General features: G+C 37.1%; 2 protein-coding genes and 1 long non-coding RNA gene across 9 annotated transcripts; 2 read left to right on the top strand and 1 right to left on the bottom strand.

The window, feature by feature from the left end:
* Positions 1 to 15,557: 15,557 nt before the first annotated feature.
* SNX7 (sorting nexin 7) lies at positions 15,558 to 118,151 on the top strand. Of its 2 annotated transcripts, none has more exons than XM_008960545.4 (9): positions 15,558 to 15,919; positions 42,250 to 42,432; positions 48,423 to 48,533; positions 48,880 to 49,044; positions 52,855 to 53,053; positions 56,038 to 56,237; positions 59,158 to 59,244; positions 95,897 to 96,049; positions 117,705 to 118,151. In XM_008960545.4, the coding sequence occupies exons 1-9, from the start codon at positions 15,674 to 15,676 to the stop codon at positions 117,780 to 117,782; spliced, it is 1,422 nt and encodes a 473-aa protein (XP_008958793.2). In that variant the 5' UTR covers positions 15,558 to 15,673; the 3' UTR covers positions 117,783 to 118,151. The 2 variants fall into 2 exon arrangements, with proteins under 2 accessions (XP_008958793.2, XP_063455934.1); XM_063599864.1 differs by lacking the exon at positions 15,558 to 15,919 and adding an exon at positions 16,708 to 16,824.
* A 132,049-nt stretch (positions 118,152 to 250,200) lies between these two features.
* On the bottom strand, positions 250,201 to 361,962 carry PLPPR5 (phospholipid phosphatase related 5). 6 transcript variants are annotated; one of them, XM_034931793.3, is made up of 7 exons: positions 361,382 to 361,757; positions 313,604 to 313,736; positions 310,100 to 310,350; positions 279,722 to 279,898; positions 272,636 to 272,770; positions 270,769 to 270,831; positions 250,803 to 250,938 (listed from the first exon to the last, which is right to left on the bottom strand). In XM_034931793.3, the coding sequence occupies exons 1-6, from the start codon at positions 361,616 to 361,618 to the stop codon at positions 270,814 to 270,816; spliced, it is 951 nt and encodes a 316-aa protein (XP_034787684.1). In that variant the 5' UTR covers positions 361,619 to 361,757; the 3' UTR covers positions 250,803 to 250,938; positions 270,769 to 270,813. The 6 variants fall into 6 exon arrangements, with proteins under 6 accessions (XP_008958794.2, XP_003808506.3, XP_034787684.1 ...); XM_034931800.3 differs by having other exon boundaries at positions 272,651 to 272,770; XM_034931808.3 differs by lacking the exon at positions 270,769 to 270,831 and adding an exon at positions 260,406 to 260,530 and having other exon boundaries at positions 250,810 to 250,938; positions 361,382 to 361,962.
* Positions 361,223 to 506,173, top strand: LOC130541702 (uncharacterized). The gene is made up of 3 exons (XR_008955795.2): positions 361,223 to 361,592; positions 501,337 to 501,431; positions 504,095 to 506,173. It is a non-coding gene; the product is annotated as an uncharacterized LOC130541702 (long non-coding RNA).
* The last annotated feature ends 70,543 nt before the right edge of the window (positions 506,174 to 576,716 follow it).

Raw genomic sequence — 576,716 nt, 5'->3', positions numbered from 1 at the left:
TGTCATTTGCAACAACATGGATAGAACTGGAGAACATTATTTTAAGTGAAATAAGCCAGGCATAGAAAGACAAACTTCCCATGTTCTTCACTTATTTGTGGGAGTTAAAAGTTAAAACAACTGGGCCAGGCCCAGTGGCTCATGCCTGTAATCCCAGCACTTTGGGAGGCCAAAGTGGGTGGATCACAAGGTCAGGAAATTGAGACCATTCTGGCTAACAGTTGAAACCTCGTCTGTACTGAAAAAATATAAAAAATTAGCCAGGCATGGTGGTGGATGCCTGTAGTCCCAGCTACTCAGGTGGCTGAGGCAGGAGAATGGTGTGAACCTGGGAGGCAGAGCTTGCAGTGAGCCGAGATAACACCACTGCACTCCAGCCTGGGCAACAGAGTGAGACTCCATCTCAAAAAAAAAAAAAAAAAAAAAAAAAAGTTACAACAATTGAACTAATACTGATAGTGTAGAATGATGGTTGCTCAGGCTAGGAAGTATAGTGGGGAGGGGGGTTATGGAAGTGGGGATGATTAATGGGCATAAATGAGTTAGAAAGAATGAATAAGATCTAGTATTTGATAGCACAACAGAGTAACTAAAGGCAATAATAATTTAATTGTGCATCTTAAAATAACTAAAAGAGTATAGTTGGATTGTTTGTAACATGAAGAATAAGTACTTGAGGCGATGGATACCTCATTACCCTGATGTGATTATTACACATTACATGCCATCAAAATATCTCCTGTACCCCATAAAGACATACATTGACCATGTAGCCACAAAAATGAAAAATAAAAAGAGTTTTTTAAAAGATCAATATTAAAAATTCAATTATATGCCATACAATAACAATGAACAACTTGAAAATCAAGTTAATAATACAATTCCATTTCAGTAGCATTATAAAGAATAAATATCTAGGAATAAATTTAACAAAGCAAATTCTAAATGTATATGCCGACAATGGCTAAACATTGTCAAAAGAAATTAAAGAAGATCAAATAAATGGAAAAATTCCTTCATGAATAGGAGACTCAAAATTGTTAAGATGGCAATGCTCCACAAATTGATCAAAAGATTCAATGAAATCCCAGCAAAATTTGCAGGTGTCTTTTTAAGGAATTTGCCAAGCTGTTCCTACACTTAAAATGTAAGCAGAAAGGACCCAGAATAGCCAAAACAATCTTTAAAAATAACATGGTTGGAGGACTGACACTTCTGAATTTCAAAATTTATTATAAAGCTGCATTAGTGTAATATTGTCAGGAGAATAAACATATGGATCAATGGATAAACATATGGATCAAAATTGAAAGTCCAGAAATAAGCCTTCACAATTACAGTTAATTGATTTTCAACAGAGATGTTAAGAAAATTCAGTGAGAAAAGAATCGTCTTCTCAGTAAGTGGTTCTGGGACCACTGAGTATCTACATGCAAAAGAATGAAGCTGGGCCCCTTCCTCACACCATATAGAAAATATAAACTCATCAACCAAAATGGATCACCAACCCAAATGCAGAGGTAAATCCATGAAACTCTTAGGAGAAAACATAGGGGTGTATCTTGTATCTTCGTGAGTGTTTTGTTCTGTTCAAACTGCTAAAATAACATAGACTGGATGGCTTATAAACAACAGAAATTTATTTCTCACAGTTCTGGAGGCTGGGAAGTCCAAAAGGAAGTCACTGGTCTTAAACAAGTCCAAATTCCAAGTCAGCAAACAACATTAAAACTTAAGTCTCAAGAATAATCTTCTTTGATGCTCTGCCCTCTAGGTCCACTGGTGTAGAAATCTCACCCTGCAAATGTGGGCAGCCTTGACTGCATGGCTTTGCTGGATGCTACCTATACAGCAGCTCTCACTGGTTGAAGTTAGATGCCTGCAGTGCTCCCAAGCTGTAATCACAGGCTCTTGGCTCTGTCTGTATGGGATTGTGGAGCTGGCACTACTCCCATGGATCTGCATTGTCCTAGTGGGGAGTCTCTATGGTGGCTCTTCCCAACAACAGTGCTCTGCCTTGGAGATCCAGACAGAGGTAGCTATACCCTCACAGCTTTGCTAAGCACAATGCACACTGCATCTGGCTTACTGGAGCTGCATCTGGGGTGGCTGCAGAGTGCTGTGACAGAACGTGGGGAACAAGCCTGCCATGTGAGGTGGCACCAGCACTGGTGGCCCCTTCTTTGAAATAGTTTTGCCTCCCATGCCCTTGCACTCTGGGACTGTAATAAGAGGGACAGCCTTGATTGCCTCCAAAATGGCTTTAGGGTCATTCTTCCATTGTCTTGGATAGTATGTCCTGGCTTCTGTTTAGACGATTGACAAATCTCCCCATTGTCTACAAGAATATCACGTAGCTTTTGATGGGATGGTTGATCCATAATAAACTCATTAAGTTTGGTCACATCATTTGTATTCTTTCCCAAAAAGCTTTCTCATTTTCTCCAGTATGGATAGGCTGATAATTTTCCAAATTTTTACATTTTGCTTCCATTTTGATTAACGATTTCATTATTAAGTCATCTCCCTTCTTGCATTTTACTATAAGCACTCAATTAAAAAGTCCAACCATGCTGCTCCTTAAATGCTTTGCTTAGAAATTATCACAGCCAAATATCCAATTTTATTGCTCAAAGTTCTATCTTCCACACATGATTAGGACATAAACATAATTAAGCCAAGTTCTTTGTCACTTTATAATAAGGATGGCCTTTTCCCAGTTGTCCAATATTATATTCCGCTCTGTCTGAGACCTCATCAGAATGGCCTCTGCTATCTATATTTCTATCAACATTATGTTCATGACCACTTAGATGTTCTCTAAGAAGACTGAGGTTCTCTCTACACCCCTCTTCTTCTTCTTCTATTTCTTCATCAAAATTTTCTTTAATGTTCTATTCACCGCAATACAGTCTTTTTCTAGAATGTACCTCAAAATGCTCCAAGCCTATACCCATTACCTAGTTCCAAAGCTGCTTCCATATTTTTAGGTATTTGTTACAGGAGCACCCCCACTTCTCAGTACCAATTTTCTGTTTTAGTCCATTTGAACTGCTATACCAAAATACCACAATGGGGTAGTTACAAATAAACAGAAAGTTATTTTAAAGTTTCCAGAAAATTTAATGATTTCCTTTTGGAGCCTGGAAAATCCAAGATTAAGGTGCTGGCAAACTCAGTGTCTGGTGAGGGTCTTACAGGTTCATGGACAGTTATCCTTTTACTATAACATCACGTCAGAAGAGACTAGCTTCCTGGGGTCTCTTTTCTCTTTTATAAACACACTAATTCCATTCTTGAGTACTCTGCTATAATTATCTCATCACCCTGGGAGTCAGGATTTCAACATATCAACTTTGGGAGGCACTAACACTCAGACCATAGCAATGATCTAGAATTAAGGCAAAACTTTCTTACACATGACACTAAAAGAACAAGAGTAAAAATAAATAAATTGAACATCATCAAAATTAAAAACTTTTTTTACTTTAAAGGATGTCAACAAGAAAGTGAAAAGACAACTCATAGGATGTGAGAAAATATAAGAAATGTGAGAAAGTATATAAAACATAAGTCATAAGAGACTTCATCTATAATTCTAAGGAACTCTTATATCACTATAATAAAGACAAATGGCCAAATTTAAAAATTGGAGAAAGGATATGAATAGATACGTTACTGAGAAGATTAACAAATGGCCAATAGTCATATGAAAAGACGCTCAATATCATTAAACATCAGAGAATGCAAATTAAAATCACAATGACATATCACTTCACATCCACTAGAATGGCTATAACCAAAAGGAAAATACCAAGTAATATCAAAAGTGTGAGGAAATTGGAATCCTCATACACTGTTGGTGGGAACGTAAAATGGTATGGCTGCTTGAAAAATCAATCGGATAATTGCTCTAAAGGTTAAACACAGAGTTATGACATTGTGACAGGATCCTTGGGGTGTTGCTTTGCCAGCTGGAAACCTTGGTGGCTAGTGGTGGCCTTTGCCAGAGTTTTGCTGGAGATCACTGGGCTCATTCTTCCCATTTGGCCTGGCAGGCTGCACTCAGTTTGCACTATTGGCCCAAATCCCATGCCTGTCAAGGATGAACGAAGTGTGGAGTGGTGAGGAGTGCATGAATGAGCAAATGTGGGGTCCAGACACACTGGCTGTGGTGGGGCAAGCAGCTCCAGGTACAGGCACAGGTGTCAGCTCCCTGTGATCCTGAGGCTGGACCAGGTGTACTGCAAGTGGGTTCCACTGCTGGCACCAGGGAACATGGTGGTGCACGGAAGCTTGGAGATGCCAGAAACTGCAGAGCCTCAAAGAGAGTGTCAGAGACCTGGCTCAGGGAGATCCTAGGTCTGGGCCCTCAAAGGGCTGCAGCTCTTCTCTCCTCCTCTCTTCTCTCTTTCTTGTCACCCGCAATGTGGTAAGCAAGGGGCAAGTTTCAGCCCTGTTTGTGTTACAACTCTTTCAGTCCTGCCGTTTGGTGGGTCCTATGTTCTTGTCCCACATCCAGGAAGAATGAGGTACACAGACAACTGGAGGGTCAGTAAGGTGATGAGGTGCTTTACTGAGCAACAGTACAGCTCTTAGGAGACCGGAAGTGTGTAGCTTCTTTCCACAGGTAGGTCATCCCGACGAGTGTAGCTCTCAGTGGAGAGGCGAACGAGAGTGGGTAGCTCCTATCGGCAGGCAGATTGTCTTGTCCAGTGTGTAGCTCTCAGTGGAGAAGATACCTGGAGTGGGTAGCTCCTATCCACAGGCAGGTCATCTCAATGTCTGCTCAGCTCTCAGCTACAGGAAACTCAACAGTGGGTAGCTCCTCTCTGCAGGCAGTTCATCCTGACGTCTTCCCGAGTCTGGCTGAGTCAGGGATTTTTGTGGGCTTCAGGTGGGAGGAAGTACATGCTGATTGCTCTGAGGGCAGCCATGTGTGGCTGGGAAAAAGCACCATGAGTTCTCATGTTGGTCCATGGAACTGGCAGCCTGGCCCTCGGGCTTCAGGCTGTCCCAGGCCTGAAGGTGGGGCATTACCAGGGACCCACTCCTTTCTGCCCAGGAGCCTGTCTGCCTCCCACTGCCATCAACCTAATGTCCCTGGCACCCAGGATGTTCGTGCTGAGGGGCGCCTGCAGGCCCACACTGAGCCACCCTCAGCTCCCCTTCAGCCTCCCACCAGTGCTCATTGCCACCCAAAGTCCAGAGAGGGGGCCAAGGCAGCATGGCCCCGGCATGCCAGCACTTCCCTGAGTGCACGCACACCCAGCTGGGCCAGGACAGGGCCCAAGCTTGGCCTCAACTTTGTACCTAAATTGGAATGGCACTGGGAGGCGGGAGAGGCTGGGCAGTGGGAGCAGGCATTTCTGAGTCTGCCAGGGCAGAGGGACTTCCAGCTTGCCCAGGGAGGCGGGGCTCCCACCCCTCCAACTCAGAAAGGGGTGGGGCTTCTGCCTGTTCTTGGCTCTGGCTGGCCTGTGGAGTGCACATCCCCAGTAGTGCCTTCCCAGCTGCAGCCAGTGTCTTTGCAGCAACTGCTCCAGGTGGGTCGTTGCTGTCATCAATATGACCTAGCAATTCTACTCCTAATGTACCCATGGGAAATGAAAATAGCTGTCCATACAAAAACTTGCATGAATTATTCATAGCAACATTATTAATAATAACCAAAAAGTGGAAACAACGTAAATGTCTATTAGCTGATGAAAATATAAATAAAATGTGGTATATCCATACAACAAGATATATTATTTCGTGATAAAAAGGATGAAGTACTGATGTGTGCTACAGCATGGATAAACCTTGAAAACATTATGCTAAATAAAAGAAACCAGCCACAAAAGACAACAATTATATGATTCCACTGATATGAAATGTGAAGAATAGACAAATGTATAGAGATAAAAAGTAGGCTTGCAGTTCCAGGGGCTGGGACTGGGGACAAATAGGAGTGACTGCTAGTGAGTGTAGAGCTTCTTTTTGGGGTTTTGATGAAAATGTTGTATAATTGATTTTGGTGATGATTGTACAACTCTGTGGTTATACTCAAAACCATTGACTTGTATGCTTTAAGTGAATTGTATGCTATGTGAATTATATATAAATAAGTCTTATTTTAAAAAAAGAAAAAGAAAATAAATGTCAGAGTCTTGCTTTTAAGATATGGTTCCTCTATATTCTAAAACACCTTCACTTAAGGCCATCAACAAATGTATATGATTTATTAAAACAATTTTTTTCTAAAGTTTTGTTAAAGGAAATACATTCAAAGGAACTCTTGTTATAGTAATGAAATGAACAGCAGATAAATTTTCATTATACTGGTACCACTTAAATGAAATTCTGTGATAGCAATGATCTGTCCTGTGAGTCTGTCCATGGAAGCTGAGTACAGTGAATCTGAGAAGCTTTCAAAAACAGCTAAATGTTCATTTTAAGTTAAAAACATCAACACTTTAGAAAAAAGCTTGGCAATATTAAGCCATATTTAAATTAGTTCATTTATAGAATTAATTAGATAATATATATTTACTGAACAATTATCTCACTGTGCTTAGAGTTTGACCTACTCTGTATTTTCAGTTTTGTTAAATAATAAATTTGCTTTTTGTTTTTAAAGAAAATCATTCCTAGATTCCTTTCTTTGGTAGTAGGATTATTGTATCCAGTTTAAGAGAAAAGCAGGCCATAATAGGTCACGGAATTACATGCATATTCCATATCCTTTGGGTTTTGCTAGTCTAAAGATGTTTAAAATCATGTTACCTTATTATTCTAACACATTTATTTATTTGTTACAGTAAATGACAGAAGACTTGAAATTGCCAGTTTCCCATAATAGTAAGGAAAACCTTTTTACAAAACACATATTCTAGTCAAAGCTACAAAGCATTATGTTACATTACAAGAACTAACCCAAATATTATTGCTAGAGAGTCCAAATGAAATTATGGGTCAAATTTGGCAACCATATGCTACAACTGAAATTAATAATATTAACAGTAATAGTAATAACACAATTAAAATTGATATAGGTCTTTAGTTCACAAATGATTTCACATATATTAGTTTCTTTGATTCTCATAACCTTTGAATATATATTTCAATTATCTCTACTTTGTTGATGGGAAAATTGAAGCTAATAATTTAAAATACATGCCTGAGTTCTCTAAGCCAGTAAGGAGTTTCATGTAAAGATCTGTCCATTTGCAGAATAATTGGGTGTTAATCACAGGCTTAGGGTTATAGCCTCTCCATCAGATTAGCTATACCTCATTTTAATCACCTAGAATTAAGTGCTTTTAGGTTGTAACTGTCATTTGTGCTATTCAAGTATTTTTGACCTCTGACTACTGAGCACAGGGTATGATTGTACTTCATGACCCCCTTTAGGTTGAGTGGAGCTGCACAATCATTTCTGGCCAATGAGTCACAAGCAAAAGAAACATGAGTTACTTCTGGGCCAGAAGGGGTAGGATGGAAAGCAAAAATTCTGCAAGTGGATTATTAGGCGTAACAGCAAGAAGAGTCACTCCTACTTCCACTCCTTGATTCCTGGTCCCATGTGTTCTACCTATGGGAGAGACCACACTATATAATGGACTATGATGCAAAGTGTACATTGCATCCTCTAAGATAGAACCCCATTATTTCAGGATGTTGCCTCCAAAATGGCAGCATAACTGAGTCTACAGTATGCCAATCCACCTTTCAGTCAAGCCAGCTACTTCCAACCTATGAAATATATAGTAAGAACAGTTGATTTTATGTGCATGAGCCCACGATGACTTCTTTCACCATGAAGTGAGTTCCTTGATCAGATGTGATGCTCTACAGAATGCCATGGTGGTGAATAAGACATTCTGTGAATCCATAAATAGTGGTGCTGGAAGAAACACTAATGGCAGGGAAGGTATATTTATATCCAGATTGTGTTCATTTCAGTGAGGATGAATCTCTACCTACTTCATGAGGGCAGAGATCCAACATAATCAACCCACTGCCAGTTGGCTGGCTTGGCCCCTATATCCCAGGAATGGTGCCATATTGAGGGCTCAGTGTTGGTTTGTGCTGTTGGCAGATCAGGTATTCAATGGTTACATTAGCCAGATCAGCCTTGGTAAAGGGATGTTCATGTTATTGAGTCCATGCGTAGACTCCATCCCTGCCACTATAGCCACTTAGTTCGTGGACAGATTAAACAAAGAATATAATGGCTAGGGAGAAAGGTTGACTGACATCCTGGAGTGCATAATTCTATCCACTTAAAGCTACCTCTGCAGTAGTGGCCCTCTGGTGGGCATTGCACATTCACAAATATTTTAATCTGTGGCCATTCTGAAAAGTCAACTCACATACTTCTTCTGTAAGCTCCCTTTTGACTAATCATCTAAAACTGTTCCTTCCAAGTCCTTGACAATCCAACTAAACTATCTGCGACTACCCATGCATTATATGAACCTGTATTTCCAGTCATCTCTCTCTCCAGACATATAGATGACCAAATGTCACACTTGAAGTTCTGGTCAATGGGACAATGTTCCTTCACCACTGCCCTTCAGGTTTAACCTTGAGTGGGGCTGCAGTGCTGCAGCTGCTCTTTTCAGATGGTGCTAGCATATTGTGAAGACCTATCTCTATGCCAGGCTCAAGGTTTTTCTTCCTCAGTCACCTCGTTGTAAGGAGATTCCCAAAATGCCATTTTTGCAGGTCTATCTTCTGGGACCATTCCTGGTAGCAATTCTGTATTGTTCCAGGTCCAGTCAGGCAATAAAAATCACACAGTCATTTGAGGAGGCAAACTTTTATATAAAGCATTATTAACAGGGAATTGGAGTGATGAAGAATTGGCTAATGAGAGTCAAAATAATTCTAAAAGTACACAAATATAAAATGTGACCACTACCCATAGTGCTAAGTACCCACGGACAAGCCCTTTCTTGCTAGGAGTGAGATCCAGATGTCACCACCTTAGCTCCACCTTAGCTTCCTGAATGTTGGAGAAGTCAATGAAGTACCTCATGGTAGGACTCAATGGAAATCTACCCTCTGGTAGGTGTTGAGCCTCAGAGCTTGTTAGATGCCAGAAGAAGCTGCTGCCTGTTGGAAACTATCAGACTCAGGAGTCTCACAAAGTCCTCCTCTTCAGGAGTCTAGTGCACTGGGTCAGCTCTGGGCTGCTGTGCTTGACAGACGTCAGGGAATGGCTGGACTACAGTGTCCTGGTGTGTGTCCATGCCTGGGACTAAGAAGAGGGAAGGGGGTGCAGCAACCTGGGCTGGGGGCAGGCCCACAATATCTGGGACTATGCCAATACAGCTGTGTGAGTTTGATAGTGAGTCAAATATCATAAAAAATTTTGCCCTACAGGAACCTCACATTGAACAGTGGAGAAAAAGAGCTCTCTGCAGGACACTGGTAAGAGAGCACACCAGAAACAGGAAGAGGAAAAACCTTTCCTTCTGCAGTATCCCTCCAGATCCTCTACTGACAATGTTTAACATCTTGACAGGTGGCAAAGGAGAAATATCTATAAGGCTCATCTCCACTATCACAGAGCAGGCAATGAGAGTCCATTTGGAGCAGAGAGGCAAAGAATTAACAATCAGCACACTGACTATACTTTTCATTTCTAGACTTTTTGGTTCTTTTTATAGTCTGTTGTAGTTATTCTTTTATTTAATAATTTATATTTTGTATATTGTTTATTTAAAGTTCTTTGAGGCTCTACTCCTAAAAGTTTTATATGATGCTTCTGATCCATGATAGTTTCCTCAAATGCTTTAAATTATGTATTATGATCTCATCTGCAGTATAGTTTTATCTGTTGAAACTGTCGAGAGTGAGTTGAGAAAGAGATCTTTTTATTTGATTATGCCAGAGACCCCAGTTATATCACTAACTCAAGAACACTTTTAATATTTTGAACTGTGACTTCCCAAACCATGAGTAAGATTTTCAGGCAGATATCTTTCCTACGTGGAGCCCAGGCTGATCCAAAAGAGTATTGTTATTGACTGAATCTCTTATAAGTTTATATTTCCCTTATTCCTATGATAGTTCAAACACAAACCTTTAGATTATTGAGACCAATCCTACACATTCCACCCTGGGGACAGGCGGACTAGCAGCCCAGATATTTACAAATTTCATTCTCTGACATAAGGTTACTTTGTTTCTTGTCTCCTTAATTACTTTTTTGCAAATTCAACCATGAATTTAAAGATTCTTGTTACAGTTCTTCAGAATTGGTAGTGGAAGAATTTTAGAATTATCTGTTCTGCTAAATTCCAAGAGCTGAGAATCCCTGAATATCCTTATAAATCCTCCTTTATATTTTATTTTTCTTTAGAGTCTTACTCTGTCACCGGTCCGGAGTGCAGTAACACAATCATAGTTCAGGAAAGCCTCAAACTCCTGAGCTCAAAAGATTCTCACACCCCAGCCTCCCTAGTAGCTGAGACTACGGGCATGCACCACTAATTTAAAAAAAAATTTAAAACAGCTAATTAAAAAAAAAAAAAGTTTGTTTTGTTTTGTTTTTTTTTTTGAAGCAATGGGGTCTCCTTATGTTGCCCAGGCTGGTCTCGAATTCCTGGCCTCAAGTTACTCAAGTTATCCTTCTGCTTCAACCTCCCAAAGTGCTAGGATTACAGGCATGAGCCACCGTATTTGGCCTCTTTTCTATTTTTAAAGACAACATTATGTAACATTCTTTTCAGTGAGGAGTAAATTATTTCCCACTTATTACTTACCTTGGGTAAATTACTAAACTCTGTTCATCAGTCTCCTCATCTGTAAAATGGGGATGGTAATAATAGCATTTACATCCTAATGTGTTTGTGAAGATTAAATGAGTGCCCATGCATAAAGCACTTATAAGAGTGTCTGACTCAAGTAGACATTCACTACCTTTCACTGTTTTTTGTTTTGTTTTGTTTTGTTTTTTGTTTTTTTGAGACAGAGTCTCGCTCTGTTGCCCAGGCTGGAGTGCAGTGGCACGATATCGGCTCACTGCAAGCTCCGCCTCCCGGGTTCACACCATTCTCCTGCCTCAGCCTCCTGAGTAACTGGGACTACAGGCGCCCGCCACCACGCCTGGCTAATTTTTTCTTTCTTTTTCTTTTTTTTTTTTAGTTGAGACAGGGTTTCACCGTGTTAGCCAGGATGATCTCGATCTCCTGACCTCGTGATCTGCCAGCCTCAGCCTCCCAAAGTGCTGGGATTACAGGCGTGAGCCACCACGCCCGGCCTACCTTTCACTGTTAATATTACTGATGAGCCTGTAGAGAATAAGGATACTCTGTGGGGCCTGTGACAAGTTCTGACAGAAAATCAAAAAGACTAATGTTTTAGATCAAAATGTGCTCTCTCTGATAGATTTAAGAAACCAGCCATTGGCTTGTTACCAGGTTTTGGCGAAGATGAGTGCGTTAGTCTGTTTTGTATTGCTATGAAGGAATACCTGAGGCTGGGTAATTTATAAAGAAGAGAGATTAATTTAGCTCACAGTTCTGAAGCCTGTACAAGCATGGCATCAGCATTTTCTTGGCTTCTGCTGAGGCCTCAGGAAGCTTACACTCATGGCAGAAGGCAAAGGGGGCACAGACAGGCATGTCATAGGACAAGAGAGGGAGTGAGCGAGAGAGAGAGACTCAGAAAAAGAGTCAGAGTGAGAGAGAGAGAGATAGATGCTATGCTCTTTTTTTTAAACAATCATTTCTTGTGTGAACTAATAGAGCAAGAACTCACTCACTACCACAGGGAGGGCACCAAGCCATTCATGAGAGATCCTCCCCCATGACCCAAACATCTCCCATTAGGCCCCACCTCCAACATTTGGGATCACACTTCAACATAACTTTAGGAGGGGACAAATAGCCAAACAATATCAACTAGATACATAAGCATGTGACATCAGGTGACTATGTGATCCAAGCAGCTCCTCATGAAATGGGTACTATAATGAAAAAAATCCTAAAATTGATCCAGCCTTAGTTCAGCAAGCCATGCTCATGTGGAAATGTAATATTTGAAAGTGGTCCTATAAGCATACATTGCATGAGCATTTGGCTTTTACTCTCAGCAGGTCTACCCCTATGATCTCATAGGGAGTTTTATCTGAACAGTTAACTAAGAGGTAAAAACTCCAAATCTGGTTTACAGATGGATCTTTATCATTTGCGGGAATCAGTTAGTAGTTATTGCAGTGCAAAAGGGCAGTGGACAAGGGAAATCCTCCTCTTGGTATAGAACAGTGCCCACTATGCTTCAAAGGGGAGTTAGAATGAGGATTCTATGCTCTTTCCAGGACAAAGGCTAGAGGTTTGACTTGATGAGACTTAGAAGAAACAAGGTAGGATCTCGGGGTCAAGAAGGTTTGAGAAAATGTATGTAGGTGAGTTTCTTGGAATGGCCCCAGAATAAAAGCATATTTGTATGTAGCCCACAACAATGCTCTCCAAAAAAGCCTTTTCATTTGATGAATTTATGTCATCAGAAATAAGTTTGACAATAATGCTTATTCTCCTGTGGATGTTAATCTTACTGCTTTTCTAGAAACTCCAGTGCTTGTTCTATGGCTTCACATACCAAGTGGCCATGGTGGCAGGGATTTATGCTATGCATTGGCTCAAAAATAAGGATTTCCTCTCACTAAAGGATAATTGGCTGCTTCCATTGCTCAGCACTCAGCTTGCCACAGCAACTATGCAGGACCCTTACCCTGCCACACTGGAGGATGCCATGATTTGTCTTTAGTGGAAAAGTCAAATTGGCTTTGCTTTTTCTGCTCATCAGATTTCCCTCAACACGCTCGTCCATGAACTTATTGACTGGTCTATTCCTCAGTAGATTTTGCACATTATATTTTTTTCTAACTAGTTAAATCACTTTCTAGCAAAAGAAGTAAAGCCTTTGGGCAATGCCCATGGGGTAACTTGTCTCATCACAAAACCCATTACTAGAAACAGCAGACTTCATAGATGGTGGAATGGAATATTAAAGATCGAGTTATGGTCTGAAGAGATCCCATCTGGAAAGTATAAGGGAGAGAAAGCTTTTTGACAAGATGTATATTCATGAAACCATAAATTAATGTATGATATTATTTCTCTTAAACAGGACAGGAGTGGGTAGGGCTGCTCTTAATATTATACTTGCACTCCAAGTTTTGGACTATGCTGGTTTAAAGGCTTTAGTACCCAAGTAAGAATTCTTCCATTAAAAAACCTAGTGATAGGCTGGGCATGGTGGCTTAAGCCTGTAATCCCAGCACTTTGGGAGGCCGAGGCGGGTGGATCATGCAGTCAAGAGATCGAGACCATTCTGGCCAACATGGTGAAACCCCGTCTCTACTAAAAATACAAAAAATTAGCTGGGCGTGGTGGCGCACGCCTGTAGTCCCACCTACTCAGGTGGCTGAGGCAGGAGAATCGCTTGAACCCGGGAGGCGGAGGTTGCAGTGAGCAGAGATCACGCCACTGCACTCTAGCCTGGGCGAGGGAGTGAGACTCTGTCTCAAAAACAAACAAACAAACAAACAAAAAAACCCAGTGATAGTCCCACTTAATAGGAAGCTGAGACTACAGGAGGAATAGACATACTGCTTTGGAGTTGTACTAATAATGAGTAGGTTTGGGATTATCTCCCTTTGAGGGGCTGTGAACTGCATGCTCAGGTGCTCAAAGCATGGAGGTAGGGGGAGTATGTGAAGAAAGGTAATATTAATTGGACAGCCAAAGGGGCAAATTATAGTCAGGTTTTCCCTACTCTTCTTCCTCATCCTACCCCTCTTCCTATTTTTCTTCTTTTTGGTTGACAAGCATCAATATGGCCTTTCTATGTTTAGAAAATTCTTTGCCTTAGGAATTTCCATGAAACTTGGCCAGATTGGCCAAGCACACATACTCTCCAGGGTTTTAATACTAGAAAAATCAAAACAGAGAAACAGGGTGATGGAGACATTTTTGTGGCAGTAATAGCAGGGAAGTTCTCAGAGGTAGCTGTGGTACTGCTGCCAGGGAAAGCAACTGGAGTCCAGTAACATCAGTGTTAATGACAATATTGACACTGGTGAAGATGGTGTGGCATCCAGTATCAGGCAATGGTAGCAGCAATGTCTGTACCACTGGTTCTGTGGCCTGGCTTTTGGCTATAATCCAAGCTGTGCAGCCTTGCTTTATTCTGCCCATTTTCTGAGCCCATTCTCTATGGTTTCTAGCAATTCTGTGAGTTACAGCATTATTAAGAATTTCCTGGTTCAGATTGCAATTAGAAAACCTTGAATCTTCCTTACTAGTCAGAATAAGCTTATCAAGGAAAAAATAGTCTTTTAATAACTTATATTATTTACAGAAATTAGCAGAGAGCATTTTGAGAGTACATCTGATACTGTGGTTAATACATATCAGGATCCCCAACCTGAAAATGTTATCATTTACTAAGGAATGGAAAACTTGTACATGAAACAAATACAATCTGCAAGATGGAATAAAATTAAATGCTAAATTGAGAACAGACTGTCATTTAGAAAGTCTTTCTGAAAGAGATGGGACTATATTTAATTTCTGAAGGATGGGCAGGAGATGGCATTTAAAGTACAGAAATCATCAAGCACAGGAACAAATGTGGATACTCATGGGGCAGTGACCAACCTGACTGAAGGGTGGGTGCACGTCTGAAATCAATGGGAATACATTTGAATGATTAGGAAATAATATATTATTAAGGCCTTGCCTCTAATCAGAAATAAAGATATTCTCTATTTCCCCAAATAAGGAATTCTTACATAGAGCTTAATGTATTTAAAAATTTTTAAATGGGCCTACAGAAAAGAGGTGGGGCTGACGGAAGTAAATAAAACCTGAAGATAAATTAAAAAATATATCAACGTGGGCAAAATTTTCCATTAGTTTTGGAACTTAGTTTTGTTTTTGAAGAATAAGCAGTTAAATAATTAAAGCTTTGCCTTGGCAATGCAAGGACTGAAGATTATTTCTCGGTGGCAATTTTCCAGACTTGCTAGTTGTCCTTGGGTCTTGGTAACATTCTGCTCATTAACTTCAGGAAGACGTCCAGGAGTAAAGATGCATTTGAAAGTGGCTGAAAATAGTTTGTAAAACTCAGCTTTCCTGGCTCGACAGTGAAATGACCGCACAGGCCAGTCACTGGGTCAAAAATCAATTAACAAAACGGTAAGTTTTCATGTCTTTATTTTTACATTAGCTCGAAAATCACAACCAAGAAGAAAGGCAACCACTGAATACAGGAAATACAGTACTGTTATTGCTGTTTTTTCTTTTTCTCTTGGCAAGGCTGGGTCGGGTGCCTTCCAGCCTCGCTGTGGATCCCGCGAAGTGGACGGTTCGCTTCGTGGCTTCTTCCCAGACCCCGCCACTGCGGCAACCGTCACTCGGTGGCCCCCGATTGGGTCAATGCGAGGACGCCCACCTCCTACCTTTGAGTCTCTCCTCTTCTCCAGGGTACAGCCAACCCTTTCTCCAACGTAGCCGGAGTCCGAGAGTCCCAGTTCCGCCCCTCCAGCCCGCCCCAGGCCAGGTGGGGATGCGCCCGGCCCGGGCCAGCGCTGGTCCCGGCAGTTCCGCGTCTGCGCAGCGGGCGAGGGGCTGGAGCGGGGCTGGCCGGGGAGGTGCAGGAGACGTGGGAGCCAATGGGCACGCTCGGGGGAGCCGGGCTGGCGGCGGCGGTGGCGGCCGGCCGGGCGCGCACTCTCGGGATGGAGGGCGAGCGCCGGGCATCGCAGGCGCCCTCCTCGGGCCTCCCGGCCGGGGGCGCCGACGGGGAGAGCCCGGGGGGCGGCGCCCCCTTTCCGGGCAGCAGCGGCTCTTCCGCCGTGCTGCAGGCGGAGGTGCTGGATCTGGACGAGGACGAGGACGACCTGGAGGTGTTCAGCAAGGTGAGGGCGGCGGCGGCGAGTCCCGGGAAACTTCCAAGGCAACTCCGGGAGTTGCCAGCATTGCGCCGACGGCTGCCTCTGGCGCGCTTGCCCTCCCGGGGCGGTGGCTCTGAGCTGGGGACGGGTGAGGTCCCCCGGGCTGCTGGACCCCGCCTGCCAGCTCTGGCCGCACCCGGGGCCGCGTCGCCTCGGGGCCTCAAACCTCAGCCGCTCCCTCCTCCGCACTTTGACCTTCCGTTCGGCGGGGCTGTGGCTTAGTGGAGTCTGCAAAGTTGTGATTTGTTTTCCCTTTCTGCTTCTCTGACACAGACATCTTCCTCGCGGCAGCTCCCGAACCTGGGAGGCTGGTGGCTCAAAACCGCTCCCGCCAGCTGCTTTTCGGGCGAGGCCAGCCCTGAACTCTGGGAGAGCAGCCAAGTTTAGAGAAATTATTCTTAATTTAGTGTTGTTGCTTGTGGATTTGAGACTTGGGTGAGTCTCGGGTCCTGTGGGAATAGGTTCTAGGAAATCTCCCTGAACAGGAGAAAACGGTTGTTTCTAACAGGAAGGTCCTCCGCTGAGGCGCTAAGGATTTTTCAGATGGTCAGCTACTGCCACCCAACCCACAGCCAGTGCTTTCGTTTTTCCTTGCCCCCGGGAAATTTAGGACCAAAGGCTCTTATTTGCTTATTTTACTGTTGGAGGGAAATTGACTTGTGGGGGCTAGTGGTAGACTTTTGGTACGTGTAGACTGGTGGTTGTAATTTCTTAAAGGGTTTTAGAAAAGAAAAATACCTTTCTTGCAGGGAGGTTGAATGTCACTCCAGTTTCTCAAGTTGCTGCTGAGAGAAGACCTGAGTTCAGATCACAACGCTGTATTCATTACTAAGAAGCCTGTTCATTTTAACGTTACCTGGAGATATTAGGTAAAGCAAACGACCTACTTAACCACCGCATTTACTCTGGGAGAGCAAACCAAAGTTAGGAAGTGACCATGCATACTCTGACTCCAAAGAGGAGTATATAAAACTTATTTCTACTTCGGTTTAAATGGAATGATAGGCCCAGGTTTGTATTCCGAATATTTAAACAGACTATCACAGTTTTGTGCTCTTGACTTTTCTGTTAAGTAGTAAAACAATGGAATTATTTTATGTTTAGTTGTAAACTCTGCCTTTTTATATTCCACACATACTTAATGTTCAGATCAACGACAGTTGGCCAGTTGGTTATTTACTTTCTTTCCTTCTTTACATTGCTGTTTGGATAAGGAATATTAGTCTGTGGTTATGCATTGTGAAACTTTGGGATGGGATGTTGGAAATAGCAATAGTGTATCAGAATCATCGGGGTTTCTTTCTGTTTTTTTTTTTTTTTTTTTTGTCGGGGCTGGACCCATCTGGCCTCAAGGGATTCTACCACCTCCAGCACCCAAAGGGTTTGGGATTACAGGCTTGAGCCACAGTGACTCGGATTGTTTTAAACTTGTCAAGTGGTTTCTCTTTCCCCAGATTCTAGGTGTTCTAGCTGACTCTTAAGAATCAATGTTTAAGTGAGGTCCTCTTGTCAGAGGCAGATCCAAGGTGAAGCTAATGAAATTGAAGCTTCAGCGCTATTCGTTTGCTTAGACCTCTGGGCGTGTTGGGGGTTGCTGGAGTTGCAGATGTTCTAGGTGGGAAGGAAATGACAGGTCCCGACCAGAAGCATTTCTAAATAAGCATTTCTGGTGAATTGCCTAAAGCTCTCTCAGACTAAGGAATCTAGATCTCCATGGCTCCAATCATTTATTGAGATTTCTTTTCTCATTCTGAATAATGTGTTTTTCCACCTAATTTTGTATTCTTTTAAAAGGGGACCTTCCAAACTCTAAAAGCCCGTACACCTGGGTCCACCCTGCTTGTTAGTGTTAACTGCGCGTGTTGGATGCTTAGAAAAAGTTAAGAACAACTTCTGTAGAAACTGCCCACGTAGATTAAGGCAAAGATATAATATTAGTGAAAATCCAACAAGAGTAGTTGGAAAAGTTTAAAATTAGCCACTTTCATCCATTTCAGTAAGTTGAATTTCTCAACCGTTATCTGTAGTTAAGCAAATTTAAGAAAGCCTGCTCCACGTGGCCTTCCCTTTCCACTACCTTCCTTGCCTGCTCCTCTATAAAACAAACACCACTGCTGTTCAGCCTATCCTAGGATGGAATCTCACAATTACTTATGAAGCAAACTGTCCTTCCCTTTTAGTAATTTGAGATTGGCAAACTACATATTTAATTTACATTCACCTTTATAGTCCCCTTATTCTCTTAGATTATTTGTGAATATGTGTCTGGTATACTCTTCCAGAAGCTTTTTAAAGAGTATGAATTTCCCCAGCACTTTGGGAGGCTGAGGCTAGCGGATCACTTGAAGTCAGGAGTTCACAACCAGCCTGGCCAACATAGTGAAACCCCATCTTTACTAAAAATATAAAAATTAGCCGGGTGTGGTGGTGGGAGCCTTTAATCCTAGCTAACCGGGAAGCTGAGGCAGGAGAATCTCTTGAACCCGGGATGCAGAGGTTGCAGTGGGCTGAGAGATCACGCCACTGCATTCCCACCTGAGTGACGGAGTGAGACTCTTGTCTCAAAAGAAAAACAAAACAACTTCTTATTATTTTTTTTCCACAACGTATTACAAGTACATGGCAAATATACATTTTGTGTTAAGTATGCTTTAAAAAAAAGAAATACAAGATTTAGTTCTTGCTATCACAATCTTATACTCCAGGTGGGAAGATGTGACAAACTCTACATGGCAATATAAATCAAGAGGGATGGAAAGTAAAACAAAGTTGTTCTGAATTTTCTTATAATCCAGTGAGAAGAAAATGATGCCAGACCTCAAGAGAATGCAGAGGACATTGATTTAAAAGAACGGGGATAGATGTTAGAAGGAAGAGAACAGAACCAATCATACAAAAACAGTAAAATAAAAAAATAAAAAAGATACACAAATGGTAACAAGAGCCTAAGAATTATTTTAGAACTAGGTCACAATGAGATGAGGCTTCCAAAAAATTTAACTGGAGAAAAAGGGCCAGTTTCTTCACGTTTAAAGGAAAAAATCCTCCTCTTTGGGGAAAAACAATACATTAAAATAAATTGCCTTTATTTTTATTGAATACTGTATAAAAGAAACAGCTGTGGATACAGTGTATGTGATTAGGCCACAATGAAGCACTGAGATGCTTATCTGGTACTCAGTAAATGATAGCTCTAATTGGCCTCTTTAAAGATATTCGGGATCATAAAGTGAGATATATATCATCTAGGATAATCAGGGAACTTACAGGTGTAATCATCCTCATCACCACTAGTCATCTTTGAGAAATCATGAAATGCAATAATGGTTCCCTGAAACTAGAGATAGGTAAATATTGTTTTTAAAAATAATGGGCAAAATGGAAGTTCTGGAAGGTAGCGAACAGTAGGTTTCATTTCAATCTCCAAAAAAGCCATGAAATGAATTATTTAGTATGTTGTTTATACACACTTTGAAAAAAACATGATCAATAGAAGCTACAAGTTTTATAAGAATAATGAAAGACTTAAGATTGTGTTTATGGTAAATCAGAGTTATAATGACATGATTGAGCAAGGCTTTTGAAAAAAATCACTCATTTCTTCAGAAAAGGTTATTTATTTATTTGTTTATTTTTTGAGATGGAGTTTTGCTCTTATTATCTAGGTTGGAGTGCAGTGGCACAATCTTAGCTCACTGCAACCTCTGCCTCCTGGGTTCAAGCAATTCTCCTGCCTCAGCCTCCTGAGTAGCTGGGATTACAGGCATGCGCCACCATGCCTGGCTAATTTTTTGTATTTTTAGTAGAGACAGGGTTTCAACATGTTGGCCAGGCTGGTCTCAAACTCCTGACCTCAAGTGATCCACCCGTCTCGGCCTCCCAAAGTGCAGGGATTACAGGCGTGAGCCACCGTGCCCAGCTGAAAAGTTTATTTCTGAAAGAATAAAGTTGAGACATCTAACATACACATGTATACATATCTTTATATGTATATATATATTTTTTTCTTTGTCAATTTGGAAATTCAGTATAGTGATGGAGCGGCATAATTATACTATTCATCTATTCTATCAAATAATTAGAAAAAGATTAGGAAGTCCTGCTTACTAATTTCTCACATATATTCTCTGCACAGTCTATTTGGTTTCTGTTGTGTGCCTATATCAGTCATCACTCTGATAAAAATCAGAATTCTCTCCAATGATTTAAATGAGAGTTGAATGCGGGGACTATTTATGGAATTATTGGCAGAGTTAGTGAACAAACAAGGAATACTGAGGCATTTAGAGAGTTGTAGTGGGAAAAAGCTATTAGCATCCCTAGCTTTAAAGGGACAAGATATGGAAATAGCATTGCTGGAAACCAGTCAGACCTGGAGCTGTGGAGATGGGGACACTTCTTCAGGAACTGCATTTACAGAGAGAGGTAGCTACTGCCGGAAACGTGCCAAAGCAGGAGGAAATAAGGGGTATGTTCCCTGAATTCCTCTCTTCCTGCCTTTGGATCTCCTGCTTGCACTCCTCTTTGAGTGATCTTGCTAAGGTGATGTCATCTATAGGTGCCAGCCTCCTAGGGCACAGAAAATAGATGGGTGGGGTCGTAGGACATAGTACAACAATGTGGAGAGTTACTTTCAATAAAGGTGACTGTGTCAGTATCTCTCATTGTATATGCTCTTCTATGATGTGACCTGCCACTCTCTTACGGAGAGATGGAATAAGTGCTGCTTTCCTTGAACTTGGGTGGGATTATGACTGCCTTGATCTATAGGATATGGTGGAAGTGATGCTGTGCAACTTCCCAGGCTAGATCATGAAAGGGAATGTAGGTTTCGTGTTGTCCAGTGGGACACTGTGCTTTTTGGAGCACCATGTAAGAAATGCAACCTAAAACCTCCATGTTAGGAAACCCATGTTACATTGAAACCACATGTAAATGCTTGGTCAGCAGCCCTAGCCGAAGTCCCTGGCACTATCCAGCATTAAGTGGCAGGCTTTCATGTGAAGATGTCTATATGATTTCAGCCTCCAGCATTCATGTGCCCTCAGCCATCAAGTCTTTTCAGTTGAGCCCTCATGTATAATGGAGGAGAGACAAGCCATTTCTGCTGTGTGCTTCCTGAATTCCTGCGTAAACCAGTGAGCATAATAAAATCTAAAGCAATAAAATCGTTTTATATGACTATGTTTTCAGATGGTTTGTTACACAGCAGTAGTAACTATAACAATAGCTAATAGTCTGTATATCATAATCAGCCTTCCAAATCTTTTGATAAGTTAGAACATTTTACTCAGAAGTAGACTATGGAATTTAATTGGGATAAATATGAAGTTCTGAAGAAAGCTCCATTAGTCATTGTAAGTAAAAATACCATTAAGATATAAGCTTAGTGGTTAGGAGTAGAAACTCTCTTTTCTTTTTATTTGAGACAAGGTCTCACTCTGTCACCCAGGCTAGAGTGCAGTGGCGTGATTTTGGCTCACTGCAACCTCCACCTCCCAAGGCTCAAGCTATCCTCCTACCTCAGCCTCCCCAGTAGCTGGGACTACAGGTGCACACTGCCACACCCAGCATTTTTTTTTTTTTTTTGTATTTTTAGTAGAGATGGGGTTTTGCCATGTTGTCCAGGCTGGTCTCGAATTCCTGACCTCAGGTGATCTGCCCACCTCGGCCTCCCAAAGTGCTGGGATTGCAGGTGTGAGCCACCACACCTGGTCCAGGAGTAGGGACTCTAACTACATTGCCTGCATTTGAAATCCTGGCTGCACTGCTTACTAGTATTATTGCCTAAGGCAAGTAACTTAATGTCAATGCGTCAGATTTTTCATCTGTAAAATGAGGATAAATACTAATGACGATTACATGCCCTAATATGTATGTTCCCCTTTCCCTAAGGCCTACATCCTGATCTTGTCTTAGTGGGCCTTACCATTTTGATGATTAGGAAAAAAAAAAAAACAAAAAAAACCAAAACAAACAAACAAAAAAAACAATAAAACAAAATAGGGCTGATCCAGGACTACTTATATTTCTCTTGCAAAAAATTTCACTTATAGCTCTCTTATAGGTTAAGTATTCTTTTATATTTCTCCTTGGGGAGGAAGTCTAGGTAGGTGAAATAGAAAGAAGGTGAAAAAGCTCTAAGTTTCTCTTTTTGAGGTAGCATATATGATCAACAATAAAACCAAAACAAGGAAACTTCAGAATAAGTTTGGGGAGACCTTGTATAGGACCATTTTATGTGCAAACATTCCTAGTGGTTTTCAGTGACTGAAAAACCAGTATACACAAATGACATGATATTGAATTTAAACACCATATTTTCAAGGTCATATAGGGTATTAATTTTAATGTAAATTTGAACTCTCCATGCCACTTCAGAAGATCCATTCCACTCTCAGCATTTTAAAAGGAGAGTTAACAGTTGATGTCAAAAAATGGCAGAGGAGTAAGGCCTCATCTTCAGATGCCAGTGCCTTGTTATCGATTCTTTGGAATACTGTGTTAAGATGGAGCTGAAATCTGGTCTGAGCTTAGAAAGAGGGCTTAGATCCATTAACACTGTCTTCCTTTGGCACAGGAAGTAGCAACAGTTTTGTCACACGTATTTGCTATCCATGAAAGAGAATCCACTAAGGGATTTCACTGATGATATGTTCTGTTAACCATGGCCTGTGAAGAAAGTCTGGTGAAGAACAAAAAGTGATTTAGCTTGGAAGAGATGGGTTAATTCTTTTAATAACTCCTTATGAAGACTTACTATGATCTAGGAGGATTAAATGTTTACAGTTTTGAAGGGCAAAACTAGGACCACTGGGTCAAAAAATAGAAGTTTCAGGTTAATTCAGAAAATAGATTTCTAATTAAAGTTTCCAAAATGAAAGGGATTGCCCAACAGGATCGGGAATTCTGTCACTAAAAATGTTTTGGTACAAGCTGGATGACTAACTGTCCCAGAGGAGAGGAGGGTGTGACAGTTGAACTGTCCTTTTTTACTAAGGCTGTTCCAATGGAATTTTAACTTACTAAATTTAAGTGTAAGAGCAGTGGAAAGTCTTAATTAGATGGGCCTATTCATCCCTTCAGTTTATTTCCAACTGGACTATGTTCTGCCATTCTCCAATTCTTAATTTCTCTTCCCCAACCCGTTGTCTTTTCCATTTAATTTTCTCCTAGTGATGTAATAATTCCTTAGGTGTCCAGGATAAAATCCTCAGTGTTTACCTTCTAATCATCCCTCTCATGCACTCTCCATGTCTGTTCATATATCTGAATGTCCCCATCATTTTTACCTTTTTGATATCTCTGGAATTAGTGCCTCCTTTCAGTTTCCTCTCCTATGTTTGGAGTGGTTGTGTAGTTACCTCTGAGAACTATTAAAATAGCCTCATAAGGTCTTCATTCTCCTAATATTCTGCCCCCATTCTATGTGTTCCCAGCAAATCAGTGTTTCCAGAGCACACAGCTCTGATCATATTGTCACCATTTGCCATTCACAGCTGTTGATGTTTAGGCTGTCAGCCTTCTCCTTCACCACCACTCTCTTTCCTGGAGAGCCTCACTATTCAGTTCCATGACTGTTACATCACCTGGGAGCTGGTTACAAATGCAGTCTCAGACCCAGTGAATTGGAATCTGATTTAAACAGGATTTGTGGTAATTTGTTTCCACCGTACAATTTGAGAAGCACTGATCTAGGTTGGTCCACTTGCCACTATGTGAACTTACTGTGTATTTTTCTACTTTTGTGTAGTTATTGTTAGGGCAGTGAAACAAAACCTTTTCTGTTACTCATCATCCCTAAGCACCTTCTTCAATCCTCAGCTGGAATTAATTTTTTCCAGTCTGTGCTCTCCATACTAGTGTTTTGAATCATCTAATGCTTAATACATTCTGCCTTATAAATAGATATTATTTCTCTTTTCCAAAATCTTGATTGCTCGTCTGTTTTCAATAGATTAAGCTCTCGAAGGTAGGAGAGTAGGAACTCTATTTACAGAATAAATACATAAATGAATGACGTAGCCTCTGACTTTTTTCATATTTATAGAGACAGTTATTACAGCAATTTGCTGGTGATCTGTTTTTAGTGAATTCAGTTTGTATCATACTGGTCTTTCCTATCAGGATACTAAACTACATAGAATTAAATTAGTCTTAATTAATGGTGAGTAATGTTATTGTTTGATGATACAGAGAGCTATGTTGAGCCTCAATCCTGAACAAAATCTCCCATTTAGATTATATTAGAAGAAATAAACACAAAGCATAAACAATCCAAGATAATAATTTAGAAACGTTCTTTTACTTGAAAAAAAACCATATTAAGCTATTAATACTATAATAGCACCTGCCTCAGGGAGCTTGATTACAAGTAGTGGAAGCCAACTCTGGCAGGAAAGAAGTGCAATCTTGAATATTAGATTGCTCACAGAGTAGATGTAAAGGCTGGAAATGCAGCTGCAGAAAGGGACAGGCGCTAGCAGAAACTATAGCCAATCGTATATAGTCATGTGCTGTGTAAGGAACGTTTTGGTCAATGATGGACTGCCTAAGGTTGCAATACTGTGTTTTACTGTACCTTTTCTAATCATATGTTACAGCTGCCTACAGTTTTCATAACAGTAACATGAACAGGTTTGTAGCCTAGGATCAATAGGCTATACCATCTAGCCTATGTGTGAAGTAGGGTATATGATCTAGGTTTGTGTAAGTGAACTCTATGATGTTCACACAATGACAAAATTTCCTAAGGATGCATTTCTCAGAACCTGTCCCCATCATTAAATGACACATGCCTGTATTTGGAAAGGGGATTGGATGTTGTATAAACAAAGAAAAAAAAATTATGAGGACCTATAGGAAAGAGAGCTACAGCTCTTTTATGTAGAGACAGTGAGTTTTATTTATTTATTTATTTATTGGTCAGGAGCAATGAGGAAAGTTATTACAAATATTTTGAGAAAATGATGTTAAAAGGCTCCAGATTTAAACTTAGTGTACTCTAAAAAGAATACTTTATTTCCGTGAGTTTTAAAGATAAAGTTTTATGTTTGTATCCTTGAGGGCCCTCATAGCCTGCTGTAGTTTTACAAGTAGCTAGTGCGATCAAAAAGAAACACAGATTCAATAGCTATGTGGTTACAGTGTTAAAAATTTATTTTATTCATGTTTATTTATTTGTGTCCCACACTTTCCAAAGAAGATATGAGACTAAAAGTTAAACATTTTCATTGGAGTCACCTTAAGTATATACAGTTTTCTCAATAAACAGGTAAAGAGTTACATGCTTAAAAGATTTTGCTCATTTTAAACAGAATATTTGATTAACTTTGGATTGCATATATCAATCAAGCTGGATAATAGTGTGTTACCTCTAGTATTAATAAAAAAAAGACAATTAAAATTATTAGCAAATACTGACATAAAAATCTGCTTGTGTTAAAACATAGGGTTAAACCAACAGTTTTAACATTGAAATGGAAAAATTTTATTATTTTTGACTTTGAGAAATGCTTTTATATGACATGCTCTTTTTTTCTTTTTAAATTCAATTTTATTGAGTATAATTTACATACCATAAAATTCACCCATTTTGGGTGAACGATTTTTTAAAGATAATTAACCAGATTGTACAACTATCACTATAAACCAGTTTTAGAACATTTTCATCTCCCCAATATGATCCATTATGCCTGCTTACAGTTAATCTCTGTTTTCTCTCTGTCATAGACAAAAACCACTCATCTAAATTTTCTGTTTATATAAATTTGTCTTTTTAGGTAATTTCAAATAAATAGAATCATATCATATATGCTTTATCACAATTTTGAGATTCTTTCATTTGTCATATTTTTAGGTTCATTTCTATTAGAAAAATGATTTTATATCATAGTTTTATTTTTAGATAAGTTTTTAAGATAAACAAGCTGAATCATTTAAAGTGAAATATTAAGAAAAAAAGTCTGTTTAGAATGAAAATTAAAGCCTTATGTGTAACCAGAAACAAATGGCAAATTCTTGTTATATGAATCTTGAAAATTAGAAAAAATGAATCCCTAATTTGTTCTGAGAAAAATGTGCATATGTATTTTGTAATCTAATTGAACACTGAATACTCTCTTCATCAGCTTTCATTAGGTTATGCTGCAGTACAACCTCGAGATTTCAGTGGCTTGCTTACAATTAAGTTTTCTTTCTTGCTCGTTTATCTGTCAGCTGTGGCTAAACTGTGATTCTGCTCTCGGCTTTGACTCTGTTCCACGTATCTTCTTCATTTTGGGATCAAGACTGAAGCAGTAACCCCTAACTGGGACATGCCACTCCTGTGACAGAGGGAAAATAATATGAGCACTGGTGGAAATAGACAATGGCTCCCAGATCTTCTACCCAGATACTGCCATTGTCCAAAGCAAGTAACTGGTCAAACCAATTGGGAGGCACTGAAAATCACCTGGCAGCTGGCCAGGAGATGTAATGCGCTCACAGGAAGAAAGAAGGCGGATCATTAGGAACAAGCAGACCACCTCTAACAATGGTTTTGTGGCAAAGTTATAGGCAAATGGCATCTTGGACCTTTCTGAATGAATAAAACCAAATTTTTAGAATAGAGTATTAAATACAAGAGGTAACATTTTCTACTAAGTAAGAAATTATTCAAGTGTAATCAAGATAAATGGAGCTGCATTTGATATGATTAATCACCTCCAATTGGCTAATGCTCATGAAGAGTCTGAATAAGACCATACAGATGCTTAACAATCTCTAGCTGTGCAACAAGTGTTTTACTTTGGGATTTTCAGGTGTAACATTCATTTATCACAGAGTGCTCCTCCCTTTTTAAAAGACTATTAGATAAAATGTATGAATACTTGAATTCTGATACAGCAAATGTGAAAATGAGCTTTGCTGGTCATTCCTTCATCATAGTCTATGTTCCAGCCATATGTCTTCTTTCTGTTCCTCAAATATTCTTCCTGCCTTGGGCCTCATTGGTTGGTCCGACTGGAATCCTGCTCTCCAAGTGTTTTATATAGCTGACTCCTTCTCACGTTACCTCCTCAAAGAAGCTTTCCCTGACAGCTCTATGGAAAGCATTCTTCCTGCTCCCTGCAGCCCCTTTATTCAGCAACCTGCTCCATTTTTTCCTAACACTTATTCTTCTTGTCTGAAATTATCTTACTTATCTATATATTTATTTGCTCATTATATGTACCCTCCCCTTCCCTCTCAACTAAAGTATAAGCTTCATGAGAGCAGGAACTCTACAGTCTTGGCCACTATCGTATCCCCAGCCCAGTGCCTGACACCTGGGTGACATGCAGTGAACATTTGTTAAATGAAATCAAAGTACTATACTGAGCGCTTTTCGTGTGCACATGGATGGTGAGGGTGGTTGAGTCTTGCTATCAATTAAGGGATAAGTGATTTGGGGAGAATGATTATCATCCCTATACCACAAATTTATTCAACTGTAAAATATGGACAATGATAATTATACTTCCATCAGATTGTGGAGAGGATTAAATGAAATAATGCATGTATGTGTTGCTAGGGCACATAGTCTCTGGCACTTAGAAAACTCTCAGTATTTGCTATTATGGTATATAAGATTAATATTTTGTTTTTGACTTGTGTAAGCAGCCACTTTGAATTTGTAGTGAGATCTTTAGAGGATCACAAAAATATACTGGTTTCTATCTTTGAGGAACCTATACTTATTTAAGGGAAAATATTGTGGCAATAAATTGATAATCTAGATAGGGCTATATGTACATCTACTTAATTAAGTATGGAAAGTTTGGAAAAGTTTTCTGTGGATATAAAGGCTCCATGGAGATAAAACATAGGAGGGTAGGGTACTTTTAATTTGAAATAATTAGAGCACATGTTTTTAAATTACCAGAATTTTGGCCTCACTTTCAACAGTATTGTTTCTTAAGTGATACAGTATGTGTATAATTCCCTCTTTGAGTGAGTCGTTTCATGTAATATCTGCCAGGCAATTTAGAATTCCTGGGAGATTAGAATGTTTGGTGAATCTGTTTTAATCACCGACTGGTTTTCCCGATATATGTATAAGCATATATTGTCTCTTGAGAAATTCTCTGTCAATTTGTTGGTGGAGTTAGATATCTAGGCCCTTTCTCTGGAGAATATCTATAAAGACAACACTTTGGTTTAGGGGAATAGTTGTAGTTTACGATAAGACAGGATCCATTTTAGCCATGCCTGTTAAGGGCATAGTCAGCTGGTTGTGCTCCTTAAAACCACTTCTGATTACATTCCTGAGTTGGGTCTGCAGCGTTATCTGTCTGTAGAACATATATTAAACCTCTTCATAAGTTCTGGTTAGAGAAATTATTTTCTCTGGCTTGTTTTGCTTCCAGCTAGTCATCATTGAAACACAGTTGGATAGTTGGCTGATACTGTGTTTTAAGTGCGTATCCATTACCCCAAACTTGTTTTAAGGCAATTTCAGTTGATGTTCTATCGTTTGTAGATTTAGCATTCATGGCTTTAAAATATTTTTGACATGCAATAATATGACATATCGCTGAGGCACACGTGCGAACTGCACCAGTGTGCTGGAGGATGCGCTTAGCTGGGGAGGGAGCCTTGCCTACCTTTCAGTCTTAGTATTTTAGTTGTTGTTGACTTGTTCTTGCTTATATATGGAGTTGTCTTTATTGTGGTGATTAAAAACACTGATTTGTGAGGGTATCTGTCTGAGTGTAAAAAATGTCCCTAGCAGAAAGGGAAATGCTACAAATCTGGAACTTACCTCTGCCTACCTACCACTTGTCAAGAGGACTTTGTTTTTATTTCTAAGTTTCATTGGAAAACTGAAAAGAGGCTGGGTGTGGTGGCCGACTCCTATAATCCCAGCACTTTGGGAGGCTGAGGTAGGAGCACTACTTGACGCCAGGAGTTTGAGACAAGCCTGGACAACATGGTGAGACCTGTCTCTACAAAAAAAATTTAAAGAAATAGTCAGGTATGGTGGCTCCTGCCTATAGTCCCAGGTAATTGGAAGGCTGAAGAAGGAGGATCTCTTGAGCCCAGAAATTTGAGGTTACAGTAACCTCAAATGTGACTGCGCCACTGCACTCTAGCTTGGACAAAAGAGCAAGACCCTGTCTCTAAAACAAAAAACAAAAATCAGAACAAAACTGTGGAAAGACACTGTATACTTTACCTACTCAAACATACCTTTTGAAAACTTTCAAAATGATTTTTATTATGTAATTTTTTCATACATATGAAACACTATACATGTTTATAAAATATCTGTCTATATTATATAGCTGTCTATATAATATCTATAGTGTAAAGTAGGAACAAGCAACAGCTTGTGGGCCAAATCTGGTTGACCTTTTATAAATAAAGTTTTATTGGGACACAGTCATACCTAATTATTTATGTATTGTCTGTGACAGCTTTTACACTACAGTGGCCAAGATGAGAAGTTGTGACAGAAACCAGATGGCCTATAAAGCCCGAAATATTTACCATCTGGCCCTTTACAGAAAATTTTTGCAGATTCTTGGTAATAGAATGATAAAATTTGTATCCATGTCCCACTCCTCAGCTTAAGAAATAAAACATTCAAAAATTTTGACATCCCTGTGTTCCCCTCCATAGATTATTTTTTCTCCTGTGAAAAAGAAACTAATAATCTGAAGTTTATGTTTGTCATTTGTTTGGTTTTTATGGAAGTTTATATAGGTATCTTGAAGTAATATATTTTAAAGATTTACTGATTTTGGGGTCTTGAATGTTTTAGGACTTCCAAAAATGATACCATCCTGTGCAAATTCTCCTATAATTTGCTTTTTTTCTCCTAATAATTTATGAGAATTGGCCATATTGCTGTATGAAGTTGTAGTTTATTTTCATAGCTCTGTAGTATGCACACCCTTATATGCATATTTCACTATTTATTCATTTTTCTGTTTCTAGTATTCTAATTTCCAACAATGCTTCCTTGAATACACTTGTACTTCCTCAGGTTCTGTATGCTACAGAGCTGTATACTGACCACGTACATTTATTTATTTTTGCTTTAGATTTCTATTTAACTTCATGGGAAACTGAAAAAAGCTGAATTCAGTGATGAGTCCCAGGGACCCCTGTCATATTTTGATGTAAGATTTTAACCCCTGTCATACTTGAGCTTATTGGCCATTAGCTCAAATCCTGATTATTTCACTTAATAGCAGTTACTGTTTGAACAAGTAATTTAATCTGAAAATAAGAGGGGAAAGGAAAGAGCACTTACCAATAGTATTTCTGTCTTTCTAACAAGGGGGAAAAATATGCTCTGCAGGAGTGTGGTAAGGTTTACATAAGATAATTCATATAAACCCTTCAAGCAGACATTGTGTACCACTCATTTATTATCTCTTTTTGTCCTGTTAGTCCTCTGTGATCTAAGGTGAGCTATGACCTCTCTAAGAAGTTGCAAGGAAAAGAAAACTGAACCTCAGAAAAGTTACTTGACCAAGTTCACTCAGCTGGTACATGTGTAAACTTGGATTAACTTTAGCACTGCCTATGTACAGAGACTTTTTCTTTTATTATACCACTCTTTTTTTCTGCCAGAAGGGAAAATTATGTTAAATAAAATTATGTGAAAAATTTCTAAGGTCAGTCTATAGCTCTGTGGTATATAAAACTTGAGGAAGTACAAGCATATTCAAGGCAGCACCATTAGAAAGTAGAAAAACTAGAGACAGAAGAATGGATAAATAAATTGTGATATATGTATGCAAGGGTGTATATACTATGTAGTGATGGAAATCATGTCAAACAAGATTAGGGTGTTGTATGCCCCTTTGTAGAATATGACAGAGGCTGACTTTTCCCCCAGTCACATTTTCAACAGTGTTCCACAGAAAGCCTTTCTCATTTTTATTATTATTATAAGCAGGCAGACTGGAAGGATTTGTAAACCAAAACACAGCTGGCAAGTCTAAATTTAGGCCTATCAATATGAGTGTCCTTCTTAACAACATGGTTTCTCAAACTCTTTCCACCTTAAGTTGCTTTTTTTACCAGATGTCTTTTGGGTGTGTGTGTTTCTTGTGCATCAGCAATTTTATTTGCATGGCCTTTTCATGCCAGTATTCTGATTTATTACACTTCTCACATGGATTTTTTTCCCTGTGACTTGTAAAAAGAAAATAGCTGTTTGTGCACAGATGGTGGGTGTGATTTAGTATTATCAGAGTAATTCACGTTATATTTATGAGACATTCCTGAGTAGCATTCAGCGAGGGACGTTAAGGAAGGAAACCTCTTAAGAGGTCATATCTCACCTTTTAACCTATTTCTATTGGTGTTTATCACTTGAGCACTCAAATATTGACAAACCATCATTTATTTTAAATTTCAGCTATCTGTTTTATTTATTTCAGTGGTAGAATGTTGGAATCATCTAATTGCATTAAAGGAGGGTGGAAAAAAACATTCCCAGAAATTCCTGGAGTTGACTACTAACCTGTCAAAAAGAATGGAGCAAAGTTGAAATATTTTAATCATGATTTCTTCCTTTTAGCTTTGCCTCCATCCTCAGATTTTTATTGTGTACCATTTTAAGTGCAGAAATGCTGTGTGAGTTTGCCAGGGCTGCTGTAACAAAGTACCACAGACTGAGTGTCTTAAATAACAGAAATGTATTGACTCACAGTTCTGGAGGCCAGAAGTCTGATATCAAGAAGTCAGCAGAGTTGGTTCCTTCTGAGGGCCGTGAGAGAGGGATCTGTTCCAGACTTCCCAACATGGCTTATAGATCCATGTTCTCCCAGTGTCTCCACACATCCTCTTCCCTCCATCCATGTTTCTGTGTCCACATTTACCCTTTTTATAGAAAGATAGCAGTCGTAATTGGATTAGGGCCTATCCTAATGACCTCATTTTAACTTCATCAGATCTGTAGGGACCCCATGTCCAAATAAGGTCACACTCCAAGGTACTGGGGATTTGGGCTTCAGCATATAAATTTGGGTGAGGGAACAATTCAACCCATAACAAATGCTTATAATAAACCCCGAGTAACAACAGAAAAACTTACACTTAATTTGTGATTTTTGCAATAAATTCTATTATCATGCTAACACCAATCTAATCCATTTATTTCAGTTAAGTTATTTAAGTGGTTTTTCTGACAGTGGATGTATTGTTTTGGAGTAAGGATAAGAGACCATGAATTCTTGCAACACAGGCTTTCTTCTCTATGAAACACACTCAAATCTCAGCCTGAACCCATCCCAGGATTTTCTTGTGTGTGTGCATTTTCACTGTTCTAGCTACAGGAGTAAACATTATTTAAGAAGTAGAGATTTGTCACACAGATAATTTTTATTATGCTGTAATCTGTTGAAGGAAAAAATAAAAAGATATATTTTCACCATTTAAATGACCCTAAGATAATGGTCTTATATCCAAATAGAGACAGAGAGACACACATCCATTATTGTGGAGGTGAGACCTTTGTTTGGAAAGAACAAATTTTATTCATCCATTTCTCCTGAAACGCATCAACCGCAAAAGGTTAAATGGAGTTCTTTTTGGTTAATTGCTTCTTTGGATCTTCCCAAACACTTATTTTCTTCAGTTATTCATGTCCAAATGTTAAGTCTTTTAAGTATTGTTAGTATATTTTCTTTCCTTTTTTTGAAGTGAATATAAAACACTTTAGATAGTCAGTTTTATTGAGGTTTTAAGAATGCTTTTGAGTGATTCATAGTAATTTAAATCCTTCTACTGAAATCTTGGATGTTGCTAAATTTCAGCCTGTAATTTTCTGCCTTTGCTAGATATCGAAGCATATTTTTATGACACCACACTGTACTCATTGGAATTGTGAGCCTTTTGTAAATTCATGCAGATTTTTCCCACTCCACAAAAGGATGCATTTCAAGCGGAAGAAATAGAATGCTAAATTATGTAGTAGGTAAAAGAAGTAGGCTGTGGTGAGTTGGGAGGATGAGCAAAAAGAATGCCAAAGCACGTTTGTACGTAATGTCAGTAAAATACAAAGTACGTTTGCCCACCAAATTAAAATTTGTCAGCTTACAAAGTTGCTATTTATATGCAATGGTTTTTGAGAGAGATTTTTGTACATGCTGATTACACATTTATTTGGAAGCTCTAAATTCTGGTTTTAATGGCTGCTTAGTATTTCATTGTGTTAGCATCCCATAACTTATTATTTATCTATGCAACCTTGTTAAGAAAAAAATCAAATATAATCCGAGGTATTCTGCCAAAACAGCCCTAGGCAACTGTTTTATCACTACGGTTCTTACTGTCTCTTAGCACATCATGTACAATGTTGACTCTAACAATTTTAACGTTTTTTCTGGTTACAAAATATAACATATGTTTTAGAATATTTGGAAAATAAAGAAAATCACATAGAAAAATATTAAACCCAACAGCAATCCCAACATCTGGAATAATTCCTGTTAACTTTTTTTTTTAATAGCTGCTAAATTCCCTCTCTCCCTCCCTGCCCATCCCCCCCAGTCATACACATACACACACATTGGAATCTGGTTTTACACAAATTTTATATTTTGCCATTTTTTTCTGAATAACATACTGTGAAACTTTTTCCAAGTTATTGTATGTTCTTCTAAATCATCTTTAAGTCACTACATTGTATTCTATCATATGGATAGAATTCATTATATCCTCCCATAGAGATATAAAATGATTTATTTCACTGAATTTTTTTTGCAAGACATTTATTGCTTCTAAATTTTCTGTGTCTGATTAATCCAACTGAAATTTGTCTTCTACTCCTTGTGTAATGCTTAAATGATCACAAATCTTTTTGTGATAATAGGCTGAACCTTCGTAATCTTTATGACTATTGTTATTCTTCTTTCTTCAGTTAGCATATCCTGTGATAATATCTCTTCTATTATTACATTGAAGGATGACCTAAATGTTGCATTGTAGTTCACAGAGCTAAACTTTTTGTGGGAAGAGCCTTTAAAGCAGTGCTCTGAGTATTATCGATGCTTCAAAAGCATTTTTATTGATTTGGTTTGAAGAGAAAACAAGTCCATATTATGATTTCATCTTTTTTTCCTATTCATAGTTTCACAAAAAAGTATCTCTTCCTAAAACATCAGAATTTATTACATCGTACTATATTAATGCATTTGGATCTGAAATATTTTGGAAATCATCAGGTCCAACTTTGTAATTTAACATAGAAAGGCTGAATTAGTGGTTCAGTGCCTGCTTAGTCAATGGCAGAGATAGGACCAGAAGCCATTTTTGGCCTCCTTTATGATTTTTTTTTTTACTCAGTACTGGCCAACTTTGTTGCTAAGCTAAAATGGGCTTTGTTGCAGTTTTAATATTCAAATACATCAGTTAACTTTATAATCTTACACATAACAACAGACAGAACTTTTGATTCCAACATCTGTATCACTACTTTAGGGGAACAAATGTATCTAAAAGAAAAAGTATAGAGTTGGAGAACAAGTTCTTACTACCACCGCAGAGATAACTCAAATATTCTATTGAGAGTGTTAGTTTTATCTTTGCATGTGAAAGAACCATTATTTGAATTTAAAGTTTACTGTAATTATCCTTATGTTTCAATTAATTTTATTTATAAAGAATAACATGTAGCCCTTCCTTTCCCATCTTTTTCTTTCTTTTATTTAGACAAAACTATTGAAGGTGACTGAGCAGATGACCAGTGTTGCCAATTGAAATTGAAGCTGAGGAGGCATCCTGCATGGTTGGGGTTGAGAATAAGGCTGCCTTGGCCTACGTGGTCAGAGCAGAGGAGGAAGCCGGTGTGGTTGGGAGATTGGTTACATACAGGGGAATTGAGCCAATAAGTAAACATATTTGGGATAATAGGAGCCAGGCTTCTCACTGCTGACTAAAAGAGTTATAAATATGGAAAAGGGAAAGGCTAGACAAGCCATGACATGTCAAATTAGAAATAGAGGTATATAGGCCAGGGGCAGTGACTCATGCCTGTAATCCCAGCACTTTGGTAGGCCGAGGTGGGTGGATCACGAGGTCAGGAGTTCAAGACCAGCCTGGCCAAGATGGTGAAACCCCGTCTCTACTAAAAATACAAAAATTAACCAGGCATGGTGGCAGGCACCTGTAATCCCAGCTACTCAGGAGTCTGACGCAGGAGAATTGCTTGAACCCGAGAGGTGGAGGTTGCAGTGAGCCCAGATCGCACCACTGCACTCTAGCCTGGGTGACAGAGCGAGACGCTGTCTCAAAAAAAAAAAAAAAAAGAAATAGAGGTATATCATTCTAATTTGTGAACTCTTGGTATTTTATATCTGTATCTAGCCATAGATCTAGAGCTGTATGAGTCTGTGTGTATGTGCGTGTGTGTGTGTGTGTGTGTGTGTGTGTGTGTTAGTCTGTTCTTGCATTGCTATAAAGAAATACCTGAGGCTGGGTCATTTATAAAGAAAAGAGGTTCATTTTGGCTCATGGTTCTGCATGCTGTACAGGAAGCATGGTGCTGGCATCTACCTGTAGTGAGGGCCTTAGGCAGCTTACGATTGTAGGGAAAGGTGAAGGACGGCCAGCATGTCATGTGGCCAGAGAGGGAGCAAGAGAAAGAGGACAATCCAGGGTCTTTTAATAAATCAGATATTGCCTGAACTCATTGACTGAGAACTTACTCATTAACATGAGGATGGCTCCAAGCCATTCATGAGGGATTCACCCTAATGATCCAGACACCTCCCACTAGGCCTCACTGCCAACATTGGGGGTCACATTTCAACATGAGATTTGGAGAGGGCAAACATCCAAACTATATCAGTGTACATATGTATGTGTATGTCTCATATATTTATTTCCTAGCACTAATATCTTGGTTTTGTAAATACCAATCTTCTCTAAAAGGAACCAGAGCTCCTTGGAGAAATGTCTCATTCCAGAGCTTGGGCAGGGAAATAACAAAATATTATAAACTTGAAACATCTTGTTCTAAAAAGTAAAGTGCTCAAAGAATAATGAAGACATAGCAAAAACATACTGGTGCAGCTTTAAGGGGCTCCCACTTGTCAAACTTGGGACTGTTTAGACATCAAAATAAATTATGATGTTAATGAATTATATCCACTGAATAAAATAGGAATCTGTGAATCTGTAGTCATATAATTAATTTGAGTCTATAGTCATATAATTAATTTAAACAAAATATTATACTCTTTAGTCTCCTTAGTGGAAAACCTATTGATGATATCAACATTGAAAAATAAAAAATAGCAGTATACATATATACACTGATATAGTTTGGAGTGAGAGGGAATGAATAAATGAATAATGAACACTCAGGAAAACAAAAACTGGGCTGGCACAGTGGCTCACACCTGCAATTCCAGCACTCTGGCAGGATGTATTAATCTGTTTTCACACTATTAATGTGTTTTCACACTGCTGATAAAGACATAACCGAGACTGGGCAATTTATATAGGAAAAAGGGTTTAATGGACTTACAATTCTGCATGGCTGGGGGAGCCTCAATCATGGTGAAAGGCAAGGAGGAGCAAGTCTCATCTTACATGGATGGCAGCAAGGCAAAAGAGCTTGTGCAGGGAAACTCCCATTTTTAAAACCATCAAATCTCGTGAAACATACTCATTGTCATGAGAACAGCATGTGAAGACCTGCCTCTATGATTCAATTACCTTCCACCAGGTTCATCCCACAACACATGAGAATTGTGGGAGTTACAATTCAAGATGAGATTTGAGTGGGGACACAGCCAAACCATATCACTCCACCCCTGGCGCCTCCCAAATCTCATGTCCTCACATATCAAAAACAATCATGCCCTCCCAACAGTCCCCAAAGTTTCATCTCATTTCAGCATTAAATCAAAAGTCTGCAGTCCAAAGTCTCACGTGAGACAAGGCAAGTCCCTTCCACCTATGAGCTTCTAATATCAAAAGGTTAGTCACTTCCTAGATACAATGGGGGTACAGACATTGGGTAAATATACCCATTCCAAATGGGAGAAATTGGCCAAAACAAAGGGGCTACAGGCTCATGCAAGTCTGAAATCCAGTGGGGTAGTCAAATCTTAAAACTCCAAAATGATCTCCTTTGACTCCATGTCTCACATACAGGTCACGCTGATGCAAGAGGTGGGTTCCCATGGTCTTGGGCAGCTCTGCCCCTGTGGCTTTGCAGGGTATAGCCTCCCATCTGTCTGCTTTCATGGGCTGGCATTGCGTGTCTGTCTGTGGCTTTTCCAGAGGCACAGTGCGAGCTGTCAGTGGATCTACCATTCTGGGGCCTGGAGGATGATGGCCCTCTTCTCACAGCTCCACTAGGTGGTGCCCCAGTAGGGACTCTGTGTGGGGGCTCCAACCCCACATTTCCCTTTTGTACTGCCCTAGCAGAGGTTCTCCATGAGAGCTCCATCCCTATAGCAAACTTCTGACTGGACATACAGGCATTTCCATACATCCTCTGAAATCTAGGTGGAGGTTCCTAAACCCTAATTCTTGACTTTGGTGCATTGTCCCAACACTGTGTGGAAGCTGCCAAGGCTTGAGGCTTGCACCCTCTGAAACCATGACCTGAGCTCTATGTTGGCCCCTTTCAGCCATAGCTGAAGCAGCTGGAGTGGCTGGGACACAGGACACCAAGTCCCTAGGCGGCACACAGTATGGGGACCCTGAGCCCAGCCCACAAAACCACTTTTTCCTCCTAGGCCTGTGGGCCTATGCTGAGAGGGGCTGCCATGAAGACCTCTGGCATGCCCTGGAGAGATTTTCCCCACTGTCTTGGGGATTAACATTCAGTTCCTTGTTACTTATGCAAATTTCTGCAGCTGGCTTGAATTTCTCCTCAGAAAATGAGATTTTCTTTTCTATCACATTATCAGGCTGCAAATGTTCTGGACTTTTATGCTCCACTTCCCTTGTAAAACTAAACGCCTTAAACAGCACCCAAGTCACTTCTTGAATGCTTTGCTGCTCAGAAATTTCATCCACTAGATACCCTAAATCATCTCTCTCAAGTTTAAAGTTCCACAAATCTCTAGGGCAGGGGCAAAATGCCACCAGTCTCTTTGCTAAAACGTAGCAAGAGTCACCTTTGCTCCAGTTCCCAACGAGTTCCTCATCTCCATCTGTGATCACCTCAGCCTGGGTTTCATTGTCCATGTCATTATCAGCATTTTAGTCAAAGTCATTGAACAAGTCTCTAGGAAGTTCCAAACTTTCCCACATTTTCCTGTCTTCATCTGAGCCCTCCAAACTGTTCCAGCCTCTACCTGTTGTCCAATTCCAAAGTTGCTTCCACATTTTCAGGTATCTTTTCAGCAGTGCCCCACTCTTAGTACCAATTTACTGTGTTAGTCCATTTTCATGCTGCTGATAAAGACATACCTGAGACTGGGGCATTTGTATAGGAAAAGGGTTTAATGACTTACAGTTCCACGTGGCTGGGGAAGCATCACAATCATGGTGAAAAGCAAGGAGGAGTAAGTCACATCTTACATGGATGGCAGCAGGCCGAAAGAACTTGTGAAGGGAAACTCCCATTTTTGAAACCATCAGATCTCATGAGACTTATTCACTATCAGGAGAACAGCATGGGAAAGACTCGCCCCCATGATTCAATTATCTCCCACCAGTTTCCTCCCATGACACATGGGAATCGTGGGAGTTACAATTCAAGATAAGATTTGGGTGGGGACACAACCAAACCTTGTCACAGGCCAAGGCAGGAGGATTGTTTGAAGCCAGGAGTTTGAGAACAGCCAGGGCAACATAGCAAGACCTTATCACTATAAGATATTTTTTAAAGCAGTAGAAGAATGAAAATGTAATCATAATTCACTATATGGCTTGGCTGTGAATAAAAATAATTTTTTTCTTAAACCTCTATCTACCTTAAAATGGTGATAAATTAAGATGATGGGAGAGAGAAAAACGTATGTATATATTTGAGAGAAAGGAAACATTGCCTATAAAGTAGCTTCGAATAGGTCTATACCATAATAGAAAGTGAAAGGTGAGAAATGGTTCCGGATTGAAGGGGACCAGAGATATAACAGTTAAATGTAACAGATGAACCTGGATTTAGTTCTGTACTAGAGGGGAAGAACATTTTCTTTTTAGGATATTTTTGGGACAGAGAAATTCAAAAGGGTCTGTGGATTAGACTGTTGTATTGCGTCAGTGCTAATTTCCCGATTCAAATACCTGGATCGGTACTATGGTTAGGTAGGAGAGTATTCTTGTTTTCTGAAAATACACACAGACCTATTTAGGAATAATGGGGCAACATGTTTCTAGCTTACTCTCAATAAGTAAAAGTTTTCTCATCCCTCCTTTTCTCTCTTTTGCTTTCTCTCTCCTTAACTTTCTTGTACCAATTATAATTTATCTACAGATCTAACATAGGCATGCTTCCTATCACATTTATGTCATTATTCTATCAGTTTTCTTTTCTTCCTTTTTTTGTCCTTCTTTTACTTCCTTTTTTTAATTCCCTTTCTTCCTTGTTTTTCTCTCTCACCTTCTCTTTTTCCTTTCCTCCTCTGCTTACTCCCCTTTCCTATTCTGTTCTCCACCATCCCCTTTTCCTTCATCCCTCGCTTCCTTTATTCTTTCTCCTTGTCATCTCCTTGATACCCTGGATATTTATTTTCCTGGTCCAGTGTATATGGGTTGTTCTCTAGGTTTGCTGCAAAACTGTCAACGTAGAACATTATTTTCCAGGGAATTCCCTTTACTTTGATCTTCTGTTGTATCTCTTGTTTTTAGATTCTATTTTTTCTTTCTTGGCATATTCTCTTATTTTGGAGAAGTAAAGAAGCTTCCAAAGAATAGGTACATGGGAAGTAAGTTTTTGAAATCTTCTATGTCTGAAATGGCTTTATTCTACCTGTATATTTGAATGACAATTGCCTGGATATGTATAATTCTAGGTTGAAAATACTTTTCTCTCAAAATTTTGAAGACATTAGTTTATTATCATGTAGTTTCCAGCATCACCATTTAAGAACTCTGATGCCATTCTGATTCCCAAGATTCCTCCTTTATTTTACTTATATTGTTTCTTAAATCTTTCAGGAATTTAAAAATCTCTAGTATTATGAAATGTCATGGTGATGGATGCTTGTAGGAGTACAACCTACCCAACCAGTGTCCTGTTCATTTTGGGGAGACCTCACAGGCCCTATCAACTTTATGTCAAGGATATTTTTCTTTCTCATTTTCTGGAATTCCTTTTATTCAGGCACTGCCTGCCTGTATCCTTTCATTTTAAAAAATCTTCTCATTTTCCATCTCTTGTTCTTTTGGTTCACATAGTAGGACAGTTCTTGAGCTCTGATTTTCACACTTTCTGTTGCGTTTTTATATTGCTATCATATTTTAATTTTCATGAGTCTCTTTTTTGGTTGGTGGTGTTGCTGTTCTCTGAATTTTCTTTTTAAAAAGAGCATGCTTTCATTCATGGATTTAATATTTTCTCTTATCTTTCTGGTGATTTCATGGTTTTTTAAAAAGTGTTTATGCTCTGTTCTATCTGCTTCCTCTAATCTTCTGTTTTGGTTTGTTTGTGACTTTATTTCACGTCAGAGCCTTTCCTCATGTTTGGATGTTTGGTAGATCCTACACCAAATAATAAAAAGCAGAGTAGACATTCTGCATGCATGGTAGGGGCTTTGATGTAGGGTGGTTATGCAGAGACCTGGCTAATTCATTAGGGGACTACAACTGTCAGTTTTTCTCCAAGATCAGCTAAGAGAGGAAACTTCCAACTGTGGTGGGTGCTGTGGTATGAATATTTGTGTCCACCCAGAATTCATACATAGAAATGCTACTGCCAAGCTGATGATAGTAGGAGGTGATGCCTTTGGGAGGTGATTAGGTCATGAGCGTGGAGCTCTCATGATTAGGATTGGCGCCCTTATAAAGGACCCCAGAGAGACCCTCCCCCCTTTTACCATGTGAGATTATAGTGAAAGGAAGCTGTTCTGTAAAGTGGGCCCTCACCAGACGCTGAATCTGCTGACATCTTGATCTTGGACTTCCTAGTTTAGAACTGTGAGAAATAAATTTCTGTTGTTTGTAAGCTACCTAGTTTATTGTAGTTTTCTTTAATAACAGCCTGAATTGACTATGATGGGGTGGGGGTTGCACCTTCCTGCCAACGTTCTTGGGACCAAATGAACAGGTTTGCATGTCTTTTGGTCTGGTATGCAGGACTTTCACTTGGTATCTGTATTGTCATAGGACTTCTTCCATATCCTACTGGATGCCCTCGAGTTCAGACCTTTCAGAAAGTAGACTTCCAGTATTCTACCAAATTGGGGTGGGAAAGTTACCTGATTGCCTAGGGTAGGTGAGGGAATCTGAGGTTCTAACTCTTGTTTTATTAGATCTTCTTAATAACCAATCATCTGGTTTCTGCTCTGCCACAACCTTTATGTCCACAGGTTCTTGCTGCCTCCAATTCTTGAAACTTTCTGGCATTCTACATCATAAATATCCTTGCTTCTTCCTAGTTTACTGTTCTCTTCTAGAAAGATTGCTTTTCAGTTTTTTCTGCACTACTATTTTAGTTACCACTTGACGATCAGATCTCCAGTTTCCAAAAAGCAGTTGGCACATTTCGTTTACTATAGTTTTTTTCTTCTTCTTCTTGCCTGAGTCCATTAGTGCTACTGTGACAAAATATCTGAGACTGGGTAATTTATAAATAATAGAAATTGATTTCTCACAGTTCTGGAGGCTGGGAAGTTCAAGATCAATATGCTGGCAGTTTTGGCATCTGGCAAGGGATGCTCTCAGCTTCCAAGATGGTGTGTGTCTTTTTGTTGTGTCCCCACATGGCAGACGGTGAAAGGGCAGGAGAGGCACTAGGTCGTTCCCGACAGCCCTCTTATAAGGTGGCTAGTACCATTCATGAGGGCTCTACCCTTATGACTTACTCACCTTTAAAGGCTCCACCTCTTAATACTGTTGCATTGGGGATTAAGTTTCAACATGACATTTGGAGGGAACAGAAACATTCAAACCATAGCAATCCTTGAGGGTTTATACTTTTCATTTGTTTGTTTCTTTCTTTACTGTCATCTTTTGGGTGGGATTTTCAAGAGGAAACAGATAAAAATACATGTTCAGTATACCACATTTAACTAAAAGTCCAATAATCCCTTTTGTTCTTGATATATTTCATTAATATTGATAGCATCTAGAAATAGAAGAGTTTAATTTTTCTGTTGATACTAATTTTTGAATGTTTTATTTCTTAGGATGCCTCATTGATGGACATGAACTCCTTCAGCCCTATGATGCCAACATCCCCTTTATCAATGATAAACCAAATCAAGTTTGAGGATGAATCAGATTTAAAGGATCTCTTCATCACAGTTGATGAACCTGAAAGTCATGTTACTACAATAGAAACTTTCATTACGTATAGGATTATTACTAAGGTAAACATTGGATGAATATTTTCTTGAATATAGCTGCTTTTTTTGAAGCTTTGGAAGTAAGTACCTCTTGTTCATTATAATTCTCAACATTCCAGGATCTTAGCTGAATTGACTTTTACTTTTTCAAACCTTTTGGCTAACACGTTGCTTCTTCTCTGCCCTTCACTTGTTCTGTATTAAGTCAGTGAAATTCAACTTGACTTGAGAAATAGTCACTCATTTTATAGCAGCTATACTTCCTAGAATAATAATATCTAGTTTTTTAGTTTAAAAAAGTATTAAGAAATACCTTTGGAAAAGATGGGCCTCAAGTTGTTAATAAAAAAAGAAAATGCTTAAACAGTTCGCAATATTACGTATTCAGATTTCTTTGGAAGATTATAAAATATGGTACCATTTGTTTTTCAAAGTGGGGCGGGTGGCCACTTTGTCTCATGTATGAGATACTGTTATGTGTGCAATAATTCAAGAGCAAAGTAGATCTAGAACACAGATCTCTTTAATCGTAGGGCAAAGTGCTACAAAGACAGTTTACCTCAGACACAATTAAGCAACCACCTAGTATAATCTGTATTTTAAGTCCTTTATTTAATAGCATTTTAAAGTAATTCTCTTTATAATATTTTGTTTATGAAGCGTCACCCTAGACTTTTATATTTCATAAATGTAAAAAGTACATCTCTTTTTTTAGCTGAAAAAGTTCTGAACTATGTTCCTATAATCACTTCTTCCAATGAAACTGCCACACTGCTATTAGTTATGTTTCCTGAAGATATATATATCTTATTCCTTCACTTGAATTCTTAAAATCCTTTCTTGGCCCCTTATTTCAGGCAGAGCAAAGTGCAGACTTTCTTGTATGACATATAAAGAGGCTTCTCAGTCTGGTGCCCACTTACCATATAAGACTTATTTGTTACACCTCACATTCAGTACCTTGCTCTCTACTCATGTAGAGCTGCTTCTGTTTTCTGAATATTTAGGGGATCTCTTGCTCTCAAAACTGCATATAGTTTTCCTTCTGTTTGCTGTGTCCATCCCCTTCTTAGACAGAAGAAGTCATGCTTAGTTTTCAATATACAACTCAAGATGTTAGATGCCTGTGAAGGCTTCTCTAGTTGTTACTGTCCCCTGGCTGAAATAGTTATTCTTCCTCTGTTTTCTCATACTGTTCTATTGAACCCTTAAGGAATGTAAAACATAAGAGTCAATATAGCAAAATATCAAAAGCATATATTTAATCCAACTAAGCTGTTTTTTTAAATCGATGAAACTAAGATAATATAACTCACTTCTGTAGGGTTGCAGTAGAATAAGTAATCAATGCACACCCCACTTAGTAAAGTGCCTAACACACAATAAGTGTTCAGTAATTGCCATCTACCTGTATGTGAATAGATGTTTATTTGTATTTATTCTCAGTGAGTTTGTGAGTTTCTCAAGGAAGGTAACTATATTTTAAGTTATCCATAATTCCAAACACAAATCTTAGGACATAATAAGTAAACTATTTATTTTGTTGATGAATGAGTGAAGGAATTATCTTAGCTATATCAAGATGTGGTACAGCAAGACAACATGGAGTTGAATCTTGATTTCTCTCCTTCCTTGCTATGTGACTTGGACAATTTAATTAACCTCTCTATGTTAGTTTTCTTGTTTGTAAATAGGATAACAGTACTAACCTCATAAGGTCTTTATGAAGATTGAATATGTTAATACAGGCATACTGCTAGAGTAGAGCCAAATTTCTTCTATTACTACTGTTAAAATTATCTATTGTCATTATCCATTCTAGCAAATAATTTGTGAAACTGAATTATTTTTCCATCATTTGCGTCTCTCAGAAAGACACTCTTTCTGAAGCCATCTTGTGAGTTTCATTCTGATCATAGACATACTGTTCTTCTGAGTTTTCCTATTTACACATACTTTAAATGGACTGGTCTTATAGAAGTAGTAATAGTAGTAGTAATAATAATATGAAAGTGTATAAACTAGCAAACATTTACTGTGTGACTGCTTTGTGCCAGATAATATTCTAACCAGTTTCTACATGTTAACTCATTGAGGCTCACAGTAATCCTCAAACATAGATATTATGATTTACCCCCATTTCATGCACGAGGACACTGAAACTTAGTAGCTTGTTAAAGGTTACACAACATTGTAATTAGCTGAGCTGAGATTTAAATCCAAACAGTTTACTTTCATAGTATACATTTTTTCTATTATATTTTTGTGCATTTAGGTATGGATGTGGTAAACTTTCAGTTTAACTATTATAAATGACTTCCATTGTTCTACTTCTAATTACTTTTACTATTTCATAGTATATAGACTATATATATACAGAAATATATATTACAGATACAAATATATAAATAGTACAGGTAGATCATGTTATCAAATAGTCTTTTCTTATCATTTACTTACTTATTCCACAAGCTTTTATTGAGTACCCCGTTTGTCCCAAGTATTGTGCTTATATATTAAGAATATATCAGTGATCAGGATAGGTCTGACAAAAGGAACTTTCTGCTTTCCTGGTGTTTTCACTCTGAAGAAGGGGTGTTTGCATATGATGATATTAAATAATTAATTTTATACTGTGTTAGTTTGTTCTCATGTTGGTAATAAAGACATACCCAGTACTGGGTAATTTATAAAGGAGGGACATTTAATTGACTCACAGTTCCACATGGCTGGAGTAGGGGGCTCACAATCATGGCGGAAAGCAAGGGGGAAGCAAGACACATCTTACATGGAAGCAGGCAAGAGAGAGCTTGTGCAGGGGAACCCCCATTTATAAAACCATCAGATATCATGAGCCTTATTCACTACCATGAAAACAGTATGGGGGAACTGCCCCTATGATTCAATTATCTTCACCTGGCCCCGCCCTTGACACATGGGGATTATTACAATTCAAGATGAGATTTGGATGGGGACACAGCCAAACCATATCATATACTAAGTTATTTCTTTATAGTTATAAATATTTTGAAGGAAAAATATTGGATATTATGAGCATGGGATACGCCATCTAATTTGGAGGTTGAAAGATGGCTTTCCTGGGAAAATCTTAGTTTTGTAAATATTTATATTCATGGGTACTAAGGATTGTAAGGGTAAATGAATATACACATACGTACATGGACAATTACCTATTTAGGAATACTTAAGAATGATCCAACTGTAAATGATTGTATCGGGAAGACCACATTTGTGGCATCTGTTCTTTTTATGGGAAATTACCCTTTGTTGTCTGGGTTAGCATATTTTAAGTGACTGTTATAGAGAAGTATTTTCTCTTTTGGAGATCTAAAGATGTGTGTTCTCTTAGTACATATAAGAGTAAGAATGAAGAGATTTAACAAGGTGCTTTCCTTCCACTTCCTCTTTGTGAAAACAAACCTATAAATGCCTGTCATTGTATAGTTAGGAGTTAAGCTATATTCTTGATTGGCTGAACTGACTATTAGGTTTCATTTTCCCTCAAAAAAAGTTTTCTAAATAATGAGTTTAGAATAACTGTTCACACTTGACTGAAGGTTGGTATTTTTGGAATAAATGCATTTGGGGGTAGAGATCACACGAGTTCATTAGTACTAAACTTCAAGTACCCAAGCTTTTATGGTCAAACATGAAAAATTGGCCAGCATTTTCAATGTTGCTTCCATAGAAAACTGTATTCTATGTTAGAAGCATTATTTGTACTCCAAAGGCACTTTATGAAATACATGATATTTCTAAGTTGGATATATGTTATCAAACCCAGTTATTTCTACAGTTTGGAAGCTTTTGTGCATCTTTTTTCTTTTTTTCTTTTTTCGAGACAGAGTCTCGCTCTGTCACCCAGGGTAGAGTACAGTGGCGTGATCTTACCTCACTGCAACCTCTGCCTCCTAGGTTCAAGCGATTCTCCTGCCTCAGCCTCCTGAGTAGCTGAGATTACAGGTGCGTGCCACTACGTCTGGCTAATTTTTGTATTTTTAGTAAAGACGGGGTTTCACCATGTTGGTCAGGCTTGTCTCGAACTCCTGACCTCGTGATCTGCCTGCCTCGTCTTCCCAAAATGCTGGGATTACAGGCGTGAGCCACTGCGACATCTTACAATGATCAAATTTGTCCACTTTAGAAGGGACAATGATTCTAATCCTTGCTGTAGGGAAATTAGTCTTGTTCCAAACCCTGCTGATAATGACTGTTTTCCTTATCATATTCCTACATATGTGTCTCTTACAACCCTTCAAGAGAAGAATGAAATCTTACAGTAGGAAGAAATAACATATTCTTCTCGTTGCTTGCACTTATCCTCTGTTCTCTTCTTCTGTTGCACTACATTAGAGAATTCTTTTGAGTCAGTGACAGAGTGATGAGGATAGACTGAACCAATTATTTGACTTGATTTTATATCTTCTTACTGGAATTTATACTAGATTGTTTTATGCTTACTTAAAATGTTGGATATTCTTAAGGACATATACAGCTCAATCTTATTTTAACTGCTGGTTTTTTTCTTTTGAGTGCTTCATTGTTCGTTATGGCAATTTATATTCTTAGAAATTGGTAGTGGACCTGTACGTATGTACCCGGTACAAGGAGATGCTCAGTAATATTTTTTAATGAGTTACTCTAAACCATGTTTTGGGTGCGTATGTATGTGTGCATGCATCTATTTGCATATGGACATACACCAACCAGTCTATATTATTAAACTGTGCTGGTACTTGATTTAGTTTTCCTGTTTTTACCATTTCCATATCATGTACCATGTTGCATAATAGTTAAGATTTTGTAGTGTTTTGTGAACATTTAGTTTCTTAGATTTCTGCATTTCATTCGCTCCCACTTTTTCCCATTATAAAGGGAATGTTGTACAAAGATACATTGTATGATATTCTGAACATTCATTTTAAGAGAATAAACTTTGGAAAGTATAGCTTTCATGGACCTTATTTTATGACAATGAAGATTGCATCTTATGACTTGGACTGTTTAATTTACAATTGTGTACATCTGTGTGGGTGATTGATATTTCTGGTGAGTGTGAAATATATATGCAATGTGTTATTCCATGTTTACTTCTGCAGGAAAATTTCAACCTAAATATTACTGCATGTAATTTTTAATATGCAAAAATTCAGTTAAATAAGGTATTGGTGTGAGTGACTGTTTTCCTATGAGAGGTGAGTGTACATTAGATAACTCACATTTTTATCTTTGGCTTGGGACTCAGGCAATAGAAATGAGGTTGATATTGTACCCATGTTCTTCTTGTCATATGTGTTGGCATGGATTTTTGGTTTGTTGAGAACAGATATTTTAATGTATTTGCTTAATTTTTAGGAGTTTAGGCATATAACCCAAAATAAAATTCTTTGAGAAATGACAGGAAGATTTTCTTTTCACATCAAATATCTATTAATTACTTCTTTTTAAACAGTGGTAAAATCACTCTAAAATGTTAGAATTTTCATATACTAAAAGCAAATCCTAGCACAGCAATTCATTTGAGCAAATTCCAAGAAAACATTTTTCTCAGTTACATTCAGGTTATTTTCCAAATTGCAAAAATAGGACTTTCCTCAAATTCTGAATTCTGATCATCTTGAGAAAAGAAATATATTTGAAACCTAAATTCAGAACACACTTGCTTGTTAGCAAGAAAGTCATGCCAAAGATAATAGTAGTTAAAATCTTGTGGAAGGCAGATGGTTGTTGTAAGACAGATTTTTCAGTTTGGATTTTAAATTTAAGTATGATATTTGCTTTCTTTCTGGAAATACCAGAAAGTTTGCTTTATTTCATCTGCTACATGAATAGATGACAAAAAAGAAAAAAATTACAGGCTGACAAACACTGAATAATTAGGATGTGTTAATTTTTCTTAGAGACCCATTTATTTCACAATGTCTAAAATAACATTAGGCAAATATCTTCTATCTTATATTGCATGTGCTGTTATTTTCTCTTACTTTCTTCAGACATCTCGTGGGGAATTTGACTCCAGTGAATTTGAAGTTAGGAGACGATATCAAGATTTCCTTTGGTTGAAGGGAAAACTAGAAGAAGCACACCCCACTCTGATTATTCCAGTAAGTTTGCGAAATTTTTTTTTTCATAGAATAGCTACGAGTTTTCTAGTGAGTCTTTTTGAATGCCTAAAACCTAATTTCAGACCTTAAGTTCACTGTAATTCATTTATCTTAGGAATAATATTTATTTCTAAATGTTTCAATCAATGTACATTTAAAAAAAAAAAACTCTTCATAATGTGTTATGATTTCTCATTTTTGGTTCTAACATTGTGAATTTTTAAAAATTATTTTTATAAGAAATGATCAGATGTTCAACTAGTCTTCCAAAAAGGGAAAGCGTAGAATTGCTTATAAACCTGTGGCTAATAATACTTGAATACCTTTTTAATTTTTTTTGCCTTAGCCATTGCCAGAAAAGTTTATAGTAAAAGGAATGGTGGAACGCTTTAACGATGACTTCATTGAGACACGCAGGAAGGCTTTACATAAATTTTTGAACCGAATTGCTGATCATCCAACTTTAACATTTAATGAAGACTTCAAAATTTTTCTCACTGCACAAGCTTGGGTAAATGATTTTTATTTATACTCATATAATCTTTGAGTGTCTGTATCTATAGTAGATTGTATTGTTCCTCTTGTTTACCGTTACAAATCACGCAGTGGTGTACTTGAATTGAGATGGAATTTTTCAGAAACACTGGAGAGTTATCCTTCAGATATAACCCTGTGTCAAATCTACATATAAATATTACAGAAATCTTGTATCTTCTCCATACACACACACACACACACACACTCTCTCTCTCTCTCTCTCTCTCTCTCTCTCTCTCTCTCTCTCTCTCTCTAATGTTTTTATGTCAGGTGCTTCTTGCATAAATAGCAAATACTGAACAGGTATAAATATATTTCTTTCATTGACACTGTAGTTGACCCTTGAACAACATGGCGGTTAGGGAAGCCAACCCCTTATGAAACTGAAAATCCTGTGTAACTTTTAATTTCTCAGAAACTTAACTACTAGTAGGCTCCTGTTGATTGGAAGCCTTAACTGTAACATAAACAGTTGGTTAACACATATGTATACCTTTTGTGTATTATATACTGTATTTTTTGCAATAAAGTAACCCAGAGAAAAGAAAATGTTATTTAAGAAAATCCTAAGGAAGACAAAATATACCAACAGTATTCTACTGTATTTATTGATACCAAGTTTATGTTGTCTGTTTACAAGATGAATTGTCCGTCTGAAATGGAGGGCAATGACAGTGGCAGACCTCAGTCTATGGTACTTAGCAAGCAATTCAACTTTTTTTGTAATGACATGACTTTTCTCTGCTTCTTGGGAACATTTCCAGCATCACTAGTGGCACTTCATATGGGTCCCATGGTATTATTTCAGGTTTATAGTATTGCACTAAACACGATAAAAAAAATACATGGGAACCACAAGAGATCACTTTTTACTGCTACACCCAATTTAATGGAGAGATGAACTACTCACATGGAGATGATCAGCGTCACATGGCGTTTTAAGCAGATATTCACAACACTTGAGCTCACCACAAATAGCAACAAGAGGGCTACAAAAATAGTACAATAGTACAGTGTGTAGTGTAGTTAATTTTAAGCAGTTTTGATTTAATACTGCATCTTTATGTTTGTTTACATTTCTCTCAACTGCATATGGTGGCATGTAAGTCAAAATATGTGCATACGTTTTGATAAATTTTAACTTTTTATAATAGATTTATACACATTTTAGGGTAGTAAATGATAGACTAGTATCCACATATATTTTGTGGATTCATGACATACCTTTCTCTTAGTTTTTTCTACATTTCTGGACTATGTGGTTTGTGAGTTTTTTTTAGTTGTCGCAAATCTCCAAAAAATTTTCCAGTATATTTATTGAAAAAAGTCCACATGTGTGGACCTGCTTAGCTCACACCTGTGTTGTTCAAGGGTCTACTTTATTTTGAGTAATAATGGATCAGGGCTTTTTAAGTTAGGATAAAAGTCCTTATTAAATGGGTAGATGGATGAATGGAGATGGATGGATGGATGGATGGACGGACAGACAGATAATATAATCTCCTTACTTTTCCTTTAATTTTCTAAGTGGGGGAGTGTCTAATTTCTAATACAGAAATCTTATCCATTCTACTTGTTTTTTCTTTTATTCTATAAAGCTATAACTCTGCAAGAAAGATACCAGACAGGACAAAGGGTCAATATTAAACAGTTACTGGCAAATGTTGAGTTTTATATCTCTCAGTTGTTGCCAGTGGTAGAAGCTAAAAAGTGGTTCATTTCAATCTTGACAGATAGTCTTCTATGGAAGCCCTTTGTGACTTATGTGAAATGAATATGTGGCCTGACTTCAGAACCATAGAAGCTGTTAGAAATATTTTCTACAGTCAACAGTTTCAGTAACAGCTTGCCAGTTGTGACGTGAGCTGTCTCTGATAATGTTTACTCTATCAAATGAGGCTGTAGCACTCTTGGATGGATGTGTTGCCTGGTCAAGGATGGCATCTGTTATTATTGGCACAAAAGAAATCACACAGAATTGGAAATAAGTTTACTTTGTATGTATTATTTTCTGCAAGATATTCAGGAATGAAAACCTGAAGGAAGATAGACAATGTGTTATTTAATATTTGGGTAAATAATATATAATATTTTTATCTGTAAATTAGGTAGTCAGCAGTATTTTATTTGATCATATATTTTATTCGATCCCAAGCTTGTGTTTCAACAAGGGCCACAATGATTATTAAAATCCCTTGTCCTTTTTTGTTTGTATTTGTTCTTTTAACTTATGCCATACTTCTCAAGGGATATGTTTCTGTGTAGTATATTCTTTTATAGGATGTTTTCTGTTTTGCAAATCTATAGTCGTCCCTCCTAGGTTAAGTATGAAATAACTAGTTTCGTATCTTATTACAAGTTTTCTCAGCTGGGCGCGGTGGCTCACGCCTGTAATCCCAGCACTTTGGGAAGCCGAGGCGGGCGGATCACAAGGTCAGGAGATCGAGACCATCTTGGCTAACATGGTGAAACCCCGTCTCTACTAAAAATACAAAAAATTAGCCGGGCGCGGTGGCGGGCGCCTGTAATCCCAGCTACTCAGGAGGCTGAGGCAGGATGAACCCGGGAGGCGGAGCTTGCAGTGAGCCAGGATTGTGCCACTGCAGTCCGGCCTGGGCGAAAGAGCGAGACTCCGTCTCAAAAAAAAAAAAAAAAAAAAAAAAAGTTTTCTCTGTAGACAGCCAGTTGGTGAAGGTGGTGTCACAGTTTACCCACTTCATTTGGTTGAAGTGCTATGTTCAGGTAGTATCTATTTACAAACCATCCTAATGACTTTAAGCGGGCAGAGCAAGTTGGTGCTTAATAGTGAAGCCTCTGGAATCAGACTTCCAGGATTCCAGTTCTTGCTCTACCACTTAATTGCTCTGGGATTTTTTTTTTTTTTTTTTTTTTGAGATGGAGTCTCGCTCTGTGGCTCAGGCTGGAGTGCAGTGGCATGATCTCGGCTCACTGCAACCTCTGCCTCCTGGGTTCACGCCATTCTCCTGCCTCAGCCTCCCAAGTAGCTGGGACTACAGGCACCTGCCACCACGCCAGGCTAATTTTTTTGTATTTTTAGTAGAGACGGAGTTTCACCGTGTTAGCCAGGGTAGTCTCGATCTCCTGACCTCATGTATGCCCTCCTCGGCCTCCCAAAGTACTGGGATTACGGACGTGAGCCACTGCACCCGGCCTGCTCTGGGATCTTGAGCAAGTTAGTTAACTTTCCTGTGCCTCTATTTTCTTCTGTAAAATGAGGAAAATAATAAAACCTACTTCATAGGTTTATGGTGAATTACGTGTATTAAAATGTCAGTATAGGGCCCAGAATGTATTAAGCTCTAAATAAATGTTAGCTACTATTACATCTAAAGAATTAATGAAGTTTTCCAATTTTCTTTTTTGGAGTATAACTTAGGCCCTGAGAAATCTTCTCTCAATCATTTTCCATTAAATTCCTGTTATAAAATATAGATGGTATGTCATATTATCCTTATCTCCTCTAGTATCTCATTGAGCACTATTCTGTCTGTTAAACCCTGTTCTTTTAAAGATTTACCGTCTGAGAAAAGACTATATACCTGTTTTACATGAGTACTGTGAAAGGGAATATTATTGAGGCTGCCACTTAGAGGAAACACTGTACCTTAATAAAGCTCATCTGCTTCAAGCTAACATTAAAAAAGATTGATGCCTATGAAACCATTTTATCTTAATTTTATTCTCCTAATTAGGTTTATTTTTGTATTGAGTCTCGGAATATGGAGACTTGTTTCACTAGAAATACTTGGTTTTTTGTTTCTAGGAACTCTCTTCTCACAAGAAGCAAGGTCCTGGCTTGCTAAGCAGGATGGGGCAAACTGTCAGAGCTGTTGCGTCCTCAATGAGAGGAGTTAAAAACCGCCCAGAGGAGTTCATGGAAATGAATAACTTTATTGAACTATTTAGCCAGAAAATAAATTTGATAGATAAAATATCTCAGAGAATTTATAAGGAAGAAAGGGGTAAGTAGAATTACTGAAATGTGATTTCAAAGTTGTTCAGTTTCTGATGAATCTTCACATTTGTTGGTGTAATATAGCAACATTCAGTTAGAATGTCAGCTTCAAAGTGTGGCTTATTCCTAGCCATCTTATGGACATTTCTGATTCCTAAATGATTTCGAAGGTAGTTATGGCCAGTCTCCATTTTCAGTTTTATCAATCACTAGCTGCTCTACTTCCCATTCATAGATAATAGTGGTAAAGTAAGCCCGAGTTAAAGATTGTGGATGTGGTTGTTTGTATTCAACATGAAACAGAGCTCAGAATCAAAGAAGTGATGTTTCAGGAAATAGGGTTTTCATATTTTCTGGTAATTATTTTTTTCTGGAGGGAACAGATACTCTGTATTAAACCTGTCGAAGTATGGCAGAGAGATTTACGTATTGGAAAATCTGCCTCTTTTCCTATTTTCTTTTTTTTTTTTAGTTTATAAATCAGAATTGTTGGTGAATTTTTTCTAATTCTAATCACGTGATGATTTTTTCCCCTAATTTTCTAATCGCATTTACTTACATTAAAAAATAGATAACTGAGTCAGCAAATAATTTCCTAATATAATTTGTTATTAGAGATGAGGAACTACATAAAGACAAACAAAAGTTCCTAAGTTGATGGCTTATTTGTTAATTGACCTCTTCTTAACTGTACTGCCGGTCAGGATAAGCTGGGAAATATTTTATTTCTAGTATCCGGGCAGTGTTTAAACATAATAAGTACTTAATTAAAATTTGTTCAGTGATTGAAAAAAAACCACGAATGAACATAAGATTTGGAATGGTGTAGGAAAAGGTGCTTTATTAAGAATTGATTGGTTTTAAAAAGAGATATAGAAAAAAATTATAACTGCATGTACTTTGCCCCATTTCTACCTTTTTTTCATGCATTGACCCCTGATGAGATTACTGTAGTGACTGAAAGTAGTATAATAATTTATTTTAAACCTCTTTGGTTTGCCCTTACATTTATTATTTGTCTTTTTTTTTAACCTGAATAAGTGAATTATTTTAACTAGGTTCTGTGATTCCAGTTCTATTAAGTAGATTCTGGATGCATAGTTAGGTGGTATGGCAATTCAAAGAGATGTCTGGAAACTATTGGTAGTTAAGAGCTTTATAAACTATCAATGAGTATCAAAGAGTAATTAAGATGGTACCTGTTAAGCTCACAGTCTAGTTGGGAAATATGTATAGTAACAGATAAATTACAGTGCAGCTAACTAAATGTTTGCATACAGATTGATTTGAGTGGTATGTAAACACAGTTTAGAATTTTAGGGCAGCTTTGCATATAAACAAATATTATTCAGGTTTAATGACTGACATTGACATATATTGAGAAAATGAGAAATTTGAGATTTCTCAATTGACTCAATTGAGAAACGAAAGTGGAAAATTTTCTTTTCTAGAAATTAGTTCAGTATGGTCATTATTTAACATAAAGACAGGCCTAGGATCAGGAAGGTGGAGTTTGGAAGGACTACAGAGGTGATTAAATGTTCATTACGTAACAACTAGTATCTCCATTGTTTTTAAATTTCATATTTTTAAACTTTTTATTTAATACAGACTTTTAAAGTTTTAGTAGTTTAGAGAAATATGACAGATATCAGCAAATCCTAATGAGTTGTAAGATGGTTAAATATAGATAATTTGATTGTATTTATATGGATAGTGAACAAAAAACGGTCACTGCTTATAAATTTTCCACCACAAAAAGCTATACATCATTGAAAATTAAGTGTGAAAGTAAGAATGTAAAATTGTAAAGACAGTCACATTTTAAAATGAAATCCAAAAATTTTTGAATACATAGCGTATCAAACACTGAATGGTCTTTGGTTACTCATGTATGCATTCTTTCATTGATATGAAAATATTTATTGAACTCATTACATATAAGGGTTTGAGATAGAAAAATAATAAGACTCAGTCCCTGTTTTAAGGAGTATGTGGCCAAGAGCATTTGAGTTATAAGACATCTATAATACAGTGGGATAATGCTTTAATAGAAGTATAAAATTATGATAAGCTCATTGAGGGCCAAAGCATCTATGAATCCTTTGGAACAGAATCAGAGGAGATTTATTTGAACTGGAATTTAAAGGATTAGAAGTAGTTTGTCAGGTGATAGAAATGGAGGACAAGGCAGAGGGACATGTGCAAATGTTTTTGTAAAGAGAAATCATGGGTTATTCATGAATGAACAAGCAATTTGGCTTGAGTTAAATTCTTTGGCAGAGAATTTCACATTGGACCTGGAGAAGCAGACGGTGAGGACTAATTTAACTAATTTAATTTAACTAATTCTAATTTAGCTACAAAGAGTCAATGTTTCTATACTCTGATAAAAATAGAGGGAGAATAGTTAGGAGACCCTTGAAGCAGTACAGATTAGAGATGCTGATGGTGGTGGAAGTGAAGATAAGTACATAGGTAGATGGATAGTTTAAGATCTCGAAGTTTTGGAATTGGTGATTTACTGGCTCTGTGTAAGTATGATTCTAGGATAACCTCCCAATTTTTTGCTTAGATTTATGGATAGTAATTACCACTAAGTAGAATATATAGTCAGAAGAAGGGGAGAAAGAAGATGCTAAGTTTTTTTCAGGGCATGTTGCCTGTGAGGCACTCAGATATAGTTGTGTGGTAGGCAGAAGTCTAAATAGATATGATGGTCATATAATTTATTTTTCAAGCCAAGACATTTTTGACACTGAAAAGGTATGTTATTATTGATTACACTTGGACAGTAGTCATTCAAAGACTGACCTGGGGCAAACTGTGATGGCTGGTTGATTTAATGAAGGATGATATCTGTTTTCTTATGTTCTTGTGTAAGAACATGTGCACTGTGAGAGAAATAAGGCCCTTTCTTACTCTCTAGGATACAGGTATTTTGAAAACTTTTGTTTATTGAAGAGCTTATTAAGTCTTTTATTTTTTTAGAATATTTTGATGAAATGAAAGAATATGGCCCAATTCATATTCTGTGGTCAGCGTCAGAAGAGGATCTGGTTGATACTCTAAAGGATGTTGCCAGCTGCATTGACAGATGCTGTAAGGCCACTGAAAAGCGGATGTCTGGACTCTCAGAGGCCCTGCTTCCTGTTGTACATGAGTATGTGCTTTATAGTGAAATGTTAATGGTAAGAACACCTAATTCTAATTTTACCTCAGTCCCTTACCTGATTATAAGCTCCATAAAGGCAACTGTATTTCTTTTCTTTAAAACCTCTATCTTTTTGTCCTCGCAGGTTGTTTTGCATGTAGATGTTCAATAAATATTTATTCACTGTGTGCCTAAATAGATGAAGGAAAGAATCCGTTGTTAAAAAGCAGGAATACTCAATAGCAACACCAACAATTTATCAGATTATACATAGACTTGAAGCATCCTCAATCAAAATTTACATAGGGAATATGATTAGTTTTTCCAAACCTTGTGAAATTTTACTTTAAAATTTTTTAGTGTTTTGGGGATTTTGAAAGAACTGCTCTCCTGCTTCTAGGTACATTTGATTTAGCAATATATTTAGTACCATTATGTAGAAAGTACTTGAGTTGGATCTTGATGTTCTGCCTTCTGGTTGCTTTTAAAAGAAATCTTTCAAGTTAAAATGTTTTTCTTTCACTACTTGAAAAGGCTTTTATTCCTCTTATATCAAAGTTTTGCATTTTACTTCCTCAGTTCAAGTTAAGGTTTCCAGATATTTGGAATTTAGCAATGCTATCTGCAAAGCTAATATTTTTCATCCAGTATTTTTCTGTGCCTACAATACTTTGCACAGGCAAATTGGCACCCTCAGTGTTTTAGGGTGGTGATGGGGACAGGAGTCAGCTTGCATTCAGATACAGCTCCTTTTTTCCATTCTTTATAATTGGAACCATGGTTTCTTTGGACATGTACCCTTGATTTCTAGGGATTTCTTTCAATTTTTTTCTTTTATAAAAACTTTTCCTTGTTTTGGTCTGAAAAGCTCACTTTGTGTTTCAGCATGAGATCTGCCTCTCTCTTGTTGATCATGTTTAGGTTTAGTTTGACAGAGTCATTAAATATTGCACAGACATTTCAGGCTTTGGCTATACTTAACTTTATTGGAGTCCTCCTGTAAACAAAGCTTCTTGCTTCCCAAAAGCCTTCAATGTTTCACTGTTGATGATTCTCTTTCCTCTCTCTATCCATTTCCTTGGCTACATCCTTTGGTTTCACTTCATTATTGGGGTCACCCCCTTGTGTCAATCTTCAAGAAGATCAGATTTGTATGTTCTGTTCCATTAATTAGTGTTTTCTCCTATATTATATCAAGATGGAAATTATGTAATTGAAGTATTACATTATTAAGGGTATGGAAAAATTAGAATTATTTTATAGGTCCTCGTTTGATTGAATTAATTTTTAGATGCCTAGGGTATAATAAGTAGTACTTATATTGCATTTCTTGTTCTGTTTGATATTGGAACATTCTCTTCAATTTCAGCTAAAGTAATGAAAAATAATCCTTCCATAAAAATGATTAATTTCATGTAATTTTCACCAGTTGTCCTCTGAAGCAACCTTTTACTTAAAATGTATTTGTGCATATGAAAACCAGTGCTTCATCTTTTTTGAAACAAACCTTAAATAAATAGGACTGAATTAGAGAGTGAGTCATTTTGGTCAAAGAAAGGAAGGGCTTTCTTGACATTAATGGTATTTAAACATTGAGATAAATATAAAGGAATTTGAGATATTAGTTGAATTTTCTATGGACTTCTTTGCAACTAGGAAAAATGTTAGCTTCCTTTGATTTTTTTTTTTTTTTTTTAAGAGACATGGTCTCACTCTGTTGCACAGGCTGGAGTGTAGAGGCATAATCATAGCTCACTACAGCCTCGAACTCCTGGGCTCAAGTGGTCCTCCCACCTCTTTCTTCCAAAGTGCTGAGAGGTGATATAGGTGTGAACTACTGTGCCTGGCCTGCTTTGAATGTCTTAAGAGTCATTCCACCAGGTGCAAAACTGTACTAAGTGATTCTCAATCCTTAATGCTTTTTGGTTATCATTTAAATAGTGTAGCGCCATCTAGTTTGACCTCCATGTAACTGATTTGTGTCTAGTTTCTTTCCTTCTTCTTTAAAACACCAGGAGGCCCTTCTCTTTTATACCCTGTACTTCTCTAGCTGGTTGAATTGTTTGCTTGTCCAAACTTAGTTTTATTTTTTCCTTAACCTGTTCAGGCCATTTGTGCTTCTTATTAGAATTTCATTATTTAATATTGTGAAAACCAGTAAAAGATGAGTACAAATAAAAAGAGTCCTTGTATCCATAAAGTCTAAGTTACATGTCTTGGAAGAAATGTGAATCACTTAAAGACATTGTAAAAGTTCGGCAAAAATGAAAGATGTAGTTGAATTCTGCACTCAAATTTCTTCACATGGGTGCTTTAAGTTTAAAAACTCTGAAACATGAAATCAAGAAAACAAGATGAAACTCCTATCAAAGAGGAGGCTATGATCTCTCATCCAAAGCTTGGCTAACTGATGAATATTTTATATTTTGAGCTAAAATAAAATGCTTAGGATATGAATGCATACTTCAATTTTCTGATTTCCTACCATAATTTCCTGTTTGATTATTTGATCCTTTGGAGTCAGGTAAGAAGGTTGCCACAGAGTGTAGATATGGTCCATGTGACATCCCACCCGTAACTAGTTTATGCCATAGTGTATTTCTCCAGTGCTTCTACTATTTTTTGTTTGTTTTGCTCTTTACTATTTTTGAAGAATTGTACATGCATATTCCACCAAATGTAGTACATATGTACAATGCTTAAATGGGTAAAATGTGCATTAGGAAAACTAATAAAACATTTATAGGAAAAAAACCCTCTTAAATACTTGCTTTCAATTTAGTTTTTAGAGAGTAACAACAAAAAAAAACACACAACTTTTTAAATGTATTATATCCCCAAATGACTGATGGCTTGGGGAAGAGATGCTATTTATATTCTGAAATATATATTTTTGCTATAGGAAAGATTATTAAAACTAAGTAAAGCCTATTTTATCTGTGTGTTTTAATGTAAAGGGTGTTATGAAAAGAAGAGACCAAATACAAGCAGAACTGGATTCCAAAGTTGAAGCTTTGACCTATAAAAAGGCAGATACTGATCTGGTAAGTTTTTAAGTTTCTTGATACAATCATATAGAATTCATTGTCTAAAATTTTTATTAGCAGTGTCCTTACATGATTGTCTTTACATGATTGTTTCTTATATGATTGTTTCTAAGCATTCAGCAAATTATAGTAAAATTTCTTCCTAAAATCTGTTATACATTGGATACCATGTGAGTCTACAAGCTTAACAATGATGGTTTTCTGCCTTTCTGACTTATGTCTCGTACTATTAAGAAAGTATAATTTTGTAAAAAGGAGATAATGTGTTGGAAGAAAGTATGAAAGGCAATGCTACCATTATTCCAGGCTAGTAAGTACTCAGTAAGTAAATCTACTTTTTTATAGTTTTTTGAGATATTTATATACATTAATGTTCCTGTATACTTTTTTTCTAAGTGTTGTTAAAATCTTTATGAAAGGTAATATCTTTGTGTTTGCAAGTTTAATCTTTACCTTAAGATATTTTATTATGGAAATTTTCAAACAAAATGAGATCTAATAATATAATGAGCTCTCATATACTCATAACTGGGCTTCATTAATTCTCACCATTTGGCTCAACTTTTTTTGTTGTCTCTCCTCATTTTTAAATTTTTACTGAAGTATTCTAAAGCAAATTCTAGATATAGATTATTTTATCCATGGTATTTTTATATTTATATTTTAGTATCTTTGCATTTTCAGAGTAATACTATCAGGTTGGAATAATTATTCTCATTTTAAAAGTGAGAAGACACTTGAAAGGTAGAGTAATTTGCCTAAGTTTATATATAGGTCTTGAAATGCAGAATAGGATTGGAGGTGATGGTGTCTCTTGCCTGCCTCAGACAGTGCTGCCTATCAGAAAGCAGGTATAGAAGTGGGAAAAGTGAACTTTTAATCTAACGAACTTCTACTAAGTGCATTATGAAATATTTTTTAAATTTTGCTTTAAATTTAAGGATTTAGGTTATTATTGAATACAATATTGAGTGCACTTACATCAGGTGAGTGGGGGAGTCCTTGAAACTTCCCTGTAAATCTGTAATATTGCAGCCTCCTCAGCCCTGACCTGGCCAAGGACTCTGCATCCCCTGTCCCTGCTTTAATTTTCTCCCTAACTTTAATCACTTCCTAACATATGACTTCCTAATTAGTTTTCTTTGTATATTTTTCTCTGTCTTTCCCTCTCCATAATTGAAACTCCTTAAGGGCAGATTTTTTTTATTTGTTCACTGGAGTGCTCCCAGACCCTTGTGCACTGCCTGGCACATGGTAGTCACTCAATAAATATGTAGTGAAGGAATGAGTGGAAGCCACAGTGACTACTCTGATTTGTGCAAGCATAGTGAAGGCTTGAAGCATGAAGTCTCTACAAAATCAGACTGTGCAATTATTTCATTATTTAATTAATATTGTGAAAACCAGAAAAGATGAGTACAAATACAAAGAGTCCTTGTGTCTACGAAGTCTAACTTGCATGGCTCTATGCAACTTAGAATTATTATACTATGAATTATTCTCACGTTTCTTGACTATGTATATTAACTGAAATTCTGTTCTCTCCAGTGGAATGTGAGTGGGGAGTGGTGGGCTGCTGTAGACAGAGTAGGAGAAAGGAATCTGTGAGAGAGAATAACAGAAAACGTAGAACTAGAGGAACTAGTGCTCAAGGGAAAACTCATCTTTATTATTTAGAGAGAACCCCAGATTAACCTTTTCTATTTAATAAGAAACAATTGACTCCTAACACTCTCTCTATATATAGTTAAGAAACATATATATATGTATATATATGTTTATATACATATGTGTATATGTTTATATATACACATATGTATATATGTTTATATATACGTATATATAAACATATATATACACATATGTATATATATGTTTATATATACGTATATATAAACATATATACACATGTGTATATATGTTTATATATACGTATATATACACATATGTGTATATATGTTTATATATGTATATATAAACATATATAAACATATATACACATATGTGTATATATGTGTATATATAAACATATATACACATATGTGTATATATAAACATATATACACATATGTCTATATATACACATATGTATACATATGTGTATATATAAACACATGTATACATGCGTGTATATATACACATATATACATATGTGTATATATACACATATATATACATGTGTATATATACACATATATATACATGTGTATATATACACATATATACATATGTGTATATATACACATATATATACATATGTGTATATATACACATATATATACATATGTGTATATATACACATATATATACATATATACATATAGTTCTTAACTATATATATATAGAGTTAAGAGTCACTAGAATTGACTGTGAAAGGCTGCACATGTGTATAGAAATTGTAATTGCATCTTTTGAATTTTAGAATTTGTTTTTAGGTGTTAAGTAAGGATATTGAAGTTAGTGGTTAGACAAAATTTTGCTCTTGATGAAATACTAGAAACAGTAGAATATTTTAAAGTTTCAGGAGAATAATAGCATGGCTGAAAAACCAAGCATATGTTAAGAATGGCCTATATTCATGTTTTAAAATGAAAAGAAGATTAACCGGGATTGTTCCAAACACAAAAGCACAAGGAAAAAAATAGCCTGGGTCCAAATATGGCTGGGATTTCCCAACTCAGTTAAAAAAAAAAAAAAACACATTATTTTTCCACTGGGCTTGCAAATATTTTGTCTTCTGCTGTATAAAATTTTTTTTGATATTTTGTTATAACTTAATCAGTATATATTTATGATTTCACTTGGGTGTGTGTGTCATGTCTACTCTAAAGTGTTTAATACCCATGTAGCTGCTACATTGTAAGACTGGAAAAATTTGAAACTTTAATTATCTGCATTATATTCTGTAAGATACTTTTGGTTGATTAAGTTTCAAAACAGACACATTTAACAGAGACATTGCAGGTATTTTTTTGTTTATCATCAAAACAAATTTTTCCTAAAGTTTATGGGGACTGAGTTAATGATTTGTGAATGGAACTGTTTATATTTTCAAATAATTAATTTGTTTATAGGCCTTCTCACTTTTAAAATCCCTGTGCCTTATGATGGTATCTTCAGGAGAAATCTACCAGAGTTACTCTAAAAATGAACCGGCCTTGATTGGTCACAGAAAGACTGAAAGGAAGTTGCTTAGAAATATGCAGGATAGGGTCACCATGGCAACGTGCCCTTGTGAGGTCCTTCTCAGGAGCCATCCTTTGCAGTCACCATGGCGACCCTGGCAGAGAACTGAATATAGCTGTCTGCCTGGTTGTTTACCATGGCAACTCAGACAGGGCCATTTTGGAGACAACCCAGGGGCCATTTCTATGGAGACATTGGGGCAGCCTTCAGAGACTCCATCAAAGTCACCTTTGGGTGTGATGCTACGTGCAAACCCAGCAAAGCAACTGATAATGAAAAGGTCAGTGAAATGAAGCTCTAGTAAGAAAAGCAAAGATTAGAGGAGTTATAGTTATTGGGTAGAAAGACAGCAGTTATGTAACATTCCAGAGGACATTTGACTATGTCAGGTGACCTTTGTGTGGATTTTGTGGCATGCAAATACAAGGGCTCTGGTCTTTTTACCTTGCCTATAATCCTGCATTTGAACAATAATGGCATTACAGTTACTTTTTCTTACCACACAGATATACCCACAAAAGGTATGTGTTTTTCTGCAAACTAAAATAATATCTGACAGTGAGTCCTTGATGCATTACATGGTTAGTTGCAAAGTGGCTCCTTCTTAGAGTTTGTGGTTTGTAGTTCTTATCTCACAGCAATAAAATTAATGGTTTCAAAATTACCTAAGTCAGTAAAGACATTTGGAATCTTCATTTGAAGGTCAGTTCAGCTGTTCATGTAGAGTTTTGTCATCTAAGCTTTGGAACTTGATAAATCAAAGATCAAATCCTAGCTTACCTGTTTATGAATTTTGTGACCCAGGACAAGTTTTCTAACTTCTTTCAGCCTCATTTTATCATGTATAGGTTGAGGAAATTATTAGTACCTTTCTAATAGGCTTGTTTAAGGATTAAATTGTGTAATGCAAATAAATTGCTTGGATCATAGTAAGCACTCAGTAGCTTTTAGCTGTTGTCATTTTGATGACAGTATAGAGGTAATGTTTGAGATTGGTCCTATAAAATGACTATGGAATTATTCATTGCAAAGCACAAGGAATATTTCAGGTAGAACGGGTATTATGAAAAGCTTTAGAAGCTCAAAAAGCATGCTAAATTGATTAAACCAGATTGGTTTGTGGAGGGGAGGGTACAGTAAGGAAGAGGGGATGTGACTTAAAGATGGACTGTAGTCAGGTGGGAAGGAGGCCTTATCTGTCAGGTTGAGAAATATGTACTTTATCCTTTGCTCAGTATGGATGCAGTGGGAACCTGAACTGAAGAGGTGGCAGTGGAGTTGCAGAGAAGAGTTAATATGAGAAAGACGTAGGCAGAGGGTAGAATCCACATCACTTAAAGAATGAAGGGCAGCCAATGTTTCAAGTTGTTAATAACTAACATTTCTAACTTGCAGCAGGGCAGATCGTGGCTCTCTACACTGAGCTACAGAATAAAAAGTGAAGAAGAAATTTGGAGGTGTGCAGCTTTACATAATGATAAGATGATATTTAAGATGAGGTATTCAACAAAAACTTTTCAGCAAAGTTAATTGACTATTTACCATATGAACGTCACTGTTCCCAGCACTGGGGAAAGAAACCAGGTCCTCATGAGGCTTATGTTTTAGTGGGTTAAAAAAAGAGTAAATAATTAAAATTTATAATATATTATCATATAGTGATAAGCGTGGAGGAGACAGAGTGTTGAGGAGCAGTGCAATTTAGGATTAGGGGTCAGTAAAATATTCACCAAGGAGGTAATGTTTTAGTAATATGTGTACCTGGGGGAAGAGCCTTTCAGGCAGAGGGGACAGTACATGCACAATGAAAGTATACTTGTACATTCCAGAAGAAGCAAGAAGACCAGTGTTGCAGAAATGAAGTGAGCAAGTAGAAGAGTTGTGAGAAATGAAGTCAGGTCTAACCAGGGGTTAGACCATATAGAGCTTTATAAGGTTTTGGTCTCAGTGAGATAGGAAAATAGTAGAACAGAGGAGTAACATAATCATATTTAAGTTACAAGATGATTATTGTGCTTGGGGAAAGCACAAGATGATGTGCATGTGGTATGTGCATGGGATGGAGGAAAGCCAGAGCCGGAGAGTAGCTCTTAAAGTATTTCCAGTGAGACATAATAGCTTGGACCAGAGCAGAAGTGATGTTAAGGGGTCAGAAGCTGAGTATATTTCACAGGAAGAGCTGTTTGCTATTTGGTGGGCTGTGGATCGTGAGCCAATAAGGAGAGGCAAGGATGATTCTGAGGTTTTAGACAGAGCAACTGGAAGGTAATAGTTGGCATTAATTGAGATGAGGAGACTTTGGAAACAACAGGTTTAATGGGGAAGATAATTTTCTCAGATTTGGAAAGGTAAAGTTTGATTTGCCTATTAGTCACCCAATGGAGCTATTGAGTAGGGAGTTACATGTAAAAATTCATAGGTTCAGCTGAAGATATGTATTTGGAAATTATTAGCAAATAGATGGTATTTAAAGCTATAAGATTTGTCAAGGTCATTAAAGTATGAGCCTTTACTTTATCCTGTCAGAGCCTTGGCATATTTCAACATTAAGAGATTAATGATAATGGAAGAATCAGAAGTTTTGGCTGAGGAGGAGAAGGGAAAGAATTTGATGTAGCTTTGTCTGGTGATAGATCATTGCACCAGTAAGATTAACTAAACAGATCTGATTAGGGTCATCCAACTTTTTAAACCATTTCTCCATTTATGAGGCATTTCAAAAAACAATTTGATATATGATAATTAAAATATTTCAAGAGTAATTGAGTTGCATTATGTGCACCAGTAAAGAAGATATTCAATGTGATAGATACCATCCTATGAAAGCCATAATTTTTGACTGGGATGATAAAGGTATAATAATAACTGAGATTATGAGGAAACTCAGATATTTGGAGAAACTTATGGGTTTTGCCATTTTGTTATAAGTTTTCAGAGTCAGAGCTTCTGTTTGAAAATGCTTATTCACTTCACTGCTTAACTGTAAAATAAATAAGGTTCATCTGTGGTGCTAAATAATACTGCATATCTATTTTATTTTTATTTCTGAATGGATGATTTATAGTTTTCCACTCAAAGCAGCATTCAAATATAAATGAATATGAATACATTTGACATTTAGCAATATGTGCATAGAATTGGAAAGTTGGATCTAGATATAATGCCATAGCTGTTTAGCAGTATATTTATGTGAGCAAAGAAATGCATTTTCATAAGATCATCATAGTCTGGAATTTTGCACAGCCACATTCAGTAGATAGAAACAGATACCAGATTATTCAAGCTGGTCCTTATTCAGTATGACATGCTATTTTTGGCTAGTGTTTTACTCTCATCCTTAAATAGAGGTTATTAATTTTCAGATGATCTTGGTAGTGTATAAATGGTGCACAGAGCAAGATTGCCTTCTCTCTCTAATTCTAGGAAGCTTTAAAGAAATAATTTTGACATAGCAAGCCTTGCTTGTGATCAGAGCTGAAGGTTGCTGCTTCCTTTTCTTAAATATTTTCTGGCTCACTTCTCTCCTGAACTTTTTAAAAATTATTCCTTTCTATATGCCTCATTTCCTAATATAATCTGTTTTCTACTCTGCTTCTTTTTGTCTGTTTACAGCTATGTGTCTGTCTCTCACGCACAGATACATATCCATCCACACATGTATACATATACACACACACACAGCAGTAAAGAACATGACAGTGTCCAGTGGGATGAGAAGAGGCTTTTTTTCTTGCATATTTCCTTTTATCAGTTTATCCTAAAAGGCACCTGGCTGACATTTCCTCAAAACTTGTTGGTCAGAATTGTGAAAAGTCAGGATCAAACCAGTCACATGGAGTGGGAATGTGGCCATCAGAATTTACTTATCAGCTGCAATACACACCCAGTTACAGATACCTGAAAAAACTGGGGCCTTTGCAGAATGTAACGTGGAGAGTAGAGGATGGATTCTGGGTAAAACACTAATAAATGCTGGTCACAGACAGTGCAGCAGGGTAGTGGGTTTGCACACACACAGCTGGCGGGGAATTTGGAATGGTGCATGAGTGATGCTGTAATCAAGAAGGCCCTCAGCAGCCAGCTCCTCCCAGAAGAAAGTACCAGGGAGTGCCTAGAATTCCTCTCCCTTTCTGTCTTCTCGGGCAGCCCTGTCTCATTCAAGGCTTCATTGGCTTGAGTGGTAGGTACAAAAGCAAAACTGTGTTCTCCTATTTATATAAACTTGTAAAGGATAATAATGAATATTTGATTAAATTGCAAAAATCACCATATCTACCTTATGAATAGGAGTCTGTTGAGCCTGAGATCTCTGGTTGGAATTTTACCATATTGGATTTTTCTCTCTGTCATTTATTTTTGTGCCCCTGGCCACTTCCCAACAGAGCAGTCTCTGTAAAGTATTTAATATAAGGTCTTAATCCCAGTTGCAGAGTTGTGTGTAATTTAAAGCACAGCATTTTGTGGCAGAGGCCATTTACTGCCTTTGTAGTTCTGGGCCAAGTTCCTTAACATTCTCCATACTTTAGTTTACTTAACTGTGAGAGATGTGGGTAATGCCTTCCGTAGAGTGTTGTTAAATGAGCATATTGAAACCTTAGTCCAGTGCCTAACCAGGATTAGATTGTAAATATTTCTATAAACGATGTTAAAGGAACTTTCTTTGAAGTATATATTAGTTTCATTCTTCTAGATCAAAGTTTGGAAAGTGTTAACTGCAGTCCTGCTTCTGAGACCTCCACAGTGTTAATTAAAATAAGAAAAAAGAAAAAGCAAGGCAGCAATTAGCTTTAGCTGTATAGTGACCACTCCCATTTGCCCTACCTGGTCGCTCTAGGCAGTTGCATAGATACTTTAAATTGTATCTGAATTTATGCAGACTATTGAGAGGTTGTGCTTTGGACTCCTACGGAATTATTTTAACTCAGCTCACTCGATGTTGTAACATTGATGCATCAGAAGGACATTTTAAGGAGAACCATAGATCTATTTATGATAAACATCAACAGCACTATTTTATATTTTTCTTTTATGAGACCTCATGAGAAAGCTTTCATTTACATCTCAGCACCAGCAATATGGTTTCATTTCTCCTGAGTAGCTAGTGTATTTTCAGCTTGTACACATCTTGGGTTTTATACCTGATCTTATCCCATTTATCTCACTTTTTACAGTAGTTACTAGACTATTGAGAGCCCCAATTCTGATCCACTTCTGTCTAGCAAGTGTGTCTTTTTTGTGTCAAACTCACCCTTGGCTTTACCTTGTTTTTTTCCTTACTCTTATGTTCTCATTGCACTAATGTCTTTACTTTCTGTCTTTAAACTTGTAGAGTACAATTGTGGAAGCTCTCTTATATGGAATATGGAATCTAATAAGGAATAAATTAGAAACAAATTAATAAGAACTAGAGGTAAAGTATTCCAAATCATTTTAAAGACCACACATTTCTTACAACATACTGTGACCCACCCTGCCCAAGTGTGTTTTTAGTCATTTCTTTTGAAATTCATAAACCGCAGCATGTCTGTTATGAACACAAACCTGAACACGGAATGACTCATGTAACCGTTACCCAGAAAACTTGTCAAGAGATATTAGAGGGTGAGGTGAAACATACCGTACTATTTTCAAAATTTTACCAATGAAATTTGCTTAGAGAAGTAACTGCATATTAAGGTTTGCTAATTTGAAAGTAGAACATAAAAATGTACAGTCTTGATGAATAAGGCCTGTGTATGTTTGTGGTGGGTGAGGGTGAAAGGGGAGAAGAAGGAAGAAGACAAAGACTGTGGAAAAAGAGAAGCAGTGTAACAATGTTGCAGATAATTTCTAAAGAAAGACTAAGCTCTGTGTCTTTCTCTAGGAAGATTTTTTTTTTCTGTTGCCTTAACTGCAACTGAAAAAGTAACAGATGGACAAGTAAAAGGGGTAGTTTAAAATTCCAGTCATTTCTTCTCAGGGTTTTAAGAAATTCTACTTACGGTGTCCTTTTGATTTGTGGTGTATTTTATGGGGTTTGCCTGACGTAGATAGAAAGTTTAAATAGCTTTCGTATATAGAAACTCAAACCAGATTCAATTTCTTTTTAATTTAGACTTTTTGTTAATAAGAAATATGTCCTAAGGATCTGTCTTACATATCTCTTTCACTCTTGGCCCTGCCTGGGCACTTAATAAATATTTCATAATGCTTAGAGCAGTAACACACTAGGAATTAGAAGCCAGGAGAAGGCTTTGATTCACTTTTATTTAACTTGTGACCTTAATCAGACATTAATTATTCTTTATCCATTAACATGCAGAAATTACGCTTAAAGAATTTTTTTTGAAGATGAATTAACGTTTATATATCTAGGACTTGTGTTAGTAAAAATTTTGGTAAGTTATAGTATGAATATGTAAAATGTTAGATAATTCATCATGGTGTTATAAAACATTATTTAAAGTATAAATAGTTATTATTTTGAGCTCTGTCACCCAGGCTGGAGGGCAATGGCACGATCTTGGCTCACTGCAACCTCTGTCTCCCGGGTTCAAGTGATTCTCCTGCCTCAGCCTCCCAAGTAGTGGGGATTACAGGTACACGCCACCACGCCCAGCTAATTTTTGTATTTTTAGTAGAGACAGGGTTTCGCCATGTTGGCCGGGCTGGATCTCGAACTCCTGACCTCAAGTGATCCGCCTGCCTTGACCTCCCAAAGTGCCGGGATTACAGGACTGGCCTAAAGTATAAATAGTTTAGTACTGAAAATCAAAAATTGTATTCCCACCAAATAGAGAACCAGTAGTTTTCCTCTAGCACATTTGGATATATTAAATTAAATGCATTTTGATTTATTACTGGCATACCTTGGAGATACTGTGTTCAGTTTCAGACTGCCACAATAAAGCAAGTCACAAGAAATTTTTGGCTTCCCAGTGGATATAAAAGTTATGTTTGCACTATACTGTAGTCTATTAAATATGCAATAGCATTATGTGTAAAAAATGTACATAATTTAGTTAAAAAAGATGTCATTGTTAAAAATGCTAATGATCATATGAGCCTTCAGAGAGCTATAATCTTTTTGCTGGTAGAGTGTCTTTCCTTTATGTTGATGGCTGCTGACTGATCGCGTGGTGGTTGATGAAGATTGGGGTAGCTATGGCAATTTCTTAAAATATGAGAACAAGGAAGTTTGCTGCAGAGATTGATCTTCCTTTCACCAGTGAATTCCCCGTAGCATGCAATGTTGTTTGATAGCATTTTACCCACAGAACTGCTTTTGAAATTGGAGCCAATCCTTTCAAAACTTGCCACTGCTGTATCAACTAAGTTTTCATAATATTCTGAGTTCTTTGTTGTCATTTTAAGAATACTCACAGCATCTTCACCAGGAGTAGATCCCGCCTTGCTCATCCATAAGAAGCAACTTCTCATCTGTTCAAATTCTATCATGAGATTGTAGCAATTCAGTCATCTCTTCAGGCTCTACTTCTAATTATAGTTCTCTGCTATTTCTGCCACACCTGCAGTTACTTCCTCCACTGAAGTCTTGAACCCTTTGCTCAAAGTCATCTATAAGAGTTAGAATCAACTTCTTCCAAATTCCTATAAATGTTAATATTTTGGTCTGTTCCCATGAATCCCATATATTTTTCATGGAATCTATAACGGTGTATTCTTTCCAGAAGATTTTCAATTTACTCAGTTCCATCAAGGGAATCACAATCCATGGCAGCTACAGCCTTACAAAATGTATTTCTTAAATAATAAGACTCAAAAGTCTAAATGACTCATTGACTCATGGACTATGGAAGTTACATTAGCTGACATGAAGGTAGTATTAATCCCCTTGTACATTTCCGTCAGAGTTTTTCAGTGACCAAGTACATTGTCAATAAACAGTAATATTTTGAAAGGAATCTTTTTTCCTGAGCAGTAGATCTCAAGAGTGGGCTTAAAATATTCAGTAAACCATACTATAAACACATAACTCTGTCATCCAGGCTTTGTTATTTCAGGTATAGAGCACAGACAGAGTAGATTTAGAGTAATTCTTTAGGGCACTAGGATTATCAGAATGTTAAATGGACATTGGCTTCAACTTAAAATCACCAACTACATTAGCTCCTAACAAGAGAGTCAGGCTGTCCTTTGAAGCTAGGCATTGACTTTTCCTCTCTAGCTATGAAAGTCTTAGATAGCATCTTCCTCCAATATAAAACTTTTGTCACCTGGGCACAGTGGCTCACACCTGTAATCCCAGCACTTTGGGAGGCTGAGGCAGGCACATCACCTGAGGTTGGGAGTTCGAAATGAGCCTGACCAACATGGAGAAACCCTGTCTCTACTAAAAATACAAAATTAGCCAGACATAGTGGCACATGCCTGTAATGCCAGCTACCCGGGAGGCTAAGGCAGGAGAACTGCTTAAACCTAGGAGGCAGAGGTTGCAGTGAGCCGAGATCGTGCCATTGCACTCCAACCTGGGCAACAAGAGCGAAACTCTGTCTCAGGAAAAAAAAAAAAAAAAAAAAAAAAAAACTTGTCTACATTGAAAATCTGTTGTTTGTAGTGTAGCCATCCTCATCAATGATCATAGTTAGATCTTCTGGATAACTTGTTATAACTTGTACATCAGCATTTGTTGCTTCATCTGGCATTTTTATCTTACGGAGACAGCTTCTTTCCTTAAACCTAGTGAACCAACCTCTGCTAGCTTCAAACATTTCCTCTCCAGCTTCCTCACTTCTCCCAGCCTTCATAAAATTGAAGAGTTAGGGCATTGCTCTGGATTAGGCTTTGGCTTAAGGGAATGTTATGGCTGGTTTGATCTTCTATTCAGACCACTAAAACTTTCTCCATATCAGCAATAAGGCTTTTTTTTTGCTCTCTTATAATTCATGTGTTTATTGGAATAGCATTTTTATTTCTTCCAAGAACTTTTTCTTTGCATCCAGAACTTGTCTAACTGTTCTGTGCAAGAGGCCTAGCTTGCAGCCAGTCTCAGCTTTTGAAATGCCTTCCTCACTAAGTTTAATCATTTGTAGCTTTTGATTTAAAGTAAGAGATGCTCAATTCTTTCTTTCACTTGAACACATAAAAGCCATTGTAGGGTTATTAGTTGGTCATATTTCAATATTATTGTCTCTCAGGGAATACGAAGGAGAGGAACAGAGACAGGAGAATGGTCAGTGATACAGTCAGAACATACACTTTTATGGATTAGATTCACTACTTTATATGGACACAATTCCGTCCCCCCTTCCAAATTACAGTGGTAACATCAAAGACTGCTTATCACAGATCACCATCACAGATATGATAATAATGAAACAGTTTGAAGTGTTGTAAGAATTACCAAAATGTGACACAGACACGTGAAGTAAGCACATGTTGGAAAAATGATGCTGGTAGGCTTACTCAGTGCAGGCTTGTCACAAAGCTTCAATTTGTTAGAAAAAAAATGGAATATCTGCAAGGCACAGAAAAGCACAGTACAATAAAATGAGGTATAGTTGTATAATTAGTAGACTTTGGAGAGTAAGCCTTTTCTCTCTGGTGAATCTTAGTCAGTAGTCAATTTAGAGGGGTGTCAATGCCCCAATCACATGGCCATTCAACTTTCAGAGAATTTCTAGACCCAAACTAGTGTTTTCATTTTATAAGCATATTTAACATCTATTTAGTACATGTTGTATGCCAGGCACTATGCTAAGCATTCACATATATCAGCCAATGTCTAATCCTGTGAGATAGGTAGTAATTTGTTCCCATTTTTGTGGATGGGAAAATTGAGTCCTAGAGAGTCAATCAGCAAATAGTTCTTAGCTTCTTAAGAAGACTGAAAAAGCCCGTCTCCCTAGGAGCTTATTCTCTAGTGGAAGGATGCTGAAAATAAGTAAAAAAATTAAATGAATATGATAATTTTAGACTGTGATTAGTGCTATAAAGAGAATAAAACAGGGTACTATGATAAAGAATACCAGGAGGGGAAGTATCTAGAGTGATCAGAGAAGGCCTTTCTGAGGAGATGACCTTGAGAAGAGAGCTGAATCATCATAAGGGGCCATTGATCCAAATTCTGGAGCACCAGTGTTGGAAGAAGGAGGAAAAGCCATGATCCTCTGAAATGAGAATGAATTCACATGTTCCAGGAGGTTTGTTAGGTTGCAAGTAGCTAGAATATGAAGGACAGAGGCGCAGCACTATGGCATGAGGACTGAAAGCGAGTGGACGAACAATGTGTAGGCCTTGAGTTTTCTTCTGTTTGCAATGGAGAGCCCCTGAAGGGTTTCAAGTGGGGAAGAGTTGTGATTTGATGTGTTACATGTTTTTAAATTTATTTCCAAGTGACAAACTTACAGAAAATTTGCAAGTACACTTCAAAGACCTGCATTTCTTTTGAACCATTGGAGAATAAGTTGTAAATCTAATAACCTTTGAATAGTGTGTTTCTTACAAACAAGAATATTTTCCTATATAACTATAGTACAACCATCAATAGCAATAAGTTGATATATTTATATTATCAAATGCTCAGACCCATTCAAGTTTCACCAGTTCTCTAATGTTTTTTTGACAGTATTTAGTTAGATGTCTCCTTCAGTCTGGAACAGTCTTTCATCTTCCCTTAACTTTCATGGCCATTCTACATTTGAAGATTATTTTGTAGAATGCCTCCTATTTTAACTTGTGTCATATTTCCTTAAACTTAGATTTATAGTATCAGTCTTTGACGGGAATGTCACTTAAGTGTTACTGTGATCCTTTCATTGATTCCTTTTAGGTAGTATATGATGTTTATTTGTCCCATTAATGATTCTGCGCCCTTTGATGACTGATTAAGGCAATGTCCGTCCAGCTTCTCCACTATAAAAATCACTCTTTTTCCAATGTAATTAGTAAGTGTTTTGTGGGGAGCGTCTTTGAGACTGATGATCCCATGTCTTATCGTACTTTAACTTTCAATTTATTCATGTATGAATTTGTTTTTATTTTAAGACATGGGTTTTATTATCATTACTTGTTTTGATGCACGAGTTACCCAAATTTGATGAGTGGGACCATCTTCAAGCTGGCTTCTATGCCCTTTTGATATGTTCACATCATTTTGATCACCTCTTTGCTTCTGATACAACAAAACGTTCTGACTCTCGTATGCTTTACCTGGCTCAGCCCTGGAATCAGTTATTTCTCTAATGAGCCCTGGTTCCTTTTGGTAGAAAAAGTTATGTTTAGAATACAATATCTTGGCATTAGATGTGTTCATTGCTATTGAGGTATCACTATCCAAGACCTTCTGTATGAGTAGAGCTAGGGAGTATGTCTGTTTAATCATATTCACACACACACACACACGTTTTTATATCTATGATGTATTTCTGTATTTACATATATATAAAAACAATGAATTTACACCAGTGCCTCCAATTTTAATCTAGTTATAGGGATTCATTCTTGATATCTTTTATTTTCCGTATTTGTAGTTCCCTTTCTGACAGCGAGAGATAGGCTCTCATCTTTTTTATATCTACTTATTTGATTAATCCCCCTGTATATAACCAATCCTGTATAGCCCAAGTCATCTTTCCTAAGTTGGTGGCACTTTCCACTCCACTTGGGCTTTCACACCCTGCAAGGGCCATACCTCCTCTTTACCACACTTCTGTTTCCCCATGGTAGGTTTGCCTCCTATCCCCATATGGTGCCTTCTTCATCCTACTTGGGCAGTTACTCCCTACTCTAGGCCACTGTTTGCAGGAACTACCTCCTCATCTCGCTGCTTTGACAATCTGTGCTAGGCCACCATGACTTTGCCTCCTTTTCTCCACCAGTGTGGACATTAGTCTTGTTCTACCTGCAGTGATTAACCTTTAGAGCTGAGTTGTTCATGAAGGGAAAAGAGAAAGGAAGAGTTTATAGTTACTCTCAAATGCTCATTATGTTTCCTGCATGGGAAAACAGAAAGCTGTGTTGAATCCACTACCATGAGTAGGGGGTGATGATGGCATAAAAAAAGAAGGTAGTAGTGGAGATTTTGATAAGAAAGTTAAGTGATTTGCTCACAGTTATACAGCTAGCTAAATAGAAGAGCCAGAGTTGTGACCTAACTCTGTACTCCCTGATGTATCATAAATACAATTTTTTTTTCCCAGTGGGTGGGTCTGAAGTCCATGGAGATGAGAAAATTTTAAGGCAAGTAACAATTATCTGCTACTAAAATCAAAGCAAAAAGGAATAAAAGTTTGGTGTTTTCTTCTTTTATCTTCTTTAAAAAATATACTTAGATTTCATAATAAATTATAAATTGCAACTTGGAAATGCTTTGAAATACATAGGGAGATGAGAAAATTTTAAGGCAAGTAACAATTATCTACTACTAAAATCAAAGCAAAAAGGAATAAAAGTTTGGTGTTTTCTTCTTTTATCTTCTTTAAAAGAAAACTTGGATTTCATAATAAATTGTAAATTGCCACTAGGAAATGCTTTGAAATACATAGAGTTATAATTATCTCAGAGAGTTGAAAGTCTTTTTTTCTTTCAAGGAATTATTATATAGAATTATGTGTTAACTAGATCAACAAGTCATACTAAAACTAATTGATGATAACAATAATAATAGCTAACATTTCTTGAGCACACACGATGTGCCAGGCAGAGTCCTAAATGTTCTATGTGTATTGTTTCACTTCAGTCTCACACAATACAATGGGGTGTAGGTACTATTATTTTCCTCATTTTATAAGTTTTATATGTTTTATAAATGTCACAGTTGAGGAACAGAGAAATAGAATTACTTGAACAACATTGCACATGCAGGAATTTTTGAAGCAGAACTTCAGAAATTGTGCTATTAACTATATTTCAGGACTTCAAAACTGTATTCCAAGACAATACTTGTACATAGCCTACTACTGCTTTACCCGTTGCAGAAACCGCTATATCTAATCCCAGAACAATCCTCAGAAAATACTTACCAACATGCTTCAAATAATTAATACCAATCAGAATTTGCACGTGATAAATTCTCTTTGCCAGAACATCATTGGTGACTTGAAATATTTTATTACAGTGAACTGGCAGTCTTAATAGTGTTTATTTTAGGTTAAATTGACCTGCCTTGTTTATCTCTCAGTCACAAAGAGGGTATGAAATGAGATAAGGAGGTACAGTTTCTTTCCTTAATGTATGTCAGTGGTTCTCATAAGCAGTGTGGGTAGGGAGAGGGTAAGAGGCATTTTCAAAATACACAAAATTACAAAGATAGTGTCCTTCCCAGGAGGCAGATTCTGTTGCTTCTGAGACCTTCTTATTTAGAAGCTTTTAATGTAAACTTAGTAAGAAAAAAGACAGATATCCGTGAAATGCATTCAAAATAAACCTTAATGCATTTAAAGAGCTGTTGCAGACCCTTGTACCAGGAAAATGCAAGACATATAATGGGCACTCCATAAATGAGGAAATGAAAGGGGCATGCACATAGGTCAGATGGCGAGAGAAGTGCCAGATGTGCGAATTACTTATTGCACATAGAAGTGCAAATGTAAGGCTTCCCTAACACACTTCCTGAAGAAGGTCCCTCACCAAAAAACATAGTTTTTGTCCAATGTCAAATTTTTAGTTACAATATTTAAATTAACTTTGAGTCAAGATCACACATGAATGTGTGGTTTTTAGTATATATTAAATAATACATTAATATAGAAATAACACCTTTTCCACTTTCACATGCATTTTCAATACTTCTTTTATCATCTAACACTTTTATTGGAAGAGGAAATATATACACACATCAGGAAAAAGGAACTCAGAGTCTCCATTTTTATGCCTTATTTTCTGAATCCAGATGTAATGTGTCCCTACAAATATTACTTCCCAACCACCACTACTCATTTATATAACATTAGGTACTTCAACATTTCATTCATCTCGTAAGATATATAGTCTTGATCTCTAACATAATTAGTGCATTGCTTATAAAAATAACCCCAAATTATGATTTATTTGAAAAGATAATATATTCACATGGCTCAAAATTCATAAATTTAGAAAACACACCTAGTGAAAAGTGTGCCCATCCCAATATCCTATTCTCCCAAGTCCCACTACCCATGTTATTAGTATAAGCGCATCCTATTGTTAGTTACTTCTGTAGCCTTCCACTTTCTTTATGCATATGCAATAAATACCAATATACATTCTGACTTTTTAATTCGTGTGGTAATACACTCTAAAGATTTCTGCACTTTGCTTTTTTAATGTAATAAGATATCTTGGAGATCATTCCATTTATTGGTGTTTTACAGCTACATGATATCCCGTTGTATGGCTGTGCAGAATTTATTTAACCTGACCCCTGCTGGTAAATATTTATTTCTGATATTTTGTGACTATAAATAATGCTTTACTGAAGAATTTTGTACACGTTATTTGTAAGTATACCAGTAGATCTTTAGAATACTTAGAAGTGAAATTGCTAAATCGGAGGGTATTTGATTTTGATAGCCCTTTACTAGATGAGTGATCTTGAGCAAATTAGCTAACTTCTCCATGCCTCAGTTTATTACTTCGTGTATTAGAGATAATAATAGTACCTAGCTCATAGTGCTAAATGTGTTAACCCATGTAGGGTGCTTAGAATATTGCCTGGCCCATAGGAAGAGATAACAGAATTAGCTCTTCTGCTGCTGCTGTTCTTGTTACCACCCAGCTGCTGTCCACAGAAAAGCTATTTACATTCTCACCAGCTGGCTTATTCCTGTACCCTCCACCCCCAGTCTTGTTAAGAGGAGATATCAAACCGTTGAATCGTTGCCACCTCAAAAGTGAAAAATGGTATCCCCTTGTAGGTTTAATTTGGCATTTCTCATCTGATGAGTGAGGTTAAGCATTGCTCTATATATTTAAGTAAAATTTGTATTGCTTTTATCTGTCAGTGTCTGGTCTTTGTTCATTATATTTTCTCTATTAATTCTTGATCTCTGTCTTTCTGATTTATAGGAACTTCTTATTCAGGAAATTAGTCTTTATTTTTTATTTATATTGTAATTTTTTGTACTGATTTTTACTAGCAGAAGTTTCTAGTTTTTATGAAGTCAGGTTTATCTATCTTTTTCTTAAAGATTTTACTTTTAAGGACGAGTTAGAGAGTGTTCTACTTCAGGTGACAGAAAAAAATGTCTCGTGGTTTCTTCCATTAATTTTTGAGTTTCCTTTTTTACAATAGAATCTTTGAGCCATTTGAAATTGATTCTTATAAATATGAGGTTTTTGAGTCAACTATATATATAATATATATTTTTAATGGTATATATCAACTATATATTATATATATTTCAACTATGTATATTATATATATTATTCAACTGTATATATTTTAATAACTGTCCCAGTCGTAGCCGTTATCTATTGAATAATCATGTTTTCCCTAGTGATTTGATGCTGCCTTCGAAATATACTTAATTCGTTTTCATATGCAACGATGATAAGACTTTCTATATGTTCTCTTGGTCTGTTAATGCTCCAAGACCATACTGTGTCAATAATGGAGGTTTTGTAATATGTTTGATAAATGGCAGGACTTGTCTACCCCCACTCTTTGTTCCTCTTGCTTGTCTATTTACAGAGCTTTTAAAAGTAAACTATAAAATATTTATAATAGTAATCAAATACCTGAATCATGAGAGATTTCCTAGAAATAACTGTTGTTAATCTTTGTCTCCTTTCTTTAAAAAATAACTCCGTTAGTAGACTACTATGTATATCTAAAACTACCATTAATTGAATTTGCCTCAGGCTAATATTTCTTATAAAATATTACCTCATTTTTCAAAATGAAGTGATTGAGAAAATATTCAGTAATATTAGAGTATTTCTAGGAAAACACATGAAAGCAATTTTATCCTTATTAAAGGATACTTTGAGTGAACCCCTAATTTTTATACTTGAGCTATACATATGACACTATTCCAGTTACATGATCACAACTTTCTAGAGCCATGCTATACATTATGGTACCCACTGGCCACATGTGCTATTTACTCTTACATTTGAATTAATTAAAATTAAACACAACTAAAAATTCAGTTTCTCAGTCACACTAGCTGAATTTCAGTAGTCACATGTGGCTATTGGTACCATTTTGGACAGTCCAGAATGGAATATTTCTATCATCACAGAATGTTCTATTTGGCTGGATTTGTTTTACAGTGTGTTGCAGCCTTAGGTGCTGTCTTTTATATATGGTAGTTTGGTTGATCGAATCAAAGAAGGGAGATCATTTCTCATGGAAGTTTTAGCTTTGGTAGGGATTCAGACAGAAAAGAGATGAATGTCTGAAAGAAACATCAGGGGAATTCACCTGATTAAAACTACAGTGTACACAGTACTAGAGCAAAAATAATATGGTAGTCATCAGACTCTTTTGATCCCATACTCCATCAAATAAATATTTTTTAAGCACACCTCCCAATAGATGTTCATTTTTAATTTACAGATTATTTACTTGCACCTCAAGTTGAGTATTCCCAACGCATTTCTCCAAAACCCAAAATGCTCCAAAATCTGGTACTTTTTGAGTACTGACATGACGCTCACAGGAATGCTCTTTGGAGCATTTTGGATTTTGGATTTTCAGATTAGGAATGCTGAACCGGTAGGTGTAGTGCAGATATTCCAAAATCTGAAACACTTCTGATCCTAAGAATTTTGGATAAGGGATACTTAACCTGTACTGTACTCATGTTTCACTTGTGTTATAAACTGTGCATGTAAGTAGACATTAAAGACAATGCACAGCAGTTAAATATAAATGGAAGTTCCTTTATGTAGTATTGTGAGCTGTCTTGTATATGCCTTAAACCTCATCTACCCAATTTTGGAGTTTTGTAGTATGTTAAGGTTTGCATCACAAGCTATAGAGAACCTAGGTTCTAGATCAAAGTTTCAAAATAAGTCACTTTTATATTTCAATAAGCCTTATTTTTTCTTGTAAGTAAACTGGGAAAAATAATATTTACCTTACAGGGTATATTGAGAACTAAATGAGATAATATATGAGATATTGTTTAGTTAAGTAGTGAGTAAAAAAAAATATTTAATAACAGAAAATTGGCCTGTGAAGTTCTGTGAAATAAATAAATTTTGATTTTTGGCTTTGAAATAATTTTAACTTTGGAAAGCCTAATGGTAATTGAACATACTGCTTTTCTAGGCTTAGGTTATATTTTGCAGAAAACTATAGGGAATTACATCTAAAGAGGTAAAGGACTGTGAATTTTTTTGTTTTATTTTTAAGGAGCCACATCATTTCTTTTTAATAGAAATATATTAATGACTGATGGAAGCACCTAGAAAGAAGTGAATCCTTTATATTCTGATGTATATTTAGTGGCTTTTGTTGTATAGAAGATTCTGAGGAGATCTCTACCTGTTCTAAAATGTGGCCCTTTAAATAATTGGTTTTCTGTTTCCTGCAATGTCACAAAAAATTATAATCATGATTTGAGGGATGTTAATGGTGTTGAAGGTGCTGGCTTGAAACGTGATGCGTTAACTACATTTGTGGGTGTTTTATGACTCAATTTGTCATTTTTAGAAAATGCATTGTGTTTTACTGAACAAGTTACGTTTGGATAACAAAATCTGCAGTGGGTTTCAGAGAGAGAGGTTTCCACTTTTTAAGAAAGGTATGTATTGTAAAGTATGTAAAAAAGGTACTACTTAGTAATCACATGTATGCTTAAGCAGCATTGTATAATCAAGCATCTAATTTCTTTAGACACATCTCACCTCTCTCACGAATGAGAAAATAATACAGTTTTATTGTTAAGAGCCCTCTTATCTTTCCCCTGCAATTTAATTAATACTTGTTAAGAAGAGGTAGCTGTCAGATTAGAAATGAATTTCAGAATTTTCTATTGTCTTCTGATGGAGTGGCAATCTTAATCCTTTTATTTAGATATATTATTTTCAAGAACTTTTCAAAGTGATAATTTCCCAGCTTTTCTGATTATGAAGAGAAGTTTTTAGCATTTGAATAAATAGATTGAATGGTTGATTTTTTTCCATAAAAGGAAATAACAGATAAGCCATTTAAAAAGGAAAACAATGATGATATTTTTAAGTAAGAATAACTATCATCCTCAAATTTTATTATTTTGCTCAAAAATGTTGGTGATATATCTTTATGTAGATACACATATATGTAAAGAAATAATACTCATAAAGCCAGTAGGAGAAATAAGCCTGGATTAATTACTAACCTTTCACTTTCCTAAAATCACCCATTCAATCTACACATATTTACCAGATTCCCACCTAGTGTAAACACTGGGGATAACAATGAAAAGATGAATAGACCCCAGGCCCCTCATGGTAGACCTTACATCCCAACAGAAAAGTACAAGACAAATAAATAAAATAATTGCAAGATCTAATGAATGCTAAGGAAATGAACAGACTGAGATAGGAAATAGCAAAAAACAAAGACAAAAAACAAAAAGAACAACAACCCTGCTTTGTACATAAATGTTTTGGGAAGCATTATCTGGGAACTATTATTTAAGCTGAGATGAAAGAAAACCAGCAAAAGACTTAAAATAGGTGATTTTTTTTAGATACTTCACTCTTTGAAACTCCTTCGGTATCTCTCAATAAAGTTTTAAATGTTTTTTTTTCCCCAAAAAGGCTGTATATACTTTTTGTTAAATTTATTACTAAGTACCTTATTTTTTTGGCTTATATTTATCATAAATTTTTTATTTTAAAACATTTTATGGCCTTTTTTTGGCCAGAATTAGAGAAAAGTAATTCACTTTTGCATACCTATTCTATATTTAATGATTTAAGTTATTTTTAATTTTAATAATTTATAGACGGGTTTTCTACATAGAAAATTCTAGGTCGGGCACAGTGGCTCACACCCGTTTTGGGAGGCCGAGGTGGGCGGATCACCTGAGGTCAGGAGTTCAATAGCAGCCTGGCCAACATGGCAAAACCCCATCCCTACTAAAAATACAAAAAAAAAAGTAGCTGGGTGCAGTGGTGCATGCCCGTAGTCCCAGCTGCTCGGGAGGCTGGGGCAGGAGAATTGCTTGATTGATCCCAGGAGGCAGAGGTTGCGCTGAACTGAGATCGCACGACTGCACTCCAGCCTGGGCGATGGAGCAAGACTTTGACTCAAAAAAAAAAAGAAAGAAAATTCTATTATGGGTGAATATTGGCAGTTTTGTCTTATTTATTCAATAATTAGACTTCATATTTCCTTTTTCATTGTTAGCTGGCAAAAAAATTATAATGTTCTGATAGAACATTCTTGTATTTTTCCTGATTGTAAAGTAAATGCTTCTAAGATTTTTGTCATAAGTAATAATGTTTGCTATAGTTTTTTATCCTATATATTTTTAATCAGGCTGGGGCAGTTCTTACTCCTATTTGATGAGAGTTGATTCATAAGTTAATATCGAACTTTCAGAATGATTTTCTGTGTCTACTCAGATAATTGTACATTTCTTATTATTTTCTTGTGGCAACTTACACTAGAGATTTTCTCATGTTAACCATTCTTGGGGCCCTGGGTAAACCCACTCTGGCCATTGCTGGGTTTGGCTTGCTCACTTTCTTTTTTAGGACTTTTGTATCCACATTTCTGAATAAGAATGATTTGTAATTACAGTTGCTTCTGCCAGAAATGCCGCTTTTTGTATCAAAGTTATGCTAGCCTCATAAATTTTTACATACTAGATTAATTTGTATGAGAATGCTATTATTTGTTAATGAAGAAATAACTCTTTTCATAATGTATTAGGAGCAGACCTCATAAGATGTTTAGACATTAGGGGCTTAGTAATAATATTGGAAAGACTCTAAATTTTAATTGTGCTAACATATGACCTTACTATTGTATGTATAGAGACAATCACGGGATAAGGATAAAGGATGCTTATTTGCTCTAGTTCTAGATTACAAAATCAGGGATAAGTGATGGAAGATTATTAATTAAATAGTCAACATGGGTGGCTCTTTCTTAGAGAACTGAAATTTCTCCCTAGATTGCTTTTTAGCAATAATAAATTGCAGTGATTTTAAAAGGTTTTGACTGGATATTTTCTGCCATTCTGGCAGCTATTCCTAGAGAAACAGACTGTAGGGAAGCTGATTTCTCAATCCATAATTTTTATAATTGATACTTTGATAAAACTGTTAGTGATTATGAAAATTAACTCCTCTAGAATCATCATGCTAAAGTATATTAATTATTTATTAAATGTATAGTTTAGCAGTCAAGCAGAGTTTCTTTTAACACATATTTTAATATGGTGTATGGTTCAAACATTTTTACCAAAAGAGTTTACTTTCTATGGTATAGGAAAGTTGGAATATATGCTCCAGTAAGTCTGAGAGGTACCCCCTCATGGGCAATGCAAACTCAAAATTTCTTTAAGCTCTCCTGTTTTAAATCTTGTGTGAATATCACTACTCCATGATATATTTATATTTGTTAATTTAAAAATGGTTTAATCTCTGTAAAATATCTATGAAAATTATTCCATGTTTATTCATGACTTTGGCGATCCTTAGGCCATCGCTGAGTGTTGATGTAGATATAGGAATCCCAATTTGAGAAAAACATGTTAAAGCATTCCTTAGTGGTCTCATCGTGAGACTATATCCGGATTGGAAGGACTTTGTGATATTAGGCAAAGATTTGCCTCTATGAAAGAAGTGTTCCAAAAACGAATGAGAAAGGAAGAAAAACATTTCACAAGGGGGCACTGTGCCTGGTATGGTACTTGGCATGAAGTAAGTGCTGAAGAAATAGTTGTTGGCTGAGTTAATATACTTTAAAAAAACTGATCTCTAATAAAAAACTAAAGGCCTAAAAAGATGTTTGGAAGTCGAAAGGGATGGTCTTGGCTTTTATTCTTCTTAGATTGCTAGACAGCTTTTTTTAGTTACCAGGAAGTATATTCTAAAGTGCTTTCAGATTCAGGGGGAAAACATCCATTTGCATATTTTTGTCTTAGGGTATTTACATTCCATAATTTGCAAGACACTAAAATTTCTTGGATTTGAGAGGAATAATTTATTGAGGTAGCGTGGCAACCTAAGTTTCTAAAATAGAGGTAATTTCTGGGCTTTTTGGCTTCAACTATCTGATTTGGAGAAGACTTTTTGGCCTGAAACATTTCATTGTTCAGTTCACCCACCAACACTCTCAGGCTTTGTCAGGGCTATTGAGGAGCTCACTGAGTTATTAATAACATAGCTCTTTGTTTCTCCTGTGGTTTTCTTTTCTTACAGGTCCTCAATTCCTTAACACAGGATAAGGGAGAGGGCAGATTCATTTAGGACAATTCTGATACCTTAAGAAAAATCTTCTCATAATCACACCAGGGTGCCGCATTTTACAGAGGGGGAAACTGCACCCTCTGAAGGAAATGACCTTGTCTGCATTCACACAGTTAGGACTCGAACCCACAGGACTTCAGAGCCCAGACTTTAGATCACTGACTGATAAATATGTGTGATTGTAAATTTTTAAAGTTCAGTAAGAAAGGAGCAAGAGAAGCAGGTAACACCAAATTGTTAATACCCTAAGGCAACTGAGAAAGATGAAATGTTATTTCTTCAAAATATTTCTTATCGTTGAGGCAGGTGTTGCATCCTCTTCGTAACAGGTACATGTCTTTCTCCCCACATGTAGCAGAGCACTGGACATGTAAAAATGTCCTGGAAATAAAGATGTCATTCAACTGAGCTTGATTATGTCTGATTGTTTACTTATCTATATTAGTATGTACCTTAATTTCATCAAGTGAATATTTAGTCCAGTAAGGAATATCCATTGAATATGGAGATATATTTCCTTTTTAAGGGGATTTTTTTGGATCTAGATTGTCTGGATTTCTTAAGATTTAGTTTGGAGGGTACTTATTTTATTTTAAAAAGAAAACTCATTGAGAAACTCTAAGGCAACTGTTAAGGTAGAATGCCAGGGAATGCCCAGTGCAATGTGAATCTTAAGTCCCTGCTAGACTGTAAACTCCCAGAGGCAGGACCTTCCCTCTCATATTCATCCTGTACCCTTGGTCCTGTGTCTAGGCCAATGCCTGGCACATAATAGGCACTTAAAAATAAAGTTTTTTTGGCCGGGTGCAGTGGCTCATGCCTGTAATCCCAGCACTTTGGGAGGCTGAGGCGGGTGGATCATGAGGTCAGAAGATCGAGACCATCCTGGCTAACACGGTGAAACCCCGTCTCTACTAAAAATACAAAAAATTAGCTGGGCATGGTGGCGGGCACCTGTAGTCCCAGCTACTTGGCAAGCCAAGGCAGGAGAATGGCATGAACCCGGGAGGTGGAGCGTGCAGCAAGCTGAGATTGCGCCACTGTACTCCAGCCTAGGTGACACAGCGAGACTCTGTCGCAAATAAATAAAGTTTTTAAAAAATGATTGTTTACTTTTCTACCAAATTTATTTTGCAAACCACAGCAGCCCTGTAGAAGAGAGGCCTGACTGTTAAAAGAAAAACAAACAGCAGCAACAACAGCATCAATAAAAGCGTCCCCACAAAAACCCTTCCAAAGCTCAGCAACCTCAAAGATTAAAGGTAGATAAACCCAGGAAGATGAGAAAGAATCAACCAAAAAAAACCCACTGAAAACTAAAAAAGCCAGTGTGCCTCTTCTCCTCCAAATGATCACAGCACCTCTCCAGCAAGGGCACAGAACTGGGCTGAGGCTGAGACGGATGAACTGACAGAAGTAGAAGTTTCAGAAGGTGGGTAATAATGAACTCAACTGAGCTAAAGGAGCATGTTCTAACCCATTACAAAGAAGCTAAGAACCATGATGAAACATTACAGGCATTACAGGAGCTGTTAAACAGAGTAACCAGTTTAGAGAGGAACATAAATGACCTGATATAGCTGAAAAGTGCCACATGAGAATTTCACAATGCAACCATAGTATCAATAACCGAATAGACCAAGCAGAGGAAAGAATTCCAGAGATTGAAGACTATCTTGCTGAAATAAGACAGGCAGACAATATTAGAGCAAAAAGAATGAAAAAGAATGAACAAAACCTCCGAGAACTATGAGATTATATAAAAAGACTAAACCTATGACTGTTTGTGGTACCTGGAAAAGATGGGGAGAATGGAATCATGTTGGAAAAGAAACTTCAGAATATCATCCAGGAGAACTTCTCTAACCTAGCAGGACTGGCCAACATTCAAATTCAGGAAATCCAGAGAATCCCAGTAAGATATTCCATGAGAAGATCAATCCCAAGGCACATAATCTTCAGATTCTCCAAGGTCAAAATGAAGGAAAAAATGTTAAGAGCAGCCAGAGAGAAAGGCCAGGTCACCTACAAAGGAAGCCCATCAGAATAACAGTGGACCTCTTAGCAGAAACCCTGCAAGCCAGAAGTGTTTGGTGGCCAATATTCAACATTCTTAAAGAAAATAATTTCCAACCCAGAATCTCATATCTGGCCAAACTAAGCTTCATAAGTGAAGGAGAAATAAAACCCTTTTCAGATAAGCAAATGCTGAGGGAATTCATCACCACCAGGCCTGCCTTGCAAGAGCTACTGAAGGAAGCACTAAAGTCTATAAAATAACCAGCTAGCATCATGATTACAGCATCAAATTCAAACATAGCAACATTGGCCTTAAATGTAAATGGGCTAAATGCTCCAATTAAAAGACACGGAATGTCAAGCTGGACAAAGAGTCAAGATCCATTAGTGTGTTGTATTCAAGAGACCCATCTCACAGGCAGAGACACACATAGGCTTAAAATAAAGGTATGGAGGAAAATCTGCCAAGCAAATGGAAAGCAGGAACAAGCAGGGGTTGCAATCCTAGTTTCTGACAAACAGACTTTAAACCAACAAAGATCAAAAAAGACAAAGAAGGGTATTACATAATGGTAAAGGGTTCATTTCAGCAAGAAGAGCTAACTAATCTAGATACATATGCACCCAATACGGGAGCATCCAGACTCATAAAACAAGATCTTAGAGACCTACAAAAAGGCTTAGATTCCCACATAATAATAGTAGGGTACTTTAACATACCACTTTCAGTATTACACAGATCATCAAGACTGAAAATTAACAAAGATATTCAGTACTTAAACTCAGCTAGGGATCAAGTGGACCTGATAGATGTATGCAGAATCCCCCACCCCAAAACGACAGAATATGCATTCTTCTCAGTGCCACATGGCACTTACTCTAAAATCGATCACATAATTGGAAGTAAAACATTCCTCAACAAATACAAAAGAACTGAAATCATAACAGTCTCTCAGACCACAGCACAATCAAATTAGAACTCAAGACTAAGAAGCTCACTCAAAACCACACAACTATATGGAAACTGAACAACCTGCTTCTGAATGACTCCTGGATAAATAATGAAATTAAGTCAGAAATCAAGAAGTTCTTTGAACAAAGAAACAACGCACCAGAATCTCTAGGACATAGCTAAAGCAGTGTTAAGAGGGAAGTTTATAGCACTAAATGCCCACTTCATAAAGCTAGAAAGACCTCCAGTCAAAAACCTAACATCTCAACTAAAAGAACCAGAGAACAAAGAGCAAACAAACTCCAGAGGTAGCAGAAAACAAGAAATAGCCAAGATCAGAGTGGAACTAAAGGAGACAGAGACACAGAAAACCCTTCAAAAAATCAGTAAATCCAGGAGCTGGTTTTTTTTTTTTTTTTTGAAAAATTAATATTAGTAATGAAGAAAAGAGAGAAGAATCAAATAGACACAATAAAAAATGATGAAGGGGATATCATCACTGACCCCACAGAAACATAAACAACCATCAGAGAATACTATAAACACCTCTATGCAAATAAACTAAGAAATCTAGAAGAAACTGATAAATTCCTGGATACCTAGACACTTTAAAGACTGAACCAGGAAGAAGTTGAATCCTTGAATAGACCAATAATAAGTTCTGAAATTGAGGGAGTAATAAATAGCCTACCAACCAAAAAGCCCAGGATCAGACAGATTTACAGCTGAATTCTACAAGGGGAACAAAGAGAGGCTGTTACCATTTTTACTGAAACTATTCTAAACAACTGGAAAGGAGGGATTCCTCCCTAACTCATTTTATGAGGCCAACATCACCCTGATACCAAAACCTGGCAGAAATACAATAAAAAAAGAAAACTTCAGACCAGTATCCCTGATGAACATCAGTGTGAAAATCCTCAGTAACATACTGGCAAACCAAATCCAGCAGCACATCAAAAAGCTTATCCAGCATGATCAAGTAGGCTTCATCCCTGGGATGCAAGGCTGGTTCAACATATGCAAATCAATAAATGTAATCCATCACGTAAACAGAACCAAAGACAAAAACCACATGATTATCTCAATAGATGCAGAAAAGGCCTTCAATAAAATTCAACATCCCTTCATGTTAAAAACTCTCAATAAACTAGATATGAATGGAACATAACTCAAAATAATAGGAGCCGTTTATGACAAACCCACAGCCATATCATACTGAATGGGCAAAATCTGGAAACAGTCCCCTTGAAAACCAGCACAAGACAAGGATGCTGTCTGTCACCACTCCTATTCAGCTTACTATTGGAAGTTCTGGCCGGGGCAGTCAGGCAAGAGAAGGAAATAAAGAATACTCAGATAGGAAGAAAGGAAATCAAACTGTCTTGTTTCCAGATGATACGAGCCTATATCTAGAAAACCTCATTGTCTCAGCTGAAAAGCTTCTTAAGCTGATAAACAACTTCAGCAAAGTCTCAGGATACAAATAAATGTGCGGAAATCACAGGCATTCCTATTCACCGACAGTAGACAAGCAGAGAGACAAATCATGAATGAATTCCCGTTCACAATTTCACAAAAAGAATAAAATACCTAGGAATACAGCTAACAAAAGAAGTGAAGGACCTCTTTAAGGAGAATGACAAACCATTGCTCAAGGAAATCAGAGGACACAAACAAATGCAAAAAACATTCCATACTCATAGGTAGAAAGAATCAGTATTGTGAAAATGGCCGTACTACCCAAAGTAATTTATGGATTCAATGCTATTCCTGTTAAATTGAGCTGGAAGCCATTATCCTCAGCAAACTAACACAGGAACAGAAAACCAAACACCACATATTCCCACTTATAAATGGGAGCTGAACAGTGAGAACACGTGGACACAGGGCGGCGGAGGTGGGGAAAGAGAACATCAGGAAAACTAGCTAATGCATACTAGGCTTAATACCTGGGTGATGGGTTGATAGGTGCAGCAAACCACCATGGCACATGTTTACCTGTGTAACATATTCCCCTCTCAGGAAAAATAGTTTTAACTAAAAAACAATTCAGAATGTATTCCTGCCTTTTTTTTTTTTTTTTTAGAATGAACAAAAGAAAACTGCGAAGTATAGGAATACTGTTTTTTATAAGAATAAAAAATTTTTAAAAAGTGTAAGAATACTGTTTTATGTAGCTTCAAGTGCCTCAAGGAACTATGTGCTTATTGGATTGTATCTCTCATAACATCTACCATGTGACTGGCCCATAGTAGACAGGAAGAATATTTATTAACTAAGTGAATGAACTTCATAGTTTTAGTTCATAATTCTCACAAAGTAGTTTTCTTGGTGAGCATGAGCTGCTTCAGAATTCCCTCATGTTGCCCTCTTTGTCTTTGGACTTCAGTAGAAAAATTTTCAGCTATTTTTCATGTCAAACTTTCCATAACTCAATTACTATACAGTCATATGTTATTAAATGATTGGGATATGTTCTGAAAAAATTTGTTTTTAGGCTTTCTCATCATTGTGTGACTATTGTAGAGTATACTTACACAGCCTTGAGATGTCATACTCTGCTGCACACCAAGGCTCTGTGGTGTAGCCTGTTGTTCCTGAGTTAAAAACCTGTATAGCATGTTATTTTAGTCCATTGAAACACAGTGGTAAATATTTGTGTATCTAGACATAGAAAAAGTACAGTAAAAATAGCATATGATTATCTTATGGAATCACTGTCATATATGCAGATTGTCATTGACTGAAATGTTGTTATGTGGCACATGACTCTACAAAGTTTCCTGAATTTGTTTGCATTTCTTATTAACTTGATTCTGCTATGGGTACATCAAACTTAAAGCTTTTATGTAATTAAATATAAGTTTTCAGATAGCCCTGAAAGCTTAGCACTTCAAAATGCAGATGGTCCCTGAATTCTGATGGTTCCATTTAGGATTATTCAACTTTAAGATGGGTTTACCGTTTCTATTGAATGTGGTTGGCTTTCTCACTATCCTAAAGTCAAAAAATCCTAAGTTGAATGGTTTTAATTTGGAGACCGTCTGCTGTGTTGCCAGCATTAAATACATTTTTGGCTTACAATATTTTCAACTAACAGTGGGTTTATTGGGAGGTAGGTGTAGCCCAAAAAGTATCTGAGACGTGTCTTAATCCATTTAGTTTATTTTGCCAAGGTTAGGGACATGCGTGGAGGAAATAAACATGGAATCACAGAAACAGTCTATGGCCTGTAACTTTCTCCAAAGATGATTTTGAAGGCTTCAGTATTTATAGGGGAAAAGTGGGCTGGAGGGGAAATAGGGAGGGTACTGTTATCCACTTGTTGCAAGAGAAAAGGAGCAGGTAGGGGAGTAGTCAACTATGTATTCCTCTCCGTCTCAGTGATGGGCACTTTACATAAGATAAGGTGAACATAGAGTAGCGACCTGTGGAGATAATTTAATCTTTTTATCTATAGATATCTGCTTAGGAACAAAAGGAAAGGCAGCTTCTTGCATGACTCAGCTTTCTGCTTAATTTTTTTCCTTTAGCATAGTGAATTGGGGTTCAGATTGGAGTTTTTGTTTTCTTTCACATCGGTAAGTCAAGAGCATCCATAATTGATTGTATCCAAAGAGGTATCAAAGAGGTCAGGGTCAATAAATAAAAACAGATTTATATATTTATGTGTTTGAGGAGGATTATCATTTTAGAGGACCAAATGTTTTAACAGTTTCCAAATGAACAGATTCCAAATCAGTTTAAGCATCATTGAAACATCAAATAAAAAACCTTGATAATGGAGAGAGGTCTCTCCCAAAAGAGCAGAGCTGCACATCAGTTTTACTTATTTCCTTAGACATATTCCTGTAGCTTTTAATTTAAAATGTCAGGTCTGCTTCGGTGCAACTGGTATGTCAATCGTTGTATCCATATTACCTCCCAGCCTGCCCAAACCACCCAAATTAGTGTAGCAAAGTGTTATTGGAAGCTTCAAAGCTTAACTTTAATCTTGATTCCTGCTAGCCTCCAAAAATTCTTTGCTCTGTATGCAACTGAGTGGTTTTGAATGTTTATATAACAGTGTCCCTCACTTTGCGATACTATTTGGCACAGTGAATGTATTACCACTGTTAGCCTTGAGGCCATCATCTCCTATCACACCCTACGGTATTTGTTCTTCCAGTTAACCTTATCAGCAATGCAGACTTTTCTCTCAGTGCCCACCATCTAGATCAGGGCTAGACCCTCCTGACTCTGCCTCCTAGCATTTCAGTTGCTGCTTTTCAGTTTCTGTGGCATCAGGAGTCTGATCTTTACCACTGGTCTCTAGTCCTCTTTCTTAAACTCCTTCAGCGCCTCCACTTGTCTTCTGTGAAAAGACGAACAACCTGCAGGAGAAATCCCTTTAGGACCTGGCATTGCCTGCCTCTCTCTCCTTTTCCTTAGCTCTTCACCTACTCGTACTCTAGGTATCAACCTTAAAGAACTATCTGTAGTTCTTCAGAAACTCCAAGGTAAACATGCTTCTGTGAACTAACGTCTGCAGTTTGCTTTGCATGAATGCCTTTCAAGTTTCCTTTTCCTGATTACTTATTTATTTCTCCCCATTAGCATGAGTCTGTGAGGGCAAGGTCCATTTCTTCCCCCTCCATTTTCGTTCCTAACGCAGACTAGATGGATGCTGAGTGGAAGCTGCTGGGTGAATGAGTGAGAACCAACCAGATCCTCCCTATTGCTTTTTATGGTTGATTCCTTAGTCCCATTTCAGATGAACTGGTTTCCTTTCTTCTCCTCCTTTGTTTCTCTCTTAACAATTTCCACATACCTCTGACTCGGTCTGTCTGAAGTACAGCTCTGCCTTGATCAAAACCTTCAGTGGATTATCATCTCTTGCAAAATCCTTTTCATGCTCAATATCATCTCCAGCCTTTACTGGTCAGTCTCTAATATGCATTTGCAGCTGTATTTCCCATGCTTCTCCTTGCCAACTCCAGACCAGCCTCTTGTCCATTCTTCTGTCACACTCTGCAGCATACTATTTCTGTGGTTGTGTTCATATCATACCCTCGGATAGGTGTTTCATTGTCCCAGTCACTGCCTAGTGAATTAAAAGTCAAAATGTCCCCTACCCCACAATCAGAATCAATCTTCCGTTCTGTATCTGTAAATACCACTTCTACGTTTTTCCTTCCATTATGGTATGTATCCCATTCTACTTTTTATTATAGCCTTTGGTTTTTTGCTTTACTTTTGTGTATCTGTACCTAATTGATTATCCTTGAGATAACAGCGATATCAGTTTAAGCTTGAAAGCCACAGACAAGCTTTTCCAATCAATGGCTGGTGCTATTCAGTCCGTATGAATAGAGCATGTGTCTTGACTGGCAGACATCGGTTTGAATCCCTAATATGCCACAAATAGCTATATAATCTCTGCCTCTTCTTTCTTCTAGTTTCCCAGCTTGTAATAGGAAGATGATAATACCAAATTTGTAACATGCTTATGCAGATTAAGTGGAATAATGTATGGAAAGCATATAGCCAATGGCAGAATGCAAAAAATAGTCATGATTACTGCTGTTACTGTTACTATAGATATGTAGTCACCATCGTAGAAACATATTGTTTTGTTTGAGCTTTTAGAATTAATGACTTTGTGTGGCTAATTTCTAGCTGAATATAACTGAAGCTAGAAATTACCCATTAGTCTTACGATTAAATATAAAGCATTTTTTCACTATCTTACAGTCTTTTATTATTACTTATTTTGGCATTACAACGTTTTGCTGGCAACAAGGGTTGCTTGCTTCTTCAATTTTTCCAATAACAGAGGGCTAAACTGCTGTCAGTACTTGTGAAAAGAAGAATAATACCAAGCCTTAAATCCTATCTAGCCCAGTCTTTTCCATGCTGTTTTGCAGTATATGGATTGAATTTCCTATGGTTAGAGTTATTGAAACCCGACATATGGTGTTGGAGGGAACAATAAAATACCAGAAGGACTTTAGCCTGCCAGTGGGCTATTCTCCCCCTCAGATTAACTTTTCTTGAGTATATTTGTTCTATTAGAACTTGGATGGACAGCACAGTCAGAATGCATAGTCTTTGTACCAAAGAACGTAGTAAAATTGAAGTCAACTAAGGGGAAGGACATCTAATTATATTATGCTTTTGTAAGTTGTTAGGAAAGATATAGTGCAGATTATTCTTAATTTGAATTAGGTGTTTTGTGCTTATTATGTTAGTGTTTCTTAGAATTGAAATTATGGAAAGATGATTCACTGTGAAGAAATACCTAATTTTTTTACCTTCCTTTTTTCCAACTAAACTTATGAATAACTCATCAAAGAAAGAAGAAAACTCTGATATAGTCACCAAAAAATGACAAGAATTGATCATACATATTTAAGGCATATGTGTCATTTTCTGCACTGGTGAAAATAGATTGAGGAAATTGCACTAGAAATTGACTTAATACCTAGACACTAGTAGAAGAATGACATATTACCAGAGACTAAAATACTGGAAGAAGACAGTGAAGTTAATGTCATTTTCACCAACTGATGATGATGGTGATGATGGTGGTGAGAACATTTAGTAGGCAAATTTTCAGGCCCTGTGTAAGTCAATTAATGGTCATTGTTTCATGCTGCAGTTTTTATAAGAATCCCTATGAAATGCATGTTATTATTTTACCTTTATTTTACAGATAAAAATACTAGAGCTTCAACAGATAGTCTTACCCAATGTCACATAACTTGTAAAAGACAGAAGTGGGACTTAAACTGAGACCAGGCTAACCTACTGTCAGTCCTCTTAATCCCAATGCTGTACTGATAAGGCTACAGTCCTTCTTTCTGCAGGTGACAGTGAGGGCAAAGTTCTGAGAGTGAGTTCTTAAGTTCTTCTCTAGGAACACAGTACCTGTTGGTTAGAGCAGAGCCACCAACTAACCAGACCACCACTTCAAAGGCTTTAATGAGGGGGATTTACAGATTGACATGAAAAAACTCTCTGCAGTAAATCCTTTATGGCAGTGACACCATTATAAGCTCCATCAGGCAGAAGAGGAAGATAGACTATGTGATTTAGACACTGTGTTTCCTGAAAGCCGATATCAGTAGAACCACTCTGTTGGCATTCCATGCCATTGCATGGCAATTTAAACTGCAAAGCCTAAGCAGAGGAGAGTTAACAGTGTGGTTACAATTGATGTACATACCCCTTGATCCTAGATGGAGGCATTCTGTTAATAATCCCCACCTGGCTCTGCAAGTGAAAGGATTCCATCCAACAATCCAGAGGAGGCTCTCTAACGTCCCTGAGGTCTCCTAGCAGACCCAGATCCTGTTTGAGTTTGGCCTTTCAACAATTTTATTATGGCTGTGGGTGCCTATTTCCAAACACCCACAGCCTATCATTATTAGTTATTCAGTAACTTCCCATTAGACATGTTCTTTAAGATTCAGCAAAATACCCAGAAGACTACAGATTCCCATACAGTATTCTCACTGATATAGTTTGACCCTACAAACTAAACAAGAGAGTGAAAAAATAAAACACAGACACAAACATGAAAGTCAGCCTTTCTACTGAAATACATCTTACATTGGTCATGAGAGATTTATGTAATACCAAATATCTATTATTTCAGAAATGAAAGCACACATGGCTGCTGTGAAATAAGAACAGAAGTGAAATTTCATATTTAAAAAGGAGCTAATTCAAGCATCAGAAGTAATACATTTTATTGGTTCTAAGACATTTTTACATTTTAGCATCTTGAAATGGGAATTCTTTTTAAAAGATGGCCTCTTACAAATACTTTGTCATGAAATGGTAGTAACATATAAGGCCCCTTTTAAAACATAAGAGAGATGATGTCATTTTTGCTCAAATCTTCCTGGCTTTGAATCTCCATAAAATCCAAGAACCTTACCATAGACTACATGGCTCAGTATGATCTGGCCACTCACTGCTTCTCTAACCTCATTTCCCAGGACTTTTCCCCCCTCTTTTTTTTTTCTCTTTTTGTTGCAACCATGCTGGTCTTTCCGTTCTTAAATCACCTAGGCATGCTTCTACCTCCAGGTCATTGCCCTTGGTGTTTCCTCTGCTGGGAATGTGTTTCCACTGAGAGTCCCATGGTTCATTCTCACATCTACTTCAGATATTTATTCAAGTCATACTTATTTAGGCTTTCTCTGGCCACCTTATCTAAAATTGCAGCATCCTAACATTCCCTGTCTACCGTTCTGCTTCATTTTTCTCTTTAGCATTTATTACCAGCTGACAGTTCCCATTTTTTATTTATCTTGCTTGTAGTTTGTCTCTCCCCAGTACAGTATAAGCTGTGGTAAAAACAGGGATTTTTGTGTATTTTCTTCACTACTGAATCTCCAGGTCTTAGACGAATGCCTGCTACAGACAAGACACTTAGTAAATATATACTGAATATATGAATAGCTAGAAATATAAAAATACATATATATGAATATGCCAAATATAAAAGAATAAATCAATGGATTACATGCTCAAAAGTTGATAAGGTGGGGAAGAGGGTAAATATTACACTAAGCCTGTCCAGTGGCTCATGGTCTAGGATTTGGGCATCTTGAGTTATAAACTTGCCTCTGTTACTAGCTATCTGAGTAGAGCTTGCAGGTTAATCCCCTGGGCCTCCAGGTGGGACTACAGAGTATGGATGTTATAACCTCTCAGTTGAGGCTTCAGCTAAAAACCATTAAAAAATGAGGACCAGAATGGGGAATCTGAAGTGAAAGACACCATATCTTTTAATATAAATATTATCACCAGAAATGGTAGTTGTAAGGAGAGTCTTAATACAAAAGACTTTGGAGTTAATTTTTGGTTCAGTTGCCTTTGTTTTATAAATAGTGAAACTGAAGCCCAGGATTTGAGAGACTTAGCCAAGGCCAGGTGCTAATTGGTGGCCAACCATAGAACTGTACTCTACAACCCTGACTCAACCTGACTGAACCCCTGTTCTTTTTACTTTAATTAGTACACAGAGTAAATACTGGTGATTAAAAACAAAAAAGAGTTATATTTAGGCTGTTTTGGTATTTTGTTCAACTTAAATTTGATGAATTCACCTGATGGAAAGAATTCATAGATCAATGTATCTCTCTTTGTGACTTAATTCAGCTTCCAGAGGAGATTGGAAAACTTGAAGATAAAGTGGAATGCGCTAATAATGCCCTGAAAGCAGATTGGGAGAGATGGAAACAAAATATGCAAAATGATATCAAGTTAGCATTTACAGATATGGCTGAGGAGAATATCCATTATTATGAACAGGTAATTAGTGTTATTTGATATTGCTTCATTTTAAAGTTATATTCTCATTTACTTTTGGTCCGTCCAATGTTGAAAGAGTGTATTAAAGAACAAGTGTCACATTCTAATGCCTCTCTGGTAGCTTGGTTTCGATGAAGTTGTCAGTTACCATTTGGTTTTGTTTATCCTCAGTTTGTTGTTTTGGATTTGGATTCTTCAAAAGCATTTGATAATGCTTTCTAATGATTGTCCTAACTACTCCTCTTTCCTCTCCCTTCTCCGTTTATGAAGAGTTTGCAAAGGAAGGAAAGGAGCAGAGACTTGAATGAGCAGAAAATCATTTCAGGGCCTGTTCTCTATGTCCTTGCTATCCCTGTCTTCTGTAGCTATTCTGAAACCATCAACAAAGGAGCACACCATTCCGTCAGCAAAAGAGTAACAACATCTTTTTTTAAGTTCATTTTGTTTTTCAGATGATTGTATTTCAATTTTTTTACAACGGACTTTTCTCAGAGAAGTTTTTTTTTATTGTAAACATACTTTTTCTAGAAAGTATATTTTAAAATAACATCTTTAACCTTATCTCTGGCTGAATTAATGAATATATGAAATTATACATTAACAAAATTATGTCTTACAGCAGTGGTCCCCAACCTTTTTCGTACCAGGGACAGGTTTCATGGAAGACAAGTTTTCCTAGGTGGGGGGCGGGGTTAGTTTCAGGATGAAACTGCTCTACCTCAGATCATCAGCCATTAGTTAAATTGTCATAAGGAGCACGCAACTTAGATCCCTTACATGCGCAGTTCACAATAGCGTTCACAGTCCTGTGAGAATCTAATGCTGCCTCTGATCTGATAGGGAGTAGAGCTCAGGCAGTAATGCTCACCCGCCGCTCACCTCCTGCTGTGCGGCTGGGTTCCTAACAGGCCAATGACCAGTACCAGTCCGTGGCCCAGGGGTTGAGGACCCCTGTAATTTATAGTATATAGTGCTTATCCGTTTAAAAGAACTTTAAACTGAAATATTATATATCTTGAAAGATTAACTGATATTGATGTTTTTATTCACCAAGAGTTAATTAAGCCCCTTCTATCACCAGACATTGTGCCTGGCCCTGGAGAGACCACAGTATGCAAGACAAACACAATCCGTTTCTCATGTAGTTACAGCCAATGAAGGAAACAATCACAAAGAGAGCATGATAAAATGGTATAAGGTTCGGTATAGAAAGACATTGCAGGGACATATAACCTAATCTAGAAAAAATAAGGATATGTTTATGCAGAGACCTGAATGATGAATAAGGAGTTGCCAGATAAGAGTGTGAGAAATGGAGTTGGAGCAGAGAAAACACATGCACAAAAGTGTAGAAGGGAGAGAGAACATGTTCAGATAACTGAGGTTCTATTTTGGAGGAAGAAGGAGTGAAGGTAGTGTTGAATTGAAAGATTAGGCTGAAGAGTGCATTATAAATTTAGTCTTTTACCTTTAAGGGAAATGGGAGCCATTGAGTAGTTTTCAGGAGGAAACTGACCGGATCAGACTTGCCTTTTGGAAAGATTGCTCTGACTGTACATGGGTCAGAGTTAGGCAACACTGGACATGATGAGACTAGTTAGGAGGCAGGAAAGGCAGAGATGTGAACTGACCTAGGAGTTTCATGTTAGTGGGCTAGAGATTATGGAACAGATCCATGGTTTTGTTTTGTTTTGTTTTGTTTTTTAACTAGGTAGAACTGGAAAGATCATTTTCTATCTCTTCATAATTTTTTATTCTGGTAACAACCGTAAGTAAATTCAAGTATCTAAAATGAATTTCCCATAAATCTCAGATTTTGAATGATATAAAGTATTTCTTTTTAATAAAGCACATTTATCAACATAAGGCTTTATTACCATTTAACTGTTTAAATCCACAGAACTAACCTTACCTCTCCTTTATAGTAGAACTTGTCTACGCTTACATTACAGAATTGTTAAGAAAGTCAACTTGTAATGAATAACAAAACAATAAAACCAAAATTTTAATTGAGATAATTTATAAGAAAATGCCTTAAATTAAAACATGCAGTTTTCTATAAATGATTATAAAATCTAAGTATATTAGGTTATAAAAATCACATGACAAATGCACTTAATATTATTTTCCTTTAAATGTTAAGATCTGCCAATTTTTCTAAATTTGGATTTTTTTAAAAGTGTTCATAACAATTCCACAGAATTTCAACTAAAATGTTTGGGTTTTGACCGTACTTCTCACATAAAAATGTATTTTTTTTTCAGTCTCATTGATTGAATTCAGTTTATACAAAATGTTCCTTTCTTAGAAACAGCTAAATGAGCATCGCTGTGCCATATTGCAAATTTTGTTTTTCACAGCAGTTTCTATCAGTGTGTGATGTTTTTAACTCTTTCCCCAAGTGTACTACATTTCTAAATGTTACAAAATTATATCGTGTCCTCCATCTTAAATGTATAAATTTGGAGGGATCATTGTTTCTCTTTTGTATAACTTCCAGAGATCCTTATAGCTCCAATTGTTTGTTGAATTTTTTTCCTGAATGGAAAACTTTTAACAGATTTGGCACATCAGTCCAATAAAACAAAATCAAGAAGTTGGAGCCCTTAAATGATCAGGGATTCTTAGCAGAAAGATTAAGGCCTAAACAGCAACAATCTGTCACTAACTATTAACATCAGAAAATCTCAGATATACAGGGAAGTGAAATGTTCCAGAGGTCATTCATTTCCTGTTTAATTTCATCACATTCTAATGGAAATACTTCTTTTTTCATCAGTATTCCCAAAACGGTCTGTTCCTAGTGTGATGGATGAAACAGGGTATATATACATTTGCCTTTGGATTTACCTGTATTAAGTTCTGGTCACAGATTGTTTAGAAATTAAAAGTTAAATATCAAAATGGCAGAGGGAAATTATATTATAAATACATGGTATGGGTCTGTATCCAACTCCAGTTATTATCATATTGTGCAATAATTGTGTCATGTTATATTTAGAGGCATCTATTACATCTAAGAACATGTAATAATCAATGTCATGTTGTACTTAGATGTATGAATTTATTGGGAGAGAGTTGATTCTAAATCCAGAACAGGTGTCTCAAACGAAACTTTTACTAGGTAAAATGATGTTGTTCCCATTTTGTTCTGTATGACCAATAATTAAGGATAAATGTGTTGAGTCTTTTTAAACAAATGAATAACAAAACAATAAAATTAAAAATCCATTTGAGCAGGGTGAATGATTTCAAAGTATATTGATACCCAAATAATGAAAGAAAATGACTTCCTGCTAATGTGAAGGGATTCTAAAACAGTAAAACATCCATGCCCTGGATACAGGGCATGGATATTTCCTAACTTTTTTCTTGAAGGTGCAAAAGAATATCTGCTTTGTTGCTGTCAATGCTGATGATGCTAATGATGAAGGCTTGAGAGCAAGTGATTCCTGGCTGATCTTATGAACTGGAAGAGCACATTCTTCTCAAAGCTTTATTTTAATATCATTGAATTCACTTGGCTATCCAATGTCCTCTTACAATTAGACTTTGAGGGCTTATTTGGAAATTCTGGCAGGAAAGTGCAGCTATTTAGGAACTGCTTTAGAATAGCTCTGGACTTGGCAACAACTATTAATATAAAATAGAACAATTACCTTTTGTCAGTATGAGCACAAAAAATGGGGAACCATTTACCCAGTCCAGTGAAATCACCTTTGTTATTAAGGAGGTGACAGACAGCTCTGATGTCCTTTTGGTCATTTAATGTCTTTGCTTTCTTTGTCTCTAACACATCAGGGACAAGGTGGATAGTAAGAAAGGGTAGGGAATTCACAAATATTCCCAATGATGAGGGTAGGGCTAGTAAAGGGAGCTATGTTCAAAGGTGTCTATGGCACATAGCAGATTCTTAATGTGTGCCTGCTAAATTACCATTTCTGAGTACCTGCTATGATCCGGCCCTGCTCTATATCTCACATGTGGCATCTCACATGACCGTCTCTGTAACTCTGGAGATAGCGCTCTCCTCTCTGCAGTCTTGCTGGCCCAAGTTTCTACTAATGTTAATTTTTGCCAAATTACGCAGTTTGTCGTTAAGTGAATATGATAAAGGAATATAGTTTATTCCTTTGCATAGCTTATTTTATAATATAGTTCATTCCTTTGAATAGTTTATTTTAAAATTATTAGTAAATATATGGAAATGCTTGTTTTATTATCTTATTTTTCTGGTTATAAAATTAATACAGGCTCACTGAAAACAATTACAACAACAAAAGCTCAGTACAAAAATGTGTGATGAGGATAAAGAATACCCATATAATCCTTTCTCCTAGGGAGTGGTTCATTTAAATATAATTATAGAAAATAATTTGCTATTTTAAGATTAAATTATTGTTAGATTTTCTGCATGGGTCTTTGGAATGTGTCAGCATAAAAACACATATGTTTACTTATTTTGTGTCACAATGATTAAAATGAATAGTATTTTGAGTTCCATATTTTTCATTTATTTTACATATGTTTCCACATAGTGTCATAATTTTCTTATGATACATCATACTGATGTATATTTATTAGCTTAGATAATAATAGTTAAACATTTGTTTTTTTCTTTTCTTCTATCATTACTATTAAAAATAATTATAAATATTAGCTTTTTGAAAACTTACTTGGTAAGAATTTCAAGAAATAAGCAGGTCTATGATTACTGCATTTCTTATTCTATCAGTCTTATTTAGGAATGTCAGTTACCTCATATAAACTCATTTATGTGAGATTCTGTTATCATCAAAGCCCTGTGCTAAACACAGGGGTGGCGTGGCATGGGGAGAGGTGATCCAAATTCACACTTAAGTCTTGCTGTTAGGAGGCTAAAGTTGATTAGGGAAAAATAATATATAAAAATATTTATTCATTTATTTGATTAATACAGCCCTAAAGTTATTTTTTTCTAATGGTGAAGTATTTAAATTAGTTTTTTTGCTTGATTGTAATGGATAGACTGAATAAAAGGTTCTATTCTTAGCAGATAACACAAATATATTTATATGGACATCTAGCAAGCAGAAAAACAATTCTAGCAAAGGAAAATTTCTGAAAGATTTTGAGGAAAAGAAAAAAATCGTTACAAGGGTATCTGTCTAGCCAGATGAACAGTACTACTAATGTTTTCTTAAAATCCAAGTCTAGTTAGTTATGGCTCATTTAAAAATTACAGAAATTTTGTAAAAATAGATCTCACAGCAGTCCTCTAAAAACTAAGTATGAATAAGCACTGAGTGTCCAGAAGGTTCTTCAAGTGTAGTTTTACTTATTTAGGGATTTATTTCTTGTTGTGTTGGGAAAATGGTGAAATAAATTCTAGTGACATGGTTGTTTGTTTTAAACTTAATACTACACTACATACTTCGGAACATTTTGTAGATTTTGTAAATATTTACTTGAAAACATCCTGGTCCAAATTAGGACAATTTCCAAGTATTCTGACCTTAAGAGGTTAAACTATATTGATAATGATGATAAAACTGCTACCTAAGCAAGATTTGGATGGATGGCATTTAGATTCCTGTCAGAAATTTCATTCTATTCAAAGCTGAAAATCAGAAAAAGTATTGATATGTGCTCATCTGTGAGTTGAAAGGAGCAATGAGGGGAATAGTCTCCCTAGACTTAATTCTGATTAACAAAGAACTGTTTTCTTAACATGACAGTTCCATCAGGAGACAGTACTATTTCCAGAATCTGGGAGGTGAAAGCAAAGGAAGGAAAACTTGGCCATTCTCAGTCATATTTCCTAGAATTTAGTAAAGTAGCTTAAAAAATTAGATAAAAGTTAGTTATACTTTCTCAAAATCATACACTCTAAATGAGAATATGACTTGAGAGGAGTGGACAATTCTAAAAAGTGAAAAGAATGAAGCAGGTGAAGAATCTGACACAATTATACCTGTGGACCATGGATCATGGAAACAAAGATGATAGAGGAGGATACAGTCAAGAAGGAATACAGAAAAAAACAGGCAATGTCAGTGAAAGCATATGTCAGGAAGAAGAGAGTTTTGGGGGAAAAAATGTGAAGAGCTTCCAAACAGCACCAGAGTCAAATGAGAGTAGGTATGAGGAGCATCTTTGGAAGCAAGAAAATTAGGAATTAATATGTTACCAAAAATATTAATAAAAATGAATTCCTAGTGGAAACTGTGTAATGGAAACTAAGAAAACAGAACTAACTCATTTCTATTTCACTGCTGTTTTCTCCATGAAGGAGAATGAAAGTATAAGATGAAAGGATTAGGCAAATACAAATAAAAGTTAACTAAAATCCAATACATTTGAAGAGGTAATAAAACAAAAACTATCCATTGCTGCAAAAAAGAGATGGCTGGGTATCTTCTGTTTTTCAGTGAGTGGTGCAAAAGCCCACCCTTTACCAACCTGAAAGCAGTACTTACAAAGCCCCAGTTGAAGCTCTTAATTCTAAATGTACTCATAGAAGGAAGACTGACAGACCTTTACTTACCCAGAAGAAATGCAGGCCATGTTACTTTCCTAGGTGAATCCTAAAATTACCCCCAGAGAAGGTTTTCAACAATACTGGAACAATGTTTCCAAAGTAACCTCCTCTGTAATTTCTGATACACACCATGCACAGTCACCTAATACTTGCTCAACCCTTTGTCAATAGCCTGTCTTAGAGAGAGAAGGATGGATATGGTAGGAGAGTTACCCAGATAGAGTTGTTCAGCATAGTTTTGAGCCTAAGAAATGGCAGGTAGTGTTTGAGTTTTCTTTTAAATTGTTGGAACAGAGGTGTAATAGATGGTCTGTATTGAATCATTTTTTTTATGTTGGCCATAAAAAAGGCTCCTAGGCTGAATCTCTGTCAAGAGGCACATTCTTTAAAGTTAAATTCTCTTTCCTTATTATGAAACAAAGAAGTTGACTAGAGCTGGAATAATCCAGAGTTATCCAGGACAGGGAATTTTGAATCCATAACAAGGTGCATTTCTTTTTACAGTCATGCCTCCTAGTAGTAACTGAAGCCTGACCTAAACCCTAGACCTCAGGAGACAGACGCCCTGATGGTGCTAAAATAGGCCTTCAGAAAAGAGCAGTCTATATCTTTGGAACTATGTGCAGAATATCTCAGAACTACATTATACACCCTAAAATTGAATAGATTCCACTTACATGTAGGCTATATTTCTGGCAAAGCAAACACACCAGCTTGAGAGGATAAGAAGCTTAGAAGTTTACTCAGTCTAGCCATTTTTATACCAGTTAACTTTTCCAATTCGTTACATCCTTGTACCTGCATTATTCTACCGTCTTATTCATTGGGAAGTACTCACTGGAAGCCTGAATGCATTAAGAAATTCAGGTTACATCATTGCTACTTTTCTGTGGATCATCTAATTTATTTAGGGATGATCATCAAAAGGAAAACAACAACTTTTCATCTTTTTAATGCCATTAAATGGCAACACATTTAATAGAGTTTTCTCCTTGTGTTTCGAGAGCCCAGCATTGTTATTGATTATTTAATGATTAACCTTGTCCTTTTAACCAAATATATCACTTTTTTGTTGAGCAATCAATTCTTTTTTCAAATAGAATCTGAAGGCACATAGAAATGATCAGAGCAAAAGATACAGAAATGGAATAGCCTTCTGTGATTCTAGAACATCTTTGGAGGCAAGCCACCATAGACTCCGTGAAACTGCCTTCTCAGTTTGACACATTATTACCAGGAAATTTGGATAAGTGAAGAAGCAAGAATTGTAAGCTGAACTCAGGGAAATCTACATTTAAGACATTTCACAAATAACTTTTTAAAAATTGACTATTATAAATATCAGAGGAAGTCCCTGGGCATAGTTCTTTGGGTCTCGAATTATTGTATATTTGTGGTATACATGATCCTACATTCCTTTACTTCCACTGATAGAGGATGGCAACTTGATAGCCAGATTACTCCCATTTAGATTATACTGTTTCATTTTGTTGGAGAAGGTTGGCAATGCATCTTAGCCTGTTTTAAGTTTCTAAGAAATTCTTAGGAAAGAAACCTAGTCACCTTTCTTTATCCTCTCACATACCGAATTTGTGCTCACAGAAGCCATTTATGGAGTAATTGTCTGAAATGTTCTCTAGAAAACAGGGAAAACACATGATAGAGATATAAGATTTCTAACGCTCATTAGAGTGTTCATTTTAACACCACTTGAACGAGCTTAGGTAACCATGAGGTCTTGACAGAGTGGATTTTAATTCAACATGGCTTAAAACACTGCTCTGTTATAGCCAACTGCCTTTGAACTTATGTTTGCATAATTTGATGCAACTTTTCACTGATGTATAGATGAATATTCCCCTACCATAGCAAATAAGAAGGTAAATATTATCTTCTATGTTATTGATAAGGTCCTGCTTTCACATTCCGGGAGGTAAATCTAAAATCTAACTAGTTTCTTTCTGCAGGAATCTTTATATTCAAGCCAAAGTTAGTTTGAATAAGATAATCTTTAGCATGGAGAATGATAATATGCTTTTTAGAGGTCAATTTATTTAATTTTCTGGGTATTTGTTTTGGTGACCTCTTAATTAATTTTGAAAAAAACTTAATTTTCTTCAAAAGTTAAGTTTTATGAGAGTCATATTAAGGTCCTGCTGTATTAGAAGACACTTCTGACTTAAAAAAGTAATTATTAAGTAGTTAAGCAGGTTTATTTACTAAAGAAGTTCTCAGAGTACTTTATGTGCTTGTATGGTTGTGAATCTGAAGACATAATAATTTTCTTGACTAGATCAGTGTTTCTTGCAGAATGAGTGTTCTACAGAACATAGTTTGGGAAATCTTGGGTAATAGTGTTGATCTCTAATGCTACTTTAAGTGTGGACTGATATTCATTCCATAAGTTATTACAGATTCAATTTAGAAGTTGAAAGTAATCAGTTGGAATCTTCGATAGCAATTAGACATTGCCAAGACAACCAAGTAGGTGATTAGGAGGTTTGACTTGTTGAATTCTATGGAACAATTCAAATATTGTCCAGCTTTTGTGGTGATTTGCATGTGGCATGAATTACAGACTAGTCATGGCCAGTAAGACCATTTAATGGTCCTTAGATGACTGAAAGAAGAAAAAACAAAACAATTGTTCTTCACCACAGATAGTTTAAGAAGCATTGCCTGAAGTTCCTTCTGGTTTTTACAAGTCTGTTGATCTCTTACACTTAATATAGTGTCCTTTCTCATTTAAAAGTTTATAGTCGATTTAATATTGAAGCATCATATAAAGCATATAAAACACAGTCAATGGTAGAATTAAGTTTAAATGCAGCAGGATTTTATTTTTATTTATTTCTAAGGAAATTTTAGAATCAACTAGTTGTCATTTTTAGAATTCTTAAGTATTATGTACTTATTTTGTTGTTTGATTAAGTGTGATTTCTGCTCTGAATTAAAATTTCAAAATCCATAGCTATAGCTCATGTTTCCATCTAGTTTTGAACCTTTTATTATGTGTCATATAAGTCTTAAATATTTTTGTTTTACAGGGTTTTACTTTTTTTTTTTTTTTTTTTTTTTTGAGATGGAGTCTTGCTCTGTCGCCCAGGCTGGAGTGCAGTGCTCCAATCTCAGCTCACTGCAACCTCTGCCTCCCAGGTTCAAGCGATTCTCCTGCCTCAGCCTCCTAAGTACCCAAGTAGCTGGGATTACAGGCACCTGCCACCATGCCTGGCTAATTTTTTATATTTTTAGTGGAGACGAGGGTTCACCATGTTGGCCAGGCTGGTCTCAAACTCCTGACCTCAAGTGATCTGCCTGCCTTGGCCTCCCAGAGTGCTGGTATTATAGGTGTAAGCCACTGCACCCAGCCGGGTTTCTGCAGTCTTAAAAACTTCAATTGAAAAATATTCTCATCAGTCCCCTATATTCTGTAATGTAATTTGTTCTCAATTATCTATGCAACTAAAGTGAGCTTAGGTATGAAATAGACAGTTATATCATGGCATAGTCTGTGCTTCTTCCCATCCTTTGGGCTGCATAAGTTTTTATGTAGTTAATCAGGGATTTGCATAGAAGGAGATTACACATAATAATGAAATAATTTCTAAAAATGTCTAGTTTCTGAATCAAGGACATTCTGCTTATTGTGCTTTGTAAATGACAGACTACATACTGTGGGCCAATATAATAGTTTCTGTATAGAAAAGGAAGAAATGATTTAAACACACACACACACACACACACACACACACACACACACACACTGCATTTTATCACAAATAAGAAAGGTGGGTCTTCTAATGGAAAAAATTAAAGTTGGGTACCATGATGCCTGCATTAGCTAATTATAAAGTCCTAATCATGTCTTCTCCATATACCCAGTTTGCTAAACTGCCAAATAGAGGTATTCCTCCCTTCCCCCACCCCACATCCCATTCACATACACCCCTTACAAGTCTTTAGGAGAATAAAACTGGAACACATATATAACATGCTATAAAATAATGTGCTTCAACATCATAGTTGCACCTTAATAATTTTCTAATAATCCAGAGGTAAATGTGCTTATCTGTACAGTTGGTTGTACTTTCAGCGTATGCTAACACAAAAACAGATAAGCTTGATGTCTGAAGTGTCTAGCATTAAACTGGATAAACTTCATGTAATTGGCTTAGCTGTAAGTAAACAACAATGATGTGGTATAGAAAAAGTATGAGTTTGTAAGGATATGAATTTAAATTTTGGCTCTTACGTTAATTTCTCCTATAAAGATTTCCAATATATTAGACCTTTCAGAGCCCCAATTTCCCCATGTATAAAAATGAGAGAAATGGAATAAATTTTATCTAGGGCTCCATCTGTCTTTATCAATCTTGAGTTAGACATCTACAGAATAATGCTACAGAATAATAAAAAAATGGACCACAAGATGGCGTTTGTAGCTAATGAGTCCTTTTGCATTAACTATCTGTGTTGCAGTCATTTAAATATTTGCAATAATTACAAGTGTACACTTATCACTTACATTCTTGAGAGATATGTAAAAGTAATTTTTAGAAAAATAATATGCAAATCCTGTTATTTTTAAGTTATTGGTATTTCTAAAATTATAAGTTGGCAGATGATTCTCAGAAGCTGAATTTAGACTTTTCCAAAAATGAAATATAATGAATAATTTTGAGCTATTGCAAAATAATAGAAGTTGTTTTTCTCTGGCAATATCAACTCTAATTTCCAGATTGATTACATTTCAGAATTTGAAAATATGTAGCTCCTGAAAGTTTTAATTAGTGTTTCAATTTTAGGTTTAGGAGATTTAAAAAGTTACTAAAATGTTACACACCCTATTGCCCTCATTTTAGGCATAACCTAATAATTTTTATAGATGATAAATAATTTCGTGGTGCTATTGGCCTAGTATAGAAATGATTGCGAATTTGCGCTTCAACGTTTTCTCAAATGTAGGTGATATTATCTGTGTCCAGGATCATTTGAGACAATGTTAAAATACTTAGAAGAAACTCAGTCATATTTCCAATTGGTAGCTTACTGAGAAAGATGTAGTTATCATGGTACTCTCTCTAAAAGTTGCTTTTTGATTAGAGGTGAAAAGTAGAAGCACAACAGCTTTATATGGCTTAATATGGGAATTTCCAGTTTTAAAATAAATATATGGGAAGGTGTGGCTTTTACATATTCTATAATAATAAGTATCATTATTATTAGGTAAATGTCTAGTTATTTTACTTTATTACCACAGAAATATATAATTATATTTTATTTTGACTTATATAATAATTCGAATGAAAGTAAATTTTCTATTAGCTGTTTCTATCAACAGTGTGGTGTCATTACCTATGGAGATATCAACTTGTTATGTAGGCATCACATGGTGGCTAAGGGGATGGGCTTTGGACAGGCATGACTTCTGACTTTTAGCTGAGTGACCTTGAGGACTTTTTTTATTTTAGTGAGCCTCAGTATCCTCATTGATGAAGTGATGAAAATGCCATAGATTTGTTTGGGTGTTAAAAATATAAATGTACATGCATATACATATATGTATTTATGGAAAGGAATATGTAAAGATGAAAGAAAAGTCTTAGAAGCAAAGTTTAACATTCCCAGTGAGTCACTAAAAATAGTTTATAAGATTTTATGCTCATCAGGTATTTCCAGGAGTCTTAACCAGCATATGCCTTAAGCCACTAATTTTACTTGAGCCCAAAATTGCCACCATAGAAAATAGGTTTTAAAGCTGCTAAACGAATGAATGAATGAATGAATGAATGAATGAATGAAAAGCAGTTAACTCAGTGTCTAATAAGGATTCAGTAAATGTTGGCTACTAGTAGTACTAGCAGCTGTAGTGGTACTGAAAATATTTCTCATATATTTATGAATCTTATCTTTGGAAATTATAACGACAGTTATCTTATAAATACCAAATGCTAGGAGGAGAAGTAAAATTTTATGTTTGCTGTATTCCACACTGGGTCAAGCAAAGCAGAGCGAGGCATATTTATACATTACATATGATTTCATTTGCCAACTTCTTGTCAGCCACAGTTAGCCTCTGGAAATCTTCAGTTTTAGTTCTGGGATGAAGCTTAATGGACACACATAGTTCAAACCCCTTACTATGAATAGGTAAACAGGCCCAGAGCAATAAAGAAATTTGCCTGAAGTCACACTGTAGGACAGAACATCTTCATATCCCACAAGCTTGAGAAAATAGTGATTCTCAAATGTGGAAGCTTCCATTGAAAGCTGTATCGTATCTGTAGAAATACCATTATTGTCACCATTTACTCTTTAGAAAACTTGATCACATCTGCTTGTGGGATTACTACCCACTTATGAGAGCCGAAGAGACATTTACCTCTTCTAATGCAAAATGTCACCACCTTTACCGAAGTAGCAAGAGATTTATTTTCAAAACTGAAAGTTAGTTTTGGAATTAAAACTTAATTTTCTATGTATTCCATCTGTGTGTACTGCATTTAGGAAGGTTTTCAGCCCGTGTGTAGAAACAAAAAGGCTTTGTTTACTTGTTGGGTCTGTTTTCCCCACCTCTGGCTCACCTTCCTGTGGTGGCTGTCTTTCTCTGAGTTCTCTCCTCAAAGAGAAATTGCACTTGACTTTGGCTGCAACTGCAGCCACCTGGGGGAAATGTGTACTGGATTCTCAGTTAACAAGGATTTGTGATAAGCTTTTTTTCTGGTCAACCCACATCCTGGCTAATTGCATGTATAGCATATTTATCAACTTAATTTTTTCTGCAGCGAGAAGGAGCTGTTCACCATAGTTTCATGTAGAGCACTGGAAAAAACACAGCACTTCACTATGAGAGTCAGTTTTCTTAACTGTAAAATGAAATTACCTGATTTCATCAGAAGATTATTGCATGAAATAAAACAGTATGTATGGAAAATGATGACATCTTATTCAAATGGAAGTGGAACTCCTGTTGTTCTTGGTTCTCCCATGATAGTATGAGAATCCAAAGCTAGAATGAGCTAACCAGAACTATTAAATGTCAGGCCAGCAGTGATGCTGGATATTTTTTATTACTACTCTGATTTTGACAGATACTAACTTTTTTCACTCACTGTAATGATTTAAAAGTGTAAAAAAATTGATGACAATGCAAAGCCAAATAACAAATAGAAACATGCTTTAAAAATACTAACTTATAAGCAAGTCTCACACTAGGTTTTGAGATTTTTTTGGTTGTATTAATGATTCTTTATATCCTCCAATTATGATCCTGAGGACAGTAAATACTCACTGTAATAAATTACCTAACTATATGGTATAAACAATATATTTCTTGAGTTTTTCCTTAGGTTTCATACTCAAGAGCAAAGAAATTTAAGGAGCCTTAGAGATCATCTTTTTGTTGTTTATAAAGATTTGTGTACATTAATTTGATATATGTGCAGGATATCAGGTAACACAGGTGAATATTAAACATTGGTGGAAACAGGCAATTACATTTATTTAATTAAAAATCGGCTATCAAGAGTCCCAAAGTGATCTGGTAGCGTCAGGAGCTGCATAGTTCAAGGTCAGATTCTCAGCTTTACAGGCCTAGAAAAAAACCATATTGGTCAGCAACATGAATGGGGATTGGGCTCTTAGGGCAAAACTTAATATTTACATGTTTGGAGAGCAATAGAAACCAAGATATCAGTTGGTTAGTGTTCAAATAGAAAAGTGCAGTTTTCTGATGGCCGGCATCTTAGCATCAGTTGTTCAATATATTCCTTCTCTATAGAGTCATCTGCATTTTCTGAGCACTTACCATATTCCTGGCATGTATTAATTCAGTCTTCTTCAAAGTATAGATCTGTTCCTAGAAATATATGCAGAATTTCCAAGATATATAATGGGAATTAATTTCCATACCCTCACCTTTTGTAAATACTCTTTCCTAAAATGTGATCAGCCTGATGCCCCTGCAGTCAGGGTTTCTTACCTACTTCTCCTTCCAAAATCATCCTTCTACTATGTGAAAGAAAGGCATCTCATTCTCTTGGCCCAGTGACTTATTAAATGTACCCTGGTGATGGTTCAGGACATTGACTATCCATTTGTTAATGGATAAATACTGGCATACAATTTACGAGATTTATCATATAAACACACTTAGACCATTTGAGCCTCAGCTTTCTCACCTGTAAAATAGGATTCACAGAAATCATTATGAGGCTTAAAGAAGGTGATACATAAAGCAATCATTATAATGCCTGACCAAGTATTCATATCAGTATATGGCAGTTGTTAATGTTATTTCTGTTGCTATCCTATGTCAGTTGTTCTATAATGTTCTGTATTTCAAAACACATACTTTTTCTGCCTCTGGTATGGAAGATAAGGAAATCGTGAAGTAGCTAATTTGTCTGTCTTACCATGTTTTACTGTCCCTTTTAGTACTTAATTTAGAAAGGAAAATGTTAATTCACATCACTAATTAGCATGGACGACTACTGAATCTCTTAGATCTTTATTAAACTAGTATCGTTAATGCAGAATATGAAAATGATAGGAGTTTGTTCACTTGAGGACTAATGCCATCTTTGGTGCAGTTTGAATCACTTATTTGACAGGAATTCTAAATAGAGCAGACTGCTTAGAATTTCATTTTGAATTTTACCTGGAGAATGTTCAGAAGTTTATTTAAATGATAGTTTTGCAGTTATTAAAAATATATCTTCTGAAAGTAGTAATTGCTTTGGGGCTGCCCTGTAGGGGTACCAGATACAAGATTGTGTATGGGCTTGCAGAGAGCAAACCAGAGCGCTCTAGTAGAAAGATGGTTTGCAAAGGAAACTGAGGGCTTTTCTCTAAATGTAAAGTGTGGTGCTGTTCCTGTCAGCCCTTTCAACCCAGTTAATAGTTTTCTGTTTTATAAACATTGTGGGTAGATTTTTTAAAGATATACTTTGGCATTTTTGTATTTCCTTCTTTTTTATACTTGACATTTGGTGAAGGAGATTTGTGAGTGGTTTATGAAACTGAGTTTCAATTTCTTTTTTTTCTTGGTATTGAAAAATCAATAAAATACTAATAACAGCTAATATTTACTGCATATCTGCATATGATGTTAATTGTAGCTTTTTGTAGATGTTCCTCAGGTTGTGGAACTTCTCCTTTATTCCTAATTTGCTGAGAAATTTTTTTTAATAAGCAATGGACATTGGAATTTGATAAATTTTTTGTCTATTGAGATAATATTGCATTTAATATCGTCATTTGATAAATACTTAAATGTTAATCCAATCTTGCATTCGTGGGATAAACTCCATTTGGTTATGATGCATAATTCTTTATAGAAATTACTGCCTTTGATTTACCAAAATTTTATTTAGAAGTTTTGCATCTATGTTTAGGAGGAATAATGGTCTGTAATTTTCTTTTCTTGGAATATCTTTGGCTCTGGTATTTTGGACAGCATCCCCATGTCTTCAGTTTTCTGGAAGAGATTATATGGAATTAGTATGATTTCTTCCTTAAATGTTTGCTATAATTCTCTAGTGAAGAACTCTAGGCCTAGAAATTTGTGTATGTGTATGAAGATATTTAACTACAAATTCAAATTCATTTGGGTTATTGGTTTCTTCTGTGGTGAATTTTGGTAGTTTATGTCTTTCAAGGAATTGGTCCATTTCATCTACACTGTCAAATGTATAGGCATAAAGATCTTCATAATTTTCTTTTTTCCTTTAGCGGAATCCGAACTAACATTAACTCTCTCATTCCTGAACCTTGGCAATTTATGTCATCTCTTTTTTTATGATCAACATGGCTAAAAGTTTAATAATTTTATTAATTTTCTCAAGGATCTAATATCAGTTTCATTGATTTTTCTTTATTGTTTTTGTTTTTTCTTTCATTGAGTCCCACTTTGCTCTTTTCTGTTTTTTGTTTTTTTTTTCTTCTGCATTTAATTGTTCTTTTTTTGGTTTTCAAGGTAAAGACTAAAGGCATTGATTTGAAATCTTTCCTCTTTTCATGTGTAGGCATTTAGTGCTAAAAAATCTCTATGTTCTACTTTAATGGCATACCAAAATTTTTGATGTGTTGTGTTTTCATATTCATTCAGTTCAAAACTCTTTCTGATTTCTCCATTGATTTGTCCTTTGACACTGGAGGCTTTTTATAATTGTCCTGTTTAGATTTCAAATATTTGGTGATTTTAAAGATATCTTTCTGTTACTGATTTATAATTTAATTCCATTATGTTCAGAGAACATACTTTATATGACTTGAATCTTTTAAAATTTATCAAGACTTATTGTATGGCCCAGAATGTGATCTATATTGGTAAATGTTTTATGGGCATGTGAAAGAAAATATGTATTCTGCTTTTGTCCTGTAGATCTCAGTTAGGCAAACTTGATTGATAGTGTGGTTCAGATCTTATATATGAGTGCTGATTTTCTGTCCACACATTCTGTCAGTTCTTGAGAGGGGTATCAAAATCAATTATAATTGTAGATTTGTCTTTCTCCTTGTATGTCTGTCAGTTTTTATGAAACTCTTTTATGTGTGTAAACATTTTAAATCATGTCCTCTAGATGAATTGGCCCTTTTATCATTATGAAATGATCATCTTTATCTCTGATAATGATCTTTGCTCTGAGATCTACATTTCTAATACTAATGTAGCCATGCTAGCTTTTCTTTTGACATATGTTACAATAAAACATATATATATTTTTTTAATTAAAAAAATAAACCCAGGATCTCACTGTGTTGCCCAGGCTTATCTCAAACTCCTGGGCTCAAGCGATCCTCCCACCTTGACCACCCAAACTGCTGGGATTACAGGCATGAGCCACCATGCCTGCCCATATATATATTTTTTAATCCTTTTAATTTTAACTATATTTGTCCTTATATTTAAAATATTTATAAGAAATATAAACAAAGTATAGGTAGGTCTTGTTTTTTTATTCAGTTAGCAATCTGCATCTTTTAATGGTGTGTTTAGCATGTAGACATTTGAGTAGGATTATTGATATATTTGAGTCTTTTATCTTGCTGTGTTTCTTTGTCCTGTCTGTACATTGTTCCTATTTTCTTCTTTTGCCTTCTTTTGAATTGATAGACAATTTTACATGATTTCATTTTACATCTCTTTGTGGTGTATTAGATGTAACTCTTTTGTATTAGGTATAACTTTTATTATTTTAGTGGTTATTTTTAGGTTACTGTATGTGTCTTAAATTTATCATAGTCTACCTTCAGGTAGTATTATACTTCATATATAAGAACCTACAAATGTGTTTTTTCATTCCCTTTCATCTGGCTTTTATGCTGTTTTTGTCATACATTTTACCTATACATGTATTATAAGCCCTGTAAGATTTTGCTATTTTTAATTCATTAGATTTTAAATACATTTAAATAATAGGAAAAGTATGTATCATATGTACTCATGTAGTTACTATGTCATTTGTTTATAGATCCATATTTCTATCTGGTCTCTTTTTTTTCTGCCAGATGAGTTTTTTTTTTTTTTTAATATTGGTTGTAGTGTGTTCTGCTGGTGATAAATTTTGCAGATAATGAATTAAGTGATTTTCCAGTCTGCCTGATGGGATTCTGTACTATCATAGGCCCTATGAGAATGCTGGATACTGTTTAATCCTTCCCGATGGCTTTTTCCCCTGTCTCTGGTAGTCTTCTCACATGCATGTGCCAGTCAGTACTCTGCTTGGTGTGGGGCACCCTCTGCATATCTCCAGAGCTTTCCATGCACCACTCTCTTCTCTGATACTCTGGTCTATGAACTCTAGCTGCATTTTCTCTAACTCTTAGCTCTATCCTTTTAACTCAGTGAGTCAGCCAGGTAATGTCTCCCTTCACCATGGCCTCGAAATTCTGTTAAGGCAATAAGCTGGCATATTAGAGGGATGCTAATATAGTTTAGATATTCATCCCCACCCAAATCTCATGTTGAAATGTCATCCGCAGTGTTGGAGTTGGGGCTGGTAGAAGGTATTTGGATCATAGTGGTGGATCCCTTATGTATGTCTTGGACCATCCCCTTGGTGATAAGTGAGCCCTTGCTCTGAGTTCACAGGAGATCTGGTTGTTTAGAAGTGTGTAGCACCACCTCCACCACTCCTGCATATGCCATGCGGCATGCCTGCTCCCACCTCACCTTCCGCCATGATTGTAAACTTCCTGAGGCCTCCCCAGAATCTGAGAAGATGCTGGCACCAGCTTCCTATACAGCCTGCAGAACTGTGAGGCAATTAAACCTCTTTTCTTTATAAATTACCCAGTCTCAGGTATTTCTTTATAGCAATGCAAGAACAGCCCAATACAGATGCCATAACAAAATTCCAAAAACTAGGTGGCTTAAACAACAGAAATTTGTTTCCTCACAATTCTAGAGGCTAGAAGTCTAAGATCAAGGTGTCAGCAGGCTGCTTTCTTCTAAGGTCCCTCTCCTTGGCTTGCAGATGCCCACCTTCCTGCTGTATCCTCAGATGATTTTTCCTCCTTGCTCACATTTCTGGTTTCCTCTCTGTGGCCAGATTTCCTCTTCTTATAAGGACACCAGTCATATTGGATTAGGGCTCACCCACATGACCTTATTTTACCTTAATTACCTCTTTAAAGGCCTTATCTGCAAATATAGTCACTTTCTGAGGTACTAGAATTAGAGCTTCAGTCCATAACACTGGGGTAATCATGGAGCTTACTCTTCCCCACCCCACCCCAGGGACCACTATCCTTTGTTGCCTGATTTCCAGGGTGTTGAAAACCATTGCTTTATATATATAGTTTCTACCTGATTGATTGATTGATTGACTGATTGAGGCAAAAGAGCCTTTCCAGTCCCTGTTAAACCCTCTGGGTCAGCAACAGAAGTCCTGAGCCTGAGTTCTTGATCACTACACTATACTTCCTCACATTGACCTTTCACAAACATGCAGAGATTTATGGGATCTACCTTTTGCTCATCTTTTAGTCTGCATTCAGTGATTACTTCCACTAGGAAACATTAGGACACTCCAATGTGACTTAGATCCTATTACTGTTACTCCCATCATGTCCTGTACCATCACAGACCCTATACTTGATTATATTTGCTTACTTAGGTTTCATGCTAAATCATAATTTCTATTAGCTTGTGGGCTGTGTGCTAGCATCATCACAGTGCCTGGCATATAGTAAGAACTCCAAAATATTTGTTGAGTGAAGAGATTTTTGTGTGTCTACCCTCCATGCCCCCCAAATCATGCATAGTTTGGACAATTATAAATTACAGTCCAAAATTTGAAAAATATACTAAATGTGAAGTATTCATCTTTTATGCCTTTTCATGAGTATAGACATTTGGATACAGTTAAAGATATCTAAATTCTTCTCCTGTACCGTCTAAGAGCAGGCCATTCTTACTAGTTGGCTCCTGTAGTAACTACCTGACCCTGACTCCTCTACTCCCCTCCCCTCCTCTTCCTATTTTATTTTGTTATTTCTCCATCCCTATGAGAGAGGCTATTATTATTATATATCTGAGGAGCTACAATATCATAAAGTTAGTAACTTACTGGAGGATAAAAGCAAATCCCAGAATCAATTCATTACAGTGACTGTGCTTCTTGGATTGTACTTGGCTTTCAGTACCTTCTAAAGCTATTTAAAGCAAAAAGTATCCCTTAAAGTCTTGATAAACTTGATTATTCTAATGAGGCCTACATTACCCCAAGCCTGGCCTTCAAAATATATGACAAAATAAATACCCACTATTTAACCCAGTAATTTATTGGGTAAATTTTACCCAGTATCTTTTTATTTGACAATTAGGTCTTTCAGTGTTTTACTGTTCTCATGTAATTATACGAATCTTTTAGCTTTATTATTAGCTTCCTAAGTTATTAGAGCCTATCTCAGAATTAAATCACAGTATGTAATCTTTATGAAAATCAGATTTGACATAGTATTTCCCATATTCTAAATCTTCAGTTTGAAAAAAATGTATTTGTTTGTGCATACACACACACACACATAAGTATATACATACATACTTTTTGAAATGCAACACACTTATAATTTGAGAGCTTTAAACGTTTGAGTTTTTACAGTGTTTGAGAAATCTCTAGTCTGTTATTAGTGCTGGTTGTCCGATATGGACACTTTAAAGCTGTGAAAGGATTAGAGGCAGAAGAAGTGACATGGAGGTAGTTGAGCCAGGTGGACCAGTGTTAATCAGTCCAGCTTTGGAGTGTTTATGTAGAAACATACATGTCTATGGCAGTCTATCCACATTTGAAGAAAAAAAAACATAATTTGTTTCCAAATTCATTATAGCTCAGGCTGAATATACATTAGAGTAGTTATGATTTACAAGAATCCTAAATGTGTACAGACTATTAAAATTATGCTGTAGATAAACTTCATACAGATGCTTGAGACTAGTCTATTAGGAGGATCATCCCCAGGCAAAATCAAATAGGCCACATTTATGTTTATGTGTTCCCAATGCCTTCAGACCCTTACAATCCTGTTTCATTTCCTGTGGCACATTAATAACTAAGTCTTTCCACCCAGTCCCAACAGACCATCATAAGAGTTGCTAACTTTTGGAGCATTCACTTTATGCTAGGCATTCTGCATAGAGACTTATACAGATTATATACATTTAATTCTCACAGTTGTGCTAGTGGTAAGTACTATCATTAACCTAATTTATAGCTGAAGAAACTCTAATAAAGGTTAATCAACTTTCTCAAACTCACAATTGACATAATGGGATTCAAATCGAACTGAAGTATGTTTGTATCATCACTCCTCCTCAGCTCCAGCTGGGTCCATCTTTTCCTCTATAACGTGGAGCTCTTATTTTTCTCTTAATATGGGGTAATAGTAGATTATTTCAGCAAACTAATCCTTGCTAATCTTTTTAACCTTTAATATGTTTTCCCCTTACTTAGCAGTAGCATCCCTCATTAAGAATTAAAATATGTAGAAAATGACAAGGATTCTGACAAGCTGATGGGAGAGAAGAATAGAGCAGATTGCAGTAGGAACAGATGTGTTAGAATTTATTAATCCTTTAACACTGAAAGTAAACTATTGTTGATTGCCTTATGGTGTGTTTCCATTATTCAGTGCCTTGCTACGTGGGAATCATTCCTTACATCACAGACCAACCTTCACTTGGAAGAAGCCTCTGAAGATAAACCTTAATCCCATTGAGGACTTCTGTTTGATCTTTGGGAGACAGCATTTATTAACCAAAGTTATTCTTTCTGGATCTGCCGTGTCCTTATAAAGTGGATGAAAAATGTTTCGTACCCATCTGGAAAACCAACAACTTGAAATCTCAGGTATTCCAGGTCACTGACATGAATTTGAAGATATATCTATCTGTATGGATATATATCTATATGTATATAGATATATAAATACAGAGAGATATCTGGCTTGGTTTTAATTATGTTCTTAAATTTGTGTGCCAATAATTGCATATAGATTTTTTTTCTTAAATATTTGACTGTGGAACATGCCATTTTAAATATGTTGTAAGGACTGTTTTAATAAAAAGTTTAGTATGAAGTGGTTGGCTGCAGTGTATTCTTTTCCTCCTAGTAGCTCAAGCCTCTTAAACATTCTAAAATGAGTTCAGCATGTGTTAACAAGTATACTGCATATTCATTTTTATTTCATTATCATTTCCTCTGAAATACTATTCAGTTTAATATTAGGAACTCAAAGTAATATCTAAAAATTGACATTATTAAAATTGATAACTGTTCAAAAATTAATTTGTTAAAAGTTAAGTAATTGTTTTCCACAATTAAAAAGTTTCCAAGATTTAAATTGTTATTTGAGTTATTAGTTAGAAATCCTTATATAATTATATTCCCACTAGTAGATATATTTGGGCTTTGTAAAATTTGTGCATATTCTTTACAATTCATACCTAGCTTTTATTTGTTAAGATATACAGTGTTTATCAAGTTTATTTTCCCATTCATTTATTGTCTACTCCATGCAAGGCACAGTTGTAGGTGCTTATGTTCTGTAGTGATGAAAAAGATACTTTCAGAGCTTACATTCTAGTAATACTGATCATACAGATTTTTTCTATTAATTTTATAACCATATAAAAAAGCTAAATGTGTTGATTATTTAATTTTTGCTGATTTTCAGAAATAGATATTTCTCAGGACTATGTGAAATTTGAGGAGTTTGGTCATGCTTGCTGTCTTACACATATGACTTCATATTTTGGGTATTATCAAGTGTCACAAAACTAGACATTTAAATTGTTTTAACTAAGACACGAGATTCACTTATACACACACAGCTATAAATATAAAATGAAACACTTTTCTTAAATATTGGCAAATATAATTTTTAAACCATTTGTAATAAAAAAATCTTCCTCCATTTTTTGACCTTTGGCTGCTGACAGCTTATAAGTCCCACGCCTCTGTCTTCCTCTTCTGCCCCACATCTTCTGGGCAAGCTGCTTGGAGAGCCCAAGTGCTCCCTCCTTTGGCACTGACTGGAATAAAGTTCAAACCGTGCAAGCCCCTCCCGACAGATGGGAATCTACCTGCTAACCACCATAAAAACCTTAGCTGGTCTGCTTTTCCAAATGTCTCAACCCATTTTTGAATCAGTCCAAGAGGCCAGCCTTGCTCTCCCCAGAAAGCCTCATGATGTAAGCGATAAACCTTGTCATATCCTCTTGGTGTGTTTGTGGCATCATGAGTCTTGACATCCAAAACAAATTTTAGGTGGGAGTCCTTCCTGTTTATCAAAATTGCCCCAACAGTATTGTTTTGCAAGCTCTTTAAGCCTTCTGAACTTCAGTTTCCCCATCTGGAGGTAATGGAGATAATAATCTCTAACCCACAGGGTGTTAAATGATACAGTAAACTTAGAAAACCTGGCAGAGAAATGATAGTTAATTAGATCATTAAATGATTCAATGGGATAAATGAAATGTGCTTTGTTTTTAAGTGCAATACCTTTTCCCCCGCTCTTTAGTGCACTGTATGCCTTTCCTCATCCCTCTCCTCCTTTTCCATCCACGTGACTGCTATCCCAAATACATACCATGCATAGCCGCACAGGTAACCCATGTTAACTAGCATGTACTCTTACACTTTTCCATTCTCATAATATACTGTACATACTTATACACACATAGCTTTTATCTTTGATCTAAAAATGACATCATACTATACATGCTATTTTGCTTCTTTCCTCAACAATATCTTCTGGAAAGCCTTCAAAGTCAAAAATAGCTCTACTCTTTACATGACTGCACAGTATACATGACTGCACAGTATATCATGCAGTAAATGAATCTACAGCAATTTATGCAGCCATTTTCTTGTTTATAATTATTTACTTTGCTTTCACTTTTTCATCACTGCAAAAAGAATCCCCATCCCTTTTAACTGTCACTGTCTTAGTCCTCAACCCCCATCTCCCAAGGCCTAAGGAATCTTCTTTCTGTCTCTATAGATTTGCCTATTCTGGATATTTCATATTAATATAATCATATGTGATCTTTTGTGACTGGCTTCCTTCACTTAGGTTCATCAATGTTGTAGTATTTGTCAATACTTTGTTATTTTTATGGCTGAAAATGCTCCATTATGTGGTTATACCACATTTTGTTCATCTATTATGTTTATCCTTTCACTGATGGACATTTAGGTTGTTTCCAACTTTGGCTATTATGAATAATGCTGCTATGAATATTGATATACAGGATTTTGGGTGGACATATGTTTTCATTTTTCTCTGGCCTGTACCTGAAAGTGGGATTGCTGGGTTATATTATAACTCTGTTTAGCCATTTGAGGAGCTGCCAGATTGTTTTCCAAAGTGGCTGCACCATTTTACATTCCCTCCAGCAGTGGATAAAGGTCCTAATTTCTCCACATCCTCACCAATACTTGTTACTATCTGATTTTTTTTTATTATAACCGCCCTAGTGGGTATGAAGTGGCATCTCATTGTTTTTTATTTGTATTTCCCTGATGCATCTTTTCATGTGCTTAATGGCCATTTATATACATATTTTTGGACAAGTGTCTATTCACATATTTTTCCCACTTTTAAATTCAGGTTTTGTGTGCTTTTATTATTGAGTTGTAAGAGTTCTTTATGTATTTAATGTACAAATCTCTCAAATTATGAATTTCATTTTCTTGATTATGTCATTTAAAGCACAGAAGTTTTTCATTTTGATGAAGTCCAGAGTATTTTTTCTTATGTTGCTCATGCTTTTGGTATCATATTCATTGCCAAGTATGAGGTTATGAAGATTAATTCCTGTTTTCTTCTGAGAGTTTTAGGGCTTTAGTCCATTTTGATTTAAAGTTTGTATATGGTGCGAAGAAAAAGCCCAATTTTATTCTTTTGCATGTAGGTATCCAGTTGTCCCTGCATTACTTGTTAAGAGACCATGCTTTGTTTCAGGATTCTTATTATTGCACTTGACAAAAAGAACAAATCAAACTACTTAAAAAAAAAAATATATATATATATATAGAAGGTGGAAGGGAATAGCTCTCTCCTTCCTAGTAGCAAAGCTGGGCAACTTGAGAGCCAGGAGCTCTCAAGTGGAATTGACTAGTTTACATAATCAAAAAGAAAAGGAGATATTTGGGCATGACTGGTCCTAAACAGATATCTTTTTCTTTCTGTCTATTCCATACTTCTCTTGAATGGTTGGCCTCACTTTCTTCTATTGCTGCCTTTACGTGAAGCTAATTCTGTGGTTCTCAGCTGGCACAATGTGATCCCCAAGTGACAATTAGCAGAGCCTAGAGCTATTTTTTGTTGTCACACTTGGGGAGGAGGGTGCTACTGGTATCTAGTGGATAGAGGTAAGAATGCACAGTAGAGCTTCCAACTACAAATAAATTTTTAACCCCAAATGTCATTGCTGAGGCTGAGAAATCTTGGGCTAGATTAATGTCTGCTAGTAGCTCCTGGCTCTCAAGTGCCCAGCTTTGCTACTAGGAAGGAGAGAGCTATTCCCTTCCACCTTCAATTCAGTTAAAACTCTTGAGAGAAGAACTGGCTTGGGATACAGGCAAACCCCTTCTTATCCCCACCCCCAGGTCTGAGGTCAGTCTTTGTGGCTAGGAGCCAGTGTGCTATTATTATCATAGCCAAGGTCAGTTCCTACTTTTTTACACAAATTACAGTAGGCAGAGAAGTTATGACCAAAGGGAGATGGCAGTTTTCATTCAACCACCTACGTGTTCACCATCTAAAGGAAGGGGCTGCTTTATCCAGAAGAAAGAAGAGTACTGGGGAAGATAGAGTAATACATGTCCACACGATAATTTTAAATGAACATACATTTTTATCTATCTAAAATTATATGAGTTCTATATATTTATATAATTAACACTTCTTAACGCCTAAAATTCTTCAACAAGCAAGGACTCGTAAAAATAGCTCTTCAAAGAATATCTATTCAAGATTACAAGTGTGAATAAACCATTAGTCCAGCACATATAATTACATAGGAAGTCAATCATAATTGTGTTAGCTAAAAAATAGCACAAGACTGTGAAATTTGAGTTGTTAGTGCATTCATCTGTATTAAAAAATCAACCTTTACATTAGAATTGATTGAATAAGGAGTTCAATATGTAAGAAATATTCTTATGTGGAAATACTGAATTAAGATTCCATTGAAACACATGAGTTGTTAGAACTAGAATTAAATTCTGAACATACTGTAAAAAAAAAAAAAGTCATTTTAGCATTTAAAATTCTGAGCTTGTGAGTTAACTATTCTAGGCCCCAATTTCCCATCTGTGGAAAGGGGGAATTAATCTGCCAGATCTACATTGCTGGAAAGTGTAAGAATAAATTAGAAACAGCTGACTTTGACTACTTACTTTGAATTAAAAAAGTTCTGCCTCAGCTTCCCCTTGTTACCTATTAAATCTTTGAAACTCCGAATCCCTTCATAGGTGAATCCTGAGATAAAGCAAACAATAATCACATTTACCAAGGCATGTCATAGTAAGATATGTTCAGAATGTCATGCATATGTGTCAATAGAAATAGATATAGATACATATTTAAGCTCATGTTTATATACATGATACACATGTGTTATGTGGCGTGTTTGTATACATGTGTGGTGTGTGAATGTATATAGTGATCAGTGGAAAGATGGGAATAAAAATCAATGGAGCAGGAAGCCAACTGCATGCCTGCTGTTACTTATCTCCCAATCTTCAGGTGTTACAGTTCACCTAGGTTTGATTATGTATTTATGTGCCTGTTCATAAGGTTATTGTGCAATGAGATCCCTTAAAATGGGACAGCTATTTAAATGTGTTTGCCATCACTTTTGCTTGTGTAATTCTTTAAGGCTATAATTACATACGTTCAAAAGGGAAAATTTGTACTTCTGCAATTCCTGTTTATATTTCTCTTAATGTAAATCGTGAAGATTGAAGAGATTGTTTGTGCTTTTTATCTTATGACAGGGTAATCTTTTGGTAAGATCAGAAGAACAATGCTTTCCCATTTTAAGGGGAATCGTCCCACAACATGCAATTTAATAACTAATCAGAGCTGGTTAAATGAAGTGTTTGATAATTAGGCATCAGAAATTTTCTTTTCCTACTTGAAGCATTATGATTACTGATTTTAAGATTAAATTAGTGTTGCTTTTAAGTGGTTTATTTGAACAATCTGAGATTCTAAATTCTTTTGAAGGACCTTGCATTAAAATATTATCCGTGCATCCACTTATTCAGTAATTCACTAATTCCACAAATACTCCACTACTAATAGGTGCCAGGCACCATCCTCTGTGTTGCTGTAAACAATTATGGTAAGTAAACATACCCTACTGTCATAAAGCTAAAAGTCTAATGAGACAGACATCATACAATAAATAATAAATAAATCTCGATTAATGCATGTATTATTTCCTAGGGATGCCTTATAAAAGTATCAAGAACTTGGTGGCTTACAACAATAGACACTTGTCTCACAGTTCTCAAGGCTAGAAGTGGGAAATCAATGTGTCTGCAGGACTGTGCTCTCCCTGATGGTTCTAGGGGTGAATCCTTCTTTGCCTCTTCTAGCTTCTGGTGTTTGCGAGCAATCCTCAGCATTCCTCGGCTTGTAGAGGCATCACTCCAATCGCATGGACATCTTCTCCCTGTGTGTCCTCACATTGTCTTCCCTCTGTGTCCCTGTGTCCAAATTTCCCTTTGGCACAAGGACACATGTCTTACTGGATTAGGGCCCACCTTAATGACATCATTTTAATTTGATTGCCTCTATAAAGAGCCCATAGTGAAATAAGGTCACATTCTGAGGTATTGAGGGTTAGGACTTCAACATATGTTTTTTTGGAAAGGAGACACAATTCAACCCATAACAATGCATAATTGCATATTGTGTGAAGTGCTGTGATGTAAGAGAGGGAATAATATGGAGCATCTATTTTAAATTGAGTAGACAGTGAAGCACGACTTAAGACCCAGAAAATAAGAACAAACCAGGCAAAGGGGAGTAGATTGTGGCTGAGTGAAACAATGCATGCAAGGGCCCAGAGATGGGAAAAAGCTTAATGCATAGGAGGAAGTGAAAGAAAACCAGGGTGTCTGGGCTGTAGTGAGCAAGAAAGAAGAAGTTCCAAGATGAGTTGTTGAAACTTACTGGAATTTGTTGTTGTTGGTTTATTTTTTTGTTTTTTTTTTTAGGAATTGTGAGCGATTACCAGAACTTGGTTGGGGATAGTGTGAACTTCTAAGGGACTCAATCAATATGGTTTTTATTACCTCCTTTATAGTGAGTGACAAAGGTGGGGATATTGGAGAACATACGAAGCTAGGAACAGCAGAAGAATTAGGAAACCTAAAGCATAAATAAGAACGTCAGTAGAACGAATAGAAATTCAAGATACCAGGCTTCAAATTGTCATAAGTAGTGTTCATATTCAGGGAGGTTTGTACTAGTACAGCCCTACTTGTTATTAAACTATTTGATGCTATCCAGAGACATATGCCAGTAGGAAAAACAAATCATTTAAATACTTTGATAATAATTGCTAAATAGCTGCTGGCATAGGCCTCCAATCACCCCACTGACTCGTGTTCTAGAACTGTCCCCAGACAGATTGTCCCCAAGTTTCAGAAATGAAAATGTCTCATGAGACAGTAGGGGCCTAGGAGACCCCTGCATTAGCTCTTTATTCGGATTAGTTCTTTAGATTAGTTCACCCATGATACACTGGATATATCATAATAAGAACTTTCAAATGTGATATTCAGACATAAATATATAGAAAGGCATTTTTCTCTATATATAGATATGTCTCTATGTCCATATACATGTGCATGTGTGCAAAAATATATATGCAAATATGTTTGCACACTTGCATGTATTAGTGAAAATTAGCAGAATAAGCTTAAAAGTTAATTATTTTATATGTCTGTCTTTATATGCCCATAGTCTCTGAAATCTTAACGATCCACGGAGACGCAAAAGCATTAACTGACAGGGTAGTTGTAGGGGCTAGAGACAGAAATGTAGCTGGGTAAACAAAGGAGCAGAAAATCCAATAAACGGCCAGGTAGACTTTGATTCAGGCTGGTATTCACGTCCAAATTGGTCCCTTTCCACAGAGAAAATATAAGAAGTGGGAGGCTGAGGCAGAGGCAAAGCCCAATGTCCAGATAAACAACTGCATGCCCATTCCAGGAAAGCAGCTGAGACATAAAGGACAGGATCCACTGCACATGGGAGGGAGCTGGGGCAAGGTGGATTCCAGGCAGGTTCCAATGTAAGTGGAGGCATGGAAGGCTAACACTCTCAAATAAGTGGGATGCATTTGGCCGTGATAGGGAACTGACTCTAGCAGGTTTAAATGGAGAGAAAATGTATCCTCATTTAACCAGGAAGTCACTGAGTAGAGTGGGCTTTAAGATCAGCTTGATCTGATTGCTCCACCCCTGTTTCTCTGCAGTTCCCTGGTCTGTGAGCATGTTGCTTATTGGCTTCCTTTCCTTACAGTATGAAAGTGACTTGGTGGCTTTTAATTTTGTATCCACGTACATGGTATAGAAAGGAAGCAGGAAGTTATCTTTTCCAATGGTTACTTTTTTAAGAATAGGAAAACTCTTTTCCAGAATACCCAACATTCTCCTGGTGTCTCATTTCTCCAAATTGAAATTTATGCCTATCCTGAACAAATCCCTGTGACTATTTTGTCACACAGTTGGCCTAGGCCTGAGTTTCTAAGCTAATTCCAAACTAGGGGAATGAGATTACTTTTACTGTATTTAACCTACTCCTGGATGTATTACCAGTTTTTAAAATTACTATTTAGCAAAGGATCTTTTGCTTAGATTCTCTCACAATTTTGTTGAAAGTAAATAATCAGAAAAGGATTTGATGCCCTGGTATTAGAGTGTCTCAGATTGGGAGGCAGACTCCAAGACAAAATTAGAAATGTCAAAGATTGATAGAAACTATGGGTATAAGAGATAAAGAAGAGAGGGCCAGAGAAAGGCTTCAGACTGCCATGCAGGTCTGGATCTATGAGGGGAGAGGTGAAAGGAGAAGAAAGTTGGTTCAGAGGGCCTCAGAATACAGCACAATTCTCAAAAAGTCTTAGGCCAAAGAGATTCCCGGAGCAAAACTTTTCTGTTATGGATCCTGGCCTGGCAGAAGTGACCCCCAGCTCTGGTGCCTCTGCCAGGCTGTCACTGGCTGAGAGTAGTCTGGGGGAAAGTAGGATGTTTGCATGGAAATCGCAGTGGATCTGAAGATGTGGCAGTCGGGGGCTGCCTGCTAACTACACTTCTCATGACAGGGTCTCTCCTGGAAGAAGAGCTAAGCTACAGACTTAGCTGCTGTCTAAGTGACTGTCACACAGAGTTTTTCTTCTCTTTTTAGTTTCTGGAAAATAGCACAGATTTTACCAAAACTTATTGAATGACAATGACTCATCTTTTACTCTTTCACTTTAGAGTCACCTTGTTTAATAGAAAAGGTTAGGGAAATTTAAATATTGCTAATTTTAATAAACCTTTGCTATGACAACAATTTTTGATAAAGTGCTTTATTCTTACGTATTGTAAGTTTTTTTGTCAAAACTTTGGAGTTACAGACTTAGCTCATGAAATTTATAGAAAATGTCAGCCATATAACCTAATTGATCAAGCCAGCCCTCATTGTGAAGTCAGTCATTATATTTCAGTTTAAATAAACATACAAATTCATATTTTCATGAGAATCATCTCCCTTCTGAATTTTAAGATCATTACATGGACAGATAGGTGATAGCTGGGAGGATGGGTGCACAGATAGGTAAATAGATAGTTCACCCTTGCTACTAGCTTGTCATTTGCATAAAATAAAGCATCACAACTTTCCGCATTTCTTAACAGACTTATTGCTTTGCTCTCATGAGACACAGTCACTGGAGCAAAGCATTCTTTGATGATCTTCCAGAGGCAGATGAGATTGAGTTCACTAAATGAAAATTAAATAAACCCTACCTCACCCAAAATTATTCTGAACATTGCAACATTGACAAGAATGCAGCATTTGTAATTACACAGCACACACACACACCCCATATATATATATATGAGAACATTTTAATTTTCTCTTTGTTTAGCGACTAGTGGATTTGCACTCTTAGGCAATTAGCCATAGTAAAATTCCAGATGTGTAAGAGCTATGCCTCTCTTTTTTAAAGTGAGAGAGCATCTACTGTAAAACGGAAAGAAAGAAAATTAGGTATGACTTCTAGAAAGGAGGAATATTCTCAAGCGGACAGTTTTAGAAAAGAATAGATTTAGGAATTTAGTATCTAGAAACTGATAACCAAAAACACTACCCATACCAGAGTACTTTCTGGAAATTTTCTTCTGTAGCCCCAGGCTAGTTTGAAGACTACTGGTCTGAATGACCTTCCATACTTTTCACCTCCTCTAAAGTCCAATCACGTAGACTGACTTAGCATTCTCCAAACACAGTTGCACTTTCATTTTTCTGTAATTGTGCTCATGTTTTTCCTTGTATTGATGAGTTCTTCCTTCCTGCCTTTCAAACTCCTACTCATTTAAGACCCAACTTAATATCATCCAGTCGTTGATGAATTTTCCTATTATCTCCAAGAATCACTCTTCCCTGCATCCTCCTGTGGCACTTTATAGCTACGTTTATTTATTGTAACATGTGCCACTGTTCTTGAAGTCTACCTGCTTAGATCATTCTGGGAAAAATACAGTCACAGGAATAATAATTTTTCTCTAATTCTCTGTGTCATATCCTCAGCTGCCAACTGTACTAGTTCTATGCCATTAGAGAAAAATATGAAAATGTTCAGTGCATAACAAACTGAAGAGCTATATTCGAACCAAAGGCTGAGATGGTAATTTATAATTTATTGCTGTAGTCCCCATTAGAGATTACTGTGATCTTAACCAAACTTGCGGTAATAGATATTTGAAAAGAGTGTCTAAAACATTAGAGGAAAAAAGTCAGCATTTTGTTTTGAAAGCTAAGGAAGGACAGAGTTTCAGGATACATAAAAACATAAAGTGAATTGCTCCAAAGAGAACTTATAGGAAATGGACCTGCCGAACTAAACAATTAGGAATTACATGCTAACTATAATGAATAGTTTTGTTTATAATTCAGTGGCCAGATTTCACCACAAATTCCATGGCCAGTCACATAGCACACCTACCTTTAAGGGATACTGGATAATTTAGTATTTTTTTTTTTTTACACACAGCTTCCACAGAATAAAATTAGAGCTCCATTACTAGGGTAAAATGGAAGTCTAGGTATAGGGTGGATAACCAGCAGTATCTGTAATACACCACAACCTGCGGTGGACAGTACAGAAATCCCATTTCTCACTGCTGTCAGTCTGCTGCAGTGAATTGCCGACCTGAAGACTGAGTCTTAGGAAATGTCTGCAAGCCTGATCCCAAACTTCATGATTGCCCAGAGCTCCTCTCAAAGGTCTTATAGATTCTTTCCCCACTATTTCTTCTGAATCATCATTGCAGTCTCATAATTTTACTTTTGAATATTCTTTAATATAAAATATAAACACTCCTTAGAATAGCATCACAGTAACTTACCTTTTCCCCTTCCTTTCTCCATTCCTCTTTCCCCTTTATTCGTTTCTTATAATCATTCTTTCTCTTGGTATTTCATGCCCCTGTATATTTCTGTCATAATGTAACACATCCCCCTTTAAAGGAATTCAAATTCTAATATTTCAAGAGAGAGAGAATTGTGCTAAAATCAATACTTTCCTGCAGAGAAAACCCTTTAATTTAATTATCATATTACAAAAACATAAAAAACTCAAAGTGGCTTGATGTCATAATTTGTATCCTTTAATGAAGGCTTAAATACAACCAAAGAACTATAACATCTGCTTTTAAACTTTAAATTTTAAGATTCAAAATACGTAATAGCTGCATTTTTTTCCTTCTAGAAGGACTTATGCAAATTCTAACAGACAAGATTACTTCGTGTTTCTTTAGAAATATGTGATAGAAATCAAAAATTTCATTTATGAGATTATTGTTTTTTTTCTTTAAGGCAAGGATGCTATAAATACTGGAAGATATTTTGGTGAGTAATTCACTTTTAGAGAAAAACATCATCAAATTCTGTTACAGCAAGTGAAGGTTATAACCATTTCCATATAAGAAACATAAGATGTTAGACTGTCATGATGTGGAATTCTAAATTCTGGATGGGACCATGGAGACAAGCTAACTTAGCAAATCAGTTCCTGAATTCACAAATAAATTGTGAATCCAGGTCTTTGGACACAGTATGTGACCTGTTTCGTTATGCAGGTTCCTAGGCTTACCAGGGCCCGACACTTGGTTTAATGCTCTGCTGCCACAGTCTTGGAAATGTTAGTAATTCTTGAAAAACAGGCCCAGTGTTTTCATATTGCACTATTTCATCCACACATTATACAGTGGGCCCTGGTTCCAGTTATTTGAACACAGAGTCAGAATTAGAACTGTTCATCCCCTTTCTTCGTACTCTCACTTCCGTGGCCAAACATGGTTTCAAGTGAATCTCCTTACTCCTTGAAATAACTTTCCTCCTAATATTCAGTGTCCGGCTGCTTTACTCCAGATAGTATACAGGCATCTAATGCCATCTTTCTTAATTACATCAAGTAAATGGCAAAGAGGTGGAAAGGGAGATGCTTTATTTACAGTTTCCTTTCTCTATATAGGAGGCATTTCCTTGCTCTATATAGGAGCCAACCCCTTTGGTTGTCGTTCATCATCAGCACAAGCTCAGTGCAAAGTACACATCCACAAAAAGCTTTTAAAATTAAGGATCAGGTTGGGCATGGTGGCTTACACCTGTGATCCCAGTGCTTTGTGAAGCCGAGGTGGGAGGATCACTTGAGACCAGTTGAAGATAAGTCTGAACAACATAACAAGACCCTGTCTCTACAAAAAAATACAAAAATTATCAGGGTGTGGTGGTATACACCATAGTCCCAGCTACTCAGGAGGCTGAGGCAGGAGGATTGCTTGATCTTAGGAGGTTGAGGCTGCAGTGAGCTATGACTGTGCCACTGCACTCCAGCCTGGGTGACAGAGTGAAACTCTGTATCTTAAAAAAAATATATATATATTGCTAGTCTGATAGTAAATAGGAAATTTTATTTTTTGGAAAAATAAAAGTTTTTTTTTTATATTTTTAAAGCATTGCTCTACATATACAAGATGGGTGGGGAAATAGTCAATAATACATGAAAGATATTCAATATCTGGGAAAGATATATATGTGTATATATAGTGTATTTATAGCTTTATGTATTATAGATTATAAATATATGTTATATAATGGTTTAGGGAGGGATAATACCTAATTACTCTTTTCAGATATAAATCTTCCCTCCTTCCCACTTGGTATCGATTGTTTTTTACATTTTACATTCTGAATGAAGATGCTTCTCTTCTTCTTTAGCTGTTCTCTGTCCATTTTGAGTAAATTACAGCCCCAACTATTACTAAGCTGAAGAGTTTTCCAAGTAAACATTTGCCAAATCTTTTAAAAAGAACTCTTTTCTCAGAGGGAACAAATGTGTGAAGCTGCCCTGACCTCAGCTAAGAATCTGAGGCACCTTGCTCCTGAAATAATTCAGAAGCACCTGGAGATTTTGTGTTTGCTTTTTGCACTGTTGACTGGTGGATACACCTCAGCCTCAGCACATGGGCCAGCTTGAGCCGCTAAGTCATTGGAAGTTTTCAAAATTTTCTTCATAAAGTAAAAATTTTCTCAAAAATGTTCTCTAAATTTTATGTCACTCAAGAAATGAATGCCCCATATTCTCTTCCCTCTTACACATAGAACAAGTATTTTTCTTTACAGCTTCATGCCTCCTAGATATTAATTTGCTTGACAATCCTTGAATAGACTGGTGAACAAATTTATCACCAATTATTAATTGTTGACCACCTAATGAGCCGAGCATAATCAAAACCACAGAAGTACTTGATATTAGTTATGCAGATAAGGCAACAGGGTGCTCTCTTAACTAATGGTCAAGAATGAGGGCTCTGAGGTTACGAATTAATCATTTATTATCTGTGTTACTTTGGGCAAATTTATCACTTTTTCTGAGTCTCAGGGTTTTTATCTATCTATCTATGTATCTATTTATGTATCTGTCTATGTATCTATGCATCTATGTATCTATCTATCTATCTATCTATCTATCTACCAAAATAGTGCATTGGTTTGCTAGGGCTGCTATAACAATAGACCATAATTCTGGAGACTAGAAGTCCAAGATCAAGGTGTCAGCAGGTTTGGTTTCTTCTGAGTCCTATCTTCTTGTTTTTGTTTTTAAGGATTGCCACTTTTTCACTGTGTCCACACATGGTGAACTGTTCCCTACCATCCTGAAGCAGCTGGCTTGATAGAATAGTGGAATGGCCTTTTGAAGACTCAGTTTCAGCAACATCTGAGAGGTGGTACCTTGCCCGGCTGGGTCAATATTTTGCAAGAGGCTGTACATACTCTGAATTAGTGTGCAATATATCATGTTGTTTCTTCCACAGCAGGCACTCAAATGTCCAGGAATCAAGGGGTAGAAATGGGAGCAGCACCATTTATAACCAACTAGCAAAATATATGCTTTCTGTTCCTGTGACCTTGTGCTCTGCTTGCCTAGAGGTCTCAGTTCCAAATGGGGGAATGCTTCCACCAGGACAGATAACAATGATCCCATTGAACCAGCAGTTAAGACTACCACCCAACCACTTTAGGCTACTCATGCCTCTGAATCAACAGGCAAATACAGGAGTTACTGTGTTAGCTGGGGTGATTGATCCTAACTATTATACCAAGGAGAAATTGGACTGACACTAAGTAAGAGTTGGTCCAATACAAGAGATCCCTTAGGGTTTCTCCTAGTATTACTATACCTTAATCAATGTATTACTATACATTGATTAAGATCAATGGAAAAATAACCCAATCCAGATAGAACTGCTAATGGCCCAGACCCTTCAGGAATGAAGGCTTGGGTCACCCCGCCAGGGAAGGAACTATGACCAACTGAGGTGCTAGAATGCAGAATGGGCAGTGAAATAAGGTAATTATAGATCTCAGCTATGACCATGTGACCAGTTACAGAACTATGTACTGCAATTTTCATGAGTATTTCTTCCTTATTTTGTTATCGATATGTTTGTGTGTATATATGCACATACATATGTATGTATTTATATATATAATATATAGTATCTTTGTTTTCTTCCCTTTCTTTTCCCCTTATTATGTGATATAAGATGTATTGACTTCATGTCATAGTATTAAGTATTGTTGACTTCATATCATAATATTTAAATTACAAGATATCAAGAAGAGTAAACATCATGTAAGGGCTTCATATCCTTTTCTGGGAAAAGAGTTAGTGCATTTTCAGTTGTACACAGGATAGTTGTGTTATGCTAGATGGAAGTATGACCTTGTTATTGTCTTTATTGGAGATTAAAGTACAGTAGCCCCCTTATCTGTGGCAGATACGTTCCAGCACCCCCAGTGGATGCCTGAAACTGAGGATAATCCCAAACCTATAAATAGTATGCATGAATTTCTTTTCACTTCTTCACAATTTCACAGATAGAACATTCATTTTCACTGTAGATCTTAACAACCTCAGCATATGGTTTTTTTTTTCTTTCCTTATTAAGTCAAGAACTTCCACTTTTTCACTTAAAGGAAGTACTTTATAACTTCTCTTTGGCATACCCAAATTGCGAGTATCACTACTTTTGCGCCTTGGGACCACTATTAAGTAAAATAAGGGTTACTTGAACACAAGCACTGTAAACCATGACAGTCGATTTGATAACCAAGTTAGCTACTAAGTGGCTAATGGGCAGAGAGAATAGACAGTGGACATGCTGGACAAAGGGAGGATTCACGTCTTGGGGTCAGAGTGGGATGGTGTGAGATTTCAGCACACTACTCGGAACAGTGTTCAATTTAAAACTTATGAATTGATTATTTCTGTAATTTTAATTTGATATTTTAGGACCATGGTTGACTTGAGTAGCTGAAACCAAGGAAATCAAAACAATGAGTCTGGGGGGATTACTGTATGGTTAAAGATGTGTGTGGGCACCAAGTTCACATGGAGTGGACTTGTGATGATTAATTTTATGTGTCTACTTGGCTGAGCTATGGTGCCCAGAGAGTTGGTCAAATGTTATTCAGAATGTTTTTGGATGGCATTTACATTTAAGTGCATGACCTTTGAATAAAATATATTGTTTTTGGTGATGCAGGCCTGGATAGAACAAAAGACTGACTTGACCTGGGCAAGAGGAAATTCTGCCAGCAGACTGCCTTGGACCTTCATCTGCAACATTGCCTCTTTCCTAGGTCTCAAGCCTGCTGGCCCACCCTGCAGATTTTTTTTTTTTTTTTTTTTTTTGGCAGCCTTCATAATCTTGAGAGCCTTCAAATAAATCTCCTTGACTTACAATGGGGTTATATCCTGATAAGCCCATCATAAGTTGAAATATCCTATGTCAAAAATGTATTTATTACACCCAACCTACTGAAGAGATATCTTAGTCTAGCGTACCTTAAATGCTCTGAGAACACTTACCTCAGCCCACAGTTAGGCAAAATCATCTAACATAAAGCCTATTATATAATATAACATTAAATAGCTCATATAAATTATTGAATATTGTACTGAAAGTGAAAAACAGAATAGTGCATGGCTGCACGAAGTATGGTTTCTAATGAATACCTATTGCTTTTACGCCATCATAAAGTTGAAAAACCCTAAATCAAACCATTGTAAGCCAGGCACCATCTGTATATAAAATCCCATTGGTTCTGTTTCTCTGGAGAACTCTTAACTACTACAATGCCTCATAGTCTGTGAGTTGTCTGAGTCCTAATCTCCTCTTCTTATAAGCATGTTGGTCATATTGGATTAGAGATCACCTATATGAGTTCATTTTACCTAACTCATTTTTTTAAAGACCCAACTCCAAATACAGTCACATTCTGAGGTACTGAGGTTGGAAATTCAACATATGAATTTTGAGGGGGATGTAATTCAGCCCATAACAAATAGCGTGATAATAGTGCCTCAGAGAGCTCTGAAGTGAGAATTAAATACGTTAATACATGTCAAGTACTAAATGCAATGCCTGGCACACAGCAACAGAAATACAATCACTAGAATTTTTTTTCCACAATAACCTTTTGCGTTCACTAAAATTTTTATGAAAAACTTAATTTGCGTGGCTAATGAGTGTTGGAATTGTGGGGCTCTGTATATCTCAACATTTCCTGGGTTAAGTTAACATAGTAAATTGAGGTATCCCTTTTCTCCTTAGGCAAATCCATAGCAGTGATGAGTACTGGTGATCATTTTTGCAAAATATTCTCAAAATATGTCTCAAGAAAGTCAGAATTAGACCATTGTTTTGGAGTTTTGTTTCTAATCTATAATGAACTAAGAAAGTCCAAATGAATTTATTCGTAACACATGTAAAAAATATTTTTAAGTAAATAAGAGCAACCAATTGAGTCATTTATTTAAGAAATACTTATCTACTTATCGCATGATACTATGTGCCAGGCACTATTATACACTGGGAGGAGCCAGTGGTGAAGAAAATGACAAAGTCTGCTCTCTTGGAGCTTATATTCTAGTGGAAAGAGGTCTAGAGTAAACAAACGGGCAAGTATTTAATATGATGGCAACAAGTACAGTGAAGAAAACTATATCAAGGCAAGGGGCTAGAGAGTGGGGCAGCTATATGACACAGGATAGTCAGTGACTGTCTCTTTGAGAAGACAATGATATATATGAAGTAGTGATGAAGCCAGTCTTGCGGGTACAGAGGAAGGAATATCTCAGGAGAGGGAACAGTAAATACAAATACCCTAAGCCAACATTAAACTTGGTGTCTTCAAGAACAACAGGGAAGCCAGGATGATTGGAGCAATGTGAATGAGGGAGGGGAAGAGTGCTGGGGATGATATCAGAGTGGTCACAGGTAACAGATCGTGTGATATATCCTCTGCCTTTCTGCACAAATTATGTTAAATCATTTTTAAATTGAAAATTTTAAAGAGATATTTTAAAAGTTTGCTTATGTTCAAATCTTCAAAGTGATCATGCTAACATATCGTGTATTTATGACTTTGAAAAGATATGATATACATGGAAGCAGCCTACCCATTGAGACTATTCCAAACATTGTAGCTATTATTTTTATTTAAAATATATATTAATCTCCATAATTCACAGTTTATGATTTATGTACTATTTGATTCAATAATAAACAAGTATCTTTTGAGTATGTGTGCCAGTCACTCTCACTGGTGATGGAGTTAATGTTGAAAAAGATGAACCTCTATGCTCACAGGCAGTCACCAGCAAGTACCTTTCTACCAAGTGTGGGCACAGGGATATTAACACTATAATAGCACTTAGAAGAAAACCTAGGTATCAGATTATTAAAATCTGAGAAATTTAAATAAAATGGTTTTATTTGATTTTGCATTCCTGGTTTGTATTCTCATTATATTTGGAAAGATTTCTTCTAATAGTTATTTTACACCTGGCTATTAGATACTATTGTGATATTTAGTCTAGAGCAAATATGGATATATAGTTCCAAGAATCAAATGCATTTTATATTCCTTTCTGTGTCCTTCTTTTAGGATGATGTAAATACTCTTGTCCTTGATGAGGATTACTGTACAATCGTGGAAATATTAACAATCAGATAGAGAGAACAACTTTATTACAGATTTGGCACAGTTAATTTATTCCTTTTAGCATTCAGAAATCCTTCATAAAAGTAGATAACAAAGAGTCTAATGTATAATCTTGTTGTGAGTGGGTGGTTATGCATTGAGATATCTGACACCCAGTTGTTAGAAGATCAGAAAAATGCAAAACCCAACTGAAAATTTAATTGTGTTTTCTTGCACATGTGGCACAGCAGAAAAAGGGAGGCACACTGTGCAGGGAACACTCTTTCTGAACGCTGAGAGCCATTCATTTTGCACCATGTCCAAACAAATCTTATGGAGAAGAATAAATTTGTTTATATCATGCTCACCTTCATTCAATAATTTAATAATTCATTCACTCAAAGTTCTTTAAACAGAAATAAGAGAAACATAATTTATATAAGTGATTACTATTCCAACATACATTGTCTCTAGTTCTAGTACAGGAAGCAAAGAGACACTTGACTGAATTAATTTAGTGATTCTCAAACTTTTCTCTTTTACCATTTCATTCTCTCCTATTACACTGCTACATTGAGTTTTCAGGAGCTATTACCAACAAGCCACACGGCTCCCAGCCCTTCTTTGAATCCAGCTTGTTTGAGGAAAAAGAGGATGTGAAGAGGGTAAAGAAGTGCAGAAAGACATTTTTCCCAATTCCACATTTTTTTTTTGAAATGGAATTTTGCTCTTGTAGCCCAGGCTGGAATGCAGTGGCACGATCTCAGCTCACAGCAACCTCCGCCTCCTGGGTTCAAACGATTCTCCCACCTCAGCCTCCCAAGTAGCTGGGATTACAGGTGTGAGCCACCACACCTGGCTAATTTTTATATTTTTAGTAAATATGGGTTGTCAGCATGTTGGCCAGGGTGGTCTCGAACTCCTGACCCCAGGTCTCAAACTCCCGCCTAGCTTGGCCTCTCAAAGTGCTGGTATTACAGGCATGAGCCACCACGCCCAGTCCCAATTCCAGAATCTTATGGGTCATTGCCATCACCATTGGACTGGCATTGAAGCTCCATTGACACTATATTTTCAAGCCCACAGTCCTTTGAGAAACCTGTGGCCCCAGATAAATATGAAAGAGAAGTTTGTAATAATATGTTGTTGATTTCATTATGATGTGTTTACAATACTTCACACTTGATGCATGACAATTTTTTCCATGGCTGCCTCAATAACTTTGTAATCTATAAAAATGTCATTTCCCCCCATTGTGAATCTAGAGTAAAATAAGGGTCTACCAGACAACAATGCTCTTCCAGGTAAAGAAACATAGGAGATGAGCAATGCTATTTTATTGTGACAATGGATAATATTTTTTGACAGATACTGGGTTAAGCACCTTACATGTGATTATTCCTTCTCAGTATTATGAAACTGGAACAATTATTGTATTTATTCACATAAGGAAAGTAAGCCTTGGAGAAGTGAAATAGCTCATACAATTTCACAAAACAATCAGTGTGATTCACACCTAAGTCAGTGCTCCCAACCATGCCCCTAAGTTCCCTTCCCCAGTTTAAGAAATCAAGAATTTATTTTGGAAGCATCAGTCACTTTGTATTTCTCTGAAACATTAGATCTACAGTGATGGGAAGAAGTGGAGCTTTCTCAGCGAAGTCCCTTGGAAGATAGAAAGAGTGCCAGCCACACTATGTAGAGGCAGAAAGAAGCACTGCGTGCTGCCAGCCACAGCCAGCCTCCCTCACCTTTAGAAACCCTGTTGAACCTCAGGGAAGGGGACCTATCAGTGTCCACAAATTTGGTGATCTACCTGGTAAGTCTTTGAGAACTACTAACAATCAATCTGTTTGGGTGGACTTTTATCCTGTGTTCATGTGAAGTCGCTTCACTTCCTAGAATATCTGCAAAATTAGGGAATATGAGCTGGCTGTTGAACTATTTTCTAACTCTAAAGTTAATTGGATCTATGAGATATCACATTTGGATAGTCATTTACCCTCACCTGTACCTCAGCCCTCATTTTATATCATGATATTTCTTTTCTAATGCTCAGTCCGGCCTGCATTCTTCTTTCTTAGCAAAACCATTCAGAGTTAGGAAAGAAACTAAACTAGTGAATGTGCAACTGTCAACTCAGCTTTAAACTACAAGATTTCAAAGAAACTATACTATTCTTCCCAGTTAAGCTTTGTCTAAATCTTTTAATCCCCCAAATAACATCCTAAGCAAAAACCTCCGTTCTTACTTTTAGTAAGAAGTTTTAAGCAGGTCTATTGGTAACTGTAATGCTTACTGACTTTTCAGTGACAAGAAGTGCTGAGGTATATACCTTGTAAATCTAGCATGAATATACTAATCTATTTATTGAATGCCATTTGAGGTTTCTGTTTAAGCTTTTCAGTGGTCCTTGGGTAAAGATTGGGCCAGTTTCTTGCTGGTGTGTGTTTAATTTAGTTATAACAGGTGTTCTATTTATTGTGTAAATGGGATAATTCTAAGTTCTCGCTGTGATTTCCTCTCATTTACTATTATGTCTATAATACATGCCATGGACAATTTGCAAGTACCCAGCATCATTTCTCTAATGACATACACACCTTAGATTTAAGGAGATTAATACTATTGTAACTTCAAAGTCCTTTGATGAAAAACAGCATAATTATGGGATAAAAAATATTCACAAATGTTTTCTTAGTTCTTTCTAGTACCCTTAGCACCCAGCATGAGACTACTATTCCAGATTCATGTTATAGCTCCACATACAGCCAATTCAACCATTTTTGAATAAGCAATCTGCCAGTTTCATACTATGTAATGATCCAACCAATTTAACTGAATTTTCAGGGATTTTGAAACAACCAAGCAGTCAATTCAGGCCAAATAGCTCATTTTACCTGCAGATAGTCTAAGCAACTGATTTGAAGGTTTATAAGTTAGTATGTTTTCTCCACACAAAAATTATGTTATTAGAAAATATTGCCATTGCTTTATTGTGCTTTTAAAAATTATTCAAATATTTTTCTAAAATTAAGTTTGCAGAGAAGTATCCTAAATTTCAAAAAAGAATAAAATGTAAAACCAATAGTTTCTGAATTTATCTCTATAGTCTATTGAGAACAGCTTTAAGTTGGCAATGAAAAATCAAAATTAATATCTAGTGCTTTAATAAACATAGCTACTCAAGAATAGTATTAAAATATTAATTTTAAAAGGCAATTTTTCAAAAGATAAAGTGAGAAATATTTATTCAAAGCAATGCTCCTTAACAACAACAACAAAAAACAATTCTGGTTGAAGCCATCATTTTTTTTGTTTTGTTTTTGTTTTGAGGTTTTCTTATGTGAAGTATTTTACAAAGGAATATTTGGGTCTACATGGTTGGTTAGACGTTAACAGTTGCTATGGGAATATTTTATTCATTATTTAGAATTCTGAGACTTACGAAGTTATCATTTAGAAGAAAAATGAATGCACTTAGGGACATACACTTCACCCAACCTGAAAAATAAACAAATTGACAAAATATATGAAACAAAAGTTATCAAAACACTAGCATCAAGCAATGTAGGACAATGATCTCTGAGAGACAGGGGAAAATGATGTGAGCCCTGTTATTTCCCTATCTTATTGCCTTCAAGAGTGTTTCAGGACATAGTATAGGGATGCAGAATCTAGGCAGAGCCGGGCCAATTCTCTGAGTTGAAGAGACAGAGCTGAGAGTATGTGGGATAGTCTGCTGGAGAAGAGAGAGCTTCACAGAGAGAGAACTCCAGAGGTCAACAGCAAGCCCCTCCATGTCTTTAGCAGAGTGCTACTGAGTGCCCATGTATGAGGAGACCACCCAAGGACAGAGGAAAAAACTGCCTAAATAGACTAAAAGTGACATTGCCTAGAAGTGACTCAAGGCTGGACATATCACCCATTCCCACCAGCCAAACTGGAAAAATCTCATGTTTCATGGAACGCTGGGTAAAGCACACTGACCTGTCTTCAATAGTAGGAAATAATTAAGCTAAAACACCTTTCCAGTCACGCATAACAAACCTTAAAAGCAAGTTCCAACAGTATCCAAATAAATTACTCATGTATCAAGAACAAAGCTCAAGAATATCTATAGGAATCCAAAAACATTTAACATCCAACAAAGTAAAGTTTGCAATGTCAGGAATTCAATAAAATATTATAAACTGGCAAGATAGTACAAAAATATGATTTATAATGAGAGGAAATATCAACTGAAAACCACAACTGACATAGACATTACAATTAGCAAATAAAGACATAAAACAGTTATATAACTATTATATATGTTCAAATATTAAGTATAGAAATGGAATTTATAAGAAAGACAAAAATGGAATTTCTAGAAAGGAAAACTAAAATGTGTGAGGGGAATGATTATTGGATGGGATTAATGACAAATGCAACATTGCAGATGTAAATATTGGTAAACATGATGACATGAAAATAAAAACCATCAAGATAAAACACAAAAATAAAGGATAATATTTTTTAAAAAAATGAATGGACTATATAGATATGAGACAATTTCAAGTGGTCTAACATGCTTGTAAGTAAGTGGCCAAAGCAAGGAGAGAGACAGAAAAAATATTGAAGAAAGTAAGTTTGAAAATTTTCAAATTTGATGAAAACAGTAAACTCACAGATCCAAGAATCACAATGAACCCCAAATTCAAGAAACATGGACAATTATAACAAACACAGTTCATCATAATCCAATTAATTGGGTTTTTTAATTAAAAATTTTTTTTTTGAGTCACCCTTTTTTTTTTTCTCTCTGTCACCCAGGCTAAAAGTTCAGTGGCACAACCATAGCTCACTGCTGCCTCAAACTCCTGGGCTCAAGTAATTCTCCCACTTCAGCCTACTAAGTAGCTAGGACTACATAGATATGCTACCACACATGGCTAATTTTAAAATTTTTTTGTATAAACCCAGTCTCACTATGTTGTCCAGACTGATCTCGAATTCCTGGCCCCAGGTGATCCTGCCTCCTCAGCCTCCCAAAGCACTGAAATCCCAGGTGTCATCCACCAAACCAAGCCTATAATCCAATTGTAAAAACCAATGATAAACAGAAAATTAAAAAATATATCATTAATTTATATCCTCCCCAAACTCAATAAAAGAGAAAAAATTTGCTATTAAATATAGTCAAAAGATTTGAATAGATACTTCACCAAATAAAATATACCTTTATGGCAAATAAGAAATGAAATAATAAACAATTCTGTTAGTTATTTAAAAATGCAAATTAAAACCACAATTAAATAACACCACATACCTATTACAATGGATTAAACTAAAGACAGAACATATCAAGTGCTGACAAAAAAATGGAGGAACTGAACCCTCATATACTGCTAGTGAGAATAGAAAATAGTATAATTGGGGGTGGAGCCAAGATGGTCTACTAGAAACAGAGGTGTTCAGAGGCAACCATCAAAAAAAAAACCATAATAAGCATGTGAATCCTTCACCAGCAACCAAAGAATCCAGATTCTCTCATCAGAACTGACTAGGAGGCTGACGTGACCCATGAAGAGAAGGAAGAACAGTGTGGTGCAGTGGCCCACCTGAGAGCCACATGGGATCGGGGAGCCCCCTCTCCACAGCCAAGGGAAGTGGTGAGTGAGCATGCTACCCAGGCAGGGAAACCGTACTTTTTCCATGGAACTTTGCAACCCACGGATTGAAAGATCCCACTCACAAACCCACACCACCAGGGCCTGGCGTCCCAACCCTGGAACGCGCAGACTCTTAGCCTCTCAGCTGGAATTTGCTCAAGCCTACTAAACTCTCAGGGAGAGGGGCAACCAGCATCACCGGACTGTGGCTGCCTGCCATCTAAGCCATTTGAGCTCCTTGGGGGAGGGGCAGCCGCCAGCACTGGGACTTGCAACTGCCTAAGCTCCCTGGGCGGGGGAAGGGCAGCAACCATCTCTATAGTCCCAGACTGTGATTTTCGCCTGCTGGAGCCAGGGAGGCTGGATGGCTTGGTCCTAAGACTTGTCCCCCACAGCCTAACACACCAGTTGTGGCAGTCTGTGGCCAGAGTGCCTCTTCGGGCCTGACCCTGACCCATCCTTCCTCGTTGGATGGGGCTTCCCTGCAGGAACTCCAATAACTCCAGCCAGAGGCTCAGGAACAGAACCTGGATCCCCCTGGGCATTAGCCCCTAGTGGGAGCGGTGGCTGCAGTCTCTGCGGACCAGCAGACTTAGCCTTTCCTCCTGGTAGTTCTGAGGAATCTGGGCAGCCCAGATGAGTGGGTTTTCCCTCAGCGAGGAACACACCAGAAGCCATCCTACTGGCATCAGGTTGGTGCCCCTTAAGGTCAGAGGTCCCAGAACAAAGAGGAGGCACCCATCTTTGCTGTTCTCCAGCTTCCTTGGGTGACATCTCCAGGCTCTGGAGTGAATCAGATGAATACGGCCTGAAGTGAACCCCCAGAAAACTGCAGCAGCCCTACAGAAGAGGGACCTGATCATTGAAAGAAAAACAAATGAGCAGAAAGCAACAACAGCATCATCATCATCATCATCATCATCATCATCAACAACAACAACAACAAATCCCCCACAAAAACCCCATCCAAGGGTCAGCAGCCTCAAAGACCGAAACTAGACAAACTCACGAAGATGAGAAAGGATCAACGAAAAAATGCTGAAAACCCAAAAGGCCAGAGTGCCCCTTCTCCAAATGATCACAATGTCTTTCCATCAAGGGTACAGAACTGGACGGAGGATCAGATGGATGAACTGACAGCAGTAGGCTTCAGAAGATGAGTAATAAAAAACTATGCTGAGGTAAAGGAGCATGTTCTAACCCAATGCAAAGAAGCTATGAACCGTGACAAAAGATTAGAGGAATTACTAACTAGAATAACCAGTTTAGAGAGGAATATAAATGACCTGATGGAGCTGAAAAAACACAGCACGAGAACTTTGCGAGGCATACACAAGTATCAATAGCTGAATTGACCAAGTGGAAGAAAGGATATCAGAGTTTGAAGACCATCTTGCTGAAATAAGGCATGCAGACCTTACTAGAGAAAAAAGAATGAAAAGGAATAAACAAAGCTTCTAAGAAATATGGGACTTCATAAAAAGACCGAACCTATGATTGATTGGAGTACCAGAAGGAGATGGGGAGACTGGAAACAAGCTGGAAAACACGCTTCAGGATATTATCCAGGAGAACTTCCCCAACCTAGCAAGATAGACCAACATGCAAATTCAGGAAATACAGTGAACACCACTAAGATACTCCATGAGAAGATGAACCCCAAGGCACATAATCATCAGATTCTCCAAGGTCAAAATGAAGGAAAAACTATTAAGAGCAGCAAGAGAGATAGGCCACGTCACCTACAAAGGGAAGCCTTTCAGACTAACAGCGGACCTCTCAGCAGAAACTCTACAAGCCAAAAGAGATTGGGGGCCAATATTCAACATTCTTAAAGAAAAGAATTTTCAACCCAGAATTTTTATATCCAGCCAAACTAGGCTTCACAAGTGAAGGAGAAATAAAATCTTTTCCAGAAAAGCAAATGCTGAAGGATTTCATTACCACCAGGCCTGCCCTGCAAGAACTCCTGAAAGAAGCACTAAAGCCAGGTGTGGTGGCTCACACCTGTAATCTCAGCACTTTGGGAGGCCAAGGTGGGTGCATCACCTGAGATAAGGAGTTCAAGATCAGCCTGGCCAAAATGGTGATACTTTGTCTCCACTAAAAATATGAAAATTAGCTGGGTGTGGTGGCGGGCCCCTGTAATCCCAGCTACTCGGGAGGTTGAGGCAGGAGAATCACTTGAACCCGGGAGGCAGAGGTTGCAGTGAGCTGAGATCACACCATTGCACTCTGGCTTGGGTGACAAGAGTGAAAATTCTGTCTCCAAAGAAAAGAAAAGAAGAAAAAAGAAAAGAACAGAAAAGAAAAGACTAAATATGGAAAGGAAAAACTGGCATCAGCCACTGCAAAAACACACCAACATATAAAGACCAATGACACTATGAAGAAACTGCATCAACTAGCGTGCAAAATAACCAAATAGCATCATGATGACAGGATCAAATTCACACATAACAATACTAAAAAGGTAAATGGGCTAAATGCCCCAATTAAAAGACACCGACTGGCAAACTGGATAAGGAGTCAAGACCCACTGGTGTCCTGTATTCAGGAGACCCACCTTATGTGCAAAGACACAAAAAGACTCAAAATAAAGGGATGGAGGAAAATTGCCAAGCAAATGGAAAGCAAAAAAAAAAAAAAAAAAAGCAGGGGTTGCAATCCTAGTCTCTGACAAAACAGACTTTAAACCAACAAAGATCAAAATAGACAAAGAAGGACATTACATGATAGTGAAGGGAACAGTTCAACAAGTAGAGCTAACTATTTGAAATATATATGCACCCAGTACAGGAGCACCCAGATTCATAAAACAAGTTCTTAGAGACCTACAAAGAGACCTAGACACCCATACCTAGACTTTAACACCCCACTGTCAGGTCAATGAGACTGAAAATTAACAAGGATATTCAGGACTTGGACTCAGCTCTGGATCAAGTGGACCTAGTAGACGTCTACAGAACTCTCTACTCCAAATCAACAGACTATACATTCTTCTCAGTGCCACATGGCATTTATTCTAAAATTGACCACGTAAGTGGAAGTAAAACACTCCTCAGCAAATGCAAAAGAACTGAAATCATAACAGCCTCTCAGGCCACAGTGTGCTCAAATTAGAACTCAGGATTAAGAAACTAACTAAAAACCACACAATTACATGGAAATTGAACAACCTGCTCCTGAATGACACCTGGGTAAATAATGAAATTAGGGCAGAAATCAAGAAGTTCTTTGACACCAACGAGAACAAAGAGACAATGTACCAGAATCTCTGGGACACAGCTAAAGCAGTGTTAAGAGGGAAATTTATAGCACTAAGGCCCACATCAGAAAGCTTGAAAGATCTCAAATTGACACCCTAACGTCACAATTAAAAGAGCTAGAAAGGCAAGAACAAACTAATCTAAAAGCTAGGAGAAGATAAGAAATAATTAAGGTCAGAGAAGAATTGAAGGAGATAGAGCCATGAAAAACTCTTTAAAAAATCAATGAATTCAGGGGCTGGTTTTTTGAAAAAAATTAACAAAATAGACCACTAGCTAGACTAATAAAGAAGAAAAGAGGGAAGAATCAGATAGACACAACAAAAAATAATAAATGAGATATCACCACGGACCCCACAGAAATACAAACTACCATCAGAGAATACCATAAACACCTCTGTGCAAATAAACTAGAAAATCTAGAAGAAATGGATAAATTCCTGGAAACATACACTCTCCCAAGACTAAACCAGGAAGAAGTCGAATCCCTGAGTAGACCAATAACAAGTTCTTAAATTGGGGCTGCAATTAATAGCCTACCAACCATAAAAACCCCAGGACCAGAAGGATTCACAGCTGAATTCTACCAGAAATATAAAGAAGAGCTGGTATCATTCCTTCAGAAAATATTCCAAACAATTGAAAAGAAGGGACTCCTCCCTAACTAATTTTATGAGAGCTGCATCATCCTGATACCAAAACTGGAAAGAGACACACACAAAAAAGAAAACTTCAGACCAATATCCCTGATGAACATCAGTGTGAAAATCCTAAAAAAAAATACTGGCAAACCATATCCAGCAGAACATCAAAAAACTTATCCACCACGATCAAGGCAGCTTCATCCCTGGGAGGCAAGGCTGGCTCAACATATGCAAATCATTAAATGTAATCCATCACATAAACAGAACTAGGCAAAAATTACATGACTATCTCATAGATGGAGAAAAGGCCTTTGATAAAGTTCCACATCCTTGCACGGTAAAAACTCTCAATAAACTAGGTACTGATGGAACATATCTCAAAATAATAAGAGCTATTTATGACAAACCCACAGCCAATATCATACTGAATGGGCAAAAGCTGAAAGCATTCCCTTTGAAAACTGGTACAAGAAAAGGATGCCTCCTCTCACCACTCCTATTCAACATAGTATTGGAAGTTCTGGCCAGGGCTATCAGGCAAGAGAAAGAAATAAACATATTCAAATAGGAAGAGAGAAAGTCAAATTGTCTCTGTTTGCAGACGACATGATTGTATATTTAGAAAACCCCATCATCTCAGCCCAAAAACTCCTTCAACTGATAAGCAACTTCAGCAAAGTCTCAGGATACAAAATGAATGTGCAAAAATCACAAGCATTCCTTTATGCCAACAATAGACAAGCAGAGAGTGAAATCATGAATGAACTCCCATTCACAATTGCTACAAAGAGAATAAAATACCTAGGAATACAGCTAACTAGAGATGCGAATGACCTCTTCAAGGAGAAATACAAACCACTGCTCAAGGAAATAAGAGAGGACACAAGCAAGTGGAAAAATATTTCATCCTCACGGATAGGAAGAATCAATATCATGAAAATGGCCATACTGACCAAAGTAATTTATAGATTCAATGCTATTCCCATCAAGCTACCAATGACTTTCTTCACAGAATTAGAAATCTACTTCAAATTTCATATGGAATGAAAGAAAACCTCGTATAGCCAAGAAAATCCTAAGCAAAAAGACAAAGCTGGAGGCATCACACTACCTGACTTCAAACTATACTACAAGTCTACAGTAACCCAAACAGCATACTACTGGTACCAAAACAGACATACAGACCAAGGGAACAGAATAGAGACCTCAGAAATAACACCACACATCTACTACCATCTGATCCTCGACAAACCTGACAAAAACAAGCAATGGGGAAAGGATTTCCTATTCAGTAAATGGTGCTGGGAAAACTGGCTAGCCATATGCAGAAAACTGAAACTGGACCCCTTCTTTATGCCTTATACAAAAATTAACTCAAGATGAATTAAAGACTTAAATGTAACACCCAAAACCATAAAAACCCTAGAAGAAAATCTAGGCAATACCATTCAGGACAAGGCATGGACAAAAGTTCATGACGAAAACGCCAAAAGCAATTGCGACAAAAGCTGAAATTGACAAACGAGATATAATTAAACTAAAAAGCTTCTGTATAGCAAAAGAAAATATTATCAGAGTGAACAGTCAACCTACATAATGGAAGAAAATTTTTGCAATCTACCCATCTGACAAATGTTGAATATCCAGTACTTACAAGGAACTTAAACAAATTTACAAAAAAAAAAAAAATGAAAAAGTGGGCAAAGGATACAAACAGACACTTCTCAAAATAAGACATTTATGTGGCCAAGAAACATATGAAAAAAACTCAACATCTCTGATTATTAGAGAAATGCAACTCAAAACCACAATGAGATACCATCTCTTGCCAGTCAGATGGTGATTATTAAAAAGTCAAGAAACAATAGATGCTGATGAGGCTGTGGATAAATAGGAACGCTTTTACACTGTTGGTGGGAATGTAAATTAGTTCAACCATTGTAGAAGACGGTATGGTGATTCCTCAAGGATCTAGAACCAAAAATATCATTTGACCCAGCAATCCCATTACTGAGTATATACCCAAAGGAATATAATTCATTCTACAATGAAGACACATGCACACATGTGTTTATTGCAGCACTATTCAAATAGCAAAGACATGGAACCAACCCAAATGCCCATCAATGACAGACTGGATAAAGAAAATGTGGTACATAAACATTACGGAATACTGTGCAGCCATAAAAAGGAATGAGATCATGTCCTTTGCAGGGACATGGATGAAGCTGGAAGCCATCATCCTCAACAAACTAACACAGGAACAGAAAACCAAATACCACATGTTCTCACTCATAAGTGGGAGATGAACAGTGAGAACATGTGGACACAGGGTGGGGAACAACACACACCAGGGCCTGTTGGTGGGTGGAGGGTGAAGAAAGGGAACATAGAGGACAGGTCAATAGGTGTAGCAAACCACCATGGCACACATATACCTATGTAACAAACCTGCACGTTCTGCACATGTATCCTGGAACTTAAAGTAAAATTTTAAAAAAAATACTGAAAAAGAAAAAAAATATTTATAGGTCTATTATATAGTTATAACTATTATTAATATTTGCCATAACTTACCTACGTTTTTGTATGTAAGTACATGTTATAATAATACTATGTAAAACTGTGTATCTTGCTTTTTTCACTTGATATTAAAGAATAAATTTTTGTACTAAATATTGATTTTAATAGCCATTATAAATTCAATCATTTAGACATACCATAATTTATTACCAATCTCCTGTTGCTGTATGTTTACATAGTTTTAAATGGTCCACTATTATAAATAATATTACAGTATTCGTCTTTTGAATAAAGCTGCTTTCTTGGGAAAGTTTCTCTGAGTTGGAATTAGTTTCTTAAGCATATCTGTAACTTAAAAATGTCTCTTTCTAGCATAAGTATTCATTATTATCTACTGAGCACTTACAATGCAACATACCAAGATACCGTTATGGCATAAATTATGCTTTGGGTGGTTGCATATTTACATGTGTTAAGTTGGTGCAAAAGTAATTGGTTTTACTTTTTGCAATACTTTTGCACCAACCTAATATGTCTTTCCCATCAAACTATGGGAGTCTCCCATTAGACTATGTCCTGAGGGCAGGACATTTGTCTTTCATCCTTGTATTTCTGACACTCAATGTAATATCAGGAAAATGGATTATAACCAATACTTGAACTGAAATTAGAATAAAAATGTGGACTGTTATCAGACTCACACTTCACTTTCATCATAATCTCAGGTGAGGCCAGTAGTTCTGATAGGAACAGGAGGCAGGGAAATTCTTGGCAGAAGAGAGCGGGTCCTCAGTGAGGGCCCCACCCTCAAGCCTGGAACCGCGGCCCAAAATGAGAACATACATTCCTGCTTTCCTGCTTCAATAATGCCTTTTCCAAAACCACCCGTGGCCCGCCCTGTCCCCTAACCTGTGCCCATTAAAAACCCCAGGCTCTCCAGCAGAAAGAGGAGGAGAGGGGAAGCAATTGAATATCAGAGACTATGGTTGGATGTCAGAGAGAAGAGGCTTGACTTCAGAGGGATAGCTTGATGGTGTAGCTTTGGAAAGTAGTCCCTCTGAGTAGGGCTGGACTCCAGAAGAAGATTACCTCCCCACTCCATCCCCTTTTCATCTCCTCTTCCTGCTGAGAGCCACTTTGATTGGCAATAAACCGCCTCCCCCCCCGCCAAATTTCCATCTCCAATTTGTTCCTGCAACATCATTCCTGTTGGACACTGGACAAGAACTCCAGTGCAGGTGCAAAAGGCTGTCACACTGACCCTCCACTGAGCTGTTAACACTTAAGCCAACTGCAGATGGCAAGCTAAACGAGCACTGAGTGTAACACTCCTTCTGTAACACTCCTTCTGTAACACTCCTTCTGGGGCTTCAAGAGTCGCAGGCATCCCCCTAGACGCTGCTGTGGGGGCAATACGGAATTCATTCCTGCTGGCACCCAAAAGTGCTTGCCCTGGATCCTGCACCTGCTCACCTGTGCGCCCCTTCTTGTGAGGGGTAGAATGCAGTGAGTTCATGTGAGTGGAGTTCGTCCCTGCTGCCACTGAAGCACCCAGCTAGGTCCAGCGCCCATGTACTCCAGTTCCTGCCCACAAAGGGGTCAGGGAGATTTCTTGCTTCAGTTAAGAGTTTTACCTTCACCCATATTTGATATTTTCCAGTCACTGTGAATTTGGCTCTTATATAGTCTGTGTGTTTTCATCCAATTCGATGGTGCTGTTTATTTTAAAACACACACACACACACACACACACACACATAAGATATTCTCTAAATTGTGTAATAATGTGCCTGCATTTTACTGGAGATGGCTCCCCACTGAAAACTATTAATCCCACCACAAATATGTTTACTTTTTGAGATTCAAAAACCAAAAATAGTGATAGGATCTTTGACTTTATCTCTGTGTTTGGTCTTGCTACCAACTGCCAACTGATTTTGAGATTCCAAAGGAAAATCTTTTCATATGTGCCTTCTGAGCATTGCATACTTTATGTCCTAAGAATTTAGGATTCAACTAGCTCTGCTCTGAGGGTGGGGTGTTTTGGTTTATAGAAATATTGAGGCAGCAATGCATCAGCAAGTTTGTATTGGGAAGAGAGATGAATATTTCAAGCTCATATTCATACTGCCTTGGGAGGAATTTGTAATCTGGATCCCACAGCTGTTGCTAAGTGAACCAATGGGGTCGTTTTCCTCTGGCTAAGCCAGTAGGGGGGTTCCCAAAGCCTGTCTCTCCTGCAAGATGCTCTCTGCATTTTTATTACTTGCTATAGCCTTAACAACTGTGTTTGGAAATGCATGATTTTTTTCAAAAAAAGCCCTCTTATAAATTATGTATGTCTCTATTGACTTAAAATCACACTCATTCACAGGTTCTGTGTTTGGGAGAAAACAAAGAGCATTTGGATGGGGCTGGGTTCTTAAAACATTTCTCAAGAGAGGGAGCTAAAAGGAAAGACTAACTTATCTGAGTATTATATGTGAGGGTTTCTGAGGTGATTTCATAAAATCTGGGGAGGGGGGAGTTGTGTGCCTAGCATGCTGAGATGGGGTCCATCCGTTTTATCTGCCTTTCCTTGGTAGCACTGTGCTGCTTCAAAAATGGACTCTAGATCTTAAGGCTGGAAGGCTTTGTGATGGCATGAGGCTGTCAGCTAAGGGACAGCAGAAGGGATCACGTTTTAGAGGAAAGAATTTTTTTTAAAGTAGACATTGGGGACAAACAGTTTGTGCCAAATTTTCTATATCACTATGCAGCTCACAGCAAAACAGTGCTTTGCATATAGTAGGTTCTCTGCAAATCTTTGTTAGTCTCCTATTGTATTCTTTGGTTTCAGATTTGAGGAATTCCTTGGGTCTGTTTAATTCGTTTACTTTTGAAGGATAAACACATAAAGATATATTAGCAAGATATGGTTATATAATATAAACATAGCAGCCTCTGAAAACACTTGCTGTTTTTTTGTTTCCATGAAACTTGCTTTAGAAAGAAAAAAAATCAAGATTTTCCCTGATATTGTTCTCGTTTTTAGAGTTTCTCACTTTAATCTGAAAGGAGGCATTGAGTTCTTTGAGTCACACTGTTCTTATCCTTGACCCACTTAATTCCTAAAGTTGATTTCTTGTTTTTAAAATGCACATTACATCATCTGTTTGTATGAATAATTGCAAAAAAATGAAGTTATGGTTAAAAATCCCCTGCGATTCAAAAAGCTGGTTTTTATGGCTTTTAAGTGTGCAATATTGAGTTGATGAACATCGTAAGTCTTTTTTTTAATTTAACAGCAATATGTTTCCCTCACTGAGCTTTGACCGGGTCTTATGAAGAGGATTCTCAAGTGGAGCCTCAGAGAGCAAGGCAGTCATTATTGACTTTACTAAAGCTTTTGTGAATATATGTTGCCATATCACCAACATTTCCGTGATTTAAATTCAACACTAAATTGGCTCTGGTAATGTTAACCAACAGATTGGATGCAATTCCAGTAGCACATATTCTGACATCTTATCTAACGGATCTTAGCTGTTCTCCTGCAGAAATAAGTTTGGAGCAGGGCTGCAATGCAACCTTAATTATGGGGTAGATGGGCCAGCTACAATAGGATGTTCTGCTGCTAGATGTTCTGTTCCAGAGAAGGATGCAATCAGTTCAAGCTGTTTTTGACTGATGTTTCAGATTGTGGTCTAGTAAACAGGTCTGAAAATAGCTACTTTTTTAAAGACTGTAAATTCCTGTAATTAGGGTATGATTTAAAAATTAACCCTAAAAAGAATAAGTGTTGAAGGATGGAGCAGCTTTCAGTTTTGAATTACTAGCTGGATGCAGTAGTACTCCATTCTTAAAAGGCAAGGAAGCGGGTCATTAGAGGGGATGCATCTAAATGCTATGTGTCAGAAATGAAAGGAAAATGGAGTTTCTTTACTGCTGAAGAACTGTGTAATTAACTGAGATAACAAGCATTGATATTTATTGTTGTGGAATGCAAGGAAGAAACTGAAAAACAAAACTCCTGGTGTCTCCACTCCACATCTGCTGAACTAATTTGGGGGTAATTTTATCATTTTAATCTGCATGTTGCTCTTCCCCAGTTGCTAAAGTACCCTGGTGCATACCAGATGTCAGACATTTAATGAGGCCTCCGAGGTTTGGGATAAATTTGATTGCAGGTGTTTAATGGCTGTCAGGCCTTTGGACAAACCCGTAAGCTGGTGGTTCCTGGTTTGCAATGATTCACAATACTCAGCTCTTCAGTAAATGTTAGTGGCCATTCTAGCCACTAGGAGGAGCTGGAGGCTACTCCATCCACTACTCAACAGGCAAGACTGGTCCAGATGTAAGAGCAAAAGATTTTACTGTAGTAGGGTACTACGGAGTCAGTACAATAAAAGATGGAATTAGATCTCAGCCCATAAAGATATGACTTGAAGGAGCATATAGTGGTTAAGAGTGATGGTTCCTAGGGTCTAGGTTTTAAGTCCTGCAAAATAGCAAATTTTCCTAGGTCTCAGTTTCCTCAACTTTGAAACAAAGTTAGTATTAGTACCTATCCCTTAGGTTGTTGTGAGCAAGAAATAAGATGATCCAGGTAAAGAACTTAGCTACAGTGTTAGTGCTGCCTCATTAAATTTATATATATATATATATATATATTGTGATCTGATGCTTAGGTGTTCACTTTATCTTGGGGAATCCTCTTCTGTAGAGCTTGGATTCCAGCTAAGGTAGATGATGACTTGATCACGTATGCTAGGATCATCAGTTCCCTTACAGATGTAGTTTAGCCTAGTACTTTGAAGCACAGATTCTAGAGGCATACAGTTCTGAGTTGGAGTCCTGGTTTGGACACTTAGTAACTCTGTGACCTTGGGAAGGTTATTTAATCTTGTTAGATCTCAGTTTTCATAATCTTTATATGAATAAAACAATAATAACTTAGTTACATAGTTGTTAGGATTACAATGAAATGACTCCTGGAACTATGTTTTCAATAGTATCTCATGCATGGTAGTACTCAATAAATGTTTTCTAGTATTATTATTCCTTACTCCCAATACTTTATTTACTTAAAAAAATCTTCTGTGCTTTCTATTATACTTTACTTCAAAATTTCAGACATCATTGGCTATAGAAAATTTTTTTATAAGACAAGTAGGTCTTCCCATTTCCCCTGAACTAATTACAACTTTGATTCTGATCATCTCTACCTCGGTCACTTTAAGATTACAGACTGTTGGATCAGAATATACAGTGTTCATTTTCTTATTCTTAGATGTCTCACATTTTAGCTAATATGCCTGGATTTGAAGACCTGTTAAATGTGATATTGTGAGAAAGAACCTCTCAACATTAGTTTCCTCATCCTTAAAAAGGGACTAATAATATCTAATTTATAGCATTGCATTTTAAAGTACTCTTACTTGGGTAAAGCACAGTGCCTGGCACATGGTAGGCACTCAAAAAATGAGCCAGATTGCTGAGGAAGGTGGGGGTTGAGGGGCCGAGGGGTTCACATAAATTTTCACCTGGCTTCTTAATTTAATCCTTTCTCTTCCTTCCTTTGGGATAGATGTTTTCTCCTTTGCCCATTTTTATTTCCATTACTTTCCATGCCACTAGATCCAACCTCAAAATCTACCAGCCATTAAGTAAGGAAATATAAGCTGGTGCCAGTTGTATTGATCACTGATGCTTTGGTATTTTCATTGCTGATGGGAACAGTAAACAAGAACTGAATACATTGTTTAGATTCCCAAGAAAGTCAAACATTAGGGGGCTGTCAGGCTAGGATGGAAATCCGTGGACCATTATGGTTGGAAAAGGGCAAGGAGCCGATGGTCAGGGCCAAGTAGGAAGACATTTGGTGTATCGATGTATAAGGGACTCTAAAACAACTACAGCCCTTGAAGACATGGTGCCATTTAATTCAGGTTTCTACATATAACTCCTTTTGTAGCTGGCCTCTTTCATAGTTTGGCTTCTGCCAAATTGAAGTGCACTTTGGAGTGAAAATTAAAACAAAACAAAGCATTCCTTGCCACCTGTGATGGATATCTGTTGAGAATTTTTCCAACAGGTGACAATCACTCTGAGAACAGCCAGTTGACAGCTGCCTGAAGTCAGCAGTTAGAGCTCAAATTGAAAAATGCATGTGATAGTGCTGTTTAGTGAGAACTGGAAATTTTACCCCTAAACTTTAAATGCTCTAATATACCTGCCAAGATGTTTTCTGATTTAGAATATTGCAAAAGAAACTAAAAAGAGAGAAAGAACTACCGAGAAGGTAAAAACATTTTGCTGACATAAAAGACACTAGAAAAGAGCTTTCAATGGTACTTTGAACAGAACTTTGTAGTATATTCTTATAAGTTACTTCTATATTCATGCATATAAACTATGAATAAAGAAAACTACAAAAGAAAAGAATATTCCAAATTAAGTTAGAATATTACATTAAATGCAGTGCATGTGACTATCTTAGTTATCTTAAATACAATGAAAGAAGTATAAAAAGACACTTTCTCTCTATTTTAATAAATAATTGTTGGATGGATATTTTGGAGATAGTGGTTTAGATGTGCATGGAATTACTAGCTAGTCCAATTTATCCATACGTCTAGATGTGACTCTGGTATGGAGTACAAGATATTCTGTTATGAAGTTAGATGAGCTGTCTCTGCTTTGATAAGAAATAGGCTACTAATATGTCTAGTGATAGAGATGCTGAGAGTTAATCCTGGATAACAAATGAAGGGGAAATTAAGTGAAAATGTTAGCAACACTGGACTCGACAAGGTTCGTTTTGCTATGTCACATTCCATAAATGTTGACTCATCATCTCTAACATATTCTCTAAATTTGGTGAAGATCCTTTTACCTGTTTTTAAGGGATGTGATCACAGACAGAAATTTTATTTTATGTATTTGCTACTTCTAGCATCTACAGCTAGTTACTGGAATCTCTGTATTCCAATTAAAAGTTTCTGGGAATAAATGGGCTGGGAGTGGAGAGCAGAGAAAGTAAAATGCCCTGTGTGGATCAGGTTGAACAAGGCATGGGGCCATGAGTTAAAGTTCTTTAAGGGTAACTCATGGGTAGGGGAAGGAGAGGGGTTGAGAAGATGTGGTAGGCTGCGCACCCAACCCCAAGTGTGTCAAAAATACATTCCCTTTACAAATGAGGAAATGAGGCTCTGTTTTCCTCACTGTTTAGGATCTGAGTGCGATCTGAAGGCTCTGAGCCTTCAGGCAATTAAAAGGTAATTCAAGGTAATTCAAAGTGAGAATGGTAGTCATTGTTAAAATACACGTGGCAAAGTCCATCAATGTGTTGATAACCACTGTAATACTTTTTGAAATATTAAATTCTGTCACATGTATTTTTCTTATTTTTGTGTGTGTCTGTTTTATTGTTCTCTAAGCATATCAACTAGGGAATAGGCAAGTCCTTCACCACTCAGAAGAAAATCCTATGCTACTCTGAAGGATGAAAAATGAAAGCACTGACTTTTAAGTTCTTTGTGGTTTCCTGAATATAGACTTTGTCTTAGAAGAGGTTTTGTGAATTGGGGAACTTTTTTCCTAGTGGCATATGATAATATGGAGCTTTTTGCTTTCTGGTACGTAATGCCCCAAAAACCGTATTTAATGAGAAAATATAGCATGATTTATAATCCATTCAAAGGCATTCAAACACAGATTTATTTTTTATGTTAATTGAAGGTTGAAGGGTAACTTTTGTTGCTTAGATTAACAGTAAGCAGAGCTTTCAAATAAACTACTTTTGATGTATTGAGTATCAAATGTATTGAGTATTGATGTATTGAGTTACAAATACATGAGTCTTGCCCTTGTTTAAATGACCTGAGCTCCCGTTCTGTTTCTTTGGAGAGGGGCTAACTAGATAACATTGAACATAAATGAAACATATTCAAAGTTAATTGTCTTTCCTTTTCTGTGATGACCAATCTTTCCTTTTTTGTATTTTTATTGATTTACCATAGTTGTACATATTTTGGGGGTACATGTGATATTTTGATACATGTACAAAACATGTAGTCATCAAATCAGAATAATTGGGATATCTGTTACCTCAAACATTCATCTTTTCTTTATGTTGGAAGCATTACAATTCTTCTCCTCCAGCTATTTTGAAATATTCAATAAATTATTGTTAACTACAATATCCCTGTTGTTCTGTCAAATACTAGAATGTATTCCTTCAATCTAACTGAATTTTTGTACCCTTAACCAACTTATTTTTATCCCTTCCCTCTTCCCTTCCCAGACTCTGGGGACCACCATTCTACTCTCTCCTTCCATGAGATCCGTTTTTTTTTAGTCCCCACATATAAGCAAGAACATGAAATGTTCTCTTGTCTTTCTGTGCCTGGCTTATTTCACTTAATGTGCCACCTCTAGTGGCATCCATGTTGTTACAAATGACAGGATTTCATTATTTGTATGGCTGAATAATATTCCATTGTAGAATACTTTTCTGTATTCATTCATCTGTTGTTGTACACATAGGTTGATTCCATATTTTAGCTGTTGTGAATTGTGGTGTAAGAGCCATGTGAGTGTAGATATCTTGTGGATGTACTAACTTCCTTCCTTTCTTTTTTTTTTTTTTTTTTGACAGAGTCTAGGCTGGAGTGCAGTGGCGTGATCTCGACTCACTGCAACCTCTGCCTCCCAGGTTCAAGCGATTCTCCTGCCTCAGCCTCCCAAATAGCTGGGATTACAGGTGCGTGCCACCACATCCAGCTAATTTTTTTTTCTATCTTAGTAGAGATGGGGCTTCATCATGTTGGCCAGGGTGGTCTTGATCTCCTGACCTCATGATCTGCCCGCCTCGGCCTCCCCAAACTAACTTCCTTTCTTTTGGATACATATCCAGTAGTGGGATTGCTGGAGCATATGGTAATTTTATTGTTAGATTTTTGAGGAAACTCCGTACTGTTTTCCTTAATGGGTGTACTAATTTACAGTCTCACCAGCAGTGTACAAGCATTCCTCTTTCTCTCCATCCTCACCAGCATTTATTTTTTGTCTTTTTGATAGTAGCCATCCTAACTGGGGTGAGATAACACTTTATTATAGATTGCATTTCCCTGATGATTAGCGGTGTTGAGCTTTTTTTTTTTTTTTTCCCCCAAGATACTGGTTGACCATCTCCTTTTTTTTGAACTTTTATTTTATATTCAGGGGGTGCATGTGCAGGTTTGTTACCTGGGTTACTGACAGATGCTGAGGTTTGTGTTACAAATGTTCACATCACCCAGGTTCTGAGCATAGCACCTAATAGTTACTTTTTCAAACCTTGCTCCCCTTCTTCCTCCCTCTGGTAGTCCCCAGTTTCTATTGTTGCCATCTCTATGGCCATGAGTACCCAATGTTGAGTTCCCTCTTGTAAGTGAGAACATGTAGTATTTGGTTTTCTGTTGCTGCATTAATTCACTTAGGATAATGGCCTCCAGCTCCATCCATTTTGCTGCAAAAGACATGATTTCATCCTTTTATGGCTTCATAGTATTCCATGGTATACATGTACCACATTTTCTTTATCCAGTCCACCATTGATGGGCACCTAGGTTGATCTCCTGTTTTTGCTATTGTGGATAGTATTGTGGTGAACATGTGAGTGCATGTGTCTTTTTGGTAGAATGATTTTTTTTTCTTTTTGATATACCCCTAGTAATGGCATTGCTGGGTCAAATGGTAGTTCTGTTTTAAGTTCATTGAGAAATCCCCAAACTGCTTTCCACAGTGGTTGAACTAATTTACATTCTCACCAGCAGTGTATAAGTGTCCCCTGTTCTCTGCAATCTTACCAGCATCTGTTATTTTTTGACTTTTTAATAATAGCTGTTCTGATTGGTGTGAGATGGTATCTCATTATGGTTTTGATTTGCATTACTCTGATGATTAGTGATGTTGAGCACATTTTCATAAGTTTGCTGGCTGCTTGTATGTCTTGTTTCGACAAAATACATGGTTCCACAAGTATTTTGCTCATTTTTTTAATGGGGTTATTTGTTTTCTACTTATTCAATTAAATTCCGTATAGATTCTGGGTACTAGACCTTTGCCAGATGCGAAGCCTGTGAATATCTTCTACCATTCTCTAGATTGTCTTTTACTCTGTTGAGAGTTTCTTTTGCCGTGCAGAAGCTCTTTAGTTTCATTAGGTCTGACTTGTCAGTTTTGGTTTATATTGTAATTGTTTTTGAGGACTTGGTCTTAATTTCTTTCTCAAAGTTGGTGTCCAGAATGGTGTTTCCTAGGTTTCTTTCTAGGATTCTTACAGTTTGATGTCTTACATTTAAATTTTTAATCCATCTTGAGTTAATTTTTGTATGTGGTTAAAGGCAAGGGTTCAGTTTCATTCTTCTGCATATGGACAGTCAGCTATGCCATTTATTGAATAGTGTCCTTTCCCCATTACTTGTTTTTGTCAACTTTGTCAAGATCAGATGGCTTTAGGTGTTCAGCTTTATCTCTGGGTTCTCTATTCTGTTCTGCTGGTCTATGGGTCTGCTTTTGTACCAGTACCATGCTATTTTGGTTACTGTAGCCTTGTAGTATAGTTTGAAATTGGGTAATGTGATGCCTCTTGTTTTTTGTTTTTTTTTTCTTAGCATTGCTTCAGCTATTCAGGCTCTTTTGTGGTTCCACATGAATTTTTGGAAAGTTTTTTCTAGTTCTGTGAAAAATGACATTGGTAGTTTGATGGGAAGTATATTGAATCTGTAGATAGCTTTGGGCAGTATGGCCACTTTAATAATATTGATTCTTTCAATTCATAAGCATGGAATGTTTTTCCATTTGTTTGTGTTATCTGTGATTTCTGTTAGCAGTGTTTTGTAGTTCTCCTTGTTTTCACTCATGTCCATGTGAAGAGACCACCAAACAGGCTTTGCATGAGCAATAAAGCTTTTAATCTCCTGGGTGCAGGCGGGCTGAGTCCGAAGAGAGAGTCAGCAAAGGGAGATAGGGGTGGGGCCATTTTATAAGATTTGGGTAGGTGAGGAAAAAGGGGGGTTGTTCTCTGGCAGGCAGGAGTAGGGGTCACAAGGTGCTCAGTGGGGGAGATTTTAGAGCCAGGAAGAGCCAGGAGAAGGAATTTCACAAGGTAATGTCATCAGTTAAGGCAAGGACTGGCCATTTTCACTTCTTTTGTGGTGGAATATCATCAGTTAAGGCAGGAACAGGCCATTTAAATATCACTTCTTTTGTGATTCTTCAGTTACTTCAGGCCATCTGGATGTATAGTGCAGGTCACAGGGGATATGATGGCTTAGCTTGGGCTCAGAGGCCTGACATTCCTGTCTTCTTATATTAATAAGAAAAATAAAACATAATAGTGTTGAAGTGTTGGGGTGGCAAAAATTTTTGGGGGTGGTATGGAGAGATAATGGGCGATGTTTCTCAGGGCTGCTTTGAGTGGGATTAGGGGTGGCGTGGGAACCTAGAGTGGGAGAGATTAAGCTGAAGGAAGATTTTGTGGTAAGGGGTGATATTGTGGGGTTGTTAGAAGAAACATTTGTCGTATAGAATTCTTGGTGATGGCCTGGATACGGTTTTGTATGAATTGAAAAAAGAACGGAATAAGACAAGGAGAAAAACAGGTATTAAAGGACTAAGAATTGGGAGGACCCAGGATATCCAACTAGAGAGTGCCTAAGGAGGTTCAGCATAGCCCTGCCAGCAAAGATTATTTATTTACTTTAAGAGGGATTTAAGAGTAGCAGTTTGGGGTTAGCACCAAGAGATATCAGCTGTGATGGCTTGGAGAAACAGTGTAAACCAGCAGTGTAAACAAGAGCAGGGCATTAATGAGTAGTTGAGAACGATCAATAGGAGTATGACTAGACAGCAGATAGTAGGGATGACAAGTTTTTTTTTTTTTTTTTTTTTTTTTGGTGGTGGGGTAGGAGGGCGCAGTCCAAGCTGATCTGGTGTCTGGAATAAGACTGGGGCCTAATAAAAAGGAGCATCTATACAGGAGCTCAAATGGGCTGTACCTTGTAGCATTCTGAGGACAGGCCTGAATTCTGAGAAGGGCAAGTGGTAAAAGTATTGTCCAGTCCTTTTTAAGTTGGTGGCTGAGCTTGGTGAGGTGTGTTTTTAAAAGACCATTAGTTCACTGAATACTAAGAGCCTGAGAAACTGCTTGGGTGATTTGACTAATAAAGGCCAGTCTGTTATAGGACTGTATAGAGGTGGGAAGGCCAAACTGAGGAATTATGTCTGACAGAAGGGAAGAAATGACCGTGGTGGCCTTCTCAGACCCTGTGGGAAAGACCTCTACCTATCCAGTGAAAGTGTCTACCTAGACCAAGAGGTATTTTAGTTTCCTGACTCAGGGCATGTTGAGTAAAGTCAATTTGCCAGTCCTGGGCAGGGGCAAACCCCTGAGCTTGATGTGTAGGGAAGGGAAGGGGCCTGAATAATCCCTGAGGGGTAGTAGAATAGCAGATGGAACACTGAGAAGTTATTTCTTTGAGGACAGATTTCCACGATGGAAAGGAAATGAGAGGTTCTAAGAGGCAGGCTAGTGCTTGTACTATAGCATAGTCCACCTTTGCTGGTGTGTGGCAATTAGGCCTGGTGGAACTGCCATCAATAAACCAAGTGTGATCAGGGTAAGGAACAGGAAAGAAGGAAATATGGGGAAATGGGGTGAATGTCAGGTCGATCAGAGAGATACAGTCATGCTGGTCAGGTGTGGTATCAGGAATAATGTGGAGGCCGGATTGAAGTCCAGGCCAGGAACAATGGTAATTGTGGGAGACTCAACAAAGAGTGAGTACAGCTGAAGGAGCCAGGAGACAGTATATGTGTCAGGTGTGAGGAAGAAAATAGATTTTGGAAGTTATGAGAACTATAGAGAGTGACTTGAGCATAGTTTGTGATTTTAAGGGCTTCTAAAAGTATTAGGGCAGCAGCGGCCGCCACATGCAGACTTGAGGGCTAGGCAAAACAGTAAGGTCAAGTTGTTTGGATAAAAAGGCTACAGGGCACGGTCCCGGTTCTTGTGTAAGAATTCCAACTGCACAGCCCTGCATTTCAGCTGTGGGTAATGAAAAGGGTTGGGATGAGTCAGGGAGAGTTACGGTGGGTGCGGTCTCTAAAGCTGTCTTCAAGGAACAGAAAGAGGAGTGGGGAAAGGATTTAGGGTCTATGGGGTCAGCTAGGTTTCCTTTTGTGAGTTTATGTAATGGTTTTGTTAGGATGGCAAAACCAGGTATCTAAAGTCGAAAGTATCTAATCATGCCTAGGAAGGAAAGGAGTTGTTGTTTTGTAGGTGTTGGGGTTTGAGAGATCAGTTGGACACGATCAGCAGGGAGAGCACGTGTGTTTTTATGAGAATTACGCTGAGATAGATAACAGATGAGGAAGAAATTTGGGCTTGACTGAAGTAATGGGGGCTGTCCGCAAGGCCTTGCAGCAGTACAGCCCAGGTAATTTGCTGAGCTTGATGGGTGTCAGGGGCAGTCTAAGTGAAAGTGAAGAGAGGCTGGGATGAAGGGTGCAAAGGAATAGTAAAGAAAGCATGTTTGAGATCTAGAACAGAATAATGGGTTGTAGAGGGAGGTATTGAGGATAGGAGAGTATATAGGTTTGGCACCACAGGGTGGATAGGCAAAACAATTTTGTTGATAAGGTGCAGATCCTGAACTAACCTATAAGGCTCGTCTGGTTTTAGAACAGGTAAAATGGGGGAATTGTAAGGAGAGTTTATAGGCTTTAAAAGGCCATGCTGCAGCAGGCGAGTGATAACAGGCTTTAATCTTTTTAAAGCCTGCTGCGGGATGGGATATTGGCATTGAGCAGGGTAAGGGTGATTAGGTTTTAATGAGATGGTAAGGGGTGCATGATTGGTCACCAAGGAGGGAGTAGAGGTATCTTATACTTGTGGGCTAAGGTGGGGAGATACAACAGGAGGATGTGAAGGAGGCTTTGAACTGGAGGAAAAGGCAGCAATGAGGTGTGGCTATAGCCCAGGAATAGTCAGGGAAGCAGATAATTTAGTTAAAGTGTCTCGGCCTAATAAGGGAACTGGGCAGGTGGGGATAACTAAAAGGAGTGCTTAAAAGAGTATTGTCTAAGTTGGCACCAGAGTTGGGGAGTTTTAAGAGGTTAGAATCTTGGCCGTCAATACCCACAACAGTTATGGAGGCAAGGGAAACAGGCCCTTGAAAAGAAGGTAATGTGGAGTGGGTAGCCTCCATGTTGGTTAAGAAGGGGACGGACTTACCCTCCACTGTGAGAGTTACTCAGAGCATCTGTGATGGTCCTGCAGGCTTCCAAGGCAATCGGGCAGTGTCGGTCTGCAGCTGCTAAGCTGAGAAGCTCTGGAAAGGAGTCAGAGAGCCTTGGGCCAGAGTTCCAGGGGCTCTGGGAGTGGCTGCAAGGTAAGTTGAACAGTCCGATTTTTCAGTGGGGTCCTGCACAGATGGGACACAGCTTAGGAGGAATTCCTGGCTGTGGGCATTCCTAAGCCCAGTGGCCAGATTTCTGGCACTTGTAGCAAGCTCCTTGGGGAGGAGGTTCTGGATGAACCCCTGGCAGCTGTGGTTCAGGCGTGTGGAGTTCTTATGTGCTGGAGATGTGGCTGGGGTTTGTCTCACAGTGGAGGCAAGGAATTGCAACTCAGAAATATATTGCTACTTGGCTGCCTCTACTCTATTATTGTACACCTTGAAGGTGAGGTTAATTAAGTCCTGTTGTGGGGTTTGAGGGATGGAATTTAATTTTTGGAGCTTTATTTAACGTTGGGAGTGGATTGGGTAGTAAAATAAAATGCATATTGAGAATAAGATGGCCTTCTGACTTTTCAGGGTCTAGGGCTGTAAAGTGTCTCAGGGTTGCTGCCAAACGAGCCATGAACTGGGCTAGGTTTTTATATTTGATGAAAGAGCCTAAATGCTAACTGATTTGGGAGAGGACAGATAAAGAAAAAGGAGCATTAACCTTGACTATGCCTTTAGCTCCAGCCACCTTTTTAAGAGGAAATTGCTGGGCAGGTGGGGGAGGGCTAGTCGTGGAATGAATCTGTAAGCCAGACCAGGTGTGAGGAGGGGAGACAATAAAAAGATTATAGGGTGGAGGAGCGGAGGCTGAGGAAGAATTGGGACCTAGCTCGGCCTGGTAAGGAGCAGTCTGGGGAGGAGGAGAGAGGTCAGATGGGTCTGTAGAAAAAGAAGATTAGAAAGACTCAGTGAAGCTTGGGGTTGGGACTGAGGGGACAGGCAAGAGGGAAAGAAGGATGATTTGGGATGAGTTGCATTGGGAACAGACTAGGGAGGGAACAATGTGTAAAAGAATGCCTGGATGTCAGGCACCTCAGACTGTTTGCCTATTTTATGACAAGAATTATTTAGATCTTGTAGGATGGAAAAAGTGCCATTTTCTGGCTATTTGGAACCACTGTTGAGTTTGTATTGGGGTCAAGCAGCATTGCAGAAGAAAATAAGGCATTTAGGTTTAGGTCAGGTGTGAGTTGAAGAGGTTTTAAGTTCTTGACAGCACAGGCTAAGGGAGAAGAAGGAGGAATGGAGGGTGGAAGTCTGCCCATAGCGAAGGAGGCAAGCCCAGAAAAAAGAGAGAGTAGAGACACAGAGAGAAGGGGTGGGGGGTGCTTGCCCCCCAGGAAAGTGGAGAAAGGGTAGAGACATGGAGAGAGGGGGTCGGGGGGTTCTTGCCCCCTAGAAAAGCAGTACTTTCTGCTAAGGGTGAAGGAGCAAGGCAGGCATCCCCACGTGGTCAGACACCTCTGAAACGTGGGTGAATAATCAGGCAGGCATCCCCGCGGTGATTAAACACCAAGGGAAGTCTGTCTTCCTGAGTCCGTGAGGGCCGGAGTTTTGGGTTCATGGATAAAATGCGTCTCCTTTGTCTCTACCAGAAAAGGAAAGGAACTGAAATTAAGAGAAGGGAGAAATTGAAGAGTGGCACCAAGATTGAAAGGAGAAAGAGGTTGAGGGATAGTGAGAGAAGTTGGAGAAGAGAGTAAAAAGAGGCCGCTTACCTGATTTAAAATTGGTGTGATGTTCCTTGGGCTGGTTGATCTGAGGACCTGAGGTCGTAGGTGGATCTTTCTCATGGAGCAAAGAGCAGGAGGACAGGAGATTGATCTCCCAAGGGAGGTCCCCTGATCTGAGTCACGGCACCAAATTTCACTTGCGTCTGTGTGAAGAGACCACCAAACAGGCTTTGTGTGAGCAATAAAGCTTTTAATCTCCTGGGTGCAGGCGGGCTGAGTCCGAAAAGAGAGTCAGCAAAGGGAGATAGGGGTGGGGCCATTTTATAAGATTTGGGTGGGTGAAGGAAAAAGGGGGGTTGTTCTCTGGCAGGCAGGAGTGGGGGTCACAAGGTGCTCAGTGGGGGAGCTTTTTGAGCCATTATGAGCCAGGAGAAGGAATTTCACAAGGTAATGTCATCAGTTAAGGCAAGGACTGGCCATTTTCACTTACTTTGTGGTGGAATGTCATCAGTTAAGGCAGGAACAGGCCATTTAAATATCACCTCTTTTGTGATTCTTCAGTTACTTCAAGCCATCTGGATGTATAGTGCAGGTCACAGGGGATATGATGGCTTAGCTTGGGCTCAGAGGCCTGACACTTGTAGAGTTCCTTCACCTCCTTAGCTAGATGTATTCCTAGATTTATTTATGGTTATCATAAATGGGATTGCATTCTTGATTTGTCTCTCAGCTTGAATATTGTTGGTGCACTGAAATCCTACCACAAAAACACACTTAAGTACATAGCCTACAGGCCCTATCAAGCAACTGCACAATAGAAACTACAAAGCAACAAGTTAACATTTGATATAGGATCAAAATTTTATATATCAGTATTATTGTTGAACGTAAATTGTCTAAATTCTCTCCTTACAAGGCATAGAGTGGCAAGTTGAATAAAGGAAAACAAGGTCCATCTGTCCACTGTCCTCAAGAGACCCATATTACACATAAAAACACCCATAGGCTCAAAGTAAAGGGTTGGAGAAAGATCTACCATGCAAGTGGAAAACAAAAAAGAGCAGGAGTTACTGTTCTTAGATAAAACAGGATTTAAATAAAAATAGTAAAATAAAAATGACAAATAGGGCATTACCTAATGATAAAGGGTTCAATTCAACAAGAATACGTAACCTAAATACATATGCACCCAACACTGAAGCACCCAGATTCATAAAACCAGTACTTATAGATATACAAAAAGACTTATACAGCCACACAGTAGTAGTGGGGGACTTAAAGACCCCACTGACAACATTAGACAGACCATCAAGAGAGAAAAATAACAGAAAAGTTTTGGGCTTACACTCGACACTTGACCAATTGAACCTAATAGACATTTAGATTACTAAACAAGTAACAGACAATAGATTACTCCACTCATCAACCACAGAATATACATTCTCATCTGCACACAACACATACTCCGAGATTGCCCTCATGCTCAAAAATGTGGCCATAAAGCAAGTCTCAATAAATTCAGAAAATTGAAATTATACCAAGCATAATGTTGGACCACATTGGAATAAAACTAGAAATCAATACCAAGAAGATCTCTCAAAACCACACAATTATATGGGAAATTATATGGAAATTAAACAACTTGCTAATGAATGACTTTTGGGTAAAGAATGAAATTAAGGCAGAAATAAAAAAAATTATTTTAAATAAATGAAAACAGAGATACGTCATACCAAAATCCCTGAAATGCAGTGATAAGAGAAAGGATTATAATGCTAAACGCCTACCTCAAAAAGTTAGAAAGATCTCAAATTAATGATTTAGCATAACACCTAGAAGAACTAGAAAAACAAGAACAAACTAATGCCAAAGCTAGCAGAAGAAAGGAAATAATGAAAATCAGAACAGAACTGAACAAAATTGAGATCCAATATTTCATACAAAGAATCAATGAAACCAAAAGTTAGTCTTTGGAAAAGATAAACAAGATCAATAGACTGCTAGCTAGATTAACAAAGAAGAAAAAAAAGAAAAGAAAGAGGTTCCAAACAAGCACAATCAGAAATGATAAAGGTGACTGCATAGTCTGTTCTCATGCTGCTAATAAAGACATACTTGAGACTGGGTAATTTATAAAGGAAAGAAGTTTATTGACTCACAGTTCCTCAGGGCTGGGGAGGACTCAGGAAAGTTACAATCATGGTGGAAGGGGAAGCAAACATTTCCTTCTTCACATGGAGGCAGCAAGGAGAAGTGCAGAGCAAAGGAGGGGAAAAGCCCCTTATAAAATGATCAGATCTTGTGAGAACTCACTCATTATCATGAGAACAGCATGGAGGTAACTGCTCCATGATTTAATCACCTACCACCAGGTTCATCCCATGACCCATGGGGATTATGGAAACTACAGTTCAAGATGAGATTTGGGTGGGGACACAGCCAAACCATATAAGTCCACCCCTGGCCCCTCCCAAATCTCATGTCCTCACAATTAAAACACAATCATGCCCTTCCAACCATCCACCAAAGTCTTAACTCATTTCAGCATTAACCCAAAAGTCCAAAGTCTCATCTGAGACAAGGCAAGTCCCTTCCACCTATATGCCTGTAAAATAAAAAACAAGTTACTTACTTCCTAGATACAATGGGGGTAAAGGCATTGGATAAATACATCCATTCCAAATGGGAGAAATTGGCCAAACCAAAGGGGCTATGGGCTCTGTGCAAGTCCAAAATCCAATATGGCAGCCATTAAACCTTAAAGTTCCAAAATGATCTCCTTTGACTCCATGTCTCACATCCAGGTCATACTGATGCAAGAAGTAGTTTCCCATGGCCTTGGGCAGCTCTTCCCCTGTGGCTTTGCAGGGTAAAACCCCCAACTCTTAGCTGGTTTTAGGAGCTGGCATTGAGTGTCTGTGGCTTTTCCAGGCTCACAGTGCAAGCTGTCAGTGGATCTACCATTCTGGGGTCTGGAGGACAGTGGCCCTCTTTTTAAAGCTCCACTAGGCAGTGCCCCAGTGGGGTTGCTGTGTGGGGGCTCCAACCCCACATTTTCCTTCCACACTTCCCTAGCAGAGGTTCTCCATGAGGGCTCTTCCACTGCAGCAAACTTCTGCCTGGACATCCAGGCATTTCCATACATCCTCTGAAATCTAGGTGGAAGTTCCCAAATCTCAATTATTGACTTCTCTGTACCTGCAGGCTCAACACCACATGGAAGTTGCCAAGGTTTGGGGCTTGTACCCTCTGAAGCCATGACCTGAGCTTTACCTTGGCCTCTTTTAGCCATGGCTGGAGCAGCTGGGATACAGGGCACCAAGTTTCTAGGCTTCAGAGAGAAGTGGGGCCCTGGGCCTAGCCCAGGAAACCATTTTTTCCTCATGGACATTCAGGCCTGTGATGAGTGGGGCTGCTGCAAAGCTCTCTGACATGCCCTGGAGACATTTTCCCCATTGTCTTGGTGATTAACATTCAGCTCCTTGTTACTTATGCAAATTTCTGCAGCAGGCTTCAATTTATCACCAGAAAATGGGTTTTTCTTTTCTATTGCATCATCAGGTGGCAAATTTTCCAAACTTTCATTCTCTGCTTCCTCTTGAATCCTTTGCCACTTAGAAATTTCTTCTTCCAGATATCCTAAATCATCTCTCTCAAGTTCAAAGCTCCACAGATCTCCAGGGCAGGGGCAAAATGCTGCCAATCTCTTTGTTAAGCATAATAAGAGTCACTTTTGCTTCAGTTCCCAACAAGTTCCTCATCTCCATTTGAGACAACCTCAGGCTGAACTTTATTGTCCACTTTACTATCAGCATTTTGGTCAAAGCCATTCAACAATTCTCTAGGAAGTTCCAAACTTTCTCACATTTTCCTCTCTTTTTCTGAGCCCTCCAAACTGTTCCAACCTCTGCCAACCTCTGCCTGTTACCAGTTCCAAAGTCTCTTCCACATTTTTGGGTATACTTATAGCAACACCCCACTCTACTGGTATTTTGGGTATACTTACAGCAGCACCCCACTCTACTGGTATTTTGGGTATACTTACAGCAGCACCCCCGTTTACTGTATTATTCCATTTTCACACTGCTAATAAGGACATACCCAAGACAGGGTAATTTATAAAGGAAAGAGGTTTAATTGACTTACAGTACTGCAAGGCTGGGGAGGCCTCAGGAAACTTATAATCATGGTGGAAGGGGAAGAAAACATGCCCCTTCCCATGGTGACAGCAAAGAGGAAGGGGAAAGCCTTTTATAAAACCATCAGATCTTGTTAGAACTCACTTACTATCACAGGAACAGCATGGAGGTAACCACCCTCATGATTCAATTACCTCCCACTGGGTCCCTCCCATAACACATGGGGATTATGGAAACTACAGTTCAAGATGAGATTTTGGTGAGAACACAGCCAAAGCATATAGGTGACACTACAACTAATCTCACAGAAATATAAAAGATCCTCAGAGACTATTATGAACACCTCTATGCACACAAACTAGAAAATCTAGAGGACATGGAAAATTCCTGGAAACACACAATCTCCCCAGATTGAATCAGGAAGGAATTGAAACCCTGAACAGACCGATATTGAGTTCTGAAATTGAGTCGGAAATTAAAAATCTACTAACCAAAAAAAGCCCTGGACCGGATGGAGTCATAAATTCTACCAGATATACAAAGAACAACTGGTACTAAACTCTACTAAAACTATTCCAAACTCTACTAAAACTATTCCAAAAAATTAAGGAGGAGGGACTCCTCCCAAACTCATTCTATGAAGCCAGCGTCACCCTGATACCAAAACCTAGCAAAGACACAAATAAAAAAGAAAACTACAAGCCGATATCATTGATGAACATATACACATAAAATCTTCAGCAAAATACTAGAAAACCAAATCTAACAGCATATCAAAAAGCTCATTCACCATGATCAGGTAGGCTTCACTCCTGGGATACAAGGTTGGTTTAACATACACAAATCATTAAATGTGATTCACCACATAAACAGAATTAAAAGCAAAAACCACATAATCATCTCAATATTCATGTAAAAAGCTTTTGATAAATCCAACATCCCTTCATGGTAAAAGCCCTGAAGAATCTAGGCATCAAAGGAACATACTTCAAGATAGTAAGAACCATCTATGACAAATCCACAGCCAATATTATACTGAATTGGAAAAAACTAGAAGCATTCCCCTTGAGAACTGGAACAAGACAAGGATGCCCACTCCTATTCAACACAGTACTAGAATTCCTGGTTAGAACAATCAGACAAAAGAAAGAAATAAAAGGCATCCAAATAGGAAAAGAAGTCAAACCGTCTCTCTTTGCAGACAATATGATTCCATACCTACCTACCTAGAAACTCTAAAGACTCCTCGAAAAGGCTCTTGGAACTGATAAACAACTTCTGTAAAGCTTCAAGATACAAAATAATTGTGTCTTTTTTTTGAGAAATCACTGATGCTGAACACCATTTCTAAATACCCCACGCTTTCTGGTAGGTCAGCTGTCTGGCTAAGTGCATCAGTTTTCTCAGAGGAGCTCTTGAGGCTAAGCTCACAGGGAGTATGAAATGATGGCTCTTTCCTTACTTTCTCAATATGCTCATCAAACAAACAATTTTAGGCCACACCTAACAGTTTGAGGGATCTTGGACTCATTTACTTTTGTTATGTCTAGCCTCTACCACAGTGTCTCACGCATAGTAGGTACTCAATTGTTATGTATTAAGTGAATAAGATAACTTTTTTCCTTAAGAGTTTACCTGAAATAAGACATTTATTTGGAAATTTCTGTCACTGGAAGGTGTTCAGACAAGGCACAGCAATCCAAGTTGAAAATAAACCATAAACTAACCCAGAATGAGAACAATACTGAGTGACCCTAGAAACCATCCAGTATTCATCATGCCATTTTTTTCTGGGATATTCTGACAGATGCAGTCTTCCATATTCACTCAAGGCTGATGTGATTCTAGGCCAACTCTGCTCATACGTGGCCAGAATATAGGATACAGAATAAAATAATTCATTTTCCACTATCTCTCTATATTCGTATTCTCTCTCCTCTTCATTCCCATTCTTTCACAAAAAATTAATGATGTCAACAATGTTGTGGGCCATGGGAACAGAGGTAGGTACCTACCTTCAAGGATCTTTCAGTATTCAAATTATAGTGGGAATTAATAGCTTAATGAAATATTATAAATCCTCTGATTAAGAGGTTATTGTAGGTACAATACTTGTACAGCAAAAATGAGATTGTTTTCATCTTGAAATTTGTAACATGGCATCATGATATCTTTGTAAAGTTTGTAGCACTTTAAAAAAGTCTTAAAATATGAATAGTTATTCTTTAGATATTTCTTAAAGTTAATGATTGTGTCACTTTAGAGGATAAAGAAAAGAAAATCAGGTGTTAACCTGTAAATGAGAACTTAAAAAAATGAAAACAAAATATGATAAAAAATTGAAAAATATGAAATTGAAAACAAAATATGAGAACAGAAATTGAAAACAAAGTATGTTTAAGCTTATCTCCTTTTAAAAAGTAGTGCATGTCATACTAAGCCATCTGCTGCAGACATTTATCAGGTAGACTGTGAAGTAGGAGGATATTCCCAAGCACAGAGGAGGCAATCATCATGGTGTGCTTGGTGAGCACAAGTTGTCCACTATGAAGCACAGGTTGGAGGTATAGATGATGCTAGAGATATATCTCTCATTTGCTGATATGGAAAATGCATGGCTTTCTTCTCTCAAATGTCTTTACTGCCTATCTGTATCTGAGATTTGAATTCTGGAAGTTTTGGAAGATATTTAATGGCCATTTTCTAAGGTATGGCTATATAAAAATATAAGGAAGGCAGAAAGAGAATACAATCACAAAATGATAAAATAAAAATTATAAGAATATATTTATTAGCTCTAAGTGCTATTCTCTAAATCTTAAAATTTCTAATGGGGTTTCAGATCATATGGGTTTTTTTTTCCCCAAGCAGATATTCATAGACAATTTCTACTTGCAAAAAAGCTGTGGGAAATGTCCAACCAAAAAGAGGCTGGAGTGAAAAATCTGTGGCAGGTTTTTGTTGATGAATTTATTCAGATTACAAATACAATTTACATACTTAGATGCTTATTTTTATTGCAAAAGCCTTTGGAAAAAAATATTTGATCCACTATTTAAGGTCTCTAATATCACAAATGTCTTTTAAATTGACCTATATCTAACCCTGCCTGTCATCTCAACTCAGCCTGTTCTATTAACATCACATTTTCTAAATCCATTGCATGGAATTTAGAAATGGAATAGTGTTCAAATAATATGATGAAAAGGGAAAACAAAGAGCCTTCTAAATTGGGTTTCCCAAGTGTTTTTTTTTTCTCATTGTGCTGTCTCTCTCACATTTGTAGACCCAGTGACACAATGACATGATCATAGTTCATTGGTCGTAAAGACTAACTCATACTAACCAAATTTAAGTAAACTGATTTTTATTTCATCAGTTCACAATAAGGGATTTTCATTTCCAGCCATTAAGATATCCTTCTTCTACCCAAGTAAATTCCTACCCAGTTATAGAGTCTGGGGTTGTTGAATTGGCTATTAGGATGTTCATTGATAGGCACAGAATCAGAGAAAGAGAAACAGAAAGTTTGAGATAGGTTTTACTCGTCCATGGTGAGACTCTTCACATCTTCCCTGCTACACAACTGGTTCCACCTCTCTAGTGAGTAAGAAATGTGTTTGTAAGATTTCATGTCTGTTTTCTTTAGCAAGTGTTAAAGAACTACTGCCAAACTCATTCTCTGCTTTTCATTTTTCTATGACTCATAAAGATTGTTTCCACTTTTCTTAACACATTTCTTCTTTATGAAGATTTTTGTCACCCAGACTTGGAAGTCACATGGTGTAACTTCCACAGTACTCAGTGAGTAGAGGCAGTCACAAAGCCATACCCATGTTCACTAGAAGGGGACATAGATGCCACCACAAAATCACAGGAGACTCAAGATCACATTGTAAGATCACAGAATGAGAGATGCTGATGATGGGCATCTTTGCAAATACAGTTTGCCACAATCCAGGCTCTGGTCACAACAATTCACATTACTCTTATAGGTAAAATGCATCCACCCCTGCCCCAAGATTTCCAAACTGTAATTCATTACATCATCTGCTCAAAGCCCAGTATTTCATTATTTAGCTCAGGTCTATGTTCCTTAAATGCAGTTCCTCAAGTATAGCTTCTTCAGTACTTGAAGGAATTTAGTTCCTCTCAATCTATACACTTTTGAACTAAAAGAGACAAATTATCTGTTCTCTACCTTTCTCCTCACTGCCCCAACATATAATTCTGGGACAGGAATAAGATAACTACTCAAAACCGGGGGATATGATAGACAGTATTCACTGGTTCATAGCAGCTCTAATATGCAATGGGACATATTTTGCCAATTCTTTGATCAGTCCTATTCCTTGGGAGTTGTTCTCAATATTTCTCAGTTGTGTCTTCTGAGTTTCTCCTTTTCCACAAGAACAGGTCTTTGGTTTCATTCGAGGAGCCTTTTCAGCCTGCTCTCTGCCTGTAGAATATTGTGAGTACAAAGGTTTCTTCTCATCTGGTACTGTTTCTGCTCTTTTCCATGTGTGATCTCAGTGCTTGTGCCAAAACATTTTTTTTAAATGTTGTGACTGTTTTATGAATCTTATTATGGTTCATCCCAATTTTAAAAAGTCACAAGTAGAAGTATCTTTAAGACTGGCCCTTGTCTATCTTGGAATCACTCAGGGTAGCTACCCACCAAAACACAAGCTTCATATTTTGGTGCAGAGAATCTGCAAGACATTCTCTTAAGCACTTGAAAGTGCTTTTTGTTTGTCTGAAAGCTTTTATGAGGCACTATATTAGAACTTTCTAAAGTTTTAACAAAATAGCTTATAGTCCCATCCAGACTTTGACCTTTGGTGTGGCCCTTTCTTAATTTGAAAATCATTTCCAACCTGGAAACACTGGAAATGAAAAATAGTCTTATTTTCAAGCCCAGCGAGTCCTTAGTCCTTGATATTTATTAACAGTTTTTTTCTTATTCCTCAACTTATTCCTTTCATATTTTATCAAAGGCTTAGAAAGGAAGCCAGGTGACAATTGTAATATTATGCTAGAAATCTCCTTAGCTATATCATTATATTCAAGAAGCACATGAGGTACATATTCTATTTTTTTTTCACATTACAGAGGGCAATGGTGTTGATAAACTCTCCATCATTATGTAACAAGGGACACATTCCTGTATTTGCAGTAGTTTTTTTGTTTGTTTGTTTCTGTTTTTGTTTTTGTTTTTTTTCCATTTAAGCCTTCACTTAATAAGCTTCTGGGCTTGAGACCTTCTAAGTATACGTTAAAACTCTCCTCAAAGCCATTTCACACATCACTAACAATCTTCTCAAGTTCCTTCCAGTTTCCGTTCACCACCGCACCCTCAAACCAATACCAGGTGCTTTAGGTTTTTGTCATGACAGTATCCATTTACAGGTATCAAGTTACGTATTAGCTGCTCATTGTTACATAACAAATCACTCCAAATCATAAAGGCTTAAAACAACAAAAATCATTTATTTGGTTAACAATTCTATAATTTGGGCAGATGTAACTCCTTTTTGCTCCATGCAGTATCAAACGTGACAGCCATTTTCAGGAGGGTTTACTCACTGGAGGCTACTGCCTGCAAGCTCAACCAGGGTTGTCGGTCAGGGACCTTGGTTGCTCTCCACATAGGTCTCCCCATGTGGTGCTGGGTCTTCCTCCCAGCTGGGTTCCAAGGCTGAGAATTCCAAGAAAACAAAGTGGAAGTATGTGACATTTTTGTAATCCTGACTCAGAAGACGCATAACGTCATTTCAGCTGAAATCTATTGGTTGAGAAGTTTCAAGGTCATATTGTTAGAAGAATATGTGGAATGAGAGATAATTGTACTGCCATGTTTGGAAAAAAACTGCCTGCTACAATGAGTACTATTGAGAAAGGTCCTGTTTATGGGCCATTCCTGAACTACCTATTCATACCCATTGCCCATTGTAAAATCTTCATTTTTGAATTTTTATTGATTTGTATACATGCTTTGTATATTCAGAATATATTAACCTGGTCTATCATATGTGTGGCCAATATATTTTTTTTTCCTGAGGACATTTCTTTTAATGTGGATTCCAGTGGCTTCTTAATGGGGATACACTGGGATAGGCATCCCCAGCACACATGCTTGAATTGCGCTGTTGCTAAAATTTATAGGAATATTCAATTCCATAAGGCTCTTATTACATATTTGAAAATAAATAATTCATAAGTTAAAATGAGAACATTATACTTGCTTTGGGGTGGGGAAACAATATCATTCTGGGAGGACGTTAAAGGGAAGTATTTCCAAGAGTAAGTAATAAAATATATTTCTTATGTGCGAAAATTAGACAGTGCCTAGCACCTAGTAAGTGCTTGTTTAATGGCCAGCTTCCTTCCAAGTTCTCTTTCATCAGCGTTGATCTTAGTTTCGGTTCTCCCCAAACGAATCTCCCAAAAGCATTCACTGGGAGAAGGAGGTAGGTCTAAGTAGTTTATTTGGGAAGGTATTCCAACAAGCAGAGTGTGGTAGTGGGAAGAGGAGACAGGGAAGAGAGGATGATGTTACACTGGGCTACCCATGTGGACAAGAGCGACTGTGTCTACTGGGGCTCTTTATAAAGTTAAAAAAAAAAAAAGAACTCAGAATAATTGCATCAAGTGATGAGAAAGCTGGAGTACCAGACCATCAGATGTAGCCCCTCACTGGTTGTGTTATTCCTGGGATCATTAACCTATTGGTACTTCTACCCTTCCATAAATGCAAGTGCTTGAGATAAGAAGTCATGGGCATGGACAGGAACTGCTTATGAAGCCACAGGTGACCTCTGTGGCAGACACAGGTATATGGGCAGGGCTCTGGCAGCATTTATTGCAGTGATATATTGGATAAAGTGAAAAAGGAAATAACATCTATAAAGATGAAATAACAGAAATGGAGCAAGGAAAAAAGGAAATTCATTTGTGGAGGAAAGATTAATTCTCCTATAACTTCTAAGAATTATGTAAAATCAAATACTTTTACTATAACTTTGGGGGTGAAATAAAATAAAGATCTTCAAAAAAGTTTTATATTATCTGAGATGAATGTGTGAATGGGTACATTTCTAAGTTAAAAGTAATGACTTTACCTGAGTTATCTACTTAAAAGCTGTCTTTTTGAATAAAATAGAAAAAGTATTAGAAAAGAGAATGCTGATTTACTACAGAGAGATATGACTCACAAAATGAAAACAAAAAATGAAAAAAATTCATCCTTCCCTTTCCCTCCCTCCCTTTCTTCTTTCTTTCTTTTTGGGAATGTGCAAATCAAAGAGAATGTTGTTGAAAAATGTATACAAAGATAGATTTAACCTTCTATAACTTTACCTTTAATTTATAAAGGACCTCTTAAGATAATAACATTCTTATGATTAATTGTTGCCAATCTTTTAGTATTTATTTGACCCCTAGAAACTGTATACTGTTTACATTAGCTGCAAGCTGCCACAGTTTGATAACCATTCAGTGAAGATCTCCCTGTAAATGATACTAGAATTAACTTAACAAACATACAGAGTAAAATTAAATGTCAACTTTTATTCCATACTTTTCTTCCATCTGCCAGAGTGATTTTAAATGCCAACTTTAAAAAGTGCAGAGCAACCAACCGGCCTTTCAGCGGGGCTTGCACATGACTGCCTATGGCGTGTGGTGTTCGGGTGTTCTTCTGCACACTGGCTCCCAGCACTGCTGAGCCCTAGCCTGGTGGTGGCACTGGGCTGCACATGGCAGTAATCCCTTGTCCATCTGTGCCCTTTCTCTGCCTGGAATAAGATGTTATGGTTGAACAGCTCTGTTTTGTCCTTCTTTTTCTGATGATTTCTTGAATTTTGTGTCTTCACTATTACATTGGCAAAAGTTCTGCTTTCCTCTTTCAAGAGGATGCTGTATCTTCTCTTTCCTTCTAGACTGCTGTATTTGTTGGTTGTGAGCCAGCATTATACAATGTTATGTTTTGGGATTTGGTGGTAATTATCTGATGAAATATGAAAGCCTGTGAGCTAGATCGTGGGAGGAAACAAGAGTTTAATTTTTAAATTTCTCTGTATAAATCAAATAGCCTAACCTGGGATATTAGTAACCTACCTGGAATAAATTATTCACTTCCATCAGATTCTACTATAGCACTGTACATACCCCCTTCACATTACTAAATGATACTTGCTTAATATATATTTTCCCTGCTTGTTTATTTTTTAATAGTCCCATTAGAAGGCAAGTTCTAAGAAGACAGGGACTCTGAATTTCTTCTGTGCAGATAAACATCCAGCATACCTGGTACATAGTAGGTGTTCAATAAACAAATCTTGAATAATTAAGTGAATGTCATCTTGCTGCCTGTTGGTCTCATCCACCTCAAAGTGTGTTGTGTTAGGAATCAATAAAATGGGCAACAACTATGCCTACCTTTGTAAAAATATATCACTTGGAAGGGTCACTGCAAATTTGCCTCAGAACAGTTTTTTTAAATCAATGTAGCATATAAGGAGTTTAAAAATGAACAAATTAGAAATAATACACTATCTATTTCTAGTTAAAATGCATGTATTTTTCTAACAGCTTGCACCTACGTTAATCTGAATTTGTGGCTGGGAGGTACATGGTCACATTGCTTAAGGCCAAGTTTCACAAAATAATAGGTAAAGAGCCCCAGAAGGTAGTGATGTAGATATGAAAGCAAAACTGTTGAAAGAGAAAAAAATGCTAGCTGGAAAATCCAGGGTCAAAAGCTGTGGGCACCGGTGAAGGGATCATTGGAAGGATATTTGGGAAGCTAAGGAAATTTGCCAGTTCACCAAAGGTGGTGGTGAGGCAAGGTGAAGGTTAAACTGCTTGGTCACAAGAGGTGGCTAATAGGCTAATATGTATATTCTTGCTGCCATTTGAGTCAATAACACACACCTTCCAAGCAGCCTTGCTGGAGGTTGTTCCTCTTCTTAAAAACTACCACTTCCTCCAGGCTTTCTGTTGATGTCCTGGCCTAATCACCTATGAAGCACTCCAATGCCTTCTACAATGTTCTCATAGTGACCAAATACCAGTAGTGCTCATTTTTTTAAGACATCAAACCATCTTGGTATAGTTCTGATTGTTAAAAAAATAAAATAAAATTTATCTTTTGGTTTTAATTCTATTCATTAGGAACTGATAGATCATATCTTGTTACTCTTATATATAACTGGCTTCTTAAAATACTTGAAGACAGTCATTATTCCCTGTACTGGTTTGGGTAATTATTGACCATATCAGACAAACCCTGAAATCTTAGGGTCTTAGAAAAATAAAGGCTTATTTCTTTCTCGTGTGAGCCAGGATGCCTTTCTGAATCCTGTACTATGCTTTCTGGAACATGTGGCCTTCAGGATTACTTTTCCAGAGGAAAAGAGAGATGGAAGCAGCAGAGTAACTGATTGCCATGTCCTCGAAGTGATGTATCTCTCTGCCCACTGGCCAGAACTAGTCTTGTGACCATAACCCAACTCTGGGAAACGTAGGAGAGCACTTGGATGTTTAGACAACACTAAATGTGTTGTCTGCTATGTAATACTCCCAGAGTTTTTTTTTTTTTAATTTTTTCAACTGGCTAGATTTCTCAGAACCTTTGATGAAACATTTTATTTTCTCTTTCAATTATTTCTTATAGGACAGAATCTCAAGTAACCTAATTCCCCCAAACCTCTAACATCTTCTATATAGTTTTTAGCTGTACTTTAGTACAGTTTTTAATGGATAAAACTGTAACACAGTTACATTGTATCCAAGCACTTTCCCTCACAGAGCTTAAAGACTACTGGGACAAGCAAATAGGAAATTCAAGTAGGATGTAAGAAGTATATTGATGATGTAAGTACAGAGGTCATAGTCACACACACAAAAAATACCTAAACTCAACCTTGCCTGAATGAAGAGATCTAATCTGAAATCTAAGAAATTAATTGGAGTCAGCCAGGAAGGAGGAAAACTGAGGCTGCCAGCGTCAGGGCAAAGGGAAGGGCATGCATGAAATCCAAGGCCCAAGTGCACAGTGAACATGATGCATTCAAAGAACTATTGGAACTTCATTTCTACTGGAGGATGTAATGTGAACGGGGATTGGGCAGGGATGAACTCAGATTTAAGCACTGGCCCAATCATTCAGAAGCCTGGAAAATATACTTGTGGTTTTTACTTTATAATAAAAGCAATGGGATTCATTGAAGCTTTTAAGCAGGGAGATGGAAAGGTCAGACATATTTTAGAAAGATTTTTTTGGCTTCAATGATCAGATCAGATTCAGACTAGAATGGGCTAAATTTAAAGGTAGAAAGATCAGTTAGGTGACATTCATAACAATCTCAATGGGAATGTACAGTATTCTGTAAGAGGATTTAAAAAAAAAAAAGATAATGAGGAATTTGGACAGCAGGTTTCCAAGATATCTTCAACCTGCTCCATCCAGAACCGAAATCCACTCGGGTTTCTGACTCAAAGGAACCACATCCAATTAGGTGTTTCTAACCCACTGATGTAAATAGCCACACTTTTAGTTTGAGTTTAAATAGGACACCTGGATAGATGTGTATTTATCCCTCTTTCAGGTAAAATTTGAGCTTATTTGGGGATCACATTTTATACCTCATTTTATTTCTATTTGCAGTTGTAGGTTTATTATAGTTTAATTAATGCTAATTTAAAACACAAATATAGCATAACATATAAAACAAAACCAATTTGAAATCATTATTATTATAATGCACTTGTACATGTAAATATTATTATAATATATATTATTATAAAGCACATGTACAATGATGTAATGTACATTATTATGATAATGCTCACATACATGTGGTTGTAATAATAAATAATAATGTCTTTCTCTGTCAAGTAATCAGAGATTATCTAATAATTATTTATTTATCCAATAATTCCCTGACCTTGCAATGCTGCTCTGGAATATATTTACAGTTGAATGTCTTTATTTACCAGCAGGAAGAAAAGTAACCAAAATATGGGTTAAGTTGTTGAAGGAGCCCCCCTCAGGAGTGATTTAGCTTAGAGGAAGGTTTGCATGTGGTTATCTCTTTAAACTACTAATCTGGCAAGGAAAAAATATTCAAAATAATTAAGCTAGTTCATTCTTTGAAAATGGATTAGAAGTACACATCTTTAAAAGTAAATGAAACACATTTGTCATGGGAAACACCGCAAATAGTACAGTGTCTTTTTGACGTGAACCAGAAAAGAGGACAAATATTTACTTGATCCCAGACCTCAAGGAATAAAGTGCCAACATCTAAGAGAGGTATTGTTAACCACACTTTTACCACAAATATGGAGCTTCCTTGGTCATAAAATATCAATGGTGAAACACATGTAAGAAAATATTTGTTAAATTTGCAAAGCACGTGTGTGGCATATATGAGGCAGCCTCTTTACACACATATCTGCAAGTGAGTTGTGTTCACCATTTGCCTAAAAAGAAGCCAACATGTGCTTGCATAGTGGAAGCTGATCACTCTGTTTTGGCAAAGAAATGAACATCTCAGTGGGAGCTGAGCACCACCACAGAGTTGAGATTCTTGTTAAATTAAGATTATCCAATCTCACTGAGGAGAAAAATAATTTACATATTTATACCTCAAGCTCTTAATTTTCCAGACAGGTCTTAATAGGAACTGTCTTTATATAAGAAAACAAGGAAACTAAATATTTATTGCTTTCTTTTATTTTTCCTACCTAAATCGTATAGTAAATAACAGAACAATGTGGCCACTAATATTCCTAACAGGCTTCAATTTCCAAAGTATTTCATTTCAAATATTTAAGCTTCTTGAAGAGAAGGATCTATTAGTGTTTGTTATATTCTTACCACATACAAGGAAAGTGTTCAGTAAATATTCATAAAGTGAATATTTGAATGAATGGTTTACATGGATCCTATTTTATATTTTGTTCCTAGATAACTCTAACACTAAATAGTTAATTTTATGATGCTCTTATTCTAGTTAGGATTAGGTTTATAAAGCCAACACTATGTCTTATAATTAAGTACAAGACATAATTGTTTTAATTTTGAAATGTTAATGTCAGTTATAAAAAATTATACTTTTTGCATCGATAAATATTTAATGGTGCTAAATCATTCAAAATGCCTCTTCACTTGATATTTTAAGGAAACATGTTCAAGGAAATGTTACTCCTTTTTTCTTTTACTGATGTGTACATTGGCTATTGACAAAATAATAATCCCTATCATCATTATAAGAATTCATTTCCATAGATAGAACAATTCCATCGGTTTCTTAAGATTAAAAAGAGACTTTAGGTAATAGATTCTTCTTTGATTTTCACAAGGTCTGGGTGTGCATTGCAATATTTACTTTTAGGGACCCAAGAGGACAGGAATGTGGCATGTGTAGTTACAGTTTCTGATTGAAGAAAGTTCCCAATTCAGCACTGCCAACCGAACATTTAAAATTCTGTCTGCCTAAATCTTCATCGTGCTAGCAGCTCTGCACCAGTGATTTAGTAGCAAATTGGCGTAACTTTGTACCTTTTTTTGCTGTAAGTATAAGAATAGGAGACTCAAATCTATTAGCTATGAAAGTAAGCCAGTCTCTTTGGAAAGCTATACTTATTGTGAAAATAATAATTATAAAGATTACTAAAAACGTGAAGTCTGTAGGGTGTAAATATTAAGTGGAATAAATTTTATTAAAAATATAGGTGCAAATACACAAGGATTGGAAGCTAACATGCAAAAATTAAAATACCTAGTTAAGGTTTAGGGTTATAGGTAACTATTTTTCCTTTTACAAAATTATATTCAATACTGTTGGAGCACTATCTTTTTTATTTTTAAAATGATACAGCAGAACAATCTGGTGCCATTATAACACAAAAGATTATTCTAGAAACATCAACAAACAGTCTGGGATTTCTTTGTAAAAATGGATATGATGCCTTTAGAATTGTTACAGTATTCTGTGTTTCTAATACAGGCCTTTAGTTCATACTACCTTTGCCCACTTGTCCAAAACCAAATCTTCATTCATGTTGTAACTAAACTACTAAGTCCTGGCAAGTTTAATTGATAATAATCCTAAGCAAAAAATAAACTATGGGTAGTAAGTATCCAGATAAATTAGAAGATTAGAAAGGACTAAAATAAAAACAATCATTAATGAAAAGGAAAACAAAGTGGTCATACTCATATCAACTATTAATCTGAGTAAACACTGAATTACGTTTTGAAATTATTAAAAAATTCTTAATCATTTTTTATTTTTAAATCTTACACATTAACATGTTATTACTCATGTAACAGTTGCCAGTTCATGACAGATATAAATAATAATGTTTCATGATAATAAACCTTGAACTCATGCCTTTTGTATTTGCAACAGAGAAAAGATGAATAAGTGGTATGTGATTTATTTCATAAGTGGAATAAAACTTCTTTTTCTTTTCTTTTTTTTTTTTTGAGACGGAATCTCACTCTGTTGCCAGGCTGGAGTGCAGTGGCGTGGTGATCTTGGCTCACTGAAAAACCTCCTCCTCCCAGGTTCAAGCAATTCTCCTGCCTCAGCCTCCCGAGTAGCTGGGACTTACAGGTGCGTGCCACCATGCCTGGCTAATTTTTTTTTTTTTTTTTTTTTTTGAGACGGAGTCTCTCTGTCGCCCAGGCCGGAGTGCAGTGGCGCGACCTCAGCTCACCGCAAGCTCCGCCTCCCAGGTTCATTCTCCTGCCCCAGCCTCCCGAGTAGCTGGGACTACAGGCGCCTGCCGCCGCGCCCAGCTAATTTTTTTTTTTTTTTTTTTTTTTTTGTATTTTTAGTAGAGATGGGGTTTCACCGTGTTAGCCAGGATGGTCTTGATCTCCTGACCTCGTGATCCGCCCATCTCGGCCTCCCAAAGTGCTGGGATTACAGGTGTGAGCCACCGCGCCCGTCACCCTTCTTTTTCTTAAAGTTATGTTTCTTTAAAACAATATGAAATAGTTATTCATGGGGAAAAAAATGCAAGTTTTACATGTAGAATTACCTTGTCATATTTTTCTGCTTTCTTATCCAGACAGAGATCTTTAATTTTAGTCAATACGGTAGTCCTGTCATCATTCTCAAGAAAATTTGCTAATCACTTTTATATGAAAAATAAGAAATTGTTTCTTCTACCTCACACCACCAAATAACATCATGCATTAAAATTTCTGTCAGTGATCAGTTGAGGAATATTGTAAGAGGTTACACAAGGAACAAATAGAAAATGACAACTGAGTTTGATGTATGACTGCTTAACCTGGAGAAACCAGGTCCTGCAAAGAACTCTTTTATGAAACACACACACAAACCACAGCCAGTTAGAAGGAAATATTGATATTATTAAATACACTAGGGTGCCAATCTGCTCATGTAATACTAAGCATCAGAATAACATTCTGAGCATAAAAGATTTAGAAAGAAAGGGAATCATGGCTCTGGAATGAACAGTCAATAATATGACAACTATAAAAGGACTATTTGGAATTCAGAGATCAAAAAGGAGCTGTAGTCTTTGCAGCTCCATTAGGAATTAGGCCCAAACCACTTCCCCTTTTTATGACAGTATTCAACTGTGCACTTTAGATCTTCCCAACAGAAAGCCTAATGAGCCCTGTGGAGGCCACACTACCTGCCAAGAAAATAATCCATCCTCCAAAAGCCCCAGTGACAATATTTCTCAATGCTCAAAAAAAACCTGCTGAAATGTTGTCACTCAAAAGGCTTTCTGCAATCCTCTCTGGCAATCCTATAGAATGTAATGAGTGAAAAGCCAAAGTACACAGAAGAATCATAATTTCCAAATTTAGAAAAGAAAAAAGTGCCATAAGTCAGAAAATTAACTACTAACTGTCAAAGATGACCTTCAAGAAGCATCAAACAATTCTGTCGTGGCTTCTCAAATTAGCCTAGCAGTAATGCTCAATAACTAAGAAGAGGTCACAGTGCTTTCATTCATTGTCCTGCTAATGCGCAACCTGTTCTTAAAATTCTTATTGCCGCTTCATTTTGGACATATATTTTAAGACAAAATAATCCGATCCCTAGGTCACTGAGTGAGGAAATTTGGGAATGGGAATGTTAAAAAGAAGAGAGCTTTCTTTTTTCCAAATTTTTCTTCTTTTTTTTTAACCTCTTATTGGCCATTTTGTTTCTTTTTTCTAAATCAAACATCAATATTGTTTTTAACCTTTATATATGAAAAAAGGACCGACTGCCCTCTAGGGTATTCAGAAATCAGTATTTATGACTCTGATAAGGCTATCTCTCTAGATTGCTATTATAGAAATAAATGGAAATGCATCATGAGTAAGGCACCATATCTACCCTCAAAAAGCTTGTATTATAGTTATTATATGACAAATATAGGGTACTAAGTGCTGTAGTAAGGCAACAATAGAGATCAAAGTAGTCCTATAAATGTATACCAAGTTTAGTCTTGGAGAATTCAAGAATTTTTCTGGAAAAAATGATGATTAAACTGAGACCATAAAAAGAGTACGATATGGGAGGCTGAGGCAGGAGGATCACTTGATGCCATGGTTTGAGATGAACCTGGGCAACAAAGCAAGACCACATCTGTACAAAAAATAAAAATAAAAATAAAGTTGTCTGGGCATGATGGTGCATGCCTGTAAGCCTTAGCTACTTGGGAGGCTGAGGCGGGAAAATTACTTGAGCCCAGAAGTTCCAGATGCAGTGATCCATAATCATGCCACTGCACTCCAACCTCCAAACCAGATGACAGAAGAAGACCCTATCTGTTAAAAATAAAAATAAAAATAAAGGGGTGGGAGTTGCCTCCTTAATGTGTCAGCCTTTGATTATACAATAAAGAACTTAGAAGATCAAAGTTGTGATTTCAGCTGGCAAGTCACTTAAGTTCTGTGTCTTGATTGTCTCTACTCTGAGACTAATTTTTCCAAACTTATAGGATTATTATTAGCATAAGGATGTCTGAGATTAGGAAACTAAAAGTGAGTGCTCAGTGTGATATGGTTTGGATGTTTGTCTCCTTCAAATCTCATACTGAAATGTGACTCCCAATATTTGAGGTGGGGCCTGGGAGGTAATTGGATCATGGTGGTGGATTGTTCATGAGTGGTTTAATAATATCCCCTTGGTGTTAAGTGAGTTCTCTCTAATAGTTCATGCAAGATCTGATAGTTTAAAAGAGTCTGAGACCTCCTCTTGCTCCCTGTCTCAACATGTAAAATGCTGGTTTTCCTCTACCTTTCACCGTGATTGCAAGTTTCCTGAGGCCCTCACTGGAGATAGATGCTGGCACCATGCTTTCTGTACAGCCTGTGGAATTATGAGCTAAAATAAACTTTTTTTCCTTATAAATTACCCAGCCTCAGGTATTTCTTTATAGCAATTCAAGAATGGATTACCATAGAAAATTGGTACTGAGAATGGGGTACTGCTATAAAGATACCTGAAGATGAGGAGGCAGCTTTGGAACTGGGTAACAGGCAGAGTTTGGAGGAATTTGGAGGGCTCTGAGAAGACAGGAAGATGATGGAAAGATTTCAGCTTTTTAGATAACTGGTTAAATAGTTGTGACCAAAATGCTGATAGAGACACGGACAGTGAAGGCCAGGCTAACGAGGTCTCAGAAATGAGGAAGTTATTGGAAACTGGAGTAAAGATCACTTATGTTATGTCTATCAAAGAGCTTGGCTGCATTGTGTCCATGGCCTAGGGCTCTAACAGAAGTTTGAACTTAAGAGTGATGATCTGTGGCATCTGGTAGAAGAAATTTCTAAGCAGTAAAGCATTCAAGAAGTGGCATAGCTGCTTCCAACAACCTATCATTAGATACAGAAGCAAAGAAACACCTTAAAGTCTGAATTCTTATTTAAAAGACAAGTAGAGCATAAACATTTGGAAAATTTGCAGCTTGTCCCTGTGGTTGAGAAAGAATCCAATCAGGCTGTGGAGCAACCACTTCCTAGAGAGATTTTCATGACTAAAAAGGAGCCAGGTGCTAATATCCAAGACGATGAGAGAAAAGTCTCAAAAAAATTTCAGAAATCTTTGAGGCAGTGCCTCTCATCACAGGCCCAGAGGCCTGGGAGGAATAAGTGATTTTAGGGGCTAGACACAAAGCACTGCTGCCCTACACAGCCACAGCACACTGATCCCTGCATCCCAGCCACTCACCATCGCTCAAATGGCCCCAGATACAGCTTGGGCTCCACTTTGAAGAGCACAAAATGCTATAAGCCTTGGCAGCTTCCATGTGGTATTAAGCGTACAGGTGCCCAGAATGCAAAAGTAAAGGAAGCTTAGCATCTCTCACCTAAATTCCAGAGGATACGTGGGAAAACCTGGGCACCTAGGCAGCCTGCTGCAGGGGCAGACCCCCACAGAGAAAGTCTACTAGGGCAGTGCCTAGGGGAAATGTGGAATTGGAGACGCCACATAGAATCCCCACCAGGGCACTGCCTAGTGGAGCTGTGGGAAGGGGACCACAGTCCTCTAGACCCCAAAATAGAAGATTTACCAGCAGCTTGCCGCCTCAGCACGGAAAAACCATAGGCACTCAGCCCCAACCCATGAGAGCAGCCATGAGGGTGGCATCCTGCAAAGCCACTGGGGTGGAGCTGCCCAAAGCCTTGCACTAGTGTGCTGTGGTTGTGAGACATGGAGCCAAAGAATATTCTTTTGGAGCTTTAATATTTAATGGCTTCCCTGCTAAGTTTCAGACTTGTCTGAGGCCTATTGCTCTGTTCCTTTGGCAAATTTATCCCTTTTGGAATGGAAAAGTATTTATACCACTATTGTATCTTGGGAATAAGTAACATTTTATTCTTTGACCTCACAGGTTCGTAGGTGGAAGGAATTCATCTCCAGATAAGACTTTGGACTTGGGACTTGGGACTTGGGACTTGGGATTGTTTAGTTAAGGCTGGAACAAGTTAAGACTTTGGGGGACTATTGCAAATTCATGATTATATTTTGAAATGTGAGAAGGACATGAGATTTGCAGAGGACAGGGGTGGAATGATATTGTTTGGATGCTTGTTCCCTCCTAATTTTATGTTGAAATGTGATTCCCAATGTTGGAGATGGGGCTTGATGGGAGGTGGTTGGATCATGGGATGAATCCCTCATGAATGGTTTAGCACTATCCCCTTGGTAATAAGTGACTTCCCGGTTAGTTCAAGTGAGATCTGGTTATTTAAAAGAGTTCAGAACTTCATCCTCTTCTCTCTCTTGCTCCTTCTCTTGTCATGGGACATGCTGGTTCCCCTTCTCTTTCCACCATGATTGTAAGCTTCCTGAGGCTTTCACTACATGCAGATGCTGGAACCATGCTTCCTGTACAGCCTGCACAACCATGAGCCAAAATAAACCTTTTTTTCTTATAAATTACTCAGCTTCAAGTATTTATTCATAGTGATGCAAGAATGGACTAACACAATGACAATATGTCACTATATGTTTTATTAATTATAAAAGCTTACATGGTGTGGTAAGCAACTTTTAAGATGACCCCTAAAAGTCCCACCTCTTGTATTCACTCTCTTGTATAATTGCCTTCTGATTAAGTATGGCCTGGATTTATTTACTCAGTTGTAAAGAAAGAATATAGCAGAAGTGATGGTATGTCATTTCCAAAATCAAGTAATAAAGACTGTGACTTCTGAATTGGGGTTCTTTCTCTCCCACTCTCCCTTGGATTTCTTACCCCAGGAAAAGCCAGCTGCCATGTTATGTGGCCCTTTTCAGAGGCCCGTGCAACAAGGGAACAAAAGGTCTGACAGTAAGCATGTAATGGTTATGAAATAGATTATACCTTCTCATATAACCACCCAGCTGAAACTTCAGATAAGACCACAGCCCTGGCTGACAGCCACCTTAATCAAAGATTTTGAGTGAGTTGTAACTGTTAAGCTGTGCTTGGATTTCTGACAGGCTTGTTAAACACTTTAGTGTTTTTATTGAAAGTCCAGAGGGACTATGGGGATTAGAAAAAGAACATGACCAGAACTAAAGGAATAATGGTAAGATTAAGGGCAAAACTAAAATAGCTCCTTCCTAACAAAGCATAAAGTGAATGGCCTTCACTAGTTCAAAGTAATCAGGTAATAATTTACAGACAAATATCAATACTCTTCAGAGGTATATAACAGAATTGACATACTCCACAACTGTTATCTAAAGTTTGTAGCCTAAAATTTTAAAGAAATTGTGAACATGGAAAAAACAGATAAGTAAGCAAGAACTTTAAAATAACTATGGCAAATATCTTATCATGTACTTATCATGTACGTTTTGTACATGAAAAAGTAATATAATTATTGAAGTCCTGAGAAATTTCAGGAGATATCCAGAGCTACAAAAAGGAATCAAATGAAATTCTTAGAACTGCAAAATGCAATATCTGAAATAAAACATCCATTGGATGGAATTAACAATGGACTGGATAAAAACAGAAAAATGTATAAGTGGATTTGTAGATAGATCAATAGAAATTATTCAGGTCAAAACAAAAATATTGAAAAATGAAAGGAGCCTCAATAATCTGTGGGACAGCATCAAGCTATATAATGAACTTGTAGTCCAGAAGACATGGATAGAGTGATGTATCAGAAAAACAGTTGAAGCAGAAAATATTAGGCAAAAAAAAATTCAAATTGGATTATAAAAAGCAAACTAGAAAACCAGGAAGCTAAGGCAAACCCCAAGAAAGATAAAAATGAAAAGAAAGCCATATTTAGTCACTTCAGCATCAAACTTCTAAGAAGCAATCATAAAGAGAAAATTGTAAAAGCAGCCAGAGGGAAAAAGACATATTACACACAAAAGAAAAAGAATATAAGTAATTGCTGACTCTTCATCAGAAACAACAGAGGCCAGAGGCAATGTGACTACACCATTAAATAGATGTCAGGAAAAACAGCCTATCAACTTAGAATTCTATATCCAGTGAAAATGTATTTCAAAACTAAAGGGAAAACAACAAAGCTATAAGAATATGTCACCAGCAGACAAGCAATACAACAAATGCTAAAGGAAACTCTTTGGGCTGAAACAAGTGACACCAGATGGAAATATGGGTCAACAGGAATGAGTGTAGAGAACTAAAAATGGTAAATATCAAAGACTAATTTTATTTTTTCTTACATTGTTTTTATTATCTTTTTTGCTTACATTACTTAAATGTTTTTATTTTTTACATTATTTCTTACATTGTTTTTTCTTACATTTAAAGTAAATTAACTATTTACAAAACAGTAAGTGAATCTTTCAAAGTTGAAGAACATGAGTCAGTATAAAAAACAATTAAATTCCTATATTTAGTACAAGTGGAATATAAAATAAAATGAAACAATATTATTTTCAATACTATCAAAATTATAAAGTATTATGAATGCATTTAATAAAAATCTTCAATATTTCCACAATGAAAATTACCCATAGAAATTTAAAAAGATTTAAATAAATGGAATACTATATCTATTATATTCATGGATTCAAAAATTTTATATTGTTGTCAATTGTTGTTAATTATTCTCATACTGATCTATAGATTCAGTGCTAAATCAAAATATCTGCAGGATTTCTTTTTTAGAAAAAATTGTCTGACACTAAAGTTTGTATCAAAATACAAAGAAAGTAAATTAGCCAAATCTGTCACAAGAATGAAGTTGGAAAATATATACTTAAGTAAGACTTTCTTTAAAGAGTTAGTAATATACACACTGTGGTATTTAAAATAAAATAAACAAATAAATAAGCATACATTTAACTGAACAAGTAAATAAACAGGTAAATAACAAATGTGACACATAGAGATTTCAGAAATAGACCCAAATGTATATAACCACTTACATAGGTGCCAAGGTAATTCAGTTTAGGATGGATAGTTTTTTTCAACAAATGTTACTAGAATAAGAAGATATACAATTAAAAAAAATTAAGCTTTACCCATACCTCACACCATACACAAGATTAATTCAAGTTGTATCATGGACCCAAATGTAAAAGCAAAATCTCTACAACTTCCACAATGTTGTAAATTCAACCAACATTACATATATAATTTCAATCAACATTATATGTACATAATGTTGATTGAATTAATGCAGATACAAAAAGACTCTACAGGTGTGTCAGAAAATTCTAAAAGAGGTTTTAACAACTAAACTGAGGCAAGTAAGAATATAATGCTACAACATTCAACTGGTGTATTGTAGAATCACACTCTCTTAACTGAAAGGAACCTGATAGATCAAATCCAATCTCCTTCTCCTACCCCTACTCCTCCCTCCTCCTCTGCTTCCTCCTTCTTCTCCTCCTTCTCATTCTTATTTGCTTGAATTTCTGCCTCCTGGGTTCAAGTGATTCTGCTGCCTCAGCCTCCTGAGTAGCTGGGATTGCAGGCATGTACCACCACACTGGGCTAATTTTTGTATTTTTAGTAGAGTTAGGGTTTCACCATGCTGCCCAAGCTGGCCTCCAACTCCTAGCCTCAAGTGATCCACCCACCTTGGCCTTCCAAGTGCTGGGATTCCAGGTGTGAGCCACTGTGCCCGCCCAATTATTCTTTTTTCTAATGAAAAAACAAGGACCTAGAGAAGCAAATGATTTGGCCAGTCATCCAGTCCATACTAAATAACTAAATAATTTAGACACACACTAAAAGATTCTATGCATGTGACTTTTACAATAGGCAAATCTATACTTATGGTGATAGATATTAGAGCAGTGATTTCCTTGAGAAATGAGAGTAGATTTATTGGAAAGGAGGAGCAGGAAGATACTTTCTGTGATGATGGAAATATTCTACATCTGCTTGCAGTATATCTGTTGAGTAAAACTCAGCAAACATGGACATAAAATTATTTTTTTCATTTAATCTAAAAATAAAATAAAAGGAAGAATCAAAACTGTACATGTTAAAAATAAACATTTTTTATTAAAGAAAGGCTTGAAATTTGCAACACAGTTTTGTGTTAATCTCTTTGGGATTGTTTAATTATTTGTTTACTTTTTTTGCTATACATCTGTGTCCTCAAATTTTTCTAAAATTGAAATTCATTTATTTTTATTACCAACTAAAAATTTATTAGATTTTAAGGACCTAGGAAGAATATTTATTAAACTCATTCCTCTTGTGCAAAATCTTGACTGGAAAATCATAAATGTGAATGCTTATGAGTAAGAAAGAGTGAAGACCAGAAAAAAGGAGAAAGAAATAGGAGGATTAAAAATACAAGTGTGTATTATTAATAATATATTTTGAAGATGTAGATACGATCAACCAGAATTTTGAGTTTGGTAAGGTGGAAACTAAAATACCTAATTATGAAAAAGTATCATTAATATATCCTCCAAGATCAAAGAGAAAATAAATGAGAGCATGTTGCAAAGTAAAAATATGCATAACAATGTAAAGTTTATTTTTTAACTGAGAATCATGAAGCCCAGCAGTTTATAAAAAAGGATGTGTCCTGATCCTAGGTGAAAAGTCCATTAGCAGAGGTACTATCTGACACTTTTACTCAGAGAATGAGGTAATGGCAAGGGATGCATTCTGTTGACAGCAACTAGTATTCAAAATTTTTGATCTATACTAATCAAAATTGTGTTTCACCTGGGATTTTTGGACTTGGAAATCAATGAAAGCAAATGTTATTCAGCTTCTAATTGGATCTCCTTCTTCATGCTGACTGTGAATGAATCCGATCTGGCAAAACAAGTATTTGGTGTAATTTGTGAGCAAGAAGAGTATATTTTTACATGACTTCAGGAGAGCAGCAGATCACTGCAACTTATTCTGAAAAGTCTCTAAACATTATTGACTAGTACTTAGTATTGTAATAATACTATGCATACCAACCTGGAGGTTTGTAACTGAGGACCCTGTTCCTTTCTTTAACTGTCTTTTTTCTCTAATTTTTTTACCCAGTGTGGTATTTCTGCAATGAGAGTGAAATGCCTAATTTGTTATTGAAATAAAGTACTGTATAACTTTATTATAAACAACTGGCAGATTCTTACCAGTACAGGCATACCTCAGAAATATTGTGGGTTCAGTTCCAGACCACCACAATAAAGGGAATATCACCATAAAGTGAGTAATAAAGTTTTTTGTTTTCTCAGTGCATTTAAAAGTTATGTTTACCCTATGCTACAGTCTATTAAGTGAGCAATAGCATTATGTCAAAAAATGTGCATAACTTTAATTTAAAATACTTTATTGCTGAAAATGCTAATGATCATCTGAGTCTCAGGGAATCATAATATTTTTGCTGGTGGAGGGTCTTGCACCGATGTTGCTGGCTTCTGATTGGTCAGGATGCTCGTTGCTGAATATTGGGGTGGCTGTGGCAATTTCTAAAAATAAGAGAACAAGGAAGTTTGCTGTATCTTTGACTTCCTTTCACCAAAGATTTCTCTATGATGGGATGCTGTTTCATGGCATTTTACCCATAGTACAACTTCTTTCAAAATTGGACTCAGTCCTTTCAAATTGTGCCACTGCTTAATTAACTAATTTTATGAAAGATTCTAAACCTTTGTTATCATTTCAACGTTTGTGACATCTTCACCAGGAGTAGATTTCTTCTCAAGAAACAATTTTCTTTGCTCATCTACAAGAAGTAACTCCTCATCTGTTTATGTTTTATGAAATTTCAGCAGTTCAGTCACCTCTTCAGGCTCCACTTCTAATTCTCTTGCTGTTTCCATTACATCTGCAGTTACTTCCTCTATAGAGCTCTTGAATTATTTGAAGTTATCCATAATGATTGGAATCAACTTCCTCCAAACTCCCATTAATGTTGATATTTTGACCTGCCATAAATGTTCTTAATGGTATCTAGAATGATGAATTCTTTTCAGAGGATTTTAATTAGTTTCCCCAGTTTCATCAGAGGAATCACTAGGCAGTCACAGCCTTACTTGATGTATTATTTTAAAGAATAAGACTTGGAAGTCAAAATTAATCCTTGACCCATAGATTATGGATGCTGTGTTAGCTGAAAAAACATTAACCTTATACATCTTCATCAAAGATCTTCGCTAACTAAGTGCATTGTCAGTGAGCAGTAATATTTTGAAAGGAATCTTTTTTGAGTAGTAGATCTCAAGAGTGGGCTTAAAATATCCAGTAAACCATACTGTAAACAGATATGTTGTCATCTAGGCTTTGTTGTTCCATTTATAGAAACAGGCAGAGGAGATTTAGCATAATCTTTAAGGGCCCTAGAATTTTTGAAATGGTAAATGAACATTAGCTTCAACTTAAAGTTGCCAGTTGCATTAACCCCTAACAAGAGAGTCAGCTGTCCTTTGAAGCTTTGAAGCCAAGCATTGACATCTTCTCTTGAGCTGTGAATGTCCTAGATGGCATCTTCTTCCAATAGAAGGCTGTTTTGTCTACATTGAAAATCTGTTGTTTAGTGCAGCCACCCTCATGAATGATCTTAGCTAGATCTTCTGGATAACTGGTTACAGCTTCTACATCATCACTTGCTGCTTCACCCTGCACTTTTATATTATGGAGATGACTTCTTTCCTTAAACCCCATGAACAAACTCCTAGCTCCAAAAATTTCTTCTGCAGTTTCCTCACTTCTCTGGGACATTCATATAATTGAAGAGAGTTATGGCTTTGCTCTGGTTTAAGCTTTGCCTTAAGAAAGTGTTGTGGCTAGTTTGATTTTCTATCCACATCACTCAAACTTTCTCCATATTGGCCATAGAGCTGTTTTGCTTTTGTATTATTATATGTTCACTGGAGTAGCATTTTAATTGTATTCAATACATTTTCTTTTATAATCATAATTTGGCTAACTGGCACAAGAGGCCTAGCTTTGGCCTTTCTCAACTTTCAATATGCCTTCTTCACTAAGCTTAAACATTTCTACCTTGCCAAGATAGAAATCGAGGGCCCAATAGGAGGTTTTGCAGCAATGCAAGTGAGACATAATGGTAATTTAGACATAGTTGTAACCGTGAAGGTGGTAAAAAATAATTAGATCCTGGATATATTTTAAAGTTAGAGCAAACAAAATAAAAACAATTTGGATGTGTGAAATAAGATAGAGATATCCCAGAATGACTCTTCGTTTTTGATCTGAAGAACTGGAATTTCAGAGTACTTAATAATAGAGCCTCAAAATACATGAAACAAAAACTGATCAAACTGAAGGGGGAAATAGACAAATTCACAATTATGAATGGAGACTTAACTCTCTCCTAAAAATAACTAATAGAACAAGTAGACTAAAAATTCAATAAGGATACAAAAGACATAAGTAACACTATCAACCAACTTGACCCCATCTACTTAATAAAATATTATGGCAAACAATTGCACAATACCGTTTCTTTTCTATTGCATCTCAACATTTAAAAAATTATTATCCCCTGCCCTGAGAAAAATTAAATTTAAATTCTCCCTAATAAGGTAAATTAAGTCTCAATTGTCTTTCTAATGAGAGAAATTAAGTCTTACATAATACGTGTCAGATAAGGTTGAGTTTTGGAGTGCCACACATCATTGTAATATTCAAGATTTTTTCACTTATCACCAATAATCAACTTTCATCCCCTTGAGGCCAATATCACCCTATTAAGAATATCACCCTATTAAGTACCCATGTACTGCAGAGTTGCAGTCATAAGGACAGTACAATTCCATGTATAGAAATTCTAGAATGAGCAAAATTAATCCTATAATGATAGCAATTATTTTAAAAAGTGGTTGCCTACAAGGGGTGGAGGCACAGGTAAATTTCAGGAGTGATAGAAATATTCCATATCTGCATTGTCCGATTGTGATACTGGTATCCCATTTGTCATATCTCATGAAACTTTTTACTTGAAATCACTATATATAGATTTTTCCTCAATTTAAAGATTGATTATAAATATCATAATTTAACTTAAAAGAATATATTTTTATAAATTTGTCTTCAAACTAAATATCTACAAATTTTTGTACATAAGTAAAATGTTAAATACATGCTAGTAAGCATATAAGAACTCTTGATATTCAGTGATAAAATATTTTCACTCTGCTTTCTAAATATTATATGAAGATTAAATCCAAGAAAGAAGAGATGGCATAAAGAATAGTATATGGAAAGTGAAAAACAGAATGGCTGTATGGGCACTTGAAGCATGGTTTCTACTGAATGCATATTGCTTTCACACCAGCATAAAGTCAAAAAATCCTAAGTTGGAGACTATCTATCTATCCTTTTTGGTTTAGACACTTCTCAGGGATGGTGCTGTAAACGACCTCTTAGTTCATCTATATAGGAGCAGTGTTAGGTAAAAACATAGAACGGATCTAAATTTCTTAGGTTCAGATGATTTAAGAGTTTCTTTTTTAATTTATTCATATATACACTCATGATGAGTTCATTCATCAGTCATTTTTCACTCCTTTCTCTAGGAAGCAACAGGAAGTTGCTTAAATTAGAATACCCAGATTCTAGTTCTATTTTATATCAAAGCCCTTATGTAGTAAAAAAAAAAATTAGGTTGACGTGGTAGTAGGCACCTGTAATTCCAGCTACTCGGGAGACTGAGGCAAGAGAATCACTTGAACCTGGGAGGCTGAGTTTGCAGTGAGCCGAGATTGTGCCATTGCACTCCAGCCTAGGCAACAAGAGTGAAACTTCATCTCAAAAAAAGAAAAGAAAAAAGAAAAAGAAGAAAAACAAACACACACACACACACACACACACACTCACACACATCAGCTTTGAAGCTTGGAGGGCTGGCTGGCTATCACGAATGATGCCGGTCCAGTGATTTAGTGCCTACCTGTCATGCCTAAGGAAAATGGTGAGCTCTCTGACACTTTTGCCTATTTTCTCTGGACTCTGCAGATTCTTTCATCTCAGAACAGAGCATGGGCTGAAGGCAAACAGAGACAATGAATGCTATGGATATGTAGTTTTCATTCAATCTATTTGCTTCAGCCTCTTGAAACATGCATAATTGTGGAAGGGGCAGTGGAAGGGGAAAATCTATAAGCAGAGACTTTATCTTGAACTCCACTATTGATTTTGGAATGAGACCTGGAAAATGCTTATTTGTGACCACCTGGATTCCATCATTAAAAATGAATTTTAGAGTGGAATAACTATTTGTTTCATTTTCTTGGCTTTGACATGACAATGCATTTGGTACATATGAAGTCATATTGCTTTATTGTGCAAGAGAAATAAATATAACCTCAAATCAGTCTTTTCAGACTCATTTTTCAAACAAGTGTCCTGGTTTTGTTGGAAACTGATATCCTATACATTGGCAATGTGTAGGAAAACTGTTACTTTTTGATTGTGTGCAAAAGTAAATGAGATGTCATAAAATCAGTCAGCTGTGTAAAGGATTGTCTGTCTTCTGTAATGAATGGTTTCCTCTTAACATTTGGTTAATTTTTCTTGCTGTGATTAAAAAGTGTCTCTTGAATTCAAGCTATAGATGATATGTGAGATTAGCAGCCACTTATAATAATGTCACCTTGCTACTCTGACTGCTTTTGAAGTTGATTTTGGGCTACAACATATTTTTAAAAGGCCTTGTTTCAGTGACAACGTTGCCACCAGCTGAGGTTTCTTCTTTTTCATTTCTGGAAAATAACTGCAGGATCTTTGGGAAAACTCAGATTGCTTGTTCAACTCTAGTTTGAAGGAGGTACCACTTCCATCTTCATATGACTGAACTGGGAGCCCTAGCACTAGAATAATGAAATAGAGACCTAAAATAATAGAACAAAGAGAAGATAGACTCATCCAACCTAATCCTTTGTTTTATATCTCAGGTAACAGAGGTCCACAGTGTGTAAATGGCTTCCCCAAAGTCATACATTGTATGTCTCCAGACTTAGCAACCAATACCCTTTCCATAGGCTCTACTATTAAATAAATAAAAGTAGTACATAGAAACTTTCTGTTTTCTTTGAGTATCATTTGTCCCCCAGGCTTAATAATATTTGCAGATAAAATTACAGATGTACCAATTTTTTATCATTACTTACAAAAAATAGCCTTTGAAGGAACATGAGTGAGGAAAATCTCCAGCCATAAAAAATGTGTGTGCCACTCTGTGATTTCATCACTTTCCATTCTTTTAAATAAAAGAAACTTTCTTTTATTTAAAAATTAGAGCAATTTGGAAAGTCAGTGATATAAAATGTGATAACCATGAAATTACTATGCTTACCTCTGCACTGCTAGTTTCTGGGCCTTAATTATTAATTCTAATATCTGGAGCTCTTGGGATAAGCTACTGGTTATAGCTCTTATGAATATGCCTACAGTTTATTTTGTTTCCCCTCTTACCATTGGTTAGGCAATTCATTCCTAAACCTTATGTTTTCCGCCTTGGAATTTGTCAACTATCATGTACTTTTTCTGTATTGGTAAAAGGTCTTCCTTTCCCTGCCGTGGAAATGGTGGCCTTTCACTAAATGCTTAGAACCACTTAGATAGGCTCCTGTTTTACTGCCAGAACCTATTTCTTCCTAAATACATAAGTCTTTGATTGTATAACAAACAGGATTAAACAAATTGGACTCATTTCATCTGATTTAGCAAATAGAATGGCTAGCCATTGGATGCAACTTCTAAAACTTCAATAAGCAATTGTCTCACACTATTATTATTTCTGGTATACCAATTCTCATCTATTACTAGTTACTTTTTGTACTAAATTATAGTGCTAGTGCTTTTCTTTGATGAACTTTAATGGAATTTTTAAATAGATTTTGAACTTAAATCAATACTGCATTTTTAAGAAGGCTCTACTATTAAATAAATAAAAGTAGCACAAAGAAACTTCATGTTTTCTTTGAGTATCATTTGTCCCCCAGGCTTAATAATATTTGCAGATAAAATTACAGATGTAACAATTTTTTTATCATTACTTACAAAAAATAGCCTTTGAAGGAACATGACTGAGGAAACTATTCAGCCATAAAAAATGTGTGTGCCACTCTGTGATTTCATCACTTATGGAGGATATTAAAAAAGAAAAAAAAAATATATATATATATATATATATTTGAGACACCCAGGCTAGATCATGCAGTGGCATGATCGTAGCTCACTATAGCCTCAATCTCCTGGGCTCAAGCAATCCTCCCTCCTCAGCCTCCTGAGTAGTTGGGACTACAGGTGCACACCAGCATGCCCAACTAAACTTTGAAAAATTTTGTAGACAGGAGGTCTCCCTATGTTGCCTATACTGGTCTCAAACACCTGGGCTCCAGCAGTCCTCCTGCCTCAGCCTCCCAGAGTGCTGCGAATACAGGCATGAGACACCACACCCGGCAGATTATATAATTTTAAAAGTTACCCAGGAAATAACATAAACTCTGCTCTTCTGTTAGGATAATATAATTTTAAATAAAAATTAATACGGTAATACAGTGAGTTATTTTCATATTGAACCCAAATCTAAGTCCTCTAGCAAAGCATTTTCTATTGACTTACTTTAATACAGAACATTTAGCTCATAGATAAATTAATGCTGGCTATCGCATATTTCCCTTTGGATAGTTCCCTCTGCCTTGGCCTGGGACCAGCTATAAGTTATTTGGTTGTGTTTATTAGCTCTTAGAAAATGCTTTCACAACCTGGAACATTTTTTGCATAACTGCATGCCATGCATTGCATCTCAATGAGTGACTTTCTCAGCACTGAAATTTAGAGTTTCTTATTGTGCATTAACAAATTGTACAGTCGTGCTGCTGATCTAGCTAATTTGAGGAAAAGGTCTTCTCTAAAGCCAAGTGCTGCTACTGAATACTAACTTTGTTTTAATGATCTTCTATTGAGCAAAATAATAACAACAACAACAACAAAAACCCAGAAAACTCGGTCATACCTCATAAGGTCAGACCCATCACACACAGAGTCCACATGTATTATTAAAGACTGGCTGTGCCAAGTAATTGTGTCCAATCTGATTTGTAGCCTTAAACTATCAGGGATAAGTGTAAGTAGAACCATGTGAAAACTCTTCACCCATGTCTAAATTCTTTCTTTAGAATATCACTCTGGAGTACTATAGTAGTAACCACATTCCTGAAATATGGTTTAGTAGCATTTGCCCTGCTTATTTCTCTCCTTCCTCTACCACCAAGTAGGATTTTCTATTCTTGATTACATAACAGACAGTGGATTTTAGAGTAGCCCAGAACCCCAGAGAACCAACTTGGAGCTTTGAGAATGGCTGGTTTTACACCCAGACTATACTCTGTACTTCTTCCCCATTTGGAGCTTACTTCATTTTGTTGCTATATATAGGTTTAGCTCTGTGACAGTAGCAGATATGGCTAAGCTACATCTCCTCCTTTCATAGAATGAAGTTGTTGCTGGAAGTTCTACTGAGTTAGGAACTACATGTCCTGAACCTTATGCATCCAGGTTAAATAATTTTCATCAACGGAACATGAATGGGATGGTCACTTTTGGACCAGGGTTCCTAAAAGTTAGTTATGTCTTCTCGAATGTCTCTCCCACTCTCTCCCTTTTCTCTTCTGCTGGTTGGAGCAGAGGACACAGAATTTTAAGGCAATCCAGTGCCACAAGACAGGAGCCTGTTTATCTGAATGACTCTATCAAGGAAAGCCTGTCAAATAGGGACTATCACCTTAGAGTTTTGCATGAGAAATACACATCTATTGGGTTTGGGAATGGACATTTGGTGGTTTATTCGTTACAGCAGCTAGCATTTCCTAACTATAATAGTTTCATATGCTTTTATGTGTTTTCCAAGAAGTAAAAGTGATTCATTTTTGAAACTTCTTACATGCTCAATTCCCACTCAGTATCTAGCACAGTATTTTCATAACAAATGGGTAAAAATAAAACTGTTCCTTATTGAATACTAGTTATGTGGTAATCACTATGCTAATAGATTTTCTTATATTACACAATAATCTTTAAAACATGTCACAAAATCATTACAAGGAAACTTGAACAAATATAATCTCTCCATGAACACAGAGAGATTGTGTACATTGCTCAAGGTTATACAGTTAATAAGAGTTTAAACCCATGTTGTCTAATTTCATATTTCTTTTGCACTAAACTCAACTGTGTCTTTGCAAATTTCACTTATGGAGAGATTTCTCTAGGCTAGCTTTTTATTTTCACAAGTTGTCTCATTTAATCATCAAACAAGCATATGCAGAAGGTACTCAATCACAGAAGAGACAAGACTATTTTATACAGTGTATACAATTAAGCATTTTTTGACCACTTGCACTACGTACAGCTTAATGATATGTGAAATCCAAAGAAAATAGATTTATTTTCTCTTTTAGAGAGTGGTTAGGTAGCCAAACACTAAACGCAACTGGAGAACTTAAGTCATAATAGAACATTAAAAGCAAGATAGCCTGTAACTTGGATGTGCAAGACTTAACTAGAAAGATATTACATTAATTTGAGGGCTTCCACAACAAAGTACCAGAAACTAGGTGGCTCAAACAACAGAAATTTATTGTCTCATGGTTCTGGAGACTATAAATCTAAGATAAATTCGTTGGAAGGGTTGATTTTTCTGAGGGTTGTGAGAGAGAATCTATTGTGCCATGCTTCTTGCCCACTTTCTGGTGGTTTGCTGATAATCTTTCACATTCCTTGGCTTGTAGAAGCATTACCCCAATCTCTGCCTTCATCTTCACATGGCATTCTCTCTGTGTGCATGTCTATCTCCTAATTTCTCCTTTTCGTAAGGACTGCACAAGGGCTTAATTAATGCATATTCTAATAACCTCATTTTAATTTGATGACCTTTGTAAGATCCTATCTCCAAATAAGGTCACATTCTGAGGTACCTGAGGTTGGGGCTTCATCATATGATTTGTGTGTGTGTGTGTGTGCATGTGTGTGTGTGTGTGTGGAGGAGACACAATTCAAACATAACAGATAGTTACTCATTTACTTATTGAACACATAACCACGAAATACCTGCTGGATGCAAGGCACTGTTTTAGATGCTGGGAAAGTCAGCAGTGAACAAAACGGATAAGGTTCCTGCCCTAAGGACATGTTGTGTCATTAGTGCCTGTCTAGTCTAAGGTGCTGTCCACTGTACCCCTCTGGACTCCTTATGAATTATCTCTTCACATTATTATAACAATTTAATCTCATATTTCAAATAGCTGGAAGAAGATGCAATCCGCCCTTTCAAAACCTGGAAGATAAATAAATAATTCAGCTATATTTAATAAATAAATTCATTCTGTCTAGTAGTAAAGTTTGCAAAGCGGCTTTTTTTTTCTTTTGGGCCCCAGCATGACACTTAGTGAATTAATTTTGGCTGTTCATCAAATGACATAGCATACAACAAGGTAAGCAATGAACTCTTATTTAATGTAACATTGCTTTGCATTAATCTTGCATTTCTGAATTATTAAAATGCTTTAAACACTCCAGGCCTGATACTTCTGGTGTTAAGCAATTTGCAAAATGATATGCTAATGACCTTTCAAAAAGTTATTGCCACATCTGCTCTTCGTCAAGTGCAAGAGCCTAGTATATAGAAAATAATATTAAGCTCCAAGTGAATACAAGATAAAGGAAAGGAATATTGGGAAAAGGTTCAGCAGGGTTCAAAAGAAGGAGATTCTCATGGACAATGGCTAACAGGAGTTATTCTGAAAAGATGTGTATTTTAGAGCTTCTCCTAGAAGGAATCCAGAAATGGGCCTTTATGATATAAAGTGAAAAAATTAACACTTGATACTATAAAAGTCTGCCAATTTCTTGAGAAAAGAAAAATAAAAAATAGATTCTCCTCAGATATCCTCTTGGACCAGTAAGGCTCAGCACTCACTATTGTTGGCATCAAGGTGACATCTGTTGAATAGTAAGAGTGTTCCTCCATCTGAATATAGGACAGTTCGATGAAAACATTCTTAGAAACCCATTGCCAGACTTTTTTTTTTTTGAATCAGAGTTTCACTCGTGCAATGGTACAATCTCGGCTCACTGCAACCTCCTGGGTTCAAGTGATTCTTCTGCCTCAGCCTCCCGAGTAGCTGAGACTACAAGCACAGGCCACCATGCTCAGCTAATTTTTGTGTTTTTAGTAGAGATGGGGTTTCACCATGTTGGCCAGGCTGGTCTAGAACTCCTGACCTCCTGTGATCCATTTGCCTCTGCCTTCCAAAGTGCTGGGATTACAGGCATAAGCTACCGCTCCCAGCCCACTCCCAGACTTTTTTGTTTCTTCTTCCTAGAACACCTTGCCTTACCCACACTTATCTTCTATTTGCCTAGCTGATCTTCTTAGCTTCAGTTGACAAATTTGAGTTACCGCCTTTGAGAAGTTCTCCCTAAGTCCTCAATTATAGATTAATGTCCCCTGCTATTTGATCCCCTGACACAGTGCTACTTAGCCCTGTCACAGTCTCCACCAGCCTTCAGGGTAAATATCAACCCACTCATTTGTCTCTTCTACTACACAATGAACTTCAAGATAGAAATCGCATTTGTTTCACTGTTGTAAACCTGGTGGCTCGAACATAGAATTGCTCAGTGTTAACTTGTCAAAAGAAAAAGTTACAATGATAAACACTGTATCCAATTATTTTTCTAATAACCTTGTTATATTTAACTTAACACTAGAAAAGCACAGTGTAGAGTGAAGTTGTAACTAAACGAATAGGGATTTTCATTCACTCTTGCGGTTCTATCATTCATAGTTGGGTGAGATTTGAGAAGTCAAACTTGCTGAGACTTAGGCTCTTCATGAATAAGACATAAATGACAATAATAGTCTTACTTCACATGTTGAAGATTACTTGAGACATGTATGTGAAAATGTTTGTGATAGGCTATATAAATATTAGGTTTGTTCTTATCACTTAAAAAAAAAGTCACACATCAGGAGGCATGAAATCCACTTTTGAAAGTAAGTATGCAAAGATCCCCAAATTCGTTTTTTTGCTAAAAGTGCTTTTGGTAAATTATCCTCTATATCATCATCAACAAATATTTACTGAATTCATACTGGAAATAAAATGTCTTTCCTTGCATCAAAAACATTTGCATTTTGGGTGAAAGCACAGGAGGCTTGGCATTGTCAAATGCATTTTTCAATTAAATGATAAGTCATTTGACCCTTTTCACTTTCTAGATTGCAGCCTTTGGAAGACATTTGTTCAGAATAGAATCTTAATGCTGTTGTTGTTGTTGTTTTCTCACTAAGCTCAGAGAAACTTTCGTGAGATAAAGTAATGAAACCTACCACTCTTTTTGACTCTTTTTATTGTTATCTTTTCCTTGTGGCACAATATCAGTTTACTGTTTTAGTTTCCTATTACTGCTGTAATGAATTACCACACAATTAACGGCTTGAAAGTACCAATTTTTTTTTCTCTTACAAATCTGGAGTTCACCTAAAATCAAAATGTTGGCAGTACTGTGTAACTTCTGGGGGCTTCACTGAGGAATCAATTCTCTTGCCTATTTCTGTTTCTAGAGGCTGCCTGCATTCCTTGGAACATCATCTCTTTTTTTTTTTGTACCATTTGTACGTCTTGCTTCCAATGTCACATCTCCTGACATCTCATGACCCTCTTGCATTCTCCTCATAAGGACACTTGTGAATACCTTGGACCTACCTGTCTAACCCAGGATAATCTCCCCATCTCAAAATTTTTAATTTAATCACAACTACACTCCCTTTTGTAATGTAAGGTATCACATTCACAGGTTCTAGAGATTTAGACCTCCTTGAATCCTAATGAACATCTTTGGGAGACCATAACTCTGTCTACTTCAATGCTCAAAATCTTTTTTTCTTTTTGGACTATTGCTTCTAAAAGCACCAGATTCACTATCATCTGTGATTATAAATAATCCCTTTTGGGTTGCATTAGGTATCTGAATTCAGTTGTATTACATAGCTTTAGTTGCTATGTAACAAATTAAAACTTTGTGGCTTGAAATAACAGTAGACACTGATTATCTCACATAGTCTCTGTGGGTAAGGGATTCTGTAGTGGCTTAGCTGGGTGGTTCTGGCCCACGTTCTCTCATGAAGTTTCAGTCAAGATGTCCTCAGGGCTGCAGTCATCCGAAGGTCTCACTGGGTTGCAAGATCTGATTCCAAAATGACACACTCACATATATAGCAAGTTTATGCTGGCTATTACTGGAGGCTTCAGTTCTTCACCAAATGGACCTCTGCATAGGCCTCCTAAGAATCCTCATTACACGGCAGCTGAGTTCCCCTGGAGAGAATAATCCAAGAAATGCCAAAGTGAAAACCACAGTGTTTTTTGATCTACCCTTAGAAGTCATCACTATCAGTTCCACAGTATCCAACTGACCACCCAGGCAAGCCATGAGTCAGGGCACAGAGGACTATACAACATCATGAATACCAGGAGGGAAAAGTCTTTGGGGGCCATTTTTGAGCTTGGTTGTACACATAGGTTTATACAAATTAGTGTGCCTTTTGGTGTGCTTAAGTGGTAAATACATTTGAGATTAAAGGAGACACAGCTCTTTAATTGGTCTTAATACATGACAAAAGGAAAATATGAACTTTTTCTCAGACAGAACTTTATTTCCTAATATATCCAGTCACATGTATAGTCTTTTATGTTGACAAATTATAGTTGTATATATTTATTGGTTACAAAGTGATATTATGCTTTTAAAATATAATATGAAAAGATTACATTAAAGTAGTTAACATATCCATCACCTCAAATTTCTAACTTTTAAAAATACTTTTATTTTAGGTTTAGGAATACATGTGTGGGTTTGTTATATAGGTAAATTGTGTGTCATGGCCATTTGGTGTACAGATTATTTCACCATTCAGGCAATAAGCATAGTACTCTGTGGGAAGTTTTTCAATCCTCACCCTCCTCCCTCCTTGCACTCCCAAGTAGGCCCTGCTGTCTGTGGTTCCCTTCCTTGTGTCCATATGTACTCAATGTTTAGCTCCCACTTATGAATGAGAACATGTGGTATTTGGTTCCTGTGTTAGTTTGCTTAGGATAATGGCCTCCAGCTCCATTCATGTTGTTGCAGAGGATGTGACCTCATTGTTTTTTATGACTGCATAGTATTCCATGGTGTATATTTAGCACTTTTCCTTTATTCAGTCTACCATTGATGGGCATCTAGGTTGATTCCATGTTTTTGCTATTGTGAATAGTGCTGTGATGAACATGCACATGCTTGTGTCTTTAAGGAAGAATGATGCATATTCCTTTGGGAATATCCCCAATAATGGGATTGCTGGGTCAAATGGTAATTCTGCTGAGTTCTTTGAAAAATCGCCAAAGTGTTTTTCCACAGTGGCTGAACTAATTTACATTCTCAGCGTCAGTGTATAAGCATTTCTTTTTCTCTGCAACCTCACCAACATCTGTTATTTTTTAACTTTTTAATCATAGCCATTCTGACTGCTGTTAGATGATATCTCATTGTGTTTGTTTGTTTGTTTGTTTGTTTTTGAGATGAAGACTCTCTCTGTTGCCCAGACTGGAGTGCAGTGACACTATCTCAGCTCACTGCAATGTCCTCCTACCAGGTTCAAGCAATTCTCCTGCCTCAGCCTCCCCAGTAGCTGGAATTACAGGTCCCTGCCACCATGCCTGGCTAATTTTTGTATTTTTAGTAGAGACGGGGTTTCACCAGGTTGGCCAGGCTGGTCTCAAATTCCTGACCTCAAGTGATCCACCCACCTCAGCCTCCCAAAGTGTTGGGATTTCAGGAGTGAGCCATCATGCCTGGCCTCATTGTGGTTTTGATTTGCATTTCTCTAATGATCAGTGATGTTGGTCATTTTTTCATATACTTGTTGGTCATGTGTATGTCTTCTTTTAATAAGTATCTGTTCATGTCCTTTGCCCACTTTTTAATGGAGTTGTTGATTTTTTGCTTGTTAATTTGTTTAAGCTCCTTATAGATTCTGGATAGTAGGACTCTGTCAGATACATAGTTTGCAAATATTTTTTCCCATCCTGAAGGTTGTCTGTTTACTTTGTTAATAGTTTCTTTTGGTGTGTAGAAGCTCTTTAGTTTAATTAGGTCCCTCTTGTTAATTTTGGGGTTTTTTTGCAATTGCTTTTGGAGTTTTTGTCATGAAATCCTTGCCAGGGCCTGTGTTCAGAAAGGTATTTCCTACTTTATCTTCCAGGGTTTCTTTAGTTTTAGGTTTTACATTTAAATATTTAATATATCTTGAGTTGATTTTTTGTATATGGTGCAAGGAAGAGTTCCAGTTTCAATCTTCTGCATATGACTAGATATTTAATCCAGCACCATTTATTGAATAGGGAGTCCTGTCCCCCCGCCCCAGCCCATTGCTTGTTTTTGTTGACTTTATTGAAGATTAGATGCTTGTAGGTGTGCAGCATTATTTCTGGGCTTGCTATTCTGTTCCATTGGTCTATGTGTCTGCTTTTGTAGCAGTACCATGCTGTATTGGTTACTGTAGCCTTTTTTTTTTTTTTTTTTTTTGAGACAGAGTCTCCCTCTGTCACCCAGGCTGGAGTGCAATGGCGCCATCTTGGCTCACGGTAAGCTCCGCCTCCCGAGTTGATGCCATTCTCCTGCCTTAGCCTCCCGAGTAGCTGGGACTACAGGCACCCGCCACCACGACCGGCTAATTCTTTTGTATTTTTAGTAGAGACGGGGTTTCACCGTGTTAGCCAGGATGGTCTCGATCTCCTGACCTCGTGATCCACCTGCCTCGGCCTCCCAAAGTGCTGGGATTATAGGCGTGAGACACCACAACTGGCCTGTAGCCTTATAATACAGTTTGAAGCTGGGTAATGTGATGCCTTCAGCTTTTTTTCTTTTTGCTTAGGATAGCCTTGGCTATTCAGGCTCTTTTTTGGTTCCATTTAAATTTTTACAGTTTTTTTCTAGTTCTGTGAAGAATGTCATTGGTGGTCTGATAGTAATGGCATTGAATCTATAAGCTGCTTTGGGCAGTATGGCCATTTTAATGATACTGATTTTCCTATCCATGAGCATGGAATGTTTTTCCATTTGTTTATGTCTTCTCTGATTTCTTTGAGCAGTGTTTTGTAATTCTCATTGTAGAGATCTTTCACCTCCCTGGTTAGCTATATTCGTAGGTATTTTATTCTTTTTTGCGGCTATTGTAAGTGGCATTGCATTCTTGACTTGGCTCTCAGCTTGGATAGCATCGGTGTATAAGAATGCTAGTAATTTATGTACGCTAATTTTGTATTCTGAAATTTTGCTGAAGTTGTTTATTAGCTCAAGGAGCTTTTGGGCAGAGACTGTGGGGTGTTCCAGGTAGAGAATCATATCATCTGCAAACAGGGATAGTTTGACTTTCTCTCTTCCTATTTGGATGTCTTTTATTTTTTCTCTTGCCTGATTACTCTGGCCAGGACTTTCAGGATTATGTTGAATAGGAGTGGTGAGAAAGGCCATCCTTGTCTTGTTCTGCTTTTTGAAAGGAATGCTTCCAGCATTTGCCCATTCAGTCTGATGTTGGCTGTGGTTTTGTCATAGATGGCTCTTATTATTTTGAAGTATGTTCTTTCAGTGCCTACTTTGTTGAAGGTTTTTAACATGAAGGGGTGTTGAATTTTATTGAAAGCCTTTTCTGCATCTATTAAAGTGATCACATATTTTTTGTTTTCAATTCTGTTTATGTAATGAATCACATTCATTGATTTGCATAAGTTAAACCAACCTTGCATCCCAGGGAGAGAGTTTACTTGGTCATGGTGGATTAGCTTTTTGAAGTGCTGCTGGACTCAGTTTACTAGTGTTTTGTTGAGAATTTTTTCATCTATGGTCATCAAAAATATTGGCCTCAAGTTTTACTTATTTATTATTTATTTATTTATTTTCCAAGACAGAGTCTTGCGCTGTTGCCCAGGCTGCAGTGCAGTGTTGCAGTCTCAGCTCACTGCTACCTCCACCTCCCAGGTTCATGCAATTCTGCCTCAGCCTCCCAAGTAGCTTAGATTTCAGGCACACACCACCATGCTCAGCTAATTTTTCTATTTTTAGTAGAGATGGGGTTTCACCATGAGGCCAGGCTGGTCTCAAACTTCTGACCTCGTCATCTGCCCATCTCAGCCGCCCAAAGTGCTGGGATTACAGGCATGAGCCACTGTGCCTGGCCAAGTTTCATTTTTTGTTGTGTCTCTGCCAGGTTTTGGCCTCATATGATGAGTTAGGGAGGAGTCCTTCCTCCTCAATTCTGTGTCATACTTTTAGTAGAAATGATAAAAGTTCTTTATACATCTGGTAGAATTTGCCTGCAAATCCAACCTGTCCTGGGCTTTTTTTGATTGGCAGTCGTTTTATTACTGATTTAATTTTGGGACTTATTATTGGTCTATTCAGGGATTAAATTTCTTCCTGGTTCAGTCTTCAGATGTTGTATGTTTCTAGGGATTTATCCAGTTTATCCCTCTCTTCTAGATCTTCTAGCTTGTGTGCATAGAGGTGTTCATAGTAGTTTCTGAGGGTGTTTTATTTGTTGTTGTTGTTTTGTTTTGTTTTCTGTGAGGTCAGTGGTAAAGTCCCCTTTGTCATTTCGAATTGTGTTCAGTGGATCTTCCCTCTTTTTTTATGTATTAGTCAAGCTAGTGGTCTATCTTACTAATTCATCCAAGCAACAAACTCCTGGATTCATTGCTCTTTTGTATGGTTTTTCCCATCTCAATTTCCTTCAGTTCAGCTCTGATTTTGCTTATTTCTTGTCTTATGCTAGCTTTGAGGTTGGTTTGCTCTCATGTCTCTATTTCCTCTAGTTACGGTGTTAGATTGGTAATTTGAGATCTTTCTAACTTTTTGATGTGGGTATTTAGTGCTATAACCTTCCCTCTTAACACTGCCTTAGCTGTGTCGCAGAGATTCTGGTGTGTTGTATCTTAGTTTTCATTAGTTTCAAGCAACTTCTTGATGTTTGCATTAATTTAATTATTCACCCAAAAGTCCTTCAGGAGCTGGTTGTTTAAATTCCATGTAATTGTATGGTTCTGAGCAATTTTCTTAGTATTGATTTCGATTTTCATTGCACCGTGATCCAAGAGTGTGGTTGGTGTGATTTCAGTTTCTTAAATTTGTTAATGATTGTTTTGTGTCCAATTATATGGTTGCTTTGAGAATATGTTCCATGTGCAGATGAGAACAATGTATGTTCTGTTGTTTTTGGGTGGAGAGTTCTATAGATGTCTATTAGGTCTATTTGGTCAAGTGTTGAGTTCAGGTTCTAAATACCTCTGTTAGTTTTCTGCATTGATGATGTGTCTAATACTGTCAGTGGCATGCTGAAGTCTCCCACTATTAGAGGGTAGTTATCTAAGTTTCTTTGTAGGTCTCTACGAACTTACTTTATGAATCTGGGTGCTTCTGTATTGGGTGCATACATATTTAGGATAATTATATCTTCTTGTTTAATTGAGCCCTTTACCATTATGTAATGCCCTTGTTTGTGTTTTTTTATGTTTGTTAATTTTTTTAACATTTTTTTGTGATGAGAATATTACAATTATACTTTTAGTGATACTGAAATTTACAAATTCAATTATCAGCTATCTTCATGCTATGCGATTGGTCTAAAAAATAAATCAGATATATTCCTCTTTTCTAACTGAGGAAGTGCTCTATATTATTCTTTTTTTAAATTGACATATAATAGTTGTACATATTTTAAGGGTACATGTGATATTTAGATACCTTTACATAATGTGTACAGGTATCCATCATGTCAAACACTTAGGTTTTCTTTGTGTTGGGAACATTACAATGAATAGTTTTTATAAATGTAGATGTAGAGGCATAGGAAGCAAATTTGAGGAACAAAAATTCTTTACATACTCCTGAAGAGAATTTTTAAATTTTTATATTTATTTCTTAAACTATGAATAAGTCCAATTTAAATTACATTTAATCAATTTTTAAGCTATGCATTGAACAAATGAAACTTACCAAAGTTTAACTATTTCATGACATTATGACTATTCCAGAAAAATTAGAATACATATTTGTCATATAAATAATAACAGTTGTTTAAGGCACTACTTACAGCTAAAATGGTGAGTGGTCAGGTGACATGCGACCCATGATGTGTTACTTCCTATTGACTTTGGAATGGCTGGTTTTACAAATTAAAGAGAGGGCTCCTAGGTAATAATTTCTCATTAGTCTTTGTTGATAGATTGTCTAGATTTCTTTGAATAAATGAAGGCTTCTGCAACATTGCCCTGCAGGTAGAAGGCACTTGGCAAATCCTCTTCAGATGATATATTATGGGATCTACACACAATTGCCATTTTCCAGTTCTACTTTTTTTAGACTATTAACCTGGAGAAATAGAATAAATTGTTTCTACAGACAAACATCCAGGTTATAGCTTCCATTCACATTTAAGATAAAGTCTAAACATATGCAGACTTTCATGACTGGGTGTCCGCAGTCCTCCCCCGGTTCATCTCCCTGACCTCTCCAGCCCTCCCTCCCAGGATACATATTATCTTATCTAACAGTATTAAATGATCAACACTTTTTAAAATTCACCAATGACTGTATCACCTCCATGACTTTGTACGCTCATGCCTCTTCCTGAAATAATATGCCTATCATTTTTCCCCACTGATTTCTTACTGATTCTTTAGGTATCAGCTCCGGTGGCTCCTTATCTGAAAAGTACTTCTTGAGCCTGCCATTCTGAGTTATGTATCTCTCTTATGTGTCACGGCATAATTGTTATAATACTTATAACATGTATGATCATAATATTGTAAGACTGAAGCTATGGCTCGTAATGCCCTCTCTGCATTTCTTTGTATCCTAAACACAAAGTACTTGCTCACTAAATATCTGTTGAATGAGCAGATGGTCAGTAGTATGTAAAAATGAACGGCTAAGGTACTAAGTCCACCAGTTAGAAAGCCTGAATCAACCTGTAAAATTACCAGCTTGTGATTAACATTGAGGATGCACCTTATCTGACCTCGTATTCAGTGGGGTTATGATGATAAGTGTCACTCACAACAAAATAACCTAGTGAGGTAATCCATTTGTTATAATACTTAAAGAAGACAGTAAGGCATCTCCAAAAACCATGAGGTAACGTTTTGTCTGAGAATTCTGTAATCTAAAGTTTTCAGGGGACATTTATAAATCTAGTAAAATTTAAAGTAGGTTCTCAAATTCCTGGGGCTTTTTGGATTTCTTGAAGCCCACTATTAAAAAGTGGTTAACAAATCCTATGGAAAATAAACACTTGTTACTAGGAGAAGTAGTAAAACTTAATGTTGAATTAATCACGAATATACTTACGCATGGTTTCGCTGTCCAAGGTTTCAGTTACTCATGGTCAACAATGGTCTGAAAATATTAAATGAAAAATTCCAGAAGTAAACAATTCATACACTTAAAATTGCATGCCATTCTCAGTAGTGTGATGAAGTCTTGTGCCAGCCTGCGCCATCCCACCTGGGATGTCAATCACCTCTTTGTCTAGTGTATCTAGACTGTAAATGTTACCTGCCTGGTAGTCACTTAGTAGCTGTTTACATTACCAGATCAATTGTCATGTTATCGCCTTTCTTGTGTTCAAGTAAGCCTTATTTTACTTAATAATGGCCCCACAGCAGAAGAATAGTGGTGCTGTCGTATTGTTATAATTGTTTTATTTTATTATTTATTGTTGTTAATCTCTTACTGTGCCCAGTTTATAAATTAGATTATTATAGATATGTATGAATAGGAAGAAACATAATATATATACATTTTGGTATTAGCTACTAGATGTCTTGGAACGTATTCTCTGCCAATAATATATGCTGATAATACTACTGTATCAGGAAACTGTTTGATGCATTAAGAAATCCTTCCTATTTGATAAATACTTTAAAGGTTTTGAAGTGCCCTTATGTATATTGGACTCCATGGTTCCATGAAGTTGACAGACTGGATCTGAAGAAACTGAAGTTCAGTATGTTATTTGTCCAAGCCAGACAGGCAGACAATAAGCATTTATTGATTATCTTCTATGTAGATACTGGTAATATGAGCTCTCTGGCTTTACAGAGCTTGCAATTCTATAGGAAAGACATACATTAATCAAATAAATAAAAAAGTATACATTTCCAGTAGAATGCAAAAGAGAATTTCAAGGTGCAATAGCAGACTATTATCAGAATAAGAAGTATACTTAGGGGGAAATTTTTCGTGAAGAAAGAGATACTGAAAGTAAGATTAGTAGGATGGGTAAGAGGATGGTCCCACAGCAGAATCAGGGTTGGGGTTCCAATACCCTGATTTGAAATTCAGTTATCTCTAATGCAAGACATGTTAGCAAGGAAAATTTAGTGAATGGTCCACTGAAAGTTATTTCACATAATTTCATCAAACAAATGAGAGAAATTGATTTCTAACTGTAGTCTAATAATCTAGTAAATTAATCCCCAAGAACATTTTCCCTCTGCTGAGGAATCAACTTAAAGTGAAGAAATGTAGCAAAGTCAAAAGGGAAATAGACATTTGGTCATCAATGATTTTTCTTCTTTAATATAATTCTCATTTTCCCGGCCTGGGAGTCTCATTTTTCAGAATTCTCTCTTGTTGCTTTCAGAATTCATCACATTCTACTTAATGTGCTAGAGAATACTGACAAATTGCATACTTCAGTTTTATATGTAGTGTTTTCTCCTAGTATATTTTTCTTATTTTCTGGTTCTAACAGGAGCCAAAAGTGTTTTGAATATCTCATCATCTCTTCATTTGTCTTCCCTCTCTAAATGATAGAAAGGGTGGTAAGAAGAGAGAGGGAAGGAGGGAAGAAGTGAGGGAGCCAAAGATAAAGAGAAAAAGAAAGAACCTCCGTCTCATCACATGGAAACTGATTTTGTTATCAATAGGTGTGAAATCTTCAAAGTTGTTAGTGGTTCGGGGGTTGGTTGAGACTGCCAGAGATGCAGCAGAAACACTTTCTTATGGCACCATAGGAAGTGTCAAGACAGACCAGACACTTCAGCAGCCAGAAAAGCAGATTTACTGCAGCCATTCTTTCCTGGGCTATTTATAGAGACCACGATTGTTGTCATCAAAAGTAAGTTTGAAACCAGGCTCTCTTTTGAATCTCTGTGAACATCTTTGAAGCTCTCCTGTGAATCTCTTTTGGGGTGGCTTTTCCCCTCCTGCTCTTGTAATACACCAGGGCCTAGAGGTGGTGCAGGAATCCCTTTTGCTCCTATTATCCCTTCCAGAACATTTTATTTCCTTTCTAAGCCCTACCCTTCGAGTGTTAATCTTGTGTCAACAAATTACACTCAGATACAGCCCATCTACCAATCTATCTGCTAACTAAAGTCACCTTTTTCCTTGAAGATGTTAAATCCTGGCTTAGTGTCCATCTCTTCTACAGTACTCCTATCGTAACTGTGTGTGATTTCAGTATTCATATAGGCTATTTTTCTAAACCCCAACGTTTCCATTTCCTTAACTGTTCTCCTTAAATGATTTTTTTTTCCTCTAAACCATCTCTGACATTCATTCCAATAACTGAAATCACCCCATAATCTTAAATGTAAGCATCCTAATCTCTAAAAGTTTCTGTTATCTTTTCTGCTCATTCCTACTATTGTTTTTACTTAGTATTTCAACCCCCTTCAAGAATTAAATCCACTGATTCTACCAGCTTTTTACTTATCCTTAAGTCCTCCCTTCTTTCCTTAAATTCCATTGTTAATCTTCATAATCATTTCCTCAAATACACATTTACCTTTCATGTGCTTGATTGAGGCTTTGCCTCAATCCTGGTTAAATTGAAATCTCTGCCTATCTTGCACCTGTACCTGCTTAGATGACAATGCATGGAGAAAAACAAACAACCAGGATTACTGGTCTCACTTAAATTCACAATTGATTACTTTAATTGTGCCTGTAAATGCTGCTCAGCAGTAGTACTCTATTTCCCACTCCATTCATTTTTATGTTTTCCTAAATGAATACTTTATACTTCCTCTTCTCTCCTGAAACTTCTAACTTCCACCTCCTCTTCACCATCCTCATTCTCAGCTGATAAAGCAATCAGAATTTCCCAAGTTTCTATTATTTCTGTACAATCCGTGTTCTCTCCTGTTACAATAGAACTGCCTGTCCTCTGTTTTAACACCAACCTCTCTTTCCCTTTGGTTCTAAATCTCATCACCTTTTGCCCAATTAAAAATATCGCTTCAACTAACTCTCTTTTTTTAATATCTGAATTGGTAGTTATTTTCTCTCTATTAGATTGTCGTTATTGGTATAGAAAAATGCTATTATTTCTTATATCTTAAAAAATTCTCTTAACCCAACTTTCCCATTATTTCTCTTCTTTTAGAAAAGCTATGCTCAAAACAGCTATCTCCGCACACTGGCTTCTTCTGTATCCATTTTCTCTTACATTCACTATAGTCAGGCTCACACTCCTACTGTTTCACCACAAGCGTTTTCCGGTCACAAATTGATGGGTTCTAAATCAAAGGTCAGTTCACAGTTTTCACCTTAACTTGACCTACAAGTGGAAGTTCACAGATTTTCTTATTTTCTCCTACTTGAAGCACTATCCCTCCTTGAAACACTTTAGTAGAGACAGGGTTTCACCATGTTGGCCAGCCTGGTCTCAAACTCATGACTATTCTAAATCAAAGGTCAGTTCACAGTTTTCATCTTAACTTGAGCTACAAGTGGAAGTTCACAAATTTGCTTATTTTCTCCTCCTTGAATCACCATCCCTTGGCTTCCACAGCTTCACACCTGTTTTTCCTACTACCTCAGTCTCTGATTCTTTCCCCTGGCTAGGTAACATTGGGGTGCCTAAGGGATAAGTCTCACTTACTCTATTAGTGATCTCAGTATGTAAGTGTATAGTATTTAATTTATTTTGGTTGTAAATTATATACATGTGTGTATATATATCTGACTATATCTATCTATCCCTCTCTCTTTCTCTCTAAAAGTTTATGTCTCTAGTTTCAAACTCTCCCCTGAATAATGGACTCAAACCCAACTGTCTACTGAACATCTCTTAAGTGGATAACAAGCATCTTGTGTGTGTGTGTGTGTGAGAGAGAGAGAGAGAGAGAGAGAGGGAGTTTCGCTCTTGCTGCCCAGGCTGGAGTGCAATGGCGGAATCTCTGCTCACTGCAACATATTGCCTCCCGGGTTCATGTGATTATCTCTCCTCAGCCTCCTGAGTAGCTGGGATTACAGGTGCCCGCCACCACGCCCAGCTAGTTTTTGTATTTTTAGTAGAGACGGGGTTTCGCCATGTTGGCCAGCCTTGTCTCAAACTCCTGACCTCAGGTGATACGCCCGCCTCAGCCTCCCAAAGTGCTGGGATTACAGGCGTGAGCCACTGTGCCCAGCACAAGCATCTTAAACTAGTAGTTGTGATCAAAACTCAGCTCATACTATTTCTGCTCAAAACCTGGTTCTTTTTTAATCTCCCTCATTTCAGTTAATGGTGGCTTCATCTTTTTGCATACTCAAGCCAAAATCTCAAATTAATCCTTGACTTCTCTTGTTCTCTCAAACCTCATATTTATCTATCAGCAAATCCTATTTTCTATGGTTTTACAATATACTCATAATCTGACCAATCCTTATACTCTGTTACTATACTCATCCATGCCAACATCATCTCTCACCTGGATAAATGTAATAACCACCTAACTGGTATCCTTATCTCTCTTCTTGCTTCTATTTCTTGCCTATTCTTACATAGCAGTCAGAGTGATTAAACATATTTTCTAATATTTATGACAATTTATTCTTTGACACATTTATTTAGAAGTGTGTTATTCAATTTTCATATCTTAGGGGACTTTAAAATTGATTTCTAGATTTAATTTTATTGTAGTTAAGGAACATACTTTTTGTGATTACAGTCTTTTAAATTTATTAAGACTCAATTTTATGAGCTAGCTTATGATCTATTTTGACAAATGTTCCAAGTATACTTAAAAGTAATATATTTTCGGCAGTTGTTGGGTGTAGTACTCCATAAATTCCAATCAGATCAAGTTAGGTAATAGTATTCTTCCAATTTTCCATATCTTTATTGAGCTTTTTGTCAGTTAAATCTATCAACTACTGAGAGAAAAGTGTTAAAATTGTCAAGTGTATTGTGGATTTTCCTATTATTTTCTTTTCCTCTTTTCATTTTTTTCAAATACTTTGAAACTGTATTATTCAGCTAAATGTATTTAGGGTTGTTATAGCTACCTGATGAATTGACACTTTTATCATTATGAATTCTCTTTCTTATCTCTATTAATCCTCCTTGTCTTTAAAGTCTGCTTTGTCTGATATTAATACAGCCATAGAATTTTTAAATTGGTGTTTGCATGGTATATAATTTTCTATCCTTTTACTTTCAACATATCTATGTCCTTATACTTAAAATAGAACCTAAATGCTAAAATGGATCCTAAATGCTAAAATAGATCCTAGCCCTGTAAACAGCATTTAGTTGGTCTTTTTTCTAGTGGACAATCATTGTCTTTTAAATAGAGTGGTTTAGTCTATTTAGATTTATTGAAATTACTGATGTGGCAGAGTTTAAGCCCACCGTCTTGTTCCTTGTTTTCTATATGTCCATGTTTCCTTTGTTCTACTGTTATTCTAATCAATGTGTTATTAGTACATTTTAAAAATAACCTTTCATACTTACCTTCATGTTTCCCATCTTCAGTACTCTTCATTACTTCTGGTAGGTTCACATTTTTATCTGGGAACATTTCTCTTCGACCTGAGAACTTCCTTTGTATTTGTGTAGTGTGCGTCTGCTGATATTGAACTTACTATGCATTTATTTGTCCAAAATACCTTTATTTTGCCTTCATTTTGGGTAGATATTTCTTGTGGATAGACATGTTTCCTGGATATGTGTATATACTCATTCTAGGCTAGTAGACTTTTCCTTTCAAAATATTAAAGATGTTATCCTATTATCTTTTGGCTTCTATTTATTTATAATAAGAAGACAGCTATCATTCTTATGGTTGTATCCCTGAATATAATGTTGTCTGCCCTTTGCTGGTTTTAAGATTTTCTCTCCCTCTTCTTTTTTGCTTTTTCGTATGCTTCTGTTTCAATTTGATGTGCCCCAAGTGGCCTTTATATTTATTAAGTCTCCTGAAATTTGCCGGACTTGTGGGTTGATATTTTTAATAAAATTTAAAAATGTTTTGGCCATTATCTTTTCCAATACATTTTGTCCTCCATTTTCTCTCTGTCTTTCTGGATTCTAGCTGCATGTATGTTAAAGTGACATTATCTCACATGATATGGAAACTTTAGCCTGCATTTTTCATTCTTTTATTTTTATTCTCTGTATGTGAGATTAGATAATTTCTACTGACCTGACTTTGAGATTACTAAATTTTTTTCTGCTTTTTCAAGTCAGCTGTTAAGCAATTCAATAAATTCTTTGCCATAGAGAGATTTTATTTTTAGTTTAAAATTTTCCCTTTAGTTCCTTTCTAGTCTTTCAGCTTTTTGCTGAAATTCTCCATCTGTTTGTACCTATCTGTATTGTTCACTAAAGTTTTTAACATACTTATAATAGCCCTTTTAAATCCTTTACTGCTAACTCCAAAATTTGGATTATGTGTGGGTCTTTTATAAGCCATTTTTTTTTGTTGATGGATTTCAGCGTCTTGCTTCTTGCATATTTAGTAATTTTATTGTATGCTGAATGTTGCAAATTATATATGATAGAACTTCTGGATTATGTCATTTCCAGCTCCAGAGAGAGCATTGTGCTGACCAACAGTCAAATTTGTGGCAGATACTTTGATTTAATTTGCTCTGAGTCCTGGCATGTGGTCTTTACTCTTAGGCTGTGGTCCTAACCCCTGAGGCATGGGCTTCCTAGGTTCTCAGTTGAATGCTCAGGTTGTTCAAAAAGGTGCCTTCATAATCCTTTGGGTATATACCCATTAATGGGATGGCTGGGTCAAATGGTATTTCTAGTTCTAGATCCTTGAGGAATCACCACATTCTCTTCCACAATGGCTGAACTAGTTTACAGTCCCACCAACAGTATAAAAGTGTTCCTATTTCTCCACATCCTCTCCAGCACCTGTTGTTTCCTGACATCTTAATGATCGCCATTCTAACTGGCATGAGATGGTATCTCATTGTGGTTTTGATTTGCATTTCTCTGATGGCCAGTGATGATGAGCATTTTTTCATATGTCTTTTGGCTGCATAAATGTCTTCTTTTGCGAAGCGTCTGTTCATATCCTTTGCCCACTTTTTGATGGGGTTGTTTGTTTTTTTCTTGTAAATTTGTTTGAGTTCATTGTAGATTCTGGATATTAGCCCTTTGTCGAATGAATAGATTGCAAAAATTTTCTCCCATTCTGTAGGTTGCCTGTTCACTCTGATGGTAGTTTCTTTTGCTGTGCAGAAGCTCTTTAGTTTAATTAGATCCCATTTGTCAATTTTGGCTTTTGTTGCCATTGCTGCTATAAAGACACATGCACATGTATGTTTATTGCGGCACTATTCACAATAGCAAAGACTTGGAACCAACCCAAATGTCCATCAGTGATAGACTGGATTAAGAAAATGTGGCACATATACACCATGGAATACTATGCAGCCATAAAAAAGGGTGAATTCATATCCTTTGTAGGGACATGGATGAAGCTGGAAACCATCATTCTCAGCAAACTATCGCGAGGAGAAAAAACTAAACACGGCATGTTCTCACTCATAGGTGGGAATTGAACAATGAGAACACTTGGACACAGGAAGGGGAACATCACACACTGGGGCCTGTTGTGAGGTGGAGGGAGCAGGGAGGGATAGCATTAGGAGATATACCTAATGTAAATGATGAGTTAATGGGTGCAGCACACCAACATGGCACAAGTATACATATGTAACAAAGCTGCACGTTGTGCACATGTACCCTAGAACTTAAAGTATTAAAAAAAAAAAAAGGTGCCTTCATCTGGATGGATGGGAATGCCAATGTTTCCCCAGCACCGTGAGACCTTTGAAGTCTCTATTCACCTTTCAGTTCCCCAGCAGCTGTTTTTGCTTATCTTCACAGAATCATGCCCCACACATGTACAACTTAGAATTTGATCAATGACTTGGCAGGAAACTTCTATGCAAATTTCTCAGACTTTCTTGATGTAGTTTTCTCTCTTCAGAGCCCTGCCCTAACAACTCCAAGATGACATTAAATCCTCCAACTCTAATATCCATCTTTTTAACCCACTTACCTTTTTCTCTATCCAGTTATGTAGAGGTTTTTTGCTTATTCAACTTTCTGAAAAATAATTTGGAAATCTCCCCCAGAGAGAAAGCCAGAATGCGTGAATGAAATTGACTCCATGAGGCTCCCTTCTTTCAAGGATCACAGTCTTGTGCTGTCCATTGTTCAATATCTGAAAACAGTTTTTTAAAATAATAGTTTTTTCAATTTTATAATTCTTTATTATGTGAGGGTAAGTACAATATTAGTTACTTGATTGTGAACTGAATCATGATTTGTTATTTTTAATCATTTTCAACAGTTTTAAGTTTTCCCCTAGAAAAAAAATCTTTAAATGACAATTTTTTCAGTCCTAGGAAAATATGCTGTAGAAATTCTGAGTAATTAATATAATGAGATCACATTTTAAGTGCTTATGATGGTGGTTGTGGTAGAGATGGTGATGGGGTATGTATGTGTGTCTAGGGTAAATTCTAAAGTTGGAATATAAGACAAAAGTTATATGTGCTCATAATTGTTATAGAAAATCCCTCAGAGTAGAGATTCACGTTGTCTCTTGGGAAGTCCAACAGATAGTTGCTCTGCTTCTTTGAGCATCAGATGACGAAGTTAGCTAGTGTTTATGGCCCATGTTATTAAAAAAGTTCTTTTATCCACAAGCCTTAGATCATAAAGTGCTTATAGTAGGAGAGAAATTTGGGAGATTGATGCCTGCGGAGGAAACATTAGATTTATATTTCCTATCTTATACTCTCCTTGGGGGATGCACTCTTTAGTAAAATGATAGACTTGTTTTTCTTCTATTTTTTTTCCTATTTAGTAGTGAATTTTATTCTCTCTCTCCTCCACCCATTTTTCATACGTGAATTTTATTCTCTCTTCTTTCTCTCTCTCTCTCTCTGCCCTCACATCCCCCTCACTTGAGTACAGGGCTAGTGGCATTTTTCGCAAGTTAAATATGTAGACTGGTCTCCAGTAGTGGGCATAGCCAGAGACCTGTGTAGATGAATTGGTTATAGTATAGAGCTACAGGTTTGGGACCTGTTATTCTACAGGCTGATGAGTTTCTTTTCCCTGGTTGCCTGGCCACAGATATCATTCTGACACTCATAATTATATTCAGGTGGTTTTATATAAGATCAGTAGAAAACCCATGATGACTATAATAATAATTCAATGCAAGTGCCATGCTACCAGTTTTCAGGTATGGAGGATGTCAGGACAGTCTCTTTGATATTTTGTCCCTTGAATCAATAATTCTGGTCAGCACTGATGACCATCAAATTCCAGTTTGTCTTGAGTAATTGGAGAGGAGGATAATTAAAAAATTAGAAAAAAATTGAAAATATTTTTTTCTGCCAATTCTTTTAAATTTGTCAAATTTATCTTCTTTTTATCATCTAATGATAGGTATAGTTTTTATATAACTATAATTTTATTAACCCATTTATGCCTGAGGTTGCAATTTTTTTGAATTTTTGCAATCAAAGCTTGGCGATGACCGTGAGCAGTAGCATATAAATAGCTCCCACATGCTTAACATTCCAATAGTGGAACACTAGGCATAAATGGCTAAGATAAGATTAAAGTATAAAACAAGCACACATGAAGAACGTGTATAACTTAATTTGTTTTGATACATGCATACTCTTGTGAAATTGCCACCACAATAAAGAAAGTGAATACATACATCATCCCCCCAAATTTCCTCATGTCTCTTTGTAATCCATTCCTCCTCCACTCCCATTTCCATGAAACTACTGATTTGCTTTCTATCACTATAAATTAGTTTACATTTTCTAGAATTGTATATAAATGAAATATAAAGTACATACTATTTTAATTTACTTCTTTCACTCAGCATAATAATTTTCATATTAATCTGTGTTATGTGTGTCAATAATTCCTTCCTCTTTTTTTTGCTGGGTAATTGTCCATTGTATAGACCTACCACAATTTGTTTTTCTCATTTAACTATTGATGGGCATTTGGATTTTTCTGACTTTTGTTTATTACAAATAAAAATTCTATGAATGTTCATGTACAAATCTTTGAGTGGACATATGTTTTTATTTCTTTTGAGTAAATATCTGAGAATAGAATGGCTGTGTGTATGGTGAATGCATATTTAACTTTTTAGGAAACTAATAGTTTTGGCTATACTGTTAGCCAAAATTGTGATACCATTCTATATTCTCAACAATCGTGAATAACGTCTCCACTTACCCTACATGTTCAACAACATATGATATGGCCAGACTCTCTATTATTTTTTAAATGTAGCTATTCTAACCTATATGTAGTGGTAGCTCATTATAGCTTTAGTTTGCATTTTCATGCTGCCTAAATATGTGAAACATTTCTTCCTGTACTTATTTGCCATTCACATATATTATTTTGTAAACGTATCTGTTCAAATCCTTAGACCATTTTTTTTAGAGGTGGGATTTCACTCTGTTGCCCAGGCTGAAGTGCAGCTGCACTATCATGGCACACTGCAGCCTAGAAATTCTGAGCTCAGGTGATCTTCCTGCCTCAGCCTCTCAAGTCATCATTTGCCCATTTTTTATTAGGTTGTGAGTTTTAAGGGTTTTTTATTTATATAAATATAAGTGGTACAATAGCAGTTTTGTTGCATGAATGTATTGTGTAGTGGTGAAGTCTGGGCTTTTGGTATAACCACCACCCGAATAGTGTACATTGTACCCAGTAAGTAATTTCTCATCCCTTGCCTTCCTCCCACTCTCCCACCCTTCTGAGTCTCCAATATCTATCATTCCACACTCTATGTCCATGCATTAAAATATATATTATTTAACTCCCACTTATAAGTGAGAACATATGATATTTGGCTTTCTGTTTCTGAATTGTTTCACTTAAGATAATGGTCTCTAGTTCCATTCATGTTGCTGCAAAAAGCATTCTTTTTTTTATGGCTGAGTAGCATTCCATTTTACATTATCTTTATGCATTCTTCCATTAATGGACACTTAGGTTGATTCCTTATGTTTGCAACTGTAAATAGTGCTGTGATGAACATAAAGTGCAGGTATATTTTTGATGTAATGATTTATTTTCCTTTGGGTAGATACCCAGTAGTGAGATTGCCAGATTAAATGGTGGTTCTATTTGTATTTATTTGAGAAATCTCCATACTGTTTTCCATAGCAGTTGTACTAGTTTATATTCCACCAACAGTGTATAAGTGTTCCCCTTTTCTCCACATCCTTGCCGATATTTGTTACTTTTTCCCTTTTTAATAATAACTATTCAGACTGGTCTAAGAGGATAGATTACTGTAATTTCTTTTTGCATTTCTCTGATGGCAAATGATATTAAGCACTTTTTCATATGCTTACTGGCCATTTGTATGTCTTCTTTTGAAAAATATCTATTCATATCCTTCACTCACCTTTTAATGGGGTTATTTGTTTATTTCAATTGTTGAGTTGTTTGAATTACTTGTAGATTCTGGATATCAATTTTCTATTGGTTGCATAGTCTGCAGATATTTTCTCCCATTCTGCAGATTATCTGTTCACTTTGTTGATTATTTCTTTTGCCATGCAGAAGCTTTTTACTTTAATTAATTTCTATTTGTCTATTTTTGTTGTTGGTGGTGGTGGTGCTTTTCAGATCTTTGTCATAAATTCTTTGCCTAGACCAATATCCAGCAGTTTTCTCTAGGATTTCTTCTAGTATTTTTATGGTTTCAGTTCTTACATTTAAGACTTTAATCCATCTTGAGTTGATTTTTGTATATGGTGAGAGATAGGGGTCCAGTTTCATTCTTCTGAATGTGGCAATCCAATTTTTCCAGGACCGTTTATTAAAAAGGGTATATTTTCCCCAGCATATGTTTTTGTCACCTTTGTCAAAGAACAGTTGGCTATAGATATGTGGCTTTATTTCTGAGTTTTCTATTCTGTTTCATTGGTTTATGTCTCTATTTTTATACTAGTACCATGCTGTTTGGATTACTATAGCCTTCTAGTATAATTTGAAGTCAGGTGATGCTATGTCTCCAACTTTGTTCTTTTTGTTTAGAATTGCTTTGGCTATTCAGGCTCCATTTTGGTTCCATATGAATTTTAAGATTTTTTTTTCTAATTCCGTTAAAATGGCATTGGTATTTTGAAAGGGGTTGGATTGAATCTGTAGTTTGCTTTGGGCAGTATGATTATTTTAGTGATATTAATTCTTCTGATCAGTTAGCACAAAATATTTTTTATGTGTTTGTCTTATCTACAGTTTCTTTTATCCATGCTTTATAGTTTCCCTTGTAGAAATCTTTCACCTCCTTCGGTAAATATATCCCTAGGGGTGTGTGTGTGTGTGTGTGTGTGTGTGTGTGTGTGTGTGTGTGTGTGTAGCTATTTAAGTGGGATTGCCTCCTTAAATTGCTTCTCAGCTTGATTGTTATTGGTGGGTAGAAATGCTAATAATTTTTGCACATGGATGTTGTGTCCTGAAACTTTAGTGAATACATTCATCAAATCTAGAGTTTTGGAGGAATCTTAAGGGATTTTGGTGTAATATCATATCATCTGAAAAGACAGATAATTTAAATTCCTTTTTTCCAATTTGGATGCCTTTTATTTCTTTCTCTTGCCTGATTGTTCTGCCTAGGACTTTCACTACTATGTTAAATAGAAGTGGTAAAAGTGGGCATCCTTGTCTTGTTCCATTTCTTATGGGACTGCTTACAACTTTTCCCCATTCAGGATAATATTAGCTATGTGTTCATTGTATATGACATTTATTATTTTGAGGTATGTTTTTTCTGCTGTTTTTTCAGGGATTTTTTAACATGAAGAGATGCACAATTCTATCAAAAGCTTTTTCTGCATCTATTGAGCTGATCATACAGTATATTAGTCTGTTTTCATGCTGCTGATAAAGACATATCTGAGACTGGGTAATTTACAAAGAAAAAGAGGTTTAATGGACTCACAGTTCCACATGGCTGGGGAGGCCTCACAATCATAGTGGAAAGGCGAAAGCACATCTTACATGGCAGCATTCAAGAGAGAATGAGAACTAAGCAAAATGGGAAACTCCTTATAAAATCATCAGATCTTGTGAGATTTATTCATTACTAAAAGAACAGTAAGGGGAAAACTACCCCATGATTTAATTCTCTCCCACCGGGTCCCTCCCACTCACATAGGAATTATGGGACCTACAATTCAAGATAAGATTTGGGTAGCCAAACCATATCATTCCACCCCTGGCCCCCCCGTGAATCTTATGTCCTCACATTTCAAAACTAATCATGCCTTTCCAATAGTCCCCTAAAGTCTTAACTCATTCCAGCATTTACTCAAAAGTTCACAGTCCAAAGTCTTATCTGAGACAAGGCAAGTCCCTTCTGACTATAAGCCTGTAAAACCAAAAGCAATTTAGTTACTTTCTAGATACAATTGGAGTACAGGCATTGGGTAAATACACCCATTCCAAATGGGAGAAATTGCCCAAAACAAAAGGGCTACAGGCCCCATGGAAGCCTAAAATCCAATAGAGCAGCCATTAAATCCTAAGGTTCCAAAATTATCTCCTTTGACTCAATGTGTCACATCCAAATCACACTGATGCAAGAGGTGGGTTCCCATGGTTTTGGGCAGCTCTGCCCCAGTGGCTATGCAAGGTACAGCCTCCTTTCTGGCTACTTTCATGGGCTGGCATTGAGTATCTGTGGCTTTTCCAGGTGCACAATGCAAGCTGTTGGTAGATCTACCATTCTGGGCTGTGGAGGATGGAGGCCTTCATCTCACAGCTCCACGAGGTAGTGCCCCAGTAGGAACTCTGTGTGGGGGCTCCAACCCCACATTTCCCTTCTGCACTGCCCTAGCAGAGTTCTCCATGAAGGTATTGCCCCTGCAGAAAACTTCTTTCTGGACATCCAGTCATTTCCATACATCCTTTGAAATCTAGGTGGAGGTTCCCAAACCTCAATTCTTTACTTCTGCACTCACAGGCTCAACACCATGTGTAAGCTGCCAAGGTTTGGGGCTTGCACTCTCTGAAGCCATTGTCTGAGCTGTACCTTGGCCCCTTTTAGCCAAGGCTATTGCGGCTGGGATGCAGGGTACCAAGTCCCTAGGCTGCACAGAGCAACAGGCCCTGGCCCCAGCCCATGCAACCATTTGTTCTCCTTAGGCCTCCAGGCCTGTGATGGGAGGGGCTGCCATGCAGACCTCTGGCATGCCCAGAGACATTTGCTCCATTGTCTTGGTGATTAACATTTGGCTCCTCTTTACTTATGCAAGTTTCTGCAGCCTGCTTAATTTCTCCTCAGAAAATGTTTTTTTTTTCCTATCAGGTTGTCAGCCTGTAAATTTTCTGAAATTTTATGCTCTGTTTCTCTTTTAAAACTGAATGCTTTTAACAGCACCCATCACCTCTTGAATGTTTTGCTGCTTAGAAATTTCTTCTGCCAGATACTGTAAGTCATCTCCCTCAAGTTCAAAATTCAACAAATCTGTAGGGCAGGGACAAAATTCTGCTAGTCCCTTTGCTAAAACATAGCAACAGTCACCTTTACTCCAGTTCCTGACAAGTCTCTCATCTCCATCTGAGACCATATCAGCCTGGATTTCATTGTCCATATCATTATCAACATTTTGGTCAAAGCCGTTGAACAAATCTCTAGGAAGTTCCAAACTTTCCCACATTTTCCTCTCTTCTTCTGAGCCCTCCAAACTGTTCCAACCTCTTCCTGTTTGCCAGTTCCAAAGTCATTTCCATATTTTTGGATATCTTTACAGCAGTGCCCCACTCTATTCTATTAGTCTGTTTTCATGCTGCTGATAAAGACACACCTGAGACTGGGCAATTTATAAAGAAAAAGAGGTTTAATGGACTCACAGTTCCATGTGACTGGGGAGGTCTCATAATCATGGTGGGAGGCAAAAGGCACATTTTACATGGCAGCAAGCAAGACAGAATGAGAGCCAAGCAAAAGGGGAAGCCCTTTATAAAACCATCAGATCTTATGATACTTATTCACTACCATGAGAACAGTATGGGGAAAACTGCCCCATGATTTAATTATCTCCCACTGGGTGCCTCCCACAACATGTAGGAATTATGGGAGCTACAATTCAAGATGAGATTTGGGGAGGGGACACAGCCAAACCATATCACATAATTTTTGTCCTTAATTTTTTTATGCCATGAGTCACATAAGTTGATTTGCATGTATCAAACCATGTATTTATAGTATTCAATAAATTATATGAGATAGTCACTATTATAAAATAGGCTTTGTGTTAGATGATTTTGCCCAACAAGAGGCTAATGTTCTGAGCTCATTTAGGGTAGGCTAGGCCAAGCTATAATGTTGGGTGGGTTGAGTGTACTAAAGTGCATTTTTGACTTCAATATTTTTAACTTACTATGAATTTGTTGAGATGTAACCCCATCATAAATCGAGGAGCATCTGCATATGTGTTCCAAATATTTTCTTGCAGCCTCTGGATTTCCTCTTCATTTTCTTAATGGTATATTTCAAAGAAGAAACTAAGGCCAAGGCAGGTAATTTGACTTGCTTAAAATTTCCCAGCTAAAAATATCAGATATGGAATTTGAACTCAATTCTTTTTGTTTTCCAAATCCTACCTCTTAGTCCTTATGCTTTATTACTAAAGATTCATGAAATTATTTATTTATATGAAAATATTTTAATAAATGCCTCCTATTTTGTAGTTTCAGCACTAGAGTAGTGGTTCTATATAAATGAACACATGGTCCCCATCTACTTTAAGATCCCAAGCAAATAGAAGGAAAAAAAAAATCTAAAAAGATATGTTGAATGCTATCATAAAGGTAAATAGCACAGGTAAGGAAAACAACTACTATCTGGAATTGTTGAGGAAATGGTCAAATAGAATTGCTGTTTGGTCAGTGTTCAAAAGATACAATGGGTATGGATAGCTGAAAAGAATAGTGTAAACATGGTAAAGCCAGAGAGGTGTGAAAGCAAGTGGTCTCTGCAGAATTGGGACTAAATATTAGATTGTTTGAGAAAGTGGCAAAAAGCACCATTTTAAATATATATTTTGTTCTGATAATATCACATGCTTTGATGCATAGACGTTATCCTACAGATAAGTAACTATGAATATTACCTGATTATGATAGAAACATAGATTTTAAATAGTTATTTGGGCATATGTTTGAATGACTGGCAAAATGAGCATGAGACTTGTGGTCAGGAAACAATTGAAAGCTTATTGTAATAGAAGAAGAGAAATTAAACTGACAGGAATTAATCAGGGGAAGAGGAAGGGCTGAATTTTAATGAATAATCAATAGTTCAGGTATGGAATATATATCATCCTCTTCAAGTACAATGAATGGGCCAAATTGAACATAGTTTATTAGATTACTAGCTATGAAAAACCCTGAAGGGAAAAAGTACCCAACACTTCACATATTAGGTAATTGGGAATCATGATTTTATAACATGGCTGGGCTATAGCATTGGCTCAAATGCCAACAAGCTGAAAAGAAGGCAAGAAGGTCTGTAACAAGGAACCAACACAGAAAACCCATATATGTGTATAAAATCAGTGTATGACCCAGACGAAAGGCAAGGTCATTCTAATATTCTACAGTATTGCCAATAGCCAGGACTGTCTTAGGCATTTACATGAGCTAGGTGAAACTGCTGTAATCACTATTAAACGAGGGTGCTGCATGATATGTTGCTTGCCCCACACAGTCTGGTAGACTAATGTGTCCTAACACAGCTAGTCAAAGGTCTTAGAGAGCCAAAGTCTGCATATGTCCTGAGAAAAGTAACCAGAGTATCATTATTTTAGAATTGAAAAACAACTGATAGCATGTTGCACTGCATACACAGACCTAACTTGTGTATCCTCAAGTGGTTATAAAAATCAGTCCAACTAAAGACTATAAATTTTCTCATACAATCCAGATTTCTGGATTCTCTTGAAATATTAGATGATCCGGTGGTGGAGGGTCTTAATTCTGGTATCACAACAATTGACAGGAGCTACACATAGCAACCTCCACCACTCTGTGTGGGTACATACCCCTCATTCATACAATGAAAAACATTTTCACAAAAAGACCAAGGTATCACTCATTATTGTTATCTTCCTGGTCTTGTAAGCATTTGCTTTCACAGTCTCTGATTTAAGGTGCAAGTGAAATCTCAAGTGCCAGAGAAATTCATAGCTGGATCCAATAGAGAAGAAACAACAGGACTCCTAAAGGATGAGTAAAGAAGTTGGAATTGCTTATTTTGAAAGATATAATAAGAAGTTTTGAGAAATATAATCAGCATGAAGGCTGACACCTGGAAAAATCTCAACTGCATTAAATTAAGTAGGCTTTCTGATGAGGTCCTACGTAAGGGAAAATTACCAAGTGGCCAAATTTTACTTAGTGTCTAAAAAGCCGCCTTTCCCTTTGCCCCTTTCTTTCTCTTCAACATTAAGTTATACCATCATATTTTCTGGTCTTTATGTAAAATGTGCATATATTTGTATATAATATATGTATTATACATATACATTGATAAAGTATCTTCTAAAATTTTCTCAGTAGCTAAGAAGAATGGGATTCTATAATTATCTCTGGCTTTAATTATGGGGTACTGTCAAAGGCTTGGGTTTTAGATTCATTTATTCTTTCAACAAATATTTATTTAGTTCCTAAGGATCTAGTCATGGTCAAGGTTCTTTTTTTCTTGAAGCTTAAATTCTAGTAAGGGAATATATGTAATAAATAATAATAATACAAGTAAATATTTCTGCATATTGATAAGAGTTATGAAGAATAAATGAGTTGTTGGGTTGGAGAGTGACCAATGGCTGTAAACAATGAACACTTTCTGTGTAGCAAATTTCCCAGTGGGGATATTGTGGTTGGTTTTAAAAATTACTTAAAACAGAGTGCCACCCAGCCACCTAGCTAGGACTTTACTGTTTGACTATTTCATATTCACTATATGTAAGGGTCATCCCAGCAGTTATAATCTGCCATGTGTTGCTATACAAAGATTTACAGGATTCAGCATATTTAACTACCGAATTGGAAGCACTCCTTGCATCTAATGAGCATTTTTTTCTTGACACTTTTTTCCCCACTTATCAGATAAGCCAGCATTTTCTTAAATGTCTAAGGTGTGCTAAGGCCGAAAGGTTATTTTTAAAGCAATGAGTCTATAAATTACTAAGTTTTGTGGTAGAGGAAATAGAAGAAAAAATATATTTTGGAAGGGAATGAAGTATGGTAATCACTCCAAGCAGGCTTAATTATGGAGAAACTAAGAGGTGGGCATGTGGGAGGAGACTTGAAACTTAATTTAGTCTCGTCCATAATTTTGTCTGAGTTCAGCTGTCAATACACTTAGGATATCCTGGCTTTGAGGCGCTCTGTCTCTAGGATTAATTTTTTCCTTCCAGAGAAGACATAATGTCATTAGAGTAAATCATGACTTCTCATATAATTGCTCATCTGCTGATAAGGAAGATAGGTCCACCTGATTCCAGCCTGAGCCGATCGTGCCTTCCCTATCCACTGAGTTGCTGAGTTAAGCCTGATTCTGAAGCTGCATACAGGTGTTATCAGTGCCCTCTGTTCTTGTAATGTCTCAAGAAAGATGACAATAGAAATCAAGAGAGATCACTAGATATAGCAGCATAGAGAAAGAGAAAGCATTATTTTAGCTTGTGCGCAAGGAAGTCGGCACCACAAAAGGAAAAGGGCAGGCTGCTCCTGGAGGGTAGTATGTGGATTTGTTTTATGCGGACTTTCTATAGGGAAGGATTTCATCAGGGCATGTATAGGAGGGTTTTTTCTAGCACTTGTGCAATGGCTCTACATGTTTCTTCATACACCACATGTAATATTACCGTTTTAAATCTCCACCACTGGCTGTGTGACTTTTAGTATTAAAATGAGGGGGAGGGGCAATTATAAGTTAAAGTTTAAGTCTACCTGCACATGTGGAGTCGAAGGGAAGTCCCTGTCCCCCTAAAGCAGGAACTTGTGGTTAATAGCTTCTTGGGTTTTTTGTTGCTGATTGGCTGGAAGTTAGGTAAGCTACAGTTTGAGTAAAGGGCTTTTGATCTTTTCTCTAAACCACATGAAAACAGGAAATGAGCCTGTCTGCCTGTCTGGCCTACTCAGTGAGAATGGATTCAGTGATAGATTAACAATGTCTGCCATAAAAACAGAAATAAAAACAAAACCACGAGGGCTTGGGACATAGAGTTGTGGCAAAATGAACTAAGAATGATTTATCAAAATGCTATCCTTTGGAGCTTCTTGACTTATGTATAAGGCAGGAATAGTAGAGCTAAGCAGGTTCCCAGACCAATTTCCCAGGATACTTGGTAGATCTTGGAATAAGCCTTTCATGTTGAAAAACAAATAGGACTGAGAATTGGCCGCCCTGGGACGGGAGGGGCCCTGTACTCAAATTTGTCTCACTCCAAACCTGTCGGAAGTCAAAAATCCATGCTTGAAAGAACAAGTTTTCAGGGTGTGTAGAGGGTTAATTAACTCATCCATTGTTTTCAGTGTAGGGAGATGGAAATCACACAAATAGCATCCTATTTAGGGCTGTGCTAGAAATGAATTGCAGCCTGGCAGCAAGCCCTGTTCCTTTAAGGGAGACATGAGCCTTGTTTCCCTTTATTATTCTTAATTTTTCATCAACTATCTCAACAATGTCTAGTTTTTAATTTTATTTATTTATTTATTTATTTATTTGAGACAGAGTCTCTCTCTGTCGCCCAGGCTGGAGTGCAGTGGTGCAATCTCGGCTCACTGTAAGCTCCGCCTCTCGGGTTCACGCCATTCTCCTGCCTCAGCCTCCCCAGTAGCTGGGACTACAGGCGCCCGCCACCACGCCTGGCTAATTTTTTGTATTTTTAGTAGAGACGGGGTTTCACCGTGTTAGCCAGGATGATCTTGAACTCCTGACCTCGTGATCCGCCCATCTCGGCATCCCAAAGTGCTGGGATTACAGGCGTGAGCTACTGCGCCCGGCCAACAATGTCTAGTTCTTAATATGTAAATGAATATTCATAGAGAGGCTGCCAAGTAGATTTTAGGCATTTTTATGAGTAACTGATAACAAACAATAGATGATGTTGAAGTCTGGATAGTAAAGGAAGTCTTCTGTGACATTCAGGCAGTTCAGCAAGAAGAAGATGCACTGACTAATCTTTAAAAACAGTTTTTAAAAATGTTAATATAATAAGCATTATTTTTAAGTAAATTTTATTTTAGAATAGGTTCACAAAATTCATACAAAAATTTGTGAATGTGATATAAGAGAATTCCCATATACCCTAGTAAACCCAGTTTACCTTATTTTGGATATTCTACATTAACCTGGCAAGTGTTTCATAGTTAATGAACTCAGTGATACATTATTAATTAAAGTCCATACTTATTTCTGATTTCCTTAATTTTTACCTAATGTCCTTGTTCTGCTCCAGGATCCTATCTAGGATACCATATTACGTTTGCTCGTCTTATTTCTTACTCTTCTTGGCCATGACAGTGTTCCAGGCTTTCATTGTTTTTGATGATCTGGACCACTTTGAGGGGTACTAACCAGGTATTTTGTAGAATGTCTCTTAATGGAGATGTGATTGATATTTTTCTCATGATTAGATTGGGTTTATGGTTTTGAGAAGACTACAGAGGTAAAGTGCCATTCTCAGTGCTTCACATGAAGGGTACATACTATAAACATGATTTATGGCTATTAATATTATTTGTGATCATCTGGTTGAGGTAGTATTTGTCATGTTTCTGCATTGTAAAGTTACTCTTATAAATCAAAAATAAAATGCTGATCCCCTCTGACCATCTGTATGGACCCTTTCTCTTGGCCTAGAGCATTCCAAATTTAGCCTGAAAATCTAGCTCAGGCCATGATGGAAAGGCGGAGTTGGACATGCCTCATTATGCCCACCTCCCTTTTGGAATTCAGGCCCAGCTGACTGGCATTATCATCAACACAGACCTTAAGACTGATAAAACAGACTCTTTAAGTCTGATAAGAAACGTTTACAATCTATTCTCTGAAGCCTGCAACCTGGAGTGTTCACCTGCATGTTAGAACCTTGTTCTCTACAACCCCTTATCTTAACCTAGACATTCCTTTCTACTGATTTTAAGTCTTTAGACAATAACTTAACTCTCAGCCAATTGCCAGTCAGAAAGTCACTGAATCTACCCATGACCTGGAAGCCCCCACTTCCAGTTGTCCCACCTTTTTGGACCAAACCAATGTACATCTTACATGCAATGATTGATGTCTTATGTCTCCCTAACATGTATAAAACCAAGTTGTGGCCTGATTACCTTAGGCACATGTTCTCAGGATTTCCTGAGAGCTGTGTTGTGGGCCATTGGTCACTCATATTTGGCTCAGACTAAATCTATTCAAATATTTCACAGAGTTTTACCCTTTTTATCAACACTCTTTTTCATATAATCCTTTCTGTATAGGAGTCACTATATGTAGGACACACTTAAGGAGTGGGGAGCTATATTTCACCTTTCTGAGACTGGAGTATCCACCTATTCACAATTATGCTGACTAGATGTGTCTATTCTTCCCTCATTTATTAATGTATTAATTCAATCATTTATTTACATCAGTATGGAATCTTTGTTTTTCTTTTAATGTATGTTATATAATCTGTACAATATTATATTATTTATTTTCTTGCTCAAATTTTTCCAACACTGGCCATTGGGAGATCTTTTAGTTGAGCCCTATGTCACTTTAACATCCGTCCATCATATATCATGGGGTTCAGGACAAATTACCCCAAAATATGACCTTGGCATTTGAGAAACAAGCAGAAGTAGGGGGATCACTCTCATCTTCCCGTCTTTCTTTTCTTCTGAAGCAGATCATTAAAGCTTCATCCAGAGGTATCTCCTTAAGCCTGGTCCTGAGGTTGAGGTCCTGAGGTTCTGGTCCTGAGGTCCAGAAACATCCTGTCCTTGAAGACACAGAGACACTAAGAAGAATCTGAACTTAGGCTTTGCTAAATTCACTCCGATTTATTACCATAAGATCATCCTGCCCCCTTGTTTAATTATACTTCTGCACAAGTTTCCACTCTTTAAACCTAAGCATAAAAATATACAAATTTCCCTGTTTCTTTGGGTCTTCATTTCTGAAGGGTCCTTCTTGAGTCATGTACAAAAAGTTAACTTACGTGCTTTTCTCTTGTTAATCTGTCTTTTGTTATAGGCGCCCCAGCATAAACCTTACAACAGGTGAGGAGAAGATATTACTTTTTCTTCCCTATGTGTGTGTGTGTGTGTGTGTGTGTGTGTGTGTGTGTGTGTGTGTGTGACTTCTTTACTGCTCCAGGCTCATCTTGTATATTTTCTGCCCCAGTCCTAGAATCAGCATTTCTTCAAGGAGCCCTACCTAAAAGGTAAATACTTTTATTGGAGAATGGTATTAAAACCAAGATAAAGGCACTGGGTGTGCTCACTGCTACTGAGGTATAATTGCTTCTATGCCATTCCCTTTAACCTCTGGGAAGCCAAGAGGGAGATTGAGATTAATCTCAGAAGTTGTAGGAGAAATGGAAGAATAACATGCCACTGGACAGTGGAGTGAATGGGAAGTGAGAAATTTACAGTAACAAGTAGAAAATGGGACAGAAGAAGTGAGAGCTTGAGATCAAGCCTGGGTGGTCACAAAGTGATCCTGGGCATGTTTGTATCTGAAGCAAAAATTAATGACAATGGAGAAATTCAAGACACAGGACAGGGCAGACAAGTAAGAAAGCTAGATTATTTTATCTGGAAAACATAAGCAAAGTGGAATTATGTTGTTACGGTTTTCATTAATATTCTTTAGGGAAACATGACAAATTAAAAATGTCAAGCAATTATGCATAAGCTATCGATAATTGTCTCTACTTTCCTTTTATTGGTAAGAAACTTCAGGAGATTTTCAAGTATGTGTAGGGATGATATTTATATGGTACTTTTTTTTATCCTTTAAGTTCTAGAGTACATGTGCACAACCTGCAGGTTTGTTACATATGCATACATGTGCCGTGTTGGTTTGCTGCACCCATTAACTCATCATTTACATTAGGTATTTCTCCTAATGCTATCCCACCCCCATCCCCCCACCCCACAACAAGCCCTGGTGTGTGATGTTCCCTGCCCTGGGTCCAGGTGTTCTCATTGTTCAATTCCCACCTGTAAGTGAGAACATATGGTGTTTGGTTTTCTGTCCTTGAGATAGTTTGCTCAGAATGATGGCTTCCAGCTTCATCCATGTCCTACAAAGGACATGAACTCATCCTTTTTTATGGGTGTTTAGTATTTCATTGTGTATATGTGCCACATTTTCTTGGGCATTTGGGTTGGTTCCAAGTCTTTGCTATTGTGAATAGTGCCACAACAAACATATGTGTGCATATAGTAGCATGATTTATAATCCTTTGGATAAATACCCAGTAATGGGATCACTGGGTCAAATGGTATTTCTAGTTCTAGATCCTTGAGGAATTGCCACACTCTCTTCCACAATGGTTGAACTAGTTTGCACTCCCACCAACAGTGTAAAAGCGTTCCTATTTCTCCACATCCTCTCCAGCACCTGTTGTTTCCTGACTTTTTAATGATCGCCATTCTAACTGATGTGAGATGGTATCTCACTGTGGTTTTGATTTGCATTTCTCTGATGGCCAGTGATAATGAGCATCTTTTCATGTGTCTGTTGGCTACATAAATGTCTTCTTTTGAAAAGTGTCTGTTCATATCCTTTGTCCACTTTCTGATGGGGTTGTTTGATTTTTTTCTTGTAAATTTGTTTAAGTTCTTTGTAGATTCTAGATATTAGCCCTTTGTCAGATGGGTAGATTGCAAAAATTTTCTCCCATTCTGTAGGTTGCCTCTTCCCTCTGATGGTAGTTTCTTTTGCTGTGCAGAAGCTCTTTAGTTTAATTAGATCCCGTTTGTCTCTTTTGGCATTTGTTGCCATTGCTTTTGGTGTTTTAGTCATAAAGTCCTTGCCCATGCCTATGTCCTGAATGGTATTGCCTAGGTTTTCTTCTAGGGTTTTTATGATTTTAGGTCTAACATTTAAATCTTTAATCCATCTTGAATTAATTTTTGTATAAGGTGTAAGGAAGGGATCCTGTTTCAGCTTTCTACATATGGCTAGCCAGTTTTCCCAGCACCATTTATTAAATAGGGAATCCTTTCCCCATTTCTTGTTTTTGTCAGGTTTGTCAAAGATCAGATGGTTGTAGTTGTGTGGTATTATTTCTGAGGCCTCTGTTCTGTTCCATTGGTCTGTATCTCTGTTTTGGTAACAGTAGTATGCTGTTTTGGTTACTGTAGCCTTGTAGTGTAGTTTGAAGTCAGGTAGTGTTGATGCCTCCAGCTTTGTTGTTTTGGTTACTGTAGCCTTGTAGTATAGTTTGAAGTCAGGTAGTGTTGATGCCTCCAGCTTTGTTCTTTTGGCTTAGGATTGTCTTGGCAGTGTGGGCTCTTTTTTGGTTCCATATGGACTTTAAAGTAGTTTTTTCCAATTCTGTGAAGAAAGTCATTGGTAGCTTGATGGGGATGGCACTGAATCTATAAATTACCTTGGGCAGTATGGCCATTTTCGTGATATTGATTCTTCCTATCCATGAGCATGGAATGTTCTTCCATTTGTTTGTTTCCTCTTCAATTTCATTGAGCAGTGGTTTGTAGTTCTCCTTGAAGAGGTCCTTCACATCCCTTATAAGTTGGACTCCTAGGTATTTTATTGTCTTTGTAGCAATTGTGAATGGGAGCTCATTCATGATTTGGCTCTCTGTCTGTTATTGGTGTATAAGAATGCCTGTGATTTTTGTACATTCACTTTATATCCTGAGACTTTGCTGAAGTTGCTTATCAGCTTAAGGAGATTTTGGGCTGAGATGATGGGGTTTTCTAAATATACAATCACGTCATCTGCAAACAGGGACAATTTGACTTCCTCTTTTCCTAATTGAATACCCTTTATTTCTTTCTCCTGCCTGATTGCCCTGGCCAGAACTTCCAACACTATGTTGAATAGGAGTGGTGAGAGAGGGCATCCCTGTCTTGTACCAGTTTTCAAAGGGAATGCTTCCAGTTTTTGCCCATTCAGTATGATACTGGCTGTGGGTTTGTCATAGATAGCTCTTATTATTTTGAGATATGTTCCATCAATACCTAGTTTATTGAGAGTTTTTAGCATGAAGAGCTGTTGAATTTTGTCAGATGCCTTTTATGCATCTATTGAGATAATCATGTGATTTTTATCTTTGCTTCTGTTTATGTGATGGATTACGTTTATTGATTTGCATATGTTGAACCAGGCTTGCATCCCAGGGATGAAGCAAACTTGATCTTGGTGGATAAGCTTTTTGATGTGCTGCTGGATTCGGTTTGCCAGTATTCTATTGAGGATTTTTGCACCGATGTTCATCAGGGATATTGGTCTAAAATTCTCTTTTTTTGTTGTGTCTCTGCCAGGCTTTGGTGCCAGGATGATACTGGCCTCATAAAATGAGTTAGGGAGGTTTCCCTCTTTTCCTATTGATTGGAATAGTTTCAGAAGGAATGGTACCAGCTCCTCTTTGTACATCTGGTAGAATTCGGCTGTGAATCCATCTGGTCCTGGACTTTTTTTGGTTGGTAAGTTATTAATTATTGCCTCAATTTGAGAGCCTGTTATTGGTCTATTCAGCAATTCAACTTCTTCCTGGTTTAGTCTTGGGAGGGTGTATGTTTCCAGGAATTTATCCATTTCTTCTAGATTTTCTAGTTTATTTGCGTAGAGGTGTTTATAGTATTCTCTGATGGTAGTTTGTATTTCTATGGGATCAATGGTGGTACCCCGTTTATCATTTTTTATTGTGTCTATTTGATTCTTCTCTCTTTTCTTCTTTATTAGTCTTGCTAGTGGTCCATCAATTTTGCTGATCTTCTCAAAAAACCACCTCCTGGATTCATTGATTTTTTTGAAGGGTTTTTTGTCTCTCTATCTCCTTCAGTTCTGCTCTGATCTTAGTTATTTCTTGCCTTCTGCTAGCTTTTGAATTTGTTTGCTCTTGCTTCTCTAGTTCTTTTAATTGTGATGTTAGGGTGTCGATTTTAGATCTTTCCTGCTTTCTCTTGTGGGCATTTAGTGCTATAAATTACCCTCTGCACACTGCTTTAAATGTGTCCCAGAGATTTTGGTATTATGTGTCTTTGTTCTCATTGGTTTCAAAGAACATCTGTATTTCTGCCTTCATTTCATTATTTACCCAGTAGTCATTCAGAAGCAGGTTGGTCAGTTTCCATGTAACTGTGTAGTTTTGAGTGAGTTTCTTAATCCTGAGTTGTAATTTGGTTGCACTGTGGTCTGACAGTTTGTTGTGATTTCTGTTCTTTTACATTTGCTGAGGAGTGCTTTACTTCCAACTATGTGGTCAATTTTGGAATAAGTGCAATGTGATGCTGAGAAGAATGTATATTCTGTTGATTTTGGGTGGAGAGTTCTGTAGATGTCTGTTAGGTCTGCTTGGTGCAGAGCTGAGTTCAAGTCCTGGATATCCTTGATAAACTTCCGTCTCGTTGATCTGTCTAACATTGACAGTGGGGTGTTAAAGTCTCCCATTATTATTGTGTGGGAGTCTACATATCTTTTTAGGTCTCTCAGGACTTGCTTTGTGAATCTGAGCACTCCTGTATTGGGTGCATATATATTTAGGATAGTTAGCTCTTCTTGTTGAATCGATCCCTTTACCATTATGTAATGGCCTTCTTTGTCTCTTTTGATCTTTGTTGGCTTAAAGTCTGTTTTATCAGAGACTATGATTGCAACCCCTGCTTTTTTTATTACTTTACATTTGCTTGGTAGATCATCCTCCATCCCTTTATTTTAAGCCTATGTGTGTCTCTGGATGTGAGATGGGTTTCCTGAATACAGCACACTGATGGGTCTTGATTCTTTATCCAATTTGCCAGTCTTTTCCAGTCTTTTAATTGGGGCATTTAGCCCATTTACATTTAAGGTTAATATTGTTATGTGTGAATTTGATCCTGTCATTATGATGTTAGCTGGTTATTTCGCCAGTTAGTTGATACAGCTTCTTCCTGGCATCGGTGGTCTTTACAATTTGGCATGGTTTTGCAGTGGCTGGTACCAGTTGTTCCTTTCCATGTTTAGTGCTTCCCTCAGGAGCTCTTGTAAGTCAGGCTTGGTGGTGACAAAATCACTGAGCATTGCTTGTCTGTAAAGGATTTTATTTCTCCTTCACTTATGAAGCTGAGTTTGGCTGGATATGAAACTCTGGGTTGAAATTTCTTTTCATTAAGAATGTTGAATATTGGCCCCCACTTTCTTCTGGCTTGTAGGGTTTCTGCTGAGAGATCTGCTGTTAGTCTGAGGGGCTTCCCTTTGTGGATAACCCAACCTTTCTCTCTGGCTGCCTTAGCATTTTTTCCTTCATTTCAACCTTGGTGAATCTGACAATTATGTGTCTTGGAGTTGCTCTTCTCGAGGAGTATCTTTGTGTTGTTCTCTGTATTTCCTAATTTGAATGTTGGCCTGCCTTACTAGGTTGGGGAAGTTCTCCTGGATAATATCCTGAAGAGTGTTTTCCAACTTGGTTCCATTCTCCCCATCACTTTCAGGTACACCAATCAAACATAGATTTGGTCTTTTCACATAGTCGCATACTTCTTGGAGGCTTTGTTCATTTCTTTCTACTCTTTTTTCTCTGAAGTTCTTTTCTCATTTCATTTCATTAATTTGATCTTCAATCACTGACTCTCTTTCTTCCACTTGATCAAATCAGCTACTGAAGCTTGTGCATGCGTCACATAGTTCTCGTGCCATGGTTTTCAGCTCCAGCAGGTCATTTAAGGTCTTCTCTACACTGTTTATTCTGGTTAGCCATTCATCTAATCTTTTTTCAAGATTTTTAGCTTCCTTGTGATGGGTTTGAACATCCTCCTTTAGCTCGGAGAAGTTTGTTGTTAACGACTTTCTGATGCCTACTTCTGTCAACTCGTCAAAGTCATTCTCTGTCCTGCTTTGTTCCATTGCTGGCAAGGAGCTGTGATCCTTTGGAGGAGAAGGGGCTCTCTGGTTTTTAGAATTTTCAGATTTTCTGCTCTGATTTTTCCCCATCTTTGTGGTTTTATCTACCTTTGGTCTTTGATGATTGTGACCTACAGATGGGGTTTTGGTGTGAATGTCCTTTTTGTTGATGTTGATGCTATTCCTTTCTGTTTGTTAGTTTTCCTTCTAATAGTCAGATCCCTTAGCTGCCGGTCTGTTGGAGTTTGCTGGAGGTCCACTCCAGACCCTGTTTGCCTAAGTATCACCAGTGGAGGCTGCAGAACACCAAATATTGCTGCCTGATCCTTCCTCTAGAAGCTTCGTCTCAGGGGGGCACCCAGCTGTGTGAGGTGTCAGTCGGCCCCTACTGGGAGGTGTCTCCAAGTTAGGCTACACAGGGGTCAGGCACCCACTTGAGGAGGCAGTCTGTCCATTCTCAGAGCTCAAACACCATGCTGGGAGAAGCACTGCTTTCTTCAGAGCTGTCAGACAGGGACGTTTAAGTCTGCAGAAGTTTCTGCTGCCTTTTGTTCGGCTATGCCCTGCCCCCAGAGGTGGTCTACAGAGGCAGGCGGGCCTCTTTGAGCTGCAGTGGGTTCCACCCAGTTCGAGCTTCCAGACCACTTTGTTTACCTACTCAAGCCTCAGCAATGGCGGACGCCCCTCCCCCAGCCAGGCTTGCTGCCTTGCAGTTCCATCTCGGACTAGCATTAAGCAAGGCTCCGCGGACGTGGGACCCGCTGAGCAAGGCATGGGATATAATCTCCTGGAGTGCCATTTGCTAAGACCACTGGAAAAGCACAGTGTTTAGGTGGCAGTGTCCTGATTTTCCCGGTACAGTCTGTCATGGCTTCCGTTGGCTAGGAAAGGGAAATCCCCTGACCCCTTGCACTTCCCAGGTGAGGCGATGCCCAGCCCTGCTTCAGCTTGCTCTCTGTGAGCTGCACCCACTTTCCGACCAATCTTAACGAGATGAACCAGGTACCTCAGTTGGAAATCCGGAAATCACCCGTCTTCTGCATGGATCACGCTGGGAGTTGCAGACTGGAGCTGTTCCTATTCGGCCATCTTGGAACAGAACCCAGTATGGTACATTTTAGCCTCTCAAAGTACTATCACTTTGTTTCTCATTTTACTCTCAGAACCATCCTGTGAGATAAAATAAATCTTATTTACTTTCAGTTTACAAATAAGGAAATTTAGGGACAGAATGTAAGCAGCTAGCACAAGCCCATTCTTTTTGCAGTGGAAATAAAGCGAAAAGCTAGGTTTCTCTATTCTAGCTTTTTTTTTTCACTGCCTACTCCAGGGTTTCTCAACCTTGGTACTACTGACATTTTAGGCCAGATCATTCTTTGTTGTGGGAGTTGTCCTGCAGCTGTACCGTACATTGTAGGATGTTTAGCAGCATCGCTGGACTCTACCCACTGAATGCCAGGAGCAAACTTCCCCTCCCCAAGTTGTGACATCAAAAATGTCTCAAGACATTGCCAAATGTCCCCTGGGGAACAAACTTGCTCTCTTTAGAGAACTACTAGCTTTAGTACATAATCCACTTTTAAGCAATGAAGGCAGAGATGCCTTGCCTCCAAACTTCAGTAATGTGGATATCAAATATCTAAAAATTTTTAATCTACATTTTAAAATAATGTATTAGAAATATGTTGATATGAGTTCTCTTTGTGTCCCCTACCCAAATCTCACCTTGAATTGTAATGCCCAGGAGTTGAGGGAGGGTCTTGGTGGGAGGTGATTGGATCATGAGGACAGTTTTCCCCACGCCGTTGTCATGATAATGAGAGAGTTTTCGGGAGATCTGATGGCTTAAAAATGGCAGTTTCCACTGCTCTCTTCTGCTCCCATGGAAGACATGCCTTGCTTCCCCTTTGCCTTACACCACAATTGCAAGCCCCCTGCAGCCTCCCCAGCCATATGGAACTGTGAGTCAATTAAACCTATTTTCTTTATTAATTACCCAGTCTTGGGTAGCATCTTTATAGCAGTGTGAAAATGGACTAATACATATGTTATAGTTTATTATATCATTCACTAAATTGCAAATGTATTTGTTTAAGAAATAGGGCACCATTTACAACAGTAAGTTAAAGTAGAAATCACAAAAGTGCTGATATTATGATTATAAATTAGTATAGAATAAGGTTCAGTCAGATTACAGGATATAGATATTAGGATTTCAGTCAAGATCAAATCAATTGAAAGGGAAGGCACTGTTCTCTGTGGTCATTTTAATTATATTTTTGAATTAATTACATAAACAGTACTGTAGAATTACTTGTTAAGCATTTGACATAGATAAAGAAATGACTGAAGTATTTTTTTAAATGACAGCAAATTTGCACATTCCAGATTTCACTTTTCCACGTTCACTTTTAATCTTACACATTTACATTTATGATTTTTACATAACAGTAATTGTAGGGTATAATTTATATCTTTTTTAACATAAAATTATATCATAAACATTTTTCCTGTTGCTACAGAATGTGCATAATTATCATTTAATGCCTACATAATATTCTATGTAATTGGTAAACCATAATTCATTTAACAGTTCTCCTATTGCTATGTATTTAGGTTTTTGCTATCACAAATAACACTGCTACAATCATCTTTGTGATTATTAAATTATATTACTTTTGGAGACAGATTCACAGGAATGAAATTACTGAGTCAAGGTTATTCGCATTTTAGTGGCTCATGAAATGTAATGTCAAAGTGCTTTCCAAAGGGATTTACACTGCCAGCAGAAATATATATTTGCATGAGAAATATTACATTCTTGCCAGAATTAGGCATTTTAATCTTTTCTGTGTTTTATAACTGAATTGTTACAAAATTTATTTTGAGTCTTTCATTTTTGATGCTGGAATACACACACACATACACACACACACACACACACACACCAAAATTTAAAAATAATTGCCATGAGTTTATATCAGGATATAAACAGTATAAACAATTATCTGACAACATCTGGATTAATCTGGATGTAAGAGAATTTAGCTTACTATTGCTTCTGTTATCCTTCCAGTGTTCCTGGGAATTTGGTGAATTAGAAATAAAAAGCAATAATGAAAAAAAAAGAGTTGAAAAGCAGCATTGTTATTTTTCAAAATATATGTTGTTAAAGTGAACAGTGTTAGAGTTTCAATTGATGGTGGCCCAGCTGTTACGTCTATATGTCTTCAGTATTTCAAGATTAGTACTAAGTACTCAGAATAAATATAAAGGCATCTGAAAATGTATGGATCTGATCCCAGATACTGTCACCATATGTCTTATGAAATTCCCATTTAAAAATACAAAGTCTATATCATTTGACTTATCTAGTATAATATACAAGTTGTTCTCCTATAACACAAAACAATGAATCATAAATAAAGCTAGCTAGCTAAGATTGCATGAAATTTTTATAGCATTGAAGCTTCACATTCAATCACTGCAATTTAGGATCCCAGAGGTTTAAATTTCATTTGTAATAAAACTGTTTTAACATCAAACCATATGCTAGAATCATTCTCTAAGAGAGCAAATATTATTATCTGAGATCTGTTTGGGCACTTGAAGATTATTCTTTGTCATGACATCTATGAACCTCAAGTTTCACTTTGTTACTTTTAGTAGTGAGAAAAAAAATATTCGACTTAAAGATATACTTATCCACGATCATAGATATACTTATCCATAATCATAGTACCACTTTTGATGATCAGATGACTTTAATTCGAGCCATAAATAAAGGGCCATCTGAAATCAGAAGTACAGCAAATAAGTCAGAATAGCAGCAATGAAAACATCCATCACAAAGCCCAGACATTTTATTTTATATGACAGAAGTAGAGTCCATTTCTGCCTAATTGACTTAATTTTAAATACAATCACACCATGGTTATCTGTGTTACATTGGCATCCTTTAATTCTTCTGCAGGGCATAACTATAAGAGATGAAATTTCAAGACAGTGGATAGCTGTTATGGATTGAATTGTGTTTCACCCCCCAAATTCATATGTTGAAGTCCCAATCCCTAATGTAACTGTGTTTGGAAATTGGGCCTTTAGGGAGGCAATTAAGGTTCAATCAGGTCATAAGGATGGAGCCCAAATCCTATATAACTGGTGTCCTTATAAAAAGAGACACCATAGATCTCTCTCTCCATGTGTGTATGGAGAAGGCAGTCGTCTGCAACCCATGGAGAGAGCTCTCACAAGACACCAATCCTGCTGGCACCTTGATCTTGGACTTCCAATCTTCAGAACTGTGAGAAAATAAATTTCTGTTGTTTAAGTCACTCAGCCTGTGATATTCTTTTATAGCAGCCTGAGTTGACAAATACAATAGCAGACTGGAAGTAGGTGAGCAAGTTTCTAAGATAGTTTTCAAGACAAGAAATAATGAGAATTAACAGCAGAGGGCAGATAAAGCCATAAAAAAAGGTGAACAGAAAAAAAATAAACAATCATAGTTTCTGAGATGCTTTAGATCAAAGGACTCAACTCCCCTATATAGCTCTTTATAACTTTCAAGAACTTCATTAGAGTACCAACAAATGATTCATGTTCAAAAGGTGTGGTGGGTTAAATTATGTGTGTATGTGTACCAAGCCAGAATGTGAGCAATATAATTTTAAAAGATGTTTAAAATATTAAATACAGGCCAGGAGCGGTGGCTCACGCCTGTAATCCCAGCACTTTGGGAGGCTGAGGCGGGTAGATCACCTGAGGTCAGGAGTTCGAGACCAGCCTGGCCCACATGGCGAAACCTGTCTCTACTAAAAATACAAAAAGTTAGCCAGGCATGGTGGCGAACGCCTGTAATCCCAACTACCCAAGGGGCTGAGACAGGAGAATCGCTTGAACCTGGGAGGCAGAGGTTGCAGTGAGGCGAGATTGTGCCACTGCACTCCAGCTTGGGCAACAGGGTGAGACTCTGTCTCAAAAAAAAAAAAAAAAAAATCAAATACAAATAACTTTGAAAAAAATCACTTTTCCTCATCCTTCTTTCTCTGAATAGCTGAAGTGATACACTAATACAAATACTTCTCTATCCACTGATCAGAACAGTATTTTTAAATTTGGCCATAGGAAAATAAGTGACCAAGAGAAATAAATCTAATAATTAACAGTTAGGAGGCTACAAAGTTCTTTGCTGTGTATTAATATGAAGTAGGGACAATATTTATTTTAAAAAGAAGGCATATATATATGGGATTTTATTCATATATATGGGGTTTTATATATGTGTATATAGGTGTGTATATATATGTATTAAAAATAGGTGTATATCTGTATGTATTAAAACATATACATATCAAACACATATATATACATACACAGCCCCATATAGATGTATAGACAGGACTGCCTGTTTATATTTACATATAGGGATATATATGTGGGTGTGTGGGTTTGTATATATATTCCTATGTATAAATATAGACAGGGAGTCATATACACACACACATCTATGTATCCCTATATATAAATATAGACAGGCAGTCCTTACTTTGTACAGCAGTGTGAGACCAGAAAAAGACCATGCAAGCTGAAACCATGCAAAGTGTCTTAATAAGCAATGGAAAAAAATTATAATTAATGTTACCTTTAAACATTTTGTTAAAGTATTTAAAACTCTCTTACTGACAGCTTTAAATACAGAGAAAAATAAAAAATAGCTGATATTTATTCCATACTCTGTTATCTAAAACCAAAATGTTGAGAATTAAATGTCTTATTTCTTTGTAAAAATTTTATCAAGTAGTTTTGTTACAGACCGAATGTTTGTGTTTCCCATAAATTCGAATGTTGATGCTCTAATCTCCAATGTGATGGTATTTGGAGGTGGGGCCTTTGGGAGGAAATTAGGTTTAGATTAGGTCCTGAGTGTGGGGCCTTCATGATGGGATTAGTATCTTTACAAAAGGAAGAAGAAACCAGAGCTCACTTTCTCTCACCATGTGAGACAGGTAGAAGGCACAGGGAGAAGGCATCTCTCTGCAAGCCAGCAAGAGAGCCCTCCCCAGAACCTGACCATTGTAGCTGGCACTCTGATTTTGGATTTCCTAGCCTCCAGAACTGTGAGAAATAAATGTCTGTTATAGTCAAGTGCCACATACTGATGATGTTTCAATCAGTGAGAGACGACACCTATAACGCTGGTCCCATAAGATTATAATACCATATTTTTACCATAACTTTTCTATGTTTAGATACATTAGATGCACAAATACTTACCATTGTGTTACAACTGCCTGGAGTATCACCAGTCCAGTAACATACTGTACAGGTTTGAAGCCTAGGAGCAATAGGTTATATATCTTATAGTCTAGGTATACAGTAGGCTCTAGCATCTAGATTTGTGTCAGTACACTCCATGATGTTCACATGGCAAAATAGCCTAATGATGTGTTTCTCAGTACGTCCCTGTCCTTAAGTGATGCATGACTGTATTTAAGCCACTCAGTCTATGGTAGTTTGTCACTACATCCCAAGCTAAGACAAGTTTGAACAGTGTTTACCATCACCTTCTTGTCATGTAACTTAGGATATGGGGCAAGCATCTTCTCTGTGTCTACGCTAATTGCCATATCCTTTTCTACATTTGGATCCATTACTAATTAATTTTTTATCCTTTGTATTTTCAGTGTTGTGAAATATCTCCAAGAATTCCTTTAATGTGATTTTTTTTTGAATCAGAATTATTTCCTCTACAATATCTTCATCTTCATCACAAACTTTTCTCCCATTTATATCAATAAGCTCACTTTCACTGTTTCTCTGGATGCATTTCTAGAGTCTCTCAGATGGTGGTTGTAGTTTCAGCATTTCCAAGGTTGGCTATGCTATGTCTTTTATAAGTGTATTTATGTTCAATATTCAAATTTCACTTTCAGTATTGCCACCTTTTTGTCTTTGCTGTAGTTCCATTTTTGTTGACCAGATCCTGGTTAAATTATGCATTCTTCTGTAAGATGTCATGTGGATTTATTACAGAGAGACAAGGAGTCAACACATACATGCTTTGCTGTCTGTGCATGAACAGAATAGCAAATATTCAGTGACAGATCACTGGAAGACTTTGAAGGAAGTGAGATGACTGGTCACTAATCATATGTGCATGTGTTATTTTTATAGTGATTTTTGGACTGAAGAACTGGCAGCAAAGTTTGTACATTTAATCGTTACTCTCAGTTATTATACTGTAACTAAAATTTGAATGCTGTTTTGGGGGGAGTAGTGTTATCTAAGTCATAGTAACTGAAATTTCTAAAAATCAGAATTATACAAAGCAAGCACATGCATACATATACACACACACATCACACGTACATATATAGAATCAATGTGTCGTAACCTGATCTTATATTTTAGTTACTTTCCTATTCTTTCCGCCTAGGTGGTTTTTCTCCTTTATTTTATTTCTGCTTGTAAAATTATGTTCTCTTCCTTCATTATTGCCTATTGGAGAAGATCTAGGAAATTTGTCTGTAAACAAAACTTCAGCAAGCTCCCTGTTGCTGTCAGGTGCTGGGCAGACAGTTCTCTAGACAGCCATCACAAAGGCATTTTGGAATGTACTCAGTGACTGGTGGCATGGCCATTCTTTTTCAGTTACAACAAACTTGCTTTCTATTGTCATTTGTGGGTTTCTCATGTTTATCAGAATAAATCGGTACTTGACAAGTTAGGAACTCAACTCTGGGGAGTACTGCTTGAACAAGTTTAGCAGCAGTAAAAGTTTATGATATATTGAATGCAAAAATGGCCCTTGTTCTCCACCCATCTCTGTGTTCGCCTCTTTGTAATGTGATTTTGTAGTTCCTCCCTCACTTCTTGAATCTGGCTGGCCTTGGGACTTGCCTTGGCCAATTGACTGAGATGGCCAAGTGACAATGTATTACTGCCTTACATGCCTCTACTCTCTCAGCCCATTCTGCCAAAGAGCCTACCTAGCCTGATGGAGTTTGAGAGACCACATAGAGAAAAATTAAGTTGTCCCAAGAGAAGCCATCCTAGACCAGCATACAGCCAGATGACTCCCATATATGAGACAGCTCAGTGAAGATCAGCCAGAGCCTCCCAACGCGATCACGGCTGCATGAAAATTTCAGCTCAGACCAGAAAAGGGACTCGGCTGAACCACAGACTTGTGAAGGATAGTAAATGTTTATTATATAGAATTTTAGGGTTTTAAAAATTACCAATAGTTGAATAATACAATACTGTTTATGGGGGCACTGCTTTTTGTTTTCTTAAATTAACCTAGCTGCTGTTGTAATCTATAAAAATGCCCTTTCTTTAGTCCTCAGCAGCAGATTAACTCCAAGCCAGTTCTCCTACTTGAACTTAAAACAGATCTTTTACAGCTCCATCATCAGAGCTGCTGAAGCGTACAATCTGGAAGGGCAGAGGCCAGATCTTTCTATGCACTGTTTAGTCAGCACATTGCAAATTATCTGCTTCACAAGATCATTCAATAAATATGCCAAATGAATGAAGGCTGAAAGTGCTTCTTGACAAGGAGCAATACATCTAGGGATACTTGATTAATGCTCAAAACATCTCACCATTTTGAAAAGGTTTTCCTTTAAAACAAAATTCAATTAAAATTTCATTTTTGCTCCTCCTGAGAAGAAAAAATAATTGTGTCTACAAGCAGTAGAGTTCCCATGCAAAAATGAGAACATATTTATAAATGAAATAATATGAAGATAATCATGCCAGAGGATGGCACCTGTCCATATCACTCATCTAAAGAATGAGGCCTTTGAGACATGGCTTTGAGTTTTCATGTGAATGCTAAAGGCGGTTGTGTCCACTCATCTATATTTTCTTATCTGAAGCTCCTTTGTGAGCAAGGCCACAGATTTGAAAGATAGCAATCTGAATTTAGAATTTAGATGCTATGATCCATTCATAGCTCATAAGACTTGGGGTAAAGAGACCAGACTTATTTTATTCAGTGTTGGCCATGTCCCGAGGCTCTATTAGGCTAAGATCAGACTATAATCTAAGGTGGACAGGAAAGAGGAATTTGAATACTCTCGTTTTTCTTAAAAGAGATTCATTCACTTAAAGTCTGGAGGAAGTTCCCTTAATTGATATTCTAAAAGAACTGTAATTTGGAAAATTCATTAGAAAGCCCATGCCTGGCAAATTTTGAGATCAATATTTTCAAAGCATAAATAGAACCATTTGGTATATTTCCAGGGCAACTTGTTAGAGCATGCAATCAAAATGTAATAAATAGTGCCTTAGAAGGCAGGAATATGCTAATTTACATCCAATCTTAAATGCTTTGCTCAACATAGAAGTGAGCCTATATAGTGGATCATATACCTGCTCAGTGTCTCAAATAGTTTCTAGGGAGTTGTGATTTGGAAATAAGGATGTTAGTAAGATCCCAGGATGGTCCACGAGATGCAGAGGGTAATTGAGCTGTCCAAGGAACTGGTCTAATCTGATCCATTGTGATCCATTTCCAAACATTCTTCAGTCACTCTGAGAATTCTTTCATGCACATTAATAAGCATTCCTTATTCCTCTACCCCCTATCAAGACCAATATATTACAAAGTCAAAATTCAGTTTTCAATTGAATTTTTAAATTTTTATTTGAAAAATACAATACACAGCAGAGAATTATTTCCTCCCCTACTGTTCTTTCACAAAGGAAACTGTATGGTAAATGTAACTGAGATATTTGGCTAGGATAGATCCTGAGAAAAGAGAGGCCCAGTTAGAAGTGGAAAATACAAAGTCTGTCAAAGAAGATTCACCTCTCTTTTAACATAAAAGAGCCTTTTAAGTTATCACAGGAATCAGATAAAACATGTGCAGAATTTCTGCCATGCAAACAGAGACTACCGAAATTTTCAAGTTGACTAAATTATACTGACCTGGGCCCCAAGTAAGTAGAATAAAAAGGAGATGTTTTTATCAGAAAGATATGTGTTTGTCTGCTTTTACTAGACTACATATGTACATATTTACATGGTAATATTTTCTGAAATATGATTTTCATTATTCTCAGTAATAGCATCATGAATAAGGGCTATTTTCTGGCTTTTGCCTTATTCACATGTATCTTGCCTTTTTCATCTGAATTTTCTTCATGACAGCATCACTCACTGTACAATCTTGAGCCTATGATGTGTAAATAGTAGAGGTGACTTTACTCTGGTTCTGGGTTAAATCTGAGTTTTTGAAGAATTTAAAACTCCTGCATTTGTATCAGGTTTAGCAAGGTGCAAAGAAGCAACCTTGACATAAGAATATATGGCTAAGGCTTCCAACAGGAAAAACATTCCTGCTTGGCTGCTTGGAAGTCTGATGTAGAATCAATAGAATTGATAGAAGTCTGGAAGCCTTACTAGTAATCTAGCTTTCTAAGACATTAGGATCATCCCCTTCACTTTCATTCTCAATAAGTGAATTCCCTATTACTGTTATTGCCTAAAAAATCTTTAAAAAGGGTCAAGACATTCAAAGTTTCTTCATGTTCTAAATTTCCAACAGGACTGAATTGCTCTAGAGGTCTGAAATTAGTAGAAATTTTCTTTTCTTTTCTCTTTTTGGCCCTAGTAGAAGTGTTTTAGCTTCCACAGTGATAGAAATGGGCAAATAACATCTATTTGGGGAGTAATGGACAATCTTTGGTTATATTTATTTGCTGATCTCTGTTGAAATTACAGAGAAAATTAAAAGTTTGCTTTCTTTAGTACTGTAAAGTTTAGAAAGATTCATTTCAGTCAATTACTGCCAAAGTTACTTTGCCATATAAGCCAAAGTTACTTAGGGTAGTTTTAATTATTGCAAAGTTATTGTTGAGGAGCTCACCTTCCTTATATTATGGCGATTTTAATCTGTAATTCTACATGCTAAATGTAAGGTATGTCCCTTGGGCATTCTCCTGAGTGGGAGGCTGGGACCTGGGGGTGAGGGTGGAAGGGGAGATGCTGAATTTAGGCTTCTCTTTTACAAAAAGCCTCACATCTAGACTCTTGATATTATTTTAAAACTGGATTATAATTATTATATAGTTTTATATTTGAAAAGTGTTCATTCTTAAAACATAAACATTTAAAATACAGCAGAGCTTTCATATTTGTATTCTGGCATTTCTTTATTTTTTGAACCATAGGTAGTTGCCCAGGATTCTACTGAGCTCTGAAAGGCCTCAGTGTCCAAAATGAGATGACAGCTGTGCTATATTAGAAAGGAATATGAGTTCAGGGTCAGAAAACTTGAATTTAAGCTTCAACTATGTCTCTTACTAGTTTGTGATTTGGCATGTTATTTACCCTGTCTTGGCTTCATTTTTCTTATCTATAAAAATAAAGCCATACCCTTCATGTTTATACCAGGTTATTATGAGGATTACATAAAATAATTGGTGTAAATATACTTTGTAAACTATAAAGTACTACACAAATGCAAAGTAAAATACATTAACCATATTTCTAGCATTTATATAATTTAAATTATGTGTCAGGGTATAGTTCTTTCCCATTTAAATTATGTGGAATCTTTAGTAGTAAAAAAGCCTAAGAGTGGAGCTTTTGATCACTCTTGAGACACTGCTACCCATGGGAAATTACTCAATAATAAGGTACCAGTGCTGAATTTACTCATTTAAACTACCCTAAATACTGCCTGCATTCAAAAACAAGTCATGAATTAAGCCACAATTGTCAGGAGAAGAAGTCCAAATAAATAATTTTTAATTATGATACATTACTTATTACAGTAAAAATTGGCATTTTCCCCTTCAAAAGCAGAAGCACCAGTCTTAGAATGTATAGTATGAATAGTATTTTAAGTGAAATATAACATAATATAATGTGGAAACATTATTTTACTATAGAACATACTTTCTAAAAATAAAGTAATTTCACACACTGAAATGTTAGAATGGAAATAATGTCATGCTGAATAACAAAATAAAAACCCCCATGACTTTCAAAGTCCACTTCAAATTAAATATGGCATACTGCTGAATAGATATATGAGATTAAAAAAATAACTAGCCCAAAATAGAAGGTTTTCATACACAAATACGATTTATGTAGAGATTTCTTTTAACATAATTGCAATGATTCTGTGAGAAACTAAAGTGAATGTTTTATTTAAGAATTTTGTTCATTTGGTCATCACATTTTTGTTGAACACCTACTTTGTGCTAGGCTTTGTTGTAAGTGCTGGGGACACAGAAAAAAAAAAAGACAATCCTGCCCTCGAGGAGCTCACAGTCTAGTGGGGGAAACAGATAGGTTGACATTGATTTTAAAATTATAAAAATTATTAAACAACTTTATAAACTTCATTTGCAATCAAACAAACTTTGGGTGTTATGAATGGATGGTAAAAAGGGATGATGTCCAATGCAGTGAAAAACCATCTGCTTCGATATCATGTGACTTCTGCGAAGGCAGTGATGTGGTTCTGCAAAAAGAAAAAGGAATGACAAAGTGAGAGGCTTGGGAACATTAGCTTTGTAAAATATGTAGTACCTTTACAAATAATCATTAGCTTATATGCTGAATGTTGAAGCTGCAAAACATCCAGCATTATTAAACTAAGTTTTATGTATTATTACACAATTTTTGCTGCTAATTACATATTTTATTCAATAATCTTAATTATACAAATAGATTAAAATGTTATACCTGCTTTATTCAAAATTAACTCTGAAATTTGAAAAGATAAAAATGGCAATGCCAGACACGTTAATATTCTGTTCAGTGTTAATGGAATTTTAATGCTGCATGTTGGAGTTTCAGATTAATTGCTCCCTGAGAGACAGATGGTGTAGAATGAGATGGTGAAATGCTCAGACTAAAATGGCATTTGCTAGTTGACAAAAATCTACTTAAACACTTCATTTTTGATGCATAAATCCTGACTCCAGACTGTAGTATCTGTAGTCTCTGTTGTTTACCTCTACCACAGAATTCTTCACAGAGCTTTTTTTTTTTTTTTTTTTTTTTTTGGAAATCAACAGAATTATGTACAAAGAAACTCTGTGGAATGGCTAATATTTAAACAGATTCAGGCATGCAACAGGCCATGTCATGCCTGCTGAAATACTGCAATGAAAAACTACTATTACATAATTAATCATGCTACATATGGGCTTATGTCAAGATCTAATATGACTGACAACCCCAACAAATAACATCAGCATTACAAAAGGGTTCTACCATCATACTACCCATTTTAAATGTGTTTTGTATAGTTTTCGTATGGCTTTTGCATTGGATTTTTATAACAAATGATATAAACAGAATTTCATATGATGAATGTATGCCATAAAATGTTCTCAACATACATATAGCTTTTTTCAAGTTTAAGTATTTTAATTCATCAAAACATATTTAAAATGTATGTAAAGAAATTAAAATTCATTTTCATTGAATTTAGGCATATTAAACCACACAAAAGGAATCTCATTGACTACAATTTGGGGCATTATCTTCTAGGCTTGACCCACTTAATACTAGAAAAAAACAAAATTAGTACGAATCAGGAGTGAGCAGAGCATGCTGAGTTTTTCCACTAACTCCTGGTAACACTTTAGAAACTTTAATTTCCCATTTAAAAATGCATCATGAAAATGTCTGGAAATTCAGTAGCTCATCTGTAAGTTTTCTTGAGTTTTCCTTACAAAATCTCAGGCATGACTTCAGGGTAAAGATGACTTGTCAGAGTTATATAATGCACTATGATTGAATTAAAACAATAAGAACTGTGGAAATAATACATCACAGTTTTATTTCCAGTGGCCCCACGGGTACTTGAAACCAGTGAACTGAGAAAATGCAATTCGATCTAGAGTGTTTCAGCACAAAACCGTCATGAACATCACACTTCTTAATAGGATCTAGAACAACATAATTTCTGGAAAGATGTTAAGATAGAAATTAAAGATTAATCAGTCAGTGACAACAGGTGGGTAGGAAAAGGGTCAATAAGGGGCAGTAGAGAGAAAAGAAAGGAGGTAAGAAATAACATGGATGGTGTCCCAAAGGCCACTGGCCTAAGCCTCAGGGTTCCCATTGTTGACCCAGATAATGAAGGGAGGGTTCACAAGGCTCATTAAATTTGCTGAAGATGATCTTAAGGGGACAACCACTAACCTGGAAGGGAGAATTAAATACACATTAAAGGACTTTAATAAACAGAGAAATAACCAGAAGCAAACCACTGATGATCAATGCAGAGCTTGACAGAAATAGAGGAAAAACCAAGTGCACAAGTGCAAGCTGGACAGTGTAACAAAGAAACTGTAATAACTGTAGGGTGACCATATAATTTATCATCTAAATATGGACATGTGGAAGGGGGAAAAGGGTGCTAATACTACACAAGGACAACAGGCTTAAATGAGGATTGTCCCAAATAGTAATATAAAGTCACCCTATACTGTGGTTTAATGTGTCCATTAAAATGCACATGTTGGAAACTTAATTTCTAAGGCAACAGTGTTGATAGGTGAGGCCTAATGGGAGGTGATTAGACCACTAGAGTTTTGCCCTCATGAATGAATTAATGTCCTTATCATAGGTCAGTGTTTGTTATAAAAAAGCAAGTTTAGTCCCCTTCTCTCTCGTTCCCTCTTTTTGTGCTTCCATTATGTTATGGTGCAGCAAGAAGGCCCTTACCAGATGTGAGCACCTTGACCTTGGACTTCCCAGCCTCCAGAATCCTGAGCCAATAAATTTCTGCTCCTCATAAATTACCCAGATTGTGGTATTCTGTTATAGCAGCACAAAACAGACTAAGAAACCTTAATAATGAGGCATGGATGTATAATTGTAGGTGAGCTATTGAAATCTAGAAAATACTGGAATTCAGTCCTGGCATTTAAAATCACATGCTTCAGTGATCACTAGATCTCCCTTTAACTGCCCATACATTTTAAGCCATAGTACTCTTTTCCTATGCAAAAATATCACCAAGTTAAACTACAAGGACAACAGTTGATTTCTAGATTGACTATATTTTTAGATCCTAGGATTCTAGGGAAAACTCTTGCCCCCTCCCCCAAATTAGCATCTTTCCATTTCACATCACTTAAGTTTTAACTTCTGAGGTGCTTTCATTTTTTCCTATTTGACTGGGATTAGAAGTATCCTGCTTGGGGCTCATCATTTTAAGGTAGTTGTAGTTAGCAGACAGATAAACAGACGAAAATAAAACACTGAAGTGACTATGCCTAGGGAAGAGAAAATTAAGGGGAAATTTAATCATAGTGCATGAAAGGAGTGTACAGACAGATCAGAGAGCTTCTGTTCATTTACTTTACTGTTTAAGAGCTAATGAACCTATGTCATAAATGAAAGAGATGGATTATTTATCTCAGTAGTTTTTTTTTAAGTTTAATTCACTTCTGGCACAGGGGTGATTTTCCCTGAAGGAATCTAAAGAAGCACCAAGGTAATTACTTGACGTCCTTTTATAAGAATCTATCATATGATGGTACATATACAACTTACATTACCAAGGTATGTACATGCATAATTTGAAATATACAGATGGCCTAATTCCTGTGCAGGAAGTTATTGTCTATTCACTTCCCAGCAGTATTTTTCCCATTAACATGGAAAACCAGAATTGTGTTTAATATTTTCAGATTGCTGTCTTGAGAAATGGACTGCCTGTGAGGCAAAGTAGTTGACCAAGTGTTTCTCTTTTTCAATATGGCTAAATTCTGAATATGCAATACTAAATCTTTTTAGTAGATGATAGTGCAAAAAAGCAGTAGGCAAACCAAAAGCTCATGCTTAAAAATTCTATTCAGAATCATGAGAAGAAACTGGTCATATAATTTATTGTCACAATTCCTGGTACCTTCTGCAATTACATTAACAGAGGCTTACCATGGAGATGACAAAGCTTGACCCCAAATAGTTGTAGATTAGAATATGCTACATGAAGCATCCATTAGAAAGTGTTCACTCATGTGCACAGCAAACCACTGAGCAAAATACTGAGTCTGGTCCTTGAGTGCAGGGGTCACAAGAGAAAGCAAACACGTTTCTGGGAAGTTGTACTGGATACTTAAATTTAATAAATTTTAAAGTCTCTATAGCATGTCCATTTTAAAAGCTCTAAGTTCTGCATGAAAATCTCTATTTTACTATTTATTCTACACCTCCACATAGAAAATACAGTCTGTAATTAAAAAAAAAATGTTAATTAAGACAAAACTGTCACGATTCGTGGCACGAAACTTTGGTGATGACTTGCCATCTGGCAAGACCTGTCACTCAATCAACAAATAAGGGGAAAAGTATGGGAAAATGCAAAAAGGGCACTCCAGGGAAGTCTTTGGAATTATAGCTATAGGAAAACAAGTAAAATGCCATTATTAATGGCTTCTTAGTTAAGGAATGCTAAATTCATATTAATGATTGAAAAATAAAATGTATTTGAAAGATTAATAATTATAGCAACAACAACAGCAACCAAAAGCTCTAGTTCCTATATTGCTTTTGGTTGTAAGGAAAACCTGCACAGAAGGACACATTTTTCTGTATTTGTCTTAGCTTTGCAACCCAATTCCAACACCAGTGCGCTCCAGCGCACATACGTTTATTGCCTTAATTGAAGGTGTTCACAGTGGCTTATTCCCATTATCCAGCTGAAGAGCCTGGCAAGACAGTCTTTAAAGGACCTTTCCTGTGAATTTTCCTCTTGACCATTCTCAATAGGTTGATTTTGGCACACCTACAAAATGTGTTTTACATATTACTTAAATGTTTATTTAAACATTGTCTTAATTTATTCAAAGTACTGGTTTATTTAAAGTTCCATGTTCTTACATCGTTAGACCAAATGCTGAGATTAAATATTATTCCAGTTTCATTCTTTCAAGATGATTAATGATAAAAAGCTTTTGTGTTTGAATAGGAGAAGCTATCAACAATCAGCATAGGGTTTTAACCTAAACATAAAATGGGATCTGTGCACCTGTCTTTCATGCAATGATTTATGCCTCTGACTCTGTTGCTGCGGAAGCTGTGTGGTACAGTGGTCTTTGCAGTCAAGTCATCTGAATGTCAAGTGTTTAAATGTGGTCTCCATCACAAGTGAAATTTTAGCAAGCAATTTAACCTTTCACAGACCCAGCTTTCTCATCTGTGAAATAGAGATAAGAATACATACTTTTTGAATGGATTTTTATTAAGATTAAACGGGATTATATACACAAAGGTCCCTGTCCCTACTCAAACTTATTCATCATTTATTTATAGTTACTTATAAAAGCCACAGAAACAAGCTAAAAAGGAAAGTTAAAAAAAGAAAAAGTAAAATAAATAATTTTTAAGTAATTGGTTAGAATTTTACAAATAAAGCTCACTATTTGAATATAAAATACACTATTCTACCGATCTTCAATGCTCATATCCAAACAAAGTTTAAAACCCAACAAAATGTTTCTTTTAAGATTGATGCAAACTCATTTGGTGGCAAAACCTGATCTGTTGTGAGGCAATTTATACTCCATGTTTTGCTGCAGAAATACTCATCTGTGATTACAATTGTTGCTCCAGATGCTGCTTGTGTAACCAAATATACATATTCCTAAAATATAAAATATTTTGAATTCTGTAAAAACATCTGACACTAAGGATTCTGGAGAAGGAATCATGGTCCAATAAATTAACCAACAATTCTGACATAGCCTACATTGCATCAGGAAAAGATAGGTGGATGTCATAATCTCGAATATTGTCCCTGTTTATTTTGTGATTTACTTCTTTAACTCATTCACTTGCTTCATTCACTGTGTCCTTTGAGGAGGGGAAGGTGAGCAGAAGAGAGGCAAAAAGCAATGTACATGGAGTATGTGTTCGAAGGTTCTACTTTGTCACATTGTTTTCCTTCTGGTAGGTTGTGAAGTTGGTATTTTAGTAAAGAGAAACAATGTTAGAACTATTTAAGAAGAAATTAAACTCAGATTTGAAGCTGTAAAACTGATTCTAAAATGTATGTTGAGCAATTTCTTGTTGTTTTAAGAAGTTGGAGACATAAAAGCTATCATGTGACAGAACCAAAGTTTTCTTGGGAAAGGTGACTTTTTTGGGGGACTATTAACCTTTCTGTACAGTGGTTCTGTTTCAGTTCAGAGTTTTATATTGGTTCAGAGTTTTGTTTCCATTCAGAAGTTTCCTTTTTTTTTTTTTTTTTTTTTTTTAACTATTCAGAGAAAGGAGCTAACAGCTACCTTCTAAAAGAATCTCTAGGCAGCTTTCTCTGATAATTAAACCAGAGGCAGGCCCAGTTTTTACGAGAGCATTAGCTACAGATCTTATGAAGTATTTCCAAGTCCTGAGAAGCCAAAGAAGCTTAAGGCTTTTCACACCAAATCTTTAGAGGCACTGATTCTCTACTGTGGTTTCATGCTGGAATCACCCAGGATCTTTAAGAAAATACTGATGCAACCCCAGAGACCAGGATTTAATTGGTATGAGGCATGGCCTGGTTACTGGAATTTTTGAAGACTCTCTGGATGATTGTAATGTACAGCCAATATTGAGAACCACTGTGTCAGAGGTTCTGCAGGCCCAGCTGTATCCAGATCAAGTGCTGACTCCACATCCGGATCACCTGATATGACTGATGTAGTACAAGTCCTGGGGCCCAAGCCCAGGCCTTCTGGATCAGAATGTCTTGGTGTGAAACCCAGATATCTTCTCTTTTTGCAAGTGCCACAAGCAATGGATTGTCTTTTATGCCAGTCTGAGTACCACTGCCTAAAGGTGAAGAAAAGTGATTAATGAAGTAAGCATTATCAGGGATGTAAAATCAATTCCTTCTTTAAGATGCTGTCCTTTCACTGGCAAAAGAGTATTGCTTAAAAAATCAGTGAACTGGAATAATTCCAAAAAATAAATCTTTGAATTCAAGCCTTTTGACATTAACTGCACATTATATGTCATGCTTAGAGTTACACAATGCATAAAAGTGTTAAGAAGACCTTCAGAAAATACCTGTTTATTTCACTTGTTTTTGTTTTTTTTGTTTTTTTTGAGACGGAATCTCGCTCTGTCGCCCAAGCTGTAGTGCAGTAGTGAGATTTCAGATCACTGTAACCTCCGCCTCCCGGGTTCAAGCAATTCTCCTGCCTCAGCCTCCTGAGTAGCTGGCGTTACAGGTACACACCACCACACCCAGCTAATTGTTTGTTTCACTTTAACTCAATGTTTCCCAAACGTATTGACATGAAATTTCATGGAAGTCTATGAATACTAATGTGTTTATGGTATTTGGTGGATATGGGTATCCATGCACTTTGTCTTCTAAGTTTGTTAACCTCCTCAACTATAATAACCTTCCTCTCTACCACATTTTTATCCCTTATTCATAGCTATATTCTCAACCAGTAATCATGTTTGAAATGTAAAATCCCAACTTACCTCCTGTCTTACCTCCCTCACACAACAAGGTTTCTTTGGCCATGAGGAAATTTCCTGACTACTAATTTATCCATCTGTTCCAATCTATCATGCTCCTTATGAATTCCGCTTCTTTTTCACTCCTTCTGGACCCCACAGTTGATCATAAGATCAATCTTTAACAGCATCCTCAAGTTTCTTGCCCTCGTGCCCTTATCTTGCCTGCTAAACAAAACCGTTGCGTGAGCTGGATCCTCCACCTGGACCATTCTTCTCTCTTGTCCTCACTTGGCTCATGGTCCTGAAGATCTCCCCTAAGATGATGTTTCAAGCATTGCTAAGTTTAGACGGGTCTCCCTTTATGTGTTCCTCCAGTATAGCCATCATCATCTTCTGTATATGGTTACAAAATTCTCTCTCTCCCCACGAGACATATCATAGTGCTCTGTATTTAATATTTGTTACATTTCATATATTATGAATCTGATTATAAATAAAATTTCACTATCATAACAGCTGATGATAAGGTAACTCAACAGTAAATTGTATCCATGCCTTGTTTTATATACTAATACTTTAACCTATAAAATTGGCTTCTTCTTAGTTATTTCATTTTCCTTTAACTTTTTAAAATGCTTTAGATTTACTAAATAAGCATCCTAACACTACTTGACAGAGAAGAATCGGAGGATGTGGATAATGGACCAAGTGCATGATAAATTCTTGTAGAACCAGGAGTTGATTAAAACTCCTCATTTAAAAACTTGCTTATTTTCACAAAGAGGCACCATTGATAAAAATCTGAATGAGCTACATCAAGATTCATTTCAGAACCATTCAAAATCATAAGGGCCATTAGAAATGACACAGATAACTTGAAAAATGTTTTATAAAGGTAAATATGTGTTTACCATACAACCTGGCAATCTCACTGCTAGGTATTTATCTAAAAGAAATAAAATATGTATACTCCCAAAAAACTGTATATGAATGTTTGTATCAGCTTTATTCATAATTGCCAAAAAATGGAAATAACCCAACCTTCAATTGGCAAATGGATAAACAAACTGTGGTGCATCCATACAACAGGATACTACTCAGCAATTAAATGGGAAAAACACAGACTACAGATGCATGTAACAAATAAGTCAGACTCAAAAACTCAAAATGCATGAGTCCACTTATATAATATCCTGAGAATGGCAAAACGCGAGGAACCAAGACAAATCAGTGGTTTCTCGAAGTTGGAGATTGAAGGAGGGATGACTACAAAGGGGAAGGCTGAAACATTTGGGAGTCACAGAAACATTCTCTGACTTGATTATGGTGATAATTTCATGAAAGTACGCATTCGTCAAAACTCATAAAGCTATATGCCAAGGAAGGATGTATCAGGATGCAAATTATGCTTTAATAAATCCAAATTTAAAAAAATTAGGCCCACCAGACATGACATGAAGTCTAAAGGCCAAGACATGTCTAAAATTTGGTTTGTCAGTTATTGAATTATTGTTTTATCATCTGGTTGTTTCAGTACGAAAGAAAAATACAAAATAAGTTTATTGAAAAATATTCAAAAATATAAATTGAAATGAGAACTTTATTTATTTTTGGCCTATAAGATTGAAAAGGTTATGAAGAACAATGTTCTCCATTGTTGCAGAGAACATACAGATATGAATTCAACCAAAAGCCTTAAAAGTGTTCATGCTCTGTTTCTGCACTTCTATGTCTATGAATTTATCTTAAATTATTAATTGAGCTTACAAAAATATATATTTAAGGAACATTTACCTTAGTATTACTTATAATTGTGGAAAATTGGAAGTGGAAGCAATAATCTATGTCTAACAAATATAATGGTTAGAGAATTTATATGGATTATAACTTTTAATAATATAATCTTATAATATCATGCAGCACAGTGATTATGATTTGGAGCTCTAAAGTGACAAATATAGAACATATTTCTTTGAAAATGGAAAGTAAGGATTCATATTCTTGTTTCAGAACACAGACCAGTTGTATGACCTTGGATGTATACTTAACCTATGTCCCTTTCTCCTTAAAATGGAAATAAGACACACTCAAATGACTTCACATATTTTATATGAGAAGTCCTCTGCATAATTCCAAGCACATATTAAGCTATAATTGAAGATTAGCTTTTAATAGTATGCCTGATATGACTGTTATATTTATGGATCTGAAATCATATCTATGATGCATTGTTATGTGAATAAAAGCAATAAAATATACAGGGAAATTCTGTGTTCAACACAAACTCATACACATGTTCATTGAGTCTTGAAGGTTATTTTAAGAAAATGTTTCCTGTGATTATTGTGATGACCCCATAGATACTTCCTATTCATTTTTTGTTTTGCTTATTCAGATTTTCAGATCATAAATATATGCAAATTATTTACTGATTGCTTCTTTAATCAAAACTATGAAAAATAAACTGCTTGTTTCATAAAACTGTGAATTGAGTCATTGCTTATTTACCTAGTTTTAGTCAAATAAAATTTTATATTTTTTCAACAAAATGTTTTCACAGAACTGCGATCCTCTGATTGATTTTGAAGGCCCTCCATAGTGTCTCCAGGATGGTCTCCAATAAGGAAATAGACCTGAAAAAAGAGGGAGATGAATGGCTGGGATCAGGTTCCCATCCCTGTGTAACTAATTATGTGTGCATTGGAAATGATTTTTAAATCTATCATTGATTATTCTCTCCTTAACTAATGACTGAATGAATCATATAATTTAAAGATACAGTCATCAATTCTATATTTATTCACATAAATCAGATGAGAAAGCTTCTAGTCTATATTCCAAAGTAATTTAATGAAAGATGCTTTTATAAAAGGCCTGTTAGATAACTGAAGGGAAAAGCTGTCTTTTATTTTTCGTGTAGTATGTAATAATTCATAAATAGTGTGGAAAAATTGATTCTGAGTATACTGGAGTACAAATAGGAAAATGACATATGGCAAAATAATAACAGAATGTGCCAGTATTTTCAACCTAAAATGTTGATGCCTGTTGGAAATTTTTAAGCTTCCACTTTCAATTTCCTTTTTTTAAACAAAATTAAATTTTACAAATGAGAACACAGTATAGCATGTAAATATTGACTTACTTCAAATATTTTTAATAAATGCTCAAAGCCTAGATTAAGAAAAATGCCTAAATATGAACATATTTAGTTCCACTAACTATTCCAATATCTAATCACTAATAAGATTGTTTTGACAAGGTCCTATATAACATTTATATTACAGTTCAGCAGCTCTGTAAAACAAAGATTTGCATTATAGAAAATCAACTGAATCTTAAATAGATTGCCAGAGTTACTCACGCACAGCATTCTGAAACCTCAAAGGAATTTATCACAGGGAACACAGTAATGTATAATCATATTTGTCTTGGCAAGAAACCACAGGATTGTTTTGCTATTGCTATGACACTAATATATGCAACATTTTATACTACAGTATTTCCTGCATTTGTGCGATGTATGAAATAGACAATATCTGTATAAACTTTTAAATCCATGAAGTCTTTGTATGGGAGTATCCTAGTGTGAAATTAAAAAAAAAAATCCCATTAAAGAAATGATTGTTGCGGGAGGGAACTAACTTGTGTGAAGCACCTACTATGTGCCGAGAAGTTTATCTGTGATGTGTTAATTCCAACAATTATCCTACAGGGAAACCAGCATTGTATCAATTCTTCAGATAAGGAGAGAAGTGATTTGTCTAACTCCACTTCATTATTATGCAGCTGAACCAGGCTTCAAACCTAGCTGCAAAATCCAAGCTCTCTGTCCACCCATCACTCTGACTACATTCCAGTTCACGTTTCACCATGACCACTGTAATCTTATAAAATCTACAAAAGAGTCAATCAATGTAAAGTTCAATTCCTTGGGTCACCATGAGCTCTTTCAGAACATTCCTATCCATATAATTTTTTTTTGCAGTTGCCATGGGAATTAAACATGGTAATTTTCATCTGTAATAGTACATCCTCATTATAATATTTCTAGATTTTGGAGCTATCATCACTTCTTATCACTTTCATTCAGCTGATGTTTCTGTTAAAAGGGGTGTGCTTTTACATGGTGAGCTTCATTGGGTAGTATAGGTTGGTGAAAAGCCCCTTATCCTAAGTATAAAACTGAATCTTGTAAACTATTCCTATCATTACTTTCCCTTTTTTTTTTTTTTTTTTTTGGCAAGAGAGAATTCCCTTTGGTTCAATTGATTAGGAGCACATCAATCTAAGAAAAAATAATGCCTGGGTTTAGATGGAAAAAATCATTTCCTCAAAAAGTGTTTTCAAATTAGCCAGGAGTGGTTATTGTGGCCTGCTGTACCTGCCTTAATAAAACTATATGGATATTAACTTCCCTTAGATCGACTGGAAATATCCCATTTTCTATCAAATCCTATTCATCCCTATATTTATTTTTAAATATTTTTGTTCTTTTACCAGATAAAGCCTTTTTCTCTATATTTTCTATATGGCATCAGTTAAAATGGATAATTCATATATTATCTCCATGTGCTGACCTATGCCAGTCTCATAGACCCAGCACTGGCCCTTGGAGTGAGAATAAGCACAGGCAGGCGAGAGAGAAGGATGACAGAGCTCAGTGCTTTGCTGTTGGGGTGACTGCAGTCTGACCTATGAGGATCATCTGGAAGGACTGCCAATGCACACCTTATCCGTTAATTACAAAGGAGAGGAATCCGTGAAGAAAGAACAGGGAAAGGCCATAGATGAAGGATCAGCATATACTATGGGTAGGGGAGAGGGATGGTTTTCTTAGTGACACTCTGGCTGGGAGCCCTTTTCTACTGTAAATCATGAGGTGAGATAAGTCCTCTAAATCAGCACCTAACAGCAGACTTTGCCAAATGACATCTCATCAGTCAAAATGGCATAACGTGCTGGGCTTTACTAAGATTTAGTAAGCATCATCTGCAGCATTCAACCGGATTCTTACGATAGTCTTTCCGATTCTTTTGTTCTTCCATGCTGCTCTCTTATTCTCCTCTCTGAACAAGCCATTTAGGAATTAAACTACTCACTTCCTTAAAGTCCCTTTATGGAAGGACTTTAAGGAAGTCCTTTTTGGAAGGTACTCAATTGCTTACAGGATAAGAATCAACTTCTTAATGTTGCATAAAAGATCCTTCATAACATTGATACAAGGTCACACAGAACACTTTTCCATGTATTTATTTCCTAATTGTATTTGCTCTCTAATGATTTGTCTATTCATGAACTTTACCAATTAGGATGTTTTCTATATTATAGACATCAACTTTTTGACATGTGTGTTGTTTACATTTTATACTTTGTAATTGGCCTTTTATAAATCATTTTAAACTACTCTTGGTAACTTATTTTTTAAAATGCTTGAACATTTTTCCTAGTTAGCAATGCTAAGAATGAAGCAGTGATAATGAGTCCCACCTTTAAGAAATCTGGAGAGTCTTGTACTTTAACATTTTTGCTGGTATTATCTAGAATTTGTCTCATTTTGTCATCTTAGATAATTTTCTTTTCTTATATATCTTCTACTTAAATTTTATAGTTTTGTACAGTTCTGTTACTTTATTTTACCACAGTTAAATCTAATTAAGTTTTATATTTAAATGGTTTCTTTTCTTTCTGCCAATTCATTCATATCCTAATTTGATCTCTAGTTACTGGTATATTACTCAGTTAATTGCTAAACATTTTCTGTACTTTTTTTGTGATTAGTTTAATTCCTAAATTCTTGCATAGCTGATATTTTATGGTTATTTTAATACTTAAATGACCTTTTGGGTAGAAATAGGATTATGTCACAAACTAATTCCTTGAAAATTCTGAAGACATTACTCCATCTAGAATAGATAGAGTAGGATAGAGCTTGCATCCAATGTTATGCAGACACAAGTCTGAGACCAGCATGCTATCAGCCTTGGGTAGGTAAACAACTCTTTCTGTCATTGTGGTTGTGTTAGTTTTCACTAGGTAATGCTATATACCTAGTATATATACAGTGTATGTATATATACAGTGTGTGTAATACTATATACCTAGTATATACACAGTGTGTGTATATATATACAGTGTGTGTGTATATATATAGTGTGTGTGTATATATACAGTGTGTGTATATACACAGTGTGTGTGTATATATATACTAGGTATATAGTATTACCTAGTACTATATATATACATATATATGTGTATATATACTGTATAACAACCCCAAAGGCTCAGTGGCTTCCAACAATAATATTTATTCCATCCTCATACTACATGTTGTTGGCCAGGTTCTATGGATCTGCTCTAGGCCACAGGTTGGGGGCAGGTTGGCTTCTCCTGTCTTTCCATTTTACAGCCCAGGCTGAGGCAGCAGTACTTGTCTGGAAAATGATCTTTTCCTGCAAGAAGGCAGAAGCAAGAATACTGGCAGAAACTCGTGACAGCTCTACATGTTTCTGATTAATGAAATTTATATCAGGTCTATTCACATGTTATTGACCAAGTCCAAAGTAACTGGAGTAAGAAGAACACTCTGCCTAAGGAAGGAAATAGCTAACAACTGGGAACAATACTACTACCTATCACGGAATTTATAGGGCTCTTTCTCCAGTACTGAAATTCAAAAATTTCACTGAGAAACATCTAATTCCAATATATATATTTCAATAGTTGTTTTGTATCTGTTTAACCCTTCCAGCTTAAAGGTTCAGGTATATATATTCAGGTATATATATTCAGCTTAAAGATTTATTTGGAAGAAAATTTCCTTTAAAGCATATTTCTGAATATTGCTATTGCCCCATTTGTCATCTTCTTCAGATACAATGATTCATATGTTAGGTTTCTGTGGTATGTCCGCCATGTCTATGATCTTTTCTCAGATATGAATTTAATTCTCATTTTTTATTATAAAACCTGTCAGCAATATAACCGTCAACTTTTTCCGGTGTGGACTTTGTTCTTTATGGTTTCTAGTACAGTTTTAATCCGACCACGGCATTATTTGTTTTCTTATATTACATTTCTGATGTGTCAGCTATCTTTCATCTGACATTCATTTCATATGTTTTCTTTAATTTCCTTGACTGTGGAAAGAAGATGCTATCTAAAATAAATTTAATTGTATGTATTGTAATCCTTTTTTTTTTTTTTTTTTTTTTTTCTGATGAAGTCTCACTCTGTTGTCCGGGCTGGAGTGCAGTGCCACGATCTTGGCTTGCTGCAACCTCTGCCCCCCAGGTTCAAGCGATTCTCCTGCTTCAGCTTCCCAAGTAGCTGGGACTACAGGCACATGCCACCATACCCAGCTGATTTTTCTATTTTTAGTAGAGCCGGGGTTTTGTCATGTCGGCCCTCGAACTCCTGACCTCAGGTGATCCACCTGCCTTGGCCTCCCAAAGTGCTGGGATTACAAGTGTGAGCCACCGCACCCAGCCAAATTTCTTGTAATCTTCTTCTTTTTTTTAATGCTCTATTAAAATATCTCTTTCTCTCTATTCTGTGTCATTTTAAAGGATTTAAGTTCTTGTCCTGATTATTCATGCTTGAAATAGGACAGATTTAGCTCAGTTGATTTTCCTAAAATGAATGTGAAAAGATTCATCAGTTATCTCTTAATGATAACCATGAATTGCTAGGGAATCCTCCACTTAGATCCTGAGCAGAAGAGCTGGAGGATGTAGTTTTATGTCATCAGTCTGAATGGATTGTGAGAAGCTAAGACCATGAGCATTTTCAGGAAGGTCACTTTGTTTCTATACAATTTTTTGTTGTTTGTTGAAACCAGGAAGACTACTGATTAGTTCAGTCTAACTTCTATTCCAGGAGTATGTGCAATCCTTGGAGGCAGCTTTTGGTTTTGGCCAAAGGTAACTCCCCATCCAGGTGTGGGGTACCCATCCAGTTCACAAAAGCTTTCCTTCATCTGGCATGAACCCCTAATAGTGAGAAGCCTAATCCAAGGACAGCTTCTTGTCTGAGAGCTTTCTTTGGGTATTTGCTTATTTGCTAACTCTGTCTCAAAATGGTGTTGATCCAAGGTGTTGAGACATTCTGTAAATGAAATGGACTCCTTATTCTTTTAGAGATTGCTCCTAGCTGTCATTCTCACTCTGGAATTTTGGGACATTATTGAGGCTGCACAGAATTTTAGCTACATGTACCGCACTGTAGTTCTTTAAGAGCAAAGGAAAAATGGAATTGTCCTTTGTGGGATTTCCTAAAACTGGATTTATTTATACCATATCTAGTCAAAATGCCAAAAAAATTTACTGTAGTTTTCACTCTTGGTGACACAGCTATTAAGATATTAATTCCTACATTATTTTTGATAATATAGGAGTGTAAAGGTAATGAAATGTAAACGTCTCCATCTCTATTTCCTAGAAAGAGTCAGAAATTTGTTTCTTGGACTCTTAAGGATAATTAATAGAGTTTTTGTGTCTTGGAGATATCCTGAAGCCAGCAACACCAGTGCTTTATTTGAGATATGTGGGCCATTGAAGACTAGAGCCAGAAAAGCATGAATTTGAGAGAAAGGGGTGGTGTGACCCATGAGGAGATTTGGCTCCCTGGGTCCTTGGGTGGATGGGGGGTTTGTGGATCCTGTAAATGACAAGCACCTGCACACAGCTCATATGAAGGGCCCCAGGGCTAATGGTACCTAAAATGGGGATGGCTGCAGGTGCCACAGGAAGCTGAACCCTGGGCATGAAGGTGTGAGAGCTATCGCCAAGATTTCCATGCACAATTTGGCACAGAAAAACCAAACACTTTCAGAAAGGTTGTGTGAGCCCTAAGGAAGTACAGGGTTTTAAATTACCCTGGGGGAGTTTTTCTGAGGGCCTTTTGTCAATCTGAACATATCAGCAGTCAATCCAATGAGGAAGCACTGGAACCTCCTTAGAGAGCAGCTTAAATAATTGAACAAATTTTTAAAAGATAATGATTTTCAGTCATAAAATTATTCAGGAATAGTATAGTATTTCATTGTAGAAAGAAGGAAAAGAAGGAAGGAAGAAAGGAAAGAAGAAAGGAAGGAAGGGAAGGAGGGGCGGAGGGAGGAAGGAAGGGTCAGGAATGTGGATAAGGTCATGGTCCACTAACCTCAGTTGCCTCCTTAAGTTTAAGCATTGCTCTGACTGGTGTCTGTTCCCCCCTCCCCTCCCCTCCCTTCCCTTTCCCTCCCTTCCCCTCCCTTCCCCCCCCTTCCCTTCCTTCTTTATGTTCTTTATTCTTTTCTTTTCTTTGTTTCTCTCATCCACATGTTCCTTTCTATACTACTAAAGATAAATAGATGGTATTTTGCATAATTGATTTTATTATATATACATTTAATATACATATAAAGTCTTTTTTAAAAAAAACTTTCTGATATATATTGGAAAACTTTCCATGTTTTGATTTACCTCATCCATCTTAGCTGTTAAATAATAATTATAGTTATGATTATTAAGGGTTTCACTGGTACCAGACACAGTTTAAGTGCTTTTACCATTAACTTATTGAACTCATATGATGATCAATTTATGAAAGAGAAAACCAAATCACCAAGCATTTAAGTGAGTTGCCTAAGGTCAAAATTATCCAAAATTCTCAGCTAGTTTGCATCCAGAACCTATGAGCAGAAGCACTACACTACAATGTACTGGATCCCATTGATTTAATAATTCACTGCTCATATATATTTTAGCTTATATATTTTAATATGACAAACAGTCATAAAAAAGTTACTAGTAACCTGAATATTTAGTGGACGTTGGGATACAATGGGCCAGTTTCCACAGATGATTAATTCTTTTCACAAACCAAATGTAATGAATGTTCAGTTATACTTGTCTTCCAGAAAAATCAGGACTTTTCCTCATAAACTATGGTAATTAACTATATGAAAAACTCCTATAATTAAGGGATAAATTGCTGGCATAAAAATAAAGAATACTTGGATGCTATACTATAATTACACTGCAGCTTACAGTTTATCAAACATGTACTTTGAACATAAAAGGTTATATAAGTACATAACTTCTAAACGAAACCCTTTGCCTTCTCCATACAAAAGTGACAACCAGAAAATGACAGCTTGGCATAATAATGCTAACTCTTGGCCATACTTGCAGACCAAACTTTCACACCAGACTCCCTTACTTTTTTCAGAGGGCCAGCTTTAACATCTAATGTCACTCTCCAACTATCAGTTATTAAGATCAAAGTACTGGGAAGAATTTTGCATTTACTTGTTTACTAGTATGAGCCATAATGAATCCAGTAAGTTGAGTACTCAGTGATGTTGACAGGCTCTTGGAAATGAAGTTTAAGTAGAATGAAGTATAATGAAACCAATTTGACCATAGGCTAATTGATATAAACAGGAATTAAGTTTCTATGGCATATTTCTGGTCATAAAGACATCACCAAACTTCTAAATAAAGACCAAAATGTTTCTAGTATAAAACATTGGAATAAATGTGATTATACATACATTTAAGAAAAATTAATAAAAACAAGCATGATAATTATCTGCCCAATTATTTCAGTTCAGGGTAGCAGGTGGCCAGAGCCTAGCATAGCCACTCAGGGCACAAGGCAGTAACCAGCCCTGGACAGGATGCCATCCCACAGCAGGTGCACTAACACGCGCACATCACACTCACCCACACTGGGACCATTTAAACATGCCACTTCACCTAATAGGTACATCTTAGGGAGGTGGGAGGAAAACAGGGTAGAAAAGGCATGCAGATATGGGGAGAATGTGCAAACTCCACACAGACAGCAGCCCTAGCCAGAGTGTTTTTTTTTTTTCTCATCGGTGTTAGAAAGAAATGATGATATTGAATGAAACGATGTAATTCAAAGACCTGCTGTGTATTTATCCCAAATGCTCCTTATCACACACACAAAGAGAAAGCTATTGCAGGCTTCCCTTAAGTGGTAGCCTTCCTCCCTTTCTGCCTGATGAACACAAATACATGTCCTCTCAGCAGCACAGTTACAAAGGCAAGCCTGAGATGTATTCTCAGCACCTGGCCTTGTGGTCATCCCATGCTCTGTGTGAGTGCAGGGGACAGAACTTGCACTGTGCAGACAGCATTCTGCCTGGGAACAGGAATAAAAAGATGGGAGAGTAAAGCTGGAGCTCAGCAGGGTGTGGTGCCAATGCACTATAGTGAGTAAGGGGGAAACCAAATCAGATTCAAACCATTTTTATTTCCTAGCTACCGGAGTGAAAACAGAGCACATAAATTTGTTATGAACCAAAAAATTAATAAAAGAAACATGCCACTTAACCTAATATGTACATGAATACATATATTAATGAATACTCATCTGTAACAATTTATAGATGAATAGAATATTTTTGCTTTTACTGTCTAATATTTCAAAGCTCACTATAAATAAAAATGAACTAGCATAACATCAATAAGAACCTTTTAAATAATTTAATAGATACAATGATGTAATGATATATATGAATATTTGGCAATACTAGAAAGCTACCAAAAAACACTCATGCAAATAAATGTTAAAAAGTAGATGGCAGTGATTATTGAAGTTAATTTCAGAGGTATACAAAATGAAAAGGTTGTAATAGTTACCCTGACCATATTATTCAAAATATGTCTAAGATCTCTTCCTATATTTCACAACCCTTTTTTTTTTAGAGATGGGGTCAGGGATGGGTTCTCCATCTGTTGCCCAGGCTGGAGTACAGTGGTGTGATCATAGCACACTGCAGCCTTGAACTCCTGGGCTCAAGCAATCCTCCTATCTCAGCCTCCTGAGTCTCTAGTACTACAGGCACATGCCACCGCACCTGGCTAATTTTTAGTTTTTATTTTTTGTAGAAATGGAGTCTCACTATTGTTACAGCCCAGGATGGTCTCGAAATCCTGACCTCAAGCGATCCTTCCACCTTAGCCTCCCAAAGCGCTGGGATTACAAGCATGAACCACTATCCCTGGGCTAAATTCTACTATTTTTAAACTTTATTTAGTAAGTTAAACAAGACCTAATTTTGTACAGATCATTCAGCTTTTAAACGTATTTTCTTACATAGGTATGTGTCTCAAAACATTACATTGTATAATTTTTCTCAGCTGCTTATCAATGATCTGGACTTTTGCAAATTACTTAACCATTTGGAAGTTCAGTTTTCTTAACTGTAAAATGGGAATATGCATTATAATAGGATATCAGCTAAGTCACTATAGAAAAGAAATTAGAACAATTCAATGGCTTAGAGGAGAAAGTAGTTCACTTCTTTCTCAGAACCATCTAGGCTGGGTGAAATCTGCTCCATAAGCTCATCCAGGGACCCAGACTACAGGATAGATTGGTCATCTTACAAAATGATTTCCAAGGTTGCTCCAGTCATTACCTTTTTCATTTGGTGAGAAGGGGTATAGGGAATGTCCAGGGCAAGAGTCTTCAAAGAGATAAATCAGAGGTTGAACTTATCCCTTCTGCTGACATTCCATTTGTCTAAACTTGGTCTCATGGTTACACCTAACTGCAAGGGAAGCTGGGAAATATAGATTGTAGCTGGGCAGTCATGAATATAGCTAAAATTAGGGAATTCAATTACTAAAAGGAAGAAGGTGAGAAGGAATACTGAGTATTAGCAGTTTTTACCATTATAATGAGGCTCATGTTTAAAAATTGCTGTGAGGACTGAAATTGTATTTGTAGAGCACAGAAGTATTTTGTGGAATTTATATAAACCATCAGCACAGGACTTGACACATACTGATGATCATTAAATGGTAGTCATTATTAGTGTTAGTATATTATTATTATTAAGTACTTCTATCCTTACCTGAATGCTTGAATTCTCTCCAAAGTATCATGGGCAAGTAATTATTTAGCTATTCTGGAATTCCTATAGTAAAAGGAAATTTTATCTCTCTTAAGGCAGCCATTTCATTTTCAGAGTTTTTTCTTCTTTCTAGCCATTATTTATCTTCTTACACTCACTTTTCTTTGTTTTGTCCTAACTGTTATCTCAGACACCCTCCAGAACAAATCTCATCCCTCTGTCATACAAGAGCCCTTCAGATTCTTATGGGAAGCTATTGCTTCTTTCATGAGTTTTCTTTAAGCATGTTTTTGTTCCTGCAACAGTCCCTCATAATCCATGATGTTGAGTACATCCTAAAGACATTAATTCACTCATTTAACAAATATTTATTGAGTGTCAACTATTTTATCAATGCCCACTTTAAAACTGTGTTGTCAAGATCAGTACATAATATTCAAAGTTGGTCTGACCAGAGCCTAGCAATGCACACCATCAATCCCCTCATTCAGGGTATCATTTTCCCCAAGTGGGCCTTAAGATCATTTAACTCTTTTGGCAGCCTTATCATGCTGTTGACACGTGTTAACTTGGTGCCTATTACACCCCAAGCCTTTTTCATTTGTGCAATTAACCTGGATGTACCCTACCTTACACGTGAAGTTTTAAAAAAATCCAAATACAAAATGTTTCCTTTATTTCTAGTTAATTATGAATTGTATCTTATTGCAGTCACTGAAGAATTTTTATTCTTTCATTGAATATGTTAATTATCTCTCACAGATTTACACAATCAGAACACCTGATTAGTGTGTAACTGACTCCTCAGCTAAGATATTGACCAAATGTGGAACTGAACAGGACCGAAGAGAAGCCAGTAGTAGCCCTCAGAGCAACCATTTAACTAGTTACAAATGCACATAACTGCACCAGCATTTAGGAAATATTATCCTATGTGGTTCACAAAAGTCTCAAGAAAAGTATTTATTTGGTTTCTGTGCTCACTGCCGTGCCTAATGAGGCCTTGGCCTACCAGTCCAAGTGCTACCCTCTGGCTGCATTCAGCCCAATGGAGTCTCAGAATCTCCCTGATTAGGAGAGCACGACTGGTGTTTTCCTGATGTCAGACCTTTGTGCACTGAGATTCAACAAATATTTATTGAACCGTGAATGTGTGCCAGGCATTGTGCTGAGTACTTTCTCATATAAATGGAGCATGGAAGATGTGGAATATATTTTGTAAAAAATGCATATATCCTCAAGTAAAACTATCTTATTGTTCCTATGTGTGAGACCAGCACACAATGTTCCTTATTTAGAAACTACAGCAAAGTACTAAATGGATTTCACACACAGGTACTCCTCAGCTTTTAGCATGAGGAAGACAAACAGATATTTTATTTTTTGATACGGAGTCTCACTCTGTTGCATAAGCTGGACTGCAGTGGCATGATCTTGGCTCATTGCAACCTTTGCCTCCAGGTTCAAGTGATTCTGGTCCCTCAGCCTCCCAAGTAGCTGGGACTACAGGTGCATGCCACCACGCCCAGCTAATTTTTGTATTTTTTTGGTAAAGATGAGATTTCTCCATGTTGGCCAGGCTGGTCTTGAACTCCTGGTTTCAAGTGATCTGCCTGCCTTGGCCTCCCAAAGAGCTGGGATTGATTACAGGCCAGGTGTGAGCCATTGTGACCGGCCTACAAACAGATTTTTTAAATGTGATATATATTTTTCTATGATTATCTCTTTAGTGGCTAAATTCTTGCTAAATATCACATTACACTAAGTAAATCAACATAAACTCTGTGGACATGCTCCAGATATACATACAGGAATAATGATTCATTTGCTCTAGTTATTATAATTTAGAATTTAAATTGTGAATCACCTGTACAGATGTTACCTTTTCCAAAGGACTTTCTACTCGAGGAATGCTGATCATTGGCATCTGTGCCAGATTATCCATGTGTATATGCTCATTTTCTGCTTGTCTTCCTTTGAAATTATTCACCACGCACACAACCTAAAATTTCAGAAAACAATTACAGTTAAAGCAAACTGTGCTCACTGTGACTTTCAGCCTTTTGAGGAGCTTAATAAATCTAAGCATGTAAGAAAGTATTAAAATTACTTAAATGTTACACGTATATGAATTTATATCCAGATTTATTATATTCATTTATTGTAAAGTTTATTGTATAAATTTTAATAGCTACTCCAATGCAGATATGTTTAAGAAAACTCATCAGTTAATATGTAGCTCACTTAATTATGACAATTTTATTATTCGAAAATTTTCATTACATTGAAGTATAGTCAATGCTCAAATCAATCATAACACCATAACCTTATAAAAATTCATAGCAAGCTAACCTTTTCCTAATATGGCTATTCTACAACTTAATTTAAATGCTAATTGTTTTTCATTGCTTCAGTATCATTATATTCATAATAAACCTTCTACAATTGGTACTCTCTAATTTAGCAGCATCCCTTAATTAACCTAGTTTATCGTCTATTATTGTGTCCCATATATACTTGGCAATCCAACAATAGCTTACTGGGGCTACCACTGAAATAGAAAACCCTCTGCATAAAACATGTATACATATGTAACCTGCACGTTGTGCACATGTACCCTAAAAGTACAATAATAATAAAATTTAAAAATAAAAAATAAAAAGCCTGATGTTCTAAAAAAAAAAAAAGAAAAGAAAATTGACCCTTGTTTCAATGGATTATATCTCACAGGTGACAGAATTTGAACTAAACCAGAGGTTCTCATCCTTAATGCGCATAAAAATACATTTTTGGCATTGTTAAAAATGCATATTCCTAAGCCCTCCCCTAAAGATTCTGATTTAGTAAATGAAGAATGGGGCCTAGGAGTTGGCACTTCAAAAATGCATTCGAGAAGCTTCTAATGCAGGTGAATCATATTTAAGAAATAATGAATTAAACATACCAGGAAGATTATTTGCTACTGTTTGCTTACACAATATACAAGGTATTCTTGGTAAAGGTATTCTTGAGTTTTATTTTCTGTGTTTCATATTCTATTACAAATCAAAATACAGGCCTCATTTGCAGCTATAACCTAACATTCATTTTGTAAAGTAAGTACTTAATATATAATTATACATTTACATTTCATATTTTCACAAATGCTACACTGAAAAGCCTTTTCTTTCGTAGAGTTCATTACTGAATATCTTCAAAGGCCAATTAGATCAATTAGATCTTGGTTGCTTTCCAGTTTTTAAGTAAAATTTACAAATCTACAAAATAATAACACCTACTGAGATTTTATGTCAGAAAAATACTTCTTTGCAAATTGTTATAGATTTCTTATCCTTCCACTTCCCAGAAGAACTACAGATTAGAAACATAGATCAAAGCCTGATAATTTGATACCTCAACTTTGTAGTTGCCACTTTAAAGATCTTTAAAGTAAGGGACAGTAAGGGCTTGGAGATGGATACTTGATAAAGTTACTACCTCATGATGTTACCAGCTTCATGACCCCACAAAGGTCTAACAGATACTGATTGTTCTAGAGATAAGGTAAGCAAATTTTGTCTGTAAAAGGAAGACAGTAAATATTTTTGGCTTTGCAGCCTTACAACCTTTGCAGCAACTATTCAACTCCGCCTTTTTGGTGCAAAAATAGCCACGGACAGTTTATAAACAAATGCGAGTGTCAATATTCAAATATAACTTTCTTTACAAAGATAGGCAGCAGATCAAATTTGGTCTGTGAGCTGCAGTTGGCTGACTGACCACTGCTCTAAAATACAAAGGATATAATCAAGAATTTTGGCCAACAATAATAACGATGATTATTCTTCTTACTCTTAGTATTTTAATTATTAGGAAAGAAATTACCTAATCCTCTGTAGAGTTATATTCCAATATTTAATAAGTCTTGTCTGCTAACATTTACGATATGTAACAGAGGTCTTGTTTGTAAAAATGGTGATAAGAAAAAGTGAGGGACATAGTTTTTGATCCTGAGCATGCCTGAGTCTATACATTCTCAGACAGTTCTCTGAGTCTCAGTTTTATCAATTAGAAAACGAAGAGGTTGCAATAGATCACTAAGTTAACGTCATTTCTTTGGCTGGCAAAGGTATGACAATTTAACAACTACTCAAAACTAAACTCAAGATCTGCCCCCTCCAGCACCCACTCCAAACTTGATCTCTTCTCTGGACACATTCAAGGAAAGGCAACATGCCACCCCACCCCCCAACACCCACCTCTGCCCCAATACAGATTCACAAGGCTAAAAACTTGAATTAATCCTTTACACCTCTTATACTTGACCAGTTACTGAATCTGCTCAATGTTACTTTCCAAATATCTTGGTACCTAAATATCTTGATTTCTTATATTTGCTTCATTTTATCTCCTCCACCAACTCCAAAAACGAAGCAACTACCACCTGTTGCCTGGATTCCTACACAGCTTTCTAAACTATCTCTCTAAATCTAATCTTGGCCCCTCTATTTCCACCATAATGTGAGAATGATCTTTCCAAATGCAAACTGGATTATGTTACCCCCTTAAAGCCATTCATGGCTTGGCTTTCCGTTTTTCTTAATGTGTAAACTCTGGCCCAGCCCCACTTTTGCAGCCTTCCTTCTCTGTTTTCAAAACACTTTCTGTTACCTTTCACTTCCTGCTGTTTAGATACTCCTCACCTCCACTGTCTTTGGATGCCATACCTAACTCAGCCATGATATCTCATCTCAGCTTCACTTCCTCATGGATGCCTTCCTTGAACTCCTAGCTGGGATGGTTTATTTTGTTTTTGTTTGTTTGCTTTTTGCTCACATGGAGCTGTGATTATTTTTATCAGAGCACTTAGTATGAAATTAAACATCATTTAAAGTAATACTTTGATTGATGTGTCTCTTCCAAGTTCCACAAATGCAAAGATGCTCTTTTTTGCTCACTGCTGTGTTCCCACTGTCACAGTGAGGGATCAGATTAATGAATGAGCAAGCATCTAGGACAGAAATTCTCAAATTTTCTGATGTGCTTATATAATTTAACGTTACTTTGCTTTCAGACGTTCTGGTTTCACATTAGTGACTTCCGCGTGTATAATTCTTGTAATTCTATTCTCTCCTACCAAGATGATATGAGTAAGTCATCACTACATATATATTTTCTTTTTCCTGTCGTGATGATAACTTAATCTGATCCATTCTTTTTCATTTTCACTCTTTGTGGCAAATGAAACATCATTATTGCATGGGGTTAAGTGCATGGGCTTTGGGGTCAAACTGGTCTGGATCATAATCCTGGATCTCTCAGTTACTAACTTTGTAAACATGGGCAAGTTACTTTATATAATCAGGCTTCAATTTTTTTAAACCTGCAAAATGAAGACAATAAAAACATTTCACTGAGCTGTTCTGAGGGTTAATTGCATTAATGTAGTAAAGAGCACAATAACTATTATTGTTGTGTATGATAACATGACAAACTATTTTTGTGGCTCAATAAACTTGAGCTATTCTGCCTGACACTGTCATAAATATCACAATCAATCTAAAAATATTGTTCAAATAGTATTTGCCTTGTATTTTGCTAAGTATGGTGATTCTGCTCTCTAACCTGAAACAAAATGCCCATGAGATAAGAGTAATATAATTAACACAGCACATAATTCCTTATTAAATTATAAGAGGACAGACTGAAAGAGTGGTAGAAATTCAGGAAAAAATGGAAAAATCAGCCAATCAGGGAAACTTCCTGGGGAAATTGGATCTTGTCTGAGCCAAATCTCAAATGTGTAAAGGGTTTGAATATAGTCATCAAACGTGAAGACTGTGGTATTCAGTGTCTTGTCTGCACTAGGCTTCACTTCTTACATGTGTGATTTCACTTAATCCTTAAAAGAACTCTGGGAAGTAAATAAAAAATTCTTTAATCATTCTTTCATGTATTAATTCATTCGTCATATATTTATTCAGTACTTCCTCTGTACCAGACCTTGTTCTAGTTATTGGGGATATGCTGTGAACAAAACAAAGAAAAAGACTTCACAGGGAGCTTACATTCTAGTGGGATTGATAGCAAAGCAAAACCAAAAATGCTCCATATGGTATACTCCACAGTAATTTATTACACATTAATTAATATTACATATTAAAAGTTGGAATATCCTTTGTAGAAAAGTAAAGTAAGGAATAAGGAAAGGAATCCTCAAGGAGGAGAAGTCATTTTAAACATGGTTCAGGGAAGGCCTCACTATTTTAGTAAGAAGCAATAATGTCTACAATTCAAAAGTTATGGTCAGAGAGCAAAGATACAAGACACGGAAGAAATATTTTTATAGTGGAAATGAACCTGGCCTAAATGAATCACTGGTGTGTGGAATGAAACAGGAGAAGGAGCCAAAGGCAAATGTTAGGCATTGAGTCTGGGTGACTGGGTGGTCTGGGTTCCTTTAACTGAGACATAGAGACCTGGAGTAGATTAGCATTAATTTTATTTTGGCATCACTTTAGAATTCTGCACACACTGCAAGATAATTAGAAACACCCTAGGATATTACAACATATTACAGGCCAGAGCTGGAGTTACTGCTTAGAATAAATGTGTTGAGTTTCCCAAATGAGAAAACTGGGAATCATCATAGAAGGCTCCCTGTGCCTCGTCCACACTACCTTCCATGTTCCACCAGGCTCCAAACCATTCCACCTCCTAAATATCCTGGAGGACATGATGGATATCCTCCCTCTTTGTGCCACTGAGGGCCAATTTGCACCATCCTGTTTCCCTGGTTCTTCATAACCCATCTCTTCTATCCTCAACTTTGTCTTATTGTCCTGCAAATACATTTTCAAAACACAAATCTTACGTAGGTTAACAGGGACCGAGAGGAAGCAAACTATAGTTTATGGAACTTTTTCCAGTCATTCATGTCACTCATTAGCTGAACATGCACTATTTTGTTTAACCTTTATAGAGCCTTATAATGATCCTTTAGGGAGGCTGTTATTTAGCCACATTTAAATATACCTATAGGCATTCACATTCATAAATGGTTGTGAATGAATGCATAAATGCATTTTTAGTTATTATATAGGCAGTTTTTACATATAATCCTTTCATGAAGTCATTTTCCTGAGAGTACGGGAATGTTCAAAGGGCTATCATGAAACGTTCTCAACATGTGCAATTGGAGGGTCTTGAGCTCAAGGGGGATCCAGAGCTCAGCTCAACATTCACCAGACAGGGAAGCGACTTGGAAGGCACCAGCATTCTGAGGTTGGCCTTGTAAGGTAAGGTGTTCACTGGAAGTATAGGGAAGGTGGCAATAGCCACAGATAAACAAGAAGGCTGATGAGATGCCAGTGAAGATGTTATGGACCCACAGAGCTGAAACACAGTTGCATCTGACACTAGTGCTTTGAAATTTTGGCTACTTGTATGCTCTTGGCTTTGCCTATAATATTTTTTAAGGATTTATGTAAAGTTTGTTGTTGGTTTTGCTTTTTGAATATTAACCAGTTTCAACTGTGGTGAGTGAATGCAAAAAAAAAAAAGTTTTTGGTTCAAGCCAGGGCCCTAGTTCTCACGAGGCTACAGGATATCTCCAGGAAAGACAGAAGGTTGAGTCTAAGTCTCCCAGGGACCTTGGGAATCACAGAGAGTGGTATCACCAAAAAAAAAAAAAAAAAAAAAGCAGCACAGGATGAGGTCATGGTGACTACTTTACCGCAGGAGATTCTAGAGGAAATAACTTATTTAAAATGCCCAGTACATAAATTATGTTTCAACATTTGGTAGCTGGAAAGATTCACTGAAGTGTTTGCGTACTGATTATTAACTAGTAAAATGAGGCTAATAAAGTTAAGTTACATGTAAGGGCAATTTAAATGTAATCAAAATGGACATAAAGTATTTTTTAAATTATAATGTGTCAATGCAAAAATATGTTTTGATTCATAGTCTACACATTGTTTCATTTGGGTAAAATGTGATATACTGATAATGATTAGTGCACATGAATAGAGGGAAGTTCAGGCTGTTTATTATATACTCATACTTATAAAATGTTATACACTCACAACTTATACTATACTTTAAGAGTATAATCAGATTTTATGGTATAAACAACAGTAAGTATCTGGTACTGATAATAAGTCAGAAAAATACTTAGAAATGCATACAAACCCTTGACTATTGCCTCTGGTTAAATAAATAATGATGAATTCTAAAGTCAGACTAAAATACATTTTCCAACAACCAAAACCTATGGAAATAGTCCTAGAAGATTTTATAATAAGAGTATAAATGGAATGCTTACTTCATGAGAAGTCACTGTGTATGCTCTTCACTATGCGGTGAAATATGATTTGACATGGTATGGTCTTGGAAACTATTCATGAGTTTTTAGTTACTGATGTAAAATGCCTCATCTCACAGGTGAGGCTGACCTGCTAGCACTGGGACATGGAGGCTCAAGGAGAGTACAGCAGGGACGCACTAGGGGACTTTGGGGTTCTCTCAATACCCCAGCATGCCAACTTCCCTGAGGAATCTTTAAAAAATATCCAAACCAGTCCTGAAACTCGCCTATAACATTTTTTAAGGATTTATATAAAGTTTGTTATAAATCCTTAAAAAATATTATAGGCAGTTTTTACCCAGTCTTAAAAACTATTTGGGAGGGACAGTATGTTTTTAGGCCAGCTCTATTTTATATGAAAATATGTTGTTTAACTTTAAATATAGGATTTGTATTTTTTTCATCCCCAAACCTGACTTGTGGCAGAACAAATGGGGGATGAGGAAGAAATGAATGACTTAAATGATTTGTTTTATATACTTAAATGAATGATTTGTTTGATATACTACATTTAGACAAACCCAGTGATTCACACTTGTATTTTCTCATAGGTGATTATGCAAGTTAATTAAAAACCCAATGATATATAAATAAATTTGTACTTACCAGAAATACTGCTATAGATATTCCAACCAGAAAGCCTGCTATAACATCTGACCAATGATTTCGATATTCTGCTACTCTGTTGAGTCCAGTAAGAAATGCCAAACACATTAAGCCCAAGCATAGAACTGGCTTAGCAAGTCTGGTTCCCTTGGCTTTGATTGTGTTGGTGATGTACATCTGAAACATTCAATAAAAGAAATGACTTTTCATGAAGGTATTTCCTTTATTAGCATAGCATATTATGTGTATGTACAAACATATATTTATAGACATATATATGCCTGTATGATTCAAATCATTAACTGGAGTTTATGAAGTTTTTGAAATCAGTTTCTTAAAAGCAGAATTCAAGAGTAGCAATTATTTCATTTTACTTACCTCATATGGCAATCTCTTACAAATGGCCAATTCTTAGCATAACGTTATTAATCATCTAGAAACACCAAGCACAGATAGTCCAATTGTCTTGTTTTCTTTTTATTCTTACTGTCTCCGTTCTTGTTTTATCTGAATTTTCATTTTAGATCAACCTCAACAATATTATTAGAAGGGGGAAACTGATGAAGTGTTTAAGTGTCTTTAATGTTTCCATTTGTGTATGCCATATTTAGAGGACGCATACTTGATAAAAACCAGCATTATGAATATAGCTAGAAAAAATAAAGTGGAATAGATTTCTACCAAACAGATGTTACTTTGAAGGAAGACTTTAAGATTCAATGCAATGCCGAAGTTGCTTTCATGTTGTTAAATGAAATTGTGAAATTACTTTGTTTAACTACATTTTATCAGCCAGAATTAGGAAAATAAAACACTTAAGTAGGCAGATGTCTGCCTAAGAGAGTAAACCAAAATGAGAATTTAAGTTTTTAGTTCATACCTGCCATTTTAGAACACTATGAAATCCAGTAATTATCTTCTCTATACAGCCCCTTTTGTCAGCTACAAGGGCTGCAAACTGCCCAGAAAAAAAAAATAGCCAAAAGGGTCTGTATAAATATGTAAGCAGTCCAAGTGATACAAGGCATCTCTCTAGCCAAGTTCTAGCCTTTTACAATCCATCCCAGGTCTCAATACTCTGGGGCAGGGGGAGCTGAACTGTCTCCATCTTGGCCTGTGACCTTCGGAGCTGGGTCTGTGTGTCTAAGACTGTGCTTGGAAAAGCTTGAAAATTTCAGTTATGGAGGATAAGTATACATGAGAGGGGAACAGGAAGAGATGAGAAAGAGAAAACGATGCTTTTGCCATTCTGAGAGAATGTGTTAAAGAGTTCTGCCCACATGAATAACAAGGCCAGGCTATCACATCACTTCAGGTTTCAGTGAAGCAGCTAATTGAGTAACTCCTTGTATGACGAGTGCGTATGAATAGACAGGGAAATTCAGGCTTCTTGTGAGGTTTTCTTTAACACAGCTATAAGGCTGGTTAATTATTTCTTACTTTTGCATTTCTTTACATCTGTTAACACTCAAGATATTCTGTCCTCATTGAGACAAAATAAATGTGGGATGATAATTGAATAATATTAATACTGCTAATATCAATTATAGCTACCATTTAATGAGTGATTGCTCTTCATGGCAATGTTCTAAGCATTTTATTAACAAATTACTTATTCAATCTTCAAAACAATCATTGAAGTTAGGTATCATTATTACCTCCATTTTATAGGTTAAAAACTGAATCAAGATAAAGCTTATTATGAAGAGTACACAATTTGATGATTGTGGTGGCACTGTTGAGAAAAGACAGGTGTAAATGGAAAGTACAGGGAAGGCACTTAGGTATCTCCTAATCTTCCTTTCTTTTTCATTGATTTCTTGCCTGGAGGAAATGGCCAATGAGCATAAGTTGAGTACCAGTGAATGCAAGACAGTCAGAAACTAAAGACAGGAGAAAGGAGGCCACCATAGAATCATAGGAGTAAGGCTACATCTATGCTCTGCTATTAGGGGGAAGTGGGAAATAGTGTGTGGTCCTTGTGCAAAATACCCTACAGAATCTATATGGCTTCAGAAAACATTTGCCTTTCCCTCACCCCCGAAGGCCATCTCAGATACAGTCCGGCCCTTACTTGCCCAAGTTGTATGAGCCCATAGTAAAATGTGGGCTTGGGCTACATCCCTGTGAAGTTTCTCTTGAATGTCGAGTTGATCGTTAAATTGCCCTAATGACTCAAGCAAGGTTCATAAGGAGCCCATAGACAGTCTAGCCACAATGCAAACTCATGAAAAAGCTTCTATTTTAGGAATAGCCTGGTATTTGGCTTTTCCCTCCATCAGAGTGGAGAGTGGACAGTGGCTGAATTTCAAGGGTTATGTGAATTTCAAGGGTTATATATTTAACTTTAAAGTAGATCATAGCAGTGCTTTATAATGTACAAATTTTTCTGCAGAATAATCAGTTGGCATGGATGTTACAAAAGAAAAATTAAGAGAGCTTTCACTTGTACTCAGCAACTTTTTAGTACTTTATGAACATAAGTGCCTTTTTAGCCAGTCTAATTGTGTTATCCTTACAGAAAGTCTATTATTCTTAATTTGCAGAAGAGGAAATTATGGCATAATAATCTATTAAGCATGTTGGATACAGAACAGGAATTGATTATTTATGCTCTCTTGGTTTTTAATTCACTTATGAAACCATCTAGGTTAACCAGATGTCAAAATGTAGCTAAAATAAAATACAAACAGCAGGGTGTGTGATTTGAGCAGGATGGTATTCACTCAGTCCTCTAGGGTCAGTAGATGCTCACTATCTCGCAGGCCAATCCATTTAATCATTATTAGCAGAGCTTATTCATCCATTCCACAAATATCCATTAGCACTAAGATGCAGAAAGCCAAAGCTGATCATTTGCTCCCTGTTAAGAGCCTGGTGTATATTCTTCTACACTTTTTCTCTTTGCTTATACAAATATATAGAATAATTAACACACATATAAAAAGGTTTTGCTTACTTGTTTGCTTTTACTAAAATATAATCATAATGTCCTATTAGTCTGTAATATGCATTGACTCACTTGTTATAATATACATCCTTTTTTGTGTAAATTGAGAAAACACTGAACTATTATTAATAATAAAACAATGCTATTACAAAAATAAATGGAAATTAAAAAACACAAATATTTATTAAGCACCTACTATGCATCAGAGGCTGTGCTAGGTTCCTTCAAAGAGGAGGCATCTATGGTTAGATCCTGAAGAATGAGCATGAGAGTTCCAGGCAAAAGGGAAATGGTGGGGGAAAGGTGTCCTAGACAACATACACAATCCTCCTGTGTGTTCTCAAAGCACCTTGTTCCTCATCTGAGAACACTGGCCACAATGTATGGTTATAATTTATTTTCATTGTTTCCTTCACTAGAGTGAGGACATAGAAGCCAAGTCTAGGCTATTCATTGTGGCCTAGCTTTTGGAGAACCTTTTTCTTTCTCTTGTCTTCATGCTTCTTTCACCCTTTTCTTATGCTATTTAGCCCTAAAGACATCCACTAATTGTTTATTTGCAGATGATTATACGTATTCTTTTACTGTTCGCCTCTTTTCTACAGATCAAACAGCCTCAATTCCCCTCAGTATGGGAATAACTCAGTGGCCAGATCCCTCAGCACTCTGCACACTCTAGTGCTTTTGACATCTGTTAGTACTTCCCTCAAAGAGTACAGCCCAAAATTAAGCAAACCGGTGCCCACTACAACTGACCAGCCCAGAGTGCAGTTGAGATTTTTCCAGACTGCACCCTATAGTCTTAACTCATTGATTTGTATCTCATAGTCAAGTTAGGATTGGATTATCTTTAAACTGATTTCCAGATTTTGATGACTTTGATTAATGCAATCTAACAGGGCACTAGGTTTGATTAGTTTGTGTGTGTGTGTGTTTTAATAACTTCATAGCATTATTGGTCAAACTGTGTTTGTGGTCCACTGAATCTTCCATGACTTCTTCACATGAACTGATGCCTTATCAAGTTCCCCTTACCCTGGGCTCCTGAAATTGTTCAAAAAATCAAATTTATTATTATTTTCAAAAAATATTTTACCCTGTCAACATCATTTTGAACTTTTATGCTGGCATCTATCATATTATATTAGTTATCTTTCTCCCAGATTCTAGTTAGCTCCAGACAGATCACTAATAACAAGACAGCATCAAAGACAGAGCCTCATGGCACTTTGCCTGAGATCTGTTTACAAACTGCTACTTTTTTCGTATAAAATTTTTATTTAAAAAATGGGGCATTCGTTTGTTAAGCCAACCATGTAATGTCCTGAAAGTTTTATTTATGTACCTAGACTTGATATTCTTGATTCACTGATAAATTTGCCAAAGAGCAATGTAAAGGTGCCTGATGGGGTGTGTAACAAAATTGTGATGCAATGGTGGAAAGACCATGGACTTTGCCAGACAGACCTGTGTTCACTTAATTCAGACCTTTCAGGACTGTGATGTGGGCCAGGGTTGGTAATGGTGGTGCAATATGCAGTGGGATATTGAAGTCATAAATTTTCTATACAGTGCTATAATCTAGATTGTATAAAACATGCAGTAACTCTAGTTTCCATAACTGATCAAAACTTCATCATAAGCACCCATCTTCCACTGAATAGAAATGGGATGGGAGGAATTCTGAATAAATGCTTAGTTGTTCTCAGTTTCTCACCATTCTCTCTTCTGGAAAAACAACAGTGGGGTCTAGTTGGAGGCCTGCAAGACCTCAAGGTCCAGGTGGGGAGGCAACCCACCAGCCTTCACTGGCCTCCACTGCCAGGTGTGTATCCCACTGCTTCATTGGTGCCCTACTGACAACCACTGCTAACGTCCTTGTGGCCCCATACTGACTTGGTCCATCTAGGCTCACAGGAAATAAAGATCCTTTTGTCTCCAGCACACCTTCCTTGTAGCCCCAGGTGGGCTGCCTGCCCTCCCAAGCTCTGCTGCAAGGTCCCTGGGCTCCCACTGTCTTCTCTGCAGCCTGACTTACCTGCTGCAGGTGTACTAAGAGAAATTGTTCTCCCAGTTTCAAGCCAGAAATGAAGTACAAGCCCTTCTACTTTCTGTTATCTCCACAACCTCTCTGGAGTTTCTGTTATCCAGTGATCAACTGCCTTCTTTGGGTTTCTGACGTAAGGGTGCTCACCTACATGGGCACATTGCCATTCAGCCCTTCCCTCTCCTCCAACCCTCCACTTCTTAGGACAGGAAGTACTTCCTTCCCTTCCCTTAGGTTGGTGGTATCACCCTTTATAATTTGTGTTTTCTCTATAAAATACTCAGATAATAAAATATAATAATAAGACTTTCATTATATATAATTATAATTATATTTTATGTTCATAATAAAATATTCAGATATTCAAATTTTGCTTTTGATATGTAAAGCTGTGGTATTTGGAAATTCCTGTTCTCTCTTGACAAAGCTAGCCTCATTTAACTACTGAAGCTAAACGCTTCTTTTTCTTCTTCTCTTGAGGTCTTTCTCTGAGGCACTGAACCAATGTGGTAGCCAGTAGCTACTGTAGCCATTAGCACTTGAAATATGATGAGGCCAACTATAGTACTAAATTTTCAATTTATTTGGTTTTAATGAAAAGGATTTCAAAAATGGTACTCAACTAGATTATTAGAAAATGTTAATATATGTTTGAAACAAATTGGGCTTCACATCTACTTTTTACACTGTAAATTTTATATCTAAATACAGAATAAGGATTTCAGATGAAAATTTAGTGTCTGAACTGAAATGTATTTTGCAAGTGTCAAACATACACTGGATTTAGAAAATTTTGAAAAAGAAAAATGCAAACTATCTTATTACTAACTTATATTGATACATGTTGAAATGGTAATAGTTTGGATACACTGGGTTAAACAAAATATTAAATATTAATATCACCTTTTTTTACTTTTAAAAAGAGCATCATAATTTAAAGGGTATGCAAAATGATCAGTGAATATTCCAAAAAAGATTATACCCACTTCAGCAGTTACTGCTACTTTATTATTTTTATTTATTATATTGCTTCGAGTTGGGCACTGATCCTAAAACCATTTTCCAGGCTGCCTGAGCTGCGTTAGGCAACATTTACCTGCATATTTTTATCTACATTTATTTTTAAATATTTGTTAATATATTACCATGTCAAATGGTAAACAGTGCAATAAAATGATAATATCATGGAATTATTTAAGGTTTTCTAAGTTAAACTAATACATATACAGCCTATTTTTTCAGATTCTAATTATCATAATGGCTACTTTTTAAAAATGTTACTTCATCAAAGTTAACCAGTTGTTTTGTATTTTATTGATACCTTTAGAGACTTGGGAGATTCCATATTTAGTCAGTGTAAGCTTTGAGGAAAAGTTCAGCTTTAGGAATTTAACAGTCAGGGTTAAAAGTTCAGTCTACCACCAATTAGCTCTGTGACCTTACATAAATTACTGAACTTCTCTGACTTAGTTATATCACTTGTAAAATGAAAATAGCTATGATAATCTGTAGGATTTAGAATGGCAATCACATAAGAAAGTGTAAGTTTCATTGCCGTCACATGGCACCATGAGAATTTTTGTTTGCTTTGTGATTAGAATAAATTAAATGGATTAAAACAATATATTTGGATTAAAACTATACATGTGTTAGGAGAAATAATGTATTCTAACTTATGGGCATGGGGATAAAGCTCCTTATTGTATTTGAAAATCAAGAGTAAACATCCACTTTCTTTACAATATCCTTAATGGGTACCTAACAAAAGATTATGTCATTATGAACACAGAATTTATCCTGTAGCTGATGTCCTTGAATGAAAAACACTAAGGAGTCACAAATGTGATGTAAGTAACAACAACCTCAGTGTTCAGGACCAGCTGGTACATGAAGTTAAGATCTGAATATGCTCAGTAACTCTGCTGCCCTCAGCACAAAGGCCGATTGATGGTTTGATTATGAATAACAGCTCCTTCATCATGGACACATTTACCTAATCCCTAAAGTGCAGCCATGGCTGATATTACATGGAGACTATTTATCTCCAGTATGACTCCCCCCTGACCCAATAAATATACTGCACATGTGGCACTTCATCCATCAGCTAGAAGAACAAATACACTTTTGCTTGACATTATCATCTATGAAATCAAGAACCACACATATTCACCACTTAACATTTGTTTTCCATACACCAGATAGAAAGTGAGATGATATTTACATAAAGATAGCTTGTGATACGAGCAAAAATAAATAAATAAATAAGCTGTGTAACATCTGAAGAATTATCTGCAAGCAAAATATATTTGATTGCTATAATTCTATCCCATCATCTCCAAGATTTAAAATTCCCTGACTAGCAAGTAAGGAACTAAAAACAATATGTAAAAGACAAATCTGGAAATTTTAAATATTACAAAAATATGCACAAGACATTTGGGCGAATTGAAGGGTTAGATTTGGTATACCTTAAACAAAAATGAAGTAGAACCTGCAAAACTTAAAATACATACATAAAAAATTTAAGTTTACTGTCAGGGACAAGAAATGAATAGTATAACAATAAAAGCATATTTCAAGTATCTCTGAATAGTCCTTAAAGCTGTCTGAAGTACTTAAATCTTTAGGACTCAAAATATTTCTCAGGATTTCTTCAGATAAGGAGAGAAACTATAATTAATGATAATGTGATAATCTATATGTCTGATCTTTGTATGATCTACTATGTACATAATATACATATATCATCTAGAACCCGAAAATTTTAAATATTAAGTCACAATTAGATTCTAGATTATGAGATACTGTTGAGATACTATCTTAAATTATATAATAACAGAAAAAGACTCATCATACCTTAGAAAGATAAATATAATATTGCAGCACATTACAGGTTTGTGATCAGCAACAAAATAATTTATCAGCTCCACACTAATTTCAATAAATATAACTAATATTAATGACAGTGTGACATTTCAAAGGATGTCCTAAAATTTAAGAGTGTGCTTATAACATATTTCTGACCTCATTCCTAACCCTCATTAGTGAGTAAGTAAAGGGCAGGGGAGAAATTTTCCAGGTTGGGTCCTCAGGAAGTGCTCTTCTTTCCCCCTCTCAAGGCTTGCGATTTCCCTCTCCAACTCCTTTAATTTTCATTCAACCAAAAGCTTCCTACATCCATTCCCACTGAGTCCCCACCCAGCTTCCAACTCTCACTTTACACCCTTTCAAGAAGGAGGAAGGTGATGGGGATGAACCTCTGTGACCTCTCTTCTCCCACGCCTACCAGATTCTACCATTCACAACAAAAACTTCGTTTAAGGCATGTTAAGTTATCAAAGGTGTCAAAACACATCTCTTTGCTTAGTGCCTGCTTGCACCTCAAATCACATCCTCAGCCTTAGTCTCAGCTGTTGGAGGAGCAGGATGACTCTTTCTCACTTTGCTACCCAGTATTCTGTTCATAATTATTATAAAAAGAGTTGTTTTTAAATAAAAATATTTATCATTTTCTCCCATGCTAGCTTATATGGGATAGGAATATCCTTTTCTCTTTGTAACCTCAGCGCCTGGTATGGTTCTTGGCTCACTCTCAGTAACAGCTAATCATAATAAAAGTTAAAATTTCATGAATGCTTACTATGTGTCAAGAACTGTGCTCGGTGCTTTACATGCACTCAATCAGGTAATCCAAACAATTCCATGACATTGGTACTCAACAACAGAGGTAACTGAGACACAGAAAGGTTAAGTAACTTATCGATGGACTTAAGGCTAAAAGGTGATGAAGCTGGGATTCAAACTCAAGCAGTTCAGTTACAGAGCCCATGCTCTAACAAAGATGCTATTAATACATGCAGTACAGGAGTCCAGGATCCTTTCTCCCTCAGCCTTGGAGAGGAAGACGGGGCTGGAGTAGCCTTCAAGCAGAGGTAAGACTACTTACCTTCAAGAGCATGCCTGAAGGAGGAGCTGAAAATGACTTAGTGTGTCAGTCTGGAGGTTGTGTGGGTCGGGACGGGGGTGAGTACAGAGGGAAGTAGCAGGAATTAGGCCAGAGAGGTTAACGGGGGCCAGGTTCAAAAAGCTTTGTGTGCGAAGTGAAGGATTCGTATTAAAAGGAAAATGGGAGGCCATAAAGGGGATATGAGAATGTGACGGGAGTACACTTGAATTTTAAAATATCACTTTGGGAGAAGCAGTTCCCAGTGCTGGATCATCACATCTTGAACTAGAGTCATGGCTGCAGTTATGAACAGACTGGAATATTTAGGATGTTAAACTGGCCAGAATTGTTGGTTAATTGGATGTGTGCTTATGTGCACCCATGAGTTTGAACTGGGTGAGGTCACGGGTGGAAGGTGAAAGTGCAGTGAGGGAGGAGTAAAACATAACAAGTCTCAGGCCTCAGTGGCCAAGAGAAGTTTCTAGGCAGGAAATCTATAGTTCTACTTGGAAGTACAATTATATCCAGACATATGACAAGAATCAAGATGTTCCACCTGCTTTCTCGTGGAAACACTGTACCTCATGGTAGTCCACGATTAATAATATATTTTAAGTACATCATGGGTTAAATAGGCTTTTGAAGGCTGAGTTAGATACCTAAACTCTGTGTATGACGTGATTTCCATCAGGTCACAGTTTCAAACAACTGAGTTAAAACACCATCTAGGCCTCCGTGGAGACATGGGTTATGTTTGTTTTGCCGCTTACTCAATACTCAGCCCTGGCACAGGGTCACTCAATGGGTGAATAAATGAACGCAGTGCTTTGGAGAACTGGGCTTGTGTATATCACACTGCTTATATCTAATTAGAACAAAAATATATACAAAATGTACAGCAACTCTCACAATGAATAATCTATGTGACCTTTCAGCCTTATGCATTACTTTAGCTATTTTTTAGGTGTGTAGTAGTTACTATATTTTGGAAATGACCTCTAAGAAACTGTATTATTTTCCAGGAATCTATTGATTTTTCTAAAATCTAATGTACTTAACAGGCTATGGTAAAAGAATCTCTACTTCCCCTCTAGCCTGCAGTAAGCATGCACATTAGTTGGTTATAATGAGTGGATAATGGCCCAGATAGCATCAGAGGATCTGAGTTCCAGTCTTGATCCTTCAGTACATTAGGGCTATCATGTTAGGTGGGTGATGACTTATCCTCATTGAGTCTCCTCATTGGTCAAATCTGGAAAGCAGCAAGGTCTGCTTTACTACAGCTCCACACTCCTTTATCTGAGCCCTCAAGTAGAGAAGTATTTCAGCATTCAGAACATTTTCAGATTTGGGGTAATATGATCTATGTACCGCCCATTGATACCTCCAGTGTGGTCCGGGCTGCACCCTATAATAAAACACATTCACATTTCTACCTCAAAACAGATGGCTACTCACAGTAAGCAGAATAAGTAAAGAACCCCAATAAATTCAGGTCAGATAAAGTTTTTCATCCAGGGACAAACAAAACAAAAATTTGTCTTGCCTTGCATAGAGAGGGCTTTAAAAAAAAAAAAGGTTTCAGTGGCTGATGCCTGTAATCCCAGCACTTTGGGAGGCTGAGGTGGGTGGATCACAAAGTCAGGAGATCGAGACCATCCTGGCTAACACGGTGAAACCCCATCTCTACTAAAAATACAAAAAATAGGCCAGGCGTGGTGGCGGGTGCCTGTAGTCCCAGCTACTCAGGAGGCTGAGGCAGGAGAATGGTGTGAACCCGGGAGGCGGAGCTTGCAGTGAGTTGAGATCACGCCACTTGCACTCCAGCCTGGGCGACAGAGTGAGACTCCATCTCAAAAAAAAAAAAAAAAAGGATTTCAGAATTAAGAATAAAGGATTATGAAACTGAGCTGTTCTGAGGACCAGATGAGATAATGACACTAAAGAACCAAGTGCAGAGATGAAAAGCTGAGCTTTGCATAACCAAAGCTGGTGCTGTAACTACTTGGCAGCTCCAATTATGGTGGCAGGAAGGCATTTACCTCTAGCTCTGAAACCTGAGAAAGTACTGAAGACATATTGACCATTCGAATAGCCAGAAAATGTTGGTTGATTTGGGAAGGCATTTCCTGGTAAAGGGGCTGCCAGGGATGGGGTTGTCTCTGATGCATGTAGTGATGTGAGGAAAGGCACCACGGGGCATGAAGTCAGGCAAGATTTGGGCAACCTGAGCAGATGTATCTGGCTAAAGCTGGAGAATCATGGTGGGAAAACTAGCTTGGCCTTGAAAGCTGTGTGAAGGAATTTGTTACTTATGCAAAAGGAGAGGGGGTAGTGTCCTAGGTGCTTGAGGGGCTAGAGGAAGATGTTTCTGGCAGGTGGTGCAGCATGGGCACCAGGGGAGGAAGACAACACAGGGATCCTAGGCTCTCATTGGCAGCATCAGGAGACATAGAAGTTGGAACCAGAAGGCAGAGAAGTTTAGCTATGCTTCTGGGATAAATGTCCATGGGAATGTGGGACAGAGGATAAATTATTTCACAGGCTTTTTCTCCCAACTCTTGCTTTTCTGGGACCTGGAGCTTGGGTGGCAATAGGACACATAGTGAGGGAGCAGAGCAGGCATGTGCTTGCTGATAGGTAGGAGCCAATGGATGCAAGCTTGTCATCCCTGGGCAAAACACAGAAAGGAAGAGTGGATGCAGACTGTGTGTTTATGGCAGATAAGAAAAGATTTCCTAGAATACCACTGAACATATAGTATATAGAAAAAGCTATTAATTAAAAGTTTAAAAACAGCTTGAGGCTTCATGAGAAAGAAAGAGTGTACAGAATACATTCATTCATTCCCACACTCATTTATCCAGTTTCAAATACTATTTATGGTGTCTTTCCCATGTCCTGGATAATGAGCTTGGGCTAGCAATATAGAGATAGGGAAGTCTGTTGCTGCTGACCTCAAGCAGCTCTTAGTCCAAGAGAAAGGAGAGACATATAAAAGACAAGTAAGAATAACTGAGGTGTATGTTGAAGAGCACAAATCACAGAAATAATTCACAGGAAATAGAAGTCAGGTTGATCAACAGTTTCTTCTAAGTCTCAAGTATAAAAAGACTCTTTCCCTCAAGCAAAATGGAAGCAACCACCAACCCGGACATGAGGGGAGTGTTAGGCAAAACTTCCTGTAGGGTCCATTTTTATGAGAGATTTAAAAATGAGGGAACAGGAGAAGAAGAGTGAGGATCATTTTTGAGGTGTTTTTATAAACATTAAGTCTGTGACATCCCTCCATCTGTGAAACACTTTATGGTTCATAGAATTAAAATAAAAATAAAGTGGAAGGAAGTTTACAGAAAATCCAGGGGCTTCTAAACCACATTCATGAATTCTTAGGTAATTCACAGAGGGGCTTCTGGAGCCTCTATGGAGTTGGGGGTGGATTACATGATTGCATGTTATAGGACTGGGTATATAATTTGTAGGGTCCAGTGCAAAATGAAAATGAATGACAGACCTGTTTTTCAAAAATCATTACAAATTACAAGATAGTGACAGCAGAGCATTAAGCCAAGTGCTGGAGACAGGACCTGAATCAGGTCACACATCCTTGAAGCCAGGTCCGCACATCATAATCTCCATTTTAGAAAGTTGTGTAGGCAATTATATAAAGAATGAATAATTTCAACCAGCAAGAGTAGGGGCTATTAGGAAATTTTTATTAGCAATCCAGGTAAGCCATAATGAGGGCCTGAACTAAGTCTGTACAAGTGGGAGAGGAGAGCAGTTTTATCATCCTAGGTAATACGACTGTTCACCTTTACTATTTAATTTTCTTCATTATATTTGTAATAACCCCCAATTTATGATATCAACACCATAGAGCTTCATGCAATAGAAAGTACCCAATAAGAAAACTTTAATGGGATAAGAAAAACCAATTATAAGAACAAGTCAAACGTCCCTATGATTCTATGTTAAAAATAGCCCCACTGAATTAGTGGGTGTCACTGTAAGTAAGTTAAACTTAAAAGCAAGGAATATGAGAACACAAGGGCCATTAAGAACAGTTAAATATAAGAAATATGCTTGCTTTATGTGCAGTGGTTCCTTTCGTGTTCCTTATCTGGCAGGTGCACGTTGATTACTTGCTCACTCTTTACTGAGAAGCCAGCAGTGCCAGAACACTGCTTTATGCCATGGCCATGTGAGTAGCAAAGGACCATGCTGGAAATCAAAATCCCACTCTCTTCCAAAAAACTACAGAGACATTCGCCACCCAGAACGAAGTGCCCAGGGTAAGGGACCTGGAATTCTGCATGGTCAGCCACCTCAACGTGCACCTGGGTTTACTGGCTGCAAGGGGGAGGCAATGGAATGAAGTAGTTCTGAGAATAGACACGGAGGACGTTCTGGATTCAGATCCTGTCTCCAGCATATACCAGCTGTGTGACTGTGGGCAAGTTAATGAATTTATTTGAGCCTCAGTTTTCTCATCTTTAATTTGAGAATTATAATAGTACCTATGGAATTTGACTATAAGGATTAAATGAGATAATCTATGTAAAGCACTTAGCACAGTACTGGCATAAATAATAGAAGGACATTACTTATTATTCACACAAATACAGTGTACCCTTCTGTGAAAAAATAAGAGTTAAAAGGTCCTAAGTTTTAGGGCTTTTTAGAGTGTGTAAAGAGCATTCTGAATGGGCTGCTGAAGGGTCCTGTGCTGTGCAGATGCTGACATGGCCATAAGCAGCCATAGACTCAGCTAGAGACAAGGAGTCCTCCAGCCAGCATCTCCAAACCCAACCCAGTTGTTTCCACATCTACAGGCATGTTAGAAGTACTCAGAATTGTTTACTGGTGTGCAACAAAATTTCCTGATCCTCAGGATGTGCACGGATCCCCTTCAGGCAGTATCTCCAACTATGGGATTGCTTAAAAGTTTTCCCAGTTGAGACTGGAGTGGTGAAGAGGCTACTTAGTAGGAGGACGTGTGGGGTCTTCTATAAATGCCAAGGTGTATCAGACAGTCTCTGTTGGTTTTAACAGAATTGCCAGAGAAAATGCAAATGGTTACTTTATTTAAGGAATTAGACCTATTTATTCAGAACAATCGATCCTACGCTTTGTGTAGGCACAGCCTCTAAGTCTTGGGTATTTTTCCTGCATCAGAATACATTGAGACAATAGATTTATTAGAGGACAAGGGCAAGTCATCTATTAGAAAGTCTTACTTCCAAATAATGAGCACTGAATATATGGCTGTTGTTGTTTGAACCAATCAACCTATTTTTCTAAGTCTGGGTTGTATTTATGCCCCGGCTGGCATTGTGACAGCTATAGAGAAACAGTCTGTAGCCTCAGAGATGTTATAGTCTACATGAGGTAGGAATACACACAGGATAACTGGACAAGGGTAATCTCTAACCTTTTTAAGAGCCACATTACCAAGGCCTGCAGAGATCAGAACATGGGCAGTGGCAAACTAAGGGTGGGCATAGCAGCAGTCTGCCCAGGTGCAGGCAGTGAGGGGATGCAACAGTAAAACCTACTAAATGTCTATCTGCTCTTTATTGTTGCCATGCTCTAGCAATTCTAAGCAGTGTCAGTGATAACATACTCCTGCCTTCTAAATCTCTTGTTGGTTGTGGCACACTGTATTCTCCAAAGATGGCTATAACAGTCTCTAACCCCTTGCATTCTTGAATCTTCCCTATCAAGAGGTAGAGTCCAATTCCCCTCCCTCTGAATCTGAGCAGCCTTAGCAATTTGCTTGTATCAAGAAAATGCAGTAGATGTGACACTATGAGCTCATAAGATTGAGCTCATAAGACACATTTCTGCCTGGTTCACTGGAACACTGGTGCTTGGAGTCCTGTAGGAAGCTGCACTCCCTGGAGCTGCCTCACTGTGTGGAAGCCAAGGCATGTAAGAAGATTATGGGTAGGCTGTTGTGGTCTTCACCTTCTCCTAGCCCAGGTGCAGTAAGGTGAATGAACAATCCTTCAGATAACTGCATGTCCTGGCTATCAAGTCACCTTTGAAGTCAGCCTTTGAATCTTCCCAGTTAAGGTTGGAAACACCATGGAGAAGAGAAAAGATAGCCACATTTTGCCTTTTTCACATATCTGACCTACAGAGTCTGTGAGCATAGTAAAATGGTTGTTTTATGCTAAGTTTGGGGTGGCTTGTTAAGGAGCAATAGTAAACAGAACATTGATATAAGTTGAAATAACTGTTGCAGTTATTGTTGAGTATTAAAAATATGTATGTAAGCTTTAAATAAGCATACTTTTGTTACATAATCTGTAATAAATACTGCATTACACATGGAAATTAATTCAAAGAATGCCCACCTATATACATTTGCCCCCTAGCAGACATGTGGACTCATCTACTCATATTCATCTGGAGAGTAAGCTCATAGAGGGTGGGAATCATTTGTGGCTTTTGCTCCATTTAGTGTCTCCAGCCCCTGTGGTGATGCATTTAAACAGTAGTTTTGAAAAAAAGCAAAAAGAAAAAGGAAAAAAAAAGACACGATAGCATAGTAATTGTAAAAATGAAGAAAGAGAACTTGAGCTATTTCAATTCTTCCAATCTATGTGACCACCTGGAGTTTTTATTCATGTCTAAAACTTAAAATAATAAACTAGTGTGAATGCAAAGTATAGTATTTTATTTGGGAGGCTGAAGTGGGAGAACTGCCTGAGCCCAGGAGTTCAGGGCTGCAGTGAGGAATGTACAAATAATTAAGCAGCTTGAGAAACAGGGCAAGATTGTCTCAAAAAAAAAAAAAAGTATAGTATTTTTACTGGGTAAGTGCAAATTTTAGTCGATACATAAAATAGCATATTGAATATTTATAGCTTTAAAATTAAAATACATTTATATATTTATATAAATGTAAATATATATTTATTTAAATTACTTATTATATATTCAAAGTAATATATATCATTCTATCACAAAGACACATGTATATTCACTGTACCACTACTCACAATAGCAAACACATGGAATCAACTATGGGCTCATAAAAGAAGATGAAGTTCTGCCCGGTTCACTGGAACACTGGTGCTTGAAGTCTAAATTCCCATCAATGGTAGACTGGATAAAGAATATGTAGCACATATATACCATGGAATACTATGCAGCTGTAAAAATAAATGAGATCATGTCCTCTAAAGGAACATGGATGGAGCTGGTGGTCATTATCCTTAGCAAACTCTTGCAGGAACAGAAAACCAAAACCAAATACCACATGTTCTCACTTACAAGTGGGACCTAAGTGATGAGAACACATACAGAGGAACAACACACACTGGGGCCTATTGGAGAGTGGAGGGTGGGAGGAGAGAGAAGATCAGGAAAAACAACTAATGGGTCCTAGGCTTAACACTTGGGTGATGAAATAATTTAGACAACAAACCCCATGACACATGTTTACCTATATAGTAAACCTGCACATGAACCCCTGAAATTAAAATAAAATTAAAAAATTAAATATATATTAATTTTTTTTAATTTAACCATGCATATATAGTATATTTTTAAAATATACTTTACCTATTCTTATCTTAAAAATAAAAAATAAATCAATAAAATGATTATTATCACATAGTTATTACTGAAAATATTTTTTCCATATAGAGGAAGGGATGCTAAAAGTGATTTGCTTTTGTGTCAAATATGCTAGGTGCACCACTGAAGATGTGCAGATTAATTTTAAATAAAAAGATGAGATAAAGCCTTAAAAAGGGGACCAGCCTTAATCTAGGTTGCAAAGGTAAAAAGAATTTTTTTCCCACTACTTAGCATCTAACCCCTTTCTTGTGATTGGGAAATTCTCCACATGTATTGTCTCCTGTGTGGGAAGCATATATTCTATGCCACCACCAAAACTAAACAAAAATCTGAGTGTGGCCTTCTTCAAAGCCTTGGCAGGCAGGCCACTGGCACGTGATCCACACTCAACCAGATGCTCTGCAAATGATGCAAAGAAGTGGGTGAAGTGAAACATCCCCACCACTGGCAGCCACAGTGGTGGCAGTGCAGGTGGAGGCACGGAGAAGTGGTGGTGCCAGCGATACCTGGGTCCTGCAGTCACAGCCGTGTATCCTTAGCGTACCCTTCCTGTTGTCTGGTCTTGGCTGTGGTTCTGGCTGCTTAGGTTCTATCAGTTCCTGCTCATTCCCTGAGCCTCATTTTCGAGCCTCTCCTTCCACCTCATTTTGCTTAAATCAACTTGACTCATTTTCTATTATTTATCATAGAGAACGCTAATGGACACACAAAAAGGTGAATATAATTTTGATGGGTGATTATGGAGGCTGGAGGCACTGGAAATGTAGGCTGAGAGAATAGCAGAAATAGTCTAGTGTAAATGAGTGGAATAGAGTGATCAAATGTAGTCTAATATGGACTGGGTTCACATGAAGTGAGAGAGGGCATTATGCAGTAAGGGAGGGGGTTCAGGTTGGGCACCAGGACAAAATGCCATAGGCCGAGTGGCATAAATGACAGAATTTAATTTTCTCATAGATCTAGAGACTGGAAGTCCAAGATGAGGGTGCTGGCATACTTGAGTACTGGTGTGGGCTCTATGTGGCTTGCAGATGCTGCCCTCTTGCTGTGTCCTCACATGGTGGAGAGAGCTAGGAAGCAAGCTCTCTGCTGTTTCTTCTTATAAGGACACAATCCCATCATGAGGGCCTTACCCCTTCATGATCTCATCTAACCCTAATCAGTTCCCAAAGGCTTCATCTCCAAATATTATCACTTAGGGGTTAGGACTTCAACATATGAATCAAGAGAGGAAAAAATTTAGTCCATAACTGGAGGGAAGACAGCTTTTAGCCAGGGCTAAGAGGGCCTTGTATAGCACACGTAGGAGTGTAACGCTTGAAAGGGCTTTCACTGGGAGGGCAGGCTATGGAGAATTTTTATGCAAAGGGATAAGCACTTATAACTCATGCTTTAGGGGTGTTACTCCAGTGGCAAAGTGCAGAATGGACAAGGATGAGAAAAGAATTATGTTAGGAAGCTTATTGGAGATGATCCTGCAATAGTCAAGGCAAACAACACAAAGAAGGTAAATTCAACCAGTAGAATAACATATATGAAGAGTCTGGATTTGAGAGATATTTCAAATGTGGAACCAACAGAATTAATCAAACATCTGGATGCGGGGGTGTGGAAGAGGGAGGAGCTGAGAATGACTCAGAGATTTCAGGCTTGGGTAACGAGGGTAGGAATGTCAATAATCAAATCAGAAGACACAAAAGCAGGAGATGGCTGGGAGCAGTGGCAAGATCATGGTTTCGGTTTTTGAAATTCTGCAAGTAAGGTGCTGATGAGACACTCCAGAGATATGTTCAAGTTAGGCATAAAGTCTGGAGCTGAAGAGAGAGGTTAAGGCCAATGAAGGAGTTGTGGGGTTCACTTGAAAGGCATGGAGGTGGGAATAGATGGGATCACTGTTGGAAGGGATAACAGAGGGAAGAAAAGATCTAGAACAGAAACTTGGTAATTGCTGGTAACAGTTTTCTGACATTGCAATGAAGCACTTAATGAGAAGAAAAGCAAATTTGAATAATATAATGTTTCCAACATATTAAAAAGAGAAAAGCTCAAATAGAGGGAATAATTAAGAGTATCTATGCTACTGAGAAGGCCAGCAAGACAAGGATCTGAAGAGGCTCTTGATAAGATCTGGGGGATGAGGTCTGAGGAGTGGTTTCAGGAGAGTGAGTGTGCATATGTGTGTTTGTGTGTGTGTTGTGGAGGTGGAAGGGGCAAACCCCATGTAACTGGTTTATAAGGTGAGAAAGTGTAAAATAGTCTTCCTAGAAATTTCTTTCAAAGATGCGACGGTAGCTTGAATTAATGGAATTTATTTGTGTGGTTGTGGGATTTTTTTTTTTGATAGTGGAAGTTTTAGAATGTCCAAGGAGAAAATATTTCCCTATAATGTATAGAAGTTAATAGCATAAGTCTCTATAATAGAAAGATGCCTGATTAATGTATTTGACACAACAAAGCAGTAAATACACTGTACATAAAGAATTTAGCACAGTAAGAACTCAATAATTATTTTTATATCTCAAATTGCTGTATTATTATAGAGAAATTTCTACTTGTTCTTTGGAGGCTTTTGTTCTCCTTCCAAGAGTTTCTTTAAATGCCATAAACAAACAAATAGCTCAAAGCAGACTGTGCTTATAAGAAGAAGGTAACCTTTCTTGTAATACAACAGAAGAAGTACCAAGAAATCTCCTCGATTTAAATGCATCCTCAATTTAGAAGGAGTTTGATAACTGCAATTACAGATATATATATGTACACGTATATATATACACATATACGTATACGTGTATATATATATATATATATATATATATATACACGTATACGTATATATGAGAGATAGAGAGAGAGAGGAAGAAAGAGAGAGAGAGAGGAAGTCTCGCTCTGTCGCCCAGGCTGGAGTGCAGTGGCGCAATCTCGGCTCACTGCAACCTCTGCCTCCTGAGTTCAAGCGATTCTCCGGCCTCAGCCTCCCGAATAGCTAGAATTACAGACATGCACCACAGCCTGGCTAATATTTTTTTGTATTTTTAGTAGAGATGGAGTTTCACCCTCAAGTGATCTGCCCGCCTTGGCCTCCCAAAGCTGTGGGATTACAGGCATGAGCCACTGCACCCGGACTACAGTGCTATATATTTTTTTCCTATATGTTAAGGCACTTAAAATGTAAATATATTTGACACAGGGAGGATCAGAGAAGATACTATATCACGCTATTAATCTCTGGCTGTGCATTAGCTTGTTAGATCCTCTCTGCATTAGAACTAGGTGAAAGCAGTGTGGCAGCCACAGAGGTAAGTTTCTCTAATCTCTATTTCAAGAAATACTGTGTCATTGTGCTGTAAGGAGACCAGTGAGCTGAGTTTCCACCTCTAGTGCACTGGATGGTAAAAACTCCCTGCTGGGCTGGCCCCTACAAGCATGGAGAAAGTAACAGCTCTATCTGAATGAGGGTGAATTTCCTGAATTGTCTTGGCAAATGGGTAGAAGGAATTAAAAGGCTCCAGGAAGTAGGCATTGCTGGAATGTACACATCATGTGAGAATTGAAGGCCCACCAGATGATATTAGCCTTGAGGGGTGGACACCTCATTCACTGAGGCATCAGAGTGTACTGGTGAGAGGGACACCAGCATCACTCAGAAGTTCAGTGATACCTTTCCTCTGCAGGTCAGGGCTGATGGTAGGGGAAGCTGTCACAAAGCTGGGTGTCTTAATATCCATGGGGATTACGGCGTCCCTGAAGAAAGAGAAGCCAGGTGCTGGGCTTAACCACCAAAAGCCAGTGGGTCCCAATTGTCATAACAATGCACAAAGCCAGAGTGACAGCCAAAGGGACTTAACACACAGAAAGTTATAGAGGTGGTTTATAGAACATAGCATCCCTTAGGGGCAAAATAGACGGGGAGCCACGAGACTACCTAATATATATCATCCCAAGAAAATGGGAACGTATGACCTGAGGGTGGGTGCCCCAGGGAAAATCTTCAACCCTTCGCAGTTACCAACACTGAATGACTTCATTGCCTGAAGAGGCATCAGGTCCCCAGAGGGAAGGACCCTGAAACTCTGTAGGAGGTATACATTGTAATGATTTCCCCAGTCCTTCTTCAAAAAGACCCACAGCCATTTACTCAGGTTTCCATACACTGGAGAAAAAAAAAATCCAGATATTTTGAGGATGACTGGACACAGGGTCTGTGTAGACAATGATACATGGAGACCTGAATTAGTGTCATCACGGTCCCCTGTTAGAGTAGGGACATATGAGCCTAGGTAATAAATAAGTCCAGGCCAAAGTCTGGCTGAAAGTGGATCTATTAAGTCTCTGAGCATATCCAGGGGTCATTTCCTCAGTCCATGAGTGCATAAATGGGGATGCACAATACTTGACAAGAGGAGTAACTACTTATTAGGGGAATTTAATTGAAATATTCGGCAACTCCAAGATAATAAATAAAAAATACTACTACATTATTGAAGGGAGGATGGTGAAGATTTAATGTCACCTCTCAAGATCTCAATAATGCAGGAGTGCTGGTTCTTCTATTTCCATGTAATTCACAAGACTGTTCAGATCCTGAAGGATAAGTGTAGACCACTGAATCTTCAACCAACTAATACTGGCCATTGATTTGTTTAATGGGTTCTTTCCAATTCCATTCCAAAAAGAGGATGAGGAACAGTTCACATTCACCTGGTACAGGCAATTCCTTACATCACAGTTGATGTCAGTGCTATATTAACCCTCCCACTCTCTGCCATAACTTAGACTAAGGAGATAGAGATAGTTTGGATGTCCCCCAGTTTAGTCATTGATCACTTGTATACAACACATCATGCTGACAAGATAAACAAGAGGTGGCTAGCACACTGTAGGCCTTGGTAAGACACATGCATTCCAGATTTGGGGAGATAAATCCTACAATACTCAGGGGCCTAATGACATCAATAAAGATTTTAGGGATCCAGTAGTCAGTGGCATGCTAGACATTCCCTCCAAAGTAAAAGACAATTACTGCATCTCGTACCCCTACCACAAAGAAGGACGCACAATACTTTGTAGATCACTTTGGGTTTTGGGAAAAATACATCCCATAGCAGTAAGTATTGCTCTGCCCCATATACTAAATACTATTATCTGAATGTGTGTATCCCCCGCACGAATTTATATGTTGAGATCCTAACTCGCAAAGTGATGGTATTAAGAGGTGGAGTGCTTAGGTTTTGAGGGCAGAGCCCATAGAGCTAGCTCATACTTTCCACCATGTGAGGGCACAATGACTAGACACCATGTATGAACCAGAAAGCAGGCCCTTGCCAGACACTAAATTACCAGAGCCTTGATCTTGGACTTTCTAGTCTCCAAAGCGGTGAGAAATGAATTTCCTTTGTTTATATGCTATACCCAGTTTGTGATATTTTGTGAGAGCTATCTGAATGGACTAAGATACTGGGTGGCATACAAAGCTGCCAACTTTGAATAGAACCTGAAGCAAGAAAGGGCTCTGCAGCAGCAGGTACAGGCTGTGGGGAAAGCAGCTCTGGTACTTGGGCCATGGATCCAGCAGACATTCTATGGATTGATGTGTCAGTGGTGGGAAAACAGAGTCTGGAGCTTATGGCAGGCTCCAGTGGGGGCATCACAATGTATGCCCCAGGGGTCCAGGAGTAAGGCCATGTCACCTGCAGCAGATAATTGTGTCATTTGAAAAGCAGACTCGAGCATGTTACTGGGCCTGACATCAAATGACCATGTATTCAGAGCTGTTCATTATAAGTTGTTGTTGTTTTTCTGTTCCACCTTGTCAAAGTGATATTACCTACCATGGAGTTCTACCCAGCTATAAGCACTGCCAGTGTTAGTTTTGTTGTTAGGCAGTCAATTGTTGCATATGGAAAAGAAGTTAAAAATACTTAGAAGTTGTCACTTTAAAAAGCAAAGCTCTTTAACACCTTAGATGATATGCAGAGCAGAACATATAAAAATTATAAAATATGCATTCACTTAAAATTAAAGAACAATTAAAATCCAATAATCAAGACTATCTATATGGCTTTTAGTGCTTGAGCTACCTGGTCACCTGGAAAATAGGACATAAGACAGGAATTTCTGGAGCACACACGTTTTCAACTATCTTCCTAATTCATATTATGCATCATTTAATTAAAATCAACTAACAAGTTTCCTTCACTTACTGTGTGTGAGGCACTGCACTCTGGGGATAACTCAAAATTTGGCTGCCTTCTTTTCAATGGGGGTACCTTCCAGGAGGTAGTGTGATGTAAAAGACCAAATATCGACTTTGGAGTCACAGTGGCCTGGGTCACATTCCTGGCTGTAAAACAGACTAGCTGAATAACCCTGGACAAGTCAACTAGCTTCTCATAGTCTCAATTTTGTTACCTATAAAATAAATACAGCCATACTTTCATTTCAGCCACTCTAAAGAATTAGCCATATAAAAAGGTAAGGTAAAGTAACTAGTACGATAGTAGGCCAATAGTCACTTTTCAGTAAATGGTAACTGGGACATAGGTTTGAAATAAAACAGCAGAACAATTGGACCATGAACTTGGCCACATTTAGCCATAGTGTAAGTAAGCTGGTGATGGTTTAGAAACTCTGAGGTGGACAATGCAGTACTGGCTCTAGGTCTAGATCTGACTTGCCTATTCCTGTGCTTTAGGAGAAAGTGCTTAGAGATTCCCTAGCAGCTCCAATCTGTACTCACCCTGCCATGGCTCAGGCTTGGCAGCTCAGAGTCCCAGCTTACTCCATTCCTCAGAAACTATGACTTTCATTTCATTTCATCTGGTCTTGGTCACATCAGTATAAGGGCTCTCAATCTTAAGGAAACCAGCTAAATCCAAATCCAAATCCAAATCCTGAGACTCTGTCTAGGGATTTTGATTTTATGCCCAAGATTCTGTGTTGATCTTCTTAAAAGCTTTCCCTTGCCTTTAGTTTCTTTCAATTTTAATTCTCTCTTTACTCTCTACCAGACCATTTTTAAGCTGCCAAAGGAGTTTATAACAGTAGAGACTTTATGCATTCTAGGTATTCAATATATATTTATGGAATTGAATCAAACACAACCATTCTGAAGCACTGCTTCTGTAATGTCATTTCTCAGTTCCACATTGCTTTTTAATTCAAGTCATAAAGCCTCAGGTTGGTTTACAAAGTCTTCCTGATTTATTCACCCTTGCTAATCCTTAAATCCCACAGTTCCAAATATACACCCTCGTGCTGAGGTTCCCCCTTACCTGTTTCTGATTGTTTCAGTGTTTCTTGTTCTTTGCCTTTGCTCCTGCTATTGCCCTTCCCTGGGACACTTCTTCTCCCCCTATTCAAATCATGTCCATCTCCAAGACTCACCCCAAGTACCACTCACCTCTGAAGCACTTCCCGTGATGCTTGCCAGCAGGACCTCATCCCTCCTGGACATTGGGTGGGACTCATCATTACCAGATACTCTTACAATCATATTCCATAGAGAACTTTATTAGACCCCCTACTCAGGGCAGACTAATCCAGCATTACAGTAAGCACAGTACCTAGGGCCCATGACACTTTGAAGGACGCGTGAAAATATCATAACTTTTTTTTAGAAGCGGAAGGTAAATGTGAATTTTTAGGTGAAAAGGAAATGTTTAATGTATAATATTTATATATTATTTTTATAGAACTACACTTGTAAAATATCATTTTTAATTTTATTTATGGTGGAAGGGGCCCATGAAGGCAAAAGTACCTAGGGTCCATGGAAGTCATAATACAGCCCTATCTTATAATGTCCTAGAATAGAAAGTCCTCTTTTCTTAATTAGAATGTTCAAGAGGCTATCAGCAGTCCCCAAGCCGACGTTTGCTAACATAAGAAACCCCAGACACATAAATATAATTCTGACATATTTTTCAATATTTCAAACAGCCTAATCAAATAGTATATTTATCCATAATAAGCCCACATGCATTAACCAAAACATCAATGTTCTTTGCTTTTGGCTGGGAGTACACTAAGTCATTTGGCAACACTGGTGATCTCATGCTGCTTAGAGGTTGTTGAAGACACGGGAATTTCTGTGATGTGACTGAAGAACCAGAAAACCATTATAAAGCCACATGTCAATCACAGAATACCCAAATGTAAGTGTCTTTTACAGAAGCCAAGTAAAATTAAGGTAAGGATGCAGAGTATCCCTAGGTCTTTAGTCATTTACTTAACTGTTTATTATCATCCAAGCCATTTTAATAGTTGTATGTGCGTAACTGCAAAACAGCATTATTATATTTTATGATTATGAGCAATTATTTAATATCTGGGCCTAAGATACAATGGGAAAGTATTTTAAAGATTTAAAAAGTGTTTTAAAGATTTTAAAACACGCAGTTCATGGAGTAGTGTGGGGAAAGGGAGACAGGGTTAATAATGAAAGGGGTCCATGGTAGTGAAAATATTGAAACCCAGTAGATACTTCACAAATGTCTTTTGTACTCTCCCCCAACTACATCAATAACACTTAGCTGAAGGCTAATAGGTGAAACATCAATCGACTAATAATAGTGGTCATGGCACCAGTAGTCATAATAATAGTATAGCAGTCACATTATGAGTGCATGCTCAGTAAATATTTCTGATGTATTACATAGCAGATGCTTCATCAAATTTGCTTGTTTGACATTTAGAGCACAGGGACCTTATACGTTTCAGCATTACATTACTCCTAAGCAGGGAGCTTTAGAGGAATGGCCTTCTGATGGCAGCTATATCTCATTTGCCAGTGAAAAGAAGTACATGATGGCAGCCTGGAGCTTTTCATTTGGCTCACCCTATTGTTTCTACTCCAAACACAATCCCTGACCAGTCTCATGAAATCACCTGCTACAAGTAAACGGACATGCACTCCCTGAATCCTTATACCTCCAAGTGAGGGCTGGCTCATGCTCCTGTACAGAATTAGGTAATAAATCTCAAAAGAAGAGAGGGGCAAACAGACACTAGTGGGTTGTGTTTATTTAACCCTTGTCTCAGCAGCCTGTGAGCAGTGGTTGTTGTGCATGGGACTTTGTGAGCTTATTATAAAAGATGGCTGTGTGGGAAGTGAGAGTGGGATAATGCCAACGATTGGCCACCAATGAGGAAGGTGAGAGAGGGAATGATATTTTAGAGTTTCCACCAGTATTCTGGGAAAAGACTGGGATAAATCGTTTAATGCCACAAATTCTTCCCATCCCAGTAAATTCTCCTCATTACAGTGTGACTTTGCTGCACCTCCCATCTCTAGGTGGAATCTATTTCTCTACCCCCAACAATCTGGGCTGGCCTTGTGATTTCTCTGGACAATAAAATACAGTGACAGAGATGTGTAACAAGCTTAGGAACCTAAGTCTCAAGATACGCTGCAGCTTGGGTCATTACCCTATTGGAAGGCGGCTCTGAGATGCCATCAGGGAAGATGACCCTTGTGAGAAAGACCTGTTGAGAAGGAGAGAGGCCCAGCTATTTGTGCTGTCTCGGCTGAGCCCAAACCCCAGATCTCTGAATTAGCTGAATGTGTCCTGTGAAAGAAGCAAGGATTGACTAGCAGGAAAACCGCAAGTCAACCCTACGTATCCTGACAGTAACAGATTGTTGTTGTTTTAAGGTCTAGGGTGGTTTATAATGCAGCAACACATAGTGGAAACAGAGGCCAATAAATGTAACTGACCCTTTTTTCCTGACATTTTCAAAAATCTAAGGTCAGAATTGGAAGTGACCCGAGGAGGTAATTTCATGTCTGTCTGTTTCAACAATTTATATGAGGTTAACTGGAAATTCACCAAACATAATTATTCATTCTCAACCTTGAAGTTCATTTGCTTTTAATTGAAAAAACTTTACCCATTTATATGAAAAGAAATACCACAAAGGTAAATTTAAACATTCTAATGTCACTGAACACTGAATTATAAATTTGATGACTGAGAGTTAAATAACTCTCACAATTTTTTTTTTTCCCGGAGAACCAATGGTACTTACAAAAATAGGAATAGAGCTTTTTTTTTTATTACTCCTGAAAGTTTTCAGTAGAGCAAAATAAACCTCCATGATCAACTTAGCACCAAAGCCTTAATTAAAGTCAGATGTTAAGGGAGAGTTCAAATTCCTCAGTTTTATTTCCTAATCCACACAAAGAGGCATCAGAAACATATTTCTCAGTTATTATTTACGTACTCCATAACAGGGCTCATTGATTTTTATTTATGCATTTATGTATGTTTATAACACCAACACTAAATTAAATCAATATGCCTTTAACTAAATACAGCCATAAGACCATTTCCACAGAGGATATTGAATATATGGCTGTTTTCTATTTACTACCCATCAAAATTCTGGCAAGCATTTCATGAGACTGCATTAGTTTGAAACACCCCAACATTCCTATTATCAAGTTTTCCCAAGGTGTCTCTAGTGAAAGTGGGAAAAAATATATTTGTATGTAAGTTCAAATATAACAGCAAAGCCTGCCTATAAGGCTTACATTTGCAGCAGGAGTTATATTCAGAGTTGCCATAGCAGCCACCCACACTCACACACACACACAAAGGGGTGGTGGGGTAAGACAGAGAAACAGCAGAGAACAGAATCTATTGTTAAAAAGACAGAAGTACCCATCAATGTAATTACAAGCAGGAATCCTAGTTTGTAGTCTGAACCAATGTTTAACAGTACAACACTTCCCAGTGCTGGAGTGTCTATTAAGGGATTTTGCTCTAAATGAATCTACCGTCTGCACCCTTGGCTTTACAGTTTACTGGATGCTGGTATTATGCAGGAAAGAATTCAGCGGCAGATGCACACACTAGGGCTAAAATAATCTAATGTTTCCTTCTCTGGAACATTCAGAAACATCGCCACCAGAAAAATTTGTGGTTCTATGGATCTGAGAAAGTTACTTTACTTTTTGAGTCTCCTCATTTATAAAATGGGTAAAATAATATCATGTACTTTAAGAAAATGCTACGAGGATTCAATAAATTATCACAAATAATCAATTATTAAATAAATAATAATGATAAATAACTTTAAAAATACAAAGGAACTAGTAAAGTATTAACTAAGTTAGTAAAAGTGAAGCAATTGGTGCCTGACACATGGTAAATGTTCAACAAATGTTTGTTATAATTATTATCATTAATATTTCCCAATTTTTATTATAGAACAGTATGATTTATAATTCAGAAGTTTATAAAACAAATGCATGCTGGTGGCCAGTAGACTGGAGCAAGACAAGATGTTAAGATTCTTCTAGTGCATAAACAATAATACTTTCTCCTGTAGCAATGCCTTTGAAACACTATTTTGCTAGAATAAAAAGGCCAAGTATATTATTATAGCAGCACAATCAACACCACTGGCAAACATTGGTTACACAGCAAAATCTAACATGTACTGTGTTTTAAATTTTTATTTGCTTATTTATTTAGAGACAGGGTCTTGCTCTGTTACCCAGAGTGAAGTGTAGTTGAGTGATCACAGCTCACTGTAACCTCAAACTCCTGGACTCAAGAGATTCTCCCGTCTTGGCCTCTCATGTAGCTGGGACTACAGGCATGCAGCACCACACCTGGCTGAGGTTTTGCTTATTTTTTTTTCTTTCTCTCTCTCTTTTTTGTAAAGATGGGATCTCCTAGGTTGCCTACGCTGGTCTCAAACTCCAAAGTGATCTTTCTGCTTTTTGGTCTCCCAAGGTTCTAGTATTACAGGCATGAGCCACCATGCCCCATCTGAATCTAATGTCTATTAGTATTAAAATATTTGTATAAGAATATTTGTGGTCAGAGAGCATTCTGGAATTTGTCTCCCATCATTGGCTAGGTCACGTATTTATATGCAGATATATTTGCAATTCATACCCAGATACAAATATGAACATCAAATTTAGACGTGATGGCAATGAGTGAAAAGTATTTTGTGACTTCTGATTCACTCAAGTTTCAATCCCTGTTTTAAGGCTGAGTGCTTCATATTCTAGTAGAGGTGAAACATGTAGTCAAGAGATTTCTTGAATAGGAAAGAATATGCATGGGCTACCATATTTCATATCAGGCCCAAAGGTACCTTAGAATGTGCAAGAAAAAGCAACGCTGATGGGCTAAAGAAAACAGGGGAAATTAGAAGAATAGAGTTTGGGGACACAGTGAGATGGCAAGGAGAGAGTTGTAACAGACAAACTTTAGAAAAGTTAGGAAGCAGTGAAAGAGAAAATAAATAGGATAGGATAAAGGAAAGAATCCTTGACTCCATAAAAAGTTTCTGGATGGGATTTTTTAAATGTCCAGGCAGTGAGGGATAGAATTAACTTGGCTTAAAAACTTTAAGAAATGTTAAAATGCATACTCTATGGTTCTAAAATTATCCTGCCATTGTAAATGTTACGTGTAATGCTGTATTTCCTTCCTAAATTGTCCTTTTATTCAGTAATCTTTATTTGAATCTCAAGTAGAGATGTCACAAGGTATTCCATATATTCTTTCTGCTTTTAGAAATAACATGATTGTATTGAAAACATTTCCATTATCAAATAGCTCTCTGAGGGTAAAAAAATAATTCCAAGTTTTTCCAAGTCATTAGAAATAATCAAATTTGGTTTCGAATTGGTCCTGAGACTTTACAGATCTCTTGTTAATGAGCTGAAATTGGAAGGAAGTAGATTTGGCACCGCTGGGAAGGAGAACCCCAGAAGACATTTAATTCTCTGATCTGGCCGGGTGCAGCAGCTCACGCCTGTAATGCCAGCACTTTGGGAGGCCAAGGTGGGCAGATCACTTGAGGTCTGAAGTTTGAGACCAGCCTGGCCAACATGGTGAAACCCCATCTCTACTAAAAATACAAAAATCAGTCGGGTGTGGTGGCACACACCTGTAGTCCCAGCTACTCGGAAGGCTGAGGCAGGAGAATGGCGTGAACCTGGGAGGTGGAGCTTGCAGTGAGCTGAGATTGCGCCACTGCACTCCAGCCTGGGTGACAGAGTGAGACTCCGTCTCAAAAAAAAAAAAAAAAAAAAAAAAAATCTCTGACCTTATTGGGGTTTGTGGAAAAGCCTACAGGGAACGCGTTAGGAGTCCACCTCCTGAGCTGCAAGGTACATCCTTGTGAGGAGGGAGAGGTGGATGGTACCATTGTTGGGGACAAGAGCTGCCTGCCAAAGCTGCCCTTCTTTTTCCTTCTGCATATGGGTAATGCACTCACTCACTTCCAACTAAAGGTCCTAGGATAGCTGCATGGGGGCCTGGCTCTTGCTGCTAAGATGGTGGCCAATACTCTCAAGACTAAAGGAAAAAATAGAATTTCTAAGGACACTTTGGTTAGTTCTATGAGAAAACGTTAAACGCTAATTGAGATATGATGAAGATATAGTTGCCTGTAATAATAGTGCTTTCTAGAAAAAAAGAGTGTCCCTTTCATCCCCAGCAGGGACTATGAGAGCTTGGGTAGGCAGCTAAGAGGCCTAGGTAGTTCTCTTCATCGTGCTATTACAAGTTCATGGGGAATGCTACAACAAATTTGTTTCCACTAAGTCCTGTTTAATATAAAGACAAACATATTCTCAAATAGAAATGCTAATGGCTACATTTTTTAATACAACCAACTACCCACACATAATCTCATGAGAGTCAACTGACTTAATTTTGAGTACAAACAGCTATTATTAAAAATAGATTAAATGGCCTACAGAAAGATATGAATGTGCTTTAAGTGACTTTCATTATGGCAGAGAAAAAGAATTTCTACATTGGAAAAATTAACAATAATACAGACTAAGACAACAAATTTATAATCCTTACTTACGGTCAGATACATAGCTGCATAGACACTGAGAGCTGCTTCTTTGGATGGAAAGGTTTTTCGGGCTCTCATGATGAGATCTGGGTTGCCAGTACAGGCCTCTTCCCCACTGATGAATTGTGTATACTGCTGACATCCAAGTGCTGTATAATTGGGCTTACACAGGGCAAGGAAATGTGGGGCCAGATTTCCTGTGACTACTTGTCCAGCATTTACAAAGATATCTGTAGCAAACAGTCCAAATGTATAAATTCCTGGGGAAGAAAACAAATAATTTTAACTTCTTGCTTGTGTGTGTGTGTGTGTGTGTGTGTGTGTGTGTGTGTGTGAATTTCAGTTTACAATAAACCAAAATGGAAATATTTTAGAAACTATAAAATATTCCATGCATATACATAGTTCTTTTCATTGCATCCCTCTCCAGTTCTTTCCTTGGCTTTCTGGAGTGGTGAAAGTGGTAAATATTGCTCTGTCTACTACTGGTTTTTGTGCATGGCAGGTTTATAAGACATAAGATAAAATAAGAACATGTATTCTCAGACTCCAGGTAATGCAATTGTTCATGGAGTCATGTGTTCCTTGAGAGGGTATAGTCTATCATGCTCTACTAATGTTAGCAATTTCCTTTTTTCCCCCATTTTTTGAAAATTTTTTAATCTCACTAACGAAGCAAAGCAGTTGTCTCTCTTTGATTATGCTGTTACTCCCATTCAGACTGATGTTAACGCTGCTGGAGGTGCCAATTAGCAGTAAATCCAGTGCCATCAGTTTTCATTTAAATATGGAAAATCTTAAGTAAACCAGAATGCTTTCAGAGTAATCTCTACATTGCCTTCAGAAACACATTTTTTTTAAAGTCATAGAACAGCTAGTAATTTATTTCCACCTTATCTTATATGGACTGGCTTCCAATTGATCCAATGTGGGCTATTTAGTAAACAAGGCAATCAAAATTATAGGTTATTAATTATTTTTACAGTTTTAAAATTTATTTGCTTTGGTTACCTGAAGGTATAGAACTAAGTGTGTAGATATTTTTTCCTCCTTTGCTAAGGAACTTGCCAATTTACTTGAATACCAAAAACATTTTCTAAATTCAAAGTCATTGGTTATTATTGTTAAAACTTATTTTTCTATTATATGGGCAAAATAATTTTTGGCATTAATTTCAATTAAACTTAGAGCTACAATCTTCAAGGATGTGGTACCAATGAAAGGAAATTCATCCTTTTATAATTTTGGGAATAAAATCCAACAGGACCTTTTAAAACTATCCCAAATTAATACTTCTAAAAGTACTGATTTATTAAAATGTCATATACTTAGGTTACAATCGTTAGATGTTTTTCTTTTTAGTCATATGTTTCTGGATTATTTGTTTCCCAAGCCTTCTCATCATTATTGGCTGTTGTATAGTATATCACCATAAAAGTTGTACCGGATCAAATAATTTTCCAGTATTAGATGCATAGCTGTTCTTTTAAATTTTTGAAATATTATATAAGATTACAAAAGGTTTACATACAAAAACCCCCACACAGCAAAACTCTATGTGTACACAAATGGGAATGAAACAAAGATATTAGTTCACTCTTTATCTAAAAAGCAAACAATAAGAAGCCCTTTCTTAACATCTCACCAGCATTGTTTGAATCATACAAAGTAAAGGTTATCAAAATCAGAAATTTGAAAGAGGAAGAGAAATTAAAGAGAACTGAGCTCAATAAAACTTCTTCCAAAATCTCATGGCCAAGCATGGGAACCTAAATTACAAGTCTTCTTCATTTGTACACCCTTGAAATCTAGGCTGTTTGGTGTAACGGGTTTTCCTGTTTATAACAGAGAGAAATATTTGATAAGAATGTGGAAATGTCTCTTGACACTTTAAAGTTCCCAAATGTGTTTTGGAATTAAAATGTCAGTGCATCAGCCCAATGTAGTTGACTACAAAGAAAATTATTAAAGTGAGATCCTGTAAGTGTATCTACTCCACTGACCTAAAGAATAAAGTCACTATACAGAATGATATACTATTATACAGTGATGCTTCGCTTACATGCTTCCACTTATTACAGCTAGAAACATCCAAATCATAAGGGAACAAGAAACAAATGGGCTTTCGTATTTTATAAAATCATACAAGAAGAAGCATGCAGAGACTTAATAGCATACTGTACTTTGAGCCAAATATTCTTTAGAAATATGTGTGCAAATGCAGAAAAATATTTTACTTAAATAGGCACAATGTAATTTGCTTAACAGTATTTAGGAAAGCATCAATTTCTTTAAATAGTTTTAATTCTAAGCATATTGTTGCCTATTGCTTTTTTTATTAAATGACTTATACAAAAAGAAATTAGTCAAGAACACAGTATTGATACATGTGAAAAAATAACTTCTAAGGTTTCATATAAAAGTTGTCCCTTCAACAGGATAAATGAGGGCTTTGGAGATACATAACTTGATGTCAGTAAAAATAACAATCTTGGATATGAAGGCCTTTCGTCTTCAGAGAGATCCAAAAGCCTGATAACATTTGGCTAGTCTTTAATGGGTTTATAGATAGATTAGGTGATCTATGCATAATATCTTCAAAGTCTTTATCCTGAACCCTTCAATATTAGAAATATGTGGAAGAGTTCCCTTCAGTATGAGAACTATGTTGAAGAGTTACATTATCTTTAGTGCATCTCTTAATACTAATAAAAATTTATCTTAAATGGCATTTAGCATATACACTTATTTTTATCTGATAAATCCAGGAAACAATTATTTATATTAAATTGTATTGCGTGAGTTAAAAAATGGGTCTAGGCTAAGTTCTGAATTAAAATGATTTTCAATAATTCATTCATGCATATATTTATTATTGCTAGTATTTGAGATTGAAAGTTAAATTATTAGTGAATCTTGTCCTCTAATAAAATCCCCAATACTTTTTTGTTTATATAAAAATCAACTTAGAAGTAGTGCATGGAGTGCTACATTTCTTCTATTTTCCAAGTTGTTTTTCGTAACCTTTGTGATGTTCAACAACCTACCTGGATTATCACCACCCTCCCACTAAGTACTGTTCAAAGATTTTCATAAACACAGTAATCACATAATTTTTGGCTCTTAAAGAATATTAAACATCCAAAGGTGGTGTTCTTTTTGCCTTAAAAGAATGTGTAAATGACATCCTAAAGTGGGATCTTGCTATATTAAAGAGAAAGTAGTATGTAATGTTTATTTTAAAAATTTTTAATTTATTTTTTATTTCAGTAGATTTTAGGGGAACAGGTGGTGTTTGGTTACATGAGTAAGTTCTTTAGTGGTGATGTCTGCGATTTTGATACAACCATCACCCAAGCAGTGTGTAATGTTTATTTTTAAAAGCAAATTGAAACATTTCAAAGAAAAAAAACCCTAATATTTGCAAACAGTAAACATGTGGGTTATTTTAAGGTTTAGCTTACACATAGACACTGTTTCAGAAATATTAAAAATAATTTAATGAGCACATACCAAGAAATCGGACAGTTCGGCGCACCAGCGGGTTTATATAGCAACAGTCTCCAGTTAAAATAGTTTTTTCCTGGTTTTCAAAATCCCTTGTGGCTAGTTGTAGGCAAAAGACAGCAGTTTCTCCAACTATTATCTTGAAAGAAAATAAAAGATTAAGGAATATTAGAATTTAACCAGTATAAATGTAAAATATTTTTATTTTAAAAATGTAAAATGGAGCCCCTTTGAATGGTAATAATCTCAATGTAAAATGGAGCCATAATCGATTTCCTAGATCCTTTCATTATAGTCTTTTCCGTATGTATGTAAACCATATTTTTCTCAACCCAAATGTCCAACAATGATAGACTGGATTAAGAAAATGTGGCACATATACACCATGGAATACTATGCAGCCATAAAAAATGATGAGTTCATGTCCTTTGTAGGGACATGGATGAAATTGGAAATCATCATTCTCAGTAAACTATCGCAAGAACAAAAAACCAAACACTGCATATTCTCACTCATAGGTGGGAATTGAACAATGAGAACACATGGACACAGGAAGGGGAACATCACACTCTGGGGACTGTTGTGGGGTGGGGGGAGGGGGGAGGGATAGCATTGGGAGATATACCTAATGCTAGATGACGAGTTAGTGGGTGCAGTGCACCAGCATGGCACATGTATACATATGTAACAAACCGGCACATTGTGCACATGTGCCCTAAAACTTAGAGTATAATAATAATAAATAAAATAAATAAATAAATTAAATAAATAAAAAGAAAAATTATGAACAAAAATAGACAACATTTTTGTTTCCTAAAAGTCTTAATTAAAAAAATAAAATATACAAAAGATATGTAAGGAAGCACTCATTTATTTTTATGTGTAATTAAATTCCATGTTTTATTTTTTTAAGTTACTGTGTCTTATTTAAATTTGACTCTGCTACAGAATTCACAACAGATTCTCCATGCAAATATTTTTAAGGCATCTGATACACACATACTAATTTAAAATCATATTAATACTTTTATAAACAAGAAAAAATAAATCTGCACACGTTTGACTTTGAGAGCCTCCTGTTCTGAGACATTACTAGGAATTGTCATAATATACTACTTATACTTTAGTATAAATGTTATTTTGATCTTCATTAAAACCATATGAAACTAGGAATAGCATCCTACCCTTTTTACAAGTAAAGAAACACCAAGACTTGGAACACAAGTGAGTTGCCCAAGAACAAGGTTCTGTTACAGATGCTTTGCTCTACTCTGTTGACTTATTAAAGGACCTGGCTATCTTACATCCATATTTATACCATTGGTAGTGATTTTTATACATGGTCCTCAAAATCACCTAGTAAGGTATTACAGCAAGTATTAATATTCCATTTTACAAATGAGGAAATGGAGATTTAGGGAAGTTAAATAACGTGTTCTTTTTAAGGCCAGTCAGAAGCCAAGCAGAAATTTCTCTCTATTTAATACTATGAACAACAGCACGAGAAATAAGATTAAGAGAAAAAGAAACTGGAGCTAACAGTGTGTCTACTAATTTGTCATTGTGAAGTTTGCTTTTATTATGTCTTGTCAAGCTTAATTAACATGCTATACAGGGAGTCCCTGACATTCCCTGGGGAAATGCTTTTGGGGTCTCTATGAAAAGTAGTATCTATGATTACAAGATATTCAAAATAGAAAGTGTGAGGTAGAGAAGGAGGTTACAGGAGATTAGGTGTTTGACCTACTTTTACCCCAGTGTGAATAAAAGATTATGAGATACCTCTTCACTTTCATCCTTCTTTCTATCCCCTTTTCCTCTTTTTTTTTTTTAACTATACTTCTTTTTTTTCAAGTAGGCCAGGGTTCAATGTTAAATCAGAAGACATTGAGTGGAACTAAATTAAAAGAGACTAGTCTTGCCTATTTGGTGAGAGTGGATTGAGTTGGGAGAGATAAGAACTTCCAACTTCCTCCTGAATTTTAACTCTGGCATTGGTGAAGTAGAGTGGATGTGTGATGAAACAGTTCATCCAGCCAAAGGATGCACAAGAATTATTTTTCATGAGTATCTGGGGAATCTGATAAGTAGATGAACTGTGTGTTTGATACCTTATCTCTCTTTCTGAATAACGTTTTTCTCATGTCCTACCTCCTCTTCACTGCACCTTGAAAGAGATTACCATGATGATGCTTTCTGGGTTTTCAGATTCAACTTCTTCTGGGTCTGTTTTACCACAGAATGTTCCAAATTCTAACAATGCATCATCCACTCCACTTCATGAGCTGACCGGCTCCGCACATGATGGCTGCCCTCTCAGCCTCCTCTTCTCCACTGCAGCTTCCACGGGGTCTCCATCCCCAGGCAGGCCCCACCCCATGGTACACTGCACCCCAACTCAGGCTACCATGCTAAACTCCCTAGAATGTAGTAGGTACCCAATAATTCTTATTTAATGCATAAAGGAATCACATTTTCAAAAAACTGTCAGCTTCAATAGATCAGAATGTCCTAGTCTGCTATTAATCTTTTGCCTGATTTCTAATAACCAACTTCTGGCTTGTTCCTATGATGAAGGATCTATCCTGTACCTAGTTCCTAAAACTAGAGCCTGTATATGAAGTCCCTGACTTGATAATTCTTTTTAGTTACCAGGGTCTTAACAGACCAAGAACTGCCTTGTTGGGGCCACTTTTCCCAGGGCTCTCTTCCCAGTGGCTTTCTAATGCTGACCTCTTGCTTGCCTGCATCTCAGCACATTTCACGTTGCTGAATTTCCGATTTGTGTCCTGAGCATTTCTGCCAGAACTGTTTCTCAGTCACTGTCATTTGGCTGCTACTATAAGAAACCCACTTGAACTATGTTAACCAAAATAGTAAGTTTATTCTAGAGTTAGTTTCCTCAGAATTGAAGGGCAGGGAGCTTGGGGATTAGGCCCATGAATGGAAAGTCCTCAGGAGTCTAGGCAACGGCTGTCACTATTTCATTCTCCCTCTTTCCCTGGAGTCATACTGTCTTTCATCTCAGTTTCTCTTTGTATGCCTTTCTGCCAGCCAGTGCTCCTGATTCCGAGCATACATGATTTCCCCAGTTGTCTTCAAGAAGCTTATCTTGAATTTGTCAGCTCGGTCCAAGGAAACAGTTCAACTGATAAGATTTTCCAAACCTCAATTCCAAATTCCCAGGAGGTTTAGGTTGAGATAAGACATCTCCCTCGGTCCGATGAGCCAAGGTTAAGAAGGTATGTCATGGTACACGAAAATGTCACTGTGGGTAGAGAAGGTAGTTTTCAAACACAGAGTTGCTGTGATTAGATGCCGATGTCAAACGCCTGTCCATCACATCTTGCTGGACCCTCCAGCCAGTTCTTGGTCTAGACTAGCTCTTTCCAGCATGTTCTCTGGATACTGTATTCTGTCCACCTACTTGGACTTCATCTCATCAAATGCATATGCCTAGGTGTCTGCTTTCCTCCAAGGGTATGTCTAATTCACACACCTTAGTTCTGTTTCCCCCACAGCTCACTGTGATATCCATGGAACCCCTCATCAAAACCATATTCTCTCTTAACTTCCCCCACCCAACTTCCTGAGTTAAAACTCCAATTGTTTACTGCTCTCAGATTATTATTATTATTATTATTATTATTATTATTATTTTGAGATGAAGTCTCACTCTGTCACCCAGGCTGGAGTGCAATGGCGCAATCTTGGCTCACTGCAACCTCCTCCTTCCAGGTTCAAGCAATTCTCCTGTCTCAGCCTCCCAAGTAGGTGGGACTATAGGCACATGCCACCACACCAGGTTAATTTTTGTATTTTTAGTAGAGATGGGGTTTCACCATGTTGGCCAGGCTGGTCTCGAATTCCTCACCTCAGGTGATCCACCCGCGTCTGCGTCCCGACGTGCTAGGATTACAGGCATGAGCCACCGTGCCCAGCCTGCTCTCAGATAAATTCAAATAATGAAAATAAAATAATTATAATTATGATGAATGTATTTATGTAAATGCCTTCTGAGTTAAGGGCACAGTGCTAGACACTAATGTTTGAAGAAAGGTTTATAATCTAACAGGGTAGACACAAGCAAATTGATTAATAATGCTACAAGGTTGCATAGGCTGAGCCTTATTTGACTGGTTTGGACGATACATGCTAGGAGAACACTTAGGAAGAAGCGTCACTGAGTCACTGAGAGAATCTGTGGTGGCAATGAAACACGTCACTCAAATCTCCCACTGCAGAGATGTTTACACACAGATGGCCCCGGCTGCTGTGCTTCTCTGGATCCAATACTGTATCCATGCTGAGGCCACACTTCCACAGGCTCCTCCTAGCCAATGGCTAAGCATGGTGGGAGTGAGCCTAATCTTCTGAAACATGGGATACCTCCAACATGGTTCAAAGATTCTCCATGAGCCTGACCAAATCCTTGTTGGAGCCATGTTTCCTATACAATCCTACTACCCCAATGAGACTACCTAACCTAGTCTGAAGTGTTTCCCACCCAGTCTTCCTTCTTTCTCCCTCTCACGCACGGGGGACAGACCTCCATCACAGTCTGAAGGCTCTCCTTGCTGTCTCTGGCTTACCCCTCAACTTCTGTTTTTCAGAGATGTTTTTTCTAACAACTCTTGTACTTCTAATCTCACTTGATAATTGCTTCTAGGAGAATATAAACATACACAGCATCAAAGATAGGGTGCAATCCTTACTACACTTAAAGCTTGTTATTAGATAAATATACAGAACTCAAAAACAACTCCAACTAGAACGCATTTGGAGAGGAGGAGGTAACCTTTTTCCTATTAGCTCTCAGCTTGACCTCAACAGAGGCTAAAGTAGATTGAGTTTGCCTTGAAGGCAGAGGCACAGTAGGTAGCACTTGGTAAATGTTAACCACTGTCATAACTGTTGAAAAAATTATTGGCAACAAGAGCATCATTAACAATAGCAATGTCGCTATTAAAGCCAACGGCATTAGTAAACAGTCTAATATATATGTAATTGTATGCAGCTTATATTTCCATTAATAATTGATATTCATATCTATTCTTTCTTCCTAAGCTTAGCACAGTACTAGGCACAAAGTAGGGAATTTTCATTTTCTACTGCCCTATATGTCTGTCCTTATGACTAATTTAATACCAGGTCATATTGACTCTAAGGTATACATTTCTCTTTTTCCTCTTGAATTTGAATCAGAGGCTCTCGTCAGTGAGTTACAGACCTAAGTTCTATACTATCTGGCATTTTATTTTGGCTCTCTTTTCCTGACAGAAGCTCTCCCTGGTGGACTTCATTCCTCCTCAGACTTTACCATCCCCTGCTCCACTAAGGAATCCTAAATCTGCATATTTCCCCTAAACCCCAGATGCAGGTCTCCATCCACCTATTAAACAGTGACATCTCAACATGCTCATATCTACCTATTGGAAGGCCACACAGCCTTTACATCCAAAATAAAATCCATGTGTTCCTCCTGCTCTTCCATGTCACCATCTCAATTAATCCATTCAATTTCTACTTGGACTCAAGCTAAAACTCTCATACATTTACATATGCTGACACCTCCAGTTCCCTCATTTGTCTCTTTTCATCAATTGCTTTTATTTATATTATTTTTAATCGACACAAAATTATATACATTTATGGTGTGCAACATAATGTTGTGAAATATGTGAATTATGTAATGGTTAAATCAAGCTTATTTAACATATGCATTACCTCACATAATTAGCATTTTTTGTGGTGAAAACGCTTAGAATCTACTCTGTTAACAATTTTTAAGTATACACTACATTCTTATTAACTATAGTCACCATGTTGCACAAGAGATCTTATTCCTTCTAACTGAATCTCTATCAATTGCTAAATCCTGTTGATTATATATCTTAATTCTATTTCAAATAAGACCACTTTTATCACTACCTCCATTTTAAAATCCAGTCCCTCTTCACTTTTTTCCTGCATTAAAGCATACTCAGAACTTGCATTTGTGCTTCCATTTTCTCTGCTCTTCAAACTGTTACTGTCAGATTGGTTTATTGAAAGCAAATTTTGTATAATCCAAATTTTCTTTTCTTTTTCTGGAGACAGGGTCTCCCTCTGTCACCCAGGCTGGAGTGCAGGGGTGCAGTTATGGCTCACTGCAACCTTAAATTCCTGGACTCAAGCCATCCTCCCACCTCATCCTCCTGGGTAGCTAAGACTAACTACTAGAGGCGTGTGCCACCATGCCCAATTAATTTCTTTTATTTTTTATTTTTAGTTTTTGTAGAGAGATCGGGTCTTGCTATGTTGCCGGTCTTGAACTCCTGGCCTGAAGCGACCCTCCCAAAGCACTGGGATTACAGGCATGAGCCACCACACCCAGCCCCACATTTTCTATTTACAATTTTCAGTGTGTCCTCATAGCTTGTGGATTAACTAAAATTTCATAAGAGATCATTTACTGCTGAGCCTAAACCTATCCTTTACAGCTTCAGCAATTCCTATGTAGCCTTCAGACACTCTGTGCTCTAGTCACAGCTAAGCATTTTCATTCTCCAACATATCCAGTATTTCCATACATCCAGGTTTTTATGCTTGGTCCATGGCTTAGTATATCTTGGTAGGCAGTGCATGGTTCTGTGCTTGAGATATGATTTAAATATTGCCTATTCTATTGCAACTTTATTCTATTCCTGGTGCAGTTCATCATTCCCTTCTCTGTGTTCCAATGGCACGTTGTACATTTATTATGATAATTTGCATATGCGTTTATAAGTATCAGTAACATCTGTGTCTTCCACTCAGTTGAGAGCCTCTCTGAGGTAAGGATTGCATAACATTTATCTTTAAACTTCTACTATTATAGCACAGTGACTGACAATAAATATGAATACTGTATGAATGAAGAGAATGCAGTTCAATCTTCCCATCTCCATAGATAAGGAAACCTCCAGAGAGAGACAGAGAGAGAGAGAGATTGAACATGCCTGAGTCACATGGTAACCGGCACAGCCAGAGTCTGAATCCAAGTTCAGAGTTTTATTTTGACCACAGCCTCTGCCTTGGAACTTGTGAGCCTCTCTCCAGCTTTTCCAAGTTAAGATAGGTCAGTCCCTGCTGCCCACTTACAGGTCACACCCTGGAGTCCTACCACATTCCTAGCATCTCTACAGTTTCAAAAGATAGGAGATAGGGCACAAAGCACCTCATAAGGACCTCTGGACTCCTCTGCTGTCCAGGTATAAGAAAGCCGAGTATAGACAAAAAGATTTTCCTGATCCTATTAACACACAAGCCAGTCTTCCAACAAATACCAAAAACATTCACATCACCCTTTCTAACTCCAATGCAATTTTTTGAGACACTCTTTTCACTGAAATGTCTTCATGTCTTCTTTGCATATCCTTGGTTCTTAGGTGCCATTGAGGATCTGGTGTTTTGGTCGTTTTCTCACCTTTATCAAGAAGGGGTTCTTAATTCTGGAATCACGCGCTACCATTTTCACTAGATTCCCAAAGCATCCCTGGGGCAACGAGCATAACTGGTTTGCTTTCCCCGCTGGGAGTGGAAAATATGAGATTTCCAGGTCACAGAAGCCAGAGATGGAGATGCTAAAAGCTTTGTCACTTCACAGTTTTCTTTGATAAAACTTCCTTTCTTCTGTGAACTAACCAATGAAAGCTGTTTCTAGACAGAGTTGAGATGATGAACAGTGTTAACTGAGATCGACTGAGAAGCAGCAGGGCCCCTCCTGCCTCCCACAGGCACCAGCTGTCTATAGAGGAGGACAAAGAAGCAGAACCTTGGGAAGGACACCTGTGGTCCCAGTGGGAAGGATCAACGGGCCTCCCATGGATCAGCCTTTCACGGAGGTACTCCTCCCCCACCTCAGCAAAAACTCTCCATTGCTTGGGACATGAAAGAAAAAGGAGGGGAAAAAGGACTCTGCTGGTAGACAGAAGGCAGGCTGGCACAGTAAGTGCAGAGCTGTCAACCCTTACCTCGTTTCTCTTACATCTGCCTTCCAGCTCCCCTCATCTGGGCTCACTAAACTCAACCCATCCCTACTCCTCCTCTGCCAAGAGAGGCAAAGCACCTGTCTGTTCCCAGTTGTACAGGAAGCCCTCAAACAACCTCCAAGGAAGATTAGTGACTGTTCATAGTCCTTATCAATCTGATATAGAATGTGATGAGATGCCCACCAAGGGCTCAGAAACTAATACTGAAGGGCTTTCACTGCTTTATTTATTTATTTTGGAAGCAGGATCTTGTTCTGTTGCCCAGGGTGGAGTGCCATGGTGCAATCACAGCTCACTGCAGCCTCGACCTCCTGGACTCAATCCTCCTGCCTCAGCCTCCTGAGTAGATGAGACTACAGGCATGTGCAACCATGCCCAGTTAATTTTTGATTTTTTTTTTTTTTTGGTAGAGATGGGATTTCATCATGTTGCCCAGGCTGGTCTTGAATTCTTGGGCTTATGCAGTCCGCCCGCCTCAGCCTCCCAAAGTGCTGGGATTACAGGCATGAACCACTGCACCTGGCCTCACTACTTTATCTATGCATTCAGAGCTGGGTCTGAGCAATTGTGGTGTTTCTTAGTCACAGTCCCCTCCCTATTGCAATCTGACAGTTTACCTCATTGGGAGGAAGAGATCTGCTCCTGAACCCCAACCTGATAGAAGCCTTGCACCCCACTGACAGACCTTCTCAAACTTGAGTATCACATTCCTTATTACACCTCATCCCCTTGCTGGGCATTACATTATGCTTTATTAATCCCAGTGTTGAACACTATGAAGCTCCTTGAATCTTGCCCTGCCTAACAAACTGGATCTACACACTGTCTGCCCCTTCCTAATGACGCAACTAAGTCTCCATCATGTCTTTGAGGACAGGTCTGGTATCTAGCCCTTTTTTTTTTTAATCAATTACCGTCTTTGGTAATGAGTAAAAAGCCCCATTCTGCTGATGAATAGCAACCTACAAGAATGCAGGTGTGAATCATAAATGTCTCCAGGATGTGCACATCACTTTGTTCTCATACCTTAACCTTTGTTATGCATAGTCCAACTTTGTGATCTACAGTCCTTGATGACAAAATACTGAAGTTTTACTAGGAAGAGAAAATCGCTGTAGATTTTCATCAAATGTCAACCTCCAAATAGCTCTATGTTTTCATTTATAAGCACACAATTAGAAATTCCTCTCCCCTCTAACTGGTGGTAACTCAAAGATATCCATGCATCATTGATTTGAAATTGGTACAAGAAAACCATTTCAGATGTAATGCAGTGAAACAGAAGTTATGTAATCAGTGTGATAGTATTTGGCATGTGTTTCACATCCTTCAGAGATGTGTGAAATAATATCCAAAAAGCAAAATGAATCCACAGAAGTACAGTCATGGGACACACCTAAACTTTAAACTCTGAATATGTGAATCCAGTGAAATGTGGGGTTTTATTTGTTACAGAAACTGGAACTTGCTAATTTCCCTGTTTTTAAAAAGAGAGCAAGTATCAGTCTCAGGGTCTTTTCCAGAAAACAATGCCTGGCTAGAATTTTTAAAACAATGTAGGCTTTTTTGTATTTATTTTATGGTTCCCTTCTACTTACCAAGTGATACTGGTTTTCCATTTGTAGTAATAATAGAATGTATTCTTTTATAATAATTTGTTAGTAAAGTGAACTGATTTCAAGAAAAAATGAATGCTAGCTGAGTTGGTGTGCAGCTATGATTTAAGTCATGAAGGTGATGTCCTGAGAGGAAAATTTGGGAAACATTTAACATATAATAAAAGCTCATTTACACTGTTCATGTAAATAGGGCTTAGGTTTTAGGCACTGTTCTAAGTGCTTTCCAAATATTGGCCAATTTAATTTTCAAAGCAATCTGATGAGGTAGATGCTATTATTAAAATCCAGTTACAGAAGAAGAAAATAAAGAATAAAGTAACCTATATATGTTACTAGCCGTGGTTATAATCGTGGGGATGTGGCAACCAGGAAGCCCTAATATTCTGGGGAGAGGACAGTTAAGGGAAGTGGAGGGACAAAGGCCACTTTGATGGAAGGCTATGAGGTCAAGAATTGGATTTGATCCTTTGAGTTGTGGATCTGAACCTTTGAGTTAAGATTCGCAGTCTTTAGGAGACCCCTGTTAAAATGTAGATACCAGAGGATAAGAAACACATGAAGCTGCCATCCCAGCCACTGGGTGGGATGAGCTTATTAACTCACTTTTCAACTGGGAAAGATATATGTCTATTTTGAGAGCTCTACAGACAGTAGCTCTCAAATGTGGTCCCTGAACCAACAGTATCAGCAATCTGGGAACTTGACAGAAATGCACATTCTCAGGCCCCACCCCTACTGACTCAAGAACTCTGGGGGTGGGGGTCTGGCCATCTGTGTTTCAACAAGTTCTCTAAGCTCTATAGGATATTTCAAGGTGTCTAAAACTCCTTTTTATTACATTGTAAATTTGTCAAGATTATGTTAAAAGGGATTTTTAGATACTGATTCAAACAAATAATTATTATGTACTTGCACTGTGCAAAGAGCTATTCTAGGTATTGCAATAAAAGGATGGGACTATAAAGTTAAATAAATCCTAAAGTAAAAACAAATCCAACACTCTCACTTTCTAGATATTTTAAGTGAAATATGAAGAGATGAACTGTCCTGAGAAGGATGGCTCACTTAACCAATGCTCAGCACCCAGGAAGGCCACTCACATCCTCTGCGAGTCTACTGCATGGCTCACCGTGTTTAAAATGGGGAGGCCATCAAAGAAACTTACAACTTAGCTTGCACTTATTTATGCATGCATGTGCCAGTACAGACACATGTAAAAATACTAGTAAATAAATGAAGAAGGGATGAGATTAGGGGTAAGTGATAACTGACAACTGAGTGTGCAACTCACCAAAACTTGCACAAAAAGAAACTCAGTGCCCCTTTTTGAAACAATCTGGCAGAAAGGTATCCAATCTTTTTCAGCCTCTTATTAGCTGAATGATCTTAATTAATTAATTAATTAAGTCATATAACTTCCCTTCACCTCAATGTTATCATACAAAATGGAAACAATAGAAATAATGCCATCATGGGGCTGTTGTGAGGTTATTGTTATAACATTCATAGAAATGAGGTTATTGTTATAACATTCATAGTAAAGGGGCTGGCACAGAGTAAGCACTACGTAAATTTTAGTCATTATTAGGTAGCCCTGAAGGCTCTAAGTCGTATCTGCGATAGATTAGTGTTTTTGGTAAGGGAGTAAAGGAGTCTGGGATGCCTAGAATAGGGTAATAGAGTTGTTTGATCATTTGGGATAAAGTAAAAGTCCTGACACTAATCTTTCACTGCACATGTAGATGCAGGGTCAGTGGGAAGATTCGCAGGCTACGAGCATTCTTTTTAAATGACAAAAAGCTGGTGAAACCATTAACAAACACTTCCCTAGCAAAAACAAATGCTGCTGATTAAACTTTACATGATGTTTATGCTTTGCCCAACCACTCACATAAATGTAGCAAACATAAGCTCTAAGGAAAATGAATAAGAGTACTGTAATATACACTCATGTTATATACTTATAGTTTGTTTTTAATTTTAATATATAAAGTCAATGTCTCCATGTTCACAGATCTACTGTTGGCCAGTACTGTTATAATGTACTTATCATTCCTCAAAAGAGCAAGCTTATAATTAATAAAAAATTAGTATGTAGGTTATTAGTAAGCTTTCCAGTTTTTCTAAAATACCCATTAGAATCATTTTCCCCTCCTCTTTATCAACAATAAAAAAGCAAAATGATAAAATTTAAATACTCTCTGGGACTTAAAGATGATGGAGATTTTAGAAATAAACCTTTTAAGCACAAGCAAAATTTAACTGTCCCTAGGTCAATGTTTCTCAAATAATATTTATGTAGCAGGATGTTAAGTGATATTTTCTAGGAAAAAAAATTCTGGTGAAAAAACATCAGCTAAAACCTTACTTGTTCATCAACATTTATAAATTATATTACTTGGCATTGTATGCCTGTATCAAAATACTTCATGTACCCCATAAATATATAAATCTACTATGTACCCATAAAAGTGAAAAAAAATTTTAAAAAATGTAAAAAGATTCATAATTTCCAGCAGCCCCATGATGGCATTATTTTATTGTATTCAGCATATAGATAAGGACACAATGGCACAGAGAGATTATATGACTTGTGTAAGGTCATTAGCTACTAAGATACAAAGCCAGACCCAATCCCATGCAGTCTAGTTTTGGAGTTCAACTTGACATTATAATATTTGATTGTTTTGCTTCATTTTAGGAAGAAAGGCCGAGTAGCTTAAGCTTTCTCGTATGACATTCTGAATTTATGAATATAGTTTCCTCCCAACTACTTTCCCTGTATAAACCAAAAGCATGACAATCTGTTAAAGAAAATTGTTAACTTTATTGTCCAGTGTTTTCGAAACTTATTTGAGCTTAGAAATATATATTCCAGGGACAATCCTAAATATCTGGTAGAGCTAGCATCTCAGAAACACTACAGGGAATACGCAAAAGTAAAAGTCTTCTTCCTTTCTAGAGGACAGAAACTTAAATTTAGGAAAGATAGTCTAGTGTAGCTATTATATGACAGAGAAAAGAATTAGAGGTCTTCAGAAGGCAAAAGTAAAGCTGAGAAATGCTGTCTTTAGAAAGTGAAAAACTCATTCACCACTTCCCTGGTTATTAGAAAAAGAAGAGCGGGAAGTTTAAAATAAAAGAGAGCAAATATTAATTCACACAATGGGAGAGAAAAAATATGATTCTAAAAGGTAACCCAGGTAGGAAACTAAAAAGGCATTTATGTAGAGTTTTGAGATTTATGTGCAGCAGAAGTGGCTAGGGGAGGATATAAAGATTTACCTGACCTTTTGGATCTATGGCTTAGAAAGAATAACATTCTTTTTCTTACAGTATGGAAGACCTATACTTTTCCTCACTGGACTTCCTTGGAGTGTCTCTGACAACTGTATCTGGGGAGAATTATCAGGGACCTGAATCAGTGGGGTGGCTCTTTGCCAATGTCTGGTAGCAAACAGTAAATTCTACCTCTTTTTCTCCTTCCTTCCTTCCTTCCTTTCTTTTTGCTAGTTCAGAAAAATCTATGTTGTCATATGGTTGAGATGTCTTCAGTTCCAAAATACATGTTTCTGTTGTACAGTGGTCACCTGTAAGTGCCCTGCCACTGCATTCAGGGAATATATATTCAATTGACTAAACCGTGATACTCTGAGTAACACTCTCCTTTTCAAGAAAATAGGCTTTTGAGGTGACAGCTCTGCCTAAGAAAGCAGAAACAGTATTCCTTGCAATTTCAAATTCATCATACAGATCATTCCCTTGAGGCCATCTTCTTCCGGGTTTCTTGGCTTTCATCTCTCCCATCTTTAAACAGACTGCCAGAACAAATGTCTTTTAAGGCCATTCATTTTTACTGAAAAAAGAACTAGACATTTGAAGGACTTTATTTTTAAAACGCTTTCACAGGAAGAGTAAATGTTGATTACATAGGAAATCCTTATATTTTACCAAGCCATTAAAAATGTTTGATGAGAATACACAAAGAAAAGCATGATTGAAACCCAAAAATAAATGAATGAGTCTTGGAACATAAACTCATTTTGCAGTCTGGTCTCATTTGTGCTTGGGATAAATGCAGCTTTCCAGCTTACTGCTCACGTGTACTAGGAAAAGGTGCAATTATAATTTAAATGTGAAACTCTAACAGCTTGGAATGGGTTGAATTTATTATGCAAGCCAATTTAAGGGTTTCTAATACACAATGGGAAATATATTTAGAAATCAGATTATTATTCCCAATGCCTTTAATTTCAGTTTATAATATATATGTATATTTATTATATAAATTCATAAATATATTCCCTTTCCTTGTCATTTTAAAAAGTGACAAACAGCATTTACCCTAGGCCAAGTACTGTTGTAAACATCTTACATATATTAACTTGACTTGGTCCTCACAACTCCCCTATGAGATTGATATTATTACCTCATTTTACAGGTAAGGAAACTGAGGTACAAAGAGGTTAAGTAATTTTCCCAAGGTCTCACAACTAGTAAATGACAGATCTGACAGTCTGACTTCAATTTTAATATTATATTCATCATAAGAGATTTTTGTAGGAATGGAGTCAAAGCACTTTATGAGATACATATTAACCTACTTTATCACTCAATGTCAAACTTGACATTATAATATTTTATTATTTTGTTTTATTTTAGGAAGAAAAGTTAAAACTTTTTATCTGAACTTCTGCACTTATCAGTATAATTTCTTCCAATAAGCTTTTCTGCATAAAGCGTAAAAAATGCTTGATAAACCAATAAGATGCTCTAATAAACAGTGACATTTATTCAAATGAGGAGTAGAGAACAAAGTCTGTATTGGTGGGCAGTGTGATGAGGCCTGGAATGTTCATTTCTGCAGTGTTTTCCCAGACTACTACATCTTATTTTTAGAAGCAGCCTGCTACTCCAAAATGTCTTTAGAAATATTGGTGATGGGGCAGTTTGGTGAGAGGTGAAGAAAATAACATGATTTCAGATAATATTAACAGGAAGTTCATTTATGAAAAATAAACTTTGGAGAAGAGTTACAGATTCATATTACATCTCAAAGCAATAATGATTATATATTTATTTGCAGATGTTGCACAGCATAGCAGAAGCCCATAGAAGTGGTATGTAAGCTTTCCTATTGATTCTAAATGTTAAGGAAAAAAAAAAGTATGACTACACTAACTCTTTCACATAAAACTTACTCAGTTTTTATCTGATTTCCCCTCCCTTCAAGATTCAGATTAGCATTTCCATTTTTTTTTGAACTCTGAGATAGGAATCCTTGACTTTTATACTTGTGAGGCAATCTACCCTATCTAGCCCCTTCATCCTTGTGAATATTTGTCCAAATGTCCAAATCATGCACAATCTTAGATTCTGCTTTTCTACTGAGTCCTATTGTGGGCTGCTAAAATATTGAGAGTCATCACATCCCAGCAGTTAGCATGAGTGTTGCTGAGAACATAAAATGCCAGCTGCAAGCCCCCTGGCACCAAGGTCTATAACTCTGAGCAGCAATGCCCAGTGAAATTTTTAGAAGCAGATTCTCTCTGTTCTGTTCTTTCCATTTCATTCAAAAACAGAATTAGTCTTTCTGACCCCTTCATTGTGATGAATATTTTCATGTTAAGAGTTCTCATGTTGACACAGAGCAGGCAAGGCTCCCCCCATGGTCTCACCACTGGGACCATCTGTGTTTCTGACTGATGACAACAATTCAGAGGCTTGAATGAGCCCCCATTTGCAGAATACATACTAACTTCTGTGCTACATTCTCCAGCTGCCACCTCTGACTTAACTATGGAGGATCATGAGTGGTGTTGGGCCCAAACGAACCCTCAATGAGAAGAAAGAATTCATAAAGGGTGTGAGAGGCAAGGATCCTCATTTAGCAGCCTCTCTTCCCAAGCTCCCCTTGGTACTATAAGACATTTCAAAATCACAATTTTTAAACCAATTGTTTGTCACATTTCACAGCTGGCAGATATCTGAGAATTCTGCAATCCAATACCAAATGGTGAATTTGCAATATATATTTGAAATTCTATGAACAAATACTTAGACATTGCCTCAAAAAGCAACAGAAAACAATTCTACTTAATGAGCAATTCTGAACACAGTTTGCTGGCCAGCAGTTTTAGATGGCTATTAAAATCTCAATCAAGTTTTCTTTCAAAATCTTAATTATAATCTCCCCATATGAACTTAAGTAAAACAATATGAAAGTGAACCTGTTATGTGCAGTACTGATACTGTTTAAAGCCTATTTAACATCAGTTTTTATAATTTATGATACCATTAGAATATTGAGGTAAATCAAAATTCTTTACATTCTGAAGTCAAACTAAAGCTCTATTTAATAATTATTAATTGAACTTAAACTTGTAAGTAGCAATGTTGTTGGCCTAATCAATGTTAATTATCTTTCCTTCTCAAACAGCCTTAATTTTGTTCAGTTACCAACCTTATTGAATGGCTATGATCTTCAGGGGAGTCAGGGCCATCTTTTGCCTCAAGTGATGAATGATTTGTCAGGTCCTGATGGCCCTGATCTGGGGCTAGTGTAGGCCTGGACATGGCGTGAGATTCTGCCCAATGAAGCATGAAGAGACTTCTGGTAGGGATGGATGCTTCTGAAATAGGAGTTTATTTCTTTTAAAGGGACTCACAGAATACTTTTTTTAAAGCTAGACATCCTTATGTTTGGATGTGAAGTTTAGAAAAAGGGCAATCGTTGTGCAATCACAAGGGGAGTCAGCCCAGAGTAGAACAGACACATACTGTAGCAGAGTGGACAGAGAAGAGACACCTGGATCTTTGACCTGTTGTTCAGCTATTGAATTAGTCATTTCTGAGCCATCCTAACTTAACACTGCTTGTTATGTGACAGAATAAATTTTCCTAATTGTTTAAATATCTAAGTCAGAGTTTTCTGTTATTTGCAGATGAAAGCGATTTAATCGTTACAAAGACCCTGAACCTGTGAAGTACCATAGAAGATAAAATTTAAAATATACAAATAACTATCTATAAATACAAATAACTGCAATGCCATGTTGGTAAATGTAGGGATTGACAGTAGGAAGAGAATACCTTAAATTAGGGACAGTAGGATGGGGAGAGAGGAAGAAAGTCTTACAAAAGTTGATGTTTTCACATGGCACATGGCTTGAAAGGACAGGGTTATATTGATCACAAGCAAAGCTAAACAGAGTGGACACTGGGAATAAGACTCAGAGAAGCAACAAGTGGAAGAGCTTTACAGGTAGAGCCATCATGTAATTTATCATTCAAACTACTATTTTTGAATGTGAAATGGGAGGCTTAATAATATTAATACCAAGACAAAAGAAATAATCCAGGACTGACCCAGGGAAACCAGGACATAGGGCTGACACAATTATAGTGCAAAGAAGAATATAAATGGAGTCTCAGAGGAGGGGAAGTATAGAATGTCCTTGAAGAACAGCAAGTGGGCCCACTTGGCTGGCATGCAGACTAGATACAGGGGCCTAATGGGACATTATCCTGGGACCATGATGTAAATGGTTTAAGATCCAAGTGAGGTGCCAGTACTTAATTTTGTTCACAGTGGGAGGCCATAAAATTTCAGGGCAGGGGAGGGGTGAGGTCAGACCTATGCTGCAGGAAAATCAATCCGGAAAAAGGCAGGGGAGACTGGAGAGAGGAGGTAGAAAGCCCAGGAAGCGTCTGGTGTAGTAAATCCTTTCCGGGTAGTGAACCATGCTTAAAGCCGCGGGAAAGCAAAAGGGCACATGCAAATAATGAGGAGAAAAGAGCAAAGGGAAAGGAAGGCTCCAAAGTCAATTTTTAGATCACTTACACTTGGGGAGTGGGCAATAAAGAGAAGCAAACAAAGGACACTGGGCAGAAGTGTCAGCAAGTAGAGAAGAAAATTATCATGCCATGAAAACCAGAGGGGACAGACTTTCAAGACAGGGGTCCTCGATCAGCCACATTCAGTGTCACAAAGAAGTGAGAGAAGTAAATGTTCAAGCAAGGAGGTTGTCATTGGTGACCTCTGAGAAAAAGCTTGACAGTAATGAAAGCACAAAATTTTTCACATTGCCTTTGCCTTTCAGAAAACTTTGTTAGTTAAGTCAATGGAAGAATTCTCCACACACACAGCAAATCTGACATTATACGACCTGGCAATGGGTTTGACTTAAATGATGAAATCAATTAGGTGAGGAGTAGAAAATAGAAGAAACTCTGAAATGGATCACAGGTCCTTCATCCTATTTCATTCTTAGCTCTGTCCCACCATCCCCACTCTCTTCACAAAGTCATAGGTGCTTAAATATATTTATTTTCCCTTGCTCCCTAAACTCTCTCTGATCTCTGAAAACTCTGATCTGAGGCAGGAGAAAGTTATAGAGCTATAATCCAAGCTGTGATTCAGTATCAAGTCTCCTCTGCTAATTCAGGTTGTATATTCTGGCCTATATTTGATAACAAGATGTATGCATTATTCCTGAAATGCAATTTCTACTTTGTACCTGAATTCCATTAGCAGATCCCTATTCCTGAGTTTTCGCTTTGATCACTTACTTTGCACCTCAGTTGCTCTAAGGCTGGGACTGTCTGAGACTGTGATTCCTGTCTGTCTTACAGGCAGTGAAGTTTTGCTGCTAAACCCTATATGGTGGCTAAGGCACTGTCCTCTTTCTTAGCAACAGGTTTTCTTAACACCCATCTGCTCCTAGATTCCTGGGAGCTATGTTCTGCCCACCTACGAGGACATGTCACTGCTCCCCACAAGACCTCCCTGATGCAGCCTGTTTTGTAACTATTCCTTTCAGAGATCATGTTCTGTTGCAGGACCAGATGCCCAGAGAATCGTCAGGAGAGTCTACTCTTCTATGCCTTGACTGCGTCCGTGCCTCAAATGTTTCCACACCCTAGTTCTTGCTGACTTAATTCATCTCATTGGTTTATAGAGTAGGACTCTGCCTCACCCTGTCCTGATGCATAATGGGTTTTTGTGTCCAATCCCTTCTTTGCATAAAGTATTCAGGCATGTGGTAACACTTGTAAATTGGAACCAGAGGAAAACAGATTTTGCATTGTTCTCTTCCATCGACAGAAATCACGGCATGTGATTCATGTCCTTGGAGATGTACAGGAAGCAGGGAGAAGCACTGATCCATGCATACAGATGAACTGAAGCCTTTTGAGGTTTCAGCGGAATATTTATTGCCAATATTTGCAGTACAAATAAAGTTGTCAACAGAAGTACAAATATAACCTACATGTTATTTGGAGATTGCAAAGCACTGACTTCTTTCAATATCTATCCTACCTGATTTGATGCCTCTGACAATTATGCATAAATACAGACATAAGCTTCCCCTGATAGGAGTATTTACCTGGAAAAAGGGTCGGCTGGGACCCATACACATGAACATACTTTGTACCTTTAAGAAAAGTCAAGGAAGAGGGGGACACTTCCCGATTTCCAGCAAATCAGGGTATCTCGACCCAAGCTCTACCGAACCAACAAGGAACAAATAATATGTCCTGTTGAGGGTAGTGGTGAACAACATATGTTAATATTTGTAATCTTCTTGCACAATTTTCCCACTAATGTGAGATCGTTGAGGACTTCCTTTTCATTATTGGATCCCACGCCTAGCAAGCTGCCTGGCATGTAATATATATATATACTAAGAGTTTATTAATGAATACATACGTTAAATGGACTATGATAGAGTCAAGGAAGTTGTAGCTCCAGGGAATAGACAGGCCCTGCAATCTGTAAGGCACGTGCTGAAGATGAGATCATCCTACTAAAAAGTAAAAAAAAAAAAAAAAAAGCCTAAATGATGCCATGAATAACCTTTCTCAAACAACTTTTTTTAAACATATAAAATGAGCTAACAAAAGGAAGAGGGGTTGGGGAGAGAATCCACACATAGTAATGAATCTTTTCCTCTCACAGTGAGATACATGAAAGGGAAATCTGTAATATGCCTTGATTCAAGTTTAAGCTTCAAAAATGTTCTAATATTTTCACTTCCTTCTCTATGTCCTAACGTTGATGAAAAAGTGTTTTTACAAAAAGATGATGTAAAAATCATGTTTGAAACAGGTACTGTAAACCAAGCATTTGAGAAAATGGCTTTAAAAATCTATTCAGATATATCTTCTAAAGTACAGATCAAAATAGTGCATATCAATTCAATGGTATTTCCTAAACCCACAGAAAAAGTAGACTAGGAAACCACCAAGTTTCTTTAATTAGCCAGAAAAAAAATCTAGATCTGCCCTGTCTGATGAAACTGCCAATTGCCTTGAACACTTGGTGACTGAGCACCAGAAAGGTGGCTAGTCCAGATTGAGGTGTGCTGTAAGTGAAAAATTCAGACTGGATTTCGAAGACTTAGTACAAAAACGATAACTTATTAATAAAAATAAAAAATAACTTATTAATAAGTGTGTATATTGATTACATGTTAGAATATTTTGCATATATATAGTAAAATAAATTATCAAAATTAATTTCACCTATTTCTTTTTTAAAATGTGGCTACTAGAAAATTTAAAATATGGTTCACATTGTATTTCTATTGAATATCGTGTGTCCAGATTCTCTTCTCATGTCCCCTGGCCCAACATAGCAGCAGATAATTGCTCCACAATAATAATTGCTCAATAGGTCCCAGGTTTAAAAGGAGCCAGAGTGGAGGAGACAGCTGCATACGTATCATGGATATAGATTTTTGAGGCCTCTTTTGGCAGGCACATCTGATTGATATTCTAGTCGAAATATAAATATGAGCAGAACTTTTAGATAAATTTCATCTTGTTTCTTTATTCCAGTGACTTGATCTTTAAAAGATAAAATGCCGTATGATGGAGACTCCACCAGGCAACTGGACATACATTTGTGGATGGATTAAATAAATACATGTGAAACTCTAGTGTATTCGATGGGCATTTTAATCAATTGTCCTGATATTTTTCATGTTCCTGAATTAGATGCAGCTTAAACATGTCAATCACATCTGAGGTCTAATCTGTAACAATTCATGATCCATTATTCCCATATATTCTGTAATAACTAAAACAAACAGATCACAATGGAGTCAACTCACAAAATTTGTTCCTTATTTTTGTCTCCCATCTTCCTGCCCCAAAGCAATGTTCTCATTGGTTCTATGAATGTATGCTAATATATCTAGAATTTCTAACCTGTTTTTCTTATTATGACTATTTGCTTTTCATCTAGGATGCTATGATGCTTAGATAATAAGCAAAAAAGACCATCATGTTTTTATTGACACAAGTTATTTGAAGGCAGCAAGTTCAACACATTCTTCCTTGTGAATGTATTGAACCTTATCTGGTTCCTCATGCTGACATTTGAACATACCTTCTTCCTGGTATGTTTTTATTCAGGTTAATTTCTCTATGCATGGTGAACCTAACATTTCCTTGGAAGAAAGGTTTATCTTCTGGTAGAGAACTAGCCTCTGACCCAGAGAAGGCTCTTAAGGGGCATTCACATCATCTATAGTAAATACATATACTATAGCAAATGGCGCTTTAGAAAAGTACCTTTTCAATCAGTCTTACAAACCAGTAACCAAAGAAAACAAATAATAATGGCATGGTAGAATATCAAGAATGCTAACTTTTTCAAAATGTCCGTGCATAATCAAATCAAACTACCTCTGGTGGTATAGCTATGAAATAATCATGAATGTGACTTTAGGTAAAAGTTGTAAAATCTTTTACTTGCTCCAAATTTTGTCTGTCAAATGCAAGAGGAGAAAAGTAGAAATGATTTTTAATTCCTCTGGCATCGACAATGATTACATTTGACAATGAATTCTTGACTCTATCTTTGTATCACTAGACCTCTGCCCAGTTCCTCACATAGAGAAGAAAATCAACTAATGATTGCTAAAGAAGGAAAGAAGGAATGAAGGAAGAAAGGGAGGGAGGGGTGCTACATTTTCAATTGTATATTTCAATTGTTCAAATAATGCTACATTTTCAATTGGTCTCACAGTCTTTGATTTTCACATAGAATTTTTATCCCATCTTCAATCTTCTTCTCCATTAATGATGGTTCGATGTTGCATTGGGATTTGTTTCAGCTACATGCAAATTATTGCTCTCTTCACGTGTTCATAACTCTCTCTTTCTACAAATTCCTCAATACTATAAAATGGACTAAGTAGAAGAAACATGCTCCTTGTCTTCAAAACTCCCCATGGACCCCTGGAACACATCTCTTGCCATTACTGGAGAGTGAGAGAAAGAGAATGAATTTTGAAGCCAGGCAAAACTGGTTTCAAATTACTTAACTTTATGCAGATTACATGATGGTTTTTTAATCTGTTTCTTCTTCTGCAAAAGGGTAATGGTAATTCAAAATGACAGATCTGTTGTGAAAATTAAATCAGCTCCCCTCACCAGAAAAATTAAGATGTTCAAAAGCATTAGCTTCTATACAATGAACACATACCATAAGGAAACTGAGAATCAATGAGGTCAAATAATTCATTCCATATTACAAGAATTAGTAGGAGAACCAAGACTCAAACACAGGCATGTCTGATTCTAAATCTCTCTCAATGAATTATTAGTTATCTTTCGTTCCCAACCAAATCCAAATACACCTGACAGGATGACATGAAAACATCCTGTCATTGAATTGCTAAAACGCATGTTCTCAGAGAAGGCTTCTCTATATCCTGAGTTCAAATTGATTATTTTCTTCACTGGGCTACCCCAGCATTTCACCTGATACTCATTTATACGTAAAACAGTGACTGAGTACCTCCCAGGTCCCAGGCATTCTTCTAGGTACTGGAGTGAATTTTTGAAAGTTTAGCTTCTCATTTAGGTTATTTCTATATGATTTTTATGTTGACTGTAAACTTCCTGAGGTTAGAAGGGCCCTTCTAATTTCTTCAGAGCAGTTTTCTTGTTCTTTACTCACTGCAAAATACTTAACAAAGGTTTAAAAATGCCAGAGTTATGTTCTAATTTAAGCTCTGCTACTGTTTTGGTTGCATGACTGTGAGCAAGTCTAATTTTTTAAGCCTCAGTTTTATCATCTCTAAATGACTGCAATATCCATGCCATTTGATTATTGTGAGCTATTCTCTAAGTGATAGAGCCTATACAAATGTAAGGGGCTATGTTGTTGCTATTATAGACATCACATTATTATTTAATATATGAATGCTAGGATGAGTGTTCTGCACTTAGCTTCTGTACTAGCAAATGTAAGGTCAGATTGTTTGGTTCCATATCAAGGCTTTCATAATTATATTACCTCACATCTGTTGCTCAGACTCTCCTTAGAATCAATTTCTGGTCCCAGGTTGCAGATTTCTGCCTCCTGCGATGGATTTCTGGCCTCCGACTGCTGGTAATCTGATGTGGGGCTGCCAAGCTCTGCAACCCAGATCGTGTGCCTGGGACCTCATCTCACCACCATGTTCTATACTTTTCCCTCTCTTGACTTTGAATCTGACCAGCCTGCCTCATCTTACTAAGGTATCTTTTCTCAAATTCACCACATCTTTGCTTTTTCCAGACTGCCATGCTCTGCCTTGCCTCTCAGCATCCTGGTTCCAGGCTGCCCTCATATCCATAACTCTGGCTCAGCACTGCTCTCTCATGTCCAAGTGACCCCCTATTAGAGCTATCTTTCTGATGCCTGACTGCCTGCCCATAATCCAAGCAGCCATCCTTATCTTGGTTTTCCTGGTCCTAAATGCACTACTGGTTTCTGTGGCAGTCTCTATAACCAAACCCACCTCAGGCATCAGGGATGCTCTAGACCCTTTTTCTACTGAAAGAAGCAACAAAATATTGTGATCTGTCTGAATCTTCAGTTTCCTTCTTCCTACGCCCAGGTTTTCTGGCTTGACCTGCCTATATACTGCCAAAGCTTTTACTATTTTTGTTCCTCATAGTGTGTTCTTGCCATGCCATTAACATGACTGCTTTTACCTGCTTCCTTTGCAAACTTTTATGTGTTTTCTCTTTCAAACTCCTTTAAGTTCTCTCTCATAAGTGAAAGAAGTCAAGACTCTAGTACACTCATATCATAAAACTTATGCAAATCCAATTAATCCAATCAAAACTTATTTGTGTAAAAGCCTGTCTTATGTGCTCTTTGAAGTCATTTCCCATGAATGGAAATCTTAATTAGATGACTAAATTTAGAAGGATAGTGCATCTTGCAAGAAAACCAAGCACATTTAATCCTTAATAGTATAAACTGGAAAAACCTGAGTTTTACCTACCAGGAATAGTACTGTTCGACTTCACATTAATTACAATCAGTGTTTTTCTGAAAGAACTGCAGTATCATATCCTCAAATTTATAGAGCAATATATAGGTGTATGTGTTACACTTTAATTTTCAATTTATAGTGAGAAGATTGAAGACATGTATTATACAGGTGAACACACCTGTTATGCAATTTAGAAAATGCAAGTCAAGGTGAATTAATTATAGAAGCAAAACATAGCAAGAGAAATAAAAATAAACTTGCCAAGTTGAATTTTAATTCTATATTTCCAACACAAACTTTCATAATTGCACAAATATTTATCTTTTAGCATTGTCCATGATGCAAATAACAGTTTAACATCAGGTAGCATGTTTGTGACAAAAGTTAACTTCTTAGTAACCATCTAATCAAAAATGCATTTCACAGTATTAATTTTTATTTCAAAGTGAGAAAAACCTAAGAATTCTGCAACACACTTAGCAGCTGAGATCCATGTGCTAAATATTGCCCTAGATTCCTTAAAACTCTAAACCAATATTATATTTTTTCTCTTTAGTTTACTAAACTAAAATTGGTCACAGAAATAGAATTACTTGTGTGAGAGAGGTAGATTTAGAGGCCCCATTTTGCAGATAAAGAAAGTGAGGGTAAGATGTTAAATTGTGTATTACAGGTTTACCTCTTCAAGCTGGTAAAGGAATCTTGACTTCAACCTCTCAGTATCATTGTAATACATTTTCGACTCAACAGCTTTATGTTCTGAACCTAACTACCTCTGTGCTATACACCTTCCCAGTCTAGGCATTGTTGTAGTTCCCTCAACCTACCAAGCTTTCTTCAGCCTAAACAACTTTGCATGCTGTTTGCTGAGAACACTCGTCCTTCACTTCCCTGTCTAGCAACATCACCTCCTCTCAGAAACCTTCTCTTTCATGATTGCCTCTTCCATTTTTCTCACTCCACTCCACCTCATTCCACTTCCAGTTATGCATACCTCCATCAGGATTAGTTAAAAATATACTAACACAGGGATCCTTTCTTCTATCTCTGACTATCTAGAACCCATTACACACAGACAGACTTGTCCAAGAAAGACTTGGTAAATGTTTTTAATAACTATATGAAGGAATGAATTACTGAATACTAACTTAAGCATGCTTAAGTCATTGTGCTTTAACACGATTGCTAATAGGCCATTTCATTTTGAACCCATATGATAAGGGGAGAAGCTAATTTGCACTTGTTTGATATTTCACAAATTAGGAAATCCTGAATTTCAATGAACAGTATCTATAAACAACAAAATCCTAGTATTATTTTATCTGTTCTGCCTGAAGTTAATTGAAGTTGTAAGTGATTGCCTGCCCAAGCAGCACCGAATCTTCCTTTACTCATTAATGTCAATCTCTAAAGTACCACTAATTTTAATCACTCTCCAAGGAAAGAAACTTTTCTCAAAAATAGTTCCATGTATTGAGTCAAATGTTTCAACTCTTACTCTATGATTACTGATGAAAATGTACAGAGTATGATTCAGAGATCCTGAGTGACAATAAAATCATGACTCATCTCATTTAGAAACTCTGCCAGCTATCTGAATGCACCATGAGAACAACATCCAAAAAAGTGTTCTAATTTTATCATATATACACATTTTCAGATGTAAATTTTACTGGCGGTGTTAGGTAAAATTTATAGGATGCCAATGGTTTGGACTGAGCGCCTGCACTAGGCCCAGTGAACAAAACCAAAATGGAGTCACTCATACTAACATTCCATGTCATCAAACAGAAACTAAGTTGTTTATCTGACCTTCCAAGAAATCAGAAGTTAATAGCCAATTAATAGCCAGAAGAGTTAATGGCCAATTCCTCAAACAAGCCAGTTTTAGCTGGCAGGATAAGGAAGTCCCTTCTGCTTTAACCTTTATACAGAAAGTAGCTTTGAAACAACCAATCTGCTTTTTGTTTTCTATTTCTGCTTTCTTCGGCCCTTTTCTTTCCATAAAACCAACCTCCTCTGCCTAGCTCATTGGAACACTTATTCTATTTTATAGAATAAAGTGTTGCCAGATTCCAGAATCACAAGTAAAAGCCAATTAAGATCTTTAAATTAAATGTGTTGTAATTTTGTCTTTTGACAGTTCTTGCAACCTAAGGGACCTGAATATCACTGCTGACAACTCCAGAGATCTCTTGAGGAAAGCAGGAGAGGCACTGCTGACCCTTTTGAGGTCCCCTGTCTTCCTCATGGAGCCCCAAGGGTTGTAAGTTCCTCTTAGGTAGGACTCTGATCTTTTTGCATCAACCCGCTGATTTTATGGGCTTTTGAAGCCAGACTTAGTTTGTTCTGTGAGAAGACATTTGACCTTGGATTAGGTACCAAGAGTTAGTTTGTGCTGTGAGAGAGCGCATAACCTTTGGGTTTGGGGTGGCTGAGGAGTCACTGGTAAGAGCTGCAGTTTTAAAGCTACCTGATAGCTGTTGCAGTAAGTGCTTATTACTGCAGAGGGCATAAACTCCATTTTTTTTATTATACTTTAAGTTTTAGGGTACATGTGCACATTGTGCAGGTTACATATGTACACGTGTGCCATGCTGGTGCGCTGCACCCACTAACTCGTCATCTAGCATTAGGTATATCTCCCAATGCTATCCCTCCCCACTACCCCTACCCCATAACAGTCCCCAGAGTGTGATATTCCCCTTCCTGTGTCCATGTGATCTCATTGTTCAATTCCCACCTATGAGTGAGAATATGCGGTGTTTGGTTTTTTGTTCTTGCGATAGTTTACTGAGAATGATGATTTCCAATTTCATCCATGTCCCTACAAAGGACATGAACTCATCATTTTTTATGGCTGCATAGTATTCCATGGTGTATATGTGCCACATTTTCTTAATCCAGTCTATCATTGTTGGACATTTGGGTTGGTTCCAAGTCTTTGCTATTGTGAATAATGCCGCAATAAACATATGTGTGCATGTGTCTTTATAGCAGCATGATTTATAGTCCTTTGGGTATATACCCAGTAATGGGATGGCTGGGTCAAATGGTATTTCTAGTTCTAGATCTCTGAGGAATCGCCACACTGACTTCCACAATGGTTGAACTAGTTTACAGTCCCACCAACAGTGTAAAAGTGTTCCTATTTCTCCACATCCTCTCCAGCACCTGTTGTTTCCTGACTTTTTAATGATTGCCATTCTAACTGGTGTGAGATGGGATAATCTCATTGTGGTTTTGATTTGCATTTCTCTGATGGCCAGTGATGATGAGCATTTTTTCATGTGTTTTTTGGCTGCATAAATGTCTTCTTTTGAGAAGTGTCTGTTCATGTCCTTCGCCCACTTTTTGATGGGGTTGTTTGTTTTTTTCTCCTTTTTTTTTTTTTTTTTGAAATTCACATGTAATTTGAATTCTATTCTCTTAATTTCTTTTTCTTGTGCACTTAGGTAAGGGAGGCCTCAGGTTCCTGAGTCAGACAGAAACTGGAATATCACTAGCTAAGCTGCTCAAGTGTATCTCAAAGCCAAAGCCACAACTTGACTGGTGGGCTCAGTTCAGGAACTTAAAAACTATTAAAGCAGCCTGGCAACAGAAAATAAGACTATTATGTTAGGATAAGCTGGACATGGAACAGGGCAGTGCCCACCAGCATCAAGAGAGTGTCTATGCAATGAGATACCCTGCCAAAGCATTACATGACCCAACCCTGCAGTCTTTCCCTCCTAGGATCTTATATTTGTTCTAAGGGAACCAAGATTCAATGTAAAAATGGGATCCTTAATTTCTAAAGAACTGAGTACACCCCCTTCCAGCTATGCCTGCCTTTTACCTGTATAATATTCGTCCCTGGAAGCTTCAAATGCTTACAAAAATGGTGAAATCTTACTAAAGGTAATTTAGAATTAAAGTGGCCATTATGTAGAATGTTCCAGGTGAACAACACAGAACTTTACAGAGTGCATCTAAAATTGAGGGCTCTCAAATTAAGCCCACTCAGGAACACCTATCATGTGCAGAAGCTTCTAAAAAGATTTCAAAACATTTTATTGACTCTTTAAAAATATTCTTTTGCAAAGGTGAATAAAAATCTTAAGTGACTAATTGATAAGAAAATTTGAATCTACTAATCTTTTCCCTTAGTTACTATCCTATCCCAAAAGTGAAAAGAAATCTAAGATGTTTATAAAGGTTAGGACCTCAGGTAGAGCAGGTTTCCTTCTTTTTCAGAGGTATCCATGCTGAGTCCAGGCAAAGAAAATACTTTCTTTGATCTATTTGTTAATAGGTTCCACCCTGAAGTTGGTAATCTAGTAAGGAAACAAGCTAAGTTGAAAAAAAACTACCTAGCTAACTAAATTTGTCTCCAAAATATATCTTTCTTGTATTGAGCTGGCTATGTAAAAACTCTTCATAAAAATTTATATCTATAAGAAAAACCACTCAAAATCCTTACAACAGAAAAGCTCATTTGTCTCAACAAGCCTGACCTTTGACCATTTTGTCTTAACTTGGCTTCCTACCTACACCTTTTCTTGTTTGGGATGAAGGAGCTCTTAGAACAATAGATGACGGCTGTCTAGGTTTGGTGAAGTCTCCTCTCCTTTAATAAAAGTTAATTGTCCCTGATTGCTGGAACTTCCTAGGGAGAGGGTTGATAATAACTGAGTTCCTCTGGGATGATCTGTCTTTAGGCAGATAAGGGGAATTCAGAAAGCTCCACCTTGCATTATGCTGTTTTTCAGGTGCCCTCAAACTAATCAACACAGTTATGTGCTGCATAATAACATTGCGGTCATTGATTGACTACACAGATGACTGTGGTTTCAAAACCTTTTTAGTGGAGCTGAAAAATTCCTTAGTGATATTATACCATCATAACATTGTAGCACAACTACTTTATTTTTTAAAATAAATTTAGTGTAGCCTAAATGTACAGTGTTTATGAAGTCTACAATAGTGTACAGTAATGTCCTAGGCCTTCACATTCCCTCGTCACACTCTCTGAATCACCAGAGCAATTTCCAGTCCTGCAAACCCCTTTCATGATAATTGCCCTATACAGGTGTACCATTTTTTAATCTATTATACCATATTTTTACTGTACCTCCTCTGTTTAAATATGTTTATATACACAAATACCACTGTGTTACAACTGTCACAGTTTTGAGTATAGTAACAAGCTGTACACATTTGTACATAGCCTAGGAACAACAGATTATTCCATATAGCCTCAGTGTATACACATTATGCCATTTAGGTTTGTGTAAGTACACTTCATGATGTTTGCACAATGACAAAATCACCTAACAATACATTTGTCAGAAAGTATCCCTGTTGTTAAGGGACATATGACTGTATACAATGCAACATATTTTGAGGTGGCATTTCCTGAATTCCTTCAATGGCTAGTTTTGTTTAAGGAACAACTGAAGTATAATTGTTAAGAATGAGTAAATTTGGAGAATGTTAATGGGATAAAAGTTTACAAATGCACTTGTCACCGTTTCAAAAATATTTTTTCAGTAACTTGAAATCTTAAAGTCACATTATATTAAATTAAGTAATGGATATTTATGAAATGTCTGAGTCATTTCTAAGTTAGCTATAATACTAAAACATTAATTGCTGAACATATTTTTAAAGTATATATACTTTGGCATCTTATTTTTATATGGTATGGAGAAGCTAAATATATTTAGGTATGTTAGTAAACATGAAAAAATTGTTCTAGAGGAAACACATAATTTTAAAAATTATAAAATGTACTAACATTCATAAAATGTTAGTATAAGACACGGAGTTCAAAATTGCTTAATTCCCAGGTTTTCACTAAAACTTAAGGTTACTAGGAATTTAAAATTCTAATTAACATATGGTAACTAAAAGTAGAAATAATAAGGGGAACAACTCTGGATGTGAGAAAAGTAAGGCTTTTTTTTATAAAAGAAGTTGTAAAGTATAAGGATATATTTTTGTTAAAGGAATAAGGGAATAATCTTTGTTCCAAAGTAGAGTGGTTATTCCAGAATGAGAAAATAGGAAAAGTATAGGCCAAAAACTGAATGGATAAGAAAACTGTAGAATATTTGTGGAAGATGAATCTTGTGAAAAGAATTTTATGCATGATAAAGCTGGCTAAAATTAGAAGGTAACTCTTTATGTTTTTCTAAATAGGGAACATTACATATCAAAAGTACACTGATGCAAAATTAAAATTTGGTCCTCTGTTACAATGACAAGGTTTTCTTGGAGAGTTGATCCGCTCTTAATAGAAAATAGTGAAATGGGTGTTTTTTTTAACCTTTTAGGTAATTGGCCTAGGAAACAGGGATTCTCTGTTATCAAGATGATTCCCTATGCTTCAAATTTTCTTTATTAGTTCTTTGATTACTTAAGAAAATTGATTCTTCTCCATACTGAAAGAGCTAAGGCTTTCCGACATCTATATAACTTCCTGTATTTGCCTCTTAAAGTCTTTCAATTATCACTCTGGATAAATAAATGACTATTACTTTACAGTGATATGTAATATTGTTTTGATCAAGTGTTTTAACTACTTTGATACTGACAAACTTCCCAAAATCAAATGCTAAATTAAGTCTTCCTGATCTCAAGTTAACTTTGAGATTTTCCACTTAAGCCCCGGAAAAACCTCTAAGGATATGTCTCTTATGTAGTATAAGAGAGGTATTAAAATAATTAGGCTTATTTGATAGTTAAATTATATGGGAAGCACTTTCAAATATTAAGTGATTTTTCTTTAAGTGATATTTATGGGTATATTACTAATGAGTGTCCTAAAATACTGTATGAAATTCCTAAAAATCTGATCTGTTATTAGTCATAATTTTGGTTTTTATTTTAAAACATGGTACACAACAGAAATACCATATTTCCCTATGAGTTGTGCCATTATCATAGTGAACTCAAATCAGATCTTTAACTATGGTCATTTTAAGTCCTTTTGTCCACAGTTAATTGCTTTATTCTAATGCTTTTCTGAAAGCCTTTTGCAAGCAACTGTAATCCTAATGTGTGATGCATTCAAATAAATTCATGGAAAAGACTCTGACAAATACTGTTTTCTGATAACTTTAGATCACACCATGGGACTGTGTAAGAATTTCTATCACTCTAATGAAGAAACCAGTGGGTTCATGAAACTGTTAACCAAAGGCAAGCAGAATAAAAATTAATTATATGAGATGAAATAAACTAATAAAGAATTATGCATTTTACACTTTTTTTTAACATTGCTGATTCTTTTGATTTGTTTTTCTAGGTTTAAGAAAATATGTTTTTTCTCTTAAGCTACCGAAAATTTATAGCAATTTGGTATAGTATACTTTTATGAACAAAAATTGAAATATTTACTTTTTCTCCATAACCGATCTCTCCAGAATTTGGAAACTATTCATGGGCATTCTTATTTTTATGGAAATAAAGTTATTTGCACAAGTTCAGTAAGAGTATGTTCTGCTTATAACAGTATAGAGTCAGAAATATTGGTTATATTACCAAAACTTTGACTGGAATGTGGTATCTGAGAAAAGACCTAGAATGAATCTGTATGTACTGCAGGTCAAGTCTAAAGTCCACTTTGATTTGACTTCCCAGCCTTGAGAGGTTTTAAAAAGTCAAATCTGAAATTCTTTGTCAAAAGTTGCAGCAAAGTAAACTTGCAAAAAGCCTATGTGGTCAATCTCTATTCTTGTTTCATTTATGTATTCAGGCCAAGTTTAATGAGATTAGACCTACGTTGCAAACAAATTGGTCTTACTCTAATTATCTTTATTATAAATGGGATAACTGTAGAGAAAAAGCTTATGTTTATGAAGAAAAAATATACTATACCTGTTACTAGGTTATAGCCCTATTCATTGTTTTCAAGATTTATTATCAACTTGTAGGCTAGACTATATCCTGAATTATCTAGTTTCCTCCAATATTGGGCTACAACTCTGTAAGAACAAGATCTGCTTTGTTCCTGAAGCCCTGTAAGCTAAAACTGGACAACTCAATTTAAATTTCAAGGAATAAGTCTCATGCCTGATATGTGGGCCATACTGAGAGTTCACCAAACATCCAATACCATAACCACAGATATTGACACTATAAGGATTAGGACAAGAAGTTGATGACTTCATGTAGTATACTACTTTTCTCAAGATGTTTGGACATATCATAATAAGATTCTTGCTTCTCTTAAGTTTTCCTTGCTTATGCCTATATTTTTCCCTTGGCAGGATCATGCTATAGTTGTAATTTCTCAATCGGTGCCTTCTGTGGGTAACTTGATGAAATATTGGATTTGACATGCCAAACTCAGATCATTATATGAACTAAGGAATCCTTTAGTCCACCCAGCACGTAACTTTAGCAACATCCCTAACACAACTGCTGTTCAAGTTGTACCAATGATCCCTTTTACAGAGTAAGACTTCTAGATCTGCTTGTTCTCACTCCTCTTTAATTTAACAGAGTCATGGGTTGTCAGATTACCTACTAACTGAACAGGGAGGAGTCTGTGCAGTTGTTGACACTTCTCGTTGCACATGAATAAACACATGAAGCACTGTAGGCACTCAGTTGCAAAAAGTTAATAAACAGCCTATTTGGTTAAAATGGGCAGAATCATCATATGCTCATTCTTTGATCTGTTCAATTTTAGTTGGTTTGGTTCATGGGGACCCTAGCTAAGAAACATATTCCAAACTCTTGGAATTATTCTCCTAATAATCATAATAGTACTCTCCTTGGTATACTGTATTATCTCAAGTTTTAAATGTTTGCTTTCAACTATTCATGGAATGTCAAATGGTCTCTTTGGCTGGAATAGAAAAAGAACTCAAAGAAATGCTTAATCATGAGGACACTGTATCCCACAAATGGTGTGTTAAGACTAGAAACCCAGAATAACAGTAACAGAGTAGTGGTAATGCTCCAATCTACCAAAAGTAAGAGTGTGATCAAAAGAGGAGAACTGTTAAATAAAATGTACAGAACACGGGCTTGGACTGCGCTCCTGCACTAGGCCTAAGGAACCAAACTAAATGTAATCATCCATGCTAAAGTTCCATGTCACCAAGCCAAAACTAAGTTATTTATCTGCCCTTCCAAGAAATCAGAATAAGAGACAATAGCCAAAACCCCAAACAAGCCAGTTCTGGCTGGCATGATAAGGAAGTCCACTCTGCTTTAACCCGTGTAAGAGAAGTGCCTGTGAAATAACCAATCTGCTTTTTGTTTTGTTTCTTCTTTCCTCAGCCCTTTTATGTCTATATAACCAGACTCCTCTGCTTAGCTCATTGGAACTCACTCTGTTTTATAGAATGAAGTGTTATCCAATTCTAGAATCACAAATAAAAGCCAATTAAGATATTTAAACCAAATTTGTTGTAATTTTTTGACAGTGGTTTGATTTATAAAAGTGAAAGAAAGATGATCTTAAGTCATCTGATTAATTTCAGAAAAAAAATTGTTAAAAAGTGTACAAAGTATATAAAATATCACCCTTGGTAAAGAAAGAGCAGGCCAGGCATCGTAGCTCACACCAGCACTTTGGGAGGCCAAGGTGGGTGGATTACCTGAGATCAGGAGTTTGAGAGCAGCCTGGCCAACATGGTGAAACCTCATCTCTACTAAAAATACAAAAATTAGCCAGGCATAGTGGTGCATGCCGGTAATCCCAGCTTCTCAGGAGGCTGAGGCAGGAGAATCGCTTGAACCCCAAGAGGCGGAGGTTACAGTGAGCTGAGATCACGCCACTGTACTTCCCCCTGGGTGACAGAGTAAGGAGGCTCATCCCAAAATAAAACAAAACAAAACAAAAAACAAAAAAAGAAAACGCACATGCCGTACTATATAAATGCTTAAGTAGTGAAAATTTAAAGTTATGAATATATGTGCTATGTACTATTAAAGATATAGGAATGTGAAATAGTAATTACAGAGGCAAAATATGACTATGTTAAAGATTTTTAAAACAAAATGATGAGTGTGCGAAATATTCTCCATTTGAAGTAAGTGAGATTTATTTTGGACTGTCTTATACAGCTTTGATTAAACAAAAAAATGAAATGAATATACATGAGGAAAATATTAGAAATCAGTGATGATTAGGAAATAAAGTAAAACTAAAGACTTGAGTTTTCGAAAAATAATTTGGACTTTATAACCTAGGCCTCTATGGATGGGCAGTATGCCTAAATATATTTTCTCATAAAAATTTTCTTTCATTCAAGTGCCCAGGAAATTATTAACAGTCTCAAAGAAACAAGAGTGTCTAAACTAATTTTAATTTCTATTAATTTTATTTTTTAAAATACACAAATATTAGCATTACTTATATCTACCATTTTAAAGGCATTATGGTAGTCAGGATGTGGTGAGCAAGAAGCAAAAATATGCAAGACAAATATGTTAGTCTATAGGAATTTATAATCTTTTGACAGCCAAAATATGTGTGTATGTAATTAACTATAATGCACAACCATGTAGTATCCTACATCATATATACTACATACAATTGGAAGCATTTTAATAATCATCTGATTCCAAGACAGTAAACCCAACTAAATGAAGTTTCCTGGAGTGTTCTCTTAAGGTTTAGAAGCCCAGCTTAGTCTCAGCAGGAGAGAAAATGCCATGATCTCTCAGCAACATTTACTGTGTTCATGAAGCAGGACAGTGTCACCATACTGTGTTTTGCCTATTTGAAAAAAAAAAAGATGAATCTACTCTAAGGATGAAACAAATTGACCACAAGGTGTCTTTACACCCGCCCCAAGTCTAATGCATTGAGAAAAAAAAATAGCATGCAAAATAGGTACACTTTCTACTCCATTTTCTACTCCATTTGCAAAATAGGTACACTTTCTACTCCATTTGCAAGGTACACTCAAAATACATCATTCAGTCGTGGTGACAACAGTTAAGAACATAAGATATCTTGTGTACAGTCAGATATGGGCAGCCAGAATAGTAGAAGGGACTCATGTCCATGTTATATGGAGTTAAAGATTCTCAGTTCAAGAAAAGAAGAGTCAGAGAACTGAAAAGTAACTTCAAACACTATGAAACCACCTAAGTTGTTCCAAATAACTTCAAAAAGTTGAGTGAGGTCAGTGAGGAGATTCAGAGAGACAGACTTTATTTCACTGGAAGGCAGAGCATCCCAATAGTCAGACTTGATTTTTACATAGAAACAGCTGCCTGGGGAAGCAATGAGTCAGTATCCTGTCCCAGTTGGAGTTCAAACCTTTGCTAACCAGATAGCTAATGATACAGAGGCCGAAAAAAAAAAGGACTAGACTTTCTCAAGGGCTTATAGCTAGTAAGCAGCAGAGCAAGGAGGAACACGTACGTGCCTGCCTGTCAGGCCAGTGAGTCACTGTTCATTTCATTTGTCTTGCTTTCTCTCCAGCAATCCATCCCATACCCACAGGTACCCTTTTATCTTATGCAGAATATATAAGATAAGGGAAAAATACAGGAGTTTATAGAAAAGATGGATTACTGTTGAGTAGAAGCATTAAGGAAAGAGTTATGAAAGAGATAGTATTGGAGCTGTCTAAATTAAAGGATGGAAAGTGTTTAAATAAATCCAAATTAAGAACACAGAAAACAACATCAAGTACAGTAGCTCATAGAACTGCTTTCTCAAGTCACTGGTGCTTCCCAGGAAATGGTACCAGGACTGAACCAGTCCTGCTATTATGTTTGCTATTATTTTGAGAGTACTCCTAAGAACAGATTGTGTCCCTTCAAAAATAAATATGAGTTCAAAATATAAATATATAAATGTCTATGCTTTTCTCTTAAATTTATACCACTGAATATCTCTTCTGCCTCTAAGCAGTTGCCAAACTAATGACTATTTCTCAGGTGCAATAGATATTCTATATGTTACTTATACTGTTATATTATGCTATGTGAAAATCACACTGTAAGAATTCAAAATCTGTGCATCAAAAATGGGTAGATTTTGGTTATATCCACTTGTAGCAAGTTTCACATGTAGTATTACTTTTTGTCTGAAAAGATTTGATGTTAGAAACAAAAAAGCATCATATCAAGCCAAATGACATGGGTGTTAAATGCTCTTTTTCCCTGTCTTTTGCTACCTCTTCACTATCACAGTATTTAACTATAAATACAGTATTCAGTAAAATCTTTTGGGACAACAGTATAGTCACTCAGAAAAAAACTCTCATAGTAGTCACATACTCTTCATCTATCTTCGAATTAATACTGCCATAAAGAAAGATTCATTGCAGATGGCCTTAACATCTGTAGGAAATGGCAAAAAATAACAGTATTAGTGAGAAGGGCCATCCCTGTATTAAAAGCACATATGGAACCATTCTGTCGAGGTATGTCACTTCCTTTATGTGGGGTCATAGGTTAGTCACTTAATCTTTCTGTGCCTCAGTGTCCTCATCTGTAAGCTGAAATAACAATAGGGTCTCATAATGCTGAGGTAAGCACTATGTTAGTTAATATGTATAAAGTAGTTGAACAATGTCTGCTACACAGTAAGTGCTCTATATATGTCAGCTACTTGTGTATTTGTGTTAACTCATTAGTTGCATAACCTTGGCCAAGTCATTTAGTCTCTCTAGGCATTGATTTGACAATTATGAGATAAAACTATATAATCTCTAAGCCCTTCTTCATGACTAAAAAGTTCCAGTTATGAAGAAGCATGTTCTCTTTCACACTGGATTCACGAATCTTTTCCAAAAATGGGATGACAGAAAGAGCCTGATAGTGTGGCTTGAAAAAAGTGTCTACTGGATTCTCATATCTGTATTCTAGATTTAGCCCAGGAAAAATAAAAAGGGAACCCCAGGTATTCATGTGATAAGGAGCCAGAGAGAAGAGGAAATAAAGATCTCTTTGTGAAAGACCAAAAAGATTGTCATATAGTTTTGACTAAGTCTCTTCATTCATTTTAGTAACTGAGCAAGCCCAACACTGTGAAGACACATGTGAAGGAAGAGGACATTGTCACCAACCCAAAAATACTGTCTAGTATTTTTTTAATTGGAAATTTTAGGGGTTCATTTTAAATTACAAGATGAATCCCCAAGTGCATTATCTCTATCCAGGACTGCTCAATTTTGGTGTGTGTGAGAACATAGTGTTCTGCTTTGATGAGATCTCTGCAAATACAAGATGTTTCGGAGTGTAAAAAGTGCTTCTATGAACCCCAGTGTGAGAAAACGCTAAATATGAAATGGGTATCAGAAAGTACAGTTTCTGCTGGTACTATCAAAAGCACCCTTTAAAAAAGGGATCACTGCACTAGAACACAATTTACTCAGCACAGAGGTTCTGGTTATATCAACACAAATTCAATTTTCCTTAGAGAGGAAATGCCACATGTTATTTTACTGTTATGCAGATATGTCAGGGGTACATTTGTACACAACTGCTCTGTAATTTCATAAGTATTTTATTTCCACATATTTCTTTGAAAGATTTGAAGGAGTGGTGGGGGCTGGGCTTTATCCTAGTTTTAGGATTTGGAACAAGTCACTTAACCTCTTTAAGCCTTAATCTCAAGGTATAGTGCACATAGAAGGTGCTCACCAAATATTTGTCCGGAGAAAGGAAGGATGAGAGAGGGAGGGAGAAAGGAAAGAAGGGGGAAATGAAGGGAGAGAAGGAAAAAAATGGAAGGAGAGAGGGGAGAGGGCAGCAAGAATGGAAGCAGAAAAAGTTCCCTCCTTTACTCTCCTCTTTTTGTACTTCCATTCTTTCCACACTGTTTCAATTCCAAGTGTTTTAGATATTTCCATGCCATGCCAAACACAAAACAGGTCATCAACAAATTAATGAAAACTTGAAAAATTCAATAGACTAGCAAATGTAATTGTGGCAATATGGCAAATAAAATTCAATCACTTCCACAATTATTAAGTTATCCATTAGCTAACAAATTTTGTATGTCTATTCTAGAAATAATGAGGACAAAGAAGACCTAGTTCCTAAGTTATGAAGTCTGTAATTTACTTTAAAACACTTCATCATAATCTGTCTGATATGTATGTACCAGTTTGTTTATATTCTGATTTAAGGAGAGTAGTCAGCTAAAATGCTATCAAAATGCCAAGTCCTACATAGTCACCAGCATTTTATCAGAAAGGTCCCACTCCAAAGTCTTTTTGCTATCTGCATGTTAATTACCAATGATTTAATTAGCATTGTGGATGTAAAAAATAATTTTTCATTGATGAAAGTAATGACTGAATTCGCATGATGAATGCTAAAGATGAACTCATTGGTAAAATCAAAGATTTTCAAAAGAAGTTATACTTGCAGCCAACAATATGAAAAAAAGCTCAACATCACTAATCATTAGAGAAATCCAAATGAAAACCACAATGAGATACCATCTCACATCAGTCAGAATGGCGATTATTAAAAAGTCAAAAAATAACAGATGCTGGCAAGGTTGCAGGAAAAAGGGAATGCTTATATTCTGCTAGTTGTAATGTAAATTAGTTTAACCATTGTGGAAAGCATTTTGGTGATTTCTCCAAGAACTTAAAACAGAATTGTCATTTGACCCAGCAATCCCATTGTTGGATATACACCCAAAAGAATATAAATCACTCTATCATAAAGACATATGCACATGTATGTTCATCCCAGCACTATTCACAATAGCAAAGAAACGGAATCAACTTAAACACTGAGCACATACGGACACAAAGAAGGAAACAATAGACACTGGAGTCTACTTAAAGGTGAAGGGTGAGAGGAGGGTCACGATCAAAAAACTACCTATGGGATATTATTCTTATTACCTGGGTGATGAAATAATCTGTACACCAAACCACTGTGACATGCAATTTACTTATAACAAACCTGCATATGTACCTCCTGAACCTAGAATAAAAGTTTAAAAAGAGACTTTCAAGCTATGTGGGTTAACTAAAATAGCTTAGAGATACTTCCCACTCTTGAATGAATAGGGTACAGGACTCTAGTAAGGCCTGCACCCTCTCCCCCAGTGGCTTATTCTTAATGGATTTAGAGTCCAGCCCTTGGTTTAAAACAGTTTCTGCTTGGAGCATGTCAACTTGGGGACCCAGAATCCCACTGTGGCTGTGCCCACACTTTCATACAGGATTTCATGAACTAAAAACTTCTCAAGGACGGAGAGATGGGAATTCACTGAACTTAGAGAACTTAGAGAACGGAATATGTAAACTGTTGCTTAATAAGTTGTTATTAAATAACTATGCACAGCAGAATTTGTTCTGACACTTGAATTTAATTCATTATAACATCATCACCATGAACTTCAGTTGGTGTCTGGATACCTTATCTAGTAAAAATAACCTAAAAGCTGGGCATGACCAAATTGGCTTGAATCAGATAACACCACATGACTTTGAGATGCTCAAGTCTAGTTATGGAAATGTAAATAAAATACAATATAAAGTATAATATAAAGTTATTTGAGTTTCACAACTTGTATAAATGATGAAAGGATCATAGAAGAGAATGCAGTTATTCAACCGAGAGAGTCCAAGAGACCTACATAAAGGCATTGGTGCTAGCTTGGAAGAATATATCAGGATATTCCAGGAAGTTGTTTTTTGGTTTTGTGGGGGTGAGGGAAGCATAATAGAGGTGAGAAGAAAGGAACATAAAAATGAATTCATACAAGAAACTACAAATGTATTATACACACACACACACTACCCCCACCCACACATACATACACATGCTTAACTCTTACATGTTGTATCAGTGAGAAAATCCCATAATAAATTATCTACAGAGTTTCAAATGTACCTGGCCTGGAGAATAAAACTCTAGAGTCCTGTTTTTGCCACCAAAAAAAAATGGTGATTTTACTGACAGTGATTCTTAAACTACATCTGTCATAATAAGACTAAAAAAGTAACCAGCCTGCTGAGTGAAAACTGGCATTCTCATAAAAAGTTTAAATAGTACTGAATATAGAACTTCACTTCACATATGTTAAAATATCTTTCATAATAATGATACTCCTTAGGATTTTCCAAAGTCTGTTATAAGGGTGCTGCTAACTATAGGTTAAGATCCTAACTCTGACCTCAGAACTTACCTTCTCAACCTGTATAAATGGGAATGATGAGCTGGGAAAATTTAGTTCTACTGGCTATTCCACTGGTCTTAGGAATCAATAAACTTTTATCTTTAAACATAGATTATTTTCTTCTTTTTATGTTTGGTTGTAACTAAACTTATATATTAACAAGCATGTGGATATTGTAAGAACATATTGATGTATACTCAATATGTTTTAACTCTCCCTTGCCTGCTAGGAATGCCATCATTTATGCTATAAATCAAATCAGTGGGCAACTGCAGCCAACAGAGCATTGGACCTGAAGTAATAGGTTCAGATCCTAGATTTGTCATTTACCAACTGGAGCAAATTGCTAAAGCTCCCTGGATATGTTCCTACATATGCTATCTGAAAGGATTAAAGAGTAAATGGTTTACCTCATTCATTCAACAAAAATGATTAAGTACACATAATGTCATTTGCTCTGCATTATCAATAAAAATTATTAGCATTTATGTTAAACAAACTAGCTATCACTTATCAAGCACTTAGTGCATGTAAACATTTAACTCTTATCAGGTATCAGGTTAAGTATTATTTCAATTTTACAGATTAAAAAAACTGAGGCTTGGATATGTAATTTTAAGTATTTGTGTCTGAACTTCCGAAGGGCAGAGATATGCCTTACTTAGTTTAGAAGCCCAGGCAATAGCACTATACCTATTACATAGTAGATACATTGTCGTCTTTCAAAACTTTTGCAAATAATGTGTTTGTGGCACAGTACCAATTTAAAAATTAATATGATACACGACATACTTAATACATGGTATCAGCTATGCTCCCTAGAAACATTATTTATTTCAAATTACAAAATGAACGAGATGATTCTTTCTAATCATGTTGACAATACTCAGAGCTTATTGAAATATTTTGAAAACAGCCTTGGGTATTGCATTAATAATTAGTTAGGAGACCATTTTACATTTTTTTTAATCTTTGCTATTCTTTCTATAGGAAAATCAGGAAAAAAAGTATAAAAATCTTACTTATTTTTCCACACCACAGACTAAGGCTGGCAAAGTAGTGCTGCAAGCAGTGCTAACCATCTCTAATCACCAGGTAGCTACATAACCTATGTAACCTGCTCACATTATATTTTCCTTATATGTATGAAGTGGTTTATTGTCTCCACAGTGTTTTCTCAACCATTTCATTCTCACAACAGCACTGAAAAGTAGGAAGAAATAAGTCAATATTTTTCAGATAAGGAACTGGCAAGAGAAGCCACATGGATAGTGAGCAATGAAAGACAGAGGGAGAGACAGGAACAGGAAAGAGAGAGAATGGTGGAAGAGGTGAAGGGAGAAAAAAACACTAACTTGTGTTATGGGTCTTTGCTTTTCCCTCAGCATCACCATCTCCTTAGCAGTATGCAAAGGAGAGAAAATAAGTGGAAAAAGAGACAAAGAGGAATGAAGAGAGAAAGGGAAAAAGAAAGGGAGGGAAACAGGAAAGAAGGGAGAAAATAAATGAGTATGAGTGAAAGTATCTAAGTGAACCAAAATCCTAAGAGACACAAGAAGGAGTCACTGCACCCCCAAATCTAGTGCCAGGTCTCATTTTAAAAAGCATGCCTTAGAAACAGAAGTACCTCCACCTCTCCATATACCACGGTTTGCAGATCTAGAACCAGAGGGTGGTTCCACATAAATGTGGTGCTTATAGCACTGTAGTAGTGTGTGTTACTGAGATGAGACACATGCCTTTAAATCAAAACAATAGAAATATCTTTGAATCCCTTCTGCTGCCACCTACTCCTCTACAACATTTCCAAGCTTAATAGGAAACAAACGATTTCCTACACCACCCATTGAAATCATCATCTACAATAGAACACGAAGTTTTCCATCGAAGCAGGAACATTGAAATCGAGGATAAAAGGTTTGAGAAAATTTTGACTCCTGGTATTGAATCACTATGAGTAAAATCTTTAAAGACTAATTAACATGTTAGGATAAAAGTATATAACAAAAAATGAAATGCACAGCCTTTGGTGATTCTGCCATTGCCATCACGGGACTCCAGATTGGTCATCTAACCTCTTCCAAATCTCTTTCATAAATTTGTTGTGAAAATTGATTACATTAATGAATTTAAATAATTAGAGTCTGACATACAGTAATCTCACTAAACTTCTATTTCTCATTTATAAAATAAATATATTTAATGTTAGTCCCCAATATGATTAAGGAAAGTACTATCCTGGGGAGTATTAAATGAAGCAATGGGTTAAATGCACCTAACACAGTGGCTGGTGTATAAGAAATGCATGACCAATTTTAGCTAATGTTAGCCCACTTGGACAAACAGAGGAATCACCAAAGATAGGAATCATTAATTTCATTCTAAGAACTGAATTCTGCTTAAGTTTTGCTTTTCTTCCTATTCAGACTCCCAATTTGTGAGGGTCAGTAGACTAAACTAGGTGGTTTCTATCCACATTTAATTTCTTACCAGCCTTGGAATCCACTAACAAACAAAAGTAGTTTGCTAGGTGCTTTAAAGAGGTTTCCTGATTAATCAACACAGCCTTGGAAAGCCTAATAGGAGCTAACACGTATACAGCTGGGCACTGCTCTGATACTTACACATGTTAACCCATTTCATACTCAGTAATCCTGTGAGGCCAGTACTTATATTTACCTCAATTTTACAATAGAGAAAACGGAGGCATGGAGAGGCTAACTGGCTCAAATTCTCACAGCTGGAAAGTAGCAGATCTGGCCTTCAAACCCAAGAAGGCTCCAGAATCTGTGATCTTAACCTGTGCATGTACTGAGTCTCCAAGAGGTGGGTGTTTTTATGTTCAGTTTATGAATGAGAACATTTTGACTGAGGTTACATGGCTAGTAAGTGGGAGAAACCAGGATAAGAATCCAGACACATCTGAAACCCATGTCTGTGCTTTTTCTCCTACACCACACCACAGGAATGTTCCAGGAATGGGGATGGGCAGTGATGCCCAAGGCAGGGTTTGGGGGAAAAGAGGTCTATGGGAAAGCTTTAGGCAGGTTGATCCAATGGGGAGCTCTAGGTATGAGATGACTTTCTATCATCTATCTGTACCACATACAATGACGCCAGCACCCTTGGGATAGCAGCAGTAGCTACATTTCTCAAATCTGAGTCTCCGGGTCCAGAGGGAGCTTCCTGGAGTGGCAGATATAAATAATCTGAGATGTACCTTAATGTTCAAACCTGCCGTGCTCAGTGTCCGGGGCTGCCTTGGTTGGTGCTGGTTTTATCTTTATTCTAGCTTTGTGAAGATGGTGATCTAGCTTCATTTCCTTTAAATCATCTATGTTGCTCAGAGATCTAAGGAACAATAGCTGCTAGTGGCCACTGTATCCAAATTTGGGGAGCAGAAACCACTGTCATCACCAGTTCTTTTCATCAATGAACACCAAGGATCACTAACTAAACCTATATCTGTACAAGCAATGTCCAGTGCTCTGGCAAATGCTATACGGAACAAACTGAACAGTACCTATTTTCAAAGAGTTTATAAACTATATCATCTCTGTAAATAAGCCCAAATTACAGGCGTTTTCTGAAAATGCAATTGAAGTAATATTAGACAATGCAAAATAAACTTGGAGATGAAGAGTTTGAAATTATGTACTTTGATAACATTAGAGTCCTATACACTGCTACCTAAAAAAATGTCCTAAACCACCACCCATCAAACTTTATCTCTGCTAAATTCCTACCAAACTGAGAAAATCTCTCAGCCTGGCATGGCATTTCAGGTCTTATCAATGTGACCCCAGCCTTCACCTTCAGATGTATACGCCATTTTCCCCACACACCACTCCTAGAAACAAACAAACCAACCGCTGTTTCAAGAGTGCAGTCTCCATTTGCTGCCTCCAAGGGGTTGTTCACGGAGCTGTTCACGGAGTGATGTCCTAACTCAAATTCCATTTCAGTCTCTCCTTCAAGACACACCTTAAATACCACCATCTTCTCCATGAAGCCTTTCCTCATGTCTCCAAACAAAAGTGATCTATCTCCTCCTCTTCTGAACCACTAGAGGTCTTTGTGGTATATACAGATGCATGGATATGCATATATACATACATATGTATAACTTCTGTCATAATTACTTATATTATGATCTGCGGTATGTTTATCTAATTTCACAAATTAGACTGTAAATGCCTTAGGATCAGTTACTATGGTTTACTTCTGAAGTTGCCTTTGTAACCTCTACTCAGCCAGATATAATGCTTGGAACACATGAATTCAATAAATTTTTACTGAATTATTATTTTCTTAATAACAATAATGTTAATGATCTAGTGAACTCTTATGGAGTATCAACTATGGGCCAAAGATGACATTTACATATTATAACTAATTTGATATTCAAAACCTTGTCAATAAGGGAATTGAGGCTTAAAGAGCTTAAATAGATTGTTCAAGATTACACAGCAAGTAGAGTTCCCAACTCTTTTTTTTTTTTTTTTTTTTGAGACAGAGTCTTGCACTGTGGCCCAGGCTGGAGTGCAGTGGCGTGATCTCTGCTCACTGCAAGCTCCACCTCCTGGGTTCACGCCATTCTCCTGCTTCAGCCTCTCGAGTAGCTGGGACTACAGGCGCCCGCCACCATGCTGGGCTAATTTTTTGTACTTTTTAGTAGAGACGGGGTTTCACCATATTAGCCAGGATGGTCTCGATCTCCTGACCTTGTGATCCACCCGCCTCAGCCTCCCAAAGTGCTCAGATTACAGGCGTGAGCCACCGCAACCGACCCCCAACTCTTAACAATGCAGCAGAGTGTACTTTGGATTTAAATTCAAATTTACTAGACTCGGAACCTGAGCCCTAGTCAGCATTATATAAAAGTGATAAAATTCAATATATATATTGTTTTTAATTTTTACATAAATGAATTTAGCAAGTATGAAACAAATCTGTAGACTGTGGTAGTGAGGAGAACGACTTTTCAAAATTACCCTCAAGAACTAGAAATGAGTTTGAAAGTTAAAGATATATATAGATATATAGATATATCTATATATATGAAGCTTTATTACTACAGGACAAAAAATGTAAAAGAGACTATTTGAGGCATTTATTTAGAAGAACGATTCATGAGCGAATTGAATTTTCATCCTGTAATAGAAAAACCACACTTGAGAGTATGACAGAGTAGGGGGAGAATTCTGGGTGTAACATTCTTAGCCTTGGTCCTTCGAGAAGATACTTAATCTTTCTAAGCCATCATGTTCTCAAATGTTAGATAAGAATAATAATTATTGCTTTCAGAGATAATGCAAATATTAGAAGGATATAAGGTATGTAGAAAGTTTATTAGAGTATGGAAGAAAGTAGTAACTCAACAAATGATGGGTACTATTAATATTATTATTATTATTTTGATGCCCAAGTGAGCATGCTAACCCAGCGTTCTTGAGAAGAGTGGAGAGGCAGAGCTGCCCTTACTGCTCCCAGCTCCTCACATGGTGACAGAGTGCACTATTCCTAGAAGCAGAAGGGAAAACAAACGCCAGCAGCACAGCCATCCTCCCAAACCTACCACTTCCTTCTCTTCTAAACTGATTCCCAAACCCATTCTCTTGTACCTAAAAGAACTAAAAGCCAAAACATCGAAATCAAGTTGGATTCTGACTTCAGAAAAATCTATCCACTTATATTCTCAATGCCTGCCTGACCAGCCAGCTTCCACCTTCTTTCAGAGAACAAGCTTTGGAAGCAATGGAAGTCGCATGGCATTCAGGCATCAGTCCTATAGGCATACAAATGCCATACCCACCTTTTTTTTGTTTTCAGATATTCCTTATTATCTGAACCTCACTTTCTTCAAATATTAATTGGAGATAATATCTCCTGAAAGAGCTGCTCTGAGAAATATACGTGACTATGACTATTCGGTACCCAAAATAGAGTAGGCACTAAATAGTGACTAATTCATTCTTTTTCTCCGTCCTACATTCCTCCTAAGTGGAGAATCATCCAAATCTTTGGGTGAGTGTGCTCTCGTCTCTAACTAGCACCTGCCACCATGATTGGATGGTTAGGACTGAAAAGTGCTATCTTATTTAAATAAGACATAGAATGGTAATTAAAGGATGAGTTACAGACATTATTGATTATAGCTATGACCAAACCAATGAGCTGAAAGTGACAGGCTCTTCCTTTTTCTTTAAAACAATCCTTGAAAAATATCTGAGCTATTTAGTCTCCTGGAAAAAATGTACATGGGAAACCCCGATCTCCAGAAAGTAAAAAGGGCCCCCAAAAATCGACCTTTTTTTTTCTCTGCCAGCTTGTCAAATGGAGAAAAGAGAACACAAACATGAAGGCTGGATTTGTGGCTTCTAACACATTTTAGCAACTTATTTTACATATATATATATATATATATATGTAAAACATTATCTGGGGCAAGGTCTAACACATTCCAAACCATTATGACAGGCAATTTGAAGTCAACTATCACAGGACATGTGATAAAGTTACTTTAAGGTTATCAAGAAATTCCTTGATTTGTTCACTGATTTCTATCTTATGTGTTAGGAACTTTTCATTATTTTACAAATTAGTAAGTCATTGCTCCTAAAATTAAAAAAAAGATGAATACCCAAACTTAATGGATTCAACAGACATTCTTAACATTCAATTTACACATTTAGCTACTGAAAATAAAACTTCATTCTTCCTTTCCCCTTCATTTTCTTATTTCCCGTTTGTTATCTGTTGAGGGAGAGAGAGAGCGCGCATCACAGGAAGGGAACCTCCAATACTTTGTCAATATTAAAGGAACCATAAAATATCAGGTTTTCTAAAGAAACACCAACAATTCTCCTAAGAATAAATATGTAGCATATTCACATGTGTAAATTACTATAATAAAATTAATATTATTATGTGTAACATCCCCAATAATTTCATATGTATATATGTGACGTGTGTGTATACACGTGCGTGTATCTGTATAGTCATTCTTTCTCTCACACACACATACACTCAATAAATCCAAAAGGCATGCTCTGTGAGGTTCTAAGAGAAAAGGACTTAAATTGCCCAGGGAGCGGAGCAGCCTTTAAATAAATCTGAAGTGCTCTTGTAATTGAGGTACAGCTCCTGCTTTTCAGCAAAGCACTGGTGCTGAGGCCTCTTCATTTAGAAATTCTCAAATTCTTTTCTCAGATATTTGTTCCCTGGTCAGCTTAGTCCCATTGGCACTTTCATCTGAAAAGGAGGGAGGTGGCGAAATAGAAATACGTGCCCCGACTCGGGAAGTGGGAGTCCCTTCCACACCCCAGCAATTGATCCCCTCTCTCCTCGCCGGCCCGCCCGCCGCTGCTCTTCTTCCAGGCGCAATCGAAGAGGAGGCAGTGAGCGAGTCAAGGCCACAAAGTGGATGGAATCAAGGTTCACCCCCAAAGCTCACCTCCTTTGCAACCCGGATCCCCACTCCTCACCACCTACGGCCCCTCTTCCCTTCCATCCCCGCCCAGTCACCCAACGCTGAAGCCACCGCGGGGTGTGCGGGGGTGACGTGTGGGAAGAGCTGGGGGCTTCCTTCGCACCCACCCCTCACGCGCCCTAGAATGTCCTCTGGGGAAAGGGCTGCCCATAACTTGGAGGAACTTAGAAGGCAAAACCTACTGCGCCCCAACCCTTAGAGGGGCCTCAACCCCGAAGGCGAGGGGCGAGATCAGGGAGTCGGCGACGAGGGCGAGCGCCCCCGGGCTTACCACGAGCACGGGGACCCCGGCGGCCAGCGAGTAGAGGAGCACGGGGGGCACGGCGCTGCTGTCCTCCGGGCCCGGGTAGGGTTTGCGGTAGGCGCTGTCGTGGCAGAAGAAGCCCTGCACGTTCACGGTGAACGTGTCCGTATACTCGAAGTAGTACGCCAGCATCACCGTCCCTGCCATGATCACCATCTGGAAATAGAGCATGCTGCTGGTGAGCGCCGCGGGCAGCAGGGGCATGCACGCCTCCCGGGCCGGGCCGAGCCGAGCCGAGCGGGCGGCCGACGCGGTGGGCCCCCTCCCCGGTCCGCCGAGGCAGCCACCGGGGGCGCGGCGGCGGAGGCGGCGGGAGGACGAGGTGCGGTAGGCGGGATGGAGCCGCTGGAGGAAGAGGCGGAGGCAGGTCCGGGCTTCGAGGCGCCGGCAGGCTGCAGAGGAGGCGGCTACCCCCGGACGAGCCCCCTCTCCCCTGCCCGCCCCCTGCCCGCCGCAAGCGCCGCCCGCCCCGGCGCGGGGTCGCGAGGGAGGGCGGGGAGTCCCGGGCGACGGGCAGCAGCCGCTGCGCCCCTGCACGAGACCATTCGAGAAGCAGCGGCGCTGGGTCAATCCCCCAGGCTAGCCCGGAGGAGGCGCTGCGTGGGCGGACGGGGCGGCAGCCGGCGGGACAGCGGCACCTGTACCCCTCACAGGGCGGACGCTGTGGGGCTGGAGAAGCTCCTCGCGGGGGTAAAATCAAAAAGGGGGGAGGGGAGGCAGTAGAGATGGAGCTTCCAGAAACTCTTCCGAGGCACCAGCTGAGAGGTTTAAGAAACCCGCACAACGCCTGGGAAAATGGTGCGTGGACGTGTCTTCCGAGCGCAAAGCCCACCAAGGCGCAAAGTGCCGATGCGGCGCCCAGAGTTTCAACCGGTGCGTCCAGCCTGCATCCCTCGAATTCCTTGACCCAGCCCGGGGCTGGAGCCTGGCGGTGGTTTCTAGGCGCTGTTAGAAAAATCTCAGCGAGGTTTCTTTGCCTCCTCTGCAGCTTCCTAGGGCTTTGTGTATATATATATGTATATACAAATAATAATAGAAATCATAGCCCAGTAGCTCCCGAAGCATCATCTCTTGTACAGCGGCCCCTTCCTGGATCCATGCATTCTCTTGCTCATCTTTTCAGTCTGTCTTTATTAGCTGCTTGTGAGAGGAGGCATTGCAGATTCCAGGCACTGAGCGGTCCCAGCCACCAGGGTAGGAAAAAGGACTATTTGCCCCATCTCGTTATTTATTCCCTGAATTCCAGGGAACTGCAGGGATTCCTCAGGGGTCGGGATAAAGGAGAGGGAGACCAGTGCTGGCTCACAGCACATGCATACAAAAATTCATCCGTCCATGGCTATCCACGCCTATGCGTGGGTATGTAACTAACTATGGAACTGCATATATGCAAGGAGCCCGTTCTGTCATGCCATGTGGGTCCCTGCTGCAAGCTTAGTCAGCAGACTCTCAAGGGGTCTTTCTTTGAGCCTCAGGCTAACACTCCTCTACTCCAGTGAGCAGGTGAGGAAGCATGAATACAAGCAAGAGGAGGAAAATATTTTTAGAGCCCTGCCCTGCTCATTAAAACCTGGAATCACCTTAGCAGGGTTCTAGAATGTTGGTTCATTGTAATAGGCTGTAGCTTGATGAATTTTAGAGGTGGGCCTTTATCATCAGGAAAAACAAAACAAAACACTGTTGGCTTAAAAATCTGTTGAAATTTGGCAAATGATTGGTAGTTTTGGGATGGGATAGTAAAGGCAGTGTGAGTTTCTTTAATGTAGTATTATACATACCTCACCCTCCGCATTGTCGTAAACATAATTCCACAACTAATTACTTAGAGCTACAGGATAGACAACACTAAGCAATGTGTATAACAGTTTTGGGCAGTGGGAGTAAGCTGTTCCAAAATGGACATGAGCAGCTTATATTATGAAAATATAACTACTACAAAGATACATGTTTTAAGGCTTCATTAAGAAAATCATTCTGAGACTGTAAGGGTATTTAAACTGGTACTCTGGTTCTAAGTAGGAATCCCCCCAAACTATCTCATTCGCTGAGGAATGCCCCTGAAGTCTTGTTTATAGACATTTTTCCAATTTTTGGAAGAATGATGTTAATTTTTAAGGGCAACTCATTTCTTCAGTCTAATGAAAGTGCGCATTATTTTCACAATTAAGACTCATTGTATTGCGTTGTTAATGTGTATGGAGTGCCCAGCACAGTACATGCAACACAGCAGAGTCCTTGTCTGACCTGTTCACTGCTGTGTCCCCAGCATGAGCACTGCACTGTATTGCACATTATGGTTACTTAAGAAAAATTTGTCGAGTAAATAAACGAACTGACTCCTCTAAGTACAATGGGAAACTGTTTTCACGTAGAAAATTTGTCAAGGGTTAAGGAGTCAGAATCCGGATAAACACAGCCCACATACTTACATGGTCACACTGAAGTAAAAGGTGTAAGTTCAGCATAAGAGCAGGGACTCTGGTATTGCCTCAGTGCAAATGCTAGCTCTGCCACTTACCACCTCTGGAAGCCTGGGCATGATGTCCGAACTCTTTCTGCCTTAGTTTCATCACCAGTAAAATTGAGATAATACTAGTACCTAATTTACAAGGTGGCTATAATGATTAAATGATGCTAAGCTTATTATGTCTGGCACATTTTGTAAAATTTAATTTCTACATAAATGTATCTAACCTACCTTAAGTAACTTAGGGCATTTCAACAGCCATCACCAGTCACTTTCTTCTCATTTTATTGCTTACAAAATGATTCTGGTTGAACCCATATTTTTGTAAGTGTGCAAATATTTTTATAGATTTGTGCACCTTCTGTCTTCTCCTTTAAATGCTATACATCTCAGGAATAAGATATTATATTCCTTCAGAATTCTAATATCCCCCATTATTTGTCTGTTTTAGATGGTGAAAGAATGTCGTTGACTGATTCATGGTTGGATAACAATCCAGTGCTGAAATTCAAAGTTAATATTGAATCTTAACACATGTTATAAGGATACCAGTATTAAATTCACCTTCCATGAATATTTGAGCAGACTAGATATTCATAGAAGTGGTTCAGGGTGGATGAAAGAGCATGAGTTATGTGCCCTTGGGCTAATTCCTTTACCTTCCTAAGCCTGAGCTGCTTCGGGGGCAAAATGAAGTAATTTTTTTAACGTTTGGGTTTAGTTTGGCAATTAAATGAGAATATGTGAGCTACCTGGTCCAAAGTAGGCACTTATTTAGATATTTCTTCACTTTATTTTCTATTAAGTCACTTAAGCTAATTCTTTTCCAAAATATATCTTTCCAACTGCAAAGAATCCCTTGGAATCCTGCCTCAATTTTTACTTAAGTTTCTGGCTCTTTCTAGATGAAAAACAGCACTACTGATATTTAATCCTTTACAATCCTGCCTGAATCCTTAATTTCATTCTTAGGCACATCATTGTGCTTTCAAATGTATTATAGCTGTCAGTCTTAGCAAAACACTGTCTTGTCCTTCAAACTGTCCCTATCTCAGCTGCTACCAACGTGAATAATCTAGATTAAAAATGTGGAATTCATAACTTTTATTTTCCAATTTCTCATCATTCATATTATAGTTAGATGTGCATGACTTAACCACTCCCACTCCCACTTTGTTTCTCCGCCATAAAACATGAACCATGGTAAATGTTAAGACAAATCTTGGGAGAAACATTTATCAATTCCAACACCTCTCTCCACCCCAATACTGTATGCTCTTGGAAGAAGATGAAGATGCTTACAAGGAACAGTTCTCTCAATACATAAAGAACAGCGTAACTCCAGACATGATGGAGGAGATGTATAAGAAAGCTCATGCTGCTGTACCAGAGAATCCGGTCTATGAAAAGAAGCCCAAGAAAGAAGTTAAAAAGAAGAGGTGGATCCCAAAATGTCCCTTGCTCAGAAGAAGGATTGGGTAGCTCAAAAGAAGGCAAGCTTCCTCAGAGCTCAGGAGCGGGCTGCTGAGAGCTAAACCAAACAATTTTCTATGATGATTTTTCAGATATAGACAATAAACTGATGAACAGCAACTAAAAAAAAAAAAAAGAACTAGTAAGGTGCTCAACTAGCATGGGAAGATATAGTCCTCATCCATAAGGTTTATAATTCTTCTTTCACAGACAGAAGATGGATGTACAAAAAGTCAAGGTGGAGGGGACCTCTATCTTCGTAGGAAGTACAAGGACAAACTGAAGAGTCCTTGAATGGGCGAGCATTGAATATTTGTGGATGGCTTAGATAAGTGAGTGTATTCTTCCTATTTAACTTCGAAAACCTAAGGTGTCTGCTAGAAAAGTACAGTACATCTGTACCTGGCTCCTCAAGATTATTATCAGTTTGGTTCTATACAACAAATCTTTTATTGTTGAGAGAGCTAGATTGAGATTTTCCTCTAAGGGCCAAGGATTTGACCTTCATTGGTTTATAGACATAATGTTGTTGGCAAAGACATACCTGAGCATTTCCAAAAAAAAATACAGAATGTTAAATGTTGATTTCCATGTGTTTCGGGTAAATAGTACATAAGCCAAGCCATTTTCCTGAAATGTTCTCATTCCATATGCAAAAACAGAGAAAAAAATTTTAGCTGAGATGGTGTAATATGAAGGATTGAGACAGTTTTACATAAGACAAACTAGGGAAGCATCTCCAAAAGAATAGATTTCTCCTTTAAACAACAACAGCAACAAAACCTATATTCATAATGTCAAACCTGAGCTAGAGATAGTTAAGGAGATTCAAGGGTGCACAAAGTTAGATGAGTATGAACTAATGAGGAACTTCAAATATTAACATATAGATTGGTGGAAGATCTCATAGGGGAAAATTTGGAAAGAGATATTTTTAATAGACCAGGTAACTGCTTTCAGAATAAGTAAGAGTATCTGGTATTTTATTCTAAAATTATTTAAAAGCCTACAAAAGGCAGTATCTAGCAGCTTATTATTGGACTGAATCTGGAGAATGAACAAATATACTAGTCTACTAACTCCCAGACTACTTGATGTGAGGAATGCCCCTGAAGCTTGAATAAGAGAAATAAGATGTAGAATCTGGTTAACTCAAGAAATGTGTGCTTAAAGACATTCACATAAACTCAAAGATACAAAATTCTGAAAGGCAAATTTGAAAAGCTAGGAACATTTGGGATTACACCCTTGACCTCTTCATATTGACATCATACGGTACTATATCCTCACAAAATGATTTCCAGTGCTTAATTTAGGTTGTAGCTGCTTTCTTAAGCAAACAGGAAGAAAAACAGCTAGGGTAGTAATTGGAGTGTCTGTCTTTGAGTTTCCAGTTGTTATGGGATATTTATCTCAAAGGCCAGATGCATCTGACCTGGACAAGTCGTACTTATCTTGGGACCGCTGAGATGTCTTTAAAATGCCTTACTCTGCGACTGTATTATAGCTTATTCTGTTCTACATTTCCAGTATTTTAAGTTTTCACTTTTAACACAGTTATCACAAACAGAGCGTATATTTTATTAGAGAATCTAGTTATATTTCACTGAAGGTACAGATGTGAAATTAATGGACCAGGTGAAAAGAGCTAAAATAAAATAAAATATTAAGGCTGGGAAAGAAATGAAATACTTAACTAATATGTAAGGGGACACTCCTATGTGAACATAACATTTTTAAATTATTAAGTTAGCAAAAGTTAATTAGAACGTGCTGATAATGTTTACTGTGTAAACCTGGCAATTACTTAGTCTCTCTGAGTCTCAGTTTGCTCATCTCTAAAATTGGGTGAATGAATCTTAACTATGCAAAGATGTTGAAAAGGCTTATATTTATAAAATGCTTCATAAATAGTAAAGCATTGGGAAAATCTGCATTAGAAAATATGTGATCAGGAAAAGAGAATGACTAATCTAAGTAGGTCCTGGGTTTTCTTCCCATCACTGGGTTCCAACTCACAAAAACTCAGATTCATCACTGCCTGGTCTGTTTTCACATCTGTGAATATTGGATTGTTTACTATATGCGTTAATCATAAAAATACACATTGTTAAGTATAAATCCATGAGTCTATAAAATCAGAGGACGTTTCAAAATATTCAAATTCCCTGAGAATAACTATAACAATTACTAAGAAAAGTACATAAGAGTGTGTCTGTGAAATATGGTGGTTAAATGCAAGGATTGAGGATTCAACAGATCAGAGTTTGTATCTTTGCACTGTAGCATCATGATGGTGGGGCTTGACCAGGTCATTTCAGTTTCTCAGTGTCTACAGTATCCTAAAATGAGGATAATGTTTCCTACTTCACCGAAGTGCCTTACAGAGCCTAGGCCATTCATGATAGCCACTGATCATTACCGTGATTGTTATTCATCACCTACACTGGTATAATTCTGCCACTGCTGAATCAGCAAAACTTTCATTGATCCATTTGGAATTGTGGCAGCATTCCTACAGAAGTGTTTTTGTAACTTCATGTTTCTTAAAGACACTTGAAAGTCATTATTTGTGTTATGATAAATGAGGACCACTCTAAACTAAATCACAAGTCCTGTTAATACTTTGAGAAACAAAGGTTCTTTAGCACTGATACAGAACACATGGGGCAACTAAGCTGATGACAGCTGCAGGTTCTTTGTCAAAGCTACAGAATATGAATGCTAATCAGCATTTGCCTGGTTGTCCTTCAGTGTCCTGTACTAGGTAAATGACTGAAATAAAAATATGACAGAAACTAGGCACTCAAAATCATTCTTTATGTTCATACTTGGACCATAATCAACTATTAATTTTCATCTTTAAAAATTGGGATCAAGAGCAGATGAACAAATCAAGGTTCATAATCTTGATTAAAGAAAACCTGATTTATTCATAACTGGACCCCCTGCCACACTGGAAGCCTCAATTAAATGGAGAACATAATAGCATTCTGCACACCACTTTTTGAAAGAGAAGTAAACCAAAACTAATGCTGTTACACCTCTTCAGTAAAGTGGAGATAGTTGTGAGGATCAGAAATTTGTGAGTAAAATGGCACCCCCCCCTTTCTGACGTATAGTAGTCACTAAATAAATAGTCTTGTTGTTGTTTCAAAAAAAACCAAACAAACATATTTCAGGCACTTTTTTACAAAATGTCCAGAGTTTACCCTGCCATCAGCACTTAAAAAATTCAATCTTCTACATCTTATTCTGCTACAGTAATGAACAGTAAGAACTGAACATTAAAATAATGACCCCTGTGTCAGATCATCAAAGATAAATGCAGTATATTCAGCATGTTTTGATTACTAATTTAAGAGTTCTGACAAAAAAAGAGGGTTTCCATTAATAAAAGCTGTAGTTCCCCAGGATACCCTCTTTTATGAGACTTTTATGAAGTTAATTGAGTTTTTACTATTCATGTTCTTCTATCTTTATTAGAGATCTATATTAGCCTAAAGATGTATTAAAGCAAGTCATCAGTGACTAAACAAGTGGAAATATTTTGTACTTCTCCATTAATTGAACATGTAAAGCATCATTACACATTAAGGCATTGGTTATAATGGTTGATTGATATAATGAAATGTCTTTAGAAATACTGATACAATAACAGTGATACTCAGAAAAGTAAACAAAACAATATTCACAGTGATATGCTTCTCTTCCAAATATTTTCCCCAACTTTCTTTCAAAATGACTTTGTTTAATTTCATAGTGGTACAGTATATAAATACCTATTATTAATTATTATTATTTTGGGACAAAGTCTTACTCTGTAACCTAGGCTGGAGTGCAGTGGTGTGATCATGGCTCACTGCAGACTTGACCTCCTGGGCCCAAGCCATCTTCCTACTTCTGCCTCCTGAGTAGCTAGTAGCAGGTGTGCACCACTATGCCTGGCTTATTTTTTGACTTTTTTGTAGCGAGGACATCTCACTATGTTGCCTAGGCTGTTCTTGAGCTCCTGAGTTCAAGCTATCCTCCTGCCTTGGCCTCACAAAGTGCTAGGATTACAAGTGTGAGCCACTGCACCTGGCCTAAATAATTTTATCTATATATTTTCTTTTGAGATGGAGTTTTGCTCTTATCGCACAGGATGGAGTGCAGTGGCATGATCTTGGCTGACTGCAACCCCCACCTCCCGGGTTCAAGTGATTCTCCTGCCTCAGCCTCCTGAGTACCTGGGATTACAGGCGCACACCACCATGCCTGGCTAATTTTTTTTTTTTTTTTTTGTATTCTGTATTAGAGATGGGTTTCACCAGGTTGGCCGGGCTGGTCTTGAACTCCTGATCTCAGGTGATCCACCCACCTCGGCCTCCCTAAGTGCTGGGATTACAGGCGTGAGCCACTGCACCCGGCCAATAATTATATTTTTAAAGTTAAAATTTTCCATGACTTAGTATCTTCCAATTCGACAATTAAGACATTATTTTCTTTCCTTAATGAAAATTATATTCCTTGCTTATAGTTGTAAACTCTTGGGGAGAATATAGCCTCATAATTTGGTAATCCATGCAAGTGTGATGAAATTTAGGGCAGGGTTTTCACCATCACCAAAATAGCATTCTGAAAATCATCTGAAATTTTTATGGAAAAACGCCCTTGAGACAATTGCAGTTCGTCCACCTTTTCATTCTTCATGACAGAATACCTCATTCAAAGCAGATGATTAGGAAACTAGACAGAGCATGAAGGAAGGTCTGTTTTTCCTAAGTCTGTTATCATTCTCAAAGACAAGAAGAGCCAGAAGTGAACCTTGGATTGAGCTACAATTTGAATCCCATTCATCTTAAACAAAGAAACCAGTCCCAAAGTAATTAACTAATTGTCTGAGGTCATGTAACTACAGAGCAAGGAAGAGAACCTCTTGGTTTTCTAATTTCCAGTTTACTTTATTACTATTACTATTTTCAGTAAGACAAAGTCATGTTTTTATCATTATCAAGTAGCTTAGTTCTTTGGACTGAGTGTATCTGTATCTATTATATTTAACTCTATCTAAATGACTTTTTATGAGAAAGGATTCCAAGCATGTCCCATATGTAGGTTCTCTGAATCTTAGTCCAGGTGTTGTTCTACTGTAAAATGTTGCTTCTTGGCCAGGTGAGGTGCCTCACACCTGAAGTCCCAGCACTTTGGGAGGCAGAGGAAGAAGGATCACTTCAGCCCAGGAGTTTGATACCATCCTGGGCAACATAGCATGACCTCATTTCTACAGAAAAAAAAAAAAAAAAAACTAGCTGAGCATGGAAGTGTGTGTCTATAGTCTCAGATACTCTGGAGGCTGAGGCGGGAGAATCCCTTGAGCCCCAGGAGGTTGAATGCAGTGAGCCATGATCGTGCCACTGTATTCCAGCCTGGGTGACAGAGTGACATACTGTCTCAAAAAAAAAAAAAAAAAAAAAAAAAACTTCTTTATGTATCTACCTGATTAACATAAATGTTAAGGAATAAAAGTTTATGTGGGAAATTTCAGTTTGCGTAATGGGCCTAACAACAATGTGTGTTTTTGGTTGAGAGAAGTAAATGAGAGAGCATATACAAATATACTTTGTAACTTGTGTTACAAAGGGATCTGCCACAGGTGTATTTGCAGTTTCACTTTTAAGCCCTGTTAACTTTTAGGATATAAGTCGCTAATGGTGGCATGTCAGGGATGTGGCAAAGTGAATTTGGGACAAAGTGGACAAAATACATGATAAGCACAGGACTTCCGTGTGCTGTTACAGCATGCAGTACAGAGACCTCAAGAAATTTCAAGCTTGAGTCTGCAGACTTTTAAACCTAACATAATTGTAATTCTACAGAAGCATAAAATGACTCTTTTGGAAATAGAAATGGAAGTTGCTCTTGAGTGACACAGAGTTTTCATTTTGGTGTTCAGTGGACCTGCAGATGAGGCTGTAGGTCTGAAGAGTAGTTGCCCCTATATCCCTTTAATATTTGATAATCTGTCTTGGTTACCTAACCAGGAGATTAGAGGAGAATTGGGTGTAGACACCTGTATCAGGGTCTCCTTGAGCTGCCATAACAAAATAACAACAGACTGTAAACCATATAAATTTATTCTCTCATATTTGTGAACACTGGGCGTCTAAGACAAAGACACCCATCAGGATTGGTTTCTGGTGAGGCCTCTCTTGCTGGCTTGTGGCTGGCTGCCTTCTTGCCCTGTCCTCACATGGCCTTCCCCTCGTGTGTGCACAAAGAGACATTGATTTCTGGTGTTGCTTCTCATAAGGACACAAGTCGAACCTGATTAGGGCCCCACCCTTACTACCTCATTTAACCTTAATTACCTCCTTAAAAACCCTGTCTCCAAATACCATTACATTGCAACTTATGTCTTCAACACATGAATTTAGGGGGATACAATTTAGTTTATAACAGCTCCCAGAGTAGCTTAGACTCTACTTCGGAGGGTGTTACACACTAAATTCTACTTAGAAGAACCCACAGCTCTCCTAAGTCAACATCTTGGGATGTTTTATTAGGTTGAACTATGTGAAGTTGCCATTTCTTTAGGTGAAAAAGACTTGCTCACTGACAACTTTAATTGCATCAGTCTATACAAGGTCATGTAGGTATGCTTTATTGCTGAACTATCTAGGTGATCTCATAAATTATAACATTGAGAAATATATCATATGTACTAACTTTTAATGATATCATGCCTCCCAATCTGACAGATTTGAACTCTTTAAAGTTAAGTGTGAGACAAAGTTAATTTTTATTACCTCATTATAAAAGTCAAAAAGCACGAGTTAAAACTGAATTAATGGCACTAACTCTAATTATTTATTTGGCAAAACAACTCCACTAAAACCCTCTTCAATGTGATTTTCATACTATAAATATTGATAATGAAGGTCACTCTTACTTATAGCCAGAAGTAGGAAATGGCAAAATATGAGGAGTTTGGAATAAGCACACTCATATTTTTTAACTTTGGATTAGAAATTTAATTGCATCTTCTTGCTCATACTGATAAAGTCATATGCTATGCTTCAGGAATTGCAACAAGTCAATTACTGACAAGCGATGGGGTCCAGTATCAACTGACATAAGGATGCTTAGAAATCAGCTTCATCAAAAGACTTTCCTAATGCTGTCTGGACCACCCAAGCCTTTTTTGCCTTAAGTTTTGCTTCCCTCTTTCCAGTTGGATATGACTTCATGAAAAGGAACAGATAAAATTTGCATCAATCACTTATCAGCATCAGATTACGTGGTGTCACCAGTTCTGCTGGTTATATTTCAAACAGATTTACCAAATTCCTGGCTTCTAGGAACTCACTCCATAAGACAACCTTGTACTAGAAAGTCATGCAACCTAGTGTTTTGCACTTGTATAGAAACTTACTTGTTAAGAATTTATGATATGCAAAGATCTCTATTATGCATAGTACAATAGATTATCTCTGGTCTGTTAACAAAATTCAGTCATTAAAAAATCAGTATTAAGAATTTCCACACCTATGAATCAGGATGATAACAATTTCTAAACATATATACCAGGCTACCTCAACTTTATGACAGATGGGAGGAAAAATAGACATGTTTGGCTATTTGCTATGTGACAGACACTTTACATGCTTTAATTTTATTTAATTATTTTGAAAACCCTATGAAATTAATATCATTACTCCCTGCTTTGCAAATTTTGAGTGTCAGAGTACTTTCCTACTTGCCCACAATTCATAAGCAGCAGAATTGATGTTTGAATCTAGATCTGGCTAGTTCCCAAGGTATTTCTATTGCATCATACTGACAATTTTTAATATGTTATACCAATTCCAAAAAACCATTATATGTATTCAACAATATATTTGAGTAAACAAGCTGTGATATATCCATATAATAGAATACTAATGAACAATAAAAGAAAAAAAAACTCCATAATTTGGATGAATCTCAAAGACATTATACTTCAGGAAGGAAGCCAGTCTCAAAAGGTTATATACTGTATTGTTCTGTTTTTTTATCATTCTTAAAAAGACACATCTGTAGTGGCAGAGAGCAAATCAGTGGTTCCCAGGGCTTTGGTGTGACCATGAAAGAATATCATGAGGAAGTTCTTTGGACTGATGGAACTGTCTTGCATCTTGGTTGTTATGGTGATGATCTGAACTATATGTGTATTATAATTCATAGACCTGTATACCAAAAACATCAAGGAAAAATATCTGAAACATGGAAAAAGAAGAAAGGATGACAATATACTAAGCTTCTAATATTTTTATAGTTTTATTTTTACACAGAAGGTGACATGTTTTGTGAGAGTCTTTAGTCCCATATGGACAGATACATATTCTGAGGTATCTGCATTTGGCAGATGATAAACATGATGCTTATGAATAATGGAGACTGACATGTAACAGTGTTTTGAAATTGGTATGTATGGTGTTTATCCTAAGAAGTATGGTGGACACCACAGACAACAAATCAATGCATTAAGAGCAGATCCCATCCAGTAGCTGGAGAGAACTTAGTCCTTAAATCCAATAGTTCCTTTGCAGGGTAGCCAGTGGGTGGCACAAATAGGCACCCTGTCTCAGTGATTAGGGAGACTGTACCAATTCCTGTGGAGAACTAGGGGACTACGAAAGAGGCATTGGAGGGGAACAAAACACATTTGTGTCAATCGAACCTAGAAAGTGGAGTTTGGCAGGAGGCTGGGGCTGGTGAGAGGGGAGAGTGCCAGAATTCAATCTGGCCATATCAGATAGTAGGTCACCCTCTGACCACATCCACTGACAATGTCCACTACCTAAATCTAACAGCTTATTCAGAATTAGCTTAGGAACTTGCATCTTTGAAGGTTAATGATAGAGGCTTGCGGGGAAGAGCTGGCTCTTTAAAGTGGTTTACTTGTAGCTTCTTAGGATTATTGAACCTTCCCAAAGGTTCAGGAATGCTATTAAATAAGTTCATGTATGTGAAGAGTACTATAAACATTAGGGTACCACACAGGAGTTAGTTATTATTAACCTTGAAATTGGGAGACTGACTCAGTGGAATATAATTAACTAAAGGACTAACATCTGTAAGGTAACCAAAATACCAAATGCTCAGTCTTTCAAATTTTTAAACATGCATTTCAGGTAAACATAATCCATATGTGCTTGTACATTGTGTAAATATTCATACTGCATATTAACAAACACATACAAATGAGTTGAAAATTGTGAATTACTCAGTAAAACCACAGCAGCCCATCTTGATTAGAAGATTGCCCTTTCAGAAAAACCATTAAAATGCAAATATATTAAATAAATCAAATTTGGGGGGGTCAAATTTTCTGGGGACGTACAATCTTTTAGCAATATTGCATCTCTATGAAATTTCCATCTGAATTGTACTAATGATGTGCAGACTGAGAGTGCGATGAAAGAAAAATGTCTAAAACTATGGGCTTTAGCTGTACCAGATGTTGTATGTTCTGACAACTAAATCAAAAGGAGATGGATAAAAAATCTTGGCACACACTTTATATATATTTGCTAGGAGAGATATACTCTATAATAAGCAATTCACAGGGAAAATTAAAAAGTGTATATTATTTTTAATAAACACAATTCACATATATCAAAATATTAAGTATATTTACAGCATTATGCTAATATTTTTACGAGGCATACTGGGTAAAGGCCTGAGTTCTGTTTTAACAATGACTTTTTCAGGCAAAGCCCTTCTCCACCTAACTGATTCACAAGTGTTAAATCCTGAGATGTATGTTCTGACAAAAAAATCAAGATAGATAAATCTTTGCACACAGTTTTTATATTTATGCTAGGAGAGATATACCCTATAATAAGTAATTTACAGAGGAAATAAAAAATATATATTGTTTTTGACTAACATAATCACATATATCAAAATATTAAGCGTATTTACAATATGCCAATATTTTTTACCAGGCATATTGTGTAAACGCCTGAGTTCTGTTTTAACAATGACTCTCTCAGGCAAAGCTCTGCTCCATTCAACTGATTCACAAGGGACACTGAGGAGGTCACCTTTGATGTATCTGTGGCTACCAGGCTTCTCAAATGAAAGCTAACATTTAGGCTGAGATAGTAAACAGCTATTTGGTCATGATCAGTGTCTCATTTTGCTGAATGCATAGTCTTATCCTTTTGAAGTCATCCAAGCAGTACTGTTTAAAGTCACTGTCTGAGATAACCCACTGGAGAGGAAGTCTGACAGACTCTCAAAACACTGGTTGTTGTTGTCTTGTGTTCTGTGACTTCACCTTTTTTAACCCTGACAGGGCTCTCAAACTTCGCAGCTCATTGAAATTGCCTGGGGAAACTTAAAACTCTTGCTGCCCAGGTCACACCCTATACCAATTAAATCAGAATGTCTGTGGGTGGGAGCTAAGTAGTCACAGTTTTTAATAATCCCCAGGTGATTTCAATATGTAACGAAGTTTGGGAACCACTGCTTTATGGCCAATCTGATATAGAGTATAGTGCCTGACAGAGCCAGCACAGCACTTGTATTTGCAGAATAAATCAAAGAATCTAGCCTCAGGATAAAAAGCCTTCTAGCTATTGCAGCCTTGTAGTCCTGCACCCATTCTTGCTGTAATTTCCCCAACATTCACTCTCTCAGATAATTTATATACAAATGTTAAACCTCATTACATATGGATATTCAACTCAAAATATTACCACTACATTACTTTTAAAATATTGGATTACTAAAGATATATGCAATGATAAAAACCCATGTGAGTGAGAATGTGCTGAGATGAATATTTTCATGTACTATTTGTAGTACAGCCTTGTTGGAAAGCTATTAGGTGGTAAGTGAGAAAAACTGGCTCCTTGACCCAGTAAGTCTATATTTTCAAATCTGTCCTAAGAAAATAATTGGGACCTATGAAAAGAAATTATGGTTTAACCACATTATTTACATCATAATGAAATGGAAAAATTTTAATGCCCAGAAACAGAGCATGGTTGAATAAATTGTGGAATAGCAACTGAATAGTATATCATGAAGCAACTAAAAATATTACCAAAAAACTTTTAAGAACACTGAATGAAAATCTTTTATAAGAATTAGAATTAGACTTTTATTCTCTTTTACTTTTTCTCTATTTTCCAAAGCTTTCTTTAGAAAAAAAATCACATTCAGAGTGGAAAAACATAACAAAATGGTATTGCTAAGAAGGTCATAATATAGGTCTAAATTGACATATGAAGCCAAGATGATGGTGCCTAAAATAGGAAATAAATTGCATTTCGCAAGAGAACTATGCCTGTGAAAAGCCCAGTCTTGTTTAGCTCTGTCACAATTATACAAGTACTGTTGGGGTTTAGGGGCAGTGCCCTCACACAATGATCTGGATTGGTTAGGGGACATTTCACAGAGAAGGGAGGATTTGAGCGGAATCATGAATATGTTTGAATTTTAGTAAGAGGAAAGATTTTGGCAGGAGTTTCAAAACCTCAAAACTTTGAACAAAAAAATGAAAGGCAGGAGTGAGATAGATGTGTTTGCAAGGCAAGTGGAAGATTGACTTAGCCAAACCGATCAGTGTTGGGAAGAAGTGGGAAATTATTTTCGACAAGGAGACTGAACCCAGATGCTAGCAAGCTTCAGTAGAACAGATTTAATAGTTTGGACTGTATCCTAAGAATAATGGGAAGCCATCTAAACTATTTGATCAGGAAACAGATAAGATTAAAACAGCACCCTGTGACGATTATGTGGACATTGGTATGTATAATAATTCACAAGGTGAAGGGATAGGAGGCACACATACAATCAATTGGGAATCAAAGGCAGTGATCCAAAAATGCAAAAGTGATCTTTTGAAAATTCAATCTGATCAGGTTACCCCTTTGTTTAATCATGTCGATAACTTTCTTTTATCTCAAAATTAAAGAAAATATTTCTTAACATGTTATACAAGGCTCTACATGGCCTCTCCCTACCTCTCCAGCTTTCTGACTCTGTACCGTGTTCTCCCAAATCAGCACTTAGCTTCTTGTAACCTCTCTTCACCAGCTACCTCCAATTATAAGGCATCTGCACATGTGGAGTGTGACCTAGAGTGTTCCTCTCTGCTTTCTTTGTCTAATTAACTCCTACTCATACTTTACATTTCAACTTGAGTGTCACTTCCCAGATAAGTCATTTCCCACCTCCCTAAGCTTCTGATTATAGGCTCACATAGCACTAAGTGTCTTTGAGGCATTGCAGTTGTCTATGTTGAGTCTACACATTTGTTTGGGCTACTATTTGATAACTCTTCATTCATTTTTCTAAGCCCCATGAAGGATGAATTGATGTACCTTTCTTTTGTATCTCCACTGCCTAAAAAATGTTCTGGCATTTGGTATGTCCTTAATCAATAGCTGTTAAAGGAATGCATGACAAATAAAAAGTGGCATAGGATGACAGAAGTACAAATTGGAGAGAAAGGAGGAACATGAGAGATGTTTTAAAAGAAGAACCAATAGAACAAAGAAGAGTGATGAATAAAAGATGATGCAAATGATTACTGGAGAGTCACAGTGCCACTGACCAAAACAGAGGGGAGCATGGGGCAGGGGATGGAGAGAAAGAGAGTAGGCAGTTTTAATATTGGAAAGTTTAGACACACATAATGACTTAGAGATACTGACTTGGAAAGTATTTACATAAAGATGAGGGTCAAAGCAATAAAAATGGAGAATATCCCACACTGTGAATGTACACATAGCTTCATATTTCCTTGTGGAGAGACCTCTACTAGAGTAATACTCATGGTGTGTCTTCCTCATTTCTGCCCAAGTGGGAGCAATGACTTACCTAACTGGGAGGGACAGTGACATACATTGGTTCACGTTTGTTCCACTAGACAAATCTTATCTACTTAAAAGATGAAAGATCCGGAGATATGTCCCCTCTTTTTGTGGGGAGGCAGCAATTCTGGGTATATATGTCTGCCCCACGGATCTATTTTGTTTCCTTGAGTAGTTTCTTTCAGTCTCAGAGCTTGGACTAAGTGGGGAGGCATACGATATTAACATTCCTGTTTAGTCACCGATCTAAAAGAAATAGTTACTATACCTTTGCTGATCTGCTATGTCTAATTTTGTAATTAGTTTAAAATTATTCAGTAGGCCTGGTACAGTGGCTCATGCTTAAAATCCCAGCACTTTGGGAGGCCCTAGGGGGAGGATTTCTTGAGGCCAAGAGTTCAAGACCAGTCTGGGTAACACAATGAGACCCTGTCTCTACAAAAAGTATTTTTGAAAAATTAATTGGGCATAGTGGTGCATGCCTGTAACTCATGCCTGAAGATGAAAGACAGGCCTAAAGTGTTCCACCTCCAGGACACACGTCCCGCACTCCCTTGTCTTCATCTACTCCCCATACCACCCCTTTTATTCCCTTTTCCTTCGAAAAAAATAGCAAGAATACACACACTTTTATTTTTATTTTTTAGCGGCTAAAATATCTTATGAATGTGACTCCTTTTAAAAGAATCTTTTATCAGAGCAACTAAAGTTATGCCAACTTCACCGATTGATCCAATGCCATGTTTTGAGACTGAACTAAGTCATGGGGCACATCAAATCAGCATAGCATAGGAGAAAGACAAAGGAGAAAATTAATTTCACAAGGTTTTTCATGTGGTCTAGCACTTGTCAGGGAAAATCAAGAATGTGTTATGCGCCCTACCTTTTTTTTTGGTGAGAAAATGTTAAAATGTTTCAAATATGCGGTAAACAAAAGGCAAAAGCAATGTAATCATTGACAAGATTAGTTACATATAAAAACATTTTATTTATTAATGATAAAGTTATATGTAACTTTATCTGAAAACAAACACTATTTCCTGTTTATAATTTAGCTCTGTTATCAAAATCTTTCTTTTAGATCATAGAGTAAGTTACATATTGGTTACATACAAAATCTTTATATTGAATAATGATTTTCTTCAAGTAATTTGAAGCCCAGAAAACTAAACTCTATTAACAATGAACTTTCATTTGTTTTTATTTTTAAAAGTAGGAAAATGGAGTTATTAAAGGAGTAAGATAATTCAACAATTTACCCTGAATCAGTGAGTTAGTCTTAATTGAAAATGAGTTTCTTAAAATTCATAAAAAGACTGAAATCCATAAAATAATGAATAAACAGTCATAGAGGGGTGCTGGTTACTTTCAGGACGTGATAATAAGAGCTATAACTTATATGTCTCTTACATGGGAAGTACTGTACTAATCAACCTATTTTTCGTACTATTATTAGAAAACATTTCAAACATTTAGAAAAATACAGAAATAATGTTTTAAAAGAATCCCAGTGACATCCCATAACTAAGTGATGTTAGTTCGCACGTTTATCCCTTCCAAATCTCATATTGCGATGTGACTGCCAATATTGGAGGTAGGACCTTGTGGGAGGAGATTGGATCATGGGGGCAGCTCCTTCATTAATGGTTTAGCACCATCCCCTTGGTGATAAGTGAGTTATCCTTCAGTTAATTCATGGAAGATCTGATTGTTTAAAAGAGTCTAGGACCTCCCTCCATCATATTCTTGCTCCTTCTTTTGCCATGTGATATGCTGGTGCCCCTTTGCCTTCCATCATAATAATAAGCTTCCTAAGCCTCTCACCAGAAGCAGATGTTGACACCATGCTTCCTGTACAGCCTGTAGAACTGTGAGCCAAAATAAGCCTTTTTTCCTTGTACATTACCCCCGCTCAGGTATCTCTTTATAGCAACTCAGAAATAGACTGATACGGTATTTTTAACAACCCTCCTTAAAAAATCATGGAAAATTTCAAAAATGTATATAATTAGAGAATCGTATAATAAGCTCTCCTGTTCTTATTGCCCACCTTTGATAATCATCACGTTATAATCAATCTTGCTTTATCTTTACTCTCACTCTCCGTTTCCCACAGATTATTTGGAAGCAAATCCCCAACCTGTCATTTCATCCACAAATAGTTTAGTATATATTAATTAATCCACAAATAATTCAGTATATATGCAATGTAAGCATATATGTATGTATACATATGCTTTTTAAAAATAAAAATAAAATAATGATTGTTAACTATTAAATATTCAATATCCAGTCAGTATTCACATTTCCACATTGTCTCTTTTCTTAATACGTTCTTCAAATAAGGAACCAAATAAGGTTCAGATTTTGCAATTTCTATATTAATTTATAGGTTCCTCTTCCATATGTTTTTCCCTTGCAATTTATTTTAAACATTAATCATTTAAACCATAAAGTTGCCTGTAATCTCAGCACTTTGCGGGGCCAAGGCAGGTGGATGACCTGAGCCCAGGGGCTTTAAGACCAGATGAGGCAACATGGTGAAACCCCATCTCTACAAAAAAAATAAAAAATAAATACAAAAATTGGCCAGGTGTGGTGGCATATGCCTGTAGTCCCAGCTACTTGGGAGGTTGAGGTGGGAAGATTGATTGAGTCTGGGAGGTTAAGGCTGCAGTGAGCTGTGATCATGCCATTTACATTCCGGCCTAGGCAACAGAGAAAGATCCTGTCACAGAAAGAAATAAAAATTTAAAAAAATTAAAAATAACCCATAGAGTCCCCATAGGCTAGATTTTGATAATTGCAACCTAATAGGGTTGATTGACATATTCCTTGGTCCCCTGCATTTCTGTGTATTAGAAGATTAATTTAGTGTTTTTGTATTTTCTTTTTTTGCAAAAATACCTCATAGGCATTGGTATGTACTTCCATTAGGAAATAAATAACATGGTTTTTTTTTTTGTTTTTCTCTATTACTGATATTATCCATCATCAATGATTATCTCCTAGATCTGTTTTTTTTTTCTTTTAGGGGTTGAAAAATGTTGAAATTTTATTTTTATCATTCATTCCTCATTTATTAACTATAGTACCTATGTAAGGAGAAACTTCACCTAATCAACTATTTAGTTAGTCAGTAGTAGAGTTTATGTAGAAAAACAGGATAAATTTTTCTTTAGCTCCCTTGTAGTATAAAAAGTGAGTTGGTTTCTAGCATCCTGCAAAGGTAAACAATCTGGATATTAATATATTTTATATAATATTTGTATATAAATTTCATGATATATAAATTTTACTATATTGCATGTTATATATAATATTAATATAATTAATATATTATTAGTATTTAATATATTTTACATTACTTATCAATTATATAGTTAATTATATATTATTAATATATAATATATTTTATAGTTATAAATCTATGAACTTAGAGGCATTTGATATATTTCTTTTTTTTTTTTTTTTTTTGAGACGGAGTCTGGCTCTGTTGCCCAGGCTGGAGTGCAGTGGCGCAATCTCAGCTCACTGCAAGCTCCGCCTCCCGGGTTCACGCCATTCTCCTGCCTCAGCCTCCTGAGTAGCTGGGACTACAGGCTCCCGCCACTACGCCAGGCTAATTTTTTGTATTTTTAGTAGAGACGGGGTTCCACCGTGTTAGCCAGAGTGGTCTTGATCTCCGGACCTCGTGATCCACCCGCCTCGGCCTCCCAAAGTGCTGGGATTACAGGCGTGAGCCACCGCGCCCGGCCAAGCATTTGATATTTTTCAATTCATTATGTTGTTATTCTTGATACTCCGATTATTCACTTTTTGGCCACTAGAAGCCTCTTCAATTGGTTTCCTGTATCCTTTACACAGAACTGTAATCACAGTATCATCATTAGCTTCCTTCTGGTGTAAGATGTAGCAGTTATCTTATATATGTTTTGTCTCAGAACTAGAACTAGCTATTTTTCCAAGGTGCTTTGGTTCCTTTTAGGGGGAAATGGTATTTATGTAGCGGCCAAAATCTGGTCAATAGAGTTGCCAGTTGTTACCTATTGGCTGGCCATTGTTTCCAGTTCTTTTCAGTAGAAAGAACTAGATTTTTTTTCTTTCAGAGAAAATGTGCCATGAGTTTATACTGACATTCCAATTCACAGTCAAGAATACAGGATTTGTGCTTAATCTCTTTAATCTTACATCTGTACTTTATCATGCTGGAAATCCTGCTTCACAAGGATATCAACATAATTATGCATCTGTTTATCACACATCATACAAATAACAGACCAACGACATCAACATTACCACAAATAATATAATCATTGAAAAGAGTTAAATGTTTTTGTTGTGCTTTTTCCCATGATAGTGAGGCAGTTTTGTCTGCTTGGTTGGTTTTAAGCCATTTTTCACTAGAAATACAGAGACAAATAAATTTCTGTGTTTTAAAGTTATTTTATTTTTTTTAATTCTACTCTTATTTTTAATTTTTTTAGACTTAAGCCCTGAGAAAACTTGTTCAATTAAATAAGTAATGAGAATTTTAGGCATTTTCTTTTTTTTTTTTTAATTATACTTTAAGTTTTAGGGTACATGTGCACAAGGTGCAGGTTAGTTACATATGTGTACATGTGCCATGTTGGTGTACTGCACCCAGTAACTCGTCATTTAACATTAGGTATATCTCCAAATGCTATCCCTCCCCCCTCCCCCCACCCCACAACAGGCCCTGGTGTGTGATGTTCCCTCTCCTATGTCCATGTGTTCTCATTGTTCAATTCCCACCTATGAGTGAGAACATGCGGTGTTTGGTTTTTTGTCCTTGCGATAGTTTGCTGAGAATGATGGTTTCCAGCTTCATCCATGTCCCTACAAAGGACATGAACTCATCCTTTTTTATGGCTGCATAGTATTCCATGGTGTATATGTGCCACATTTTCTTAATCCAGTCTATCATTGTTGGACATTTGGCTTGGTTCCAAGTCTTTGCTATTGTGAATAGTGCCACAATAAACATACGTGTGCATGTGTCTTTATAGCAGCATGATTTATAATCCTTTGGATATATACCCAGTAATGGGATGGCTGGGTCAAATGGTATTTCTAGTTCTAGATCCCTAAGGAATCGCCACACTGACTTCCACAATGGTTGAACTAGTTTACAGTCCCACCAACAGTGTAAAAGTGTTCCTATTTCTCCACATCCTCTCCAGCACCTGTTGTTTCCTAACTTTTGAATGATTGCCATTCTAACTGGTGTGAGATGGTATCTCATTGTGGTTTTGATTTGCATAATGTTAGACCTAAAACCATAAAAACCCTAGTAGAAAACCTAGGCGATACCATTCAGGACATTGGCATGGGCAAGGACTTCATGTCTAAAACACCAAAAGCAATGGCAACAAAAGCCAAAATTGACAAATGGGATTAATTAAACTAAAGAGCTTCTGCACAGCAAAAGTAACTACCATCAGAGTGAACAGGCAACCTACAGAATGGGAGAAAATTTTTGCAATCTACTCATCTGACAAAGGGCTAATATCCAGAATCTACAATGAACTCCAACAAATTTACAAGAAAAAAACAAACAACCCCATCAAAAAGTGGGCGAAGGATATGAACAGACACTTCTCAAAAGAAGACATTTATGCAGCCAAAAGACACATGAAAAAATGCTCAACATTACTGGCCATTAAAGTTATTTTAAATAGTTCCTCCCTACTATTGGTACTTATGTCACCAACTTCATAAATAGTAAAGTTCATTTGTTTCATTTTGCTTTTAAGTTTTAGGGATTATATTTTTTCTTCAAAATATGTTATAGATATATAGACTATTTACAATATAATTTGGAAGCAAATTCTTCTTTGGTCCAACCTCAAGATGACAGCATTTTGATGGTAGCCTTGTGAGAGACCCTGAGCCACAGTTAAGCTGTGCCTGAATCAGTGACCTATAGAAACTGTAAAATAATAAATATTTATTGTTTTTAGCTGCCAAATTTGGGGATACTTTGCTACTGGACAATAGATTACTAATATACTGCATTCTTTTCTTGCTCATATGTTTAGCTCAGTTTTTTATAAAGTTGCTGGTACTTTTCTATTTTTCAAGGCTCTTTATATGTTAGGGCTATTATGTTACTGCATGTAATATAAGTATATTCCCAGTTTGAAATTATTTCATTTTTATGTACTCACGTTTTTAAATCTTTTCTCTATTTTTCTCAATTTTGAAAACAAGAAAGTTTTCCCAGTACTAATGTATCCATTCTAGTTTTTGTATGTCTTTATTTATTACATTCTGGCCTTTTACCCATTTGGAATTTATCCACAAGTTGCAATAGCGTAAGACACTAAAGCATTATATAGCTGAGGCAGCCTGGTACAGTGGAATCATAAAGGAAATTAAACAGATCTGGGTTTGATTCCCAGCTCTACTTTTATAAGCCCTGTAACCCCGGACAAGTTATTTACATCTGTGAGCTTCAGTTTCCACATCTTAAAAATGAACTAAAATAAATTTACAGTGTGGAGCATAGTGTTTAGATATTCATTCTATTTTAGCTGGTGCTAAAATTATTGCTCTCATTCTATTTCAATTGCTGATAACATTGTTCTTATTGTTAATATACATTTTGTGACTCACCTATGTTTGCATTAAACCTGTGGGTAAAGCTAAACTGCAGTTTGCTGACCACTAACCAAGCCCCAGCTTTCATAAAGTTTGTATGCTTCTGGGAACTTCATGTAAGCTTATGAGAATGCCATCCTTTGAAAATTAAGATTATAATGGGTCTTTTGTACTCAAATGCAAGCTCCCTGAGGGCAAAGTGTGTGTAAGTGTGTGTGTGTGTGTGTGTGTGAGAGAGAGAAAGAGAGAATGAGAGAACTGCCTTCAATTTCGTGACTGTATTCAAAACAGTTGTAATGAAGTTTTCAAGTGTTCCCCTAGCTGTCTTCTTAATTCATTTATTCCTTTAATATCTGGTTTTTTCCTTTGTTTTTTTTTTCTTTTTTTTTTAAGCAGCACTTTTTGAGAAGAGTGGATCGTATCTACCGAATTGAATTCCTTGTATCTCGTTCTGATTTTAATTCATGGTAATATGGCTTCTGATCTCACTGGTCCATTGAAACTGATCTTTGTAAATTCACCTAAATGCCCAATTTTTTAAAACACATTATTGTCTTTATAGTACTTGACCTCTATGAGTTAGAAGTTTGACATTATGAATTACTCCTTCCTTCTGAAGATTCTTCACTTCCTTGACTTCCCTGAGGCTGCCCTGTCCTGGCTTTTCTTCCATTTCTCAGATTTCTTCATGGACTTCCCTTCCTCCATTAATCCCTTAAATGTTGGCATTTCCTTACATCAGAAATTATATATTGTCCCTCATTTTCACGTGGGACTCCAGCATCTTATGTTTATGAATCTGAAATCCAGCTTCCTTAGCTTCCTTTGTTTCTCTCCATAGTGCTTGTCACCATCTGGCATTTTTACCCTCCTAAAGTAGGAAATAAACTCTATGGTGGCAGATAAGTGATCTATTTTGTTATTTCTCAGAATCTAGAACAATGCTTGAAACAATATTCAAGAAATAATTACTGAATGAATGAATGAGCAGATGTTCCCATTCATTCGTTTATTTACAAGTGTTTATTGCATGCCTACTTTGTGCCAGGCACTCATCTAGACACTGTGGATAGAGCAGCAAGCAAAGCAGATAAAATCTTTGTGCCCCAGGGAGCTTGCATTTGAGCAAAAAAACAAGACATGTAAGTACAACGTAGTGTAGGTTAAATAGTGATGAGTCCAAAGGAGAGACAAATAAAGCTGAGAATGAAGAGATGAAATGCCAAATGAGAGTTGAAATTTTAGATACAATTACACAATTTTAGATACAATGGTCCCAGTGAGAAAGAAGGTGGCTTTTGAGTAAAGATCTATAGGAAGTGAAAGAACCCACCACAGGTTTACCTGTAAGGAAGAATGTTCCAGGAAGAAGAAACGTCAAGTGTAGCAGTAGGAACTTGCCTCGCTTGAAAAATAACAAAGAACTTGCCTGGCTGAAGTAGAAACTTTCGTGGCTTCAGAAAGAACAAAGGCACCTGTGTGGCTAGAGTGGAGTACGTAAGAGGGAAAGTACTAAGAGATAAGATCAGAAATGGCCAGAAAGCAGCAGATTATATCTGGCCTTGTAGGTCATAGTCAAGACTTGGCTTTTCACTTTGAATGAGATGGGAAGCTATTGTTAGGGAATAGGGAAGGGACAACATCTAACTTACTGTGTAGGGGGAACAGGTTGCAGAGGGATGTGAGGAGCAGAGACAGAAACAAGATCATTTAGGAGGCAATTATAATGATTCTCTGCCCTCTGGGTCCATACATCTGCCTGCCTAACAGATGTCTCCACTTTCATGACTTACAGTACCTCAACCTTAACATATTCAGAGTTAAATCCATAGTTGCCTACCACCTTCTCCACACCTGGTTTTTCTTCTTGTTACCTATTGCAGTAAGTAGCATCACTGTGTATCCAGAAATCATACTGGAATCTTGGACATTATTTCATTGTTTTCCCTCTTTTTTATGCTAACATTAAATCAGTCCCAAGTGCAATAATTATAACTTCTTTCTCTTTGGAATCTTCTCCCTCCTCTTCATTCCCTCTGCCATGATCTTAACTCAGGCCTCATCATTTCTTGCCTATTTCAGGCAATAGCCTCTGATAAATGCCCTAGCTCTTGATTTGTATCCCTCTAATCTCCTCTCCGTATGGCTTTCAGAGTGAACTTTCCAACATATGAACAGATTTTGTCATTTCCTTGCTTAAATAAGAATTGTTAATATGATCTTCTCTTTGTAAATTTCCATTCCTCTATTGTCTTTAAGATTTCAAACTTTTGTATCCTATAAAGGCTCTTCCTGATCCCTCCGTTTATGTGTCTCTGTCCATGGCACACACTTTCACATATGCATGATAAATCATAATCTTTTGAAAGCCTTTCCTGATAATTCCCATTAGGATTAGGACCCTTTTTTTGGGTGTTCACATAGTTTTCTATGTTTACTTCTTATTCTAATCATTTTACTTTGTTGTTATGTTTATAGACTTATTTCCCCATAAGCAATGCACCCTCTCAGAGCAGAGCCTATACAGTTAAGAAGCAATCTTTATACTCTGGTTTCTCCTCAGATCGTATAAATCTTTTGCCTTTTACTGTATAGCTAAGAAGCAAACTTTGATGTTAAATATACTTAGGTTTACATTCTGGTGTTGTCTGTTCCTAGCTGTGCAATTTGGGACAACTTAAGCTCTTTGAACCTCAGTTTTCTCATCTGTGAAATGGTCAATTTACCATATAGGACTTTTGTAAGAATTAAATAAGGCAATGCCTATAGAGTGTTAGCATTTGGTATAACTCATAAGAACTTTCCATAAATATGAGCTCTTACTACTATCATTTATGCAATAGAGAATTAGTGAAGGTAAAATGAGGACAAGGTCAGCCTCCAAGGGAGGCAGTCATGTCACTAGAGAGGCAGGTACTAAAACAAGAAAAGCAGAACTGGGGCCCTACTGGGGACAGAGGCTGTAGGTCAGCCAGTGACTCCCCTAATTAGACTAGGAGTGACAGCTAAACCAGACCCAGGAGGCAACTCTCAATTGAGGCTGTGAGGAGCTGGCTGAGAAGAAAAGTAGGACACACAAGGGACAGTTCTCAGAAAAGTGCTTTTCACATAGCTTTTTTGGGTTGGGTGATTTGAAGTTACATGGCTCCCCTAAGCAGCAGTACTTTTAGTAGATGTTTGGTGTTACAGGTTGAATTGTGTCCTCCCAAATATGTATATAGAAATCCTAACTCCTGGTGCCTCTGAATATGACCTTAATTTGGAAATGGAGTCTTTAAAGAAATAATCAGTTTAAGTGCTTTTCACATTGCTTTTTTGGGGTGGGTGATTTGAAGTTACATGGCTCTTCTGAGCAGCAGTATTAAAAGTAAATGCTTGGTGTTGCAGGTTGAATTGTGTCTTCCCAAATATGTATATATTGAAATCCTAACTCCGGTTACCTCTGAATGTGACCTTATTTGGAAATAGGGTCTTTAAAGAGGTAACCAGTTTAAGATGACATCAGAATGGGCTCTAATTCATATGACTAGGATCATTATAAAAAAGGGAAATTTGGATACAGAAACAGACCTGGATGGAAGGAAGATGATGTGAAGATGAACAGGGAGAAGATAGACATGGAAAGCCAAGGTTACTATCAAACACTAGAAGCTAGATAAGGCAAAGAAGGATTCTCCCCGCTAGAACTGTCAGAGAGAGCATGGCTTTGCCAACCCCTTTATTTCAGACTTGTAACTCCCAGAACTGTGAGACAATAGACTTCTATTGTTTTAACCCATCCATTGTTTGGTGCTTTGCTATGGCAGCCCTGAGAAACTAACAAACCTGATGCTATAAAATAACAGCCAGTTCCTTAAGACTAATATACATTAGGCAATGTGCTAAGCACGTTTTTTAGTTTTAATTTTTTAACTGACAAATAAAAATGTTATGACCATCCTGGCTAACACGGTGAAACCCCGTCTCTACTAAAAATACAAAAATTAGCCGGGCATGGTGGCGGACGCCTGTAGTCCCAGCTACTTGGGAGGCTGAGACAGGAGAATGGTGTGAACCCAGGAGGTGGAGCTTGCAGTGAGCCGAGATCGCACCACCACACTCCAGCCTGGGCAACAGAGCGAGACTCTGTCTATAAAATAAAGTAAAATAAAATAAAATAAAATGAGTTGTATATTCATGTCATACAACATGAGGTTTTGATATATGCGTATACTGTGTAATCACTAAATCAAGCCAATTAACATATCCATTATTTCACATTCTTATTTTGTGGTGAAGACATGTAAAGTCTCCCTTAGCAATTTTTATATATATAATGTATTGTTATTAAATATAACTTCTGAATTTATTTCTCCCTTCCAACAAAAATTTTGTATCCTTTGACCAATATTTCCCAAATCCCCAGTTGGTATGGTTTGGATTTGTGTCCCCTGCTCAAGTATCATGTTGAATTGTAATCTCCAGCGTTGGAGGAGGGGCCTGGTGGGAGGTGATTAGATCATGGGGGTGGATTTCCCCCTTGTTGTTCTTGTGATGGTTTGTGAGTCCTCACAAGATCTGGTTGTTTAAAAGTGTGTGGCACCTTCATCCTGCTCTCTCTTACTCCTCCTCTGGTCATTTGAGATGTGCCTGCTTCCCCTTCACCTTCTGCCATGATTGTAAGTTTCCTGAGGCCTCCCCAGACGTGCTTCCTGTTCAGCCTGCAGAATGTGAGTCAATTAAACCCCTTTTCTTTATAAATTACCCAGTCTCAGGTAGTTCTTTATAGCAATGTGAGAATGGACTAATATGCCACCCCATACCCTAGCCCCTGGTAATCACCATTCTACTTTCTGACTAAGCACTTTTCATGGATTCTAATATTCAGTCCTCATAGTTTTATGCATTGTGTGCTATTATGTCCATTTTATAAATGATAAAACCAAGGTTTAGTGAAATTAAAGCAACTTGCCTGGGACCACATAGCTAGTAAAGGGGAGAGCCTAAATTTGAACCCAGTCTACCTGACTGAGAGTTCATGCTTTTAATCACTACCTACTGTTTTCCTGGTGCATACAATAGGACATTGGAGCTTTAGAGTAAATGTGGAGCAAAACCCCAGTTCAAGAATGTTGTTATCTTGAAAGTGATGCCAGCAAGGTGGGTCTGACAACCTCTGTCCTGGCTGTGAACCCTGAAGCTGCCCTCTAACTCAGCTCCGGCCTCACCCTACCATGGTCTGGAGGCAGTCTTGCTCACCCAAGGATCTGGTAAGAGCCATGTCCATCAATAACCTCCCTAACAGGCCTGCCAACCTTGTACCTGGCTGTAAACCCTGAGCAGCCCTATGATTTGTTTGTAATCCTGCTCTGCTGCAGTCTGTGGGGCAGTTCTGCCCACCCAGGGACTTGTAGGCAGCCATACTCATTAGCACCCACAGTAGCAGGCCCATTCACCTCAGACTTGACTGTGGACCATGAAGCAGTCCTGTGACCAAGCTCCAGCATCCCTCTACTTCATCCCCCAAGGACCTAGATGAAGTCACACTCATCTATACCACTGGAATAAAGGCATCCCATATTTTGACCTGGCTCCAGCCCTGCTTGACTATGCTCTCAGAGGCAGTCCCATCAGCCTATCATCTCAGCAGGAGAAGGTACTTACCTGCCAAAATCAGTCTGTAAAGACTGAAAGAGCTGTTTGCTCCTTCAAATACACAGATACCAAGGCAAGGCTGCATAGATTATGAAGACTTAGGAAAATATGACACTACCAAAGAAAATTAAGGACCAGTAACCAATCCTAAAAGTGGAGTTATATGAACAGCTTGACAAAGAACTCAATCATCTTAAAGAATATCAATGAACTACAATTTAATAGACAATCAAATGAAATTAGGTAAACAAATATGAACAAAATGAGAAATTTTATTTGAAAAATAGAAACCATTAAAAAGAACCAAAAAGAAATCCTGGAGGTGAAGAATACAGTGACTGAACAGCAAAATTCAATAGAGAACTTCACCAGCAGACTCAATTATGCGAAAGAAAGAATCAATAAACCTGAAGACAGATCATTTGAAATTAGCCAGTTAGTGGAACATAAACAAAAAAGAATGAAGAAGATTGAAGAAAGCATACAATATGGTACACCATCAAATTAACCAACATATGTATTGTGGGAATACTGGAAGGAGAAGAGAGCAAACTGAATTCAAAAGCATATTAAAAGGATCATACATCATGACCAAGTGGAATTTATCTCTGTTATGTCAGAATGATTCCACATATGCAAATCAATCAATATGATACACCACATTAACAGAATGAAAATTTATACTACATGATCATCTTAATAGATGTAGAAAAAGCATTTGACAACATTTAACATCCATTCTTAATAACAACGCTCAACAAACAAGGCATCAAAGGAATTTAACACAATAGAGACCACATATAAAAAACACACAGCTAACATCATAATCGATGGAGGAAGACTCAGATCTTTTCCTCTAAGATCCAGTAAAAGGCATGGATGCCTACTCTCACCACTTCTATTCAACACAGTACTGGAAGGCCTAGCCAGAGCAATTAGACAAGAAAAATAAATAAAGGGTAACGAAATTGAAAAGGAAGAAGTAAAATTATCTTTTTTTTTGGCAGATGACACAATCATATATGTAGAAAATTCTAAAGATTCAACCAAAACATTGTTATGGTAAACAAGTTCAGTAAAGTTTCATGATACAAATCAACATACAAAAACTGGTTGCATTTCTATACACATACAATGAGCTATCTGAAAAGAATTTCATTTACCAAAGCTGGAAGCAGCACACTTCCTGGTTTCAAAATGTATTACAAAGCTGCATGATCAAAATTGTATGGCCCTGGCATAAAAATAGACATATAGGCCAACAGAGCAAACGAGAGATCCCAGAAATAAAATCCAAGCATTTACAGTCCATTGGTCTACAGCAAAGTTTCCAGGAACACACAATGGGGAAAGGATGGTCTCCTCAATAAATAGTGTTGGAGAAACCGTATATCCACATGCAGAAAAATGAAACTAGAACTTTGTCTCACACCATATATAAAAATCAACTTAAAATCAATTAAAGACATAAATGCAAGACCTGAAATGTAAATCTTATAGAAGAAAACATAGGGAAAAACTCCATGACATTGGTCTGGGCATTAATTTTGTGGATATGACCCCAAAAGGACAGGCAATGAAAGCAAAATTAGACAAGTGAGATTGTAGCAAAGGAAACAATCATCTGAGTGAAAAGGCAGTCTACAGAATGGGATAAAATATTTGCAAACCACATATATGATAAGTGGCTAGTATCCAAAATATATAAGGAATTCAACTCAATAGCAAGAAAACAAATAACCTGATTTTAAATGGGCTAAGAACCTGAATAGACATTTCTAAAGAAAAGACACAGAAATAGCCAACGGGTCCATGAAAAGTGCTCAACACCACTAATTGTCAGGGAAATGCAAATCAAAACCCCAAGGATATATCACATCACACTTGTTGGAATGTCTGTTATCAAAACGACAAAAAATAACAAGTGCCGGTAAGGATGGGGAGAGAAGAGAACCCTTGTACACTGTTAGTGGAAATATCAAAGCCATCATGGAAGCAGTATGGAGATTCCTCCAAACATTAAAAATAAATCTACCATATGATTCAGCAAATCTCAATTCTGGTTAAATATTCAAAGGAAATTAAATTATTATCTTTAAGAGATATCTGCACTCTCATGTTCATTGCAGTAATATTTGTGATTGCTAAAATGTGGTTATAATCTAAACATCTGTGGACAGGGAATGGATAAAGAAAATTAGGTATATATTTATACAATAGAATATTATTCAGCCTTTAAAAATAAAATCCTGCCATTTGCAACAGCATAGATGAACCTAGAAGACATTAGGCTAAGTGAATTGAGCCAGACACAGAAAGACAAATACTGCCTTATTTTATTAATATTTGGGATCTAAAATAGTTAAACTTATAGAAACACAGAGAGAATGATGGTTGCCAGGAGGCTGGGGGGTAGAGGAAATAAGAATATGATCAACGACAAAATGATTCAGTTATGGAGGATGAATAAGTCCTGAAGAGCTAATGTACAGCATGTTGACGATAGTTAATAATGCTGAATTTTAAACTAGAAATTTACTAAGAGGGTCGTATTAGTCCTTTTTCATGCTGATGATAAAGACATAACCAAGACTAGGAAGAAAAGTAGGTTTAATGGACTTACAGTTCTGCATGGCTGGAGAAGCCTCACAAACATGGTGAAAGACAAGGAGGAGCAAATCACATCTTACGTGGATGGCAGGAGGCAAAGAGAGAGAGCTGGAATGTGGAAACTCCTGTTTTCAAAACCATCAGATCTCGTGAGATTTATTCAATATTACAAGAACAGCACAGGAGAGACCCATCCACATGATTTAATTACCTCCCACCAGGTTCCTACCATGACATGTGGGAATTGTGGGAGTTACAATTCATGATGAGATTTAGGTGGAGACACAGCCAAACCATATCATTCTGCCTTTGGCCCCTCCCAAATGTCACGCCCTTACATTTCAAAACCAATCATGTGTTCCCAACAGTCCCCCAAAGTCTTAGCTCATTTCAGCACTAACTCAAAAGTCCATAATCCAAAGTCTCATCCAAGACAAGGCAAGTCCCTTCCACCTTGAGCCTGTAAAATCAAAAGCAAGTTAGTTACTTCCTAGACACAAGTATTGGGTAAGTACAGCCATTCAAAATGGGATAAATTGGCCAAAATGAAGGGACTACAGGCCCCAGGTATGTCCAAAATCCAGTGGGGCAGTCACATCTTAAAGCTCCAAAATGATCTCCTTTGACTCCATGTCTCACATCCAGGTCACTGTGATACAAGAGATGGGTTCCCATGGTCTTGGGAAGCTCTGCCTCTGTGGCTTTGCAGGGTACAGCCTCCCTACTGGCTGCTTTCACAGGCTGGCATTGAGTGTCTGTGGCTTTTCCAGGTGCATGGTGAAAACTGTCAGTGGATCTACCATTCTGAGGTCTCGAGGATGGTGGCTATCTTCTCACAGCTCCACCAGGTGGTGCCCCAATGGGAACACTGTGTGAGGGCTCCAACCCCACATCTTCCTTCTTCACTGCTCTAGCAGAGGTTCTCCATGAAATCCCTGATCCTGCAGCAAACTTCTGCCTGGGCATCCAGGCATTTCCATACATCTTCTGAAATCTAGGTGGAGGTTTCCAAACCCCAATTCTAGACTTCTGTGCACTTGTGGGCTCAACAACACGTGAAAGCTGCCAAGACTTGGGGCTTTCACCCTCTGAAGCCACGGCCCGAGCTCTACATTGGCCCCTTTCCACCATGGCTGGAGCAGAGCAGCTGGGATGCAGGGCACCAAGTCCCTAGGCTGCATACTGCACAGGGACCCTGGACCCAGCCCACAAAACCATTTTTTCCTCCTAGGCCTCCAGGCTTGTGATGGGAGGGGCTGCCATGAAGACCTCTAACATGCCCTGGAGACATTTTCCCCATTGTCTTGGGGATTAATATTCGGCTCCTCCTTATGCAAACTTCTGCAGCCAGATTGAATTTCTCACAGAAAATGGGATTTTCTTTTCTATTGCATAGACAGGCTGCAATTTTCCAAACTTCTATGCTGTTTTCCTTTTAAAACTGAATCCTTTTAACAGTATCCAAGCCACCTTTTGAATGCTTTGCTGCTTAGAAGTGTCTTCTGCCAGATACCCTAAATCATCTCTCTCAAGTTCAAAGTTCCACAAATCTCTAGAGCAGGGACAAATGCCACCAGTCTCTTAGCTAAAACATAACAAGCATCACCTTTGCTCCAGTTCCCAACAAGTTTCTCATCTCCATCTGAGACCACCTCAGCCTGAATTTCATTGTCTGTATCATTATCAGCATTTTGGCAAAGCCATTGAACAGGTCTCTGGGAAGTTCCAAACCTTTCCACATGTTTATGTCTTCTTCTGAGCCCTCCAAACTTTTCCAACCTCTGCAGTTACTCAGTTCCAAAGTCGCTTCCATGCTTTCAAGTATCTTTTCAGCAGCACCCCATTCTTGATACCAGTTTACTGTATTAGTCCATTTACATGCCGCTGATAAAGACATACCTGAGACTGAGAAGAAAAATAGCTTTAATGGACTTACAGTTCCACGTGGCTGGGGAAGCCTCACAATCATGGTGGAAGGCAAGGAGGAGCAAGTCACATCTTACATGGATGGCAACAGACAAAGAGAGAGAGCTTGAGCAGGGAAACTCCTGTTTTGAAAACCATCAGATCTCGTGAGACCTATTCACTATCATGAGAATAGCACAGGAATGGCCCACCCCCATAATTCAATTATCTCCCGTCAGTTTCCTCCCACAACATGAGGGAACTGTGGGAGTTACAATTCAAGGTGAGATTTGGGTGGGGACACAGCCAAACCATATCAAAGGTAGATCTTAAGTGTTCTCACCACACACATACACACAGATGCACAAATGTTAACTATGTGAAATGATGGCTATGTTAACTAGTTTGACAAGTTGTACACCTTTAACTATACAATTTTTGTCAATTATACACCAATAAAGCTGAAACAATTTAAAGAGCCAAAGCAAAAACGTGATATTGTCATCTTAGTAAATGACATGCACCATCTCTGTTATGTGCCATATTCCTGGATAATGCCAAAGGTAGGCGTCTGTAGTAACCTTGAAAAAGAATAAAGTTAGAATTAGATGATCTGGGTTCAAGCCTCTACATTTTGATTAGATAAATATATGGCATTGGAGGAGACATTTAACTTTTTTATTTATTCTTCTGCAAAAGTAACCCCTGATGCTCCAATCCCTCTTTGTATTTCTTTGTATCCATTCATTCATTTATTCAGTCAACAAATGCATCTTAAGCGATTACTACACACCAAAGAACAAGGGGTGGCATTGGTATTTCAAAAGGGAAAAGATAGCACCTTCTCAGAACATTCAGTCCCAATTTCCCACTTGTATTACATTATTGTAGTTGATTATCCTTGGTCAATATTAGGGATGAGTCAGATTTTTTACTATGTCTTTATTAGTATATACAGCAATTAAGAGTGCCGATTTTGGAAAAGACAGATCTGGGTTTGAATCTTGGGTCATCATATATGGTTTACGTGATATTGGACAGGTTATCTAAGCTCTCTACACTTAAGCTTTCTCATTTGTAAAATAGGAATGTTAATGCTTACTGCATATAGTCATTTTGAGGATTAAATGAGGTAAGATATACAAAACAAACAGTACAGTTACTGTCAAATGGAAAGTCTTAATGAATCTGACATGATTATTAATCATTTGGTACATTTTCAGCAAAATAATTACTCAAATTGTTAATAAATTATTGAAATAATATAAATGAAGGGATTATATAAACTATTGGGTTATAAAAGGTAACATATTGTCTGCAATATCTGCATATCCACTAAATCATTCTCTGTTACCACTTGTTTTCTAAAGGATAACATTTATTAACTATTTAGAATGCTGCTAAATTTTAATTTTTTGAAAATATTGGTGATAAAAGAGATCGTTAATATTTGTTCCACAAGTTAGAAAAGATAACTCAAGGTGAATAGCTGGTGCTTTGAGAGCTCATTTATATGCAAACCTTTGATTGGCTATTTTACTTGAATTAGTTACTTAGTTAAAAATAGTCTGTATTTAGCTGGCAATATGGCAGAATAGGAACAGCTCCAGTCTGCAGCTCCCAGCGAGACCAATGCAGAAGGTGGGTGATTTCTGCATTTCCAACTGAGGTACCATATTCATCTCCCTGGGACTGGTTAGACAGTGGGTGCTGCCCATGGAGGGTGAGCAGAAGCAGGATGGGGCATCACCCCGCCCAGGAAGTGCAAGGAGCATGGGAGCCTCCCTTTCCCAGCCAAGGGAAGCTGTGAGGGACTGTGCTAACCAGCACAGATACTGCACTTTTCCCATGGTTTTTGCAATCCGCAGACCAGGAGACTGACTCCCTCATGTGCCTACACCACCAGGGCCCTGGGTTTCAAGCACAAAACTGGGCAGCTGTTCAGGCAGACACTGAGCTAGCTGCAGGAGTATTTTTTTCATACCCCAGTGGCACCTGGAACTCCAGGGAGACAGAACTGTTCACTCACCTGGAAAGCGGGCAGAAGCCAGAGAACCAAGTTGTCTTGCTCAATAGGTCCCACCCCCATAGAGCCCAGCAAGCTGAGAACCACTGGCTTGAAATTCTTGCTGCCAGCACAGCAGTATGAAGTCGACCTGGGATGATCAAGCTTGATGGGGAGAGAGACGTCTGCCATTACTGAGGCTTGAGTAGGCAATTCTCCCCTGACTGCACTAAAAAGGCCTGGAAGTTTGGACTGGGCAGAACTAAACACAGTGTGGCAAAGCGGCTGTGTCCAGACTGCCCCTCTAGATTCCTCTTCATTGGGCAGGGCATCTCTGAAAGAAAGTCGACAGCCCCAGTCAGGGGATTATAAATAAAATTATAGATAAAACTCCATCTCACTGGGACAGGGCACCTGAGGGAAGGGGCGGATGTGGGCATAGCTTCAGTGGACTTAAATGTTCCTGCCTGCCAGCTCTGAAGAGAGCAGTGGACCCTGACAAGGAGGATTCTACCAGCACAGCGCTCAAGCTCTGCTAAGGAACAGACTGCCTCCTCAAGTGGGTCCCTGAACCCTGTGCCTCCTGACTGGGAGACACCTCTCAACAGGGGTTGACACACACCTCATATAGGAGAGCTCTGGCTGGCATAAAGCTGGTGCCCTTCTTGGATGAAGCTTCCAGAGGAAGGAGCAGGCAGCAATCTTTGCTGTTCTGCAGGCTCCCCTGGTGATACTCAGGCAAATAGGGTCTGGAGTTGACCTCCAGCAAACTGCAGCAGACCTGCAGGAGAGAGTCCTGACTGTTAGAATAAAAACTAACAGAAAGCAATAACATCAACAAAAAGAACCCCAAAACAGAAACCTCATCAAAATGTCATTAACCTCAAAGATCAAAGGTAGATAAATCCACAAAGATGAGGAAAAACCAGTGCAAAAAGGCTGAAAATTCCAAAAATCAGAATGCTGCTTCTCCTTCAAATGGTTGCAACTCCTCTCCAGCAAGGGCACAAGACTGGACAGAGAATGAGTTTGATGAATTGACAGAAGTAGGCTTCAGAAGGTGGGTAATAACAAACTCTCTGAGCTAAGGGAGCATGTTCTAACCCAATGCAACGAAGCTAAGAACCTTGACAAAATGTTATAGGAACTGCTAACTACAATAACCAGTTTAGAGAAGAACATAAATGACCCGATGGAACTGAAAAACACAGCATGAGAACACCGTGAAGCATACACAAGTATCAACAGCTGAATCAATCAACCCAAAGAAAGGATATCAGAGATTAAAGATCAACTAACTGAAATGAGGCATGAGACAAGATTAGAGAAAAAAGATAGAAAAGGAACAAACAAAGCCTCAAGAAATATGGGACTATGTTAAACACCAAACCTATGATTGATTGGGGTCCCTGAAAATGACAGGGAGAATGAAACCAAGTCAGAAAACACACTTCAGGATATTAACCAAGAGAACTTCCCCAACCTAGCAAGACAAGCCAACATTCAAATTCAGGAAATACAAAGAATACCACTAAGATACTCCTCAAGAAGAACAACCCCAAGACACATAATCGTCAGATGCTCCAAGGTTGAAACGAAGGAAAAAATGTTAAGGGCAGCCAGAGAGAAAGTTGAGGGTACCTACAAAGGGAAGCCCATCAGACTAACAACAAATCTCTCTGCAGAAACCCTACAAGCCAGAACAGAGTAGGGGCCAATATTCAACATTCTTAAAGGAAAGAATTTTCAAACCAGAATTTCATATCCAGCTAAACTAAGTTTCATAAGTGAAGGAGAAATAAAATTCTTTATGTACAAGCAAATGCTGAGGGGTTTTCTCACTACCATGCCTGCCTTACAAGAACTCCTGAAGGAAGCACTAAATATGGAAAGGAAAAACTGGTACCAGCCACTGCAAAACACACCAAAATATAAAACCAATGACACTATGAAGAAAGTGCATCAACTAATGTGCAAAATAACCAGCTAGCATCCTGATGACAGGATCAAATTCACACATAACAATATTAACCTTAAATGTAAATGGGCTAAATGTCCCAATTAAAAGACACAGACTGGCAAATTAGATACAGACTCAAGACCAATCAGTGTGCTGTATTCAGGAGACCCATCTCATGTGCAAAGACACACATAGGCTCAAAATAAAGGGATGGAGGACTATTTACCAAGCAAATGGAAAGCAAAAAAAAGAAAAAAAGAAAAAAAAAAGCAGGGGTTACAATCCTAGTCTCTGACAAAACAGACTTTAAACCAACAAAGATCAAAAACAAAAAAGGGCATTATATAATGGTAAAGGGATCAATGCAACAAGAAGAGCTAACTAACCTAAATATATATGCACCCAATACAGGAGCACCCAGATTCATAAAGCAAGTTCTTAGAGACCTACAAAGAGACTTAGACTCCCACACAATATTAATGGGGGACTTTAACACTCCACTGTCAATATTAGACAGATCAATGAGACAGAAAATTAACAAGGATATCCAGGACTTGAACTCAGCTCTGGAGCAAGTGGACCTAACAGATACTTAGAGGACTCTCCACCCCAAATCAACAGAATATACATTCTCCTCAGCACCACATAGCACTTATTCAAAAATCGACCACATAATTGGAAGTAAAACTCCTCAGCAAATGCAAAAGAATGGAAATCATAACAAACAGTCTCTCAGACCACAGTGCAATCAAATAAGAACTCGAGATTAAGAAACTCACTCAAAACCACACAACTACATGGAAACTGAGCAACCTGCTCCTGGATGACTACTGGGTAAATAATGAAATTAAGACAGAAATAATGAAGTTTTTGAAACCAATGGGAACAAAGAGACAAGCTACCAGAATCCCTGGAACAGGAAAAGCAGTGTTTAGAGGGAAATTTATTGCACTAAATGCCCACATCAGAAAGTGGGTAGGATCTAAAATCTGTCTTCTAAAATCACAATTAAAAGAACTAGAGAAGCAAGAGCAAACAAATTCAAAAGCTAGCAGAAGACAAGAAATAACTAAGATCAGAGCAGAACTGAAAGAGATAGAGACACGAAATACCCTTGAAAAAAATCAATGAATCCTGGAGCTGATTTTTTGTCAAGATTAACAAATAGATAGACTGCTAGTGAGACTAATAAAGAAGAAAAGAGAGAAGAATAAAACGGATAAAGGGGATATCACCACTGATCTTACAGAAATGCAAACTACCATCAGATAATACTACAAACATCTCTACGCAAATAAACTAGAAACCCTAGAAGAAATGGATAAATTCCTGGACACATACACCCACCCAAGACTAAACCAGGAAGAAGTCGAATCCTCTGTATGCTGAGCGCCAGTCTCCTGGGCCTACTGTTCTTTCTCTATACTTTGTCTCTATGTCTTATTTCTTTTCTCAGTCTCTCGTCCCATCTGATGAGAAATATCCACAGGTGTGGAGGGGCAGGCCACCCCTTCATCTGAAGTTCTGAAATAAAAAACCCCAGGACCAGACAGATTCATAGCCAAATTCTACCAGAGGTACAAAGAGGAGCTGGTACCATTCCTTCTGAAACTTACAAACAATAGAAAAAGAGGGACTCCTCCCTAACTCATTTTATGAGGCCAGTGTCTTCCTGAATCCAAAACATGGCAGAGACACAACAAAAAAAAGAAAATTTCAGGCCAATATCCCTGATGAACACTGATACAAAAATTCTCACTAAAATACTGGCAAACTGAATCCAGCAGCACATCAAAAAGATTATCCACCACAATCAAGTTAGCTTCATTCCCGGGATGCAAGGCTGCTTCAAAATACACAAATCAATAAGCATAATACATCACATTAACAGAACCAATGACAAAAACCACATGATTATCTCAATAGATGCAGAAAAGGCCTTCGATAAAATTCAACACCAATTTCTGATAAAAGCTCTCAATAAACTAGGTATTGATGGAACATATCTCAAAATAATAAGAGCTATTTATGACAAACCGATACTGAATGGGCAAAAGCTGGAAGCATTCCCTTTGAAAACCAGCACAAGACAAGGATGCCCTCTCTCACCACTCCTATTCAACATAGTATTAGAAGTTCTGGCCAGAGTAATCAGGGAAGAGAAAGAAATAAAGGGTATTCAAATAGGAAGAGAGGAAGTCAAATTGTCTCTGTTCGCAGATGACATGATTGTATATTTAGAAAACCCCATCGTCTCAGACCCAAAACTCCTTAAGCTGATAAACAACTTCAGCAAAGTCTCAGGATACAAAATCAATATGCAAAAATCACAAGCATTCCTATACACCATTAATAGATAAGCAGAGAGCCAAATCATAAGTGAACTCACATTCACAATTGCTACAAAAAGAATAAAATACCTAGGAATACAACTTACAAGGGACATAAAAGACCTCTTCAAGGAGAACAACAAACCACTGCTCAAGGAAATAAGAAAGGACACAAACAAATAGAAAAACATTCCATGCTCATGGATAGAAGAATCAATATTGTGAAAATGGCCATACTGCCCCAAGTAATTTATAGATTCAGTGCTATTCCCATCAAGCTACCATTGACTTTCTTCACAGAACTAGAAAAAGCTACTTTAAGTTTCGTACGGATCCCAAAAAGACCCTGTATAGCCAAGACAATCCTAAGCAAAAAGAACAAAGCTGGAGGCATCATGCTACCTGACTTTAAACTATACTACAAGGCTACAGTAACCAAAACAGCATGGTATTGGTACCAAAACAGATATATAGACCAATGGAACAGAACAAAGGCCTCAGAAATAATACCAGACATCTACAACCATCTGATTTTCGACAAACCTGATAAAAACAAGCAATGGGGTAAGGATTCCCTATTTAATAAATGGTGATGGGAAAACAGGCTAGCCATATGCAGAAAACAGAAACTATATCCCTCCCTTACACCTTATACAAAAATTGACTCAAGATGGATTAAAGACTTAACATAAAACCTAAAACTATAAAAACCCTAGAAGAAAACCTAGGCGGCTGGGTGTGGTGGCTGACACATGAAATCCCAGCACTTTGGGAGGCCAAAGTGGGTGGATCATGAGGTCGGGAGTTCAAGACCAGCCTGGCCAAGATGGTGAAATCTCATCTCCACTAAAAATACAAAAATTAGCCAGGCGTGGTGGTGAGCACCTGTAATCCCAGCTACTTGGGAGGCTGAGGCGGACCCATGAGGCGGAGGTTGCAGTGAGCCAAGATTGTGCCACTGCACTCCAGCCTGGGTGACAAAGCAAGACTCTGTCTCAAAAAAAGAAAAAAAAGAAAGAAAACCTAGGCAATACCATTCAGGACATAGGCATGGGCAAAGACTGCATGACTAAAATACCAAAAACAATGGCAACAAAAGCCAAAATTGACAAATAGGATCCAATTAAACTAAAGAACTTCTGCTCAGCAAAAGAAACAAGTGCCAGAGTGAAAAGGCAACATACTTAATTGGAGAATATTTTTGCAATCTATACATCTGACAAAGGTCTAATATCCAGAATCTACAAGGAACTTAAACAAATTTATAAGGAAAAAACAACCCCATCAAAAAGTGGGTGAAGGATATAAAGAGACATTTCTCAAAAGAAGACATTTATGCAGCCAACAAACAGAAAAAGAGCTCATCATCACTGGTCATTAGAGAAATGCAAATCAAAACCACAGTGAGATACCATCTCACACCAGTTAGAATGGCAGTCATTAAAAAGTCTGGCAAATACAGATGCTGGCGAGGATGTGGAGAAATAGGAATGCTTTTACATTGTTGGTGGGAGTGTAAATTAGTTCAAACATTGTGGAAGACAGTGTGGCAATTCCTCAAGAATCTAGAACCAGAAATACCTTTTGGCCCAGCATTCCCATTACTGGGTATATACTGAAAGCATTATAAATCATTCTACTATAAAGACACATGCACACGTATGTTTATTGCCGCACTATTTACAATAGCAAAGACTTAGAACCAACCCAAATGCCCATCAATCATAGAATGGATAAAGAAAATATGGCATATATACACCATGGAATACTATGCAGCCATAAAAAAGAATGAGTTCATGTCCTTTTCAGCAACAGGGATGAAGCTGGAAACCATCCCTGGTTTCCATGTAAGAATACATGGACACAGGGAGGGGAACATCACACACGGGGGCCTGTCAGGTGTTAAGGGGCGAGGGAGAGCATTAGGACAAATACCTAATGCATGCAGAGCTTAAAACCTAGATGAATGGGTTGATAGTCGCAGCAAACCATCATGGCACATGCATACCTATGTAACAAACCTGCACGTTCAGCACATGTATCCCAGAACTTAAAGTAAAATTAAAAATAAATGAATTAATTAATAATAATAATAGTGTCAAAAAGTAGTCTGGCATAATATTGACAGAATAAAGTAAGCAATAACCATAAAAAATTGAACAAATTATTAGAAGTAGGTATTGCTGCCTGCTTTATTTGCTTCTATCTTGACTATCTCTAAAGTCTAAAATAAATCTACTTATCTAAAGTTGGGCCCAAATAATACCTATTCCAGAAACCATTTGTAACTGCCAGCATAAAGTAAACTTCAATTTCTGTTTCTCTTACTCTTCTCACCACAGACTATGTTGTATTAATATTTGAATATTGGTCTTATTTCTTCTGTTGGGATCTAGATTTCTTGCAAGAACAAAATATATTATCATTGCTTCCCATGATACTTTATATAGTACTTTGCATAGAATATCTGTCACATGAATGAACTAAAGAAAAAATCAGTGCATGAATAAATGAATGGTTGCATTTATGAATTGTTACGTTATTTAGAAACATTCACTGTAAGCATTACCAAGATCTTGCATGTATGCTATTTCTAAATTTAGAAGAAAATGGTTAATGTATTATACTCAGGAAATCTCCCCTGAGCCCTACATGCCACCATTCACTCACTCATTCATTCAACATTTTTTTTTTTTTGAGATGGAGTCTTGCTCTGTCTCCCAGGCTAGATCTTGGCTTACTGCAACCTCCACCTCCTGGATTCAAGCGATTCTCCTGCCTCAGCCTCCCGAGTAGCTTGGACTACAGGTGTGTGCCACCACACCTGGCTAATTTTTGTATTTTTAGTAGAGACGAAGTTTCACAATATTGGTCAGGCTGGTCTTGAACTCCTGACTTTGTGGCCCACCTGCCTCAGCCTCCCAAAGTGCCGGGATTACAGGCGTGAGCCACTGCGCCTGGCCTCAACATTGTTTTTTGAGTGCCTATTATACATAGTTTTCCCTCAGTAGCTGCAGTGGATTGGTTCCAAGACCTCTCTGAGAGGCCAAAATCTATGGATGCTCAAGCTTCTGATATAAAATGGCATAATATTTCCATAAAACTTGTGCACATTCACCTGTATACTTTGTCATCTCTTGATTACTTGTTATACCTATACAATGTAAATGCTATGTAAATTGTTGCTATATTGTATTATTTATGTAATAGTGACAAGAAAAAAGTCTGTACATGTTCAATACAGACACAATATTTTTTCTATATATTTTCTTTCTGTGGTTGATTGAATCCATGAATGTGGAACCCACAGATACAATGGACCAAATGTATCAGGCACTGCACCAAGCAATGAACATCATTCTTTACTTGACAACTGAGTGTTCTTTCGAAAGCAGAAAATCTCCTGTGTTTCACTATTATCTTCCAGATAAAGTTGAAATTTTTTAGCATGGTACATATGTATCTGCCTTAATCTCATTCATGTTGCTAATACTTTTGTCTACTTTTTCAGAAGGCAGAAAAAGAAGATAACTATATCACTATGTAATCCAATAAATCTGATTATTTTCAGAGCAAGGGATGCATTATTTATTAAGTACTAACTGAGTAGCATTAATGAGTGCTCTGGGAATCTAAAAGGGAGGATTTGATGGGCATTCTGCTCTCCAGGTTCCTTCTTCTCAGTTTGAACTTTGGTCCCTAATTTCAGAACTCCCTGACTGAGATTCAAAACTTATTCAAAGTTTGTTTTCTTAACGTTTTAATGTAGATGGTATAAAATATTTTTTGAAAATGTTAATTGGCTCAAGTGGATTTAAACTGTGCACTATAGGTTTCCTAAAGAAAAATATATAAAAATTGATTAATCATTTATGTGTATGTATACATGATATACAGAAGACACACCTACCCGCCCACCATGGAATTAACATATCCTTATAGTACAAATATTAAGCCTGACTTAAGACCAGAGAGAGTGACATAGAAGAAAATCGGTAACATTTCCCGGTTTTCATATGAAGTCCCTATTCTTGGAAAATCCAAATTCAGAGATCTTAATAGCTGGCTAAATGTTCACATTGGTTAAAAACATCATGTATCTTATTTTTAAACTTTAATGAACTAATTTGTATCAACATTTGCTGTTTTAAATAATGATTTTTGCATATTCTATTTTTTTAAGACAGTATCTTGCTCTGTCACCCAGGCTGGAGTGCAGTGGTGCAATCTTGGCTCACTGCAGCCTCCACCACCCTGGGTTCAAGCAATTCTCCTGCCTCAGCCTCCTGAGTAGCTGGGATTACAGGTGTGCACCACCACACCCAGCTAATTTTTGTACATTTAGTAGAGTCAGGATTCCACCATGTTGGCCAGGCTGGTCTTGAAGAACTCCTGACCTCAAGTGATCTGCCCACCTTGGCCCACCAAAGTGCTGGCATTACAGATCTGAGCCACCACGCCTGGCCATCTATGCTTCATTTATAAATTTATGATACCAAAAGTCTTCTGAGATTTAATGATACATGATCCTTGCTCTTTAGAAAACTAAATATATATAAATATGATTTTCTGATATAACTGAAGCATTCATTACAGATAGCCTTTAAATAGGAAGCTCTTGATGAATGTAAATGCTGACAGTTCATCAACTAATTGACAGAATATCCTGAAGGGCAGAGAAATGGCAAAGGTGTTATGAAGGATTGTCAATTGCAAATCAATTAGAAATGCAGATAAAATAAACTGTTCTAATGTAAGTCAATGTAAGTAGATTTGCCCTTATTTAATTTGCATATAGCTTTTTAGAAATTTACCAAATGAATAAAAGACACATTTTCATAATATTAATTCAAAGCTTTAACATTTCTGTGCTCTTGTCTCCAGGTTGCAAATTTCTCAAATTAATCTCTAAATTTTTTAAAACATGATTTTGGCCCAATGAGACTAGCCTTTCTTACACAAAATTAGTTACATGAATATAGTAAACCCTTTATACATTTCCGAGCTGTAAAAACTCCTCTGCCACACCAGATTGTCCAGCTTTTATGCAAAGTTCAAATCTACTTTTTTTGGTCAGGATTTTTTTCCTGCCCTTCAGTCCTACTTTTCAAATTCCAAACAAAAAACACGTTTACTAAATCCTCAAACCCAGTAGAGCATGTATTCTTTAAAAACCTCTTTATGGAACACCAGCCTTGTGCTAGGTACCACGCTAAGTGCTGGTAATGCAGTACTAACCAAATAATACTTTCAATATTATTTAGGCTCCAGTCTAAAACCATCTCCAAACTCCTTCTGTTACATAAAAGCTTCCAACTGTTCTTCCCATTTAAAATCACACTTTAGGCTGTATTCTCTGAAATCATTATTTTAGTTTTTCTTTCTTTCTCCTCATTCTTTATATTCAGTTTGCTACATAGTACTACGTTCTGCAAAATTTTGGTGATATTTATTTATTAATTTATAAAAAATTCATTGAACAACTACCATGTGTCAGTCACTATTCTAGATTGTGGAAATATAACAATGAAAAACAGACAAAACATGTTACATATTACAGGGGAGATATAGGTAATAAATAAAAATAAAGTGGTAAGGAAAGCTATGAAAAAGCAGTTCCTGGAAAGGATTAGAAAGTGTCATTGTGAGCAGATTAATTTTAGTAGTCAAAGAAGACCATCTTTTGCTCTGTATATGACATAGAGTATCCCTGGCCTCTTATCATCTCTTACTTGCAATCTCCAGTCTCCCTGGTTCCACATCTCACCCTCCCATTCATCTTTTTTTCAGTCATTCCAGACTACTCTTCAGAGGAGACGAAGTCGATCACATCACACATTTTATAATAACTTCCAATGGAGTTTATGTTAAACATTGACTCTACTCTAATTAACTGTAATCTAAACATAGATTCAATTCTAAAATCATTTGTTTGCTCTGAACCTCCTGACATCACCTTAAAATGACTTCCCACTCCTCCCTGATGCTGACTCCCAAGCTTCATCTTCTTCCTTCCATATCTCTGTTCATGCCATCCCCCTGTCTTGGAATTCTCTAACTCCTTCTTTTCAGTATTCTTTCTACCCTTCATTTAAGCTTCACCTCAAGCCTCACTTTTCTTTTGAAATTAATCTGTCTAATCTAGTATTTATACACAGTCTCTTTCCCCAAACTTCCACGTGAAGATTGAAAACCAACAACTTAGTTCTTCATTCTGTCCCAACTTACATCACTCTGATTACTGCGTGTTAGGTTCCATCCTCCTTCAGCCCTCAGTACTGACATCAGCACTACTCATCACATGGTATCTTTGTCTTCTGGGAGCAGGCACAAAGTTCTTGAATGTTCCTTTAAATAGCCCCCATCTTCTATAGCAAGGGCTCCATGTGCTTTATGTCCAATGTTTAGTTCCAATTTATAAGTAAGAGCATGTGGTACTTGGTTTTCTGTTTCTGTGTTAATCCAGTTAGGATAATGGCCTCCAGCTGCATCCATGTTGCTGCAAAGGACATAATTCTGTTCTTCTTCAATAACAAGTTTATTGATTGTGAATATTTTTGTTTGATTGCTTTTGTTTCTTAAGACAGACAACCTGGAAACACTCTCTTTCTTAGGTTTTAGGTGGCTAATCTCCCTGTTCTAACAAAACCTTGAAGCCCTACTTGAAATATTCAATCTCTTGTAGATTCATTTTGTCACTACCTATCTCCAGTAAATAATTTGGTTTCCTACATCAAAAATTTTCACTAAATAATAAAGTTCCAAAACTGTAACTCCAGAGAACATTATTTAGATTACTTCTTCTAGAGAAAAATGTTTTTAAAAAATAATTTCAACTTTTATATCAGATTCAGAGGGTGCATGTGCAGGTTTGTTACATGGGTATGTTGCATGATGCTGAGGTTTAGGGTAATATGATCTATCATCCAGGTAGTGAACATAGTACCTCATAGGTAGTTGCTCTGACCACACCCTGTCTTCCTCCTCCCTCTAGTAGAGGCCAGCGTCTATTGTTCCCATCTTTATGTCCATGTGTATTCATTCAATATTTGACTCCCACTTATAAGTGAGAACATGTGGTATTTAGTTGTCTGTTTCTGTGTTAATTCGCTTAGAATAATGGCCTCCTGCTGCATCCATGTTGCAGCAAAACATAAAAGGAATGTAATTTTGTTTGTTTTTATGGCTGCATAGTATTCCATAGTATATGCATACCACATTTTCTCTATCTACTCCACCATTAATGGGTAACTAGGTTCATTCCATGTCTTTGCTCTTATGATTAGCACTGTAATGAACATATGAGAGCATGTGTCTTTTTGTAGAATGACCTATCTTCCTTTGGGTATTCATATGGTTTGCATCTGTGTCCCCACCACCCAAATCTCACGTTGATGTGTAATTCCTAATGTTGGAAGTGGAACCTTTATTTATTGATGGATTTTTGCCCTGGGTTTCACAGGCCATGTTTATTGAATATTGATGTTGTAATTTGTCAAGTGAACTGGTAGATGATGGTTAAGAGTAATGACTGGCAGATAGGTTCTTACTCAACCATGCATCCCCTTTGTATTTCAGCGCATTTGCAGCAGCAGTTCTTTGTGGTATAAGAGGGGGAGAAAGATGATCCCCTCACTATGTCTTCTCCTGGGCCTTGGAAGAGCTCCCTCCAACCACTGGCACAAGGCTCGCATTTCCTTTACTAGGTATTCTGAGCCGTGCGCTCCATCAGGCAGAGGCCACAGCTGGCAGACAGGCCACAACCTTCTAGGACCAGCCCTGTAAAGGAAGGCACATCCTTGCTCTGGCGCTGGCCCACTGGCCCATGCATCTCACCTCTCTCAGTATTCTCAGAGTGGGGGATCCTCCCCAACATGAGCACCGGCTGTGAATCTTGGTTGAGCACTCCTGAGCAGCACTACAGCCCTATGGCATTGAGACCAGCCCGTGGCTCCATCTCCAGTCCCTTGAGGTCGGGCACCAGTGGCACTGGAGGATCCAAAGTACACCCAAGCTTCCAAGAAAGTACTCAGATGGGGCCCCTGCAAAACACCCAGGTTGGGTAGCAGAGGCTGCACTGTGTACACAACCCCGCAGGAGCGGCCAGGTATGGGCTTTGGGAGGGGCTGGCAGGGAGGTAGGCCTGCAGAACAGATGTGCTCCACTCCCAGTGGAAAGTCTGCTGTGCTCTCTCTTGGCCCTATGGTCAGCTTGGGCTAGAGCTATTCAGAGGGAGATGGGGAGCCTTGGGAGTTGAGCACCTATTAATATGTCCACATTCCACTGCAGCTGCCCTGTGCGCACAAACTCCGTGAGCTCTGTGCAGGCTGGAGCTCTGTCTCTGCCTACTTTTAGTGCAGATCCCCCTGCCAGTTCAAATGTCTATGGAGGTCGTGGGCTCTCTTGTAGTTAGGATCCCAGGGGTCTGCAGCAAGAGTTGGCTGTCCCTCTGTCCCTTCATTCACCCCTTACTTAGTAGCTATTGAGGGGCGGGCACTAGCCCTGGCATTCAGCAACCCCGCACAGGACTCAGCTTTCCCCCTCTTCAGCCTTGGTGTCTGAGCCATGGCTCCATTGACTCAGTGTTTTCTCTCTAAAGATCTTTTCAAAGTTTATTGGTTTACTTGAGAATTTGGTCTCCCTCCATGGGAGTAGCACTTCTGGATGCATTGAATGGCCCATGTTGTCTCTCCTTAATTATTTATTTTTATTCATTGTCAAAACTTCCTTTAATCCTAGACTGCATTCTAGAATATATAGTTGGTTTTAAATTATAACACTTTGTAATTCATGCCAAAATTCATCATCTTTGTATACCAAAAATCCAAAAATAAATTTGTCTTTTCAACTTTGTATGAATAATTGTGATGATATTTTGTCATCCCTTGATAGTCTACTTGTTTCTGACACTTCTGGGCATGGTAAAATTGTGACCCAAAATTTGCTTATCACTCTTCAATTTACAAGACAGATGAAGGCAAGGCAATCTTAGTCTGGTCCAGTTTTCTGTAACCCAGGAGACCAAAGAATGTAAACATGAAAGGGCCCTCTAACAGAGTGCACATGTCATGTTTTATGTAGCTAATCTGTCCTTGGGTGCATCCTCTTTGCCTAATTTGTAAGAGGTACACAGATAGAAATCTGGATTATTTATATTGTTTTCTGTTCTCTTGGCTGCTTCATCCCAATAATATCACATATAGCATGCCTCATAGAAACAAAAAGTTTAAATCTTGTTGGAACTTTGCCTAGGGAGATTTTGCTTCTTTTTTCAACTCCATTGCCATAACCTCAGAGTCTCCCTAGGATAATATACACACAAAGAGAGAAAAAACTGATTCTCTGCTTTACTTGAATGCTTCTGGGTATGATAAAATAACATTCTGTTCCTTTGTATATCAGTATAATTTCACCCAGCTTTACTTTCTATTGCTAGTTTAAAATTTGAGTTATTTTAAAAGTGAAAAAATACAAGTACATATAATGCATATTTTTATTATTGCAAACTCTGTTCATTCCAGCTGTATGCTGAAGGCATTAGCCTACGCTTGTAAGAAGAATGAGAGTGACCCATCCCAATCATGTCTAATCTGCCTCTAGCACCTTCACTGTAACATAACAAATCCTTGAAAGGGAAAAGTCAGATGTATAAATAAATAAATAAATGCAAGTTCTTTTTTTTCAATTTAATATTTCTATAATGAGGGCTCTTCTGATAATTTTTAAGTATAGATCAATATTTAATCATTAATGATCATACTGGGAATTGGAAGAATATTTTGAAATATTTCAACCATAGCAAAATTTAAATAAATCATGTGAGCTTTCAGGCATCATTCAGAACCCAAGGCTATGACTAGCATAAAAATGAAAGAAAACAAATTGATCAAATTATGAAAAAATAAGTTGTCTTAATGTCCACATCAATTTAGCAATTCAATGTTTATATCCATCAAATCGAGGTGAATTCTTTTACTCAGGCAGGATAATCTTCTTGATTTGGTCAGACTGAGCTATTTCCTAGTTCCTGTATGTACTCTCTCACTTTGCCTAGATTTCCCTTCCCCCATCTGTCCATACACAAATTCCATCTATCCTTCAATAACAATTTAAATGGCACCTCTTCCATTAAGTACTTCTCATAATTTCAAACTGAAAATATTATTAACTTTGTAAAATTGTAGCTTTTTGGTTATGAAACTTGCCATAATGACCATTAATTAATTTCAAATACAGAAAGCCTGTTTAAAGTTCCAGCTCTGCAATTACTAACTGAATGGTCAAGAGCCTGTCTATCAACCTTTCCATATCTCATTATACTAACCTGACAAAGGGGAATACTAGTTCTTGTGGCAGAGACAATGCTTTTTCTTTGTTTTACGATTTATTTTTTACAGGCCCATTGGAAAACAGGATTTTCTTACTTGGTTTGGATTTACCTTCAGATCATTTGACTGATTCTGATCAAGAAAATGAAAGCAGAAATGACTAGACTGAGGGAGTTATCATGTGGTCTGCCTCTTTCACTGCACCCTATCCCTTATCCAGTAGCCTTGTGTTGAGATGCATGGGCTAGCACTAAGACTTGTAAATGGTAACCATTGTCAAGGATTTTAGTCTCTCTGATCTACGCCTGAAGGTGGATGCATGCTGACTCACATGACACTTTGCTTGAATTATGTCGGGTTAATTTATTATCACAGACAGCTTCTCTTACCTGACACTTATGATCTCCTATTTCATAGAATCAAGGTGAGAATCTAGTGAAGAATACCACTTTTTGAGCATGTAGTATATACCAGATATTATGTTAAATATTTACATGTATAAACTAATGTAATAGTATAGTGAAAGTATTTTGGAAACTATAACTATTAATTATATGAAAAGATTAATACCTTGTGCTTGTACACATTTTCACATTTTCCTGATCTATAGGTTCTTTATAAATAGATTGGAATACAATTTATATATTGAGGGCAGTATAGCATGATGTTTAAAGATGTGGGCTTTAAATCGGAATCTCATCCTTGCCATATACTAGCTCTGTGATTTTGTAAAAGTTGCTTAATATCTCTATATCATAGTTACTCATCTGTAAAACAGGGTGGATAAATGCTCCTACCTAATAGAAATTTTGTAGAGCATAAATTATTTAATGCACGTGAAGTGCTTTGAAAAATACCTCTCATAAACCAATGGCTCAAAAGAGTTTAAGTGTTCTTATTTTTTTACAAGTTCTTCCCAAAATTTAGTAGTCTTTTAGAAAATGAATAGGTAGTAAAGCTAAATGTTTTCTTGTCTCTGTAGTAAAGAATTTTCCTAGATTATAATGTGACTACTTATTATGTCTATAGTCAAATGTCCTATAATTTATTTTCCATATTTATTTTGTCCCTTTCCTTTTAGCTTAACTTTTTAAATTAAGAATTTTCCTTGAAAAATAAAGAAGCAACTTTTATTGTTGTATCATGCAGTTGTATAGATGATGTTAGACCTAGTTGAGCCCAGATAAAGATACACATAGATCTGCTGAGTCTGCAGAGGCGGTCGCTCTCAGACATCTATTTGCACAAGTTTCTTTGAATATGGCAGAATATGAAGGCGACGAAGGCGGAAAATGTGACTTCCTTTCCCAGAGCAATACTTTAACCTAAGTAAATCTCAGCCTTGTAGAGAAAACGACAAGAGGCATAAACTGAAGGAGATGCTTTTATGAGGGATATTGTAAGAGGAGGAGTATCCATAGTGCTAAGTCAGATGTGCCTTCACTTTTAATTAGGGAACCTCAACATATATGGTATAATAATTAATGCTTTGTTGATAAAGTTGATGTTCCAGAATGAAAAATTTGCTCATTTAATATAAAAAAGTAAAACCCTACTATAAAATATGACTATACATATTTTTGTTTTGTCGATAATTTTAAGCTTATTTAAGCTTAAATTTGCTTAAATATCTCGTAAAATGATCTAAACCAAAGAATTTTGAAAATGAAAGTACAACATTTCAACAAAAAGGAATAGTCAATCTTTACTAAATTCATCAAGGCAATTCATTCAGTTGTTTGTTCATTCATGCATTCAACAATTATTTATTGAGAAACTACCATATGCCAGGCATTGCGCTAGACCCTGGGCGTCCACTGGAGAGCAACATAGACATTGTCTCTGTCCCGTGAAGCTTAGTCTAACGAAAGACACATAGAATAAGCAAGTAAATATGTAATTGTGAGGCAAAAGGTATTACGAAGAAAATTCAAAAATATTATGAATAAAACTCTGACAAAGAATACAATGAGAACAATTACTTCGGGTGGTCAGAGGGAGCCTCTCTAAGGAAAAGTCATTTAAACTGAGACCTGAAAGTGAAAAGAAGCCAACCCTACAGAGTCTGGGAAAGAGCATTCTAGGCACAGGGACATTCACCTGCAAACCTTTCAGCAATGTTTCATGCACAGAATGGTAGGCAGTGAAAGAAAGTGGTATTAGCCAGGCTAAACACAGAATCCTATAGCTTATGGTAAGGAGTTGAACTTTTTCTTTAACACATTGGGAAGACATTGATGTGTTTTGCGTAAACATGAATTGATTTGTCTTTAAAATAAATCAGACTGGCTGTTTATTTAAAACTTTTGACAGCTGGAAGACATATGTGAAAGCTGTTGCTATAATACAGGGGCTTGGGCCAGGGTTGCAGCGACAGACAGAGAGAGAAGTTCACACTTTGGAGAGTTATCTAGAAGGTAAAGTCAACAGGATTTAGTGATTGATTTGATTTAGGGACAGAAAGCATAGTGAGAGAAAAGAATGCCTAAGATGATTTCCAGGGATAGTGGGAATAGATAACGGTGCCCCTGGACAACTGGCATAACCATGCACTGAGATGAACAAGACAGAGGGGGAACAGCAGTGAAGGAAAGGTTCTCTCTGTCAATTCCAGCTTCTTTCAAGTTTCTAGATATTTATAGATTCACTCTAGAACTTTAATATCATTGCTTCCTTAACTGGGGATTATATGGGAGTGAGAGAGGCACATCTAGAAAATTACAGAGAGAATTTGGGAGAGCAAATTTCTACTTTTTTCATTAATTTGCTCTAGCCTGTATTGCATCTGTACGAATTAGAACTATTAAGTCCTGGGAGATGGGATGTGGGAGTGTGGATAGAAAGTAATAGAAAATTAGTGGCATAAAAAAAAAAGCCTGCAAAAAAATTAAAGGTTGGGTTATTGAAAAATTTAAATTGATGAATAAAACATTTAAATTCAAGCTTCATATACTTCATTAAGGCTTACTGTTTCCAAAAATATTTCTAAAAATAAAAATTTCCATGTCTCACTGAGCTGAAATAGTGTGTTTTTCTAGCCTTTCATGCTCAATAGTTTAGGCAACTCCATTATTTTGTAGAACTCTAAGTGTGTTTTCATTAATGAATATGTGTTTTCATTAATGATTATAGAAGTAAATAAAGCAAATGAGAAAATACTTCAAGTAGTTAATTCAACTGCAATTTCTATAGATCAAAGTTTCAAAAGTATATATGTGATACATTTAGTTAACTTGATGCTTAATTTCATGAAATTTCCCTAAAATTACACAGGTTAAATTAAATGTTAGAAAATTTAACTAAAATGTAAAGTAATAGTAAAAGCCTTTTGTTTGAGGGTTAGGAATGAGGTTATTGAATAGTAACATGTTGCAGTTTTAATCTCTCTGAATGTGTTTCTGCATCTATAAAATATTAATAATATTCTTATCTCAGAATTGTAAGAGATAAAACAGATAATGCATATAAAATGCAGGTCTAGTGTTTGGCATCATTGGTTGCTCTAAAGAAAATAAAGTATATGTATGTGGAACTACATACATAGTAAAAGCAAGTTATAATACATCGTATAATGGAAGATCAAACATGTTATATTATTAGTTAGCCAGCAAATATCTTTTGGAGTCCAGAGGGTGAAAGAACAAATTGAAAGTGTGAGTGTTGATAACTTACTGAGAGATTTTGCTGTAAAGAGGGGCAGAAGAAGAAAATAGTAGCTGGAAAAAGATGTGGGGTAAAGAAAGGCTTTTTCTTAAGATGGGAGATATCGTGGTATGTCTTTGTGCTGGTAAAAAAATTATCTACAAAGGGGAAAAATAATGATAGAAGAGAGAAAGAACCAATTACAGGAGAGTATCTTAGAATAAGTGAGAAAAATATAACTCTATGCACAAAGGTATGGTTTGTTCTTAGACAGAAGTACAATCAATTTGTCATTATCCTAGGAAAGAAGACGAGTTATATGAGTATAGATGTACATAACTTGGTAAATTTGGTAATAAGAGCATGGGGACATTGTATTCTTTTTCCTTATATTTTCTCAATGACATAAGAATCAAGGACATCTTGTATGGATGAGGGTATTGGAGTTTTATGAGAGAGGAGAAAATGTGAAATATTTACCTAGGAGATTGAGAAAGTGAACTAGCTGAGGAGATGTGGTAGAATTACTTGCACCTTAAGGTCTGTGTTTATTAATTTAAAATTACAATGGTTATTGTGACTTTTTTCCTCTAGCCATGTTTAGCTGCTTGGGGCAGGAAAGGAAAAGGAAAAAAATGAATTTAACCAGGGTTGATGTTTTGATAAGTTATTACAGTGGAGAGATACTAATTCCAAATGGAGAAATCAAAGATTTGTATAGAGCTTGAATGGCCAAAATATTTGGATGGTCTTTGCAAATAGAAGGACAGTTTTGGAAAACTAAAAGTCTAAGTGAGTCAAGGAATCATGGAGATCATCAAATAGATGGGTCTAATTAGCCTCTACATTATGTATATCCTAAATATTTTAATGGAGTGAGCAGGGGTGGGAGGTGATGAAAAAGAGGAAGGGAGGAAAGCTCTACCTATTGGAAGGGACCAAATATTGGTGACTTTTTACTAATGTCTTTTGTTAACACACACAAAAAAATTATGAACTTTGAATTTGACAAAATATCCTATTGGATGCATCCTTTTTACCCACACAACTAAGACATTTTTCTGGGTTTGAAAATGTGCGCCAAATTTAAGAACTAAAGTGAAAAATTTTTTTAAAAGAAACAAACAAAAAAATGTTGTCGTTTGGACCAGATTTTAACTTTTAAAATTCCCTGAAGGTAATAACATAAATCAGTAAAAAAATGAGATTGATCAGGCAACCATGTGATCAAACATGCATTTTAGTATGTTAACCTTTTTTCTATTTCATGTTTGAAAATAAGTCATTGTTATGCCTTCTCTATTTGATATTTTGGTGGACAAAAAATACCAGCTTATGCCTTGTAATAAACCAAATGTTATTTCCCTGTACTTCTCTTCTTTTTAAAATTGTATTTAATTTTAAACGTATTTTAGAGACAAGGTCTTGCTATGTTACTCAGAATAGATTTGAACTCCTGGGCTAAAGTGATGCTCCCGCCTCAGCCTCGAGAATAGCTGGCACTACAGGTACACCACCATGCCCTGCTAGGGATTCATCTCTTTGTGCCCCACCCACCACACTCACCCCATTCCACCAGTGTGATCAAATGAATATAGAAAACAAAAGGTTTTACCCTTAAATTTTTGAAACTCCTGTAATGTTCATATCCTGAAATGATTCAACAGAGAAAAATCATTTATTTTTTTATTTATTGGGATATATAACCCCTTTAAAAAGATTAATAATGCTCTCAAGTACAGAAGATTAAATGATCAGGATATCACTTGATGCCCTCCAATTTTTTTAATTCTAAAATTTTATAACTCTATGTAATTAAATCAGTGTAATCAATAATCCATGAATAAGCTACCATTAATAGCCTCATTTTTATTTCCTTTGCATAGTATTTTTTCTATTAGATGCATAATGCATAATTTCTTTGTCATTAAGTTGAAACATAATTTAAATTGTATTTCTTTATAAATGATTTTCTCCAAATAATTCTTCTAAATCATGGAAAGAATGTCCTGGCTAATGTACAAAAGAATTACTGTAAAAAAATCTCCACATTGTTAGTGTAATAGCATAGTAATATACAATTTAGCAGGAATATATGTTTAGTGCTTAAATGTTTGTTCTTTTATTTTTAAGAGAAATCTAAGACATATAGGGTACATACCATAAATTAGTTCTGTTGAAAATTCATGTTGTTATCTTACTTAATCCTTGTAACATCAATATGAGAGAAGTGTTACTATCTCAACATTATCTATGAAGAAGATTTGCCTCAGAAACACAAAATATTTTCACAATATTGCATAGAATGTAAATCCTTGAGCAAATAATTAGATAGATACAAAGATACATAAAATAATGCCTACATAAATTATTGCCAATTCAAAATTTGTGGAAATATTTTTAAATAAGTGATTTTACATCTTAAAAGTATATATCATAAACTGTAGCTAAATATTTACCATTTATTTATGGAGTATATTATAAAGTGACTTTCTGCATCAGAGACTTAAGTACCTGGATGTCAGGGTCCCTTATATGGAAGAGTCTATTATCTCTGTTGTTTGTATAATAATTTTGATTTTGGAATCTTACCTTGATTAAGTAAAAGAAATTTATCATTTAAAAAGCTTCCCTGCCAGATGTTTGTGCACTGTATGGAGGTCATAAAGGGAAGCATCAGGGAAGGAAGCTGAGGCCAGGTGGGAGCAGGGGAAGAGGAGACAGCAATCTATACCAGTGAAGGCAGTAGTCAACTGTATATGAACTATATATGGGATACTGGGAAACTCTTTCTTGAGGAATTTCTGTGTTGATAGTGATTTGCAAGCCTGTAGTGAGTTATTGCTTGGCTCATTGGCAAGATTTTAAGTCAGAGGAGAGCCAACAGTTCTAAGAGTTCAGCTGTGAGGTCCCAAAACAAGCCAGGATTCTGACTGGATTGAAAGAAGTCATTTCCAACACCTCCACTGATCCTGTGACATCAGGATCCATAAGAAGCTCTACACATTCTTAGAAACAAGGAGTGCAGATGAAGAGAAGTGCTTATTTTGACTGAATTCCAATAGAAGGATTTTTTGTTATTAAGCTAGATTTTAAGACTGCTGGACTTAATCGCCTTCACAGAGGATACAGAGGCAATTATGAATTAATTACTTTACTAAAGACTATTTGTGACATAGAAGTCATCATACTTTTGAAATCCTTACTATCTGCTTTAATTTTTAAATTTACTTTATATTCTTTGAAGTTTTTTGTTGTTATTCATTTTTAAACTCTTGAGCTGATTGATTTGTTTATACCTTGCTTAATAATGAGGACATCCATGATTAAAATATTTTCTCTGAGAAATGTTTTTTTTTCTATCCCATAACTTTAACTCATGAATTTTAGAAAAGTTTGAACCTACACAGAAGTAGAACAGTGTCATGACCCCTCGTGTGCATCGATTACCCAATTGGAGCTATATCAATTGATAGCCAATCTTCTTTCCTGTATAGGTCTCCAGATAGATCTCCCACCATTGGATCATTTTGAAGTGAGACATTGTATCATTTTATGTAACGATTCTTATCTTCTTATGTAAGTTGTTATGTCTTTTAAATGTACTCTACAGCTCTCTCTCTCTCTCTCTGTCTCTCCCCCTGCCTTTCCTCTCTGTGTCTCTTTCCCTCCCTCCTCCCCTTTTGTATTGAAGAAAAACTTATTCTATTATTCAGTAGCATTTCCCTCAGTACAGATTCTGATGATTATTTCCTTTTGGTGTCAACTTATTCTATTACTCAATAGCATTTCCCACAGTATAGATTCTGATGATGATTTTGTGTGTGTGTGTCATTTGCTAGGTTTTCTCTGTTTCTTATTTCACTGTAAATTGGTTTTTATGTTGAGACGCTTAAGCATATTCATTTCATAGGTAGAGTAATATGCTTTCATCAAGAGATACATAATATGTTGATTATGTTTTTACCATATTAGCAGCCATTAATGATTACTGCCTAGATTGTTTACATTAGATTTACATTAGAAGTTGCAGAATGGCCATTTGCAATTTTATCATTCTTTATTTATTAGCTGCAAAATTTCCACAAAAGACAAATTTTCACTCATCAATTATTTGATTATTCTGAGATATAGTTCCTATGGGAAAAGCAGGTTGATTTATTCCTTTTGCTTATTTTTTTCAAAATATTGAGTTGCTTCCTTAGTGTTTTCATAGGTATCCAAGGAATATTTTGGGGAGTTGGAGAGGTACTTAACCTTACAGATTCAGGGATTTAATTATGTATGATTTGTTTCTATCCAGAGCAGATATTATTATTATTGCTCAAAATGCTCATCTTTGTCCAGTGGAAACCTCTTCATGTTTACTCCTGAGTCATTCTGATAGGAAATTTGCATACTATAAGAGCTTCCTTACTTTCTGTTATGACAAATGTTCTAGACTTACATTATGAATTTCCTCACCCAGACCTGAAATTAGTTTTCTTCAGTGAGTCCTGGTCCTAAAAGTGGAAAATGACATTAGGATACCATAATCACAGTACTGAGGTAAAATCTCATAAGTTTTCATGGAAACTCCTTATCATTGTTTTCTAAATAATCTGCAATTACAACTTTAATTTCTTCTTTAATCTAAAAAGTATATTTTAAATTTTTTCAGTTTTCTTCAATTATCTATTTTCGTTTTTGTTATTGTTTTCTTGAACAAAGAAAACAATTTTTACACATTTTTGCTTTTGTGGTTTAATGAGTTTCTTATGACCTAACATATTTTAAAATATTTTATCAGCTGTTGAAGAAAATGTATTGTATCTGTTGTAGTATCCTTCAGTTGTTTTATATCAGCTAAACAAATTTACACCTATATTATTGAAAGGCTGATTCTTTGCAGTTTATCTACACACCTATGTGATAGTAAGACCCTAAAATAAAAGTATCTTAAACAAGTCCAACATTTCTTTCTCTCTGTCTTTCTTATTTTCTTTCTGCAATAACCCCAGAATAACCAATTCAGGGTTAATATGGAGGTCCTTTCATCTTATTGCTCTGACATTTCCAAAATGTTGCCTTATCCACATCGAGGAGGGCTCCCCACCATGTTCACATCTCAGCCAGCTGGAAGGGGAAAGAGAGCAAAGTGGTAGATACACTTCTTCCTATTAGGGGAGTGGGCATGGACTAGAAGCCACATACAAATTCTGCTTATATCATTGGACCAGAACTTGATCACATGGCCACATTGAGACACAAGGGAGGCTGAGAAAGGGAATCCTTACTTTAGGTAGCTCTGTTAAAATATTCTTACCACAAAAGAAGATGACAGGAAATATTTGGAGCAGGGGGGGTGAGGAGAAGGGGGAGGTGTCAATTAGCAGCCTCTAATATGACCAAAAAGATGCTTTGTCCTTGAAATTAAAATTTTTCTAACATTTGTAGAAGGGGTTTTGTCTCTTTCATTAATTTTGGCTTTTGAAACATAATGATTTTCTTTGATATAGATATAGATTTTATTCTCAATCAGGTAAATTTTCTTCTGTCTCACATGTACAGTTCTTTTCTTCAGGCTCATTTATTTCTCTAAGATCTGGACCTCTTAAGTTCAGATGACAAGCACCTAAGTGCATAGTTACAAAGAACATCATTTCTCTCAGTGGAGGGATTCCGGCTGGATGATTTTTATGGGTGAAGAGGGATCTCTAAGTCTTGGTAGAAGCTTTGACTGATGACTTCTGAGAATTTTCTCAACTTTAGGATTCTCTGACACTATAAAATGTTCATACAATGTTGAGCTTATTTTCTCTTTTGTGTGCTTCATATGGAGCTTATAGACCCTGTGAAACCTACAAAGTGTTCTAAAAGCAGTCAAAGCTGCAATGACCAAATCAAGGTGCAGGTGTATTATTTGCAGGGAAATATTTGCCTGCATAGAGCATTTGATCTTGACTGAAGTACTTACGAGTCCTCTGGAGCATCATAGGACAAAGTCTCCTGGCCTCCTATCCCTTTTCTTTTCCAAGGTGGTGTCTCATGAACACATGTTTGGGTGTCCCTTAGTGCAGAGAGATTTGAATCAGGTATATACTCATTCCTATTTGGTTGTGTCCTTACCACATTCAGACTCTGTGTTGTAAAACAAAGCTATAAAAGACTTGTCTGTGTCCTTGTGGATCTTATGGCCTAGATACCGTGATCTAGGCATCTGATTAGAAAATTTATCTTGAAAAATGTTTTACCACTGATTGCATATGTACTACAAATAGCTGTGAACAGTAGAAAAGTATTAGTTCTGATAAAGTGTTAAAAGTTAGCTATCGCCAGATGTGGTGGCTCATGCCCATAATCCCAGAACTTTGGGAGGCTGAGACAAGTGGATTATTTGAGCCCAGGAGTTCTAGACCAGCCTGAGCAATATGGCAAAATCCCATCTCTACCAAAAAAAAAAAAAAAAACTTAGCTATTGGTGAAGCACAAAAGTAATGTTTATGTAGACCAGTGTTAATGTTAGTTCAGCTTACTGAGGAAGTAAAGTATCCTAAGATCATCTTGAGTTACTGATTAAACAGATGAATCACCAATAAATCAGTCTGCAGAATTTTGGAAGAAAATAATACACTATAATTTTTTAAAGTGGTCTTTATGTAGATATGGAATTACAGGGGTATAATAGTTTAATGTCTATCTAACGTATACAGATCACTAGATTTTTCCCTTCACTGTTTTGGAAAGAAATTATATAACAGTTCCAATGATCTTTCTAAGGAAAAAATCAGAGGCCAGTTTTCAAATTGAGTGAAAGTATTAGTTCCATACATCACGTGATTTTATTTTTGCAATATATAAGTGGTTATTTGAGTACTGCTTTGTGAGATTTTGCACAAAAGATATTTATTGAGACATAAAAATGCCCTAGGTCTTAAAGAAAAACTTAGTAAAGCACTCACAGTCCATGCCCAGTGGGCATGCAACCTAATTAGACTGATAGACCTAATGTAATCCTAGGAACTCACACTACATTAGCAAATCAGTTAGTTACATCTTAAAACTGGGCCGACAATGTTAAAATCACATGAGGTTCATTCTGCCTTAATGCAAACTGGGCATCTCTAAAATTGTAAATAACTTGAGAAAATAAAGACTGCTGACCACAATTTGTATACTACAATGCAGATCCAGACACCTTTTCACCCGCCAAAGGATATATCTCTATTACGCTTGTTTGCATCAACTGCTCACTGAGCTTCAATCAAAAGCTTTTGCAGCCACTTGGTGGTGGTGGTTCTGCTTTATGGGCTATGACAAGCTCATCTAATCCTATGTACATCATTAAGTTAGGTTAGTTCTTAAATGGAAAATCCCAGGGGAGATTAAAGACCTTTTATAGCACAAGCTGGGAATATAGGATTTGTATCATACTTGACATGTACATGTGGCTATCACACCAAACACCAATTGTAATATGGAGAGATAAATCAGCTGCACTGAGTCCTAGGTCAAGCGCTGTTTAAACAGCTCTACCTCAAAGAGGACACAACCTCAGAGCATGTTCCTTCTGACCTCCTCTTGGAATCTTAGGCAGAATAAGAGCCTTAGATAAAACTCTCAAGTCACTCTTAACTCCCACATGCCATGGAAAAGTCTTAGAAAATACCACATGCCCGCAGAGCCGGGTGAATGTGGGGATATAGAGATAGTTGGGAGTCCAGCTATGGTAATTGCCGGAGTTCCACAGTGGTCTGGCAGGCAGAGTGATCTAGGAGTCAAGTACAATACCCTGCAGTCACACCCAAGCCCTCTCAGCACCAGTAAGTAAAGGTAAACTTGAGTCAGGAGGGGAGGATCTCTGGGCCCTGATCAGATCCAGAAGGATGCAATACATTCCCCAGGCACAAACATTAGCATAGTACACCAGCAGATAGCGAGACCTGTGAGTGGAGCAGACTTTTTCTCAACCACTATGGGTTATGTAACCCTCCCCATTTTGCAATTTGAGACCCACTTGGACATACCAGAGGGACAGATGGGAACCCTGAAAGATGCAGAATTTACCAAAATAAGATAGTCGTCTGTAAAACAAAGTTTAAATTGTTGGATCAATATAAGTTACTGAATTAAACTAAATTATATTTTCTCTGCTCTCCAGCATTGTTGATGAGGGTGGCAGGGAGGTGGTCTTAAAGAAGGATTATATCAGTTATTCCAAGTAAGCCATATTTTCTGTGGATGTAAATTTGTGGCTCTTTTACAAACACAAACACTGATTTAGTGCAAAATCAAGTTGCTATGTCTTTGTTACCAATTGCCATGTGGAGTTTATCGATGTTAGGACAGTCAAGAGTCAAATATGAAAATCCAACTGTCAAGTCTGAAAAGGTGTCAGGAAACTCTACTATGTTCAAAAATTCCAAAGATCTGAATTTGATATTAAATATCTAGGCATATCTGAGGCAGGTTGCTGAATCACAAAATAGTCATGCATTAATTATGACAGCAGTAATTTCTGTTTTGTCTACTAATGTATCTCCAGAACCTACAATATAACCTGGAATTTAATAAATGCTCAATAAATAACTATTGAATAAGTGACTGAAGAATGAAATATGGATGTTGAAATTATAAATACAGAGTTCAGGTTCATATGGTAGCCATGATACATAGTAGTAGGCCAGTTATCAACTGGAAGTAAAGTTATCAAAGATTAGATGTCTGGCTACTCATAGCTGTTTTTCTTCTACTTGTTTTTACTGGGAGGTAAATCCCTGAGTTTGGTTTACTGACTTTCTGGTCCTAATTGGTGGTCTAAAAAGATTCCACAGCAAAACATGGGTAAAGCTGTGGCAGTGAGTTGACTCAGGGCTGCAAGTATCCACCTCTGTTGTCCCATGGGTATAAGATAACTTCTCTACATACCTAGACCAGATATTACTACCCTTTGAAAAAGGGTAGAGTTCTTCTTCATTGTGACATAATCCAGCAGAGAATTTATCTTTGACCTAGTTGTTTTAACTAGTGGTTGAATAACCTAAACAAAGTTTCCCACAAAACAGGAAAATGTTGTTGAAAATAACAGAGTGTTCTTGCAAAATTAAAGACTGTGTCTCAAAAAGCGCTGTACATGTTATCTTATTTGCAATTCTCTGTATTTAAAAACATACAATTTAATGAAAAATATTAATAAAATAGTTACAAAAGCACAGAATAATGGAGAAGTTTATAACAACAATGGAAACTAAATGTATAGTCAAGCTAGTTTCAAACTCTTGCAAGAATTTTTAATTGCAAGATCAGTGAAACTGAATTGAGGAGCAAATCATGACTTAGATTTGCTTTGCCTTCAGAAACAAAATAGATTTCTCAGTGTACACTCCCCCTGTCAGACACATTCTGATTTGTATGTACCAGCAAATGTCCCTGATTTTTAATACATCTTCGGCAAAAGATTAAAAAATGATCCATTTGTTCATCTTTTGGATTATAATGGGACAAATGCACAAATATATATGTAAAAGAATATTCATCTTAGCATACATTTTAATACTAGAACTAATTTAAATGCTGATTATAGGAAATGGACATATAAATGAAGATACAACCATACAATGGATTACCTCAATTAAAAATGTTGATGTCTATATGTGTTAACACAATTTTTTTGTTTTTTTTTGTTTTTGTTTGTTTGTTTGTTTGTTTTTGAGACAGAGTCTCACTCTTGTCACCCAGTCTGGAGTTCAGTGGTGCAATCTCAGCTCACTGCAATTTCCACCTCCTGGGTTCAAGCGATTCTCCTGCCGCAGCCTCCCGAGTAGCTGGGATTACAGGCGCCCGCCACTATGCCCAGCTAATTTTGTATTTTTAGCAAAGACAGGGTTTCACCACGTTGGCCAGGCTGGTCTTGAACTCCTGACCTGAGGTGATCTGGCCGCCTTGGCCTCCCAAAGTGCTGGGATTACAGGCATGAGCCACTGTGCCCCACCTAGATTTTTTCCAATGATATATTATTAAGAAAAAAAACAAAACAAACACATTCTTTAACATTAGTGAGTGCTTTAAAAGTGGATGTAAAACTTTACCTTTTCTAAGGTATGTGTGATTATAACAGAAAAAGCCCTAAGAGATTACCACCAAAATATTAAAGGAATTACCTCTTGGAAGTAGAATCACCAAAGATATTCATTTTCTTTTCCTTGTTTAAGTATTTTATCATTTTTTGCAATGACTTGCCTTATGTTCTTTTAAAATCAAGGCAGTTTTTTAGGGAAAAACCCTTACTGTTTGTATGTAACTGTGAATAAATGATCAAGCAACATTATCATAAAATATAAAAGGGAAGTAGTCACATAGTCACAAGTTAAATAGTAATCAACACACAGAGCTCTTCCTCCACACTGTAGGAAAGACAGAAATATGATGTGAATTAATCAACAGGTTCTCCTTCCATTATAATTGTGAGTAGTCACATCCTTGGCTGAGTGCGTTGAATTTAGCTGTTGTTGAAGAGCACAGTTATTCCCTCTCATGGCTATAGAGGGTTAGAGACTTTTGCAATATTCTTGAGAAAAGAGCAGCAATTATTTCAATAATGAGAATTAATTTATATGAAATCATTTAGTCTCCATGACAATTCAGTTAGAGAGTTTGGGCCACTAACCACAAGGAAACACTGCCTTTTTCCAGTAAACCAAATATTTTCTCCTATCTCCACCTCTTCGTTTACTCATCTCTATTGCAGGAGTGGCTAATAAAATGAGGAATTTAGTGTATATTTATTAGGGATAGAGATGTTCTATTAAAGTGTGGACAATGAGTAATTCACCTCTTTCCTCTAACTTTATCTTTTAGTTTAATCTAAATTTTGTAAACTTCAAAAAATACTTTAACTTCATTAATCATCAATACCCTCATCTGTATAACTTGGAAATATGCATGCCTACCTTTAAATCTCTAGGCATAAGGTCTGGCACCTTGTAAATGCTCAATAAACGTCCATTGTTACAATTAATATTATTGTTGTTGCTTTAGAAAAGAGAAGAGGAGAAAATTTTGAGAAATTAGTAAAATTTTAAAAGCTCAGCTGGGCGTAGCTGACAGAAGTAGAGGAACAGAGAGAAATAGAACACTCTGGGGAAGTGCCAAAAAGATGGCAAAGAGCAGAATTTGGGATGACATGGAAGGAACCTAGGGATTGAAGCTCTACCAACTCCAAAATTCCAGAAAGGCAGTATTGGGCGAAGTACACAAAGGAAGGAAACATTTGTCCTCAATCCACTAAGGCACAACCTTCGTAAAAATCAGCAGCTGTTTCAGTTCAAGAATCTCCTGAAGGAAAATCTCCAGCTAAGGCAATTGTGATGCAAAGACAAGGGAAAGAACCCTCTAAGGCACAGGATTTGTAAGCCCAAGGAATTCTAGAGGGGGAGGCAGTAGCAGCAGACAAATGGCACACTGCTAAAAATGCCTTTAGATATTTTTGTGGTTGGAGAAATCCAGAAAAAAGAAAAAAAAAGCATAAGATTGACATTGTGGAGAATACAATGCAATGAATTCTGGAAGATGGACTCTTTAAATGTGGGACACTCAGCTCTCCAGAGGAAGAAGAGGTTGTATCCCTAGGCAGCATGCTCAGCCTTCAGCATCCACATGCCAGAATCATAAGGCTCCGAGGAGATATGGAAATGAAAAAATGTGAAATGAATATGAAATGAAAGAAAAGAGCTTCAAATAAGGCCTGAAGGCTGGTGAGGCCATCACAGCAAATTTATATGTATATATTTTTGCAAAATGAAAGAATGCAATAAATGTAGAAGCAATGCCATAATTAACTTCTTAATTAAAATATTCTCATACTTAAATTTAAGTTCATAGGTTAAATATTCAATAAACTAGCCTAGATTATTGGGCATTCTGGTAAAGCTGAATTCAAATCTATTCTCTTCTGGTTTTCTATGGTTCAATGCTGGCAATTGCAATATTGCATTATATTATGAACAGGAGTAACTGCTTTGGGAGAATTGAAATTATTTTGTCTATTCTAAATTGCATGGGTGAGGGCTGCAGCTGAGATCATCATATGTATCCTATTGACTTTTTGGATTCTTTGTCTGATGGCATGTCACACATGATGTGCCTTGAAATTGAGTGACTTGAAATTGGAGTAATTAAATTTTGAAGTTGCTACACTTATTCTCATGGAAAAGGGCCAATCTGCTTCTGAAAGAGCCCAGATTCCACATGAGTGAAATTGTTCTGGCCGAAAACAGAAAACCATTGGATAGAAAAGGTTTTAGATTTTAATTTCTTTAAAACCTAATGAACTTTAATCCGATTTTGTTTTGGGTCCATAATTTCTCTCTGAGAATATAATAATACAGGGAACTCCATGTGATTTAAGTTGGAATCAACTGTAAAGTTATACTGTATTATTGGAGGTATTTTTGTTTGAATTTTTTGGTATATTCTCTAATAAGAACTATATGACAATATGGCTGGGCATAATTTAAAGTTGGAAATTGAATAGAGAATGAGCTGTTGGCTAAAAGTGCATTGTACCCTGCAAGTTACATCAGTTAATGGTTTATTCTGAGATATATTGGAAATTTCTGGGAACAAAAATGAAACTATTCACGAATGTCCCAGAAGGAGGTCCAGAGGGGCACTGGTAGGGAGTGAAAAGAGGTTTCCCAAATAGAGAGTGGGGCTCTCTGATACTCTGCTAGTCACTCCTCTGAAGAGACACAGCCACAACCTTGGTTGACCATATGCTTGGTTGTGGTCAAAGGTTAAGGGAACAAAAAGTTTGAGAGTGTTCAAGAAGAAAGCTCATTTCCTGACTTATTTTTCTATTACTCCTTGTAGAGAGGGGAGTTTGAACATAGTCACATAGGAGCAGAGGTAAAATATCTAATTGGTGAGTTCTTGAAGAGCTTAATATCCGTGAGCCACACTGGAAGGCAGGGGGTCACTAGTTGAAATGCTGCATTGCTGAGGATGTTCCTTTTCCCTCCCCCATTCCAAAAATCCATTTAACCTCAAGTGCTAAGGGCCTGACTTGCACTTCCTTCATCCTTCTGTAAACAAACCAAAAAAGACCCATGGCAAGCCCAGCTTGTCCTCTGCTCTCCCTGATCCAATGTCTCTGCCTGTGACTGGATGAATACATCCCTAAAAGCTAGGTAGCCTTAGTTCAGAAGAGGGCATAGGAAGCGCCAATCTGGCCTCAAATCTTTGCAGGGCTGTCTATCTAGCTTTACCAATAATAAAGTTGGCACTGAAATTTGTTCTTTATTTAGTCTCTTGATTCTATTTCTCAATTAGCTAGAACCAGGAGTTATACAACACATATGCCCATTTTAATTGAAATATTGCTATTTTAGTTCTCAAAGAACCATTTTCAAAATTAAATCAAAGAGAGAAAGGGATTTAAGAAGGAATTTTTAAATTAAGATTATTAAAACAAGACAAAGAACTTTAAAATGTAGGAAATTATATAACAAGCACAACCACATGGGCAAATAATTCTGTTTCTGTCTTCAGAGGGAAGAAATAAAGGCAGTCTCTGAATATGTATAAAACATATACATGTATGTTTATATAGCTGGATGATTGGACAGATGCAGAGAAGACTTTTAATTTTAAGGAGAATTTAAACTTTTTATCCTATTATAAGTCAAATTACCCTGGCTACACAGAAAAATCCAAACTCTGAAAAAAATCTCATTTCCTATCAAAGCACCCCCACCCTAACTCCACATACCCGGCAATGAATGATTCTGAGAGTACCCAAGAAATGTCTCATATAACAAGACCTAATGCAGCATCGATGCTGCTCCTCTGACTGTATCCTCCATATGGTGCTTCATTGATGCAGCAGCTTCTCTGCTAGTGGTCTTTGCAGTTCCAGAGTGTGTCAGAGGCTGCTTGCTGATCACCACACAGCTTGTTTGTTATGAGACACTCTCCTCTTGCTTGTCTGGGCACCCAAGGTGTCTGAATGCCCACACTAAGGCCTCAGTTACAACAAAGCTGGATGTGGCCTGTGAAAGGATTTGAGAGTTGTCCTGTTTCCCTTCAAACATTTTTTAAATAGATTTTTGTTACAGTGGTGAAAATTAGTGTCGCCTGTGCCACAAAGTGTTTACACTTTGTGTAAACACAGCAAGCAGCCTCTGACACACCCTGAAATTGCAAAGACCACTAGTAGAGAAGCTGCTGCATCAAGGAAGCATCGTATAGTACTTCACAGTATTTAGTAAAAAATCCAAAAATCTTCCTGTTTTAACTTTTAGATCCATGAAGCTGAGCCTAGAAGGAAATCATGCAACAGCCAAGACACTGTATCCAGAGTTCCTTCTTCTCTGATGGCTTTGTTGTTGGGTCGGGACCATTTGCCTGTTTCCTTGGAATGAGTTCCCTAGAGCTCTTAATCTCTTGCTCACAATCAGACTTCTTTGGGGCCAACTCACCAGTTCATCAGATAGGATCAGATATGTTTGAAACTCAGCAGAGGACACAGCTTATATTCTTTCGTAGAAAGCTTCTTAGTCATGAAAAAATTTCTAATAAATCTGTTCTACAACTTATGTAACCTCAACTAAATCCTAGCAGTGGACAATGAGAAGACAATAGTTTATTCTGAGATTCCTCCAATACTATTTATAATTATTTAAAAGCAGAATATGGAATCATGTGGCTAAAGGGACTCAGGTAGCAGCACCGCAATATCTCATTAACTGCTAGCAGTGTCACCAAGACATGTTTTTTTGTTGTTTTGTTTTTTTGAGACGGAGTCTCGCTCTGCTCTGTCGCCCAGGCTGGAGTGCAGTGGCGTGATCTCTGCTCACTGCAAGCTCCGCCTTCCGGGTTCATGCCATTCTCCTGCCTCAGCTTCCAGAGTAGCTGGGACTACAGGCGCCCACCACCACGCCCGGCTAATTTTTTGTATTTTTAGTAGAGACGGGGTTTCACCATTTTAGCCAGGATGGTCTCGATCTCCTGACCTTGTGATCCGCCCACCTCGGCCTTCCAAAGTGCTGGGATTACAGGCGTGAGCCACAGCGCTGGGCGCAACATGTTTTTATAAATTCATGTACCAGGGAATTCAATTGCCTGCTTGTAGACCCTTATTGCTCTTTATTTTCAGAATCAATGGTATTCCCACAAGCACAGCTGCAGGTACAACCCTAAACTGTAATACTCATAACCTTCAGTTGAAGTAATTACTATTTTGATGTGGTGCTATGATAGGCAAAATCCCAGAAGTATTAATCACTTTGATTGTCCAAAGTGTATAAGGACTGTCAACTCTGAAGTTGATTTAGGAACAAGTTGGATAATTCCATATCTGTGAAAATGATCTTGAATTGCTTTGATTACTAAAGACCTTCTATTTTAAAGCATTTAAAAATGGTGTTGCTCTATGACCCTTTTCTCTAGGGAAAATAACTTTTAAATTTCTGGAAAATTAAACTCATACATAAAATATAACTTTCTATCAGAGTGGAATAATTATACCTAAGAGTTGCTTTGGGATCCTAGACTGAGTGAAAATGGGTGGTAAAAGGGGAAATACCATTGATGCAGAAACAAGTAGAGCCTGGTCCAAAGGAAAGAGGATTCACAAAAAGAAAGAATGATGAAAATTATTCAAATAAAATTTGAAGATGTAAGGGACTTTGAAATCAGCTACTGATAAAACTCCCATGAATCCACAGAATAATGCTTAGAGCCTATGGTGAATGTAAGACAATGTAGGATTGTTGAAAGCTTAATACTTCTGTATTTCAGTGATAAGAAGGCTTATGAAAGCAATAACTGTGAAAGCAAGTGCTCTTCTTTTATTTGGCAGCATAGACTAACAGAGGATTGTGAACATATTGATGAAAGGAAAAGATATTCGAATTTGGAAGTTGTTGTCTAAAAGTAAAGGAAACAAAAAGAGAGTATATATCAAAGGCTTAAAAAATTTAGAGAGTAAATATAAGAAATAAACATATCCAAAAAACAGAAATTGACACCTCTTACACCTACAGAATGACTGTGATGAAAATACAAAAAAAAAAAAATGCCAAGTAACTGGAATTGTCATTAATTGCTGGTGGGAATGAAAATCTGTGCAATTACTTTGGAAAATGGTTTGGCAGTATCTTCTAAAGTAGAACATATGTGTGTCTTATGGCCTAGCAATTCTACTTCATATCTCCAAATAGCACGCACTAAAATGTTCATAGCAGCACTATTAGTAATCGTTCCAAACTGGAAATTACCCACATGTCCATCAACAGTAAAATATGTAGGAAGAAAAAGTAATTTTTCCTCTACCCTTCTGAGTTCTTGGCTGGGATATTTGCAACAAAAGACAGGTTAACAAAGGAAAAGCAAATGGAAGCTTATTAACATGTATATTTCATATATACATGTGACATACCCAAGAAATGAGTAATTCTCAAAGAGATGAACTAGAATTTTAGTTTATATAATATCTTTAGTTCAAAGAAAGAAGGAGGCAAGTTATGGGAAACTAATGGTAGGTAAAGTCTAGTTAATAAAGGTTTGTTTTGTGGATTCCTCTGGTTCTGTCTCCTGGCTTATAAAAGTCTAAATTTATCTTTGGTGATCAATCTTTGTTTTTCCTGGTAGAGGTGGAAGGGAAGACATCTTTATAAATATATGCCCTGCTTTTAGGCAAATGTGGGAGGACAGAAAGTTTTTCTTATATCTACTTCTTCTCAATTCCCTTCAATTCAAAATAACCCTTATGCCAAAATGGCATATTTTGGGGTGACATACTTTGCTACCCTTCAAATGAGTAAATTAATTTTGATAGACTCACTGACTGAATGGTGTAACAGCAATGAGATTAACAAATTATAGCTGCATGCAACAAGATGGAAAAATCTTAAAATATGGAAAGATGGGAGTGAAAGACACAAAAAATTATGATTCCAGTCACAGAAATTACAAAACAACACAATACAAAACATCCCAACAAAACGTATCTACCTATGCTGTTAAAAGTGAGTGTAGTGGTGGTCCTTATAAGAAGAGAGAGAGCGCCTCTGCCCAGCCCCCATGCCGTCTGGGAAGTGAGGAGCCCCTCTGCCAGGCCGCCCCACAGTCTGGAAAGGGAGGAGCCCCTCTGCCTGGCCGCTGTGCAACCCTCCAAGTGTGAAGTGGCAGTCTTGTGTGTGATCTTTCTGCCCTCCCCAAGTTTGCATTTTTGACATTAGAGTTTACTTTTAAATTAACAGTTTTAAATTGGAAAAAAAAAAAAAAGAGAGAGAGAGGATGATCATGCCTGGAGAAGTGAGGGGGTTTCAAGAATACTGGCAAGACTTTCTAACTGTAATGACGCTCTCCTCTTCACTCCTCTCCTTCAAGCTGCCATTACCTTTTACCTAGACCATGAAGAGAGCATCTTAACTAGTTTTCTTCTGTTCTTTGCCTACTCACAAACTATTTTCCACTTCATCACCAGGGTGACCTTTTTACATATAAATAAAATTGTGTCACTATCTTGTTTTAAACCCCTTCTGTGGCTTCTCTTTACACTCCAGATATTTCCCAAAGCTCCTCATGAACTGAATGGTCCTGCATGATCTGTTCTCTGCCTACCTCTTCAAGATCACTGCCTACCATCAAAGCTCCAACATACTGGCTCTTCATTTGCTTCCCAAGCATGCCTGTTTTTCTTCTGTCTTTGCACTAGTTATTTGCCCTGCCTAAAATCCTCTTCCTCCCTAAATCTTTATGTGACTGATTCCTTCATACTATTTACCTCTCAACTCAAATATTACCACCTCAAAGAGACTGTCTCTAATCTATTGCTCCAAAAGCAGTCCCATCATACCCATACCACCAGTGTATTTCCACCATATTATGTATATGTATATGTATATATATTTCCACCATATTATATCATGTTGTCTTTTTCAGAGCACTTGTCATTATCTGAAATTTTGCTAATTTGTGTGTTTTCATATACATTGTCTGTCTTCATTCATATAATATGAGGTCCGTAAAAGCTAAGACTCTGTCTTTTTGTCTGGTCTACTGCTTTATCTCCAGCTCCAAATACAGTGGCAGGCACACAGAAGATGTTCAGTAATTATAGAATAAATGGAAAGCCTTAAGAAACTTTAAGGGTTTAAGAGCTCAAAATGTTGAACAGAAATTTTCTGGGAAAGAGGTAATGGAATGAATGTTAATTTGGAGAAAACTGAACAGGCAGGGAACTTAGGGTAGAAAAAAGGTTGGGGTTTGAGCAACTTGGAGAAGTATAAAGCTTAAAGAGAGATAGTTGAGTGGTCCAAGGTAGCTCGGAAGTGTAGGCAAACTATTAAGGTCCATTATAAAGAATTTGGATTTTATCTTTCATCTTAAGGAAAACTACTGGAGGGCTTTTAAGGTGAGCCCTAACGCATTCCTATTGATACTTTTAACAGATTACTTGGCTGCTGGTTGAAAGAGGAGGGTCAACTTGAAAGGTGGGCCTTAATGAAAGATGATGGCAGCTTGAATTAGAGGCTCATAAGAAATATGGAGAGAACTGGATGGATTTATGAACTGTATCGCAGGGAAAATATTTAAATTTGCTGATACATTGTATCTATGTAGGGTGTATGGTTAATGGAGAGGAAGAAGTCAATTATTTTTAAATTTCTCATTTGGGCTACTGGGTAAATGCAGCAAAACTTGAGTAAAAATATATCTCAATCTTTATATCCTTGGAGTTTTATGGGTTGTATAAAGCAGTTAACAAACATAGGTCAAAGGAGTAAGTGAATAAATAAATGAATGAATGAGAAGTGCAATGCAGAGAAAAGAGAGTAAGATGTAATCACTATTTTATACTGTTTAAGGGAAGCATATCACTATACAGGGTCCTATGGCAGGTATTATATTTTATTACATTTTCACATAGTTAACACATTCACACCTATGTAATGTAATGGTTATACTTATGAACTTAAATTCTTTTAATATATGAAAAATGTTAGCCTTGGCAGTCTCCAGATTCCATGAAGATTAGTAGTACTATTCCTCCCAGATCCATCTTACAACAAAAGAACTTTGGGTATATGTAGCAAACAAACATAGGAAGCCTCCGAAATGTAGAAGGAAGATGTTCTGCCTAGGGATCTCAGAACTTGAGGGAAGACATAGCAGTGGGTCCACTGGATTTCTTAGTGCCTTCCGTATATCCTGGACAGGGAGATCCAGAAGCCTCCAACCCCAAACCTCCAATAGACATGGACACAAAGCTCCAAAGAAAACCTGTCCCTTTAGCCAAGAGACATGAAAAAAGATTGCCTGACAGCAGATTTGTTTTTTTGCAATATCCTCCCTAGTCCAGCTAAACACCGATAAAAAACCTCATTCATCTCAAGGAAGTAGGGAACAAATTTTCACTCCCCAATAAGGTGGTGTTGGAGTATAAAGCACAGTCTGACAGAACCAGATGGTGCCCTGATTCCCTGCTAGGGTAGTGTTAGCACTAAGCAGGGCTGTGTGTCTCTTTTTCATGCTAGTACCATACTGTTTTGATTAATATAGCTTTGCAATAAAGTCTTAAATCAGGAAGTGTGATGCTTCCAACTTTGTTTTTTATTTTATGAATTGTTTTGGCTATTTGGGGTATTTTTGGCTCCATATTAATTTTGGGATGGATTTTGTTACTTACATAAAGAATGCCATTGAGATTTTGATAGGGATTGCATGACTCTGTATATTGCTTTGCATAGTATGGATATTTTAATAATATTAATTCTTCCTGTCCATTAGTACAGAATATTTTTCTATTTATTTGTGTCTTCTTCAATTCCTTCCATCAATGCTTTATAGTTTTCAGTCTATAAGTCTTTGGTTAAATTTGCTCCTCAGTATTTTAAATTTCTTAATACTTTTATCAGGAAATATAATGGGATTATTTTCTTTTATTTATTTATTTATTTATTTTTATTGATCATTCTTGGGTGTTTCTCGCAGAGGGGGATTTGGCAGGGTCATAGAACAATAGTGGAGGGAAGGTCAGCAGATAAACAAGTGAACAAAGGTCTCTGGTTTTCCTAGGCGGAGGACCCTGGGGCCTTCCGCAGTGTTTGTGTCCCTGGGTACTTGAGATTAGGGAGTGGTGATGACTCTTAACGAGCATGCTGCCTTCAAGCATCTGCTTAACAAAGCACATCTTGCACCGCCCTTAATCCATTTAACCCTGAGTGGACACAGCACATGTTTCAGAGAGCACAGGGTTGGGGGTAAGGTCATAGATCAACAGCATCCCAAGGCAGAAGAATTTTTCTTAGTACAGAACAAAATGGAGTCTCCTATGTCTACTTCTTCCTACACAGACACAGCAACAATCTGATTTCTCTATCTTTTCCCCACATTTCCCCCTTTTCTATTTGACAAAACCGCCATCATCATCATGGCCCCTTCTCAATGAGCTGTTGGGTACACCTCCCAGACGGGGTGGCAGCCGGGCAGAGGGGCTCCTCACTTCCCAGAAGGGGCGGCTGGGCAGAGGCGCCCCCCACCTCCCGGACGGGGTGGCTGGCCGGCAGGGGGCTGACCCCCCACCTCCCTCCTGGCGGGGCGGCTGGCCGGGCGGGGGCTGCCCCCCCACCTCCCGGACAGGGCGGCTGCCAGGCGGAGACGCTCCTCACTTCTCAGACGGGGCTGGGCAGAGACGCTCCTCACCTCCTAGACGGGGTAGCAGCTGGGCAGAGGTGCTCCTCACATCCCAAATGGGGCAGTGGGGCAGTGGCGCTCCTCACATCTCAGACAATGGGCGGCCGGGCAGAGACGCTCCTCACTTCCTAGACGGGATGGCAGCCAGGAAGAGGCGCTCCTCACTTCCCAGACTGGGCAGCCGGGCAGAGGGTCTCCTCACATCCCAGACGATGGGTGGCCAGGCAGAGACGCTCCTCACTTCCCAGATGGGGTGGGCAGCTGGGCAGAGGCTGCAATCTCGGCACTTTGGGAGGCCAAGGCAGGCGGCTGTGAGGTGGAGGCTGTAGCCAGCCGAGATCACGCCACTGCACTCCAGCCTGGGCAACATTGAGCACTGAGTGAACGAGACTCCGTCTGCAATCCCAGCACCTTGGGAGGACTAGGCTGGCAGATTACTCCCGGTTAGGAGCTGGAGACCAGCCTGGCCAACACAGCGAAACCCCGTCTCCACCAAAAAAATACGAAAACCAGTCAGGCGTGGCGGCGCGCGCCTGCAATCGCAGGCAGTCGGCAGGTTGAGGCAGGAGAATCAGGCAGGGAGGTTGCAGTGAGCCGAGATGGCGGCAGTACAGTCCAGCTTCGGCTCGGCATCAGAGGGAGACCGGGGAGAGGGAGAGGGAGAGGGAGAGGGGGAATTATTTTCTTTTTTAAGTAGGTTGTGATTTCTGTATAAAAATGCTCCTGATTTTTGTATGTTAATTTTGTAACATGTAATTTTATTGAATTTAACTATTAGTTCAAACAGTGTGGAATCTTTATGGTTTTTTAACATATAGGATTATATCATATAAAGACAGAGATAATTTTACTTCTTCCTTTCTGATTTGGACAATTTCTTTCCTATACATATTAAAAATGAATATGTGGAAACTGAAATTAAAGGATGAATACCATGTATAATCTCTCTAAAGAAAATGAGATACTTAGGTATAAATTTAACAAAACATGTACAGGAACTGTATGCTAAAAATTGCAAAATGCTGATGAGAGAAATCAAAGAAGACTCAACTAGATGGAGAGGCATACCGTATTTGTGGGTTGGGAGACTTAGCATAATGAAAACGTCAATTATCTCCAAACTGATCTATAGGTTTATGCCATTCCTATCAAAATTCCAGCGAGGTTTTTTATAGACACAAACAAATATATTCTAAAATATATAAGGAAAAGCACCCTAGAATAGCTAAAACAATCTTGAAAAGGAAGAATAAAGTAGAAAGAACCACTCCACTTGATATTAAGTTCTACTATGTAGCTATAGCAATCACAACACTGTGTGGTATCAGTGGAGGGACAGATAAATTGATCAACTGAACACAATAGCAAATTCAGATGTAGACTCACAAAAATATGCCTGCATTCATCTGTTGTGTGTTGCTATAACAGAATACCACAAAATGGGTAATTTATAAAGAAAATAAGTATGTTTCTTACAGTCGTAGAGTCTGGAAGTCTAAGGTGGAGGAGATCACATTTGCTGTTCTTGCTGCCATTTCATGCTAGAAGGTGGAAGGACAAGTGGGCACAAGACTGCAAGTGGGCCAAACTCACTTGAAACAAACCCAGGCTGTGATAACTAACCCAATTTTGTGATACTGATATTAATCTATTCATGAAGGCAGAGCCCTTATGATCTAATCACTTCTTATTAGGCCCGCCTCTCAATACTGTTGCATAGAGGATTCAGTTTACAACATTTGGACTTTGGGGGACACATTCAATCCATAGCAACACCAAACTTACTTTTGACAAGGGTGCAAACACAATTCAATAAAAGAAAAGTAACCTCTTGCACAAATCATGCTGCAAGCCAATGGACATCCATAGGCAGAAAATTTAAACCTTGGCCTAAACTTCACACCTTTCACAAAAATTAACTCCAATTGGATTGTGAACTTATATTTAAAACATAAAGCTATAAAACTGCTTGAAAAACATAGGAGAAAATATTTGGATCTAGGACTAGACATAAACTTATTAACCTTTACACCAAGAGTATGGCCCATAAAACAAAAACCTGACCAACTGAACCTCATCAAAACTAAAAACTTTGATCCTGCAAAGACACTGTCAACATGTTGAAAATATTACCACTGACTGAAAGAAAATTGTTTCAAACCATATTACCAACAAAAGACTAATATTCATCACAAATTAATTATCATCATCATAAATATATTAAGGAATATTAACACATAGATGTTCATTAACATATTAATGAATATTAATATAGAGAACTCTCAAAACTCAATAAGAAACCCAATTAGAAAATGGACAAAAGTATGAAGAGACATTTCACTAAAGGGGATATACAAGTGGCAAATAAGCATAAGATAAAATATTTAACATCATAACCATTAAGAAAAATGCAAATTAAAACCACGAAGAGGTATAATCATACATCTATTAAAAGTGCTAGAATAAGAAATAGTGACAACACCAAATGCTGATGAGGTATGGAAAAACTGGATTTCTCAAGCATTGCTGGAGGGAATGTAAATGTTGAGCTATTTTGGAAAACTGATAGTTTCTTTTAAAACTAAACATTCAACTACAATGTGGCCCAATCATTGTACTCCTAAGCATTTATTTCAGAGAAATGCACCCTTATATTCACAAAAAGCCTGTAGATAGTTGTTTATAGCAGTTTTATTTGAAATAGACAGAAACTGGAAACAACCCATATGTCTTTCAATGGGTGAATGTTTAAATAAACTGTGGTACATCCAAACCATGAAATACTATTCAGCAATAGAAAAGAATGAACTACTGTATTGATACATGCAATAACTTCGATGGATCTCCAGGAATTATGCTGAGTGAAAAAAGCTAATTCTAGTAGGTCATATACTATGTGATCCCACTTCTATGACATACTTGGAATGTCAAAATTATAGAAATAAAGAGAAGATTAGTTGTTGCCACCTGTTGGGGACAGCGTTGGAGAGATGGAAGTGGTTGTGGTTTAAAAGGCAACACAGGGAATCCTTGCAATGATGGAACTGTTCTGTATTGTTCTGTATCTTTACTATACCGATATCAAAATCCTGTTTGTGGTATCATACTAGAGTTGTGAAAGATGTTATCTTTGGGGAAAAATAGGTAAAGGGTATTTGGCATCTCTCTGTACTATTTCTTACAACTGGATGTCGGTCTATGCTTATACAAAATATAAAGCTTAATTTTAAAAAGGTAGCATTGGAGGAAAAAAAAATGTTCTCCTAAAGAATATTCCAGAATTCCAGAGTTAAAGAGAGTGCATCTACGTAAGGGAGAAGGGTTCAACACTGGTTCCTGAGTGCACACTAGAAAAAAACTAGATGACAATAGGCAACGTTTGGGGAGAAGATTGTGAACATATGGTTTTAAGAATTATATGTGAATTTGGTATGAATAAAATAGGATGGTAAACAAAAATATTTGGTGTACATTCTGAGAAAACAAATATGCTATCATGTACAAATACATAAAAAAGAAAAAATGACAAGACATCTTATTGAAACAGAAAAAGAAGAAGATATAAGAGGAAATAATAAAAAATTACTTACTGTGATTATATGAAATGCATTAGCTGAAGCTTAAAGGATAAGAAGCCAGCTAGATTGACAAAGGGACAGAAATGAAGAGGGTATATGTTCTAGTTAGAGGAATAACAAATGCAAAGCCCAGGGCTGTGACTGAATGCTTGAGGAAACGCCACTAATTGGGTGTGACTGAAGCTGAACATGAGGTGTATTTATAGAGGTTACAGAGCTTCCCAGAGCAAAGAATTGTCTTGTAAACCATGCTAAATAGTTGGAAGTCTATCTATACTTAAAGTGGTAGGAAATTATTGGAGAAATATATCTCTTCGTCTACTTGCTATCTCTTATTCTCACCCTTCCTGCTTGTTTCTTTCCTTCCTTCCTCCCCTCCTCCCTCCCTCCCTCCCTCCCTTCCTTCCTTCCTTTCTTCCTTCCTTCCATTTCCATGCCCTCTCCCATCTTCCCCTCCTCTCTTCTTCTGCATTCTTCTCATATTATTTTCTACTATTCAGTAATACACTAAACTAGGCACCAGAAGTGCAGAAAAAAATATGGCTGCTGTAAGTGCTTACAGTCTAGTAGAAAAAAGTACACATGCAATTAGCTTACTATCTTTGGAATTTTTTTTAAATTTTGGTGACATAGAAATGAAATATATTAAGCCCTATAATGTTTCAGCCTCTGTGCTTAACATGTTGCCTGTGGTATCTCATTTTATCCTCATAGAAGGAAAAATTACATGTAAGCATATTAACATATATATAAATACTTTTTATAATTAAAACTCTGTGGAATTTTGTCCATGAGGTATTCAAAACAGTCTAGACATCCTTCTGTTGTGAGTACTCCACTGAAACCTTAAGGGATGCTGCAGTCCTTGACTGAATGAAATTGTCAGTTTCCATCTATTTCAAAAGTTCTATAATCAGATGGAAGTGATAGTGAACTCTTGCACTATTCTTAGATGATTTAAATATGATATATATTTTTTGAAAATAGAAACCAATGTTTTACCACATCTTCTTATTAAAAATGCCATGCCATTCTCTCTGGTGTGGTGATGGCTATGCTCATGCCAGGACCAGCTTCCAAAAGAATCATTTTACGTGGCTTGCCTAAGTTCCGTAGGAATTTCAGAGGCTTAAGACATTCTTTTGTTCTGATTTCAGTCGTTGCATAGTTGTATTGGTCATAATTACACGGAAGTTTAAATGGGGTTAAATTCCCATATGTGTATATATTTACATACATGTATATAAAATTGAATCATCCTATGTCCACAGCAGTCATATCTAACAAAATAATAGAATTTGAAGAAATTCAAGAGTCCTGCAAATGACTGCTGGTGCCCTGGCACATGGAATTCAGAAAGAAAAAGGCAGTGTTATTAAAGGATTCTTGAACATTTCTAGGACCAAGAAATGTTCCTCGGTGTGAAATGTCACGTTTCTGTTTCCTGAAAACTGTATCCTCAATGGGAAAATTTTGATTCATTTTGCTCCAAAATGCTTTACTAAATCAGTGATATTATCTCTAAGCAAAATTCTGTTAAATTTTGGTTTATGATTAATTGACGAAAGTCAATACATCATAGAATGTATCATTAATATAGAGCAGTGAAAATTCATGTTGTAAATCTTGATACTCTAGTATAACTTTTGTCTCCACTGAAGCAAGTACCTTTATGCTTGTGGGTCTCTGTTTTCTGCTCTAAAAAATAAGGAAGCTGGAAACAGTGACTTTTAAAGTGTGTTTGATGTCCCAAGAATCACTGAGTCAGGAAGAGGTACTGTGTTCAATGGATCCCATTTTCTGAGGTCAGAGACTCTCTAGGCTCTAAAGACCAGAGTCCACTGGGTGGTCAGATGCAAAAGAAAAGTCTGAATAGTAATCCTGTTCAGCCTTATGATTGTGTCATGGCTGATGAGGGGTTCATATCAGACACAATCTCTAATTTATAAAGAAGCACATCTAGACCACGCATTTCTGAAAATCAAATCATCCACCCTTTTACAGAAGCAGAAGCAGGAGTGGGAACAGAAGGAGAAGGAGAAGAAGAAAAGAAGAAGAAGAAAGAGAAGGAGAAGGAGAAGAGAGGATTAAACAAAGGGTGTCAAAGTTATGCTCATGCATAGTGATCATAAAGGCAGAGATTTTTTTTTTTTCATTCTATGAACTGTCTCATTTTGGAGAAGTCTTCAGAAACTACTTTGCTGTAAGAGATTGAGAAACCAGATCCCTTACACATTTGTGAGATCACCTGATCTGAAAGCATGTTTCAGCCAGGGTGGCTGCTACCTCAGAAATTCAAATATCGTGTAGACTAGAACTTTTTAAGAAAATCTGAAAGAAGCTGCCAATCAATCTAGTTTCTATAAATCCCAAAATAGAATTTCAAAAGTCTAGTCAGATTTTTAGGGTAGTGAAACTATTCTGTGTGATACTTTAATGGCAGATACATAATCATTATATATTTGTCAAAACCCACAGAATGTATGACACCAAGAGTGTACCACAAAGTTAACTATGGACTTTGGGTAAAAGATGTGTCAATATAGGTTTATTAATTGTAGCAAAATTCCACTCTGGTGCAAGATGTTAATGGTAGGGAAGCTGTGTGTTGGGGCAAGGGGTTATATGGCAATTCTACTTTCTGCTCAGTTTTGCTGTGAACCTAAAACTGCTCTAAAAGATAAAGTTTAGTTTCTTAAAAACTCTACCATGACTTCTTTATATACAAGCAAATAAAATGTTTTCATTAACTGAACAAATACTTATAAAGCACCAACCATACATAGGTCTGTAGGCTCCATGGAGCAGGAACCAATTTCCTCAATGCTATTTCCCTGTCGTTAGAACAGCGTCAGATACAGAGGGAGCATGCATGTATTCAACTGAATGGTGAATAAATGCACGCCTACATACATGTATGAATACAAAGGAACTGTGATAGGTGTTTGAGATACAATGGTGAATGTGAGATCTACTGTCCACACTGTCTTGGCAGAACAGAAAGAGGCAAGTTCACTTTCAGTTGTGACCAACAACTTGAATGGAATCAGGTTGTGTGTGTTTGTGTGTGTGTGCACATGTGAGTACATTTGAGTGACAGATAATCATATTTAGGGCAAGAGTGCATCACAGATGGGCTTCTAATTTTTCAGATGACATCACGGATACAAGGATTGGATACCATGAATTAAGGAAGGCTCTCTACAGTTTAAAAATATCAAATGGAGATTACTGAGATGAAGACTAGAGTTATTCTTATAACCAAGGCAACTAAATTTCTTTCCATTATCTCTATGTGTTGGGATAACTTATATTGTTGCCCTGGAAATGAGTAATATCTGTCTAATGGTGCCAAATGGGAAAACTGTATCCAAATTAGTGCAAGAGGCCATAAAACTGTCAGACTCTGCTCGAAATCATTTGTATCTGTGTGACAAATTTCCAGGAGTTAGGTCTTAGTGATGTTGAACTCTATTTAAGCAATCCCAGGTGTACAGCTCCAGTTTTAACAAGCTTATTTGCTTATGCTTCAGCTTAAAATTTCATTTAACATAATCCATAACAAACTTTAAAACTACCAGGGTGTTAAACATTCCAGTTCTAATAGATATTCTAGCTCTAATCAAAATTAGAACAGACTCTAGTTTCTTTATTGATGCACACAAGGAAACATTCTAGAATGTATTAATTTGTACCTTATTAAGTTCCAACTGTAAACATTACCTTACTATTCTATACTATTTTTTCTTAACAGTTCTATTATTAGCTTTATTTTTCAGCTGAGGAATCTAAGGCAAAGATTGACTCAGCTAGAAACAAACCAAGTGTCATATCCAGAAAGAGACCCAATTTGTATTAATGTTAGAACTGACAGTCTCTTTGAAGGCAGGAAATATGTCATTTTCTCCAGAGAATCCCTTCATTCCCTAGCAGCATGCTCTGAATTTAATTGACTTGAACCAAGCACCAGATAACACTATATTCTCAGAATGAAGTAAAAAATATTGACCTGGACACTCATGATGAATGATGATAAACGAATTGCTTAGCTGAATTTTTGTAAAAGCCATAAATACCAACCAAACAACAACTATGACTTTAAAAAATAGTTTAAATTTTTCATGTTGTTTTGATTTAACATAAAGATCCAAGAAAATTTATCAAACCAGTGATATGAATACAAAATATAGAAACCTGGAAAAATTATAGAATTTAAGAATGAGGCCACCAAAGACATTTCCTAATGCTTGTGAGGCTTCCAAGTTCATGTCCGATTAATATTTTATCTGTTATTTAATAATTTCATCATTATTTAAATAAATTATATTTATTGAGTATTTTGGTCACTAATTAATTGTATGTAGTCAGCCACTAATGCATGTTTGAGTTTGTCAGATGCTATGCTGACAAACCGGCAGCCTAGTTTGTTAGTGCTTATATCAGAGATGATGTGTTTGAGTCTAGCTTAAATAAAACAGCTTGTTAGTAGTAGGAAAGAAAGTCTAAGTTTCTATACAAAACTTTTCTTCACTTATCCAAGACCCAACTCTGAACCACTGTGGTTCATTCCTTCACTTAATACTATGTCCTAGGAACTCTTCCAGGCACTGGACATACAGCCATGAAAAAAAAAAATTAGAGTCTCTGCCTTTCCATGAAGCTCACATTTACATGGGGGGAAAACAAATAAATAAATAAGAACAAATATCTATATGATGTCAGATGATAATAAGCATTACAAGGAAAAAAATAAAGTAGGATGGGGATCAAAGAATGACAAATATGGTCGTTTAGAAAGGACAATAAGGAAAGTGCTATTGTGGGGAAGGTATTGGAACAGGCGTCTGGATTAAGTGAGTAAATGAGTTATGTGAATACCTGGGAAAAGAATTCTCAAGTTAGAGAAGGGCAAATCAAAGGCCCTGAGGTGAGAGCTTTCTTGGCATGGTAAATGAATTGCAAAAAGGCCCAGTTTGGCAAGAGAGGAAATTGTAGAAAATGAAGTCAGAGAGAGGCCAGGTGATATGATTTGGATTTGTGCCCATATCCAGATCTCATGTTGAATTGTAATCCCCAGTCTTGGAGGTGCGGCCTGGTGGGAGGCTATTGTATCAGTGGGCTGTACCTCATGAATGGTTTAGCACTGTCCCCTTGGTGCTAAGTTCTCATGAGGTCTGGTTGTTTAAAAGTGTGTAGCACGTTTCCCTTCTCTCTATTCCTCCTGCTCCAGCCATGTAAGACATACCTGCTTCCACTTTGCCTTCCACCCTGATTGAAAATTTATTGAGGCCTCCCCAGAAGCCATCATGCTTCTTGTTCAGCCTGCAAAACCCTGAGCCAATTAAACCTTTTTATAAATTACCCAGTCTCAGGTATTTCTTTATAGCTGTGCAAGAACAGACTAGTATACCAGGCATGGTGGCTCATACCTGTAATCCTGGCACTTTGAGAGGCCAAGGTAGGAGGATTCCTTGAGCCCAGGACATCAAGACCAGCCTGGGAAACATAAGTGAGACTTGGAAAATGCAAGAAAGCAAGAAAGGAAGGAAGGAAGGAAAGAAGGAAGGAATGAAAGAAGGAAGGAAGGAAGGGAGGAAGGAAGGAAGGAAGGAAGGAAGGAAGGAAGGAGAAAAGAAAAGAAAAGAGAAGAAAAGAAGAGAAAAGGAAAAAAAAAAGTCAGAAAGGTAAGCAAGAGCAAAATAATGGAGTCTTGTAAACCACAGTAAAGATTCTGGATTTATTTTTTCTAAGTTACCTGGAAATACCATTAAGGATTATCATTTGCCAGACAAACTATACATGTGTGATAGGCAAGAGAGGAACTGATATGGTGTGGCTGTGTCCCCACCCAAATCTCATCTTGAATTCCCACGTGTTGTGGGAGGGACCTGGTTGGAGGTAACTGAATCATGGGAGCAGGTCTCTTCCATGCTATTCTCATGACAGTGAAGAAGTCTCATGAGATCTGATGGTTTTACAAAAGGGTGCTTCCCTGCACAAGCTCTCTTTTCTTATCTGCTACCATGTAAGACATGCCTTTCACCTTCCGCTATGATTGTGAGTCATCCCCAGCCATGTGGGACTGTAAATCTATTAAGCCTCTTTCTTTTATAAATTGCCCAGTCTTGGGTATGTCTTTATCACCAGCATGAAAATAGGCTAATAAGTTGGTACCAGCATTGCTGAAAAGATACCAGAAAATGTGGAAGTGACTTTGGAACTGGGTAACATGCAGAGAGGTTGTAACAGTTTGGAGGGCTTACAAGAGCACAGGAAAATGTGGGAAAGTCTGAAACTTCCTAGAGGCTTGTTGAATGGCTTTGACAAAAATGCTGATAGTGATATGAACAATAAGGTCCAGGCTGAGGTGGTCTCAGATGGAGATGAGGAACTCATTGGGAACTGGAGCAAAGGTGGATCTAGTTATGTTTCAGCAAAAAGCCTGTCAGCATTTTGTTCCTGCCCAAGAGATTTGTGAAATCTTGAACTTGAGAGAGATGATTTAGGGTATCTGGTGGAAGAAATTGCTATGCAGCAAAGCATTCAAGATGTAACTTGGGTGTTGTTGATGGCATTCAGTTTTATAAGGGAAGAATAGCATGAAAGTTCAGAAAATTTGTAGCCTGACAGTGTGATAGAAAAGAAAATCCCATTTTCTGAGGAGAAATTCAAGCTGGCAGCAGAAATTTGTATAAGTAACCAGGAGCCAGATATTAATCCCCAAGACAATGGGGAAAATGTCTCCAGGGCATGCCAGAGGTCTTCACGGCAGCCCCTCTCATCATAGGTCTGCAGGCCTAGGAGGAAAAAGGGGTTCTGTTGGACCAGGCCCAGGGTCCTTGTGCTGTGTGTCATCTAGGGACTTGGTGTTCTACATCCTAGCTACTCCAGCCGTAACTAAAAGGGACCAAAGTACAGCTCAGACCATGGATTCAGGAGGTGCAAACACCAGGCCTTGGCAGCTTCCATGTGGCGTTGAGCCTATAAGAACACAGAAGTCAAGAATGGGGTGTGGGAACCTCCGCCTAGACTTCAGAGGTTGTATGGAAATGCCTGGATGTCCAGGAAGGAGTTTGCTTCAGGAGCAGGCTCTCATGGAGAACCTCTGCTAGGGCAGTGTGAAAGGAATATGTGGGATTGGAGCTCACACACAGAATCTCTACTGGGGAACCATCTAGTGAAGCTGTGAGAAGAGGGCCATCATACTCCAGACCCCAGAATGGTAGATCCACCAAAAGCTTGCACTGTGTGCCTGGAAAGCTGCAGACACTCAACACCAGCCCATGAAAACAAATGGGAAGGAGACTGTACCCTGCAAAGCCACAGAGTTGGAGCTGCCCAAGACCATGAGAACCACCTTTTGCATCAGTGTGACCTAGATGTGAGACATGGAGTCAAAGGAGATAACTTTAGAGCTTTAAGATTTGACTACCCCGTTGAATTTCAAACTTGCATGGGACCCGTAGCCTCTTCATTTTAGCCAATTTCTCGCATTTGGAATGGCTGTATTTAGCCAATGCCTATACCCCATTGTATATAGGAAGTAAATAACTTGTTTTTGATTTTACAGGCTTATAGGTGGAAGGGACTTGCCTTGTCTCAGATGAGACTTTGGACTGTGGACATTTGAATTAATGCTGAAATGAGTTAAGACTTTGGGGGAATGTTGGGAAAGCATGGTTGGTCTTGAAATGTGAGGACATGAGATTTGGGAGGGGCCAGGGGCAGAATGATATGGTTTGGCTATGTCCCCACACAAATATAATCTTGAATTCCCATGTGTTGTGAGAGGGACCTGGTGGGAGGTAATTGAATCATGGGGCAGGTCTTTCCTGTGCTCTTCTCATGATGGTAAATAAGCCTCATGAGATCTGATGGTTTAAAAAAATGGTAGTTTCCCTGAACAAGCTTTCTCTTTGCCTATTGCCATCCATAAGTTATGACTTGCTTCTCCTTGCCTTCCACCATGATTTTGAGGCCTCCCTAGCCATGTGGAACTGTAAGTAAGTTCATTAGACTTTATTTTATAAATTGCCCAGTCATAGGTATGTCTTTATCAGCAGCATGAAAATGGACTAGTATAGGAACCAAATAATTATTTGGCTATTCTGTAATCTTTGGGGAAATGATGGTAATGATGTTGGAATGGAGATGTAATAAGTGGTTTGGATTTGGAATACATTTGTCATCATTAGAAACAGTAACAAGAAAGGTTTATGATATCCATGTTTCTCAAGATGAATTTTCTACTATTAGCTCAGACTTTTAGAGTCAAAAGGCACAAAATTGATCAGTCCCATTGCTGTACTATAGCAGAAACCATGGTGTATAATATAGAGAGAATTTATATAGAGGAGCAAATCTTAACAAGGAGATAGAAAACCCTTTCTAGTTTACCAACTAACAAAGCTAGCTCCCATCTACAGAGCAAAGTAGAGGGAAGCAAAACTTACCTAGTTTCTGTTTTTTCTAAAGCTTTTATTTTAGGTTTAGGGGTACATGTGCAGGTGTCTTATACAGGGAAACTCCTGTCACAGGGGCTTGTTGTACAGATTATTTCATCACCCAGGCACTAAGCCTAGGATCCAATAGTTATTTTTCCTAATCCTCTCCCTCCTCCCATCCTCCACCCTCAAGTAGAGCACAGTGTGTGTTGTTCTTCTCTTTCTGTCCATGTGTTCTCATCATTTAGATTCCATTTGTGAGAACATGCTGTATTTGGTTTTCTATTTCTGTGTTAGTTTGCTAAGAATCATGGCCTCCAGTTCTATCCATATTCCTGTAAAGAACATGATTTCATTCTTTTTGTAATGGCTGTATTGCATTCCAGGGTGTATATGTGCCACATTTTTTTCTATGCAGTCTACCATTGATGGTCACTTAGGTTGATTCCATGTCTTTGCTACTGTGAATAGTGCTGCAGTGAACATACACATACATGTGTCTTTATGACAGAACAATTTATACACCTTTGGGTATACATCCAGTAATGGGATTGCTGGGTCGAATAGTAGTTTTGTTTTTAGCTCTTTGAGGAATCGCCACACTGATTTCCACAATGGTTTCACTAATTTATACCCCCACAAACTGTGTATAAGTGTTTCCTTTTGTCCACAACCTTGCTAGCATCTGTAATTTTTGACTTTTTAATAATAGCTCTACTGACTGGTGTGAGATGGTATCTCATTGTGGTTTTGATTTGCATTTCTCTAATGATCAGTGATACTGACCATTTTTTTCATATACTTGTTGGCTGCATGTATGTTTTCTTTTGCAAAGTGTTTGTTCATGTCCTTTGCCCACTTTTTTAGGGAGTTGTTTGGTTTTTCTCTTGTACATTTGTTTAAGTTCCTTATAGGTACTGGATATTAGACCTTTGTCAGATGCATAGTTTGCAAATATTTTTCAAATTCTATAAGTTGTCTATTTACATTGTTGATCATTTATTTTGCTGTGCAGAAGCTCTTAAGTTTTGTTAGATAAACTAACTAATTGATTAAATTGTCAATTTTTGCTTTTGTTGTGATTGCTTTTGTCATTTTCATTATGAAATCTTCACCAGTTCCAATGTCGAGAAATGTATTGCCTAGGTTGTCTTCCAAAGTTTTTAATAGTTTTGGGTTTTACAGTTAAGTCTTTAATCCATTTTGAATTGATTTTTGTATAAAGTGTAAGGAAGGGGCCCAGTTTCAATTTTCTGCATATTGCTAGCCAGTTCTCCCAGCACCATATATTGTATAGGGAGTCCTTTCTCCATTGCTTGTTTTTTCAGTTTTGTCAAAGATCACACGGTCATAAGTGTGTGGCCTTATTTCTGAGATCTTTATTCTGTTCCATTAGTCTATGTGTCTGTTTTTGTACCAGTACCATGCTGTTTGGTTACTATGGCCCTGTAGTATAGTTTGAAGCTGGGTAACATGATGTCTCCAGTTTTGTTCTTTTTGCTTAGGATTACCTTGGCTATTTGGGCTCTTTCTTTATTCCATATGAGTTTTAAAATAGTTTTTTTCTAGTTCTATGAAGAATATTATTGATAGTTTGATATGAATAGCATTGAATCTGTAAGTTGCTTTGGACAGTATGGCCATTTTACTGATATTGATTCTTCCTATCCATGAGCAGGAAATGCTTTTCCCATTTGTTTTTTTCCTCTCTAATTTCTTTGAGCAGTGCTTTGTAATTCTCATTGTAGATATATTTCACCTCCCTGGTTATCTGTATTCCTGGTATTTTATTCCTTTTGCGGCAATTGTGAATGAAACTGTGTTCCTGATTTGGCTCTCAGCTTGGCTGTTGTTGGTGTAGAGGAATGCTAATGATTTTTGTACCTTGATTTTTGTATCCTGAAATTTTACTGAAGTTGTTTATCAGCTGAAGGAGCTTTTGGGCTGAGACTATGGGGTTTTCTAGATATAGAATCATGTCATCTGCAAACAAGGATAACCTGAATTCCTTTCTTCCTATTTGGATGTCCTTTATTTCTTTGTCTTGCCTGATTGCCTTGGCCAAAAACTTACCTAGTTTCATTAATAATGAAGGCTTTTCATAAATTTGTTAGTCAATGATCTTGGCTACAAAGAAGAGGAAATGATTCTGACTTATTTAAGCTGAAAAAGAATTTATTTTAAATATATTAGATTTTTTACAGTATTTATGACAAAGCTGGAGAAATAGGCTTTTAATATTATGCAAAAGCAAAGGAAGATAGCAGCAATAAGAACCTCAGCCAGAATCACAGCACAGAAAAGTCTGGTAGAGATACTGCTGCTACTGCTGCCAATGGCCACAGGAAGCCACAGCATGTGTTATAACTGCCACTTTCACAAAGGCCAGTGCTGGATACTGGACATTTCCACTGGAGCCACGGTAATAGCCGTTTTTGAAAGGATACTGCTACTTCTACTGCAACCACCATCACAATGTCCATATCTGCTTCTATCTGTTACTGGCTTCTGTCTGAATACCTATAGCATTTGCTCGGTTTAACCTAGATCAATTGCATGTTCCTGTGCTATAACAGAGTTTGGAATAAAGATTATGTAACCATTTAGGCATTTAAAATGGCTTCACCTCTCACCAAGACCAAGACTTATACAGTGGTGAATTCACACAGCACAGGAGGAGAGATCAAATGCAAGCAAAACAAAAATATAGAAAAAAATGTAGAAAATGGCAAATATGTAAGCTAAGATCAATAATTTTCTTCAAGAACTAGTAAGGTATCTTATGAAAGAACATTTTGTTCTAGTGCAAACCTTGACAGGAAAATGGTGATAGTCATTACATTAAAAAAGAAATAGAAAGAACCTGGAAGAAAAACAATTCAGACTGCAGATAATTCCCTGAATTGAGAATTTCTGTCAGTTCATTAAGGAGGAATCAAAAATTTGTATCTGAATCTCTGGTAAGAACTGAATTATAGCTCCTCAAATTTTATATGTTAAAGTCCTAACTTCCAGAAGCTTAGAATGTGACTATATTTGGAGACAGGGTCTTTAAAGAGATAATTAAGGTAAAATGAGGACATATAGGTAGTCCCAAATTCAATATGACTGGTACCCATATAAATAAAAGAGGACTAATGCACACAATACAGACACAGACACAGGGAGAAGATGGACACCCGCAAACCAAGGAAAGAGCTCTCAGGAGAAACCAAACCTGCTGATACCTTGATCTTGGACTTCTAGCCTCCAGAACTGGGAAGAAACAAATTTCTGTTGTTTAAGCCCCCCAGTCTGTGGTATTTTGTTATAGCAGCTGTAACAAACTAATAAAAGAAGGAATCAATAATTATTATCTGAATCCCTTCATCTTTTACAATCTAGTCCAAAAATGGCAAATGTACACCATATGAACCTTCACTCCATGTGATCAGCTAGTTTAGATATTGATAATAAAGAATCATATTCTTTCATGTTGAACCCAATCTTGATTTCAGATTTCTTCTCCACACAATGTTCAGGCAGCCACTGCTAATAGATTAGTGTTGGTGAGTTGGTGGAAATCCATTTTCATCTCTGTTAGTGGACCTGTTCGGTAAAATGCCTAGTTCCCCCTCAAAAAGTAGGCTCACTAATTTCTAAGTAATCACTATTAGATTCATGAAATCTTGAGTTAAGTAACTTCTTGATGTCATAGATATACACTAGAGTGTTATCTATGTTGTATATATCAATAGTTTTGATTGCTCAGCAGTATTCCATTGTATGGATACACAAGTTTCTCAATCAAGAATATGAAATAAGGCTGGGTGCAGTGGCCTTACAAATCCCAGAACTTTGGGAGGCCGAAGTAGGCAGATCACTTGAGGACAGGAGTTCAAGACCAACCTGGCCAACATGGTGAAACCCTGTCTCTACTGTAAATACAAAAATTAGCTGGGTGTGGTGGCACATGCCTGTAATCCCAGCTAATTGGGAGGCTGAGCACAAGAATTACTTGAACCCGGGAGGCAGAGGTTTCAGTGAGCTGAGATCCCACCACTACACTCCAGCCTGGGCAACTGGGTAAGACTCTGACATTTTTTAATGGTCAATTGTAGATGTATATATTCGTTTCTGTACTCTCCATTCTATTTCATTGGTTTATTTGTCTAGTAAAAATATCATACTATCTTGTCCTCATTTCACCCTCATTCTTGAAATATATTTTTACGGGTATGGAATTCTAGGTTAGCAATTTGTTTTTCAGTTCTTTGAAGATGTTACTCAATGATTGCCTCCTTACAGGACTTTCTGCCAAAAGACTGTTGTCATTTTTTTCTTCCTTGGACAAAAAAATTTTCCTTTTATGTCTCCTTTTCGGAAATTTGATTACAATACGTCTGGATCAATTTTTCTTCATGTTTTGCTCTTATTAAACTTCTTGGATGTGCAGACTTCCAGTTTATGTGAAAACTGGAATTATTTTACCCAGTCTTTTATTTATATATTTTTCTGACTTTCCCCCCTCCACCTTTGGGCACTCCATCTGCATGTGTACTATGTTATTTGTGTATTATTATGTTGCTCTATACTTTCCTGTTCATAGTATCTATTGCTATGTTTTCAAGTTCACTAGTTTTTCTTCTTCAGGTTCAAATGTGCTGTTAATCCCATTCAGTATACACCTACTTTTTAGCAATATAGAAACATTGTAATTTCTATATCAAGGTTTTTATTTGGGTATTTTTAAATATATTATTCCTACTTAATATGTTTAATCTTTTGTTTATTTTTTGAACCTATGAAACATAGCTAAATGATTGTATTATTGTCTTTATCCACTGATTCAGTCATCTGTAATTTCTATGTTAGTTTTGATTAATTTTTATTTTCATTATGAGTCATATTTTCTGCTTTCTTGCATGCCTTGTAGTTTTTTACTGTATGCTAGACATTGTAAATATTTCTCTTTGGGGTGCTGGATATCTTGGATTTCATGTGTAGAAATACATGAATGAATGAATGTGATGTGATGCGATGAATCTATTACTTGGTAACTGCTTGATATTTCTGAGGACTGCTTTAAGCTTGTTATTCTGGACCAAAGCAGCATTCGGTTGATGGCTTTTTTTTTTTCCAGCCACTGAGACAATACACTTCTGAATACTTTGAATAAAATCTCTTGAAATGTGAGGTTTTTTTTTTCTTTTTTTTTTTTTGTAAATTCTGGCTGGTGGAAATGCAAACTACTTTCTGATGTGGGCATTTAGTGCTATAAATTTCCCTCTGAACAAACTGCTTTAGATGTAGCCCAGAGATTCTGGTATATTGTCTCTTTGTCCTCATTGGTTTCAAAGAACTTCATTATTTCTGCCTTAATTTTGCTATTTACCTAATGGACATTCAGGAGCAGGTTGTTCAATTTCCATGTCGTTTTGTGGTTTTGAGTGAGTTTCTTAATCCTGAGTTCTAATTTGATTGCACTGCAGTCTGAGAGACTGTTGTGATTTCAGTTCTTTTGCATTTGCTGAGGAGTGTTTTACTTCCAATTATGTGGTTGATTTTAAAGTAAGTGCTATGTGGTGCTGAGAAGAATGCATATTCTGTTGATTTGGGATGGAGAGTCCTGTAGATGTCTATTAGGTCAGCTTCGTCCAGAACTGAGTTCAAGTCCTGAATATCCTTGTTAATTTTCGGTCTCATTGATCTGTCTAATATTGACAGTGGGGTGTTAAAGTCCCCCATTAACATTGTGTGGGAGTCTAAGTCTCTTTGTAGGTCTCTAAGAACTTGCTTTATGAATCTGGGTGATCCTGTATTGGGTGCATATATATTTAGGATAGTTAGCTCTTCTTGTTGCATTGCTCCCTTTACCATTATGTAATGCCTTCTTTGTTTTTTTTAATTGTTGTTGTTGTTTTGTTTTGTTTTAACTTTGTTAGTTTAAAGCCTGTCCTATCAGAGACTAGGATTACAACCCCCTGCTTTTTTTTTTCTTTCCATTTGCTTGGTAAATAGTCCTCCATCCCTTTATTTTGAGCCTATGTGTATCTTTGCACATGAGATGGGTCTCTTGAATACAGCACACCAATGGGTCTTGACTCTTTATCCAATATGCCAGACTGTGTCTTTTAATTGGGGCTTTTAGCCCATTTACATTTAAGGTTAATATTGTTATGTGTGAATTTGATCCTGTCATTATGATGCTAACTGGTCATTTTGCACATTAATTGATGTAGTTTCTTCATAGTGACATTGGTCTTTATATTTTGGTGTGTTTTTGTAGTGGCTGGTACTGGTTTTTCCTTTCCATATTTAGTGCTTACTTCAGGAGCTCTTGTAATGCAGGCCTGGCGGTGACAAATCCCTCAGCATTTGCTTGTCTGTGAAGAATTTTATTGCTGCTTCACTTATGAAGCGTAGTTTGGATGAACGTGAAATTCTGGGTTGAAAATTCTTTTCTTTAAGAATGTTGAATATTGGCCCCCACTCTCTTCTGGCTTGTTGGGTTTCTGAAGAGAGATCTACTGTTAGTCTAATGAGCTTTACTTTGTAGGTAACCTGACCTTTCTTTCTGGCTGTCCTTAACATTTTTTCCTTCATTTCAACCTCAGAGAATCTGGTGATAAGGTGTCTTGGAGTTGCTCTTCTCAAGGAGTATCTTAGTGGTGTTCTCTGTATTTCCTGTATTTGAATGTTGGCCCATCTTGCTAGAGTGGGGAAGTTCTCCTGGGTAATATCCTGAAGTGTGTTTTCCAACTTGGTTCCATTCTCCCTGTCACTTTCAGAGACCTCAAACAATCATAGGTTTGGTCTTTTCACACAGTCCAATATTTCTCGGAGGCTTTGTTCGTTCCTTTTTATACTGTGTTCTCTAATCTTACCTTCACACGTTATTTTAGTAAGTTGATCTTCAATATCTGATATCCTTCAGTAGAAGGATTATATATCATTCTACTGTAAAGACACATGCACACATATGTATATTACAGCACTATTTACAATAGCAAAGACTTGGAACCAACCCAAATACCCATCAATGATAGACTGCATAAAGAAAATGTGGCACATACACACCATGGAATACTATGCAGCCATTAAAAAAATCAGTTCATGTCCTTTGCAGGGACGTGGATGAAGCTGGAAACCATCATCCTCAGCACACTAACACAGGAACAGAAAACCAAACACTCCATGTTCTCACTCACAAGTGAGAGTTGAACAATGAGAACACATGGACACAGGGAGGGGAACATCACACACCAGGTCCTGTCGGGGGATAGGGGGAATGGGGAGGGACAGCATTAGGACAAATACCTAATGCATGCAGGGCTTAAAACTTAGATGATGGGTTGATAGGTACAGCAAATCACCATGGCACATGTATAGCTATGTAACAAACCTACATGTTCAGTGCATGTATCGCAGAACTTAAAGTAAAAGAAAAAAAAAAAAACAACAACAACAAAAAAACAAATGCAAACTATTCCTGGCCTTATGTAATAACTATCAAATGTTTCCCCTACTTCTTTTAAATAATCCTTTTTCTAGCTTTGAATACTTTTCTCAAATGCATGTACTGATACATACTCAGCTAGATATTCAAAGAGGATCCTCTGCAGATCTCTGTCTCTCTCTGTCTCTCTCTCTCTTTACTAATACCCTGCTCCTGGACTCTCAACTTCAATGCTTCAACTCAGAAAGAACACTGGGCTGTGCTTAGGTTCCCCCTCTGTTCTGTGGCCCCTATGGAACTGCTGGGACAGTCATTTGACTTACCTTATCATTTCATCTCTCTCCTGTATAATTTTCTGGCACTGTCTGATTTCTACTATTTGAAAACTGTTGTTTTACATATTATATCTGCTTCTTGTTTCATATGGGACTGAAAATACAATTTTTGTTCCTCCATTTGGTCTGATGCAAAATGCCATGTAAGCACTTTAAATAAAATGTGGTATATTTGTAAGTAAATATATTATAAAATATTTCATATATATATATATACTTTAAGTTCTGGGATACATGGGCAGAATGTGCAGGTTTGATACATAGGTATACACATGCCATGGTGGTTTGCTGTACCCATCAACCCATCATCTACATTAGGTATTTCTCCTAATGCTATCCCTTCCCTAGCCCCCTATTCCCCAACACGCCCCGGTGTGTGATGTTCCCCTCCCTGTGTCCATGTGCTCTCATTGTTCAACTCCCACTTATGAGTGAGAACATGCGGTGTTTGGTTTTCTATTCCTGTGTTAGTTTGCTGAGAATGATGGTTTCCAGCTTCATCAATGTCCCTGTAAAGGACATGAATTCATCCTTTTTTATGGCTGCATAGTATTCCATGGTGTATATGTGCTGGAAATAGGAACGGTTTTACACTGTTGGTGGGAGTGTAAATTAGTTCAACCATTGTGGAAGACAGCGTGGTGATTCCTCAAGGATTTAGAACCAGAAATCCCATTTGACCCAGCAATCCATTACTGGGAATATACCCACAGAATGATAAGTCATTCTACTATAAAGACACAGGCACACATATGTTTATTGCAGCACCGTTCACAATATCAGAGCCTTGGAAACAACCCAAATGCCCATGAATGATATACTGGATAAAGTAAATGTGGTACACACATAAAATATTACTAAAAGCAGAAAACCTTTTCCTGTAAAAGGAATTCTTAGATGGTGAAGTATTTGACATCTTTTCCAAATTTCTAAGATTTTAGGTAAAAATTTTTGTTATCTCATTCAACTTATACCTAGAGGACTAAATTTGGACCTCTCTTCCTTTGGAATGATTTCTTAAATTTTTCAGAAATTAAGCCCCAATATGAGAAGTAAATATTTCTGATATTCAGCAACACACAAAAATTAGAATTAAGGATGCATTTGCAAAAAATTGGTTTTACTACTGAGGAAAGCTCCTCTTTAAGTCTCAAAATAATCTGCATATTATTCATATTTATAATTTCTTAATTAAATAAAATTAGAATCCCAAACAAGTGACATTAACTAATAACTATAGAATTAGCAGAAGGTAATTTACATGTTTTATTTGGGTTAATTAATGTATATCATTAGTATAAAATATTACCTTATATTCTCAAAAACATTTTCCAGGAACCCAGTATATATTAATTATGCAAAATATAAATTTTAATAAGCAATTACTGTATATTCACTACTGTATCCCATGTAGAAAATACATTAGAACATGAGTCAGGGCATTGCTGGGGCACACAATTTTGAGGCAGGGATTTCTATCATTTTACTAACAAATATTATTTGCAAGTTATAGTATCAATGAACTTTGACCACTGCTATTATTAGAAGTTCCACAGTTTCACAACTTAGATTTCCATAAGGAAATGGTTGAGAATAAAAGTCTGCTGAGAAAGCAATAATACGTTCAACACAATTTGGTTTGGGTCCTGGGCATGCACTAACTTTGCTACTCAGTTTTGATTCAGTTTTCACTCTTCTCTTCCTATAGCTTCTCTTTTTATGACCAACAACAAATCTTACATCAGATTGAACTTGGTTTACAGATCTTTAAATATTAGTTCACTCCTTCACATCAAATCATGTGTCTTAGTTAAAGCACTTTGGTTTTAAGTAATAGAAATTAAATCATACAAACTGAAAAAAAGATGATTAAGATACAGATTTTTAAATTTAACCCACAAACAGCAAGTACATTTTGCTTTTACAAATAAATGGAACCAGAAATTGGAAAACTTACAGAAAGCAAAGCAACTGTACTCACAGTCTTTTTCACTCCTACCTTATCAAATTTCTCTGATTCATTTTGGAATTAGCTGACCATGAATCCCATAATTTCTGACTGTGCTTGTCCGCAATTCAGGTAATAATCAGAGGCCAATTTTCATTTTTGAATGTCAATTCAAAATTACCTAAAGCCATAAACTGACTGGTTCACTTTGAATCAAATAGCAACACCTGGTACAATCACCTAATCAAAAGAGCAAGATCACAAAAAACAAATACAGCCTCCAGGACTTGCCACTGTAGGTCCTGCTCATTTAAATGACTTGTCCGTGAAGTTATCTTTTATATTAGATTGCAGACTCCTTGAGTGCAGAACTGTTCGATTTGTAATATCTAGAAAGGATTATAACATGAAAGTAGAAGAGTAGACATTTTTTGAATAAATAAACAAAGTAACTAACACTAAGGAGAACCAAATATGTATCAGGCATGTTGATAAATACATTACATAAAATAATTTATTTAGTCCTTACAACAATCCTCTGTGGTAGCCACCATAATTATTTTCATTTTACAGATGTGAAAATTGAGTCTCAGAGAGAGATTGCAGTAAGCTTTCACTTCTATTGAGATGAACTTGAATATAAGACTCTAACTCCCAAATTATCAACAAATCAACACTTATTCTGTACCAAGTGATCCCAGGTTTCCCAGGGATCCTGAGCATCTCAACTTAGGGGTCTTCCTCTCTAACACACTGCCCTTTCATCATTTGTATTAGTATTTAGTAGTCTCAGTTAAATTTACAGCTATTTTTCTTCTCTAAAAAATGAACTGAGTAAAAGCAAGCATTCATCACTATACATACATCCAGCTACTTATACAGAACTTGACAGATTGCCTTTCTTTGGTGAAGTAGATGTTACAAGGTGTTCCATTATGTCTTTCATCAGAATGAAGAAAAGCTTTTGTTTGGAGGCTGTTTTTTTAATAATTGTTTTTAACTGGCCAATTTTTATAGAGATTTAAAGGCCAAATCTTCTAAACATTTCTGCTCTTATCATTTCTCTGGGAAGTTAGCAATGATAACCATCAGGTCATCTTGTGATGAATATAAGAATCACAGCAGGGTGTTACTGGGTCCAGGAGTTGTGATTGGGTGGAAGGCCTGTTGTCAGAAGTTGTCTTCGTCAGATGAGTAGGTTGAGAAAATTTTCTCCCATTTTGTAGGTTGCCTGTTCACTCTGATGGTAGTTTCTTTTGCTGTGCATTTTCGCAACCTACTTATCTGACAAAGGGCTAATATCCAGAATCTACAATGAACTCAAACAAATTTACCAGAAAAAAACAAACAACCCCATCAAAAAGTGGGTAAAGGATATGAACAGACACTTCTCAAAAGAAGACATTTATGCAGCCAAAAGACACATGAAAAAATGCTCATCATCACTGGCCATCAGAGAAATGCAAATCAAAACCACAATGAGATAACATCTCACACCAGTTAGAATGACAATCATTAAAAAGTCAGGAAACAACAGGTGCTGGAGAGGATGTGGAGAAATAGGAACACTTTTACACTGTTGGTGGGACTGTAAACTAGTTCAACCATTGTGGAAGTCAGTGTGGCCATTCCCCAAGGATCTAGAACTAGAAATACCGTTTGACCCAGCCATCCCATTACTGGGTATATACCCAAAGGACTATAAATCATGCTGCTATAAAGACACATGCACACGTATGTTTATTGCAGCACTATTCACAATAGCAAAGTCTTGGAACCAACCCAAATGTCCAACAATGATAGACTGGATTAAGAAAATGTGGCATATATACACCATGGAATACTATGCAGCCATAAAAAATGATGAGTTCATGTCCTTTGTAGGGACATGGATGAAACTGGAAATCATCATTCTCAGTAAACTATCACAAGGACAAAAAACCAAACACCGCATGTTCTCACTCATAGATGGGAATTGAACAATGAAAACACATGGACACAGGAAGGGGAACATCACACTCTGGGGACTGTTGTGGGGTGGGGGGAGGGGAGAGGGATAGCATTAGGAGATATACCTAATGCTAAATGACGAGTTAATGGGTGCAGCACACCAGCATGGCACATGTATACATATGTAACTAACCTGCACATTGTGCACATGTACTCTAAAACTTAAAGTATAATAATAATAATAATAATAAAGAAGTTGTCTTCATACAAGACTCCATAGGATTGAAAAAGCAATAAGCCTGCTGTGGAAGATGCCTTAGTGGAGTCCGAATGCTACCTGAAGGGAGTGAATGTAAATTGCTAGGTTACCAAAGCAATTCAAATTGTCTGATGGAAAGAGTATTGTATATGGCAACAACACTGCTCTTTGATGCTTTAGAAGTAACTTTTGAAAAATGCCTTTTCTCTAAAAATAAAAAGAAACGAGAGAAAGGGGTGAAGGATCAGCAGGAGTCACAAATAATTTTCAAGAGCCAACTGAGTTTAAAATGTGTCAGATGGAATATAAATAAGATAAATATCCCATTGTCTTATAGTAAAATAGAATAGAAAGCACTGTCTACTCATTCGTGGTGAATTTTTGAGACAGTATGTGTTATAGTTACCTAGTAAGTTGAATAAACATAAGACAAATTCAAACACGTAAAAGTAGTCTGTTGGAAATGTTGCTCCATTTCCTCATTTATTTTGTTTGCTTACACATTCTTCTATTCTGACAGTTTTGAGGAATTAAGATATGTAAGATTTTTCTGGCAGAGAATACAGAGACAATTTGACTTAAGACTTAGTTTTAAAGAGAAGGTTGAGATTTAGTATAAGCCATGAACTGATATATTGGCCTCAGGCAACTGTCAATAGTTATTTGCCATCTTAGGTATATATTTTGTCTCCTAATCAACTGTAATATTTTATCTGTCTGTACCCCTAGTGCCTGTTGCTATACCATGCATTAGTAGATACCTGGTTATGTTTATTTTGGGGAATGATGGCACCCACTAATCTACAGTATTCATGACATCTAGGTATAGTCACTTGCTCATCCACAAATATTTATTATGTGGTGCCAATGAAACTTGGGCATAGGACTAAAATAATTAATACTGTTTAGCAATTTAACCCATGTTAAAAATAGGAGGGAAAAAGATGGATTTTAAAAATATTATCAATTTATAAAAACTTGCATAAAAAGTATACATTTCTTAGTTTGGGAATTATCCCATATGAAGAAACTATGTTATAATACTCAAATCACTATATGATCTGAATAATAACTTTTAAATATCCAGAAGTGAATAGAAATTATGTGGGCATTTCATTCATACAGACAAACAGTATTAAGTAATTAAAGAGTTGTTGTTTCTAAGATATAATACTTTTCAGGAAGAAGCCAGAAACTTGGTCATAAAAATGGAGATGAGAAAGAGATAAGACTAAATGGAGAATGACTAAAATTTTTTAAATGTAAACAGGAAATGCTGAGAGTATAGATCACCTATATTCTATATAATAGCACTATTAATGGTTTCAGTATTAGAATGCTACCTAATACTGAAAATATTTCTTAGCACACAAATTTCTTAAAGTTGGTTCTAAGCTTGAAGTTTTTTTTATCTTTAACTTCTCTATTCTCTTTTCTAGGTACTTAATCATTGAGTGACTATTGCTATTTCCCTTAGAAACAACACCTTAGATGCATAATGTCCTCTTTATATACTATGCTGCTTAATAGTTTAGGATTTTATCACTACAAAAGTTAACTAATAAAATATTGTTCTCTGTGGTCTTCCTATACCAGACTTCACAGAAAAAATCTGGAATACCATCACCACTCTAATTTTTATAAAAAATATCCCACCAATTAAATTACTTTCAGGGACTTGAAGTGTAGCAAGTTGGTGGAATAGAAATCTCCACTGATTGTCCCCGCACCTCAAGGACACCAATGTAACAACCATCTACACAAAAAAAGAATTGGGAAAAAAAAAAAAAAAGAGGCCAGGGGTGGTGGCTCACACCTGTAATCCCAGCACTTTGGGAAGCCTCGGTGGGTGGATTACCTGAGGTCAGGAGTTCGAGATCAGCCTGGCCAACATGGTGAAACCCCGGCTCCACTTAAAAAACGCAAAAATTAACCAGGTATGGTGGCACATGCCTATAATCCCAGCTACTCGGGAGGCTGAGGCAGGATAATTGCTTGAGCCTGGGAGACAGAGGTTGCAGTGAGCCGAGATCGCACCACTGCACTCTAGCCTGGCCAACAGAGTGAGACTCTGTCTCAAAAAAAAAAAAAAAAAAAAAAATGACAACAACAAAAACATTTTTTGTCCTTCATAAGAACCAAAAAATCTTAGTGAGCACTCACAGTACCTGGTTTTAACTTCATGTAATTGGAAAAGACACTGAAGAGATAGGAAAAACAGTCTTGAGTTGCCAGTGCCACCCCTCCCCTTCTCCTGGCAGTGACAGACTGGTGTGGAGAGCATTTCTATGTTCCGGGGAGAGGGAGAGCACAGCAATTTTGAGGCCTTAAACTCAGTGCTCTCCTATTATAATAGAAAACAAACTGGACCATACTCCTCTGATGCCCAGCCACAGAGACAGTATTTAAATCAGCCCTAGCCAGAGGTGAATCACCAATCCCAGTAGCCCAAACTTGAGTTCCTGAACTTGAGTTCCTGAAAGCCTCACCACCATAGGCTAAATTGCACTAGGCCTCTAAATAAACTTGAAAAGCAGTCCAGACCACAAGGACTGCAACTCCTAGGTGAGTCCTAGTGCCGAACTAGACTCAGAGACAGTGGACTCTGGGGGCGAATGACCTACTGAGACACTAGCCAGGGCAGCTAATGGAGTGCTGGCATCACCCCTCCCCTAACCTCAGGCTGCATGGCTCCAAAAGAGACTTCCTTCTACTTGAGGAGAGGAGAGGGAAGAATAGGGAGAACTTAGGCATACATCTTGGATAACAGGTCAGCCACATAAGGATAGGGCACTGGCCAGAGTCATGAGATCCCCTTTCCAGGCGCTAGAGCCTAGAAAACATTTCTAGACACAATCTGGGCTGAAAGCGAACCCAGTGCCTTAAAGGGAACGACCCAGTCTGGGCAGGATTCATCGCCTGCTAACTGAAGAGACTCTGGGCCCTGAATACCAGCAGTGATACGTCGAGGGCCTTGGGTGAGACTCTGAGACTTGCTGGCTTCAGGTGAGACTTAGCACATTTCCAGCTGTGGTGGCTAATGGGTGAGACTCTTGCTTGAGAGAAGCAGAGGAAAAAATAAAGAGGACTTTGTCTTGCACCTTAGGAACCAGCTTGGCCACAGTGCGGGTAGAGCACCAACTGGGCTCTTGGTATCCCTGATTCCAGGACTTGGCTCTTGGACAGCATTCCTGGACTTCCCCTGGGCCAGAGAAAAGCCCACAACGCTGAAGAGTTTGCCCCAGGCCATACCACAAGTGGACTGAAGAGCCCTTGGGCCTTAAGGGAACCCTGATGGTAGACTGACAGTATTCCCCATGGGTCTGTTGTGGCAGTGGCCATGGGATGAGGCTTCTTTGCCTTTGGAAAGGGGAGGGAGAAGTGAGAAGGACTGCATCTTGGGTTTGAGTATCAGCTGAGCTGGTACAACAGAACACCAGGAAGGCTTCTAAGGTTTATGACTCTAGTCCCTGGCTCCTGGATGATACCACTGAACCCACCTGGGGCTTGGAAGAACTCGCCACCCTGAAAGGAGGGACACAGGCCTGAATGGTTTTGCCATCTGCTGATTATAGGCCCCCAGGGCCTTCAGAGAACATAGGACATAGCCAGGAAGTGGTTACAGCAGGCCTTGGATGAGACCAAAGCTGCACTTAGTTCAGATTGGATCCAGTGCAGAGTCCTAGTGGTGGTGGCAATAGGGCTGCTTGTGACACTCCACCCCCAGCTTCAGGTGGCTCAGAACAGAGAGACTCCATTTGTCGGAAATAAAAATAAGAAGAGAACAAGAGTCTCTACCTGGTAAGCCAGAGAATTTCTCTGGATCTTGTCCAAGACCATCAAAGTGGTACCTTTAAGAGTCTACAAGAACCACAGTGTTACTGGGCTTGGGGGGCCCCCTAAAGCAGATACAGCTTAGATCACAACACCCACATCCTTTTGAATATCTCAAAAGCCTTCCCAAGAAGGACAGGCACAAACAAGTCCAGACTGAGAAGACTACAATAAATGCTTAACTCTTCAATGCTCAGACACAAACATCTACAAGTATCAAAAACATCCAGGAAAACATGATCTCACTAAATGAACTGAATAAGCTACCAAGGACCAATTCTGCAGAAACAGAGGTATGTGACCTTTCAGTGAGCCAAGATCGTGACACTGCACTCCAGCCTGGGCAAAAGAGTGAGACTCTGTCTCAAAAAAAAAAAAAAAAAATGCAGAAATAAATGAAATTAAGAGCAAGTGGAGACAGTGCAGGACACAGAAGAAAATTTCAAAAAAAAATTTTTAAGAGACAACATTGCATCTCTAAATCAGGAAAAGAATGAGATGAAAAAGGACAGATCAGGGACTAAGTGCAATTCTTATAAATCACACATTTTGTGATTAATTTATTATTTAAAATTCAGTGAGAATGCTGGAAGATAAAACTTAGGAAAATTTTGGAAATCTTTCAGAAAGCAAGGAGTTAACAATTAAGAATAAAACAACAGAGAATGTTGAATGTGTGTGTATATATATAATTTCCCCTTTTTATATATTTATACACTGTGTGTATGCATGTGTCTGTGTAACATCTCTTCTATCTCATATATGTGTGATATCGTTTGGCTCTGTGTCCCACCCAAATCTCGTGTTGAATTGTAATCCTCATGTGTTGAAGGAGGGGTCAACTGGGAGGTGATCGAGTCACGAGGGTGGACTTCCCCCTTGCTTTTCTCATGATAGAGTTCTCAGGAGATCTGGTCGTTTGATAAGTGTGTGGCACTTCCCCCTTCACTCTCTCTCTCTCCTGCTACACAGGGGGGAGACATGCCTTGCTTCCCCTTCGCCTTCTACCAGGATTGTAACTTTCCTGAGGCCTCCACAGCCATGAGGAATTGTGAGTCAATTAAACCTCTTTTCGTCATAAATTACCCAGTCTCAGGTGGTTATTTATAGCAGTGTGAGAATGGACTAATACAATGTGTGATATTCAGAAAGTCCAACATCCAAACCGTTAGAGCTCTAGATGGAGAAAATAGAAAAATGATGATGACGTCATCAATAATTGCAAATAATTAGAAAAAATTCAGAACGGAAAAATGTGGCAGAACCCCACTTAAGTGCCCAAAACAATAAATAAAAAAATATAAACCAAGACTAATGTTTGCAAAATGTTGTAATACCAATAATAACAAGGCCTTGAGATTTAAAACTTATTGAGACTCAGAACGTCGTCTTAGTTGAGCAATTTGCAAGATACAAGAGATGAAGTAATGCTTTATAAATTTTTATTGGAATTATTTTCAACCTAGAATTGTACACCCAGCCAATCCATTAACTAGATGCGTATGTACAATGGAAACTTTAAGACACATTTTCCAGGCACCTTGTGGTATGCAGAATAATGGACTTCTAAACATATCCATGTTCTCATCCCTGGAATCTGTGAATATGGTACTTTAAATGGCAAAGGAAAATTAAGGTTGCAGATGGGATAAAGTTTACTATCAAGCTGTCCTTAAAATATGGAGATTATCCTATATTATCCAGATGCCCTCAGTGTAATCACAAGGGTCCTTAAAAGTAGAAGTGGGAGTGCAGAAGAGGAGGTCAGATGTAATGTGAGAAGAATCCAGGCCACCATTGCTGGCTTTGAAGATGGAGGAGAAGGTCACCAGTCAAGGAATGTGGGGAGCCTCTAGACACTAGAACAGACAAAAAAAAGTGATACTCCCCTTGATTTTAGCCCAATGAGATCTAAGACTTCTAAACTACAGGACTACCTGGTAATACATCTGTGTTGTTTAAGCCACTAAATTTGCAGTAATTTGTTACAGAAAAAAATAGAAAATGAATACATATGCTTTTGTGAGAATGTACATTAAGATTTTCTCCACTAAAGTGGAAGAATAAACCAAGAACAGGAGACCTAGGATACAGGTCAATACAGGCACTATAACACAGGAGAAAGGGAAAGAAGAGGTAATTCCCAAGATGGCTGCAAAAGAAAATTTCAACACAACTTTTGTGGACCAAACCTAGAGACTGAATAGACCAATCTGAAACAAGGGGATAAAAGGCACTTGGATGGAGCTGGAAGCCATTATCCTCAGCAAACAAAGGAACAGAAACCCAAACAGCATGTTCTCACTTATAAGTGGGAGCTGAACAATGAGAACACATGGACAGAGGGAGGGTAACAACACACACTGGGGCCTGTAGGGGTGAGAGGGAGAGCATCAGGATAAATGGCTAATGGATGCTGGGATTAATTCCTAGGTGATTGGTTGATACGTGCAGTGAACCACGATGGCACACGTTTACCTATGAAACAAACATGTGCGTCCTGCACATGTATCCTGGAACTTAAAACAAAATTTTTAAAAAGGCACTTGAAGGATTCAGAGGAAAAAAGTAATTAATAGATTATTTGATATATTTAATCATGCAGAAAATTGTAGCAAGATATTTTTAACAGAGTTATTAAATTGTGTGTCAAGAGTTAGCCAGCTATTTAAGAAAACTAAGCAAAAAGTTGTGAAGAAAAGGAAATTCATTCACCCATAGTACAGTACTTGAGTAGAATCAATGTAGTCATAATAATAAAGACATTATATATATTTTGCCAAAAATTGTAATCCATCTATTATAAGAGAATGGTTAGGAGGAAAAGGAGTAAGGGTAAAAGCTAGAGGCTTAATTCCCTTAAAAAGAAATCAATAGATAATATTTAACATTTATAAGTCAAAACATAGCAGTCTACACATATTACTTGGAGAAATAGATTAAGTTATTTCATAATAGGGGGATACAGAACAGGTAAAGTTATTTTATAGTAGGGGGACAGAATTAGTATACTGGAATTTTTTGTTTTAATTTTCAACAGTTTTTTAACCTTTTAAGCTATGTGTATGTGTTAATAAATTAAAAACTAAAATAAATGTTAAAAAGAAAATGTATGGTAATTTATAGCTAAAATATTAACAGATAAGTAGCAATATTATAAGGAAAATTATGAGGCCCCATCTGCCATCACCAGACCTCACCCTCATCTCCTGATTTGTTTTTGTCCATAGCATTTATCCACAATTACTACCATAAATACTCTACTCACTTATTTGCTAATTGTTTTCTCAGATCATTGGAATGTAACATTCATGAGGAGACAGATTACATAATTTCACCGCCATTGTATTCCCAGAGCCTAAAACAATGTCTGCTACATAGAAGGCATTCAAATAGAAACGAATAAATGAAATTTTAAAAACTTTGCTATAGTAGTTTTTAAACATTACAAATATTTATTACTTTAAAATTAGAAAAAGAAGTCTCTTTTTTGTAAGAAAAAGAAAAAGTGCTGTCTAGGAAGAAAACAGGGGAGTGGGGTGGATGATCCAGCAGAAGTTGCTGGTTTTGTCTCATTGCTTTGAAAGACCAAGGACATGGAACATGGAAAATGCACGTGGGTCTGTGAAAGTCCAGAAGTTGAGCTAACAAAGGAGGGTCCAGGAAACCAGGTCAGAATAGGATTTTATATTCTCACCTACCTAATTAAGTATAGAGTGGATGGAGTTGGTGCAATAGTTGGGAAAGAAGGGACATGCCTGGGTTTCCCTTCTTAGTTATGCAAAGTTAGGTAGATTAGTGAATGCTATGCAACATGTTTTTTTTTTTAATCCAGTCTCTAGTTTACCCAATTGGGGCATAGGTTAACATACCGAAAGTAAATCGATAGACCAACAACCTCTGTTCCTACATAACATCAGTCAGAATACCATTTAAAGATAATTTAAAACACCTAGTCCCCATTTCTGCCTTCCCCACTTCAGTCCCAACTATTTTCTGTCTCTGCTTAACTGTCTGGATTCCTGGATATACTCCACAGATAATTTAGCTAGCATCCCCAACTCACCCTAAAGCATTTTTTTCAGTTGTTAGAATCCTACTAAAGAACATCCATTGCTCCCCAAACACCAGAATTGTTTCAGTTTAGAGAGCAATGTGATTTGGCATTAGAGGTTGTCATTTATCCCGCTGTGCTCCAGTTCTCTTGCTCTATATAATCTCGAGAACTTTCAATAGCAAAATCTCTCATATCTGTGCTTCCCATTGCCAGCCCTATTCAGCTACCTAGGAGCTTCTTCCTCTTTTACTTGTGGTCTAAAATTAACATTTCAAATTCTTCCCACTGCCATAATCTCTTCTTTCCCCCAGATTAAAGAAAAATGATTGGTAGAATAACATGTAAGATATCTTTTCACCGAACCATAAAGAAAGCATTGTCTACAGTCCATCATTTGTAAGTTTGTCTTTAGGTAAATGTTGCTTATGCTAAGGCTAAACTTCTTTGCCATAAACACTAAAAATAGTTCATTTTACCTTACTTTCGGATTTTTGCTAAATTTTTTTTCAAACCATAGTTTCTTAAAAGTGTTTTACTTCTTGTAGTTCTCATTCATTAAAGAATATTTTAAACAATCTACAAGTTTGAAAACTAAATGAAAGTGATTTCATTACCCACCCTCCCCTACTTTCCTGATATCATTGCCTCCCAATACAGAGCGCCTTAGATCATTTTCTAGAAGGATACTAGAAAAGAATTGCAATCATAAAAAAGGAGGCAGACTCCAAGAAAGTAATTGTAATGACTGAGCACTAAGCTATAATCTTGCTAAAGTCATTGTTGAAAGAAGTTATTACCAATTTAGCATTTATGGCTTAATTAAATTATTAATTTTACTCATTATACCATGGAAATTACATACATATCATAAAGGTGACATCACTGTAAAAGTGTATGTGTGATATTTCTAATGTTTTATATACACTTAAAAAGAAAGGAAGTATACAACAGTAGTTTGGGCTGGGCAAACAGGTTCTGACTGGGTGTCCCTTGATTGTTGTTGATGCACTACTATGGATATGTTGCTTATCCACACACAATCTAAAAAAGCCAATATAAGTAATGGTTTTATAATTATAATTATATATATAATATATACTATATAATATAATTATATATAATTATAAATAATATATATTATATAGTATATAATTTATATATAAATGATATACTTTATATATAAGTATATATACTTTATATATAAGTATATATACTTATATATAAAGTATATATACTTATATATAAAGTATATCATTTATATATAAAGTATATCATTTATATATAAATTATATACTATATAATATATATTATATTATATTAAAAAGCCAATATAAGTAATGGTTTTATAATTATAATTATATAATTATATATAATTATATAATATATATTATTATATTATATTATAATATATAATTATATATTATTATATTTATTATATAATTATATAATATATTGAATAAGTATATATAATTATATAATATAATATATAATTATATATACATATATAATTATAAAATATATTATATAATTATATATGTATATATAATTATATAATATAATATATACATTATAAATTATATACATATAATTATAAATTATTATATAATTATATAATAATTTATAATTATATTATATATTTATAAACATTATGTTATATATTATATAATATATAATATATATTATTTTATATATATATTATACTTTAAGTTCTGGGATACATGTGCAAAATATGCAGGTTTGTTACATGGTATACATGTGCCATGGTGGTTTGCTGCACCCATCAACTCGTCATCTACATTAGGTATTTCTACTAATGCTATCCCTCCCCTAGCCCTCCACCCGCCGACAGGCCCCAGTGTGTGATGTTCCCCTCACTGTGTCCATGTGTTCTCATTGTTCAACTCCCACTTATGAGAGAACATGCAGTGTTTGGTTTACTGTTCCTGTTTTGGTTTGCTGAGAATGATGGTTTCCAGCTTCATCCATGTCCCTACAAGGGACATGAACTCATCCTGTTTTATGGCTGCATAGTATTCCATAGTGTATATGGGCCATATTTTCTTTATCCAGTCTACCATTGATGGGCATTTATTTGGGTGGGTTCCAAGTCTTTGCTATTGTGAATAGCGCTGCAATAAACATACGTGTGTGTGTGTCATTATAGTAGAATGATTTATAATCGTTTGAGTTTATACCCAATAATGTGATTGCTGGGTCAAATGGTATTTCTGGTTCTAGATCCTTGAGGAATCGCTACATTGTCTACCACAATGGTTGAACTAATTTACACTCCCACCAATGGTGTAAAAGTGTTCCTATTTCTTCACATCCTCTCCAGCATCTATTGTTTCCTGACTCTTTAATGATTGCCATTCTAACTGACGTGAGATGATATCTCATTGTGGTTTTGATTTGCATTTCTCTAACGACCAGTGATGGTGAGCTTTTTTTCATTTGTTTTTGTTGGCCGCATAAATGTCTGCTTTTGAGGGGTGTCTGTTCATAGCCTTCACCCACTTTTTGATGGGGTTGTTTGGTTTTTTTCTTGTAAATGCGTTTAAGTTCCTTGTAGATTCTAGTTATAGCCACTGTCAGATAGATAGATTGCCAAAATTTTCTCCCATTCTGTAGATTGCCTGTTCACTCTGATTGTAGTTTCTTTTGCTATGCAAAAGCTCTTTAGTTTAATTAGATCCCATTTGTCAATTTTGGCTTTTGTTGCCATTGCTTTTGGTGTTTTATTCATGAAGTCTTTGCCCATGCCTATGTCCTGAATGGCATTGCCTAGGTTTTCTTCTAGGGCTTTTATGGTTTTAGGTCTTACATTTAAAAGTCTTTAATCCATCTTGAGCTAATTTTTGTATAAGGTGTAAGGAAGGGGTGCAGTTTCAGTTTTCTCCATATGACTAGCCAGTTTTCTCAACGCCATTTATTAAATAGGGAATCCTTTCCCCATTGCTTGTTTTTGTCAGATTTGTCAAAGATCAGATGGTTTTAGATGTGTGATGTTATTTCTGAGGCCTCTGTTCTGTTCCATTGATCTATATATCTGTTTTGGTACCAGTACGATGTGGTTTTGGTTACTGTAGCCTTGTATAGTTTGAAGTTAGGTAGCATGATGCCTCTAGATTTGTTGTTTTGCTTAGAATTGTCTTGGCTATACAAGCTCTTTTTTGGTTCCATATGAAGTTTAAAGTAGTTTTTTTCTAATTCTTGGAAGAAAGTCAACAGTAGCTTGATGGGAATAGCATTGAATCTATAAATTACTTTGTACAGTGTGGCCATTTTCACAATGTTGATTCTTCCTATCCATGAGCATAGAATGTTTTTCCATTTGTTTGTGTCCTCTTTTATTTCCTTGAGCAGTGGTTTGTAGTTCTCCTTGAAGAGGTCCTTCACATCCCTTGTAAGTTTTATTCCTAGGTATTTTATTCTCTTTGTAGCAATTGTGAATGGGAGTTCACTCATGATTTGGCTCTCTGTCTATTATTGGTGTATAGGAAGGCTTGTGATTTTTGCACATTGATTTTTGTATCCTGAGACTTTGCTGAAGTTGCTTATCAACTTAAGGAGATTTTGGGCTGAGACGATGGGGTTTTCTAAATATACAATCATGTCATCTGCAAACAGAGACAATTCGACTTCCTCTCTTCCTATTTGAATACCCTTTATTTCTTTCTCTTCCTGATTGCCCTGGCCAGAACTTCCAATACTATGTTGAATAGGAGTGGTGAGAGAGGGCATCCCTTTCTCGTGCTGGTTTTCAAAAGGAATGCTTCCAGATTTTGCCCATTCAGTGGGATATTGGCTGTGGGTTTGTCATTAATAGCTCTTATTATTTTGAGATACGTTCTATCAATACCTAGTTTATTGAGAGTTTTTAGCATAAAGGGGTGTTGAATTTTATTGAAGGCCTTTTCTGCATCTATTGAGATAATCATGTGTTTTTTGTCATTGATTCTGTTTATGTGATGGATTATGTTTACTGATTTGTGTATGTTGAACCAGCCTTGCATCCCAGGGATGAAGCTGACTTGATCATGGTGGATAAGCTTTTGATGTGCTGCTGGATTCAGTTTGCCAGCATTTTATTGAGGATTTTGGCATCGATGTTCATCAGGGATATTGGCCTGAAATTTTCTGTTTTTGTTGGGTCTCTGACAGGTTTTGGTATCAGGATGATGCTGGCCTCATAAAATGAGTTAGGGAGGAGGCCCTCTTTTTCTATTGTTTGGAATAGTTTCAGAAGGAATGGTAGCAGCTCCTCTTTGTACCTCTGGTAGAATCCAGCTGTGAATCCATCTGGTTCTGGGCTTTTTTTTTTTTTTTTTTTTTTTTTGGTTGGTAAGCTGTTAATTACTGTCTCAATTTCAGAACTTGTTGTTGGCCTATTCAGAGATTCGACTTCTTCCTGCTTTAGTCTTGGGAGGGTGTATGTGTCCTGGAATTTATCAATTTCTTCTAGATTTTCTAGTTCATTTGCATAGAGGTGTATATAGTATTCTCTGATGATAGTTTGTATTTCTTACAATCCTTCATGGACATAATGAGACTGAAAGAAGAGAACACCAGAACTCATAGATCTTGTCATGTGTATGAGGAACGAATGTGAGAGAAGCAAAGTTAAGTGGAGGGAACTGAAACAGGTGAGTGGTGCTGATCCAGGAGAGAGGAGAAAGATCCCAAAGTGCTTGACATTAACCTCAGGGTTTGCTGGTTAAATAGGGGTCAGTTGTAGCTGTATCCTCCAATCAAGTAAAGGTAACATTATGGGGTTCTCAAACAACGCTGAGAAGTTCTGGGATAAGGAAGAGCTTGTGAGAAGAGGGGTAGATACTAGAAAATGGGGACAGATAGAAAAAGATGCATCAGTGAGGTAATACAATAATAACTCTGGATCTAAAAACTCATTCGTGCATGATGCAAAACTGCCCCTGTGTTCCTAATTACAATGACCACAAAACACTTCAGATGGTAACAAGCCCATGACCTTACATGTTTCTATAGTTACATCATCAATGTATGTCAAAAGGGATACATGAAGTAAGTATTAAAGGAACAGTCTATTTCTTTTGAATAATACATATTCTAATGGTAAATGTCCAGAGCTTTCTTACCTCTACAAAGATGAAGCAGGGAAAAATTGTGTTGCTTCTACTAAACTCTTGGCTTTGGTGATTTGGAAACATATTTTCCTGTTGGGATAGGAGGAAAGAATACAATGATTTTGTAATCCAGTTTGTACATGGCTACATGCTCTGTGGAAGTTCAATAAATTCTCATTACAAAGCTAACTTTATCTTTACCAGGAACTGACATCTGGCATCCTGAGTAATTGTTTGAAAACATCAATATCTTCCACTTACATTACATCTAGCATCTACAAGGATCCTTCCTTTTTAAATGTTCCCTCTGGCTTGAGAGATCGTCAAACATTTTCACTTCTACCCTAGTGCACACATAATCAGATAACAAACATTTGACTATATCTGTTGGACAGAGACACATTTGACTAGAAACAGTATGTTAGAGTTCACTGGGTACCATGGCAACATCATCCCCTACAGTTCTGCACCTGTCCTTCCCCTAGCTCCATCAAAATTTTAAGCATTTTCTGAGATGGCCTTTTATTAAGAAGCTTGTCAATAACCCCTTCAAAGGTATTCCTGCCTCCAAGATTATGGGAAGGAGGAAGAGGATCTTAAACATAAGCTGCAGCAGGAACTCAAATTCCAAGGAGTTTCCACGTTATCCCCGCTATATAGTTTAAAATTTTCAAAATAAAATCTTATTAGGAAATACCCGATTTAGGTATACATGGGTCAAAACAGTGGAATCATCTACACAGAATTATCAATTAATACTTTGATTATAATCCTTATGAAAAAAATACACAAGTAAATAGTTCGACCTCCTTTCAAACAGCCAAGTAGGCAAAACCAGAAGACCTTACAGAGTCAAAATTAGATGTTTATATGGAATCACTAGCAGAGAATGATGTGCAAAAATGAATATTATCCTATAACCCATCAAAACAGAAAACATATACAAATTCCTCTGTAGATGAAACTGAAGTGGTCGGTGCATTAGTCTGCTTTCACACTGCTAATAAAGACATACCCGAGACTGGGTAATTTATAAAGGAAAGAGGTTTAATGGACTCACAGTTCCACATGGCTGGGGAGGCCTCACAATCATCGTGGAAGGCAAAGAGAAGAAAGGCATTTCTTACATGGCAGCAGGCAAGAAGAAGTGCATGTGCAGGGGAACTCCCCTTAATAAAGCCATCAGCTCTCGTGAGATTTATTCACTATCACGAGAACAGCACAGGAAAGACCCGCCCCAATGATTCAATTACCTCCCACCGTGTCCTTCCCAAAACATGGGGGAATTATGGGGGCTAAAATGGAGATTTGGGTGAGGACACAGCCAAACCATATCGGTGAGGAAGTGTAATTTTTTTTCCTGTATTGCAATATCATGACCAGGCCCAAATGTTGATGTATCCCATATTCTAAGTTCAATTTGCTATAAACATTTGAGATCAGCCTCCTTCCTGAGAGGAGCCAAAGCACCACTCTCCTCATAGTTCAGTAGTTTTCAGTAAAATGTCTCACTTCAGAGAATATTTGGAAATGGTATATGGAAAGTGGGTTTTCATAATGAGTTAGACCCTTTATTGATATGTAGGCACAATGACCAAGGGTGTTACATGCTCTACAATGTTCAACATGTAGTAAAGAATTGTTCCCACATCCTGCCCTACATTCTAATGTCCTATTATGAAAATATGTCAGTAGCAGTTCAGTTATTATAATAATAAAAGTATAAAAACATATATGAAAATCCTGGTAATTTAAAAGAAGACTGTAATGCATAGGGAAGCTTAAATGGAAAAGAGCAATGGTCTTGCAATTATAAAAATTATAATTTTTTAAGTTACATGAAATTTTTTAAAAATTATAATTTTATAACTTACGTGAAACATTTTTGTCACCAAAAATTATTCCCCACTACATACTTAGTTTAAGAGGTTTTCATTGCATGGTGCAGTAATGCAGTTATGGCAAAAGCAAAGAAGTGAACACAGACATGTAATATTTAAAGATGTAAGGTTTTCAAGATATAAGGCTTTTAAAGTATTCATATCTAATACAATGTTATTTAGCTAGTGAAGTTTATGCCATGCGTCAGCATGACATTTGAATTTCATTAATAAAATTCATTTTAAAACATTTTATTTTACTTCTTTATATATATGCTTTAATTTTTTAGCATAATGATAAGAAATCTGTGTGATGACAATTAGATATCCAAATTATCCATTTATTTTGGGGATGCACATATTTTTCAATTTTACTCTGACACTTTCACTAGAGTCTTAGAAAGAAATGGTAAGGCTGAAGAAATGGGCTCATGGAAAAGTGGCCTGTATTCCCAGGGGCCATTGAACAGACGGCGAAGGGAGCAGACACAAGAGAAAGTAGCTGGACTTTGGGCGTTATTGCCAGCACTATACTAGTGACAGCTACTTTGCCAGGCTACAAAATCCAAGAAACAAAAGAATGCAGGCAGGGAGACTTCAGTGGGGACTGAAGGGATTGGAAGAGACGGAGGGGTTTCTGAACTTCCTTGCAAATCACTTTCATATAAGCCTTGGGAGAAAAGTAGAGCTGACTGTGAAGTAGTTCTACAATAAAAGATTAATCCTAACTGATGATGAAAAACAAACAAAATGAGAGCCCCAGAAATTTAAGATGAAGGACAAAAAGGTGGGAGAGAGAGGAAGAAGCTAATGACTGGGACTCTTGCTTCAGCTGTGGGTCATGTAGCCCTTAGACACCTGCTACACTGCAAGTGTTGTCAGCCCATGTCACCCAGGGCGTTCATTCCTGTAGCCTCCCTCTCTTCTCCCTACATGTAACACAATGTAATATTTTACAAAATTTAAAATGTACAGTGAATGAGTGATGAAAAAGGAAATATGATATTTATTAAACTGGAATGAAAGTAAGGATTGATACTACAAGGGCATATTGCAAACATTTTAAATATTTTTAGATCTTAGTATAAGGTATCAGGGACCTCCTTTGAAAATGAAGACATTATTCTTCGGCACTTGGTGCTGTCTTTTTGAGAGCTGGAGCAAAGGTAAGGGGGAGTTTTTGATAACTTTTGTACACTGATTTGTCATACTGTTCATAAAACTATACATTTTGATCAATTTTTTTAAATTTTGTACAAGTTACCCATGCCTTTGGGATTTAAATAAAATTGAAAGGTGAATAGAAGCAGAACATGTCAGCAAGGGATGAGCTAACCATAAATAAAAGGCCAATGTTGTCTAATGTGTACAATGTTTTAGAACCAAAAAATATTTTTGTACTTTTAAATAGGCCAAGACAAATTACTGCTGGTATATTTCGTTTTGTTGACATACTTTTCAGAAATGGTTCAGGCTTATATAACTTATTTAATGTATTCCATTATATGTGACAAGGCTAAGACCTAAATAAGCCCATCCTTGAACTTTAATTGCTGTTTGAGAGCCATTGAATTTTCTGAACTTGATTGTTTTTTCACACCATATATATGGGTGGTAGTTACAGATATGTCGACAAATTCTATGATGGTCCTCCTTTTAAGAAGTGAAGCCTAATTCCCCTGCTCTTAACTGTGGCCTGAACTTAGTGACACTTCAAATGGATAACGTATAGCAGAAATGATGGGGTTTAACTCAGAGACTAGGTCACAGAAAGCACTGTGTCTTTCTGCTCACTGGCTCACTCTTAGATTTCTGGGTCTAGAGCATGTCAGCTGCCATGCTGTGAGGAGAGACCCACGTGGCCAGGAATTTTGACTTCCTGCCACAAGCCAGTGAGGAAGTGAGGCCTCCTGCCAATAGTCGCATGAGGAAGGAACCTTGGAAACAGATCCTTCATCCGCAGCCAAGCCTTTGGATAACAGCAGCTCCTGCCAATGTCCTGACAGCATCAACGTGAGAGACCTTGAGTCAGAACCACCCAGCTAATCTACTCCCAGATACCTGGACCACAACATCTGTGAGATGTTAACTGTATTAACTTAAACCATCAAATTTTAGTGTAATATTTTGCACAGTAATAGATAACTGCTGTAAATATTGTTGGTGATACATTAGCATATTGGATATCAGTCAAGAAGGAAGTTGTCTTGGTTTGTTTTTGGTCTGTTTGTGTTTTGTAAAGAAATAACCATCCTGGGAAGGGGAACACCCAACAGTAATCTTAGAGGTGGTTCCTGTGTTTTACTGTTTGCTCATGATCCACTAACTTATTTACTCCCCAACATACATACTGTCATGTCTGCCTTGACCCTTCTAGTTTGGTCTCAGGTTGTTATCATGAAGGGCACAACTGGCTGACCAATGGCTAGGTTTGAGATGGGGTCAGATGAAAGGCAAACAATGAGGGTAAATCTCAAGTGAACGCATGCAAAGGAGACAAAACCAGAAAACCGAGTGTTGGCTGTAAATTATTTCTAAACTGAATCATATGGAATCGCGCTTTTGTGGGTCAAACTGGCACTTTCGTCTGGTGCTTTCCTTTGGTTTAATTAAAGACCAATCCTTGTTGACTCTGTAGCATTCAAAAAAATGAAAAGTTAAATAGAGCAACTAAAACAACAAAAAAGAGGAAAAAAACAGACAGGAAAGAAAGTAGAAAGGAAAGAAGGGAAGAAACAGAGAAGTTGGTTGGTAAATTCCTTGCAGGAGGTGCAGTGTCCTATGACTGCCTGAGTCCTAGCTCTATCAGTGGCTACGAACCTTGTGCAAGGTATTTAGCCTGCAGGGTTCTCAATTTTCTCATCTATTTCATGAGTATAATAATAATACCTACCACACAAGTTCATGTTGAGGCTCAAATTCAATATTGTGTATGAAGAGGACTTTTTAAAGTACTGTCCACTCCAAATAGGCTGTGAATATGGAATCTGATCCTCCAGACCTGAATTCCCAACCAAATGGATTAACTGCACGCTCCTGTCTCAGAAACTATGTTTGAGATACATGTGATAGAAAAGAAAAAAGGGAGACTAGTAAATTTTCTAGGTGTTATGAGCTGAATTCTTTTCCTCTAAAATTTATGTTGAAGTTCTAACGCCCGGTACCTCAAAATGTGACTGTATTTGGAGACAGGGCCTTTAAAGAGGTAATTAAGGTAAAATAAAGCTGTTAAAATGGGCCTTAATTCAATTTTCTGGTGCCCTTATAAGAAGAGGTGATTAGGACACACGCACGTACATAAAGAAAATCATAGAAAATGACTACCTGCAAGCCAAGAAGAGAGCTCTTGGAAGAAACCAACCTACTGATGTCTTGATCTCAAATATCCACCCTCTAGAACTGTGAGAAAATGAACCACTGTTGTGTAAGCAACCCTATCTGTGGTACTATGTTATGGCAGCCCTAACAAACTAATACATTAGGTAATAGCTACCAAGGTGTTAAGAGTGGGGCCTCACATGCTATTTCAGATTCAATACTTATCTATATACCTTTGGTACTAGCTGGTATCTGGGTAGCAGTTTTGTGGTGATAAAAGATGATGAGTTTGTGGGGGAAAAATCTTAAGAATTGTTACTAGCTGTGTAATCTTGAAACAATTTCTACATTGCTGTAAAATAGACAAAAATTTGAAAGAATTATTCAAGTTATTCAAATGTAAGTTATTCTGGAAGGTTTTTTTCACCCACTTAGGGGAAGTTTAAAAATTTTTTCACATGGAAAATAATATACACAGAAAAATCTACTTAATTTGCACATAGCTTAGCTTAACTTGGCAAATTTAAATTCTAGAATCATTTTCCTTGTGGGTGCAAATTGAATGCTAATTAATGTTAATATTAGTCTCAGAAAAACATAATTAGAAAGGTAAATCTGCTGCTTTTCCCATCCCTCAAACCGAATAATGTATCCCATTAGCAATTATTTAGCGGGAAGATCAGAAATTTGCCTTAACTTCACTACATCTATTCATCATCAGTGCAAAAAATTGAGAGGGGAATGGGCAGCATTACTACTTTTGTAATACTATTTTGTTCTTAAAGTATGTGAATATCAGCAGAAAAAGTCCCATAATGTTTGCAAGGCAAAATTAATGTAATTGTGTTGCACGAGTGCTATTCTATTATTGCCAGAGATCCCTACAAATGTATTCTACATTTTATTACCATTTATATATTGTTTTAATACAATCTTCTGTATTAATTGATTTACATTAATTGTCCCCTTGTGTCCCAAGCACTTGCAAAACATGAACGCACCTTCTACAATAAAATAACTGCATTGGCGATTGACTACAGCTTCTATTGAGGAATTTCACAAAAAGAGATTAAAATCTTCAATAACTCCAATAACCTTGTGTGCTCTAGAGGACTGTCATAATGGGTTGTGTCTAATTTCAGAGAAGATTTGGCTAGATTATCTTTTCACCAGCCCATAGTAATTAAACTGGTAGCTTATATGATGCATTTTCTTAGAGAGGAGAGGGGAGGGGGAAAACCTAAACATAAAAGTTTCCTTTTTGTAAAGTCCTAACCTTGATTTTTAAATTATGAGGTTTTAAAATAATAAGTGAATGTGTTAGCTTTCCAGCAGGTAAGGAAGCATCATGTAAAAACCCACTGGTTTCAGAGTGAGAAAAGAAAAGTGACTCAGAGCAGCCTGAGCTCCATGAGGAATGCAGGCTCAGAGAGACAGGAGCCCAGGACCTCGGTCATGTCCCCACACGCATGCCTGGGGGCAATTGTTTAAAGTTACTTTGTTCTTGACTATCTTCTTCACCCAGCATCTTCATGTTCTTAGAATTTGTGATACAAGGAATGAGGATAGCCAAACAATACTTACGTTATTTTGCTGTGAATTCTTGGTAAACAACTTAGGTACTGCCTCTTCTTTTCCTTTAAAAACCTGCTTGTAATGGTTGCTAATTGGAGTGTATATTCAAGGCCACTTGAATCTATGCTTCCAGGTTGCAATCCTCAAGCTTGGCCCAAATAAACTCTCTGCTTTCATTAATTTTGCCTCAGCTTCTTCCTTTTAGGTTGACAATAGTGGGTCCTTAAATATGACAAAAGTGTTTAATAACTGACTCTCCCAGGAAAACGCTATTCCCTTGTTATTCCAACAATTTTGAACATAAAAGTGGATCACTTAGGAAAGGCTTAAAACTTTCATGACTTTACTTTTGCATTTGTGATGAGTTCAGTATATAAATTAAAGGACTAAATTAGAAGACTAAAATCACAATAGTTTAAACAAAACAAAGAATTGTATTTCCCACTTAGTAAGAGTCCAGGTGTATGTAGTCTAGGGCAGGTAAAGCTGCCCAGTGCTGAAGATCTAGGCTTATTCTGTCACATTACTGAGTCATCCCACAGTGTCCCCTTCATCTAAGTAGCCCAGTATGGCTCATTTTTACCAGGTTTGCTTTCTGGGAAACAAGAATGAGGAAAGGGGTGGGAGGAAAGTATGTCCTATCCTTTTAAAGATATATGAACATCACTTCCAGATTGGCCAGACAATATTCAAAAGGCCACAGCCAACTACCTGTGAGGCTGAGAAATCTGTCCCACTGAAATTTCTTATATGGAGAAGAATTTAGGGGATGAGTAAGTTCTTCCACCTGAAAGAATAGGTAAATGTCTTTTTTTCTTTAGAAACCTTAATTCAGAACCCAGACATTCCACAAACACCATATTGGAAACTGAGGCCATGTCCTAAGGCTTGGTGTGATATTCAATAGTCCACTGTAAAATGTGGAGCAGCAGAGCTGATATCCGGCAGTATACCTTGGGTGCTTCATGGTGAATCAGAAAGTCTCCCTGTGCATTTCAGAGCTGTGGTCATGTCATGTAAGAGCTGTGACAGTATGTTTTTTCTCTCGGTAGGAACAGAAATTGTGAGATAAACATAGGCTATAAAACTTTGGAGTGAAAAAAGCACTCTAGGTTGTTACTGGTCATTTCCACTTTCTTTTGGTCTAATTGGACTACTCTTAGCTCCTCTAGCAGTATGTTCATTATGGCAGCCTGAATTTACCATTACTAACACAATTCTAATTTCTATTTTATCAGTTGGAAATAATTGCTTTATTTTTTTCTGAATATAAAAGTATTTACTTCTCTTTATAAATGAGTGTAAAAAGAAAAAAAGTAAAAATATTGTGTAATTTTACCATCCAGAGATAATTCCTGCTAGCATTTTAGTATATATTCCTCCAGATTTTGTCAATGCTTAGGGACCATGAACTAATAAGTTCATTACCACACATTATCTTAAGCACATGCTATCATGCTATTTGGTAACTATGATACTATTTCAAGTTTTAAGGGAAAATCGCTACAGGGGTTACTTGGAAATCCTCTGGCTTTCTTGGTCCTCTACTTCCTACATGTTCCATCAGAGTCTCATCCCTAACTATCCCATGGTAATCTATCACCTTGGTTTGGGGATGCTTAAAACTTTTATGACTTTACTTATACATCTATGATGACTTCAATATATTAATTAAAGTCTGTGGAAAGGTTTGCTTCTCTCCAACATTCTGATTTGTAGTAACTGAGAGAATAGGTCTTGTGATGCAACTACTCTGAGTCTTTCTCCCATGGGTCCTGAGTGCTTGTTGCTGGGCTGTTCACCTCTTGGCTGAGAAATATTCCATGTATTATTTATATAGCTACAGTCTCTTAGGCATACTCAAGAAAAGAAAGAAACTTTACTCTCCACTTTTTAACAGAAAAATAAACCATTTATTAAAGACTTCACTGAAAAACATCTCCTTATAGCTGAGGATTAGCTAACTGCATAAGTCTGTTCTCACACTGCTATAAACACGTACCCGAGACTGGGTAATTTATAAAGGCGAGGTTTAATTGACTCAGTTCCACATGGCTATGGAGGCCTCACAATTGTGGCAGAAGGCAAAGGAGAAACAAAGGCACATTTAAAATGGCAGCAGGGCTTGTGCAGAAGAACTCCCATTTATAAAACCATCAGATTTTGTGAGACTTATTCACTACCACAAGAACAGTATGAAGGAAACCACCCCCATGATTCAGTTATCTCCACCTGACCCCACCCTAGACATGGGATTATTACAATTCAAGATGACATTTGGGTGGAGATACAGCCAAACCATACAAGTAACTAAGCTGTTACAGAGAAATGTTATGCCCACTCTTGTGTAAGTTTTATTTTCCTGATATTCTGAAATTTTTTTGGTGGGGACGGACAGAGCCTCACTCTGTTGGCCCAGGCTGGAGTGCAGTGGTGCAATCTCAACTCACTGCAACCTCCACCTCCTGGGTTGAAGCAATTCTGGTGCCTCATCCTCCCGAATAGCTGGGACTACATGCATGGGCCACCTGCCTTGGCCTCCCAAAGCACTGGGATTACAGGCATGAGCCATTGCACCTGGCCTATTCTGAAAATTTTTAAGTGAGGGATGTCTCCTGTTTTATCATCCAGTGTTGCCGTTGAAAAACATGTTGTCATTCAACTTCTTACTTCTAGAATAAAATAGTCAATTTTATTCTGTTTTTAAATTTTATTCATTTATTTTTAACTTTTATTTTAAGTTCAGGGTTACATGTGCAGTATGTGAAGGTTTGTTACATAGGTAAACTTGTGTCATGGGGATTGGTTGTAAATATTATTTCATCAACCAGGTATGAAGCCTAGTATCCATTAGTTATATTTCCTTCCTCTCTCCCTCTTCCCACCCTTCAACCTCCGATAGGCCCCAGTGTGTATTGTTCCCCTCTATGTGTCCTTGTGTTCTCATCATTTAGCTCCCACTTATGGTGAGAACATGCAGTATTTGGTTTTCTGTTCCAGAGTTAGTTTGCTAAGAGTGATGGCCTTCAGCTCCATTCATGTCACTGCAAAGGACATGATCTCATTCTTTGTTGCGGCCTCATAGTATTCCATGGTGTACATATACCACGTTTTCTTTATCCAGTCTATTATTGATGGACATTTGGGTTGATTCCATGTCTTCGCTATTGTGAATAGTCCTGCAATGAACATATGCACACATGTGTCTTTATAATATAACAATTTGTATTCCTTTGGGTATATACCCAGTAATGCGGCTACTGGGTCAAATGGTAGCTCTGTCTTTGGATCTTTGAGGAATAACTACACTATCTTCCACAATGGTTGAACTAATTTACTCTCCCACCAACAGTGTAAAAGCATTCCTTTTTCTCCACAACCTCACCAACATCTGTTATTTTTTGACTTTTAAATAATAGCCATTCTGACTGGTATGAGATGGCATGTCATTGTGGTTTTGATTTGCATTTCTCTAATGATCAGTGATCTTGAGCTTTTTTTCATATGCTTCTTGGCCACATATATGTCTTCTTTTAAGAAGTGTCTGTTCATGTCTTTTGCCCAATTTTTAATGGGGTTGTTTTTATCTTGTAAGTTGTTTAATTTCCTTGTAGATGCTGGATATTAGACCTTTGTCAGATGCATAGTTTGCAAAAATTTTCTCCAATTCTGCAGGTTGTCTGTTTACTCTGTTGATAGTCTCTTTTGCTGTGCAGAAGCCCTTTAGTTTAATTAAAACCCATTTATCAATTTTGCTTTTGTTGCAATTGCTTTTGATGTTTTGTCATAAAATCTTTGCCTGTGTCTATGTCCTGAATGGTATTGCCTAGATTTTCTCCAGTGGTTTTTATAGTTTTGGATTTTACATTTAAGTCTTTAATCCATCTTGAGTTAATTTTTGTACGTGGTATAAGGAAGGGGTGTAGTTTCAATTTTCTGCATATGGCTAGCCAGTTACTCCAGCAACATTTATTGAATAGAGAGTTCTTTCCCCATTGATTATTTCTGTAAGGTTTATCAAAAATCAGATCGTTGTAGGTGTGCAGTTTTATTTCCGGGTTTCCTATTCTGTTCTATTGGTCTATCTGCTTGCTTTCATACCGGTACCATGCTGTTTTGGTTACTGTAGCCCTGTGGTATATTTTAAAGTTAAATAGTGTAATGCCTCCAGCTTTTTTTCTTTTTTGCTTAGGATTGCCTTGGCTTTTGGGGCTCTTTTTTTGGTTTTATATGAATTTTAAAAATAGATTTTTCTAGTTCTATGAAGAATGTCAGTGGTAGTTTAATGGGAATAGCATTGAATCAATAAATTGCTTTTGGCAGTATGGCCATTTTAATGTTATTGATTCTTCCTATCCATAAGCATGAAATGTTCTTTCATTTGTTTGTGTCATCTTTGATTTCTTTGAACAGTGGCTTATAGTTCTCCTTGTAGAGATCTTTCACTTCCCTTGTTAGCTGTATTCCTAGGTATTTTATTCTCTTTGTGGCAATTGTGAATGGGAATTCATTTATAATTTGGCTCTCAGCCTAACTGTTGTTGGTATATACGAATGCTAGTAATTGTTGCACATTGATTTTGTATCCTGAGAATTTTCTGAAGTTGCTTATCAGCTTAAGAAGCTTTTGGGATAAGATAATCGTGTTTTCCAGATACAGGATCATGTCATCTGCAAACAGGAATAGTTTCACTTCCTCTCTTCCTATCTGAATGCCCTTCATTTACTTCTCTTGCCTGATTGTTCTGACCAGAACTTCCAATCCTAGGTTGAATAGGAGAGGTGAGAGAGGGCATCCTTGTCTTGTGTTGGTTTTCAAGGGAAATACTTTCAGGTTTTGTGCATTCCATATGATGTTGGCTGTGGGTTTTTCCTATACTGCTCTTATTATTTTGGATTATGTTCCTTCAATATCTAGTTTATCTGTAGTTTTTTAACATGAAGGGAAGCTAAATTTTATCAAAAGCCTTTTCCACATCTATTGAGATAATCATGTGGTTTTTGTCTTTTGTTCTTTTTATGTGATAAGTCACATTTATTGATTTGCATATGTTGAACCAACCTTGCATCCTAGGGATAAAGCCTACCTGATGATGGTTAATAATCTTTTTGATGTGCTGCTAGATTTGGTTTGCCAGTATTTTGCTGAGGACTTTTTCACTGATGTTCGTCAAAGATAGTGGCCTGAAGTTTTCTTTTTTTGTCATATCTCTGTCAGATGCTGGCTTCATAGAATGAGTTAGGGAGGAGCCCCTCCTTTTCAATTTTTTGAAATAGTTTCAGTAGTAATGGTACCAGCTCTTCTTTGTACATCTGGTAGAATTCAGCTGTGAATCCATCTGGTCCTGGAGTTTTTTTGGTTGGTAGACTATTTATTATTGCTGCCTCAATTTTAGAGCTCATTCATTGGTCTGTTCAGGGATTCAATTTCTTCCTGGTTCAGTGCTGGGAGGGGAGATGTATCCTGGAATTATTTCATTTATTCTAGGTTTTCTAGCTTATGTGCATAGAGGTATTTATAATATTCTCTGATGGTTGTTTGTATTTTTGTGGTGTCAGTAGTTGTGGTGTTGGAAATATCCTCCCTATTATTTCTGATTGGGTTTGTTTCTATCTTCTCTCTTTTTTCCTTATTAGTCAAGCTAGTGATCTATCCATTGTATTATTATTATTTTTTTTGAAAAACCAGCTCCTGGTTTCATTGATCTTTTGAATGGTTTTTCATGTCTCTATCTTCTTCAGTTCAGCTCTGATTTTGGTTATGTCTCATCTTCTACTAGCTCTGGGGTTTATTTGCTCTTGGTTCTCTTGTTCTTTTAGTTGAGATGTTCAGTTGTTAACTTGAGATCTTTCTAGCTTTTTGATGTGGACATTTAGTGCTATAAATTTCCCTCTTAACACTGCCTTAGCTTTGTCCTAGAAATCCTGGCATGTTGTATCTTTGTTCTCATTAGTTTCACAGAACTTCTTGATTTCTGTCTTAATTTCATTATTTACTCAAAAGTCATTCAGGAGCAGGTTATTCAATTCCATGTATTTATTTGTATGGTTTTGAGTGAATTTCTTAGTCTTGAGCTCTAATTTGATAGCACTGTGGTCCAAGAGACTTATGATTTCAGTTCTTTTGCATTTGCTGAGGAGAGTTTTACTTCCAATTATGTGATTGATTTTAGAGTAAGTGCTGTGGCTGATGAGAAGAGTGTATATTTTATTGTTTTGGGGTGAAGAGTTCTGTAGATACCTATCAGGTCCAATTGATCTAGAGCTGAGTTCAGGTCCTGCATATTTTTGTTAATTTTCTGTCTTGACGATCTATCTAATATTGTCAGTGGGGTGTTCCCCAATAGTCTTCTGCTATTACTATGTGGGGGGTCTAAGTTACTTTGAAGGTCTCTAAAAGTTATTTTATGAATCTGGGTACTCATGTGTTGGGTGCATATGTATTTAGGATAGTTAGTTCTTCTTATTAAACTGAACCCTAAGTCATTATATAATACCCTTCTTTGCTCTTTTTTAATCTTTGTTGGTTTAAAGTCTGTTTTGTTGGAAATTAGAATTGCAATCACTGCTTTTTGCTTTTTTCCATTTGCTTGGCAAATTTTCCTCCATACCTTTATTTTTAGCCTATGTGTGTCTTTGTACATGAGGTGGGTCTCTTAAAGACAGCATACCAATGGGACTTCATTCTTCATACAGCTTGCCACTTTGTGTCTTTCAATTTGGGCATTTAGCCCATTTACATTTAAGGTTAATATTGTTATGTGTGAATTTGACCCTGTCATCATGATTCTAGCTGGTTATTTTGCAGACTTGTTTGTGTGGTTGCTTCATAGTTTCACTGGTCTGTGTACTTCAATGTGTTTTTGTGATGGCTGACAACAGTTTTTCCTTTCCATATTCAGTGCTTCCTTCAGGAGCTCTTGAAAGGCAGGTCTGGTGGTCATGAATTCCCTCAGCATTTGCTTGTCTGAAAAGGATCCTATTTCTCCTTCACTTGTAAAGCTTAGTTTGTCTGGATATGAAATTCTTTACTGGAATTGCTTTTCTTTAAGAATGTTAAACATTGGCCCCCAATCTTCTCTGGTTTGTTGGGTTTCCACTGAGAGGTCCAATGTTAGTCTGATGGCTTCCTTTTGTAGGTGAGCTGGACTTTCCTTCTGGCTGCCTTAATATTTTTTCTTTCATTTTAACTTTGGAGAATCTGATGATTATGTGTCTTGGGGATGATCTTCTCATGCAGTATCTTACTGGGGTTCTCTGCATTTCCTGAATTTTAATATTGCCCTGTCTAACAAGGTTGGGAAAGTTATCCTAAATGATATCCTGAAATGCATTTTCCAAATAGGTTCCATTCTCCCCAGCTCTTTCATGTACACCAATCAGTCAAAGATTTGGTCTCTTTATATACAGAGTTTTCTTCCTTCTTTTTCATAATTTTTCCTGTATTCTTGTCTGCCTGTCTTATTTCAGAAAGACAGTCTTCAAACTCTGAGATTCTTTCCTCTGCCTGGTCTATACTGCTATTAATACTTGTGATTGCATTATAGAAGTCTCATATTGTGTTTTTCAGCTCTGTCAGGCCAGTTATGTTATTCTCTATCCTGGATATTTTGTTTTTCAGCTCTTGTAATATTTTATCATGATTTTTAGCTTCCTTGCATTGAGTTAGAACATGATCCTTTAGTTCAGTGGAGTTCATTTTTATCCATATCCTGAGGTCTATTTCTGTTATTTTAGCCATATCAGCCTCACCCCATTTCAAACTTTTGCTGGAGAGGTGATATGGTCTTTTGCAGGAGAGAGGGCATCCTGGCTGTTTGAATTTTCTGTGTTCTTGTGCTGATTTTTTCTCATCTTTGTGAACTTAACTACCTTCAATCTTTGAAGTTGCTGATCTTTGGATGGGGTTTGTGTTTGTTGTTGTTGTTGTTTGTTTGTTTATTTTGTTTTGTTTTTCCTTTTAATAGTCTGGCCACTTTTCTGTAGGGCTGCTATGATTTGCTGGGCATCTGCTCCAGTCCCCAGTCACTTTGGATTTTCCAGTACTGCTTCCCTGGGTCGGTGGCGGGGGGGTCCCCTGCCTCTGTGTTGCTTCTGGGTGGGCCACCACTCTTCCCTGATTTTCTCATTCTCTGTGGTTTGAACTGTTTTCCCCATCAGTCTCAATGTGAGAACCTGGATGTTTCAGCTGAAGTTGCTGTATTTACTTTCCCCTTTTGTTCGTCTCTGTGAGGGCCATGCACTGTAGCTGCTTCTAGTCAGCCATTTTTGCTAGCTCCTCCAATTTTATTCTATTATAAAATGCTTTCATAAGCTTTTAGGATCCTTCTTTCCAGCTTCAAAAAACTTAGGAGTATGTGCCTAAGTGTGGGTCTTTTTTTTTTAACTTATATTGCTGAATATTTTTAATTTGAAGGCCTGTGTTTTTTCTTATCTTTGGTAAATAGTCTTATATTATTCCTTTGACTAATGTCTCTCCTATATTCCTGTATTATCTCTGCTCTTTCTCTAAAAATTCTTTTCTTTCTTTCTTTGTTTTCTCTCTTTAAGTTCCAGCTCAATAGACCTGAACATTTTTTTCAAAGTACATTTGGCCTCCTTATTTGATTTTCCATGTCTCATAACTCTCTTTTATATTCTTAATACTTTGTCTTTGTGCTTTACATTCTGGGACATTTTCTCTTATTGCATTCAGTATTTTTGTATTATAGAAACATCATATTGAGACAACAGGGTATATAAGTTATGATATCCCTTCTTAGCAACATATACATTAAGAATTAGAAATTATAACTTTCCCAAGTAACATTAATTTGTCCTCACCAAATTTTAAGTAATTGTCTACTGTAACTATATAATATCTCAGTTAGAATTGGCTTAGAGCCAATCTTCAGGGCCATAAAATAAACTAGAATTTCATGAATGATAGCTAAGTGAATATAACTAGGCTGAAATAACTTTAAAATGCTAGAAAACTTAAAATGAAATATGAGCAATTTAAATTCAGTTGAGGTCATACACAGCAGAATTGAAGCTACAGAAAGACAACTCAATGTTTGATGAAAAAATTAACATGTTTTTCTAGAATACAGAAATTTTAAAAGGATTGGATATAAAATAGATATGTGAAACAGAAAAAAAGAGAATTACAATATATATTATAGATTTTTTTGAAGTAGAAATGGATTAAAGTTCAGGATCCATATCTCTGTTTCTTAATGTAGTTTTTCTCAATAGCTGATATACAAATAAGGACATTGAAGCTACTTGTTGGAAGAAATTACAGCCATTGCTCTGTCTTTCTGGCTTCCCTCTTTTGCCTGCTTAGGGAGTTTTTCCAAACACTGATGAGGTAAGGGGAGCTCTGGGGCCACAGCAGCTGTTCAGCATTGGAAGGCTTTGCAAAGGAATCCTAGGACAGTTCACCCTAGACCTTGAGGTCAACATTTTTTTATTTCCCATTTACATATGTTCTAGATTTCTTTTTCTTGCTGTTGGAGTAGTAAGAGGCAAGCCTTGGGAAGAGCAAACCTGTTTTGACTTCTCAGGAGTCTGCACTATTGTAGGCAAGAAATATTTATTCATGTGATGATTTTTAACTCCTTGGAGAACTAGCACTAGATAGGGGTTAACTAAATTTAAGATAGTAGTTGAGAATTTTAAAGTATTCCTTTGCCAATATTTTTCCCTAGGAACAAATTATCTTTCTTTTGTGATGCTTAGAAACCTGTGACTACTTAAGCCCAAGTGTGTTTGTTCAGGATCCTTGTTCCTGAGGACTCTTTCTCTCTTAATATCTAGCATTTCCTTTTTAAGTGCTAGTTAAATGCAAATAGAGCAGATCATATTGGCATATAAACAGGGCTCGATATTTGATTAGCAAAAGTCAAATTTTTTTAGATTACGTTTTTATTGCAGAGACTGAGAATCCTGTAAGGTCTCTGAGAATGGAGCAGGATTTTCAGAGATCTTCCACAGAAATGGTAGATCAAATTACATTGCACGAAGTATGGGGCTTTTGAGTTTGTGATTGTTTCTTTTAGTTTTCCTCCAACTTTGTTTAAGAAGAAATCACATTCCTCCAGTAGTAAGAATATGTATTCTTTATCTGTTCATTGGGAAATTGATAAATTCCACTATTCCTTCCCTCTGGGTCTGTAACATCCACAGCCACTATCAGGGATTGTTTAACATCCACCAAAGACTCTAAATGGGGAAATAAAGCAGAGTGCCCTCTCAGATGTTTCTCAGTCAAGGCTCACAGATCACAAGAGACTGGATCTTGTGCCTAACTCAGTCCCAGAGATCAGGGCTTCTCAATGCTCAAACCAGAATCAATTTGAGAACATAAGGAAGGTTTGCATCAAAGATTCAAAGACAAGCCACATGCATCTTGAGGAATTAGTACAATTATGATGTTCTGTTTGACCTGAAAGAACACAGAAATTGATGAATTGATAAAGGAAAGAATAAAAATTTCTAAGGCAGCCAATCTAATGCCATCTGCTTCTGCTTAGCAGTAACTTTCCCTAAAGCCCCACATGTAGAAAAGAAATCTTTTTATTATGCTAATTTACAGGTGAAAGAAGTGAATCTTAGAGTAACTTGCCCAATGTCAAACAGCTAGTATCTGAGCTGTTGTGATGAATTACAAGGCTCATATACTTTCTAATTTGCCATCACATCTCACAATTAAAATATTATGTGGTAAGTGCTGGATGTAGGTAAGCCTGGGGAACTATGGTTTCAAATATGCCAAGGAGGGCAGTCATGAAATAGTTATCAAGGTCAGTGACTTATAAATTAAACACTCAGAATATGTTTATTTCCTAGAGTAGTGACTGCCACAAATAGGCTATCAAGGAGTAACATTCATAAGTGTAATCGAAAAAATACATATATGGGGCCAGACGCGGTGGCTCTCACCTGTAATCCCAGCACTCTGGGAGGCCGAGGCAGGTGGATCACTAGGTCAGGAGTTCGAGACCAGCCTGACCAACAAGGTGAAACCCTGTCTCTACTAAAACTACAAAAATTAGCCAGATGTGGTGGTGGGCACCTGTAATCCCAGCTACTCGAAGGCTGATGCAGGAGAATCACTTGAACCCAGGAGGCAGAAGTTGCAGTGAGCTGAAGTTGCAGTGAGCTAAAGTTGCACCACTGCACTCCAGCCTGGGTGAAAAAGTGAGACTCTGTCTCAAAAATAAATAAATAAATAAAAATAAATATAATTTTTAAAATATGGTGCTATATTCAACAAAGTAAATGGTACAATCAGGAGAATCTTAGTTTCCATGTTCAGAGAGCAGACTTCTGATGGAATCTCTCCTTCCATGGAGATACAGGAAATGAGAAAAAGGGATAACATGGTAGCAATGCAGATGACACAGCAGAACTCTCTTTATGAAAAGAAAGAGTGCCTTTAGGAGAAATAAAGTATCTGGCCTGTATATACACGTTAATGTTTGTTAGAATTGTTTTGTTTCTTTGTTTTTGTATTTGTATTTTAATCAAATGCTCCCAGATCAAGCAGGAAATTGTAGGGAGGATGATGAGATCCTAGCTGCTGCCTCCAGGGAGGGATGAGTGGTTTTGCCAGCAGCTGAGAAACCTCATGTAACAGCTGATAGGTCAAGATCACAAATGGATAAATCCACCTCTACTCCTATCCCATAGGATTTTAATTCATTGAGGTCTTAGTTTGTTTCTGACCCAAATAAAATATACAGAACTCTCTTCTTACTTTCTTCCTTCATGTTTTATTTCCTGTCTTTCTTTTGTTTCTATGAATCATGTATTCACAATAAAACTGGCTGATTTGAAAAATCCACATACTCCAAAATGTAATTATTCCGTTCAACAACAGTCTTTTCATACATAAAGGCTTACTTCATCTTCCTATTGGGGTCACCCATCTGGCTATCCTGGTGAGAGAAAAAGAAGCTTTAATAAGAAGATTCTCTTTGGTCAGAGTAAATGAAAACCATCAAGAGAAAACTCAAGCAGGGTTAAGTGTAACTAACAGTGCAGTTTCCCTTTTTGATCTTTCCTCCACCCCCTCAGTAAGCCAATTCATTCTTCCAGGTGTGGAGCACTGAGATGAATCCTAGCACTGATCTGTAGCTCTTCTCTAGAATATCACAAAGTGTTTACAAATTCATTTCCATCCACCCATTGTCTGTTGTCCTTGGACAGTTTTCCTCTTTTCATTTGTTACCCATTGTGCTTGTTTTGTTTCTTGGTTTAATTTTTCTTTTATCAGATTTCATTACGTTTCTGTAACTCCCACTTTATCTCCCATTCTTTTTTAAACAGGCACCTAAGTGGAAATAACTGTGTTTGCTTCTGTAGAACACAGTGGTTATATTCATAAGATTTTAAAAGAATAAGTACAAGATCTCTGGTTTAGAAGTCTCTTCAAGAACAATGCTTATCATAAGGACAATCCGTAAGTAAGTGTTCTGTAAACATTTGTTGAAAAAAATAAATGAAGCAGACAGAAACTCAGTTTTTCTTTTTCCTCACTGTCAATCTATGCTCTCTGTCTTCAAAACTTAACTCCTTCCAAATGCTTTCCAGGCAAAACCCACACAGCTGCATGTATCTCTACTTGACATCCCTTGATATCAAACTTAATGGAGAAAGGATATTAATACTTATGAGGTACCACCTACCAATGTCAGGCTCCAAACTAAGTAGTTTTCACGTGACATATTTAAATCCTCTCAAAATTTTCCCTTATAGAGAGAACAAAATAGTGACTCAGAATGGTTAAGATTCTCTCAGTTTGTATGTAGAAAATCACAAATAATCATTGCTTCCAACAGAACACCTAAAGAATTTTTTGGAGAGAGTACAGAGAAATTATAATTTTTAATACCCATCAGAGAGGTGAGATGAACAAAAAAGTTAAAGGAACTAAATTTCAGAGCTCTACAAGCTCCTTCCAGGAGAAAAGGCAACTCCTGATAAGTTCATCCATAGAAACATAGTGGGAGAAGATGCAGGCCCAACATAGATGGTGAAATTTACAGGGTAAGGAGAAGCCAGCCAAACTTTTAAAGGGCACACACAGGCTGGCATGACATTAAAATCTTGAGGAACTCCAGATGCAGAGCAAGTTTGTACCCACCTGCCAATTCTTTCTCAGAGCAGAAGGTCAGAGAAAGATGTATAGAATGATGAAAGCTGGAAATAGGACTGCAGAGCAGAGAAAGTTTCCTGTTAATGTTAAAAGCAACACATATAAAGCACTAAGACATCATAAGATTTTTATGGGTGCCTAAATCAGTCAAGTTCTGCTTGAGTGAGAGTCCTAAGAGGGCCCTCAAATTACTTGGAACAAGTAGTGCCTTGAAATTTACTCAAACTCTAACCCCTCCCAGATGCAGCTAAATTATCGATTAGAAAAAAGATCATACTAGACTAGAGGGATAAATATCATTTACTTCAATCTCTATACCATCTCTATTGAGTTGCTTTCAACCAGAAGTCTCCTAATCTAGATCACAAAATGACTGTGGGCAAGGTCTGTGTCCTCTAAGTCAATTCCACTCTGTGTAATCCCACTTTGAGGTATCTTCATACAAAAATCCTGACATACATGTGGTCAAAATTGATGAGATCTACACTGAAAGTCAATTCAGATGGAGAGGCTGATAGATGCAAAGACAGGTACAGATATAGATGTTCTTTAGAGCCTTTTTGGTTGGATTTTCAACTAGTCTTAGTGATCCTATGTCCTTTCATTTTCCCTCCCAGATTCCAAATTTACTACTTCTTTGATCCAGTAGAGCAGGATTCTCAAAAATCAAATGTCTTCTATAACCAGGAAGGTAAACTAACTGTATTGAGCCAAATCAGCTGCTTAATAAGGCAATAGAGAGTAATAAGAAATGCAAACATGCAAAGAGATGCAAAGTTATGCCATGCCAAAATGTGTTCAAATTCATGTATATTTTTAACAGTCTCCTGACCAAGAAAGATCTGTTTCTTACACCACCAGTTTGTCCTATGAAAAGAGCACAGTGGTTAAAAACCCACAGTTTTTGATGACAGACAAAACTGGTTTCAAAGTCTAGCTCTGCCACTTGCTGACAGTTTTAACACAGGCCCTGTCATTGACCACTATCAGTCTTAGATCCCATTTTAATCAAAGGATAATAATAATAACACCTACTCCACATGTTGTAGTATGGAACAAATAATGAGGGAATGTGTATAAATTGCTTTGAATAGCACCTGATACATAGTGAATTCTCAATATATATGAACTATTATTAGTATGAATGAATCATGCTGAAAACATCTTTGCAAAATTATCACAGTAAGAGAAATCTGACATAGTTGACTCCATCTTGCTTCTAACCTCCAAGCTGTCCTTGGTCATTCCTGGGCATAGGCCAAGCTAATTTGGAGAGGAATTTAGTTTATAGTTTATCCTTAAAGCAAGGATGACAATAGTGCTTCCGAAAACTAAATCACTTTTGTAAAACTAATAAAAAGGCTCAAGGTTAGGATTATGAGAGGGACCTAAATTCTGATAAGATGTAGGTATATTTTCTATAATTCACTACTGCTCAGGAGTCATGTGGCCAGAGGTCACAAGATTTGTGACTTCCCCAATTCCTCCTATAGATGACATCACTATTGTAGAGCCTGAGATTAGTCTTTTGAGATTTTTTTTTTTAATCAGACTGTGCATTCCTGCAACTTAGGGACCCTACCTGGACACGTGACTCGTGACTCAACTGGTCCTGTGGCCCCACCCAGAGGTGGACTTAGTGTACAGAGATAATTTTCTATGCCCTTATGATTTCATCCCCAACCAATCAGCGAAACCCATTCGCTATCTCCCTGCCCACCAAATCATCCATAGAAACCCCAACCTCTGAGACTTTGGGGAGGCTGATTTGAGTGATAAACCAGTCTCCCATGTGGCTAGCCTCATGTCAATTAAAACCTTTCTTTACTACAATGTCACTGTCTCAGTGAATTGATCATTGTCTGTGGAGTGGATAGGAAGAACCCATTGGGCTATTATTATAACCAAGTTTTCCAAAAAGTTTTTACAGTTAAGTTTTCAAATGTATTCTTAATAGGATCTAGAAAGATTTATTTTAAATGTTCCTGGGATTTTATTATTAGGATTCATGCTTGCAGTTATTCATACAAATATAGTATATATAATCATGCAGGAAACCTGAATATGCCACCCCAAAATATGCCTCTTTGCCATAAGAATTATTTTGAGCTGATTATTTTTAGAAATAGCTAACACATAAGAAGCCCTGAAAAGAGAGTAGAAATTACCCTTTTGTAAGAGCAATTTACATTTATAAAGGAAATCTGCATTTGTAAGGATGTCTCTCTTTCTGTATCAGCAGAATGATGACTAAATCACCAGAAAATCTTATCAATGGAAAAGTAACCAATTTAAATCTGCATAACAAACCTTACTCTTGTTTTACTCTACTTTTTCTGGTTACCTCCCTAACCAGCCTTCCCTTACCCTCGTTTCTTTGTTTCCTCTGAGGATGGTATTTAAGTCTCAATTCTAAGCCACCTCTTTGAGATTTACTCACTTCTTTCGGTATCTCCCATGTACAGTCATACACCACATAACAACCTTTTAGTAAACAACGAACCATGTATATGACAGTGGTCCTACCTTTGCTGAAAAATTTCCATCACCTACTGATGTCATAACCATCATAACATCACAGTGCAACACATTGCTCATGAGGACTAAACTCAGAGTTTTATCTTGCCCAAATTCCTATCTAAGGGGTCTGGGGAGTCATGCCCTACAAATAATAAATTCTCATCAGATGAGTTTTTTTTAACCCTATATATCGTGACTTACTTTTCCAACCCAACTCTGGCATAACATTACAAGACAAGGAAGAAAATCAAAATATTTTACCCCAAACATGTTTCTTTGCCATATCTTGAAATGGCTTTGCAAAGCTGTCCTTTGTAGGGGGAAAATTTGCGCCTGTAAAGAATCTCTAGTAACATAGCTAGATCTTTTTATTCCAGGCCCTCCCAATCCTAAAAAGATTAACTAAAAGTCTAGCACCTTTTAAAGATCTAAATAGGAAACATTTGTCATCTATTGTCTCTAAGGACAGCCACTATAAGACTTCAAAAGAACCCTGGTCTCCACAATCTTTTATCTTAACCTGAACATTTCCTTTCTATCAAACCCCGGTCTTTAGACAAACTCAACCAATTCTCAACTAGAAAATGTTTAAATTTACCTATAGCCTGGAAGCCCGTGCTTTGACTTGTCTCACCTTTCTAGACCAAACCAATGTATTTCTTAAATGTATTTGATTGATGTCTCATGCCTCCCTAAAATGTGTAAAACCAAGCTGCGCCCCAAACACACTGGGCACATGTTCTCAAGACTTCCTGAGGGCTGTGGCATGAGCCATGGTCATTCATATTTGGCTCAGAATAAATCCTTTCAGATATTTTACAGAGTTGGACTCTTTTCCTTGACACTCACATACTTGTGGTGATGCTGGTGTAAAGAAACCTACTGCATTGTCAGTCATATAAAATTGTAGCACATACAATTAGGTATGATACATAATACTTGATAATAAATGTATTACTGGTCTGTGTATTTACTATACTATACTGTTTATCATTATTTTAGAGTGTACTCTTTCTACTTATTATAAACATAAGTTCATTGTAAAACAGTCTCAGGCAGTTCTTCAGGAGGTATTCCAGAAGAAGCCATTCAGAGGAGATAGCTCCATGCATGTTATTGCCCCTGAAGACCTTCCAGTGGGACAAGACATGAAAAGACAGTGATGTATATAACCCTGACTCTCTGTAGCCCTAGGCTAATGTGTGTGTTTGTGTCTTAGTTTTTGACAAAAATGTTTAAAAATTAAAAAGTAAAATAAAAAAATTTAAAAGTAGAAAAAAGTTCATAGAATAAGGACATAAAGAAAATAATTTTGGCTGGGCGCAGTGACTCACACCTGTAATCCCAGCACTTTGGGAGGCCAAGATGGGTGGATCACTTGAGGTCAGGAGTTCGAGACCTGCCTGGCCAATGTGGTGAAACTCGGTCTCTACTAGAAATACAAAAATTAGCTAGGTGTGGTGGTGCATGCTTGTAATCCCAGTTACTTGGGAGGCTGAGGCAGGAGAATCACTTGAACCCAGAAGGTGGAGGTTGCAGTGAGCCGAGATCACACCATTGCACTCCAGCTTGGACGACAAGAGTGAAACTCCATCCAAAAAAATTTATATATTTTTGCACAGCTGTACAAAGTGTTTATGTTTTAAGCTAAGAGTTATTACAAAAGAGTCAAAAAGTTAAAATTGGAAAGTTTGTAAAGTAAAAAAGTTATGGTAAGTAAGGTTAATTCATTATTAAAGAAAGAAACATATTTTAATGAACTTAGTGTAGCCTAAGTATGCAGTGTTTATGAAGCTTACTGTATAGTAGTGTACATTACTGTGCAAAACTGTTCAGTAATGTCCTAGGTCTTAACATTCACTCAGCATTCACTCCATGACTTACCCGAGGGAAACTTCCAGTCCTGCAATCTCCATTCATGGTAAATGCCCTATATAGGTGTGCCCTTTTTAACCTTTTATACAGTACTTTTACTGTGCAATTTTTTTTTTTTTTTTTTTTTTTTTTTTTTTTGGAGACCGATTCTCACTGTGTCACCCGGGCTGGAGTGCAGTGGCACAATCCCGGCTCACTGCAACCTCTGCCTCCTGGGTTCAAGCATTATCCTGCCTCAGCCTCCTGAGTAGCTGGGATTACAGGCACACACCATCACGCCCAGCTAATTTTTTGTATATTTAGTAGAGACGAGATTTCACCATGTTAGCCAGGCTGATGTCAAACTCTTGACCTCTGGTGATCTACCCACCTCGGCCTCCCAGAGTACTGGGATTACAGGCGTGAGTCACCAAGCCCTGCCTACTGTGCTTTTTATATGTTTAGATATATTTTGATACCTAAATACCTACCATTGTGTTATAATGTCTACAGTATTCAGTAAAGTAACATGCTATACAGTGTTGTAGCCCAAGAGCAATAGGCTATACCACGTAGCCTGGGTGTATAGTAGACTCTACCATCTAAGTGTGTGTAAGTATACTCTATGATGTATGCAGAGCAATCAAATCAGCTAATGACACATTTCTCAGACAATATCCCTGTCATTAAGTGATATATGACTTTATATATAAAATATATATGTTAAAAAACTTCTGCTTGTTTTTCTCCTGTTAATCTGTCTTTTGCTACAGGGGTCTCCAGCTGAGAACTCAGAAAGAATAAGAGAAAATTATTTTTCCTTTCCTACAATCATATATTAAGTACAATACGTATCATGCATATTAACAATAATGACTTACTGATGGTTCGTGGTTAGTACATTGTTTAATAATGGCATCTAGATATTTTCTGTCATGTATATGGAGATCCAGTAATTTCTATATTTTTGGAAGCATTTTTCCCTTAGAAGTGTGCTGTTCTGGATATATACCCCTGGAATATTATTTTCATAATTATTGATCATTTTACAGACCCTTTCTTATTAAAACAACTATAAATATTCAATAAAAAAATCTAAATCCAATGACAAGATTTCTTCAGGAAGTAACAAGTGAAATAAAAATGAAGCAGTATTTTGGCTCATTTTATGTTATTTTATCCAGCTGTCATGTTAATACATTTCTGTTGACACAGTAAACCTATGGCTGCTGTTTCAATGGCTAAAAGCCTATTTATATGCACCCTATCAATGTTTTATGAATAGATTTCCCATCATATCTTGACTTAGAGCAAGATGTGTTACTTTCCTGAAGGATATCTTCTGTGATCACAGTCTCTTGATGACTTTTAAAATAAGGACTTTAGGCCAGGCGCAGTGGCTCACGCCTATAATCCCAGCACTTTGGGAGGCAGAGGTGGGTGGATCATGATGAGGTCAGGAGTTAAAGACCAGCCTGGCCAAGATGGTGAAACCCCGTCTCTACTAAAAATACAAAAAATTAGCCGGGCGTGGTGGCGGGCACCTGTAGTCCCAGCCACTCAAGAGGCCGAGGCACGAGAATCTCTTGAACCTGGGAGTCGGAGGTTGCAGTGAGCTGAGATCGTGCCACTGCACTCCAGCCTGGGCGAGAGTGCCTCCTGAGTAGCTGGGATTACAGGCACAGGCCACCAAGCCCAGCTAATTTTTTGTATATTTAGTAGAGACGGACTATTCTATTTCACTTGTTACTTCCCGAAGAAATCTTGTCATTGCATTTAGATTTTTGTATTGAATATTTATAGTTGTTTTAATAAGAAAGGGTCTGTAAAATAATCAATAATTCTGAAAAATAATATTCCAGGGGTATATATCCAGATTTATTCTCAACCAAGGAGGCAGAGGTTGCAGTGAGCCGGGATCACGCCACTGCACTCCAGCCTGGGCAACAGAATGAGACTCGGTCTCCAAAAAAAAAAAAAAAAAGAAGAAGAAGAAGAAAAAAAAAAGCACAGTAAAAATACTGTATAAAAGATAAAAATGGCACACATATATAGGGCATTTACCATGAATGGAGATTATAGGACTGGAAGTTTCTCTCAGGTAAGTCATTGAGTGAATGCTGAGTGAATGTTAAGACCTAGGACATTACTGTACAATTTTGTACAGTATTGGACATTACTGTAGAGTAAGCTCCATAAACACTTATTTATTCAAAAAAAAATAAAAATGTAAAAAATAAGGACTTTAAAGACTCCTATTATAAAATGGGGTTATTTTCTGAAATGTGTATTGATCATTTATATATAATAATTTTTCTATGCAAATGTTTCACATAAACATTTGCTAAGGTCTCATAATATCACTAAGAAATAATAACAATTTATTTGATAAATATTTTTTGACAAGCTACTCTGTTCCAGAACCAGACAATACAATGGTAAACAAGATTGACGTGGTCCCTGATCTCCTGGAGCTTACTATCTAATGAGAAAGACATTGTTAAAAAATAAGCTTAGTTGCATTCAAATTTTAAAGAGTTTATTTGAGCATTCAGTGATTCATAAATTGGGCAGCACTGGACTGCAAATAGTTTGGCACTCCGCTGGAGAAGTGACAAAGGAAACTTATGAAGTGTTGGCACAAGCAAGACAAACAATTATATAATTGGTTAGAGTGGCAAGTTCCTAGTTAGAGGTTAGTTGATAGTTTCTCAATGGCTAGAGGTTTGATTTGCTTTGGTAGGAACTTAAAGCGCTAGAGCCATGCCAATCTAATAGCCCCCCAGTTACAATTATTTTTAACAGCATTCATTAAAAAATAGAATTGTTACACAAAATTTATTCTTAATTGTGACAAATATTACAAAGCAAAAGCAATTTGTATTCATTACATTCATTCATCAAATGTATATGTCAGGGAATATCCAGGGTGAAAAAAAAAAACCATGAATATTACAGTTCTTCTATCAATAGCCTAACTTGTTATCTCTAGGAAGATAGATAAATAAAAACACAGTTAAAGATGATGAGGATAAAATAGAGACCAATAGATAGTAATACAGCATTCTAGAGGAGAGGCTAAGATTCTACCTGGGCAAGCATAAATGAAGGCTTCTCAGAGGAGTTTATATTCTGTGTGGTTATGGCAGAATAAACAGAATACGGCTGATAGAAAAGTTAGAGAAAAGGAATCTAAGTAGAGGATACTTTTAAAAAGGCAGTGGTGTACAAAGAATGATATATTCTTTAAAAAACCTGTTGTTTCAATCACAACATAGGTGGGAACCATTGTATAAAATGCAGAGCTGAAAATAAGTCCTCCTTGTCCTTTTGGAGCTCAAAGTCTAGAAGTTGAAGGAAAAAAAAGTACAAATAAGCATATGTTATAAAGTGTTTATTGTATTAGAATCCTATGCCACATCTATAATCTGATTTCAAAATATCAGAAAATTATTACTTTTAAATGTAAGAAAATGATCACATAAATATCCATCAAATTAGTGTGGGAAAAGAGCAAGAGGGAATAATGATCTACTTAAATATTTAAAATATAATCTTTAACACCTTTATAATTTAAACAGTTGGGAACTGGTGAATGAATGGACAATTATAGGCCTATGAATAAAAATAAATGAAGTAATTGAAATGTGGTACTTCAAATCAGTGGGGAAAAGTGTGTTTTAATGACAGATGCTTAGAAAAAAATAATAAATCTGAACCCTTACTTTGAGGGACCAGTGAGACTCCTCCCCCTTCCTTCTGAATTTCTCTAAGCACTTCTTGCCTCTCAACACCTCCTCACAGTCATTAATAGATTTGACAGGAAGAACTGGGTTGAGCTCCACCTATTACTCTTTTCTTTCTCCTTGGAATTGGCTTGCCTGCAGAAAGCATGCAATTGATCTACTCTCAAGTATGCAGTAAACTGGTAGTAACTGCCTTCTCCCTCCAGTAGGCACCTATATTGTCTTGTGCTTCCTGTGACTGGGTGGGTGAGGCTACCTGAAAGATCAACGAGGTCTGGTATTTAGCTTAAGGAAAGAAAAAAAAAAAAAAACTTCTAGTGTTGTTAGAGTGAATGCTTTCAAGCTTTGCTGAGGCTTGACAAAGTACAGAGCATGTGGGTTTGTGACTCTAGCAGGTGTTGCTGGTGTATATCATGCTGTATTTTTCCAGGTATACTGATGGCTGCAGCCTAAGCCAGTGACTTTAAGCCTTGGACATCAAGCAGGCAAACCAGGCAAGATTTTGACCTTGCTGCATTACTGCAGGTATGGCAGGTTTGCCCAGAGGTGAGTGGCTGCTTTTATATAGGAAGGATTGTGGGCAAGTGGCCTTAACTAAAAAGCATGCAGGGCTGACAGACCCTAAGCTGCTGCAGCTTATCCTCTTGTCCCCAAAGGGGCAGTCTGCTCCGCCTATTGCTGGAGAGGCTGGCATAGAATTCAATTTATTTTCATGCACTGGGAGGCAGCATCATAGTTGCTACTTTTAATTGCAAAGAAGCTGGTGTCCCTGTGAACTAGTGAATTTCTGATTTGAAATTGTTGGTATTAGCCGTAAAGAGTGTTAGAAAACTGCTCCAAATCCCATCCTACACCCATAGTCCCGTGGAGGAACAAATCTCGGATTCATGTGGCTGGTTCAGACGCTCCAGTATGATGCCCCTGGCATGTGGTCTCCACCTGGTCTGGATTAGTTAATAACGCAAGCTCTGACCATGGCTTTAGGGTTACCGAATCCAATGTGTATGGAATCTTGCAGGCACATGGCAGAGGTATTGATTCTTTTCAGGCCCTCAGGGACACAGCTTCAGAAGCATCCATAGCAGCAACAATTGGCTGGCACAGTGGCTCACAAACGTAATCCCAGCAGTTAGGGAGGCTAAGGCCAGTGGGTTGCTTAAGCCCAGGAGTTTGATACCAGCGTGGGCAACATAGTGAAACCCTGTCTCTACAAGAAAAAAGAAAGAAAGAAAGAAAGAAATTAAAAATATTAGCCAGATGTCGTGGCATGTGCCTACTCGGGAAGCTGAGGTTAAAGGATTGCTCGAGCGCAGGAGTTTGAGGCTGCAGTGATCTATGACTGCAGCACAAACAAACGAACAAATAAATAAATTTTTAAAAATAGCGTCAACAACTTAAGAATCTGAGGAAAGGATTTCTCCATTTAAACAAATGTAGGGATGAAGAGAAAACCTTCCTAGGAGATAGATTTCTGGAGATAGGTCCAAACAAGTGCATGCAAAAAGCAGTGACAATAGCCATGATGGAAAAAGTCTGCCAAAGCCTGCTCTTGAGGGTGTGTGGATAGATCCTACACCCACAATCAATTCAGTGTGAGGATACCAGAAACTCAGTGTTCAAAAGCAAAATGGAAATTAAGAGATTTTACACAGAGAAATATATTTTATTTCCCTAGAGATGAGAATTTCGTAATGTCAAAATTAACCTCTCGTAGAGGGATTTTTCTCCAGTAAGTTTTATTCCACCGGCCATTGATTCTGGCAAACTGCATAGAATCAGCCTAAAATCAAGATTTGTTTTTATCTATCCCCTTCACCTATATGCCACTGTGCTCCTGCTGCTGTTGTGGCCAACATTAAGTACAAGCAGGTGTCTAGGATCACAGTGCTGCCTGAGTTAACTCGTTAGGGGCTAGAGAGTCACTCATTTTAAATCTTGGAAAGGGGAGCACAGCTATAAAATCTTTCATGTCCTTCTTAAATCTTTCAGCTTCCTTAGCATAATGTCAGTGACTAAATAGTTAATTCTGAGACTCTGGAATAATCCCTCATTCCATTAAAATAATCCCCCATTCTCTTAAGAGACAGTCTAGAATGCAGCAGTTGAAGAAACCCCAAATCCACCCAACATGAATTTTCTAGCTGAGAGGGGGCAGAATTAAATGTTTCAGAGGACAGATGGAAGACCTTTATTTCCTTGAACATTTTATTCATAAGACAAGATAATTTGATATCAGATTTGAATTCATTTTAGACTTTAATTTTGGATTTATAAAGACAGTTAATCTTTAGAATTAATTTCTCCCAGGAAATGTGGTAATATGACAAAGTTTACAGTAAAAATTTTTAGCATCTCAAGAATGTTTTCACTGATTATTAGAAGATCTTAATTTCATTGTTATGCTAACCACATGGGTAGTCATATTTTAGAATAGAACATAAATCAAAAATAAACATTTGGCTTTGAATTTAGCATTACCTTGGATTCAATTTAATTAATTACAATAGTGAGTCACTTCAGAGTCTTCCTGAGTAAAATGTGTACTGTCTACCAGGAGGATCTAGAGAGGTGCAGTGGTTGGAATAGAAGGAGGGGCTTATGAAGGTAGAAGCCGAACTGCCTGACAGGCTGCGGACCTCTGTCTTTGAGGAACTGATGGCAGAGGCCTGAAAGCCTGCTTCTGCCATCACCTGGCTGCAGTGGGGAGGCGCTGCCCAGGCTGCACGCTTCATGGAGCCAGCGGGAGCCCCGCCCCATCCAAGTCGGAGTGGGAACTTCCTGGGTGCCGCTGCAGTCACCCAAACTGTGGCTGCAGACCCAGGTCTCCTGCTCCAGGGACCAGGCTGGAGCCCTGCCCTCCTCGGAAGGGCTGCAACTGCCCAAATTGCAGTTGTGGATCCAGCCTCTCTGTGCTCTTGGGGGCCTGGGAAGGTTCCCGCTGCTCTCACAGGTTCAGAAGTGCCTGCTCCCGCTGCCTGGCTTATCCCTGCTGTTGGCACCTGCTGGATCTTAGGGCAGAGTCCTGCTGCGCCTGGGGGGTGATGAACAGCAGCAGGAGGCAGACAGATTTCCGGACAGAAGGGGCGGGTCCCTCATGAGGCTCCACCTTCAGGCCAGGGAGGGCCTGAGGCTAGGATCAGGCTGCCAGTCCCATGGACCAAAGTGGGAACTTGTGGTGCCTTTTCCAGGCCCCCCCATGGCTACTCATGGAGCAATTGGCATCCACTTCCTCCTCTCTGAGGCCCACAAAAGACCCGTGCTCAGCCAGAAGCAGATAATTGGGTGACCAGCTGCAGAGAGGAGCTCTCTGCTGAGAACTTCAGAGACCTGCAGAGGTGATGGGACTACCAGTTCCAGAGAGGAGCTACCGTCTCCAGGGCTTCTCTGCTGAGAACTGGACACTCATTGGGGTGATCTGCCCGCGGAGAGGAGCCTTCTCCTGCTCACTCACTCCAGGGCCTCCACTTCTCCTCCTCCACTCACTCCAGGGCTTCCTCTCTGCTGAGACCTGAACGCTCAACAGGACAGCCTGCCTACAGAGAGAAGCTACCCATTGTGTGTCTCTTCTGAGCTGTTTCTAACACTCAGCAAAGCTCCTCTTCACCTTGCTCACCCTCCATTTGTCTGCATATCTCATTCTTCCTGGACACAGGACCAGAACTCAGGCAAAGGTGCCACCGGCCACAGAGGTTTCCGGCCAGAAAAGTGACACCCCGAGGATCCCATAACAGAACTTGCTCATGCTCCTGCTTGACCTATGCTTAATTGTTAAGTCCAATGTATTAAAAGCACAAAGTGTTTATGTTTGTGAAGAGGGTACACTTCATCTCTAATTTTCTAGTTTCCAGGAGGAGGGATTGTCCTTAAACATTAATAACCTCTTGATTCCCTTCCTTGATTCCTCCCACCAAGATAGACTGAGTTATCTGCTGTTTTTGGTTTTTGTTTTCTTACTTAGGTAAACTTAAATTTTCCCAAATCTTAAACCAAGAGCATTTGTTCTTTCACCCTTACCTGCCCTCCACTAAGATAAGTGATTTGGGTGCTAGTGTCTGCTCTGAAGACCCAAAACTTCCCTCCAACTCTAAAGACTACCCTGCTAATACTACTCTAAAAGTTAGGCTGGGGAGAAGTCAGAGGCTCATTTAGGGCTTAGTAGTGACTAATTATAATATTAATAACTTGCTATTGTCATAATAATGCCACCTAACAAACACTCCAAAATCAGTAGCATACAACAATAGGCATTTAGTCACTTGCTTGCAGGTCTGCAGATAGGCTAGTGAAGATATTCCATTCCATGTGTCTCATTTTGCACCCAGACAGGAGGTACAGCAAAATCCTGAAGTATATTTTCTCATAAGGAAAATCGGAAACTCCCAGATAGGGTAGTGGGAATAGTTGTTCATAAGGATTAGGTTTGGCACACTCTCACTCTCATCTATTGGGCAGAGGTCCACAGGCCAGGGCAATATCTGGGCTTAAGGTAGTATCTGCTTCCATGGAGGTATTAGGTGTGGGTAGGGAATAAATATTTGTCAAACAATAGCGTATCCTACCTGGAAATATTAAGATATAAGTCACTACTTCTGATGCAATTAATATGAAAAATAATAATTTGTTGCAAAGCTTGCTTGCTTTTATATTTTCCTAAGCTGTGCACAATAAAAAGATCTTCTTTCTTCTTTTATACATGCCTTAGTTTAAGAAAGCTTAATTTGATTGAAATATGCCAGAAAGAACTAAGATAGTATATATATTACACAATTGGGTGTAGAAGTCATTGCATTACATTTTTATCCTCTGAAATTCTAGTAATTCTGCCCTCACTTTCTAGAGATCATTTGTTAATTTATGAAAAGGTAATAATATAAGAAATCAATCACGAATTTATGCTGAATATTTTGCTCCTTGAAAAAGCTTATATATTTGTTATCGATTTGACTCTTACATCAATCCTATAAGTATAGATACAGATATAAATATAGTTAGAGAGACTGGAAATTTATATGTTTAAAAATAAAGGAAATTCAAGAAGTTCTGAAAATTTAAATGACCAAAGTCATTCCACTAGGCTTAAACTTAAAGCTTTTGGCTCTAATCCTACACTTTTCTTCTACTCAGCAATCTTTAAGACAACTCAATAGATACAATAATAACAGGCACAAATTGTATACATATGAAGACTACTTACCGTAATATCATAAAATTGTAAAAATTACTTTGTTATTCATATAACTTTTCAAAGAAATAAAAATATATTCTATATTTCCAGTTGTGTTTTTCATTGAATTTTGCATGTATCATTTTTAGAAAATGTTTTGTGAAGTACTTTTGCTCTGAAAAATATAGAAATTGAACTTTGCATCCCTCTATTGAATCCTTTACTGATCTGTATCTTTACCTTGATTCCTCTTTCTATATCTCTACTCCTCCCCCTACCCATATGTATACCAGTGTAGTCTATGGTTTTATTTGCTAAGAAGATTGTGGAGTATCTGGAGTGGTAACTGTCTATTTAAAATATTAATGGATTAAAAGTGGGGACTTTGCAGTTCTAAATTTCTTTTAAAATAGACTGTAGAGAAATGAGAGCAGTTTGGCAACAAGTCAGAAAACCCAGGTGGTAAGTGAATCATTTCAGTAAAAATCAGTAAATGGCAATTTTTTTGAAGTGTGGTTTCCTGTAACATAGAAGTCTTGGTGGCAAATATTGTAAGGTGAAGTGGCAGGATGAATGCAAACGAGTGGTGAGTGGCTATGGAAAACAACACTTCTGAAATCATCACCATCTGCTTTTGAAATGAGGGACAAATAAGGTGATTCTTTGTTTTGAAAAACAGAATTGTAAGCAGTTTTTTAAAAACTCTGCCCCAACTAATATTCCCCACTGCAACTTCCCCTAAACCTGGGACTTCTGAAGATCACGGATTTGAGAATGTTTGACATTTAAGCCATTCTTGGACCAAAGATTTTGTACTAAATCAGTTCTATGTTAAGGATAGAAAAAGTGAAACAAAAGCAAAAAACTAGGAATCCTCTTATTGTTCACCTTCACAAAATAAGTATTTAAGCCAAGAAATGGGATAAATCTTTTTTAAAGGTTGTCATATTTTAAAATTTGAATAACTACATTAATAAGCCTCAGCACAATAGCTTATGACTACCACCACAACAACCCATTAAAACCAAGCAGTGCAAGTTGTAATATGCTATCTTTTAAATTGAGTGGGTTATACTGTATTTTTTAAAACTGATTATGTTTTTATGTAATTTATAATAAAATGTTCTTTAATCCAGTTTTAATACAATTTTCTAAAGTACAACAGCCCTCCCTAACCATGGTGCTTTTCATTACAGATGCATGCCTGAAAGGAATCTGCCCCAAGAGAAATTATGTCTCTTATCTACCTCCATCTAGTAAAGAAAACCCTGCACTTACGAAGTAAAAAGTAAATTTCAAAATACCACTAGGTGATTTCTGACATCTCAGCCATTTTCACACAGTAAACGCTGTGCATCCTTATAAATAGGACAGATCAGAGCCTGGAAAATAATGCAAACTAGATTGTAGGAGTCAGATTTATGGAAATTGCATTGTGGGTCAATCATCTCTTCCTAGATCTAGCAAGAAATAGGAGGAAATACTTAGAGCTAAACTGGATTTCCTGGAATGGAATGGAAAAAAAGGAAAAATGTAATAACAAATATGTGTATTACAGTTTACAGAAATAATCTGTACAACAGCATTGTATTTCACCTGGATGGTTACAATAACTTTCCAACTGGTCCCTCCACTTGTACTCATGACCCCATGCTGTCTATTCTCCATAGAACAACCTTAGTGGTTTCTTTAAAATATGTCGTTGTATGTCACTTCTCTGCTCAAAACCCTTCAGTGATTTCCCATGTCTCTCATGATAATATCCAAAATCCTCACCACAACCTATAAACTGTACTTGGTCTGTCCTCCCGCCCCCAGATCAACTTCTTCTCTGATGCCATTTTCATCCTTTGGTCACTCTGCTTCAGATATCCTGGCTTCTTAGACTATACCAAGTAATCTCCCATTTCAGAGTGTTTGTATTTTCTATTCCTTTTGCTTGAACTATTCTTACCTTAGAAAACTGCACAACTTGGTGCATCACTTCATTCGAGTCTCTGCTCAAATGCTAACCTTTTAGGGACCCTCTCCAACTGCTATTTGTAAAAGGACATACACCACTCGACTGGCCTTCAGAACCAAACCACCATTACTCTTTTTCATTTTATTGTCCTTATCACCAAGTAGCATGGTTTACATTTTCTATTATCCCTATTTCCCTCCTGGATGTAAACTCTACAATGGCAGCCTAGTTAATAAAAATCAGCAACAGTCACAAGATCTCTTTGTACATAAGAAAAGTGAAGTTTATAAGCATAAATAGCTTACCAATATCACAATTACATAGCACAATCATAATGGAACCTTGGTTTTCAGACTTCAGGCCCTACTCACTTTTCTTCTCTTTAACCTCCAGTTATTGTTCTTGAAAAGGAAAAGCATTAATAAAATGTTGGGACATAGAAAATGTGATTTGGTGATGCTGTAGGAAAGTTCTTTACATCACTACCTCATCTGTGTGATTGAATTTCATTCACAGTCTCCTTTTACATGGAGCTGAGTTTCCTCTTTTTGTCATCTATTTAAACCACTTTCAATGCTTCCCCTTTTGTAAAAACTTCTGCAACCTTCCTGTTTATTGCAATCGATTGACTATTATTTTTAACAGCAGAGCCCTTTCTTTAAGCTAAGCCTGAAGCAGAAAACAAAAAGCAAAACAAACAAAAATGGAACTTCTCTGCAGAAGCAGGTTTGCAGGATTTGTTGTGCATCATCGGATCTTTACCAAGACTTAGGTACCACCTAGACTTAGAGGAGGGAGAAAAGAAATAATCCAGGTCTTTCTCTTGAGTTAAAGAGATGTATTAGTCCATTCTCAGACTAATGTAAAGAAATACCTGAGATTGGGTAATTTATAAAGAAAAGAGGTTTAATTGGCTCATGGTTCCACAGGCAGCACAGGAAGTATAGCTAAGGAGGCCTGGGGAAACTCACAATCATGGTGGAAGGCGAAGGGGAACCAGGCACGTCTTACATGGCCAGAGCAAAAGGAAGGGAGGGCGGGGGGGATGGTGCTACACACTTTTAAACAACCAGATCTCATGAGAACTCACTCACTCAGTCACTATTACAAGAACAGCAAAGGGGAAATCCACCCTCATGATTCAATCACCTCCCACCAGGCCCCTCTTTCAACATTAGGGATTACAATTTGACATGAGATTTGGGCAGGGACACAAATCTAAATCATATCAAGGAACAAGATATTCTCTAAGTTTGCAGGTTATCCAGCCTGGCTTATCTGGGTAGGTAATCAGGTTGTGCAGAAGAAATTAACATTTTCCACAGGAGTTCAGAGAGATATGAATATCATCAGTATTTCTCTTAGGAGTCATATTTTTCAATCCAGAAATGTAATATCTGAAACTTTGCACTAGTATTCTGTTTTTATTTTCCTATTTCTAAAATATACAGCTATAATACAGAGACTGCATAGCCAAAAGATGTAGAATTTCATTGCAATTCTGTATTTGTGATCAAGATCGCTAGCTGTGTAAAGCAGCTTTAATGGTATTTTATCTTGTTTTTCCCTATCTGACCTTTTAAGCTACTTAATTGTGAAACGTGGTTTGTCTGACCCTTGTAACATCACATCCTTTAAACCAATATATTTCCCAATTGCACATGAAACAAACACTAATAGTAATAGATAACCTCTTGAGCTATTTATCCTATAGACATTATTTCTGCTTTACTGGAAAAGACAACTGTACTGAATGGAATATCCCCAGAAGCCATGCATGTCTGTTTTCTTCCTCTAACACTCACCATAAATAATCAGTGTTTTGGAAGATACCTGGTCCAAACCAGGCAAATTAAATTTTCCCTAGGAATTTGAAATCTAAAAAGGAGAGACACTGAGCCTGCATCCTTGGATTTAAGTGATGAGATTGCTCAACTCTCTCTAAATTACTGAAGATGTCCAGTGTCTTGTCAATAAATTTTCTCTATCTCCTCCACATCCTCCCGTTTGTTTGCAAAAGTAATGGAGTAGTTGTTGGGAACTAAAATAAATTTCATCCATATATCTATCTATCTATCTATCTATCTATCTATCTATCTATCTATCTATCTATCTATCTATCTATCGTCTATCTTTATCCAATAAAGATATAGTCCAGTCTTCGTACTTTGAACTGCTTTATTTTCTTATTGATAGCAGCGTTTAAATTTTACTTAGGATGAATATTATTCCACTCCAACTATAACTCCACTAGAGAATCAGATTCTTTTTTTCCCTATATACTAGACCAAATAAACATGTTTATAATAGACTGCCAGACAATACATAGACTCAGACAATAAAACGCCAACACTCCTGATTAGCCAGTAGCTTCTTGTTGGTACAGAGCATGATATAGAAACATTTTCTAGCATAGGAGCCTCAGTTTCTCCACCTAAGAAATGAGATAGATTCTGAATTTAAACTTACTACTGACAATTCAAACTGACTACTCAAAATAAATTAAGTAAAATTTATTCCCTGAATGTAAGAACCATGTATTATACTTCTTTTTGTATGTACGTATGGGAGAGAGACAGAGACTTGCTCTATTACCCAGGCACAAGCAATCCTCCTGCCTCAACCTCCTGAGTAACTGGGACCACAGGCATGCGCCACCATGCCCAACTGTCTTTGCATTTTTTGTAGAGATGTAGTGTCGCTCTGTTGCCCAGGTTGGTCTCAAACTTCTGACCTTGATCTGCCTGTCTTGGCCTCCCAAAGTGCTGGGATTACGGGCATGAGCCACCAGGCTTGGACTATTATATTTCTTTTAATCCTTATGATCCCTAGTATGTAGAAGGTGTTGAGTTATTATAATTCTGTTGAATAAATTTGAATATTTAAAACAATTGGGAGATTTAAATTAGTATATTAAATTAGAATTTGTAGGTTAGACATAAATGTTAATTTTATGCTGGTGGAGCTTTCAAATTTTATATAGCAAAAAATATACTTAAATGTTAAGCATATTCTGAATAAATATTTTTATACTTAAACATAAGTGTTAATTTTGAGAAGTAGTAGAAGACATAACATCAACAGAAAGCAGATTGGTGAATGCCAGTTGCTGGGAAGAAGGAAGAATGGAAGTAAATGCTTAATGGGTATGAGATTTTCTTTTGGGGTGACAAAAATGTTTTGAAACTTGATAGAGGTGATCATTGCACAACATTGTGAATACAACAAATGCAACTTAATTCTACCCTTTAAAATGGTTAATTTTGTATTATATGCATTTCATTTTTAAAAAAACGTTAGGAAATAATGTGAAAAAGTCAGACAGGAGGAAAGAATCTTTGCCTTCTTAAATTTTCATTATCTTGAGATTAATGTAAGAAACCTGCAAATATGTGCCACTCATTGAATAAAATTTCTCCCTTTGCTCTCTCCAAAGGATAAAGATGGCTTATAATGAGAGAAAAGAGCAGATGAGAGTTGAGGCAAACAGCATCATTTTCATTAATCATAATTACTAGCTAAGAAGATTTTCATGGTCAGAATGTATTATGGATATGCTTTTGTGAGGAAAATTAACAAGATTAACTTGGTAAACTTATAGCAAGTAAATATCTAACATCAGCCAAGTGTATAAAAGAGCTTCTATTTATAGAGGATGTATCTGGCTTAAATGCAAGGCACTGTAAAATAAAGCCCTCAAAAATAAAGTAATACCTAGAATTATGGTGTGAGCTTTAAAACTTCATTTAATTTTAAAAGGTCACCGTGCAGTGACCAATACAATACATTGTTTTGGAAAGCAGTGTGACATTAATAAATGCCCTATCTCACCTATGTAACAAACCTGCACATCCTGCACATGTACTCTTGAACTTAATTAAAAAAAAGAAATCACAGAGAAAAGACCTTTTTTGGACAGAATATTTCCCAATTGCACATGAAACAAACACTTTAGACAGATTATTTTTTGGCAGAATATTTTGTCATTAAATAAAATCTTTAGCCCAGGTCTAAAGATTATACCATATGTCATTAGAGGATAATTTTATTCTTTCTTAAGGTAGAAGGTACTATAATAATAAACCAGTCTTTTTGTTATAAGAAAAGTCTAATGTGTGGTCATAATGCCAGTCTAAAAATTTTAAAGACTGATTTTTATAAATATTATTTTAAAATCCTTCCTGTCTGTACTCTTCATACTTTCTTATTTAAATTTGTTAAAAACGACAACAAAAATAAATGCCTCATCTTAGTGAAGGGAAACACCATCCTCTAAGGTATAGGTGTCAAAGATGATTACCAGCTCCCTGGTTTGTGACTACACAAACCAGGTTGTCATCAAACCAGGTAATCACAACTCAGGTAATCATCTTTGACACCTCTGTCTTCCTAAAACCTTCATGCAATGTATCACCACATCTGGTTGACTTAACCATCTATCCATCTATGCATTTATGTAATATCAAATTTATCTACTTCTTAACAGCCTCACCACCAGGATTCCATTCATCTACCAGAGGTCCTTGTACTATGCAAACTTCTTATCCCTATGAAACCTGCTTTACGCTCTCCCAAACCTATTGAATATATACATGCTAGAAGATCCTTAAAACATGAGAATCTGTTCATGACATTCCCTGTGTAGAATCCTTCACTGGCTTTTCACTACTCTTCACATGGTTATAAGAACCTATTAAACCAGCCTTTGCTTGACTCTCCTTCTCCAGCCAGGCATCTAGTACCTCCAGTCACGACAGCCTCCTCTCACTTCCTCAAGTACACCATGCTTCCAACAATCCAGAGGCTTCACCCATGATTCTCTGGAACCAATGCTTTTCCTTCCACCTCTATCCCCTATCTTCTCTTCTTCTCTTCATTCACATTCAATTCAAATGACACTTGAGCACAGAAGTTTTTCCTGATAGCAGATTAGACCAGGTCCCTCAAATGTTTTCATAACACATAGGAGTATTTATTTCATAACAATCATCACAGTTTTAAGTCACAGATTTTGTGTAAATATTTTATCTTTTACTATATCATAAGCTCCATGAGAAGTGGGACCAGGTCTATTTTCCTCGCTACTATGTTCCAGTTACAAAGAATAAATGAATTTGCAGTTGACAATAACTAAATTAGAAAAAGAATCTGGCAAAGTAACATTAGCTGTTATTTGACAACTAACACTAATACTAATCATCCTCTTCCCCCAGTTGTTATTGATGAGATTATCAAATTAACACTTAAATGTACTATAATTAATTTGTGATTTTAGCGATACTTCTAGTTAGCTTGCAAGTTTCTTAGAGAAATAAATACGTCTAATATATCTTCTGTATTCCTCTGGCATCTCACATTGTGAAGAGCACATAGAAGGTACTTAATAAATACTACCTGATTAATATCTTTCTTTTTTTATTTTTTATTATACTTTAAGTTCTGGGGTACATGTGCAGAACTTGCAGTTTTGTTGCATAGGTATACACGTGCCATGGTGATTTGCTGCACCCATCAAACCTTCACCTACATTAGGTATTTCTCCTAATGCTATCCCTCCCCTACCTCCCCACACCCTGACAGGCCCTAGTGTGTGATGTTCCCCCTCCCTGTGTCCATCTGTTCTCCTTGCTCAAATACCACTTATGAGTGAGAATATGCGGTGTTTGGTTTCCTGCTCTTGCGACAGTTTGCTGACAATGGTGGTTTCCAGCTTCTTCCATGTCCCTGCAAAGGACATGAACTCATCCTTTTTATGGCTGCACAGTATTCCATGATGTATATGTGCCACGTTTTCTTTATCCAGTCTATCATTGATGGACATCTTGGTTGGTTCCAAGTCTTTGCTATTGTGAATAGTGCATAGTATTTCATGGTGAATATGTGCCACATTTTCTTTATCCAGTCTATAATTGATGGACATTTGGGTTGGTTCCAAGTCTTTGCTATTGTGAATAGTGCTGCAATAAACATACATGTGCATGTGTCTTTATAGTAGAATGATTTATAATCCTTTGGGTATATACCAAGTAATGGGATTGCTGGGTCAAATGGTATTTTTAGTTCTAGATTCTTGAGGAATCACCACACTGTCTTCCACAATGGTTAAACTAATTTACACACTCACCAACAGTGTAAAAGTATTCCTACATCCTCTCCAGCATCTGTTGTTTCCTGACTTTTTAATGATCGCCCTTCTAACTGGCATGAGATTGTATCTCATTGTGGTTTTGATCTGCGTTTCTCTAATGACCAGTGATGACAAGCATTTTTTCACATGTTTGTTGGCTGCATAAATGTCTTCTTTTGAGAAGTCTCTGTTCATATTCTTCTCCCACTTTTTGATGGAGTTGTCTGCTTTTTTCTTGAAAATTCATTTAAGTTCTTTGTAGATTCTGGATATTAGCCCTTTGTCAGATTGATAGATTGCAAAATTTTTCTCCCTTTCTGTAGGTTGCCTGTTCACTCTGATGAGAGTTTCTTTTGCTGTGCAGAAGCTCTTTAGTTTAATTAGATCCCAATTGTCAATTTTGGCATTTGTTGCCATTGCTTTTGGTGTTTTAGACATGACGTCTTTGCCCATGCCTATGTCCCGAATGGTATTGCCCAGGTTTTCTTCTAGAATTTTTATAGTTTTAGGTCTTACGTTAAAGCCTTTAATCGATCTTGAGTTGATTTTTGTATCAGGTGTAAGGAAGGGGTCCAGTTTCGGTTTTCTGCATATGGCTGGCCAGTTTTCCCAACACCATTTACTAAATAGGGAATCTTTTCCCCATTGCTTGTTTTTGTCAGGTTTGTCAAAGATCAGATGGTTGTAGATGTGTGGTGTTATTTCTGAGGCCCCTGTTCTGTTCCATTTGTCTATATATCTGTTTTGGTACCAATACCATGCTGTTTTGGTTACTGTAGCCTTGTAGTATAGTTTGAAGTCAGGTAGTGTGATGCCTCCAGCTTTGTTCTTTTTGTGTAGGATTATCTTGGCAATGTGGGCTCTTTTTTGGCTCCATATGAAGTTTAAAGTAGTTTTTTTCTAATTCTGTGAAGAAAGTCAGTGGTAGCTTGATAGGGATAGCATTGAATCTATAAATTACTTTGGGCACTATGGCCATTTTCACAATATTGATTCCTCCTATCCATGAGCATGGAATGTTTTTCTATTTGTTTGTGTCCTCTCTTATTTCCTTGAGCAGAGGTTTGTAGTTCTCCTTGAAGAGGTCCTTCACATCCCTTGTAAGTTGGATTCCTAGGTATTTTATTCTCTTTGTAGCAATTGTGAATGGGAGTTCACTCATGATTTGGCTATCTGTTTGTCTGTTATTAGTGTATAGGAAGGCTTGTGATTTTTGCACATTGATTTTGTATCCTGAGACTTTGCTGAATTTGCTTATCCGCTTAAGGAGATTTTGGGCTGAGACAATGGGGTTTTCTAAATATAAAATCATGTCTCTGCAAACAGGGACAATTTGACTTCCTCTCTTCCTATCTGAATATCCTTTATTTCTTTCTCTTGCCTGATTGCCCTGGCCAGAACTTCCAGTACTATGTTGAATAGGAGTGGTGAGAGAGGGCAGCCTTGTCTTGTGCCAGTTTTCAAAGGGAATGCTTCCAGTTTTTGCCCATTCTGTATGACACTGGCTGTGCGTTTGTCATAAATAGCTTTGATTATTTTGAGATACGTTCCATTGATACTTAGTTTATTGAGAGTTTTTAGCATGAAGGAGTGTTGAATTTTGTTGAAGGACTTTTCTTCATCTATGGAGATAATCATGTGTTTTTTGTCATTGGTTCTCTTTATGTGATGGATTACGTTTATTGAGTTGAGTATATTGAACTAGCCTTGCATCCCAGGGATGAAGCCGACTCGATCATGGTGGATAAGCTTTTTGATATGCTGCTGGATTTGATTTGCTAGTATTTTATTGAGGATTTTGGAATCAATGTTCATCAGGGATATTGGCCTGAAATTTCTCTTTTTTGTTGTGTTTCTGCCAGGTTTTGAATCAGGATGATGCTGGCCTCATAAAATGAGTTAGGGAGGATTCCCTCTTTTTCTATTGTTTGGAATCGTTTCAGAAGGCATGATATCATCTCCTCTTTGTACCTCTGGTAGAATTCAGCTGTGAATCCATCTGGTCCTGGACTTTTTTTGGTTGGTAGGCTGTTAATTACTGCCTCAATTTCAGAACTTGTTATTGGTCTATTCAGGGATTCGACTTCTTCCTGGTTTAGTCTTGGGAGGCTGTATCTGTCCAGGAATTTATTCATTTCCTCTAGGTTTTCTAGTTTATTTGCATAGAGGTGTTTGTAGTATTCTCTGATGGTAGTTTGTATTTCTGTGTGATCAGTGGTAATATTTCCTATATCATTCTTCATTGCATCTATTTGATTCTTCTGTCTTTTCTTCATTAGTCTGCCTAGCAGTCTATCTATTTTGTTGATCTTTTCAAAAAAACAGCTCCTGGATCCACTGATTTTTTGAAGGGGCTTTCTTGTCTCTATCTCCTTCAGTTCTGCTCTGATCTTAGTTATTTCTTATCCTCTGCTAGCTTTTGAATTTGTTTGCTGTTGCTTCTCTAGTTCTTTTAATTTTGATATTAGGGTGTCAATTTTAGATCTTTTCTGCTTTCTCTTGTGAGCATTTAGTGCTATAAATTTCCCTCTAAGTACTGCTTTAAATGTGTCCCAGAGATTCTGGCATGTTGTGTTTCAAAGAACTTATTTATTTTTGCCTTCATTTTGTTATTTACCTAGAAGTCATTCAGGAGCAGGTTGTTCAGTTTCCATGTAGTTGTGTGATTCTGAGTGAGTTTCTTCATCCTGAGTTCTAATTTGATTGAACTGTGGTCTGAGAGACTGTTTGTTATGATTTCTGTTCTTTTGCATTTGCTGAGGAGTGTTTTACTTCCCATTATGTGATCAATTTTAGAATAAGTACGATGAGGTGCTGAGAAGAGTGTACATTCTGTTGATTTGGAGTGGAGAGTTCTGTAGATGTCTATTAGGTCTGCTTGGTCCAGAGCTGAGTCCAAGTCTTGAATATCCTTTTAAATTTTCCATCTCATTGATCTAATATTGACAGTGGAGTGTTAAAGTCTCCCATTATTATTGTGTGGGAGTCTAAGTCTCTTCATAGGTCTCTAAGACCTTGCTTTATGAATCTGGGTGCTCCTGTACTGGGTGCAGATATATTTTGGATAGTTAGTTCTTCTTGATGCATTGATCCCTTTACCATTATGTAATGGCCTTGTCTCTTTTGTTCTTTATTGGTTTAAAGTCTGTTTTATCAGAGATTAAGATTGCAACTCTTGCTTTCTTTTGCTTTCCATTTGCTTGGTAAATATTCCTCTCTCCCTTTATTTTGAGCCTGTGTGTGTCTTTGCACATGAGATGGGTCTCCTGAATACAGCACACTGATGAGTCTTGCCTCTTTATCCAATTTGCCCGTCTATGTCTTTCACTTGGGGCATTTAGCCCATTTACATTTAAGGTTAATATTGTTATGTGTGAATTTGATCCTGTTATCATGATGCTAACTGGTTGTTTTGCCCATTAGTTGATGCAGTTTCTTCCTAGTGTAGTTGTTCTTTACAATTTGGTATGTTTTTGCAGTGGCTGGTACCAGTTGTTCCTTTCCATGTTTAGTGCTTCCTTCAGGAGCTCTTGTAAGGTACACCTGGTGATGACAAAATCTCTCAGCATTTGCTTGTCTGTAAAGCATTTTATTTCTCTTTCGCTTAAGAAGCTTAGTTTAGCTGGATATGGCACTCTGCATTGAAAATTTTTTTCTTTAAGAATGTTGAATATTGGTCCCCACTCTCTTCTGGCTTGTAGGGTTTCTGAAGAGAGATCTGCTGTTAGTCTGATGGCTTCCCTTTGTGAATATTCTGATCTTTCTCTCTGGCTGTCCTTAACGTTTTTTTCCTTCATTTCAACCTTGGTGAATCTGACGATTATGTGTCTTGGGGTTGCTCTTCTCAAGGAGTATCTTTTGGTGTTCTCTGTATTTCCTGAATTTGAATGTTGGCCTGCCTTGCTAGATTGGGGAAGTTCTCCTGGATAATATCCTGCAGAGTGTTTTCCAACTTGGTTCCATTCTCCCATCACTTTCATGTATGCCAATCTATTGTAGGTTTGGTTTTTTCATATAGTCCCATATTTCTTGGAGGCTTTGTTCATTCCTTTTTATTCTTTTTTCTCTAATCTTATCTTCTCACTTTATTTCATTAAGTTGATCTTCAATCACTGATATCCCTTCTTCCACTTGATCGATTCGGCTATTGATACTTGTGTACACTTCACAAAATTCTCATGGTGTGTTTTTCAGCTCCATCAGGTCATTTATGTTCTTCTCCAAACTGGTTATTCTAGTTAGCAATTCATCTAACCTTTTTTCAAGGTTCTTAGCTTCTTTGCATTGGATTAGAACATACTCCTTTAGCTCCTTTATTACCCATCTTCTGAAGGCTACTTCTGTCAATTCGTCAAGCTCATTCTCTGTCCAGTTTTGTTCTGTTGCTGGTGAGGAGTTATGATCCTTTGGAGGAAAAGAAGCATTCTTGTTTTTGGAATTTTCAGCCTTTTTGCGCTGGTTTCTCCCCATCTTTGTGGATTTATCTACCTTTGTTCTTTGATGTTGGTGACCTTCAGATGGGGTCTTTGAGTGGTCATGCCGTTTCTTTCTGTTTGTTAGTTTTCCTTCTAACAGTCAGGCCCCTCTGCCGCAGGTCTGCTGGAGTTTGCTGGAGGCCCATTCCTGACCCTGTTTTCCTGGGTATCACCAGCAGAGGCTGTAGAACAGCAAAGGTTGCTGCCTGTTCTTTCTTCTGGAAGCTTCATCCCAGAAGGGCACCTGCCAGATGCCAGCCAGAGCTCTCCTGTATGAGGTGTCTCTCGGCCCTACTGGGAGGTGTCTCACAGTCAGGATACACGGGGGTCAGGGACCCACTTGAGGAGGCAGTCTGACCCTTAGCAGAGCTCGAACGCCATGCTGGGAGGTCCGCTGTGCTCTTCAGAGCCATCAGGCAGGGACTTTTAAGTCTGCTGAAGCTGCACCCACAGCCGCCCTTTTCCCCAGGTGCTCTGTCCCAGGGAGATGGGGGATTTATCTACAAGTCCCTGACTAGGGCTGCTGCCTTTTATTCAGAGATGCCCTGCCCAGAGAGGAAAAATCAGGCAATCTGGCCACAGCAGCCTTGCTGAGCTGCAGTGGGCTCCGCCCAATTTGAACTTCCTGGCTGCTTTGTTTACACTGTGAGTATAAAACCGCCTACTCAAACCTCAGCAATGGCGGATGCCTCTCCCCCCACCAGGCTAGAGCATCCCAGATCAATCTCAGACTGCTGCTGTGCTGGCAGCGAGAATTTCAAGCCAGCAGATCTTAGTTTGCTGGGCTCCTTGGAGGTGGGACCTGCCGAGCCAGAACACCTGGCTCCCTGGCTTCAGCACCTCTTTCCAGGGGAGTGAACGGTTCTATCTGCCTGGCGTTCCAGGTGCCACTGGCATATGGAAAACAACAACAACAACAAAAACTCCTGCAGATAATTTGGTGTCTGCCCCAACAGCTGCCCAGTTTTGTGCTTGAAACTGAGGGCCCTGGTGGGGTAGGCACCAGAGGGAATCTCCTGGTCTGCGAGTTGCAAAGAAGACAGTGGGACAAGTGCAGTGTCTGAACTGGAGTGTGCATGGTTCCTCAGGCTCATTTCCTCATGGCTTCCCTTGGGTAGGAGAGAAAATTCCCCAACCCCTTGAGCTTCCTGGGTGAGGCGATGCCCCAGCCTGCTTCAGCTCACCCTCCGTGGGCTGCACTCACTGTCCAACCAGTCTCAATGTGATTAACTGGGTACCTCAGTTGATAATGCAGAAGTCACCCGCCTTCTGCGTCAGTCTCACTGGGAACTGCAGAAAGGAGCTGTTCCTATTCGGCCATCTTGCCAGCAATCTCCATCTTTCGTTTTAACAATATTGTGGCCATAGTATTTTCCTAGAACTCCAGGATATTTAATTATTATATATGGATATTTTATATGTGCATCATACCAAGGAGAGCTGAAGCAAAATTCATGATTTTCCTCCAAAGCAGCTCCTTCTCTCAACTTCCTAGTCTCTATAATAATAGCACTACTGCATGACTGAAGTGATTCTTGAAAAATACTACCTGCCTAAATACTTTCCCGCTTAAAATTCTATGAAGTCTTCCCATCAGATGTAGAATAACACCTAAACTGTTTACTATAAACCGAGTTCTCACATGATCTGGCCCTTGCTTATCTTTCCAACTTTATCTAAAAACTTTGCTGCTCTTTGTCCTCCTTGTTCTGGCCACATTGATGTTCTTGTAAATCAAAGGTGTCAAGCTCATTCCCATTTTAGACCTTTTGCCTCAATTTCCACTTGCCTAGAAAGCATTTCTTCTGATTTTCACTGACTGAATCCATCTTTGTCATTTGCATATGTGTTAGTCCATTCTCACACTGCTATAAATACCTGAGACTGGGTAATTTATAAAGAAAAGATGTTTAATTGGCTTGTGGTTCCTGCAGGCTGTACAGAAAGTATGGCTGGGGAGACCTCAGGAAACTTACAATCGTGGTGGAAAGCCAGCGGGAACCAGATATGTCTTCACATGGTTGAAGCAGGAGGAAGAGGAGGAGGGCAGAGTTGCTACACACTTTTAAACAACCAGATCTCAGGATAACTCGCTGATGTGGTTTGGCTCTGTGTTCCACAGAGAACTGGAACAAAAGTGACTCTTGTTATGTTTTAGCAAAGAGATAGGCAGCATTTAGCCCCTGCCCTAGAGATTTGTGGAACTTTGAAGTTGAGAGAAATGATTTAGAGTATCTAGTGGAAGAAATTTCTAAGCAACAAAGCATTCAAGATGTGACTAGGGCGCTGCTAAAGGCATTCAGTTTTATAAGGGAAGCAGAGCATAAAAGTTAAGAAAAATCAGCAGCATGACAATGTGATAGAAAAGAAAAACCCATTTTCTGAGGAGAAATTCAAGCTGGCTGCATATATTTGCATAAGTAAGGAGGAGCTGAATGTTAATCCCCAAGACAATGGGGAAAATGTCTCTAGGGCACATCAGAGCCCTTCATGGCAGTCCCTCCCATCACGTGCTTGGAGACCTAGGAGAAAATGGTTTTGTGCGCCGGGCCCAGGGTCCCCATGCTGTGTGCAGCCTAGGAACTTGGTGCCCTGTGTCCCAGCCTCACCAGCTGTGGCTGAAAGGGGCCAACATAGAGCTGGGGCCATGGCTTCAGAGGGTGCAAACCCCAAGCCTTGACAGCTTCCATGTGGTGTTGAGCCTGCAAGTGCACAGAAGTCAAGAATTGAGGTCTGGGAACCTCCACCTAGATTTCAGATAATGTATAGAAATGCCTGGATACCCAGACAGAAGTTTGCTGCAGGGGCAGGGCACTCATGGAGAACCTCTGCTAGGACAGTGCAGAAGGGAAATGCGGGGTCAGAGCCCCCACACAGAGTTCCTACTAGGGTACTGCCTAGTTGAGCTATGAGAAGAGGGCCACTATCCAGACTCCAGAATGGTAGATCACCAATGGCTTGCACCATTCATCTGGAAAAGCCACACACACTCAATGCCAGCCCACGAAACTATCTGGGAGGGAGGTTGTATCCTGTAAAGTCACAGGTGCGGAGCTGCCCAAGACCATGGGAATCCATCTCTTGCATCAGTGTGACCTGGATGTGATAAATTGAGTCAAAGGAGACCATTTTGGAACTTTAAAATTTGACTGCCCTGCTGGATTTTGGACTTGCATGGGCCCTATAACCACTTTGTTTTGGTCAATTTCTCCTATTTGGAATGGCTGTATTTACCCAATGCCTCTACCCCCCATTATATCAAGGAAGTAACTAGCTTGCTTTTGATTTTACAGGCTCATAGATGGAAGGGACTTGCCTTTCTCAGATAAGACTTTGGACGGTGGACTTATGGGTTAATGCTGAAATGAGTTAAGACTTTGTGGGACTGTTGTGAAGGCATGATTGGTTTTGAAATGTGAAGACATGAGATCTTGGAGGGCCAAGGGTGGGATGATATGGTTTGGCTCTCTGTCCCCACCCAAATCTCAACTTGAATTGTACTCACATAATTCTCATGTGTTGTGGGAGGGACTCGATGGGAGATAATTTGAATCATGGGGGCAGTTTTCCCCATACTGTTCTCATAGTAGTGAGTAAGTCTCATGAGATCTGATGGCTTTATCAGGGGTTTCCGCTTTTGCATCTTTCTCATTTTCTCTTGTTGCTGCCATGTAAGAAGTGCCTCTCACCTCCTGCCATAATTCTGAGGCCTCCCCAGCCATGTGGAAGTGTAAGTCCAATTAAACCTCTTTTTCTTCCCAGTCTCGGGTATGAAAATGGACTAATACCCTCACTCACTATCAAAAAAACAGCACCAAAGGGGGAATCCGCCCCCATGATCCAATCACTTCCCACCAGGCTCCACCTCCAACATTAGGGATTATAATTTGACATGAGGTTTGGGTGGGGACAGAGGCTCAAACCATATCAGCACCTCAGCATAAGTGTCAGCTACATGGAGAAGCCTTTCATAAATCATCCAGTTTAGGGATGTAAATACCCAGTCTGTGTTTATAAATAAAATTGAGATCCAGGAAGAGGACAGATCAATGGGGTGAATGGGGGTGGGGGTGGAGGCTCAAAAAAGGCTTCTCTGAAAATATACTGAGGAAAGACCAAAGAGCAAGCCATGTGGATATCTGGACAACAAACCTTTAAGGTAAAGGGAACAGTTGTGTAAAAGCCATGAGGCAAGATTTGGTGTGCCAAGGAAGCCATGATGGCTGGAGATGAGTGAGCGAAGAGGAGAAAGGCAGGGCATGAAGTCAGACAGCAGCAGACCAGATCATGGGCTCGTAGATAGGGGACTTATAGGCCATGATAAGGATTTGGGATTTTACAAAGAGAGAGACAGTAAGCCCTTAGATGGTTGTGAGGTGAGACATTATAAAATCAAGCATATGTTTGTTTAAAAATAGCTGAATGGATAAATGAACAAAATGGGAAAAGAAATTAGTCCTGAGACACAGGGCTGTAATGATATCTCCTATAGACATGGACAGGGAGAATCTTTTATCAGCATTCATCTTATAAAGCACAGGGGAACTCTGAGATTCAAATGGTGTTGAACCGATTCTTGAAGGGTGACTGACCAGCCATATACAGTGACCCCTCCTAATTCTGCCTGTGCCCCACCCCAACTTTACTTTTTTCTCATAACTGTTATTTTCTAATATTCCACTTTTCGGTTGATTTATTTTTGTTTGTCTTCTTTCACTAGAATAGTAGCTTCTTGAGGGCAGGCAACTTTGTCTGCCTTAATGAGTGCTCTTTCTTGAGTGTCTAGAACAGTGTAAGTGTTCAATGGAGAGTTGCTGAGAAGATGAATGAAGAGATGCGATAGAGTGTAGCCACGGGTATCCCATTGTACCTGAGGCCACAACGTGAGTGCTATGTGATGCCATCTCCTCTCCCAGACTCACCCTGCACCACCACACTGTGGCTCAGAGACCAGCAACACTGCCTCCCTTTCTCCTCCTTCCATGAAGTTCTATGTCTCCTCTACAGGAATTACTCAATATGAAGTTTCCCTCTGGAACAAAAAGGAGATTCCTCCTTCTTTCATGGTCTAGGAAAACACATTGAGAAAACTCCAGTGGTTGAAAACGAGAGTTTTAGCATTGTTATAAAAAATAAAAATCATTGTGTACCTTGAGATGCAGGAGAGCAGCATATATTTGCAATATCCAAATCCCTAAAACAATGGCAACTTGGACAATTTTCTAAGTACCTTATTTTCTCAACATATTTTCTGTTTAGGATATTTTTGTCAGGCTGCCAGTATATGGCTAAGATTTATCTTGTTGGGTAGATCATCTGCTTTTAAATGAAATACACAATACCAATAAGCAATTTCCTGCTGTGACAGAGAAAGATTAGAAAGTACTTATGCCGCAAAAGTATACCCATAATTATTGTTCAATTTACTTTGACCGAAAGAATGAAAAGAAAAGAAATTTGTCTCCCCAAGGTAGGTAGATATATATAAAATAGACAAATTTAGAAGCATAGCCTCAAAATTTGGGATACAGGTTTCAATTTCATACTACTTTCAAGGTCATTCATAAACTGTAAAGTCATATTTGTTGCCAGGAGAGACTATAAATGTCATAGAGAGTAGTAACACATGCACATACTGACTGAATCAAATTGTTTCAATGTTTTCATCTTTGCACAATGCTTTGAATTGTAAATTTAAAAAATATATATATATCATTGGCAATAGAAGAAAATAGGTTGGAGTTGGCAATGACATCTAGCTGAGAATGATTAAATGCAAAATATCTTTTTTTGTGAAAGAAGAAAAATATACTACTTCTTGTGACATTAACATTTATGTTTTGGGTAAGTATATTTGATGCTTGATTAAGCTTAATATCATGGAACATAGGGCAAAACATCCCTGTCAATTCTCATTTTCTGTGATATATATTAATTTTTACATTTGGTGAAGGGGTAGAAAAGAGGTAGACAAACAGAAAGACACACTGAGCTGTTTATTCCCTGCGATTTCATGTATTATGGAAAGAAAATTTCAAATCTGAGATTATCCCAGAAGACACTCTGGTTCAGTGCTTCTTAAATATTAATGTTCTTAAGAATCACATGTGGATTTTGTGAAAATTCAAATTCTGATTCAATAGTTACAGGATGTTTTTTGGGATTCTTCATTCCATGCAAGTCCCCAGGAAAAGATGATACAGCTGGTCACAGAATCATACTTTGTAAGTGCTAAGGTCTGGTCCCTCACCCAATGTGAACCTATAAAAAATGTGACTGTTGCAAAGAAAAATCTACTTCCAAAAATAAATATAACCTATTCCAAACCAAGGGAAATGTTTCTGTATCATCTAATGTTGTATATTATTTGCATCAAAGTTTACTTCTTATTGTGAAATCAGAGAATAATCAAAAAGTGACTGTATTTGAACATAGAAGCCTTACTTTATTATATTCCAAAATTTCATTCTAGGTCTGAAATCATATTATTGGTGAGATACTGTTAAAATACTGGCTTTATAATATAACCATAAATAAAATTATGGAATTAGTAATACATCTCAGAAAACTTTTCTGAAAATTCCTATTAATATAAATATCTTAATCTGAATTTTTATTCTTTTAAACTCTGGATAGTTTGTTTTATGTTTGTTTAAATTTAAGTTAAAGAGAAAACTGGGTTGGGGAGAGTTTCTAGAAGACTCTTCTAGTCCAGGAGAGGTGATGATGGCTTCTCCTGGTTACTGGCAGTGAGCAGTGGAGAAATGGAAGGATCAGGAGCCAAATCAATAGGCTTTACGTCTGTGCTATTACAGACAATTTCACTTCCTCCTATGAGGCTAGCTAGTTATCTCAATGCTATTTATTGAATAATCTATTTGTCTGCCATTAATTTGAAATGCTACTTTTATCATATACCTTATGAGAAAATTATCCCACATATACTTGATTTATCTCTTACATCTGGCCCTTTCTATTGATTTGCACATTCTGAGGCAGTACCACACTGCTTTATTACTATATACCACATTGCTGCTATATTTTAAATTTTCCCCATGCTTACTCTTCCAGATGAACTTTAGAATCACGTAATAAAGTTCCAAACTTTCTGTTGGGATTTTGAGTAGTACTACATTGCATATTTAAATTAATTTAGTAAAATCAACATCTTTCTAATTTAAGAATTTCAAATGAAGAATAGAAGATGTCTCTATTTTCATTCAAATTTTATTTTATACTTCTTAGTAAAGTCTGTGGCTTATACATATGCATATTGTACAATTTATTTAAAGTTTTTTTTCCTTGGAAATTATCATTGTATTATTATTGTAGATGACATCCCTTTTTCCTTCATTTCCCTCTATCTGGCGGTTGTTGGCATTACAGAGACTTTTACATTACCTTGTACATTATTTAGATTATTTGGCAATTTAATTTATCAAACTCTCTTATTTGCTTCTATTGGTTTTTCAGTTAATTTCTTGGCATCTCTAGGCATAGCATATAACAATATCATTTAGAGACATTCATGTATTATATTTTCTTTTCTAGTGCATACACATTGTATTTCCTTCTTTAACTTCTAACTCCTTTAACATTTCTCTGACAATATTAAATAACAGAGATGGTAGCAAGTATCTGTGTCTTTCTAGTTCATGACTTTAATAGAATACTTTTATGGCTCACTATAAAGCATTTTGCAAACCATGAGATATATATCATAGTTATACATTAAGGAGCATTTAATATTATGACACTTTTAAACATAATATCATTTTAGTGTATAAGAAATAGAAATGATATCCATCTTGTGTTTATGATTTTATTTTTCTTTGAGACAAAGTCTCACTCTGTTACCCCAGGCTGGAGTGCAGTGGCATGGTCCCAGCTCACTGCAACCTCCGCCTCCCGGGTTCAAGCAATTCTCATGACTCAGCCCCCAGAGTAGCTAGGATTACAGGCACCCACCACCACTCGCAGCCAATTTTTGTATTTTAGTAGACACAGGGTTTCACTGTGTTGGCCAGGCTGGCCTCAAACCCCTGACCTCAGGTGATCCATCCGCCTCAGCCTCCCAAAGTGCTGGGATTACAGGTGTGAGCCACTGTGCCCAGACTGTTTATGATTTTTTAGAAAGGAATCATAGTTGAGTTTTAGCAAACCTGTTTTAGTACTCATTGATAAGATCATTTACCTACTCTTGTAACTTCTTAAAATAACTAATAAAATTAATAGATTCCAGATGTTGAACTATTCCTTAATTCCAAGAATAATTCAACTAGGTCATGTACAAAAATATTAAATACATTATGATGTTAACCATTTGGGGAGTATGCCATATTTTTGCATCAATAGTCAAATTTTGTTTTTAAATTATTATTTGTTTTACTGGGGTTTTTATCTGCACAGATTAGAGAAAGATTTGTTTTTTAATTCTATATTATCTCTCTCAGATTCCAGTGTATGTGTAATTCTCACTTTGCAAAATAATTGAAAAGATTTCTTTCTTTTTATGAAATCAGGCACAGTTTAAATACCAATGTTTCTATTTCTATTCATGCTTTGAAAGATATATCTTTGAAATCACTTCGATTGGAAATATTGTTCAGGATCTCTTGACAACTTTCTCAAAATATTTTCCAGTTATTGGACTTTGGATATGTTTCTCTTCTTGTATCAAATTATATAATTTGTATTTTATCAACAATATCAGTTTATATTGGATTTTAGTTATTATTCATTACATATTATTGAATTTATTATTCATTAGTTGAGAAAATTATGAGTTTCTAATTTCTGAAATATTCTTGTCTTTCATGATTTAATTTTCTTGTTATTGTCGGTTTTGTTTTTCTCTTTATTTGGATTATCAAATTTATTGGCAACAGAAGAAAATAGGTTGGAGTTAGTAACGACATATATCTAAGAATCATTGAATTCAAAATATAGGTTTTTTGTGAAAGAAGAAAGGTACACTACTTCTTGTGACATTGACATTTATGTTTTGGGTAATTATCGTTGATGCTTGATAAAGCTTGATATCTTGCTGTTGTTGTTGTTACTGCTGCTGTTTTCCAAGAATCAAACCTGGGGAATTTGTGTTTGATTCTGCCTTCCCCTCTTGTTCCAAAATTCATTAATATTCTTATTAAAACATTCCTATTGCTTTCCTCACATATATTTTGGTGATCTTTCCTACTTTCTTGGCTTGGACGCTGAATTAACTGATTTCTATTCTTTCATATTTGGTGGTGAAGCTATTTAAGATACCTGCCGTTCTGTGCACATCTCTGATTTCATCTCCTACTATCTTTTTGCCTGTATTTGACTCATACAAAATTAGTCATATTTTAACTAGATTTAGATATGACTCATCTGCATAGGATGCATTGTAGTTGGACTTTGTTTCTTTAATAGAGCTGACACCATCTTTTTAAAATTTAATTCTGTCCTTATGTTATTTTCTAATCAATATTTTTAATAATTATGCATGGTTTTATTCCCTCATTTATCTAATTCTTTTTGCTTGTGTGCTTGTTTTTGTGCTCCCTCTGATCCTTTTATAATGTATGTGCTATATAGTCTATGTGCTTTTCCCTAAATAATTTGGAGGGCATAGTCTTAAAAATTATATCACTGAATACCTACCAGACTTCTTAAGGCTAATTAGAATTAACATACAATATGAGTGCTATGGTAGATATTACTAGTGTTCACCAATGAACAGTTCCCCTGTTCTTCCCTGCATAAGAGAAGCTGTGCTCCCCTAAGACCATATAGTTATGTGGGGCCCTCAGACTTGTTCTGGGCAATAAAATGTGAGTAGAAGTGCCTGCGTCATTGCAGGTAAAGGCACTGAAAAATCTGTGGCACACCCCATTCTCTCTCCCTCTCTTGAAGCACCTGTGAGGTTCCAGAAGGTGGAGCCTCAGTCTTCCTGGGACCTTTAGTGCAGAGCTCCAGTTGTTAACTTGACAGCGTACATGAGTAAGAAATAAACCATGGTTACTCTTAAGCCATGGACATTTTAGAGTTAAATTGCTACCACGACAAATCCTAGTCTACCCTGACTGATCCAAATAGAAAAGAGACTACAAGCACATGCAGTGCAACCTAAAATTAACGCTAAAATAGTTGGCACTGGCTGAAAATAAACATGCTCATTACAGGAAAGACAGTCTAATAGTAAAAGCATAGGCTTTGAAAGCAACCTTGAGGTTGATTAATGAATTGTATGAGTTTGGCTATTTTCTTAACCTCTGGATGTTTATGTCATTCTTATTTGTGAGATGGGGTTAATAACTACCTTGTAGAATGTCTTGGAGAATTATTAACCAAAATTAATATATGTTAAGCACTTGGAGTCTAGTTGGTCCCAATGAAAACAGATACAATAATTATTATGAGTTTCTTTTATTTATTCAAAGTATATTACAAAACGAAGCATTACTAAAATTTTTTGTTAATAAAATCTTATGAATATTAATGAAATTTGTCAGATAAAGTCAATAAAACTACTGGCCCAAATTTCCTTATTTAATAACTAATTCCATGTCCACAGAAAACCCCCCAAATCTTGAGGTTCTTCAAAGAAAGCATATTCTCACATGTACAATATATTAAATTCTCTTTGTGGACATAATCAGAGCTTGAAATTTGAGTTCTTTATATTGCAAAGTTTATGCTAAGGTATTTTCTCATGAAACGAGTACCTATGTGATAAACATAAAATACAGGACTTATTTTAAAATATAGAATTAGAAACTTCTATTCCCTCTCCTCAATATCAAATAACTTAAGGAAGATGTTAAAAGACAGAAAAGTGTTTTGATACTCCTACCTTAGATGGCTAAATATCCTTATTGTTTTCTTTCTCGTTTATTTTCCTTCTTTCTTAAAAACAAAACTCTTAGGATCTTGGGTACATATGCAGGTTAGTTACATAGGTAAACATGTGTCATGGGGATGTGTTGTGCAGATTATTTGTTCACTCCCTCCTCCCACCCCTTACCCTCTGATGGGCCCCAGTGTGCGTTTTTCTCCTCTATGTGTTCAGGTGTTCTCACCATTTAGCTCCTACTTATAAGTGAGAACATGTGGGATCTGGTTTTCTGCTCCCAGGGTACTTTGCTAAGAATAATGGCTTCCAGCGCCATCTAATTTTTTATTTAATTACTGAGAATTTTATTATATTTTAGTCACACTTCGGAGGCAATTGAGTCAATTTTTATTTGTTTAGAAGTTAGAAATACATGGATATAGCGGTAAATATATATACATTTACGTGTGTGTATACATACATATGTGTATCTGTGCATGTTTGTATAAAACAAGATTTTTTTTCTTACATCATTGACAAGGAAATCTTTAACATATTATTATCTACATCAGTCTCTAATTTCTTCTTTATCAAACAGGGCTTTTTAACAGTTTGAACAAGAACAAAACTTAAACAAATTCTAAGGGATACATGTTAACTCATATACCCACTCACAGTACAGTTTGGGAAATTTAAGTATTTCTTATCTGACAAAAATAACAAAATGATCTCAATGTTTTAAAAGTTCCTTGAAGCAAAAATTAAAACCACTGAAAATAGATTTCACAAATATTTTTGCTAAATCTTTTCATAAATATTTGTCTAATTAAAATATTTAGATATCATTTTCTGTATCTTTTTTACTTCTAATATCAGAAATAGAATCATACTCAGCAACTTCAATGGATAAATTACTTCAGGAATATCAACTTGATTTTAGAAATGTGATTCAAAATATATTCACCTAAATTTTAAAATCCAAACATATACCAAAAGACTTCTATTACTAATAATTTAAAGGAAAATAAGGTGGAAATATAAAGGTAATAAAGGTAGCTTGTTTAATTTGGGAAACCAGATGCTGTTATCACATCAACTTGAATTTTCTTTCCATTTTTAAAATACATCCCAGAAATAGGTCAAAGAAAAAAAAAGCACACACATGATAAAATGGAAAAAAATGTAACTATGACTATGGCAACAGGATAGCAATATTTTGCCAAGGAGTTTTTTTTAAACTCAGATATACCAGTTCCAAAGAATACACTCCAGATGGCAAATCCATGGTTTATGTGGGTGATTTTATCTTTACTACCCAAAAGAATCTTGCAGGCTGCCATCCTGAAACTTACATCTGCTATGAATGAAAGTGATTAGGATTTGAAGTTGTAGCTCTCTTGCTATCACTTCCTACCTGGTTGCCTATCTCTGGCGACCTGGGAGTCAGTTACATTTCCTTGTAATGGCTCACAACAAATGTGTTTCTACCTATGAAAGATACTTACTAGTCAAGGGGTTGAAAGTGATCTTAAACTTGAGATTCCATGTTACACTTCCTGATGGTAGCCATGATAATGGATGCTCCTAAGGGATAGAGGTAGAGATCACACAAAATAACCTGGATAGAGACATCTACTGGAGATGGGAAGTGGGTGTATTTGATTATTTGTTTGTTTAATGTAGCATTCAAAACACAAATTCCTGTGGCTGATTTTAACAGTAGTAGTCACATTTGAGACCTTCTTTAGAGATTTTACAGCAGAAGAAAAAAATGTGGGCTCTATCATAAAATGGAGAAGAGGATTGACTCTCATTATCAATACCTGTTAGCTCTGTGACTATGAGAAAGTTACTTGGCATGAAGTCTCAGTAGTCTTATCTATAAAACAGAGATAATAATTAACTAGAAGCACGGTGTGGTGGCTCATGCCTGTAATCCCAGCACTTTAGGAGGCCAAGACGGGCATATCACCTGAGGTTGGGAGTTCAAGATCAGCCTGACCACCATGGAGAAACCCCGTCTCTACTAAAAATCAAAAAATTAGCCAGGCGCAGTGGTGCATGCCTGTAATCCCAGCTACTTGGGAGGCTGAGGCAGGAGAATCCTTTGAACCCGGGAGGTGGAGGTTGCGGTGAGCCGAGATTGCACCATTGCATTCCAGCCTGGCAACAAGAGTGAAACTCCATCTCAAAAATAAATAAATGAATAAATAAATAAACAATAATAATTACCTTGAAAGGTTGTTGTGAAGATCAGAGATAATACTCTTAAATACCTGGTCACCTAGTAGTTACTCAATAGTGAGAGCTATATTAATATCTGTTTTTGTAATTTCAAAGCTTCTCATGCACTATACTAATCTAGGGTAGGATGCTTTGTCTTTTGATGTAGTTATGTAAAAACTGAGTTTCTTCCTTTTCCCTTTCTTTCTTTCCTTTCTTTTTTTTTTCTCTCTCTCTCTTCCTACTACCTCAATTTTTAATTCAATTCACCTTCTTAACATAATTTCTGGATATATTTAGTTCCATTGCTAATGGTAAATGACATTAAATGTTGAGATTTCTAAGCCATCTTAACCAGGTTGTCTTCCTGCTTATTTCTCTAGCTTCATCTCTTTTGACATACACAGGAAGAAAAACTATAGCTGTGAGGCTTTTCAGAAAACATACCATTTGTTTTACTCAGGGTTTATCCCAGTAACAAATTGAGCTTCCAAGCAATAAAACTGCCATGCACAAGTCTTCTTTAAAAGAAATTCTACTTGAAGATGTATCAGGAACTAGAATATTAGAAGAAAGTGACAGGCTTCTGATAGCAAAAGCAACTATTCCCTTTACTAAAGAGAAATAAAATAAATGTCCTAAGTAAATTTATTGTCACTGCATTTAGTGCAATATCGAACTATGCCTCTATGGGGTTTCTCTATGAGCCTAATCAGACACTTAGCCATGGAATCATATTTTGTAAACTAGAGCACTAGAAAAGAACTTAGGGGGCTCCTGGGAAATACTCAGCAATACTGGTGGTTCAGAGGAAAGCACTGAACAAGTCATTTAGCCCCTCCTTGAATTACTATTCACCCTTATGGAGTAGTTTAATTTAGGATTTTTCTTCTTCTTAGGGACAGAATGTTTCTATACTCTTTTAGTTCCATCAGAACTAAATCAAGATGAAAGGACCTGAGAAAATGATACTTGAGAGATGCTTAGGATAAGATCCAGATTCTTTAACCTGGTCACCAGGATTCTGCCTCCCTGCCAGTCTCATTTAAGGTGCTTCTCCAACCCATGCTTACTTGTAGCCCCAAGACTTTCCCACCAGTAATTTTACTTATTTATTTTAATATTTTATTTTCAGTCAGGGTTTCTACAAAAATAAAAATAATTAGTCAGGCATGGTGTTGCACACCTATAATCCAGCTACTCTGGAGGCTGAGGCAGGAGGACTGCTTGAGCCAGGGAGTTTGAAGCTGCAGTGAGCTATGATTGTGCCACTGTACTCTAGCCTGGTCAACAGACCGAGACCCTGTCTCAGAAAACACACACACACTTACACACACACACACAGAAAGAACATTAATATTTTAACTTTCATTTAGCACTTTAATATATGAATTTCATGGGGTAGTCCATTTAATCCTCAAAATAATATGAATGCTATTATCCCCATTTTATAGATGGGGAAATAGATTTCTGAGAGATAACTAACAGGTTAATATTAGCTGGATATTCCACCTGGTCTTGGAACCCAGGTGTGGGTTCCTCTTCCTATTAGGCCCTACCTCTTCATTCTCTAGCTTGCATCTCAAGTGTAGCTGGAAGAGAAACATGGGTAGAGCTTCGGAGCTGTAATATACTTGGGTATGCTATACTAAAGCAAGCTAAATCGGAACTCAAGAGAAAACCTGTAGTGAAAGCCAGGAAGATGGAAAAGGGGGATGGTGGTGATAGGAAATAAAGTCACTGAAGGGAACTTCTACCCTCCCTATTCAGAGAAATAGAAATTAAGAGAGAAGTATATGTAGTTAGAGTGGTATTCATCTTGTTTTTAGTTGCAGAACTCTTTTACTCTTCTGCAAATAAAATATTTCAGAGAACCTCAAAATGTGAAACATTAAAAAATTTCTCTGCAACATGCTGAAAACCCAAGTTATACCTGCTCAGACACTTCTCACATCCTTCCCCAAAACTTGGAAGCACCCGAGATGCTTCCTGGTCTCTAAGGCATTAAGGAAGCCATTGACAAATAGCTGGGAAACCACTAAGTCAGACAGGTGTGGGTTCCAGTCTCAGCTTTGCATTTACTTTTTCTAGGAACTTGAGAAACTTAACTACCCTGATTGATGGTGTCTTTTTATTGTAAAGATAATAAGAGATAATGGCCATAAAACATTAGTACATTACCTGAATAACAGTATAGATGCTCAGTAAATATCTTTGTTGGAAGAAAATTAGAAGTTAACATTGAGCTCTTGCTAATAAATTAAATTGATGAGGTTTGAAAATTACTTAAATAGTAAGCTTGTATTTAAAAGATCCTTTGACCACATAAAATTTCATTTGGAAAGAACTGCAGGTTTTTCATATCATCTCTATTTTTAGAGTGGAGATGAGAAGAAAAAAAAACACAAGAAAAAAGCACATGGCTAGGACCACTCATTATGATTCAGAAACATGAGTTAGAAAGTGCAGCTGTCTCCCTGCTTTCAGAGCAGATAGCGGCATCATTTTATAAATGAAAGTAGAGATAAAGTCACTGTGATACACATTTCTGCAATAACAAACCAGGGAACATTAGAGACAAATAAATACTCATTGCCAGGGGAATATTTTCTCCTGGGTAAAAGGCATGCATTAATTCTCACAATAGAGTCATCTAATAAATGATTCATCTAGACACTAATATTTAATCAGTTCATATCTTCAATTGCTCTAAGAACCTTTTAAACACTATAGCATATTTAAACATATTCAGGGTTATTACTTATTCAAGTTTAATTCCTTAGTCAAACTTGTTTTAAAATGAATAAATGACGCAAAAGAAAAGAATACTATCGCTTCATACTAAATGCTAATGTTGTAATTATTTTCTTTAGATAAGTAGATTTTACCTGTAATGTTTTAACTTAGAATTTTTCTGACAATTTTAAAAGTTAATAGGAACTATTTGTTAAGCCATGCAGTTTGCTCTGCGGTTACTTACAAAATGGATTTCAATTTTTCTGTGGAATTGCTTTTTAATTTTTTACAGCACTACAATGTTTTACCTACTTAATTTCATAATGTGAGTCATCAATAATATATTTCCTACATTCAGTGAAACCAAGTGTGATGCCAGATTGAAAAAATAATGAATTTTCTTTACATTTAGGATTTCTTTTCACATATATGACAATCCTTAGATAAATAAAAATGCTGTCCTGGATTATTATACTTTTCCACAAGAGGGCTCTTGAAAGTCAAAAATATTGCCCATGATTAGTAATCTGCTTACATCTATTGGTAAAAACCAGAGAAACAAGATTTTGAAATATTTCCTGGATAATTAAATTTTTTAAAAATACTTTAAATTAAAGAGTTAACTAATAGTAATCAAAGCCAAAATCGATGGAATGCTTCCTGTGTGCAGGCCATGTGGTTAGTGCTGGATATGTAGCTATTATTATTATTCATTGCACTATAGAGAGTCAGTTATGGTTCAGCATGAAACTTTGGAGATAAGATTGCCTGAGTTTGAATCCCAGCTCTGCCATTTGTATTATTTCTTTGACTTTGGGCAAGATACTTGGTATTTAACTTTATCAGTCCTTGGTTCCTTTTCTGTAAAATGTGGTTGTTGTAAGGATTAAGGGAATTAAGATACATAAAGCAATTAGAAGAGTGTCTGGCACCTAGTAAGTGCTTTGTAAGTTTTAGCTACTACTATCATCACAGAGGACAAAACTGAGGCACATAGAGATTAAAAGATATGCCCTAAATCGTGCGCCCAGTGTCTGGAAAGATACAAGGTTTTGCCCAACCAGTGTGCTAGAACATGTACTAGCCAATATGCCTCTAATATAAGAGAAGATTGGCAACACCATCTGCTTATTCCTACCCCCACTGACAGCACTGGGGGACCCATCCCTGCTTGACCACACTGCCCACCTGTCCACGGTCCTGGATTATCCGTACCTCTCAGTGTTATCTCTCATCGTAATAATCATTGATTTATGTATTGAACTCCGTCACGAGTCTACTTGAGTTCCAGGACGATATCTTATTTATTTTTGCTTTCCTAGCACATTTTGGTTAGCAAGAATTAACAAGGATGATTTAAAAAAAATAAGGGTGTGCTAATATTTCCAACTGTCCTATAAAACGATTTTTGTTAAACCCATTTAACAGATGAAGAAATCGAAATTCTAAGATCAAGATCTCACGGTTTGAAATAGCCATACTATTGGAAACAGATCTGAATCTGAAGCCTGTGTTTTCTTCACTATAATGACCCACACATGTGCTCAGGGTTGTTTGTGCATTTACTGACTGAAGACAGACTGTGAAAATTCCACCAAGAGACATAACGGAGTGTTTTCAGTATATATGTAGGCTAAGGGGAGATTCTTTTTGCAATAACTCAAGTATTCAAATGAGGATTTTTCCCTTCAAATAGTTTTGGTCTGTGTTTTTTTTTAAATAAGGTTAAATTTTTTTCAGATGGATTTTATAACTTCTCTTTTATAATTATTTTTGTGGAAAAATTTAAAAATGTTATGAACACTAAGAATAACAATATTATACAATGAAAGTGTATAATAAGGAGAATTTCCTGGTCAGGGACTGGGTTAAAGCTTCCTTCAAAGGGAGATATCTGAACTGAGAACCAGAGGATGAGTCGGTGTTAACCAGGTGAAAAAGGGGAGGAAAGAATGTTATTCCAGGCAGACGAAACCATTTGCAAAGGCCCTGTAGCAGGGAACACCATCCTAATGAGGAGGAATAAAAAGAATAAAGGTAACGGGAAGCAGAATGGTTCAGGAGGGGCTGAAAAGTAAAAGGCAGACAATTCATTAATTTTGTAAATATTTATGGGAAGCCTACCACACCCCTGCTAGTAATGTAGGTACAGAGGAATAAAAAAGTAATAAAGCATTTTTCTCTCAAGGAAATTCTTAATCTGGCAAAAGATGGCTAAATGCACTCACACGCTTACCTCTAGATATAATGCAATGGAAGCGGTATTGTAATAGCAGTAAGAACAAAAGGCTGTGGGAGCACAATAGAAGGAGAAATTAATTGTGATTAAGGAAATATCAAAAGAAGGAATTGGCCAATATTTTATTGGGTAATTGACATGTTAGCTGATCCTTAAAGGTATTCCAAGCAACAGCATGAAGAGAAGCACCAGGTGTAAATAGTGGCCAGAAGTCTATTAAATAATAATTTGTTTGATGGATGTGTTTACTTTAAATCTCAGAGGAGGTTCTATTCTCTGCAGAAAGTAGAATTAAACTAGAAAGCAGTAACAAAAAGATAAACGGAAAAAAACCTTAATAATTGCTATCATGTATATAGGTGTTAAAACACGGTTGTGAAAACAAGTAATCACAATGAAAATTAGAAAATGTTTGGAAATAAATGTTTGGAAATAAATGATAACATGGTTGGCATATCAAAATACATAACTAAAGTTATGCGTAGGTAAAATGTGCAGGCTTATGTGCATATGTTAGAAAAGAATATTGAATATCAACAGTCTACATATCTATCCGAAGAAGCAATCAGAAAAGCAAATTATTCCAACGAAAGTTGAAGAAAAAGGTGACACAGGCAGAAGCACAATGAAGAGAAAACAAACATAAAATTAATAAAGAAGACCAAAAGTTGGTCCTTTAAAAATAAAACACAATTTATAAACCCCAAAGTCAAGAAAAAAAGAGAAGTCAAAAAAGTCAGAAATAAAAGCCAGGATATTACTTTAGATTCTATAATTGTTAAAATATAATAGAAAGATATAAACAATGTTATGTCAGTAATTTCAATATTTAAATGAAATAAGCAAATACCATTAAAATATTATTTTTAAAATAACGAAATAAGGATGGGAAATCGGAATTGTTCTATATCTTAAGAAAAAAAAGAAATGAACAATATACGCTTTTCTTTCTGCTTCCTACTAGCCAAAAGGTAACAATGTTTACTATCTCTCAGCATTTCTCAAATGCCGCCACTAGGTGGCAAACGTTTCCAAACTATTGCAGGAGCCTGCAGGACTATCAGAGTTTGTTGGACACCATTTTGTGTGCTCCCCAACAATCACAAATAGAATATTCTAAAACGGTCTCATTATTGTCATTATAAGCACTCTCACTGTTTTCATGAAACAAAAGATAGCAGCATGAACAAAACTGCACTGAAAAAAATCTAAACACAGGTTTTATTGCAAGAAATTGAAAACCTACTCTAACAATAGAACCTTCCACTTCAGGCTCAGAACAAGGCCAGCGAAGTGGAGCAGGCCTATCACAGATTCCCATCTCCATGACAACCTTTTCAGTTCCATGCACAATTAAAGCTACAGTGTCAGTTTTTTTCAGGAAAAAAAAAAATCTGAGTCCTGGCTAGTATTCATTTTTTATAATAGATTTGAGAAATTAAATTGATTCTAATTAGTGCAGCTGACTTAGTGGGTAATAATAATTCATTACACAAGCAGCCCTAACTGTCTTCTCCAAAAGCAAATGAAAATATATATTTTGTGTGGTTTAATGTACTATCATTATCACTATTCTTTTTAGCTTTCTTTGACAACAGCTCTTTTGTGCCAGGCATTCTCGAAAATCCTGGCTTAATTCCCCTTCAGGCTATACTTGTGGATAAAAAAAAAAAATCTGTTCATTTCATTAGCAATTAGATTTCAGCCAGATGGTCTGGAAAGTGTTGGGACTCCCTCAGAATCCTGGAATAACCTTTTCTCCAGACACATGCTTCTTTTCGTCTTCTGAAGACATTTCTGGAGTTTTTAGTTGTTACTGAAAAAATGGGTAGAGCTCAGATTTCTGCTGCCCTGAAAGAGAGTGTTCAGAAATTTTGAAGAGTTAAAATATATATATTCAAAGTGTTAAAAAAATGCAAACTGTAAAGAAAATTTAGTGGATCAAGAGTTTAGCGTATGGAGAACAAATGATTGGTGGAGGAATTTATGACTTAATAACATTTTCAAGTACCATATATGAAGATATTTAAAAATAGAGTGACCAGCTATATTTTTCCTTTTTAAAAAATTAGTAAAGATAGAAAAATGAGATGTGAGTTTTCATGTTATTTCATATAAGCAATAACATGAAAGACTAGTTGAGTTTAAGACATTTCTGAGATTCCTAAGAATGGAATCAAGGTGGTAAAACATTACCAAGAGTTATCATAGAATACTATGCCATGAAAATCATAAACATGTATTTTTTCTCCTTTCTAGAAATGTGCAAGTATAACTTTTCCTGAAATCAGACAACTGAGGCAGGTGACTCTTCATGAACCCTTTCATTACTAGCATCCTGTGATTTTTATAGGCATGAAATGTAGATACTATGGCACTGTTGCTTCATTCATTTTAACCATCTCTAACATCCTATGATGATGGCCGGGAGAAATAAAGCAGCCAGTTTGCAATCCAGCTTACTTGTGGATAGATGTTGTCATTGCTTGAAGAAAGTATGATTATTACTACCTTTTTGCGTGGTCAAATTGAGACAAAGAAAAGTTAAGTGTCTTCCCCAGCACTAAGTCCAAGAGAGATGACATATGTTTTACGTCTGTCCAGCATGCCTTTGGTCAACCTCATTTGCTTCATTCTTGCCTGGAAATGAATGGGGCTGGCTCAACAGTGGACATAAAACGGATGCCTAGACAAAGAGAAAGCTCTATCTCCTTGCCAAATGATACATTGAGGAATGGGCATGGGACATAGCTTTGCCAAAGAAAATTGTTTCCTCCCAGAGAACTCTGAGGCTATTGAGAAAGACATAATTTCTTTTTTTCTTTTTCTTTTTCTTTTCTTTTCTTTCTTCCTTTTTTTTTTTTTTTTTTTTGACTGAATCTTGCTCTATTGCCTGGCCTGGAGTGCAATGGTGCAATCTCGGCTCACTGCAACCTCTGCCTCCCGGGTTCAAGTGATTCTCCTGCCTCAGCCCAGCCTCCCGAGTAGCCGGGATTACAGAAGCGTAGCTGGGATTACAGAAGCGTACCACCACGCCCGGCTGATTTTTTTTATTTATTTATTTTTTTTTATTTTTAGGAGAGACGAGGTTTCACCATGTTGGCCAGGTTGGTCTCAAACACCTGACCTCAGGTGATCCACGCACCTCAGCCTCCCAAAGTGCTGGGATTACAGGCATGAGCCACCACACCTGGCCAGAGATAATTTCTTTTTGCTTGTAGGGCAAACATAAACCTGAAGTTATTGTCATCTTATAGGGAGAGCTTTTCAAAATGAAGCCAACACAGATAAAGGGAAGAAAATATAGCTTACACAAACAATGTTTAACATATAGATTTAACACATGGAGACATAGAGGCCTGGTTAGATTTTTAACTGTAAGGTCGCGCAAGAGAAAATACCTCTAATGTTATTGTATAAGCTCCTTATAGCTAGAACCTGACAAACTCATCCAGATCTTTGTAAGTTGTAAGCATGGGATTTAAAAAATATTAATTTTGCTTTTTAAATTATCATGTAGTCACAGACTTTCTTGTACAGGTCTTTGAATTTTGATACTTTTATAGATTCAAATAAACTACCACCATTATCAGGATATGAAAAGAGTTCCTTCTATCACCTCAGACTCCCTGGTGTCATTTCTTTATAATCACAGCACTCCATTCCCCTAATCTTTGGCAACCACTGATCTCCTGTCCATTTCTTTTATCTTTCTGGGAATTTCATATAAATGGAATCATGTGATATGCAACCTTTTGAGACTAACTTCTTTTTCCCATTATAATGCACTTGAAATTAATTCAAATTCTGATCTGAATCAATAGTTTGTTCTTTTTTATTGCTGAGTAGTGTTTCATTGTACTGAGGTATCATAGTTTCTTCCTCCATTACTCATTGAAGGACTTTTGCGCTGTCTCCCGTTTTGGGAATATATTATGAAGAGAGCTACTATATTAACATCTGCATGGAGGTTTTTGTTTGAACAAAAGCTTTCATTTCCCAAAAAATCAGAGTTGCTGAGTCATAACTACATGTTTAACTTGATGAGAAACTGTCAAACCATTTTATGTAATAGCTGTACCATTTTTCACTACCACCAGCAATGTATGAGAGTTTTAGTTGCTCTACATCTTCGTCAGCACTTGGTGTTGTCAGTATTTTTTATTTTCTGCATTCTAATAAGTGCGCAGTGGTATTTCATTAATGCTTAACTTTGCATTTCACTTATGGCTAATGATGTTGAACATTTTTAATATGCTTCTATGCCATCCTTATAACCTTCTTGGTAAGTGTCCAAGCTTTTGCCCATTTTAAAAATTGATTTCTATGTTTCCTTACTGTTGCATATTGAGTTTTTTGGATTTTTTGGTTTTGTTTTGTTTTGTTTTTGATGGAGTTTCACTCTGTTGCCCAGGCTGGAGTGCAGTGGCACAATCTCAGCTCACTGCAACCTCCGCCTCCCAGGTTCAAGCGATTCTCCTGCCTCATCTTCCCAAGTAGCTGAGATTACAGATGCCCACCACCATACCTGGCTAATTGTTTTGTATTTTTAGTAGACATGGGGTTTCTCCATGTTGGCCCGGCTGGTTTTGAACTCCTGACCTCAAGTGATCTGCCCACCTCAACCTCCCAAAGGGCTAGGGTTACAGGCATGAGCCACTGCATCTGGCCTGAGTTTTATATATATTTTGGATGAGAAATTTATAAAGGAAAGAGGTTTAATTGATTCACAGTTCCACATGGTTGGGGAGGCCTCACAATTATGGCAAAGGAGAATGAGGAGCAGGAGAATGAGGAGCAAAGTCACATCTTACATGGTGATAAGCAAGAGAGCATGTGCAGGGGAACTCCCCTTTATAAAACTATCAGATCTCATGAGATTTATTCACTATCATGAGAACAGCATGGGAAAAACCTGTCCCCATGATTCCATTATCTCCCACTGGGTCCCTCCCATGACACATGGAAATTATGGGAGCTACAATTTAAGATGAGATTTGGGTGGGGACACAGCCAAACCATATCAACATGTATATTTGGTCAACTTATCAAACAGACCTTTGGAAACCTAACTATTTAAAGGACTAAGGAACTTCCAAGAGAAGCTAATTCTAAAACACAGGACAGGTAGACACACACATCTAGTAACAGATTTCTGAATTTGAGTAGGGGAAGATTTTTGACTATAACGTACTGTCACTCAGAATTGTTTCTGATACTGTCCTTGTTTGAATTCTGGAGAAGGCAGAAAGTCAAAAGTAAAAGATATATTTCACTCAAATATACCTGATTTTATCTTTAATGGAAAAAAAAAATGAGAGTACCTTTTTCCCCCAATTTACTGTAGAGTGCCAGAATCTATTTGCCCTGCATTTGCCCGGTGCATCACCAGCAGCACCCAGTGGAATAGGCAATAGTATTTAGTTGAGATGGCCCTGCTGATTCCCAGGAAAGCAAGCAGTAGTGGTGCCCCTTTGCGGTGGCAAAGTTTGGAGAAGACTGTTGTCCTCAAGAGTAGAAATGGTTATCATGCCTATTGTAAATGACATCTCATGGAAGTGAAAGCAATATGTGACAGCTGCCAACTAAAGCAACTGCCCAGTGGAAAGGCCAAGAAAACAGAAGGCAGGAAGGAGAAAAACATGGCCAAAAGCACAATTGCTCCTAGGATTATTCTGAGAGCTTGGGAGACACAGGGTCCTAGTTTATCATGTCAGTGCAAGGGCCAGTGAGTCATAGGTTACTTATTGACATTGAATTTGGTGCCTATTTTAGTCACTAATTGCATTGTAATAAGTTGTACATTTGAATAGCTTGTTTCTTTTTAAGTAGTTTAAAGAATAATAAACCAATGGAAGCTGGAGCTTACAACTAATATCTAGGAGTTGATCTTGCCTTTCAAAAGGCCTGTGCCATTTATATGCTTTTAAAAATATGATTTCCCAGGCTCTACTCAGGAACTTCTGTTTCAGTCACTCCAAAGTGCAGCCCATATGTCTGTATTTTTAACAAGCTCCACAGAGTATTCTGATCCAGAACAAGACTTGAAGACTTGAAAACTCTGCTTTGAAATTCGATAAAGAAAATTAAACAGCTTATATGATGACGAAATAACATAGAATTCAAGAAGCATTCAATTTTAGTAACTACTTTTGGAGTACTTTAAGTTAACTTTAAAGATACATTCACAAGTCCTGCAGGTGAACTTGTGTTTTTTTCTGTAGACCTGAAACCCATGCAGATAGAAAGGATTTGAGTTGGACTATGGGGATTCTGTAATGGGCCACCCAGATCCCCAATTCAGGAAGGGAGAGTTTACTCCCCCAGCTGCTGGTAGTATGGCCAGGGAATGACCCTCAACTGCCACCCCACTTCAGTGATTGCCTTTGTTGCAGAAAAATGTCTCACCATAAGTTACACACTCTTTCTAGCATGGCTTACATTTAATGACTGCTGAATGTCAGGGGAAAACATCTCCTGTCCCAAATTAGAACAGACCTCTAAGGCCATTCCAGCTTCCAGGCTGTCTTTCAGGTCAGCTGAGGTCTTCATTGAGATTGCATTATATCTCATCTTCTCCTTCTATCCAATCCTGCTGTCTTCCCTTCCCTTCACAGAAGTTGATCCCAAGAACACACCTGAGCAAATGTTCTGCATGCCAATCATCATCTCAGAGTTTGCTTCCTAAGCAACTCAGTCTGTGTCAACCCCTTAGTTTGCAAATGGTCAAAACCAAACTAGCTTAAAGTAAAGGGAGAAATTCATCACAAGGATACTGGGCTATCTCAGGTTGAACTATGAAGAGTGGACAGAGCAGAGATGCAACCCAGCTTAGAAACAACTAAAATGACAGAGTGAAGACTGCCAGATCACTCTCTCATGTCCTCTCATTCTCTTATGCTCTCCTCTTTTTCACTTGCTTTTTCTGTAATCCAGCTTCTCTTTTCCTACCTGGTTTATTCTCTCACTGTGGATGGGCTACTTCTACTGGATGAGAAATGTAGCTATTATATTATACATTTTCATATTTCTACAATCAAAGAAGAACTATGTCTATTTTCTAATCTAGTTCATAAATTTTTAAGGAATATTCTGTTTGTCCAGACTTGGGTCAGTTTCCAAGGTCTGGACCAATCACTTGTTGTTAGGAGGCAGGGACAGGTAATATACCAACTTTCCCTGAAATCACATTGGGAGAGGAAGGAGCTAATGTCCCTAAGAAGGAGGCTTTTCAATGCAGAAGGGTTTAAGAAATGGTGTGTGTAGGAGTGTATAAAACATATATAAGACTTGCTCTGAGTGGAAGTCTCTACAATATCTCCCCGCACACACACACACAACTATATATTATTATAATAACATACAACAATATGCTTTGTTTGAATGCTTTCCAGTTCAAAAACATCTTACTTGCCTCATTTTTATCTTTACAAGATATTTAAATATATAAGAAAATTAGTCGTAAGTTATATTATTGAAAATTTCATGCCCATTATGAGTTAGATCTGGAATTCAAGCCCGATCTTCTGATTTCAAGTCTAAGTGCAAAAGTTGTCCACTTTTGCACCTACTTACTTATGATTTTTTCTTTTTTGATTTTTAATTTCTGTGGGCACACAGTAGGTGTATATACTTATTTACATATTTTTTTCTAAAAACATATGAATCCTACTTGGTCCCCCATTAAAGTAAGACACAGTTATCTTTTCCTGAGGTGAGTATATAATGCAACCAAATGATTTCCAATTGTTTATCGGCCATTTTAGGTGGGTGTGCTTCTTGATGTCTATATTAAAGCCTTGTCAAATAGCCAGTTGCTTATAATACCCATTCGTGGGCACACAGGTCGCTCTTCCACCAGCTTCCAAAACAAAACAAAAGACCAAAAAACCATCTTGCCAGAAATTCTCACCTGCAAATTATGCTTCTTAATGGTCAATCTGCCAGTTAGAATGGCGATCATTAAAAAGTCAGGAAACAACAGATGCTGGAGAGGATGTGGAGAAATAGGAATGCTTTTGGGCTGTTGGTGGGAGTGTAAATGAGTTCAACCATTGTGGAAGACAGTGTGGTGATTCCTCAAGGATCTAGAACTAGAAATACCATTTGACCCAGCAATCTCATTACTGGGTATATACTCAAAGGATTATAAATCATTCTACTATAAATACATACACACGTATGTTTATTTTGGCACTGTTCACAATAGCAAAGACTTGGAACCAACCCAAATGCCCATCAATTGTAGACTGGATAAAGAAAATGTGGCACATATACACCATGGAATACTATGCAGCCATAAAAAGGATGAGTTTATGTCCTTTTCAGGGACATGTGTGTAGCTGAAAATCGTGATTCTCAGCAAACTAACACAGGAACAGAAAACCAGACACCACATGTTCTCATTCATAAGTGGGAGTTGAACAATGAGAACACATGGACACAGAAAGAGGAACATCACACACTGAAGCCTATCAGGGGGTGGGGGGCTAGGGGAGGGAAAGTATTAGGAGAAATACCTAATAGAGATGACGGGTTGATGGGTGCAGCAAACCACCATGGCACGTGTATACCTATGTAACAACCCTGCACTTTCTGCACATGTATCCCAGAACTTAAAGTATAATAATAAAAAAATGCATTATTTCTTCACAAATATACACATTAGACCAAAACAGTTTTGTCCAGGAAGTAACCACTTTTATTTTAATTTTCTAGCACTTTTTCCTATATATAAGGAATCATATTATAATACAGTTTAGAATCTTGAATTTGACTTCACATAATTGTAACCTGAGTATTTTTTATAGTTGTTATGTACATTTTTAACTGAGGCATAACATAGATAAAAAGTATATATGCTTAAATTAAAACCTGAATAATTTTTATGTAACTATGTCCCCATGCAACCACCACTTAGATCAAGATACAAAACAAAAGTTTCTGTTTGTCCTCTGCCCAGTTTACCCCATCTCAGAAAATAAAGAATATTCTGACTGTTACCATTATTGATTTGTTTTGCCTATTCTTAAAGTTTATACATTGAATTATACAATACACACTCTTTTATAATTGACTTCTTTCATGCAGCATAATGTCTCTGAGATTCAACCATATTGTTACATGTACCATTAGTTCATTTTTTTAACTGCTAGGTAGAATTCATTATATGAACATATCACAATTTATTTCTTCATTCTATTGATGGGCATTAGAGTAGTTTCTAATTTTCAGCTACTATAAATAAAGTTACTAGAAACATTTTTATCTTTAGTGTGTGTATGAGAGAATGTAAATGTATGCACTCATTTCTTCTGAGTGTATGCTCCAGAGTTGAATTGCTGGGTCATTGGACAGGTTTATGTTTAGATTTAGCAAAAACAGCTAATTTTCTAAAGGACTTATATCATTTCATATTCCCCAAAAGCAAAATATGAGAGTTCTAGTTGCTCATCTTCACCAGCATTGATGTAGTCAATCGTTATAAATTTTAACTATTTGGTGTCAGGGGAAATATTACCACTCTTTATGTTAATTTGCATTTCAGTGATGAGTAATGATATTCCTTACCTATTCATATACTTACTGATTATTTAGATATCCTCCTGGGCTAAATCCCTCTTTAACTCATTTTTAATTTTAAAATTTGTTCTGCTTGTCTTTTGCTTATTGATTCGAAGGGTTTCTTTATATATTCTGGACATGTTTTAGATATATGTGTGCAAGTATTTTCTTCTATTCTGTGGCATAATGTTTCCTTTTCTTTATGGTAGTTTTTGATTAACAGAAACTTTACCTTTTACCTTTAGGTACCTACTTTCTCTCAAAACTAATTTTCAAGTGTGGTATATGAAGTAGAGATCAAAGTTCACATTCTCCCCATATAGATATCCGTTGGCCAACATTACTTTTTCAAAAGACAACCCTTTTACCCACTGAATATATTGATGTTTTTGTTTTAGATCAAGTGATCAGATATGTATGAGGCTACCACTGGATTTTCTATATTGTTCCATTGATCTCTTTGTCCATCCTTGTTCCTATACTATATTGTCTTATTAGCTGCATCTTTACTGATAGTCCCCAACTTTTTTTGCTCCTTCGAGATTGTACTGTTTCTTTTATATCTTTGACTATTTCATGTAAATCTCAAAATCAACTTGTTAGTTTACACAATAATCCCTGGTTGAATTTTTATTGAGGTTTCAAGTGTATGTGTGTCAGTTATGAACACGTACATATTTTCATCTATTTGGCCCTTCTATGATTTCTCTAAGCAGTATTTTGTAGTTTCCAGTGCTCACATCTTGCTGACACTGACCCTCTACAGTTGGAAAGCATGGTGACGAGCCAGGCTGGAGAAGAGCCCTCATGACACAGAGGAGGCCAGAGCTGAGAGGTACGGGTGAACCCCAGGAAAACTAGACTCACCTAGGAATTTAAAATCTTTGTTTGCAAGCTCCACTGACATTAACAATATATTTTTCTAATTGAAAATAATAGTATTATACTAGCTAGTCTAATAATCCTCTTTACTTAAAGCCAATTGATTGTAAATATTAACCATATCTACAATATACCTTCACAGCAACACCTCAGTTAAGTGTTTGGTTAAATCACTGGTTACTATAACCTCACCAACTTTACACAGAAAACTAACCATTGTACCAAGAAATGCCAACAGCCCCCAGAAGCAGGAAGAGATAAGGAATGGGTGCTTCCATAGGGCTTCTGGTGGGAGTGTGGTTCCGAGATCCCATTACTTTCAGATTTCTAGTCTCCAGAACTGTGAGAGAGTAAATTTCTGTTGTTTCAAACCTCCCAGTGTACGGTAATTTGTTGCAACAACCATAAGAAATTAAAACATGTAGTTTAGGTCGACAGATTTGGGAGTCATAGGCATAATGGAAGGAGGAAGAAGAATAAGATGGAAGGTGTGGCATCACAGAATTCAAGAGAAAAACATTTCCAAAGGTGATCTAGGCCATCACATGCTAAAGAAAGATCAATAAAATAGAGACTAAAAGATTTTTATTAGATAAGGCTACAAGTATGGCAATGAGAATCTTTGTGAAAACAGTTCAATTTGAAAGATAAACAGCCAATTTTAATGTCCCAGATGGTAAATGGTTAAATGAGGACTTTACCTCATTTAATGGCTATTCTACATACCTCTTTTCTTTCAAAATGCTTGAGTTTGAAGAGAAAGAAAGAGGTAGCTCTCTGGTTAAACTGATTTGTAGGGTTAACTTAAGGGTCTTGTTCACTTCCTTAAGGTAAAAAAAAAAAAAGATTAGACTATCAGGTGTTTAAATCTTCTTAAACAATTGAAATATCAAGGAGAAAAATGTTAGCAATACAAGTAAAAGAGTGTAAAACACAGGAAACAGGCAGTTTTAGAATCCTCAACTTTAGACATGGGAAATGGCACCTCTTCCATTGCAAACACAAGCATCAGGGAAGAATGAGTTCAGGCAAATTGTATATGTGATTTAAGGAAGCTGAAGAAAATCCTGTGTGATGGTTTCTATTTTCTATTTTCCGTGCAAAATTGAAGAATAAGTTATTTCCTAAGAGCAAAGGGTGAAGCCTGGAATTAGAAAGTTTTGAAATGAATAAAAAAATTGAAATAGCCAATCTGGACAATGAGAAGACAGCCAGTGAGAAAAAAAATAATAAAACAATAGGATATTTCTGTGCAGACCTGAATACACATTTTTGGTTAGAAACTATCAATTTATAGTGGCATCAATCTGCAGTTCCCATTATAATGCTCAGATTCCAGGGGGAAAAAAAAAGAGGACATTTGGATTGGTCCAGTATTCATATTGAATCAGTCAGGGACAATGGAAGAAGAAATAATTAATGGAGATGAGGACAAGAGCAAAGAATGAGTGAAGTAAAGGGAGACATTATATCTAGGCTCAATAGGATTTTTTAAAATATTTGTTTCCATCCTTTTCCTCCAACACCTCATCTTAACAAATGAGAAGGAATGTTGTCCAAGGAAGAAAAGTAATCATTAAAACAAAGACATATAATCTCAGCACTTTGGGAGGCTGAGGCGCACAGATCACGAGGTCAGGAGTTCGAGACCATCCTGGCCAACATGGAAAAACCCCGTCTCTACTAAAAATACAAAAATTAGCTGGGCGTGATGGCACGTGCCTGTAATCACAGCTACTCAGGAGGCTGAGGCAGAAGAATCACTTGAACTTGGGAGGCGGAGGTTGCAGTGAGCTGAGATCATGCCACTGCACTCCATCCTGGGCGACAGAGTGAGACTCTTTTAAAAAAAGAAAAAGAAAAAAGAGAAAGAAAGAAGGAAGGAAGGAAGGAAGGAAAGAAAGAAAGAAAGAAAGGCCAAAAGGAATCAAAATGGAAAACAAAATGGAGGTGAATTGAGGAGAAAATAAAGTGAAGGGACAGAAGAAAATGATAGATATGATAGTATTTGATTGTGGGGATGGCTATACCATTTGCTTCAGTAAATTTAAATGTTAAAAATGTGATTATTTATGAAGGCTTTTAAGAAATATTTCTAAAGAGCTGGAACAGGAATGGTGGGAGGTAAGTATAGTCAAGAGAATCTAACAGCATGAGAAAGCATTCCTAGAAACAGATTTGATGTGTCCCCTCTAAGATTACCAAGTGAAATATATGATGCCTCGTGAAATTTGAATTTCAGGTAAACACCATGTAAGTTTTTCCATGTAAGTACATTCCAAATATTACATGGAATATACTTAAGCTAAAAAAAGTACTCATTATCTCTCTGAAATTAAAATTTAACTGAGTGCCTTGTGTTTTCATTTGCTGAATCTGGCAACTCTATTACCTGTCCCATGATGGAGATGGCCTATAGTCAATTTTGCCAAGGAGCAGCATTGCACAAGCTAAGAGAGATTAAAGTGCTAGATCTTTTTAAATGTTGTATTTATAATGTCTGTACCATGAAGTTTCTTGGAGAACTACTCAAACAAGATTTGGGTCAGAAGTGTGTGTGATAGCAAAGACATGGAATCAACCTAAATGTCTATCAATGACAGATCTGATAAAGAAAATGTGGTATATATAAACACCATGGAATACTATGCAGCCACAAAAAAGAATGTGATTATGTCTTTTGCAGGAACATGGATGGAGCTGGAAGCTATTATCCTTAGCAAACTAACATAGGAACAGAAAACTAAATACCACATGTTCTCACTTATCAGTGGGAACTAAATGATGAGAACTCATGAACACAAAGAAGAGTACAACAAACACTAGGGTCTACTTGAGGGTAGAGGGTGGAAGGAGGGAGAGAAGCAGAAAAAATAACTAGGTGGGCACTAGGCTTAATACCTGGTTGATGAAATAACCTGTATGACAAGCCCACGTGACACAAGTTCACCTATATAACAAACCTTCACACGTACCTCCAAACCTCAAATAAAAATTTTTTAAAAATGTGTCTGTGTATGTGTGTGTGTGTGCACATGCCCTCATGCACAGGTGCACGTGCACAAGTGTTCATGGCGTATTTTATTTTGAAGTATCTTCATTTATTTTCTTTCTAAAAGAAATATTGTATTTGATAGTACATCCCAGAAACAAATTTAATGCTTATTAATGTATAACTGGTTTGAAACTATTTTCAGAGTGACTATTTGCCCTCATCATGGAGATATCTAGATTAAATCTGTCTTTCTCTAAGTCACTAATGAGTGAGTACATATGACAATCTTTATGGCAGTCCATGAAAATTTAACCTAGGACAAAATGTTGAGCATCTGAAACAAGATAAAGATAAAATGTCTAATGAGTTCTTTTAAAATGCCACGAAAAATGACAAAATAGAAATTAACACATTTAGAGTAATTAATCAATATCAGACAGTGTACTAAGTGCTTCACATGTATTAATCTTACCACAATTTTATGGATCAGAAATGATTAATATCCATATTTTGTAAGTGATGAAACTGTGATGTTACATTCAAGATCCCTCAATTAGAAAAGGGCAGAGCAAGGATTTGAACCCAAGCAGCTTAGCACCAGCATCTCTGCTCTTAATCACTGAACTGTATTTCGCCAACATATTCAGAAAAGCAATAAAATTAGAAGACATTTAAATACTTTATTTTTACAAAAGAAAAAAAATGTCTGTGTAATGACAGCACCTAGCACAGTGCTTAGCTCATATTGTTGGCCAATAAATATTGGTTAATTGATGGTCTGAAATAGTCTTCTCTCCTCAGTGCACCCATAGCACTGTTTATACTTCTATCACAGCATTTATAACACTCCACTGAATTTGTTATTTAAGTGTTTTATGTAGTAAACTACAAGCTCCCTTGTGTCAGGGATTAGGTATTTATCTTTCCATTCTTAGCCCCTAGCAGAGTGCCTTGTACATAGCTTTAGCTTGGTAATATTAAATGAAGGCGTAAATGAATGCATAAAAAATGATGAGTTCTAAAGTTAGGATTCAAAGGGTTTTTTGCTGTTTTGGAGGCATGAATTTTCTATAAACACTTCTAAATATGCCATGGAATTGTAGAAAAGAAGGTGGCTTTCCAGTGTGAAATGCTGGATAACTAAAAGCATTGCAGTGATGAATTTCCAGCTTGACATACTTAATATTTATACAGCAAAACTACCTTTAGGGCCTTTTTTAGGTTTCCTGATTTTGGTAATTTTATCTGATTAGTTGTGTCTTAGAAATTGATAGGATAACAAAGACTATTTGGGCAAAAATATGATGTTTTTCTTAGTACAAATTGCAGAGGAAATCCTCAATTACATTTCTAGTATTTCATCTATAAGTACTAACATGGAAAATTTGCAAAGGGCACTGAAATTTAAAAATGGAAATGTGGAAACATTTGTAATATGTATGTAATAGCATATGTAATAGCATAAAGTTTATATACCTATTTCATATTACATATGTAACAGCATAAAGTTTATATAAAAGGAAATCCAAAATACCAAAGGTTACCCACCACACTGATAATCATCACTACCTCTGGATAATGATGCAACTGGAAGTGGTGAACAAGTAAATCATGAGTTGTAACCATAGCAAAATTCTTTTGTTTGTTTTTAACATAAGTATATTTAGGCCTCATTTATGTAATTAAAATAATTTTTAAGGTCTAATAGTATCTCAGTTATCAATAAGAGAAGCATTATATTTAACATAGTAATGGAAATCCTGGCCATAGCAATTCAGCAAGAGAAAGATATAAAGGCATCCAAATTGGAAAGGAAGAAGTTAAATTGTCCCTGTTTGCAGACAACATGATGATTTTATATATGGTAAACTCTAAGATGACACAACACACACACACATGCACAAACACCACTGTTAGAACTAATAAACAAATACAGTAAACTGCAGGATACAAAATGAACACACAAGCATCAGTAGTGTTTCCACACACTAACAACAAACTATCCAAAAAAGACAATTTTAAAAATCCCATTTATAATAGCTACCACCAACAACAAAAAAGCCCAATGTCATTAAATTACTTGACAATCATGGGAAACAAGTGAAAAACTCTGATAAATGTTAGCTCTTAACGACTTAAAAACAGGTTTACATAAAAATATCTGATTGTAAAATCTACATATACTTATTAAAAATTCCAACGACACAGACAGTAAGGTACACTAAGGTAAAAAGGGAAAGTCTTCCTTATTTGGGAAGTGGAGGGTGGAAAGGGGGTATAGTATAAAAGGAGAATAAACTTGAGATGCGTGTTGTAAATATGATTTGATAATAAAATTCTTACATTTTGGTAGGACTACTTTGACTTGGATGCTTCAAAATGGCCTTATCAAAATTATCTGTCACTTCAAGGTGAATTAAAGCACATGACTGACTTTTCTCTTTTCTAAAGCAAACACATCGTCTAAAACCATCTGTATTTTTTAAACTGATATTATCCTCTGAACTATTCTCTGTACCCAATGAGCACTCTTTTTAAATATCTTCTCTTTTTATTGGCATTTAAAACCTGTCATAATGAAGAAATGTCTTCCTGTTGTTTCCAAACTGAATAACTAGAAGCTATTTATGCATATGTATTTCTGCCAAACATCTAGAAAACTAATAATAAGGTGTTCTAAACATATCTTCTCTAAGATTATTTATTGGCATATGTCACTTTTGAATCCAGAGATCACTTTACTGCTATCAAAACACATCATCAAAATTACGGTGACGCACAGCATAACGACAGTTTGGTCAGTGACGGATCACCTATACACGAGTGGTCCCATAAGATTACGATGGAGCTGAAAAATTCTATCGCCTGGTGACATCATGTAGTGCAACGCATTATTCATGTATTTGTGGTGATTCTGGAGTTAACAAACCTACTGTGCTTCCAGTCATATAAAAGTATAGCACATACAATTAGGTACAGTACATAGTACTTGATAATAATACACAACTATGTTACTAGCGATGTATTTACTATACTATACTTTTAATTGTTATTTCATAGTGTCCTCCTTCTACATATTAAACAAATAACTAAAACAGCTTCAGGCAGGTTCTTTAGGATGTATTCTAGAAGAGGGCATTTTTATCATAGGAAATGACAGCTCCATGCATATTATTGCCCCTGAAGACCTTCCAGTGGGACCAGATGTGGAGTGAAAGACAGTGATACTGATGATCCTGACACTGTGTAGGTCTAGACTGATGTGTGTGTTTGTGTCTTAGTTTTGAATTAAAAAGTTGAAAACGTTTAAAAAATAGGAAAAAATGCATATAGAATAATGATATAAGAAATAAAATATTTTTGTATAGTTGTACCATGTGTTTGTGTTTTAAGCTAAGTGTTATTACATAAAAGTAAAAAAGTTGGCTGGGTGCAGTGGCTCACACCTGTAATCCCAGCACTTTGGAAGGCCAAGGTGGGCAGATCACGAGGTCAAGAGATCGAGACCATCCTGGCCAACATGGTGAAACCCCGTCTCTACTAAAAACACAAAAATTAGCTGGGCATGGTGGCGCACGCCTGTAATCCCAGCTACTCGGGAGGCTGAGGCAGGATAAACGCTTGAACCCAGGAGGCGGAGGTTGCAGTGAGTGGAGATTGCACCACTGCACTCCAGCCTGGTGACAGAGAGAGACCCCATCTTAAAAAAAAAAAAAGTCAAAAAGCTTGTAAAATTTAAAAAGTTTATAAAGTAAAAATTTCAGTAAGCTAAGGTTAATTTAATATTGAAAAATATTGTTTTATAAATGTGGGGTAGCCTAAGTGTACAGTGTTTATAAAGTCTTTGGTAGTGTACAGTAGTGCCCTAGGCCCCACCACTCACTACTTACTCATCTGGGGAAGCTTACAGTCCTGTAAGTTTCATTCATGGTAAGTGCACTACACAGGTGTACCACCTTTTAAAATCTTTCCATCATCTTTTTACTGTACCTTTTCTATGTTCAGATATGTGTAGCTACATCATGCTTACCATCGTGTTACAATTGCCTGTAGCATTCAGTACAGTAACATGCTATAAAGGTTTGTAGTCTAGGAGCAACAAGCTACACCATATTGCCTGGGTGTGGTAGGCTCTACCATATAGGTTTGTGTAAGTACACTCTATGATGTTTGTACGGCAATGAAATTGCCCAATGACCCATTTCTCAGAGCATGTCCCCATTGTTAGGCGACACAAAATTGTACTTGTTAAATTAAGACAACACAGGAAGAGCCTATTAATTTGCTTGGTTTAGCAAATCATCTACACTGACTGGGCAGTATAGTCAACAGTTGTTTAGTGACTGCCTTCTATATGCTTAGTCTTGTTGTATGTCTTGGGGATACAGCGGCAAACAAGACAAAGTCTCCATCTAGCTGTAACAATCAGAATCATCTTGTGTGGTATCTAGAGATGGACTGTATGGTAGAATGAGAAGTCTCAAAATCATTCCCTTTATTGGTACTAAGACTTTAAGAAGACCTCTACTAATTGCTATCATTCTTCAAGGTTGAGTCTGGAATTCTTAATGATTTACCTTTTAAAGTCTGCAATCTTAAGATGCAAGTTTTTCAAATTTGGATCAAGACATAATTCCCCTCCAATAAATTGGAATATATATATAAAGAATTGTAGTTGTAGTTGTATATACGTAGTTACATGTACAGTTTTTCATACATACACAGTTATATATAGTTATCAGAACCTATGGTCAGTAAATGTTTCTGAATGCTCATCAATGTTCCAAACATGCACAAAAGTAATCAGCTAAAACTAGCCCATGAACACATACGTTAACTCTGTAATTGTTGAGCCCCTTGCTAAGGGCTGGGCTGAGTATTGCCTGGTAAACAAATATTTCCAATCCCTGTCCTCCTAAAGCTAACAGTTTAGTAGGAACATTAAAAATATAAATCACCAAGTAAACCCATAACTCTGAGCTGTGAAGATAAACAGATAATAATTGCAGAGAATGACAGTGAAGGCTAATTTAGATTTTGCGGGGAGGGGGCCATAGGAGACTCATATTTTTGTCTGACCTATCTCCATGATAAGGAAATACTTTAAAAAACCATGGCTGAAACTTACCATGTTAACATTATTACCTGGTTATAGCTTTTAAAATATGTCTCAAATGACAAATTCCAATTGTACATTTCACTCTCAAAATTATTTTAAAATACTATGTATGTCATAGTTACATCAAATATGATTTAGCTTTTAAAAATTTCTGTCTTTCTCGTTAATAAAATGAATGTGAACATATAACACATCACTCGAGTTAATTAGTGATATGAGGTTGAAATCCAAATGATCACACTTATATGTGCATTAGTAAATGTCTCATAAATTATAATGCTACATAAATCTTACTCTAAAACTGTGTGTAGGGATTATCCTATTAATATATTTCTCCTCTGTCTTCCATAGCTTTCCCCAGGAAAGGATGGACCAGTGTGGAGATTTTAAGCCTGGGCAATTTATATTCCCTTCACTTCGTGTTTGGCAAGAAGTAAAACATAAAGAAGGAGCTAAAATTGTGGACAAAAAATGGTAGATAAGCAGAGGTAAAATGGGAGGTCAGCGTAAATTCAGGGGTGATTGATCTGCTATGATGTTTGAAAGCTTTTTAGAAGAGTTTTCATAATGTGAAAGGGTTTTTGAGCAATTACAGTAGCTTCTGTTTCTTGTCCACTTGCAATGTGCATAGCACATTGCTTCACAAAGAATGTCTCATTCCATTTTCTTGACAATGCCAGGAGATTAATTATCACTGCTTTAGAGACAAGGAAAACCACTGAGAAAGGGGGAGTGACTTGCCCAGTGTCACACAGCTCATAAAATGCAAGAGTCAGGCTTCAAATTTATATCTGTTTGACTCCATGGTGTTTTTGTTACATTGCAGCACCTCTTTGCTGAAGGAAAACTGTTCACAATTTTCCTAGGCTTTCATAACAACATGGAAACTATTTTTGCTGAGCCTAAAAGATGTGGTACAGGTCACAGAATCTTCAAATTGATTTATGCTCAAATCAATGAATTTTGAGCTAATATTCCCCTAATGGCTTTTTATAAGGTGCTATGTTCGGTATTTGTAAAGCACTATGCTATGCCATACTTTGGGACAGAACAAATAAATGTATGCCTGTGAAAAATACTTATTGAACACACCAGTGGCAACTGAAATTCCAAAATTTTCTTATACTTTCACTGCTGATTCTAAAATAGAGGTTTGTGGGTTTCTTCTGATTTGAATAGGAGCATAAATATGTTACAAAATTCAGCTCTTTCCAATTTATTCTGAGATAAGCAGTAGATGATTACCCAATAATGGAAATTGTTTAATATGAAACGTTCAGAGAATACCTAATGGATACTTCTTAAATTAAAAGGAGGAAAAACACCTCCTCCTACTTCTTCTGCTGTTGCAAGTCCTTCAGAGGCACTGAGGGAGGGAAGTAGCATTGAAAATTCAAGTGAGTCCTTTATGAATCTGCAGCAAATCTTCACATCCCAAATGTTTACCGTGCTTTCCTAGGTGTATTAGGTATCTGCTTCTGCATAACAAATTCCTCCAAAGTCTTAAGGCTTAAATCAGCATTTATGATGTCATAGTCTCTATGGGTTAGGAATTTGGGTACGGCTAATGAGATTCTCTGGCTCAGGGTCTCACACAAGATGGCAATCTAAGTGTCAGCCAGGGCTGCAGTCATCTCGAGGCTTGACCCAGAATGGATCTGCTTCTGAGTTCAATCACAGGGCTGTTGGCAAGCCTCAGAAGATCCATCCACTTCCAAGCTCACTCACGTGGCTACTGGCAGGACTCGTATCCTTACTGGCTATTAGATGGAAACTTCATTTTCTTCCTACATGGGCTTCCCCCAACCAGGACAGTTTGCTTCTTCCACATCAAGGTCTCCAAGCAGAAGAGGATGAGGAATGGTGGGCAAGATGGAAGCTATAGTCTTTTTGTAATCTAATGTCTGAAGTCACATCTCATCACTTTGCCCTATTCTTTTTTTATTTTTTTAAATTATACTTTAAGTTTTAGGGTACATGTGCACAACGTGCAGGTATGTTACATAGGTATACATGTGTCATGCTGGTTTGCTGCACCCATCAACTTGTCATTTATATTAGGTATTTCTTTTAATGCTATCCCTCCCCTGCACTCCAACCCCCAACAGTCCCCAGTGTGTGATGTTCCCCTTCCTGTGTCCAAGTGTTCTCATTGTTCAATTCCCACTTATGAGTGAGAACATGCAGTGTTTGGTTTTCTGTCCTTGTGATTGTTCGCTGAGAATGATGGTTTCCAGCTTCATCCATGTCCCTGCAAAGGACATGAACTCATTCTTTTTTATGGTTGCATAGTATTCCATGGTGTATATGTGCCACATTTTCTTAATCCAGTGTATCATTGATGGACATTTGGGTTGGTTCCAAGTCTTTGCTATTGTGTATAGTGCCACAATAAACACACATGTGCATGTGTCTTTATACTAGCATAATTTATAATCCTTTGGTTATATACCCTGTAATGTGATCGCCAGGTCAAAAGGTATTTCTAGTTCTAGATCCTTGAAGAATCAGCACACTGTCTTCCACAATGGTTGAAAACTAATTTACACCCCTATCAACAGTGTAAAAGGGTCTCTATTTCTCCACATCCTCTCCAGCATCCGTTGTTTCCTGACTTTTTAATGATCGCCATTCTAACTGGCGTGAGATGGTATCTCATTGTGGTTTTGATTTGCATTTCTCTGATGACCAGTGATGATGAGCATTTTGCCATGTGTCTGTTGGTGCATAAATGTCTTCTTTTGAGAAGTGTCTGTTCATATCCTTTGCCCACTTTTTGATGGTTTTTTTTATTGTAAATTTGTTTAAGTTCTTTGTAGATTCTGGTTATTAGCCCTTTGTCAGAAGGATAGATTGCAAAAATTTTCTCCCATTCTGTAGGTTGCCTGTTCACTCTGATGGTAGTTTCTTTTGCTGTGCAGAAGCTCTTTAGTTTAATTAGATCCCATTTGTCTATTTTGGCTTTTGTTGCCATTGCTTTTGGTGTTTTAGACATGAAGTCCTTGCCCATGCCTATGTCCTGAATGGTATTGCCTAGGTTTTCTTCTAGGGTTTTCATGGTTTTAGGTCCAGCATTTAAGTCTTTAATCCATCTTGAATTAATTTTTGTATAAGGTGTAAGGACTTTGCCCTATTACTTTAAATTGAGTCACTAGATCTAGCCCATGCTTAGGAGAAATGATTTTATAAGGATGTGAATACCAGAAGGCAGAGATCATTGGGGATCTTTTTAGAGGCTGCCTACTACACAAACTAATACTTGCTGAATTATAAGACATACATTAATCTCATACAATTATAGTTATTCAACATTAGTAATGTATACTTGTATAGTAATTTACATTTTTCAAAGTTATAGACAAAGCCTACCACACCACCGTCTGATGACAAAGATGAGTAGACATAATGGGAATGTGTGAAATCTATCCTCTGGACTAGACTTAACCCTGTGAATATGGCCAATGCTCATGGCCTATGCCTAAAAGTGGGTAGTAAATGAATAGTGAATCCGCCCTAACAGGATGTTAATACATGCTGGTGTTCTTGTGCATACGCCTTTGCAATATAGCTGACTTTACTAAAAATAATAATAATAATAATAATAATAATAATGTCTGTGACCTTAGGACTGGATAAAGCCAACGTGAACCTCAAGATGGTTAAGCCAATGACCTTGACCTCTTTAACCCCAGCCAACGGAGTACTTGATCCTAAGGTTAACAATGCGCGAGTAACATAGTGACTGTAGGTGTCTAAGTCAGTGGCCACTAATATCAAGCAATAAACATGTGAAAATGATAAAGAACACTGCTTATTTTCCTTTTAGGAAAATATTTCCTAAACTTACTATGTTAAAGTGATCTGGACTCTGCTGAACACCTAAATTCTAAATGTCTGAAACATGAAAATCATCATTCAACGTTGTGTTCTTTTCATCAGCTTCCTGATGAATTCACTCACTTCCAATGACAGCAGAAGGATTACTCACACTGATAAAGGAAATTGGCGGAAGCTACCCAGAAGGGCCACACCTCCAAAAGGTTTTTTTAAGTACATGAAACATTGATGCACGTGCCCCCCCTGGGAAGTAGCTTGTCTGTTACTAGGGTGACATGTTGCATGGGGTATGAGCAAAGGTTTTTGATGCTGAACTCCATCTCTTCCATTTGTTAGCATTGTAACTCTGGGAACACTTCTCAAACTTTCTGAAATGCAGTTTTCCCTCCTGTGAAATAAAGATGATGCTCAGTGGAGGTCTTGAAACTGTGCTTGCCAGTCCCTTTGGCACAGGAAGTACACATGCTCCTGCTGCTGCTCCTTGAAACACTGGCTGTGTTTGCACTGAGGCCATGCCTCAGCCAGCGACTGAGTGTGACAAGCATTCTCAGTCCTGTTCCTGGGAGATGTGAGATTCCTTTGCTGGCAAACTTCAGCTTGAATATTCCGCAGGTGCCTTGCCAAACCTTCTTCAGTCTGCTTTGTTCTCTAGAACATTTCCACACAACCTTCTCTCTCTCAGGATCAGACCAGATCGCAGTCTGTTGGCTCCTTTCTATATTAACCATGTCTTTTTATTTTCTGTATTCTGATGCTTTGGTATCTGGAGTCCACTAAACCTGGAGGGATTCTGCCCTCTTCCCCCAGGGTTAGCCAATTCCCAGAGATAATACAACAACTTGCTACACTAGCATGCTTTTCAGGTTCAAATCTACCAATTCAAAGCCCTTACACCCAACCACCTACTTTATCTGGCTCTTGCACTCTGGGTCACTACCCACTTGCCCTAATCACCTCAGGACAAGGTACCAGACAACTAAAGACAGCCTTTTTACCCTAGAGCCCACTGACATTATTGAAACAAACCAGCCTGCTCACCCTGCCTCAGCCATTGCTTCCAGCAGAAACCACAATAAAGGATTTTGCCCACATTTTCCTCTGCTCCCTCTGTCTCCCAACCCAACCTGGTGCTTACCTGGTAAGAACATATGGAAATGATACTTACAGTTTCTTGGAATCAGGAGGCATGTCACACTGCCCAGGACCCTACAGGGGTGTGCCAGGTTGTGGTAGGAGACAGAGGGAGCATAGAAAACTGTGGGCATAAGCCTTTATTGTAGTTTCTGTGGGAAGGAATGAGTAAGTCAGGGTGAGCTGGTGTAGGATTGGCTTGATTGAATAATTTCAGTGGGATGTAGGGTTTAAAAGTTGTCCTTCATTATGTGGTACCTCGCCCTGGGAGAACACCTGTGTGGAAGGAAATAAAATGCTTTAAGGGTGCTCAGGATAGATTTCAATCAGATATGGTAAGGTAGGCAGTCTCCCAAATAACAAACTTGCAAATTTAATCCCTTCTTGGCATTTGCTTCTTGAATAACCTGGACTAATTTAAGCTGCCTGCTCGAAATGGTATTTGTAGGCCGCCGGGCACAGTGGTTCACACCTATAATCTCAGCATTCTAGGAGGCCAAAGTGGAAGAATCACTTGAGGCCAGGAGTTTGATACCAGCCTAGGCAACATGGTGAGACCCTGTCTTTACAAAAAAGAAAAAAAAAAAAAACCAGGCCTGGTGGCACACGCCTGTAGTCCCAGCTACTCAGGAGGATAAGGCAGGGGGATCAGTTGAGCCTGGGAGTCCAATGATGCACTGAGCCTGATGTGGCAATCTAAGTGACAGAGCAAGACCCTGCCTCTCTTAAAAGGAAAGGTATTCATAAGGGATAAATGAGGGATCACATAGTTTAATCATTGTTGAATTCCTGGTGCCTAGCCCAGTGCCTGGCCCAGGGATGGCACTGAAATGAAATAAATTGTGCAAATACTCTATCACAAAATAGCTCTCTAATACAAGTTACTTTTCTTTCCTGAGAATAAAATATTTTTAAATGATTGATCCTCTTCCTATCTCAGAGAAATGTTTTTCTCCTAGTTTTTCAAGTGACAAGTAAAAATTCTATTATTTGTTTATACGTTTATAGATGTTTATGCCTTGCAAAACATATTAACACATAATTTTCTGATTTGATCTTTTCAATAACCTTAGGCTTGAAAAATATTACTATCCAATTTGACAGATGAGGAAAGTAACTCAGGTTAAGTAAGTCATCCAAGGTAGCACAGTAAGCCATGGCAGGATCTAGATTAGAACTTGAGTTTTAAAACTCTTATTTAAGACTGAGCCTGAGAAACAGCCTTAATATATATAAGTATCAAATGTATTTTAGGATTGCGTAAAACTTGCTTTATGGGTGATATACAACATTTTGTAAACTTGCTTTTCTGTACTATGAAGGTAGTCATCTTAAGAATTTTCTGAGCATGTGAAATTGGAAGACCATGTGTATTTTTAAAAAGAGCAGAATTAGCCTCTAAACTCTTAGTGAGAGGATAATTTGGATGCCCATACCTTTTCATCAACCCAGGCATTGGTTCAGGCCCTCAGGCCTGAACCCCAGTTGGAGGATCATTTAGAAAACACTTTAATACATCTTACAATATAATGATACATTTGTCACAATTAATGAACTAATACTAATATTTAAGTCATTAAGTATAATTAATACTTTACTCACATTTCTTTAGCTTTTTACTGAATATTTGCCTAATTACTAAAAAAATGCTGAGGAAAATTTAATAATATGTAAATAAATGAGATAGTTGTGTTCGTGAATTGAAAGACTCACTACTGTCAAAATGTCAACTCTTTCCAACTTGTTCTGTAGATTCAATACAATCCCAAACAAAATACCAGTAACTATTTAGGAGCTATGGCAAACTAATGTTAAAGTTTATACGAAAAGGCAAAAAACAGTATAAACAAAATAATACCTAGAGAGAACATACTTGGAGGTTTCACACCGCCTGATTTCAAGTGTTACTATAAAGTAACAAAAATCAGGTAAAAATCGAGATGATGTACTGGCAAAAGAGTAGACACACAGATCAATGGAGCAGAATAGAGAGCTCAGAAGTTGACCTGCACAAATATAGTCAACTGATCTAAGCTGCAAAGGAAAGGAGATAATCTTTACAAGAAAATGGCAGGGGAACAATTGAACATCTAAATGCAAAAAGCTGAACCTATATAGAGACCTTACATCTTTCACAAAAATTAAATCAAAGTGTATTGAAGGCTTATATGTAAAATGAAAAACTTTAAAACTTCTAAAGAATACAGGAATCTACATGAATTTGGAATTCACGGACGAGTTTTAAATACAACACAAAAGCACAATCCATGATACAAAAGATTGATAAGTTGGACCTTGTTAATTTCATTTTTTATATTTTCGCTCCAGTTTTTATAATTCTATTTTCAACAGGTATAACATAAACTTTATATAGTATGTGTTCTGTGTTTTCCACCATTAGTATGTATTTTTCTGTATCATTATAAAAAGAAAACACTGTTAATAATATAAAGAATTTCTTTTTAAAGAATGGTATTTTCTGTGAGATGCATTGTTCAGTGGGATACTACTATGGTGGGTATATATTCCTTTTTGGGTTTGCCCTACCCAAAGCCACTCCCTATAATTTGAGTAATGCTGACCAACCTCTCATTAGAGGGAAGACAAGAAACTTGAGGTTAGTAGGTAACTCTGACCATGGTGGTTGGTTCAGGGAGGGCACATGTACTATGTTAGGTCCCAGGTCATTTTCTGGAGCTATTGGGACTGTTAGCTTCCAGCTTCCAGTGGCCAGTGGGCAAGCTATGCCTGAGAATGAAGCCAACCAGGAGAAAGCCAAAGTGAAGAAGTTGGGAGAAAGAGTTCAAATCTAACAATAGACTTTTCAGTCATCTAAACCAATAAATTTTCTTTATTTGAGAAATGTAGTTTGAATTGGGTTAGTATAGCCTGCCAGCAAGAGAGTAAAAGTTCTGATTAACAAACATTAAATAAATTTGAAGCAAAATTGTCTTTAAAATGTATTATCTGCCTTTGCTAAAAATCAAAATGATTGGTAAGAATCAAGACAAAATCATTAGTCGTTTTCTTAACCTCTCTTTTCCTCAGTTTCTATAAAGTGTGAATTTATAAGTCTGTTTGTGCTACTGTAACAGAATGCCACAGACTGAGTAATTTATAAAGAACAGAAATTGATTTTCTCATCATTCTGCAGGCTTGGAAGTCCAGGACCAAGGTTCCAGCTGTCTGGCTGCATCCACATATGGAGGAAGGCAGAAGGTCAAGCTCCCTGCATGGTGCATAAAGCCTCTTTTATAAGGCCCTTAATCCCATTCATGAGGAAGGAAACTTCATGGCCTATCATCTCTCTCTCTCTTTTTCAAATTTGATTTTTTATTTTAGATAGAGGGGGTACATGTGCAGGTTTGTTACATAGGTATATTGCACCCAAGTAGTGAGCATAGGTAGTTTTTCATCCCATGCCCCATCCCTCCCTCCCTTCTCTAGTAGTCCACAGTGTCTGTTGCTCTCACGTTTGTGTCCATGTTATGTACTCAATGTTTATCCCACACTTATAAGTGAGAATATGTGGTTTTCAGTTCCTATGTTACCTCACTTAGGATTATGGTCTCCAGCTTCATCCATGTTGCTGCAAAGGACATTATTTTGTTCCTTTTTATGGCTGCACAGTATTCGATAGTATATACGTACCATATTTTCTTGATCCAATCCACCACTGATGGGCACCTCGGTTGATTCTATGTCTTTGCCATTGTGAATTGTGTGGTGATAAACATGAATGCATGTGTCTTTTTGGTATAATGATCTATTTCCCTTTGAGTATATACCCAGTAATGGAATTGCTGGTCAAATGGTAGCTCTGTTTTAAGTTTTTTGAGAAATGTATAAACTGCTTTCCAAAGTGGCTGAAGTAATTTTCCTTTCCATCAATAGCATATAAACGTTCCCTTTTCTCCATAGCCTCACCAACATCTGGAGTAACTGGCTAGCTATATGTAGAAGAATGAAACTAGACCCTTACCTTTCACCATATAAAAAATTAACTCAAGATGGATTAAGTGTTTAAATGTGAGACTTCAAACTATAAAAATCCTAGAATAAAACCTAGGAAATACTCTTCTTGACATCTGCCTTGGCAAAGAATTTTTGGTTAAGTCCCCAAAAGCAATTGCAGCAAAAACAAAAATTGTCAAGTGGGAGAATGAAACTAAAGAGCTTCTGCACAGCACAGGAAATTATTAACAGAGTAAAACAGATAACCTACAGAATGCGGGGAAATGTTTGCAATCTATGCATTTGACAAAGGTCCAATATCTAGAATCTATAAAGAACTTAAATCAACAAGCAAAGAAAAAATAATAACCCCATTAAAAAATGGGCAAAGGACATCAACAGACACTTCTCAAAGGACATTGAAGCAGCCAATGAACATATGAAAAAAAGTGCTCATTATGACCAATCATCAGAGAAATGCCAGTCAAAACCACAATGAGATATCATCTCACGCCAGTCAGAATGGCGATTGTTTATAAGTCTAATCATCTCTTAAAAGCCCCACCTCTTAATACGATTACATTGGCAACACCTAAATTTTGGAGGGAACATATTCAAACCACAACAGGAAATAATAAAAATACTTACCTCACTGGGTTGTTTTGAGGATTACATGAGTTAATATGTGGCAAGTACCTGGATAAAATTCAATGCTAATTGTAAATGAGTTAATATGTGGAAAGTACCTGGATAAAATGTAAATGCTAGTTGTGTTTTTATAATTGTTTTTGTTGTTATTTTGCTCCTCTTGGGAACCAAAAATTAGATTTACATTCAAGTATCACTTAGTAATGGGGATATGGGCCAGGCACGGTGGCTCACGCCTGTAATCCTAGCACTTTGGGAGGCTGAGGCGGGTGGATTGCCTGAGTTCAGGAGTTCGAGAACAGCCTGGGCAACAGGGTGAAACCCCGTCTCTACTAAAATACAAAAAATTAGCTGAGCATGGCAGTGTGCGCCTGTAGTCCCAGCTACTAGGGAGACTGAGGCAGGAGAATTGCTTGAACCCGGGAGGCGGAGGTTGCAGTGAGCCGAGATTATGCCACTGCACTCCACCCTGGGCGACAGAGCGAGACTCCATCTCCAAAAAAAATAAAATAAAATAAATAAATAAATAATGGGGATATGTTCTGGGAAATGCATCCTTAGGAAATTTTGTTGTCATAAAAATGTCAGAGTATACCAACACAAACCTAGGTAGTATAGCCTAGTGCATGTATAGGCAATGTGATAGAGCCTATTGTTCTTAGGCTACAAACCTGTACGGCATGTTATGTACTGAATACTTCAGGCACTTGTAACACAATGCAAGTATTTGTGTAGCTAAACATATCTGAACATAGAAAAGGTACAGTAAAAAGATATATAAAAGGCAAAATATGGTACATCTGTATAGGGCACTTCCTTGAATGGAGCTTCCAGGACTGTAAGTAGTTTCCCTGGGTAAGTGAGGGAGTTGTGAGTGAATGTGAAGAACTAGGATATTACTATACACTACTATAAACTTTTTTTCTTCTCTTTTCTTTTTTTTTTTTTTTTTTTTTGGACAGTTTCACTCTGTCACCAGGCTGTAGTGCAGTGGCGCGATCTCGGCTCACTGCAACCTCCGCCTCCCCGGTTCAAGCAATTTTCCTGCCTCAGCTTCCCGAGTAGTTGGGACTACAGGTGCGTGACCATCATGACTAGCTAATTTTTGTATTTTTAGTACAGATGGGGTTTCACCATGTTGGCCAGGATGGCCTCGATCTCTTGACCTCATGATCTGCCCACCTCAGCCTCCCAAAGTGCTGGGATTACAGGCATGAGTCACCGCACCCAGCCCTACTGTAAATTTTATAAACACTGTATACTTAGCCTATACTAAAGTTACAAAACAGTATTTTTCAGTAATAAATTAATCTTAGCTTTCTGTAACTTTTTATTTTATAAACTTGTTTAAAAACCTTTTGACTCCTTTGTAATAACACAGATTAAAACACAAACACATTATACAACTGTAAAAAAATAATTTCTTTATATATTTCCTCCATAAGCTTGTTTCTATTTTTAATTTTGTTTCTTTACTTTTTAAACTTTTTGATAAAAACTAAGACACAAACACATGCACTGGCCTAGGCCTACATGGGTTCAGGATCATCAGTATCACTGTCTTTCTCTTCCACATTTGGTCCCACTAGAAGGTCTTCAGGGGCAATAATATACAAGAAGCTGTTATCTCATATAATAGCAATGCCTTCTTCTGGAATACCTCCTGAAGGACTTTCCTGGGGCTGTTTTACAGTTAACTTTTTAATCTATAAGTAGAAAGAGCACACTCTAAAATAAAAATTAAAAGTGTAGTATAGTAAATACATAAATCAGTAGCTTAGTCATTTATTATCATTATCAACCATTATGTACTGTACATAAATGTATCCACTATACTTTTATACTACTGGCAGTGCGGTAGGTTTGTTGACACCAGCATCACCACAAACACATGAGTAATATGTGTTTGTGACTTTACAACTGCTGCAGTGTCACTTGGTGATAGGAATTTTTCAGCTCCATTGTAATCTTATGGGACTATGGTCATATATGGTCCATCACTGACCAAAAGTCCTTATGTGGTACACAACTATACTTTAACATCTTATAGTTGTATATCATTTTACATAATAGAAAAGATATATAATCTTATTTAATGCGCTTCGTGATCTGGTGATATGGAAATTATTACACCCATTTTATCATAAAAAACAGGTTCAGAGAGGTTAGATTCCTGGCTTAAAGCCAAAGACCCAACAGCGCAGAGCCAGAACCAATGTATTGTGATGACAGGGAAAAAAAATCTTTCCCTTTATACCAGTTTACAATCCAACATGGGTCAATATCTGCTATGGGCTGTTTCTGTTTTTCCAAAATTCATATACTGAAACCCTGATTCCCAATGTGATAGGGTTGGAAGGTGAGACCTTTGGGATGTAACTGAATTTGGATGAGGTCATGGTGGTGAAGTTCCCATGATGAGATTGGTGCCCTTTTACAGGGATGAAGAGACCCCCAACTGTCTCTCTCCACCATGTGAGGAAACCAGGAAGAAAGCCCTCGCCGGAACCTGGCCACAATGGCACCCTGCTCTTGGACTTTCCAGCCTCCAGAACGATGAGAAATACATATTTGATGTTTAAGCCACTCAGTCTATGGTATTCTTGTTATAGCAGCCTGAACTAAGACAATGTAAAAGCATGAAATATTTTATTTCCTTCTGGATACAGAATCATAACAGTGGGTCCAAGTTTGGAATGGGATTAATAATGTTTTCTGACAACCAGGGAGACTATGGTGTATACGTAGAGCATAACTGCTTCAGTGAGAATTATGTTAAGAAGAAAAGGCCTTAAACCATTGAATTTATAGGGAACATTCAATTCTCTTTGCTATAATGCAATTTTTGCCCATATCTACCTGCTCTGATTAATGATAAGGCTTATGAAAAGGACATTTGTAATGTCACAAAACCTTTCATGCATTTTACAAAGGATATCATTAATAAGCAAGTTAAAATAACCCCAAAGGAAAATATCACATTTCTTTAAAAGATTTAGTGATGCTCAAAGAATGCAATCTTGACTTTTCTGCTAATGAAATAACTCCCAAAGTTTACAAGCATTTGTAATGCTATATGTTTAAAAAATGAATAGAAAGTATCATTTATTTTTTGGAAAGTTTGTGTGCATTATACCAGTTTGGCTTGGAATAAGTTTGTGTTTATTTATTCTTCAATTTATTAGGTCTTCACTGAATAATAATTATTTTCCCAAATGTGCACTGAAGTTGCAAAATAAAACAGACACAATCCTTGCCCTCAAATTTCTTATACTATACTGGGAAAGATAGATATTAGGAGGGTAATATTAATATTCATCAATAAAGGACATTTCAGATGTAAGCAAGGATACTATGGCAGCCTAGAGAAAAAGCATCTAACTGCGTTTAGGGTGTCAGGAAAGTCTTGAAGGAGACCTAAACTCGGCTAGATAACTTGGAGTCCAAAAAGGTCAGGATAAGAGTTTGGAATTCCATACAGAAGAAAAAGCCTAAGACCAGAGATTGGAGACTGGAGTTGTTGGTGAATCATGGCTAAAGAAATAAGCACAGCGCAGGTTAACAGAGGTCTTGTGAACCATTTATGGAGTACTGGCTTTGACTTTTTAAGCGATTTAAGCAGCGGAATTATATAGTTGATTTACCCTTCAGTAAGAGCTTCCTGGTTGCAATGTGGAAAATGGATTTGAGGGCGTCATTACTATTAAATTTAAGACATTACCTCCATCTCTTCAGAGATATTACTTTCTGTGAGAGTATGATAAAAAAATGTGTTTCAATATATTCCTTTTGACTATTTCTACTCCCATTCCCCTCTCCCAAACTCAGGCCCTACGCAAACCCAGTAGTTAACTGTTAATACCCCAATATAGTGAAGACAGCCCACCATAGGAAAGAAACACACACACACACACACACACCCCCCACACACACACACACATCTTTGACTCTGTATTAGTTATTTATTGTTGCAAAACCATATCCCTAAACCTAGCAGCTTGAAATAACAACAAGTGTGTATTATCTCATAGTTTCTATGAATCAGAAATTCAGCTTAGCTGGGTGGTTTTGGCTCAGTGGTCCTTAAAAGTTTTGTAGTCATCATGTTAGCTGGGCGGCACTCATCAGAAGTCTTGGCTGGAGGATCCACTTTTCTGATGGTTCACTCAAATGGCTATTGCCAAGAGGCCTCAGTTTCTTGCCATGTGGACCTCTTCACAGGACTCCTTGTGTGGCTTCATGACATGGTGGTTGAAAATGGACACCACCTCAGCCTCAAGATGCCTGACTAGTGTTCTTAAAACGTTTATGGTTTTAGAATTTACCCAGAGGAAGGAAACACAAGTTCAGAGATGACAATTTAAATCACTTGAGACTGAGTTAATTATCTCAAATGTGACCAAAAGTCATTATGCTTGTCTAAACTTACATGGAATCATCTGAAAAGAGTTGCCTACCAGAAGAAACCTGGGGGCTAAGTCTGAAATCAAAACTAGTTCTAGACATAAAATTCTATTGGATAGAGGCAAATCTTCTTAGCTGTAATTGATGAAATAGAATAAAAGGTAGTGGGGAATATGGGCTAGCTAAGCTAATGCTTGTTTCCAAAGACTCACTGAAGACTCAGTTGTGGCCCAAAAGATTACTCAAGAACACCTGACTTCTAGATCTAGTATAATTTGGACTCAACTCTAAGAATTCAAATCTCACATATCTACTTGGGAAACCAAGGATGATCCAAAATATTATCGTAATACTAGTATGCAGTAATTCTTAGAAGCCCAAGTGAAAAGAAGCCAAGGAAACCTAATAATAATCTGAGTGTCATTTAACTTGAGACATTTGGCTTGATAATATTACAATAATGTGTACACCTTTATAAAGGTGTTTTATAAAGGACTCTTTATATGTATTATAAAAGAATTTTATAAAGGAATTTTTAAATGTATTATGATATCTTGCATAAAGATAAAACCTGATAGGCAATAGAATGCATGTTAAAGAGTAAAACTCAAATTAGATTTTCAAAAACATCATGTCTACCTTAATAAATTATGTAAAAGATTGATGATCAATTAATTTTAGTGTTATCAATGAGCTTAACTACCAGGATAATTTTTCTCCCCCAAAATAAAGAGCTTACTTCATAAGAAACTTAAAAGCATGAGAACAAGCAAAATAATTATCATTTCTCAAAAACTCCACTTTAAACAGAAGGGGATTGTGTGGCTTTTCAGCATAAAACCAGCATGAAATGATATGTTAATATTTCTAAGATGCACATCAACTTAATTAATTAAAACCTAAATGAAAAATAAAATACAGGCAATGAAGGAAACAATTTCTCTATGAAGTCTTCCTGTAAAATTACATAAGCATTTTTAATTCTGTTTTTGGCACAACTGAAAATTACTATACTTTCTGTCTTAAATTACTACTTCTTTCAAATTTTTATAAGTTCATCATATGTAACTGAGGATGTATTATAATACCTATCAAAGCGAAAGATCCACTGGACAAAGTTAAACAAGCAAGGGAGATGTTATTCAAGGCTATTGCCATAGGGGAATGATGCCAGAGCTCAGTCTCAGCTCAACTCTGTTGAAACAAAGGCCTGGGGAGTTTTTAAGAGTTGAGAAGAGGGAATCACAGGTCAGATGTGTTTGCTAATTGGCTTTACCTAAAGGACAAGTGAATTTTCTCTGAACTTATGACAGTAAGTAGTTTTACAACTTGGAGCAAGGCATCCACTGAAGTTTGGCTCCCACCCTCCCACAGAAACTGGGAAATAGGAATCCTATCTTCCTTGGTGATTATATTTCAAAGGGATGACTCTCAGACCCTTAAGAAAGATAGTCCTGGGATGTAAAACTGGCAAAAGGATTGTCAAAGTTTTATTTTGTTTTTAATTGACACATAATTGTACATATTTATGGGACACCATATAATGTTTTGATACATGCATACATTGTGTAATAACTAAATCAGGGTAATTGGCATATCCATCACCTCAAACATTAATGATTATTTCTTTGTGGTGACAAAATTCAAAATCTTCTAGCTATTTTGAAATATACTATACAATATTGTTAACTACAGTTGGTCAATGAGTACAAATGTGCAGTTAGGTAGGAGGAATGAATTCTGGCAAAAGGATTTTTTTTAAAAATTTACATCTCAGAGGGGCAGGGAAAGAATCTAAAATTATGTTTTCTAAAGCAAATGCTCTAAGAAAAGGGAGGTCAGGAGCCTAGAGTCAGGAAGAAGCCTGCCTAATGTTTGTTCAAGCTGTGGAGAACATTAAGGCTGTTTTGGTCATACCAAATCTATATTCTCACATGTTTTTCAGCTAGTCTGTTAACCTTTCACCAGCGACAGACTCTACTTTTGTGCCAGATTTCAAGTCCTTTTCCTTTATTTCAACTAACAAGTCAACTGAGGCAGGGATGAGACTCAGACACCACAAACTGGAACTCAGGGCAAATAAGTGCCCTTGACACCCACTTAGTGTAATCTCCCCAAGTCTCTAACCATATCTTCACAAATAGGTGAGAATCTCTTCTGTACAGAGACTTTCAAAAGGGCAGCCCCTGCCCTCAATAATCTCCTACAACATCTTACAGCCCTCATAGGCAAGACTTCTTTCACAAATCTAACTCAAATCCCTCATGCTCCGTTTTAACGTTCTCCTAGCTTCTCTTGGAGATCATCTTTTTCTCACCCTCTGTGCAACTATTCTTGGTGTAGTTAAAACGTGAATGTTCCCCCATCCATTCACTTTTGCATGCTAAGTTATTCCAGTCCCATTCTATGTCTTATTTTTCACACCTGACTCATCTTTGTGCTGTCATAGTTTAGTACAACTATTTGGTAGCTAGAGACATTTAGATTCTAATCTTAGGTCTCCCACTTTTTGTCTGGCTATAAGCCTTAGACACAATTACAGAGGCCCAGTTTCCTCATTCTAAACTAGAGTCAATACAGTTTATTTTGAAGATTAAATGAGGTAAGGGGTTGAATATGCTAGAGACACCTAATAAATACTAGTGCTCTTCACCTTCCTTGTTTTCTGAACCGCTTATTTGGTGTTTTTTGACCCAGTACACTAGCCCCTGCTTTTTCCATACTGAGAAGTGAGAAAAAATAATTCAACAATACATACAGTTTTTTAGTTTCACTAGTGATGAAATCCATATTAAAGTCATATACTATATTGTGAAGAATTGGAAATATTGATCAATCCTTTATTTATTAGAGTAATGGGATAATAATATGGGAAGCAAAATTATGGTTCAATATGATTGATTTTAAAGGAGCATTAGAAAAATCATTTTTCATTTACTCTCTCTTAAACCAGTTATGCCAATTTTCTTAAGTTCACAAGAGCCAGAAAGGCTTGCAGATTCATTTCCGCTCTCTGATTAAGAAAAATGTCACATATAAATAGTAAGAATAATTCCTTTAGTGGAGGGATGTGGAAGAAGAAACTAGCTTATCTGTTATACTAATGATACAGTAAAGATATCAGTTTTTAAAAATAATTAATTTTTAATGAATTAAATAAGCTTGTAAGACCACTTGTCAATGCTTTCTGTTACGGATATAATATATTCAACAAATACATCTATTGTTCAGCTTTCTGGGAAGGAAAGGAAAAGAAAAAGAATAGCCTTTAATTACTTACTCCAGGCTTATTTTAATTTAATTCAATTTATTTTTACTTTGACTCTGTGTTAACTTGTAATACATAGTTGACTGTATCATTCAACCCTTCCTTAAAATTAAAAGATCACTTATAAGTTTTAAATAAGTCCCCCAAACAAATACAAAATCAAATTCTTATCTAAAAACTGAATGAATTCTGTCCTCAAAAAACACATGAGAATATTAATCATTTTAATGAATTCAATATCTTGAAAATTGTCACCACAACTTCCTTGATATTCAGAGATGTCTTCTTTATCATGAAGGGGATCTGTTTCTGGTGCATTTCTTCTTCCAGTCAATATAACATTTATTGAGCATCTAACTGTACAAAGCAATGTTTTAGACACTTTACTAGTCACTGTGAGAGACAGATGTGGAAAACATGGCCTCTTTCTTAGGAAACTTAAAATCTATGTGGAGATACAAAATATAGAGAAGTAACTATACTATCAGGCATATTTCTTATTTTATTTCTTGTTTGAGAATTACCATATTACCATTTCATTGCTTGGAAATTATTACCTTTTGTTAGGTAGGGGAATCAAATGTTAGGTAGGGTTGTGAATGAAGGCTATAATTTGCTAAAACTTGTCAATGATACAAGAAGTAGAAGGCTCAGTAGTATTGAGGAGAGAGAATTATCATTTGGAAAGGGAGCAAATGTGAATAAATTTTGAGTGTATTTTATAAATGAATAAGAATGAAAGTGATTAACAATCAGAAATAATGTAAAGAATATAATTACATTGTCTGATGCCCAACATAAAACAATTTAGAAATTTAATACTGTCCTTAAGTCATTGGTAACTAAATATCTGCTCACTGCTTGAAGCTTTTGCTGAATGAAGTTGATACAGGATAGCACTAAGTAGCTAAGGCAACTTTTGTGCTAACATATATTTATTTCATACTAGGAAATTCAAACCACTTCAGAGTAGAACTTCATAATGGCTGTCCCTCTAAAAGCATCTTCCGTTCAGCTGGGGCTTTGCACGTTGCAATTTATATTGTAATTCCAACACAGCGGTTTATCTGTGGAAAATCAAGAACTAATACTGGCAATAGCCAAAGTAAAACAGAGTTTGCATAGATGAGGGTGATGTAACTTGATCTTGCCTTATGATACAAACACCTGCTACTATCACTTGGTCTGGGTTAAATGCTTTAACTGAGCAACCGATCCGGTGGTGTAGTGTCAGGTAACGAGAAAGTTAGGACTGCAGCAAGGGTGTTATATGCCCTCATTTCAAATGACAGCTAGGTTTATTCTCACAAACTCACTGAACAAAAGAATGGATTCTGGTCCAACAAGTGATTTTAAAACCTGCTGGCTAGGACTCAGCTGTTCAATTAAATTGAGCTTAGAGAGAAACAATTAATAGAAGAAATTTAACTTTTGGGAAAAAAAACTAACTGCTTCTAAAGACAGCTTCACACAGGATTCAAATCTAGTCCTTTTGAAATATAAGTTATGTTAAAATACACGTTCATCAAAAAGTTCATAGAAAGGACCCAGTTTTCCCGCATTAAAAAAACTCTCTCTCCTCCCTCTCCCCCACACCAATAAGCCAATAAATATTATAATTTAAGTAAAAGCTGAGCATAGCTAGGCCTTGGCACCTGACACTACATGAGGTTCCCAAATGCTTTCTTAGAGAGGTAGGGGATGCTGAGGTTGTGAAACTCCCTGTACTCACCTTTCAACCCTTAACCCAGAGCCCAGCTTGGCTCTCTTGTGGCTGGAGTGGGAAGATGGTGCTGGCTCTCGCCCTTTGCTGTCAGGCACATGGGCCCTCCCGAAATCTGAGGCTCCTCAAGTCCCCAAAACACACCCCTCACGCACTCGGGTTGCCTTGGGAGCTCCAAGCTGTCAGCTAGAGCATAAGGACAAATATGCATTAAAAATAAGAGGCTTAATTCTGGCAGCTGAAAATAGAAGAGATTTCCCTCTCCTCTTATTCAGAATATTTACATTAGAAAACTTGTCATTGCAAATACTTTCGCTTCTCTTTGAAGTGTATATAAATTCTTTAAAGATGAGATAGGCCTTTTGTCAGCTTTATTACCTAAGAATGTATTTTTCAGGGACCAGGGATCCATCTCTTTGAAATGTAAACATTAAAAACATAGCACCCCTAGTTTCCAGTTTCTGTGGGAATGTAGGAGTCTAACTTCAGTGGGCAGGCAACCTGCTCGAAGTTGCAAAACCACCTACTGTCATAAAAACATGAGAAGTTTGTTTTACCTAATTGTAAGCCAATTAGATAACACAGATGGTCACCTCAATTACCTAATCAGATAAAGTAGGGATCAACTATGTGTGACCAAAGGTGTTGTCAAGCCTTGTTATTTGAGGACTAATTATTGTTTATCTTGAAAACATGGATGTAATGGGTTGTATCTGCTTAGCTACAGAAAAGAGTGAGATTTATTTTCTGCCTTTGCAATCTCTTATGCAGATTGCTAATGATGAGTATCACATGCTGGTTTAATGCTTAATAGTAAGTTTTTTTTTTCTCTACTACCTTTATGGAAAAGATTTCTGGGTTGAGAGAAGATTTTATTTTTTAGTACATTTTCCCAACACAGGCAGAGTCCAGTTGACCGCTTAGGGAGCCCTGAGTTTCTGCCTGGGAGCCATCGGTCATGATAATAGAGCTAGATACTTATTTATTCATCTATTTGAAACTCACCCCCTTCTGCCCTCACCCTAGAGTAGGGGAGATTTTAAGCAGTTCCTCTTGTTCTGGAGATGTGCAAATACTCAGTGACCTCCACGTTGCCTTTAGACAATAGCCATGGTAGCTTTTTGTATGTTGGCTTTGTCAGAGTCATTTATGAGTGGAAACAATTGAAGTGAAACTTTGCTAAGGTTCAAAAATGTTTTGTGTAAATAGAGTTTTTGGTTTTGATAAATTGTAATACCCTAAATCTTTAATCAAAACAACAATTACGGCAACAAACATTACCACCCCAACTTCCCCTGCTACCACCACCAACCAGGCTTGGGTCTTTTCTTCCAGTCAAATGAAAACCCATGTAATACAAGATCTACTGTCTTAACAAAATTTTAAGTGTACAGTGCAGGACTGTTTATGATATGCACATTGCTGTACAGCAGATCTCTAGAATTTTTCATCTTGTGTGACTGAAACTATACCCATTGAACAGTAACTTTCACTTCTTCCTCTTTCCAGCTCCCAGTAACCAACATTCTACTTTCTGTTTCTATGAGTTTGACTACTTTATATGCTTCATGTCAGTGGAATCATATGGTATTTGTTCTTCTATGACTGGCTTATTTCACTTAGCATAGTATCTTCAAGGTTTATTCATATTGTAATATATTACAGGACTTCCTTCTTTAAGATTGAATAGTATTCCATCATATGTATAAACTACATTTTCTTTACCCATTCATCCATCGATGGATATTTAAATTGTTTCCACTGCTTGGCTATTGTGAATAGTGCTGCAATGAAAATGAGAGTGCAAATATCTAATCAAGATCATCTCTTCAATACTTTTGAATGATTATCAAGAAGTGGGATTGCTGGATCATAGGGCAGTCCTATTTTTAATTTTTTTAGGAACTTCCATACTGTTGTTAATAGCAGCTGTATCATTTTTATATTCCCACCAACAGTATACAAGGTTTCCAATTTCTCCATATTCTTACCAAATCTTGCTATTTCTGTATTTTTAAAATAATGGCCATCCTAGCAGGTATGAGGTAAAATATCATTGTGATATTGACTTGCATTTCCCCAATTATTTGTGAAATTGAACATCTTTTTGCATATTTACTACTTGTATGTCTTCTTTGAGGAATGTCTATTCAAGTCCTTTGCCTATTTTCTAATTTTTTTTTTTTTTTTTTTTTTTTTTTGCTATTTAGTTTTAAAAGCTCCTCATGTATTTTGGATATTAACCCATTATTATATGTGTGATTTGTTAATATCTTCCCCCATTCTGTTGATTGCCTTTTTATTCTGTTGATTCCTTCCTTTGCTACACAGAAACTTTTTAGTTTAGTGTAGTCCCATTTACCTATTTTTGCTATTGTTACCTGTGCTTTTTGTGTCGTATCCAAGAAATCATTACTAAGACCAAAGTTATAAGGCTTTCCCCCTATGTTTTCTTCTAGGGGGTTTATAGCTTAGATCTTACATTTAAGTTTTTAATCTCCTTTGAGTTGATTTTTATGTGTGGTGTAAGATAAGGGTT

Source organism: Pan paniscus, chromosome 1 (assembly GCF_029289425.2).
Source record: "Pan paniscus chromosome 1, NHGRI_mPanPan1-v2.0_pri, whole genome shotgun sequence".
NCBI lineage: Eukaryota > Metazoa > Chordata > Mammalia > Primates > Hominidae > Pan > Pan paniscus.
This window is presented reverse-complemented; position numbering and strand designations above follow the sequence as displayed.

Excerpts from the sequence above, each read along its gene's own strand:
- PLPPR5 (XM_034931808.3), bottom strand. The coding sequence starts at position 361,618 with ATGCCCCTGCTGCCCGCGGCGCTCACCAGCAGCATGCTCTATTTCCAG. Across the intron at positions 310,351-313,603 it reads CCGAACTGTCCGATTTCTTG|GAATTTATACATTTGGACTG; the intron begins GTATGTGCTCAT and ends TTTCTTCCCCAG. Across the intron at positions 272,771-279,721 it reads TATCTATAGCAGTATTTCTG|GTTGTGTGCGTGGTGAATAA; the intron begins GTAAGTACAAAT and ends CTGAAATTTTAG.
- SNX7 (XM_008960545.4), top strand. The coding sequence starts at position 15,674 with ATGGGCACGCTCGGGGGAGCCGGGCTGGCGGCGGCGGTGGCGGCCGGC. Across the intron at positions 42,433-48,422 it reads CGTATAGGATTATTACTAAG|ACATCTCGTGGGGAATTTGA; the intron begins GTAAACATTGGA and ends TACTTTCTTCAG. Across the intron at positions 59,245-95,896 it reads AAAAGGCAGATACTGATCTG|CTTCCAGAGGAGATTGGAAA; the intron begins GTAAGTTTTTAA and ends GACTTAATTCAG.